This window comes from Rhipicephalus microplus, chromosome X (assembly GCF_043290135.1).
Source record: "Rhipicephalus microplus isolate Deutch F79 chromosome X, USDA_Rmic, whole genome shotgun sequence".
Classification (NCBI taxonomy): Eukaryota; Metazoa; Arthropoda; class Arachnida; order Ixodida; family Ixodidae; genus Rhipicephalus; species Rhipicephalus microplus.
This window is the reverse complement of record NC_134710.1, coordinates 303545331-304122046: the sequence shown is the minus strand read 5'-3', so window position 1 is coordinate 304122046 and position 576716 is coordinate 303545331. Positions and strand designations below refer to the sequence as shown.

General features: G+C 46.7%; 3 protein-coding genes and 1 long non-coding RNA gene across 10 annotated transcripts in view; 2 read left to right on the top strand and 2 right to left on the bottom strand.

Annotated features, from left to right (window-relative positions):
• LOC119161344 (uncharacterized) overlaps positions 1 to 35536 on the bottom strand; it is a 50037-nt gene extending 14501 nt beyond the window's left edge. For 2 of the 3 annotated variants that reach the window (XM_037413766.2, XM_037413767.2), the window contains exons 1-5: positions 35446 to 35536; positions 34915 to 35046; positions 34749 to 34847; positions 33193 to 33379; positions 16417 to 17499 (exon numbers count right to left, since the gene is read on the bottom strand). In XM_037413766.2, the coding sequence (XP_037269663.2) occupies positions 16417 to 17499; positions 33193 to 33379; positions 34749 to 34847; positions 34915 to 35046; positions 35446 to 35463 (1519 nt within the window). In that variant the 5' untranslated portion in view covers positions 35464 to 35536. The other variant, XM_037413770.2, reaches the window with a different exon arrangement.
• Positions 35537 to 40908: 5372 nt separating this feature from the next.
• LOC119161343 (maternal embryonic leucine zipper kinase) lies at positions 40909 to 200272 on the top strand. The gene is made up of 15 exons (XM_037413765.2): positions 40909 to 41236; positions 41297 to 41382; positions 41451 to 41567; positions 45815 to 45958; positions 57229 to 57297; positions 62258 to 62350; positions 83315 to 83413; positions 83896 to 84063; positions 86600 to 86686; positions 92166 to 92270; positions 96185 to 96479; positions 121510 to 121570; positions 139715 to 139973; positions 143986 to 144092; positions 193993 to 200272. Exons 1-15 carry the CDS (start codon positions 41170 to 41172, stop codon positions 194168 to 194170), a joined length of 1935 nt encoding a protein of 644 aa, XP_037269662.2. The 5' UTR covers positions 40909 to 41169; the 3' UTR covers positions 194171 to 200272.
• Positions 200273 to 264710: 64438 nt separating this feature from the next.
• On the bottom strand, positions 264711 to 488074 carry sv (paired box protein shaven). Of its 5 annotated transcripts, XM_075879448.1 has the most exons (12): positions 487684 to 488074; positions 443119 to 443381; positions 394664 to 394696; positions 379204 to 379269; positions 328032 to 328197; positions 322976 to 323173; positions 305431 to 305678; positions 294773 to 294888; positions 293245 to 293491; positions 281316 to 281429; positions 270365 to 270499; positions 264711 to 269213 (listed from the first exon to the last, which is right to left on the bottom strand). In XM_075879448.1, exons 1-12 carry the CDS (start codon positions 487701 to 487703, stop codon positions 269107 to 269109), a joined length of 1713 nt encoding a protein of 570 aa, XP_075735563.1. In that variant the 5' UTR covers positions 487704 to 488074; the 3' UTR covers positions 264711 to 269106. The 5 variants fall into 5 exon arrangements, with proteins under 5 accessions (XP_075735563.1, XP_075735567.1, XP_075735565.1 ...); XM_075879452.1 differs by lacking the exon at positions 281316 to 281429; XM_075879450.1 differs by lacking the exon at positions 394664 to 394696.
• On the top strand, positions 352288 to 537758 carry LOC142776212 (uncharacterized). Its single transcript, XR_012887378.1, has 3 exons — positions 352288 to 352400; positions 524826 to 524967; positions 537551 to 537758. It is a non-coding gene; the product is annotated as an uncharacterized LOC142776212 (long non-coding RNA).
• Positions 537759 to 576716: the final 38958 nt, after the last annotated feature.

Here is a 576716-nt window from a genome sequence, read left to right as displayed (position 1 = left end):
CCAGCACCTGCATGCACACTGCTTGCTTCCGCTTCCACGGCTGTCGGTGGGGCGGTGTTTATTCCTATCAAATGACTCGGGTAAAAAATCAGTTCGTAACAACCGTGCTCTAGCACATTGTAAATTAATGGGCCTCGGCCATGACCACAGAAAAATTTGTATTATCCCGAATTTCGGATTAGCCGTGATCGTATCATCAAGATTCTACTGTGCAAATAATTATACCGAATTTTTTGGATATAATAAAGTGTTTTCGTGGCAGTTGTGGGCTTCTGCTAATGAGGTTTCAGTGTAACAGCACTGATAGTATGGCAAGTTGGTAAGGGTAAGGTTATGAGCAAGTTGGTAAAGGTCTAATTTGTAGTTTTGTCCCGATTCTGCATGACTAAGCCAATACTGAAATTGACTTATGTCAGCACAAACACACAGAATGCTCTTACCATTATTTAATAGGAAGCATCAACCTACAATAAAATGTTTAGTCGCCCATCGTGCCCACATGTAAAGCTAAGCTCCATAAAAACAAAGATCTTGATGACAGAGGAACTATACTGACTAGTCTTCACGTGTTCCAAATGAGAAAAGATTTAGGCATAGGGTAGCCACAAATGGCCAGTGGTACCATATTCATAGAGATCAATGAGCACTGCTATTCTCCACAAACTTTTGGAGTGTACTGATAGTTTTAGTGACTTGCCTGCCAAGGCTTTTTTGGAGGTCATATGCAATTGAGTTACAATTCTGTAAGAGCACCAAGTTTTATAATTTATCATTTTGCAAAGCTGCAAACCTCACCTTATGCATTACAGGACAAACAAAAGCCACAGCACGACCAATAAAAAAGAGAGCACATTAGCGCAAACTTGTGGAATTGCAACTTAATTTCCAGTGAAGTTGTTTCTTTTGAGCAGTTGAAGAAGAGTTTTTTAAAGTTCATTCTGACCATAGAAAAAGTATTCTTACAGTAAGATCAAACAAAGCATGCCCAGTCGACCTCTTAAGGGGCCCTGCTACATTTTTTCAAGTAGCCGTAAAATGGAGTCACTATAGAAGCTTATTGCCTCACGAATTCACTGCCGCCAATGTTTTTCAAATCTGCCCAGTACGAGTGGAGTTACAGATCTGTTACACACTGCAATCGCTTTCTCTATTCTCTCGTCCTGACGAAAGCACTGGAAGCTAAGCAGGGAGAAATGAGATGAGGAAAGAGAGCACGTCACATGCACCTCGTGACCTTGAGCACTTTCTCTCTCTCTTTTTGTCTTTGAATACTTGGCTTTTCAGTGTGATTGCATGCACATACGTGGACAAGTCGGAGCCTCCCGTGACAGCCATAACAAGAACTGAGCGGGCTATGCTCACATGAGCCAATGGCTGATACAATGGCTGTGACCGAGTGATTTTTGAGCTTGTTGCATCATTTGTTGAGAGAAGAGAAAGAAATTTTCAGCTGACTGAGAATTTAGTGTGAATTTCAGGCCGCGTGCTGCACTATCATATTTCGCTTGCGTATTCTCGGGCACCTAAACGACCAATCGGCAGCGTTTTCTGACCGTGCTCAATAAGTGCTTCAGGGCCCTTTTAAATTTATTTTAAAATTTTATATACTCTTGCCTCATGAGTGGAAAGAAGAGATTTACAATTGGTTTCGCCGGATAAATTTTTCCGACGAGGTGGAGTGCTATCCTTACCTGCTATGCTGTTTTTTCCCCCGACTTTGAGGATGAATCAGACAATATAAATTATAGCTACACACCACAAATTTGTTTAGCTAAATATATGCATGTTTTTGCTTGCATTCAGTTATTTTTCGCTTCTTTGGGTAGTGTACATATTTTTATAGGAAACCTCAAAATTAACCCAGAGAATGTTCCTGCTTACTTTGCAGGTTATTTCAAAAAGGGCATATGACAGAGCGGCCAAAATTACACATTACATTCTCAGCATGCTTACTTATAATACTCCCAAAGCATTTACTAATAACAGTTTTCATCGAGATACAATCGCACTAACTTCCAAGAAAACAGCATACAATGAAAAATTCTGACAACAATTAAAACATTTTTTTAAATATTTCTCGAGCTTTACCCCACTAATTCTCTTGCACATCAGCTTTCACAATGAATAAAAAACATGTTACATAATTTGGTCTTACTTGCAGTTACGGCCCGTTGAATAGGGACCTTGTGCAAGGATAGGCTATTGTAGATCAGATTTCCTGCCCACTAAGTGTAAAGAATTCAGGCCTATTCGCGATTCCAACTGAGGGCTCGCAACCTAGCAGCCATACTTGGAAACGGTGCTAAATGGGTCAACCTTAAAAAAACATATGTGACCACGTTACGCATGTTGAGAAGCAGCTGCATAGTTTTTTTATTTTCACCATGTCACACGCTTAAGCCCAAAAAAGGAGAAAGCGATATTCAAAGACCATCAGAGTGTGCCACAATGCATGGAATCACTGGTGGAAAGATGGCAACATAACGAAGGATGCAGACGACCTGTGACGGAGAACGACGCAAATCGGAAACTTGCACATTAAAAACAAGGTGACGAACAGTACAGTAATTTTAATTAAATTGCTCCCGAAGACTTAATTCTCCTCTGTAAGTACACCGATGTTCAGCGTGTGTGCATTCTTATCAATATTCAGGCTTCTCAAAGCGTGGAGTATACTTCCATTTATATAAGCAATCTAACCCTTTAGAAAATTTCTTGTATTACGTATTTGAGTGTATTTTTCGCATATGCTCGTTTTCTGCACAAGTCGTAGTTCTACCCATTCTCAAATTAGGCTGCTGTATTCCTTACCCCGAAAAAGTTTTATTTCGCATGTACATACAGGCACACAAACGGGTGCGTGCATACATGGCCAGGAATCATAGACATTGTGGCAGTCGAGGAAGTGTCCCACCAGGTGTCCTTACTGGGTCAAAAATTGTGCCCGTGCTGCACTTGCTGAAGCAGTGGCAAGGAAATCCCATGAGACATTGTACTCTTCCTCACTTTTGCCCTCCCACACACACCCCTTCCTGAGCATTGTGTCTCCCTTCCCTCGACCATGGCCGGGCTAGACTGCACCTGCGCGCGCTTCTTTCAGCGAGCGCGCAGGTGCAGTCTAGCCCGGCCGTGGCTTGACACGCCTCGGAAGGCACCAGCTTTCACCATCGCTATCACCATCGCTAGTTTGGGGCACAGGCTTGTACGCTGCCCAAGAATCTTTTTTTACGGATCACGTTGTCACATGCTCGTACTGCGATTGCAGGTAATTGATACGTGGGGTTTAACGTCCCAAAACCACTATATGATTATGATGTGATTGCAGGTAATTCAGAGGCATCTGTGAAACTTGTCGGCCTATGAATGAAAAATTTTTTTTCTCACGGTTAAAAAAAAAAAAAGCTTTCAGCTTTCAGTCATTTGTCCAACTGTACTACCGTTACTTATAAAATTATAAGGCAAAATGCCAGTGCAAAATTGCTGTAAAAATATTTTAGTTCTGCTGCACTAGGTTTCAAACTGTAAATGTACGCGATTGAGACATGTTCTCATGAGACCGTCTCTAAAAGTTTTGGCGCTTCAGAATGGACTCACGCCCGTAGCATCGATTGCATTTATTTTCAAGCACTAGATTGATCGTCCTGTGTGTCCGAAATATTTCGTGATACAAATTTGATAAGACTTTTAAACTTGGTTTCCCGAACAAGTTATGCTTCTTGGTCTTTTCGACGGCAACTACGTTTTTGGTTATTAGACCCCCTGAGCACAGGCTAAAGCTTGAACATAAATGCTCGCAAGCTTTCGTGGTAACTATACAGGTTGAAACGAAAAAATCTTTACGCACATATTTTTTTTTCGTGCGTATGCCACTAAAGCATTTCTTTACTTCCACGAAAGTTGTGCCTATATTTTATTCGTACAAGCACCCCGCCTTAAAAGTAAATAAAGGAAGGCGCCAATGTAGGCCTTCGTGATTGCCTGTACTAGCACCTGGTGTACAATATCGGAGCGATGTCCAGTAGATGTGCTATTATAAACAGAAAAAAAACCAATTACACTAAATTTCTTGAGAGTCATGATGCCTTCTTACGGATAGATGATTGGATCTCATATTCTGCATAAGGTTACCCTGAGAAAAATTGCTTCGAGTCAGAGAATCTAGACAATGACTATCACTTTCTTGACTGATCACTTCACCAACTTACGGAAAAAAGGAGAATATCCGGAGGAATAGAAGCCAGCCAATACTAGTCTCATACCCAAACCAGGTAAACCACTAAGCCTAGATACTAACCTCCGTCCGATCTCACTTACGTCATGCCTAGGTAAAGCTATGGAACACGTCATTCTCAACAGACTAGCGCGCTATATCGAGCAACATGACATATTCCCATATAACATGATCGGTTTCCGTCCCGGGCTGTCGACTCAGGACGCCATGCTCCTGATCAAGCACCAGTTCATACAGGTTAGCCCAGTGCATACGAGAGCACTCCTAGGTCTCGACGTCGAAAAAGCTTTTGACCGCATAGAGCATAAAGCCATCCTCGAAGTCCTATTCACGCTGGGTCTGGACGAGAGGCTTTTCCACATAGTCGTCGTTTCTTAGTGGTAGAGAAGCAAACCTCACACTAGGAGAACTAAAATCTAAGTTAGAGTCACTGGGCAACAGAGGCACCCCACAAGGAGCCGTGCTCTCACCCATGTTTAAAATTGCTAAATTTAAACATGCTAAATTTTAAACATGGGTGAGCCAAATCCTTCCTTCGCAACGAAGGATTTGGAGCGGATAGACAGTATACATTTCGCAATATATGCTGACGATATAACCATATGGAGCGCCAACAGAAACATAGCCCAAACAGAGATTAGACTTCAGGAGAGTGTAGACATCGTGGAAAGCACCCTCGGCGAAATGGGGCTTAATTGTTCAGCGGTGAAGTCAGAACTTTTGGTTATAAAAAAATCGAGGTAGGGGTCGAAGACCCAAAGGCTATGTCCCAGGTGAGGAACCCAAGATTATCTTGCGCTGTCAGGATGGATCCGCGATCAAGCAGGTCAAGAAAATTAAAGTTCTAGGCTTCTACATAGAAGCGGGAGGTAGCAACCTCACTGCCATTCCGCATATTTCCAAAAAAAACTGACCAAGTACTCAGGCTTCTAAAGAGAATCACCAACCGACACAGGGGCCTTGGTGAGGACAGCGCTCTAAGGCTACTGCACGCCTTCGCTCTCTGTCACTTCACCTACGTGGCAGGTCTCCTCCAATGGTCCCAGGCCGAGCTGAACAAGCTCAACACCATTATCAGAAAGTTAGTCAAGGCTGCCCTAGGTATACCCAACAGTGCGTCGAACGAGAAACTCGTGAGCTTAGGCGTACACAATACTATGCAAAAAATGGCTGAAGCGCAACAGACGGCGCAGCAGGAAAGACTAATGAGGACACGTGTGGGTAGGATGATACTCAGGGCAATCGGGTCAGTCCCCAATGGATCGAAGAACCCAAAGGAGGTCGAGGTCGAACTGAATGAGAAGCTTAGAGAGGTGATCAGAACCACTCCCCTGCTGAGAAACATGCATCCGGAACACAATGTCAGCAGGTGAAAAGTGAGAGCGAAAGCTTTATTGAAAGAAATCGAACAGGTAGGACAACAGGCGGCCGTCGTGGACGCAGCCTGGGTGAAAGGCCAAGAGGCCTACACAGCTGTGGTGGTCGACAGCCAGGGAGAGGCAAGGGACGCCCTGACTATACTCACAAGTGGACGAAACTCGGGTCAACCTCAATGAGGTGACGAATGACCTTGCACGAGGACTCGCTTGCCGTGCCGGTGAGACTCGATCAGACGCCCACTACCATTCCGGGGGCTATAAAGATAATTCAATCACTTACAACGACATCACAAAATATTATTACTTGGGGTGTAGGCAATTCCCACTGTCACACGCAAAATTGAACAGGGCTCAGGCAGTCACGCTACGTTTACTGTAATCCAGAACTAACCCAACTCCGTATTTTCTCCATAAAATTCTCCCTGACAGTGAAATTCAAGAAAAGTGTGACGCATGCGATGGCATCATTGGGATCAGACACATGCTGGTGGGTTGTCCCACGACTCTCGCCGACCACAAAGAACAATGGCTTTACTGGCAGACGATGGTGCAGAGCGCGTCTTATCAAGACCAACTACGGGCAGTCCAGAAGGTCCACGATGACGTCACAAGGCTCGGCTTGACAGTACCGACATGAACGCGGCCTGCCTCGGTCTGAAAAGACCAGGCTTCAGGACACAAATGAAGTTTTCTGAATTAATTAAAAGAAGCCATCACGTGAAGTTCTAACTGTGCAGGCAACCAAACTATAACATTGCTAAGTTTCGGTATATTTGTACAAGTAATTTTCATTAAATGAGCATTTTTGGTATAATCCTTGTTTAGTTAATAAGTTTTATGTGAAACATATTAGAATTTTTTTTTTTTTTTGAGATCCTGCAGCGAAGACATTTTAAAACTTATGATTGCAGAATAACGGCCGAGGTAACCGTCCATTACTTTTTTTAGTAAGTGTAACAGTAACACGCTACCCTTTTTTGTTTTGCAGGTAACACAGGGTAGTAACGCCTTCCATTTTTGTTTGGGTAACGAGTATAACGTATTTTGCTATTTTTTTGCTAACGCATACTCAACTGGTGTAATGCGAAGCAGCCTGCAAGGAGTAAGTCATGTTTACAAACATGCATGTCATTATTTAGATGCATGGACATGTCATTTAGTTTGTGTTACCCTCACAATATACAATATCAATTTGGTTCTACAAGCTAGCGACATGTTTATCAGCGCACCGTGAGCAGGGCACGTAAGTCATGTTGTACATGCCATCAATTTCATGACTGTCATCTCAATGTCTACAATAATTGTTATACAGCCACATCATCCAATTCCAAATTTCGAACATATAAAGCTAGCCGAACGGCCACATACGCACCATGCGTCTGGCATACTGTCATGCTATACGACATGCACGTCACGATTTTCACATTACTATCAGTCATTTATGTTAGTCATACACAAATGCCTCATCATACCGGTTTCGGTATATATCAAGTTAACGAAACGGCCACAAGAGCACCATGACCACGGCCTGTAAACAATGATGTTCATGAGAAGCAAGACATGATTTTATTATGACCTGTCCTTTATGATCGTCATACAGTCATGTTATGCCACACCAGTTTTGATATAAACCTCATGAACGATATGGTGCGGAGAGCACGAAGTCGTAAGCGGCTAGACAGAACGACAGATACGCCCAAAGTCACCAAAGCTTATTATTGAATGCTTCACATTTAAGGTACTCTTGCACGATATGGTTCTTTCGATTGATATTACTCACGACCTATTCTATTTTCACAGCAGATCCTTAGTCATCTAACTGGTGCCTGAACTGCAGTTCAAACCTCGTGATTTTTATACGAGTGATACGTGAGAAAGTATACGCAATACAAAGCACATGCGTTGAAAAACATTGCCAGCGCCTCGAGCAGTTCTGAAACACCCCGATGCAAATGCGGTCCTTGAAAACAACTAATAAGCACTTTTCGTATTCCACAAGTTCACTTCCTTGCACTGCATATTCGTTCAACAAACGGCGGTACCTGCTGTCCATCAAGTGAAAATGAGGCTCTAGTTGCACATGTATGTGTTTTCCTCGTCAGAGCGTAATCAAACAATGCAACATGCTATTTACTAATTATTAGCTGCCTTCTCCGTTACGGAAGGCAGCTTTTGCCTTAAGCCTGCCTACTCTGGAAACGCTGTAGCTACATTAAATTGGTACCAACAAGACCTTTTTGACTTCTCCATTGCATAACACAAGTGCATTGCAGAAAAGCCAGCTTTATATTTATGAAAAGGGTCTATAAGGTTGACAAAAATGAATTTGGAAGCTACATGGCTTTAGCTACAGAATAACGCATTATATGAATCAGAAGATCGTTTATCGGCCAATCTAAAACCGGGAGTCATTTTTGAAATCTCTAAGCTTTGCAATCAATGTTTAAAGAGGCCAAAGTGTGTCGAAATTGTGGCTGCTCCCATAGGCTACAAGGAAAAATATTCAGATTGTCTGGGACGGAAGGCACTTAGTGGCATGTTATTGAAATTAGGCTTCAAATGTTCTGGTGATTGCCTAGTATGATAAACCGGGAGTCGATTTTAATATCGTTTCTGGTTCGTGAGATATGATTTTTTTTCATGCGCTTTCCACTCAGTTACAATGGGGCGACCGGACGCCGCCGACAGATGGCGCGACATGTGATGTCTAGAATTCCTGGGATGTCTGCTTGAATATCAGCTACTGCCAACACGAAGAAACGAATGTTGGGAAACACACAACCTTATTCATTAGAAACTTAACATGATTCTGCAAACGAAAAGAAAGAAGCAATCCCATTACAACTCAAACTGGAATTTGCCTTATCTAAAGATACACTGGCCCGGGCATCGCTCCATCCTGTAATCAAGTGAACGGCATGTGTATTCAGCTTTTGATGGGACAATAGAGCTCAATGTGATACATGCAGGGATGAGACGGTTGAGACTGAATTGGGAGAAATTCATGGAGCAGCAAAATTTCAATTTTGGAGCAGACAAAGCTTGCTTTGGAGCTGTTAGTGGCATTTAATATGTCGTCCTAGGAACTTGAAAAAAAAAAATTTTTAGCAACAGGAGGGGCACAAGTGTATACTTTAATTGGCTTGTAGTACACATTACAATGAAAAAGACTTTGAAGAAAGTTTTTTAACAGATCGTTGCCGTATGTAAAATGCACTATACTACATTCCATGCAACCTACCTTGCCCTTGTAACAAACCTAAAATAATATTGAAAAAAAAAAAAGCATTTTGAAAACTGGGTCCACTACAAACATTTGAATAGGAAAAACGCTTCACACTCATAAAGAATTACAAAAATGAAACCGCACAAGAATCGTAATTACGTAACAGTGAGCCTTTGCTTAAGAACAGAGACATGATTTAGAATATTACTGCTTTCAATTTTGTACGTCTGCTTCTCTATCTGCTCAGTTGAGCGGTCACATAGAGTGTCCCCCCCCCCCCCCCCCCAAGTTTACTACAAGCTTTCATCAGACATCAAAAGCATGTTGTTTCAAGAGTGCGGTGTGGGAGCCAAGAAACCTCACCGCACTGTAAAGCGGGTGTGTACGGCACTAGTTATAACTGAACTGTACTAGGTGCTGGTGCTACCGCCTCTCGACGCGTGCAACCACACGTTGTTAGTAGTGCCCACATTGGCCTGTTATATTTTCTTAGATATCGAAGGCCATCACCGTTTATGTAGAACTCCCAATAATACATAAACCTGGGATTGCCATCTATACCACTCCATGACTAGCGTAAAGCGCTCCCACAACCCAGCGCAGGTAAGCAATGTGTCCACGCTAACGAGCCACCAAATGCACAGCAACCAAATTTGTTGAAAAAAAAAAAGGAAAAAGAAGAAGTATGTTAGTTAGTCTCACTGAGGAACAGCTGCCAACCGAAACACCGGTCGAACATAAAGCTAAGTCTAAAAGCTCGTGTAGCCCAAGCACACAGTGATGCCTCTAAAAGCCGGCACACAGAGATACCTCTTAAAGCGCTCGTTGCAAGTTTCGATTACAAAAGGGAGCAGTATTGCAAACCGCCGTTTATGAAAACTGTGCTATGTCATCACTGACACGTCATGAGTCACCGAGGTGTCCGTTTAAACTGGTTTGAACCCGTGTTTTGAGCACCACAGGTTCATAAATCGTGCTAGTTTCATAGCGTGGACTATAGACGAGTCCTTAGTACAGCTACCACGTGGGTCTCTCGCTATTTGCAGACACCAATGTGCGGATTTGGCACGCGATGGCTTTATTTATTCCAAATGCAATGAAAACTCCCTTATTTAACTAAGTTAATTGATAAGGGGGTAAACCGCGAGTGGGTTGCATGTGTTTCGTCGCTCACTGAACCCAGTTTGAGAACCCATACGCCACAGCATCCAGGAGACTCTTCGCATTAAAGGCATGACTACGTTTACACAACAAGGTACTCGCTCACGGAAAAACGCGCATAGGTGACCGCACACAGCAGCGTCGAAATGAAAACCGCAGTGACCGGAGGAATGCGCTACGCACAACAAAGAACCTGAGAGTCAACCCCGCTATGCATTGCACTCGCTTACGGTGTGTAATGCGGTGGTTTTTGCTAAGTACAGATGCGCCAGAACACACAGCCTAGCTAGCAAAAGCAGCACGCTCGATGCACAGTAGCACATTTTTGCTGGGTCATGCATATCTACAACAGTCCTGAGGACATCGGCACCACGGGAACCTTCGTCACCAGAAAGGTGCAAAGTAAAAAACACGCTTGGACGAGTTTTATTTTCCCGGTATTCCTAGCGCTCGGGAAATCATGCAGTCAACTCAGCCTTTTTTCCACAGTGAAATTTGGGGTTGGCATGTAAATTCTTGCTTTAGAGGCCGTTTCGGCGCAATTCAGCGCAATTTTCACGATTGTCCTTTTGGAGCAGCTTAGCCCAAAAAAACAAAAACTTATCAAAAATGCGCAATATGCGCAGCTGTCTCACCCCTTTACATGCAGACGGTAGCACAACCGTAGCCGGTAACCGTAGCCTGGTTACCTCAAAAACTGTTGAAGGTCAACTCCAGCGAATTTTTGACCATGTAAGGATAATGGTGCTTTTATGTTCCCGAGACTCCCTAATCACGTGCCCGATAGCTGCAATACTCTACAAATTCAAAAATAATTTTTAATTAGTGAAAAACCCCAACACCGAAACTCAACTGAGTGCGCTTATATGCGCGGCGTAATCTTTTGCGCAAGCCTGCCTGGTTGCACGTAAATGCCGCCAGATGGCGCTACCTGTCCACGCCATTCAAGTTTGTGCCTGCACTGATCGGGTAAAACGCTTACACTGTTATGGTGAATATATGACGAATCGTATGTAGCCCACAACGCAGCCCCACTTGCCACCTATTCCACGCCCACCAACATGAAAAAGGAAATCGCACGCAAAACCAAGGAAGCGCCAGCCAAACCCACACAATTCATAGCAGACAAGCAGACGCTGCCGGGGCATATCTGTTTAGTCACTTCTGCCAGGCAAAAATAAACGTCACACACACAATGATGCCATTAATTCTGGCAAGTGAGGCGGCCATTTGGAGGCAAGCAATAAAACTCATTTGAAAAAAATTTAGAAACTCTCAAGCCTGTAATTTGGCAAGGGTGACACAAGCGTGCAAATGAACGTACCCAGTGAATTTCATTGAGATTCATTAACATCGAAAAATCACCAGAGGTGGTCTTTAGGGCCTTGCCAATAACAGTGCAGCAACGCAGCGCGAAAGTGCTAGCACCTTTCACGAGGTGCCCTTTACACATGAGCAGTTGCATTGTTGAACCTCAGGCTCACTAGTCAGGTTTTTATCTGGTGAAGTCTGCCGAAGAGGCTCGATGTTGGCATGCATAGCGCAACTATTTCCATTTGTTCACCAATTAACTCCTTTATACCGATGAGTATTAGGCGCTTCACGGCCAGCCCCCTTTTGCCTTCAACGAAGCAATGCGATCCAAGGCCACAATCAAGAAACTTCTGCACAGCACCGTACTGCGTTAACCCTGTTAAGCGCAACTATTTTCATCTTTGTTTTTTTTACTTGTGTTACCAGCACATGAAGCATTTTATGAAGTTGCGAATACTTCAGTTTCTTAAAAAGCAAGCAGCACTGAACTAGCTGCTGACTGCTCTGAGGACGCAATTTCAAAATGATTTGTGGACGGGAGTGGCCATGAATGCAGGATTACCAAATGAGCATGCACGCAAAGTCCGGCATTTTCCGGTGTAAAGAAGGCTAATTTTCGTATCCTCGAATGCATAGATCGCAATACAGCTGGGGTTACCTCCAACGCATGTGCAATGGAGCGTCACTATTTTATCCGCCCTAAGCTCACATCGCAGTAACGCGCTGTTAACACGGCGGAGACGAAAGTGCAGATGTAGCAGACATTGTTTGCACTTTTTGTGTGTTCACAGTAAACATAAACAAAAGCACGTCTACAATACGAATTGGTATATTTAAACAAAAGCGTTTTGATGTGGCTGATGTAACTTGACACGGCTGTTAGAATTCCAACGCACGTGCTTGACGCGTAAACAGAGGTGAACGGCCAAGGTCACAGTTTCGCTGACTGTATCTCGAGTTCCACGGCTGCATTCGGCAACCACACAAGAAACACTTCAATGTGTTAATGCAGGAGTTGAAATATAACTGCGTTCCCTCAGTGGAGCTGTGTGGAAGCACCACGAGTATTCATGTCAGGACGCTGCGAGCACCCGCTCCCCACACATGGACAACAGCTACTTTCACCAAAGAAACTGTGCTGCGCCAATTGATCTCAGTGAAAACCATATAGATGGCACTCCAGCAGCCAAATCATAAGGAAACAAACGCAAAAGAGTAAACGAATTCCCCCGGACTGGTCACGAAAATATGGTGGCACTGTTGTTGGGCAGTTAGGTTCGCGTGGTATACTTTTTTAAAAGCCGCCGCGCCAACCACAGTTGCTGCTGTGTTTTCGCTAGTGCGTGCACTGTTTGTCATCGCACAAAGAAAATACGGTGCCCCGATGAGCTGTCAGGGTCATCTGTGAAGGAAGGCACAAAAAAATATGAAGTTTCTCTCTCTCTCTCTCTCTCAAGTTCATAAAGACCACCACAAGAAAACTAGCCGCAGTTGTAAAATACGAGAGCTTGCCTCTAACGCCGCTTCTACAGTTATTTTTTGAAGCGGTTAACCCAGCAAACATGATTACCTTTGACAAGCATTTGTAATTGTAATGTGCCGCATTGCATTTTTTGCAAAAAGCCTTCTGTGGAGGCATAGCGGGCACATTGAAGTCAAAGCATGTCAACATTGTGAATAGCATTGCGATATGCGAAGAATTTTTCGCAGTTGCCAATGTTTATATAATTGCAGAAGTCTTAGAAGTCAAAAGGTTTTCGTTACACTCGTGTGAACTAAGGGTGACACTCGGTCACCAAGCATGTGGTTCTTTCTGCGTGGGCAGACACTTGACGCAAATACACCGGGCAGAGCTGTTCCGACTGCAGTGCTTTTCATGAGATTTTCATGCCTGTGAGAATTCACAGAAAAACAGCACTCGAGAAACTTGCAGAGTCTGTTTACGGTCTGCAAGTCTTTCGAGGACCCGGACTTGAGCATACTAATTGAGGCACGGACCTGACAGGTTCAAAACCACGCTGTCCACAGGATGTAGTTAAAGCATTATCAGAAGTGTACCATGAAATAAAGCATTGTGGAGATCACCCTTGTTGCTTTCATGAATAACTTATGCGGCACAATTATCTGCGGATTTTTACATTGTGCATTAGTATATTGTACCCTAGAGCCTCTCTAAACTTGGTCTGTCGTTATTGCATTAGTTGGCAAATTAAAATGTACAGCTGTGGTGTAGACTTGCAATAGCAATCACATTTCACAAACGAGCCACATTCTCGCTGTTAAAATACACCATGTTCTGATGAGGTAATAAACACTAGAGCTACTCATTAACATGGCTCATATGTTCATTTCAGGGTCCAACTTCCACTCTTGAGGTCGCCGCTTGTAAACATGCAGGAGGCACCCAGAAAGCCCCAATGCGTAGCGCTCAGAGGCAGCTTTTGCGTCTGCTGCACCTGTTGTCACGGTCATGGGAGCTTTGAGCTGGGACGGCTGAGGAGAGCCAACGCGCCTTGACGTCGCTACGAAAAAAAACCTAAATATATCGATGGCGCCCAGCACTGTCTACAAACATGAAGTAGGTCTATATATAATCCGATGTGCCGGCCCATCCCAGATGACAGCAGCAGAAGACGTGTACTGGCTGTGCGCACAGTTCGCAGCTCACACTTCATGGTGTCATCGATTGGCAGATTTGGAGTGGCCGACAAACTCTGCGCTGGAGCACTCCACTCTGGCGGAGGGCAACAGAAGGGAATCTACAAATGGAACACATGCACTCCCTCTGGAGCAAATAACAGGGTCAGAATGGAAGGCAATTTGCGAGTTCGTCTTCTTGCATGAGTGGGCACGCTGGACACAGCGACTTTGGACTACTAAAACGTGAGCTCCGACGCGAGGTGCAACCAACGTGAGCAGCGTTTGTTGGCGCGCCCAAAGTTGGCATCGTATCAAGGCACGGGGCGCTTGTGACTTTTGGTCGAATCCACCGATTTTCACGGAGTAGAAAAAGTTGCTCCGTGGAGTGGATCTAGCGACGAAGCTGCTCCAGATCTGCCAATGAAACACACAGGGAGCACTCTCAATCTGCCAATGGAATAGACTAACTCCGCATGGAGCAGAAGAAAGCATTACCGGAAATGCTCCGAATCTGCCAATGGATGGCACCGTAAGATAGCACTTGCGCTTCGTTCTGCTCCAGTGTCTTTCACGGCAGCAAAGTAGAGCACCGAGCAAAATTATTCTGCATACTACCTTTCGAAGCGCAAGAAGCTCATGGCAAAGAAACAAAACTTTCGCAGTTATTGACTTATACATCACGCCTTGATGTCGCAGTGCTTCAGGGAACCCCACATGTGCAACACTGATTTTGAATCATTTACTACAATGTTTATCACAGCTAATTAGCAGTCGTGAGACATAATTATTCAATACAATACCATGCCATACTGAAAAACCATATGCGATCGCAAATGTCATGATGTGCTGTCTTGTGCAAGGGCCTTATTTGGCTGGCTCTTTTTGCGCCAGAACGTGCCACACTGCATGCGCGCGCTTGCGCATTTCGGTAATCCCGCACTTATGACCACTCCCGAGACCAAATCATTCCGAAATTGGCATTTTCAGAGCAGTCTACAGCTATATCAGTGCTGCTTACCTTTTAAGAAACAAAATAACAGGCCTGCATTTCACACACTTAACGGGAAAGAAGTCCGATCTACAATGGCCTATCTTTGCGCAAGGACCTTACTCGACGGGCCATAACTGCAAGTGAAACCAAATCATGCAACATAATTTTATTAATTGTGAAAGCTGATGTGCAAGAGAATAAGTGGGGAAAGCTTAAGAAATATAAACAAAAAATAACTTTTTTAAATCCTGAGAATTTTTCAATGTATGCTGTTTTCTTTAAGTTAGCATGATTGTATGTCTTTACTGAAAAGTTTTACTGTTATAAGCTTTCGCAGTTTTATAAATAAGCATGCTGAGAATGTAATGCGAATTTTTGCTGCTCTGTTGTATGCCCTTTTTGAAAAGGAGACCTGCAAAGTAGGCAAGAGAACATTTTCTGGGTCGATTTTGAGAACATTTTAAAAAATAGGTGCATCACCCAGAGAAGCGAAAAGTAACTGAACGCAAGTGAAAATATGTATTTATTTAGCTAAACATTGCTTCAATATATTATGTGTAATGTATCGCCAAAGTCAGAAAAAACAGCATAGCATGTAAGCGTGGCACTCCACCTCTTTGTCACTATATTACGCTGCAAAAAAAACTTTCCGGTCGAACCAATAGTTAATCTTCTTTCCACTCATCAGGCAACAATATAAAAAATTTGGAATAAATTCAAGAGATCAACCAACCGGCCATGCTTTGTTTGATCTTACATGGAATCACCCTACACCGTGATTCTGGCGATTTGGCGGTGCAGCACGCATGCCTGCGCTAACACTTGATTGGCGAGTCTCCAGTGACAGCGCAGACACACCAAACAAATCTATGCATCATTTGTTGTGGGGTGAACATCGGTTCGCAACAACCTTATTCCCACTGCGGGCCAGTGGGCCCTGGCTGGGAACAAAGAAAAATTCGTATCACCCCGAAATTCGTAAGAGCTGTGATAGTATCACAGAGGTTTCACTAAACAATTTTGACGGTCAATATCAACTCAGACCAAACGCTCTACACTCTCAATAGGAGAAAAAAAAAATTTTGCCTTTAGCCTGCCTACTCTGGAAACGCTGTAGCTACATTAAATTGGTACCAACAAGACCTTTTTGACTTCTCCATTGCATAACACAAGTTTGAACCGTATACTGTTAAACATAGCAAGTCACTGGTAGGTTGCGGCGATAGTGTAAGTATAAGACCCTTATGAGTCCTAGCTATTACAACTTATCTCAAATTGACATTATGCTGTGGCCTCGAGAATACCATCTACCCAACCTGTGCATGGACGGCCTGTTTGTCCCTTACCCTACCCTTCAGCTAACAAGAAGTGTTGCCCCTCTGGTAGGTAAGTCATTTCCAGCGAGCTTGCAGGGTCATTTGGAAGGTAGGAGACATTTGCACACAAACTACGTCGAACAATGAGACCAACTTACCAACACTGCGTACAATGACCTCCACTGTCCTTCCAGATCTATGCTTCTTAGATTCGGTACATGCTGGCGAAACTTCACATGGTCCACGTTTTACAACACTGAGCACAGAACGCAACAGGGGGGGACTTGCACTTCTGCTGCGTGATCTCGTCTGAGCGCAAGGAGAAGAGATGGGGGAAGAGCCTTCGCGGTGTGGGCTTTGGTCCTCAGTCCTGCCCTGTCTGAGCAGCAGTATCTTTCCTCCGACCGGGTTCACTGGCACAGTGCACTCAAACTTTCGCCGCCGAGCTTCAAAGACGCTACTTGCCGAACGGTCTTGGCTGTCCACACTTCTTGTGCTTCCTGGTGTACCCTCCCGGGAGCTGTGCCTCTCTCGTGGAGGTGGCACTAGTCTATCTTCTCTCGTGTTTTCCGGAGAAAGATGGAGAGGTCTTTGACCATCAGAGGAGAGACCATTTATGAGCCTCTCCTCATCACGTTTCTGCTGGAGTTCTTCTAAAGCTCGGCTTTTTCGCGTTATGTGCCTCCCAGGACTTACGTTGCCACTGTTTTGATGGCGCAAGCCTGAATAATCAAAAATCACTTCTGGAGAATTTTCATTTGGCACTACAGAAGTCTTTTTATGCCCAGCATGAAAATGTGCTTCTGCTCTGCTTACCAGCCACAAATTATCCTTTGTGGTACATTTAGCCAAGCTGTTGCCACCTGCCTGTAAATGAGCACTGGCCATGGCATTAACATTGACAACACTGCAACTACCCTCTGCATCATGTGCAGGGCTGCATTCATCACTGGATTTATGCACAGAGTTCACAGAGTTGGTCGCACCAGCTTCCGAAGTCGCTTCAGGCGGGGGGGACGAGAATGCTGGCAAGTCAGATGTGGACTCACTTAGACAGCTGTCAAGGCAATCTTGTGTAAACCTAAATGATGATGATGCTTGAGTTGAGTTTTGTTCATCGTCTGAACTGTGCCCATCAATACTACCATCACTGTGGGATAATGCAGAACCAGATCGCAGCAGGTCATCATCACTTTCCTCACTTTCAGAGCTGGACTCGAAGTGACTGAACTTGCCGGATGCTAGAAAGAGAGGAAGAGATGTGCAACTAAATGACTATGCTTGTGAGAACAACCACAATAATCAATATACCTTGACATGCAGGAAAGAAAAATTCATCATTGTCATACCTTCCAACCTGCCAACTATACACCGTTTTCCAAATGCACTCAAGCACCACCATCTTGGACTGATAACATTGCAGTTTATTACTCGTATCAAATAAACAAACAGTGCTACGGTGAAATCACACGTATGAAATCGCTTGGCCGGCACATTCAACATTTTATGACTAGGATCATTCCATATTGTCACATAGAAAATCTACAAAACAAATGCTTATCAGTTCAAGATGACCGTGCCCATGAGTTGGAAAAAAAAAAACATTGTGTATAGAATGTGTAAAAGTTCCATAGATGCAACAGTGAGGGTGGAGGTTGGGGGCAAGTACACACTTCATTAACAATGCTTTATCTTTAAGCACTTCACACAGACAACAGCAAAATTCAAACAGTGTAAGCACATTCTAAGCTTGCTATAAGTATACACTGTTATTCTTTCAGAACTGGAAGACTTTAAAATGTATACTAATGAATGAAAACTGAAGCCTCTTTGCATACAAAATTCGTTTCTTGTACGACATGACACAATATTAGTAAAATTAGAGAACAGGCCCCCCAACTGTAATCTTCGTGAACATTTTGGCAGAAGTGGAGGCCATATATCAACGGCATAACTGCCAAATTCAAGGATTCCGAATCAGAGATTTCTGCAACAGGGAGGGGGAGGGCCATGTGGATTTATTCCCCCCTTATAGAGACGATAGTCTTTTTTGGGGACCTTCGACGAGAAAATTTTGGTCTGTCTGTACATTTGTGTGTTTGTCCACCCTTAACGGCATTAAAGTGACAAAACGATACTGCGAACGGCCGACCCCATCCGAAGCGCCCTCCAATATTGCTCAAGGTTCAGCATTCATATTTGTGCGATTGTCAATTAAAAAGCAATTATTGCGCATATCTGAGGCACTATAACAACATGTCAATATTATATATGCGTATTTTTTACTAGAAAAGGCATACATAAGTAATTTTAAGGATCGTAGTCTTTATAACGCTGCGCTGGCCATGCAACCCTTGCACGAAATGACAAGTGTTTCCAACGCTTTGCTAAGACGACACGGTGGTGGCACCTACCCGTCGCCTTGCGTTCTACACCTTATAACCTCTGAGACGGCGCCACGCACCCCGAATTCCAGGATAATTGCCAGATAGTGCTCATGTTTCACGTGTTACGTGACTCGATGCGCTTGTTCACCTCCGCTGCACGCTCAAGGCACTCTAACGCAGCGCCTCCAGAATAGCATTCACTGATTTTCTTGCGCAGAACATCAAATAAACGTTTTGTTCACCCTCCCCAGACGCAAGACTATCGTCTTTCGACGACATTTGCGGTGTAACATGAAGATACGTGGCCAATTTTTTTTTTGCTAGGACATACACACACAAAAAAAAACACCGTGAAAAAAAAACAGAGGGGGGGTGTTCATAAACATAGGCATTGCGTTTTTATAATGACTTGGAGAGACCGAACACGCGAGGGTAGGGTCCCCCATTTATAGCAGAAGGTGCAAGTCCCAAAGGGTGTGTGCAAATATATGTATCTTCCGAAGTTTCTTATCATCAAAGCAACTAGCGAAATCTATTTCTGTCAAAAAAAACTGGTATATGCCTTCCTGGGACACGCGTGAACGGATGAGACTGCACAGCCGGCTGCCCGGAAAGCGCGGGTCGAAGCTTCGCTTGAAGGCAACTGAATGCCAATGTGTAGGCAAAGTACGCAGATCGACAGAAACAATGTTACTAGATTCTTTGGACAGGACCGCCAAAACTCTTCTAGCCTGTTTTTACGTCTTTATTGCCTTTAATCTACCGATGCATTAGCCGCATGCCCTCTGCTAGTGATCGTATTGCGGCGACCGCAGCTTTGTGCACAGTGGTTACAGGAAACCATAGTTCCGCTTTCAATGTTTTCAATCCACGTGCGCTGGCGGTGCACGTGTTTCCAAAACCAAGTCGTTTTTTACTATCTATGATCACATTTGCCACGGTTTTGTCCGCAGTGTTTGTGGAAAGCAGCATTGCTTTGACTGGTCGAGCGTTGGACGCGCGTGCACTTTCAGAGTTCTGTCAGTTACATGGTCTAATACATGATTGTGTCAAGAGCAACCGCGGTTACGTCCACAGCGATTGTGGCAAGCGATAACCAGAATTTAAACAGTGCGTGTGCCGGCCACGCACATCCTTGCGAAGCTTCAAGCACGCTGCTGCTCTTTGCCTTCGTTCAACGGTTTCGGTAGTAAAGTTCATGCGACCCGCCACGATTACTATCTTTTGTGTTGAAATACCTACACTTTGCACTAGAATGTAAAATCCCTAGCCAAAATGCAGACATGCCAAGCTTCGAAGTTGAAAAGTACTCAAGTTAAAAACAATAAACGGACATGCCGCTCTGTATATGGATGTATTGACGAGGTCTATTTTCATGAAACATACACACTGTGGCTATCAAGATTGCCTAATTCATTGTGTCTAAAAAATATTCCATATTGAGAAAAAGGGGAACTGGTTCACATTTACATGTAGTTGTGAAGAGCACATTTGTACGAAAGAAATAAAGATGTTTATTAGAGACTAACAGTCTATTTTGATACAAAGGTTGACTTTGTAATCCTTTATAATGCTCGGAATAAAAAAAATCAATGACCTGATCGGCTCTCTGCATTATATTTCACATAACAGTAAAAGTGCCAGGTTTTTGTCTTTGCTGGACAGGAGAGCTGAATTCCATTTTTATTTATTACAATACAGCCACTGTGCTGGTGCAACTGGTGCAAGCATTCTTCGAACCAAGTGGACGTCACTGCTTTAGGAGTAATGGTCAACGGCATTTTATTACGACCTTGTTACTGCACTCTTGCTACATCTGCTTTGTATCAATCTCTCTGCTAATATGTATATAGCCACCAAACAAATAAATTTAATGTGCTCAATTATACAGACCGCGCCGCAGTACCATTACTCGCCCTATAGACTATCTTTCAATTACGTGAAAGAATAGAGGGAAAAAAAACAATGTGGTAAATGTGGTTTCTGGCAGGACCACAGAAACAGCAAATATATCTTTTCACATTTCTAGTTTTAAGATAGTCAAATACAACTTGATTCCAGAGAAGCCCCGCCCACACGGCTGAAGCATGGCAGCCAATCCCTTATGACCAAATAACTAGTCCCACTCAAGCACTTGGATTTGTTTTCCGAAGGCAGGCTCACCAGCTGTAACTCTCATGATGACAGTGCGTAGTGGGTTCTGTTGGGGCAGGCCTGTGTGCATCTTGCTTTTTGGGGGACATAGAGCAGGCTTCTTAAGTTTTGTCCGACAAGTGTACGATCAGCTTTTCTTGATTTTACACTAGTCGCAACGTTTGTGAAGACCTCTGTAACCTTTTGCCATACATTTATTTAAACACTGTAAAGGCTTTTTTTTTCCCTTCTATCATGCAGGTATAAGAGCCAATAAAAAAAATATTTACATTATTGTCTCAAAGCAAAAGGAGATTAGTTTTTCTATACATATTACATATTATATTTTCCTTTAGTATACAAAATTAGGTGCCTCTACTCGTGTATCTCTGGAAGTACAGCCACTGTTGGCAGAAGCTTAACTTGAAGCAATGTGTTCCCTGGAAAAACGACCTCATCTAGTCTGCCCCTCATGCCTTTGTATTTCTTATATGAAGTACCTAACATAAGCCAAATAAGCTTGGATGTCTGGGCAGCCCAATGCCCAGGAAGACTGGCCATAAGTTGCTGAAGACTGCAGCATACACTCAATCCCAATACTCTGCATCCTTTGGTATTCTGAGCAAAACACAAGATTTTTTGCCTATTACAGATAAACCACTTACATACATACTAACTAACATGTATATATGTATAGTGACAGTCAAAATTTAGCGGACCATGGAAGCGCACATCAAACAGCACCGTGGCGCCTTTCAACGGCTGCCTGCAAAGCTCGAGAGTGCGCACCCTTTTTTACCAGCCAGTCTGCTCGTTCCCTTTTTTAGACAGCACATGTACCGGAACACCAGAAGAAGCGCAAGGTGTCACTCCTACTGTTGCCACAGAAAGACCGTGCGATGATATCGCGACGAAAAGACCAAGTCGTACAGGTAGCGCTTGATGTGCACACCACATTCTACACCTAAGTTCCAGACGCTTCGCGGTGCTGAAAACATCCATGCAGCGTCAGTTTTTTGAAAATCTACCTTTGTGAGAGGGTTACTGAACAGCTTTCATTGGTGGAAGACATGCACGCTGGAATTTCTCACAATGTTCCGAAATAGTGTATTGTCTGGGACTACAGCACAAAATGCAGCGTATGCCGAGCACTGCCAGTACAAATTACACGTTTTTTTTTTCCATCACGATATCATTGCTCTGTGTTTCCGTGGTAACAGCTGAGGTGACACCATGCGCTGCTTCTGGCGCTTCAGTGTGCACACTGCTAAAGCGAACGAGCACGCTGGCAGATGGAAAAGGGGGCGCAGTGCGCATTTTCGAGCTTCGCACGCAGCCATCGGAAGGCACAGCGGTGCTGGTTGACATAGAGTGCCTCCATGCCCGCTCCTCCGCTCAAAGTGAAGACATTTGTGGCGGCCGCCATTATCACTCCCGCTGCATACAGGTTTCACTTTGGCGCTTAGTGGCCCACTAGCTTAACGCGAATGGTTGTAGCCCCGAGGAACTCAAAATCGAGGCAAAACATGTCCAACAAATCTGGCAAGTGTGCTCTACAGCTTCGCGAAGATGCTGCAGGCACTAGAATGGCGGAGGGAACAGTACAAAAGGTGGCAGCACCCCGAGCGGGGGCGCGCGCATCGAGGCACCCTAGGTTGACACGCACTCCCATAGTCTGCAAAATTTTGACCACCACTGTACGTATGTATGTATGCATGCATGTATGCATTGACTAGCAAGCACTTCGGCGCTATGTAGTTGCCTTCCATGATCGTTTCGACAGCAACCATAGTTTTGTAAGCAGTGGATAATCCAAGCAGCATTGCTTTGACTTTGCGCACGTGTGCACACATACCTTCGCAGCTCAGTGGTTGCCATATACGATTGTGTCAATATAACTGAAATTTCGTTTGCAGTGATTGCCGCAATGCGTAGTTTTGTTGGTTCAGTACGTGCTGGCTACATGTGTGCCTTCAGAAAAATGTGATTTTCACCCAATATCACACCAATAGTTAACAATGAGCTGTCTTGTCACTGCAACTCATTGCAATGTCCTGAAAGTGGCAAAGTTCTTAAGGATGAAAGGCAATTCTAACATTGCTTACACACTGTTAGTGCCTAGTAATGGCTGCGTGGTCTGTTCTAGACAGGCTAACTGGTGAAAAATTATGAGCAGTCGCAGAACGCACATCTCAGATGAAGACACGTCTTGCAAACCAAACCCAGCTACAGTGAAAACAATGTCACAAGCCCTTGCAAATATTGCCGAGTCGCCACCGGAATTTTGGGGCAATCTTAAAAAAAAAGTCCTTTTCCTATACTATTTCTCGCAGAAGCTTTGATAAAAGATATACCCCCAAAAAAATAATTAACTGGGAAGCAACTATCTTTCACTTTCCATTGCAAAGAAAGTAGACCAGATCGCACACTGGTCCAATTCCTTCATGGACTATTGTACAGGAGTGAAACAGCAGGAATTGCTGCCCTGGCAGAGGTTTTTTGGGCGATTCGTCAATATTTACAGCAGTATAGATGGCGACATGACAGCCCCCGAGGGAGCACTCATAGAGAAAGTTTATTGGTAATTGACGAACTTGAAAAGTTTTCACGGAGGAAATTTCACTGTAGCAGGATTCAACGTCTTTTTTTTTTCTTAAAGTGGTGCTGAACTATTTTTTCAAGGAATCAACAAATGACTTCAGTATCCAAGTTAACTGCCTCACGAGTCAATAACCACAGATTTCTCGCATCTGTCGAGAAAAAGCAGAGTTACAGAAAATTGTAGCATGCTTCAAGCAGTTTCTTTTTTTTTTTCACAATGAGCATAGAGAAAGCTACACAAGGAGGGATGGCAAGGGGAAAGAAGCTACGTCAACGTGCGCCATGACCTTGCATGATGCGCTCTCCAGAGCACATCATGCAAAGCCCGCGTTCACTCCAACTGCAATTTCAGAAAACAACCAGTGTGGCTACTTATACCTAGTGACACCTCATTTCAACAGGCGTACATAATTCAAACACCACTCCTGATTTTTTGCACCATTTGATGTTTGATAGCATACAGCTGGCAGCCCCATTCACCGAAGTGAGTGAGGACACAGCCTCCACATGGAGAGGGCACTAAAGAAAGTGGCAACTTCCTCTTCTGCTTTGCAAACGCCACGCACCACGCATGACTACAAAATTCAGCAGAATTTTCATGACAGTGTTTGCCCTTCATAAGCCCAAGATGTGGTTCAGGACCCTTCAAGCAGGTTTAGCACTGCATTATGATCATTACATTCATATTTAACTTTTGCCATTATGAACAATCGTAGAGCGACTGTCTGCAGATCCATTTTAGTCACGTAGCCTAAATATAGCGATAAACATGTTTGGTTATGCCTACTACAATTGCTTGCTACCTCCGAAAATATATTTTTTCATTTTTACAAATGTGCTGCAAACCATTGGCTATGAACGAAATTTTCAAATTTTATCTTAGTAGACACCATCAAACAGCCTTTTTTTAAGTTCTCTCATCATTTTAATTAGCTGCAGATTGCCCTATAGATTATTTTAAACTGTATTTGCCCAACACAGCCCTTAACATGCAATTTGACCTCTTGAGAAATATTCTCCATGCAGGCCCCTGTTAAAGTATGCCATTTAGCGTCATGTTTACATTTTTGGATTTCCCCAGTATATTAGGGGTTACATACTCTTGGGTGTCAAGTCTCCCAGCTGGATGACAATGCATCTCCTTTCCTTCAATATCTTTCCTCACCGATATTAGAGGGGCCCTGCAATACTTTTTCAGCATGGTCATCACTGCCAATCAGTGGTCGAGGCTCCCAAGAACATGCGAGCCAAATATTACAGCGCAGCAAGTGGCCTAGAATTTACAATAAATTCTCCAAGTCAACTAAAATCGAATTTCCTTCTCCCAACAAATGATCTTATATACTTCAAAATCATCGAGTTAAAGGCCCAAATATTACGCCATTGGCTGGTTTGAGCATGGCGGGCTCGGGTGTTACTGGGGCTGACGTGGGAGGTCGCAACATGTCTGCGATTGCACTGAAAAGCGGCACAAAGAAAAAAAAGAAAAAGAAAGTGTTCAAGGTCTTGCGGCGAGCACGACCTAATTCTTCCCCCGTGCTATTCCTCCCAGCTTAACTTCCAGTGCTTTCGTCAGGACGAGAGAAGAGAGAAAGCAATTGCATAGTGCGACAAATCTTTGCAACTTCGTTCGTACTCTAACAGATTTTACAAATGTTAGCGGCGGTCAATTTGCAAGGCAATACGACCTTTTCCATTTCATGACTACTTGGCAATGTGCGGCAGGGCCCCTTTTAGTACAGTTGCCGACCGATTTTCCGGACCTGGCAGACTCCGAAAAATAGTCCAAAAAATTGAACAGTTCCAAAAAATGGTCAAGACATGAAAATGAAGTTTATTTGGATTAGAACCATCTAAACTAAACTACAATGATGCCCTGCTTCATGCTGTGCTACGGTAACAATATCAGTGCATTGTCAATTGCTGTCGCCGACCATTGCGGGCAGCACAGCTGGTGGCTCCGTGGCACAAAGCAAATAAAACTTGATGTCGCTCACAAAAGGATGCACGCAACGCCTTGCCTCTCTGGTTGGATTCAAGGACATGATAAGGGGTTCTGAACCTACATTTACATGCAGGTCAAAAACCTCGAAACGAACATCAAAACGCTATCACCGCAACTGCGATCGAGCCCGCGTGTTTCAGGACGAGCATGCTAACTCCCGTGTGCTACTGCGCAACCGCAACAGCAGAGAACATGCAACCCGCACGTCTCAAAACTGCTTGAGACAACTCCAACATGACCACATGAAGAATGACAACCGAAAAAACCTTTTTTTTTTTCCCTTCGTAGAAAAAAATACAATCTCACAAGAAAGTGCCAGCGTATCAATGATGATGATAAGGCTGACTGAAAAAAAAAAAGTTCCCCTAGACAGTTTTGCCAACTAAAGAAGATTGAACACTGTCTGCAAAGCGGAAGATTGTGAATGCTTCCAGTTTTGGAGGCAATGCAACTAGCCCCTAAAAGCCAAAGCCAAACTTGACAAAGCCAATGAAAAATCCAACATGGTGGCTTTCAAAACCAAACGACATCGCTCAAAACGAGCGATGTGGTCTGGAAAATCGAAACTATAGGGCATACATACGTCCACAAATCGGTCTCAAATGAATTACTGCTATAGGGACCTTGACGGCAAATTAATGAAGTCTGAATTATCTAACAAGCCTGAATTTTAGGAGTCCGAAAATCCGTCGGCTACTGTAACATGCCAAGCAGCCTATAATAAGCAGTGACAATTATCCAAGCATCTCGCGCATCTTTTGCTATATCCCCCCCACCCTGCAAATTTAGGTGGTTGTTTAGAAGAGCTGCCTGGGAAAAAATTTACCTTCATAAATTTTCGAAGTAATTACTTGTAAGGCATGTCAGAAGAAATCAAACCACATATTTAGCTTCCCTGCCAATGTGGACTATATGCCTGTGCAACCAATAGTCATCTGGCTGCCCTGCATTCCCTCTTTTAAAAACCGTGCGCTTGCTACTTCACCATGCACAGTGCTGCGACATGTGTCTAACTGCATGCCATTTTTTATTTGAAAATACAGTGAACTCTCAATTGAACGAACGTCGGCTTAATGAATATTTTGGAATAACGAACTTTTGAAAAAGTTCCGACAGTTTCCCTAGGAAGTTCACACAAAAATCTTTCAGTTAAACGAACTTCTGAATAGTGAGTATTCCAGTTGAACAAACTTGATCTGCTGTGTCGGGCTCATTTTTGAGATCCATACGATGTTTCCCACTCTTATACCTGTGCCACACGGGCATAGAAAATGACATTCAGTAGCGAAGGCATTCAGTTCCCGAATGACATTTTTTTCGGTGGCGCTGCTACACGTCCAAAGCTCCGTGTCCAAAGCGAATGACATTTAACTTGATGATGTCGATCGCAGCACCTTCCTCGTGAGCATTGAGTGAGTAGCAATAAAAAAATAAAGAAGCGTTTACATGCTTCATACACATCCGATAATAATTAACAGTATAAATAAGCATATTACACTGCCGTTTGATTTCGTTTGTTCGTTACTTTGTTTCAAGACATTGCAACCAACCGTGTAGCAACTTAAGCCAAAGCTAGTCAGATCTGCAGCGTAAAAAGAAAATGGCGCCTGGCTCATTTATTTTACAGCACCTACCAGCCGAAGAGAAGTTTTTAAGCAGTTCTTTAAGTGATTAGTGTAAATAAAATACGCAAAACGTTTCCTATTAGTCAAATCAAATGTCGTTTAATACAATTAATTCATCAGCTGTGCCGTCGAGAGTACTCATTTCTCAGTCGAATGAGTTCTGGCGATGGCATTAGGTGACGAATGGCATTTGGATGGCATTTGGGTGAATGCCATTTCGTTAATCTGTGTGGCACCGCGCGAATGACCTTCAATCTGAAGGCATTAGGAGGTAAATGCCATTTTCTCTGCCCCTGTGGCACGGGTAATAAACACTAGTGTAGCCAATTCCTGCTACCTTCAAATCGCTCGTACATCGACAGTGGTGCAATATCAACTTGCCCCCCCCCCCCCCCCCCCCCCCCCGAGGCCAAGCAGCCAGCCATGCAGAAGACGAAAACAAGTCGCATGCAGATTGATCAGATTTGGAAATTGCTTCCAGTGTTCGTCCAAAACCGAAATAAATGTGTGACGAAACAGTTGTAATGGCCAAGACAGGTTCAAATCTCGTATCTCCAGCTGAGGCTGTAGGATATATTAAAAAGTTGCAAGACTTCATGTCACAGCAACCATCTGTGCCAGAGGCACAGGATAGGCTCTCTGGACAGCTTTGTCTTTTTCTGAACTATAAGGGCACCAGCACAAATGAAAATTGAATTATTTTCAAAATAAATTGAATTTCACATGTAAATTTTCTTTTCTTTCTTGCTGTGCCCGATGTTCTGCATTCCTGTGAAATCCAGTTTAATGAACTTTCAGTTAAAAGGAGATGATAGCCAAAGCTACATTTATTTTTTGAATTTTCACCCTAGAGCAATGATTTCTTTAGCCTAGTTCAAATATACAATTAGTTCTCTCGCGAGCTTCATACTTTTTGTTCTGCACCATGACAAAAGTGCCCAACAAAGGCCTTGTAGCCACCTTTTTTTGATTGTTGAACTTCAATATATTTTTTTATCAATGATGACTCATACTGCTCCAACTGAACAGTAGAATTCCGAAAACAAACCAAGAACCGCATACATATTATTTACTAGACAATAAAGAATCAAACACCGAAAGTCCATATTACTCAAACCCCAGTAAATATTTACTTGCAAGTTTTCCAACATACACATGCAATATTGAGATTTGGAGTAGATCACTGCACTCCTCACACCTGTGGGCAAAACTTCATCCAGATCTGTGCATGACAAGTTCCAAAAACAACGCGGGTAAACCGTAAAGATTGCCAAAAAGTGTTTCGAAAAAAAAAAAAAAAAAAGTGAACATTTCCTAGTGTCCCTTGAAGTTCACTCTAAAAAGAGTACACTGTACCAGGCATACAACAAGGAAACAGTACGAGCAAGATTATTGTACGCTGCACAGACCACCCCCATACACCTAGATATCTGGGGTTTAACGACCCAAAAACACCATATCATTATGAGAGATGCCGTAGGGGAGGACTCTGGAAATATCAACCAACTGGGGTTCTTTAACAAGCACCCAAATCTGAGCACACAAGCCTACAGCATTTCCGCCTTCATCGGAAATGCAGCCACCGCAGGCGGGATTCATTCCCGCGACCTGCGGGTCAGCAGCAGAGTACCTTAGCCACTAGACCACCGCGGCGGGGTACCATACACCTTGTCTGGCTTAAAGGGGGATGGGTGTACAACTACTGCTCATCGCTCTGTTATTTTCAAAGCAAACTCCACACAATTTTGCAAGTTGCTTTAGTGGGGATTCTTCTAAATGTTCTCTGAACAATTAGAAGAATCTCCATACTGTATTGCAAACTGTATTGTAAAAAAACGCAATACAGCTTTAAAAAATAAAACAATGATTTTACTAATTTTATTTTTTGAAGGAACACTTGTGAAAAAGGTTTTGAATGTAAAATGGTGAAATCTCTTCTGGCTATCATATGTGCCCATGGTATCCTTCTAAAGCAAAATAATAATTGTAGGCATGACCACTACTTGTATACCAATTATGTCGTCTCATCACTAGAACTTTTGGGCTTTTAAAAAAAAGAAAAACTTTCGTAGAAAATACAATTATGGTAGAAACACTATTCTTTTGCTTCAGAAAGGGCACATGTCATTCAGAAAGATGTCATAAAAGTTTCCACCTGATAGCTGCAATCGTTACAGAGAAAATGTTCCTTTTCCGACGGAAATAAGTGTTTGGAGAAAATGCCATTTAAATTTTGAGTTACCTCGGTGCAGTCGCAGGATCGGGTGCATTTCAGACTATTTTTAAAGGGCCAGTCAACAGCTCCGACGTTCTTTTTACACCCCTCAAACAAACTGCGTAATTCGTAGAGTACAACGCAGTGATCACGTTTTCTGAATATTACAGAGCTGCGCGCCACGCAGAGCCTCCATTTCGAAAACGATTCCCGCAATCCTTCCCTACGCCTGACCAATGCTCCATGTGCAGTGACCACAACTAGGTGATCAGCAACGTGACGCAGCACGCAGCTTGTCGATTGGTCTAAACCAGGTCTCAACAAACAGTAGTGAAGTCAATGACAGTTCCTGTTCCCAACCATTGCTACGACTGAGCTATTCAATTATACGAGTTGCGAAATCCCCACAGGCTCCTTGCATCGAAATCTGGATGCTTCACAGCCGCAGTTTTCGGGAGTGAGCAGATTGTCGCGCCACCTGTTAATCAGCGTACCCACTATTAACCGCATTATTTGTGTTTTGTATTGCTGCTCCCAGATGGTCCGACAGTCTGCTCTAAAAAAAATCGAACTTCAGAAAAATCGGGCCAATTTCATGTCCAGGTTATAGGGCGCAGCTTTGCTGCAAATCGGTGTCTGCTGAAAATCGAGCGACTGGGCTGTAGAGAAGCATCGGCACTGGGTAAAGAGTAAACAACCAGGCATCGCAGCAAGTGGAAGTGCGTTGCAAATGATCAAGTTCGCCGATGACGTCAATCACTGACGTCTTGTCACATTGTCTAAGTGGGCGGAGTCGCGACGATGGGCCACGCCTTCCTTCCTCTCTGAAGGAGAAGAGTGGCAAGGCCCCGCGGAAATTTGAAATCAGCTGTATGCGCTGTTGTACCTCCTGTAACTTCTTTAATATAGCACGTATTCGCAAAATTCTTGCGGCAGCATGTTCATGAATTAAAAGTGCACATATTTCTGTTAACAATTTTTGGACCTTGGGGTTTTTTACTGGCCCTTTAAATGCTTTCCACTGTACGCACAAACACACTCCATGGAAGCACTCATCAATAACGCTGAAATATCGTGCTGGGAAAATTTAAAAATCGCATTATCAGTGAATATTTACCCACCATCTCCTCTTGAAGTGCAACTGCCAGAAATAAAACAGCACCTCTTTATGTCAATGTGATCAACCCACTCTTATAGCATCTTTGGCTCGTCATTTTGGGGTGCTCAAGGGTGCTCTCGCAAGCAACATTGTGTTTGGCTGGCTGAAAGTGAGCGTGCGGTTAGCATTGGCTGGTTCTTTTTGATCGTTCTTTCTCGCCAAGCGCTCAAAGCAGTTTCGACGAAACAGAACGAGTACTTCCGGTCAGGTGATCACACGCAGCGCGGTGGTTCGCAGCATTATCATATCAAGTGTTCCCATCGTCTGGCATCTGCACAATTTGTGAGTGGGTCAAATAGAGCCTGTTTAAGCACTGCGCTGATGCCATCACCATTGCCAAACTGCACAGACAGTAGACGCAAAAGCTATGACATCGATAACGACATAAGCAGTGCCTGCGATCGACAATTCACCCAGCTAAGCACTCCCTTATTGACGGCTTGTTTAATTCATGTGTCTGCCATTTCGTTTTAAAGCTCGAGAACATTTGGCTTGGCTTCAACATGGCTTCTACCACGAAACTGATTTTCACTGTAGGCACTGCATGAGCCGGTTTAACTCCGGCAACGAGTTTGGTGTTCAGCTCTAGCGTCTGTACTCTGACTCAAAGTGTGAGCCACACTGAATCCGTTCACCTTCGAGACAGAGGCGACCGATTGAAGATGCCATTAATTTGTATTTTATCTCTCCGTGTAGTTGCAGTACGCTCTGCATTAGATGAACCAAAGTCGCATGTCATAGTCACATTCATGACCAGTCTGGCTAAATGCACACAACTGCACAGAAGGAACAATCAAGTGCAATACACCCTCTTGAACCTTCCTGAAGTGTGGCTCCAAGAGAGTGCAAGCTACCATGCAACCACTTAAATCACCCTTAACTTGCAGGGGAAATGCACTACGTGAACAAGAGTACAACATTTACATAAAACAAAAAAAAGGCAATCCACAAAAAGCCTTCCAAGTATAGTTGAACTCCGCTACAACGAACGCCGCTTCAACGAAATTTCTGCTACAACGAAAAATTCATGATTCCCTGTCAGCAGTCTATAGGAGTCAACGCATAAATATTGTCGCCATAACAAACACTTTTTCTTCAATCGTCCCGCTTCAACGAAATTTTACGATGCAATTCCAGGCTCAGATACTTATTGCTATGCAGTAAACCCCATCTTTAACATTTCGATCCATTTTCAGAGCCTGAAAATGCGTCAACCGAGTCTAAAACACGCATTGGCACCGCCAGAAACCGCCGCTGTTCAAGCACTGGGCGCCGCCACTGCTCGATAGTGATGGCAATGAGACTGCCCAGCTTTTGTTTCGCCACTGGCTTGCTTTTGAACCGCAGACAATCTGAAGCTGAAGCTCAGTCCATGGTTTTCTTCACGCAGCTGCTGGGTGCAACAGCGACACGATGCCTTTTCCGATGCTTATCAATATGCTCATGCTTGGCCAGTATGGTAACTAATCAGAGCAGCTGTTCGTCGCCATCATCAACAATATCAGCTAGTCGCAAGTGATGGATGATAAGAATGGTATAGAATAATGCAAAAGTCGCCGCTCCACGATGCCCTGCTTCCATCTCGGCGTTGCCGGATACTTTTGACGGCAGACAGCTGCTGGTGTTAATGCAACGGTTTGGTTCATTCACGAAAGCGGTTCTAGGCATTGTTTCAGCGTGCTTTTCAGCATGGCCTCAATATGCCTAGTGAGAATCACGTCTCGACGCTGCTGGGAAAGAATAGGAAGCAGCGGACATTTTTTGAATTTTGAGAATAAACGTTCCTTTGTTTTGCTGGCTCTGGTCAGCGATATTTTTTTTTATTTCCGTACATCGAAATTTTCACTTCAAAAAAATGTTTTCCGCACCCCATCAGTTTGGTTGTAGTGGGGTTCGACTGTATAAACATGAGTGTGTCATAAATCAGCGCGCTTACAAGCAGCATAAGGTGAAGCGTGCTAAAATTGCTCTCAAGTTTTTATTACCTCTTAAAATTTAATAATTATGTTGAAGAAGAAATCCCTATAGAATTGGGCATTTCTAGGTTTCGCATGAAATCAGTGCTTTCAGATTCAATTTCACAATTACTGGGTAGTGTAAGAAGTTTAGCTAAACCTTTCGAGAGATAAAAATTTAATTTTTGACTGTCAATGTTTTCAGATGAATCTCGCAATTTAGACAAACCAAATAAACCATTTCTTTAAAAAAGTACCGTGTTAACACTACTGCTATATGTGAAGTACCTTGTGATAACCAAGCTTCAAAACAGCAGTGAAGTTTATAATAAAACAGAATGGCTGTCCGGCACAGAAACCATTCTGCTTTATGTTGTACAAGAACATGAAACCCTTGAAAAACACATCACATATTGACTTGACGCTAAAAAGCCTAATGCACATTTCTTTGGGCAAACCACACGACTATAAACATAGATTTCACACAAAAAGTACATCATTTTTAGTACATTCTGGCACCAAGCAATATTTGCTCATCATATGCACTTATATACTATATTCCTTTGCGACTGGCCACACAAAAGCCGCATCATGAGAAATAGTTGCATCTTGTTTTGTATTTATACACATATTAAGTGATGAAATAAAAACAGTTCAGATTTCTCATAGCAGCATACATTACTAACACTTGTAAATGGGAGAAAGCTGGCATGACATCTTGCAAAACTGAGCTCTTTTTTTTTTTCCTTTGCGAGGTTTCCCCCATCACCTCTCACTTTTATGCCAACACAGTCAACTATAACGGGCAGCCAACAATGATATTGAGAGAAGTGCAGCACAACTGGGCAGCATACCCCTGCGCTTGGATTGGCCAGTGCCACTTGAGGCTGGACTTTCTTGGCCCTGCTTTGGGCACCACCGATCCTGAGGCAACACCAAATTTGAAGCACTGCATGGGGATGCTGCTTCTTTTCCTTCCAGTGGCACAGGCTGTATCACGATAAGGTTGGGTCGTGTGTGCTGCTTCCAGCTGAAGAGTGGCTGCAAAGTGATTGGAAGATGCAAAATAAGAATCGCAGCAAAGTGGGACGTTACATTTCTGCTTGTACATATCAACAATTTCCTTACAATCTGCCGCAGCTCCCTCACACACATGAAGGCACAATCCAGTAAGTGTATTTATGCGGTGCTATTGCAGTCTTATGAAGCAAGGCTGTTTCACGTGGCCAGATGATTCAGGGGACAAAATTATAGGCTAGAATGTGCAAGCACATATGGTTAAAGCTACATACAGAAAGGACGATGGCTGCAGAGCAAACAGGGTTCAAAAGAGGGCCATGTACCCGTGCCCACATTGCAATTTGAGATGGTTGCTCGAAACTCTTGAGATATATCAAAAGCCCTTGCACTTCTGTTTGGCATTGCATAAAATGTTGCCAGACTGAGAGGGTCAGTGTTGCCAGACTGCCGCCAAATTTGGTAGAGAAATTCGCCCCTGTAGTTGTGGCTTCCTCGCGTGAGTTTGGTGTCGTCCGCGGTGCATTTTGCGAGTGCATGAGCGATGCTTGCCGTTTTAATTAACGGAATGAACTGCGCCTTGCAGACGTTGGGGCGCTTTCTCTTGCTGTGTGCGCTGCTGTGCAATTAAGAGATCATGTCTCAGAGTTTAGGAATCAACGACGCGTCGTCCGCCGGGCGTTTCGCGAGTGTGATGAACTTTTTCGCGAGTGTGTGCGCGACGTAATTAACGCAATGAGCCACGCGTTACAGAAGTCGGGGCCCGTTCTCTTGCTATATGCGCAGCTGTGCAATTAAGAGATAGCGGCTCAGTATTAAGGGCGACGCCCCGCCCCTCCTCTTTTTTTCACAGCTGATCGTGCATCGACCGCAGGCCACGACGGGGACGCTACGCTTCCCCTAGCTGTGTCAGCACAAGACATATCGTTCGGCCTCGTGTACATGTGACGAATAAATGTCCGAAGGCTGGCTAATCGGGGTACGTCGGATATGCTACAGCTTATATATGCCTGTAAACAGGACCCCACCGATCAGCCACCGTCACTTGCAGGGCCCCACCCGCAATAAGCACAAACGACCAAAATTCCAAATACTGAATGCTTATGCGGGGTCCCATTTACAGGTACGCGCGAGTCGCGCTTAATTCGCTCCAACTGCGTCGATATAGCAGCCTTCCAGGCATATATAAGCTGTAGCATATCCGACATACCCCGATTAGCCATAAAATGCAGTCTGTTGCAGACTAGTCTATGCTAACAAGGCGAAAGCTGGATAGAGGGTTGAGAAGCAGCAGATAAAAAAAAAGAAAAAAGAAGCGTCATGCACAACTAGAGCACCGATCTGCTCGACTTCAGCTGAACCCTGGGCAATAACTTGGAAACTCGTCGCTTACCTTTCCAGGGGCGGTGGCTCTCTCGTTGGAATGCTTTGGAAGACAGCTGTAGCCGGAATACGAACCAGACCGCTCGTGCGCTTCAGAATTCACAGCGCTCTGAAATAAAGTGTGCGTGTCACGAAAGAAAAGTACAAAACGCTTCACGTGGGACAAAAACACTAACCAAGTTACGCTTTTCTCTGACTTTCATAGACAACAACGCCGCAGTGCGCAGCGCCTCCAATTCGTCGTCGTCATCATCCACTGTCGACTTCGGCAGAGAAGTGTCAGGCTCCAATGACTTGAGTCCCGAGGTCTAACCGAGGAATAGAAAAAAAAAATATTCAAAAACGGGAAAAGCCATTAACGATAACCACCGAGCAATCGCTACAACTCTTACTTCCACATCTAACACAATAATTTTGAATCCTAATACATACATTCACACATACGAAAGTCCGCGACCCTACAAGCTATAGCCACACACGAACGAGCAGTACGTTGTTTTCAAAGAGGCCCGAAAGAACAAAATGGCGATGTCGCACTTTCCGCACGTTGCGCCGAGTCAATCATTAGCATCGCGTCAACAAATACTCGTAGAAGCACTACTAACAGTGGAACCCGGAGTTCCATATATGACGTCATCAACGCCACAAGTAGTGGGAAACTTGCTCGCGACCGAAACCCGGGAGACGAAGCAGAAGAACCCACTTACCTCGGCCACCGCCGCCATTACATTCGCTGTGACCCAGAATGCTGCACGGCTTCAGGAAAACCAATGACGAAACAAGGTCGTCGTGACGTGTGCTCAGACACTTCTTTTTATTCGCGCCTTAATTTCAAACGGAAAATCTCAATGCCTTATAATTCTAATGTGAATTTTTATACATAAGTTGATTTATTAAATGGAACTTTTATTTATCAAGTTCCAAAGGGGAGATAAGACTATGGACAGATGTTTTAGTCATGGCGCCTATGACGCGCAACGCTACCTTCTTGGTTGCGTGGAAACATAAAAAAAAAATAGTTCCTTCCTCCATGCGTGGAAACAAGCATGCATAAAGTTTCATACAATAATTATTGTATGAAACTTTATGCAAGCATGAAGCAACAATTGTGACGTCAATTGTTCACGTTTGTGTGATGCCGCTGTCATCGGTAGCGATGGTCAATTTAGGCGAAAAAGAATAGCAGCAAGTGCCTGTCAGTTGACGAACATGATCATGACTTGATAAGTAATGCGGTCGTCTTGGACACAGTTGCTATCGGTCGCGCAGGCTATGCATGGTCGTACTCTAGAAAATCATTGATCCCGACGAACGCGCAAACGCACCGATTGAAACCCCGATCAACGTTACTAAAATGGTGGTGTGTGTGTAAAGAGAATTGAAACTAACTACCAAAGAACAGAAACCGCGAATCCCAATTTTCTTCTTTGCCACTGCATTGGCCGTAATTGTAACAATACTGATTGTTGGCCTAGTTGGTACTTGCTTACTGACATTCTTTGGCCGCAAATAACACACACACACAAAGTAAAGAAACACTCATCGACAAGCACAAGCGGCACTTCCAACTAAAATAGACCGGGCGCAAATCCAGACTTAAGAAGCAACACACAGACATGCGCAGTCTTCACACAGCCTTACGCTATCCAGCTATCGAACAATCTCTCCTCCGATAAGTACTTTCGCCGTAATCGTGAGTAAAAAAAAAAGTGATTATTACAAGTAATTAATATCACTAACACATGTATCAATTTAATCTGAAGGCCACCTAAAATAACTTCATAATCAACCATTATTTGTGCTTAAACATTTGTTTCATCTGAGCTGAAAAAAAGGACGCCCCCCCCAAAAAGTTCAGCAGTAAAGGAGAGGAACTCTCCCAAATGCCCGCACAAATTAAGTGATTGTGGATTTCAGCAATCTGCAAAAACTTCGTAGATGGTCGCATCAACGTTACTAGCTAGATTCTTCTTTGGGTCGCATCGCACCATGAAATGAATACTAATTTTGAAGAAGGAAGCGCGGGGTGTCGTCCGACCTCTCGTCTTTTATCGTGAAATCTTTGAGCATGCTTTGTGTGCGCATGATATACCCACCAAATTGTACGAATAGGGGGGAATGGGGCACACATTGGTTGAAACAGCACCATGCATGGTCTATAATTTTGGTTGAGTATAATTACCCCCTTCCCTACGCCCAGTTATTTGTATTTCCCATAGCGCGCTCGGTCATAGACGTCACCTCTTTTCTTCTTCTCTTTTTACATCTTTATGCAAGGAAGTCCTCCTTATCCTTATGATACCACAGAACCTTTCCGCATTTTTCTACAGGCGATGAAAGCCGTGCTCAATATTTTTTGCGTCCATTTTTCTCTCCAACGTCTCTCCTCCCGGGCTATATGCGCCAATTTGGTGCAAAAGTCATCATTTGCTGGCTGTTTTGATGATCGGTGCCTTAATTAACTCTCATGAAGAAAAAAATACGTTTAAAGATTGCGCAATCATGAGATGCTGATGAGTTTTTTTTTTTTTTTTTCATCCCAAGACTCAGTTCGAAACCTAGCTCCGTGACTTTAGCTAACAATAACAGCTAGCTGTTTGTAACTTTATTCGCCATTATTGTATGAAACTCTATGCTATTCACCGATATATTTCATTTGAAGAGGCTGGCAGGTGAGCAAGACAATGCACATACTCAAGGAGGTTATACTAAAACTTCGGGCGCACGTTAAAGAACCCCAGGTGGTCGAAATTTCCGGAGCCCTCCACTACGGCGTCTCTCATAATCATATGGTGGTTTTGGGACGTTAAACCCTACAAATCAATCAATCAATACTAAAACTTCCGGAGTGGCGGTCCCACATACCCGCCCATGTATCGAAGGGAAGTCTCGGCGGCCATATTGCTCAGGGCTCAATGAGGCGGCGACTGCCTTGTAGCGCACTAATGTTCTGGGCACTTGCGGCCGTGCGTTTTGTTACAGCTACTAAAGCACCTGTTTGTTATTCTTGGGAGGCGAGGTAACGTGCGAGGGACTTTAATGCTCATTTGCTCTAATTTTCTTTGACACTTAAGCGTTTTAAGCGTATTAAAAAAAAACGCCAGGCCGGCGCGGAATACGCAGCACAGTCACAGCAAAAGCTAGAACAACGGTCTTTCAGAGCCTTTTCTAAACACTCTTTTGCATGCTAAAAGCACACTGCTGGGTACCCACAGCGCCATAAATAGTCATAAATTTTGTGTAGTAGGCCAGCATTCACTATGCTGTCCGATCGTCATTCTTTGGAGAAGTGTATCCACTACACACTTGTAAATTTTATGCAATTTTTTTATGTAGTGGCTGACGACGATGAAGAAATATGTGTGAAGTGGGTATGCGCCGCAGTTAATAGGTGACCAAGAAGAAGTTTTGTAATAGGTTGGAGCATTGGACGTTGAGCAATTCGCATTGTGTGACGCCTGGCTGTTCCTTTGATGTTCTAAAATGGTTTATTGCACATAATAACGCAATTCCTTTCCCGACATAACGCCTACCTAAGGCCATTTTATAAAGATCCAAGCACTGGCGTCACTTTGTGGTAGAATACTGAGCTGGCACGCAGCGGACACAGGTTTTGGTGTTTTTTTTTATTTACTCAGTTCATAGCACTAACGTGGTGGTAGAATACTGGACAGGCATGCAGCGGACCCGGGTTTGAATTCTATTGTGTCATTGGTGATTTTTATTTACCGAGTTTTTTTTTTTTTTCGTTCGATACTGGTTACGGGCGGTGGCGGAGAACTACGTACGGCACCACGCGTGACCCGTGTTCTGATCTGATAACGGCATTCGCTGTACCAAAGGTACTCAGGGTTATCAATTAGCATTGCATGTTTACACAGTTGGCTCACAGCAGAAGTAACCAGTGAGGAGATGGAGTGAAAATTTCACTCGCACGGAACCATAAGCCCTTGGCGAATAACAGCGCAGCGTGTGTGCAAACTCTTTTTATTATTTTATCACTGTGGGGGAGGGGAAGGGTATTCGTCTTTTGACGTACTCGTTGGAGAAGCTCATGGATATCCGGAGAAAACGATGCTTGGAAAACTTCCAATCCTCCATCTTATATAATATGTTCTGCTCCATTATCTGGTCAATGAAATTCCGAGAAGCCTCATTACATTTTAAAGGGTCCCGTTGGTTCTATATAGTGCTGTCTTACCCTTCTTTTTCAGCTGTTAATTGTACCTCGTTAGCGATTAATTTTTTTTCCTGTACCACTCTTTTGTGGGTGAAGTTTGGGTGTGGCGGGATTTTGACAGCTCCATAAATGAGAGGCGCTTTAGGCTAAAGTGTTTATTTTCTTGTCTTTTCAGAAAAGATCTTTTTCTTTTTCTCCTCCATAAAAAGTGGCACATCGCAACATCAGAAATTTTGGCATTGGGAGCGTAGGGCTCATGCAAATATAAGAAACTCGAAATCCCAGAAATGCAGAGCCGGTGCTACCTTTCAAAAACGAAGCGCTCATAGGCACACTCACGTACTGGCTTTTGTAAGTGCAATTGGAATGATGCAAACACGGTAATATTGTTACATGCCCGTCGTCTCGTCATTTACAACGTCTCATCGAAGCATCCTTGCTTAACATGTGTACTGAACATAAGTTGTCATTCTTATTTGGCGCTCAACCTTCTCGCCTCAGAGCGCTCTCGTGTGCCACGCAATATGACGTCTTTGGAATCCCGAAACGTACAAAAATGATTCAAAGTGTCTTTATGCACACGGGCGCGAAAAATAAATCTATGTACTCACGAATGCAGTCGCAGTCGCGAAAATGTGTGAGGAAAAGCGAGCGTGCGAAGCATGCTTACACATCGAAAGTTGTGTCCGCTTCACGCGATTCGCGCTGCCAAATGCTACCCAAGAGCCCACCATCGTGATCTCGAAAAGTAATCACAGACGTATTCAGAACAGTCTTGTTCAATTAGAGGCACCATACGCAACATAACTAGCACAAAAACAACGCGAAAGCCACGTACGCTACAATGCGCTTATTCGCTTTCTGCCCTAAGCATTATGGCGGCGCGTCGGCTTCAGCCACGGGGCCCCTCCGCTACTCCAGAAGCTTTAGTATAACCTCCTTGCCTATTTATGGCATCTTCGGAAGGTGGCACTGGTGGCGTTTTTTGTGCACTCGTGCCCCGCCGTACGCACCACGCGTGCCGTCAGGTGTTCTGTGACACAACACCTACAGTTGGTGGTGTGGTGTCGCTTGTTCTGCGGGGCCGGCCACGACACTACAGTGCCTAGAATATTCTAGACACTGTAACGACACGAGTGCACGCCACGGCGGCACTGCGGAGGTCGATGGTGAAGCGTGATGCAATTAATGCGATCCCATCAGCGCGCGCGAGCAGACGACGCGGTGATGTTTCATCATTTTAGGCGTAATTTACAGCTGGCGCTACCGCATAACAAGGCCGGACGGACAGAAAAAGCGTGCGTACGCTTACATCGTCCAACCGTACTCGGACAAGGCTACTTTTGCTGCCAAGATTCCACTGAACTCCTAAGGCGATGCGAAAATTACCGTAACCCTCGTCGAGTTAATACAAAATCGATGCACCACAACCGCATGGAGAACAGATGCGCACCCACTAGACACGTAACGTCTCGCAAGTGTCCCGCATTGTTTTATTTTTTGTTGTTTGCAGTCTTATTACCAGTACAAACAGGACGCCGGAAATTGTCGTCTGCTAATTGACGTCTCTCGCATAGAGTGGTGCTGTAGCGGATTCGAGTTTTGTGGTTCACACGTTCGACTGGCCCGTAGCGAGGCGTGAAACTTGTGCGGTGTTTGAGGTAACCTTTTTTCCACCGTCACGGGCGCCACTAGGGTCCTAGCGCCACTGCACCTCTGCCGAAGATGCCATTCGTAAAAGCAGTTCTGCCAAAGGAAGTACGTCGCAAGAGCTGTGCGCGTCGTTCCGCGCGTTCCGATTACAATAATAGTATGCTGAATGAGTCAAGAAAAAAATTTGTTCAATTGCAGCAGGTAATTTTATCAAACAAATGACTATATTGTTTTTTGTATGTATCGTTTAATTTTGTTACGTGGTGAGTAGTTTGTTGTTTTTCCGCCAGGTGAACATCACCGAATTCGTTGGCTTCAGACTGGGCTTCGTTTTCACTGGCCAAGGCGTCATTTCCGTTCTGTGGAGGCGATTTTTTTTAAATGGTGGAAAATCTGTTTTTCGGCTACCGTGACAGTTAAATAGTACACCTTCGACCCCACCTGCTCGTGGTAGCCTACTCGAACCCAGTGCATAGACGATAACTTGTTTTCAGCGTTTAGTTGGAAACAGAAGCGTCATCTCACCTCGTGCGTCCCGAAGCTAAGTGGCGCCCGCGCCCGAACTTAAACGTTTTTGACTCGCTGAGCACCAAGCAACATGCCGCATACTCAGACGAACGAGGATTTAGATGAGCAGTACATACTGCTCGAAACAATAGGCTCTGGTAGGTAGTAGCGTTCGTCTCCTATCAATCAGGGTTTACATAAACGTTCCTACTTTGCAGGGGGCTTTGCCAAGGTTAAGCTGGGCCTCCACATTCTTACCGGTGAGAAAGTGGCTGTAAAGATTATGGACAAGCGCACCCTCGGCGTGAGTATCCCTGTTACAGGCAGTGTCTTGACAGTACTTCTAAACGTGTGGTTTTCGCCATGATGCAGGACGACTTACATAGGGTGAAACTGGAGATATCCGCCCTGAAAGATCTTAGCCACCAGAACATCTGCAAGCTGTACCAAGTTATTGAGACGGCCACCAAGATTTACCTCGTGCTTGAGGTGAGGCTTTCCGCGAGAATCGTTTGTAGAAGTGAAACAAACGGGAAGGTTTAGAGAACTGCCCTTCAGACCGAATTGAGTCTCTAAACCTGGCAATTCGATACCAGAACGAAATATGAGCGTTGTTGTTTCGTTTCGTTGTTTTTCTACTGCAGAGAATATTCGAACTTTTCATTAGCAGTGTTTCACTTTACAGCTTGGGGCGACAGTGTTTATCTTGTCAATTGCTTTTGCTTCGGCGACAGCTGTGCAAGATTCATGTGGGCGAGAATGGCATCTGTGTGTGTGTGTGTGTATGTGTACATACTCACAAGACCACTTAACAAAACAAATAGTGGCCCTAGTTGATTGATTGATATGTGGGCTTTAACGTCCCAAAACCACCATATGATTACGAGAGATGCAGTAGGGGAGGGCTCCGGACACTTTGACCACCTGGGGTTCTTTATCGTGCACCCATATCTGAGCACACGGGCCTACAACATTTCCGCCTCCATCGGAAATGCAGCCGGAAGTCGATCCCGTGACCTGCGGGTCAGCAGCCGAGTACCTTAGCCACTAGACCACTGCGGCGGAGCAGTGGCACTAGTTGGTGATGCATATTTTTCTTTTTGGAAGATATCTAGCACTATACTGTTAACACAAACACAAAGGAAGACGTGAGGGGACGCACACTGTACTTGAACTAAGCTTATTGAAAATAGACTCATTGCACTTAATGTGACAGATTCTGGGTGCATGTGCTTTCAGTGCACTTCCGATGTGTGTCCCCGGTAGATTCAGTGTGTTATGTATGTGCATTTCCGATAGTGTTTTCTGCTTTAGGAAAGCTGGCAAGAATGTTCCCCAAAGTGAGCCCTGCTGTTTCCGGCTGCAGAATAAAACACATGAAGCCGCATGTGCGATGTGCCACGGGTGCAGTCTATGAGATTCCTCTTTCATGTGGCAAGGTTTACGTGGCTCATACCTTTCTACTGTGTTAATGAACGTGCCGGGAACATGCAAAATCTTTAGATTATGATTCAGCCATGTCCATGAATCTACCTGCCCATTGTTGCTCCTACAAACATTATAGAACAAGCTGTGAGCAACGTCTTCAGGAGATCAAAATTTTTGCTAACAGTAGGGACAGATTAGCTCGGGAGCTTTCGGAAGCCCTCCCTTTTTTCTATCAAGCAAAGAGGTTCTCTGTGTCACCACTCCTATCTGCTGAATGCTCAATAGACAATTATAACTAGTCTGCGTACTTTAATCTGCTACTCTGGATGTGCATCCACTCAGGATTTTTTGTGTCGAGGGCAGAGTGTCTGAATAAAGTTGGATTACAGTGCCTGTCCCATAGTGCCCTTGTTTGAAGTTGACGGCTCGATGTCTTTCAAATAGAAAAAAATATAGTGTACTCAAGATATATATATTTTTTCATTGTTCCTCTGCTGGACATGTGTGTGCTAGCTGCCATTTTCAAAGAAAAACCAATGCCTAAAGGTGCAGTGTCGCATGTTTAGGAGTTGGTGTTATGTAATGAAGATTTTCGGCAAAACTATTGAGCATTATGAAATAGAAAATTGGCATCCACCAATTTGTAGCACAATGCTACAGAAAAATTAATATGGATTTTTCAGGAAGAGAAGCTTTTTATTTAAAAAATTCATCTTGGTATGAATGGGAACTAACAGACAGTAATGCCAGGAAAAGAATAGGGGTTGTTATTAGGAGTAATTGTATTGTAGATGTGAAGAAAAACAAGTGGATGAAAAGGTAACTTGTCACCGGCAGGATCCGAACCTGCGAGCTTTGAATAACGCCTGCAATGCTCTACCACTGAACTGAGCTACCGTGGCGGTCATCCTTCCGTCCACTTTATAAGGTGTATATGTGCATCTAAACGTGGGAGCTTTAGTCAGCGCCACCTGTTGCCATTACAGAGAGTGTGGAAAGCTCTTTTTGCCTGTTTGGCGTCGCGTAGTAAGTCATCTTGCTACGGGATGGCAAATGGCCAATAGTCCCTTGCACACCACCTCAAGGTACAAGTCTGCCAGAACGAGACCCTCGCTATGAATAAAGGAAGATGTAAATTTAAGGGCTCGTTTCTTTCGTTAGATATAATATTAAGGAAAACTAACAAACAATAATGCCAGGTGAAGTGGGTAGCGTTGCTAAAAGTAATTGTAATGTAAATGTGAAGAAAAGTGGACGGAAAGATAACGCGCCACCGCCAGGAACTGATACTTTCCCTGGCATTATTGTATGTTAGTTCTTGTCAATATTGTGTCTAACATTGAAAACGAGCCCTTAAATTTACACTTTCCTTCATGCTGGTATGGGGGTACGATGAATTTTTCGTCAACTTCTTTCTAAGATCCATTTAAATTTCTGTGTAGCTCTCTGCTATGCTTCATGTGTGAGTGGCAATTTTTTCTTTCATAACCTTTCCTTCACCTTGTGGGATTTTGCAAAAGTGATTTGCCATAAGGATTATGTCATTATACTTCTAAAGCTTGTGCCTTCAATGTATCAGAAGATGTGCCCTTGCAAATTTTTTTTCTTATGTGGCCTACACTGCTTCTTTTTTTCCGTAGCTGAGGTGGAGACAAAATCTTTGCTTGGTACTGTGTCAAGAGACGTGTATTTGTAGCAGTCTTTGAAGGCTTGCTTTGCTGTTCAGTGTGTGTTCATGTTTTAGCACACGCTTAAAAAAGGGGAGGTGGTTTAGAACTTGAACTGGAAATTACTCTAAAGCCCTAAATCAGCTTCATTGCCTTCAGTGCAGCAAGGCATCATAGCCGTGTTAGTAGACTGGAACTTAAAAGTGTTGTTTTTTGTCAGCTGCTAGCCCTGGTGGGTTTTCATTCTCGGAAAGCAAACCTCACTTGCACAGGCACATGGTCGTGTCTGCCTAGAGAACCATCACATGTATAGGTGGATGGTGGTTTACCCAAATTTAGTGATCTGCATTGAGACTACAAACTGCTGACCATGGAACAGATTGATTTTGTTTCATTTAGTAACTGTTTGCGATAGCAATAAAAGGCAAACGCTTTTTACAAGACGTAAAAGTGTATTGATGCAGTTCGTTGGGCAAAAAATGCTGAAACTGCCCGACTTATGAAGTGTATGCAAACGTAATGCTGGCTTCCTGTTGGCAGCAAGAAGTAGCTTAAATATAAAAAAAAGATGGCTAGGTTTTACTAATCACGATGCAGAATTAATGTATTTGTCCTGTGTAGCAGATTAGACAAATTCACACCTCTAGGTGCCTCTGAACTTGCACAATTTGTTTTCAGGCACATACACTGTCACTCAGTGAAGTGTAGTCACATGCCTGCTTGTTCATCGTAACGATGTACAAGCATGTACAGTCGACAATATAAGCTTACGGACCACGCGAGCGCATGGCCAAAAGCCTCTTCCGGCACTTCCGCTACGTCAGCAACGGTCGACTGCACCGCAGCGCCCGAGAAGCATCCCTGTAATCTATGGCCTGTCTATTTTCTGACTGGGTACTAATAATTTTCAGCTTTCACTTTTTATTAAAACGTACTTTTCGGCATCTGTGTCTGCGTGCTTTGAATAATCATAATAATAATAATACTATCTGGGATTTTACCTCCCAAAACCACCATTTGATTATGAGAGACTCTGTAGTAGATCTCCGGAAATTTCTGATGTTCTTTAATGTACACTGACATTGCACTGCACACGAGCCTCAACCATTTCATTTCCACCGAAATGAGACTGCCCCGGCGGGATCGAACCTGCGACTACGGGTAAGCAGCAGAGCACCGTAGCCACTGCTCCTCCGTGGCGGATGTTTACATGCTTCTGTCTTGAGAGCTGAGCATAACTGTTATCATTTACAATTTTTGTCTCAAAGTGGCACCTATAGCCAACGGAACACCATTCGGGGCATGCCGTGATGCTTTGATACTGCTATGAAAATAGAAATGAGACGGTCATATTGGAGATAAGCGCTTGGCGTGAAAACTGCGGACAATGCTATATGCGGCAGTAGAAAATCGGAAGGCCAGTGAATAACAAAAAGACCAGTTTCCGGCCTAGCACTCTGGTCGACAGTAGATGGCACACCGCTAGGTTGCGTGAACAGGCAGTTTGGCATGCGTTCGAATAGTCTGCAAACTTTTGTGGTTGAATGTAAAATTGTTAGTTAACTGAATACATATGTCTTTTAGGTTATAACTCAAAATTATTGAATCATTCACCTGACTCAGTGTTTGTTTTCTCTGAAGTACTGTCCTGGTGGCGAACTCTTCGACTACATTGTCGAAAAGGACCGGCTTTGCGAGGAAGAGGCAAGACACTTCTTCCGACAGATCGTCTCTGCTGTAGCTTATATGCATTCGCAAGGATATGCTCACAGAGACTTGAAGCCGGTGAGTATTTTTTATTTTTTTTTGTCGGGCTGCTCCGAAATCACAGCAGATGAATCGCTACAATTTTATGGAGACTGTTAATCCACAAGATGACATTTTGTTGTGAAAAACCTCACAGAATTGCAGTCATGTAGTTCGTTTCATATTTGAGAAGCAACACTGGGCTGGGGCTAGGTAACTATTGTCAGCCATAGTATCGTAATTTCCTTGTATGTACTAAGCAAAATGGCTGGTAAATGTAACGGAGTAAAACACATGACCTGGTACCTATATTTTTTATTGAATTACTGATATATATCTATTATTTATTCTTCTTGACATCTGATACGTCTGGTTTGACTGCATAGGCCAGCAAACTCACTAATAAGTTGACTCACTCAGAATTAGATTGTGCCATGAGTTTTGAGTCTGAGGGAGCCCGGGTGAGTAATATTTTGGAGAGTTTGTATTCAAGTTACTGCAATTGAAAGAATATTTTAGTGAGTGCGAGTCCGAGTGAGCCTTAAGGGCAAGGTATATTTAACGAGTACGGCTGAGTGAGCTCCACATCTTTTTACCAATCTCTTGTCCTGTCTACTCATCTTGAGATTATTGTCAGCCTTACCAGCCATGATGGTCTAGTGCTTATGGTGCTTGACTGGTGACCCGTAGGTCGCGGGGATCGAATGCCTGTCATAGCAACCACATTTTCGATGGAGGTGAAGATGCTGGAGGCCTATGTACTTGGATTTAAGCGCACATTAAAGAACTCCAGGTGGCCGAAATTTCTGAAGTCCTCCACTCTGGCGTTTCTCATAATCGTACTGTGGTTTTGGTATGTCAAACCCCAACAATTATTGTTGCAACGCAGTAGTGTTCGTATGCGAGTGCAATATTAGTTGAACCGATGCATGAATTATGGAGGGGGGAGATGGGGGGGCTTGACTGGGCTCTCCCCCTCCCCTTCTTTCTCAAAGGAAGGCCTTGTTAAAAACATCTCGTTACCACTGATAACTCGTATTTAGGATAAGAGATCAAAATTGCCAAGTAGAGCACTGATTATGCGAAATATTAGTGTTGAAAAGCATTGAAACCTTAGAATAAACAGCTAATAGTATGCTAACAGATTCGCGAGTTGGCTCACTCAGACTTGGATAAAGCCATAAGTCTGAGTACGAGTGACTCCTGGTGAGTAATGATTTGGTGAACTGGAGTCTGAGTGGTTCTGGTTGAGAAAAATTTTAGTGAGCCTGAGTCGGAGTGAGTCTGTTCAGCAAAACATTGGTGAGTGTTAGTCTGAGTAGTCCTAAATATAAGGTATGTTTCATGAAGCCAGTCTGATTGAGCTCTAAATTTTTACCGACCTATGTTTTCAATATTACTGGCGGCCTGACTGCATTTTTTTATCCATGTTCAATAGGCTTTCAACTCCACTGATGAGGTCATGTAAGGCATGAAGGGAAGATGCTTTATATTCAACGCTCTTGACCCATTTTGTATGGACTTAGTTTCAACGGTCAAAATGGTCCTACAAGCAAGATTTTTGTGAGGTTACAGTTGTGAAGGCCTTCAGTGCACTTTTGTTCAGGACTGAAGAAGTCCAAGGCATTCCATATTAGCCTTGAATATGGTTAGTGAAAAATGTGCAAATGCAGCTAACCTTTTGTTTTGCAGAAAGTTGGCTGCATAGCATACTAAGTAGTCAAAGCAGTTCACTTTCCAGCATCTTTTGTTCAGGACTGAAGAAGTCCAAGGCATTCCATATTAGCCTTGAATATGGTTAGTGAAAAATGTGCAAATGCAGCTAACCTTTTGTTTTGCAGAAAGTTGGCTGCATAGCATACTAAGTAGTCAAAGCAGTTCACTTTCCAGCATTCCATTGGGATCAATTCTGAGAAAATATTTCATGTTTGCTGTTATTCCTAGCTGTAAGTTCTTTTTATGGCTAAATTACTCATCATATGCCTTTTTATTGACTGTTGTTGGCTCATTCTTATTGCTTTCTGTGCCACTATCTTATTAGTATTGCTAAAAATTTGGACCTGTAGCACCAAGACTGTGTGCTTTTCTGAAGTAAAAATTGTTCAATGTGACCACCCAGATGGCAAGTGGGTGAGGAAGAGACAGAAAGTTAGGTGGGCAGATGAGATTATGAAGTTTGTGTATAAAGTGGCAGCAGCAAGCACAGGACCGAATTGACTGGCGGAACATGGGAGAGGCCTTTGTCCTGCAGTGGGCTTAGCCAGACTGATGATGATGAATGTAACCTCGGTCAAGTGAAACTCTAAGCTCGAAACTTATGCACTATAGCATACAGCACAGCAGATTTAGCATAATCGTGATAGGGATCTTTTTTTTTAAGAGACCCTGCAGATGGAATTTGCCCTTTCAGCGGCTGTCTTGCCGTAATGTCCCTGATATATGCTACGTATATATACTCCTAAGTTAATAAATCAGTCTAGCATATAAGTTCTTGATGGTCACATTTGAACAGCACTTTAACACAAAAACCCTGTACTCTAATTGTATCTCCATTGATGCACGCCTTAGCTGATGGTACAGATTACCTTTGTTTGCAGACTACGTAAAATTCCAAGCAAGTGTGCCCCTCCCTTCCACTGAAGAATTCAAATGTGCAGCCTCTTTTCCCCTGATGCTAATTTCACTGTTTCATTCACTATTTTTATTAGGTTAATAAGAGCGAATGCAAACAGGGAATGCAGGCATATTCAATAAAACTTTTTGTTAGAAGCATGAGGGTGCATTTTTTATTCTTAGCAGCTCTTCCACAGATGCATTCAATTTTGATGCATTACTAAACAGGTGCACTCCCCTCCTCCCCCCAATTCTTGTCAAATTACATTTCACCGTAAGGGGGGGGGGGGGGGGTTGCTCAGGATTATACGGCAGTGCATCGAGACACTTTGTATACTTTGCATAATGCTGGCAATTTCCCATTCGTCTTGTCTCGTTCACTGCCAATATACAACACCTGCAGCACCGCAAGTTCATTCTTGACTGCACCAGTGTTATGATACATCTTGTATCTACCGGGGTGCTATTCCATCAACCCAGCAGAAACATCTTTGCAAAATGCCTCATCAGCATGTGGGGGGGGGGGGGGGGGGGGTTGGAGAGGGTGCGGAAAACTGGTGGACTTTGAATATGTCAACCTGGTTGGCAGTGAGATGTAGGAGGATAGCAGGAGTAATACAGTGGTAAAACCTCTTTGTTGGTAACGACTAGACATGCACCAGCAAATCGCACCATCATGGTGTGTGCTTCCTTGGTCTCATTTTTATGCTCTTGCCTTTTTTTTTTAAGGGGAGATGCGGGTTGAAAAAGCACGATTTTTTTCGAACAAAGCCATTTTGTGTTTTGTTGTGTTTTGTGTTCACCTAAGCGTTCTCCTCAATGTAATAAAAAATTAAAGCCGAGAATCAGCTAGAAGTTATAAAAAAATGAAATGAAAGCACTCACGGTGGCTTGTGAAAGTGCGAAATTACCCGATGTTCGCGCACATGGCACTTCGCTCTGCGGCATCGCCGGCTCTTGAAATTTCGGGGGCACGTAGGCCAGACCCTCTTCTCCCAAAGCCCACTTCGGCAGCGGGACATTCTCGCTGAAAATACAATGAAAACAATCATTTCCCCAGTGCATTCTAGCATGGTGAGTGATTGATTTGATTGATATGTGGGGCTTACTGTCTCAAAACCATGATATCATCATATGATTATGAGAGATGCCGTAGTGGAGGGCTCCAGAAATTTCGACCACCTGGGGTTCTTTAACGTGCATCCAAATCTGAGCACACGAGCCTACAGCATTTTTGCCTCCATCGGAAATGCAGCCGCCACAGCCGGGAATCGATCCCACAACCTGCAGGTCAGCAGCCGAGTACCTTAGTCACTAGACCACCGCAGCGTGGCGAGTGAACCTTTCAAGTCACGTGGCATGACTGGAGCGCTGCCATTGGTTGCGAGCATTCCGACATGCATCCAAATGGGAGCGTTCTTTATTTGTTCTCCTCCTTTGCCGAGGCAAGACGACAGACACAACCGACCGAGTTACTTTTTCCCGCCATGGTGCCCATCGATGCCGGCGAAAACCGTGACTTTTGTTCACAAAAGTTTATGACGCGGCACCAGTTCAAGGGAAGACTCACCAAGCGCAAGTGTAGTGCTCCGGCGACGAAAGGTTCGTCTGCTGCTAGGCCTAGCCCCAGCAACGGCGAAGCACCCGATTTGGATTCTTCGAGCTTCATTCATAGCGCCGATGACCTCGTCAGTTCTTCAGAGAGAAAAATGAAGATGTTCGACAACAGAAGCAAGCGTCAAGATGAGCGCAGCAGCACATTTATTTGTGAGATCGACTTGATGCAGAACCTCGTCAGCAGAGTAGTATGCCCCAACTGCGGACTGTGCGAGCTGTCTGTCTGAGAATCGGCAAATAGACGAAAAGGACTGGCATTGTTTTGGAACATTATTGCCGAAATAACGCATGTGCTACAACTGTTGTTTCATCGACGTACACGTCAAGCCATGTGTCTGCGTCATGTAGTGAAAGGGAGGATTCATCCGCCAGCGGTAGCGCACGGGATAGCTTTGTCGTGAACATGTAGTCAGCGGTCGCAGTGTGTGCGATTGGCGTCGGTCATGATCAACTTGTGCGGTTTCGCGTGATCCTTGGCACAACAAAAACAGTGCATCATAAGACTTTCACGGCCATCGCCACAAAAGTGCACGCAGCCGCCAAGAAAGCCGCCGCCGAAAACCTTGCACTGACAAAAAGAGGCCAAAAAAGCCATAATGGTGTGGGTATAGCCGTTTTCTTTGCCACAATAGTCTTCGAGGTGCTGTCAAACTATTTCCTCAGCTGCAGCAGGCACAAAGCACTGGAGGATGGGGAAGAAGAAATCTGGCAAGCTTTTCACACACCTGTGTGTGAAAAAGACGCTACTTGTTCAGCACATGCAATGAAGACCGAGGCTGCAGTATGTATATGGAAAAAGAAGGACTTCCACACCGCACCTCTCTAGTTCACAACATTCCTTTCTGATGGGGACAGCAAAGCATATACTACCTTGTCAGAACTAAATCTGTATGAAGGTGTTCCTGTGCTAAAGGAGGACTGCACTAATCATGTTGTCAAAAGACTTGGAACAGCTCTCCGAAAATTGAAGATGCCAAGAGGGCAGAAGCTGAAGGACGAAACAATTCACAAGCTGCAGGGCTATTTTCAAGTGGCAATAATAAGTAACCGAGGCAGTGTTCGTAACATGTATTGTGCTGTCTGGGCTTCCTACTTCCACTCTTGCTCAGGGGATGGTGCCAGCAGTCACATGTTTTGCCCAGACGGTGACACGTCTTAGTGCATGCACAAGCGAGCACGAGCACTGGGTGTCACAGGTCCTGTTAATTCTGGATGCGATCGCCGGGCTAATTCCAAGGGCCGAAGTATCGGCCCCCCGAACCGCACCACGAAGCGTGGACAATTTAGAAGTGGTCCTTTTTGGCGCGCCAGCGGACGCCGGCTGTGGCCCAAAGAACAAGTCAGAGCCGAGAGTTGATAAACAAAACAAAATTATATTCTCAATAATGGCAGATCAAAACAATACACAAGTATGCACACTCCACAATAGTTGCATACAATATGTCACCAATCAAACAACGTACTACACAGTACAATCAGCCACACTCGAAACAACGGACACAGACAACAATACACACTACAATGCAGTCGCATGCATTGAACAACCAAGACACTTAAAAACTAAAGAGATAGAAAACGTATTCAGTCCAAAGTTCTTGGAACAAAAGTCTGGATGATACTCTTCCGAGAATCACTCACTCAAAGTCCAGCGTTGTTGTCGTTTCGCTGCCCCCCGAAGTTTCTCTTCCAGGAAACCTCGCGTCTTCACCCCCGAAGTTTCTCTTCCAGGAAACCTCGCGTCTTCAACTGGCCGCTCTCCAAGCTCCAAGCTTCTTCGTCGGAAACACGTTGGCTTCACACACGCAGCTGTTGCCACACGTCTTCGCTCGATAGCGGTAGACACGCTCTTGCCTGTAGCTCGAGCCTTCACCCCTCAAGTGGAAATTCTCTTCTTCTCCTCCTTTGTCACGGAAGACAAAAGGCTTCGCCCACAAGGCGGTACACCCTACGCTCTCTGGCGCATACTTTCTTCTTCTCCTGCCTTGTCACTATGGACAAAACCTTCACCGGCAGACGCGGCGGGATACTCTACGCACACCGGCGTTAACTTCCTTCTTCTCCTGATCTCCCATCTCGGCTGCTCGATTAAATACCTTCCACACGAGTTTCCAGAAAGTTCTCATCATTTCGTTGGCGCGATGCGCAGCGAAGGCTGGGGAAAAGGGCGAGACGATACGGGGGCCGTCCGCGACACGAAAGCAGAAGACAGGCGCGGGCTCGGATGCTTGAGAGATTTTACACGGCCTGTGTAGTTCACCGGGAAAAGCATGTCAATGGGCTCTCGTTCCGAGCACGAAATCCAGAGCGCGCTGAGGAAGTCGCGATAGCGCTTGCTGCTGCGGACCCCAACTCGAAAGTTATCATCACGGACTCCCGGAAAGCATGTGCTCATTACTTGGTAGGAGAGATATCCCCCCTAGCCAGCCAAATTCTAAAACGGGCTCTCGCTGATCCAGCCCCGAAACGCATCGTATGGGCTCCTGGCCATCAGGGCTTATGAGGTAATGAGGCCGCTGACGCGGCCGCCCGAGCGCTTACCCACCGGGCTCGTCACCTTGGCTCCTATGACTCGGAGGCCAATACACCGCTGCTGCGGTTCAAAGAAATTCTGACCTATTATCGCGACACTCACCGCCTTTACCCGGCTCCTGCAAAGGGGCTGAGTAAGGCGGAAGAGCGAACTCTTAAGGCGCCTGCAGACAGGTACTCTACTCTGTCCTGCAATCCTAAAACATTTCGATGCGAACACAGATGGGCGGTGCCCACACTGTGGGGAGACGTGTGATATCTTCCACATGATATGGGCATGTCCGAAAAATCCCCACCTACCCCCTTCCCCTACCCCTTCCTGAGAGGCATGGGAGACTGCCCTCCTCAACTGCTCATCACTAGTCTCAACGGGCTCTGGCGAGACGGGCGCGAGTAGGGGCCTCGTCATGCGGTGTCCCGGACTAAGGACGCCGACCATGTAGCGGGGTCATGCTTTGGCCTCGTACCTCTCTCTTTTATAATAAATGTTTTTCATCATCATCATCCGTGACGGATGACTCAACCCGGCATCACCACGCCCCTCTCCATTGAGAAATTTCGAGGGCTTGCTCGGCCGCCGATGTGGGGTGAGGAGGTTTGTCGGCGAACCTACGCTTCCGAGGGGAGAGGGACGCGTGCCCGGGGAGTCTTTGGATGCTTGTTTTCTTTTTTCTATCGTTGACCTCGTGGCGTCACTCTGGCGTTTCGTCACGAGAACTTGGCGGCACGCCCTTTTTTGAGCGCTCGTTTTGTGACACTGGGTGAGCCAGCACCACCCCACACTCACATCCTGACTCCTTCCCAAGGCAAGGCAATGCTGCCAGTCCACAAAAAGCTGACAGAAGAGAAGCTGCTTTAGCGCTGCGTGACAAGACAGACACAGAACACAGCTGAATTGCTCAACAGCAAAATATGGCTCTTGTGCCCAAAGACAAAGTTTGCGACAAGAACCTTGGTTGAAACAGTGATGGAAATCGCTGTCTTTTGGCTCAACTGAGGACACTCTGGGTTTGAGGAGGTGCTTCAGGAACTTGGAGTTTTCTCGTCCAAGGTATTGCTTTCTCTAAGCAAGGTTGCCAACAAGAGCTGCATTTCTAGTATGGCAGAAAACGTCACAGCCAAAGCAAGGGCCAATCGCCACAGTGCCGCAAAAAGAGCCCGCCTGGAGGAGGTAGCTTGTAGGGACTGTGAGGGTTCAACGTATGGTACTGGATCTATCTGAAACTGTGAACTCTTTCCAAAGAGCCTTGACGACATTCTCTGTGAATTTTGTGCAGATTGGTTTAAGAGTATAGTATTAAATGTGTTTTTCAACTTTCAGACTTGTTTTTCTCAGTCGCTTGTTTTTCGGCATTTTTACAGTGTGTGCACTAAACTTTGTGAGCTTTATGTAGTCGAATTGCAATGAAACTTGGCATGCTTATAGTTTAACATGTCCTGAATTCAAATAACTTTCAGAGGTTTCCAAAGCATATTCAGCTAGATAATTTCAAAAGCTCGTTCCCTGAGTATGGTAAAACTGAAACTCAGCATTAGCATTTTTTTCTAGGCCAGCATGCATATGTTACACAATTTTTTTTTGCTTTATTAATTCACCAATTCATTAGGAGGAACATTTACTAATTTAGTACATTTACTGATTTAGTACAACATTTACTGATTTTAGAGCTTTTTTGTGCTTACTATTGTTGCCTAACCTCGCACAAAAATGCATTGTTTTTACCAATGCATGGTATGCAAAAAATTAACCATTTGAGCTATTGAAAAAAAAAGTAGATTTGGAAAAGGGATCTCAAACTCTATAAATGGTGAAAATTCCATTGAGCTGTCACAAATATTTGAAGAAAAAGTTTTCCGAGGAGCATCTCCCCTTGAGTGCTTTCATGTTGTGAAAGTTCTGGCTCTGATAGCAGTGATTCCACTCCTGCCCTATGCCATCATGATAAACTAAGCCATAAATATGCCATCGTGATAAAATCAACATAGATTGCATCGAACTGCACCATTGGCTTGGACTTAACTGTGTCTACGATGTATCACTGGTGATTCAAAGTACACGCTGCTGAATTTCGGTGTGACCAGGGAAGAAGGATTCTTCCACAGATGAAGAAGTGCTCGCATGTGTGTCCCAATTAAGCCGTGCCAGTGGCAGGTCTGTAGCCAGGAATTTTTTTTACAGGGGGGGGGGGGGGGGCATTTGTTAAAAAGTTCATCAAAATAGCAAGTGGGGACACAGACCCCTGGGGCACGCCCCTCTGGCTACAGGCCTGGCAAGTGGGCTCGACGGCAAGGTACACTCACAATAAAGACTCGTGACTTTTAAATCAATTGGTGGCAATCAAGTGTGTTAGCAATCCTTTGGCTGTCATTGACTAATTGAAAAATGCTACTGATAACTCGTTTCAAGCACCATACCGCATGTAATTGGTGCAAGATTCAGTAATCTAAGCCTTACAGTATTGCTACTTTGCTAACAATAAACTTCAAAGATTTAGTATACTCATCTAAGAAAAAGAGGCTGCCTTTTGCTTTTGAGGAAAGCATGAGAAGGGACCTTGTGCCTTTTTAGCATTCAGGCATGGGCATGAGCAAAGGGTGAACTTACCCCCTTCCTCCTAAGACGTAAACCTTCCGGTGCCCCTGCTGCATTGAGGCACTGTTGTTTGTCGCAGTTTGTGTGCCACTTCTGCTGGTTTTAGTGCAACATTTTATTAACACCAAGATATATATCTGTGGTATGAGCCTTGCCCTTTGATAACGGTATAGTAGTACTTAGAGTGTTGTACCCATGCCACACAGGCAGTAGAAATGACATTCAGTAGGTAAGGCATTAAGTGCTTGACTGACATTTTTTTTTTTTTCAGCCAGGATGCTGCACGTCTAAATTTAATGGAATTTCACCTGACGATGTCGGTAACGGTGACTTTTGAATTGCGCAGTTTTGAGGTAATCTTAAAATATAAACATGCACTTTAACAACGCTAACCTGCTTTCACAAATGGTGAACTGTAACAGTAAGCCATAATATTGCCATAGCTTGAGTTCGTTCTAGTCTTTTACAACATTTCAACCTCCAACAGTAACTTCGGCCATTGCATGTGGAATCCGAAGCCTACAATACGACGTGGCACCTGTCATACAGTGAATTTCTGTATGGTGCAACAGGGTAATAACGTGTTATTGGTTAAAAGTAATATATGAAATATATTTGATACAATAGACATTATTTTTAAATCTCTCATGTGCAGTGCATTGAGCAAGCTTTAACATTAAGAGTACACATTTCTCAGCAGAATGAGATCTAGCGAAGGTATTAGGTGATGAATAGTATTAAGGCGAATGCCATTAAATTTTCCTGTGTAGCACCATGCAAATGGCAAGAAATCTTTAGGCATTAGAAAGTTAATGCCATATTTTTGCCTGTGTGGCACTGGTACTATTTTATGATGCACAAATTTATTGATCCAGCGTTCTGTTTATTTGCTTCTGTTGAAAAAAAAAAAAGCTGAAGAGGTTACTCTGCTACACTCAATTGCATGATATCCTTATGTTTGCATAACCAAGCGAAATAATGAGTGCTTAGGAGAGCATTTCTTCCACGAGGTTTCAAATTGACAGAAATATTTGTGAGTCTCCTGATTGGAGTTAGTAATAATTATTCAGTTGTCTTAATGTAAGTGCAACTTGCTTCTCCAACGTACTCCAGAATCTGAAACTATCTATTCTAGCATTATCTAGTGTGGAAATTTGGCTGCTCCAATGTGCCCTAAAATTAATATTTTTTTATTCAGAAATTGCTTCCAAATCGGAAGCCCTCGATGGCATCATCTTAGTATCATCATGATAGGAAATATTCTTATGCTCCTTACAAATATTTTTTACTTAAGGTACAAGTGATACTAATTTTGAAAGTGGTTAACCCAGCCATTCACTAGGCACTTTCTCTTTGGCGGAGACGTCAAGATGTAACCCTGTTTACTACCATGCTACTTGCAGAGAATCCCTCATGTATCCAATCGTAGTTTGAATTTACAAAGAAAATGATTATGAAAAAATGAATAAGAGTTTTTTGCAAGAGAAGTTTCGCAAAGAAAGCTTCACAAAGAAAACTTCATAAAAACTTGCTTTTCTGATTTCTGTGATGCATTTTTTTAGTGTCACATTTTTTGCAGTATTAGGACAAGTAATGGATGTTATAATTTTTGTACTCTGCATAAATTCATGTTTCATGTCGCGATTCAGGGTCAACAGCTGGTCGTTAGACAAAAAATAATTGTAAAGATTTTTTTTACCTAGTGCTTTTGTCATCCAATAACTTTCCTTGCCGAGCACTTGAGATGGTTAGACATTACTGCTGGTTTTGATAGAGCTTCCATACAAGAGAGCATTTTAAGTCCATTTGACTGTAGTACATGGGGTGAATGCTTTTATACTTCAATTAGATGTAATTAGCTTCCTCTATGCATTATCTGGGTTATTGTCTTTTTGTATGGTTGCAACAAACTTGTGAATGTACATCACATGTGTTTGTGTCCTTCTTTTGCATATAGGAGAACCTACTCCTGGATGAAAACCGGAATGTGAAGCTCATAGATTTCGGACTCTGTGCTAAGCCAAAGGTACATGACATTTTTTTCACAGCAGAGTTCAGTGTTCTTCATGGCACTTTTTTTTGCATGCAGGATTCACAGTTTTTTTTGTACTTTCATTGTTCTAATTTCAATCTTATGTTCTAAATAATAGTGTGATGCCCACAATGGTTAGTCATTGAAGAACTTAGCTGCAAGCACTGATATTAGCTCACAAAGTCACTTTGAGGGTACTGCTTTCAAACTCTTTCCTCTTACAATGACAAGCATGTTTGCAAGCACTGTGTGGCATTGGGAAATTATGACTGCTGTGTTACCTGCTTTGAAACACTTCATAATGCTGCACATGTGTTCATGGGCGGGGCATACATGTATGTCATTGATCCTCAAAGGGTTAAGTGCTTTCTTTCTTTTTCATCCCATAAAGTTCTAGCTGTCTTTGAGATGTAATTGCAAATTTGCTGCCTCACGCAGCGCTAAGTTATTTGGCTTATATGTTCACTGAAGCCTTGACTACTTGTTTACAACATTTTCTGGCCATGTTGAAAAAGGGTTGCAGGGCCTCTTTAACTTGTGTGTGCATTTAGTATTGTCACACAATTCTCGGTATCCATGTTCGCACTTCAAATGTAGTGGAAGTCAATTTTTAACTTGGCCAATGCCATATTATGGCTGGGAGTCATCTTCACTGGAAAAACAGAACAAACAATAATGCAATCATGTAGAGGGAAAGGTCTGTGCTCTTGCAGTCAGCTTAGGGTATAAGAAATCATTGAATTCTACTATCTGTCATGAAGTGGATTGGGAATGAAAGCTGATGCTGCAGTCCACTGTGTGGAACAGTCCACATTTATATAATATTCAGTGATGTGATTGCTGTGCCTATTGTGCCAAACTGCGCCAAGAGGTTATTTATTTATTTTATTTATTTATTTATTTACATATACTGCTAATCCAAATTAGGGATTATTCAGGACCTGCTACAACCAGCTGCATTAAGGATTATTGCAACCTGCTAACCAATTAGGGATTATTGCAACCTGCTACAACCAGCTGCATTTGGTGAAAAAATTTGATAATTTGTACCGAGCATGTGCCAAAATGTCATTTTTGCAGCTTTTTGTATAAAAGCAGTGTGACAGGCATTCAACATAACTAGAGTGTAATAAAACAAAGGAGTGCTCAGAACGGCCGCAGCACCAATGTGCAGAAAGTGAAGCCCAAGCAGAGTCAAGCCACTGGAGGAGCTGCGATCGGTGGTAGCCTTTAATGTGTTGTTTAAGAGTTGCACACGACTCTACCAAAATGTTGCAAAGGTAGAATGCCCCCTTTGCACCCCAATGGCCTGGTTTTGAATAGCAGCTGTAAATGGTGGGTTTTTATTCTTAGGGTCACTTGTTATAGCCATATTGGCTTTCCTTTGATCTTTTTAAAGCTAGCTTCAGTTGCCACACATTGCTGTTTTCATGTGTGGATTGTTTTTGCTGTATGTTGCTTTTGTGTGAGTTTTGGTGATGCCCTGATTTCAAAGTGCCTGCATTGCTGCTGATATCTCCACTGAATCAAAAGCCTCCCAGTAATCCATGAAAGCTATATATATATATATATATATATATATATATAGTGGGAGTAATAATTCAATGGGCCAGTTAGTCTTCGTGAAGGTATGGGATATGGCACAACGGGAGCGTTGTCAACAAGGATAAATATATTTATTTCCCAACAGTTTCGGGAGGGGACCTCCCTTCATCAGGGGATGAGTTATACGCCCTAACTCATCCCCTGATGAAGGGAGGTCCCCTCCCGAAACTGTTGGGAAATAAATATATTTATCCTTGTTGACAACGCTCCCGTTGTGCCATATCCCATACCTATATATATATATATATATATATATATATATATATATATATATATATATATACATACATATATAATGAGATTTAACAGACAGTAATGCCAAAGAAAGTATAGGGGAAGTTATTAGACTGAATTGTAGTGTAAATGTGAAGAAAGAAAAGAGGGTAAAAAGATAAGTTGCCGTGGGCAGGAACTGAACCTGCGACCTTCGATTAACGTGTTCGATGCTCTACCAACTGAGCTACCACGGCAGCTGTCCCCCCAGCCATGTGCATATATCTACTTTGAATATCAACTACATCCAACACGAACAAGCGAGTGTTCGGAAGCACACGAGCTTATTCATTAGAAACTTTGTAACATGATTGTGAACGAAAAGAAAGGAGCACTCCTATTACATTCGAAACTACAATTTGCCTAGATAGATACATTGGCCCAAGCATACCTCTGTTTTATAATAAAGTGAACAGCATGCGTATTTAATTTTTGAGGAACAATTGAATTCGATGGGACATATGCAATTGGTAGCATGAGTGGCAGCGTAAAAGTGCGCAGCAACGCAGCACAAAAGTGCTAGCATCTTTCGGGGAGGCCTGATACGCATGAGCAGTCGCCTTCTTGAATTTTGGGCTCGCTTGACAGTTTCTTCAACTTGAAGTAAATCTGATGCGGTTCGCCAAAGAGGCTCGATGTTTGCATGCAGAGCGCCACGATTTCCGCTGTTAGGCGTGCGTGTAAAACCCTTTGTACTGATGAGAATGCGGCAGCCCGCTGCCAGCTACCTTTCACCTTCAACGAAGCAACGCGATCCAATGCCACAATCAAGAAACTTGAGCACAGTGCCAAGTGAAAGTGCCGTGTTGACCTGTTCAGCGCAGCCATCTTTGTTTTTTCAACCAGTGTTGCCAGCACACGGAGTGTTTTCTGGAGTTGTGAATTGTCGAGTAGCTTGACGAAATCCTGCTTGGCATGAAAATTAATATGTAGAAAAGTACAGTAATGTGTAAGTGGTTCAAAAAAGAACAGAGCTTTGCAATAGGTAGCAAGGCAGCTGGAGATGTACAGAGTATGCCTACTTAGGGCTCGTAGTGAAGGCGGAGCTGAACCACGAGGCTGGAAGAATAAGAATAGGACAGAGCACATTCAGCAAGTATTCTGAAATAATTAATGGTAGTTCACCACTACCTTTAAGAAGAAAGCAAATAACAGCCACATCTTGCCGATACTTGCCTACAAAGAAGAAACCTGGAGGTTTACAAAGGGGGTTTCACTTAAAGTGAGTGTGACGCAGTGAGCAATGAAAAGGAAAGTGATAGGTGTAACCATAAGGGACAAGATGAGGGAGTAGAGAGTTGGTGTGCGAACAATCTAATATGAAGGATATCTTAGTCGAAGTTGAGAAGAAATACACATGTAGCGTATAGGCAGGGTAACCGAAGGTAATTAAAGAGGCCCTGCTACACTTTTTCAAGTAGCAATGAAATCGATAAGAGCTTGGTGCCTCCAGAATTGACTGAATCCATTTTGTTACAAGTGTAGTTACAAAAATTTGTTGCACGCTGAAATTGCTTTCTCTCCTCTCTCGTCCCGGTGAATGCTCCAAAAGCTAAGGAGGAAGGGATAACTTCATGTGCGCCTTGTGACTTTGAGCTCGTTTTGTCTCTTTTCTTTTTCTTCGAACACTCGGCTTTTCAGTGTGATTGTGCCGACACATCGCAGCCTCCCGTGGTGGCCCCAGTAACTCCCAAACACACTGTGCTCAAATAGGCCAATGATGTGATACTTGGGCCTGTGGCGCAGTGATTTTCAACTATATAGCATTGTTTGTCGAGAGAAGAGAAAGTCACTTTCAGCTGACTTTGTAATTGTGAATTCCAGGCCATATGCTGCGCTAAAATTTTTGGCTTGCGTATTCTTGGGAGCCTCGACTACTGAAGGAAAGAAACATGATACCGTACTGAAATAAATTTTGCTCAAAATACATTACAAGTATTGTGATACTCGTGAGCTTTTTTTCCTTTGCTCAGATTTAAGGCAATGGGTTCGTATGCGAGTTACCAAAAAATCCAGGATTCTCATTCAGTGATTGGAAATAACATTTATAGAGTGTCGTCTGCACCATTGGTTCTCTTGGGAATTGGTGTTTCTGGACAATAATCTTGGCTTTCCCTAGGAATAACTGCTGGAATTAGACCCCTCTTGTCTACGTTGTGTGAAATTGTGGTGTGTTTGATTTATTCTTAAACAGGAATGGGTATTCTATAGTTTCAAATGGTGGATTTTCTAATTTATTATGAATAACAAAAAAAGGGCTCTTTTTCAATGGAAATTTAAAAAACCTGCCAGTGCTGTGCATAATGTGCAGCACAGTCACAGCAAAAGTTGGAAGAATGGCCTTTGAGAGCCTGTTTTCAACACTCTTTGGGTAACTTCTTCAAGTGCACTTGCAGTATAACCACTACATCATTAATCATCATAATATTTGTGTAGTGGGGAGGCATTCACTGTGCCATATTTTGTCATTCTTTGGAGAAGCATGGGAACTGCTACACACTGGCAAGCAATTTCGTGCAATTTTTTTAATGCTGTGGCTGACGTCGATGAAGAATTATGCCTGAAGCTTTTGTAAATGGTTGGAGCATTGAAAGAACGACTCGTTCTGATATTCACAGTGTGTGACGCCTGGCTGTTCCTTTGTTGTTCTAAAATGCTTCATTATTCATACCAACGCGATTGCTTTCCAGACATCAAGCTTGCTTAAATCCAGTTTTCAACAGGCTTTCAAGCTCTGGTGTGGTTCAGTAGTAGAACACTGGGCTGGCTGGCACGCAGGGGACTCTGGTTCGAATCCCATTGTGTCCTTGGTGTTTTTATTAGTTTTCTTATTTGGCGCGACGGTGGTTACGGACACCGGCGGCGACGGACAACTATGGCGCACGCGACCCTCGTTGTGATCTCATAAGAGCTTTAAATGTAATGTGTGAGCACACCCCAGGTCTGAGCAGACTACATATGGGAAAAGACACTGTAGCATGCATTCATGTGCATTAATACATGTGCATTGGTTGATTTTAGCTGCTCCTGCATTTTGGTGAGCCTACTTAATTTAACACATTTTTCATTGTTACAGGGAGGCATGAACAATGCCCTGGCGACATGCTGTGGCAGCCCCGCGTATGCGGCACCCGAGTTGGTCATGGGCGAACAGTACATTGGATCAATGGTGAGCTGCACCTAATAACTGCATTGTCACAACAGGCAGTTTTCTATCGATTATTATTTTTTTGTCTGTACTTTCTCTAATGCTGTGACTTCTCTTTTTCTGAAGGTGTAGATATAGACATGAAAGCAGTCTCCAAGGGTGCAACAGCAACACTAATTGGCTCAGTTTGATACTATTCCCCATTCATGGGTTGAGCTGTGCCAAAACCATGAAATTTGCCGAAATTGCACTACGCTGGGCCAAAATGCCCAACCAGCCTAAAAATTTTCTCAGTTGCGCATTATTCAGTGAGAAATGAAGGGCACGTTGGCCGTGGGTAGTTTGCGTCATTAACCAATTTAGGGATCCAGGCACGCAGACCATACTCGTGAAATGCAATCAACCAGATAAAGGAATAACGCCGGGCGCCTTATCGGTGCACTGATGGCAGCGGATATCTTGCGGCGGGACGAACTTCAAGACAAAAATGCATTGCCATAGCCAGCAACACTTCCTGGAGAATATGAATTTCCTAGTCAGTAAATGTGGCTGTGGCATGTTAGGAACTAAAGCTTGAAGCGTATGCTGCTGTAATCGTGCACAAACTTGACATGCTACGAATGTCGGCATTGCCGGTGAACACATTAGTTGCCATAGCAATGACACATGCGATATATATATGATGCCGCCGACGGGCACGTGCGTTGCTACTTTATCTAGTCAAACATGCCTTGCAAGTGAGCCGGAAGGTTGTCGGGGAAACCTAAGCCCATTGTGAAAAAAAAAAAAAATCGCAGCACATTCATGGAGTGAATGATGATTAGTGGGGCAAAGCGTCCTACTGTCCGTGTGTACATCCGTCCATGCGTCTGTTCGTGCATCCGTACAGACAGGCGGAAGTGCCAACAGATGAACGGGCATTGATAGATGGACACACAGACAGGCGAACAGACGCTTCGTCTCACTCATCATCATTCACTCCGTTGATATGCTGTGAAAACCACTAACGCCATCTAATTATATTATTTGCCAGGACACATACACGCAATGCAATCTATTGAGTAACTCATAATCTAGAGGTGGCTACATACTACTTATACTACAGAGGAGGGAACGACCCACAGCCTAAGAAGCTTTGCCCCTAAAAAGGGGGGTGGGGAGGTTTAGGGGTTCGAAAATTTCTTGGCTTTGTTCTAACCAATGCAGAACGCTGCTTAAACTACGTTTGCTGCAGTACAGTGGTCTGCGGAAAAGCATCTTAAGATTTGGGAGGGACTGTTAGCACTATTTGCGGAAAGCAGCACAATTGGTTCAGTTACTCATGCATGTGTAAATAAGACAAAACTATGCACCAGTTTTTTTTTTTTTCGCCGCCCCTACTTCTCAGTTTTACGCATCTTCCGAATCTCTAAATCGTTAGCTTGGCAGATACGAGTCCTAAGAGTCTGTCCAAGGATTTGACAGGTGTGGCAAATGCTAATGTAAACTTTATCATTGTTTGTTGAGTGGGGTGGTTCATACTACTACTTTTATTCAAATAGCAGTGTTCATATTTACTCTGCATGTGTTAGCCGATGTTCAATGGTTTGTACATATTTTTTTTTCTAAATGTAATGCTTCATTTTCATACTGATCCAGATTCAGTTTTTCGGGATAAAAATGAATTTTTTTCCCCGTAACCTGCTCCAAATTAGATTTTAGGGCTCCAAAAGTAACATTTTACTGCTTGAAAAACTGCTCCAAATTCTATTTCGACCCTTGCACCCCTGAGTCTCTAAATGGTGTGTGAGCTTGCCATTTTTACTGGCAGTACATTCTACTTGCTGCTTCTGAGTGTTCCACATTGCTCTGGCAATGCGCTTAAAGGAGCACTGACACAAAATTTCGAAGGCTATATAATGAGACATATTTATGTGGAGACACACACAAGAGCTACGAGATATAAAGGGTGAAAATAGTCTACAAGTTGCTTAAAATCAATTTTAATGTGCATGCCACGCAACTGCCCAAGATGTGGAGCCTGTTGCAATGCCGACATCAACACAAATGCAATGTAAACGAACCTACATCACGTTTGTGTTGGCTGGTTGCTGGCATGCGCCTTGCGCTTGTGCTACCTGCGATTTTCTCCTGCGCTGTGCCTGTGAATTCGCATGTGCTGGCTGTAAGTGCGGCACCCTCTCGCGTGCGGTGCCCAAGTCACCATTTTGTGTGGTCATGTAGCCAGGTGTGTTAGCTTTGCCCTTGGAACTGCTCCAGCTTAGCTCGGTGCTCTTTCAAACTGAAACCGAGACAGGACACTCTAAAAACGTCTCTAAAAAATAACCATGGCACGCTTGTGTAAACGTGGTTTCCAGTCGTGGTAGTGGGTCATGAGTTACCTATTGCAATAATAAAAAAAGAAAAAACGGTGCAAAATTTTTGTCTGCTCCTTGCACATTTGGCAAATTTAAATTGTTAAGTCTCAAGTGCTTAGGTTACAAAAGAGATGGGTGCACTGTAGTGCAGACTCAGGATGGGAATATACCCTACTGCTACCTTTGTAAGAGAAAGCGAAAACATACAAATAATAGCTCCAGTGGAGTACAATAAATCCAGGAAGTATTCATTGTACAGATTTTTTACAGCTGTTGTCTTCATGTAAAAGCATTAAATGCCATTTTTTATATTAATCATGTGGTACTTTTTTTCGTACTGCTAAAAGCACTTGAGACCTCGCATTCAGCAGCAAATGTAGGGCGCCAAGACAAGGACATTCAGCTTGGAGCTAGAGCAGAAGGCAAGCTTCTGTTCTGCCCTGATACATAGTGCGAGTAAATTATATCTACAACTGGTTTGGGCAAATGACACAAAAACAGGCGTGGACACTCTAAAAATTATCTCAAGCAGGCGCTGTGTCATTGAAATCAAAGTGGAAACTTGAAAGAAATCACTTGGTCCTTAACACAGGGCAATCTGCACTGTCATACAGTCAAACCCACTGATAACAATACTCAAGTGCCACGAAAATTTCATTGTTATAACCGATAACTGCTATAAATGGGCTTCTGAAAAAAAAAAAAAAGCGAAGTAGTGGACAGCAGGCTGTGGCAAAAAAACTGTAATGTGAGGTGGGATATGCCAAACAACTTCAATGATGAAGATGATGAAGCTGCCGATTTTTCCGACATGTTTAGAAGTTTGTACACTTTAGTAGAGCTGCCGCAAGCCCTATACAGCCAATGTGTGCCAAAGTATGAAGTTCCGGATGCTGAAACTTTAACCAAGAGTCTACTTTTTATTCAAAGGGACGCTGAAGGCAACTACTCAGTCTACGTTGATTGTTCCAATAGCAGTCAAGAAACGTCGTAGTGTTGCTTTTGTGCCAAGGAAATGCTTATTTTGAAATAAAATTAAGGTTTAGTGGTCCGCATCTGGTTAGCGCACTTCAAATTAACCGCTTCAAGCAGAACGTCTTGCGTCACTGTTGCCATGCACAATGTTGCCCGGCTTTACTGTGTGGCTGCTGATACTAGTAGCAATACAATGAAAGCAGTGAGAGCTACAGCTGCAATAGTGGCCATTGAACAATTTTCTGCCATAGGCTCCGAGATGGCAGGCGTGTTTAGTTCAGTAGACCCTTAAGAAAATTAAGTCTGGCAACATGGCTCTTTCATCATATCTTGTTCACTCGTGCGAGCTGGTGGGCTGTGTGTCCCAGCAACGCCGATGAGCGTTCCCTGTAGCGCACACGGACACTGTGTGTGTTCCTGCAGGACGTGTACTGTATTTGGACGGTACGCCAATGAGCGTCCCTTGGAGACTATGTCCTTGCTCTGCCGGTCATAACAGCCCATCCGTCGCCCAAAGAGGTCACGCAAGAGCCGCAGTGGCGCCGCTCCCTGAAGTGGCCACTGTGCTTCCTCTCGGGCGTTCTACTGACTGCCAAGCACAACCCACAGATGCAGCGATAATCGCGTACTGGTATCAGCAGCGTGCATCACCGTGGATGAACAAGACATGGCAGAAAAAACATGTTTTTGGGTTCGTTCGATAGGTGGTGCTGAATTTTGAAAAGGGTCTATTGGGCCCCGCTAGACGGTACGACCTGTCTAGTTTAACCAGGGGAAAATTGATCTTGAACCACTCTGCCATTCGCCATGGTATTGTGCGGTGGTATTTTTTTAACATGTATCAAATAGAAACGAACAAGCAGCATTTTATTACATCTCTTGAAGCGCAGAAAGTTCTTTATTTAGTGCAGCTAGATTGGTTACTAGTGATTAATTGTAGGCTGTAACTCCGACGTCATCGGGATCATTTTGCGAATGTCCTACTGGGGCGCATGCGTTCTCGTGCATTGACTTTTATTTCTTGGCAAGTAGGGCGCTGCTGTTGATAATACTGTCATTTCAGACATTTTCATACGTTGAGCTTTCACTCTCACGTAAATCGTTATTTGACTTTAGTGTCCCTTTAAAGTTCATGTCCGAATGTGCCTTAACAGAAGCCACCGCCGCATTTACGCGATTGCGAGTTTCAAAAGTCAGCTTTGCTGCGCTGTTAACATGCCATATGGTGAAGCATAATGCAACTTTTAGAAGGGGGACCTGGGGGATGTGCGGTTGTGGCCGGAGGGTTCAGCAGCCTGAATTTCTTAACTTTTTTCTGTTTTCACTGATTTTGCATTCTATTACATTAGGCACGAATACCTACCAGCCAGAATTTATTGTTATAAATGCTAATGCGGCATGCGGACATTGCTGTAAGTGGGTTATTCTAGCATAAAAAAACACATAAAAGTTGATGGTGCAGCAGCTTTTTATTGTTATAACCGATGTATTGGCAAAACCGGTATCGTTATAAGTGAGCTAGACTATTTGTACTGAGTAAACAAGGCCGCGTTGGCATGACGAGGTTGACTCATTCGCCCCGCCGTGGTGGTCTAGTCGATAAGGTACTCTGCTGCTGACCTGCAGGTTGCGGGATAGAATCCCGGCTGTGGTGGCTGCATTTTCGATGGATGCGAAAATGCTGTAGACCTGTGTGCTCAGGCCTGCGTGCCCCAGGTGGTCGAAATTTCCGGAGTCCTCCACTACGGCGTCTCTGATCATCTTATGGTGGTTTTGGGACGTTAAACCTCTCATATTAATCAGGTTGAGCCATCCTGCCTCCTGTGGCTTGCACGGGTCATGTGCGTCGAAAGAACGTTTATTGAACGATAGCGCTCTCATATATACATTCTATGCCGAGGGGCGTTGCCCCCAATCTAGCGCACGTGTGCATGACTGTCACATCTCCCTTCTTAAACAAACAAAAGACTAAAGTTCCGGCATGGGGTATCTTTGCGGTGGCCGGCGATTGCGTTCGCTTCTGCGTAGTTGTGGCTCGGCGGGGCCCACGTCAGCTTGATGTTCTTGTGTGGGGGGCACCAGTGGAGTGGGGGCCAGACGGAGATGTTCTCTGGTGCGCTGCAACTGGAGTCCATCTTCGGTCTCAACAATGTAGGCTCTCGGACTGTTGGCAGGCTTGACAACCGTAGCAGGGGACCAGGTCTTTGATGGTACGTTGTACACTGTGACGCGGGAGCCCTCAGGAAGTCCTGGTAGCGGCCTTGTACCCCTGTTGTAGAAGGAACGTTGTCTACTTCTGATGACGTGGAGCCGCCGTTGAACCTCCTCTGGCGGTATGGTCTGCGGTCGCAGGTGGGTTTCCGTGACTGGCAGCAGCGTCCTCGCATTTCGGCCCATGAGTCTCTGCATTGGAGATTTCAAATAGGAATCGCGAGGAGTGTTTCTCCATTCAAGCAATGCAGCACAAAAATCCACTGTGCCGTACCGATACCTCTTCAGCAATTTTTTGGCTTCTTGCACCGCACGTTCAGCCATTCCGTTTGATCGAGGGTGATAGGGGCTGGAGCGAACATGGTGCAAGCTAATCTTACCGACAAATTCACGAAAGTCCTGGCTGCTGAATGGCGGTCCATTGTCCGTGCATAGGCGCTGCGGGAAGCCATGAGTGGCGAATATGTCTGCGAAGGCAGCAATCACCTTGTCGGCTGTCGTCTTCACGGGCCTGATTTCGAAAAAGAAAGAATAAAAGTCAACAACCACCAAGTACTCGGTAGCATTGTGATAGCATATGTCGGCTCCCACAACTTCCCAGGGTAGGCTAGGAATTTCATGGTTCATCAATGGCAAGCGCCGATTTCGTGGCTTGTGCTTTTGGCAGGTCTCACAGCGTCGAGCAACTTCCTCTAGATCGCTGTTTATAGAAGGCCAAAAAAGTACAGCTCGAGCACGTGCTTTCATTTTTTCTGCTCCCCCATGCGCTGCATGAAGGCAGGCAAGAACTTCGCTGCGCATCTTGGCCGGAATGATGAGGCGGTTGCTCCTGAATACAAGGCCATCTTGCGTATGCAGCTCGTCGCGGAAGCTCCAGTAGCATCGTAGCTCGCTGCTGACGTCAGCTTTGCTCTCCGGCCACTGACTGCTTGCGTACTGTCGAAGCTTCACCATCACAGGGTCCTGGTCGGTCTCTTGTAGAACTTGGCTCAGCCGTCTGTCTGAAACCTGCAGGCAAGCAATGGTGTTCAACTGATAATTCAGGCACTGTTCTTTCAATATTGCTTGGCTCGGGGACCGTGATAAAGCGTCAGCAACAAACAGCTGTTTTCCAGGTGTGTATTTGACGACTATCGGGTACCTCTGCAAGCTGAGGCGCATGCGCTGAAGCCTTAGAGGACATTGGCATAACGGCTTCTTAAATATAATTTCTAGTGGCTTGTGATCGGATTCTACCACAACTTCAGGCTGCCCGAAAAGATAGTCGCGGAATCTTTCACAGCCGTGGACAATTGCCAGCATCTCCTTTTCGATCTGGGCGTACCTTTGCTGTGTTTCTGTCAAGGAACGCGACGAATACGCTAGTGGATGCCCGTCCTGTATGATCACTGCGCCAACTCCGTTCTGACTGGCATCTACCGACAGCCTGATTGGTTTCCCCTTCTCGTAGTAGCTTAGTACAGGGGCTGTCGCAAGCGCTTCCTTCAGAGCCTTGAAGCTTGCATCTTGGCGGTCCTCCCAAAGCCACGCGATATTCTTCTTTAGTAATTCTCGAAGTGGTGCCGTTAGGTCCGACATATTCGGAATAAAGCGAGAGACAAAATTTACCATGCCCAGGAACGTCTGCAGCTCTTTCTGGTTGCTTGGCGTCTGGACTTGCAAGATGTCTTCTAGCCGCTGTGGATCCAGGCTCAGGCCGTCGCGCGTCAAAATGTGTCCCAAGTACCGGACGGACTCCTGTAAAAAACGGCATTTCTTTCTGTTCAATTTCAGTTTGTACTCTCGGCAACGTCGTAGGACGTGTTCAAGGTTTGCATCATGCTGCTCTCTTGATCGGCCCCACACTAGAATGTCGTCCATGACAACCGCTACGCCTTCGAGGCCTTCTAGCACGCGGTGCATGGCCCGCTGAAATATTTCCGGCGCCGACGAGATTCCAAAGGGCATGCGCAAAAATCTATAACGGCCGTATGGAGTGCACATAGTGCAAATCTTAGAGCTTTCTTTATCCAGCTTGATTTGCCAGAAACCGGAGGCTGCGTCCAAAGTTGTAAAGTACTGGGCCCCACTTATCGAAGGTGCTATGTCTTCCAATGTTGGCATTGGATAGTGCTCGCGAAGCAGAGCTTTGTTTAGGTCGGAAGGATCAAGACAAATGCGTACCTTCTCTCCTTTTGTAACAACGACCATGTTGCTGGCCCACTCTGTCGGCTCGGTCACTTTCACGATGACTCCAGCAGTCTCCATGCGGTCGAGCTCAGCTTTCACCTTGCTTTGCAATGCTATTGGAATCCGCCGTGCTGGTTTCACTACTCCCTGGGACCCGGGCTTGAGCTTTAGATGGTAGACAATACCCTCCAGTTGACCCAGACCTTCAAACACGTCTTCGTAAGGCTTGGCAGTGCCGTAAAGCTCTATTTGGTCGACAGAGCAGACACGTTGGAGCAAGCCAAGCTCTTCGGCAACTGTACCGCTCAAGGTCACGGCGATTTCGTCATCCACGACGAAAAACTCTGTCAGAATCTTGCTTTCTCTCGTTGCCACTTCAAGACGAACTTGTTTCGTCGCTTTTTTCTGGAAGCCAAAAAATGTGTTTAAAACAACGTTGCAATCAAGTGGCTGCTTGTTTGTTATTTTCTGCAGCTGGCTGCGTGCTATAACCGAGCATGTTGCGCCTGTGTCTAACTTGCAAAAAATAGGCTTTCCTTCTATCTCAACGGTAGCCGTCCAGCGGTCGTCTTTCCCACGGGCATGCGATAGCGTTTCTAACCAGAAATCGCCTTCTTCTGCATCGACAGATGCTACTGCGTGCTCTTTCGAATGAAATCTTTTTTGCATCTTCTTGCAGGCTATCGCAAAGTGATTTCTGCCACCGCATTTCCTGCACGTGCGTCCCTTTGCTGGGCACACACGGTCGGTCTGATGAACCTTTGCGCACTTTGTACAACGCTGACCTTTCGCTTCAGATAGCGCGTTCATCTCGGCTGCGTAATCGCTTTTCGGGCGCGCCTGTATCTCTTCACACTGTTCTTTGCCATGTTCACGAGAGCGACACATTTCTACGGTCTTCGTGAAAGAAGCATTTTCGGAGATTAGCTTTTCTTGCAGCTTTTTATCTCTAATTCCGAGAATAATACGGCTTCTCAGCATACGCTCTTCAAGCTGCCCAAACTCGCAGCTTTTTGCTAGCACTCTGAGGTCTGTCAGCCAGTCATTGAAACTTTCACCGTCCTTTTGGTCGCACTTTCCAAAGCGGAACTCATGGTAGGCTAAGTTTAGAGCTGGTTTGTAAAATGCCTCAAACTTCATTTTCAGTACTTCTACGTCCGACTTCTCTTCGTCAGTTGCAAAATCAAGAGTGCTGTACGTCTTGCGTGCGTCCTCTCCGATAATCATAAGAAAGGTGGCTGCCTGTACCTCTTTCGGTTGCTGGTTCAGGTATGTTGCCGTTGCGAAGAGCTCGAACTCTTGCCGCCATGTCTTCCAGCTTCGCCATACGTCTCCTGTGGTGTCCAGGGCTTTCGGCGGTGGCAATAGCGTGGTGACTGGTCCGCTGGCCTGCTGGCGCTGTTCCCCGTTCTGCATGCTTGTAGCTGGTTGGGACCTCCGAGCCGCCCCTGTTGGCTTGCTACGCGTCCGCTGTTCGTTCGCCGGCTGCGTGTATCGGCTGCGGTCCGACCACTTCTGACACCATGTGGCTTGCACGGGTCATGTGCGTCGAAAGAACGTTTATTGAACGATAGCGCTCTCATATATACATTCTATGCCGAGGGGCGTTGCCCCCAATCTAGCGCACGTGTGCATGACTGTCACATGCACACGTGAAGCTCAGAACAAAGTACTGGGAAGCTGTTAGCGCAGGTCAAGTTGGAACTGCTATAATAATGGTGGATAGAAAACTTTACTCGAGCCCTGCAGAGTGGGTCTCAGAATTCAGTGGGCCGCTCCTACATCGGGACCGAAAGACCAAGCCTCTCAGCAACTTCGTAGGCCTGCTGGACAGCCCATAGTTGGGCGACCAAAAGTGGGCTGTGGAGAGCCACCTTTTACCTGGTTGAGATAGCATTGAAAGAAAAGCATGACTTGGGGCATCGCAAAATCTTGTTTGAGCATATCTATCTCCTGTTGCAACTCGGGTCCGGTGGGTCTCATCGTTGGTAGCTGGCCACCCCATCGGACTCGTCCCTTATAACGAGGAGCAACGCTTGTACTGGAAAAGAGTACAGACGTTTATTTACATTGGAGAGAGATCAACATGACAGTTTAGTTACATAGTGGCATTCTGGTATTGAAAAATCCTCAGAAGCAGCCTGCGAGGGCTGAATATTAACTGTCTAATTTCTCTAGATCCGTGGATCAGGGAAAGGGCACCAAATTGCACTGTCCAATTTCAAGACATTCACCAATTTCGACGCACCCGCCTGTACCCGCCCACATCAACGTCTTTGACCAGGGGCAGAGTCGCCACACTTCCACCACGGGGTCCGCTTGCGCGAACACGGTCGCTGGAGCGATGGGTCTCACGCTCGGGCGATGATTCAAAGGGACCGCTGCAACGCCGCTGTTCCTTTGAGAAAAGTTGTTGTGACCAAAACCCATTGTGGCCGGACTGCATGGCGCCTTACTTTCTGGCTTGGAATGACCATACCCGTGCTGGAATGGCTCTCCGCAGGCTAGCAGCTTCTCAGCGACTCGTTCGCAGTACCTGGAATTCTACACATCTTCTCGGCCCAAGCGCCGAACCTAACACTCCCCAAGCTGGGTGCAGGTGTCAATCATATCCCCGCAGGGGCGTCTGTATAACAGGCGCTTGGTGCGTAGCAACACCACGGACTCGAGCTAATGGGGGGGTTTCGACTCCCTCTCACGCCTAGCCGTGCATGGCTTTGCCATGTCGGGGGAAAAGGGGATCCTGGGGGTTGAGCCGATGCGGGGGAGATTGGACCTTAAGGCTCCCTGTCAGAGACAAGACACCTCTTTGGCCCCAGCTTCACATAGACGGCACCCCTGGGCTGACCCACCCAGGGGAAATCGGCAGTCACCTTTTCCTATCTCTTTCTCTCCCTAGATCTTCGTCTTTATCTTCTACTTTGTATTTGTCCTGTCATCTTCTCTCTTCTATTTACATCCGAATTTTATGGTGCCGTGGGTCAACCTTGCGTAGTTGCTCAACCTTGGGCAGTTATATTTGGTTATAGTGGCAATGTACGGCTGGCATCTGCAGTCCTATACAAGTGCTACAGCGTCCCCTAGTTGGGCTCGATGGTGGGTGGCCGCCATTGCTGCCGAAACAACCAAACTATTATGGGAACACCTTCATTTTCCTGACTACTTGATCCTCTCCCTCAAAAAAGGGTGCGCACTGAAGAACTAGTATGTTTTAACCACCCCAACCTATCCTTCCCAAAATTTCATGTAATTCACTGTGAAACTCCGAACAAACAAACAAGATCAATTTCTCCATTTTTTGTCTCAAGGTCACTGACCGAAGTCTTTGGAACAGGTTACAAGGTAACTAAGATGCCAAGTGGTGACCTCCTGCTAGAACTGAGCAAAAACAATTTGAGAAACTTTGCAATCTAACAGCATTCGGGAGCATCCCAACATTTGCTTCGCCTCACCGCTCGATGAATACTTTACGTGGAGTCGTATCAGAAGCAGACCTCCTCGGGCTGTCCGAACAGGAACTCCTGGAAGGTTGGAAAGAGCACAATGTAACTGAAGTTAAATGAATCATCATCAGACGCGACGGCAAAAAAACACCTACCAAGCACCCTGTTTTAACATTTGCATCTAGTGTACTACCTACAAACATTGAGGCAGGTTACATCAAACTCCCTGTCCGCCCATATATTCCGAACCCTAGATGTTGCTACAAATGTCAGAAATCCGGCCACAGCTCGCAGAGCTGCCGAAGTCAAAACACTTGTACAAAATGTGGACACAAAAGACACACCTCTGATAAGTGTACTAACACACCCCACTGCGTCAACTGTGACGTGATCATGCAGCCTACTCTCATTCCTGCCCAAACTGGAAGAAAGAAAAAATTGGCAGCATATCCACAAAGTGAATGATGGAGAGTGGGGCAAAGCATTCGTTCGTCCATTCGTTCTTGCTTCCGTCCGTTCATGCGTCCATCCGCCCATCCGTGCGTGCGTCTGTTTGTGCATCCGTCCCTGCGTTCATCCATGCATCCGCCCCTGCGTCCGTTCATGCGTCCATCCATGCATCTGTCTGTGTGTCCGTTTGTCCATCTAATCAACACTCCAAGTTCCACCATCTCGCATCTTTTCATCATATATTCCCCATATAGAAGCACCCCCATCCAGCGGACATTCCAAAAACTAAACGAGAGGTAGCACACTGTTGTGACTGGCGCCGTAGCTGACGAGGGAGCGGCGCTCTTTGGATCTTCAAGCAAGTAGCCCACAGGCCGGCTGCCTACGACCGCCAGGCGTTGTCCCTCCTAGCGAGAGGGTGAGACGTCGTGTCGCCACGACGCCATAAGCCGTTCGAGAGAGGACAACAAGTACAGCATCTTCCTTGGAAGAGACCGCGGCAGCCGCCGCAAATCGCCCCGCTAATTAACCGAGCAGTTCGGCGGACCCTTTGAAGTATGCTGTCTTGAGCTTGGGACCCCTCGACCAGCGGCACACACACGACAAGGAGGAGCCCCGCTGGCGCCACCTTGGATTCCAGTGATCTCTGCTCAATATTGAACATTCACGTGGGTCGTGCATGCTCGTCTCCCTCGCCAGTTGTGTGTGATCTGTGATTGGACAGTACCATCTGCACGTGTTCCCTGATCTAGGGATTTGGGGAGCACATACCCTTTATAATGAGCCACCTGGCTCATTCGAATAAGGGCCATGTAGAGGAATGCCAGATTCGAAAGCTCGCCATGTAAGAAAGAGCTCGTCATGTACGAGAGCTCACCTTGTACATAATGTAAATAAACCCTCACCAAGTCTTTCTTCCTCCTGCCTCGACAACTTCATCCCGGACCAGAGCTCGTCATGTACGAGAGCTCACCTTGTACATAATGTAAATAAACCCTCACCAAGTCTTTCTTCCTCCTGCCTCGACAACTTCATCCCGGACCTCCGGTGCCTGCAAACCCTGGTCGCAACAACACGCACACTTTCTTATAGCTTGCGCTTCGGGTCTATTTCCGATCTTTTACCACCTCAAGTTCATGGTATATACTAGTTCACTGTATTCATGGCACTGCAGCCCAACGCTCGCTAAACCTTTCTAAAACCAAGGAGGTTATGCCCAGCGAGTATAACGTAGCAACCTTTTCCTGTCAGATAGTGCTCAATGTACATGCCAATGGCTGCTAATGGGAAATGAGAGACAGGAGAATTCGGCTTTTACTTTCTTACGGCTTGCACTTCGTATCTACTTCCCATCTTTAACCACCTCGAGTTCATAATATATACTCATTCATTGTATTCATGGCACTGCGGCTCAACGCTCGCTAAACCTTTCTAAAACTAAAGAGGTTACACCCAGCGGGTATAACGTAGCAACCCTTTCTTGTCAGATAGTGCTCAATGTACATGCCAATGGCTGCTAATGGGGATCGCAGCATGCGCGTTAACTAAAAGCCGAATGCTCCTGTCTTTCATTTTCCATTAGCAGCCATTGGCATGTACATCGAGCACTATTTTTGATTGTTCAACAACGCACAGAAGAAATCTCTCACCGGCACCACCCTGGAGGTCAAAATCTTGTACTTGTTACTCACTTCAACGGCTACGAGGGACGAACGGGTGCCGCTATAAGGAGCTTCGCCCCTAAAAGAGGTTATCACGCTTAAAGTAAAAGAAAACATCTCATTTGAGGAAGCCCGTAGCAGATGTGCACCATTCTACACAACACCTTCCGCTGATGCGGCGTGCCGGGGGGCAACGTCGCACCAGCCCCCGCCACTCCTTCGGGCAGCGCAAAGTGAGCCGTCGGCTGTGGCACCTGCCCCCTTGGCGGTAGCAGCCCAGTCTGTTGACCCCAAGGTCATCAGGTACCAAGGCCTCGTCGGGTACCAAGGTCCAAAATCCAGACCATCGGCCTGCGCGCGCGGGCATCCAGTGCCTCCCAGGAGGCAATGGATACCACGGTACCCCTGGTTTCGAAAGATCGGCCTGGCTCCTTAGACCGCGCCAGGAAGACAAAAAAATCTGATAACAGGGCTCGATGACGGCTCTGTTATTTAAACTCGGATCTCCCTTTAAACAACAAAACCCCATTTCTCTCGTACACACAGCGCTACTTTACTTTCAGGATGAACGCACAAAGTATACATTGAAACGTCAGGGGCCTTCTTAGGAACCGTGACGATGTGCAATAGCTCCTATACAAACATTCGCCAAAAGTGCTGTGTGTACAAGAAACACACTTAAAATCCAAACGCACCAACTTTCTTCATAGCTACATTATTTTCCCAAAGAATTGTGATGATGCAATGGCATCATCTGGAAGTGTAGCCATTATAGTTAATCAAGTGATTGCATGCATGCACTTACCGCTTTGGTCGTCCCTTGAAACAGTGGCTGTTCAAGCTGTACTCTTTAGTAAACTCGTCACCATTTGCTCTATATACATACCTCCACGTTTTCAAGTGCACAAACATTAATTCCAGTCCTTGATAAATGAACTTCCCGAAGCCTATCTTGTCCTAGGGGACTTTAATGCGCATAGTAGTCTATGAGGTGACTCTCGATGCGACTCGCGAGGTTGCCAAATCGAACAGTTTTTTTTCTCTTCCGGAGCTTGTCTCCTGAATTGGAAAGAGCCTAGATACTATAGTCTTGCTAACAATACCTTCTCCTTCATAGACCTAAGCATTGCATCTCTCTCACTTCTACCCCCACTTCAATGAAAAACCATTAATAATCCTTACGGAAGTGACGATTTCTTGGTCACTTTGAGTACAGCAACATCATATGAATGTCCTTCACAGATACCCAAATGACTCACCGAAAAAGCTAATTGGGAACAGTTTCGAAAATATACTCTCCTAACCTGGGCTGACTTGTCTGCATTAAGCATAGAGGCTGCTGTGGACTACTTCGCAGCTTTTTTAATTGATGTTGCTACGAAATGTATTCCTCAAACAAGTGGAATATCTGGCAAACGACGTGTCCCTTGGTGGAACGACGAGTGTCGAAAAGTGCGTAAAGAAACAAAACAAAGCGTGGAGATTGCTCCGAAAATCACCGACGGCCGAAAATCTCACAAATGTCAAGAATATAAAATCCCAGGGCAGGAGGACGCGAAGACAGGCAAGAAGAGAAAGTTGGCAAAAATTTTTATCTGGCATCACTTCGTACACACATGAGGGTAAGGTCTGGAACAGGGTGAGAAGGGTGGAAGGAAAACAAGCATATGCGCTGCCTCTGGTGGACACAAAAGGGGACAGCTTGGAAGACCAGGCAAACCACCTAGGAGCACACTTCGAGCAAGTTTCCAGCTCATCACACTACTCTCAAAAGTTCCAACTCCACAAGACAAGGGTGGAGGAGCAAAAACTAGATACCAAATGTACAAAATACGAGGCATACAACCAACCTTTCTCTTTAGCTGAACTACAGGCATCTCTAACCTGCTGCAGCGATTCTGCCACTGGATCTGATCGTGTGGTCTATGAAATGTTGAAGAACCTACCTCTTGAAACGCAAAAAACCTTACTTCACCTTTACAATGCCATCTGGTTTTCCGGTGACATCTTTTCGAGCTGGAAAGAGGCCATTGTCATTCCCATTTTGAAAGAAGGCAAGGATCCATCCTCCGTTATGAGTTACAGGCCCATCGCACTGACAAGCTGCCTATGCAAACTTTTTGAAAAGATGATAAATCGCCAAGTCATGCACCTCTTTGAAACTAACAGCCTACTTGATTCATATCAATGCGGGTTTCGAGAAGGCAGATCTACCATTGACCACCTGTTACGTATCGAGGCACAGATCTAATATGCTTTCCTCCATAAGAAATTTTTCCTATCGGTCTTTCTCGATATGGAAAAAGCCTATGACACCACATGGCACTTTGGGATATTGCGAGACCTCTCGCACTTAGGTATCCGAGGTAATATGCTGAACATAATTGAAAGATATCTGTCCAATCGCACTTTCTGTGTCCAAGTGGGGAATGTCTTGTCTCGAACTTTCATATAGGAAACGGGGGTGCTGCAAGGTGGTGTGCTGAGTTGCACACTTTTTATTATAAAAATGAATAGCTTACATACCTGTATTACACGAAGCATGTTTTATTGCATATACATAGACGACGTATAGATAGCCTACAAATAATGCAACCTCGCAATGTGCAAGCGGCAAGTTCAACTTTGTTTGAATAAGGTAAATAAGTGAGCTGACGAGGACGGTTTCACGGTTAACTCACAAAAGAGCTCCTGCGTTTTATTCTCAAGGAAAAGAGGTCTCCATCCAGATTCGGATATTGACCTGCACGGTCAGAGGCTACCAGTGAAGTCTGAGCAAAAATTTTTAGGCATTATTTTAGACAAGAAACTAACATTCATACTTCACATTAAGCATCTAAAAAACAAGGGCCTGAAAGCAATGAATGTCATAAAGGTTTTGTCACGGACATCATGGGGCAGTGATAGAAAATGCCTGATGTATCTCCATAAAAGCCTTATATGCACACGTTTAGATTATGGGGCGATCATATATCAGTCTGCAGCTCCAAGTGCCTTGTAAATGCTTGGCCCTGTCCACCATTTGGACATCCGCCTTTCTATGGGCGCTTCTCGTACCAGCCCCATAGAAAGCCTCTACGTCAAGTCAAATGAGTGGTCGCTTCACCTGCAGAGAACTTGCATGTCCTTTGTATATTTCATCAAGGTGAACGCAGACAAGAAGCACCCCTCATATTCCACTATTATTGAATTGTCGAGCTCCACTTTGTTTCAAAACAGACCTTGGGTGAGGCAGGTCCTCTTCGTTGATGCCGCAAAATATTGGAATCGAGGTGCCTATGCAGTCTCTGTGGTGGACGCCCACGGCTCGCTCGTCAACGCAGCCACGGTAGTTACCAACTTCACCCACGAAGCAGAGGAAATGGCCATTGCGCTAGCCCTTCGAAGCTGCACTGAAGCCTCTGTCATTTACTCGGACTCTAGAACAGCTATAAGAACTTTTTCGGCGGCCCTAGTCTCTTCGAAGGCAGCTGCGGTCGTTAACAGGCTTTTCAACCACGAGACGAAGGAGGAAAACTTTCGGTCTACACACATCGCATGGTTCCCAGCCCACATGGGAAACATTTCCGGCTTTGCTGGCAACCCAAACGAGCGGGCACACACACTGGCGCGAGAGCTCACTTTCCGCGTCAGTGGTTCGCCCCCTCGCTTAAATGCAGCCTGCAGGAACCTCGATTACAAAGACCCACTTGTATCATATCACGAACTCACCTCACATCATAGATTAGAACGTCGAACTTTTCCTCCTCCTCACAGAGATCTGAACAGAGCACAAGCAATCACTTACAGACAATTGCAGACACGTACATACATCACACCAACGACACTAAGCAGGATTAATCCGGACTTTTCCACTGCATGTCCACACTGTGGAAACGAGTATAACAATTTCGACCACATGCTCTGGTTGTGCCCTGCCAACGTGGGTACAGAATTTTCTGACCAGTCCTCCTGGGACTCCGCCCTTCGAAGCACAGAGCTCATCGCCCAGCTCAAGGCTGTCCAGAGGGCCCGGGCCGTCGCCGAGAGACTCTGTCTACCGGTCCCGACCTGGGTGGAGCCGCCGGATTGATGGCGGGGCTTTCGGCACCGCTTTCTTTCCTCTCAGGACCTTAATAAAGTTCATACTCACAACTGGGTGAGGCAGCCCTTTTCAGTTCGCCTGAACGGTCTCGCTGAGGAGACTGGTGTTTCATTTGAACACAGCTCAATGGCTCCTGCGGCATACCTGCCATTGTGGCCAGTGGCAGATTCTAGATTGTGAAGTGTCTTTTCTAGAAGTTACAAAACACGCGTTCATTGCCCACATCCGCACATACTTCCTGGAACTTCAACACAAATACACGTGTCCAGAGTTTTTTTACAGATGCCTCCAAGTCGAACTCTTTCGAGTCCTATGCTGCTGTCGGGCCATCCTTTTCGGAAGCTGGCCCTCTGCATCCAGATATAAGTATATTCACAGCAGAAGCTTGCGCGATACCTACGGCACTAAACACAATAAACAATTACAGTTACAAAAAGTAGTTATTTACACGGACTCTCTCAGTGTGGTGAAAGCTCTGCAAACTCTTAAAATCAAAAGAACCCTGTCCTCATCTCACTTAACTCTATTTTATGCACACTCAAACAACATGTCGTAGTGTGCTGGGTGCCACGGCACCGTGAGATCCAAGGCAACGTGATGGCGGATCAGCTTGCTGCATCTGTCCACGAAAGCACTGCCACTACACCTATATCGATCCCGGCCCTTGACCTTAAACCGTCTCTCAAACGGAAGCTCGGGGATTACTGGCAGAGCAAGTGGTATAGGCGCGCACAAAACAAACGACATGTTATTTAGCCACACCTAGGTAATTGGTAGCCAGTATCGAAATCGCGTCGTAAAGAGGTAACGCTAACAAAACTCAGGATAGGGCACACATACATGACACACTCATACCTTTTGTCCGGTGGGGATCCATCATTGTGCGACAGATGTGGTGAAGCACTAACAGTGCTTCACATTTTAATCCATTGTGAACACTTAGGCACTCTAAAAAAAAAAACAACACTTTTGATTACCCTACCGACAACAGATACAACTTCACCCGGCTATGTTTGTCTGTAGGGAACCACTTTTCATTTATGTATCTGTGTTGGCTTTTTTAAGAGATGTCCGCAATTTTAATGTAATTTACCAAGGCATTGTGTAGAGCGACCTCTCAAGAGAGGTTGCTGCTGAGGTGGCTTCATTAAAAAGCACCTGCCTCGCACCCCTTGGACACAAGGGCACAGATGAGGCACTTGTACTAGTGTCAAATACCTACACCGTGCTTTATTGTCAGAGCCTTTCGCCATCCATTCTTACTATACAGTTCACGTCTCTGTGATGGTTTTATTACTTCTATATTTTACCCGCCTTAGTGCGAGGAATTTCAAGGCCCCTATACAGCCACCCAACACATTAATTATTCGCATCTCGTCTTCTTATGACCTGGCGCTCTTTGGCCAATAAATGGACCTTGCACCAAAAAACACCACACATCATCAAGAACAGGACATACCTACACTACACATTCATTTTTTTTGTCTGGTGGCCATGCACCTTTGTGTGATGGATGTGGAGAATTGCTTCACCCTGCCGCTGCGGCCTAGTGGCTAAGGTACTCGGCTGCTGACCCGCAGGTCGTGGGATCAAATCCCGGCTGCGGCGGCTGCATTTCCGATGGAGGCGGAAACGCTGTAGGCCCGTGTGCTCGGATTTGGGCGCACGTTAAAGAACCCCAGGTGGTCAAAATTTCCGGAGCCCTCCACTACGGCGTCTCTCATAATCATATGGTGGTTTTGGGACGTTAAACCCCACATATGAAATGTGGAGAATCGCTCACCGTACTTCACATTCTGATCCAGTGTAAAGAACTAGACACGCTAAGAAGACAACACTTTCCATTACCCTACCGACAACAGATACCACTTTATCTTGCAATGTTCGTCGGTAGGGAACCACTTTTCACACATGAATGGTTGTTAGCTTTTTTGAGAGAAGTTCGTACTTTTCATATCATATACCCGGGCATTCTGTAGCACGACCTCTCCAGAGAGGTCTCCTGCGCTGTGGTGGCTACACTCAACAAAGCACTTGCCTCACGGTCCTTGGATGCAAGGGTGTGAACTATCGAGGCACTTGTGCTAATGCCATACATGTCCAACATGGTTTTTATTATCACAAACTTTTGGCATCCATTAACACCACACACTTTTCATGGCATGGTCATGATTTTATTATTCATGTTTTTACCTGCTTTAGGGCGAGGAGTTTTAAGGCCCTTATACAGCCGCTAATCACAATCATTGTCCACATCTCTTGTCCCATGAACTGGTGCTCTTTGGCCATCAAATGGCCCTTGCGCCACGAAGCACCAAACATCATCAGGTGTCAGTCATATGGGTATCGGGTTTGATCACATGCAGAAGATGGGAATTTTGGGTATGTCCCCGTCTACAAGTCTGAGCCTGAGCGCCTGGGCACAGTTTAGTCACTGATACAGAAGGGGATTAGCTCTCTATGTCAGATAAAAGGGCTTAGTAGTCTCGCGCTGTATGTGCATAGGGTGTCCTACTACCCCATGTCACTACCTGGGCTCCCGCCTGGCCACTGCCTCGCGTAGCCTCATGAGCCAACTTGTTGAGGTTGGCAGGTACCACCTCCATCCTCCCAGGATGTGCAGGGAACAAGATCAGCGGCCCTTTATGAGGATGGTGCTTACCCTCCACGATGTATTATATTTGGGATGCAGTTTGCAAGCCAGCCCAAAAACTGGCTACGGTTTCCTACCAAGCTGTGGCTCTTTGGCTCAGTAAAGGTTGCTACATATTCGATGCAGAAAAAATGCTGTCGAAAGCAAAAAAGTCCACTCACTGGCTAAAGTTTTGCTATCCAGTTGTTTGACAACTTCACGGATCAGATGGTGATCAAATTGGGAAGCCACAAGCAAAAGCAGGAGTCGATGTCAGTAGTAGTGGAGCCTAAGTAATATTAAATAATTTACCGATGTTTTGTTGTCAAAGGAAGATGAAAATTCACCGAGGATGTAGACATTGTTTTGGTTAGGTTCAAGTGGATTTCTGCTTTTATGCTTTTTGAGCCCGCTTCCACACAAATCAATGTGTTCAAGCTTCGGGTATGACATCATCAAACCTGAAAGCCACGTGGACAAAAAGCACCTGCTTGCAAACCCAAATTTTGCACTATGTCTCAGTAAATTAAATTTTTTTGTTAATTCAATCATTTGTGCTAACCAAGCCAACAATGCAGCGGCACTTCAGAGCTTGTTATGCTATACTCGATTTCTGTGAAAGCATGTTGCTTACATTTGCATTGACTAGAACTGTGATGCACCTTTAAAAAAAACAAAAACAACGGAACATTTCAAGATCCACATTTTGTGTCTCCCCATCTTATGCAATATGCTTTGCCACTCTGCTTCTGTTCTACGCTTGAATATTTTTCAAAACCTTTCCTCTGGACTGCTGTCTTCTCTGCCTGACCAATCTACAAACAATGCCTGTTAAAGGAATTCCTAGTGTGTGTGGGAAGCTGTAGCAGCGTATTTCTCTTCTTTTTTTTATTCTTTGATCCATTACGCAATACTCTGGTATAAATTAGTTTGAACAATTTATTCCCGATTTCTGCTTTTTCTGGTGTGATTATCTGTGATGTTTTTTCTTCATTTGTTTAAGGTTGATATCTGGAGCATGGGGGTGCTGTTGTATGCCCTACTGTGCGGATGTCTTCCATTTGATGACGAGAACGTAGCAGTTCTATACAGAAAAATCCAGGTAAGCAAAAGCTCGCTTGATGCTTCCCTTTTAATTTTCTTAGTGTCTCTGTGTAAACAAAGAAAATGTTTGATTAAAGGCAGCACTAGTTTCTCATTAAATTTGGCTGTTGCATTATTTTGACATTTGTAATGCACTTATAAATTTATGATGTTTACACAAGGCAGTTCCTTGTACTCTCATTTGGTTTTTCCATTGTCGTCCTTTTTTAAATTTTTTTCTGAGAATGTGATATACTAATGTTTACTCTATTATATTCTTGTATAGTGCCATTCATTTGTATACGAAGCTCAATCAAACAAATATATTCACCAGGAAGCTACCTGCGCTTGAAGGTGGAATGCTAGAAATGAGAAACAAAGCAGCTGTCCTTTGACGCAAAGCTATTTGAATACAGTAATATTTTGCAAAGTAGCAGTCTCTTTTCAGTGACATTTCATTGCAGTTTTCTTGCTGTTGCAAAGAGATCTGTGTACTTCCAGCAAGGACAATACGAGTGTCCGCGGTGGCTGTCCGATAGTAGCGTCAAGCTACTGTCTGACATGATGACTGTGATTCCCGAGAAACGAATTGGAATCTCAGAACTGCTCAGCCACCCATGGCTAGTCCAAGGATATGGGAGCCCAATCAGTGCCAAGAGCACATACTTGGTGAGAATCTGGTTTGCTTTCTCCAGTTTTGCTGTATATCTATTTACCAGTGAAGTGTGGCAGCTAGGGTGCTAACTGGTTGCCAAATGTAACCTAAACTAGCAGTTTTGAATATACACTTTAAAGAGGCAAGCTGGTCTTTGAGACCAAAAAATGACAAAAAAAAAGATGCATTTTCTGAAATTGGCATGTTTGGTTCCTGCAAGTATTTTTCTATCTCTGTGTAAATTTTCATCCACGAAAAAGTAGTAATTTTTTTTGTGATGTCATTCTGACTGTCCAGATTCTTGGTGCTAGCACAGTCAGAACCTACAAAAAATGGGGAACCTACTTCGAGGCTTCTTTATAATTTGCCAGCACCTGTATCTGAAGCTTTACTGCCAATTCATAAGCGCCTTTATGAGCATTGCTAAACATGCGCACCGTGATTGGTGTTTTTCGAAGAAACTGGGTGTTATCAGTTTTTTCTATTTTTCTCGGAAAAGTAAATTTAGGACTATTCAATTTTGAGGCCTCAATATTTCTGCAGCTACGGCAGGCACAACAATTAATTGTTTTTGCAGTAGAAACCTGTACGTATATTGAATTCAAGTATGGGAGCAGATTTTAGAGCACAAGCCTTTTTAATCAAATACTCATCAAAATTGTAACACAATTGAAACTGATTTGGAAAATGGATCGAGTCCCGGCTGCGGCGGCTGCATTTCCGATGGAGGCGGAAATGCTGTAGGCTCGTGTGCTCAGATTTGGGTGCACGTTTAAGAACCCTAGGTGGTCGAAATTTCCGGAGCCCTCCACTACGGCGTCTCTCATAATCATATGGTGGTTTTGGGACGTTAAACCCCACATATCAATCAAATCATCAAGGAGTGGTTGTGCTATGAATTATGCAACTAATAGCAGATAAAGCAGGTCACTGCTGTTGTGAACGTAATTTAGCTGCAGACCTATAGAGATGAGCAGAAAGTGTACGCTACGCTTACCTCACACAAAACAGAAAAAAAAATTAATTTCGTGCAGTATTTTGATTTCCTTATAGCACACATTGTTTCCGCTTGTGCATTTTTTTTCCAGGCCTTGGCAGTCTTTATTGGGATGTAAAACATCTACAGCTTTCCTTGAAATCAAAGATCTGCTGTCCCATTTTCTGTATGAAAACAATCTTTACTTTGTCTGGTCTGTGAACTTTATTAGGCTCAGTGAACTCTGAACTGAGGCATTGTTGATTGATGAGATGTAGTGTTATGTAGCTATATTGGTGCTAAAAGTAATAATTGTTGGGAAGGGTTCCAGATTAATTTTGACTGTCCACCATATCAGAACAGTGATGTTCATATAGCCATATTTATAGAAAAAGCATAGTACACAAAAGGAGATACAAAACATTTTACATATTTTCAACAGAACATTGATGTTCAAGATGAAAAGCTTCTGCGTTGCCAGAGAGGTTACAGGACATCCTATATAGCATATGGTTTCAAAGCACTACAAATATTCAAACACTGGATCCATCATACATGACCCAACAGCTACAATTTTAGAGTTATTTGTACCACCCAACCAGCATCTGTTACATACACTGTTGTGAGGTCCATTAAGCATAAGCCTAAAATAAACATCTAGAAAATGGAAGTTACTTAATCCTTCTTTATTGTCCGCCACGGTGGGCTAGCGGTTATGGGGCTTGGCTGCTGACCCAATGCTCACGGTTTGATGCCGATGGCGGCGGCTGCATTTCGATGGAAGTGAAATGGTAGAAGCCCGTGCACTGTGCCAGTACAGGCTAAGGAACAGCAGATGGTCGAAATTCTTAGGAGCCCCTCACTACGGCTCCTCTCATAATCATATTGTGGTTCTGGGACATTGAACCCCAGATATTATTATTCTTTTTTTATTATCTGTTGTGCACATTATGCTCTGACAGTCAAAAGCTGACGAGTAGACAAGAATGCTACAACAGTATTCAGAAGAACTACACAAGCAATAAATAGAAGTTTGGTAAAAAGGGAAGCCTGGAAGTTCTGTGCTCTGCCAATAAGCTCTGAAATTTCTTTAAAGGAAAGGTTTTAAATGAAGGGCAGGGATAGCCATTGATGCATTGCCAGAGCACTTGTTAGAGGATGCAGCCAGATGGTTCGCCAAGACGTTTTCATGTATCTCGCGCTGGCCTGAAACAAAGCTCCAACGACATGCTGTTTGAGTGTGTATACTGTGTATAGATGTACCTAAACCAAGACAAGGAGATTTTTGTCTTTTTGCAGTTTTTAGCCCTTTTACTGAGAAATTGTAGGACAAGAAATAGCATAGGAGCCAACTTTAGAGGCAAGAGGTTCTTTTCATTGGAGGAGCAGCTGCTTTCCTTAGGAGATTTTTTATATATGTCTTGCTCACTCTCCTCCATCATCAATGGGGTGTGGGGAGAGTAAGCGTATGCACAGAGAGTGTTTCAACTGAACCACGACTTATACACCATGTATTATATCCTTTGTTCTTAAATTCCTATTTCATTGCCTTTGTTTTTTGTTTTTGTTTCTAGCTGTCTGTTCTTGATGATGAAGTCGTTACTGAGCTGGCCGTTAGTTGCGGTCGTTCCAAAAGCTCTGTGGTCGTGGAACTCTCGCAGGTTCGTGAAGCCTTGTATCTTTACATTGGGTAGGTGTGCATAGCTTTTTTTTGGGGGGGAATAGGAGATGGCTGGTATTGCGCTTAAGGGAGGTGAGCACTTATTTTTTTTCTTTCTTGATCGATTTTGATGAAAACGGTGAGTTATGTATTTTTGTGTGGTGGTTCAGGTGTTAAATTCTTTTTATAGCCTAATGTGTAGTTTTTGAAGTACATAGTATTTCATGTGTACTGGAAGCAAGTTTTTGCTAAGCTGAGAGTGTTAGAAAGTAAATCAGCATATTGTAATAATCTGGAATTATCACTGTGTGCCGTACAATAAGAATGGTTATTCTAAACCCATTGAACAAAAGTTATGGTATGTCAAGCATTCATGAGTGAAATCTCAGCTTGACATTGACCGACTTGCAAATCTAATCTTCAAGAAGTAAAGAATTTAAAAAATTTAAAAGCAGCATCTTCCTTTTAAAAGAACTGATAGATATAAACACTAAACACTTGTTAAAGGGATCATGAACTACCCTTCAGGCTGTGGGGCGTTGCTATGAGCTGGCACCTCACACCATAGTCTGGTAAAACTACCTAGTGTGCATGGAAATCAACGGAAAAGCACGATGCTGCAACTTCTTACCCCTGTGCCATACCTCCTTATGTAGGTTTCAGTGCATGACGACGAAAAGGGTGAAAGCACTTTAAAGTGTGTGACAAACTGCTCGTTTGTGATGGATTTGAAAAATTATTGTGGCAATAAATTGGTAAGGTAGTGAACCCTGATATTGAGATCATGCGATGATTGCTTATAAAAGTGATTTGAAAGCCTTGCAAGTGCCGATGCCTTGAATTAATGAAGTAAAGAATGTACGATTGAGCATTCTTTAAAAGCAAGTTCTGCAGAAATTTGCAAAGCGAAGAAAAAATGGTAAGACTGAAATTTATCGTTCAACTAATAGTAGCATAAAGCTAAGCAGGAAACCTTACAAGTTTCTCTGCATCAGTAGATTATTTTACTGAGCGGTTTCAATGCCGCCATGTTGGGCTGTTAGCCTTTGTGTTTGCAACTAAATTGACAGTGTTACAGTAGACGCATACACATGAAAATTTTTGAGTTGATCTATATGATGTTTCATGGCCTTATTAATTCATATCGTAAGAGACAAAAAGAACAAAACATTGACTTTAGAGCCCAATATAGTGGTGCCCTTACATTTTAGGTAAAATAGTCTGTACAAGGCAGTTGGCTTCAGCAGAAAAGCTTAGGCTGGAGTGGCCAACATCTTTGGGGTGGTTGCTCCACAAAGCTGTTGGTCAGAGTGCAAAGGCTCAGCTGGTATAGGAGAAAAGAGCAGAATCTACAAAACGGGTACCATGGGGAAGCAACCTCTATTCTATTGACAATAGTGCATAGATAATTCCTTTCTTGCTTGGCGTTTACTGTATCTACTCACGCAATGAACCCACTCCCCACCTTGGTCTTTGAAAAAAAAAAAAAATAATGTGTCTATTTTATTTTGGGGTGAAAGTCAGTGTCATTGACGATCGAAAAAATGTTAAATCAAGCCATTATATTACAAAATAACAACACATTAAACGTCAAAACATAGGTTTTCTATCATGCCAAGCAGTTGCGAGCAGCGCGAACGTGGATGGCGTCAATCAAAATTTAGAAGTCCTGCCTTTTGTAGCAGAGCGTCGTCTGTCGAATGCAGGAGAAACCTCTTTGCTTATGGTGCCACGCAAGCATAGCGGCACGAAGACAAGGCAATAAAATGAAGCGCGTTGCCATTGAGATGGCGTGCACGTGGTGTTGAAACGTGCCACACGCCCGCCATCTTGAAGGCCATGCAAAGCACAGCCGCGCCCACCTGGCGGCGCACATGAAATTAGTGCGCCGCCATTCGATGCTGCATTTTTATTGTGGGGTTTGTCATAGAGAACATAATTGGACACCTGCTGTGCAGGACGCGTTTGGCCTGTGCACCAACTACACGTCTGGTTTTAAACTTAGTTGGTTGAGCATGCACTGGAGCGTGGGAACCGAGCGGCTGGACGACACGTCATAGTCGATCCGTGTGCGTTCGTTAGGGGAGAAAAGAAAAAGAGCTTCGTGCTACCAATAAGATTCGTCATGCATATTGCTGGCCAAAACTAGCAAAACCTTCATGTGAAATTTTTGCTGTAATACCTCCCATGACTTTTTTTCTCTCGCATAATGAACTCTCCCCCCGAATTTCCATAGATTTTTCTGAAAACAAAGGTGGGTTCATTACACGAGTAAATACGGTACTCACTTGTGCACTGTTGATCAAGCTGTACACTCCAGTATTAGTATTTTGAGTGTAGATTCAGAAGATTGTTATTGGACCCTTTCTTTTCACTTGATTCCTTAAAGCTACACTCAAGAACTACACCTTAAGGCCTTATCTGCTTTTTGTCAGCAGCCAACCCTTAAAGTCATGTGATGATTCACTGCTGTTTTGTGACTACATTCATACATAATAGGAACATTAAGTGTGGGGCATCTTCAGCTAACCATTGTGGAGTGTTTTAGTGTTGTTAAAAAAAGGGATCTGTCAGCTAGCATGCCATTGAGCCCACATGGGGTAGCAGCATGTATTTCGACATATTTTTCACTTTATAATTCCACATCCAAGCAAAATGATGTGACGTGTTCTCCCAAATTGCATCAGTATATGTCAGAGCACTGAATTAAAGTTTAGAAAGGAATTGAATTTTATAATAAAGGACAAGTTTCAAAGTGATGTGAATTTACCAACACAGCAAAACTCATGCACTTCTGGAAGATTTCTTCTTATAGTGAGGGTAAAATTTAAATGCTGTGCTTGGTACAGGTGCTAAAAAAGTTTTGAGGGTTGCTTAATGCTGTGAAATGTTCAGATACTATTTTTTTTTCTTCCTAATATTGTAGCAGTCATGCTTTTAAAGGAACCCTGGAACGCTTTTTCAAGTAGCCTTGTAATGGATTTACTTAGGGAGCTTATGGCTTCATGAATTCATCGTCTGGAAAATGTTTAATGTTTAGAATCTGTACTGTACGAGTGGAGTTACAAAGATTTGTTACATGCTCCAATTGGATTCTCTCTTCGCTCGTCTCAATGAAAGCACTAGAAGCTAAGCAAGGAGGGACAGCATGGGGAAAGAAAATATGTCGTGCACGCTTCCTGACCTTGAGCAGTTTTTTTTTCTTCTTCGAATGCGTGTTTTTTCAGTGTGATCCCGTGATAGCGTGGACAAGTTGCGGCCTGTCGCAGCAGCCCCAGTAACAACTGAGCGTGCCATGCTCAAATCAGCCAATGGCTGATACTCGACCTGTGACGCAGGGTTTTTTTGGTTTTGTAGCGTCATTTGTCGAGAGAAGTGATGCTTTAGCTGAAGCTGAAAATTTATTGTAAATTCCAGGCCGCGTGCTGCGCTATAATATTTTGCTCGCCTGTTCTCGGGAGCCTCGACTACCAATTGGCAGTGCTTTCAGACCATGCTCAACAAGCTTTTCAGGATACCTTTAATTAAGTTGGAATTAATATCTGGTACTATAGCACTAAATATTCTTTGGGGGCAAACAAAAATGCTTATTCAGAGGAATTTGCAAAATGTGCTCAAAGCCCTCTGTTTTGGGTGGTCGGTACAAGACTGAAATTCAAAAAAGAAGGTTAAGAAACTTTCTTTTTGGTAATGAACGAAATACAGCATGAAATACAGCATGGCCCGTGCTGTATTTTCACATGAAATACAGCATGGCCCATATACTGTCCTAATCGAACCCCTTTATAAAAGACACTGATATAAGAGACAAATAGGTATAAGAGACATCAGTGTACCTACAGTAAAGTGCGGGTTGATAGGAAAATGCATATGTGGTACCCTGATTATAAGTGACATCTCATATATAAAATACGAGAGTTGCTGCCTAGAGCATGCCTCCTATAAGGTGGTTCAACTGTATCTCCATCTTAATTTCTGTGCATGGCAGCTCTTGAATAATTATAATAAGAAGCACCCCACTGAGAATATTATGGAGACTCAGAGACGCCCTGCAACACTTTTTGGGCATGGTCAGAAAACACTGCTGACCAGTAGTCCAGGCTTCTGAGAACTTGGGTACCAAATATTAAGGTGCAGCACAAGGCCTGGAATTTATGATAAATTCTCAGTCAGCTAAACATCGCTTTCACTTCTGTTGACAAATTACACTACAAGTTCAAAACCACTACGTCCCAGGTCTAGCATGAGCCATTGGCTGATTTGAGCATGGTGCGCTCGATTGTTACGCATGCCCGCATGATCGCACTGAAAAGGCGTGCATTCAAAGAAAAAATGAATCTAGAGAAAAGAGCAGGCCACGAGGCGTGTATGCCGCATTTTTTTTCCTCCCGTGCCATCATCTCTCCCTGCTTAGCTTCCAGTGTTTTCATCGAGATGAGAGAAGAGAGAATACGATTGCAGTATGCGACTAATCTTTTGTCACTCCGCTTGTACTGGATGGATTCTGAAAATATTTGTGGCGATGATTTCGTGAGGCTATAAGCTCCTATAGGGAATCCATTCGATGGCTACTCAAAAGTGTGTTGCAGGGCTCCTTTAATTACTTTTTTTTTGTTTACCTCGTCGCGGTTGTCCTGTGCCTAAGGTTGCTGACCCGCAGGTCGTGGGATCGAATCCTGGCTATGGCGGCTGCATTTTCTATGGAGGCGAAAATTCTGTAGGCCTGTGTGCTTATTTGGGTGCACGTTAGAGAACCCCAGGTGGTCAAAATTTCTAGAGCTCTTCACTGCAGTGTCTCTCATAATCATATGGTGGTTTTGGGACGTTAAACCCCACATGTGAGTCAATAAACATTTTTGTTTAGATTTTTTTTTCCTGTTTAGGTGACTAGTGAGGGGTAGTGTTAGTGAGATGATGCATAATACTGCTAGCGAACCTAAGTGCCTTTCCAATATATGTAAAAAGAACTGGCAGGTCACATGGGCCGCAAGTAGGGCTAAACTAAGCAAAAGATAAATTTATGTCAGAAGTGTTCAGAATTTGTGTAGTAGTCATTGAACGTACAGACCCTTTTCATAATTGCAAAGCTAGCTTTACTTCTATGCAGTTTGCCCAACTAATGGCAGGTAGTCACTTACTGCGAATAGCATGCATGAAAGCCATTTGTTTGTTCTGTGACATGAAAAATGTAGACTCTGCTTTCTTGACATGAACATGCTTATTAGACGAGACCCTTTGCTTGCCACGACGACCTCATTTCTACTTGATGTGCGGCAGGTGTCGTCATTAGTTGGGCAAATATGCCTTACAGGGAAGTGCACTTGAGAATGATGAAAAGGGTCTGTTGTGTGTGGTTTTCATTGTAGGGGTGCAAGCCACATGTGCACCTTGTTAAGCCTGTGGATTCTGCCAGGAGTTGCATGGCCTGCACTGTTGTAGTTCTTTTGTACCCGTTCAAATTATATTTTTTTATTTGTCAGTGGCGGTACGACTACATGACTGCTACTTACCTTCTCCTCGTCTTAAAGAAGAGTCACGGCAAGGTACTGAGGCTTGATTTTCCGGACTACCATCCCAAGGAAAAGGTATGGTAGAAGTTGACTAAATGTTGCTAGCAGGTTCTGTGCTAATCTGTGTTCTGTTAAAAAAAATCTGGCTTTAGACCAAGTTTGCAAATGAAGGATTTGGGGGAAAAAAAAGTGTTCCAAAAGTATTTGTGGCTGCATTTTTGTAGCAGTGCTTTTTGCTATTCTATGCCACTCTGAAAAGGGATGCTAAAGTGAAGCAGTTAGTTTTTATACTGATAAATTCTGCTCTGAAAACTCTGGTATCGGTAATTTCACCACCATAGGTTTGTTTATGCTTCCCTACTAAAAAAAGCTGAGCTTGTTCACATGGCTTTTACTGCTACTACCAAAGATGAGCTGGTTTCGTCCATCATTAAACAAGCATCTGGGGGAGTCACAGTTTGCCTACCATTAGAGTTGCTGTATATGCTACCTTTCGGTAGAGCCGAGGCTCCTATGGTATATGGCTCCTAAAGAAGCCATGTACAGTAACTCTACCTACCACTATAAATTTTGTGCAGTTCACATTGGCTTGAACTAATGGCACTGTAAAAAATTTTTAAAAGTGCTCAAAGCACGTATTCTGGTTGAGGAAGGACTATTAGCGGTGTGAGCGTACTGGCAACAACTCCGTTCAGAAAAAAAAAAAAAAAAACTTTGTTTAAGTTTTATGGAATGAAAAGGAATTTTCATTCTGCAAGTGTGGCAGTGATTACACAAGGCAACATATTTTCTCTAAAGCATTGGATTTGGACAACTGCGTTTTGACATGCCAGTGGATGCCGATAGATGTTAAGAAAACCCCACTGGTGCTTCCCAGACTTTTTTTTCCATGGGCTTTCTGAGTTGCCCATCGGGATCATAATAAAGTTAATTGTCTGTCTCTTGTCCCTGCACTTTGTTTTTTACTGCTAGAGACATTCTTTGCATTCAAAACTGGAAACGATAGGCCACTTCCCGTGGTGTATTGCATTGAAGCCAGTCATTTGAATAATAAAAAAATATAATTTTCTTTGTATTTTGCTACTAAAGCACTTTCAAATAACTTCTTGAGTTGTTTCAAGACATGTTCAATCAAATTGGCAAATATTTAAAAAAAACATTGGTACTTTTGTGAAGTTTCTGGTGGAAAAACTCACTAGGGAAAGGTTTAATAAGTAAGAAAAATCAGTGTCAAAAAGTATTTTGTTTAAATTTCCGGCCTAAATGTCTTATGGCGACGTCACAGATTTCAAAGGACTTGTTGTATTTTGGCCACTCTGGCTTAGGGACATTTCCTGAAACCTCATATATCAAGTCTGGCTCTCTTTGAAGACGATTTACTTCGTTTCTACGATTAGGACCTGCGAAGGCTCCATATTACATCATGATGGCCCTTGCATGACCTTCATAGTGGCATTGCCACTGCAATTTCTTTTTGTGTTTTCTTGCTTACTGAGCATCTCCTCGTAGTAAGCGTCGTGTTTTGGTACCGTGGATGAGTAAATTACCAGTGAAAGGACAATTATTTTTCTTTTTAGCATCTGTTCAAAGGGACACTAAACTAAAACAATAAATCGGTTGAGATTGATAGTGCTCTCTGAGAACTCTAAATGTCATTAAATTTACCACCATAAGTTTATTATTGGCAAGGAAAATGAAGGTGAACGTTTCATTTCTGAATTTCGCACCCAAAACCCCGCTCGTGGCATCCTGGATTTCGAAATGTTTTATTCATATTTTGGCAGGGGCGGATCCAGCCACCCATTTTAAAAGGGGTGGTCGCTTAAAATATTAGCGGAAAGTGGGCGTGGTCATTACTTTTTTGTTTTTACTCGCACGAAAACTCTGTAATGGCATAAAAACTGTTACTGTGTGCTCACAGTGGTCCCACTCATTTGTCCTAACTGGTGTTAGCAGGTGGATGGCAAGCACTGAAGAGAGAGGGAGGGGGTACTGAGAGGCATTGGGGGGGGGGGGAGTAGCTTTCTTCTGCATGTTTTCTGGCTTATCAAGTATCTTCTTGAGGCGAGCGGGGTGATTTTGGTATTGTGAAAAAGTAATTTACTAACACAAGAAAAATAGTTTTTCTCTTTAGTGCCCTTATTACATCAACCATTCAGGGCCATTGATAACGTGGGCAAGTGACAGCCTCACCTCTGACAAAGCGTGATATGGGCATGAAATGTTGTAGAAAAAGGCATCTTTACAGAAAGTGGTTCAGGTCATTGTTGTCAGCTATTTCATGTGCGAGCCATTTCATATGGCTGCTCTGTTGTGTTCTGGCCAGGGTCGTCGCCAGGGGGTGGGACACCAGTCATGTGCCCCCCCCCCCCCCCCCCCCGAAGTTTTTTTCGCCATGGCATAGACAGTGAAAAAATGGCCATTTTGAGGGGGTGCCCCCCTCCCCCCCCCAAAAAAAAATTCTCACTACGCACCAGGTTCTGGCACGCTTGTTTACTGGAAAAAAGGTTGAGGACCTCCCTTATTTCTGTTTTTGTGAGGTCTGACCAGCAGTTTTCCAGTGCCAACAATGAGGTGGAAGAGATGCTAGCATGCACAGGAGGGAAGCATTATATAAAATCTTCTCATCTAGACCTCTTAGTCAGTTGAGTAGCGGGTCTCAGCAGCGGAGAATGACGTTCATGCGAATTAGTGGTTTGCATCATGTAGACTTTATTTATTTGTAGAGTTTGCTGGAAATGAGCCAAACTTGTGGCTGAAAAGTTGGATTGAGTGAATTTCTCTTAATGTGAACGTATTTAGCAATCTCCAAGAAGCTTGAAACAATTGCTGCAAAATAACTTAAAATTGCATTGGAAGGAAGGAATAGAGTGGGGGTACACTGTAGAATGTGCTGCAGTAGGTAATAGCTGAAGTACTGTAGACTCTCATTAAATGGTACCTCAAGGGTATGGCCAAATAAGTTCTGTTTTACAGGAGTTTCGTATATTGAAAGATGAACAGGGTTTCAGTATTCAGGTATGAATCCAATAATATCGAAGGTAGTTGTTCTGTTCAAGAAGTAGTTCTGCGCAAGAGATTTCTGTTCAATGAGAGTCTACTGTATGTTGGTAATCAGTGAAACTGCTAGAAAAAGAATGATTAATCTTAGCTGGAGTGTAGCACAGAGATAATACAGACACTAAAAGGACTATTATACGAAAGACATCATAAATAAGTTTCGTTCAACTGAAAGGATGCTGATAAATGTGGGGCATCGGGCAGCATTTACAAAGAAAAAATGTGTGTTAAAAAAATTAATAGAGGCAGCAAGTTAAATATTTTGGTGCTTCCAAACTGCTTTGCACTGGTTTCATAATTATCGAATATTCATGGTAAAGAAGAAACAGGTGAAGAAGGATTTCAAGCTGATACGTGCCATATGATGGAAAGGGAATGAATGCGAGCATTAAAACTGTTTTGTGGAAATTGAAATCCTCAAGTTTAGCTCATTAGCAAGAGTGGTATGTATTTCATGGTGACACAGGAGAAAGATTTGTGACAAGCATTAAATAAGGTAGTGTAACTTGAGTACAACACCTCTTGGTAGCATGTCTCCAGCATGACATTAAAGCCACTTAAGTTGTCTTTGATAGACGATTCTGAGGTCGGCTAAAAAATTTGGTGTAGCTATCAATGCAGTGTGCCCATCAAATATGATGCGCTCGATCCTGCACCAGGCATACTTACCTTGCCCACTTATTGGTCACAACGTTAGTTAGGGTAGTGGTTTTTCTGGCTTGGTAAATATTGCGGGTAAAGCTTGCTATCAGTTGAAATTTAAAGGTATGTGAGCTTGTCTTTGATGTCTATATTTGATAAACGTTGTGGTGGTATACCTTTACTATACATTCAAGTACATAGTGGGTAATGATTTTGTACAATTGTAAATGGAGTCTAGATGGTTTGCTTGAGCAAAATCAAATAAGGTGTGCACCTTCATGCTGCAGATGTCATGCTCACGCAAGTTAACCCTGGACCAACCTGTAAAGAGCTCATCACTCACGTCACCTATGCGCAACTCCTTGGAGAATGGGTTGGACAATGCCCAGCTGTTGTCTCTGGGCAGTCCCCCGTTGCGAAGTATTGACAACGATCCTTGCACTCGTGATCAAGAAGCATCAGCTGCCGAAGAACAGTCCACCGTTCCAATGGATGTGGATGAAAGTGACAAAGAGAACTTTGCCCACCCTCGTGTTCCAACTCCCAAGAGAAGAACCAACAAGGCTGTGCAGGAGGCAGCAGGTATGTAATATCATCTTCTCACTCTCTTTCAAAGTTTCAGCTGTTTTAAGATCAGAGAGCCCCAAGTTTCACTTCATCGTAGTTAGTGGTCATGATAATGGGACTTATTACAGATACTGCATCATTGCATAGGAATACTTGCAACAAATTGAAGTCTGCTTGCATCAGCGCTCCTCAAACTGGGATGTAGTCTACATAAAACCACCATCCTATTTCTGTTCTAACGTGTCAGCCTCTGTCAAATTGGTATGTCAAAATGAGATGGAATGTGGTACGCTGTTGCATGCTCTAATTTGCAGCCCTTTGCAATTGCATATCAAGATTAGTTCGACAGTTTCGGAGTTTGAGGCATCAGTTTAGCAGCAATATCAAGCAACTCTGCAACACCTTATCACAGAGTCATTGAATGGTCAAGCTTTTGGAGTTCATTGACTCTTGAATCTCTTGCCATTAAAATGTTTTGAATCTGTCAAGTATAACCTGGGTTTCATGGATTTGTCTCAGGATCAGAATGCTACTTCCTTTCTTCTTTCCTCCCGACAAGTGCACTGGTAGCTAGCCTACATAGGGAGTGATGACAAGGAGTTAGAAAGCATGTCGACGTTGTCATGGCCTTCAGCATGACTGCCATGCTAAAGTCTGGCTGAGCTTCGTTAGAACCTGGTTCGCACTGGTTGTGTCTTGTGTCAGTTTGAGCAAAGGATAGCAGCTGAATACAGTTAGAGCATTTTGAAAGTGGTTTCAAATGGCTAAACACCAAGTGATGCCTGTCAAGGTGTCTACTCATAGAGAATGTACAAGAGAGCAAGTGTGCACTGGCATATGTAAGGGTGATTTTAGGAACAATGATGTGCAACGATGAGAACTATGGTAGCTGGCTTACTAGCAGGCGAGTGACTGACTCATGTAGGTGGTGTTTGCTAGTACTGTCTCACCTGGAACATGGTGAAAGCTAAACATCAAGCAGATGGCTGTTCACTGAGGTTGGAAGTATAAAAATAAGATACTTTTCTGGGTGTTATTTTCAGTGCTTTGAAGATAGAGACATGCTATATAATTTTTACTTGTTGAACTCAAAGTGGACAATAGAAGTACTGCTGAGGATGTTTTCGTGATCATAAAATCAGTCGTTGGCCCAGTTCTTTCCTTCGAGTATGTACGCAGTTTGCTGAAAGGAGGGAGAGCAATATTTGGCTGTCTTTGAAATAAAATAGTCAATTTCTTTCTGCGTTTAGTGCTATAATATTTAGCTAGCATGTTTACAGGAGCCTTTATTGCTGATTGGCAGCATTTTCAGCATGTTCAAAAGGTGTTGTACACCCTTTAACAGTCACTGGCTGATTTCTGGGAGACTGATGCCTCAAGGAGATTGACTAATTTTGTAGTTAAAAAAAATGAAATTTGTATTATTTGCAGTTAGAGTGGGACATAAAATTTTTCATTTTATCTAACTGAACTAAGGGTTTACTCGAAATTTTGTGACGGATGAAGTTGCAGGTATGTGTAGCTTTAACTTGTCGCACAGCCCAGTGCACATTCTAAAAGGCATGGCGTGCAAACACGTACGCGAGAATGAAGTCGAGACACTACAAACACTAGCGTTTGTGGGGCCTTGACTTCATCATTGTGTCAGTGTTTTGGCATGCTTATCTTATAGAAGGAATACTCACCAACAAGCTCACCTATGTCATTATAAACCATCAAACATGTTGCCTCGACTGACCGACATGGCAACAGAGGAGCTGTTGATAGTTGCTGGTCAGTTTAGCCGGTATGTCTTCTGTCTTGGCCTTATCAGAGTATGCACACCATTACTATTGAAGGCTACTTGCACAGATACAGCCAAATGCATTTACAGTAGACTCTCAATAAACGGAAATCTGTTAAACGGAACTACTGCTTAAACGGAACTTTTGCCTCGGCTATGCTTGGTTTCGAGCTTGTATTGAGCACTCATGTTCACCTCTCAGTAAACGAAACTCCTGTTAAATGAAACATATTTTCCCGGTCCCTTCAGGTTCCGTTTACTGATAGTCTACTGTACTGTGAACGCATCAAGACTGAAATGTCCCGTATGTCCAAGAACATGTTCTGGTCGATTCTTTCATGTGTATGAGAGTGCTTTAACAGTGAAGACCAACAGAATGAATTGAGCCATACGCAAGCATTGATTTGTTGCTTTCCAAGGAATGTATGTAGCTGTGATGCTGTCCTATTCCATCATCTTCTGGATGTGGTGCACGTAGAGAGTTCAGGGCAATGTTGGAAGACATTGTTGGCATAACGGTTAGCTAGCATGTGCAAGGGCACACTTTACATTGTCATTGCTGTGCACTGTGCATGTGCCTGCATCTTCATGGCAGTTGACCTATGTAGGCTGTAGTGCGTTTTAGAAACTTTCACTGTATTCCTTACTGGGTTTGGGGCGTTGTTTGCTGCAACACTATGGTGCTGTTTCGGTAAACCAAACAGTATTAGAGCATCGAAGTGCCAGAAGATGTCTCTCAGCGAAACATTTTATATCATCTGTGCAATCGCAAGTGGCTTCAAAAACAAAGTTGCAATGTCACCAGTGCATTTACACTCGCTGTGGCCAGGACAGTATACAGAAGCGCAAGTGACAGGGCCTTACTGGATCCGGGACGGGAGTAATTTGTGCTGTCGCTTTCCTAATAAGCACAGTGCTAGCATCCAGTCGCGTAGTTAGAATTCTTTTTTTCTGGGGGGGGGGGGGGGGGTAGGTTCAACTATACTTCATTTGTGTTTGTGCATGTATTTGTGTGTGTGTGTGTGTGTGTGTGTGTACACGTTCAAAATTAAACGATTTGGGAGGATCTGTGACCCCCTCTCCTACCCCTCTTTCACTATATTATTGCTAGAATACTGGAGAAGTGCATGCATGACAGCCGCAGTTTCAGTTTTGTTTCACAGCTCCAGAAGCTGCTACTCGGTTCCAATGCAGCTTGTGGCAAAACAAGCACTGCATATGACTTTTCAGAAAATATTTCACGGCTGATGACAATGTAATCACTGTTAAGGACTGACTACTGATGACATTGTTCAAAGTATTCAAGGAGGTCCAGGAGGTAAAGGTTCAAAACTTAAACGGCATTGATGATGTGCCTGGAGATGAGCTGCGAATCTTGATGACAAGGATGCGAAAGTGGCATTTGGCAGCCTACAGTTGTTGCTTCTTTTGTCCATGGATTTTGCAGTGCAACATGCCATGAACCTTGATGCCATGGCTGCAGTTGCACATGCCATCATATGAAGTTTGTTGGATGTTAGTGTCTCCAGTAACCCATACAAATTCATGTTACTTAGAGACACTATTGGCAAATAAAGGTTTATGCCAGTGTGAAAGGTCGCTGCTTGAGAAGGTTAAAAATGTCAATATTTTGCACAGGGGTGTGTTGGTAATTTAGAAATTAAGGTAAAAGTAGTATACGACTGCCCATTCTTCACCAAAAGGGCAATTGAGGGGGAAGGGCATCAGTACAATTTATCATAAGTACTCAAACTACCTATGACAAAAAAATAACTTTTAATTGCATTACAAGACTTAATAAAATACAGCTTGTGCATTTCAGTTTGATTCATGCAAAAAAGAATTTGGCAATTTTCTTGAGGCCGACATAAATTTCCTTTTCCCTGGGCTTTGTCCACTAAATTGACTCACTCCACTACACTACAGCTCCAGCTGTGGGGCAGTGCTGGTAAAGTGAATGCTATGTTGGAAAGCTGTACTTGGAGTTGAGCAGTTTGAATTGTGTTAACAGTATGCAGATTTGAATAATTCTATTATATTGCAGACTAATCATTTTTTTTTTGTCCAGAACAAGCACTGCAAGGTTTCTGGAATGCTATTTAAACATTACACATAGACTTAATATTTGCTTTTAGTGTCCCTTTAGGACCTGAATGGTATGGTTTGTAATCTCTACAAAATGACCTGTATAGTGATGGATATTAAAAATTCAAAGCGCTTGGTTTCAAAGGCATTTGACAGTATATAAATAGTACTCCTTCTATAGCTGTTTGCTGCCTGTTGACATGCTAGTACTGAGTATGGCAAAGCAGTTCTATTATGCTCAGGCAGTGCGATCACAGACCAGGCTCGCTAGGCTTTGCCTCACTCATAGCGACAGCATTGCCAACACCGTCACCAGGTCTGCTTAACTTTGTTAAAGAGTGTGTGAATGGTGAATTTAAATTCAAGTTAAATATTAATCGAGCAGTGATGACTCAGATTCCATACTCGGTGACAACTTATCATGGCAGTGGAGCGAAAACCACGGAGGCGGGGCTTTCGCACATTCGTGTTGCTCCACAAATAGTACGGTAGCCCGAGCCTGATTTCACTTTTGCTCGCTTGCATCGTTAAAACATAAAAAAAAAAACATGCAGAAAAAGTGTGCATAGGAGACACATTTTGATTGTTCAGAGTACATTTAAACAACTAAACATTGCATTTGTGGCTGAACACTGATGGATTCACGTTACGGACGTCATGTTTACTTGATGGGTGGGCTGAAGAGGTGGTGTGTCTGGGAAAATGATTGAAAAGGGAGGCATTCTTGCAAAATGAATGATAACTGAGGGACCCATGACTTCCCGCAACTGTTGTTATGTAGTCTCATTATAACTAAAGCAGTATTTATTTCAGCAAGGCAAATCAGAATATTATCAGTAAATTTAGGTACCTTACTTTTTCCCTTTTTTTTGCACGATGTTGGGCATATGTTTTGGTTCTGTAGCTTCCATGGTACTGCTAAGCAAAGTTGTCACCAAGTGTGATACGAATGAAATAATATCCATATAGTTCTCATATACCTACTGGTAAGGTAACCATTTACAAAGTAGCCCTAAAATCCCACCACATTTTATTTACTAACTTTAAGGAATGAACATTACAATTGCTTTTAACCGAAAACTTTGAAAAGTTTGTGACCATGACTTACATTTCAAAAGCAATGCAGATGGCTCCGTCTTTTTAATATAATCTTAGCAATAAAGTGTTCATAAAATACTTACAATTTTTCGTTATTACCGTGATATACTGCATGCTTTCATTTTCACTTAAAACAGTGAAGTCGTGTCCTATTAAGAAAATTTGATATTGAGAGCCAATTTTTACAGCTTTTGAGGTTTGCCACAGTAGTGTATTTTAAGCAATGTTTCAAGAGCTACTATAATATTTATGACTGGGTATAAAGGTGAGCCTGCTACCATGAGAACATCTTACACCTACTTTAAACTAAACAGCATGCTTTACTCGAGTACTATAAATTTTTAGGCTGGGACATCAATGGAAGCCAAGTTCTGACTCCTGTAAAGGAAAATAGTAATGCATGCTTATGCATACTCTTGAAGATAACTAGACCAGGCATTATGTTGTACCCATTCAAAGTACCGCTTGGTTACTGCTGTCTCAAACAAGCGCTGTGTGCTACAATTTGTTCAAGGGGTTGCCATTTTATTATTATTGCAGGAGGTCATACATGTGAAGGGGGCAGCGTAAGGGCACCCTCTCAGCATAGTATGCACTTTTTTTTCGTTTTGGATGGGAGAGAGAGTGTGTGTTCGTCACTGATAGAATGTGGGAGAGTATAACATGCTGATAATTTTTGGTATGATTAGTCACAATCAAGTCAGTTTTAGACAACAGTGCTGAGAATATTTTGTGAACTTCTGTGACCATTCAGCACCAAAAATATAGGTACATTCATATCTTTTGAATCCAAAGCATTAAAATGCTACGGAAAGCAGCATTTTGTCAAGGAAAGCTCGTATATCAAAATGTGTTCTGTCAGCATTGTGGGTGTGATAATTTCCTTTGCACTTGTACAGGTTGATGTTGGGGCATCACTGACATGTACGGTTATGTGTGATTGCAATTAAGGGAGAAATGTAGAATTTGGATTACCAAATGTTCTCTATTTGACACCAAGTTTTGCACATCAGCCCCCAGTTTTTACGTCGTTTCCAGAGATGCTTACATTCTTATTCCACTCGCTGGAAGTGGTGTCAAATGGTGTTGCAAAGGGACTAAACTGTTACAGTTCCCACTTGGTTACTTTTTAGCAGTTGGTCCTTCTCGATACTCCCCACAGGTGCAATGGATGCTCCTACCCGATACTCCTCCAGAAAGCAAGTTATATTTTGCGAAAAAAAAAAAAGAAAAAGCGGTTTTTGGTTGCTCTATCCAGCAATTAGAGATTGATACAGACATGTGATTAGATGTACAGTCGCTATGCAGACAACCCCTTCAGAAATAAATTTCGGAAAATTTTGCAACAAAAACAACACAGGATTCGAACTTCCGACCACTGCAAGCATGCGCACACACTAACCACTATACTGTGCCATGTTATGGCATCGTATGAACGAAAACAGTTATAGAGGCACCGATCAGTCGTTGCACATTCTGACACCTTGTTGCAACTCACATAGGGAAGGAAGGGGGTGCCTCCCCCTACCCTTCTATGTATCTAAAAGGTGGCACTGATACTTTCCTATACTTCTTCACAGTTAGGCTTGTCACGCCATTTCTCAATGCTAAGGGTTATGACTCCCCATGCTTTTTCATGATAAGGGTGGCCGAGGAACCTTGATATGCATTCCAAGAACTTTCCTCACATTTACGCCCAGAAAGTTTAGGACTATGGCTGGTCGCTATGAAAAGCATGTCATCACTTCATTTATTCATTTCATTCATTGTGGACCTTGTTTTCTCCCGGACTGATCCAACAAAAAGTGGGAAAAGGAGAAACGCAGTAAAACTTGCCCCCCCCCCCCCCCCCCCCCCCACTGTTGAACACTGCACATGCCTGGGGTAACAACATGTTACATGCCAGCCTTTACCAATTTGTTAGCAAGTGTTTTTAAAGACGATAGTCTTTCTTGGGATACTTTGGCCCAAAAATTTTGGTCTCTTTCTCTCTCTCTCTGTCTGTCTGGCTGTCTTTACATTTGTCTGTTTGTCTGCTGAAACGACGCCCCAAACAGCCAAAATCTAACCCCATCCGCTGCGCCTACCAATATTGCTCAAGGTTCAGCGTTCACAGTTGTGCAATTGTCAATTGAGAAGCAATTATTGTGGTTATCTAAGGCACAATAACAACACGTCAATATTCTGTATCTGTGTCTTTATACTAGAGAAGGCATACATAAGTAATCTTAAGGACCGTAGTGTTTATCATGCTGGTCTGACAATGCAGCAGTTTCCAACACTTTGCTAAAATGACACAGTGGTGGCACTTGCCCGTTGCTTTACGTTCTACACCTTATCGCCTTCGAGACAGGTGCGCACGCCTTCCTTAGTTTTTGAAGATAACTGCCAGATAGCGCTCGTGTCTCACGTGCCTCGATGCGCTCGATCGCCTTCGCGACACGGATCGAGGCACTCCAACGCAACGCCTACAGAATACAATTCACCCATTTTCCTGCGCAGGACATCAAATAAACGTTTTGTTCACTCTCTCCAGGTGCAAGACTATCGTCTTTCAACAACATTTGCAGTGAAACATGCAGATACAGGGCGATTTCTTTTATGATGTTCATAAAAATCTGGTCGTGCAGCAGCATGCCCCGCCGCGGTGGTCTAGTGGTTAAGGTACTCGGCTGCTGACCCGCAGGTTGCGGGTTCGAATCTCGGCTGCATTTCCGATGGAGGCGGAAATGTTGTAGGTCCGTGTGCTCACATTAGGGTGCACGTTAAAAAACCCCAGGTGGTCGAAATTTCCGGAGCCCTCCACTACGGCGTCTCTCGTAATCATATGGTGGTTTTGGGACGTTAAACCCCACATATAAATGGTCGTGCAGCAGGATACCAGCAGGGGTATGACATTGTCTCCAATATTCGATCTTGCTCCATAATCACAGTCGTTGCGCTTACACGAGATCGGTGTGTAATAGGCCTGTGTAACCAGGAGGATGACTACGGTGTCCTCACACCAGCAGATTTGCGGTGATGAAGCACTGCTAACTACTGCATACATGTCAATACGTACCCGTTTAAGAAATCTTTATACAATCGCATGTTGGCGATGAGCGCAATTCACATGCGAAAATAATTAGGGAATAGAAATATTTCAAAATTCTCTCGTGTTTGCCTCTATCACAGCTCTCCCGTGAATTGTTGCTGCATTGGTATATCCATGGATCATGCAAATGCAGATCGACACGCAGGCGTACGTGCTACAGCACCCTTCCCCCCACCCACCGAACGTGCATTCACCGAACTCTTTGATCAGTTTCTTTGTTTACCACGTGTGACAAAGGATTTACCATCAAAAATCAGCATGGCACATGTATTTCTGCAGTTACTCAAAAAAAAATCAAGTCATCTCCACTGAGTGAATGAGGAGGAGTGGGCGAAGCTGTGGGATCGTTTGGTGTTACCGTAAACCAGCCGTTACATTGATGCCCACTAATGCATGTAAATAAATGACAAAGCAGTGTACGGTTATATACAACGTTTATTGGTCATAAACGGTAGGTTGTGTTGAGTTGTGGATTTCGTTTCGCCTTCATTATTACTGCTTTGTCTTATAAGATCTAGCCTGAAGGTGGTAAAGACGAAGTCTGTGCATGTTCTCCTGGTGGTTGTAGGTTGTTTTCAGTCATTTGAAATACATCGCATAGAGATTATCGAGACGTCATATACGTACTGTACAAGCCAGTCGTTGTCCGTGATGTCAACGTTGAAGTCTCCAAAAAGTATGAAGAGGTTGTAATTGTACTTTGTTTCATAATCGTGCATGGCTAGATCGATGTACTTCTCTACGTTGCCTCGCGAGAGATTCAAGGCCAAGTACGTTGTCATGACGATGGTTCGGTCTGATAGGTTTATTGCCTCCGGGGTAGCAGCTTGTTGATGGCATTGCCATTAAACCACCACTTCTCACGCCCTCAACTCTGTGTCTGCTTGGCGTTTTTGCCGTTTTGCCGCCGCTTCCCACGTCGTATGTTCGTTTTCATTCATTGGCAGAAAGAGAATGTTCTATGGTCGTCATCGTCATGGGGCACCTTGCTTGTTATAACACACTTATTCTTAATCGTCGTCAGCACCATTGTCATTGCTGGACAACGGACAAGCATAGACTAAAGTGCTTCGCCCCTGAAAGGGCGCTTTCACAGCACGCAGGAAGTGCCCTTTCCGCCACGATGTGTGCAAACTTTTGCTCATAGTTCGTCCCTTGTGAGAGCTAAGGGTCCTCAGTTCTTCAAGAAAACATTAAGAGAGTATAGATCTATTGCCTTCATAAGTGTTCTATGGAACTGTTCTTGTACCTGTTCTGTACTTTGTTTCTGGCTCCTAATGTGGTAACACGCTGCAAGCTGTTAAACGGTGTGAGAGGCCGTTTCATATCACTTGAGTGGACTTGTGGCGACCGCTGCCCATTTAGATGACGTCTGTCTTCAACGTGTAACCGACTGAGCTTCAAAGGCCCTGCAATACATTTTCAGCACGGTCAGAAAACGCTGCCGATCGGTATTCAAGGCTCCCGAGAACATGCGAGCCAAGTATTATAGCTCAGCCTGCAGCCTGGATTTTTCAGTCACTTCTCGAAGTGAGCTGGAAATCGTTCTCTTTTTCTTTCGACATATGATGCCGCTAACCCGAATAACCGCGCCATAAAACCGAAGCCTACAATTATTGGTTGATTTGAGCATTGTGAGCTGGGTAGTTACCGTGGCTGCCACGGAAAGCTGCCACGCCCGCGCCCACATTGAAAGTAAGCCATGCGTTCGAATGAAAGAAAGTGCTGATAGGGATACTGAAGAATAATTTGAAAAACTGATGAAAACATCGAAATTTTCTTCAAAAGAGCCTTGTGTACTCCATTTGTTGGGTTCAGTCAAGCTACTTATGTAGATTTTAACCCAATGAAACTGTTTAACAGGTATATACTGGAAAATAAAATTGAATTGAATTGAAAATACGCCACTGTTACAATAGAGCTTATTTCACATATTTTCAACCATTGGCTGTATTTTTGGTGATTAGGGTGGTTACACACCATACACCCCCCCCCAAACACATTTATGTATTTATTTATTTGTTTGTTTGTGAAACCCTCAGTGAGCATAAAAATAAATACATGATAATTTAAGCACGTTACAGTGAAGATACATCATCATCATCATCAGCCTGACTACGTCCATTGTAGGACAAAGGCCTCTCCCATGTTCCGCCAGTCAACCCGGTCCTGTGCTTGCTGCTGCCAATTTATACCCATAAACTTCTTAATCTCATCTGCCCACCTAACCTTTTGTCTCCTCCTAACCCAATTGCCTTCTCTAGGAATCCATTTAGTTACCCTTAATGACCAGCGGTTATCCTGTCTACGTGCTACATGCCGGGCCCATGTTCATTTCCTCTTCTTGATTTCAACTATGATATCCTTAACCCCAGTTTGTTTCCTAATCCACTCTGCTCTCTTCTTGTCTCTTAAGGTTACACCTACCATTTTCCTTTCCACTGCTCGCTGCGTCGTCCTCAATTTAAGCTGAACCCTCTTTGTAAGTCTTCATGTTTCTGCTCCATAGCTAAGTACCGGTAGGATACAGCTGTTATATACGTTCCTCTTGAGGGATAGTGGCAACCTACCTGTCATAATTTGAGAGTGCTTGCCAAAAGTGCTCCACCCCGTTCTTATTCTTCTAGTTACTTCAATCTGGTGGTTCGGCTCTGTGGTTATTACCTGCCCTAAGTAGACAGTCTTTTACAACCTCAAGTGGACTATTGCCTATCTCAAAGCGCTGTTCTCTTCTGAGGGTGTTGTACATTACTTTCATTTTCTGCAGATTGATTTTAAGACCTACTTTTCTGCTCTCCTTGTCTAACTCCATAATCATGAGTTGCAATTTGTCCCCTGAGTTACTCAGCAATGCAATGTCATCGGCGAAGCGCAGGTTACTAAGGTACTATCCATTAACTTTTATGCCTAAGTGTTCCCATTCTAGGCCTCTGAAAATCTCCTGTAAGCATGCGGTATATAGCATTGGGGAGATTGTATCCCATGCCTTACACCCTTCTTGATTGGTATTATGTTGCTTTCTTTATGAAGCACTATGGTAGCAGTTTATTCCCTGTAGATTACTTCCAAGATGTTTACATATGCTTTGTCGACGCCCTGATTTCACAGTGTCTGCATGACTGCTGATATTTCTACTGAATCAAACGCCTTCTCGTAATCTATGAAGGCTATGTATAATTGTTGGCTATATTCTGAGCATTTCTCTATTACCTGTTTGATAGTATGAATGTGGTCGATTGTTGAGTAGCCTGTTCGAAATCTTGCTTGTTCCTTTGGTTCATTGAATTCTAATGTTGTCTTAATTACGTTAGCAATTACCTTTGTAAATAGTTTGTATACTACGAAAAGCAAGCTGATCGGCCTGTAATTCTTCAAGTTCTTGTCGTCTCCTTTCTTATGTATTAGGATGATGTTAGCATTCTTCCAAGATTCTGGTACTCTTCCCGTCAGGAGACACCTCATAAACAGGGTCGCTAGTTTTTCTAACACAATCTGTCCTCCATCTTTCAGCAGATCTGATGTTACCTGATCCTCACCAGCAGCTTTGCCTCTTTGCTTGCTCTCCAAGGCTTTTCTGACTTCTTCTATCATTACTGGTGGGGTGTCATCTGGGTTACTGCTAGTTCTTATAGTATTAAGGCCGTGGTTGTGCTGGCTGCTGTACAGATCTCTGTAAAACTCCTCCTGTAATTTTAGTATCCTATCCATATTGGTAGTTACTTTGCCTTCCTTGTCCCTTAGTGCATACAACTGGTTTTTGCCTATCTCAAGTTTTCTCTTTACTGCTTTGACGCTTCCTCCATTCTTCAGGGCGTGTTCAATTCTCTCCATGTTATACCTTCTTACATCGGATATCTTACGCTTATTAATCAACTTTGAAAGCTCTACCAACTCTATTTTGTCTGTTGTACTTGAGGCTTTCATGCTGTGACCTTTTTTTCATGGGGTTCTTTGTCTCCTGGGACAGCTTGCCAGTGTCCTGACTAACTACAGTATCTCCAACTTCCACTGCATACTCCGTAATGATACTCGTCAGATTATCATTCATTGTGTCAACGCTAAGAGCGGTTTCCTCTATAAGAGCTGAGTATCTATTCTGAAGCGAGACTCTGAATTCTTGTACTTTCCCTCTCAGTGCTAGCTCATCGTTTGGCTTCTTGCGTATCAGCTTCTGTTGATCGTTCTTCAAGTCTAGGCGAATTCGGGACCATAGAATTCTATGGTCACTGCATCGTACCTTGCCAAGTACTTCCACGTCCTGCACGATGCCGGGGTGTGCACTCAGTATAAGGTCTATTTCGTTCTTATTTTCGCCATTAGGGATCCTCCATTTCCACTTACGGTTTCCTCGCTTTCGGTAAAAGGTATTCAAAATCCGTAAATTGTTGCGTTCTGCGAATAGTAGCTTCCCACTGGCATTTCTAGTACCTATGCCATAATCTACTACTGCCTGGTCTCTAGCCTGTTTCTTCCCTAATTTTGCATTGAATTCTCCCATCAGTGTAGTATACTGTGTCTTTACTTTACTCATTGCCGATTCCAAGTCTTCTTAGAACCTTTCAACTGGCGCGTCATCATGGCTGGATGGAGGCGCATAAGCCTGTACCACCTTTGTATCTCTTGTTGAGTTTAATTACGATATCTACTGCCCTTTTATTAATGCTATAGTATTCCTCTATGTTGCCAGCTATGTTTCTGTGGATAAGGAACCCCACTCCCAGTTCTCTTCTGTCAGCCAAGCCCCGATAGCAAATGACGTGCCCATTTGGATACATATAATACATATAATACATATAAGGAGATACATACAATAGTAAATATTACACACAAAGAATACACTAAACAGCCAATAATAGTTGTGGCCATTACTTGAATTCACGATTGCAAGTTTATTATGAGTGCATGCTTAAAACGAGTGGTGTCGGTGATGGTTGCTAATGAGGCAGGTGGATTATTTCACTCTATTCAGGTATTAGGAAGGAATGAGTGTGAACATCCTTCTATGGTGCTGTGACGAGGTACGTTCACTTTATGCGCTTGATCATGGCGAGCTGTATGGCACGGTGCTGAGTGGATCCAAAGTGAGCAAATGGATGCGTTGTGGTAACAGATTTTATCAAATAATGAAGTGCACGATTCCTTTCTGCGAAGAAAGAGTAATGGGATATGTAGCATTCACTTTGTTTATGGAACACTAGCAGTCTAATGAAAATTGGCTAGGACGAAACAGTGCGATTGTGTGCCGATTTGATTTTGTTTATTGATGGAACTAGTGGGTGCTGAGCGGGTTAGACGTAGGCGTGACGGCTGGTGTTGTTGGGATGAATGTTTCCGGTGCCTAATCGCAAAGTATCGCCTCCTATCGTTGTCGGCCCGGCTTCTATATAGACGCGGTGGTTTGTGAAGAACTAATTATTTCCCCTTTATAGTTTCTGCCTGAAATGAAGGTAGTACGTGGCGATCGACTTCATTGCATAATCTTTCAATTTGGCTAGAAATCTTGGCGGCAGACATGTATCTCTTTAAGGCCATGACGCGCGCTGACGAAGGGGTGCAACTTCTCGTTCACTCTCCATCCACCCTTTCCCACGCGCAGCGTTCAGCGTGCCCGCTAGTACGAAACGTCAGACAAAGCGCTTGAAGCGGGCGACAAGTTCCATCGTATATTTGATGGATTCTGAAAATTTTCGTTGGCACTATAGGTTTGTGAAGCAATGAGCTCTTTTTTTTTCGTGAAGAAATTAGGTCTTCTAATTAGGCCATTGGACGATTACGTTAAGTGTTTCAGGGCTTCATTAAGTGTTTCAGGGCCTCAGTGACGTCCTAGACATGCCCGCGACGTCCCATAAACGTAACGCGAAGTCGTTGCTCGTTGGCCTCGTGTTCAATCCTATCCAGTGTTCGCCATCTCTGTAAACGCATGCCGGCTGGTAAACAAAACGACAAAGAGAACACAGCCAGTCTTTCTAAGTGTAACGCGCGCCCGGCGTTATCTTCTCCAGCTATAGAAGGTAACTAAAAAAGGAGCGGAGCGTTCCCGCCCGTGTAATTGCTTAATTTTGCCCTCCGCGCCAGCGGAATGACGAATTGCACCTGTCACGGCGTCGCACCAGCAATGAGCAGGCGTCTTCATCAAGCCATCGAATCTCGCTCGCTCGCGCTTCCTGAATGCCCGACGCCGAGGCGGGAACAGTCACGTCATTCGCGGCCGTCTTTCGAGAGGCGTGTTGCAGTTGCACCCTCTTACACGGTTCTCTTTCGGTTTTTTTTCTAGGCGAAACTAGTCGTCATTCGTTATTACTCGGTCAGAAATTAATTGCGTCAGCGTTTCTTGCCCACCTGTAGGCAAGCTTGCTCACTCGAACAATGAACCGCGAGTCTCCTAGCCGGATCGATCGTCCGACCCTTTCGGTCTAAATTTAATTAGCCAAATTTTTATAATTGCTTCTAGAATCAGTTGAAAACGCTTTAAGACTGCGACGGTAGAAGCGATGCTGATGAAGTTTCTTAATTGTTTGATCTTTCCCGTGCTTTGGGCGTTTCGAATGCATACTTAAAACGCCAGAAAATTGCTATACGTTTAGTTCCTTTCCGTGAACAACATGGTCAATGTCAGCACTAGTTAGCATTGTAACTATCCCGTCATTTGTAGTTTGCTGTTTTTTTTTTGTGTTGTTACTGTAATGATCGCACAAGATGTTGTTTCAGGAGGGTTTGAATTTGGCTTAGTTGGTGTTTACTACGGGGCCTGCTTACCGTTTCTGAAGAACGATGACAAAAGAAAAACACGACCCGCTCGTGTACCTCTTTGCGTTTCTCCTCCTCCGTTCCCGTGTTTGGTTGGCGGTATAGGCACGTTATGCACGCAAGGGGCATTGACTTTTAACCTTTTGTCGTATATCTATTTATACGCCGGGTATAATACGACGACTCCGCAAATAGCTTGCGATGAAGTGTGCACTCTTGGTTGCGAATTGGCTCAGCCTATTCTCCCTTGTTTATGTAAAAAAAAAAAAACGATTTCCCACATTCTTCATGAGTAGTTCTCACTTTTCTGGCGCCGCTATATATGTGATCCCGCCAACTATTAAATCCTACGCTTAATACTACTAATAAATCCTACGCTTAAGAATAGGTACGCGTAAGAGCGTACCTTTTCTCAGGCGTAGGACCTATTTGTCAGTGGACTTGGAGCCCTGTATGAGTGAGGCGAACATGTTGTGAGGGGAGCTTGTGCGAGCCATTGCGAACCCGAGAGAGTTGGAATCGAATGGAATATGCGATTTCGTTTGTTAATATTGCTGTTCCAAAGTCGCCAGTGTGAGCCTAAATCGGCTCTTTTAGATTCACACGCGTGTTCTGTTCTGCAGAACGATCAAGCCTGAATGAGGACGCGCGAATTCAGGGTTACGCAACAGCAGTTTCACGTACCGCTTGATTTGTTACCGGGCTTGAAGGTTAAATGCACCGAAATTTTAGACTGCGTGAATAGCCTGTAGTTTCGGACGATGTTCAGACACGGAGAATATTTGCAAAATTATTAATTTGCCGTACCAGCGCACGCGTCACTGTAAAGTTCGGAAAAAAAAAAAACCCCGAAGAGGTCGAGAACCTTACCGTTTGCCCAAAGTGACCTATAGCTTCAAGGCTCTAGAAGCTAAAAGCTATATACAGATGTAGAACATGAACCCAAGGGACTCGGAAGCGGGAAGCATACGTCCGGACTCGCGTCATAGCGACAGTCACCGAGCGCGCGTATAGTCGTATGTTCTCAGGATGCCTTCAAGGGTGTTACCTATATAGACTTATTACCGGTCGTGCGGTCTTGCGAAGATTGTTTCGAAACCGTGTACTATTCTCCCATAATGAATGAATTCCACATCTCCGTCGTCGCACGTAAGCCTTCGCAGATATTATCGCGTTTGACTTTAGTCAAAGTGAACTTTCGCCCCGCCGTGGTAGTCTATAGTGGCTAAGGTACTCGGCTTGCTAACTCGCAGGTCGCGGGATCGAATCCCGGCTGCGGCGGCTGCATTTTCGATGGAGGCGAAAATGCTGTATGCCCGTGTGCTCAGATTCGGGTGCACGTTAAAGAACCCCAGGTGGTCGAAATTTCCGCAGCCCTCCACACGACGTCTCTCGTGATCATATGGTTGTTTTGGGACGTTAAATGTCACATATGAGAGTGAACTTTCGTTGCAACTGGCCTTGTAATGTGCCTGCAACGTTTCTTGAATGTTGCCAGAAAACACGGCCGATCCGTTATCAAGACTTAGTGAACATGTGAGCCAAATATCAGTGGGCTGCACGCCGTGGGATCTAGCGCTATACGTGCATTGACTGATTTCGTGATCACGAAAACGTATATATATATATATATATATATATATATATATATATATATATATATATATATATATATATATATATATATATATATATATGTGTGTGTGTGTGTGTGTGTGTGTGTGTGTGTGCGTGTGTGTGTGTGTGCGCGCGTGTGTGCGTGTGTGTAAATTGGCGTATTTGCACTTCCGGGCCCGATCGACGGGAGGGCTGGCGTCTGCTGAAAAATGTTACATAACGAAGCTTATCGCCGTCTCCCAAATAAGCGGTATGTTTGCCCAGGCTCGCTACCCCTCTTCTACGTGTCCGCCGTGGTGCATCAGTTATGGTTTTCGGCTGCTTACTTGAAGGTCGCGTGTTCGATGCCGGCCGCAGCGGGCCGATTTCGATGGAGGTCCATTAAACGCACGAGGACCGTGTGTGCTGTGCGACATCAGGGCACGTTAAAGAACTCCGGCTGGTCGAAATTTCCGTAGCCCTCCACCACGGGGTGTCGCATGATCATGTCGGGGTTTTGGCTCGTTAAACCCCAGATATTATTATTATTATTATTATTATTATTATTATTATTATTATTATTATTATTATTATTATTATTATTATTATTATTACCTCTCTTCTACGCGCCTCGCGAGAGTTATGAGCGCCGTGGCAGACATCGTTTAGTGTCATCTAATTGAAAAGCGCTTCGAAATTGGCAGTCTGGATATGGCCACTGTTCGGCGAGTCAGGCTGACTCGGGGAAAAGCCTTACTAAGGGCTCACAATATAATCTCGGCCCAGCTCCGCAGTTGCGTGGTGCTTTTACTGCTTCGTCATGTACGTGCACTGTCAAAGTAGGGCACCACAGTATGTACCGCCGCCGACACGTTCAGAAAAAGTCAGAGAGGATGGTCGAGGCGCGCACCACCTGCGTCGTCAGTATATATGGCAGGCGTCATCCCGGTTGAAACCCGACAGGTGGTGCACCCGCCTGCACCGCCGAAATCGGAGGTCCCCGTCCTCACATACGTACGGCGGTACAATCGCTGCTCCTACAGCAGCAGCAGCAGTTGCGGATCCCATGCATCATGCCGACGGTGTAACTAGGCTGCCGGACACTCTATATATTTCGTTGTCTCTGCACTTATAAAAGCGTAGTGATACAGTGCTCGGCGACATTCATTTCTGTTGCTTTCCAGAATTGGGGCGTCGAGGTAGTGCTCTGACGCCTGTAATGTGCCTGCACCTTTTCGTATACGCATTCTGGGCAGCTTTGTTGCGAGCCGTGTTTTGCGTCGAGCAGACATGCGCCGCTATACTCTGCAGCGCGCGCAGCACTCGTCAGTTCACTTTTCGCTTGACTGCCCGCTTGTAGTACCCTTCCCCACTTTCCCTCCTTGTTCTGAATCTTATGCCCAGCTGCCGCTCTTGATTTCCTTTCTCTCTTGTTCTTTTCTAATCCTGATTTCTCCCGACCGCGGTCGTTAGTGTGCAGTCGAGGGACCACAGCCGATGCTAATTGAACAAACTCCGTGCACTCGAGAGAAAGCGGCCCGGCGTTAAAGGGCAAAGCGCGCCTCCGAGCCACGAACGGTCCAGTGCAATAGCGGAAAAGGGGCGAGCATCCAGCAGTGCAGGACGCCGCGAGTGATTTCCCTATCCCGCGGAGAGAAGAAGGGCCGCCTCCGTTGTTTGGCTAAGTGGCTGTCGAGCTAACGAGCCATGGGTCTCCCTTCTTCAAGGAGCCGCGCTGCTCCAGGATGCGCCGCAACAAACACGAGTTGTGGCCGGGGTCCGACGACGCATTGTTTGCTTCGCAAGGTTTCGGCAGAGTCTCGCTGTGGCGCACTAACGCCCCCCCCCCTCCCCCCCCCGCCTTTTCTCCTTCAAGGCTCATGCGGGGACGAACTGCTGCGGGCGAGCATATATTGTGCCCACCATCCATCCATTTGGCTTCGAGAACGGCGTTGTGTTGTAATGCCTCCTTTGCTTGCTTCTCCTCTCGTCGCGCCGTCGCTTTGTAACATGTTTTTTTTTTATTTCGCGTCTGCGTTATACGAGAAACAAGTTGTTTGCGGGGCAGGTTGGTGCCTGTATTCTTATATGCAGCAGTTGTCGCGATTTTTTTGTTTTTCCCTTCGAACCTCGAGCACGCCTATAATAGGGAGTTTTAGAATACCGTTTGCAAGCGCTGCGGGCGTAGCGGGCGCCGTATGTTTTTTTTAGAATAGCGTCTGCCCTGCTGCGAACCGCAACGCACGATCGCAGCGACACCGTAGCCTCGAAACCAGCGCTTGCGGGCCACATGCGGGCCGCGATCGCCGCGCGCAATTTCGGATTTTCTGCGTGCGGTCAGCGAACGCGAACGCCGACTCGCGTTACGACGCATGCGCAGTGGCAGCGACCGCACCACCGCAAGGGATCGCGGTGCGCTATTCTAAAACTCCCTATTTGTTTGCACTTGGTATACCATCCGTGTGTTCGCTACGTCATAGCAAAATTGTACAGCAATGTTTGCTGCATACAATGGCGAATGAGGTTATACAAATAACTAAACTTTTTTTATTTAATGATAGGTTTTTTTTTTCTATCTTCAGCGTAATGTCCGGAGAGCAGCTTCGACTAAATGATCGATGTGTGTCTGCAGGTTGTTCGTTTACTGTCGCTAATTAAGGCCAACTCTCGTGTTCTTCCGACATAGTATATTTTGAAATGGAGGCTTCGTTGCCTGCACAATGAGTTGCAGGTAGCATTACACGATATTCCTGTAAGTTCTGTTTGCGGCAGCTTGGTCATCCGAATGACGCCAAGGGCAACGTTCATTAATGGAGGTAACGCGAGGGTAAATAATACCATGGTAGACAAAACGGAGCAGACGAATATGTACCAGTTTTAGTGTATGGTTCATATAGAGGTTCGGTGTACTTTTTAAAGTCTTGATAAGTTTACAGTTCGTATACGGGAAACGGCGCGCACTTGATGCTGTTGGCGGAACTTTCGCATGTCTCTACGCACTTGGATGCTCTGCCGAAAAGAAAGGGATGAGTAAGACAGAGAAAGCAGGCATACGTATGGTGGCCGTGGCGATTGCATTCTGATTGCCCGATACGGAATGCAATATTGTTTGCGTACCGTACATTGGGTGCACGTTAAATATGGCACTTCAAAGCTTCTCCTACTACAGTTTCGTTTGCTTTTAAATTCTTGTTTACAGCGTGTGCCCCGCCGCGGTGGTTTAGTGGCTAAGGTACTCGGCTGCTGACCCACAGGTCGCGGGATTGAATCCCGGCTGCTGCGGCTGCATTTCCGATGCAGGCGGAAATGTTGTAGGCCCGTGTACTCAGATTTGGGTGCAGGGTGAAGAACTCCAGGTGGTAGAAACTTCCGGAGCCCTCCGCTACGGCGTCTCTCATAATCATATGGTGGTTTTGGGACGTTAAAGCGCACATATCAATCATCATTAGTTTACAGCGTGGTCTCTCAGTCTCAGTTGCTGAAATGTGAATATTGTGGGATGAGTGTGAGAAACCAGACGTCCGCGCTCAAGTACACATTCATATTGTGCATTAAACCGAAATTATTCCGCTTGTTCATATCTTGATGCACGTAAGCGTGAAGCAGGAGGCCTTACGTGTATACGTCAATGGGAACACAATTCTTTACCACGGTGGAGTGCCTCGCAGTTCAGAGGTCATATAGCGTTCACGAGTGGTTGCATTAATAAAAATTTAATGTGTCCAATACGTGACTGTTGCTTGAAGGCACCCCTTTGCTAGTTTTGTCGCACTTGTTTCTGGTGCTTAGCCAAGTTTCGCGTGCTGCGTTTCGTTACACTTGGGCAGGTTGGACATCGTACATATACGCTAACTTTTTTTTTTTTTTTGCGATGTTCTTCACTCGCGCGACGTTAGTTAGTTTCCCCGTAAGCACTCGCGTTAACGTGCCGCAATCTTGCGTTCATACCACGTTCGTTTGTCCTCAAGGCGATACGCAAGCAGCCTTAGTTTTTACATTCTAAAACATCCCGGGTACTCATCGTCATAGCTATACCATTTAAACGAAATAGCCATCCTGCGCGCGCTTTTTTGCGTAACAAAGTAGCTCTTGCCGTGCGGGATATATGAACGACATGCGATATCGGTTCGGCGGCCACTGTAAGGTCGTGCAGCTGTCACCACGACGACAGTTTTGTTTTGCCACTTAGGCAGGCTGCATTAGGCCGAATGCGTACGTGGTTATCGTGTTTAACATGGCTGCCTGACTTGATATGACGCGCGCCCCCTTTTTATGTTCTGCGCTTGCGCCGCGCGCGTATACAGTTTTGTTCTTGCGAGTTGCGCGGCTATGCGATGTTTCGCCGCTCCCCCTTTTGGCTCTCCGGGGCGCTTCCTTTGATGACCGTTAGCTGCGGTATTCCGCGACGCGCGTCCAACTTCTTGGATCAAAAAAAAAAAAAAAAAAACAGCGACACAACAGTCCCAAGGAAATGAAGAAGGAAACTGAGGGAAAAAGGACGAAGGCGAAATAGAAGGGAAAACAAACAAACAAAAGATGTTCGAGCCTCTCTGCAGCGAAGCGAAGTGCTTGTTTGCGCTGGTCGTGGGTTGTTGGCCTGGCGCTGTAGATTGCGCGCGCGCGCCTGAACTCGTTGAGAAATGGTTCCTTGGAGTCACGCGTAATTCGGGCGCTATTAATAACCTGTGTATACGCGCGGCTGCCCGTGTACGGATGCCACCGTCTCGTTTCTTCTTTTTTCTTCAGTTTACTGCCTTTTTAGAGGTTTTTTTTTTGTTTTCTTTATGGCCGCTTTCTATTTTTCTCTCGACGCAGCCGCTGGAACCTCGCGGCGCCGAGATCTTTCTCTCCCGCCGCGAGGTGCTTGTTTTGCTCCCTTCATTGTCTCGAGAGTGATTGAAACGATCACGATTGTTCTTATTTCGTTCGAGATAGGAACGAAAAGAAAGTAGTGGTGGGATTTTTAGGGCCTCCCTTTCTTCGTTGTTCAAACAGGACTTGTATGTCTTCTTTTGTTTGTTTCTCCTCCTACTCTTCAAGAGGTTGAGAAGGGAGAGGGTCGCTTTTTGTTTTTCTCTCCATACTCTCGTTGTCTGTATACGCCACAAGCTTTTATCGCGCGTTCAAGTCTTTGTTAGTCGTGAAGGCTGTTCACCGCGTCTGATAAGTTGTCCTTTGATGCGTGTTGGGCTTCTCGCGGAAGTCATTGGTTCGTAACTCTCACGGTGAATAATTTTTTTTTGAAACGTTTGGCGAAGAAGAAAGAAGGGGATTGGGGGGGGGGGGAAGGGGGGGTTAAACATTTCAGCAGTCGTCATTTATCGCTCAAAGTGGCTCGTTTCGTGGATTCTCATCTTCGATGTCCTTGTGAGACCACCGCAAAGTTAATCACGAGCCCCGTATACAAATGCTTCGGTGTTCCTCTTCGCTTCGCTATAACGCGAGTGATATGGCAGTGCTAGATGCGATATTATATAGTTAATAAATATGCAAACTCGCCGTGCTGGGTGAAGTGATTAGGTTTGCTGCGTTACTATAAAGACGAATAAATGGCGGGTGGCCTGGCGAGGTGTTTATTGTTGCGGACCGAGCGTGCTCAAGGAATGAGGGGACCTGCGCGTTACGCAAGGTATATACCCACTGAGTAATAGCAAAATAAAAAGGCCACAACTTCACTTTCGAAATGCGTTTCCCCACTCCGGTTCGCCACGCCGATTTGATTTTGTGGGGATTTCAACAAAGTATTGCGAAACGCTTGCGGTGCGAAATCTTTTGTTTGTGTGTGTGTGTGAGAGAGAGAGAGAGAGAGAGAGACTGACTGACGTAATACCGGATAAACTGGATACCCCTGGAAGTCATTCGCCATGCAGTAGACATCAAGGACTGGCGATGAGGTTGTGACCGTCAAATGTTTCGGTAGGAGGCTTTCTATACAGTCTCTCTGTCGCGCTTACCGTTGAAATGGGAGAGTACCTTAAAGGGTGCGTACAGGTTTTGGAAACCCTTGGAAACCCTTAAAATAGAAAAGTTCGTTTTCAAGGCCCTTGAAAGTCTTCGAATCGTATTTCCTTGAAAGCGCTTGCATTTATTGGCATCTGGTGTATTATTTTGTGTGTGGGAGCTGTTGTCTGTGTAGGTCAGGCCAACTCCGACGGCACGTGGGCTCAGCAATGACCCCTCTCCCGTGTTTAACCTGTCTGGATCACACTCAGTCCTACCATTAATTCAATTTCCTCGCCTGTCGATCCACTTCCTCTAAACTCTTGCTGGTGACTTTACTCCAACTCCAGTATTGTCTTCCCTCTCTATATAACTCTGTTAGTGAGCAGCGCGCGGAGTGTGAAACAGTACTTATTCAAACTCGAATAGTATCCGCTGTATTAATGCTTAGAGCCAAAGTTTTTTTCTTTTTTATTTTCAAAGAACGAAAGAGTGCTGTGTGCCAGCCAGATGCGAAAATATGAGAAGCGCCGCTGGCGTTCAGTCATTGGCTCTCATGCATCGGTTCTTTTGTTGCACTTTCGTCTACACAAAGACACTGACTGTATACATACGTAGTGGATATTCGCTGATTCGCATGGCGCACTGGCGTGAATCCAATTGAAATTTGATTCACTACATATTAAATCTCAAAAGCAGGAAAATTTAGTGACTCCAGGCAGTCAAATTTATTCAATGATCAATTTCTGAATGCGAGGGGCAAAAATTTTGGAATAGTCACTCACGTTTTCCTGCTTCAGCACTGGAGTACAGTCAAAAACTCGATATAACGAAACAAATTTTACAAAGTTGCCTATCTAACGAAGACATTTCCAGTACCCAGCAAGTACCCACAGGGTTCACTGTTTTCATCAACCCGAATTAGCGAACAAATGTGGCCACCAAACTCGATATAACGCAGTTCTTGAAATAACCGAATTAACAGGGCAGCGATTTCTTTTTTGTTTTGTCACTGGTACATTTTTTTAGAGAGAGAATGAGCGCTATGAACTTGACCAGAATTCGGGGACATTTTCAACTAGTGTCATTTCGCGTCGGTGACACCGGCGGCCAACCGTAGCCCAATGGGAACTAGGCGAAAAAAAAAATCGTATCTGACGAAAAAAGGGAGTTATCAAAAACGACTCTTGGTTATGTATAGCAGAGACTTAAACATTCTGTCGAAATTACAGGGTCTCACTACAAACCGCGTGGCTTCTCAGATTGTTTAATATATTAAAATGGGCTCCATGTGTTTCAAAGAGCCCCATGTGTTTTTAATGGGCCGTGTTCGATTGCCCTGTGAAGTCGCACGTTTTCTGGTGTGATACTGAAATTTCACCAAAGTGTTCCAGTATAGTCCTCCCGGACTTGTTTTTGATTACTAGCTTACTTAAAAAAAAGTATGATTCTTATTTTGCCTATTTTACATTCAGTAGTGGCAGGACGCCGTCGCTGCTGCCGGAAGATGGCGCCACGTATAGATTACTCCAAATCCTGGAAATACTATCGCGTTAAAACAACTAATCCCCTAGTTACGGCTCAAGCTCTACTTTGACTAGGCTGCAGGCCGCACTCATGGACAGAATAACGAATTGGACTGTTGGTAGCGCTGTTTCGTATCGAATGGTGCTAAAGGTGGCTTCTTTCCTCTTTTTTTTTTTGTCTCACTCGACACAAAGCATATATCATCTCCTTGCTACTTTCTCGTTCGGCCTGCTCACACAATCACTCCGTTCGTTTTCCGAGTCATTGCATATCTGTCGACTGTCATAATTTTACGTGACCGTCGTCTACCTAGCCTGCATCGCCAGGATATGGTTAGGGTATGGTGTCCCCCTACGTCACAGGCCGTCCTCTGATCGTGTTCGAAGACTTTTTGGGCACGCAGGGGCAGTGGCGCATTCAGGGAGTGCCCCCCCCCCCCTCCTCCCTGATTTTTTTTTTACCGTGCCATTAAAAAAAGAAAATGACCATTTCAAGGCGTTCCTCCCCTCGGAAATCAAGGTGCCCCCCCCCCCCCCCCAAAAAAAAAAATTCTTGCTGTGCATGGGTAGGTTACGGTGAACACAAGGTCGTGGTATATATCTCAGGGTATCACTACGTTAAATTTTATTTCGAAATGCTGAAACACACCGTCCTCGATTTTACGAAATTCCCCATCCAACGAAATAACTCCAGGGTAGTCATTGCTTCGTTAAACCGAGTTTTAACTGCGTTTGCAAAAAGTGGTAACGTCATTCGTACATCTGTGAAACTGAAGAGTTGCTCAAATACTGAAGAAAAAAGTGAAACAGGACTACTGGAAAAAAAAATTGCCGATCTAATACAAGAGATCACCGAGCGTCTGCGTACATAATGCTGTGAAGTTTTGTGCTCGTGAGGAACATGTGTTTTGCGATCAAGACGGGACATTTCGAACAACATTTTCTTGTATTCGGAATGTGTAAATCTGCCCGTATTGTTTTGGAAACACAGCAAAACATTTTTACTTGTTGTGCTGCTTCGCGTCCTTGTAGGGTTATTTGAGTCCTTCGATAGGGACTCGATAGCCCTTCAGCATCCTCTAGTTTGGGCTATCGAAACCTGCACGAACTCTGTGTACTTAGGTGTTCACAGCTCTCATGTTGCGCCGGCCGCGCTGCCTTTTCCTGTCTTTGCAGCTATGGCCCCCCCGCACAGCAGCGCCAACGCCCCCGGACTGAGCACGCCGGCCAGCAAAATGTAAGTCCCGTGATCACACACGGCTCTTTGCGCCGCTCTTTCCGCACGTGCTGCCGAACTTCTTGAGCCGTGCGTAGCGTTCGATTCGACTGCACAATGCCCGAGTATGTTCAAGATTGATTGATTGATTGATTGATTGATATGTGGGGTTTAACGTCCCAAAACCACCATATGATTATGAGAGACGTCGTAGTGGAGGGCTCCGGAAATTTAGACCACCTGGGGTTCTTTAACGTGCACCCAAATCTGAGCACACGGGCCTGCAACATTTCCGCCCCCATCGGAAATGCAGCCGCCGCAGCCGGGATTCGAACCCGCGCCCTGCGGGTCAGCAGCCGAGTACCTTAGCCACTAGACCACCGCGGTGGGGCGAGTATGTTCAAGAGGCACTACTGAACTCGTTCTTCGTTTACACAAGTGTTTGACGTGTACTCGCTTTTTTTTTTTCTTTTTTCAACGGTGGCGTGTCTAAAAAACTGCCCATATATCGGGAACGTCCAGTAGTCGATTTTTTTTTCTTTTCTTTCTCTTGTTACCCGTTAGCGTACGTAATACTTCCAAGTGCCTCTTTTATTTCTTTTTCTTCAATTACACCAAAAAAAGGTATGCAGAGGCTAAAGGTATAACAATCCCGGACAGAGACCTCTATACCCGTTTCACGAAGATGCGGTCGTTCAACTTCGCGAAATTGACGGCGTATATTTTCCGAAATGGTCTAATAGCCAAAAAACGGTGAGACCCTGAATAAGTGCCTTGAGGCAACAGCGTCTTTTTGCATGTGGCGGGAAATCTCATTTTAAATCTGGGAAAGCGTGCCTGTTATTGGAGTGAACAAATGATCTGTCGCGTATTGCAGGGTCACTCAGTTACGCATGTCGATAGCGACTTTCACCGGCCTATAGCAGTGTAGCAGTGAGACAAATTTTCCTGCATTTGTACTTCGTGGCAGGGTTGCCAACTGTAGGGTTATTACCCCATAGAGTTTCCCAATATACACTAGAGGGAACTCTGGCGCTAGTGTCTATGGGAGCTGCAATGCACGGCGCTTCAGCGAGCATGGGAATGATGGGTAGCACACACATTTGTCTAAACTTCGTACTTCTGGCCTGCTTTTGGATCCGTGTGTGTTCGTGTGGCTTGAAGCTGTTTTCTCACGAAAAAAAAATCAGCAAATGTTCAGTGATTGCGCTTCACTACCCTATTTTTTAAATTACCTTTCTAAATTGGGTCACGAAGTTCAAAAGGGTTAAATCTTTTTTTCAAAACGAAATCGAAACACAACAATAAACGAGGCCACAAATACGATTCGCCGCCCGCAAGTACGAAGACTAGGCAAATGTGTGTACTACCCATCATTCCCATGGTCGCTGAACGATCGCAGCGCCAGAGTGCCCTCTAGTTAATTTTTAGAAACTCTATGTATTACCCTACTTGTTGGGCCGATCTCGGAGGCACCCCTCCGCATGTGTCTGAACGTCGTATTAGTGTACGTTATGTTTACGTTATGATTGTTACACAGCGCTATTCCTAGGCGTAGGGTAAGATGGGAAGTAGTAAACAAAGATGTGTCTGGTAAAGTAGCCTAATTATGACCTTAACGTATGGTATTTTTTTTAAATTCGTTGGCAACCCTGCTTCATGGTTGGACGAGTCGTCACGCTGTGTGTCGACGCGAGTTGTGTTTGTCTCAAATCGCCGCTCCTACTGATATAGTAGAGGTCACTGTATAGCCAATTACCTATCGTTAAAGAAGGAATTACACGTTGCATTCTAATCGAAGCCGACGTCCTAGCGTGGAAAGTTTTACGAATATTACATGTGGTAAAGGTGCCCGATTGAATAAATTAGTGGTACCGGCGATCCAGTGTTCTGTAATGGATCTCATGAAATGTAAATTTGGCGTTAATTTACTCCCATTATATACTAGTCGGTCGTTTTCTGCGAAGTTATAGATGAGAACAATTAAGACTTTGAACGAATGATTGATCAATCAGCGCTCCAATGGCGTGGTTGCGACGCTGTCGATTGTGGCGCAGTATATGACGCGTCATGATCAATGGCTTGTCTTGTGCTGTGCCGAAGCGCGCGTTAATCCGAGCGTGCGCTATACAAGGGAGCTTTCGAAAGCTGTTTGTTTGAAAGTGTTAATTTGAAAATAGGGTGACGTCTGTTATGCGAGACACGGTGTTAGTGTTTTAGTTGTTTCATCGTGCATATTAGTTAAGGTGATGCTGAATACCTCTTCGTCTCTGTGGACTAATAACAAAACGCTATAGGGCCCTAGCTAAACCATCAACAGACTCGTGCTCGCGTGCTGCTCTGCTATATCAGGTGCATGCGCGCGTTGCGTTTTCATCACGGACGCTGAGCAAGGGAATTCGGAGAGATGGACGGACGAGCCGAAAGCTGTGGACTCCACAGGTGCAGCGTCGCAACTAAATTTCGACCTCTGAGAGGCTTGGGAGCCCTTAAACAATTGAAAGGAAACGGCATATATTTCTTTACAATCAAGCTTACAGCGTAGAGCTCAGTATTCGTTTCAGTCAAAGAAAACAACAAAACAAGCTTCAAAACCTCTCGATGGATGATTAGACGCCTGTGAACGATTGCAACACCGCCCCCCCCCCCCCCCCCCACGCGTTCCCAGTAAATATTATGTTGCAGCTGTTTTGCCCGTCACACGAGGGCTCCGAATGACGACATACGACCCGTGCGTGTTTCCCGCTTTCATGTATGAAAGGTACACCTGTCTAAAAACCCATTGCTATGGGTAGACCACCGAAATTGAAGACACTGTAAAAGTAGCATGCATGCATATGCTCGACCAAGTAAGAAATTCGCCTTGCTGAAAATGGTCGCTGAGCCACTCACGCTCTACCACAGCTACCACAAAGCGGTTAACACTAGCACTCCTCTGAAGTATTCGTAAAACGTACCCATCCTCCCCTCCCGTCAGCAATATATAGCTTCGCCGGACATTCGTTTTCGTAACGAGGAACGATGGCCATTTTCTTTGTGGATACCGTTCGCGATATGTTTCTGAGAGCGACCTTACTAGTATATAGCCGTAAACGTTAGAAGCACGGTGTTGTACCTGTTGGCTCATTCGTGTTTGAGTAAGTTACGAACCAATCGTTTGTATAACTCGCAGTTTCGTTAAGCCGCGCATGACTATTTATTCAACATAACGACAAAAATGGTATAGTTAGTATGAATATCGAATTTATACTACATGCCACTACATGCAATGATAGACCACGCGTAGGAAGAAGTATCTTTTACTAACTTATTTATTTATTTATTTATTTAGTTACAGTACCTACAGCGCCCGCGAGGGGCATTAGTGTAGGGGGAGATAACGATTTTGAAATGCAGAAAGGCGACACTCCATTAACACTGAGTTGAACATAAAAGAAATACAGATACATAATAAAGCATCCAATGGTGACACGTAATAAACATTGACGTGTGTGAAGGTACAGCAACAAGAAAATATATATATATATATATATATATATATATATATATATATATATATATATATATATATATATATATATATATATATAATGCATACGCACACACACATATATATATATATACATATATATACACAAACAGATAAAAACAGGCGAAAAAAAGAAAGAAAAAAGATCTGAAGCGTAGATCGCTAGAGAGATGAAACGAAAGTGTAGGCAACTTTAATGTGTGCTCAGGCTACGATAAAATATGATGTTCCAGCGCAGTGGCGAATGTTTCCCTGGACGCGGCTACAATTTCATGAGGTAGTTTGTTCCATTGCTTAATTGATCGCGGAAAAAATGAATATTTAAAAAGGTTAATTCTGGTAGCGAACTCGCGCACTTTAAGGGGGTGATCAGTTACGAGCAGATATATACGTAGGCTCCGATATGTAGTTTTCTTTGTGAATACCCGTTAAACCATGGAATATTTTGTGAAACAGAGATAAACGTAAGAATTTGCGCCTGTCTTCAAGAAGAGGCCATCTTAAAGTACTCCTGATTTCGAAAGATCTTTTAGAAAAGTTGTAATCACCCGTGACGAAACGGGCCGCTCTCCGCTGCACGCGTTCTAGAGCGTCGATGTTCACCTTAGTGAAAGGGTCCCACGTGCTGCACGCGTATTCCAAAAGTGGGCGTAAATTCGACATATACAGGATTTCTTTCAGGCTGGCCGGTGCTTGTTTAAAGTTACGCCTTAAGAAGTTTAATGTGTTGCTGGCCTTTGTTACGATGTAATTTATGTGGGCATTCCAAGTCAAATTGCTGGAAAAAAATGACTCTTAAGTACGTATATTCTGTTACAAGGGACAGCTTTGTTGTATTCATGACATAGCTTATCTGTGAAATCTATAGAGTAGATGGAGAAGGGGGAGGGAGAGTAAAGGGCATCGCTCTCTGGATTTCGGGCCGACTGGTTGTGCCCCCGCGACCTCCGACGGCAGTGCAGCTCTGGCCGACTGGCTCGCCCTACGCCATCTCCTGCCGCCGAAAAGAGCTCTCGCTGAGTGGTGCCCCGTCCTCGGACTCCTGCGACCGTGTCCATCTTTCCTATTTCCTCTTTACTTCCGTCGTTTTCTGTCGTTCGCTGTCCCTGCGCCTCGCTCTCTCCTTCCTCTATCTATTTACCTTTTAATCCTATCCTTTTAATCCCTCCTTACCGCCACCCCTCATGAGCTACTGTTGAGGTGTCGCACTCTGATGCAGACAGTTACGGGGCTCAGTTTTCTCGTCTTTTCTCTTTAAGAATCATATAAGAGAGGAGAAAAGAAATGCAGTAAGGTTAGGTAGACTTCATCCAGTTAGTTATCCTGTATACACCTGCAGTATGCAGGTGTATATTGTATACACATGTATACTAAGCAGTTACTATAATCTATAGTAAATGCCAGACAGCACTTACTAAGCCGGAATTTTCGAGCGCATAATTAACTGCTTGAAGAGAGGAATGACAGTCCGCCGTTGTTAGTAACTGCACCCGTTGCTACAGTTTTGCTTTTTTTTCCTAATAGTTTCCGTGCATTACTCGATCTGTGTGTTCCTACTTCCGTGCATGAAGGCATGAAAGGAAACTTATTAAAAGATGTTGTTGGGCTATCGTACTGCGAAACATTTATGACGAAATGATTCTGTATCTCTTATGTAGCTTAAACCCGCCGTCGACGAATGGTATCTGAGCGGGCTTATCAGCTGTTCAGCATGTTTGTACTAATGTGATTTACTCGTCGTACGAGGTATAGCTTTACTAGACTGGTAAGTGGGTGTGCGTGCAAACGAACAAAAGCGCAGAAACCGCGGCGGTTGACTGTTGAACAGCAGCAACAAAATACATATCCAGCTTTGTTGTTTGAAAACGGCCACGAACAGTTTTTTTTTCCCTCGGACCGTGACCACAAAAAGATCGTGTAGCATTCTCATCTCCAGCGGCTGCTGCACGGAATTCGGCTCTGTGTCGTTTTGGAAGCGTATCGCACCGCTCTGGTGTCACATCCGCTCGGGCTTTTTCGGGCGTGCTAGCCGCAGGCTCGGTGGCTAACCTCCGCTATATAGCCGCCACCGTTATTTTCCTATGGCCTTTCGTCATTTGTGAGGAGCTCAGACGCTTTGCACAGGGCTTGAGCTCTTTTTCTCCCCGTCTCCTTCCTTCTTATCCCGGCCGGCTTTTCGCCGACCGCCCTCCCGTGTGCCGAGCCCGGGAGGAAATTTCTTCCCCTCGGGTGCGTTTAATTTCTCAGGCCGGTGGTCGCGCAGATTGAGGCTGCCGCTTCGTCGGCTCCGGTTTTTTCCGATTGGTCAGCGTCGTCGCCTTTTCTCGTGCAGGGTGCGTTCGGGAGTCTCCGCAGAAAGCTCTCGTGGTGTGTCTCCGAGCCTCGCGGTGGTGTGCAGGTTTAACGCCTCTCTGGTCGCGGTTAGGGCTTTGCCTCAAATTTTGTTTCCCTACCCGCCTGAATAAGTGCGGCCCCGTAGAGAGAGAGTTTTCAGAAACCGTGTCCCTCATTTCTCTTTTGTTCAACTTTCTTTTGTCTTTTTTTTGGGGGGGGGGGGGGGGCTGAGCGTTTTCCTACGTATGCTACTGGCTGGGTCGCAACTTTTCGCCCCTTTCACTGTGGGCTCCGCGTGATTCTGAGCCAAATGCACCCTAATGCCGCTCGTTTAAAGCTGGCTCCAAACTTTCGACTGCTGCGGGGATTTTGTTTTTCGCGCGCTGTAATAAGCTGCGAATAGGTTTCCCCCCGAAAAGACCGCATGAGTGTCGAAAGAGCGCCTGGTTATTTTTCGCGCGTGCGGTTGATGTCTGGCGCGTCGAGTTACCACGCGTGCTGTGTACGTGCGTGCTGCACGGCCTTGCACCGTTCCTTCTGCATTTGTTGGGCCATACGGGTGGAATTCGCAGCGTGGGTTTTCCCTATTGTGGTTGTAACTGCTGAATAGCTTTGTATTCTTTTTTGACGTTTTTTTCCCCCTAGGTTCATGATGTTATCAACCGTATATGCTTACGTCGTGCTGCAAAAAACTGCAGGAAAGTAGCGTATGCCGTTGAACTAAACGGGCAAATATTCTTGAAGGTCGTCTTTGGCTTAGGTCAAACTCAATGGTTCAATAAGGCTCAGATAATCGTTACATATTCCACGCGTTAACTGACTGTAATGATCATAGGCTGGGCCACCCCACTTGTCCGCCAGCGACCCATTCGCACTTCATTGCGTCCCCCAATGTGGCCTCTGAATGAGGAGGGATCGGAAGTGCCCGTGTCCACTCGAATGCTATAAGCGCAAGGAGTTTTCACTATTGGCCGAGCCCCAACTCGCATTCTCCTGGCTTGTCTCGCGTCTCAACTCAAGATGGCGTCCCCCCCCCCCCCCCCTCCGCACACACACGTCTATGTCGCTCATTAAAGCAGCACTTCATCGTATTGCGGAGCCCTCGCTATCTGCCGGGCTTTGTCCCGGCAACCTTGATGTCCTTGGGTAGCATGCGAGGGTTTATTGGTCAGTCGCAACCTCTAGCAGAGATCACGTGACCCGTGACGTACTTCGGCAAAAAAGTGTTCCACACTCGCCGCCCTGGCCGTAAGCGGCGCTGGGTGACGCTCCCACATAAATAGCCTACGAAAAAAGTGAACGAGGGATCATCATCCTCCGCCGTAGCTCAAATGGCAGAACGGCTAATTCGAAGGTTGTGGGTTGAAATTCCACCTACGGAAGGGGTGATTTTTCATCCGCTTTAGCGCCTTTCAATTTAAGTTATTATCATTAATACAGCTAAGAAAACACAAATACTGGCCCCTATGCATTCCTTGGCTTGGCTGTCGATATGGTTGCGCCTTTACTGCAATTGCCAGGCTTATTAACGTTTGCGCTGCCTTATCCCCGTCGCGCGAGTACTGTGCTCAGCAATGCGTTTTTTTTTTTTTTTACCAGCGGAGCTGCTCCATAAGGCTGGGCCTAATGACAGATGAGTGTGCGCGTCACATGTCGTGCTCGGGTATCCCAGATACACCCACAAACGACTTAATTAACTGTCTCGGTCGCGCACAAAGTGGTAGAGGAGTGTTTCGCTGCTAAGGACGTGACGGCTAGTTCCATTCCCGGGATGAACAAAGGAAGAAAGTAAGAAGGGAGCATTGCGAAATGCGATGAAGATATGGGTAGTTGCTCTGGCACACACACACTTATCCCTATTTTGCCGATAGGAGAAGGGTTCGTAACTTTGTTTCTCTCTTTTTTTATGCACGTATAGTTTAGTTATCACTTGCCCTTCGTAACGACTTAATGCCTTTAACGTTCTACTACTGCAGCGCATGCCGGCCAAGAACGCTTGTGTTGACTGTGCTTTGAGAGCTCGGTAAAAAAAAAAGTCAGCTAGTCAAAATATAGCCGGAGCCCTCTGTTACGGCACCCCTGCCCTTGAAGAGCAAGGCAATGAGTTTATGACGCCAACTCCACCCTGACTGTACCTTGGGGGCTCGGTGAAAAAAAAAAAACGCAATCAAAATATAACTGGAGCCTTCCATTACGGCAACAATATACCCTTGAATAGCAAGACAAGGAGTTTATAACGCCAACTCCCCCCCCCCCCCCCACCCTTCTTTTTTTTCTTTAACTCGACTTCACCATCCCAAATGTCTTGCTCTTTTTTTCACCTTTTTTCTGTATATATAACTGTTTGTTTGTACTCTCTTATTCTCTGCATTTTATTCATCTGATATGGAGCGCAGACAGGTGACTTTCACCTTGCCATCGCGAAGAACCGTCTAATGCATTCGGTTCGGCTTCGTACGGCGTTGTCCATTGCTGGCGTCGCGATTTGACGGCCTCTTAGTTCTTTCCCTACTGCTATTCGGGCCGCTCTTGTGCCTCTCTTGAAGCCCGATAATGGTTTCCTTCTTTTTTGGTGCTGCGAACGCAAGCTTCTATCGAGTGCAAAGGAAGACGTCCATATATGGGATTTCGCCGCATGCGCGCGCCTGTGGCGTGTTTGCGTGTGTATATATATATACAATTTTCGACGAACTGTGTATGAGACTCGGCATGTCCGGATATACCGTGCCATCTGCAATGTGCTCGTACTTTCTTTTTTTGTCATTTTCGTGTCTTTTCTGTGTTGCACTAGTAAGAGCGGTCGTTCCTCTTCGGCATGTTTATTGAAGCGCGCACCGACCGCAAGCGTGTCGGGCATATCACACGCCCGCTTGCGACAGCCGTCGTTCGTGGACCGTTCGAAGTGCGCTCGTTTACGTATAGCTTCGGCCTTCGCCGAATCTAGGGGAAATAAAAAAAAAAATACAAGAAGAAAGCCTGATGAAAAGCAATACAAGGTGAAGGAATGCGAAAAAAATATTAAAAGAAAAGTGTTGGCAGTGGGGTGATTTGGTGGATGCGTATGTGTATAGCGAGCCGCATCCGCCAGTACGTGGCGCGGCGCCGCCTGTACGCCGCTCTGGCAAACTTGGCTGCCGTGTCCTCTTCGAACGCGTGCTTCACTATGTGTGTGCTTGTGTTTATATACACATGCACACCGATGTTTCGGCGAAGATGTCACGTCGCCAAACGAAACTCCGAAGCGCCGAGTGGTGATCGCCCGTGTCACGGTGTCTGCGCTTCGCGAAGATGGCCACATGCGTCAGTCCCGTTTTTACTAGTCTATCCCTATATGTTTCGTTTGCCGATTCATCGCGTCGCTTTTTTTATATACTTTTGATAATGCGCGGCCCACGCAGTTTATCGTACGGTGACCGTTATACCGTCTATGCTCTTCTAGTACGTGGTGCGGTATTGGAATATTGCATGGCCGATGAAACGAGCGCCACCCCCGCATTGGCGTTCTGGGTTCTCATCGAGGGCGTGTAGTGTGTGTAGATGTATAGATGCGCGCGCTATAGATGGGTGTAGTGGAGAGGGCAAGGGTAAAGAAGGCGCGGTTCGAACTGTCGTGGTGTCGGCTTTACATGCAAGGTCAGGCTTGGAAGACGTCGTGGCGCTAGTATACACGTGTATGTGTATACAAACGACTTACTTAGAAACGTTGCGCGAGAGCGACTGGAGAAAAAGAAAAACGCAGAGGGATACGCACCTGTTCTCGCGAACTATATTTAGTACACGCAAGTGCGACATGCCTCGCATGAATCGCACTGCTCGGGCGTCGTGCGTTTCTTCTGTTTGCGGCATCCACGAACGTGTGTTACAATACGCGCATGAAATTTTCAGTGCACTTACAGGTGCTGCATATATTGAACCAAGGCTTTAGAAATGAAAAGTGCGTCGGGAGTGAATGGAACTGAACGAAAACCATTCGCACCAGCGTAAAGTTAAACACGGTACTGTTTTTCCTCTTACATAGCCCATTAATTATGACTGATCACCGGTTTTTTATTTTAAATCACCGATTGAAAACCAGAAATGTGATCGTAGAGTTGTAGGGTATCAATTGTTTCCGTACGATACGTCTCAGGAATCGTTTTTGCGCTCAATGCAAAAAATACCCGCTCAAAAAAAAAAAAAAAAAAAAAATCCAACCACTCGCGACGGACCTCTAGCGCACTGCTATCGGGCTCCTATCGAGCTTGTAGTCAGTGAATCAAACATTTCGAGTCAGCACCAAAGCACCATAGCGACTGGACCGCCGTAGCTCACGCATAGGTGGGATAGCCTCCCGGAGCGGATACTCAGTCTTTCCTGAATTTTTTTTTTTAAGTGTCGTGCCATATGGCGTTCCGTTGTGCACTCGCTCTCTCAGGTTGTCCCCCACCCACCTTAACCCTTTCTGAGTTCATCAATATTTTTCACATCATAACCGAAACTATGCCCGAAAAGTTCTCTAATAGCGTACTTACAAATAGTATGAAGCAAGTTTCACCAAAATATGACCATTAGTTTACAAGAAAAAAGTGGGACGTATGACCCATGAAGTGTCTGAAAAAGTGGGACAACACCTGTTCCATTGTCTCACGAGGGCACCAAGCTGTAATCGTTTTGCCGAACTTCTATAACAAAAAGGACCCGATGTGGGTGGTACAGAGGGCCACTTCAAAAACTGGGCAAGAAAAAAAAAACTGTGGGGTATCTTCTTTCCAGATGTGGTACAAAATCTGCGCCTTTGCCTGTTGTGGTCAGCCCTGTGACTCTCTCTGAGGCATACATCAACCGTTCTAGCTTCTTTCTGTCTCTTTGGTTTGTGTATATAAGGACGAACACCTTAGTTACGCCTGAATTTCTGCCCATATATAAATTTGTAATGAATCACGGCAAGCCACATCGACGCGATGTCACTCAATGCATTGAATGCTGTTAGCGCGTTTACAACTGCTGTGTCATATTCGTGAACTCTATTCAAGCCTTAGACATTAGCTTTTTTTCACAGATCTTGTGTATTTGTTTTCTCTTTCGCTTCCTGGCTCTCTAAAGCATCCATTTTGTCATTCTCTTTCTTTGGCCCTCAGTTTCAGAAACAGCATTTTAGTCGAAACTTTTGGTCTAATCGCCACGGCTGTCGTAGTGGTAAAAAAGGATAGAAAAGAACATGATGGCCTTCTTTTTCCGCAACAAAGTGATCTTTTGCTACGCAGCAATGCCCTTCTAACTTGCAAGGCAAAAAGAGCTGTGCATGCGTGTTACGTAGTTAGGTAGGCTAAGTAATGAATTGCTTCATCTTTTGGCAAGTGCACTTCCAACGTGATTTTTGGCTGATAAGTGCTCCCATTTCATGCTAAAATTACTTCTCTCAAGAGTTATAAAAGCAGAAAAATACCATAAATCTAGAACATTAGCTATCTGTGACACAATGTGACACCACTTGTACAAAAAAAAGCTCAACAGCACAATGCGAATTTAAGCTCAACTTATCACCGATACCATGCATTGCAATTGCGCCACATACATATATACATATTGGTTTCTTAGTGTTCCTGATACACTGTAGCGGAAAAGCAGCGAGCCGATGGCAGCTGAGCACGAAGCGGCGGAGAAAGGTTTTACCGAAAAAGAAAAAGTGAGACACTTTCGTCCCATTATCCCTGAAAGTGTTAAACCGCTGTTCTCTCTGCAGATATTCGCACTTTTGTTAGCACAACTGTTCATCATTTCAAAGGCGTTTCTCTGGCCTACTATTTTGTGCTAGTGTTTATAGTGTGTATATGCTGTAAAATGTGCTACATTTGTAACGCAAGCAATCTACGTGATGTCCCTAATGTATGTTTAGTTGTTACCCCCTCTCCGCTGTTTAGATACGCCTCGTTACAGGTACAAATAAAATGTACATGTATAAATAAAATAGAACAGAAAAGGTTAAGTAACGTTTATTTCTGTTTCTACTGGACCTACATAAAGAGGGAAGGCAGCAGTGAACCGTTTCAGTTAAATTTAAAAGAAGCGTGAACAATGAAATTGACTATAAAACCAAGCATGGCATTCTCTCTCTCTTTTTTTTTAAATCTGAGAACGAGCGTAATGATGAAGTACGTCACTGTAGCGTATACGTATACATGGGTCACGCGCGCAGTTCTACATAAATAGAGCTTTTTTAATTTTTTTGTATCCTTCGCGATATTTTGTTCCCGGAGGGGCGCATGTCACCGCACACTGCGTGCGCGTACATGAAAAAAAAAAAAAAAAGAATGTCGTGTCTCATCGTGCAGTCGAGTCGGCTGGTTTCGTTTCGCGTCGACCCCCGGAATGCAAATCGCACGTCCGCGCGATATGTCGGCGGCGCGTGCGATGCTCCTCTCGAGCGTCCATTTGCATGGCCGGCCGGCAGAGCGCGCTTTGGCATGCAAATGCAACGCGTCCACGGACGTCGCCGGAGGCCTGGCTGTCGCCCTTCAGGGCCGCTGACGTCGCGCGAAGCTGCAACGCGAGGAAGTCGCGCTCCGTGGGGGCGCGCTGCTGTAGGTGCGCTCGCCCTCTCAGATTGCTGCCCCCCCCCCCCCCAACTCTTTTTAAACCGCTGTTCTCGCTATAATGCGAGACGCGTATGATGCATGTATACGATCGACCGGAGGCCCCGTCACGTCCGGTTCGCAGTGTATGGTTAGGCGCCCGGGTATAATAAACTTTTTTAAATCTCGAGCGCGATGTTGGACGGCATTGGTTTGCTTTGATGGAGAGTCGGGTTCGCTTTTCATCAGAGAAGGAGGTTTTAGGTCAGGTCAGTTCGCGCTGTTTGTCATTGACCGTGTGCATGCTTGCGTATTGGTCTATGCCTCCGAATGACGACGTGCATCATGCCACATTGATACGCTTGACTTTCTTTTGAGAACTCTGTGTTATGAGGTTTCACATTTAGTGCCACATATTTTCGTGCGATGCTCTGTGCGGGGCGAAACGAAAAAAAAAATTATAGAAGCGTTGCTCCAATTCGACCCCCCCCTCCTTTTTTTATCATTTACTTTGTATACTTCGCTTAAAACTGAACGGAATGTATGTATTACTGAATGGAATGTATTATACGTTTTTGGCATAAACAATCGCGGCTGCACTTTTGAGCTGCCCTGGGAAATCATCCGGGAGTGGTATATGGGGTGTCGGTGAGTGTCGAATGTGTTTTTGATTTCAGTGAAACCGAGCTGTCTTGTATTCACATTTCATGCGCGCTTATTGAGATCATTTAGAAGCTGAGGATTCACGCGTGCCGCGTCTCAACTGATAACGGACGCAGTTAGTTTGAGGCAACATTTTCTCTCTCTTGTATACGCCGAGGCCTTGAGTGTTGTACTGTTTGTTTGTTCATTGATCGCATAAAACATTCCGAAAGTAAATGATTGTTTCTGTAGCTTGAAGGATGCGGCCACCTGTCTGTGGTCTTTATTCCGGCCATGACGAAACGTGGAATCGACAAGAGCAGTTTGCGCTTATTGGTGCGTAACGGCGAAATAATTGCTCGAAGTTGAGACAAGGGCAGAAGGCACCAAAGTTTGTGTCTCTCGCCTACTCTGTCCTTGTTTCGCTTTGACGCTGTTATGCTGTGCAGTTACCTTGGATCATGTGGTCTTTTGAAATTGGTGCCTGCGTAGTTTCATATGCTCATTCTGTAGTTTCATATGCTTTGCTTGGTTTGTGATCGTCGATTGTTATAGCACACATCTATGTATAGATTAAGCGTCGCCCAAAGCGTTGTTTCTTTTCTTTCTTTTTTTTTGTTTTCCCCAAGCGATTTATGTAGCCCGTTTGTGTGGCATTACTACGTGTCTCGAGTAATGGCGCCGCGAAGGCCCCGCAAATTTGCGCCGGTCATTTCTCTCGGGGTTTTTCTAGTATCCATACCCCTGCGTGGCTTACGGGCGTACCTATGCATAATAGGGCCGCGCGCCGAATTGAGCCGGAGAATAAAGGATTTCTCGTTGTAAATGTTTGTGGGAAAGGGTGATTAATGTAAATTGTGTGCCTCATGTCGTAGGAGAATCAAGCGCCGGATGAAAGCGAGTCGCGCGAGTCAACTTTCTGCTTTAAGCGCTCGCTTCCCTTCGGTAGTCGTTTTTTTTTTTTTTTTCCGAACTTCGATGATTTGCCCCGCCGTCGGTGACGCAGCCGAGGTCTGGATGCAAGCGTGCTCCGCAGCGAAGGCGCGCGTCTGTTCGCAATTAATCCGCCCTATCCTCGCGGCGATCTATCTCCATTTGCCAGCGACTGGGTAGAGTGCGCGTATAAGCGCCTCGTTTCTTTGGGAAGGGGGCACGCGGTCAGATAGAGTTCCCGGGCCATACAGGCAGGCATCGGAGGGGCGCAATATGCGCCGGCTTTCATATCGCCTTCGAAGACGAGCGACCTCGGCGGCGACGACTACGCGGAAAGAAGACACCCTCCCCCTCCCGTGTACCCGCAGGATCACTTATTCCTGCCGGCCCGCGGCGGGGGTCAAGAGGTGGCTGGCGATCTCATTTCACGCTCCGCCGGCTCCCTGGAAAGAACTGATCGGCACCGCGCTGGCGGTGGCCGTGCACCCACGAGTCGCCATTGTTGTGGTGGCCACTTCTCTCTCTCACTGCGGCCGCCTTGAAACAACAGGGTCGCGCCGATCGGGCGCGGAGAAGTCGCGGCCGCGGAGGAAAGCCGATCCTGGTAAGAGAGAGAGGTGGACTCCGAGCACGTGCGTGCCATTGCTTCGCGCATACGTCGGCCTTTCCTCTTTGAACGGCCGATTGACCTCGTCAGGCTCGGTACGCTAGTGAAACCTCGCGAAAGGGAGAACTTCCGGACTCTGTACGGCACAAAGCTATTCGAAAAAAAAAAAAACTTTTTCCAACCACCTTGCTGGCTTCCGCAAAATTGAATGCCATTAATGAAACACTGGCGCCGATTGTTGTTTTCACTGGCGGCACTGTTCTGGCAGAGAGTGAGTTGCTCTTCAATCGTGTAGTGCGACGCGGGTTATCCATCACATCGTGACTTGCCCACATCGAAAAAAAAGAACAAGGCGTCTCTAAAGCTGTTTACACGTTCGTCTTTCAAGCCCCGTTTCATCTGATGATGAGCTTGCAATTTTCGGCGAGAAAAACGCAGAACAGCCTTTGCATTTAAAGGGACCGACATCCGATTTCTTTTAAACCCAGTTCTTTCCGACGTGACAGCTTGCACTTTGTAGTGTTCGTAGCTGCCGTAGTTAATCCCAAAAGCACGTAGTCTTTTTATAAGCAGTATTTTTTATCTGAAAGGCTCTCCACTTGGATGAGCCCTTTCATCCAGCGATGCCGGTAGCCTTTCTGTAGCATGCTGTCGTTGTTCTTCTTTCGCAGGAATTCCTGTAACTATGCTTAAAGGGGTACTGTCACAAAAAAATTTGGCTTCGCGTTTTCCCGCTGCAATGCGTTGCTCTAGGGCTGTTAGTCATGACACGACACATTTTTTGCTGCAGCACGCGATATATAATTAATTAAAGGCCCCTTATTGTCGACCAGTTTCGGTTTCGGTTTTAGAGAGCTCCAAAAACTGGGTGCAACTGTCGCCACCTAGCGTGTGCAACTCTTGACTACGTCAGCACGCAGAACTGTGACTCACTTCCTCACGGTCCGCATCAAGAATTCCTTTCGAATAGGAAACGGGACTGGAATGTCGCCAAACACAAAACTTTCTAAACGTGCGCCATGGCCACGCACTCGCAACCAGCCGCCGAGAAATATAGACTTCGGGGACTAACGCGGCAAAAGAAAAATGGCGGCTATGACGTCATCATAACTTGTTTTGTTGACCGCAGCTTGATGATGCGAGGGAAGTAGGGGGTCACCTCGGGGTCACCTCCGAGGGTGTCTGTAGCGCTATGGAGTCGGTCGCTCACGCAAACTTCAAAATTAATATTAAGTACCTTCCAAGCTACATTCGCTGTTATCTTGCAGATGATATACGAATGTTCCCGAGAATTGATCCCGCAGGCTATATCGGCCCCGAAATTTTGTGTCAGTACCCCTTTAACCACGTTTATTCTCAGCTTTACAAATATTTTTTTGAAAATGAGAAGCCGCTTCAATGAGACGATGTGGCTTTATACTGCAGCTTGTCTGCATTTGTACCGCGTTGAGTGCGCATGCACCCAAGGTTGTTGCGCCTGTGTCGTGGATGGCTTGTCCCGTCGTCGTTACTCTCTCGACATACGAGCCAAGCCAACACCACCTAAATATGCGCATATGCGCGGCCCTGTCGACTAGCACTACACGTCGTTTTCGAGACAAATCACAAATAAAAACAGGTCGCTTCGAAATCTTAGCGACCTGAAAACAGTGTGCCCGGTTTCATGATCCCGTGGAAAAGTTGTTCAAGAAGCGCTGACGAGCATGGCATGATTACGTCGTGCGAAGGCAGCACCACTTTAATGCTTACTACTAGCGCAGGTATATATGTACATTTTATGGAGTATTATCTCTCATTATAAAAAGAAAACAATAATTCAATACTAACAGGAAAATTGTACCGCGTAGACTAGCTTACGAAGACATCTCAGGGCACGTCGAATAATTGAAGTTGCTGCCACCAAGTGGTGCCACAGGCTATCTTCGCGATTTTTTAACGAATAAATAAAAATATAACCCCTCTTTTCACAAGCAAAACAGGGTTGGTTTGAGTCATTATGCGAGGCAATCTATCCATCTTCGCATGTCGTTGTCGTGACTTTGCAATAGTTTCACTAAACGATATCACGTGTATTGAGCCGTCGCTGTTTCGTATCCTCTGTTGTCGCCACAACGCCATCGTGTTCGCAATCGCTGAATGAGCGCTCAAGTCGAATGAAGAAGTACCAGTCGAAAGGTGCGGTTTCAGCGGTTGACTCGGTGGTGTAATGGTGGTGCTCCAAGGGTGGACGCTTTATTCCCGGAGCACGCAGTGCCGGTTCTATTGGCGTATGTCTACCATGTAAAATGGTTGACATCCATGGGCGAGAGAGGGTGAACAAACTATGCCTCAAATGAGCAGACGAAAGTTTTGTTCTCACAAGCTGGGTGGCTTCCGCATGCAGTCTGGTATGCCATGGTCCCTTGCTGCCAATTTATATTGGTCTACCAGTTTCCACTGGTGATTATTATTGGGATCGACGCCGTCGTTATTATTATTATTATTATTATTATTATTATTATTATTATTATTGTTGTTGTTGTTGTTGTTGTTGTTATTTTAAGCATCACCGTTATTTTGAGGATATCTGATGTTCGCGAACATCATTCTGCGATACTTGTGCGTATACAGCCTTTGTAAACTTATGCTTAAAGCCACAGAACCAATGCGTGCGTCGTTTCTTCTCACAAAAGCTGTTGTACTCGTTTACCGGGCTACAGTCGGGACTGGTGACAGGGTTTCGTGAGGCTAGTCTCGAATGAAACGAAACGTTTCTCTGTTGTAATCATATGTAGTCATACGTCAGCACAAAAAAAAAAAAGAAAGTGCAACTGACTGAGGCTCACTCGACAAGTATATTTTGCGCATATATAGTGCTCACTCGTACTCATCCTCAACCGGACTCTCTAAAAACTCGCCAAACTATTACTCGCCCGGACTCACTAACTCAGACTCACGGCCTGATATGAGTGTGAGTCTGTCTACCTATACGGTTGTGATCGCCGTTGTGTTGTACTTCAGAGGGCCAAGAATAGTCACGCCATGCCCTGAGAACGCAAAACCTATACGAGTTCGATTCCGAGCTGTGGACGCTGCACTGCAAAAGTGCTCGTGTTCTGTAATTGGACACCCGTCAGATAACCGTACATTGCTGCTTTTGTTGACGTTTTTATGAGTGCGGATGTCGAGGTTTCTAACGGAAGCCCGTATACCGTGTGTATGCGTGCGTGGCACAGTGGTTAGGGCGCTCTGCTGCCGACACGAAAGTCGTGGGTGCGATTCCGCTAGTGGTGGTCGTATTTCGATGAAGGGAATGGTAGAAGCCCGTGTACCGAGATTTGATGTGCAACCCCGGGGGGCTGAAAATTCGGAAGCCCTCCGCTATACTGCGTGCATGCCTGGTTTCGGCGCCTAAAACTTCAGAAGTGAAATTGTTATGATACCTATACACGCGTGTGCATGCATGCGTCGGTGTCGGGGCAATACGTGGATCAGGCTGTTGTAATGTTATTGCGTTGGTCGTGCTGTGTGTGTGTGTGTGTGGCCCCCTGGCTTTAGTGACGTCGTGTTGCTGCCATTGGCTTTTTCAGGCGACCCCCTTCGGCTGACGCGGAGTTCCGACAGAGCCCGCTGCGAACTCCCGAGGGCGCCCGACTGGCGGCATCGGTGGTGCGTACGCCCGACCTAACCAAGATAGCCGAAGCCGCGTCCTTCTCCCACCGGGGCAACTCGGCCAAGCGTGTATTTGGCTCCATCGAGAAGGGCCTGGACAGGATGCGTCTGATGCTGACCCCTCGCCGTAGGCTGGGCTCCGCCGCCGCATCCCACGACGCACCCAGGAAGGTCAAGGTGAGCCCCACTCTCTGAGATAGGCAACCTTGAGGCTTCTCGCGTTATTAGGGACATCTCGTGAAAGGATGAGAGGAAGAATGCCCAACAAGGAATGTTGTAACAATACTGATTGTTGGCCTAGTTGGTACTTGCCCAGTTGGCCACTTGTGCTTGTCGTTGAGTGTTTCTTCACTTTGTGTGTGTGTGCGTTATTTTGCGGCCAAAGCACGTCAGTAAGGAATGTTACTTACTCGTGCGAGGCGCAGTTATGCAAGTCTAGTGCGGCTGAGACACGTTTTTTAGCGATGTCATTAACGTAGAAGTTAAAAAGTAGCGCACCTAATACGCTGCCATGTGGTACGCCGTTTAGTATGGAAAGAAAACATTGGTGCGGCTACGTTGTAATACTCGGTATAAAGCTGACCGATTCGAGCAATTTTTCGAGGAAAGTACAGAGGCTGTGTGTTTTTGTTAGACGGCCCACTTTTACTCTGTTCGTTAAGCTAACGAAAACGACTATTTCTCCCTGCTCTACTTGTGTACGCCTTTCGTTGAAGCTCTTAAGTGTTTTGCCGAATCGCGTGATTCGAGGAGTTATCCGCAATACCTCCCATAAATAGAGGTGTGTACATCGGGGCCATGTGCACCGCTATAGGCTGGACAAATTTAGCGCGGGAAGTCCTTTTGTTCTACACGATTTGTCTATTGTGGGGCGTCATGCAGCCCCATCGCTAAGCACTACTCAAAAATCTCAAGAACAGCGAGACCAGTTCTTTTTGGCGGTGAACTTGCGGATGGAATCGCGAATTTTCTGGCCGACTTAGTCATCTCGAGTTGTGTTAACATACCCCGTTCTCGGCCGCACTTGCAATGGCGATTTTAAATCCGCTGGCCCCGTTCATTCCTCCACGCGAGCTCACAGAAGACTCGACGTGACTTGCGGATTTGAACTGTGTTTCGTCCCACTGCTCAGTAAGAGTGTGCCTACATACTGACCACATAACCTCACGCAAAGCGACGAGATTTGCGTGGTTCGAATACAGCAGTGTGAGCCGCGCTGCCGGCGATTTTGTCGGTCTTGTAGGTACGAAGTGAATTTCTTCGTCTTGCTGACGGATGCACGTCGGCCATTCTGCGCATTCCTTCGGAGCGACACGCGAACGGCGTTGAATGGTTGATCGGGTGCGTTCCTTGACGTAGCTGGCTCACGATGGCGCACGGGCGTCAATTAGTCCTCCAGGCACGTTGTGAACTGTAAAAGGGAAGAAAAAAAAACTTCATATATTAATAAATAAGCCAGAACTGCTGCCCAGCGACGGGGAAACCTCTCGCCTGTCCACAAGCGATGTTCGTCGTCCACCGCCACCACACCAAGAGCCATTGTTCGCGCTCGAGCTCTCCTCACCCATGTGCCTGCTCCCGCTTCGACGTCCCAAATCCGATTATCGTTTCAAAGACGTCGACGACTTTTTTTTTTTTTTCGCCGTGTTCCCCATAGCAGCGCTTTCGTCCTTCTTTAGTCGAGTGGAGGGAAATGTGGGTGGGTTCGACAAAACAGGCGAACAAAAAACAGCGCGCGCCGTGGTATCCCTTCTCCGGGGTAAATAAAGAGCTCGTCTCGCGGCGAGGCAGCTAGTTAAGCGCTAACCCGATTACGCTGTGCGCCGATTGGGCGCCCGGCACGGGTCGCATTGCGCATGTGCCGGTGTAATTGTTCCCTAATTGCGTCAGGGAGCGCCCGCCTTTTTGTAAAAGAGCGCGACTGCGAGCCGCCGGGATTCTCTCATCGTCGGGGCCGCCTCCTTGCGCCGTGTAATGAAAACTAAGTGACGCCTTCGTGCGGTGCGTGTGTGACAATGAACGCTGCTCACCAGCCATCCATCCCTTCCCGTCCTCGTCCGAAGGTTCTTTGTGCTCTGCACGAGCTTTCCCTGCGCTCTCCTTCGTGTCCAAAGCGGCAAGACGCGTGCAGCCGCGGCGGTGAAACGCGGCGTTTTTCACAGAGCAGGCTTTTCCGTCAAGCTTTGTCGCGCTGCGGCGAAGCACGCTTGCCAGGCAGTGGCGTCGTGAGATGTCTCGGCGCACGTCCGCTTGGGGGCTCCGCTCGTAAGAAAGACGTGATCAGTCGAGACTAAATATGACATTATATTGATACGTGCCGAACGGCTGATAATTATATGGTTTCATGCGCGTTTAATAAAGCGAGTGCTTAAGAAGAATCGAGAAGAGGGTTGCATCGCACGCCTCACAGGTACACAATTTCGCCGCGAGAATCGCATGGTGGTGTGCCACAGACATGTTCCTCGTTCGGCAGCACGTCTCACGAGATCGAGCGCTGTTCCGACGAACTGACTCCCCCCTCCCAGCGCCGCCTTCCGCGCAGAAGAACCGTGCAGTTCCGGGGATAACGTCGCTTCCTCCGCTGAACCACCTTGCAGTTCCGGGTATGGCTGCGTCTCCTCAGCCGAGCCACTGTGCCGTTCCGGGGAAGTGGTCTCGCAGAAGAGTCCCAAAACGCTATTTAAGGCCGTGCCGGCCCCATGTTAGAGGGATTTTGCCCCAGCCGACGTTGTCGTGCTGGCCGGCTCTGTACAAACGACAACCTGCTACAGTAAACGTTACTTTTGTTGCTGTTTTCAAAACGGATTGCCTCCCTATTTCGCCTTCGGGCTAAGGCTTCATCGAAGTCCGCTCGACTGCTCGCCGCTCTTCGCCACCGCTACCATCGCGACAGAGAAAATTCCTAACAATGGGCAGGGACATCACATCTACACATAGTTTGCGCGTTCTCCAGTTCGCTACGTAAGGACGGAACAGTTATAACTACGAATACGGCCCGGTGCCAGGGCGAGTTATGGTGCAGCAAAACTAAAAAATGAGTCGGTTTTATTTATGCAGGGAAAAAAAAACCTGCATATCCACGAAGTGAATGATGAATAAAACCTGCATATCAACGAAGTGAATGATGATGAGTGGGCGAAGTAGGGGAAATATTACAAACGTTCATAGGGGAAATTACAAATATTACAAATATTACATAGGGGAAATATTACAAACGTTCCTGTACGTTTCCTCTACGTTTCCTCTGCGTGGTTCAAAGCGGGTAAGCGATCGGGTTTTGGTGGGTAGCAGCAGTAGTCGCACGTAACGATTTCGGCGTTTTGTAGCCGCTTTCCGCGCTGCCTTCGTCTCCGCTTGCCGACGTCGACGTGCCTATGCAGCTTCGCGAGCCCTCGCAGTCTCCGGGTACGCTTGTCTGCTCTGGCGGGCCGCTGCAGCCTCGCGTGCCCGCTGCTCTGGATCCGTTTTTCAGCGTTGCAGGGCTGCAGCGGCTGTGCGAGCTCTCAGCTGTGCGTGCAGTTTTGCCGCCTTGTCTCCATTTTCTTTGCTGTCGAAGAGAGAGAAAGATCGCGCGCCGCAGTGCCGCCAGCGGCGCTCTAAGTGCTATGTCGCGCCAACAAGAGGACAAGGCTTCATTCACCCTTAAAACCTATGACGTGGCATATTTTCTAGGGTGAGCTTGGAGGATCACTTTGCCAGTGCACTGCTTGTCACTTTCGTTCAGGTAAACTGTGGAGCGCGTGTCGTTTATTTCGTTGTTGTTTCATTGTAGTGCTTACCTAAAAAATAAGAAAGAAAAAGCTATTAAACTCATACCCTCAGATTCACCGGCAGCTGCCTAAAGTACATTTACGGGTTCCGATTTTCAGGGCCCGTGGTTGGAAGGCGGCTTATTTCAAGTGATTGCGTCATTCGGCGATTGACGAAACAAACCAAAGCATAATAACACATTGTTTATCAAAAAATGTTTAAGGGCACATTGCTCAGCTGTTGTGTAACTTCCACAATACCTTATTGCAGCAAAAGACAAATCACAGATCAGCTAAAACCGCGAGTAGCCGTGGCATGGTGGTTTTCTCTTGTGGACTTTCGCTCTCTTGATATCCCATGGTACAATTAAATTAAACGCAGCTGTGTCGTTTCAGAGCGCGCGTCAATGTCCCCGAACCTCTTGTTTTTTTATCTTTAGGTGATGCAAAACGTTTCCACCCTGCCGGCGGTGCTCACCCCCGACCAGGTGCTGGACTCCCTGCGCACAGCTCTTCTTCGCAAAGGCATCATCTGCAAGCAAAAAAGGTATGTGTGCATGATGGACTTCTCCCCTTTCGTTTTGTGGCTCCCAGAAGATGCACTTTACGGAACGCACCGGAAGCGGCTTGTGGTTTAAATTTCAACTAAACACTTCTTAGCTACCTGTATCAACGTGCCGTACATATTTGGGGACTGTTAGCTTGAACTTACTTTAAACTTGCACTTCCTAGTGCTCTAGTAACTGCTGGCTGTTAAGCGTGCGCGGACGTTATACCTGCTTTAATATAATTTATATTTACTTTTTGATCACGCGTATTCTATGTGCACGTCGTTAATATGTATGCGCGCTTGTCTGTGAGAACATCATTTTACATGTTTCTCTTCGACGTCATCGAAATGCCCATTTTCGGGCAGCTGCTACCGGCGAACGTTATGTAGAAGCGTACAAGATTGTTACAGGGAAAATATGACTGCCGTTTTTTTTTTATCTGAAAGCGCGCAAGAAATATACGTTTAGTTACTCTTATGCTGTGCAGTAATACTGTTGAATAACTGTAATGACACATCCATATCGGTTTATACAATTCAGCTTTTGTTCTTGCGTTAGTAAAGGTTAAAGGGGCACTAGAGAGTTCAACGATTTTTCGCGTATTACTTGAATACGATTTGAAAATCCCGAAGACACCATTGCTACCATGATACGAGACTTGGTAGGCGAGAAAATGCGCAAAAAAAAAAAAAAACTGCGGGTGAAGACGCCACCTCGAGAATTCCGCACTAAACACCGTGGCTTAAGATATTTTTAAGGCGTCCACTGGGTACTGCGTATAGCTTCTAATCGATAAAAAGGAAGTACACTGTCATCCATAGGTGCCATAGACCTAGCATACGAAGTTTCAGAAAATTTAATCGAGGCAATGTCGCGTAAATACGAAAAATATGTGATGAAATTTTCGATACTAAAGCTTCGGAGATTTGGGCTCAAAATTTAGGAATAAACCTTCAGCCTAAATTTTCTCCGCTAATAATGAACTTATAACAGTGAAACTTATCACATTAGAGTTCTCATAGTGCAGCTCATCAATCTTCACGAAGCCACCGTAGCTCTTTAGTGTCCCTTTAATATAATACGAAATAGTATACTGCGTGTGTATCGACAATCGTGGACACTCTTTTAATCCACACTCTTAAAAAAAGGTTGTAGTACTTGCTAACTATGGGGTAGTAATGGTTTGTCACATATGTCATCACCCTGGTAGTAAGTGCAGTTAGTAACGGTGAGGGTGTTAACAGTTACTACCTTTTCCGTTACTAACAGCTTTAGTAACTGTTACCACCCTAGCCATTACTAAACATAGATAGCTACTTTAGAGGTGTTAAAAAAAATAAAAGTAGTAACCGGTACCACTGTGCTCATTTCGCCACGATAATTCTCCATTGATAATACTAGGTAATGTCTGATTACTACACAGCTTTGGGTAATCTTGCGTGGTATGTAATGAACGCGAATAATACATAGCCATAACAAGTACCCTACACTACTGTACTAAGTAAGCGACTCGCGCAGTATATGTAGCCCCTACTTTGAAGATGCATGTCTGGTACAAGTGAGCACTTGTGTTTCAGGATGAATTAAAAAAAAAATGCGACCTTAGAGAACTATACCATACTACCTGGTTATGTGTGTTTGTGGTCGTAGCACAAGACTTTTAATCAGCCGTATGTATAAATAAATATCATGTCATATCTCTTTATTATGAAGGTGCCACAAGAAAGCCTTCAACAGGGTAACCCAGGTATCTTTAGGCAGAGTTTAAAAATACGCCGACACCCGAAATTGCGACGCGAGCAAATGCATGTTGTTGACCTTTGCCTGTAGTGAGACCACTTTTTGTGTTCTAAAATATTGTTTAATTTGATATGTTTAATTAACTGTTGAAGGAACGAAGATGGATAAAAAATTAAATGAGAAAATTGCAGAGTGGTTTGCAAAACACCCAGTTAGACAGTTTTGAACTTTATGTCTGCTAATAATTAATGTGGTTCTGCTTACTACAAATGCCCGCGAAATGCAAAAGAATACCACGTGACAAACTCGCTTGCGCGCAATGATTCTTGTGCTCCATAACGTTCCGCGTACGAACGACCATAGAATTCGCCCGATTGTGCTGTCTCGGCGGGGCCGCGACCGCAACGATGGTGGTGCCCTCGCGATGAACACGTTTTGCTATCGACCACAAAAGCGATAACTGCTGTGACTGCTTATCGCTGTCAACAACCGGTGCGAGGGTAGCGTATCGTTCGTACGCGGAACGTTAGGGAGCACCAGAATCACGGCTCGCGTAGGCGCGCCAGGGGGTTTGTCACGTGGTATTTTTTTGTATTTCGCGTGCATTTGTAATTGTCAGAAAATCACTAAGAATTAAAAGAGTATCAAGTTTGAAAATGTTCTATCGGACGTTCTGCAAACTGATCTACAACTTCATCACTGAAATTATTTTATCCGTCTTCGTTCTTTCAAAAGTTATTCACACATATTTAATTAAACAATATTTTAGCACACGAAGAATACCCTAACTTCAGGCAACATTCAGCAACATGCATTTGGTCGCGTCGTAATTGCGTGTGTGAGCATATTTTAAAACCCTGGCTAAAGATAGCTGGGGCACACTGTATACAGCGCCAGAAACAAAGTACCGAAGTCATTAGCATAGTCTCAGTGAAATTGAATGCTTCACAGCTCTAATATATTGGCGATTAGAAGGTAATAATAGTTTCTGGGGTTTGATGTGCCAAAATCGTGATATTATCAAGATACGCGGCGTAATGAGGGACTCTGGATTAATTTTGACCATCTGGTCAGTTTTGATCCGCCTGTCATGTCAGTTTGTTCTAATTTACTTTGTTGCACTTGTCAATTACAACGCGCGCAACACTTGCTTATGGTCTATCTATTGACTTGTACTTCTCTGTTTTGATAATAGGAGAAGGAGACATAACTCGTTTATGGGTCATTATCTACGGATAAAAAAAAATACTTTTAATCCGTAGATAACTAATGCGTCATTTTTCCGTTTAAAGGTGACTTGTCGAGACGATTTCCCTCGTAACTTAAAATAATATGTATTACCAACTATTTTAGATTAGATAGTTCATGGCCGGGTAACAAAAATGTAGGAACGTGGTGCAGAAAATCAGTAACGTCTTCAGTCACTATCTGTTTCATTCCGGTTACTGTGTACTAGCATAGGTAGTAAGCCGCGGTGATCTAATGGCTAAGGTACTCGACTGCTGACCCACAGGTCGCGGTATCGAATCCCGGCTACGGCGGCTACATTTTCGATGGCGTCTAAAGTGCTGTAGGCCCGTGTGCTCAGCTTTGGGTGCACGCACGTTAAAGAACCCCAGGTGGTCGAAATTTCCGGAGCCTTCCACTACGGTGTCTCTCATAATCACATTGTGGTTTTGGGATGTTCAACCCCACATATCAATCTACGTAGGTAGCAAACAAGCAGCAAAAAGTTAGTAATCGTTGCAGCTCGTAGCTGTTTACTAATGTATGTAGTAAACAGGTTGCAAAGGTTGGTAATGGTGGAAGAAAGGTAGTAAGCATTGTAGTTACTTCCTGTTTTCTTGCAGTCACTACTTTTTTACTAACTTTTTTAAAAGAGTGTAGTGCGTTGTTGGTGTAAAAAAAAGCGTTAAATACACTTAAACTTAGCTCTGAACTGTGACGGTTACCGTTTAATCACGGCTTGTCACTGTAGGATTATGTTAAATGCATGTGCATGTCATGTCGAAACCCGCGTGTTCCTCGCGCCCGTGGGGGATCGATTCGTTTTGTTTTATTATAGAGCTTAAAGGGACCGACAACTGCGCAGAACATGAAATGAATCCACTGATGGAAAGATTATCCGTCGCATTGGCTCCCACCACCATGTCTTTTTTTTTTCGTTAGAGATGGATTCATATATTAATTCTTTGAAAGTCGCGAAAAATGACTTGTAGGGCCTCTGGTGGCAAAAGCCATGAACGAACCGATGTACCTTGCCACGGGACCGTCGATTTTTGCGCGTGGTCGACGACTTTTTTGTTAGTATGGAAGTATTGCTCGTTCCTTTATGTAATAAGATGTCACTCCATAAAAGTGCACATATAGATCTATGTTAGTAGTATGCACAAAGTGGTGCTGTCTTCGCGATCCCATACTCGTAAGCTCGTCTTGAGCAACTGTTCAGCGTGCTCGTGCAACCGTGCACGCAGTTTCCAGGTCGCTAAGATTTTGGAGTGACATAGTTTCGCTACCTTTACCTCGTCTCAGAAATGACGCGCACCTCTACTCGGCGTGGCCGTACATATACGTAAGGACATTTTCAATGACATGGCTTGGCTCGTGTATATATAGAGTGAGTAACGACGCCGGTACAAGCCACCCATGACCCAGCGAAGGCATCCTTGGGCGTATAGGCGCACACAACACGGTAAAAATACAGGGAAGGTGTATAATGCCTCATCGTCTCATTGCAACATCTTATTTTCAAAAAATAGTTCAAAAGCTCAAGGTGGTTAAGCACAGGAACTCCGGCGAAAGCAGAACGACGAGAGAAGGGCTGGCGGCTGTTTCGACCCTTTCAGATCTAAAAATACTTCTTGTAAATTGACTACATGCTTCTTGGAATAATTACTGCAGCTACAAACACAGCGAAGGGTGAGCTTTCTGTCGCGCTGAAAAAAAAAAAAAAAGGGAGGGGGAGGGGGTTGAAAAAGAAAAACGGTTGTCGGTCCCTTCAACTCTCCAACACTTGATATCGTGCATTTTCCGACTCGCGGTGTGCCTTTCTTGGGAGTATGTAGCGGGAATTTAACCGTTCACTGGGTCTGAGCACCGATGTGGGTCACAATGCATTCTTCTGTCGTCGCAATCCGCGATTAAGCAACACTATGCCCTGGCGTAAAAATGGTGGCTCCCGGGAAGCTCAGACCGACACGTATGCCCACTTACTCCTTGGCTGGTACCAGCTACAGAAGATCGGAGCTGCTTGGCGTGTTAGCTGGAGGGCGCATAGTCCGATCGACAGCCGTGGCACCCACGTTGATTGCGCGGGCGGCAGCGGGTGGGGCCGCCTTCTCCTATGCCAAAGGCAGAGGTCCCGGGGAAGGAATACATGGGATTGGGGGGGGGGGGGGGGGGTGTTCTACGCGGAAGAAGGCCCGAAGCGGAAGCGGAAATAGCACGGCTGTCCGGATATGGACGCATCGGAAACGTAGGGACAGCAACCGGACGGCGGGCCGGACCCCGGCCTAATGGTTCCACATCGACCCGAGCACTGCGGCATCACCTTCTCCCGCAGCCGGCCGCAGTCGAATTTCTTTCGTGATATCGGGAGCTGAATCCATTGCCCTAAGTCTACATGGGTTAGATAGGCGAAGGTTCTGTGTGGTTCCCGACTTGCCGCTATATTTTCTCATTTCGGAGTCGCATGCGGATGAACTGTCATCATGTTGAAGAGAAGCGTACTGCCTTGATATCGCGGCTGGCCGTTTTCGCTTTTGCTCCTTCGATATACTTGCAAAACGGTACCGATAATAATAATGAAAAAAAAAAACGCCCGTCTCATATTTGGCGTTTCTTTATCTATGGAACATCGTTCCGCGCGTGAGTGCGTAAAATTTTATCTTTCAGCAAGGCGAGCGTGAGTGATCAACTTTTCTTCAACCTGGGAGGTGATGTCACGCGTTCGTTCGGCTTCGCGTGATTTGTCTTTGCTAAGGAGAGTGCGGTTGTGTCCAATGGCGAGCACTTTCCGGACAGATGCGTGCTTGCGACGCGTTTTTTTTTTTTTTTGTGCATACTCCGGTGCTTCGTAACACACTCCTCACTGCGTGGTGCGCTTTGCTGGGACAGATATTTTTCAGTGTTTAGCAAGGACCGTTAGTCGCTCACTTCACAGGGGGCCCATCGTCGTTACTACGACTGACGTGTGTTTTCGTGGCAATGTAAGGGGGGAGTTATCCCCGCTTCTCTTTCTCCCCCGCGATTTCGGTTATTTTTATTTTCGGAGTCGTTGTATACGTGTAAACTTCTGTGTAGCTCTCCCTTTGTAACGAGACAACGACCTGTTACACGTTAGGACGTATTCGCGTTGCGGTCTCCCAATTTTTCGTCATTCTATTCATTTTAGTGAAAAAAAAAAAACATTGAGTGAGTGAGTGCGTGCCTTCTCGCCCCACACGGCAGGCAGGTTTTCAACAGCAAAACTGTGTGAGCTAGCCGCAATTCATATGGCCTATACGGGTATATGCGTGTGCCGTGTGGTCTGCGCGAAAACTACCCTTATAAAATGGGCGTGTGCCAGTGCGTGGCTTATCAGATAGCTATCGTAACAGAAATTAAGTAATTTCCGCAACTCACCCCTGGTCCATTAAAAATTGAGAAGGCAAGAGTTATCGCAACGAATGGCTGCGAAGCGACCGTGCATGGCAAGCCCAAAACCGAGGTAATATACTCGGTAACGGGAAAGACAGGGGGCGCCTGCGAGAAGACCCGGTAGTGACGGAAGGCTTACGACGCCTATAAGGTGTGCCCGTATACATCTATTAAAATGTGCGAACGTTTCGCTTCAACGCGAGGTTATGTCTGTGAAGTTTGGACATATACCGTGTCGTATATATGGCTGTCCAACTCGAACCTCTCTGCGCTGAGAATCAACGAATACAAACAACCAAGCCTAACCAAGCTAAAGCCTATAGCAGCGACCTAGATCAATCTAGAAACAACGTGCGTTACTTGGCGAAGTCCTCGAATTAACCTAGAAGCAGCCAGATTAGTTCTTAAAATTGTCCGTTTTCGCTGTTGCAGGCCTTGCGCGCCTTAGTGCACGCTTCGCCTGTGTTGTTGTTGTTATTTGTAGATAAGCGTTAGTGTACTCGAGCTGTCGGCACCGTCGTTGCATCTGCTAAAATATAGTCCTGGCTAAGGCAAGCTTGCCGGCTTCTTATAATCAGTTTATGCCATTAATAATATTTATAAGGTTTTACGTCCCAAAACCGCCATATGATTACGAGACACGCCGTATATAGTGGAAGGCTTCGGAAACTTCGACCATCTGGTGTTTTTTTTTTTTTTAACGTGCCCTCACAGCGCACAGTGCGTGGACTTCTGGCGTTTCGCCTCCATCGAAGTGCGACCGCCGCGGCCGGATCACTTAAACCCGTAGAAAGCCGATCGGAGCGCCGTCTCTAGGCACGGCAAGTCACTGCATATCAGCGATAATCTGCTGCGATTCTTGAGTAGCGCAGCGTTATTTTCAGCCTAGTGGTGGCGCAGTGCTCAAATCTGTCAAGTGAAGGGTAAAAGTCGAGTCGAGGAGCGTTTGTGAATACGGGGGTTAAACCCGCAACCTATACGGGTCGGCACTCAAGCACCTTCACCACTGCTCCACCACGGCGGACTAATTTATGCAATGATGTCGTTGGGGTGCAGTCGCGTTGCCGGGAAGTTATCGAGTGCTGTTAGCGTTGGTTGAAAGATTCCTTATGTCGAAACTATTTCATGTCTGGGGTTCTCTGCTGCCAATGCAAAGGGAATAGAAATCTTAGATCATGCCTCAGAACGAGAAAATACGGGGTACCCGTTGTTGTCGAGTGCAATGCGCTCGACGTATGTGGGTCCTGTTTTTTTGTTGTTGTTTAATTCTGTATGTATGTTCACTTAGCGCTTTTAACATGAGTGAACGACTATCCCACCTTTTAGCTGTACTCGCAGGTAATGTTCCTACGTGATATTTCTTAGGGGATTAAGTCCCGCTATTGTGTAATCTTAATTAATGTGGCTCTTTCCTGAAGCGGTTTCGTGTCAAATAGCGCTTCGTTACATTTTTATTTGTTTGTAAGAAGAATTCTAGAGGAGGTGCAGGAAGCGTCGCTTCGCTTATAGCTCCGTTGCTTTTCAAATGCCATTGATCGCCTACACCTGGGAATCGTTCAGAAAGGACTAGAGGTAACGTTCTTTATGGTGACAGAACAGTATAGAGTAGGTGGAGGGGGGGAGAAAAGGCGAAGATAAGCATGAAACGGGATGCTTACGACCCATTTACAAAGGCTGCGGAAATAGGCGTGTCGTTTGAGGCGTGTTTGCAGTGTGACCAATCGTCTTGTAGGGCGAGTTGGCATGAGTGTACATATCGAAGCTCGTGCAGTGCAAAGAAATGGTCAATGAAAGCGAGGGGAGGACGCCACGTGTGCACGCTAAGCCACACCTGATTTCTAAAGTTGTCTTGCACAACCAGTAAACACTATATACACAGTCTGGCGCATGCGTGCAATCTCTTCATAGGAAGTGCGCCTCGGTGGAAGAGTGGCTATGGTGCTCGGCTGCTAACATAAAGGTCGCGGGTTCGATTCCGGTCGTGGTGGTCACATTTCAGTAGGCCTCCTCTCGTCAGATGTCAGTGCGCGTCAAAGCACGCGAGATTGTCCGAATTTCCGGCGCCCTCCACCACGGCGTCTCTCATAATCATATCGTGGTTTTGGGACGCAAAACCCCAGATGTCAGTTTAAATTAATTAATCTCTGCCTAAGACACTGAAGCGAAGAAACCAACAACTTGCGTGTCGCTGTCAAATAACCAGAGACGTGTCGCTGGCACAAACCGCGACTCATTTTGGATGTCTGTGTGAGTGCATCAGGGTATCAAACCCAGGCCTGTTAAACAAAATATATATATAGAGACCGAAACTAGCGATCCAAGGCTGGTATGCTTTGCACGCGACAGCAGCACCGCGCGCTTTCGCGTCGTGAGGCCTCAGCCGTTCGATTTAAGATCCCCGATGCCGTATTCGTGATAATCACTTTCGGCAACAGTGTGGCATAGAATATGGCGTTTGAAGCGGCTATCGAATTTCCCGCTTTTTCTGGTCTTCGGTGCCCACTGCAAAACAGACGATAGTTATAGCGCGAGAACAGAACGACGACAAAGAGACAAGAAGGACACGAGCGCTCTTTGTTTCTTTGTCGTTATGTTCTCGCGCTATGACTATCGTCATGTCATACCAACTCTTATAGCCTTAACTGCCACACTTCTAAATGCAAAATAGATCTCCAAAACTTATCTCCTCAGAATACGTCCCCTTGAGTCTTTCTACAATGAGAGACTCCATGTGTGTGGTTAGAAAAGACTTATTTCTGCAGTCTGATCCTTGTGGAAGTAGTTATCTTCCCTACGCTGTGGGTGCGAAGGAATTGCGAGGCGTGGTCGCTTTTTGCGTACCGTCTTCTTCCGCGTGTATACGGTAGTAAGGGGAGTGGGCTGTATTTCTGCGTGGCGCTCGGAGTTGTGGGCACTCGTATATCCCGAGAAGGCGGCCTCTCCTTTCCACCCTTTTCTTTCACTCGCCTTCTCCCCTCCCACAGCGACGCTGTGCCGTGTTTTAGCTTTCAGAAATATGCATCCTCCCCTGTCCTCGAACCACGCTACTTCGTGCTACCGTAGGTAACCTATAGCCTTCTCGGCTGCGCTAACGTGCGGCGCGAACTGGCGACTTCGTGTACTTATCTCCCCATTAGCCAAGTGTGGTGAAGGTTACGTTAGCTCATGATTTCTAGGAGGCGTCCCTTATACTTCCCTTGCCTTCGTTATTGCCCGCTGGTTTTCACCTAATGGGGCTAACGAAGACAAATTAGGCCCTAAATTCGCCTTCTTACGTTAAGACATCGCAGTGGTTTCACAACGAAATTCCGCTAACCCTATGCGCAGCGAAAACTCATTCCTCGTGGATCACATCCCCGGCGAGTACACGCGTCCGCAGTGCCATGTTCGCACGTCAACGTATTAAGGACGCACGCAGTTGGCACTCCATTGGCTCGACGGGGAGCAGTGACTCTCCCGACTTTTCTCTGCTCCGACACGTGGCTGCCTGCTTTCGGGCGAGTCTCTAGCATCCGGCCGCGTGTTTCCGCATGCGAAACGCCGGGCCGCTCATACGGGCGCGCGCGACTCCGGGGCAACGCAAAAGAGGGGGAGGGACACTTCCGAAGTCTCCATTGTGACTGCGCGGGCCCACAAAAGGCTGCCGCTGGTGCGGGGGTGACGACTTCATCGCCGCTGACGGTCGTGCGCGGGGGCCTGGCAGGGCCCCGCTGTTGTGTGCCGCGTTCGCCTCTTTGCCGTCGGAAGACAGATTCATCCCGGTCTCTGGACGCACGCTCGTGGGGGTGGCTAGAAGTCCTCGCTACACTTTTTTTCTTTCTATCTTCTCCGCTCGTGGTTGAAGTGACCGGCTTGTTTACTGGCCGTTGCCGAATGTTTGTTTGATTGCGCGCCTTTATGGCTGGCGCCTCTCGGTCGCCCTTTGTGGGCCGCTTCGGCCCGAGTCGCGGGAGTGGCGCGACTGAGAAAGAACGGTTGCGGTCGCCCGTGTACGGCTCGCCGCGCGCCATGGGTCAAGTCCTTTCCGTTTTGCTGGTCGCCCGACGCGTCTTTTTCTCGTCTCCGTTCGTTTCTTTCTTATGACGCGCGTGTCCGGTTGCCAGTTGTTTTGTTTGAACCTCGCTCCTGTTTTCCCCCGGGTGGCGAAGCGTACGTGTTTGTTGATCGTGACGCGCCCCGCCTTATGCCTGCTTGCCCATTCCGTTCTCATTCGAGAAGTCTATCGCTTGTGATAGGGCAGCGTGTCAGATGCCAGTTGGTTTGGCGCTTTGTTGCATCGGCGTGGACAATGAGCCGGCGTGGGACACGGCGAGTGTTTCGTTTTCTTCTTCATTGTCTCTCGCGCCCATCTGATGTTGGGTGCCAGCGGTCCAGTTGTCGCTCACGGTGTTATAGGGTGCTGCTTCACATGCCTTATGAATCGAAAAAAAAAAACAAAAAACGAACGCATGCCTGGCTCTTTTTTTTTCGTCTCATTTTTTTCCTGTCTCGTGTGCTAAGCAAGCCCAGCCATAGCCAGCGCATTCATCAACTAATCAATTACGCGTTATTAGGCTATGATCGGCCGCTTCTAATCGTGCATGACTGTGGGAATCGATATGAGATATACTTTCGGCGGCGCGAACATTAGCACCTCTTTAACCACGATGGATGTTTTTGGATGAGGAGGACCAATGGGCACAGCGGGCATTTCTCTCCACTCGGTCATTGGTGCAGATGGGCTGCGCGTTTTTTTTTTTTCAACACCGTTGCATTATAAAGTGGCTGGTTTATGCGATGCAGGATGCAGAACGCATACGTGCAGTTTTCAGTTATTGATCAAGCAGCTCGTCAAGTTGCTCCAAGTGGCGCTGCTATAAGGCTCCCAAAAGTATGGTGTCGCCAAAGACAAATAGACTTTATTTTGATCGATGCACGCTGTGTTTCACGGCATATTTTTTCTTCTTAAGTAGCATTGTGTCGTGCATTTGTGAGTTTATGTTAAGATATTCGAAGACATTGATCCGCGCCATGCACAACCATTTTTGTAAAAAAAAAAAATCACGGCTGGTATCTTGTTGTAAGAACCGGCATAACACGAAAGTGAGAGGTGTTCGCATAAATAATTAATTGGTTATTGGGTATTGGTATATGCTGGTACAATGTCTATGCGTGTTTGGTAGCTATAGAACCGTTTGAAGTGGATGCACCCACGTTGACGTGCCCCGCCGTGGTGGTCTAGTGGCTGAAGGTACTCGGCTGCTGACCCGCAGGTCTAGGTATCGAATTCCGGCTGTGGCGACTTTATTTCGATGGAGGCGGAAATGTGCTGTAGGCCCGTGTGCTCAGATATGAGTGCACGTTAAAGAACCCCAGGTGGTTGAAATTTTCGGAGCCCTCCACTACGGCGTCTCTCATAATCATATTGTGGTTTCGGGACATATTGTGGTTTCATAATGTGGTTTCGGAAATATCAATCACCCATGTTGACGCTTGGTGCTGTATCTCCATCGCGACGATTAACGCCCATGATCATGATTTAACCGTTGTGGTAGGTGGAGTTGTTAACATGCATCTGGACGCTGCATATCGGGAATGCCGTGAAAAAGATGACGTCAACAAGCACATAATAAACAGTGGTACTCGATGTGCACTTCTTCAAAGCTTCGTAAATTGAGGAGAGACGTGGCACAATGTGTGATTCCGAGTAATACAGTAACCTATACCTACGCTCATTCCTACACTATATACCACTAGCTCTGCGCTTCAGGAACGCTCCCGGAGGCAGAGTTTCGTGCCTTGAGCCGTCGAACGTGCTCAGGCGTTCCAGGTCCTCGTGGCCTCTCTCTCACTCCACGAAGGCCCGACGTTCGCCCGTGAACACCGTTGCCTTCTTACGGCGATTAGTGGAGCAGTTTTACGAGTCGGGACTTGTGCACGTTACAGCAAATAATTAACCGATTACTATTGCTTCTTTTAAGATGTAATTGATTAGAGTGATCATTTACAGCCCCAGAAGAGTAACTTAGTCATTAAAGAAATGAGATCGATTACTTTTACTTTACTTTCCCTAAATATTTTATTGTAACACGATAAGACAAGCTTACTCGGAACTACAAGGTAGTACTGTGGCTTCCATGCATAGAAGCCTTTTGCGTGAAGGCTGGGAAGATTACTGTGACCTCTGTGACGCGGTGTTACACTTGTTAACCTTCAACGGGGCATTACGACGACAAGTCAACACGATTCACTGGGTTTTGGGAAATACGCGTCTCACGTGCCGCCTTAAATCGCACAAATTGTCGTCATATTTTCCGGACGCAATTCGCTCGTCGCTCTTTACGTGAACCACGTGCGACTGACAGCAAACTGGCAGCTCTTGCGCCCCGAGCCGAGATCGGGCTATAAGTGGTAGCACCGTCACCGCTATGTATACATGGGCGGCCGGTGGCTTGGCGAATAAACTGATATGACTGCAGCCTACTCGTAATATATATGTCGTCCATTGCCGAATGTATGCACCAAGCTCGCCGAACGTTACTGTTACTTCACAAATCACCGAGCCACTCAAGCCAATGAAAGTGATGACCCTACACCCCTGGACCCTTGTTTCGCAACGATTTTAAAGTGCTACAGAGAAAATAGGCAGCTGTATCCACGTCCTCATAGCAAGCTCAGTGCTGCGGAGGCAACAGCGCTAAGAAAAATACAGACTAACACTTACATAAACCTGCACACTCTTCACCTGATCTACCCCACGGCGTACAGAGATATATGCCCGTGGTGTGGAGCCACCCCAACACTCTTTCACATCACGTGGGAGTGTGCAGAGCACGACGAAGAACACGACACCACTGGCACGTGGGAGGAATGGGAGGCGCTGCTGTCTATAGCCCAGCCCTATAGTGGATCAGCTGCGACTGATCCACTGCGACTGATCCACTGAGCTGAACGGATGACTCGCGCCAGTGGGGCCCTGGAATAGGGGCACCACCCTGCCGGAAAGACTTCGCTCTCCACCCGTATATTCCACGAGGCACTGGAGTTCTAGCCTGTCTGGATTATGCATATGATAAAGTTTTGTACTACTACTACTACTTGTGAGAGAAACGCAATATGCCATTGAAAGAGATGTTTGCTCTTGGTGACTGCGTTTTCGCACCATGTCACGTTTTTTATATTTTCTTTGTGAGTGTTGAGCGTGTGTCCCACCTACTACGCACTACTGTGGTGAGACTGAATTCATTCTTTGCTTCAAGTATGCTGGTCTTGGTTACAAAAAGAAAATGAAAGAAATCCTGTATTCTTCGGCGATGAGAACCGCGAATATGCATCCCCATTTTTTCTTATTCAGTTCTCCGTGAAATGAAAGTAGGACAGTCGATACGTTTATTGAGGAAAGGTACGTGGCTGACAACGCTTTGGCACGCTTGTTCTTACTCCGATAATGCCATACAAAAGTAACAGTTCAGCACGCAGCGTTGCCCGATTGATTATCTGCATGACAGTGATGTTACAAAGGTTCGGTCATTTGATGGCACAAAAGTTTTTTTTTTTTTACAAGCGAATAATGTCTGCTACTTCCGTCAGTATATAAGAACGCTACTAAAGTGCTGAAGATAGTGTAAAAAAGAAAAGACGTGTTGCGTCAAATTATACGACATCCTTGCGAGGCGCGCTGTGTGGATTAATTTTTAAGTATCTGGATTCTTTAAAAGCGAACCAGAATTTATGCACGGGGGTATGTCTGTATAAATTTCGCCCATTGTCAAAATTGAGCATGGTGGCTCAAGTTTAACACCTTCGTAACATTCCATTTTCTGTTCTTTTTAATGGACCATTCATGTACCGAAGTGTCAGAAATTCCTGGACAGAAATATTTCGCTGTATAGTGGGACCAGGACCGTACAATGAAAGGTTATTTCAAGCAGAATTAAAGCTCGTTCGAAAAGTAACAGCGCCTCATTTAGACACCTAAGAACAATGCAAAACCTCACGTTTACCACTGAGTCGCTAAAACGCTGCATTCACACGATGTTCAGTACGCCTCATGTTTGGGACAATGCCAAGTGTAGTTTGCAATGTGCTTCAACTAAAGATTGGCACCTACACGGACATGGCCCGGGTGAACGGAGGGTACGCCGACGATCAACACACAGCACTCTCGGCAAATGCCCGAACTGATCTTATAACGGCTGTGCATAGTCAAATGTTTCTCTAGGTCATGCTAGGCTAACGTACAAGGACAAACCGCCCGTTGAGGACGAGCATAACATACGCGCACATGCAAGCGTTATGTGCCTAGCAGACGACGCAGGGAGCAATCCGCACTAGCCACGATTCAGCCAGTGGCCACCAGACCACTTTGACACCAGACTCGCTTTGACACGTCACTGCGAAACCTCGCCCGTGATACCGGAACCGATATTGCTTTTTTAAGGTAATGGTGTTTAATATGTAACCAATGCATTCTGAAGCACAGCGACACTTTTTTAAATTCTAGATACCCGTGTTTTTATTGAGAGAAACAACCCAGAAATATTTATATTCGTGTCAGTACTCATTTTAGCTTATAGCTTAGCAAAGCAGTATCGGTGTGCATGCGAGAAGTGGGCTCCATATATATCTTCTTTCAAACCCGGTTATCATGGATACCTGTTATGTTAAGTAACGGTACATCGAATAAAATGGCATGTCTCTCTCTCTCTGTCTCGCACACACGTGCACACACATGACATTTTGGACTAGCCGCCTTCGTGCATTGCGCGCTTCGACCTGGTATAACGCGAAACGTGAGTGAGAAGGGGTGAAGTACACTGTTTTCACCAAGGCGCGTTACACATACAGAAAGACATTTTCTAAAAATTGCTGCGTGTGGAGGCGTTAACAACAAACATGGGGCGCACACTAAGTAACCGTAAACTGAGGCTGAAAAAAGGTAATTTATTTATCATATAATCTCGGGGAAAGCGTAGTGACACGGGCACATTCGTCCGGTTTTATTTCTGCCGGTTCGAGAGAGCGCTTATGCACGTTTCTTGTCGTCCAGTCCGAGTATATGGCCAAGCCCAAACTCCCAACTGCTTGTTTGTTTTGTCTCGTTCTATACCTGTGGGCATTGCGAAACTTGCCCTTTCGTCTTGTTGCCGAGCCGCTGCGCCGAAAAGTATAGTGTCTCCGCGCAATGCTGGCGCCCACCTCTGGTCCCCAACCCTGCAGGCAGCTGCCGCTTTGCGGCCTCCCGCGAGTCTGACGACGGCGGCGGACCGTTCTCCGCGGGAGCGCCAACATCCCGAGGCAACCGGAGCGGGGCTCTTCCTCGGTTGTTCCCGATATTGGCTTCCGCGCGCATCGTGCGGTGGCCCTCGCAAGTGCCCCCGCGGGAGCGAGTCTTGTGTACTATGCTGCCACTGCTGGCCGAGAGATGAAGTGTTGTAAGCGTTATCCGGCTCGGCCAGATGGGCGCGCCGCGGACGCTGTTGTGTGTGTGTGCGAGTCCCGCCGTTCCCAGCCGGAAAGGGGTCGCCGTTAGTGCTGCCTCCCCGCGGGGGCTGTTGCTGCCTCTAATCAGGGCCTCTTGCGGGGGCCGATCTCTTGGACTATAGCACTCAGCCGACCTTGCTCGCCTGACCGCCCCCGTTTGTGTCGAGTATCGCTCCGCGACGAGTGCTTCGCAGCAGTTGATTGGCAGCGTGAGCGACCCCTTTGTGCGCACGATGACGGGCGTTTCCCCCTTCCCGCGCTGTCGTCAAACTCCCTAGCGGGCGAGGGTCGGTGGGAAACGACATGGGAACGGCCACTCGCGTACAGTCAAATTGCCGATCATGGCGCGGTGCTCGTTTGGAAGGAGGCAATTTCCACGGAGCACGAGTTATTCGGGATTATACCTCTCATGCCGTCTGTAATCGCGGCACGGGGCGTTCTGTCTAGCTTGCTTAGCCGCCTTGTTTTGCGCAGGATTGATTGACCTAGTAATTATAATGTAGGGATCCGCGCCAATCTGATCGCCGCAAACCGCCGGTGTTCGTTGCATATTGACGCTTTGTTTTTTTTCCTATTTCTCTCTTCCCCGCTCATTGCAGCACGTTTTCTCTAAGCACGCGTTAAGCACGCTTGTATCAGTGCAAGTGCCTTCAATTGATTTCACATTCGACCTTCGATTCTTACTCGTGTTTCGTCTGACCAGCGGATGTCACCGCAATGTTTTGTCACCCAAACATGGAGCCTTAGTTGTGCTTGACCCCTGCTCGGAATAATTCAAGTGCATATGCACATACACGGGGTCGTTGCGTGACTCCCTATAGCTGCAATTTTCGACACTCACTCACCATCTGCCATGAAGTTACAAGAACTATTGAGCGTTTTGCTGCTATTGTTGGAACTCTCGAATAATGATCGGCGAGTCTCGGTCACATCATTGACTTTGCCGTAGATGTGCTTCGTTTTTTTTTTTTTTTTGTGTGCAATGACCACCGCATGGGGCTGAAAATGGCTGCACTCATACTTGACCGTCATCACTTGTTGAGCTATACCATAGAGTTGGGAGTTTTCAGCTCTGAAGGTGGGTTTTTTTTTTTTTTTTCAGGCTAAGCCGTTCGAGGTATGGAAACAGCACTGCCAGGATTGACTGAACTTGACTCGTGGAATATTTTGTGTTCAAGAACGAAATATTTATTAGTGTAGAACTTTCATGAGGAGCCCAATAGCTTGGCTGCTTGTGAAATTTCTGTCGTGCGGAGAATCGGTAATCTTGTGAAGGAGAATGAGCAATATATTGCGCAGGGTCGTGCAAGAAAAGAAAGCACGTGTTCTATGGTCGTGCACGTCTCCCAGTAGCAGTGATCTTGTGGTATATACGCACACATGCGTTACTGCGCTGTTTCGGGACTACAGCAGAACGCGGCACAAGAACGTGCTTGGCGGGAAACAGGTCGGCGTATATATCTGCAGCCGTTGGGCTTAAAAGCCCCGGGTTGTTTATTCCGGGAAGCTGGCATTTGCCAAGAGTCACTGACTCAGAAGGCGTTTGTTTGTTTGCCAGCCCCGTTACGCTTAATATACAAACGACTATGTGGAGGCGAAACCAGCCTTCTTTCGTGAGCCCCACAACTTGACAATGAACTGAGGGCGCTAAAAGATTACAGGAACTATATTAGTCGAAAAACCGCCCCAGTAGTCACCTTTGTCGTACCCCGGTCACTTGTGGCCACTTAGGTGCTCTTTGAATGAGTACACTTCATCTTGCTAGGAAGCGCAGCCACTATTCCACAGAACACACAACACAAGCGCCTATCCTTACCGACTGGCCCGATACAATTGAGTACACTTCGCCGCGAGTGTCATTTGCGCGCTCTCACACGAGAAAGTTTAATGTCAAAGTACACTTGCCTGCAAGTGTGTTCCCCAGCCTCACTTCGCTGTGATGAAGTGTGTAGCCTCAGTACCAGTGGCTTGCACGAAAAATACGATGTTGCCTAAAGCGGCGCCCATACTATTTTCAAACCATTGTTTTGGTTATAAGGACTACTGCTGTGTATTAAGTCATGATAAAAAAAAAGCCTTGCTGCTCTTACCCTCGGGCAGTTTGAGGCCAAGTCCACCATGGGGATGCGGCAGCACATTATGTGCAATGGTGGCGTCCGTCGCGTTGTTTGCTTGCACATGTGTAGGTGCGCCGGTCTCTAGTCATTTCCGACGGTGTGTGCCACTTGTGCTACTTGCACAAAGACAGCGTAGTCCGACGGTGAGACACGGGTGCAAAAATTAAAGAAAAAAAACATGTTTCCCCTTCAAAACTGCCAATTGCCACTGCCATCGTTTCCAAAGTACATTTCGTTTTCTCGTGTAGCAGCGCGAAACGCCAATATGACACTTTGTGAGCGTAAGTATTCACTCGCTCTAAGTGCGTTTAAGTTGTCACGTGTGAAATAGGTATCAGACTCGAAATACTAAGTTGCGGCTCGCGCGATAAATACAAATCAAGTCCAGCTAACCAACTTTAATTACGAGTTCTTTAAGCACTTGTGGAATAAAGCTGCCTGTCGTTGTAGACGCGGAATTAAGTAACGCTTCGACCGCGTGTGGTGTACATTTGATGTCGAGAGTTGGAGAGGAAAAAAAAAAAAAATCTCTGCAATTGGAAGTAGGCATGGTTAGTATGTAATTCAAAATTATGTGCTTGGGTTCGTATTAAACTGTACGGTCAGATAGTTTTATGTCGTGAATACACTTAACTCATGATCAGTGATGTCCGTCTTATTTCTTCGTTTTTTTTTTTGTTAGAAACACAAAACGTATCTTTTATTCGCGATTGCTTACAGGTGATGACAAAAATTGTAAAATGACGCATTACTCCTATCTATACAAATACGCTTAGGTGTCACCTGGTGGCATATATCAGTGGGTGGTATCCTTGGAATGATTTAGTAATGCAGCGCGTGAAATGATTGATAAGAAGGTTGTCAAATACAATGTAGCAAGACTTCTTTTCTTCGAAACGTTATGGAAAACTTTGTCATTTTTGATGGTAAACACAGGGGCTTTCCGTGGCTACTTAAGAGAGATTTTTAGCTAAAGCTAAATCTCTACGTGATCTGTGCATAAGGTATACACATGTCGCTTCTCGGCGACTCTATCTCATGCAGCCGTAATCGTTACCCGGGAACGCATATGGCGTGGCGCACACTGCGTTTCACATCGTTACGAACGCGTCCTATCTATCAAGTTGTTTTCACACATGTTTTGTACGTTTATTTACCGAAGCGACTGTTAGCGGGGGTGTGTATTGCAGGAGTAATCCCAAACGGAGATACACACTTTTTTGCGTTTGTTTCTGTAATAGTGTGTCAACAGTTTTGTCGATGGTTCCGCGGAATTCGTGTCACGTGTCATACACAGCTTGGCTGCGAAATACTGTCGTCGTCGGCTCGCAAGTATTCTCTTGAACTCTTCTGGGTTGGGCTCTTGTTTTGTGTGAATTGCGATATTTGGTAGTGAGGACGCATTACGCGGCATACATCGGCTGGTTGGATCGCACCCAATGCGCCGACGAGGCTACATGGGCTGTCGTATCTGCCTTCCAAGATGTCTTCGTTTGAACCATGTCGACGTTGGGTTTCCTTGCACCCCATGGGCTTACGCTTACGTGGACTCGGTAAATGAATATGTCCCTCAACCGGTTCGCCTCTCAGGGCGCTGGCAATTTCTCTGCGCTTTCCCCTTCCTTGATTACGTTGTTTTCGAAGGGGAACCTTTAGTAGTACTATTTCCGAGTGAGAATCGCATCAAGAGGAGAAAAAAGCAGAGGCGCGAGCAGTTTTCTTTTTCTTCGTTTTAGCGCGCTCTCTCTCTCCGTGTCGCCTCCTTGGCAAGGGGAGACCCAATAACGTCTCTGGAGTGTAATGCATCACCAGTGGTGGGTTGGGGGGGATGACGGTGGAATGGGAAAGAGACCTGCTCTACAACGAGCACTCGTCCGTCGGCGCGCCACTGTCATTTCTCTCGGCGGCGCGTCGTGCGCACCGACGGCGAATGATCGCAAACTCGCGCTCGCGGGTGGGCGCGCGCGTTTCATTATATTTTGTTCCCGCGTCCTCGGCTTCTTTTGCTGAGTTCCCCCCCCCCCCCCCTCTGCCTTCTTAGACGAAGAAAACCCTGGGGCCGCCCGCTGTTCCCTTTTTTTTTCTTTTTTTCCTCATGCGTCGAGACTCCTCTTCGCGAAGTTCTCTCGCGCGTGCTCCGGGAGGGAAACGAAAATGAGAACCGAGGAGCGTGGCGGCGCCCCAACGCAAACAAGGCTCATCTCTTCCTTTTGGCCGCCGCCTTGTTTTTGTTTTTGCACCGACGATAGCGAGCCTCGAGCAGCGAAGTCACCGGAAACACGGCCTCACGAACACGGTTCCTCCGGCGCACGCGGCAGCAGCGCACATGACATTGCGTTCAGCCAGGTACTTACCAGTCCAGCCTCGTGTGTGTGTGTGTGTGCGTGTGTGGCGGCAGACGCTACTCGGCGATCCGGACCGCACGAATGCCTATTATTCGGGAGCCGAGTCCTACTGCTGTATACTACCTCCACACTTGGGCTTCCTTCTGTTCACCGTTTTTATTGGGCACGTCGTACGTTGGCCAATGGCGGGCCGTTGTCTTAGCGGCAATGCATAGCCTAGCTAGAGTCGGTTGCGACGAACGTTGGGGGGGGGGGGAGGCAAAGTAGGGAGGAGGGGGGGGGGGAGTTGCTCGCTACGATATGTGCCTATTCGTTACGTTGTCCGTCTCGTTGTCAAGCTTTCGGGGAGAAAAAAGGGGAGGGACTCAGCGTGACATCCCCCCCCCCCCCTCACGGCTGCTTCCCCACTGCCTCCTCCACGTATACAGCGTGTGCCAGCTACTTCGGAATCCGCGTGTCGGAACCTTTTGATCCGCGGACTCCCAGCGAGACAATTGTCGGTTTGGTTGTTGTCGCCGAGATTCCTTAGCAAGCTTCCTGTTCGCCTGTCACGTATGCTCTTCTCGGTCCTTCCCTTCATTCGGGTTTTTTTTTTTTGCTTCGTGGTTCTCGTTTTATTCACCTCCCTGCGAGAATGCTTTTTAAATTTGTTCACATATTGGAAAGCGGCGCGCTTAGAGTCTTTTCTCGGAAATCTCTGCCCTCCTTCTGTTCTTCGTAAAATGAAGCACGGTGATGTGGCGTCACGGAATCTCTAGTGACCAGCAGCCCGGATCGAAATATTTGGACATATGTTCTAAGTCACGTTCGCCTTCACGCCTGCTGCTTCTCTTTGGTTCGTTTTGTTTGTTTTTTTTCTCCGCCTTTCGTTTTGCGGCGCAGAGAGTTTGAGCGGGTGCTTTTGTGTCCGTAAATTACGTCTCTTTCTCATTGTTCTATTTATGTCTGGGGCACGCAGCTATACTGGCGCAAAGAAATATCACTTGGTGCTGGAGAAGATGTTGAAATTGTCATACTGAATCTTCGAATGCGCACGAACAGTGGTGTTTATAATATTTTAGCCCTCTATATCGATGAAGTCTCATGAATGGGTCCACTCTGTGGCCGTGGTGCTTTCGTGTTATGCTTCAAGAGGACGCATTTTGAAGGAAACGGCTTGTGCTTGTATTGTTTAGAGTGCATAGCTTGATTGTGGAGGGCATTTACTTTTAACGCAAAAGTTTTCTACTCCAGTGTTCACCAAGATTTCTCGGACGTCGTTTCCGTAACGGATGTGGCGTCAGTAAAACGTGCACGAACAGATGACTGGGAAAAATGAGCTGGAAGAGTTTGGATGATTTGGGTGATATCGGACTTGAGATCATCCAAATTAAGGTGCCCGGTGCTCTGCACACTGCGCCACCGACGCACATGCGGGACGCTTTGCAGGCGCACTTATGTGTCTCACACCTCCTTTTCACAGTGATCTTCGGTTGCAGTGTGGGGTAGTTCTCTCGGCGTGGTCACGTACTGCATCAACACATTGAGTGCCCACAGATAGCGCTTCGGTAGATTTAACGCAACTGAGGCTTTCAATATATGATTGTAGAAAACTCTACGACCGGTGCAATGTGCCGTATGCGATGAGGTGGTTTGGTGACGACGCAGTACGTGATTTTTCTCTTCCCGTTGCGTGATGGCTCATAAACAGAGTAGTGCCGCTTCTATATGCGCCAATGGCTATTTTCTACCGTCTATTGCTTGGGGACGCCAGCAGTTAGCTGAACGCCGTCCCGCGTTCACGGCTCAAGCTTCGCGTTCCTAAAGCGCTGTATGATACATGCATGAGCACAGGCGTAGGTTACCCTCCTACTAGGGAGCACACGCATCGGCGTTTTTCTCGTTAGATGACCCTTTGAGTCGGTGCATATTGAGTACCGGCGTTCATTACGTGCTTATTGATGTCGTATTTACGCGGGATTCAGACTATGCTGTGTGCGGGTGTATGTTAACTATACGTCAGCTACCACAAGGGTTAAGTCAAGATTACTGACGTAATTAGTCGTCGTGATGGAGAGAACAATATGATATTTTCACTACATGTGTAAATCTTGACTAAACACCTTTCAGGAGGCAATGCGACTTAGCATTCTGAAAATCTGTGCCATAACAACGACCGGGTCTGCCTTTCTCGGATTCAGGGGGTCTCAGGGTCCCACAGGAGCATTGCGCTTTAAAGTGCTTTGAAAATGTTATTCTAACTTGCTTTTTTTTAACGGGCCCTACTGTGGCCGAGAATCGAACGCCTGACTTCTTTTGGGCGTGACGCCACCATACAGAGGGCATCCCTGTGGCGTGCGTGGTTGAATAGCTCCGCCGCCCTCTCGCGTCTCGTATTTATTATTATTATTATTATTATTATTATTATTATTGCAATAGTAATTATAAGGACACTCTCGGCTGGATTTTGCCGCCGGCTTCGACCTTGACCTCGACGTCACTCACCGTATATGTATACGTATTTATATATATGAAGCTGCAAGAAAGAAAAAAATCTAAGACTCCGGTGCGTGGAATCGAACTTTGGTCCTCTGAATCTTGAGTGCGAGGCGTTAGCCACTGAGCCACCGAGGAGCTCGTCCTTCAACATTCAAACGGCAAGCTATTTATATTCACCACTTACCGCTGCTGACGGGCATCTCGGAGGGAATTGTCGTGTTTTCAGCATTACCAGCAAGGTGGCGCAACGAGCGTGCGTCGCCACATCGCGCGGTGGCGCGTGCTCTCGCTCCACGCGTACTTTGCCCCTCTTAGAGGAGGTGGGCGACGCTCCCTCGTGCTCCCTTATCTCGTGGTGGCGAGAATCATACGTCTTGATTGGCCTCGGGCTTTACCTGGAACGATTCTTTTGTAGTTATCGGGTGCACAAAGGTGACACAGCGAAGTAGCGCATAACACAGCGAAGTAGCAACTGAGATGCTTATTCGCGTGCATCTGTACCTGTGAGCACGTTTCGTGCGTCATTTGTGCGTGAGAAACGTGGGGCACGTTTCGATTTGCTTTCCATATTGTGCGTTGTTTGTTGCTATCGCGTTGATTGCTTCGCCTTTGCAGCAAAGTTGTGACTTTATTATTATTATTTTTATTAAATATTGTTGTTGCTACTGTTGTTGTACTTAACGAAATCAGCAAACTACTGCTGCAGCTTGTTCCCAGACTATGCGAAGTGCTGATTAACAGCCTCGGAAAAGTGTTACTCTTCCCATAATGCCTGGCTGCCGGCGTCGTCTGTTATATATGGTCACCTAGATAAAAACCACGAGGGCCTATCGCGCTGCTTCTGTAAAGGGTAACGGCTGATTCCGTGTCGAATTGAAGCATCACATGGGCTATAATGGTGAAGAAACTTATTTTTGTTGCGAGAAATGCGTGCAACCATGCTACTTCATTCATGGTAGGTTTGCATCTAAAGACGGGCCGGCGTTGACATGACAAGCATGCGCAAATCTACATTTTTTGTTTAGCACACGTAGGCCTGTGAAGCACTGCGCAAGTGGATTCCCTGCTTTGTGGGAATTAAGCAACACAGCATTCTTATACAGCCGCATTCAGCCGCAACATTTCTGTTATGATTTCGGGCAAACGTGAGAACCATGCCCCGCCGCGGTGGTCTAGTGGCTAAGGTACTCGGCTGCTGACCCGCAGGTCGCGGGTTCGATTCCCGGCTGCGGCGGCTGCATTTCCGATGGAGGCGGAAATGTTGTAGGCCCGTGTGCTCAGATTTGGGTGCACGTTAAAGAACCCCAGGTGGTCGAAATTTCCGGAGCCCTCCACTACGGCGTCTCTCATAATCAAATGGTGGTTTTGGAACGTTAAACCCCACAAATCAATCAATCAATCAAACGTGAGAACCACGCACGCACGGCCTCATTCAGAGTTGTAACTTTTCTCTGTGGCATGCTCCTAATATTTATGCCACAAAATTTCTGCGGTGGTCACACGTTGCACATTCGATCGCTATGGAGCCACACATGGGTTGAAATTACGAATGATTGTTTCAATTCCAGAGCTTCTACAAAGTAGTAAATCGTGATAAAAAAAGTGCGATCAGCCAGCATTATCATTTTTCGCCCTTGAATAAGCATGCTGCGAGGTCTTGTATACCGTGATCTAAACGGCAATTTCATGTTTCATTAAAATTGCGTGTCCAGTTCTTTTTTTTTTAGGTTTTTAGGGGCGAGCCTCCTTAAGCCGTGTGTCGTGCGTCCTCGATGTATGTAGTTGTAGGTATACCCACCTCTCGTGTAGTTCTTGGAATGTCCGCTAGGTGGTGGTACTTTTGTACGATGAACTATCGTACATCAGAACTCTCGGTTAAGAAGAAAGTGAAGGAAACGGAGACTGACATGTGGAAAATGGGCATGATTAAGAAGTCCGCACTAGAGATCTATCGAATTTTTAAGCAGGAAATTGCCAAGGAAAGGATCTATGATAATACTCGGGGTAGTTCTCTACTGTTTGAGGCTAGGACGGGAGTACTGCGAACCAAGACATATCGGGCCAAATACGAAGGGGTAGACACAGTATGCAGTGCGTGTGGAGAGGAAGAAGAAACTGCCGAACACTTGATAATGTTCTGTAAAGGGCTTCACCCTATAGTTCAGGATGATGGCGCACAGTTTTTCAAAGCACTGGGGTTTAGGGACCGGGAAGGGCAAAATAGACTTTAAGCAAGTAGACTTAACTAGAAGGAGGTTATCTGATTGGTGGCTAAAGTCAAGGCACGAGTGAAAATTAAACTCTTCACTGCAAAGTACGAATCCTCAAACTCACTTTTTAAGGAAAAAAATAAATATAGTTTTCGGTTCATTAGGTATTACGGCTTGATGGCGCTAGCCACCGCCCGATCTAAAGGGTACAGCCATATCCATCCATCCATCCATCCATCCATCCGAATAAACGATAAAAATATGCGAGATGGCGGTACTTGGAGTGTTCACTAGATGGACGGACGGATGGTTCGACGGACAGATGGACGGACGGACGTACGGACGGACGATTCACGGTTTACCGATAAAATCCTCCGAAGATTCGCCCCACTTATCTTTCACTCCGTGGATATGCAGTTTATTTTTTTTTCTACAGCTTCGTTTCTAAGCTCTGTGATATTTCACGGCAGCTCTTAGAAGATGAGTTTTCGAAGCTGAGCGCATTTTCGTCTGTAGATAAATTGATTGATTGATTGATTTGATATGTGAGGTTTAACGTCCCAAAACCACTATATGATTATGAGAGGAGCCGTAGTGGAGGGCTCCGGAAATTTAGACCACCTGGGGTTCTTTAACGTGCACCCAAATCTGAGCACACGGGCCTACAACATTTCCGCCTCCATCGGAAATGCAGCCACCGCAGCCGGGATTCGAACCCGCGCCCTGCGGGTCAGCAGCCGAGTACCTTAGCCACTAGACCGCCGCGGCGGGGCTCGTCTGTAGATCAAAACAACATTGAAAGGAAATGACAGCAGCTATGGGCCCATTCTACAGACGTAATATACCGGGTGTTGAAAGTTAAGCTTTATGATTTTTTTTAAATAAGGCGCTCGAAGGCACGTGAGAACCACTCGTGAAAATAAGTTAAGCGACCAGGGGTACAAAAAGTTAGATGATAATTATCGCTGTTAGCAGCCCAATAACTAAAATTTTGTAATTAACTTTTTTATGGCTGCCGTAAGTTGGCATGTTTTTAATGAAAAAAAAATGTAGGCAGTGGTGTTTATATACACAGTTTCAGCTGGAAGATTTTTTTTCTAGCACGCCTGTGCTCCGAGATATCCGGCTCCCAAGTTTAATTGTCTATCGCATGATTACGCATGCAAAAGGATGATGGGAAGCGAAAAGCTCCTCCCTAAAGTGACGCATTTGTTGCGTGTGGTGTTTAGTGTGTGAAGAGGGTAGAAATGGTCACGTGTTTAAATGGCAGTGATGGAAGTGCTGCTCCGATTGCTCCAAACTGATTCAAAAGAGAAATTCCGCTCCATGCTGCTCCAAAGTGCCATATGTGCTAGTAACTGCTCCAAACCTGCTCCAAAATGGTGTTGGCAATCTAAAAAAAAATCTTGAACCATGGGACCACCCAGCGGGCCTTAGCGAAACCAAAAGCAAGCTGCACTATCCTAGTATGCTACACAGTGGTGTAAATCCAAAAAAATCGCAAAGGGTCACACATTTCAGGCCATGGTGGCCATTTTTTTAATATGTGTTGTATCTTTATTTATATAAGAATTAAATCATGCTTTACAAAAAAAGTGAAAAAACGAGCATGGGGTCCGACTTGGAGTAATCGCATTGTTTTATTCGGTTTCTTTTTCCACCTTTTTGCGATTACCATAGCTAACCCAGCTCAGGGTTCTTTAACACAACTACGCAGTAAAAGATAAAAAAGCATTTTAAAAGTTTACTGTGCTATCCCTAACTTTTAGCTCAATTATATCATGTGCTAAAGCTAAATGACAAGTGGGACACTTGCAAGGGGTGTCCTCCCCAGCCTGAACACCAGAAAAGTCCGAACTCTCTTGACCCCCCGCCCTCCTCCTCCGTTCATGATTTACGCCAACTATACTGCTTGTATACTAGCTGCATTGTAGCATACGGCATGTTCAATAATAAATATAAATATTTATTAGATGCTTAATTGATGTTTTAGATTTCAGGAGTCGTTAGAAGCATGAACTTGCTCCGAAAACACCAATAGCAACCCTAAGCTATAGCATTTCTTGCTGCTCCGAAGACACTTAAGACTGCTCCAAAGCACAATTTTTTTCTGCTCCGAAATCTGCTCCAAAAATCAAAATGTCGCTTCCATCGCTGCAATAGGACACCTTTATGTGCCTAAATCGAATACGTAACCATGTAGCGTGCGTACTTCGTCGCATTTGTGTTGTGAAATACCGGCATTATTTCCGTACCAGACTTTGACGTATATTGAACTGGTGGTGGACTTGTACAGAATCGAAATTAACTTCTGTTTAGTCATGAAACTGCAGATTACAAATAAGTGGGTCGTGTATCTGAAATGTTCGTGGTTGGTAAAGGACTGCATTTATTTTTTACGGACCATTGTTGTACTTCCCACCCCCACCCTCGCTTAAAAAAAAAACATGTATTTATTTATCTGTCTCTCTGGGTGAATGGTGCGTTGGCGTTAGACGTCACAAAGCTCGGGGAAAAAAAAAGTTACTTGAAGACATAATGCGCTTTCATTATACTTAACGATAACGAAAGTAAAAAAAAATATCGTTGAACACCGAAAAAGAAAATTACTGAGTAAGGGAATTGGCAACTGCCGTAACTACATAATCGTTTCGACGCGTTTTTTTTTTATTAACCGCCTTACTCGATTAACTTCAACTGGGCGTATACCTGTGCTGACACGGAGCGTGTGTGTACACAAGTATCGTCACCTCCGCGTGGCAGCTACATAGCAACTCCTCCGAGTTGTGCCGTCATTAAACACGTGCTTGTCGTGTTGCGCGCCGAGAAGCTGTACACACACACACACACATGCTATCGGGTTACGTGCGCAGACACATGCCAGTGTGTGCGTGTGGCGTGTATCTATAGCCGACTGACCGGGCGTGTTTCTTCTTCTTTTTTTCTCTGTCCTCCGCTGTCGGTCTCCTCCTTGCTTTCCTCTTTAATTTCAGCCACCGCCTCCCCTCGTGGCGCTCATCTCCGCAGCAAACCGTTGTGATTTATGGATTCTGGCTCCGCGCGCCAGCGTATATGCGGCTAAAGGGTGAAGGGTGTGGGAGATGCGTGTGTACGCACGTTGGCTGCGGGTCGCAATCAATATCAGCCCGTTGTTTCCGCCCCACTCTCCACCCCCCCTTCTTCCTTGGCGCGTGTGCAAGCTTGTGCGAGTCTTTGTTGCAGCTGCCGTGAGGAAACTGTGCTGCGCGTGCAGCCAATCGGCAGCCCGGTCTCCTCCTCCACGGCCCCGGTCCCGACTCGCGCCATTGGTAGATATGCGCGCTCGTCTGACGAGCCCAGAAAGAGTACTTTTTTTGTGTGTGTGCGCGTTGCGCAATAGCGGCTGTGTGGGAAATAACGAAAACAAACTGCATTGCATCTCCCTATGCAAGCCTGTGTATGGTAATGCTGTATGCGCGCTCGTCATATAGATATGGAGACGCAGTTCGGCAGTCGAAGTGCTCGCTGTGCCGGTGTTTCGCTCCTGCGCTTGTTTTCGGTTAGCGAGAAAGAATGGTATTTAGCGTGCGAAGTTCTATGTAGTTTGTTTCCGCAGGAGACGGCAGTGTCGAACAAAAGCGACGCTCTTTATAATGTGCCTTTCGCTTGTGAACGTGCAAATCTTCTGCTTTCTCTCTGCTTTCTCTCTCTACTCGGCTGCTGACCCGCAGGTCGCGGGTTCGATTCCCGGCTGCGGCGGCTGCATTTCCGATGGAGGTGGAAATGTTGTAGGCCCCGGTTGCTCAGATTTGGGCGCACGTTAAAGAACCCCAGGTGGTCTAAATTTCCGGAGCCCTCCACTACGGCGTCTCTCATAATCATATGGTGGTTTTGGGACGTTAAACCCCACAAATCAATCAATCATCTGCTTTCTCTCTCTCTCTCTCTCTGTGTGTGTGTGTGTGTGTTAGATAGATAGATAGATAGATAGATAGATAGATAGATAGATAGATAGATAGATAGATAGATAGATAGATAGATAGATAGATAGGGAGGGAGGGAGGGAGGGAGGGAGGGAGGGAGGATAAGGTGCCTAATATTCCCGGGACTATGGTCCACTTCTACATTTGTTTCGCCTTAATATTTTACGATGCTTCCCCGCATCACGCTAATATATTGCGGCGAAGAACGCCTACGAAAACAGGCCATTCTGCGACGCATATTGGACCTTAACCTCACGCGCACTGAACGTATGGCTATAGATTTGAAGCGAACCGAGTGAGACCTATACACATGACGTGCCTGAACATAGGTTCACGCGCTGTCTCTCTCTGTCTCTATCATACATGCTACAATATTGATTTTATTTCGAGTTTTGCTTGATATGATGGAAGTTCAAGGCTGGAATCGCCTGACGGAGGCCTTCTTGGCCCTTTCCTTTTGCGCGTGCAGTACAAAAACAAGCACTAAAATTGATGTGCAGTACAAAAACAAGCACTAAAATTGATGTCAGAGCTACACACGTAAAACATTATGCCGTTAAATTGTAGAGTAGCGTGTTCAGCACACAACAAAGATGAATTATCTTTTTGAATCTAATATAGTTGATGTTTTAACGTGACAATAATAATATACGGGGTTTTACGCCTTCAAACCACGATATGATTATGAGAGATGCAGTAGTTCAATAGCAGAACGCAATCGCGTTCCGATCTTGAAGGCGAGGCTCAAGCGTCTTCTTAGATATGTATAAATTTTCTCCTAACACTGAACCTCTTTTCGTAATCGTAGCATTACAGTAAAAGCGCTGTTTGAAAGCCGTTAACTATTAAGACAGCCCGTTTTGACTATATTGTAGCAAAACTTCGGAGTTTAAGCTAGACACATCTGATGACCATCCAGACGAAGAAGTGTGGGAGCAATTCCGCACAGGCAAGCGATGACAAGTCGACACGATGATTTCGGGGAGCACTCATTGGGGGTTTATTTATCTAATATAACTTAACTTTACCCAATCATCATCATCATCAGCCTGACTACGTCCACTGCAGGACAAAGGCCTCTCCCATGTTCCGCCAGTTAACCCGGTCCTGTGCTTGCTGCTGCCAATTTATACCCGCAAACTTCTTAATCTCATCTGCCCACCTAATCTTCTGTCTCCCCCTAACCCGCTTCCCTTCTCTGGGAATCCAGTCAGTTACCCTTAATGACCAGCGGTTATCCTGTCTACGCGCTACATGCCCTGCCCATGTCCATTTCTTCTTCTTGATTTCAGCTATGATATCCTTAACCCCCGTTTGTTCCCTAATCCACTCTGCTCTCTTCTTGTTTCTTAAGGTTACACCTACCATTTTTCTTTCCATTGCTCGCTGCGTCGTCCTCAATTTATGCTGAACCCTCTTTGTAAGTCTCCAGGTTTCTGCTCCGTAGCTAAGTACCGGCAAGATACAGCTGTTATATACCTACCTCTTGAGGGATAGTGGCAATCTACCTGTCATAATTTGAGAGTGCTTGCCGAATGTGCTCCACCCCATTCTTATTCTTCTAGTTACTTCAATCTCGTGGTTCGGCTCGGCGGTTATTACCTGCCCTAAGTAGACATAGTCTTTTACAACTTCAAGTGCACTATTACCTATCTCGAAGCGCTGCTCCTTGCCGAGGTTGTTGTACATTACTTTCGTTTTCTGCAGATTCATTTTAAGACCCACCTTTCTGCTCTCCTTGTCTAACTCCGTAATCATGAGTTGCAATTCGTCCCCTGAGTTACTCAGCAATGCAATGTCATCGGCGAAGCGCAGGTTACTAAGGTATTCTCCATTGACTCTTATCCCTAACTGTTCCCATTCTAGGCTTCTGAAAACCTCCTGTAAGCACGCAGTAAATAGCATTGGGGAAATTGTGTCCCCCTGCCTTACACCCTTCTTGATTGGTATTCTGTTGCTTTCTTTATGAAGCACTATGGTAGCAGTTGATCCCCTGTAGATTTCTTCCAGAATGTTTATATATACTTCATCTACGCCCTGATTCCGCAGTGTTTGCATGACGGCTGATATCTCTACTGAATCAAACGCCTTCTCGTAATCTATGAAGGCTATGTATAGTGGTTGGTTATACTCTGAGCATTTCTCTATTACCTGATTGATAGTATGAATGTGGTCAATTGTTGAGTAGCCTGTTCAAAATCCTGCTTGTTCCTTTGGTTGATTGAATTCTAATGTTTTCTTTACTCTGTTAGCAATCACCTTTGTAAATAGCTTGTATACTACAGAGAGCAAGCTGATCGGCCTGTAATTCTTCAAGTCCTTGTCATCTCCTTTCTTATGTATTAAGATGATGTTAGCGTTCTTCCAAGACTCTGGTACTCTTCCCGTCAGGAGACACCTCGTAAACAGGGTGGCTAGTTTTTCTAACACAATCTGTCCTCCATCTTTCAGCAGATCTGATGTTACCTGATCCTCACCAGCAGCTTTGCCTCTTTGCATGCTCTCCAAAGCTTTTCTGACTTTTTCTATCATTACTGGTGGGGTGTAATCTGGGTTACTGCTAGTTCTTATAGTATTAAGGTCGTGGTTGTCTCGGCTACTGTACAGATCTCTGTAAAACTCCTCCGCTATTTTAACTATCCTATCCATATTGGTAGTTATTTTGCCTTCTTTGTCCCTTAGTGCATACATCCGACTTTTGCCTATCCCAAGTTTCCTCTTCAATGCTTTGACACTTCCTCCGTTTTTCAGAGCGTGTTCAATTCTCTCCATGTTATACCTTCTTACATCGCATACCTTACGTCTATTAATCAACTTCGAAAGCTCTGCCAGTTCTATTTTGTCTGTTGTACTTGAAACTTTCATGATTTGACGCTTCTTAATTAGGTTTTTCATTTCCTGGGAAAGCTTGCCAGTGTCCTGTCTTACTACCCTGCCTCCAACTTCCACTGCACACTCCGTAATGATACTCGTCAGATTATCATTCATTGTATCTACGCTAAGGTTGGTTTCCTCACTAAGAGCCGAGTACCTGTTTTGCAGCGACACTCTGAATTCCTGTACTTTCCTTCTCAGTGCTAGCTGATTGAGTGGCTTCTTGCGTATCAGTTTCTGTCGTTCCTTCTTCAAGTCTAGGCGAATTCGAGACCGTACCATTCTATGATCACTGCATCGTACCTTGCCAATCACTTCCACATCCTGCACGATTCCAGGGTGTGCACTCATTATAAAGTCTATTTCGTTCTTATTTTCGCCATTAGGGCTCCTCCATGTCCACTTGCGGTTTTCTCGTTTTCGGTAGAAGGTATTCAAAATCCTTAAATTATTGCGTTCTGCGAATTCTACTAGCAGCTCTCCTCTGGCGTTTCTAGTACCGATGCCATAATCTCCTACTGCCTGGTCTCCAGCCTGCTTCTTCCCTACCTTTGCATTAAAGTCGCCCATCACTAAAGTATACTGTGTTTTTACCTTACTCATTGCCGATTCCACGTCTTCATAGAAGCTTTCAACTGAAGCGTCATCATGGCTGGATGTAGGCGCGTAAGCCTGTACTACCTTCATCTTGTATCTTTTATTCAGTTTAATTACGATACCTACCACCCTTTCATTAATGCTATAATATTCCTCTATTGTCCAGCTATGTTTCTGTGAATTAGGAACCCCACTCCCAGTTCTCTTCTGTCTGCCAAGCCCCTGTAGCAAAGGACGTGCCCATTCTGTAGCACCGTATAGGCCTCATCTGTCCTCCTAACCTCACTGAGCCCTATTATATCCCATTTAACACTCTCTAGCTCCTCGAATAGTACAGCTAGGCTTCCCTCACTAGATAAGGTTCTAGCGTTAAACGTTGCCAAGTTCAGGTTCCAATGGCGGCCTGTCCGGATCCAGAGATTCTTAGCACCCTCTGCTGCGTTGCAGATCTGACCGCCGCCGTGGTCAGTTGCTTCGCAGCTGCTGGGGACTGAGGGCCGTGAGTTATTTGACGTAAGCATGTGGGAGGTAGTGGCCAGATACTGCACCACGGTGGCCAATCCTTCTCTGGTGAGGGAGTGCGTTCTCGGCGGTGTTTGCCGGTGAGGCCGCACCCCAGGCCTCTTAATGCAGTTCCATCAACACGCGGATTTTTTTTTTAATCCGGTTGGAAACTGCGTGGTACCGGGATTTGAACCACGGACCTCTTGCATGCGAGGCGGATGCTCTAACCACTACGCCATCGCCGCATCAGCTCAGTGCTGTAACAAGGTATAAATTCTAGGTGCTCCCATTACTCATAAATCCCTTCCAAATGGTTGCAAAGAGTAAAATATTCAGGTTTCAAGAAAATCCAGAAAACCAAGTGAAGGCAATTTTGAGTCTCAAGTTATATAAAACAAATTTTTTTCAGTTGATGACTAAAAGCTACCAGGGACATGAACAGCACGCTTACTGCTGCAGTATACATCATTCAGCAACAGCTACGCATTAATAAGCTCAGTTTTTGAGCTTTTAGGGGCAAAGCTCCTTATAGCGGCACCCGTTCGTCCCTCGTAGCCATTGTAGTATGTAACAAGCATAAGATTTTGACCTCCAAGGTGGTGCCGGTGAGAGATTTCTTCTGTGCGTTGTTGAACAATAAAAAATATTTCTCAATGTACATGCCAGTGGCTGCTAATGGGGGATGAGAGACAGGAGCATTCGGCTTTTAGTTAACGTGCACACTGTGATCCCCATTAGCAGCCATTGGCAGGTACATTGAGCACTATCTTGAGCACTATCACGAAAGGGTTGCTACATTATACTCGCTGGGTGTAACCTCCTTAGTTTTCGAAAAGTTTAGCGAGCGTTGAGCCGCAGTGCCATGAATACAATGAACTAGCCTATACCATGAACTCAAGGTGGTTAAAGGTGGGCAGTAGATACGAAGCGCAAGCCGTAAGAAAGTGTGCGTGTGCCACCTCTCATTTAGTCCTTGGAATGTCCGCTGAATGGCGGTGCTTCTAATGGGGAATATATGAGGAAAAGATGCGAGATGGTGGTACTTGGAATGTTGAATAGATGGACGAACGGACACACAGAGAGATGCATGGATGGACGCATGAACGAGAGCAGGGGCGTATGCATGGACGAACGCAGCAATGCACTAAGTCACAAATACAAAACATGGAAAATGATGGCACACCCCTCGGTCTGCATGACTGGTCTCCGGCGGTGAGATGCGCTGTTGACCCCCGAGTCCGCTCACCCCAAAAAGGGCCCAAGTCGCTGCTTAAATAGGGTTTTCCAGCATCCACGGGTGCGCGGACCAATCAGGCAAGCCGAGGATAACTAATTCCAACACGAGTTTTCATGGTCGCGTGAAGCCTGCCTCGCAACAAAACTGTAGCAGCTTCTTGGAACGGGCACATTCTCTAAAACAGCCTTGACGCACAAACGAGTGCTCAAATTTCGGTCCCCGATTGTTCCGGAGGACACAAGCGGCGGCTCGCTCCTTTGGGGTTGTGGTGGTAGTGGTTAGAAGAGGAAAAAGGCACCTAATTTCTGCAGCCCGGTCGGGAGCACGGCGCAGTGCCTGGTTTGGGGCGCGGTGCGCACAGTGACCGACCGGATGCAGCTTTTTCTCCTCAGACTCTCATTCTTCCTCGAGGCTCCCTCTTCGAGAAAAGTCGTTAAATAGCGCCTCTAACAAGATCATCTGGCGAAGGAAGAACTGCAGCTGTAGCTGAAAAAAAAAAAAGAAAAGCTTTCCGCGAGACATTGCCTTCGCGACAATATCTTATCAGTCTGCACGAATTGACGGCGAACAGTTAGCGTTTTTTTTTCCTTCTTTATTGGCGAGGAGAATGCTCGTGCTGTTCTTTTCGTTTTGCTTCTCTTTCAGCGACGCCGCGCTCACTTAACTTCTGGGACTGGCGGAAATGTTGTAGGCCCGTGTACTCAGATTTGGGTGCACGTTAAAGAACCCCAGGTGGTCAAAATTTCCGGAGCCCTCCACTACGGCGTCTCTCATAATCAAATGGTGGTTTTGGGACGTTAAACCTCACAAATCAATCAATCAATCAACTTCTGGGACTCAACTTCGCCATCATTTCGGCTGCTGACCCGCAGGTCGCGGGATCGAATCCCGGCTGCGGCGGCTGCATTTCTGATGGAGGCGGAAATGTTGTAGGCCCGTGTGCTTCAGATTTGGGTGCACGTTAAAGAACCCCAGGTGGTCGAAATTCCCGGAGCCCTCCACTACGAGGTCTCTCATAATGATATGGTGGTTTGGGGACGTTAAACCCCACATGTCAATCAACTTCGCCATCATTTCGCGCGTCTCGCATATACCGTTACGACCAGGCTTCTATAGGGGTGCACAGGCTTTTATATTTGCACTTGCTGTGATTGAAATTCCGACTTTGTGCGGCATGGTGCGCGTATATGTATACTTTAGGGTATACGTCAAGTCGTGCTGTTTTGCGGGGCACTTCTTCGAGCTCTATCAATCGAATTTCGTTGGGTGCCCCCTTCCGATGCTGCGGTACACAGTGCAGTGTGGAAATCGCCGGCAACGTGGTATTACGTGGGTGTGCGCGACGATATTGTGGCCAGTGTCTCGTCCACCTTACCCTCCTCGTTCTCTCGTGAGCGTCGAGTGTGGTAGTTTGTGCGTGGTTGCTCCTGTGCCGCATTCTTAGCTTGGTCGTAAAAAAGCGCCGAGAACGGGAACAATCGGGGAATCGAGTTTCGGACCAATCTTACTTTCGTTGCCCGTTTTATTATTGCTTTTTTCTTTTGCTGGCCTCTCTCTCGGGGGGGGGGGGGATCTCTCGGTGAAGTTTTCGTTGACGCCGGCGTGCCAACTGGGTCGTAAACGCGCCGCACACTCTGGCCCGCGCCGCGAGGAACAACTTGGCAACGCTGTGAAGTTCCTCCGCCGCGAAGTCTCCCAAAATCGCAGGTATATATAACTCGGCAGTCTCATTCTGTTCCGAATCATTTTTTCCCCCACCATCGCCTTCCTTTCCATCTCCTTTGCCTTGATAACGTTTTAAATTGAAATTTGTGCTCGATGCCACCCCAAGATGTGTGTTTGTTTCCTTTTGTTTTGTTTTGTTTTTTTTTTTCAGACTAAAATTGGTGGCGTTGTTCAGAAAGTATGTATTACCGCTGAGCTTTTACAACTCGGGTTAGTGCGGCGACGTATCGCAGTTTCGCGTCGTTCCTGTTTTCTCCAGCGGGATTGCGGTGCGTATAGAGAGTGAAAGAGAAATCGGCGTGTCACGCTGTATTCGTTCTGATAGCAAGGAGTGTAATAGATAAACCCGAGCGTTGAAGACTCTTTGTAGTTGTTTCGTTTCCCTCTCATTTTCCCCTTTATTTAATCTGTTTGTATCCTTCCCTACCCCCTGTTATTACTACTGCAACTTCTGCTCCTGTCACCGCCGAGGTCGTTAAATTTGTTTTTATTGAGGCTAATGGCTTTACATTAAAGCACCACCAAAGAGCATCAATGACTTGATTTACACGGATAAACTGTACTCTGAGAACTCTTATTGTCATAAGTTACGCTGTCGCAAGTTCATTATTAGCGGAAAAAAAATCAAGGTTGAAGTTTCATTTCTAAATTTCGCGCCGAAATATCCGCGCGTGACGTAACGAATTTCAAGGTGCGTTTTTTTTCGTATTGCCGTGATATTGGCTCGATAGAATTTTTCGAAGCTTCGTATGTATATGGCACTCACATATGATAATGTACTTCTTGTGTTAGCGAGTGAGAAGCTACGTATATGATCCAGTAGACGCCTTTAAAAATTTATTACGTCACGGTGTTTGGTGTGGAAATCTCACGGTGGCGTCTCCAGCCGCATTCTTTCTCTTCGCGTGTTTTCTCGCTTACCAAACATCGCGTCGCGGTAAGTGTGAGTGTTTTCGGTAGTGTGAACGTGCACTATTACGCGCCATTTTTTTTTTTGCTTTTTAGTGTCCCTTTGAGTTTTATGGAAAAATAAAATTGACCGTCGGCATCAACACCAGTGATGCAAAATTCATTGCCTGGTGGCGTCGCTATATAGCGTCATCGTGACGTCACAGATGGCGCGGAATTTGTAGCGTCATTGCACGAGGACCTTGCTTGCTTAAAGCTGTGGGCTGACCACGGTGACAGTGGAAAGCTGTGTGATCTGCAGAAAGCTTGGAGTGCCTCCTCCGATCGTGCGGGTAGTGCAGAACCATGCAAACAGCTTTCAGAGAAATGCACGTGAGGATCGATAACACCGCTGGAGTGAAAAAATAATATGGCTTTGGCCTTTTGAGTCGTCTTTAGGCGGATGCGTAACCCGGCTGGTTCTTGTGCTATATTTCCGTTCGCTGCCTTTTTCTTCTGCTATTCGTTTTTCATAGTTATATTGTTAAGCTTATTGGGTGACTCCTCATTTTGAGTATATATGTGTATACGCTTCAGTGTGTGCATAAACGTAAATATACCGAGCGTTCGCGCATTTGGCTGCTGTCGATTGATTGATTGATTTGTGGGGTTTAACGTCCCAAAACTACCATATGATTATGAGAGACGCCGTAGTGGAGGGCTCCGGAAATTTTGACCACCTGGGGTTCTTTAACGTGCACCCAAATCTGAGCACATGGGCCTACGACATTTCCGCCTCCATCGGAAATGATTTGGCTGCTGTCGAAATGCGGCTGCCACGATTTCTAGCTTTGTTCTTCACAATGAAATCGCTTCTAGTTTTACTGCTGTACTTAGTACTTACTTCTTACTTACTTAGATTTTACTTTGTACACCTTTTTGCCCCTCCTCTTGCCTCTGTTCGTCTTAACAGACGTTTGCTGTGTTTCTCCTTTCATCCTTTGTGTTCGAGATCTGTGTAGCATTTACCGTTGGTCATTTTTTTTTTCACTTCCTTGAGAAAATCGTGCTCCTGACAGACATCCTGAGCCTACGAAAGCGATATACTTTTCCTACGAAAAAAATAAGACGTTGTTAGGTATGGAACTGGATGCTTAAAGAGAGCAGTGTCATTCTGCGCATTATGCCGCGTTTGTAAAAGAATAATCTGCTCACCTTTCCAAAGATAATCTGCGAGAGCTCACGGACTTTGGGTGGCCAACCGAAGGTATATATTTGCCCTATATACTTGCTGGGTATTTTCGGAATTTTTCGGCTCCGTAGGATGGTAATACGATTTTCTTATGACGTTAGGTTAATGTGTACTTTTCGCTCGTGACAGATCAGCGAGAAATGTAGCCAATTGACTCGACATTTCCGAGAGCGACATTCCGACAAAAGATCTGTTTAAAGTTAAAATAACAACAACGAAACTAAAGATATATTTTTTTTGAGTAAACTTGGAGCAGTCTTAGTTCACATGCCACCAGTATTGGACCTAGACGAAATACGTCTCGCATCTCTGTACTAGTATTGTTGTTTTTTGGCATGAACGGTTTTTCCCCCTCGCCGTCGTCACCCATTTGATCGTTTCGTGGAAGGGCGTTTAACTTTTTCTGTGAAAGGAAATGGATATGGATGAAAGGGCGTCCCCTTAAAAACGCTGAGGTGATCTGTGCTCTAGGAAGTTTTTATTATTATTATTATTATTATTATTATTATTATTATTATTATTATTATTATTATTATTATTATTATTATTATTATTATTATTATTACTTAATCTTGTCAAGCTGAGTTAGTTATCTTCCTATTAAAAGAAAAAAGTTCTGTAAATTCATAGCCCAAATTTTCGCGCTTCTCCAGTTGTCTAGTCGTCTTTTGTACTTATTTCTATCGCCGACCTGTTTACCTTTCCGATGATGTCCCTAAAATTCAAGGCTTCAAGCATGCCCTGCCGCGGTGGTCTAGTGCTTATTGCGTTCGACTATTGAACCGCAAGTCACGGGATCGAATCCCGGCTACAGCGGCTGCACATGTTCGAGGCCCGTATACTTAGATTTAGGTGCATGCTAAAGAATCCCAGGTGGTCGAAATTTTCGGAGCCCTCCAGTACGGCGTCTCTCATAACCATACGGTGATTTTGGGACGTTAAAGCCCAACAATTATCATTATTAATATATTAAGGCTTCGTGCATCCTGGTGCCCTGACATCATACCCCCGAGTGGATATCGCCCCAATGAATTAAAGCATGTTCCGTCGTTTCTTAACCTTCTCCACACATGCGCGTTTCTCTTTACTGAATCTCGATTATACTGTGTGCGTACTAAGGCAACCCCACCTCGCTTCAAACATCCAAGCGCTTCCACTTGAATTATTGGAGAAGACATCCGCTATAGTTGCTATAGGAGCCGGTTGTCTTTCCATCGCTGTTTTATCCAATGCGTGTTTTCCGCGTAGCTGACGTTTCGCTTAGCACTCTTCGTTGCCACATTTCTCACACTTCCAGCCGCATACTTGTTGATCAGTCTCCTTGTTTTGTTTTGCCAACTGACAGCGCTTTTTCCGTACAAATGCCGGAACGCTTTCTCTTTCCATCTGCCGCCGTTCGTGTTTCTTAGCCTCTCTTCGAAACTAGTTTTTAAGCCGATTTTCAGTTTCACTACCGACCTCAGCGCCAAGACACGTCTGCATGACGTACAGTGAGGTAAAATCTGCAGTTTTTATTGTTACGCATTGCTACTTTTACGCGTAGGGTAAAATCTAGGGTGACCGAAAAATTGCATAGCGTTAAGTACGTAACTTTGACTGTGCCGATGAGTCTTTTCCGACAAATGGTTGGGAACACGTGTTTACTATACGGTGAGGCGCTGCCGTACGCAGTGACGGGGATTTCACGCCGTGATGTTGGTGGTCGAAAGGGAAAACGCTCAAATACGGAGTACTATACAGCGCACAGTCAGATTCTATGTTTTCTTCATCGTGGGTTTAGAGACGTAAAACCCTCATGCTATTATATTATTCATCGCGCAACATGGTTAAGAATTTGGCGTGATTGTGGCTTCTAATGCATTACACGTGGAAATTTTCTTCAGGCACGCTTGTATCGGGTGCTTATGTACACGCTACCCTGGTATATCGAAAAATGCTAGCGTAGTGCTTCCTTTGCCGTTCCCATTTTACAGCAAAGGTGTAATTTGCGAGGTTTAGGCGTATACAAGGAGGCAAGAGGGGGAGGGGGATGTCCTTGCCACCGCCGAGGCTCGTTTCACGAGTGCCGTGATACTGGGCGCCGGCGGAGGCACTTCCCACCATTTGGTGTGACCCTTTTTGTCTCGTGACACATTATCGGTGGACTTCGTCCAGTTTGTTCACTATCTGGCAGTGGTGTCGTAGCTGCCTGTGCCCCGCCTCTCCTGATTTTTTTTTTGCTATGGGATACAGAGTGCGAAAATTCTCATTTCGAGGGAGATCTTTCTCCGGAAATAAGTTGTGTGTGTGTCCCCCCCCCCCCTCCACTTGAAAAAAAAAATCTGCCTATACGCCCCTATTTGACAGAACACTCTAGTTTTGTGGGGTGTAGTCGAGTGCATCACTCAACTACTGCCAAGAGATCACAAAACGCTTACACGATATTCATGGATGCTTGACGCTGATTTGTGGCCTGATTTCTGTCTTTTAACACTAAATCGAAGACGATTTCTATGTTCATCTTGATGTTATGCATGCATTGTTCTATTCTTTTTTTTGTTATCTAGTGCACTCATCTTTGTTCGTCATTTCGTTCGGGCATGTAAGTTCCGTATTCATACTCATTCGACATTGCTCTTACATGGGCCGCTTGAGACGACTTGTGCCATATCATGCTCCAATCGATCTCGCGCTTTCTTTTATAAGCAGGGATGGGCTCGATAAGTAATGCTTCGTCCAGGCTAAAAACGAAAACAAGGGCTCCGAAGCGACTGTGAAGTCGGGCAGCAGAGTCCTTCGTTTTCGGCAGTGTCGTGTCTCTTCCGAAAGCGTTGCCCCCTGCATGTTTACCTGCTGCCAGTTTTCGCTTCGGTCCTTCTTCTCTAGAATGGTTTTTCGGGTCGCGCGACACCGACCCGATGCTGCCGCTGCTTTGGCTCTCATTGTATACGGGCTTCACCGGTGGCGCTGCATAAAATGGTAGCGCAGCCTTTGACGTCGACGACGATGCGGGAGGATGGAACAGAAGGCATAGGAACCTCGCTGCCGCAGGTGTTATAAATGAAACGCTTTTTTTTCCCTCGCAAATGGGAGCCGAAGAAGAAGAAATGGTCGGTGGGTAAAGTCCTTTCCTTTCCCGTAACGATGGCTGTGCGTGGCGTCCCGCTTCGGAGGAGCTGTCTCTGAGCGCGACGCTGCATCGATCAGAGTCGCGCCTGACGGATGTGGCGTTACCTGGATCCCGACACCCGGGCTCCGAGGCAAATGATTTCCGCCCCCCCCCCCCCCCTGGCTTTTCAGGAGCGCCGACCGCGCCGCGTCGCGCGTGAGGAAGGAAAAGAAAAAGAGAGACACCGGCGCGTGCGCCCATTGTCTCAGAAATCGCGGCCTCACGTCGAGAAGGCCAAGTTTTGTGCACGCGCGGTGTTTGGTGCGCGTGCTCGGGACGTGTGCGATGGGTTTGCGTGCTGCGTGCATTGCCTTTCCGCGGGGTTTTTGTTTGTGTTCAGGTGTGTACACAGACGCCCGACCGCGATTTTCTCCTTGAGCAGCACACTCTTCGGCTGTCGCTCGCTCTCGCTGGCCCGTGACACGCGCGGTGCTGTCACTCTCAGTGACACGAGTCCATCGGGTATACAGGTAGCCGAAAGGAGCTGAAGCTGAGCGCTTACTTTAGGCTATTCCGGAAGATAGTTGAGACCGGTGTTTGTTTTCCTTTTCGTACTGCTGTTACTTCGGTGGTCTGAATGTATTTCATACACTCTCCGAGGTACTCAAGTGATTTAACGCTCTTCCCCATCTGTCTCGTCTTTAACCAGAAGTCTTACTCTATGATTTACATCCCAACGCGTCAGTTTTGCAAGAAGTGTTTCTATAGGGATTTACTTTGCAATGAAAGCTGGATATCGCTTATTTGAGGGCGCACTGTAGTCCATGTTATTCTGTACACTCTAAGCCGAAAAAGACTAAAGTGGGGTATGCCATTGGTCCTTTAGGGGTCTAAATGCGCTGCCACAGATTTTGAACCAATTTTGGACTAACTGCGGGAGTAACTGCAAGGGCTCAACTGTTACCCCAAGCACTTACTCCATTTGGTTTAAATGTTGGCCCCAGAAATATGCTCCAGCGGGACTAACAGTTGAACCGTCTGGACCAATGGCAAAAAAAAAATGGCGACACTGCGTTTGTGCAGTATATTTTATGTTTATTCCAATTTAATCAGCACTGAAGATCATAGTATGTTATTCATGCAACACACACACACACATACATACGCACTATCATTTCAAAGTAAAACACCGCAAACACTGACTGCCCGCGCTGTACTACAGAGAACAGACTCTCGGGTATATATAGCACAGTATTTTGACCTCCCATCTAGTGCCAGTGGGTAACTTTTACTCGGCTTAAAAAAACAATAAACATTGATACCGTAACGCGAAAATTTACATCGGCCAATTCGTAGCACCGATGCGCACCGATCCTTTAATATGGATCCATCTAATATTCAACATGCTTCCAGCCCGAGACTAGAATTATCAGCTGGTATTCGATTATGTCGGCCGAACCAGGGTTCGCAGTGCTGGCGCACGAGTCCGCAAACACAAACATAGCAGCGGCGCTTGAGCGGGAAAGCCGGCGAAGCAGCCGCAGGCGCCCCGCCGATGCCATACCGTGTCGGCTTGCCGACGGCGTCGCTAGGCTTACGACGAGTACGGCTAAACGACCGCCGGCGATCGCAACATGCGGCTCGCGTGAAATTTTCGTCGTCGTTATTTTATAGTCACAAATGAACAATAGGTAAGTGCCCCATATTCGCTGTGTCTTACGGAGTGATGTAGATATCTGTATACTTACAGCGACGAGACCGTTCGCAGGCTCGGTTCTTTCATCGTGCTGATAAGGCACAACCTGTGTACCGCTGGCCGCACGATTAATCGTATCCGCGATCGCCTACACGTTGGATTTTTGATAACGATTGTCGCATGGATAAAAAGACATAAGTTTGCCTGAGCTACTATTTTCGTGAACTTGTACGCGACGTTTCCTTCGCTTGTGCCGGCAATGCACTCACACCGGCAGTCCGCTTGATACCGATGACGTACGAAGCCTACTTTTCCTATATACCGCTTTGAACTTGTGGTCACTGTGTGGGTACACGACCGCTGATGAACAGCTTACCTTTATTAGCATTGTCAGTGTTCACCGTAGTTCGAACTTATTCAGCATATTAAAGCGAGTTCTCGGCATTGCCCGTGTTTGCGGAGACTTTCACTTGGCTTCGGCTCGCCCGTGCCGGCATGGTGGAAACGCGAGGGCACTTTCTGTGTGCACTGACAGCGTGTTGTACTACTTTCCTCTAATAACATCTTCTATTCGTTTCATAGTGCTTCACTTTCACAGTGGCGTATATCCTATTTAACTTGTTTTCATGATCGCCGACCACGCCGAGCATTGCAGTGCTGCATCGACAGGAGGCGATCGCGGCGCAGTTGCCCTCCCCGTTGGTCCCTTCATTGCCGGGCGTTTGCGCAAGACACGCATTGTCACACATTTAGTCCCTGTTGGATGAACCGTTCGTCCATTGGTTTAACGACTGCAGTTAGTCCAACTTTGCCGAATTTCGGCTTAGAGTGTATTGTATGAGTAGGTATGTTGTAATGTATAACATGCAATACCCATTTTAGGTTCGTTCTCTATATCTCATTTTCCCCCCTTGTGCTGTATTGCAATGCCTTGAATGAAGCGCGGGAATTCGAAGCTTTTCTTGGCAGCTAATGAATCATCTGCTGGGTTTCATTACGATTGCAATTTGCGATTCCTTGTGGTTTATGTCGACGCCAAGGTAAATTGGCGCATGTCGCCGATGCCCAAGACCTGTAGCTGTTGCTATCATGTGTGTTGCTATGAACCAATATCTGGGCCATAAATTTTGCAAGGGACTTACACGGACGCAACCAGCGTTCTAAATAATCACCATGCAGATAACCTCTTAACCCCGGTATAGTAATGGAAATCATTTTTCTTGTTTCACCGCCTTCGTTATACATGTTTTTTTTTAGATAAGACGGAATAGATAGTAATATTCCCACGCGTTACTCACACAGTCTCAGTGAATCTGCAGACTACATGATCTCCTTCGGTGTCATAAATGATATGAATCTAAAAAAAAAAACCAAAGGCTGCCCACGAGTCAGCAGCATCTAAAAAGTGCTTTCGCATGCATTATTCGAATGTGCCCGCGCTTCGTGCCCAGTCTGTAGGCTGCATGCGTGCACTGTCTAGTGATGTCATCGCGCAGCGGTGAGGAAGTGCAGAGCATGCGAAGGGCTCTCCTTAGGGGCCATAATCGTCACTGTGCCCTTGTACCAGTGATGAACGAGCGCCCGTGGAGACCCCATATATCCGTGGGCAGGGGAGTCACGTGATGCGCGACTGATGCGACTGGTGCGCTCGAGGGATAGAAGGGAGAGTATAGCGGCAGTGCGTAGCCCGTGTTTAGCGGAGCGTGTCCAAAATGCAAATGACCTGTGTGGGGTCGGACACCCGGTCTCTTTCTGCGGTAACAACGTTCCGTTTTGCGTCCCCACACATTGCACGAGGACGACCATCCGACGGTCGGGGCCACTTCGTCCACCTTTATTTTCTGGTGTGTTGAGAATCATCACACCGACGTTTGACTGCAGAGTCCTTAACGCTCGCGTCTCTCCTTCTTTTCACTCTTGTTTCGGAAAGTGCTGATGTGCCCGGTGAATAAAATGGCGGGGTAGTGAAGAGAGCAGGCCGACCTGCATTTGTGTCCTTCGGTATGCGGTAACTCTGCTTGCAACTTGCCCTCCGAAAGTCGTGGTGCGAGACATTCTCGTAGAGCTGAGGCAGGCACCCCATGTTTGGATTGTACATGAATTCGATTGGTGCAGAGGAGAACGCGGTGGTGCCTTTTAGGGGCGAAGCTCCTCTTAGTCTAACCTTGTCCTGCGTCAGGCGTAATCGGCAGTATCAGACAGACAGACAGACAGACAGACAGACAGACAGACAGACAGACAGACAGACAGACAGACAGACAGACAGACAGACAGACAGGCGGATGGACGGACGGACGGACGGACGGACCGATGGACACAGACAGGCAGAGAGACGGACAGACACACCGATGAACACAGACAGGCAGGGAGACGGACGGACATACCGATGGACACAGACAGGCAGGGAGACGGACGGACACGCCGATGGACACAGGCAGGCAGGGAGACGGATGGACACACCGATGGACACAGACAAGCAGGGAGACGGACGTACATACCGATGGACACAGACAGGCAGGGAGACGGACGGACATACCGATGGACACAGACAGGCAGGGAGACGGACGGACACACCGATGGACACAGACAGGCAGGGAGACGGACGGACATACCGATGGACACAGACAGGCAGGGAGACGGACGGACACACCGATGGACACAGACAGGCAGGGAGACGGACGGACACACCGATGGACACAGACAGGCAGGGAGGCAGACGAACGGACGGACACTTCGCCCGACTCATCATCATTCACTCCGTGGATATGCTATGATTTTTTGTTATTTTAGTTTAGTTTTGCCGCAGTTTTCGGCCTTACCGCACAACAAGCCGACCGGAATGCTTGAGCGTGGACATCGATGGCTGCTGCGAGTGAGTAAGCCTTGCCGAGTTCCTCGATCCACCACGTCCCCAGGAGCTAATTTCGCGCTGCTGAGCAGCGAAGGAATGACGGGCGCACGAGCTCCCGATTCTGGTCCGATTGTTCCGGCCCACATTGCTGCTGGGGAGGCCCTAACGGGAGGGCAAACATCGGATAGGCAAGAAACCGCGGAGCCGTGCGAAGGGCAATCTGCAGCGCGAACCGAGCTGGCCCGCTTTAGAGCGCGTATATATGCCAGCCCAGCAGCAGAGATACCTCGGCTGCAAACAAACCTCTCGCGGCAACGGCTGATAACGCGGAGCCCTTGTTTCCCTCTTGGAGCAAATCTTCGCGTGGCTGGCTGCCTCCTGCGATGCAAGGATCTTCAGGGGGTTCGGGAACTCGGCGCCGGCGTATTTCTTCGAGCGTGTCGCCTTGATAATGGCACGCGCGTGGCTTCTGCGTGCGACTCCATCTGCCGCACCGCTGGATGGAGTCGATTCGCTAATGCGCCTTCCCAGCCCCCCCCCCCCCCCTCTCTTCATCCCTGGGCGCATTGAATTTGAGAGGAATTTGATGAAGGCGTGTTTTCTTTTCTTTTTCAACCGAGTCTGTTTTGCTGGCCACGCGTTCTCTCCATTACGCGGGCCTTTTGTTAAATGCGATCTGCGTTTTTCTTTATTCTTTATAGCTGTTCGTAGAAGTGCGCGCACCTGTCTCGCCCGATTTCGCTCGAGCAGCTGAGGCTTGCCGCCTGTCGCTGTGATTAGGCGCTGGCCAGCGGGTAAATGGGATTGGCGCCCGCACGCACCTGCTTGCGGTTTGGGCCCCTCTACTTTGCTTCGCGTTTAAGGCGGCGCAGAATCAGTGCCTCTTCGTGTATACAACATTTGCGTTCGTTTTTGTTTGTGTCTTGTTTCGACCGTTGAACAGACATCAGATTCGGTTGCACACATGCAGAGTCTGTGCTGCTGGCTTCCGGTTACGCCTTTGCTAACATTTAGCGATAACAAAACATCGCTGGCCGTCAACCTGCTTCTGAACGAACGATTTGTACGAAGGTGGCACAGTTGCTCGAGGAGAAATGAAGGTACCTGTCCGTAATTAAAACTATGTGTAATGTTAAGCTGTTAAACATTACATGTTGAACTATGTGTAATGAAGCGCCGTGCGGCCTTAAGTCGTAATGTCACGTGCCAAGGTCACCTGCCAAATTTCGCGTTGTTGGCAGCTGAAATAAGTGTGTTAGGCTTCCAAAGTAACGTTTTTTTTTCTCGTCTTTTTTTTCCCTATATCGACGCAGTCTACCTGATGAGCTATGATGTTATATAGAGCTGTGGCTTTACATCGTGCTCAACGGAAGTACACGTCTATTGACATCATATACAGCGGCTGCATTCATTCGCTTCTAACGTGATTACCGCTTTCTCTTGCGAAGGTAATTCAGTTTGCATCTCATGACTTCAATTTATTTTAACCGCGCTTTAATTTCCCCTCTATCTCGCCATAACCGATTGCTCGCCTGAACGTCGCGTTGTATACTTCCGCGTGTCTCTTTCACGTTTGTGACGCTCACTCTATCACTCATGTTTATAAGAATTCAAAAGTATAGTTTCACCAGATGTTTGGCCGATGTGCGAACAGCACGCACTGAAAGAATTAAATGACCCTAACGGTTTCCTTGTGTGTGTGTGTGTGTGTGTGTGTGTGTGTGTGTGTGTGTGTGTGTGTTCCTGTGTATAACTATGCTGATGTAATTTAATGAGCTTATGTGAATGCATCGCGAATGCTTTTTTCTTAAGTCAAAGCGCGCAGTAGGAATGTTGGTACGAGAATGGAAATGTCTGGGGTTTAACGCCCCAAAATCAAGATATGCATATGAGGGATGCCGTTGTGGAGGGCTCCGGAAATTCGGACCATCACGCGCTAGTTAACGGACTCTAGCATTGCGCAGTACACAAATCTCTACCATTGCGCCTCCATCGAAATGCGACCGCCGGGATCGAACTTCCGACCTTCTGATCAGCAGCCGAACATCCTATAACCGCTACACCACCGCGGCGGTCTTGAATAGTAGTTCGAGCGGCAGAATTGCATGGTGAGGTATCTGGTTAGTTGCGACTTATCTAGTTCTGACACGTATGCGTGTCGAAATAGGATGTTTACGGGATTGTGAATACGTACGGCACAGAGATACCAGTGCTTTTCCGCATTCACCTTGATGTCGGATCCTGACGGCGTAAACTGTTATCATTGCTGGCGATTTCCCTTCACGACACTCGACAGCTGGCTTTTGGGATCCCTCTTGCGAATTGAAACCGTCACCGTGTCACTGCAAATTTTACCCCTTCATCGAAGGAAGGAAGAAAGGAAGAGCAGCAATGTAGGCGCATGCCCGGTTAGCTACCATAAGCCGCGCGAACGGAAAGGGGAATACAAAGATGAGAGAGAGGACACTGGGAAATATAAGGGAAAATTCATCCCCACCATCGTGATTTGAATTTGTAAAATTCACACATGCTGTTTTCCTTTTTTCCCAAGATTGAGCGGGCTGGCTCAGGTTAACTTTCATTAATTCGTGCGTGCGGTGCACCTCTGGGAAGGCTGCAAAACGTGTAAAGCTGGCTCATCCGACTGGAGTGCTGCCACCGTGGTTCGTGTCGGTTTACATGTGAATGGTTCAGAGATTTGCGACGGCAGTCGTGCGACTGAAAAATTGAGTAGTGCGTGACTGAGCCGAAAGAGTCGCTTCGCGGCCAAACCAGTCATTTGCGATCTGTAGCTTTGCTACTGAATTGCTAACTTGGTCGCGTGAATAATGCTAGTTGCAGCTGTGAACGACCTTTGAGCCACAACCTCGCTCGCATCATGGTCGCCGGACGGGGTGGGATACCGCTTCAGAGTCGTTTGTTAACTGTTCCCAGCATGGTAGTCACCCTTAGTAGCCACTTTTTCTAGATTTTTTTTTCTTGTGAAGCACGCGAGCCTCGCGCTGCTGGGTTTAAATGGCGCATTTTCTAAAGCTTTCGACAATCTGACTGAGACGACGGTATATACTTCGTTCGTGCTTCAATGTGACACGTTACGTTTGCTTTATTCCGGCTGCCGTCTTCCTCAAGGTGACCTACTCGATGGTTCTGAGACATTTTTTTTTATATAAATTAAAGTATTTGCTAACCTTATTATGTTTATGATAGCATGTTGTTTAAGTAGCTAGCACTAGGGAGACTAGAAATGAATAGCTGTACTCGGTCAGTACAGAGGCGCTCGGCGCTGGAGTTGGAGGTCACATATGGTGACCACCGTGCGTGAAGGGTCTTCGACACACCCTCGAGAATGAGATCGATGCGTGCTACATGCCGTTATTTTGTTCCTGTGAGGAAAGGAGGACTGCTTTACGGCCTTTCGCTGAAGGTGACCAGCATGCAGCTGCCCTATACGGCACCTTTAAAATGGTACTTAATAAAAATGGCACATTTAGTTCAAAGATATGAGGTAGTTATCGCAGGTGACCACCTCATATGTTTTGAAATAAATCTGCCATTTCAGTTCAGTTTTTTAGTTTTAGTTCAAAAGATGCCAAATGGCCTAAAGGTAATATTTTTTTCAATAAATTTTTGTTTCCCATCAGAAGTGCCTGAAACAGTGAAATGTCCTGGGACAACTATAATCCTTTCCTCTCCGGCAGCCCAGCGCCCGTGAGCTTTTACTACACGATTGTTCGTGAGACCAAATCTGATCGAATGGCAATGGAAGTACATTCACTCGCAAACGGAAATGCTTGGTGATCGTGTCTTCGCTTTGCTGGGTGAGGTGGGCGGAAGTGCTTCCCGCAGCAAAAGAAAGCAGCGTCGACATATTTGCGTGTCTGGAAACGGTTATAAACTGTCTGGCAAATGCTTTTGACTACCTTGCTCACAGTGTCAGTTGCATGGCAGTTTTAATGAAAAAAAATTAGCTTTATTTGCGTTCATACTCTAATTGCTACCACTAGTCATCTTCAAATCTGTCTTTGCGGTAGAAACAGTCATTCAAAAAACCCTGAAATATCGCACCTATACCCGATCGAGAAATCTCAAACGCAATTTGCTGACACTTTTGCGGGTCTCAATGCTTTATACCTATATTCATATTTATCTCTTCCAATGTACTGTTACGAGAAGTAACGGCCAAATTTTGAGTGCTGACGCTGGCACTTCGTTTTTTTTTCTTGTCTTTACAGGTACACTCTCCGTGGAAAAGTTCGAGATGACTGGGGCAAGGTACAGCTGACCTTCGAGCTGGAGGTGGTTCAAGTGCAACAGCCAGAGTTGCTGGGCATTCGGCGCAAGCGGCTAACAGGCGACGCCTGGCATTACAAGCGAGTCTGCGAGGAAGTGCTGAAGATTAGGGCTGCTTGAGCTGAAACCAGACCCACGTTGTTGCCTGCCACCGCCTACGACATGTCCCCCCCCCCCCCCTGTGACATTCATCTGCTTAAACTTTTTTCTTAGTTTGCTCGCGTTGCGCTTACAGCGTTCTGTGTTTGAACTTTCTTGTGGGTGCAGAGTTTGTGCTCACTTTGCTTGGGCGTTCAAGTGCAGCAGCCAGAGTTGCTGGGCGTTCGGCGCAAGCGGCTAACAGGCGACGCCTGGCATTACAAGCGAGTCTGCGAGGAAGTGCTGAAGATTAGGGCTGCTTGAGCTGAAACCAGTGCTACGTTGTTGCCTGTCACCGCTACGACATGTCGTCCCCCCCCCCCCCGTGTGACATTCATCTGCTTAAACTTTTTTCTTAGTTTGCTCGCGTTGCGCTTACAGCGTTCTGTGTTTGAACTTTGCTGTGGGTGCAGAGTTTGTGCTCACTTTGCTTGGGCGTTCAAGAGCAGCAGCCAGAGTTGCTGGGCGTTCGGCGCAAGCGGCTAACAGGCGACGCCTGGCATTACAAGCGAGTCTGCGACGAAGTGCTGAAGATTAGGGTTGCTTGAGCTGAAACCAGTGCTACGTTGTTGCCTGCCACCGCTACGACATGTCCCCTCCCCCCCCCCCCTGTGACATTCATCTGCTTAAACTTTTTTCTTAGTTTGCTCGCGTTGCGCTTACAGCGTTCTGTGTTTGAACTTTCCTGTGGGTGCAGAGTTTGTGCTCACTTTGCTTGGGCGTTCAAGTGCAGCAGCCAGAGTTGCTGGGCGTTGGGCGCAAGCGGCTAATAGGCGACGCCTGGCATTACAAGCGAGTCTGCGAGGAAGTGCTGAAGATTAGGGCTGCTTGAGCTGAAACCAGTGCTACGTTGTTGCCTGCCACCGCCTACGACATGTTCCCCCGTATGACATTCATCTGCTTGGATTTTTTTCTTGGTTTGCTCGCGTTGCGCTTGCAGCGTTCTCTGAACTTTCCTGTGGGTGCAGAGTTTGTGCTCGCTTTGCTTGGGCGTTCAAGTGCAGCAGCCAGAGTTGCAGGGTGTTCGGCGCAAGCGGCTAATAGGCGACGCCTGACATTACAAGCGAGTCTGCGAGGAAGTGCTGAAGATTAGGGCTGCTTGAGCTGAAACCAGTGCTACGTTGTTGCCTGCCACCGCCTACGACATGTCCCCCCTTCCCCCCCGTGACATTCATCTGCTTAAACTTTTTTCTTAGTTTGCTCGCGTTGCGCTTACAGCGTTCTGTGTTTGAACTTTCCTGTGGGTGCAGAGTTTGTGCTCACTTTGCTTGGGCGTTCAAGTGCAGCAGCCAGAGTTGCTGGGCGTTCGGCGCAAGCGGCTAACAGGCGACGCCTGGCATTACAAGCGAGTCTGCGAGGAAGTGCTGAAGATTAGGGCTGCTTGAGCTGAAACCAGTGCTACGTTGTTGCCTGCCACTGCCTACGACATGTTCCCCCGTATGACATTCATCTGCTTGGATTTTTTTCTTGGTTTGCTGGCGTTGCGCTTACAGCGTTCTGTGTTTGCACTTTCCTGTGGGTGCAGAGTTTGTGCTCACTTTGCTTGGGCGTTCAAGTGCAGCAGCCAGAGTTGCTGGGCGTTCGGCGCAAGCGGCTAACAGGCGACGCCTGGCATTACAAGCGAGTCTGCGAGGAAGTGCTGAAGATTAGGGCTGCTTGAGCTGAAACCAGTGCTACGTTGTTGCCTGCCACCGCTACGACATGTTCCCCCTTCCCCCGCGTGACATTCATCTGCTTAAACTTTTTTCTTAGTTTGCTCGCGTTGCGCTTACAGCGTTCTGTGTTTGAACTTTCCTGTGGGGGCAGAGTTTGTGCTCACTTTGCTTGGGCGTTCAAGTGCAGCAGCCAGAGTTGCTGGGCGTTCGGCGCAAGCGGCTAATAGGCGACGCCTGACATTACAAGCGAGTCTGTAAGGAAGTGCTGAAGATTAGGGCTGCTTGAGCTGAAACCAGACCCACGTTGTTGCCTGCCACCGCCTACGACATGTCCCCCCTTCCCCCCCGTCACATTCATCTGCTTAAACTTTTTTCTTAGTTTGCTCGCGTTGCGCTTACAGCGTTCTGTGTTTGAACTTTCCTGTGGGTGCAGAGTTTGTGCTCACTTTGCTTGGGCGTTCAAGTGCAGCAGCCAGAGTTGCTGGGCGTTCGGCGCAAGCGGCTAACAGGCGACGCCTGACATTACAAGCGAGTCTGTAAGGAAGTGCTGAAGATTAGGGCTGCTTGAGCTGAAACCAGACCCACGTTGTTGCCTGCCACCGCCTACGACATGTCCCCCCTTCCCCCCCGTGACATTCATCTGCTTAAACTTTTTTCTCAGTTTGCTCGCGTTGCGCTTACAGCGTTCTGTTTGAACTTTCCTGTGGGTGCAGAGTTTGTGCTCACTTTGCTTGGGCGTTCAAGTGCAGCAGCCAGAGTTGCTGGGCGTTCGGCGCAAGCGGCTAATAGGCGACGCCTGACATTACAAGCGAGTCTGCGAGGAAGTGCTGAAGATTAGGGCTGCTTGAGCTGAAACCAGACCCACGTTGTTGCCTGCCACCGCCTACGACATGTCCCCCCTTCCCCCCCGTGACATTCATCTGCTTAAACTTTTTTCTTAGTTTGCTCGCGTTGCGCTTACAGCGTTCTGTGTTTGAACTTTCCTGTGGGTGCAGAGTTTGTGCTCACTTTGCTTGGGCGTTCAAGTGCAGCAGCCAGAGTTGCTGGGCGTTCGGCGCAAGCGGCTAACAGGCGACGCCTGACATTACAAGCGAGTCTGCGAGGAAGTGCTGAAGATTAGGGCTGCTTGAGCTGAAACCAGACCCACGTTGTTGCCTGCCACCGCCTACGACATGTCCCCCCTTCCCCCCCGTGACATTCATCTGCTTAAACTTTTTTCTTGGTTTGCTGGCGTTGCGCTTACAGCGTTCTGTGTTTGCACTTTCCTGTGGGTGCAGAGTTTGTGCTCACTTTGCTTGGGCGTTCAAGTGCAGCAGCCAGAGTTGCTGGGCGTTCGGCGCAAGCGGCTAATAGGCGACGCCTGACATTACAAGCGAGTCTGCGAGGAAGTGCTGAAGATTAGGGCTGCTTGAGCTGAAACCAGACCCACGTTGTTGCCTGCCACCGCCTACGACATGTCCCCCCTTCCCCCCCGTGACATTCATCTGCTTAAACTTTTTTCTTAGTTTGCTCGCGTTGCGCTTACAGCGTTCTGTGTTTGAACTTTCCTGTGGGTGCAGAGTTTGTGCTCACTTTGCTTGGGCGTTCAAGTGCAGCAGCCAGAGTTGCTGGGCGTTCGGCGCAAGCGGCTAACAGGCGACGCCTGGCATTACAAGCGAGTCTGCGAGGAAGTGCTGAAGATTAGGGCTGCTTGAGCTGAAACCAGTGCTACGTTGTTGCCTGCCACCGCTACGACATGTTCCCCCTTCCCCCGCGTGACATTCATCTGCTTAAACTTTTTTCTTAGTTTGCTCGCGTTGCGCTTACAGCGTTCTGTGTTTGAACTTTCCTGTGGGGGCAGAGTTTGTGCTCACTTTGCTTGGGCGTTCAAGTGCAGCAGCCAGAGTTGCTGGGCGTTCGGCGCAAGCGGCTAATAGGCGACGCCTGACATTACAAGCGAGTCTGTAAGGAAGTGCTGAAGATTAGGGCTGCTTGAGCTGAAACCAGACCCACGTTGTTGCCTGCCACCGCCTACGACATGTCCCCCCTTCCCCCCCGTGACATTCATCTGCTTAAACTTTTTTCTCAGTTTGCTCGCGTTGCGCTTACAGCGTTCTGTTTGAACTTTCCTGTGGGTGCAGAGTTTGTGCTCACTTTGCTTGGGCGTTCAAGTGCAGCAGCCAGAGTTGCTGGGCGTTCGGCGCAAGCGGCTAACAGGCGACGCCTGGCATTACAAGCGAGTCTGCGAGGAAGTGCTGAAGATTAGGGCTGCTTGAGCTGAAACCAGTGCTACGTTGTTGCCTGCCACCGCTACGACATGTTCCCCCTTCCCCCGCGTGACATTCATCTGCTTAAACTTTTTTCTTAGTTTGCTCGCGTTGCGCTTACAGCGTTCTGTGTTTGAACTTTCCTGTGGGTGCAGAGTTTGTGCTCACTTTGCTTGGGCGTTCAAGTGCAGCAGCCAGAGTTGCTGGGCGTTCGGCGCAAGCGGCTAATAGGCGACGCCTGACATTACAAGCGAGTCTGGAAGGAAGTGCGGAAGATTAGGGCTGCTTGAGCTGAAACCAGACCCACGTTGTTGCCCCTGCCACCGCCTACGACATGTCCCCCCTTCCCCCCCCCCCGTGACATTCATCTGCTTAAACTTTTTTCTTAGTTTGCTCGCGTTGCGCTTACAGCGTTCTGTGTTTGAACTTTCCTGTGGGTGCAGAGTTTGTGCTCACTTTGCTTGGGCGTTCAAGTGCAGCAGCCAGAGTTGCTGGGCGTTCGGCGCAAGCGGCTAACAGGCGACGCCTGGCATTACAAGCGAGTCTGCGAGGAAGTGCTGAAGATTAGGGCTGCTTGAGCTGAAACCAGTGCTACTTTGTTGCCTGCCACCGCTACGACATGTTCCCCCTTCCCCCCCGTGACATTCATCTGCTTAAACTTTTTTCTTAGTTTGCTCGCGTTGCGCTTACAGGGTTCTGTGTTTGCACTTTCCTGTGGGTGCAGAGTTTGTGCTCGCTTTGCTTTATCGTTTTTGTGTGTTCTTGTGAATAAAGCTTCTTGTGAACAAATATGCCCATCTACCAGTATACCTCAGCGCTGTTTCGTTTTGACCTAAGTCGTTAAAATTGAGGGTTCAACAACTGGCGTGGTTGACCGCCTCGGAGTTGTCGTGCAGGTACAACGTAAAGTCACTGCCATTACTGTCCTTATTCCATAAAGGGACCAACGCTGTACTTTATGCAAATGAGAGACAAACTAAAAGTATCAGATGTGATCTTTTAGCAGCCCAATGAGAAGTCATTATTCGTGCTTCCTTGGTCGCGTTTGAATATTTTTAGTTTGCGTTTTGGTTACCTGTGGCTGTGTGATTAATCATTTTTTTTTATATTCGCATCGAAAGGTGCAGTTCGCCAGTTGTGGTGCATGCGTGATTACGTGCGTCGGCGCTCCATTCAAGCTGAAACCCCAGTTTCGCCTCCATATCGGGAGGAGGTGAGTACTGTACGTTACGAATGGTTTCAAAGATATGCAGTTTAGCGAATGGAGTTGAATAGAAGATTGCAAAGCTTAGAATTCAGTGATGCATTTTGCACTGATCGCTACGATTGTACGCGAAGTGTTATGCTCAGATGTAAAACTCGTATCTCTATATTTCTTTTTTTTTTACTGTAGCACTTTTTTAAAGCTTTTACACCGTATCGAATGTTTGCCATTTTATATCTGTTACCACGACGCAAGATATTATTAGTCTCTGCTTTCCTATTTATTTATGTATTGCGCGAAAAAGGGAAGAGCGGTGTTGACTACTATTATTTGTATGTATTTTTAGAGGGCTTTGTATTTCTAACCCTGCTCGAAAGCAGCGCACGCGCTTGTTTTTTTTTCTTTTTAGTTGGAACATTTAGCGCGCGTGTATTTTGATCTAGTTATTATTCGCCCGCCATGTTTCATGTTTTTCAGCGTGAATTGCTGCTGTCAGCCTGCAGTGCTCAGTGGCGGCCATTTCACGTGCTTTCCTATTACGTTTCGGGTCAGTCAGTGTGTGTGTTTGTACATCTGCATGTGAACGCGTGTGTATGCGCGCGTTTGCCTAGTGAAAAGTACGTTTGTGGTAATATGAAACTGTTCTGCAGCCTTGCCTTGTGATTGTGCCTTGTTACATGGTGACGTGGACGGGGAGAGATAATTGCTCACGACGGCAAATCGTGTCACTTTTTTGTGACATGGTATTGCGAAAAGACGTGATGTGCCTTTAAAGTTGGTTTTTGAGGTGATTCCCTCCTGGCCTGCTTTGAGCCACGAAAAGCCAATACGCATTTTTTTTTGTGAACTTTCGGCCTCGTTCGTGTTTCTTATTGCCACTGAGCGAGTATTAATCCTAGTCTTAAAATATTACTCCATCCAGTTCTCCGAACTTTATTCCACTTTTTGAATTATTTGAATAAACGTTTTGTGTGATCTCTTTGTTGTTCGTGTCTTTATGAGGTGCTAACATGGTCACCGAGCTGTAAATACGGCAGTAAACTTGGATTTTTGTGGCGTCTTGTAGCTTCAGGAGAGAAGGGGTTTGTGGTTGTGTTAATTTTCGAAGAAGTAGTAATGGTGTCGAATCCTATTGGCACGTATACATTATTGTGCCCCCCCCCCCCTTTTTTTTGAACATGTTATTTGTAGCGCCAAGCTTGGAACATGGAAGACAGGGAAGGAAGAAAGACAGATGAGTGCCAACTACCAAATTTTTATTGACAGCAAAGGCTGCAAGTAAAAAACTTCAGAACATGCGCTGATGCGTGAATAGTGGGTCAAACGTGTCAACGGGAAAGCTGCGCATTGAACAAGGATATCGTGGATCTATATAGCACAATTGATGTGTCACTGACACAGGTGGATCCCTTCCCTCCTATCTGAAGCGCTTCTAATAGCTCTGTCGCCCTTTGATCCCTGCTATTGCCTAAATTTTTAACTTGCGCGAATGCTGGCATATGCATGCATGAACATCACTTAGATGCGTCGGAAGATGCGCACCGTCTCTAATTCCTGCGCTATTGGCTGCGGCAGCTGCATTTTTCGATGGAAGCGTAAATGCTGTCGGCCCGTGTGCTCGGATTTCGGCGCACGTTAAAGGGGCCCTGTAACACTTTTTGAGCATGGTCAGCAAGCGCTGCCGATCGGTGTTAGAGGCTCCCGACAACACGCGAGCCAAAAAAAAAAAAAAGTCAGCTAGAAATTGCTTTCTCTTCTCTAGACAAACCACGTTATATGCCCAAAAATCGCACGTCAAAGACGTATCTATCAGCCATTGACTGATTTGAACATGGCGTGCTCGCTGGTTGCAGAGTTCGCCGCGGGAGGCCGCTACTTGTTACGCGTGCAAGCGCGATCACACTGAAAAATCTGTGCATTCGAAGAAAAAAGTGCTCAAAGTCGTGAAGTGCGCGTGGCGTTTTTTTTTGTGTGTGTGTGAGAGAGAGAGAGAGACATCCATATCTGCTAAAGTTCCAGTGCTGTCGTTGGGACGAGAGAAGGGAGAATGCAATTGCAGCATGCGACAAACCTGTAACTCCACTCGCACTGGACGGATTCTTAAAATTTTTGCGGCGTTGAATTCGTGAGGCAATAAGCTCTTGCACTGAATTCATTCCATGGTTACTTGAAAAAGTGTTTCAGGGCCCCTTTAAAGAACACCAGGTGGTAGAAATTACCGAAACCTTCCTCTACGGCGTGTGTCATAATCATATGGTGGTTTCGGGACGTTAGACCCTACAAAATAATAATACGCTGTGCCAGTTATTTGCCGGGAATGATGGAGGTCCGTGAACTCCATATTGACGCCCCATTGCTGGACGCGGCACCGCAAGATAAGCAACGAGGCACCGCAAGATAAGCAATCGGGAGTGGACCAATAGGAGGCGCCGGCACTTCCCTCCTCCACCGGGGACCGCTTTTTCGCCTTACGAGACACCGCAGCGGTGGTCGAATAACCAGATAAGAGCGTCCGCCTCTAATATGTGGGAACGCGCGCTGATTTAACTCTGTGCTAGAGGAAATGCACAAATATGTGAAAGCAGTACGCTTGCTTCGGGAGGCATATTCATGCTGGAATGTTGCTGGAATAAGCACAATGTTGTACTTGCTACTCATTATGCAGACATGTGCTTTTTTTTTCTCAGTAGCTGCTCGAGCAAGAAATAAATACCTACTTGGTTCAATCGCGCAACATTGCTATTGTAGCATAAGCGGACCACAAATTAAACACGTGCACATAAAACAGTCGAACACGGTGCCCAAACACACGACTGTCGCCGAAGACCAGCACCCCATTGATTGGAAGATTGCGCTTATCTCACACGTAATAGGAATGTTACGCTGGCTTCGTACATTTGTCAGTAGACATAGTACACTATTTGGCTGCCGTCAACGCACTTCATTCGGCGACCATCGGCTCAAACCGCTCGCAACGAGGCGCCACTGTGTACAGCGGTGGCCATGCACGTCTGTGAAGAGCACAAGAGCAGCCGATGTTTGCTCGCTGGGGCGACACCTTAAGACAATGCCGGGCTCTGAAGTGGTGCATCAGGAGCATGTGCAGCCTGGTTGTTAGACCGACCACGTCAGAGCCAGATACTGCCGCAAGGTTTCGCCTCGCAAAGCAAAACCCTTAAATCCCGCCCCTGACACACGGGCACCCTGAAGTCCTTTAGACAAGGGGACATCTTTCGGAAAGGCGTTCAGGCACAGTGACACACGACAAAGGAGTAACTCCTTTCCGGCAAAGATCCTTTTCGCAAAAGCAGATCCCGCATCTACTTTTCTGGCAGGAAGGTAGTACTCTCGCATACAGTGTGTATAATTTATCAATAGAAGAAAACGTGTCGCAACACTGCGGTGTTCTGTCAGTATTTTTTTGCGCTGAGAAAATGTTTTTTTAATTTCAGCAGCAGTGCGATTTGTTGAAAAGTGAAGGCCTATAGTCTGTCCATACTCTCAAACGCCTGCATTACGTCACTAGCGCGATCATGTTAGGGTTGGCAGCGGCAGTTGCTGTGTCGGGCTCACCCGAAAACACTGCTTAAAGTGGCCGTCGCCTAATAACGGCAATGTGTCTTCGAACCAGCGTTCGTTGCGCACATTGGCCCAACTTTCGCGGTTGATGGCTCGGGGGGACAGTGCGGAAGCAGTCAAAATGAAGCTGTTTATGACGAGTCTTTGTTTGAGGCTCATCGCTCTTGCCTTCGCAGCGTTTAGCTCATCTTCGATGGACCCGAGGGTGACAAGAGTCAGGCCCACCTCAACTGTTGCTTTATCTCTGTCTCTGCGCTGAGACATCGCAGGACCACGATGAAACGCGGCACGCCGTCACTGACCCAGCTGGACGCAGCCATGTAAAAAGCACGACAAAAAACAAAAACAGCAAAACACCGACTGTTCATAGTCGCCAGACGAACTTAAGTTGCTGCTAAAAACGCAAACAAGCGAAAGAAAATTACAGGTATGCTCATTATAAGCCACCAGACAATAAAAAAAAAGGGTTTTATGTTCCGGCGTCGCTGAATGTGATGTACATGCGCAGATTCTTTTTAATATTTCCCATCTTGCTGCTTCCAACAACAGCGCCATTTTTTCTGCAGCGTTCTTCTGAGGCACCGCCTAAAGCAGTAGTCCGGTGCCGTGTGTCATCAGCGCCACTCCTTTCTGCAAATGGTCCCCTTAGGCGACAAAAGGGGTTTACTTCAAAGTACTTTACTTTTGCCCATGTGTCACGGGTATAACTAAAGTAGCGCCAACCGCGTCCCTTCACCTCTGCCTCCTCTCTCAACAGCGCCCCTACAGCGTCCAGCAGGAAACTATACGGACACACTGCAGGCAAACACTGTCCGGACAATACTGCTGACTGGGCGAGTAGGTGCATGATGAAATGATATTGCTTTAGCGCAGCTCTGTTTAAGCGTGAAGGAGAGATACTATGCAGTCAAGAAGGGGAAGGACAGACGACAGTGTGAGCGCTAACTTCCAACTTTTCTTTATTGCGTACCCTTACAAAACATTATATAGCTCATTCCACGTGACACCGCACACATGACAAAACCGTACACGTGTTGCACAGCACACAATTAATTGATTTGATTGATATGTGAGGTTTAACGTCCCAAAACCACCACATGATTATGAGAGACGCCGTAGTGGAGGGCTCCCGAAATTTCGACCACCTGGGGTTCTTTAACGTGCACCCAAATCTGAGCACATGGGCCCACAACCAATGTGATTTCGTACGTACATCAAATTTCACGCCATTTGAAAAAGATAGCCCTGAGAGGAAATGTCCGCTCTGAAATGTCACTGGCGTGACTTTTCACAGCTGAACCAAGGTCAATTTGAATAGATCGTGAAGGCTCGGGCGAAAAGCGGTTCAGAAGCTATTGACAGCGACATCAGCATGGGGAGTTACAGGAGCTGCGATTGAAGCGCGACTATGTGTGGAGGGAACAAACACTAATAGTAAAAAACAAAAACAAATTTCATTCAAAGTCGAAGCTATCAATAGGTTTTACAGATGAGATTTCTTTTTCCCAACCATATTATGTAGGTGTATGAACAAAGAATTTATGACGGTTTTTATTATTAGGAAAAATCTTTTTTTTTCTAGCGCCCTCTGCCCACGCCATATTACTACTCAGTGCAGCCCTTGCGCTACATGGGTATACATGGCAAGGCCCGCTCGGGAAATTCTTAATCTGCGAAGACACACCTGTGCACGTGTTTTAGTGTTCTGCGCTTGCTTGCGCTCTCTGTTGTGCGTAAAATTGTTGGGTGCGTTTTATCGTTGGTGAACGTCTTCAGTGCAGTGTCCAACGGGCAGCGGAACGATGCGAATTACATTTCGAGTGCTTTCGTCGGTAGCTGCGGAAACGATGTGCTGTGCAAGGATGCAGTAGCAACAAATGTGTGTCTGGTGACCCATGTCTTCTAGATAAGAAACAAGGACAATGATTCAGAATGCACTGCTCGCTGGTCTTTTATACATCAGTATTCCTGCAGCCCGGTTTCCTTTTTGAAGGTGCCGTGCCTACTATTCACGTTACCGGTGAGCAGATTGCCAAGTTGTCTATCACGGTACAATTCGCACGTCTTCATTCGCACAGAAGGGCGCTGATTGACACTGAGCGAGAACTACCCAGCATTACGTGTATAGGCAGCGTATGTCAAGGGGGTAACTTCGTATTGTTAGGAAGCAACGTGCTCAGCAAAGTTCGAGCAGTGATTCTAAATGCGAGAAATTGAAACTTTAGCGACGATGCATGTCGGCTGGTAAAGTTCCACCTTAAACACCAGCGCTCGTTTCTCGCCTGGCGGAAAGATTCGCGGGTATACGTTTCCTCCACTTCTCTTCAGGTGCCGGTAAGGTCGCGCTCACCCAGTATCTTATACTCTGCGCCCGAAACATCTTGCGTTTGTGATTGCGCCCCTACGGAAGGCTGGTAGTTTCTGTTGTGTTGGGATACCGTACCACGAACGTGAATTAGCGCCAAGGAGTCTATGCCAGCAGTGAAATTCCTGCGACTCGCATCAGAATGCCCGAAACAGACAACCGACAGGCGTGGATGGTGCATAGTACAGCGTAAGTAAACTCGTGTTGGGGGGGGGGGGGGGTGTAGTGGTTCGGTGAAGAAAGAAAAACGACGCTTATTTCTGCAGCCCTTACGGGAGCACGGCGCAGTGGCTTGTAGGTGGGGGGGGGGGGGAAGGAGGGATAAAAATAATAGAAGGAAATAGATGAAGAGATAAAGAAGGCAAGCGACGGAAAATAGAAGGAGATAGGGAAGTGAGGATCTGGTCGAAGCAGTCCAAGGACGGGGCACCACAATGCGAGAGCTGCACGGCGTCAGGAGACCGCGGAGGGCGAACCAGTGGGCGGGAGCTACGCTGGCGTCGGAGATCGCGAGGGCACAACCGTCCAGCTTGAAATCCCCCGAGCACTCTGGCAGTTCTTATCGAAGTTCACGCATTCTGAGAAATTGATTATGGAGCACTATGCTTTGAACAAGACCGGATTTTATTCCTTCATCACTAGTGAACCGATCACTCGAGATGTTGAGTGACACGAGGCTGCTCCTGTTCGCACCGGCGTAAATGCTTGCACCGGCGAAACAAGCAGAACATGAATGCGCGTACTAGAACAGTGTATACGTGGCATACCTATGCCGCGCGGTGAAATATTCTGTACAATTCTGAATCTGTTGACCTAAGAAAAATGACGGCTTCACGTTCGCAAACAACGGAAGACACCTTGCCGCAACGATATCATTTCTGAAACAAAGCAATGAAAGCTCTGAAAACAAACAAAAAAAAAACACGAGAACATTACGCATTTTTTCACGTATTTAAGTTTTCTAGCGCATATACGCAGCGAACAAGCTATTTATGTGAGTAGGCATTGTATGGTCCCAGCTGCATTTTTGATTGAGACAAAGTGAACATTTGTCAACCATGATTACCTCGCCCTCGCAGATTACACAATAAAACCTCCATGATTGAAGTACTTCATTGCTATCAAAAGTCCCAGTGCCTCTGTAATGTCATCCAAGGTCACGAGAAAGTCTGCCCGAAAAATAACGCGTGCGAAATCATGCTGCCAACATGCACCATAACTTACGAAAAAAAATACACATTGCGCATCGCAAGCATGCTTGTCTGCTGCGTCAGGGCTGCTTGACATATATAGAGCTTAACATAATTATTTCCATAGGTAAGCAGTCACAAACATCAACAGTAAGAAATTCGCTCAGCAAAGTAAGCAGAACGTAAATGTAATGATGAATGTACAAAATCATGCTGCGTACTCTCATTCCGCGTTGTTAGCGGAGCCGTCCTTTACTTGTGAAACGCATCTATCCTGTTCATCTCTTCTTCCTCCCCTACAAGGCCCTGCGCCGTGTCGCCTTATGGCAGAGAGAAATTAGGTGCCTTCTTCCTTTCTTCAAGAACCACCACCACTTCGCCCCGACGAGGACTACGCCGTCGACGCCTAACAGAGATTAACGATGTCTTCTCGAACCGGGTGGATCGACGCAATTATGCGTTTGCAAAGACTATAGTCCATTCATTGGTGCGACATGAGGTCGTCACTGTAACTGTCGTTTACTGTATTATACTGCGATTACATTTACTTATTCTCTTCACAAGCATACGCACGGCGAGGAGAGGGGGGGGGGGGGGGTATCTCATGACTTGATATACATGTCCATCATCTGCTTAAACTACTGTTGACAGTCACGTCACATAGAAAAGTTAATGATGCCTGTACCCTCCTCTCCCCCCCCCCCCCCCCAAAATTGGCTACGCCCTTGTTAGGCCCAATCAGAAGACGCTTGATAAGAGCGTTTTCCTCTAGCGAAATATTTATTCCTTCTGTCTCACTTTCTGCAGATTTTGACTCCTGTAGTTATACGCTCATGCACGTGTCTGTCTGCCCGATTTTTCAGTAACCTCTGACTGCTGAAGTACAAGTGGGGCAAAATACATTTTGTCAGAAGAAGGAGAGCTTCTCTTCTGCTCCCCGCCTTTTCCGAAGGGTATTCTGTGCCACAGTCAAGCGTAGCAATGTAAGCACCAACTAGCCCAAACAGAAGTACTTTTAGAATATCTTTCTCATACAGTGGGCTGCGGTTCTCTTTATGCCGGAAAGTATTCCTCTTCTAGTCTTCCCGATGCGAACTCGGTGTCGAGGAACATTGTGGCAGCGACATGTCAAGCGCGTTACCAAGGTTTCTACACCAGAAAAAAAAATTTCGCCCCGTGAAATGACTTCTCTTCGGTGCCGTCAGTCCGTCATGGGGCCACATCAAAAGCATGTGCAATATTTGGCCTTTGCAGCTGGGCCGTCAAGGGCGGGCGGCATTTCAACAACATTATCAGGTGGCTGTGTCACTAATTTCCCTTTATGGGTGGCTACAAGGAGCAACGCGTGGTGTCATTTTTTAGAGAGAATGAACTCTGTCTAATGTAGTCTGATATGAAAGTTGCTTTTGTGGCTCTAGCTATATAGACTTGCCTTTAACGAAAGAGCACAAGAAGCGATCATCAAAAACTTTAGGCCAATAAAAGTGATCTTATCTAATGGTAAGAAAGTTGTGCACTCTTTCTGTTAATACATTGGGTGTGAAACTTTAGCTAAACAGATCAGAAAGAGCAAAAAAAAAAAACATCTCTTACTACTTTCTTCAGTGATAGAAGACCCATAAACTAGACGCCTCGTTCCGTATACTATAGCGTGAGGCATGTCAGCATCTGGTTAGCAGTTTTTTTGCTCAAATCCTTGAAAGTTCTTGATCTTCATGATCATTTCTTGACAAAAAACTTGGGTGAAGTATTTACGTATTTCCGCGGAGGTTGTGAAACAGGCTACATCTTTTCCGTAATGTAAATGACCTTTTTTTACTCGGTCCTGCATCCTGATATGCGACGAGCGGTTAAGCAGTGCATCGATAAAAGTGGCGAAATTTAGCTTTGCAGGTGACTAAAATGGAGAAGTCAGCTTCAAACTGTTGCTCTTTTAGAAGCCTATCTGAACCACACTTTTTCTTTCTTTTTTTCTTGAACATGGCATGTTTTTGCGAAAAAAAGGGCATTTCCATTAGTTCACGAGTAGCGCCCATTTTATGCGACATCTTTTTATCGTACTTCGCTCTACGAAGCATTTTTACTTCATCTCATCCGAATGCTTTTAAAGTTTTTAGCCATGTTAATATTTTTTTAGTTGTTATTGACAATAGATGCCTTTTTTCTCGCCCTGTGATGTTTGAGCAGATTTTAAATGTTTTTAGAGCGCTGCTGGTATCACGTTCACTAATGAGTTTGCAAAGGACAGCTCGTTGCAGTTTCTGAACCTTAACCTAACACTTACGAGGGGTCGCGTTTGCTGTGCTGACCTCCCACGATGCAAGAAATATTTGTGACATTACTACTCGGCGCCCTCGAAGTCTGTGAAGCATCGATCCACTCTGTTTGCTTGTAGTTGGCCTTGCACTGATCATGTGAGCACGTTATATGCAGGCTAAGTTTTGCGACGATCTTCGAAAACTTTCCAAAGCTGGCTTCCCTCAGTCTCTCTCAAGTTCTGTGGTTGAATCCCTGCTGCACAAGTTGAAAGCCAGTGCTGTGTAAATGCGGACGCAAAGGAAAGGGAGTGGGTTAAGCTGGAGGTAGCCATGTATGTGACCTCAAGAAGGTGGCTGGCTACCCGTTACGACAGTCCTGTCGGTTTTTTTTTTGCAGCTACCAACAATTATGTTGGCTCAATTGTGCCCGCGTACCACGCGCGATGAGCCAAGAGACTCCCAGAAGCAGCGCACAAAACCTTTCCAGCGCTGTGCACAATGAAATACCCACAAGATGCGGCAAGTACTACATTAGACAAATGCGACGTTACATTAATGACACACTGAGGAGGCATGCTAATAGCATAGGTAAGATAGGTTATGCACATCTTTCCGCGCATCGCAACGCCTGCAAATGTGAACCGTGTTTCGCGCAAGTGCTGATTCTTTGCGAAAGCGGTAAACTGCTATTGGAAGCTTTCTTTATATAAAAAAAGAAAGGACCTGGTTGTGTCAGTGATGCTTGTAAAATTTTGTGTTCGATATGCGCATTCTCGTTAATATGTTGTCTTGACCATGTCACTGCACGCCATGTGTTCACGCATGCGCGGAAAGTCTTCTTTTTTTTCTGGACGCTTCTCAGACTGTCATTAAACAGCATGTAGTTCGACGCTTCTCTGTCCTCCCCTCCTTTTTGGGAATGTATTGGTTGATATGTGGGGTTTGACGTCCCAAAACCACTATATGTTTATGAGAGACGCCGTAGTGGAGGGCTCCGGAAATTTAGACCACCTGGGGTTCTTTAACGTGCTCCCAAATCTGAGCACACGGGCCTACAATTTTTGGGAATGTAAGCACCACCTTGTAAAATGTAAAAACCTCTCTCACTCGTTTACTCCCGAAATTAACCATGGTGCGCATGGATAGGGACCACGCATCTATGTGTTTTCTGTACTTTGGCCTTGATGCCTTAAAGGAAGACTGAACAAATTTTTTTGTGGTCATAGTTTACATCCAAAATGAAAGGTTGGGTGCTGAAATCGATAAACACGACCTTCATTTCAGGTAGAAACTATAGAAAAAACATAATGAAAGGTGTTTTTCACAAAGTACTGTGCCTATAGCGGCTGCGTGGCGAACTTGCGGAGGTGACGATTGGTGACGTTTCATGCACCGGAGACGGGCATGCCAACAATGCTAGCCGTCGCCCACGTCTCTTAAGCCACTCGGCTCTCACTGTGGTTCCCAGACCAATAATACGAACGACACAAGCAACGAGCAAAGCTCCTAGTTGTGATAAAGCCTCTAAATGGTGAGGCACACCTTAGTCTTATGTGGATGGGTTGAGTGAGGTATAAAGAGCAAAAGTATAACGCGGGGAAAGGAAGCTCAGGACATGAACACGTGCACCCTGCATGTGCTGCGGTAAGTCTGACGTCACGGCTCCCATTTGCGTGCAGCCGCCACGCACTGGCAATTAACCAAAAATACAGTGAACTGTTAAAAAAAATCAAAATAAGCTATTCATGGAACACTTGCATCTTCTGAGTGGGATCGCGATGTTTTTGGTAGTTTTTTTTTCAATTTTTCTTCAAAAACGTTTAAGCGACTTGTTGCATGGACCCTTGAGCGAAACAGGGCAGGTGAATGAAGTGGTACAAAAACCCATGTGGGCCACGTCAGTAATGACGTAACGCGAGGACGTCACCACGTGACGTCACCGTGCACAAAAATGTTTGACTTGATTTGTTGTCACATGATAGCATCGTCACATGGTCAAAGGTGGAGCGATATCGGAGTTAGTGCACCATCATGTGAGGCGCAGAAAGCTTCACGGGGAAGGAACAATAGAATGGACTGCGAAAGTAAAGGTAATTGTGTGTCTCATAGCACGGCATGTTGTGTCTTGCATGAAGCCTGGTACCCGGTTGTATAGTGAAGCAGGGGTGCTATCCAGAGTACAGTTACGAAGCTCACTTTTCTCTTCCTTTCTCTTTTAGAACCACTTAGTAGCTATCCAGGATTGGCCGAGTTTCGCCAGAGTTTCGCGAAACTCGGGATCTCACCGAGCTCTTGCCACACCCCCTTTTGAATGAGCCAACACGACGGAAAGGTCAAATCCACCCCTCAGCGCGCTGCGTTCATTGATTACGATGGAACCATGCTGTCATCGCGTGAAAGGCGTTCGACAAAGTTGGGCGGTGTTTTCAAACCAGAGGCTGTTTCTTTCATATGCTTGCCGTTCCACTGAGTGCAGAAGTGCAGCCATGCAATGAAAGTGGGAGGAAACTTTTCGTGATGATATTTTTTTAGAGGCACGGGTTGTTTATATCTATTTTGAAGCTTTTAATTCCGGCACTAAGTTTGTTTTAGAATAATCAGCATGGTGGCCCGTGAGATTAGTTCCGGCCGAGCGTCTTACAACACCGTGACCCCAGCTAAACCTGAGGTCGGGTGTTCATCATCATGGTCAGTCTGTACATTTCTCTGACTTCTCTGTTGTCATCGTCTGGTAGCACCCGAGCACGTGCGGCCGGCTAAATTTGGCTGGACGGTATACTTGGCTACTTAGGCCAGGACATGCTATGGCCAAGTTAGCTACGCCAAGTCATGGTAAGGCCGAGGTAATTACGCCACATCATAATAAGACCATGCTAGTGAAGCCATGTAAAGCTTGAACCGGGCTAACTATATAAAGCATGCTAGTTTATGAACTAACTAAATCATGCTAATTAACGCAACGTTAATCATGAGCGCACTAAGTAAAACCATACTAATTTGCCCTTACTAATATGATGACAAATAGTAGCACGCTAATCAGAATTACGTTACATAGCTACATACTGATCATGACCTTGCTAATTGCGCCTGAGATAATTGCTTTTTAATTTAAACCTTATCGATGAAGACAAAACAGCTCAGTGTAATGGTCGGTAAGCTTTATTCAATTACTACAATCAAAATTAAGACAGAGCTGATGTGGTCTTCACTTCGAAGCCAACCAAGCGGATGAGCAGATGACCGACTTAAAGAGCTGGAAAAAGCTAGGTTATCACAAGCTGCTCTAGGGTTCCAGCCTTGCACGAGTAGGACAAGCTCACCAAATTATTTGATATGCAAAGGAACTGCCACTTAGCGCACACCACATCAAACACTTGGCAGTCACACCGTTATACCCTGAAAGTCATGAGTTGGACTGGGGCTTTCCCAGAATAAATGAGTTTGTATCCGAGTTCACGCGTCAATCAGTTTGACTGACAGATGACGGCGGCGAAGATCGGGTATGCCCTCAACCTTTGGTCTTGCAGATGAGCAGTACTCACGTCGATCGGCACGATTAACCTATAAGCTTTATTGTGCAGACCATGCACACGCGCACGCAGAAGTAAAAGTGATTTCATCATGTTGAAACAAGCGCCAATTAAAACACTTAGAAAGGACACAGGACGAACGTTTTCTTTTGAGTGTTTGTACTAAGTGGCGCTTGTTTCATCATGAACTTATACCAACCTGCTCAACTGGCAGTCATCCTAAATGTGATGTCATTACGTGGCTACAATGTCTCGCATTCAATTCCACCACGCTTACGACGTATCTAATCACAGTCACATTGCTGCCATGAAGCGAGCGCCGTTGGTAACCACCTGTCCTTATATTTATCTGCAAAATTTGATAGAAGCGAAACAAGCAGCATGGGAGTGTTGCGTATGCACCCTTGCTGCCTTCGAGAGCGGAAATTTCCGTGCGGCAGGTTGAACAACAGAGCCTGTTCGAAAGAAGACTAATACCCACGACCATGCCTGTGGGAGGCACGTGTTGAGTTGGAAAAACGATAGCGCGACAATCACGCTGACAGCGCTGCACTGTTAAAATGTTTACTGAGTGGCGGCACTGACTTGTTCACACGCAGAGTTTCTTTGATAACCACCGCAAATGTCCCACATGCATTCCCAACACCACGCAAGTTTTAGGGGCGAAGCTCCTTATGGTGTAACGCGTTCGTCCCGCTATCGTCTGTAACCACCGGTCGCACATACACGAGTGAGCTGTCCATAGAATGTCCGCTGGATGAAGGTACTTGTACATGATGAATGCTTGATGAAAAAATGTGAGACGGCGGTACTTGGAGTGTTCACTAGATAGACGGACGAACGGATGGGCATACAGATGGACTGAAGGACTGACGGACAGACAGAGGGGCGGACGCATGGACGGACGGATGCATGGACTAACGCACCGATGGTCACACTGATGGACGGACACACGAATGGATGCACGGTTGGACGCATGGACAGACGGAAGCAAGACCGTATGGACGGACGGAAACACGGACGGACTGACGAACGCTTCGCCCCACCAATCATCATTTAATCAGTGGATATGATGGGATTTTTTTAGTTTCCATTTTTATTTATTTATTTATTTATTTATTTTTATTTAATTAGTACCCACAGCGCCCATACAGGCATTATAGTGGGGGGGGGGTACAGAAAAGAACATGAAAATTGCAGGTTCACATAAGTTCACATAATTGCATTCACATAAGTAAAAAAGAGAAAAGAAGTAGATTTCCAAAACACAAAAACATACACAGTTGCACCGAGCACAGATGCGTCAGAAAAGTCATATGTATTAGAGAAAAAACCACAAAAAATTGATGAAAATCTCATGATAATTAAAACAAAGTGCAGCATTCGTCTAGCACAAGGGCAAATTAACACCAAAACAAAACAACATAGCTTACAACCAAGATACCGTACAGATCATGGCGACTGCCAGGCGCACACACGTAGTCTACAGGGCTTAGCGGTCCAAAGATTCAATCATTTTTATTGCAGAAAAGAACGCATCCGTTGAAGAAATTTCTACAATTGTGGGAGGAAGTCGATTCCACTGACTGATAGTTCTCGGAAAAAAAGAGTTGCTGAAGGACGATGTATTACATTTATATTCTCTTATCTTGTGTTCATGATCTTTGCGGGCTGAAATGTAGTGAGGCCGGCTTATGTATACGTCACAGGGAATTCGAGTATGAGAATAAAATATGCTGTGCAATAGCTTCAGTCGAAACGATGCCCTTCGGTGCTGCAGAGACTTCCATTTTAACTTCAGCTTAGCTTCCGTCGCACTGAATTGTCTGTCGTACATAGGTGCATTAAACACATATCTCGCCGCCATAGACTGAACTTTTTCTAATCTTTCTTTATTTGATGATGTTGCAGGGTCCCACACACAACATGCGTACTCCAGTACTGATCTCACGTATGTTTTGTATAGTACCTCTCGGGTTTGCTGTGGAAAAGCACGTGTGTTTCTTTTTAAGAATCCTAAGCTCCGACAAGCTTTATTTACAGTGTAATCCACATGCCGATTCCATGATAGAGAGGGGCAAAAGAAAACACCTAGGTATTTGTATTCGCGCACCATTTTTACCGGAGAGCTGTTTATTGTGTATTCAAATTCACCTGGGTTTCTTTTTCTGGAAAACCTCATGCATACAGTTTTCTTAAGGTTCAGTTTCATTTCCCATCGCTGGCACCACGCGTATATTGCACATAGGTCGTTTTGGATTACGGAACAGTCAGTTTCAGAGGTAATCTGACGATATAAAATGCAGTCGTCTGCAAATAGCCTAATATGGGATTGTACGTTTTCGTTAATGTCATTTATATATAATAAGAAAAGTAATGGTCCCAGAACTGATCCCTGAGGTACCCCTGACGTAACACTAGTTATTTCAGACTGTTCGCCGTTTACAACTACATATTGTCGCCTCTCATGTAGATATTCAGCAATCCATGCAATAACTTGGTGATTAATATTAAAGCTGGTTAGTTTTTTCAGCAATAAGAAGTGTGATACAGTGTCGAACGCTTTTTGAAAGTCGAGGAAAATACAGTCGACCGAAAATTTGTCGTCCAGTGCTGCTGCTAAAACATGGGTGAACTCTACCAGTTGTGTGACGCATGATAGCCCCTGCCTAAATCCATGCTGGTTAGAGTTGAGTAGGGAATTACTATCTATGTGCTTTACAATCGCAGTATATAAAATATGTTCAAGAATTTTACTGCACACAGAAGTGAGTGAGATAGGGCGGTAATTATTCACAGCATTGCGCGGGCCAGATTTATGTATAGGAGCAACAGACGCCATTTTCCAATCAGTTGGGAGAGAACTCTGTTTTAACGATTTTTCAAAAATAACTTTCAAGTACATAGACACTGCATGGGAAGAAGACTTCAACATAAAATTAGGCAAGCAATCAGGACCCACTGCTTTCGCACAATCTAGATCTCTAAGTAGTAATTCAATGCCACGAGCGTCAAGTACTACATCAGGCATGGATGTGGATTCGTGTACCAACAATTTCAAGTCTTTTTGGGGGTCAGTAGCGGCTGAGAACACTGAGGTAAAATATAAATTGAACAACTTAGCCTTTTCTGTCGTATCGCTCACGGTAATATCACCGCTGGTCAAAGCGGGAATTGAAATGTTGTCTTTCTTGTTTCGTTTGATATACCTCCAAAGTTCTTTCGGGTTTTGCGTTATTTTACGTTCAGTTGTTTTAAAGTAGGCTACTTTCATTTCGACTGTAGCATTATTTACTTCACGCATTGCCAGCTTCAGTTTGCAAGAGTTCTCTTCCGAGGGATTTCTTTTAAATGAACGGTAAATTCTCTGCCTACGCTTGACCAAAACGTAGAGTTCTCTACAAAACCATGGTTTACTTTTATTACGCCTTCTGGTTAGCACCCATGTCGGAACAAATCGGTTTCTCAGCTCTAGAATCTTGTCTTTAAACAAATTCCACAGCTCTTCTACTGAATAATCATCGGCAAGTGTTTCGAAAACAATGAAATATGCCTCCAATGCAGTGTTGATTCCTTGGACATTAGCCTTCGCGTAATTGTACATGCACCGACTCCTTTCACTGTAAGCACTCGTATGTTTCATATTTATCTCACTTAGCACAACCTCGTGGTCACTTATCCCTGGTAATACTTCAGTGTTTTCTACCATTTCTGGCATATTTGTGAAAAATAGATCAAGGATATGACCTCCTCGAGTTGGTTTCAACACTGTCTGTTTTAAAGACAAGAGGTTCATGAAATCAGCCATTTCAGATTTAAAACTAAGAGAACTTCCAGAAGCTATTGGTTGCTCATTCCAGTCGAGATCAGGCAGGTTAAAATCCCCACCTACAACGACGTAATCAGAGGCGATTTTTGTAGCTGTAGCAGTGAATTCACTAAATTCCTTAGTTGAACCAGTTGGCGGTCGATAAAAAGAGCAGACTGATAGTGATTTGCCATTCGAGAGCTTAAGTTGACACCAAACAGCTTCACTCGTATCGTCTGTAGTGCTTATGCCTATAGACGGAATGCGCTGATCTACCAAGATAAATACACCACCTCCATGATAGTTCCTGTCTTTCCTGTAACAAGTAAAGTTATCTGGAAATACCTCGGTGTTTGCCACGTCTTCATTCAGCCATGATTCAGTACCGATAACTACACTTGGTTTGGTCATGCGCACTAAGTCATCGAATATGTCAACTTTATTTTTAATGCTCCTACAGTTTACTAACAAAAAAGAAAGCGAAGAGCATAAGAACTTAGTCGGTCACTTGCACTGCACAACCCTGCCTGAGGTATCATCGTAAGTGTACCTGATGCCGTCCATGTGAAGGGTATCGTGTTTTAGCTGTACTCGTGCGTCCCCGCTTCTATTTTCTCTAGCAAACTGCCACAAAATTCGCCTTTTCTTTCGCACTGGTTCAGAAAAGTCTTCCGACATACCGATACCTGTATCTTTCAAATTCTTGGCCTTTCCTAAAATCAGGTGCTTTTCTTTCAATGACCCGAACCTTGCGATCACGGGCCGCGTTTTTCCCTCTCGAAATTTCCCGAGCCGATGAGCTTTTTCTATCGTTTCGGGGTTAACTTGTAATTTTGTCGAGCATACTTCTTTCACAAGCGATTCAGATTGTGACCAAGATTCGCGGACACTTGTATCAGGTATGCCGTAGAATACCAAGTTATGCTGTCTACTACGATTTTCAAGATCATCAATCTTATTTTGAAGCAACTGTATCACCCCGTGCTGGGTATTACAGTGCGCAGTACACTCAGTGATAGCGGCTTCTAATTTTGACAGCACTGACATTTTTCCTTCCATTGACGACACTCGTTCACTCAAGTCATTTATAGCAGCCTTATGTTCCGCTTGGTTCGCTTCAATGGTATTAAGCTTTCGAACAATCGCGTTTTGCCCATCCAAAATTTTCTGTAGCGTCGCATCAACGACAGGGCCAGGATTCGTTTCGATATCCCCGCAGAGAATTAATAACAAAAAATAAAAGCAAAAACGACGCAGCAGCAAAATCCGACGCTTTGAGTGGTTTCCAGCATCGGAATGCACACGCACACAGTTATACAACATATGGGGTGGAACCGGCTGGATAACAAGAGCAAATTGTCTACAAAGGGAACATTCACTAACCTGCACAAGAAGCAGAACATGCGTGAACGGCACTGCCATTGCACTGCCGGTTCCACGCCCCAAAGATGCACTGCAGTCGATCGTCTTTTGTAGGGCGGTGATAGCGGTGAACCAAGGTTCGTAGACTGTTGCTGGACACATGTCGGATTCAGCTGCAGTGGGCGTCAACGGTTCCCCATTGAGCGCTTCGCAGATTTTCTCGCTGTTGCCTGTGAATCCTTCGGCGACGTCGACGATAATGCCGTAGTTGACAGCGTGGTCCGTTGAAAGCACCCCGGAACTATATGCAACCTGCACAAGAAGCAGAACATGCGTGAACGGCACTGCCATTGCACTGCCGGTTCCACGCCCCAAAGATGCACTGCAGTCGATCGTCTTTTGTAGGGCGGTGATAGCGGTGAACCAAGGTTCGTAGACTGTTGCTGGACACATGTCGGATTCAGCTGCAGTGGGCGTCAACGGTTCCCCATTGAGCGCTTCGCAGATTTTCTCGCTGTTGCCTGTGAATCCTTCGGCGACGTCGACGATAATGCCGTAGTTGACAGCGTGGTCCGTTGAAAGCACCCCGGAACTATATGCAACCTGCACAAGAAGCAGAACATGCGTGAACGGCACTGCCATTGCACTGCCGGTTCCACGCCCTGCTATCACGTGCTCTATCACGTGCTCCACGCTGTCTTTATGCCATGGCTACCGCGGAGCGAGCTCGGAGCAAACTCGCCTGCCCGAGAAGCTCGGGTCATCTGCGTAGCACCCCAGTACCAAGTGTGCAGTAGGCTTTCTCCTTTAAGTGTTGCAGAGTCTGAGATACTGTCGTGTTTTGATGCGTCTCCTCCCCTCAGAATCCGCCTGTTTCTACGAAGCCACTGCGCATGCACCCTTACCCCAGCGGAAAAGTAGTGAAACGCCTCTTGGTCATGGAGGCTTTCGTTCTGGCAATACCGGTTGATCAGGGCCCTACCGAAATCACAGAACGAAGCACAGGAAAATGAAAAAGGCAGAATGGTATGCGAAAAGTGTAGTGAAGCTCTGTAGTAATGATAAGAAACGAAGCGACCACGTTGACAACTATCTGCACAAAGGGCACAGCCGTGGCAGACGCGGCAACCATGCCATATCAGTATCCATTCGAACAGCTGTAAGTGCAACAGAACCTGCGCACGTTGTCACAGTTTTGCAAGTGGCTTTCCTTGCTGACTGTTTGTTTTAGACGTCCTCCCTTAGCGGGCTAAGAACAAACCTTGAAGAAGACCACAGCGTCGCATGGAAGTTCATTCGCGAAGGTATGAGGGGAAATGAACGATGGGACAACCTGACTAGAAAACTAACTTTTTCGAGTCGTGTGCACATCGATCTGAAAAGAATACTTTACACGTGCGCTTTTAATTTTAGAGTGAAAGCTCTACTATGTCGTGTCTCCCCAGGCAATTCATCGTGTCGCATTGACCCTGAGTTGTCGGAGCGCAAGTTTGGCAGGCGTGATGTCATTCCACGTGTTCCGCTGCGGAGTGCCGTCGCAGGTTGCCTGTATAGCCTAGCCTCTGTGGTACCACTTGAATAGGCAAAGCTGAATCAAAACAAACGCTCGCGTGCTACTATTCGGGCTTTTCCGCTATCCCCAATGGCTGTTGCGACGTCACCTGTCTGTTTCAAAAGCAACAGACGCTACATGTCGAATGGGCGAAGGACCTGTTTGCGTGCTAGCAGGTGCGCGTGCTTCGTGATCTTTCTATTCGCACGGAGAGGTGGAGGGACGAGCCGACGAACGGAGCATAGTGAAGCAAAGAGCAAAACGAGCAAGGGTCGTGTTTGAATTATAAAACGCGCACAATTACGCGAGCGTTTGGTGTAGCCTCGTGCACAATGGCAACGCCACAACAAAATTTCGACCTCTAGGTGGCTTCGCCATCGGATTTGCCATGAAGCCTGACTTCAATCAAACACTGTCTACATGTTTTTTGGAAAACCAAGCTGTATACCTCCGAGAGCAAAAGATGCGCAAAACAGACGGTGGCGCCACCCCACTTTAAATTTACACGGTGACAGTCCGGAAAACGGAGATGCTTACGAATGAACACCTACACACCGTATACACTCTCCCAGTAAATAACGCCCACACGTCCGTCCTAATACGTTGACGGCTGCGCTTGATGCTGTGACACACCAACCCTCAAGTATACCACTTAACATTGCCGTCAAAAACAGAGTAAACAAACTTAAATTACGTTTTAGAACGTCCTAAACAGAAAAATTATTGATGATTTTCTGAATGGGATAAATTGAAATCTAACGCGATCGCATTTCACGTACATATTCTCGAAGAAAAAATACATGCAGCTTTAGACGCATAGCATACTACAACGAAATAATACAAACTATGGTACACAAAGGCTACAGTATATTATCCCTCAACTGTTGAATGCACATCCTGCAATTACCACCATAGTGAAAGATATCTAGTCAGTAATTGCGTTTAAAAAGAAAATACACCTACATCTTAGAGTAATCCTTCAAAAATAATTTTCCTCTCCCTATGAAATCATGCAGGTTTTTCGTCGAAAATCGACGTGTATGAATATCTCTCGCATTTCAATTTAGTAAGTTGTAATTGCATGGCTGTTATTTAAGATGTCTGGGTGTTTCTGCACATTCCTTGTTTTTGTGTCGAAAAAAAAATATTGCACTACACACCGTTATTATAAATTTGGTCTTACAGACATGTGTCCAAGAATCAACGTTTTTCTAACGTGTTTTATGAATTGTTATGAAAAGTATGAAACAGTTGACACTTCTTTGTTTATTAGTGTTACAACGTACGTACATTACTGCTTCTTATGAACTGGGACAGGTGACAGCACCTTGTGGGACATGCCTACTCTGTCCCTTACATGTCAGTGTGTACTCTGCAACTCTTTTATGATTGATTGATTGATTGATTGATTGAAATAAGCATGAAGTATAAGCTTAAATGGTCTTGAGAGGCACGACTTGGCTGGTAAGACCCGATTGATTGATTGAATAAAGTATAAAGTATAAGCTTAAATGGTCTTGAGAGGCACGACTTGGCCGGTAGGACCCGATTGATTGAAATAATTAAGCATGAAGTATAAGCTTAAATGGTCTTGAGAGGCACGACTTGGCCCGTAAGACCCGATTGATTGATTGAATAAAGTATAAGCTTAAATGGTCTTGAGAGGCACGACTTGGCCGGTAGGACCCGATTGATTGAATGAATTAAGCATGAAGTATAAGCTTAAACGGTCTTGAGAGGCACGACTTGGCCCGTAAGACCCAATTGATTGATTGAATAAAGTATAAAGTATAAGCTTAAATGGTCTTGAGAGGCACGACTTGGCCGGTAGGACTCGAGAAGCTTCAGACAGCATTGCATCAGGCAGAACGAGCTGCTCGAGCGAGCGGAACTTAGAAATAAGAGCTACACTATTCCAATAAAACGTCCTATTTCTTACCCTCCTCAAGTTTTTGTTTTCTCATTCATTTACCCGCGTGAAATGAAAAGATGACATTAAAAAGAAGAATGTATAGGGGAACCTGTCGACGTTTTATGGTGTGATTGTACGTCCCCATTTTACCTTTTGTATGAAGTGCTCCAGTGAATTGATCAATCAAGTACAAGCGAATTAAAACTTAATAGCGTGTTATCGAGTAGCGACCCGTTTTAGAGCCGCAATAAAATAGCGTCGAGGCCACTGCGCATGCGCGAGACCCTAACAAGGTTTGGGTTTGGCGTTGGGGACGCTATTTAAATTTATTTTATCTGGAGCCCCAAAGCCTGCCCCAAAAGCTCTGCGCCAGACAAACGTGACGGAACTCACTCAAGTGACAGCTCTCCGCCAATACTAGAGTGTCTTAGAATAGGGGGCGTGTCCAAAGCACCGCAGACCCTATTCGAAAACTCTTCGCTCCTGCTTGTGAGCACACGCAATGTGCCTTGGGGTCCCATACTTATAGGGCCCCTTTTCGATAACTCCCTATTGTTCTTGGTATTTAAATGCATTAGATGGTATTACAGAACAAAATCCGTTGAAAAGGACCAGTGATATACGTTTATGTGAAGACTTACCACCTCAATTTGAAGACAGGGCTCATGGATACATTATCGTCGTAGAGATAGCACTATATATAGACGAGCACGGACTCAAGTGTCCATGTTCGCCTATAGCGTGTGGTGTGCCATATTCTTGTATCCGTGTACGCTTAGCGCTTTTTATTGAAAGATAATGTACTCAGTAAGGCTATAGCCAGCATTTTGTTTATTACTCTGAGTTCAGTGGGGGGAGAGGGTGGGTCCATTTTTTGTGTTGTTTGTTTGTGTTCATGCACATTAGCACTTACAAACTAAACATTTCGGTGGCTTTAACCCCCCTCACCCCCTCTTGGCTGTACAAACGCAACTTTTTTTTTTCATGCTAGCATTTGTCGTCGTCTGAAGAACTTCGACAGCGAGCTATGCCCGCTGCGTTATACAGGCGTGAAGAAAAGGGTTTCAGATTACTTCTAGCAGCTGCATCGCCGACTAAACAATCCAGTTGAAGAAATTGCTAGTGCTACTTCGCATGACAACGTCGTTTTATCTGCTTATCCGCTAATTATGCCCACACTTCTAGCAGACGTTCCTGATGTGTTTGATAACCACTTGAAACCTGTGCAGTTGCAAGTTAAAATGTAAATGGTGTTGCTTCGATGGAAGTTGGTTCAACTTTTTGGTATTATAGAAACCAACCAGCCAAGATCAGTTAACTGGTTAACGCATCGGTAGGGCGCAACTTCTTCTTTTGAGAAATAACGTTGATACGCCTTGTTGTAACTAGATGATACACAAGAATATTGAAAATTGGTTCTGCGGAATCCCGCAAGGTGGCGGAAGGCTTAAGAAAAGAAAATTGACAACCAGCCGTTCGATGCACGAAACCGCAAGGAAATCGATGCGGATTTGTCAGCAAAAAAGCAGTTACTTCCCGAAAAACTTCGTCCTTGTCCTGGACTAATCGGGAATGTACCAACACTGGCATCATGCGCTCATAACACTGCATGTCATTAAATGTTTAAAGATGCTGTTTAGACCACTGGAGAGACAAAATTATAAGTTTGAATTCGAGCACCTGTAATGAAATACCATACTGGTGGTGCAAACAGGCATTTCAGTACTACAGCCCATGCAACGTTGCTATTCCTTTAATTTTCGCGCTTATTTCAGTAGCCCTAGTCAGTGACCGATCCCATAGAGGCCCATATTTTATCACTGTGAAGTCAGCCGGTCGTGAGTGGTGGATGACAAGGCTTTGCAGTTTCTTTAAATGTTTTGTTTTATTATGATGATGGTGATGACACTTATCGGTATCTCTTTGAAGCGGGCTGGTGACTAGTAGACACATGACCTGTTATAATTGCACATTATGAATAGAAAATCTCTTCTAGCTCGCCTTTAAGTGTGTGGAGTGTGTGAACACGCCTGAAAACTACCATCATCATGAATGGGTATGTGCCACAGAATTCCTTGAAATGCCATTACTCAACGCTATGGCGTGGCTTGTAATAACACTGAGGACAAGAGAGAGACAGAGAGAAAGTGAGGAACAGAGAATGAAAGAAAAATAACACAATAAAGATTCTTAGCGGAGAAGAATTCTTCACGGGGCGCAATTCAAACCGCGTTCTCTCGACCCAAAGGCGAGTGTCCTAACCCCTCGGCTATCCACGCACGTTATAGAAGAGCTTATCATATATATACTCTTATGCTGTAGTGTAACAAGGGGGTCGGAAAGGGAAGTGAGTGAGGGGAGAGATGTGATGGGGAGAATGAAGGGTGATAGTACAAGGTAACTCGTGAAGAATGGGAAAGAGAAACAAAAACCGAGGAAGAGGCCGCACATCTCGAAGGTTGCCGATGCATTGCAGGAGTTCACATGAGTTGCAAAGAGATTCAGGCTGTAGAATCAATCCTTACTTCTGAATTCCTTGTTTCCAAATTATTTCTTTTGTTCAAATTATCAGCTTCATTTTCTATATCAATAGTTTCGCTTTGTTATTTTATAATATTTAATTTTTATCCTTTATCACTCTCATCATTTTAACAGACGTAAGCTAACCAAATTAAACTATTTTTTAGAGGTATGTTCGGTTCTTGGCCAATTCCATAGCGTGGGTGTGTGCCACAGATACTAGGCTCTATACTCTACTCTACGGTACTCTACTCTACTCTACTCTATAGGCGTTTAGGTCGGCGGAGAATACGAGTGGTGATGGGCCCGTGCTTCGCTGTGCCAAGCTTTGCGCGACTTAGCCTGAACTGCCCGCATTTTTTTTTTCTTACACGTGCACTGCAGACTAGTATTATTTCTACCTGTTTTAGAATCTTGCTTTCGTCATGCAAGCGTGTGTTTGTATCATGTATTGTTATTTAAGTTTGCAATGGCTCCGCTTCCGTCAATCTCTTTCCTGCTTTTTCTTGCTCTATAAGATGGAGTGAGTCCCGTTATTAGGGAGGCAATCACCGGGCTAATTTAGAGTGCTGATGCATCGGCCTCCCGAAATGCCCCACGAAAGCGCGGACAATGTAGTGTTTGTATTTTTGGTGTGACAACAAACAACGGCTGTGATCCACAGAGCGAAGCAGAGCCGAGAGTTGATAACGAAACCAAAACTATATTCTCAGATAAGGCTGAACAATTGATGCGCAGACGTGTACACTCGGAAGCTATCAAATGCAATATGACACCACTCACAAGATACCCCAATAAATTTAAAACAACGTGAACAAGCGACCACACACGCTACACTGCAATCTCATGCATTAACAATCCAATGTCCGTCAAACGTATTCGGTCCAAAGTTCTTGGAACAAAGCTTGAATGCTTCTCTTTCAGAAAACACTCATTCAAAATCCAATGCCAGTTGTCAAGCCGCTGCGTCCGGTTTTTTTTTAAAGAAAAACTCTTGTGCCGTCAACTGACCGCATTTCAACAACAAAACTGCTGCGGAAGCACATCAGCCATTCACGCGCTGCTACTGCAGGTCGCGCCTTCTTCCAGTGGCGGAAAACCACATTTGAACTCTTCCTTTGTCACTGAGGACAAGGCTTCACCCGCTGGTGGAAAACACACTTCATCTCCCGATCGCCACCCTCCGCTGCTCGCTTATATACGTTAGCCCTGGGTTCTCGAAGTTTCGTCGGGGCACCACACAGCCAAAGCTGGGGAAGGGGCGGGACCTTTCTCGCAAGACCCGTGACGCAACTAGGGGGTGACTCACCCCTTCCTTCTTGATATTTCCAGATATCGCTGGGTGATAGACGCGAGGAGGTTGGTTGGCGTGGCGGCGGTGTTTTCGAAGGGGAGAAGAGTCGCGCGCGCGGCTTCTTTTGATGCTTGTTTGTTCTTTACGCCGGCTTCTGCCGCGTTTGTTTGGTGCCTGGTTTTACGTAGCCGCAAGAAATCGGGGCGCGCGCTTTCTTGGGCGTTCATTTGCGACAGCTGGTGAACGTCGCTTGTTCATTTTAGTCGCTTACCAACTAATACTTTCATAGGCTTTGAGTCCTAGCGTGCCTGAAATGTGGAAGACGTCTTAATGGGTTCTTGCTGGCTTAGTATTCTTACATTCCATTATATTTTGTTAAACTTTCGCCAGAGAGAGAGATAGGTTTATTTACAGAAAGGCAGAGAGGTCGGCCTGAGCAATAGCTTGTTCCAGCCTGCTACACTACTCTGGGAGAGGGGAAAGAGGAGAAAAAAAGATGAATGAATGACGATAGTGAGATAGGGAGGTGAGTGTGTAGTATTTTTTCTAGCTGAGACAAATTTTATAGCCGCGCATATCATCCAGTTGCTTCCAAAAAGGTTATAACCGCTCTTATTACCACAATTGCACTGTTGGTGTCTGGCCAAGGTCCCAACACGATCTCTTCAGTTAATAACCTACTGCGATATCGTTCAGTAGAATAAATAAGTGTTTGTCGTTCACGTGCGTATGCTGGGCAGACACAAAATATGTGCTCAAGTGTTTCCGGCACATCACAGTGTTCACAATTAGGACCGGTGTCACTGCGACCGTTGCTTTGTGCGTAACGTCTGGTGTACACCACACCAAGACGAATGCGGTGGATAATACTTGTGAGCTGCCGTTTCAATTTAGGGGGCATGCGGAACCTCATTTCCGGGTCCCATTTGTGAAGTCGCCGGTGTCGCCGTTCCGGTTTGGTCCAGTGCTGAAGTGTGAAGCTGCGCATCACGTAGGGAAGCAGGGTGTTCGTGTCAGCTCGTGAAAACGCAATGCGTACTTCAGGGGCACTGCCTAATACATTTTTAGCTTCAGCGTCTGCCTCTTCGTTTCCCATCCCGCCGCAAGGCGCGGGGATCCACTAGAAAGTGATAAGATGCCCATTTCTTGAAGGAACCTGAATAAGTTCTGCGATTTCTATTGCCAAGCTGTAACACGGACCTTGCTTCATGATGCAATTAATGGTTTGCAAAAAAGTTTGGCATCACAGAAAATCGTCCAGGCTCGGGGTCGCTCTCTGGAAATAAATCTTATTGCCTCCCGGACAGCGACAAGCTCTGCGGCAGTTGATGTGGTTTTATGGTCCACTTTAAATTGTCGAGTGATATCCTTGTCTGGGATGACAAAGGCTGCGGCGGAAGTGTTTAGTGTGGTGAACCCATCGGTGTACACGTGCAGAGAATCGTCGTACGTTGTATAAATGTGATGTAGGGTCAGTTGTCTGAGGCCAACAGAAGAAACGAGTAACTTATTCGTAATTCAAGGTATCGTAAAACAAACAGGTGGTTTAGTCAGGACCCATGGAGGCACTGCAGGGACATTTGGCGGGGAAAACCTTGATAGTATAATATTCTCATGCCGCGATATTCCTCTTGCGAAACTGCACTCTGGGTGAGTGGCGGGTAGTACTAATAGTGGGCGCTGTCTGTGTCACCTCAGCAATCGAAGGTGAACTCTAAGTGGCTCGCAGAGCATGTATACACTGATGGGACGAGCCCGAACCTCTGCGATTGTCCCATTCGTTGAAGTACAGCGTGGTAGACCCAAGCATTTTCGTAAGCATTGAGCTTGAACACTCCCTAGCATCTTCACACAACTAGGTCTCATATTGGAGAGCACCGGCATATTGTATCGAATGTATCCCACAAATAGAGCATTGCACAATTGAAGTAGCGATGATTCTCATGGGCCCCATCATGCTCCTGCCACGTGGCGAAGAACGAGAGCAAAGCTCTTCAATTTAAATTTAAGTACTGCGTCGCAGTACTTAAACTTTCACCAGTGTATTTTTTGTGCTGAAGCAGACGTATGCCTTGTCCTGCATGGTGTGCATATTTGCACCAATATGTGTTTAGTTTCAGAAAGCCAGTTCGCTGCCTCAAATAGCAAATTACTGCCTGCCTCTCGCGTTATGAGATGCAGGTCATGCCTTGTGCCTTGTTTGTGTTGCACGACGTTTTATGTTGTTTTGATAACAGTGGCACTCGTCTTAATGTGTCTCACTTTCATTTTGATGGCTCGTAGTCGTCTGTTTACGCCTTTATTACCCAGTACCTGGTGGCCACTTTTCTTGAAATTGAAGCCACGACACCCAGCGCATCTCGCGGCACCTTGTGTAGTAAACATGGCCGGGAGATCGAACGGCCATGACATAGCACAGTCTGACTGCCCGAATGGCACTGCCAGCGTTGTCACGGCGAGTTGTCTTGCTCAGGGCGAACAATAAATGTACCTAATGTTTGCCTTGAAATTTCGATATTGTATCAAAACAAAAAAATTCCCACAAAATTTGCTTCATGCAAATAAATTTCGCACACCGCTGGAGGACACGTTCACGGCGTGAAAGTTGTTGACGTTCGTGCAGGAGAAGCGACGTTTCAAGTATAAAAATCACGCCTGCTGAGTTACAACGGATCTCACTATTCTTTTTAATACGCTTTGACTTTGCATGTCACAGCAGTGTATATGCATACATGACCTACCTTTATATTCGAGTAGCTTGCTCTTTCATTGCACCGTGTCGACGCTCTTGAGAGTCCCGAATATCCGGTGCAGTTTTGCCCACTCAGGTGGATTAGACGTTTTTTGAGCTGATGCGGGGAGACAATTAAGTGTGCTTGGGATATTTACGATAATGTAATCTTACTGACGCGTAGGTTTAACATTTGCCCGGTATTGGTAGAGGAGATGGGAGTGCGGGTGTGGGTGTGGGAATGAATGAATACCTTTATTGTCCCTGGTTAAAGTGAAGGGGGGACAGAGGGTAGTAGGGAAGAAATACTTAAAGTAGTCTTCCTCTACCCACTCCAGGATGGCCGGTGGGGGGGGGGGGGTGATGATAACTGTGAAAATGTAATGTGCAGTGATAGAGTGCGCTATACATGAATCAAACGTTTCGTTGGTGTAATTAAGATTTGAAAGTTTGTGCAAGCTTCGTTCAAGCATTATACTGCTCGTGTGAAACAAAACTCAGCCTGTGAAGGTATTAATAATAAAGGCAAACTAAGACCTCGGGGACCGTGAAAGTCAGCTTTCACCAGCAATCTTGTGCTACAGCCAGCACTGTACTTTCTTGTGGCATGCTGTTATCATACAGCTAATACAGCGTTATCGATAGTCAGTTCAATATAGCGTACCGTCTGTCGTGAATAATAAATAAATAAATAAATAAATAAATAAATAAATAAATAAATAAATAAATAAATAAATAAATAAATAAATAAATAAATAAATAAATAAATAAATAAAAGTGCTCTGCGTTCTCTTCTTTAACAGTAGATTTTTTCCACAGCTGTTTCTCCTCGGTAATGAACCATTGCGTATTCGATGCAGTGGCCAACTTGGAGTCAACTTGTTTGTTTTTTTTTTTTTTGCTATACGATGTATGACCAAATTCTAGAGTGTCAAAATTTAGCTGCACATACGGAGCGTCATAAAATATTGAACAATGTGCAAACGCTGTGATCTGCGTTTATGAAAATGAAGGTCAGTCATCCATGTCGCAATCGTAGCACTCTGGATGCCGCTACAAAAAAAGAAACATGATTCATCAGTAACTCTTCATTAATTGCTAAGCTATTCTTCCGACTGAAAGTTCATATGTTGATTTTGAATACATGGCACCCCATCGGAGACATTTCAGTGAATGTACTTACATAGTTATGTTGTGCTCTCTGCACATTTTCTAACAGCATTTTTTTTATCTCTCTCTTCAGACGCCGCAAAGTAAATATAATTGAGCTGCACTATATAGAGCCTCGTGTTTGAATATGCGTCGTGCTGTATTTGTACAATGAATTCCCAGCGTTACACCGAGTCGTACGGCTTTCATGTTGCCGACATCCCCGTCTCAGACAGTGCTCGTTTCCCAGGCCGTCCGCGCCAAAGTTCAGTTTCTCTTCCGCCTCGTCAGATGGCGCGACAGCACTCACCGGCAACTGAGGAGAAGCGCGGGACAAGCTTTGTTTTGAAGGAAGGCTCAGAAACACGGACGAAAAGAAATGCGCGGCTAAAGTTCACTAGTATCTCTGCGTTAGAATTGTGGACGTGCAATTAAGGAAGATGTAGAAAAAGTTGTTGAGCGACTCGAATGAACTTTAAGAGCGAAAGTTTGACAGACATGCGCAGAACAAGTCAACTAAACTCAACTTGTTTCGTGTATGGCTTTTTAAAAATATTTTCACTGTAAAAATGAACGTGAGCTTCAGCAAGTAACAAGCTATTCTTACTTGCTTGATTATTAAGGAATTTTCTCGAGGCGGCACTTTTTCTTGTGCCTGTCATTGAACAGGGTACCCGTTTTTTTTTTCGTTTTTTTTTTCACAAGTGAAGAACTGGGGTTGAAATCATTTTTTTTATCGTTCACTTTTATTTAGTTTGTAGATACTGTAATTCGACGTGGGGAATTACAGAAAAGTGGAAATTACAATTGTGAGTACAGAACGAGGGAAGGGGATCTTGAGGGAACGCTTCCTTGTTTGACAACACCTTAAGGAAAACTTGCTAGTAAACATGCGAAGGGAGATACCGGGGACGTTAATTGTACTGTTGTGAGTGTATTGTAGTAATTTTAAAGTAAAGTGTTCGAAAAGAGAATTCGCCTCCGTCAGGGACAGAACCCACGACCTTCAGATTCGAGGTTTGTGCAATGCGTGGCCATTCAAAAAAATTCAGGAAAAGTTACAATCTATATACACTTCCCGAAACAACTTGTTGCGTTAGTGTATCAAGGTTTTCTTTTTATTATTAACAGTGGAGCTGTTTAAGCGCTTCGTTCAGCCGGCTCACGTGACCACTAAACTATCATCATCATGATAGGCCTCCACCAACCAAGTTATATGACATGTATCTGGTGTCGTGCAGAAACTAGCACCGCTACGTTTAATGCGCGCAACAAATTAACTCGCCCTGAGTGCGCTGCATGCGTCCTCGCTTCTTCATCATCAGAATTGATTGATTGATTGGTTGATTGATTGATTGATTGATTTTTGGGGTTTAACGTTCCAAAACTACGATATGATTATGAGAGACGACGTATTGGGGGGCTCCGGAAATTTTGACCACCTGGGGTTCTTTAACGTGCAAGCAAATCTGAGCACACGGGCCTACAACATTTCCACCTCCATCAGAAATGCAGCCGCCGCAGTCATCATCATAATTGACCGTGAATACGAATAGTTTAGTACAGATGGTTATACTACATTTTCCTGTATTGCCTGGTAATATGGAGGATAATAAAACCTCTGGGCCGCACACCTACTGAGGTTGGCCCGAAAGATGTGCAATATAGGCGTTTCTTCAATGTGATGATTTGATTCGAGCTTTAAGAGCGGAGTTTTTGAAGCTCGAGGTGAAGCATCGGGTGTACACCAAAGACCCTCCGCGCCGTTGCTTATCACTGTTGACAGCCGCGCACACCGACGAAGACAGTCCGCGCAGCCTCCGCGCCGACTTTTCCAGCCGCGCGAGCCGAATACGATAGACGAAAGGCCCGCGCTTCGACCGGAGATGCCACAGTCAGCTTTATACGTTAGGCGGTGCTAGCTGTGGAGTTTGGAAATTCTTGCATGGTCTGTGACAAGCTGTGGTTCGACACTATACTTTGTCTTCACCAAGGATAGCAGCATCAGCCAAGACAACGCCTCCTCTATTTCATCTGTGCCAGCCAGATGTGCCCGATCCAGCCAACGCCTCTTTTATTTCCATGCTAGTGCAAACGCGCGCTTCTCAACGGGAGCCGTCGGTTCGCCTTAGTTCAGGGAATGGTCGTGATGCGGCGCGCTATATGAGGGGCCGCGCCGCTCGCGTCACACGTGCGTCCGAGCGCTTTCCCTGGAAGACGCGATAGACGTGTTTCCCACACCAATATCATACATCTGTCAGATTCGCTCCTTCATGCTACTTCTTTCTGGCTCGAGACAATGCCACCGCCGCGTCACAGAGCAGCGCATGCAGAGACAGTGCAGTGACGCTAAGGTACATATAGACTGGTAGCTAAGGCTCCATAGAAGCCCATACGTTTCGAAAGTGGCGGCTGAGCACTTGCTCATGGGGCTTAGCGCCATCTGTGTGTGGAGGGAACACTTCCGATGCGACAAAAAGTAAAGCAGATGTGACGCAATAACTGGGGAACAAGTGACGTCATTTTGTGTGCACTAGTGCAAAATTTGATCTCAAAATACTTTTCGTGAGCCCCTGATCGTTAAGGACTCGCGCTAAAGTAATCGCCAATGAGTATCCACGAGTGCACTTCAAGTCAACGCCAGCCAATCTAATACAGACTCATGACTAAATAGTGATGTTTAAGTGGAGCACCGTTCACTTTGCCTCAGTTTTGCAAGGAAACTAATTCTTCTAACTTTTATTCGCCGTGCGTGTACAAGAACCACTCCACAAAATGTCATGAAATATACGCTCAACTTGTTTTCCAGTAGGGCGCTCATAGAACTATTTATTCACTTTTCTGTTGCAAAGATACCATCTCAGGTTCGATCACTATATAGTAAAAGGCACTGCATGAGGGGCACGGTGCAAGAATGCTTTAGGTGAGTGAACGCCGGGACAATCCGCTGACCGATAATGTTCTGCTTCACTAGGAACCTGGAAGATGGCGCTACAAAATTTGCCCCGGCTTCCCCTCTCTCTTCCCGGTGTAGAAAAGCCCGGTGATGTAGGAAAGTAGCGATGCTCATTTATCGTCGCCGCAACACCCTCGCCACATCGTCAACCTCCTTCCTTATCACCCTCTGTTTCGCGGCGCCGTTCAATGCGTGTCGCGTGGTTGATATCGCATGACTACCCGGTTTTCCCATATTTGGAAACCGTCGCTCACGTGCCGGATGTGCTTTGCGGAATTTGCCAGCAGTCCGCCATGGTCCTCAGTCCTGCAAGACACCTATCGGCATGCTGTAAGCGAGAACATAATCGGTCCCTCTCCGCCAAGTGCTCGCTTCGCGTCGTTCGCTCACCTAAAGTATTCTTGCACCGTGATTAAGGGCTACTCTCCCCCATGACCGCAAAGCACACCCGAAGGCTAGGGAATGGGAGAGAGCGAGAAAGGGCTAGAGGTGAGGGTGGTGAACAGCTAGATTGGGTGCATCTGGCTGGCATTGATGAAATAGAGGAGACATTGATCCAGCTGTTCACCACGCTCTCTTCCAGCCTGTTCCTGCTCTCCATCGCCTAGCCTTAGCGTGTGCTTTGCGGTCATGGGGGAGAGAGAGCACCTCATGCAGTGCCTCATGATGGAAATCATGTGAAGTAATTTTTTTGTTCAGTTGTGTACAGATACGGGGGGTGGCGTCTAGTATCCCTCGTGTTCACAACACATACTGCGGTCACACTGGCTCTGTAGATACGTTGTTTTGTGGTAGCATGTCGGCGTTCGTGGTACTATGCGGGTAACCAATGGGGAAGCGTCATTGCAACGCTCCTACATGCCCTGCTCTGTGACACAGTGGCGGCGTTGGTTCGAGCCACAAAGAAGGAGCTCAAAGGAACAAATCTGACAGACGTGTGATATTGGAGTGGGAAACCTGCCTATCGCATTTACCGGTGAAAGCGCTCGGAAGGACGTATGACGTAAGCAGCGCTACCGATCATGTAGCGCCACATCACGGCCACTCTAAGGCGGACCGCTCGAGGGCTGCCGTTGAGAAGCACGCGTTTGCACTGACATTGAAAGAAATAAAGGAGGCGTTCGCCAAGAAGGCCATATCAAGCCCCCTTAGATCAACCAGCTTCGCCGTTTCTTAAGTTTTATACGGCCAGTGTAAACTTCTCCCCTTTTTTTGTTATTGATAACAGTAGTAATAAAAGTAAGTAGAGTGGGAGGGATAGGCTGTAAACATAAATCCGGAAGTCATCGAGAAATAGACATCATAATAAAATCGATAATAAAATAGAATAATAGAGTCGATAAAAAGCACAAAAGGCCAGTGAAAATGTGGTAGTTGACTTGCACGATAGCCCAAATCCAGCTCCCTACGATAAGACGCTGAAGCTGGCTGCTTGACGAAAACGTACGGTAGCAAACGTTGACTTCGAAACTTCGTGAAGCATGTGGCTGCTCCGGTAAAAGTCTGTAAAGCACTTAGCACATTGCGATAAAATGCCAAAATATTCACCGAATGAAGAATTGCATAAATCTTGCTGTTTTCATAAGATATAACGTAGATTGGAAGAAGATTTATTTATTTATTTGTTTGTTTGTTTGTTTGTTTTTCTGTTTGTGTCTTTGTTTCAATGTACCGCCAATCTCGATAGAATTGAAAAATTAAATTGTACAGAATCGCTTAAAATAGGACACACACATGCAGGTTGAATTTTTCCGTTTTGTACTAATGTTAGCACGCAACGTCTCCTCTATTCTGTTCTAACTGTTTTGCTGTGGAGAGGCTGAGGTCCATATTGCCTCGGCTACTCCATATCAATAAGCTCTGCAGCAAAAAATAAATACAAGAAGAATACTGAACGGTACTGAATAACGAACAAACAAAAAACTTATTAGCGCACTGAAACCAGTCGAAATATCACGCCAATGCACGCTTTGCTTGCAGTATATAATTTATGCAGTCATAATATGTTCACACGCACACCTTTCTTTTTTACTGTCAGAATATGCACTAACACATCATTTCATATAGGTCAACCCCTGGCTGTCTCAAGCGCTTATCCAGCCCAGCCTCCACTAAGAAGTCTCTCAGGAAGATGTTCGCCTTTTTCTGAACATGCATCTCAGGCCATGGTCCGAGTAATTTCTTTAATATGAGGGCCCGTCGATCCAAACTTGCTAGTTTGTTTCATAGTTTTTCTCTTTCATTCGCGTATTTTACACACTCCAAAAGAATATGGCGACCATTTTCTTTATCATGACCACAATGGCATTCAAGGGAGTTAGATCGATATATTTTGGGCAAGGAGCTGTTTGTGTATGCTAATTCTAGTCGAAATCTGTGAATTTATGTCTCTAAGTGTCATGGGAGATCTGTCGCTATTGAAAATTTTCTGTGCGGATCAACTTCATAAAGTATTGATTCCTTTGACATAGGGCTATCAAACCACTTCTTCGTCGAACAATGGTTAGCTCCTTGCGTTATAAAATGTCGAATATTCGCCCCAGATATAGGTATTTGCGCAATGCCGTCCTTCGTTCAATGCTTTCTTGGTGAGGTTGTCAGCCTTTTCATTTCCCTTTATTCCAATGTGACTGGGTATTCATTGAAATACGATGTTGTGACGTCAAACGCCGGTCTCTTCTATTGCATTAGAAGGTACGCGAGTCACATTCGTACTACGTCATCTGTTTCCCGCTGATAATTCAATGGCACGTGCATTAAAGCATTTCTAAACGTTTTTTTAGATTGATTAGGCCAGGGCTTGCGACAGAAAACACTTACCTGCTCTGTAGAGTTGGGGGATGGGTACCGGAGTACTCTTCTTCCTTGAGGTAGTGTGGTCCCGAGGCCTGCTCTGCAAAGAGGTGGTCACGTTCTTCTTCTCATTGAAATAGTCCAATAAGCGCGCCTAAGTCAGAGTGCCTCCTTGAGCCCTATGAGCGGTGGGGGATCAACATGCTCTTGTCGGAAACCAGGTCAAGGCCCATCCTGGGATTATTATGGCCTTTCTAGGATCGAGTCAAACGCACGGCAGCACCACAGATAGTGTACGGCCGTATCTCGGGCCGGGCATTCAGGGCACTTAGGGCTTGGGCATGAGCGCGGTTTTATGGGGTGTATCCTTGTTGGTGACAGAAGCTGACCGAACTGTGCTCGACGAAGAAGAACCGCTTTACCCCTTGTGAATGTGCTGTGTGAGCGATTGATGATATAGTTTCTCAAGATCATGCGGCCAAATGCTTGAGAATGTAGCGAAATCGGCAGTGGGCGTGATGCCTTGTCTCGGCCGTATTCATAAGAGATGATGTCAGGTGGGAAGAGCCGATAGGAGTCCAGGAAGCGGGAACTGCACTAGGCCCATGCAAATGTGTGGAAAGAACTGCTGCGTGAGCAGCCTGGTATGTATTTTCGTTTCCAGTCGTTCTTAAAGTACAATCTATTTGACAATTGTGGTGTAGCCCCTTTCTCGCAGGCAACGGACTCGAATGGTATTAGGGACGGCATTGTCTGCTACCCTGAGCAGCAGGCAGTGTACGCTGGCTCTCTTATCTAGCCTTTCTACTATACGAGTAATGATCAGATACGTAGCCGGAAGTTCAAGAAGACCGACAGTGCGTTCTTTGGAAAATCACGGTATACTGTAGCAGTGTCTGACTCAGAATTATGGCAAGCTATGTAGCCCATCTGGAGATTGAGAGGCGTTTGAGTACAGTTTAATGACTCCTTCTTGAGCTAGCTTGCATGGCTTCTTGGTATGGCATCTTGAGGCAGATTTCCATCTCAGTGTATTCGTCTAAGTAATATCTTTCAGTAGCGGAATATCCCCTACAATGTCGATCAGTTTTGATAGTTGGAAGCATCTCTAGAATGTTGACATCGTTGCCGAAAGTTTGCAGGATTCAGCGGTAAACTTCGCAGCGAATAGACGGACATGCTGGGTGTGCAATCAGTGGATAGCAATACATGGCTCTCAAAGGACTGTGGGCTACAGAACCGACTCGCATCAACTTCCGGTTCGAGACGCGGTGGTGCCGTACGAGCATTCTTGCCAGTGCCGTCACTGCGTGTGCCACCTATAGCAGTCACGGTCCCCCTTTTTGGCAAATTGCTAGATGATATATAGGAGCACTTTGCAGCTTAGCTCAACAACAAATCCACTCACTGCTATATAACTATAAAGCTGCGACGCTGTAGGGCCATCGGATACAGGCCGTCCTGTACTGAACAGTAACCAGGCACATCATCGCGTTGTGAATGATCTGCACAAGCGGGAGGCGTTGGGTCACGTAAGAGTTATGCGTAAATAATTTTCGATGTGATTTGATGAGAGGGGGGTTATCTGATGAAGCCCAACTTCTTTAATACCTCATCCACGTGAAGAAACTCGGTGCGTTAGGTGTAAGGCCTGATGGCAACTTAGATCTGTGGAGTGAAACGAGATTTCGGCTCCTTCATCCTCTTTAATTATGCTGAGTAGTCAGATTTTTTACTTCCGGCAAATTACCGGGACCTGTATCCGATGGGAGATAAGCAGTGTTGTACGGAACGAAGTTACAAAGAATGACGCTCCAGGAACTAGTTCATTTGGTAGGAACGGAGGAACGCCACCATGTTCCATTCAGGATTGGGGGAACTGCAACGGGAACTCGTTACGTTTACGAGGGAATGGTGAGGGCAACGGTGTCCCTTCTGTAAATTCTCTACGGCATTGAACAGGCGCACGCACGCAGCACATCACGCAGAACAGAGCAGATGAGAAACAATGGGAGGTGTGAAAATGTGCCACTCGCCTCTCACGTGACTTCCCTCGTGTTTCCCTTCAAGGCACCTGACTGGGGGCGCGGGGTAGCGCGCCACAGCGAGAATCATAAGCGTGCGCAGGGTTCTCCTTCAGGGGGTGGGGGGGGTGAAGGTTTATCGAAGCGCCTCTCCATCATACCATGTCAATGTATGGGCTGGCTTTGGGCCCCACTCTCACCTCCCCTGTTCCCCCGGCCCCCTGCGCAGCCCATGGTGAGACTTAGACTTTGGGCCCCACTCTTGCCCCCCCCCCCCCCCCTTCCCCGGCCCCCTGCGCAGCCCATGGTGAGACGTTAACAGCAGCAGAGCTGTCACGCTCAAGGTTTGACGTGTGCCTAGAAAGTTATCATTATGAATCGGTATGCACTCTTTTCGTTTTCCTATTTTGCTTTGCTCCTAGACGGCGAGCGTTGATTTGCCTGGCGTGGTATGTATTAACTTTGATGGTCGAGACATTGAGTAAAGAGAAATAGGCATAAGAAAGAGAGAGATGAAAAAAAAAACAGGAAAATTCTTGGCAAAAAAAAAAGTTTCTCAAGATCTCAGGCGAGCGTCATAACTACTCGGCTGTCCAGTTTATTGTTTTTTTTTCTTTCATGGTATTTTTTCAACAGAAGCATGTCACTTGGAAGCAATTAAACACAGATAGAGGACTCACACGTTTCTTCTGGTCATATAGCTACACAATGACGAACACATCGCACTGAAGAACTCATATTGAATTCTCAAGCGAACACACAAATTAACGCCCTTTTCTAATTATACACTAAAATGGCGGTAGCTACAAACGCTTCATCAATGTCATATAACATTCTCGCTGACTTTCCATTTTCTCGTATACATCTCTTAGCTGAGTGACTTTTCCAGTGAAGTGGGGTGTTGAGAACACAATTGGCTTTGCGTTTCGCTGCAACAAGCGCACACGCTAGAAAGGCGTAGCACAGCCTTGTATAGTATAGTATAGCATTCGTGTGGGAAGGAGAAGTGAGAGTAATGAGGATGAAAGAACACGTACAAAAAAAAAAAAAACAGAGAGAGAAAGACACAATTGAAAAGGAAAAGAGAAATAGAAAGACGGGGAAGAACGACAAAATTAGTAACCATCCTAATCAAGTTGCCTGTTGTTGAAATTATCGGTTTTGCATTTCTCTGGAACATGCAGAAACACAAGCATAGCGTAGCATAGCATTGTATTGCACAGTATAGCAAATAGGCGGGAAAAAGGGTGTGAGACTGAGGAGGAGGGGAGAAGCAGCGTAGAGAGAAGAGAGAATGAGAGAGTAAGAAATAGAACAACAGTGATAGAGAAAAGATGCAAGGTGAAAGAATGACTGCAGAAAGAGAGAGATAAGGAAAGAGGCAGAGAAAATAGAAATAACAAAAGAAAACAAAGAGAGAAAAGGATAGAATGACAAAGAAATCAGAACGCAGAAGTATGTTGGCTGACTGTGGTCGGAGGACCCCACGAGAGGTAAAAATTAGGCAAGTTCGTTCGTCATACTTGACGGATTCAGCGAATAAGAGAAATAAAAAAAAAAACTACTGGCTGAGCCAGCCGTTCGCTTGCAACTTGAAAGCACCACAATCTTCAAGGACAGGGCTTACTTGTAACTCACTTTTATTGGCAAATATATCAAATATAGAGTCTTGCATAAGCATACGAAAACACCAGAGCATGACGCCAAGATCAGACAGCACTATTGCATTAAAAATAAGTTGAAAGTAAGCACTCTGTCCTTTTGTGCTGACCAGCTCGGCCGTTTCCTTTCCGTTATGTGTGGGGCCAGCATAAGTGCGAACAGGAATATTTACAAAGTTGAAAATATATATCCTGCACCTTCTTTCCACTCGTACTGCCGAAATTGAATGAGCAATAATTATGCAGACCTATAGATAGTACTGTCGATACTATCGATAGTTGAGTCGATTTATTGATATGTGGGGGTTTAACGTCCAAAAATCACCAGATGATTATAAGAGACGCCGTAGTAAAGGGTACCGGAAATTTCGACCACCGGGTTTTTTTTTTAACGTGCAGCTAAATTCAAGTACACGGGCCTCAAGCTATTCCGTCTCCATCGAAACCGTGACCGCCCCGACCTGCGAGTTAGAAGCTGAGTGCCTTACGTTGAATTCGAATGACACAGTCGGTGCAGCCGATGGATTCTGCGAGTGAGCACTCGACTCTGGCGCAGAGCAACACCCCCAAATCCGTGATTCGAGCAAAATCCACGTTGCGGAGGAAGCATAGGGAGCAAGGTGGAAGCACAAGCCCTTGAGTTTCTTAGAATATCTTTGAGTGTCGCAGAATACATTCCGCTAATTCCACTCTATGGGAACACACTTGCTCCAAAAAGTGGAGAAAAACTTGCTCCGACTCTGCCATTCAAATTCAACATTATCTGCTAGCCCATCATGGCGCGTTTCACTATAGCAGAAAGGAAGACATTACATTTGACGGAACTGCCCAACTTATTGCTTTTATTGCGTTTCGCGATTTGAAAATATAAATATTGTCATGCGGCGTATTACCCGAACTAGGAAAAAGAGGAAGAAGCGAACAGAGTGAAAGATCTCTAAGCAAAAAAACACTGGTTTAATAAGACTACTCTATTCTTCACCAATTCTTCACAGTGGGTGTGAGCCCCGAGAGAAAGTGAGCAAGAACAAGAACTTGAGCCAACGTGGGGATGAACTTCACAATTGACGATATGCTTTCTTTCGCTGTTCAAGATAACGACTATACTGGCTGATCTGAACGAGCCGAAAATTTATTGCACTCATCCCGTAATATGTACGGTGTTCTTCGTTTGGGTATAGATACTGAATAATAAAAGTCTAACTTAATTCCATAATAAAATCTTGGCCGATGCCCTTCAGTGCGTATGAGTTATATTTGATAATTTATCAACATCATCAGCAGAATGGTTCATTACGGCTGGCCAGTCATCTACGCCTTCAGTGGCCTTGCCTGAAAAGAACCGAGGCTGTCTGATGTGCGGCCAAGCAGGGCTGAGCACGGGTTCCTGAACATCTCTGTTGTTGGGCACGGTAGGCAAAGAGAAGGAGCTTACATTAAACCATGTCTTCGACAGCCCCTCTAAGCAGGAGACAATTTACAACAACTGTGTCCGCCAACTCATTGATGGGTGTTTGGAAGGCTACAACGCCACAGTGCTTGCTTATGGCCAGATTGTATATGGCAACACATATACAATGGACACAGTATGGCCTGCACGTTAATTTTCAAAAGCAGTGAATTATACCGCGAAGCGTTCAACACCACTTTGATGGCATCGCTGCCCGCCAGCAAGAGGCAAGAGACCAAGGCAAACCACCCTCAGACTCCAAGATCAGTGTAAAGTTTATAGAGCGTTATAATTAAGAGATCGTCGACTTCTTAAGCCCTGCCACAAAAAAAGAAAGCGGCGAAAATCTACAAGGACTCTAAGGAAGAGATATACACTGTTGGTATTACTGCGAAGGCTGTACAGAATGCAGAACAGATCATGAAGTGCCTTGAAGTGGGGGCTCTCTCACGGACGACTGCCAGCACCCAAATGAACTTACAGTCGTTTAGGTCACATGACATCTTTACACTGCACATCAAGCAGCAAATGGTGGCCCATATAATCTTGGAAGATGGCAATGAATAAGATCAGGAGAAGGACAACTCTATTTTCAAGGTAAACGGGGAAGGTTCATCAATGCGCGAATTCAAAACGCTCACAGTGAAGTTTCAACTTGTCTATCTGGCTGGCTAAGAATGGCTTAACCACACCGGTGCTACTGAAAACTGGGCTAAGCAAGGAATCACCATAAACGGTGCCTTTCTTGCTTTTGGGAATGTCAAATGCACCTTACGTGACGTGTCGAAGAAGGTGCTGTACGTCCCATACAGAGACTTGAAGTTGGCGAGGCTACAAGATTCTCTAGGAGGAAACAACCGTACCCTGATGATCGCCTGCGTCTCTCCCTGCAATCGAGATTTCATGGAGATGCTGAGCACCTTGAAATACTTGAATAAGACCAAGAACATCAAGAACTGGATCATGAGGAATCATACCAAGTCAAACCAGACGATCGCATCCCTCCGCATGGAGATCCAGGAGCTGGTGCTGTGCAAGGAGTGCACCAGCATGGGTCCCAGCTCGGCAGTGGCAGTGAGTAGAATATGCATCACGCAGCGTTGAGGAGACGAAAAAAAAAATAACGCTACTAGATGAATTTTTCAGACTGCTGCGATATTTCAGGACATTTCTTACTGAATGTTTTGTGCTCTTCTATTCGAAGTCTATCCAATGTGGTACTTTACGCGTCAATCTTGAAATGCACAGGGAGAATCTCAGGCTTCAAGTATTCAATAAAATAGATCCATGCATGTACCAATATAAGTTCCTTTCAGAGGAAACCGAATCGAAATAAACAACACTGAGGCGTTTAACGAGAGCTAATTAGTGATGCAAACCTAGTAGTAAATTGACTGTATATATTTTAAATAAACTTATTGATAGCACTACACTCAATAAGCAATCAATATTATCGGCAGTGCAATGAATAGTACCATTAGGAGTACTCCTGCCACGAGTGTAATCAATAGTGCTCTGAATATATATGCCCTTGTTGGGCGGTGATACAGCCCAACAAGGGTATTCTGTGGTATTCAGTTCACTTCTTTTATTATTAATCTTCAAGTAAAACAAATATCACTGACATCAAGAGGGTGGGACATGTTTTTTTTTAGAAGTACTGTATTCTTTTATTCCATGACATATACGTATTATTCGCTAGGGGTGGGCACCATATCTCTCAATGAATATGCGGATGCACTGGCACGTGCATCCCATGATGGTCATATAATTTCTATAGTTTTGCAGACGTTGGCGTTTGTAACTGCGGCGCGATTTGAAAAATTTACATGTCAGACAACGGCGTCGATAAGTCTACGTTGTCAGCTTCTGAGTTTCATCACCTCAATTATTGTTTGAAAAACCGATGGTGCTTGTTCAGGAGGGCCGATATATCCGTTACCTGAATACGACGCCAAGTCTTGTTCTTGCTCACCTTTTTTTTGTGTGGCTCATAACAACTGCGCGGGATCGGCCAAGTATTGAGTGGTCTTATAAAATCTTGTGGCCTTTTAGAGTAATAGAAGACATATTTAATAAAAAATAACAAATTTTAGAATGAATTTTTTATGCTCACTGAAGTTTATCTATAAAGCTTTTGTTATCAGTAATAGATAATAAAATAAATCGTCTCTAATTTTTCAAAAAAAAAAGATAACTAAGGTAAATAGTATAGACGTGTCGACAAGGAAAGATGATAATAAAGATTGTTTTTTTTTTGTTTAGATAATTTCGCACAACCACGCAAACCTTAGCACTGTCAAACCAAGAAATGGAGGCGTCAGAAGACAGAGTCGCGAGCACCGATAAATTCGTTCCAAAAGCACGTAAACGACTTTCTAACTTGGGTCCAAGCTGTAGTAAATAACCTTCAGGTCAAAAGTAAATGATCTATAGTTTCTATTTCGCCACACAAACCCAAAAAGCCAACATTGAATAAAGCGCCTGGCCGAACATGTGCTGGTAGAAATTTAGTTTCGGCACCTGACAGCGCAGCCTCATACTCAACCCTTCCATAGTTCACGTGTGTATCAAGAGGATCGGCGCCCTGCAGGGATATAAATAGGGGCTGATAATTTGCGTAGTTTGTCAGTGCGGTGCCTGCAAAGTTTTTTTTACGCCTGCGCATTAGCACAGCCGTCACAAAGGTGGATGGTGGAAAACGTGGTAAAATTTTCCCGCTTATTGATTACTTCGCTAAAGAATTGGCCATTTCGTCTATGAGTAGCCCTTTATGCCCTGGCGCCTATCGAACTTTTCTCAAATGTAGGGGTATGAATGCATGAAACGCCTTTATATATGTGCGAGTCAGCATCAACATGAAGCGCAGCGCAAATATACAGAAAATTTTTAGTTATAAGTAATAACTAGAGACAGGATTTTCGGCAAAAGCCTATTTTGTTCCTTGCGTTCATATCACGCCACTTTAATATATGAGCATGAACTAGAGGTTAAAAATAGCTTTTATAGTGGTTTTATAGTGCATAGTAATGCATATTTTTGACGTTTGTGCCCAACTTCTTACAAGTGTCTATAAATGAATATCTTCAAAATCGGTGCCTATATGAACACAACTTAAGCTGTAATTTTGCTTTCGGGTACAGTTTGAGAACGTCATTTATGTTAGCGGGCTTTAAAATTGACCTCTTAGAACTCTATGCGGTGTAACCTGGTTCTCTAGTTATAAAAAAATTGGCCCCGTATTTGCATGTTTCGCTGCAAATTTCATCGAAAGACGATAGTCTTGCGTGTGGAGAGAGTGAACAAAACGTTTATTTGATGTTCTGCGCGACAAAATTGGTGAATTGTATTCTGGAAGCGCTGCGTTAGAGAGAGTCGATCCGTGCAGCGAAGGCGAACGAGCGCATCGAAGCTCGTTAGACACGAGTGCATGCTATTTGGCTGTTATCTTCTAAAAAAAAGGAAGGCGTGCGCGCCAACGGAGAAAGATGTGTGCCTGTCTCGGAGGCGATAGGGTATCGAACGCAAATCGACGGGCAGGTGCCACCACCGTGTCCTCTTAACAAAGCGTTGGAAACACTTGCCTTTTTAAGCATCGTGTCGCACAATTAGCGCAGCGCAATAAACACCACTGTCCTTAGAATTACTTATGCGTGTCTTCTCTAGTATAAAAACACACATACAAAATATCGACGTGTTGTTATGGTGCGTCATATATGCACAAAACTGCTTTTTAATTGACAATTGCACAAGTATGAATGCTGAAACTTGAGCAATATTGGTGGGCGCTGCGGATGAAGTTGGCCATTTGGGGTATCGTTTAGTGCCGTTTTGGGTATCAACCATATCGTAACGGCGAACAAACAGGCAAATGTGCTGACAAACAGAAATACAGACGAAAATTTTGGCGTCGAAGGTCCCTAAGAAAGACTATCGTCTTTAAAAACTTGCATAAACAACTACCAGCAGCCGTGAAAGGGGTCGCGCCGTCCTCCTTACGGCATCGCACCGGCATCATAGGAAAATATACTATAGAGAGAGTGGCTACTGGGGCCTCTTCGTGGCCCAGCAAAAAAGGGTCTGACGAACCGCTATATAGCGCACCCATTCTCGCTTCTACTCTTTTGTTAAGATACGTAATAGCCGCCTCAGGAGGACAATCACATATACCAAAGTTTGGCATCAATTTCTGGCAAATTTTCTAGGCCAGTATTGCCAAGGAATCGCAGTGCTTGATTAAAGATCTGGGTGTGGTAATGGACAGGGAACAGGAGGTGCCTCTGCGTAGCCGCAGGAAGATTAAGAACAAACAGTAAACCGTCGAGTGCCGTCAGGTAAATGTAGAAAAGTAGAGCATGGGTAAAAAAAATCAGATGTGTGCACGTGGCTTTTGTTTTATTTGTATTTTACTTATTCAAGGGTGCTTCACCAGATGGAATGGAATGAAAAAAACTTTATTTGGAATGAAAAAGCTTTATTTTGCTTCACCAGATCACGTGGAAAATTTTAGTTAGGCACTGGAAGTTGTTGCACATTCAAGGAAGAGCTTTGCACTACGAGCATTTTTCACGAATTCATTACCAGCTGCGAAAGCTTGATTCAAGGTTGGGAATTCGAAGCATTTGCCACGTTCCCCTTGTAGACTTCACAAGCAATATTCCTTTCCTGTTCTTTTCAGTATTGAAGCAACTACAGGAGCCGGAAGATCGGACGATACAAACGCATCAATACGTCGTAAGGTTACATGTGTCCAAGCCAGGTCGCTCACGCAAGCTTTATTGTGTCGTTTCGGCGTTGTCGGTGTACTGCCTGTTTTTGCGGGATAGATCCACACGTTTGGAGAAGCTGGCATGAATCACCTATGCTTATCACGATATATAGATAGCATTACACCTCTGGAACTGTTGTAAGGTATACGATGCACAAAAAATACGCGAAGTGCTCTCAGGGCTGGAGCCGGCATGACGCTAGAGCGGTGAGAAGACGAACGCAAATGAAATGGAGGCCACTTATTTTCTCGCATCTCGCTCCATTTCAAGTAAAAATATAATTATATTAAAAACTCAATTGATTGAATAATTAATATGTAGGGTATAACGCCCCCAAACCACCATCTTATTATGAGAGACGCCATAGAGGAGGGCTCCGGAAATTTCGACCACCTGGGGTTCGTTAACGTGCACCCAAATCAGAGCACATGGGCCTACAATATTTTAGGTAGCCGCCACAGTCGGGATTTGATCCCGCGACCTGCGTGTCAGCAGCTGAGTACCTTAGTCACTAGATGACCGCTATGGGGCAATATAAAAAAAAACGCGCACGCGCACACATTCTGCTTGCATGTTTCAATATTTCTACCAACTTACATTGAACTATTCAAGCAACATATTCCACAAATTTCACATGTCACCCCGAATAAATCCTGCAGTGTCACGTACTACTGAGACGTATACGCAGGACCATTCTTGTACGTTACCTCAGGCCCGTAGCTACGAATGTGTTTTCGGGAAGGGGAAGGGGGAAGGTCGACTTTGCTGAAGGCATTCAAAAACGCAAATTCTTTATTAATTTCCTCGTTAAAACAGATGTCTGCATCAATATTTCGTGTGGCGGGGGGGGGGGGGGCTCTCGTCTTAGTCTGTCTCCATGGCTACGGGCCACCGTTACCTCCTCCCTGGTACATGGCGCACATCCTAGAGATGAAGGGCAGGCGTCGTTCTGTCTGAGAGTTCACCTCTTTCCGGGGCACGTAATGTTGCAAACCTTGGCAGAAATGATAGTGAGCGCCCAGTGAATGGCTCACACTTCCCAGATTGAAGTGCTCAAACGTGGCGAGGGTCCCTTTAAAGTGTTCGCAGCCAGAGAACGAATTGATTTTGCGTGATTATATCCGCCCAATAAGAGCCTACAAGATCGATCTAGCGTCCCAAGCGGTCTGGCTGTTTGCTCCTGTGCGGCCCTTCTAAGCCATGCTGAAAAGAAATAAAAACCCAGGAGCTTGTTTATTCAACGGTGGACACTTATGCTTACCAATAAACGAGACGGTGCTATGCTACCCGTACGCGAAAAAGGACAATTTCGCACGGCTAGGTTAAAACATTGGCGCCTTTCTGCCATCATAAATTATATCTGTGTTTTCCTTGCCTCTTTTTGACACCTAAAATGCAATTTTTGTGCCTAAATATCCGGCCCCCAATTATAACAGACGATGTAATTTCGGTCTTTGACTTTGCTAAGGCGAGTACCACTGCCAGAAACTTAGCCACAAAAACAGGTATGAAATCAAGTTCGAAGGAAATAGGACCAATCTACGTTCGGGCTAAATGTACCAACACCTGACTGGTCGTCACACTGTGATGCATGTGCTGTTGTTATCGGGCCCCTTGGCCCCGCTTAAACGCTTGACTGAATTCATGTTACTATGTATGCCGTATGCCGGAAAATTGAGGAACTCCAATTGATCTTTCAGAATACCGCGCTATACGGCATCATATGATTTAGCGATATCCAAAGTAACCAAAGCCGCATGTTTTTTTTTTCTGCCGTACTAACTGTATACGACTTTCTCAATCAACAAGCGTTCCATATTGAACACCCAGCCCTGAACTCGAAATGATAGGGTCTTATAATTGACCTCTGATCAATAAATTTAGTGATCCAAGTATGGATAATTCTCTTGATAGGTATCACCAGATTCGACATCAAGGCGATTGGACTTATGTTATCCAATATGTACCCTCCATCTTGTTTCTTCAGCAGCAGCATAATTTTAGCACGTTTCCATTCTAGCGGTATTCATGAGTTCTTGAACGAATAATTCACAATATCTAAAAGAACATTAGGCAATTATTTAAGTAAATTTTTGAACATAGTATTCATAATTTTATCTGGTCCAGTGGCTGTCGTCGGTAGACATAGTACAGTACGAGTCAATTCAGATAAAAAATATTCTCTTAATTCGGGCGGAGATACCTGCATGTTGCGAGTAGCCGAGATATTTGTACTAAGGCGACGTTATAAGCATTTGGTTATCTCTTCCAGTGAGGCGATCATTTCTTGTGGTGTCAAAATATATGTTTCTATTGCTAAATGTTTTAGCAATACATTTCTTGGCCACAAATATCCGAACAAAGGAGGTTTATTGTTTTATTTGGACAAATAATCGAAATGTAGAGTGTCATAATCTTTTGTGCGATTAGCAGTGCGCTTAAATATGCCGGAAAAATTGATAGTCTTTCCAATTTGCTAGATTCATCCAAGCGGCTTTTTATCTTCTGTAATTGCGCGTACTTTAATCATTCCACAAACGAGACGAGGGCCGTTTACTCGATGAAATAGTGAACTCGGATTTTTTTCAGACATCCCTATATATAGTATGGAGCCAATCTTGAATACAATTTGACCACTGTCATTCTGAAGTTTTGAAATGGCAGAATGCAGACAAGTCAAATTTTTTTATGGTTAGCATACACTCGTGGTTCCTGCTGTCAAGTGGCTACAGGACATGCAATGTCAACTACCGGCAGGTGGTCGCTGTTAGTTGCAGGCTCATCTACAGACCATGACAAAATATTATTCGCATTGGTACAAAACGTCAAATCTAACACTGAGTGAGTCTGACCTCGAACAATTATTACGTGCCGTTTATTTACGCACGAGAAATTTTCGTCAATGTCTACCAAACAAAACTGTCTTTGTCTTCCAAGACAAGTGATGAGGATTAAAGTCCCATGTGAGCACCGTTTCCTTTTGACTGGCTTCAATAAGCTGTTAAAGTGACTCGTATTTTGTGCGCCCGTGGGGAAACAGCAATTTATGATTGAAAAAGGATGGTGCCCTGGATGGTACAAATCTGATGCTGTGAGTTAATAATGAAAGTCCGACATCCCGAAAGAAATTTTCGCCCTAAGACATAATTTATTTGATATGAGTATCATTAAAACGCCACCACGTGTTTGACGATCTAATCGAAAAGAACGAAAAACTGTAAGTAGTGTAAGAAAGGACACAGAGTCAGCACCAGACCCTGGACCAGCTGTTGTATTCGGTAGTTCCTCTTCCGCTACCCCGCTTTACCTGCCCCTTCACTAGCTCTCCGCACGCTAGAACAACGACGCCGCTTAAAGTCATCACATTCACTCATGACAGCGCGCGCGAGTATGCCGACAGTTTTTCTGGTGGGCGAAATTGGCTGCTTCGGAGTGGCCGGACTGGCCCACGCAGAAACTTCACCTGGTAATTTATCAAATGCGGTTATAGTGGTCGACACTGGTAACATTACTGCGACCGTTCCCTGTGTGGCTGAGGAGGTTTCGTTGGTACTTTTGTCAATGAGAAGCCCGGGGAACAATATTGGTGGTGTCATGGTGGTCTAGGACCTCGGCCACGCGGCGTCTTTTCAGAGAACGCAGTTTTATATTTCTCCGGGTGACGTAGTGAGCAGTCTCGCTATAGTTGAAGTTCCCTGCAGGGATGCGGCTTGGTGTGATATTTTTACGGCAATGTTTCTAGCCGGTGGCCATGACTGTTTTGGCAAGGTCGCCGTTTTTTTCCAAAACGCTGGCCTTTCCTAGTGGGTGCCTGCATGAATGGCTCAAGGAGGAGGAGGAAAATAGGAAAAGAACGACAGGGAAGTTAACCAGCCTTTAGGCAGCCGGTTTGCTACAATGCGCATGGGAGGGGGATGAGGGAGATGAAAGATCGAGAGCAGAGAGGGAAGAGAGAAACACAGCACATTCAGCAGCACACGCGCGAATGAATGGCCCAAGTTCCCTCGCTGATCGGTGACAAGGCTTTTGCTTCTGCATCGTTTCAATTTTGGCTATCCTTGAGGTTACTGAAGCAGCTCTGTATAGAGACGCGAGATCTTCATTCGAAGCCGCTGCAGTTAGAGTTTTCTGCTGTGTGGGAAGGTCTTTGAACGAATGGATGTCAGACTCCGCAAAAAGCTTAGTGTGGCCTTAAGAGTAATCTCTTATTAAGTTGAAAACACTGCGCCGACCGGCCTGTAGATCTGTTTCCGCTTTGTCAAGGAAGAACTCGGCAGAATCCGCGTCCACGCATATGTCCTTAGATGGTAAATCACCGAGTAAACGTGGACCGGCGCCTTCATTTGCTCACGAGGGGACAAATATGGGAGCATGTTTTCCAATATGTGTGGATGGTAATCACTCTCTGCAACTGACAGGAATGCTCTCGTGTCCGCTGCCGAAGCTGAGTCATGGCAAATCTTGAGCCTGGTGTTTGTACAGGGACCAGCTGCACTGTTTGCTGGTGAGATGCCGTTCGTATATAGTTGCATCCTTGAGGTGGGGTCCCTCCTCAGCACTGCCCTCGGTAAAGGTCGCGTTGGGCTCGCTGGTGTCACAGAAAATCTGCACGAAAGCGGCAATAAGGGCTACACTTCATGGGGCCCAGGAATGCTGCCTCACGCCTTCACACATCTGCCTCGCCGTGGCACCTTGCCGAAGATGGTAGATGGCCATCCGAAATTTCTGCTGATCCAATGAGGCCTCGCAAAATCCGACTGCGTTGATGGTCGCTACCCAATCCTCAGCGTGGTCGTAAAAGCGACGGAACTCCGAGATTTCACCAGTCGCTTGTGAAATTGGGATCACAGGCAAAAATTGATAAATTGCCAACGTGAAACAGCCTAGCTGGTCTGAGAGCTACCAGAGGCTATCGCGGAGCTCTCTGCGTTGCTCAGGTTGTCTGGCCTCCAGGTCGTTTGAGGTGGCTACATTCAGTATGACGTCGGCGGTGCTCAATGCCGGCAGCATGGTAGGAAATGTCGCAGATCTCAACGCTTTCAAGTCATAGACAGAGATGCGGAGTCACGCGATCGTACGCCGCCGGTGCGCGGCGCTGTCTGAAGATCCGCTTGACGTGGTGGTTGTGTTTACGGTAGCTGATGGTTCGTCATGGGGAGCTTGAACGAAACCACTTGATGGTGTAGATGAAGTACTCGGCGAGAGGTTTTCGCCACGAGGGGTTTTGCCGGTAAGGGTGAGCAGCGACACCGGCCAAATGGAAGGTTATCACTGTTCTGGCGGCGCCGGGGTACGCCAAGGAAGTCTGAACGGCGTCCCTTAGATGCTCACCAGCAGAAAAAGTCTTAGGTATGAGATCCGTGTCGCGGAAAGCGTACGCGATGTGTCCATACGACAAGACCTCTTGCGCCTTCTCACATGAAGGTGGTAGGAAGGTTCTTGTCAGGTTATACCCTGGAACCATTGAAGAGGCCTTGACACCGTCATGGAGTTCATTATGAAGCAAGCGTGAACGGCATTTCTCGATGGAGAGACCCGCGCTGCCGACGACTCGCGAGGAGAGGTACATGTGACTTAGCTGTGAGGTTCAGTTGTAAAATGGCGCCATTGTAAGGAAGCAGACAGAGACAGCACCCTGTCTCTCTGTTTTCTTTCAATAGCGCAGCCGACAAGAGAGGAGAAATGAACTTTATTTGGACCATGCTCTTTGTACTTTTGGTCTGTCTGTCTGTCTGTCTGTCTGTCTGTCTGTCTGTCTGTCTGTCGGTCTGTATTTGTGTGCTTGTCTGCCGATACGATAACTCAAACGGCCAAAATTCAACCCCTTCCGTAGCGCACACCAATATTGCTCAAGTTTCAGCGTTCATACTTGTGTGATTATCAATTAAAAAGCAATTATTGCGCAAATCTGAGACACAATAACAACACGTCAATATTCTGTATGTGTGTCTATACTATAGAAGGCATACAAAAGTAATTCTAAAGACCGTAGCGTTTATCTCGCTGCGCTGACCGAATGAAACGCTACGTACAATAAGGCAAGCGCTTCCAACGAGTTTGCTAAGACGACACGTTGGTGGCACCTGCCCGTCACTGTGCGTTGTACACCTTATCGCCTCCGAGACAGGTGCGCAAGCCTTCCTTCATTTTCGAAGATAACTGCCAGATAGCACTCGTGTCCCAAGTACCTCGATGCACTCGTTCACCTTCATTGCACGGATCGAGGCACTCTAACACAGCGCCTCCAGAATACTAGTCACTAATTTTCTCGCACAGAACATCAATGAAACGTTTTGTTCACTCTCTCCAGACGCAAGACTATCGTCATTCGACGACATTTGCAGTGAAACATGTAGATACGGGGCCAATTTTCTTGGAATTTTTCTTGCAAGCGACAATTATTTTAGGTTTTGACTTTAAATCCGCAGAGATAGGCGATCTTGTATGTTTATGAGCGTGGACCTGAATTTACATACCTGTAGCATCACTTGTGCTAGGCTGAGGCGTATAGTAGTCTAACAACCCCTGTGGAAGAGGATGCTTATCCTTATGGACACATTTAGATAGCTTGTTCAGCACTACGCCATGTAGTCGATTGGCGTCACTGGTGGTATCTGATTATTTAGGAACTGTAGAAGCCTGAGCCTGCACTCATTGCGTCATCTGAGTTGGAATGGTTTGCGTTAGACAGTCAGTTAGGTTGGATTTATCATTGCCTTTGGCATTGCCTTTCATGCAGCATATTCAATCGCCTGGAGTGTGATAGGTTGGAGTATAGACTGAAAATGCGACGCGCTGTCGTAACAATAATAATATATTCGTATAATATTAAAGGCCCTGTCGTAACAATAGCTTCCCTGCGCGAACACCAGCGGCAGTCTCTAATCTGTAGGATTTGCATTTTCTGAGCGCGAGCAGAGCATTAAGAATGGTCGACGCATGGACTCCATTGGCTGCAGGGATTGGCTGCAGGGAATGGCTGCAGGGAATGTCTGCAGGGACTCCATTCACAAAGGCAGCACTTTTCTGATGTCGTGGAGCATTTGCTTAAGAAGTGGTTTTCGCCACAGGTGCCGCCGGGAAAATTTGATTTGCAGTCTCTCACACTGTGGCTGAATTCCTAGCAACTTTTACATTGGACTGGACGGGAAGCGAAGGGTTCGACACGAAATATCAGAGGCCATAGCTTTATTTCTGATGAACAAGTCCACAAATTTAGCAATAACAGATTTTGTTGGTATCCTCTTGTTATTAACCAGGCAATTGCCACGGTAAACGGAAATGACGCCTTCTCCGGAAAGCCTATCTGTAGGGTCTCTGAGAAACAAAAAAGGGGACCCGGGACCCAATCGTCTGGCTAGATCAAGGTCAAAGGAACAATTGAGCGAGCCAGCGCCTGCGGCTCGTGCTCGTGCCCGCCACCCCTTTTTCCTCCTTTATTTGCAACACACTCCTGCGGTCGCCACACTTGCGGCAATGTTAGGGTGCACAGCGGCGGAAGTTTAGGCGCACATTGGCGAGCAAGATGCGAACAATAGAAAAGGTGGGATTGTTACACGGCGACGAAGGAGGGCTTAGGGGAGGTGGTGACGCTTGGGGAGGCGATGCTTGTTTTGCGGGGGAAGTCGTTCAATCTCGCTATGATGTTCAGAATACTTGGTCACGTTGTTAGCTATTTTCAGGTCATACTGGCGACTTTGGCACTTCTTGCGTCGCTTGTAGAATGAGGAGTCTGATATTGGCCTTCTTTCATAGACTCGCGAGGTTTTCTGTAAATTTGCGCACATCTTTGGAGTGATGTTTGTCCTCTGCTCCTGGTGTTGCATCTGAAGCTTCTGTAGGTGCTGAGCGATCGTTAGCTGCTCGTGCACTTGAGTGGTCACGAAGTCCTTGGCATGTGCCTGGCTCGGAGGTGCCTCCGATCTGCTTGAAGACTCCGAGGTCAACAATTATTCTTCTTCCTCGTTATTTGAAAACGACGACGATGCAGAAACATCCTGGTTTTTTTATGCAGTTACCCCGCGAAACAGGGGTGTCTCGGCCGCTTTGTAAGGCGTCGGAGACTCGTGCACGTGCACTAGTGTCGGCAGCGGCGTCTTGGAGTCGGTCTGGACGGCGTGAACAATTACGTCCGGCGAGCTGATGTCTTCGCAATATTCTGAGCAATGACAGTATACTTGGAGCTATCACTGCCAAGGTGCATCCAATTGGAGCTCGCAGGAGCCTCCGATCTGCATGAAGACTCCGAAGTCGATGACGATTCATCTTCCTCGCTCGACGTGGATGACGACGATGCCGAAGCATCCTGGTTGCGTTGGCCAGTGACCTCGCCAAGGACGAGAATCTCCGCTGAGTTCGAAAGCAGTAGAGATTCGTCCACGTCCTCTGTGGCCGGAAGGGGATTGTTGGTGTCCGTCCCAGCGTCGCGAACGATGGCGCACATCAACCTGGCACTTTTGGTTGCACGAGTCTGGCGCATGCAGATGTTTCTGATGACCTCGCGGCAAGAGTCTCCAGACGACTGGTCGATCATGGTGGATCCCGCTTGGCGAAAGCCCTCCTTTGTGCCGGATCCCTGCATGATGCGCATGGCGCAGTGCTGTAGCTGTGTCGTGTAGCGATTGTACAGCAGGGGCAGGTCTCTGGCGTCAGGCGCCACCTTCATGTGATGTTCGGTGCCGTCGTGAATGGTCATGGAGTGCATGTCCTCAATTGAGTACGGCTCGCAACGGCGCTGCTGCTCGCTGTTCTGCAGGCGCATGGGGCCGCGCGACGGGCAGTACGAGCGTTTGCAGTCCTAAAACGGTCCTAAAGCGGTACCGCAAGGTACCGCTTTAGGACTGTTTCCTTGGTATGGTTCTGGGCCTAAAGAAAACGGATGCGCTTCTGCTGCTGACGGTTCTACATGAGCATCTGTGCTATCTGCGAGTTGGGCCATTTCTGAGCCTCCTGGTACCGCCTGCTCTCCTCCTTCATCTGGGTGACCAAAACCCACTTGTTATTCTTCATGTCCGCCCCTTCTTGCTTGAACTTGTGGAAATGTCACTCGTACTCACCCTGGTTCTTCGTGAGCATGCCATACTCACATTTAGCTGAATGCTTCTTCTTCAGCTCGCCTTGAATATGGTTCAGCTTGAACTCAAAGTCTGCCTCAATCTTTCGCACTTTCTTGTCCGTGTCCCTCAATGCACCAGCAGAGATCATGTTTGAGAAAATGCGATCACTCTCCATATCTGTCTCACGTATCATCTGGCGCAGCTGCATCAGCTTGCTTTCGTTCTCCAAGCGCATAGTTTCTAGCATTCGCTGAATCTGCTCCAGTTAGAGTATCAGCTTCTGGTTGAAAGAGATCTCCGTAGTGAGTGTGGCCAGATTCTTGCCAAACGTTTCGTCTTCCTCCAGTTCCTCTACTTTGGAATCTGAGTATTCATTTCCACTGCTCTCAGCGGTGTCTTCTTCAGCATCCATTTCTTTTGCCGTCCTCGTCCTCTTTGTTCCCTTTGGTTGACAAGTGCTTCCTCTTGCACTTGAGGTTCTCATTGTCGCATATCTTCTACGATGGTCCACTCAACGGTGCACCTGATTTCGTAGATTCCACTCACTGACACTGCCGAGTTGGGACTCATGTGCTGGTGCGTGCGTGGTACCTCTGGAGCTGCTTTCGAAGCTGGGAAGACACACCTCCTCATTCTTCATGAGCTTGGTCCTGATCTCTGAATGAAGTTCTTGACGCCGTCGCCGGTGTCAAAGTCACCACGGCCAACCCAGGCCCCAGTTGCTTGTTCAGTCAGGAGCTCTGCGTTTTTGACAGTGAGACACTCTACGGTTTCTTGAAGGGCCTTCATACGGGTGTGGAAGTAGTTGTTCTCGGTCTGAAGTATGCTCACTTAGTCTGTGCTGTCTTTTACGACCAAGCGCTTGCCCTGCTTTTACTGCACCAGCTCCTAGATCTCCATTTTGATGGTTGCAATCGCCTGGTTTGACTTCTCTTGATGACCCGTGATCCGGTTCTGGATGTTCTTTGTCATATTCGAGTATTTCAGGGTATTCAGCGTCATCTTCAAGTCTCCGTAGCAGGGATAGACGCAGGCAATCATCAGGGTACAGCTTTTCCCCCCAAAGAACCCTGTAGTAGCCTCGTCACCGTCTCAGTATGGGACATGCAGCACCTTCTTTGACACATCACCTTAGGTGGAGATGACACTTCCAAGAGCAAGAAAACCACAGTTTATGGAGATTACTTCCTTAGCCCTGCCCCTAGGGGTACCGGTGGGGTTTAGCCATTCTGAGTCAGCCAGATCGACAAGATGAAACTTCCCTGTGAACGTTTCGCATTCGCTCATCGATGAAGGTTCCCCGTTGATCTTGAAAAGGGAAGTTGCTCTCCACTTGGTCCTCTGAATTACCATCTTCCAGGTTTAGCTGGGCCATCATTTGCTGCTTGATAGGCAGTGTAAAGATGGCATGTGACCTGGACGACTGTACATTCATCTGGGTGCTGGCAGTCGTCCGCGAGAGAGCACCCGACTCGAGGCACTTCGTGATCTGCTCTGCATTCTGTACAGCATGGGCAGTAATACCTACAGTGTAGATCTCTCATCAGATTCGTCGTAAATTTTCACAAATTTTCTTTCTGGTTCAAGCGTGTCTGTGTCAGGGCTTAAGAGGTCGAAGATCGCTTCATTATAAAGCTCCATAAACTTTGCATTGATGTCTGGGGGCGGTTTGCCCTCGTCTCGTGCCTCCTGCTAGCGGGAAGCAATGCCACCGAAGAGGTGTTGCACCGCTCGCGGTATAATTCTCTACTCGTGAGGATTAACGTCTCCATCGTGTATGTTTTTCCAAATACAATCTGGCCATAAGCAAGCACTGTGGTGGTGTAGCCTTCGAAACAATCATCAATGTGCTGGCGGATACAGTTGTTGTAAATTGTCTCCTGCTCGGAGGGCCAGTCCCAGACATGGTCGATTGTAAGCTCCTTCTCTTTGCCTACTGTGTCCCACAACACAGACGTTCAGGAACCCGTGCTCAGCCCTGCTTGGCCGCACATCAAACAGCATCGGTTCTTCTCAGGGAAGGCCACTGAGGTCGTAGATGACTGGCCAGCCGTAATGAACCATTCAGCTGATGATCTTGATGAATTATCAAATATAACTCATACGCACTGAAGGGCATCGGCCAAAATTTATTATGGAATTAAGTTAGACTTTTATTATTCAATATCTATACCCAAAAGAAGAACACCGTACATATTACGTCATGAGTGCAATAAATTTTTGGCTCGTTCAGATCAGCCAGTATAGTCGTTATCTTGAACAGCGAAAGAAAGCATATCCTCAATTGTGAAGTTCATCCCCACGTTGGCTCAAGTTCTTGTTCTTGCTCACCTTCTCTCGGGGCTCACACCCCCTGTGAAGAATTGGTGGAGAATAGAGTAGTCTTATTAAACCAGTGTTTTTTTGCTTAGATATCTTTCACTCTGTTCGCTTCTTCCTCTTTTTCCTAGTTCGGCTAATACGCTGCATGACAATATTTATATTTTCAAATCGCGAAACGCAATATAAGCAATAAGTTGGGCAGTTCCGCCAAATATAACGGCTTCCTTTCTGCTATAGCTAAACGCGCCACGGTGGGCTAGCAGATAATGTTGAATTTCAATGGCAGAGTCGGAGCAAGTTTTTCTGCACTTTTTGAAGCAAGTGTGTTCCAATAGAGTGGAATTAGCGGAATGTATTCTGGGAAACTCAAAGATATTCTAAGAAACTCAAGGACTTGTGCTTCTACCTTGCTCCTTATGCTTCCTCCGCAACGTGAATTGTGCTCGAATCACGGATTTTGGGGTGTTGCTCTGTGCCAGAGTCGAGTTCGCACTCACAGAGTCCATCGGCTGCTCCGACTTTGTTATTAGAATTCAACGTAAGGCACTCAGCTTCTAACTCGCAGGTCACGGCGGCCACTTTTTCGATGGAGGCGGAAAGGCTTGAGACCCGCGTACTTAGAATTAGGTGCACGTTAAACAACCCCTGGTGGTCACAATTTTTTGTACTTTTCACTGCGGCGTCTCTTATAGTCATATGGTGCTTTTAGGACGCTAAACCCCACATATAAATCAATCAACTCAACAATTGATAGTATCAACAGTACTATCTATAGTTCTGCATCATTATTGCTCATTCACTTTAGGCAGTACGAGTGGAAAGAAGGTACAGGGTATATATTTTCAACTTAGTAAATACCCCTGTTCGCACTTGCGCTGACCTCGCACATACCGGAAAGGAAATGGCTGAGCCGGTCAAAAAGTACAGAGTGCCTTTTTTAACTGATTTTTAATGCGATGGTGCTGTCTGATCTTGGCGTTGCGCTTTGGTGTTTTCGTATGCTTATGCAATACTCTATATTTGATATAATTTACCAATAAATGTTAATTGCAAGTAAGCGCTCTCCTGGCAACTTACTGTCGTTACAAGTTGCAAGTGAATGGCTGGGTCAGTGAGCGGTTTTTTTTTTTCCCTTATGCGCTGGACTCGTCAAGTACGACGAATGAACTCACCTAATATTCAACTCACGTGGGGTCCTCTGACCGCACGTGAGTCGCCTGGCACCGCTTAGCTGGAGAGAGACAATGGCAGAGCGGTGAACATGGCCGAAAATGAGGTGCATGTGTGCAAGTTTAGTCGGTGTCGCTGCGTGTGCCTCCAATGTGACTACATAATTTGCCAAATAATACTGTGAGCACGACAAGGCGTGAGCACGGTCCTTGAGAGACCACCCGGGAACTGTTTGCGTCTTTGCTGTGTACATAGGCCAGCGACAAAAAAAAAAAGACACTCCTAAAGGCAGCCCACAGACCAAAATCAGTGTCGTGTCTCTCTAGCGTAAACGAGCATTAAGAAATGCTTCGCATTTAAAACCGGTTCCTCCCATTTTGATATAAAGCTAAAACTTTGCCTGTTTCCAATAGAAAGTTACTTCATTACTCTATAACTAAAAAAAAAAACTTCTGGACAAATACCATCTTTCTTCTTCGGTAGCGTCCAACCCAGACTCAGTGAACTTCAGGTGGCATTACATCATTTAAGTTTATAACGGAAAACTCTGGTATACATTTTATGAAAGATCCACTGTTCTTTATGACCCAATTATACCTTGAAAGTAAATGAATGAGTGAAAAAAAATGAATGAATGAAAGCCGCTTTATTAGGGTCCTGCGAGAGGCGACGACGTACGTAGGAATCGGCAAATCAAGCCTGCTCACCGGTTACCTCACGGGCTCACTGGACAGCCGTAAATTGATCTTCGGCAGCGGGACTCCGCAGAAGCATCTCCCACTCCTCCCAGGTGAGTCTTCATTTCAGGTCTGGGCATTCCACGTAGAGTGTCCAAGTGAGGCGACCTCGCCGCACGCTGGGCACTGCTCGTTCTGGAAGACGTCCGAATATAATTTGTGGGAGAAAGCAGGGCTACGGTGAGCCATGGCTTGAAGTAGGGTGAAGAGAAAGCGCCTGAAGTCTATTTAGTCTAGAGTACGAAAGATGGCTGGACCCGACGGGCCAAACGAAATAATTTCTTAATCTCATTGTACGTGCTAGACCCGCCTCTGTGGTGGAGGGAGGGGAAGGAACCATAAGCAGCATGACGAACCACGCGGCGAAGACACCAAAAAGAGAAAGAGAATGTGGTTCGGGGGAGGGGGGCGACCGCACTAGTTTGCTCCTTTGCGTTCCTTTCGTCAGTTCTGTCAGGTAGCTGAAAATTCATGTATTCGCATTGTCAATTAAGCCATTTTACTGTTAATCGGATCAAGCGACGTCATGCATGGAAGAGCGATGCGAAGTAGATAAGTCGCTGCATATCGTGGGACATTTCCACCTCATACGATACAGTTGTTTACTAGTTTCAGAACACCAGAAAACTCAGTATTTCACATGTTTATGGCTCTAATGTATCATCTCTGAACCAATCGGGGTTGCATAGAAGGTAGAATCAACAGTAGTGGGGAAAATAGAGAGAAACAAGAGAAGGCAGAGGATTGAACCAGACGCGCGTCCACTTTGCTACTCTGCAATTGGGGGGAGGGGGTAGATGTGTGATGAAGAGTAAGCTAGGTGCCAAAAAAAAAAAAGGTAATGCAAAGTTTCACATCAGTCCTTCTTCACCAAAAATCAACGCAAGAAACTGCGGACTACGCTTGCGCCAAACGTAATCTATAACGGAAGTACGGGGAACGTGTCTGCGCCGATCGCGCACAACGTGAAGCGCTCGCTCTGCTCACCAGAGCCTCTCCCTTTCCATCGCGCGGAGCGGCGCCTTCCGCGCCAAGGCGGCCGTTTAGCTGCCGGGTACAAAAATAAGGCGCGCTTTCTTCAGATCGTGCCAATAACGGTGCACTCTAAATTCGGCAACTCTTGTCATATTTACAAAACCCCGGAACTCGCTGCTGTTCCTGCCGCGGAGGATTCGTGGCCGCGGCAAGAGCGCGCCGCTGCTTGGCAGTCGATTAATCCCGAGCGCGCGCCGGCGTGTCGTCAACTGCGTCGTGCACACAAGGGGAATCTCCGCCGTGAAGACTCGCCCGCGTGCTTACCGTAGCGCGGGGACCAGAGCGGACAGCATTGCCAGCGATGCCAGCTGCGGTGCTTTTGGGCCGCACGATCCCCTTCGTTGATAGCCGGCTTGGCGGAACGTTCGTCTTGGGCCCTGGACTAAGTAAAGAAGTACGCCGCCACTCCCCCACCCACCCATCCTGAACGCGCTCTTCCGTCTGTGTCTCTATCTATCTCTTTTGCAACTTGGCTTTTTTCCTTCGCGCTTGCGCTTTTTGTCGCGCGAACGGCGGTGCGCTGTAGATGAGTATTTCAGACTAATGCTTGAATCTCTTACGAGTTTCAGCAAAAGACCCCGAGAAGCGGCGTTTATTTGACGTCAATTTCTTTTGAAGTATAGCGTCAGGCCACGCACCGGCTGCGTCCGAGACCACCGTGCTCTGGCAGGACCTCTTATAAGAGATGCATTTGTACAAGAATCTCGCCAGAGAGTTCTCTTGAAGTATAGTGGGGCGGCGCTGATGCATTCCTGCTGTACACCTATCGGCTAGTTTACGACATGGAGGATGTAGCAAAATCGCCGATGAAATTTAAAACATTTAATTGAGTGAGCCGTGATGAAAGTCGACACAAGCATGATCATCGCATCGCTTGGCATGAGGTGTGCACTGTTGTGAATCCATCCGTAGACGCGGTAAATAATTTAGTAAATTATTCTTTTTTGTAATTGTTTAAAATTATTTTTCATGACTGCCCAATAACAAAGATTTTTTCCGCCGTCCTAGTCAAGGTAAACTGGAACTCTAGAAAAGGTTCGTGTTTATTTGTGGTGGCAGACACATTCTTGGAAAGAATGTAACGTATGTATCACTTTCGCATTCTGAAGGATTCATTCAGCCACTATACTTCATTGATTTTGCCGAGTGCTTTCATGTCCCTTTATCTATACTAATGGCGGTGGGGGTCATGGAAGTGGTGTTGCAGCAGGCAATAGCCTGGCATACATAGCTTACGCCTGTTCCGCCTGAGCATCTTACGAGCTGTAAGGGGCGTCACCAGGTGTTCAACAGTCCTGGGACATGCAGGAAGGCAATTGAAAATCGCTGTACGGTCCCCATGATTGTCATGTGCCATCCAGTAGAAATGACGCCTTTAAATACCCGGTGCCTGAGAACATCCCTTTTCAGTATGCAGATCATCGCTCCTCTTTTCTTTACTGGAGTAATCTGAACTAGACGTTGAATGTCATCGATATCACCGCAAATAAGTCTTTGAAAGATCTTTTTGAAATTCAACCCACAGACTATGTTGTTGGCAACGTATCAAGTTGCAATTGAGTATTGCAAGTATTGCAAGTATTCCGACTAAGAAGTGGTTCTCTAGATGCTGGCTAGACCTTATCGTTTCACTAAATCTTGAGCTTTATTATAAGCTGCTTCAAAGATGCTAAATATCGCATTCTCTTTTAGTCACTGAGTTTATTTCACCTGAATCTTGGGTCACTTTGCGTAGCTGTAATTAGTGCAGCCGACCATCTTGTGGCTGCTTCTGTCGTCCACGTGGTGGTCCTTAAATTAGACATTTTCGCAAGCGTCTCGATTCTCTAATGGTGCACCGTTTGACGATTGAACCAATACATTTTTTTATGTTGACTCATCTAGTTTCTTAAAATTTGAAAGCACCACAAAGGACACGGAAGGGCAGCATGATTACCTACAGACCTATTCAACGGAGAGATAAGGATCGCCCCCATCTGGGTGGTTGCTCGGGAGTACAAAAGCTCGCATAACAGTTTAGGCAGTGCCTTTTCGGGGGCGGGGGCGTCACACATATTAACAACAGCCCAAAGAGTATCATGGTGGCGCCCTTGAATGCCTTCATTGACGAAATGCTACACCTGTCTGTTACGCTTGAGACCCGTTCCTGTCTATTCTATGTGCATCCTTTTATGCGCTTCTATTGTGGGTCAACTAAGAAACCATCTAGCCCATCATGATGTTGATTTAGGGGGGAAGCTCCTTAGAGCGTCGGTATGTACATCTTCCGATGTATGTAGTATATGTAGTATGTAGCCATCACCTGTGTCACACACCCGCGTACCAATGGCACGCACCCGCCCTCGAGTATGAGCCACTGTTTTAGGGGCGAAGCTCCTACGGCGTGGGTCTGTACATCCTCCGATGTATGTAGTATGTAGCCACCTCTAGTTTTGTTCTTAGTGTTCACTAGATGGTGGTACTTATAGTTGATGAAAAGATATTGTAAAACGAGATGGTGGTATTTCCGTGCTTTTGTCCATCCGTCCGTGCGTCCGTGCTTCTGTCCATCCGTCTGCGAGTCCATCCGTGTGTCCGTCCATATGCCTGTCCGTTCGTGCTTCTGTCCATCCGTCTGCGCGTCCGTCCGTCTGTTCTTCCACCCGTGAGTTCATTCGTGCTTCCGTACGCCCATCAGTCCGCCTGTGCTTCCATCCGTCCGTCCGGACGCTTCGATCCACTCATCCTCATTAACTCCGTGGATATGCTGTGATTTTTTAGGTATACAAGTTAATGTAGCACACAATGGACACGTTATGCTTGTATTCTCACCAAAGGCACCAGTTTTTGCTCTATATGCTAACGAAAATTGCTTCGACCTGATCCAATATGAATGCCCTTAATGGTACACTTCTTGAGCTGCTGTCTGTGATGAACAGTGGGTCTTTATATGCAGAAAATAAAACTACCCGGGTACGTCTACATCGGTATTGTCCAAGTACTCGGTGTTTCTTTTTTACTGAATTGTAACACGTAACACCTTTGTTACTCCTTCTTCGATAACTTAAGTAGCGTCGGTAGGGGTCAAACGCTGCCTGAGAGCGAGAGAGCGGGGGATAAATGAAGGATAAAGGCAGCAAGGTTAACCAAGCTTGTCTGGGTTAACTCATAAAGTTTCTTTAAATTAACTAGAGGGGACTCTGGTGCTGCGATCATTCAGCGTCCATCGAAAAATGGGTATCCCATGAATTAGCCTAGTCTTCGTACTTGCGGGTGGTGAATCGCACTTGTGGCTTCGTTTATTGCTATATTTCGGTTGTTTTAAATGGGAAGCATTTCTTAGTGAACTTCGGCAACTTTGAGCGTATCTATCATTCTATCTATCAAGCCGCTTACGTTTGGGTGCTCTCGTGGTCACCTCCTAAACTTGGCGTGAACCAAAATTAGCATGGGAGGGTAAGATGTTTTGGCGAACATGACGCCCTGGGCAAGACATGAATAATGTCTCAATCCCGTCGCGTACGTCGTCAAACACTTCCCGCCAGACAGCGGCACATACCCACGGGCGGGTATGTGCCACTGGTATGCGGGTATGTGCCACAAGTGATTCACACTTAGTATCTACCCAGGAACGACGAGAACACACATGGGCAATTTCAACACGGACATTAAGAAATACCCGGCGTCAGTATACCGCAGACCCAAAGAAGGCATAGAATAAATGTCAGGGTCCCAGCTGGAATCGAACCCAAGCATTCTCCGTGGCAATGAAGCATTTTACCACAGAGCTACGCCATGTCTCGGGACTACTTTTGAACTAGACGCTAATCTTCGTGAAACGTCAATAGAGGTTGCAGTGCTGACTACGTAGTTTTATAAACATGACATATGTACTCCTTATGATACAGCCGTCACGCCGCGGGTTAACGTGAATTGTGGTTAGGTGTCATGCGCTGAAGTTGATTTATGTAGCAGTGTCTAGGACCAGCATCTTCGCGAGAATCAGTGCTTCATATCAGCTTCTGTTGTTGGCAATACGCATGTTCCAGTTGGCATAGTTGTGCAAGTGCAAACAGCTCGTTACATCAACATTTGCAACTCTTCAACTTCTGCCTGTGCGTGGAACATTTGTACGTATACATTTAGCATTTAGCTTCATTTCATGACGTGTCGCTCAAAAAGAAAAACAATTGCAAAATAGTCACCATCCGTTCGCATGTTTCGCATTACGTCCGTTCGCGTGGGATCTGCCAAATTTTTTTTTCGAAAAAAAAAAAGGAACTAACGCTTTTGAACTACGTGGTCCGATTTGAAATGGTGATGGTCAAAGGTGATGTTTGTGAAGCGTAACTGCCGAACTTTTACCGATCGTTGTCTCGTGACAAAGCAGCTTCAAGACAAGCGAAGCCAAAAGGAACGTAAACTACGAAAACTAGGCAAATTCGTGCTCTATACATAATTCCCATGCTCGTTTAAGCGACATGCGTTGCATCTTCCATAGACACTAGCGCCAGAGTGTATATATAGGAAACTCTATGGGTTAACTACCCTACATCAGGTAGGGTGGAGAAAGAGGGAATAATCGATAACATAAAGAAAAAATAACAAAATAACAGATGAAATTAACAGTTTGTGAGAATGCGCACAACACCAATTCGCGCCTGTAGTTCACAGACGCTCCTAAAGTCCGGTTGTCTTCTAGTAGTCAAATAGTGATTTTGTGCTCCGTCTGAGGGCGCTAGTAATGGGCCTCGTGCTGGCACGAGGACTTAGAGGCACACACAATGAAAGTTTTATTAGAATTCACAATATGTCATGAGGCTGGATGAGTCGTCCATTAGGGACATTGTTTAACGTACTGTCTGCAACAAACGTTTGCGGGATCCGCAGCGCCTGGCGGAGCGACGAAAAACTGCATTGCTGCGTCACCTACCGTGACACGGTGGAAGTTGAGGATATCGGCCTCAGTGATTAGTGGCAACGCGTTTAGACAATGCACCGTTGCCGGCTCTTCTCGTGGAGGCCATGGCCGATATCTTAAACAGCCGCCTGTCGTGGTAGGTGACGCAGCCCCTTGTTCTTCACAGTCATTTGTTACTATACATTCACTCTCCTTCAATACTAACGAGCAGGAAGTCAGATAATTATATCTCAGGGTTCTAGCCATACGTTTTCTTTCAGCAAAACTTCCCTCTCGTCTCCCGTATTAAAAGATAGTCGGCTGGTGATTGCCAAGTGATTCAGGCGATTGGGAAAATGAAGCATACGTCAGAGAACTGTAAGTTCAAGTAATTTATTCAACTGCTTTTAGAAAGTTGCTTTGCCACGTTTTGCACTGTGATTACTTGTCGAAGGATAGGTGAGCCTGAACATGTATGGGCTCGTGAAAATTTTGAATAGAGTGGGAGGGAAGTTTTTGTTTATGGGCTATGTTTGGCATGTAAGATTATGTTTTCAGTTTGTACCATGTGATTTTCAACAACGATATTTAGGGGACAAAAATCTAATCATCACAAATAAAAACAAATACTATAATATATAAAGCGTGCTTCACTGTTATGCAACTATGCTAGTGTGTGCAGCATCAAATAGCATAAAAAAATAAAATGAGGTTTCACTGCATCATATCGTTACACCGTAAACGTTGAGTAAGCCACATTTTTATGAGTTCATTCATTCTATATCTCACTTAGGACAAGCTATGATAAAAGTCGCAAAGCAATTGAGAAATGCATTTTATTGTGAGCGCCAACGAGCGCACCCATGCGTCAGCATAGATGCCGTGTCATAGAGCCGCGCTGCATTTTTTACTACGTAGTACAAAGTGGCCACAAATTTTATTACCTTGTGGTAAGGCTTGGAACATTAATACTAAATCATTATACGTGCTCGTGAGGTGTCCAGATGGGAGCTATATTTTTAAACTTTTTTTTTTGGTACCAGGTGTAAAACACCGACGAAACTATCCACTCGAATGCTAAGGAGGTGTTTCCAATGATCTCTACTCACTTTGTTCAGTTCAATTTGTAAATCAATTCTAATTTGATGATTGCATCTGTTGCCGCCCGTTTGCCACTGATAACATCATTTTGGCTATATGTGTGGCTGCTTGCAATTGCTTAGTGCAATATTTAAAGCTGATGCGAAGAGTATGTGCTTATTCCGCTTGTCTCTCAGCGCATTTCACGCCAGAAGGACGACAGATGATACTCATACAGTGTGTGCATACTCATCGAGTTTTATTTCATGCAGTCATCACATTTTGCACACTTGTCACTCAGCCCCGCACACGTACATTTTGTCCAGGCAACCAGTTCATGTACACAACCAAAGAAAAAGATACAGAGCCGCGCGTAGCCTCTGGCCGACGAAGCATCATTCAGCATCGAGTTCGTTCAGCAAATTCTAAACGAGAGGAAAATAAACAAAAGAAGAAAACTTCATTCTCTGGTACAGTACAATCGAAGGCATCGCACAGTGCTCCAATACACAATAGTCGGTCAATACGACGTTTCCCTATAGGCAAGGAATGATGGCAGATGCTTGTAGAGAGCCGAGAAATAGAACGAAATCGTTTAACCTCCTTTACCCTTCACATGTCAAAAAAGCTTCAAGGTTTTCAGATTTACCTACTCAAATTGGTGTGCCACATGGCATGCTTAAGTGGTTGTCGCAAATAATTATGTCTGATGATCCATCGTGGTAAGGCAAAAAAAAAAAGGGGGGGGGGGCTTCCATGTTCAAAGCAGTGTGACGTGTTTTTTTTTTTTTTTGAACCTGTCGCCATACTGCTGGTTCAAGAGCACGTGTTGTGAAAAACAAATCATCTGACCTTTTTTATATACATATATTAGCTCTGTATGACACAGATAGAACCTATACGCACGTTATGCGCATGTGACCGTAGTTGAGGAACATTCGTGGCCTTTTAAGAGAGAGAGAGGGGGGTGGACGCTATACGCAGGAGTTCGGCGCCTCGCAAGCGAACTCCAGCAAAACACCGGTATACATTCTTCATCTCCTGAACACGCAATAAGATCATTAAGTAGCTTACCACTGCGCTGTATTAGCGCACTTTTACAGCTCGCATTGACGGCACAAAAAATTAAATAGTTTTGTGCACGCCTCGAGGAACTTCATTAATGTATCTGCCGCCGTAATGTTATGCCTTGGGGTGCGTCAGCGGAAAGTCGTTCGTCTATTGGAGAATCACGAACGGCTCCGTGGATACTCACACGCACTCACTCTTCATTAACATTTGTTTGCCGCTAACGCCGGATATAAGCGCTTCTCATCAGCACTATCTCATTCCACAATGTTTACAAGTGGTGACGAACAATTTTTGCCCTCAAAAGACATCACAAGAAGTCGCCTCAATGCCTTCATTTGACAGCACCTTCCGAAACTATCGTGCCACTTCAAAATAAGAATCAATATACTTAAAGAAATATGCCTCATTCCTGTGATTCGCTTTTTATCACTACTAAAAGGTAGACGAAAAAAAAAAGAAAACGCCTAGGGCGTGATGCATATATACAAGGGTGTCGTTCTTCATCACAGGGTGCAACTCTAAGAAACAATAAGGATTAACAAAAACGACATAAAAAGGGAGTACAAATACAAATACGCCAACACACAACACGAACAGGCAGGCAAAATAATAAAAAGAAAAAAATAGAACACAACGTAAAAGCAACATAAAAACGCTAGCGTATTGTATGTTGTTCTCCCGCAAAATATCTTACAACACACAATATTCCATTTTAGGTGCGGCACGGAAAGAGAGGGGGGAATATGAAGTGAACATCTGCCATGAGAAAGACGAAGGGATTTCGCATGTACAATGGGATGAACTGGTGCTGCCCGAACGAGGAGCCCAGCGTCAGCAATGTCGCACGCGGCACCATTCGTTGCGCCTTAACACGTATGTATAAGCGCACGCAAAAGAAAACGGGTCGCACACACAATAAAAGAAAACGATACTCTCACACCAAGCAGGCACAACCACGGCGGGAAGTAATAATGTACATCGTCTCTTTCGCATAGGTGAACGATTCTTTCTCGTCGCCCGCACCTCTGCACTCGGCCCATCCATTTTTTTTTTGCCAACATCTCTGTCATAGGGTTTGTATAAATTAGTAAACACATGATACACATTCGAGAAGCATGCCACTTAAAAGGGGGGGGGGGTGAACCATATGGACTATACAATGAAGTGACCTACATTGTCTACAGCGAAAAAGCCGAGGCGCAAGTCAGACGCCTGCGGTTCGGCTTCCTGGAGCGGCCGCTTGCTTCGCATCTAGCGAGGAGGTGAGCTTGGCCGGTACAGTGGTGTCTCCGAAGTGGGCACCGAGAAAGGCGCTGTTAGGAATAGTTTCGGGCCTTCAAGCGAAAACTCCGTGTTCTCTAGTTTCCCTATCTTTTTTTTACTCCTAATATAAAGCCAGACACGATATGAGATTCAATATCACGCCATGCGTGTGTTTGCGAATGTAACGTACACGGCTACGATTTTCTAAATAAACAAATAATTTGTCGTTTCTGACGTCTGATGTGTCCTTCGTCCCTGAAGCTTCTTTTTTGAATGAGTAAGCGCTCTATGGCCTCAACAGAAAAGCACTAAAGTTTTGGGGGAGCCCAATTCGATGTATTCGCGCAGTCGCTTAATGCAGACACAGGCACGCCTGAAACAACGCGAGAACACCGAGAGGATGCGAATCAATGCCGCTGAACTGTGCGAAGCTCTCATCCCGGCATAACAACATGCAGATAAGCAACAACATGCGCTTCGCCGTTGGGTCGCTCTTCCTCCTTTGCGAACACTTGATAACGTTTACAGTGAATACACTCTTAGTTTTTTGCGTGTGTGTGTGTGTGTCTCCTTCCTTTCGTGTGGTGGCTGTGAAACTGCGAACCTTTTTTTTTCTTTCGCAGACAGGTAAACGTGTGCTTAGACAAACGTAAAACTTTGAGCAAACCGTGGCGTGAGACCATGTAGAATCAGCAGCATCATCGTCATCGCCATCGTGTGGAACTACGCCTTGTAAGTGGAGAGGCGACGTTAATATCCATTCTGCGTTGTGTTTCGTTTTTTTTTTTTGATAAATACACGCAGTGCTGCACTGTAAATAATACGCACAAAGACAGTTCTCTGGAGGGAGAAACAAAGAAAAATAATACGAGGGAGGGATGGGGAACAAGGGTAAAAGGTTGTCGATGTTAACTAACAAGCGGGGTTGATGTAAGGATGAATAGAAATATCCTGGCGACCAGATTAAGTCACACTTCTTGTGCCACCGCAACGATTCTTTTGTTTGTTTTTGTGCGATGCCTCTAAGACGTGGTGGCGTAAATGAACCACCTCCCTTTACACAAGTATACGAGTGCTTGTCAATGGAAGCGAGCGTCGAAAGCATTGCCGCGCGACTCCTTGCGCCTTGGCGAGTAAAGGGACTTTAAGTATTATTCGTGAGCAGGTGTGCCAGCAGGATTTACTTCGCAACTAACGCATGCTACACACGTGCTTTAGTCCTATTTCTTTTCTATTTTAGGTTTTCATCTCGAGGGTGTATATTGAAATCTGTTTGTTTAGTTCAAGACTATGTAACACTGTTTGCCGTTACACTATCTGAAAGAAGAAATACTTCTGAATTCTCCCGGAAAACTGCTGCGTTCACCCTTTTTGAAAACCGATTCTTTGTGCACACCTGCCTCACTTTACTTCTTCTACGCAGTGATAGCATTCTGTTGTCAACCTTTCATATAGCATGTTGAAACTAGCTTGGAAGTACTTATACTTTAGCATATACTCGCAAAAGCTCTTGTGCCAGAATACCATGTGGGAAGAAATTTTTCAGCCATTCCCGATTTTGTGCATCATATCAGTGAGCTTGAAGTAGGCAATGCAAGAGAAGGCGCACGAATACAAAGCTTTGTGTATTCGTCCCACTGATGAGCTGACATACAAGCGGGAAAAAGATCACCGGCGCTTACAGCGTCTGAAAGAGCGTAATCGCTACTCGCTTAACAACCAGGCGGGGAGCCGCGCGGAAGCTCTCGCTGCATCGCAACCAACTTCATGGCAGCCCTACAGCACACTCTGGCCGGCTATTCGCCTCGTCTCGCGCAGCCGCCCCGCGCATTCAATGTGGCGCGCCGCTGTCGTGCTATACGCACACGACGTGGTGCGCCGGAGACTCCCGTTAAACGTCGTCGTTCTTGCGCATCACGTACACTTCGCACAAGTCCAAAAGAGTCCACAAGGCGGACACAAGATCTTTGGTTTTCGCGAGGAACCGATCACCACCGACGCGCGGTTCTCCCGTCGACGCGCCACACTCGTCCGCTGGCGGCTGCCTGTTTTCCTCGTCTACTGTCCCGGTCAGGCACCATCATCTCGGCACGGGGAACGACGCAAGTGAAATGTTGCCGGCCAAGTCCGCAGCCTGCTTCAAGATGGTCGCCGCCGTCACCGCTGCCTCTGCCGCCTCGGCCGTCGTGGTATCTTCGGATCCGTTGTTGCGCTCCGCAGTGAGTCAAGGGCGGCAGAGCATGGGGGGCGTGCTGTCCCGTGGACGCGGTCGGCGAGCCTTAAGCGTCCCGCAGGTGTCAGCAGCGCTCGCCCTTGTAGGCGTTGGGACTGAGCGGACCCGCACTGCTGAGGCCCGTGCCGGCCGACCCGGTCCTGGCGCTATGGGCGTAGTAGTAGGACGGGTCTGCGAGTGGGCAGAAAAGGGAGGAGAAACGGTGGGTGAGATCTACGGCACAATTGTAGTGTGGCATACTTTTCTTCTTCTTCTGGCACGACACACTTGGGACATAAGGTAGTAGTGGGTAGTCTACTGAGGAGAGGAAAAGTTTTTGGAACCGCGTTTCAGAGTGCTATAGTAGATTACTTTTTAGAAATTGCTGCTGGGCTAGTAGTAGGCCATCTCGGAAATTAGGCGCAGCTTGGCACTCCTTCATTAACACACACGTTCATACGCAAAAATAAACACGATGACCCTTGTGAGTGCTCTTTGTGAGCTGTGGCCATGAGAACGTGTGTGTGCGAATGTGTACAGTAATGCGAAAGTGCCAAGTGGCGCCTAATTTTCAAGATGACTTTTACCACGTGCCTTTCAAATCCAGAAGCACGAAAGTTGCATCGAAAATATATAGCGCAAGTATCCTTCACTGCATGGCACAGCTCTGTGAAGAGACCGTGTATCTTGTCTATTTCTCCAGGAGTCGAATCATTGCCGGGATTAAGCGAAAATTTTGTTTCGATACCATTTCGTCACCGCTCCGTTCACTTTATGGCAGCCATCGGTCGGTCGCTAACGGCCGATAATAATTGAAGCGGGTCGAACGTTGATGTTCGTTAAGCAATATATTCATAATGTTTCCTCTTTCGATGGCACACTTCTACTCTTACGTTTTTTTTCTTCTCGTGTGTCCCACATAGGAGTATTGACCAGCCTTAACATTGACCTTCCATTGTGCATGTTTTTTTTATAGTTTCGAAAATGCATGCCTTACAAAAATTTAAGTTAGGGCAGAAGACGCACGCGACCATACAGTTTTAAATATTTTCGACTGGATCACTGCATCAATTTACGGAGAAAGTAACTCCTATTTCCGATTGACGTGTACATGTACAAATTGACACACTGAATATGTGTCAATACTATCCGAAGAACAAGCGAGCAGGCATGGCCTCACATGCTTGCACAAACGTCAGTCCCGAACTTCAACACAGGATGTTGACGCTATTGATGAATAAATTACACGTTTGGATAATTCGCGAATCAACTAATATACGGAGATTGGTGTAACAAGTAAAGGCAAGCGGACCCAGGCAGGGCGCACTCGGGGGCCCACTCACTGATGATTCCGCTGGAGCCGTAGCCGTAGGCGCCATACGCTGCTGCCGAAGAGTACTGCGTGTAGGGCGACGCGTAGGCGTAGTCGGCGCCGGGAATGCCCGCCACCGCGGAGCTGGCAACTGCGCTGCCCGTCACTGCAAGAGGAAAGAAGCGAGCGAGCCGTTGAGGCGACGAAGGAAGCACTTGGACCTTTTACAAGCCTCTATTTATAACCAACACAGGAACTATAGACAAGCGTAATAAAATGTGACAGCAACAGGGGCAATAGCACGTTGAACATGGAACCTCGAGGAACAAGTTTATCTTGCCAAGAGCACATGGAACTAAAGTAAGTACTTGCCAAAAAGTTAGGTGGAGATGCGCAAGGCGGAGCAAGTTACTTAGAAAGGAAAATGGGCATAGTGTCATAAAGCTCGAATGGCTTTCTCTGAAAAAAAAAAAAAAGAGCCTTGCAGCTGAAGAAAACTTCAGCCTCGACGAAGGCATCGACCCGAGGGAAATCATGCAACCAGTTCTGCAGCTGTCTGGGCGAGGTCGAAATGTTCGACGATGGTTTGGCGAAATTTTATATTTCTGGATACTTTCTAGTGAATGCCGTTTTTTTTTCTCTTCAAAATATGAATAAAATCGGAGTCTACAGGGCCACATTCAGCTCACTTCAGTTACCGCACTTTCGTGAAACGCAGCTTAGAGAAACTGCTAAAGAGCTGGTGAATACCTAACTTCCTTTAATGCCCCCCCCCCCCCCCCTATTTTTTTTTATATTCCCATGGCAAGAAAAACTTGTTCCTCTACGGTTCTTGTTCAACGAGATAAAGTTGTCAAAGCTTTCAGAGCACAGACTTTAAAAGCTGTATCAACATTTTCTTAGTTGTAAAAATAGAAAAAGTTTATTACTAATGGAGCAGGATTGATGTTACTTTCTCTAAAAAGGAACAAATGTGAAACAATCAATGAAAAATAATTTTAATACTCTACTATTTACAGTTTACTAATTCTAAGTTTTTTAATAGATGTGAAAACTAAATATCCAGGTTTCGTCTTTAAATCTTGCTCCGAAGGCTCCGCACATGCCTGTGAAAGTCATGCTAAAGTGCTTCTCTACTAGTTTAGCTACATTGATTCAACAAAGTTTTCTGAAACATGATACGTTACGTCTATAACCTTTGTGAAGGACAATGTAATTCGTTTTTGCCGGTAAAGAACTATGTACGCAATAGACAGTCTACACCCGCGTCTCCCAAAGCGTACGTATAATAATTGAATAAAAAAAAAATGCTCGGTTGGTGCAGCAACACGAAAATGGTAGTGGGCCGGGAAGGTGGGAATGATTTTACCTCAAATACATTTTTTTTTTTCAAAACCATTCGTACAAAACAGAAAAAAGCATATCATCTTTACTGAGATACAAGCTTGGGTGAGTAAGTGACTCATTATTTTTCAAATATTTCCTTGCAAACTCCTTCTTTTAGCATTTGTAATCCATGCACTGCAAGAAAATACCCCGAGTGTATAAAGGCAGTATTATAGCGCTAGAACGAAAATTACGAAAAAAGATACGCGCTTTGACCACATTTTGCACAAACAGCTTCAGCAACATTGCAAGGCCCTTTGCTCGGGCCCTTCACTTTCAAGCTATTGACATAGATTTCTCGCTTACAATGCCAAAGTAAAGGTCATTATCGTTAAAAAAGAAAATAAAAGACTCCCGTACAACCAAGTAGTGTAAGAACTACGTTTGGTCAAAGTTTCACCATACACCCCCATTAAGGCATATGTTTAAAATCACGGAATTTCGCTCACGAGACTCCAGAATATACTTTAAAATGCAAGCAACAAGTTCCAAACTGCGCTGCGCGCAACAAGAACGGGCGCACGCTTGGAGGATACACGCTACGGGAGGGGGAAGAACTGAGTGTAGGAAAGAGGGTCGAAAGACGTGTTCTTGCGCTTCCTTCTCCGGCGAGCGATAAGCAGGTGCTTAAAACGAGCGAAACGTCGACGCGACTTCTCGTGGCGGCGGCCCATTTGGGCGAGTGGCGCGCGGCTCCGCTCTTCGTCGCTCGCCCAGAGGGCGGCCGTCGACGGCGCGATATGTAAATCAGCCGCTCGGTTAGCTCGAGTTCTCTCGCTTTTCGCGGCGCGTGTCGTTTTAGGCCCCGGCCACCTCGTTATCTGCGGCTGCGATCACTCCTCCGAGCAGCTGTCTTTCTTTTTTTTTTCTCCCAAACCCACTTGCGCAAACACGGCCCCGCCAGGCTTGCCTCGTGCTAACCTTTCACCGCGGTGTCACCCTGCGGGAAGGGCAGGTCGATATTTGCGTGACCTGGCGGCACGTTGGGTGTGTGTAGCATGTGTGCGTATGCGGTGCTCGCTTGGAAGCGAGTGTTAAAAAAATGAAGGAAAAAAAAAGACAGAGCCACGTCGCAGAAGAAAGTGCACTCGGGCGTTGTTATAGAGTGACACATCACCACATCGTTTCGCGATAAGGAAGTGAGAAAAGCAAAATACACAAAGGGAAACAAAGGAAAACCAAACCGGCATGATCGCTACTTCATACTAGATATTTAGTGGCTGCTTTCAGACGTATAAACACCTAGAAGAATTGATTGATTTGTGGGGTTTAACGTCCCAGAACCACCATATGATTTTGAGAGACGCCGTAGTGGAGGGCTCCGGAAATTTCGACCACCTGGGGTTCTTTAACGTGCACCCAAATCTGAGCACACGGGCCTCGACATTTCCGCTTCCATCGGAAATGCAGCCGCCGCAGCCGGGATTTGAACCCGCGACCTGCGGGTCAGCAGCCGAGTACCTTAGCCACTAGACCACCGCGGCGGGGCCGCCTAGAAGAAACACCACTGTACGTATAAACACCTAGAATTTACATATATTTTTTTAATCGCGCAGCTACTGCCGTCGCGTAGCGCTAAGAAAACTCCCACCTGTCGGCTAGTTTTTGTACGAGTTTGATGCTCGGAAGAGAAAAAAAAATAAAGATAACGTAGCGTGTTGTTAATGAGGAGGAGAAAAAAGACATCGTTGCTAACTTCTAGGTTAAGATGTCTTGCTCTGCGGATGAGGTTGTTTGCACAGGACACGCCACGTTCTATACGGCTGAGCAGCTATGCGCGAGCTGCTCGCATTGTTCCTTCAATGGCACGTTAATAACAGTGTCACATGTACAGTTTGCTTAACATGCTGATGACTGCGGGACTGGCAAAGTTTTTGCTTCTATTGGCTGCAATCGATCGCACAAACTACGCCTCCTCAGCCCTCAGAAAAAAAAAAAAGTTATGGTGGCCTACTCTTCACCTATACAATAGCAGAGCATAGCATGCTCATGAGACGAGCATGTCTCGCTCACTGCTGCCGCTATGTGGTTGTAAATCGCGCCGTCTAAGGGCCTCCGGAAACTGATAACTATAGATTACAGTCATCGATAGATAGCTGCTTAATTACCACCCTTCACAATTCGGAGGACCAACTTTAAAACCCGTTTTTACAGCCCAGTTGATATGCTAATGAACATAATTACCGCTCTAACGGTGAATACAAAGCCACAAAAAGTGAAACCACGGACAATGGGAGAGGAGCACGCGTGTCGTTTTCGGGCATCTCAATTGATTCTGCGCTCCCGCCTGTCTTGTGCCAAACGTGTGCTCCCCCAGAAACAATACGCATTTAAAGTTGCGAGCATGGCTTTGCGAAGCAGCACTTGCTTGTGACCATTCGTCTGCGCGTCTTGTCGCGACGGTATAGATATCGCATAAAGCGAGCATACGAACGGCACCGGCCATGCAGAAGGCTCACTTATACAGCTGCCGCGAACATCGCGCTTTTCGCGGGACCCGTCCTTCGTACGCAGGGCTCATGCGGGCTGTGCGTTCCTCTCAGAGGTTGCAGCCGACTCGGCATGGTAAACATGGCCCCGTGCTTTACATGGCGGCCGCGGGAACGCCCCGGCGGCGCCGACGGCTGCAAACAGGCGTGGGAGCGCGCCCAGGGGTGATGCGTATCGGGACAGTCCGCGAATTCGCCACGTCGACCCCGGATCTACATAATTATGCGCCGTTCGTCTCGATAAGGTGCCCTTCTTTGTTTGCTGCCACTCAGCGCCGACCCGAAGACCAGGTACTCATATGTTTCCGCCGATGATCGAGCGAGAGAAAGAAACGAAAATCGAGTGACACACCATGACGTGTCGACATCGGGCCGCCGGGGATGATCTATCCTCCGTATCGTGGCCCTTATGGGAAGGTCAAGGCACATTGGCAAACGGATGCTTTTGGTGGTACACTGGAAGGTGTCGAGCATACTGGATGCTCCTGGCAACATGGTGGAAATAAAGCTATAGGAAGTAGACTGCTGTTGCCCCCCGCCCTCAGTTGCAGTGGTGGGCACTCAGGACGCCAGAGACCAACGTATGGTTGCTCAGGAACAAAGCTATGTTAGATTTCTCTATAGTACCATGCTCGACACAGTCTGTGTACTTTTCCTGTTCTGTCTTGTCGGGAAACCACACTGAACGAGATATCGTGTTTGTTCGTTAACAATATTGCTGTCTTGTATTGGGACAACGTCATACTCATGACTTTCTAATGTCGTATACAAGACTCTTCTATTTCATTCGTTGGCGTCTCTTGTAATCATATGGTGGTTTTATGACGTTAAACCAATGAAATTGAATCTTTACGTTCAAACTTCTGTTTCATTCTTTCACGCCAGCTTGCCCCCTTCCCAGAAGAGAATAGCCAACTGAAGTTCTCCTGGTTAACTTCATACCCTTTACAGTTTCTTTCTTTCTTTTTTCTGTCTAAGCGGCCTGCTTGGTTGACCCATTTAAGACACAGGAATTTCACAAATCGCTTGAAGAAAATTATAACTTGAGCACGCACTTACAATTCAAAATAGGACGTTATTATCGGTAGTACAACAGTCTGAAAACGAAAAGAATCAAACGTAAATAAAATTTCAATATCTTCGGTGCTCAACCTGCCTACATATCTTTTTTTGGTTCGTCCTCAACACTGCTTGGTGCGGAAGCGTAAAACCACTAACCTACCTATAGTGTCACTTCTGCTTTAACGAAACAATGATATATGCTCTCTGTGGGTCATGTTCCCAAAGCCAGCTCTTTACAAGAGCATAGCTGGGACTCCTTAGGTCCTGGAAAAGCTGATTGCGAGCACATGAAACATTAGCTGTGGCGCCTTTTTAGATGTGCGGGGCTAGACAGACCCCGTACGACACACTAATTGACGTCAGATGTCACGCTTGCTTGCAATTATGTTCGATGACCAGCACTCAGTTGCAATTCGCACGCGTGCGGGACTAGCGAGACCGGAGGTCCACAAGTCACACGGCCACATCCCTCGTTTCAAGACCAGAGCGTGCATCCGCACAAAGGCGATCCTGCGGCGTGGCTTGCGCCCTCGGCCACTAAACGTGACAAACACTTGCCTGGCGCGGCCGAGAACTGCGAGAAGCTGGAGCCGTAGCCCGGGATGGCCCCCTGGACGGGCTGCAGCACCGTTAGCGACGAGAGCGGGCACGGTGCCTCGGCCTTGGCCGGTGAAGGGCTGCCCTGGATCTCGCTACCGGTCGCCGCGGCCGCTGGGGGAGGGAGAGGGGCAGCGTGCGGGACGCCGGCGCAGGCTTAGGGACAGGCAAAGCTTTCGGGGATGACACTATGCATGCAAGGAAAGGACGGGCCGTGCCACGCACCTCTCGCTGTCTTGCCTTTTCGACTGGTGGGCTCGAGCTTCAAGTCGCTTCTTCGGCCACCACGCACTGGCGCACGTACGGAAATAGCGAAGCCAACTTGAAATTCGAGCCGTCACACCTGTTAGCTCGTCGCCTATGCGCATCTTTGTGCAAGCACTCGTCTACGCTCTTTGACAGCTGGCGCCGAGTGCTTGCATTTAGAAATGCCTATTCTTTTACTTTCTCAGTGATTAGTCTACGCGCAACGTGTGGTGCAAGATTTAACGTTAAGTCAATTTCACTGCTTTTTTCACCTTGCTTTATTTTACTACATAATCAACCAGCGTCGTCCATCACACCTTACATCACGTTTTCAGTTGCACGAGATCAGTGCTCTTGGTTGTGTGCGAGTGAGATGAACCACACTGACAGTGACGCAGCAAGGTGAATTCTCTAATGCAGTGACAACTTGTTCGCGCTCTGTTGTGGCAACTGATAAAGTTTCCTGCTATTATGTACTTATAGGTTTGAGGCTTTTGTTGCATCTTGTGGCTGCTAGCATCAAGCTTTACATGTATTACGTGAACGTACTTGAATGCAAGCTGGAGAAGGCTGCTTGCTTTCTCAACGAACAAGAATTCATTGGAAAATAAGAAAAACAAGATTGCTTCAACTTTATCTTGAGATGCATGCACCCTGCCGTGAGCCTCACAGAACACAGCAGTCATTAAAAAAAGGTCTAAGCCTTAGGCCGTAATAAATGACTTCGACATGTACTGACATGATTCAAACAAAATCATTCAGTGTTTTCATAATTTTCCGCATGTATCTATTGAACGCAATATAGCAAAAAGAAGTCCCTCGTTTGCGAATTCATCAGTTACGTTAATTATTACTGCGAATAGTGTGTTTCAAGCATTTACACAAGTATTACTTGATCAAACCAACTGAGGGTTTAGGCCTTTAAAAGGAAACTCATAATTGCTTTTAGCGTTGATGTGAGCAGCCCTTTTGCACATGCTTAACCTCTTCATTTCATTAATGACATTAACGTGCTATCGAGATTTGCATGGCACGACCCGTACTTCATTCGCATAGAGGAAATGACACTGATTTCCAAAGAGCACTACATGTTGCTGGACTGCATGCATATAACCCTAATGGGGAACTTTAATTTAAAAACACCAGTACAAGCAGGGATCCTTCAGGGTGTCATGCATAACCCTGACTGAAAAGCACAACTTCAACTGAAACAAAGTCAAATAAATATATTGCTCTCACAAAGCCTTGTACATTGTACTGCGCCGGTTACCATGCAGTGAATGCGTTAACAAATATCTTCATTCGAATTAGATGACCAGCGACTGCTATGTATTCTCCTGTCCAGAGCTCCCATTTAGAAACGCTTAGCGATATATAATAATCCAGTTGAATGTATGTGAAATTCCGCAAGGTGAGTTTCCAAGCACATCTCGAGTATCACAAGCAAACAAGGTATAGTAAAACATTATAAGATCTGGAAATTTTGGTGGTGGACCGAATTCGTCTCTCTAGATAGAGATGCTGGGAAACCTACAATGCGTTGAACTTCGCATAATGTCTTATAGTCGCCACTATCGTGAGTAATTCACAGAAATCCTTCCTCTATAACGTAGAAACTGTACAAGGACCCAAAGTTTCTGACTTTCTGATAATACGATCCAGCGATCTTTAACGGCTTTCCTCGTTAATAGAGAGAGCCATTCAGAAGGCACATTTATCACGTGGATTTATTAGCAATTAACAAAAAAAAACAATTTCGGGTGTCAGAGGAGACAGTTTGCGCCAGGTAAGCAAATAATTTGAGAAGCCTAAAACGTCTGAATACGAGCTGACATTTACCGGGCTATTTCTGTCCGAAGGGCTTCGCGTTTCCCATTGAGTTAGAAGCGAGCATTAGTCGGTTTTGCAAGAAGTGGAAATGGTTAGTTAGAAAGGGGACGTTTGCGATGCAGTGCCATGTGTTAGGCGCGCTGCCAAGCCCAAGCATGCATGCAGGGGTAGCCGCCGGTCAAACTCGCAAAAGTGCTGGCACAGAATTGCCAGGCTTGTGAGACAGCCGGCTGTGGCCTCGACGCGCATGCAGCGTTATTCATTTCACCTCCATCGCGCACAATTCGCCAGCTGTTATTTGAGACGCAAGCATACGCACGTATTCACATATTTAGAGTCGTTCCTGAAATCGGGTGCGCATACGCGATGCAGACGGAATCTAACAGGTTTCATTTCTTGTAATCCTGGGTGAAATGAAAATTCGAAAAACGAAAAAAAAGTGCCTTGTAAGCAATACAATGAACGCCCTCCAAGCGATAATTACATTGGTACCATTTAAACGTTTTATCGCATTTGCGGCTTTTCATTCGATTGATGTGCTCAACTTGCATTATTAACGCGCCAGTGGATGCTTACAGGCAGCTGGAACTATTCTGTAGAGTTTTGCAGCTATTCCATCAAAAAAAAAAAATATTTCGAAAGCATCGTACAGTGTGCGCTGCGTCTGGAAGCTGTACATTATGAGGGTAAAAAAAAAATTGCAGAAACGACCCATGTACTCCAACGACAAATTACAGTCTCAGAGTAGACAGCTCTATACAACTAAGTCAGCACTTATTGTACAGTTTCAAAGCCACTTTATGGAGACAGTGTCATGATTATGAAAACGCGCCGCGTGAAAGAAAAAAGAACAAAAAAAAACTACCAAATAAACCAAGAGAATTCCCTCCCAGCCCGGAATCCCCCACAAACCGTCCACTTGGACATTTCGTTACCTTAGTAAAATGTATCTCCAAGCCCAATGACCTACAATACCTCAAAGTGCTAAGCATAAGGCAGAAGAACAAAATGAACCTCATTTTCTGATAGCTGCAAAACCTAGTGTTCAGCGCTTTGTTTGCTCGTTTGTTTGTTTATTCATACCAGTAGGTCTTATTACTGCACTATAGTACTGCTAAAGTGAGTCCTTAAGGCTCACCTTCCCACCGCTGCCTCGTGTCTTACACATCAGCGCTCCCACGTCCCCATTGAGCCAAACACTCAGCCAGTGTGACGCGTATCTGTCGCAGAAATCTCGACATCGTTCCAGCCAGTCGCGGACTCAGGTTTAAACTTCGGAAGGGCAAACCACAGTGGCGCCGCGTTTTTCTTTTCTTTTTTTTTTTCGTAGTTGTGGCCACCCGAACGAGGTCTTCCGAGAATCAACAGTTTGCGCGCTCCCGGTAACAAGAACGAAAGAGAACGCGGAGCGACATCTGAAACGCTTCAAACAAAGATGGCGCGAAAGAGAAGGCGCGCTTTCTTATCACGCCCTCCCACTTCTCGTCGTGCCTGCGAAGCGCGCTTCTTGACTGACGGGCCGACCGACGCGCGGCGGAACCCGTGCATCTCGCGTTTCGGCCGCCTTGTTGGCGGCCGCCGTCACTGTGCTTTCGTCTTCTCCGCATCACTATCGCGCTGTGCGGGAAAACAAAGGGGCTCGCCGCGGATGGCGATGCAGAGGAGGCAGCGGCGAACAAGAAGACGCCTGTCCTCTTGAACGCGATCGCGCGCAAGTCCTTTTCGCCTCTACTTATGGGACGACTCCCCCCCCCCCCCTCTTCTTTTCGTGTGCGTTCCCCTATGGGAAGAAGACAATGTCGAAGGCGGTTCTCCGCGACGTCCCCGCCTCCGCTCAGCTCGTCTCACGTTGCCTCGGCGATATCGATTGGCAGCCACAATCGCAAGGCCCCCAAAAAGGCTTCTCCGCATGCCGCCACCGTGTTGTCGTTACTCGACCGTCGAGTCATAATATAGGCTTCAGCAAGGTAGCTATGGAAGGCGTGCGCAGATGCCCCTTCAACGATCAGAGGGAAAACAAAGAAGAAAACATTCACGGACATCTAAAAAAACGTGACTAAGAGAAGAGCTGATGTCGTATTCTTCGTTTCGCGCTTATACATCAGCGATTCCAACAAATGCTTCAAAGCACTGTCACCGCTATCGTCAGAGACATTCTGAATTAATGTCATCACAGAAACCTCGAGCCATAGCAGGCGCTGATCCTGATCGCCCACGTTGAAGGATTGAATAGAAAGATATCGGGCTTCGCTTGAGTCTTTCCAAAAACGGGCTCACCAGCCTTTCACAAAGAAAGTTCAAGCTTATCGCCTAAAGTGATGATATGAGTCCCTTGAGTCTGAAGTGACACACACTTCCAAAACTATACTTAAAATTTTGCACGTACGCGCAACACTTCATGCCCTGCTTCGGATTACCGTGGCGAAATGGCATCGCCTAAGAAAATGATGCAACGTGCTTTAAGCGTAAAAATGGCATGATAGTAACGCGTGGAGCTCTAATTTGTTTTTGTTTTTACAGCCATACCTCAAACATCACAAACGTCCATGCATTGAAGTAACGTGGGTAGCATAATATTACCGAAATAAAAACAGTCTGATTTTGACACAGGAGCCGTCACATTCAGAAACGTACAGTATTTTTTTTTTCATTGACTCATCGTATACAACATTGCCTCGTTTGCTTCTCGTCTCACTAAAGTTATCCGACTATTTTGTTAGAACATAAACCACATTTACCAGCACGGTGCAAACGTAGAAACAAAGTGGTTACGTATTTAACAGGTGTGAAGAGGACGTTGAAGAAGTGTCAAGCAGTGATGAAAAATTGCCTTCTAACGAGAGTGTGAAATCGTGTTAAAAAGTGGTGGTGCGTTATTAACGTTGTTTTGTTAGTCTCCACATGTATGAGACATTTCAACTGTAAGTTAGTAGACTACATAACTGTCTCACGGGATTTACTAACACGTACTTCGCTCATCTCCGTCTGTTTCACTTGTGCGAGGGTTACTGCGCGAGGCAATAAACTACAAGAATAACATTCAAATGAACACTCGAGGCTCACGGAAATCCCAAGACATTTTTCTTCACCAACACAGCTGCATATATTGCTCGCGCTGCGTCCCTCAGCCCCAGTTAGTAATTCACCATGCGTTGTGCAGTAAAGAGTGTATATTGGTTGATGCACTCTCGAAGAGCTACGAGTTGAGAAATGACTTGATAGAAGGATACAGCAAGAAAAAAAATTTTTCGCCAGTGCTTTGATAGTGTAGACGCAATCGATGTCGAGGTTAATGTATTCGTCTTGTTTACTTTTCTTCTCTCTCACAGCATAGCTGAGAAATAAATAGCTTCAGTGGAGTTTGGTATATACCTGGATGGTAGGAGTGTGGATTTGGACTAGTTTCAATGAGCGACGCTCCGCTGTTGACAAGGGACTTGACTTCTTGCATGCTGATGGGCGTCAGAGGGGTGAGCGAATTGCTGCCTGTTTGGAACAAGATGCCAGCACACACACAAGCACACGCTATTAGCAAGGGCACAGCCGCTTTAAGGAAGCAACACAACTAGGCTCGAACGCGCTGTCATTATCCAAAGCAAGAAAAAAAAGGAAAACGTCAATTCATGAATGTCAAACATAAATAAGTACAGCATAAAGATACCAGCTTCTGTCGCGCATGTGGAGCCCTAGTGCATTATTTCTAACGAATAACGTCTTTGGTTCATGAACGTGACAAAATAATAAGAATAGAGTCGTGAGCCACGCTTTTCTAGCAAATTAAACTTATAGTGATCGAAAATACACCTTAGGTACAAAACTATTGGTATAGTTTGCTATTATGAGAAAAATAACTTAGTTATTCATGCTCATCTTCCTTGCATTCATAACAGATATGTGTAACAATACATAGGTCATTATTTTTGTTCTGAGAATAACAGCAATGAATTGGTGCTGCAAAACTCGAATAATCAATTCTTAACTTCTTCAACTTATGTGCATCTGTTTTTTTCTTTGTCAGAAAATCTGTTAAAACAAGCGAGCGCTCAGAATAACCTGTTGTTTTTCACTTCTACAACGCCTCTAGATGAAACTGTGGAATAGTAATTATTCATGCAACACTGAAAGATGCCTTCAAAAAATCTGATCACTACCGCTAACTATGCATAAAATGAAGCATCCTCTCATCACAACATGAAATCTATATAATGCTTCCATCATTTTAAACTTGTTCTAAAGCAAGATCTATTTAACTTGAGTCTTTTCTTTCCTTTAGTGATAACCTGCCATGGTTTACCTGAGGAGATAAGGCGTCGCATATTTAAGCTTGAAGACGCGGGTTTGATTACCGGCCTACATTTCAATGTGAACAATATACAAGGTCATATCCTTAATTTTTTTAGGCGCACGTAAAGAAACTCTCGAATGGTCTAAAATAATTCGGAGCCCCCTACGACATTGTGTCTTATAACCGCATCATGGTTCTGGCACTTAGAACCATAGAACTCAGTTATTTTGTTGGGCGATGCACTTCCGGCATACTTTGAGGTCACTAACATCATGCGCATGAAAGTCATGACCTCATTTTTGACCAGAAAAGTTGCAGCGAACGCAGATTTTTTTCAATAAAAAATACCAATGATGATTATCTCTTCGGGACAAGATAAACATGAACGAATGCAGTCTTTTCTTACATTACTGGTGAAATCGAAGCACGTATTTCTTTAGTAAGCATGATGCTCTTGTGCATACATGAACTTTATTATTCATTTTCTTCCCAAACACAAAACTATAGCGTTCCCAAGCGTGTACTGGTCGTCTTTTTTTTTTTGCATTCGTTCCAGAGTTCGCTTACGCATGCGTGACAGAAAGGCTGGTTTTGAAAAAAAAATAAATAAAGGCTAAAATAATGCACTGATTATAGGAGATTAAGACGCACAAATTCAGTAATAAATAAAAGTAAAGGAGAGATGCAAAAAAACCCTGAGAAGTGTGAGGAGCAGTGAAGAGAGTCAGAAAGCAGTGCGCAATGTTATGCAGCCAGCGTGTGCAGTGTGGTGCGCAGCAAATGAGAAAAAAAAACGCTCGGTTGCAACCAGACATAGCAGCAACAGTCTGCCCCGCGTGAGTCGACAGAGTTTGTTAAAAGCCATGGAGAGTGTTTCGTTTTCGAAGCCAAACAATCTCTTCGAGCGAGTGTTACTATACGAAAGAAAAAAAAAAGTGCTGGTGCCTTCAAGCAGACTGTCGCCAGAATAGCTGTGCTTCACGTCGATTTGGTGGAGTTGGCACAAATGCTGCCGCAGGTGAGCCTTAGTAACCAGCATCAGAAAGATAGAAAGAAGGGTGGACGTGCACCTGGTAACGTTCTGATCTTAAGCACTCGCCATTAGCTTCGCCTCAAAACGAAGAGCATCTTAACGCTTCTTACTTTTCGTAGCTTTTTTGTCGTCGTATGAGAAACAGTGTTTCCGAGCTTTTTATTTATGGTGGACCAAACGAATGATGTGCACTCGAGCTGACGCGAGAGCACATCTTCGCTAGTCCGAAAATATACGCTACTGCGCCCACGTCGGTATGTTCGACGTGTTCGTAATAATATTAGTGTATTGACTTAAGTTGCGAAAGTGAAGTAAATGTGAAAACAAAAAAAAATGTTACACCGACTGGCGTTCACGGAATCGATTCGAAGCTGTTTTTGTATGCCAGGCCGAACATAAAAAAATTCATGAAGGCTGTAGCTGTACTTGTCCTATAAACAACGGAAATACCAGCACCTTGAAGCTGAAAGCCGGTTTTGCTTACTTATTTTTCTTCAAACGGAGAGCACGACAGAAACATCGCATGATCGGCATGGTCCAGTGTTGTGGCACCGCCGCTCCATGGCTATCAAACATGATACCCAAGGCCACACACGACAATGCCCTTAACGCACGGGCCAGTGACTGCGGGTTCGTGCTTTTAGGGCGCCATCTGTGGACGTTATTTGCACTGCAACGATTACGTGACGTCCGCATTGGAGCCAGTCGCGAGCCAAGAAGGCTGCCGCCCGGGCAACAGCTGCGCGTCGTGTGAAGTCAAGAGTGAAGCCAGCAGGGCGTCGCACGGGGCTGCTGACCGAGTCTCAGGTGAGAGCGGGGAGGGAGAGGGCGTTGCGCTGCGTGACACATTATACGCTGCTCAAGCGTTGCCTCATCTCGCCATCTCGAATTACTGTGGAGACATCGATCTGCCAAACAGGGACCGTCGCTGAGCAACTTTAATGTGCTATTTCACGGAGGCGCGAGTGTACTGTAAAAATAGGTGGTAAATGTGGCAACGACGAGCTTTCATCATGTTCGGCCTTCGCCTCATGGCATCATGAGTGAGCGTAGCTTTTGGCCACGCTTTCCTTCGCATTATTTCTTGTGTGGAATTAGTGCATACAGGTTTTGATGATGCGTCAGTTAGCTCGGAGAAGCTTGCGCGTTTCAAGATTAGTGGAACCATGCTATTGTAGAATTTTCTTTTTTGGGGGGCGGGGGGGGGGGGGGTCGCAACAACACTCATGCCAGGTAACCGAGCCCCACCGTAATCGGTGACGTAGAAAATGAAATGTCATAACGTGAAACAAAAACAACTGATGTGATATGGACTTCAGACATCTTTAGTTCAGTGAAAGCTAGACAGCGCCTCCTGGCGCTGTCTAGCTTTCACTTAACTACCCAGTTTCGTCGACATCGGCGTATAAGGGCTGCAAAAAAAAAAGTGCCCCAAGAATAAAAAGACACGAAGAAATGCTTCGTGGTTCATCACTAATTGCCATAAAACGCGTGCGCACATGGAAACTTGCAGACGACGGACACTTTTACTTCTTGCTATAAAATGCAACATCACGGCTAATGTTTATCGCGCCTACCCATCTTTGATCATTTCTCTCACTACGCTATGCGTTATGGCGCTGCTGTCACAGCAGGAAGTGTGTCATAGCGTTTTGGCGCTGCTGTCACAGCAGCGCCTTGCCTGTATATAGGCGAATCGCGCTATTTCTGCCAAAACAGAACAGCTAATTTCGTGTTCTTTTTCGTTTTCTGTACATTTTTTGCACTTTCTGCACCCCGTATTAACATAGTTTTGCGAGATACACCCTGAATATTGTAGTGGAAACATGCATTACTATTCAAGTTCATGAGAGTGCATACACCCAGCATTTTTAGCGATCGTGTACAAATGAAAGTGGCCCATCCGAATGTTCCAAGGTTGATAATTTTCAAGGATCACTGTTGCTCTAAAAACGACCCTTTATTCCGTACCATGTACGTCTAGGGCTAAGTTTCTTTTTGTATGCGCTGCAAAATATGTTCAGATTCATTCATGCTGAACACACGCTGAACTCACTTTGCAATATGCAACCATGCGCTTCTCTCACAGTGCCAACATATTTGTCTGCGAAAGCAACGTCAATGAATGATAAAGTCCGCATTATAATGCATTGTTCGTGTATAACACGAGGCTATGAACCTATGTTTTCTCACAGACGACGCGGAAAATCATGTTGAGTGCGACGTCGACGGGCTGTAATCTTCCGCCCAATACACTCGAATAATCAAACAAAAAATTGCGCTTCTGGTCGTTCGCAGGAGCATGAAATTTTCGCCCTAATCGGGCAAACACAACGCAGCTATTACAACATCCCTCTTACGCCTCAAACTCCAAACACAATCACGCAGTCTTCGTTCTCTTTGGAAACACGCCTCAAAGCGCAGATGATCTGCGATTAGCCGGAGCACCACGCCTAATGCGACGGTGCCTCAGAAAAGCCCGTGAGAGGCGAGCGGACGCTGAGCCGGTGACGTGAGCGTGCTTATCTTCAGCGCAGCCCGATCGTCACGGGAAGCTTCCGATGGCGGCAAGATGTTCGCGCGCGTCTCATCTTTTGCCTGTAAGCTTCGCCGGCAGCGCAACAAGCAGCCCCACGACTCGGGACAAATGAGCCATTCTTGCTTAAAGGCTCTCACCCGAGCTCTCTCTCCCTCTCGACACCCTCGAACGTCATTCATAATCGGGCAAGAAACAAGCCATTTCTCGCCTCCCCGCTGCCTTTTCCCTGCACTGGCCTGTAACGAACTTCATCAGCCTTCGTCGCCTTCGTTTCTTGAGCTCTTCTTTCTTTTGTTTCGAAACAAACGCGCCGAGAGGAAGAATTGAACTGTGGCTATGAAGGAGCACGAGCTCGATATCAAGTGTTCCTTGCTGCTATGGCTTTCTTTTTTTTCCCTTCCAGATATTGAGTCGTTTCCGAAGTTTCCTTCAAGCAAAGTAGGGAGCAAAGGAGATACGCTATTATAGAAAGGATGGTGAGCTTCCCCCCTCCTTTTTCTTTTTTTTTTCTGTTGAAGCTCTCGTGTTCTTATAAGCAACCATCTCTCTGTGTTTTCTTTCGATACTCGGGAGGTACGAACACGCGCCGTTACAATATACACGAATTTCTTCATAACATGTGCTACCAAGCAGTAATAACAAGAAAACGCGACCCCCCCCCCCCCCTCCATATGAAGAAAAACGTAAAAACGTTTCGAGACAAGAAAACAAACAGAAATAGGACCGCCAGCTTGGTGCACAGTAGTCGTTCTTATCTCGAAATTTCAGCAGGTTTTCGGGAATTAAAGAGGCTCAAGTCATTTGTTAGCGGCTCCTCTGCGCGCAAGTGCGCTCAGTTCGCCGAGTTTGGCCCGCTGATAAACGGGTTGGTTCCTGATGACCTCTCCATTAGCTGGCGCTCTCTAAAGACCCTACCACCGCTTGAGAACCCTTTCGGCGTGTAGCACTGGCTGCTTGCACCCCTCCTCCCTTTCCAGCGCTCTGCCAAGCTCCTACCCCAATTCCTTTTTTTTTTGTTGCTATTTTTTGACCCTGTTCTGAAGCCTTTATTCAGCCATACCTCTCTTGTTCACCTTTGCGTAATTCTTTTCTTCATTTAATTTTGCTAGAAAGCCCAGATAGAAATTTCAGCGCGTCGTTGAGGTGAAAGTGGAGAAAAAAATTACAGCTTCAATTTTTTTATTTTTGAAACGTCAATCATCTCAGGGGATTCCGCTGCGTGCATGTGCTTATCGCCTTTTACTTTCATCTCCTCTTATTGCTCGAACTGAGCACACTTGTTATCGCCGAGGTAATCGACGTTTCAAGCTTCTGGAACCCGGTAATGTATCCTTACTGGATCATAAGCAATATGCAGGAGCAATGCATGAAACAGGCAGATCAGAAAATCGAAATTTCTATGTGGTTAAATAATTGCGCAGAATCAGACTTGAAAATAAACAGTGGCATTTATTAAGCTATTTTTTAAATCAATTTGCATTCGCCATCACCAACGCCTGTATATTTCGCAACAGGGTTACCATCAGACAGCATGCTTTGCCTCCGGTCGACTAAAATGAAATAGCAAAAAGCGGGTCCCGCAATTTGACGACTCCCTAATATTCTCGACGACTTCATAAGCTTTAGGCAAGAAGCGCGGTTCGATTCTCTCAGGTTTGTTTTAATCAGTTTGTTTCCTTCATCTTGTTAGCACGAGTAAACAATAAGAAGAAATGTGATCATATCTGAAATCAGCTGTTGTAAACCCCATATGGTTTGAAAGTTTAATGCCGTGACACGTTTAACTGTCGATCTTTTGTGTCCACACCTCTCAGCTTAAGTACGATGCAGAGACTGCGCTTTAATATTTATTTTCGGTGGGACAGAAGGAAAAGGAATTTGCCATCACGCATGTTGTCAGCATTTACATACATGCTAAACCTATGAATATACCCATAGAAAAATTTAGGACACGAATATTTGCCAGTGGACGTTCGAGGAACTCGATCCGCCGTTATGAACCAATGCAGAAAAATTAGCCACTTATCACTTTCAACAGCCTAGGCACGTGCATTCCACTGGGAGGGAAGAATCTGACTGTATCTAAATTGATTCTCTATCGTATGAATATCACTAGCCTTCGGCCAACTAAACCATTTATGGCATCACATCAGCACAGCGCTGTACAAGTATACGGAGAATCAAAAAGGAAGAAACAGAGAGGGCCATCTGTTGCCCTAAGGGTGATCCAATTATCCGCACACCAGCGCCCCTTGCAGGATAATGACAACAATAACAAGAAAAAAAATATGTTAAAAAAACGCGAAGTATTGTACGAAGCCTCGTCTGCTAACACTACTGCCGATGCACGCACGCGCTCTGGCGTGTACGGTTGGCTGCACCACGAGATCGCGTCAAAAAGAATGGTCGCAATCGCCGCACGTGCCACGCTTCCGAGATCACCGACGCGGTCGTGCACTTGCGGCAGGGAGCACAACCGTCGCCACAATAGAAAAGAACAACACGCAGGCAAAAAAAGATGTACTAAAGAAACTGCAGCACGACGCTGATGACAGTTTTACACGCGGAAGGCGCATGCGCGACGTCCCAGCGACATGGAGAGCTAAAAGTCTCCGTATGCTGCCTCTACGGGCGCAAAAGCAAGCATATAAAAACGTTTTATCTTACCGATGCCCGACAGACTTGTCTTTTTTGTTCGCTTCGCTTTCTGCCAATCATGAAAGAGCGATTAGTTCTGGGAGGGACCGGACAAACGCTGTACGAAACTCTTCCCACGAAAAAAAATTCTGCTCCCGTATTTTCGGTCGTAGCGCGGCGTTTTACGCTGCTCTAATCGACCCTCGGCGGTGTCGCCCCCTAGCTGCCGTTATCGCTGAACGCACCGCTTCTACGCGAAATATACAGGAAAAAAAAAAGAGGGGGGGGGGGGAGGCATGGCACCGAGAGATGCCACCGGTGATAGCGGCGCTGGATGGCGTCAGCAATGGAAGTTGTACAACGCGCGCGGTTTCGGACAACGAGCACGTTGACGCAGCCATTCTGTGGTCGGCACGGAGGTCCGTCTGAAACGAGTATCGTGATGCGCATGTTCAATGCGAACGGCGGTCGCGCCCGAGCGCGAGTTGTATCGCAACCGGTGCGATATGCGGCGCCTATAGTACGTGAAACGTTTGCATACAAGTGTGAGTCCTAAATTCGGTGCATTTGCGGATACTTCGACCCTCTCTGAGCTTAGAAGAGTGAGCTCAGCTAGTTAGTTACTCTGGGGCTTTCTTGAATCGCGCTTGTACGCTGATGTGAAACTGACCAAACAAATCGCTGTACATGTGATACTGGTGTGCCTCGAGGTGGGCCAAGCGCACAATCAACCTTGACACCACTGTCGTTACTTTCTCTACTCGAGGCCTGTCATCGGGAAATCCGTCAATCTAGACACGGTTTACGCGTACTATTATCGTTTTTCTACCAAGCACTTCGTCGCCGTTTCGGTTAGAGAACAACGCGGCCAAAACTCCTCGACATGCCTCTACTAAGTGCGAGCACGTGATTGTGAACTCCTGAGAAAGACATCAAAATATGGCACGGCACACTGGCGATGCTAACCTTTCGGGAACGCTCGTTCTGACAGAGCCATCGTGACCCTCAAGGAGCGAGGCGAGAACCGTGGACTCGGGGTTCGGTGGCCGCCGCTCGTGTCTCCACGCACGGCTGCAGTGTAGGCCGCAGCCGCCGACTATTTCGGTGGCAATCGCGGCTCAAACTTCGCGGAATCGGAGTCGGCGGTCCTAAAAATGCACCCTTCCTGCACGCACAAAACGCTCAAATATTTACGTCTGGCGCGTGTTTTCTTACCAGGAACTGACGGGTAAACAGATTCCCGGCCCGTGGTTCTCAATGACGCGAACAAAGCGTTATAAGCCTTGCTGCTTTCACTCGCGTCCCCTTCCTTTTGTCGCCCCCTCTCCGTCACCTCGCGAACGCACTGGTGTGCCAGGGGTGCGTACATAGGAGAGTGGTCTTCGTGGCCTTTCCCAGTTTTGCACCCTCGTGGGTTCAGTCCATGTACGCAAGCATGCAGAGCGACCAGCGCAAGCACACAACGTGGCTCGCTTATTTCTCAGCGCTTGGGCGTTGCGGACACGGTCGGAGAACGCTCGGCGCTGGGACAGCACAACGCGCCATCTCTCCACTGTTATTTCTTTTTTTCCCCAGGCCCTGCCTCTTCCTTTTCGGTGAGATATGCGCGCCGAGCCCGTGCGCAGGAAATGCAAACGATCGCGTTCGCAGAACGCGTGCCCCGAAAGGCATTGAACGCTGGGAGCAGTTTGAACGCAGCTTGCCCGATCGCTTCAGGGAAGCTCCTGGCTGCACCGACTCGTATCCACGGAGAGACAAGAAGGCGCCTTGCTTCCGCGTTTATGTCTGATTGTATGAACCTTGGCGGAATAATTGGCTGCAGAGCGAATAACACGTGAGCACGCGATGCCGAAAAGTGTATCTTGCGCTCGTAAGCTGCACCGAAGCAGTGTCACTTGCAACCCAGGCAGTCTGTGAAACTCTTTTGGCTCGTTACAGCAGTATCTTAATTTCATTCAGTTTAATCACTTCGAATTTCATTGTTACACCTCCTATCTTGTTCAGGCGTCGAGAAATGCAGTGCTGTTTGAAATAAGTCATGTATAGGCAGTTGTCATGTTCATATGTCACATATTCATATTGCGCAGCACATTGCTGCCGAAAAGTATCCGGCTGACCAACGTGCACGCGAGAAGTGGCTCATTTAAAGATCAATATCCGTAAGTATATATTGACATTTACGTATATAAACTCGATCATTGACTCGCGCACAGCCGTAATGAAGTGGAAATAAACGATTTAAGCACTGATGTAGCCATGGAAGAAATTCGATAGGAGAATCTAAAGCCAAACAAAAAGAAGTCCCCGCGTTCATAAGAATCATTGGGAGGAATATCTTGCACTATAATAACAGCTTATGTATGCTAATAAGCCACGTGTAGATTTGATATGACGAACATTTTGCGGTGGTGCGCGCAGTAACTTGTGGCATCAACGCTGAATTCGGAAGTAGTTTCTCGAGCTTAACGTTCACACCACGCACGTTTGCTGGATTTCAAGGAATGAAAATCAAAACGCACATCGTCGAGAGCCGTCAACACGCAAGCTAGTGAGGATAGTCGCACCTTAAAGGACGCCCCCCCCCCTCCCCCTCTTATTCGAAAGCAATTCATTTTGGCCATTTATAACGAAATGAACGCATTGATTGAACACATGTCTGCTGTCATTGTTAGATTTTGCAATACCGCTGACTTTCTCGTGCATAAACTTGTGTATTGTGCTAACGCTGCGATTTCTGTTCATGGCGGTGTTCCTTCATCATTGTCGTTTTTACACACACGGTGGCGCTGATTTGGGTCATTACCGATAAAAGTACTGCGAGTTTTATGTCGCATCTGTGAACCTAAACACCACCCCTTGATTTTTAAAAGCGACTCCTCCGAAAAAAGACTAATTGAACACCCAAACAGAAGATTATTATTATTATTATTATTATTATTATTATTATTATTATTATTATTATTATTATTATTATTATTATTATTATTATTATTATTATTATTATTATTATTATTATTATTATTATTTTATTGAAATAAAACTCGCGAGGAAATAACTTGCCACGAAAAGCTAAATTACTTGCATCGTCTCTGCGCCACTTTGCCCAAAGCCTCCTGTTTGTCATCGCCAGATGAGGGACACCCATCATCCCTAACCCGGGCGTCTCTGTTCTGAAGACAAATTGATTTAAACTGAGCTAACCCAGAGTTCCTTGCTTTTGCAAAAGCCCATTTACTGTTCTTATACACACGAGCTTCTTTTACGCTAAGCAGAAACGCGTAACTTTTCCGCGCAGTGCATCGCAGCGAAAGAGAGACATGTAGACATACGCACCCACACGACCTCCCTCATCCTATGTGCAGTTAGTACATCAAAAAAATAACAAAAAAAACAAATGAAGGGTTTCGAAAGGGACGTCAAGAAAAGGCGAGTTAGTAGGAAGTTGTGCCTCCAGCCGTCGTCATAAGTGCAGAGTCCCGCCACCTCCGGCAGCAGAGCGTTGGTGCGCTGTGCAAGTATTACGCGCGCAAAAAAGCAGCCGGTGAACAGAAGCGATTTCCAGCGCTCCGTCCACACGAAAGACGAAGAGAGGAAGGAGGCGAGTGATACGTGACGCTTGTGCATCATAAGTGCAACTCAGATGGCTTTTCGTTTCGAAAGATTGATTCGTTGCGCATGGAATGCCTGCTCTACATAGCTACGCGGTCTGCAACACTTTCGAGCAACACACCTGCTTCGGCAACTTGCTGCATGCGTTAACTATGAACATGGGGTGGTCTTCTGAGTTGCACTTCTGAAATGGTGCAAATAAAACCAGAGGAAGGCAGATTGAAGCGAGGAGGAGCACGCTGCTTCTCGCCTTTGCCTGCCTTAGCTATTCGCGCTAACTGTAATCAACCTGCGCAGAACGTTAGCCCTCAGACTGCACCATTAATCACGTCCCAAGACATCCTTGAATGCGCATAGAGACGGCGTAGCGAAGTAAAAGTCGCCCTCATTGAACATGGACAAGAAGTGTGTAACTCTGCACGCGCAGTAATGGTATACCTTTATTCGTGACATTTCCTCGCAACTACCTATTCCTTTAATTATTCTTTTTTTTTGCACTGTACGAACAACCTAGTAAATCTCTGCTTGCTATATCTTTCTGTTATTACTCTTCACGGAAGCTCGTAAAATAATTTTTAGTCCCTTTTAAGGCACTCAGTGTAGACGTTTTGCTTTCAGGGTGATTGACGTGCATAATCGTGCAGTCTTTGGCTTGCCAGCTGAATGTTAATCATGATACCTTGAAACTGGGAATCACTGGTAAGCTTGCTGACTTACCACCGATTGATGGTTGTTAAAAAATGCATTCAGATTTTTCTTCTGGAGCGAGAGATTCAAAGCAAGCGTGGAAACTTTTTACTGGACATCTCTATTCAGGCGTGAGTGCGTGCTGTGAATGAAGGACCGAATGCATTTGGTTTCACGCATATAGTTGGCATCTGATGTTAATAGATTTGACCAGACTCGTACGGTGGGTTTTTGGAGCCAAATATGTAAATTTCTTTCACTTACGCCGTCCTCAAACCAATCAGTGATTCCCTTTCACTGACCAAGCGAGCTGACCACTACGGCACGCCCAACGGAATACGACGGGACTACTCATTGCCATTGAAAGAAACGGCGCAGACAAACAGAACAAGACAAACTGGCCAGCGCCAAGTACAATGTTGTCCCGTTCGTTACAGCTGTTTCTTGCAATGAATGCCAACAAGCTCAAATTCAAACGCTGTCGAAGTAGCCACGACGGCTTCGCACTCACCGAGAGGCGGCGAGTAGACGGCGGTGGACTGCGAGTTGATGGTGGTCATGGCGACGTCGTATTCGGCCGGCTGCTTCTCCGCTGACGACACCACGGGGCTGAAGGCCTGCTCGAAGGCGCCGCCTTGCGATGGGGGCGCCGGTTGAGACGTCTGCGACGTCAGGTGATGGTACGGCGACCCGTTGCTCGTTGGCAGGTCCGCCATGCTGGCCTTCAGTTCGTCCTGCTTTGTCCACTTGGCCCACATCTGCGTGTCGACGCACAAGTTGCGCGCCCGTGAACAGATTTTCATTGTAAGGAACCGCTCCATTTAAAACAAAAGGAATGCTACCACATTTTAGCTACCACGTGATTTAACAGTGGCACGGTAAAATAATAATAACAACACTTGCTATTCAGCCTTAATGTTACATTCATTAACCGGCATGTCGGCAGACGCACGCGGGAAGTAAATCAAGCACGGACTGAAGAAGTGTTTACAGCAGGAACGCATGGATTTACGTGAGATTGTAGAACTATGCACGTTGTCCCATGTATGAACGACGCCGCGAGGCCTCTGCACGTGATTGCAGTCGGTTGGGCTTTCCGGTTCTTTGCGAACAGTGTGGTCAGACACTTTATGCGACTTGCAGTCACGCCCAATAGCATCGCGCAAATTTCGTTCGTTTCCGCGTAATCATTCATGGCATTCGATCTCGTACCTGTTCGGTAAACCAAGTGCGGTAACAAAAAGCACCACGAAAGGGTACTTGCGCAGTGTATACTTCATTTCTGTCGCCGTGCACCTTGCGTTTCTTGCGTATACGTCCATGGGTGATATGATGACGTACGTGTCCTGCCTACTGAGCTAATAGTCAATTTCGACACTATATCCACTTTTTGTAACATGATGCACTATACGACCAGTGATGGTGGTAAATATGAAGTGACCGCTTGAGGCCTAATTCAATTGAAAATGAATTGCAAGCGTACACATACACAAACACGCATATATACGCGACATTTCATTTTGCAGAACCATCGGGCAACGCTTCTTCTGAAAGTAATTGCTATGCGAAAGTTCTGCAAAGTGCGTATTCTACTTGAACCCTTATAATATGCTGAGTTGATGGAAGCAGCATTGAGCCTTAGTTTTTAGTCACCACTATTGGCGTACAAAAAGTCGAAATGATTCAGGTGAACCCACTCTGTTGATTCTGACGTAAATATTCATGAATCTGAGGTGATATATCGTTTTTTCATGTGTGTTCCTTGCGACTCTTTCTCGCTTACGAACACGTGGACAATATGCACTCTTTGTTGAATTGCCTTCACGTTCCTTCTCTACCGCAGCCCATTTAGAGCAGCAAAACACATGCAACTGAAGTAGTTTGAACTAAGGAGCACGGTGCTTCAAAAACGCATCACCATTCCTTTATACTTCATCAGTTATATGCGTGCAGAATACTTTGTATGCGTCTAGCTCAATGCGCTAGCAGGCAACGAGCTGCCACGGTCCATGTGGCAAAATGGGAGACACTATACTCACGTTGGGACTCAGGTTGGAGTAGATCTGCTCGCCGTTGTACTGCGCCCTGGAACGTTTAACTTCATCTTCGTGGATTCCGTGGTCACCGTTCATGTCTCGCGCCGAGTCGCCGTGCACTGCAATACAAGCAGAGCCGCTTGTATTATCACTGCTGTACAAGGTTCAACAAACGTACCAGTCTAATGGAACTTTCCATTCTGAATTCTCTTGGCTAAGTTATTAACTGTCAGCGCATATAGCTATGTACTTATCAAATTTCAGTCGAGTGGTGCTATAGGGGTCGACCTCGAAATCATAGCCTTGAAGTGGCTGTGAAGTTTGAACTCGAATACATGGCAGGTATGCCTCAACACACGATTGAAAGGTGAAGCAAAAGAGTCTTTGTTGTATGAAATGCATGATAACCAAATAATCACTTGTTCTTCATGCATTAAGTTCTATAGTCAACAAGCAAAATTTAAAATCAAATTCTTAATTACTTAGGTGTCCACTAGGAAGATGTGGTTCCGCTTATAACATATAACACCTAATTCAAAAGCGGAAGTAAATGGGATGATATCACTGTCCGTCACTTTGTTCTACCTTTTGGATACGGCTTTACCGTTTATGTCACTTAAGTCGTCTTAATCAGCTTCTATAGAGCTCACACACACACAAAATTATCTGAGGCATTGCAGCCACAACACTACCCGTGTTCTTTTTTCTTTCCCTCTCGCTTTTCGAATATACACCCAACAGGGAAGAGGTTTTGACAAAAAGCAGCTGTCAGCCGAGAGCCGGCACCTCAATCTCGCAATGGCGATAATGTTCGAACAAAACTTTTCTTATTCGGTCTTCCAACGCATTCGGGGAACACGTGTCTTCTTGAAGGGCGCAATAGAAAATCAGATTGTGGAAAGCGGGGCTATGTGAGAGGTACAGATTGAGAACAGAAAAGCCAAGGGAGCGACTACAGCAAAAAAAAAAAAAAAAAAAAAACGGGAAGAGTGCGTGGGAGAAGCGAACAGCTAGAGAGATACGGTGCCGCTAATGCATCCAACTAAATGGTGCGCGATATCGGCGCCCTTGCACATACACGGAAAGCGTGGCGCCACAAAATGATGCCTGCTGGGCCACTGGTACATACTTTAGTACGTCGCTTGCTCCACGCACGAACAAGGGGAGGTCGGCGGGAAACAAAAGAATAGGGCCCCAACACGTGCATCTGCGCATGCGCATGCCTAATCAGCCCTTGAACAGGCGCCCCGTTTACGCAGGCAAACTGCACGCGGCCGAGCGCGAGTCGGGAAGTTGCGCCCCCTGGGAACTGGCGCCGGAACTATTGGCGGCCTCTGATAAGCACCGCGACCCGCTCTGGCCTTCATTCTTTCTCCTCCAAGCGCAAGGGGCCTCCGCCCACCTCTTCCATCTTTCTTTGTCTTCTTTTACTATACCAAGCATTTGTCTCCCTTCTACGTGCTAACCGGAGGCTTTTATTTCGTCTCGTTTCCTTTCTCCCCGTTTCGTTCTTTGACCAGTTTCTCCTTCGTTGAAGACCTAGACTTCTCTAGGTCTTGCCCACCATGTACCCTCTAGTCTTGCTATCGTTCCTCTTCTCCATCCAGCAGTTCTTTAAGCACACCCGTGTTCTTATTTGGTCTCTGCCACCCGCGGAGTTTGATTGCAGATCGTATACGACGACGACGCTGCTTTAAATCACTATAGATGACGTTCCCGGAGCACGTCTTCCGAAAATTCAGTGACTGTGCACGTGAAAGCCTGGTTTTTTCTCGGATTCATTGCGCCTGAATGTTCGAACAAACCCGGCAGCAACTTTTACAACGAAAGGAAAAAAAAAACAGTTACGTATATAAGAAACTTCTTTTATGAAGCCTTTGTGAAGCTTACTTTTCTGTCTTCACCGCTAGCCACTCTCGCCCATTTCGCCCCAGCCCTCGAAGTCGCGCACGCTTCTTCTTTTTTTTTTTTGTAATTTCACATCATTGGAAGGATCCCTTCTTTGCGGTCCTGTTTCTCAAATCCACCTCTCAGGTATATATTTTTTTTACTACCCCCATTGTTATCATTACAATCATTTATTCGGCCCGCGCCGTCGTACCCTGGGGAACGTCATTTCATTCCTGCGGCGCCGATCGAGGTGCCGTAGTGCGGGCGCCCGAGTCGCTGAAGCGCGGCGCAGTAAAAGACCGCGCCGCAGCATTCATATCGCGCACAGCGCGCCAAAACCTAGATGAAGAGCGATCGACGTGCCAACGGCAGCCGCGGATACCAGCGCTATTTCTTTGCGACTTCTCGTTCCATCCCCTATTCTGCGCGAATGCCAGAGCGCTTTGATTCGAAATGGAATTGGAGAGGAAAGTTTTTTTTGCGGCGTGTGAGGAACCCTGCGTTTCCTGTTATTTCGAAAAAGCTGCCCCTCCCCTCCCAGGCGTACTATACCTAGTTTTGTATCCTCCTAAAACAGTGCGCCGGCATGAGAAATCGACGTGCACCGCAGTCAAGCAAATACGAGTGTCATATGGGTTTTACAATCGCGCCATACGTACAAGCCATATAGTTTGGTCGCTTCGTCATTTCTTTGTGCGCGAAGCAACATGCTCGCCGAATAACATTTGAACACCTGGCATAGTCTTCTTTCGCATTTTCTCTCTTCGTTTCTTGCGCGGAGATTATAGATATATATGTGGAGTTTAACGTCCTAAAACCACCATATGATTATGAGAGACGCCGTACTGAAGGGCTCCGGAAATTTTGACTGGTTCTTCAAAGTGCACACAAATCTGAGCACATGGGCCTACAACATCTTTGCATCCATCCTTTCGCGAAGATGACAGTGGGATGATAATCGGTGGGCTAGCTCACTTTTCTTGCAGAGCGCCTGAAGCTAAGTCAAAGCTTGACAAACACGCTCCAGCGATTCATTTCATGACTGTCAGAGCCCCTAGCATCAGTACATCTCATTTATTGAAAAACGCATCGTCACAATGCTCTCGCGATTTCACTGAATCTATCGTTCTTTCGGCAATTTCGCTCAAGTCCAGCGTCGCCCGCCAAAAGTCACTATCGACGCTTGCGTCACGAGCCGTCGAAACTGGAAGAAGAAGAGAGCGCAAGACTTTCGCTACAGTTTCCTCGGAGGCACTTTCCTATCGCTAGCAGGGGCTACAGCTTGCCCGACCTGCGAGCGCATGCCTGGTGAGTCTGAAAGCGCCTCGCCGACGAGTCCTTGAAGAAGACGAGCGCGATCCCGCTTCGGTACAGCCTGATGTCTCGCAAATAGCAGCTGCGCGCACGGCGCACAAAGCGGCCGCGTTGTCGCATGCACGCTAACTCTGGCCGCCGCCTCTGGGCAAGGCGGAGAGGGAGCTGTTTTAGTCGCGCGCGGTTTGTGAAAGAGCGTGCTCCCACTGATGCACAGTTCGGGAGAAGGAGCGCCACTGAGCTTGTGTGTACGCGCCGCAGATTCGCGTGGCAAGGGGTGGAAGAGGGGGGCACGTTAATTCCGAGCCGAGACCTCGGATGAACACCTTCGAGGAAGGGGCTCCCACCAGGAGCGGCGCCCTGAAGGGACGACGAAGAAGGATCGGAGAGGCATCTTTGGCGCACACTTCGTAGGGCACTTCTTGCTGTTTAGCTCTCGCATGTCCTCTGCTTGAAGTCACCGTGTACAGACAAAAGAAAGATTGCACTCGCTCCTTCAGTGATTGCTTCTGAGGGAACTGAGAGAGGCAACAATGCCCCTCCCTCTACACCTTCTTTTGAGACAATGTACTACACTGGCGACGGGCGTTGCGAGCTCCGCAATATTCCTTCTTCAACGCGGGCTGGAACACAACGCAGAAGATACGCATGCTCTCAGTTTGCGACGACAGACTTGGTGCACACAGCACGTGCAAACGCAACCTTGTGCATATGCATACCACCATCATTCTTTCATATCGGCAAGCTGTGAAGGAGGCGGATTGCTAACTGTTAGGAGCGCCTGCCTCGTCGTGCGCCATGACGCAGGCATTCCTCCCATCGCGTAGACCACGTGCCGAGGGCGAGCTGGGTTCGGCCAAATGTTGGCGCGATAGCTCGCGGTGTTGTGACTACTCCGGAACAGGTCACTTGATTCAAGAGCGGGGCAGAAGGCGACGGGGGCAACGCCTCACCGGTTTTCTCCCACGGCCAGGCTGATGCGCAAGGAGGGGACGCGGTGCGGCCCGCCAAAAGCGTGACGGCAGCCGTACAGAGCAGCGCGCGCAGGTTTGATCGCACGCGCAACGTGAACCTTGGGGCATAACGGCAGGGCGAGCGCGTAAGCCTTATCACCCCGCTATGACGCGACCCGCCGCTTCGAATTGGGCCAATTTCGCGCCTGTCTGAGCACGCCGGACGAGTGGCCATCGTTCTTCGCAGCATGTCCCTTCTCCCGGGGATTCTACGGCCACGCATTGTTACTCTCCGATGATTAGCGGAGCCCCACGTTGGTGAACGGGCACCTCTTGGTAAAATTCAGGCTAATGTGAACGCTATAGCTACAGGGCCAATAGTAGTTGTTATATGGCAGCCATGCAGCAGCCTTTAGTGCGCCAAGTGATCCTGCACTCATTTATTATTTCTGAAAAGGGTACCAACATCTTCGGAGGGACTGGTTCATTCAACTGAACGGCTTGTGACATGCGCACGGCAAGTCATGGCTGTCTGAAAGCACAAACTCTCGACCGCGTGTGATACCGCAGTAAGTGTATGTAATACTTTGCTTCTTAAGTGTATTCTGACTCACTGTACCAAACACTCCTCTAGTTTGCTCCTTCCTTACTGTTTCTTCCATTTCTTTCTTATGTTCCTGAAAACAATACGGTCAACGCATGTACGAATAAACGAAAAAGGTAAACACGCCAAGGTATTCCGATGTGGATGTTGTGTACCTTTACAGCAAAACCACTGTGCTATGTGGCTCTTCGTGCGTAATCACAATCAACAGAGGAGGACAACCGCCCCGCACACTGGGCAGCAATATGCGACGACAGGCGTCGTCGAAGGGCAGTGCAGGTATCACCAACGCGTTCGCTTCCTACGGGTCGCGCTCTCCCGTAATCTCCTGCGCCCCGGGTGTGTGTATGTACGCGTTCATGCGCACAAAGAGAGGAGGGAGAGCGACGGCCATTGAGTTGCGCGCTGTTCGCGGAGGCTTAGAGGTGGGTAGGGGCTTCGCCTTTATCGCGCTCCGCCCGCCGTTCAACGCGGATGCCAGTGGCTTCCGCCAGCCAGCTCGAGTGGCGGCCGCGGTCGAATTAGGAGCTCGCGCGATTAATCTCTGCATTCCCCTCAGCTGTTCCCCAGGCACCCTTCGATTTGTCACGTGACAACGGGCTCCTCGTTTTGCTCGACAAGGGCTTTCCGCCAGCCGAAGAATGGGGGGAGATTACGCGTAGGACGCTTTTCGCACGCCCGCGTCGTGACCGTAGAGAGGCAACGGGAGCGGGATTAACTTGCCTCCAGGGATCTGTGATTCAATCTTTGGCCCAAGCGATCAGCAGCCGTCTTGGCGCCTTGGGTCTTCTGCAGGGCTTACCTCGAGGTCGGTTAAGGACCACATCTCTTTAGGTGAAGAAACCGCCGAAGATGTGCGCTGTCGACACGCGCGAATTAGGTGAAGGCAAACAATAATTGGTTGGGAAAATATTTCCGGTATCTTACTGGTACTTTATTGTAGATTTTCCTAGCGGTATAAACAAATAAGGTGTGTAATATAAGCAGAGCATGTACAAAAAGAAATGACAATATGAACTGGAAGAGCGTACTTGCAGTTCCTGGAGGAAATTACTGTAGAAAAAAAAAGGGGGGGGGGGAGGTAGGGAACAACCGAAAAAAAAAACTCCGCAGTCTTTTATTCTTGACACATTTTGCCCTTGTCAAAATGCATTAATTCATTTGGAACATTGTCGTTGTCCGCGATTGTTTGCAATGTAGTGAATGTGCTTCGACCTTTCTGCCCGTAAATACTTCTCACCTTTTTGTCTAGAACAGCGTATCACTGCAGAACTTCGCAGCATACTGCAGCATCAGTATAAATTAAGCAGTTATATATAAATTCATTTTTAACAAAATTTGCTGTTAGCGAAGCTCGAAAGCTAATTTCAGGATAAGCCGGATGCTGCAGCAACAGCGCATGAATAGTAGCACTTTCGGGGTATTTTCATCGAGCAAACAACCCTTTAGCCAGAACCAGTTGCGCCTTTCGCAGACATTTTTCGAGCTGGTGTTAGCGTCGGGAACGCCCGAAAGCCGTTAATTATCCAAACTCCACGAGGAGCGCATTCTTCCGTGGGCACGTAGTAAAAGCTGCCGCAGAGCCTTCCGTGTTGCGACTCAACGGCAGTGCTGTGGGAAGCCGTGACTGCAAAACGTGACGCTCGTAAAGCGGGGCCCAGATATGGCGGGCGAGAAGAAATAGAGAGTAACTTCCAGACCGTGCGGTTGAAAGATTAACCGCCTGTCCACGGACATGAAGAAGAAAGAGAGCAGAGGAGGCTGTATTAGAGCAAACGTAGTCAGCACCACTAACATTTGCCTGCAGAAATCATATCAGCGGCCGCTTTCGGCAAGACGAGAGTGAGGAGCGTAGACGGCGCTCTCTTTCGCGCAGAAAGACAGCGGCGAAAGAGCGACAGCCTCCGCCGCCACAGATACGGGGACGTGACAAGCGGACAGCACGTGTTTGGAGCTCGTCACCGGAGGAGAGAGGCGCGCACATGTCGCCCTTCGTCGTCTCGCGGCCCCGATGCCGCCGCAGAGTCCTGGTCGCCGTCTCAGATGGCGCCCGCTCAAAGGCGAAGCCGCCGGGCCAGCGCCACGCCACAAGGCGAACCATTGTACGCGCAGTGGCGGCCCCGCGGGAGATGCGGCCGCGCGATAGGCGTCGTCGCCCTTCGCTCGGTCGGCCGGAAAGCGCCAAAGCGGCCCCCTTCTTCGAAAACCCGTAGCCCGGCAAGGGTTACCTCCCCCCCTCCCAAGTGACTCTCTAGTCACCACGCGTCGGCGAGGGACCTGCTCCGCCCGTATGTTGTCTTTGCTGCTATTGACCGCCAGTTTTCCTTGTCTTCGAAGACTCTCTTCGCACCGGCTATGTGGCGACCTTGTGTCTTCCACTTTGTGCGACCTTTCGCCGCCGATGCCACCGCCGTGCCACAGGAAAGTTCAGGTTTCGCGCGATAACGGGGGCGCGCTTCGCACACCGGCAGACGGGTTGCAGGCGCCTCGGTGGCGGCCAACCGTCTCTTACTGCTCGGAAGCTGGCTCTGCCATACGGATAGCAATAACTGTCCTTGAAACCCACGGCTTCTATGCGGGGTGTTCGTACTTTGCGGAGGAAGAGAACAAGTTGCGGTACCGGAACATTTCAAGACCGCAGTGGAGTAATGCTAATCTCAAAGAAATGCTGTTCGAAAAGAAACAGAAAGATTACGAAAAACAATACTACCATATTCGAGTAATTCATCTTCCGAAGCCACAGCAACACCGAACGGGGATTGCTCTGCGCACTTCCAATGAGCGTGTGCTTTACAATTAAGCCATGCACGAGCAGGGGTTAATAATTCCGAGCACGTCAGCGTCTGAAATCAATATAGCTGGTTATCTCGATTTTTTTTCTCTTTTTTACGGTCCGGGAAAATGATGAATTGGGAACCCGTGCCCTGCACTGTTCTGTAGCCAAGCAATGTTGGACGGGGGCGAGTAAACATCCCATCGAGAATGCTGTGCGCGTCCGTCCGCATCGCCTTCGGTGTATCCCCTGCGGCTCGAAATTAGAGGGATTGACAGGCCTTGCGGTTAGGACCTCGAAACAACAAGGTTCGACACGTGTAGCTCTCGCAACACCGTCGCGTGCGCAGGTCGCCTCCATCGTGTACGCTGCGAACGTTTCGGGAGTCGTAATTGTGGGCTCCGCGCGATCACGCCGGACATGTTCCCTTGATTGCCACGAATTACCAAATCCGGGCACATAACCGAGCAACGGACACTTTGCGCGCGCCACTCGATCCCGCCGCTCTTCTGTAAGTGGTACAGAAGCGGAGGCAGCTTGGGGAGGGGGAGGGGGGGCAGTAAATGTCAGGCGACCAGCCACATCAGTAAGAAAGCAAAACCATGAAAGCCAGAAGACAGCAAAACAGAACGAGGGGACAGCGCCGGGTCGGGGGCAGGGCTCCTTGATATTCTGCTTCTGACGTATACGAATGAGCTGGCTATGAATGTGGCGGCGTGGTCCGACGCGTTACTTTATTATTGGTGCGAGCGCTGAGGCGGCGGCGGTGGAGAGCGGGGGAGGAGGGGGCGCCCGTGTTTGGACAGCGCCTGCCCGGTGGCCGAGGAGAGCGGCCACGTTGTATATTAATAGGCGTCTTGAGCGAGCGAGGATAAATGGTGCTGTGGCTCAGTGCGCCAGCCTATGTCGCAGCAGTGCAGAGACGCGGGACGACGCCTGCGCGCGCGGAGAAAAATGAGCGCCGCTGTTGGCCCAGGCAGATTTCTCCTTCCGGACCGGACGGCCCGATCGTCGAGGACCGCACTCTGCTCACTCCTGCCCCCCCCCACCCCCTCCTTTTCGGGTACTTTTCGGCTTCTTTTCCTCTTTCGTTTCAGATACACGCCCACACTTGCACCTCTTGCTTTGTGTGTTATTGCGACGCCAATCCTTCTTTCCACTCTTTGTGACCACGCTGCCTGCTATATGTCCGGGAAGCATTTAACCGTTAACGACCGCAATACCACGAAGCGAATGTACAGCACCACTCCAAGGCGCCCTCTTCCTATACATGCTCCCGAACCAGGTCGAGAAATCACCTCTCTAATGAAGAAGGAAGCCTCTGCAACAGTAGATGTGCATCCTTTAAGAGCCAAAGCAAAACGGTCTCTTACCTCACGCTAGAAAACGATTTCAGTGGAATAAGGACTACGTGTTTCAGTGATTAAAGTGAAAAACACGCGTTCCACACCGGGACGTCTCTCGTCTATGACTACATACTCCGAAACTTTCAGACGAAAGTAGGTCTCTTTTGCCTGCAGAGATTCCGACATGGAGAAGAAGGTCGGCCTGTTTTGGTATTTTCCGTTTACGTGCGTCAAGCAGCGTGGATGACGACGTTTTCGGTCATGTGTCTGTTGGCAGCCTTGTGTTTCTCCCACCCCGGAGGTGACCGCCGAGAATGTCGTCGAATAGCGCGGGGGCGGCACCACAACAGCGCGAACATGTTTCCCCGCAGTCGCGCTCTCGCTTGCCGAAAAAGAAGCCGCCCACGGCGGCACTTTTGAAGGCAGCTCCCCTGTCTAGCACGGACGGAAGCGGAAGTGAGAAAGGCGGAGTTGTGGTCCATGAGACGCGATGCCTGCGGCCAGGCGCGTACGCAAGCCACGTGCTGTGCCACCCGAACCGCTCTCGTGAAAGCGGTTCCTTTCAGGTGAACTGCGGTCCGGGTCGGCACATGCTCCCACTCGTCAGCATGCTTGTGCGGGATGGGTGCGTGGTCAGGTGCAGCCGCGTTATTTATGTTTCGTCAATGCAAGTGAGCATTTTCCATGTCAGATGCTGCAATCCTTTGTATCGCGGAACATGGCACTGTATAAGATAATTTCATTGGAAATATTCCTTATTTCGCCCTCACATATAATATCATCGTCCCGTCTTCTTAGGCAGCAAACCTGCTGAAATTACGAGGACTGAAAAGTATGTTTGATGATATATTGCCGTGACTTTGCGAGTCATGCGGTGTGAGCTCATGTCCGTTGCATATGTAAACAAGGACGAAAGTCGATAGTCGCCGTAGGGACTCCATGCATGTGTCATCACTGTGGTATGTATGTGATATGAAGAAGACAATGTGGGCTGGTCGGCAGCCGTAATCGTGCACTGATTGAAACTGCATATCGAAAGATGAAAACTGCTGGCTATATGGTACGTCCGTATTGCCCGCTAATAGTTCGAAGGACAAAGGCGGGGTTTTTTTACGAAGGAAATTCAATTACGCGCTTATACCTGTCGTCAACACGCTTTTTGTTCCCATAAACAAAAATGGTGCTTGATCACCTGAATTATATATCGCTAATGAACGATGCTTAAGGCGCGCACTCAAGAGCAAGTGAATTTGGCGTTCTTGACGAATACTTCTAATTCTTTTTTTTTCTTCGATACTATATAAGCAACCCTCGTTAGAGAAGCTAAAATCACATGCTAAGTAAACAAGTTTCACAAACAGTCGTCGATAATGCCTATAGTGTTGCTTCTGCTACCAAGAGAGGCCGCCAACTTCAGAAGCTTATCAAGTACAGAAAAATCTTCGTTGTTTGAATTACCAAAGCCTCTCATGCGAACTAAAGGTTCGCCTGGTAACACACTGTGGTAATCCTGATAACAAATGAGATGATATTGAAGACTTAGAAGAGTCAGTGGCAGTCAATTACTGATAACGAGACGCTTTGTGGGGACCCTTACTATAATCAGTCTTTATTAGTTGAACTGTCGTAGGGGACTACTGCAGGTAGATATTCTAGGCGGATAGCGTCAAATATTCATACTCTGAGTCTCTCAAACTTGACCTTAAACGTCTGAGTGACTGCAGAAGCCAGGGCCGCATGGGCACCACGGCGTGGACTGGAAGTGCTCTGTAAGCGCTCACCTTGTGAGACCTGGTCGTCGCGCTTGCGCTTGGCCGCCTCTGCGCTGGGAATGCCCAGGATGCCGTTGATGGAGTATGAGGGCCTCTGCAGGGCAGCCGCGGCTGCCGCCGCAGAGACGCTCGACTCATGCGCCGATGCTGGCGCGTGCGTGATCACCGACGTGGGCGACGACTGGGGCTGCGGACTGCCGCCGTTGGACGACACGTGGTGGTGCTTGGCCTTCTCGGCTGCCTTGTTGCGCACGATCCTGCAAAATGGTGGTGCCGCAGAGCGAAAGAAAGAATGAGACGCCATCGCATAAATTTACTTGACTTGTATGCACAACTGATTGTCAGGTGCGTCCAGCCGAATGCATATACTGTACACCAGCCCGTACACCTTCCTCCCAGATATATCAGGGCACCATACATCTTCGGCCTGCAGGACTATACCGCCTATACCTGCTTTATGGTATATTGAATGTGTCGAATGACAGCGCAGCTCTGGCCGACTGGCTCGCCCTACGCCATCTCCTGACGCTGACAAGAGCTCTCGCTGAGGGGTGCCCCGTCCTTGTACTTCTGCGACCATGTCCATCTTTCCCATCTTCTCCTTTTATTTCGTATGTGGCTGTCCCTGCGTTTCTCTCTGTCCCTGCGCCTTTCCCTATCTCTATACTATTACTTCCTCCCTATCCTTTTCAATCCCTCCTTACCCCCATCCCCTGCGCAGAACTGTGGAGGTGCCCTCCATTGAGAGAGAGGCAGTAACGGAACTGCGCTTATTTCTTCCTTTTCCCCTTTCAAAAGTCACTTATACATGGTTCTTGGTCGTATAGGTACAAATGTGCGAAGAAAGCGAGCGTTCACATTTACGTCTTGTACCAACTGCCGTTGATGCCAAACAGTACGCACGAAACTCTTCTGCATGTGTTGTGACGTCGCGCCCCTGGTTTCGAAACATTGTGGTACATCTGAATGCGCTCTGTGATTCACGCAATCGCTTACATTAAAATTCATAGTGCGGCTGTCGTTTGGCATTGTAAGCTAGTGGCTACACACCCTATTTTTTTAGGCAAGCAATACAGTCAACATGTTGACCAATACAGCTATACTCATGCTCGAGCCCGGCCATAACAAACAGTATTTGATGCTGTGAACATTGTACTTACAGCTACAAATGTCTAACGCAAGAAAAACAGTAGAATAACAAATTTTATCCATTACCCCCTGGGTATTTTCGCCGTGCATAAGTTCTTGTCATGCTATTTAAAACAGATACTTTATTGTACGGAGTGTGTTTCTATTTTCAATACAGGTATGGTTATTCCCTTTCACGCATCGTAAGTAAGCAGGTACACATAAACATACATATACGGCGATACATGCAGTTTAGGAAGATTGTGCATGTACACAGGATTGCATGGCTTGTTGCATAACGTTGGGCGCCTTGCGGGGAACACAAAGTAAATGTGACCCCCAAATTCAGCGAGGCCTTTAGTTACTTCTTCGTTTTAACATTTTAAAGCGAGTTATCGATTAATTCGTTTCTAGTGTACGCTTTGACATCAAATCTGTCTTCTCTGCGGTGCTGCACGCAGTAACATGGGCACGTGCCACAGTTGCCCCGGCGTTCGCTGAAAATGCTCTTTCAAAACCCAGCGCATACATTAGATTTCTAGTTGCGACAACGAGTGGACAAACCGAAGTGCAGAACCCATTTGCACGCCCCTTACATGAAAACCCACGCCCTCATAACAGTGTGCCAGACAGCGGTGGAAAGCGGGGGGGGGGGGGGGGGGGGAGCCGTCCTCCGGCATCAGAATGACCCTCGCGGTCATTCGTTCTTTTCTTTCTGTATTTCTGCCGTTGGCTCGTCATCGGCCCTGGCCGCAGCTGACGCATGTGATACGACGGCTAATGACCACCACCAGTCCTGACCGCAGAGCGCTTGTCTTTGCAATGCGTGAGGCGTATTTGTCGAGCCCGGCCCGTGCATGTGGCGCTGCAGCACACGCGCGGCGCTGGTCGTGACTTACTGCGCTTTGTTGACTCGCTCGTGCCCCCTCCAAGCGCTGCTTCTTGGGCCACGAGTGTGCGATCGAAGAAGCCGCGGGAAAAGCATCTTAAGGGCACATCTTTCTACCCTCCTCCTACCCCACACCACCACATTTTTTGTCATCCCTTCGTGTTCCCTTCTGCGAGCAGTTCTCTCTTTCACTCCCTAAAACAGATAGCTGACGGGAGCCCGACGAAACGAGGCAACAGCCATTTGAGACTAGCCGACGCGCTCGGCTGCGCGCGGCGTGTCTATTTGCGCTGCTTTGTGGACACAAGCTCGCGCCCCCGCCTTGACTTCGGTTAAAGTCTCTGTCCAGTAGGCGGCAAAAGTGTGCGACGACGTTAGGCTCCACGCACAAGGCTGCTCGCTCAGAAGGAGCTCCACACGAGCAGCACTTCAGTCGGCGTACTCGCTCGCGTCGAGCTCAATGGCGGCCCAAAATAAATTTAAGGATTTGCTTAAAAGAACTTGGTTGGTACACGGACTGAACACTCGCCGTAATGCATACACTTGTGCGCGTGCTTCTGTGATGCATGAATGCTACTGCTTCGGCACACTAGCAGCAAACTGAACTGTTCGGACGACAAATGGACGTTCGCCAGAGCGACAGCACAGGCTCCCCAGCATGCATGTATAGTTTAGCGCGTTGAAACGATTTTATTGACTATCTAATATTGATTGATTGATATGTGGGGTTTAACGTCCCAAAGCCACCATATGATTATGAGAGACGCTGTAGTGGAGGGCTCCGGAAATTTCGACCACCTGGGGTTCTTTAACGTGCACCCAAATCTGAGCACACGGGCCTACAACATTTCCGCCTCCATCGGAAATGCAGCCGCCGCAGCCGGGATTCGAACCCGCGACGTGCGGGTCAGCAGCCGAATACCTTAGCCACTAGACCACCGCGGCGGGGTGACTATCAAATATAACATAGCAAGAAGCAAATGTTTATCTGTATTTTTCCCTGTAAAACATTCCTATTCAACTGGTGATTTGCAGAGAGGTACTGAATTTTATTTTTCAGTTTCGACGCCAAACCTCGTGCTACTTATTCTGATTTTCATTTTCGTTTATGTCCAATCGTCCAGTAAGGAGAAAAAAAGCCAAGGGGATGATATAGAGAAAAAAAATCACGATCATCTCTCCACCCTGCTCTGCTCGTAGAGGACCGTTATTCAATCACGACTGAAAGTCCCGAGCTGGCGACGCACACTGGCTTCATTAATTCATTAATTACCAGCTGCAGCATGAACGCGAGGCGCGGCGACCAGTGATTCAGCCGCGCCACCACCCTGACTCAGCAGCCGGAGTCTCGTCGTCCAACATGTGCGCCGGGCATGCACGGCTTCTCACGTGTTTCAGCAAAGTGGGCGATCTCTCACACACACGCCGCTCCCTTCAACGCGTGAAGCTGGCCGTGAGCAGGCGCCACGTTGCGGTGCCTACAGAGGGCGACGATGCGCCTAACGAGCGGTGACCGACGACACCCGACAGTATCATTGTATCCCGAAGAAGGTTGTACGAGCCTCTGTGACGCGTAGACGGCAAATGTCGGATGGCAAAACGACATGGCCGCACTATACGTGACACTAGTCGCGTGGAAAAAAAAAAAAAGCGCGGGTCAATAATAATTCTACATCGGGCTGTCTGCGCACTGCGACGTTCTCTACGCTTTCAATATCGCCATCGGCGGCTCCTTGAAATCGTACGTGCATGCGTGCGTGTTTATGTGGTGTGTGTGCTGGCTCGAGTTTGGGTGCATTGCAGCAGATCTTATTTACCGCTACGACTGTTAACAGATCATCTTTTTTTCAACTGTTTCCGTCCAAACAGTTTAGCTACGTAACTTCCGTATAGTTGCCTAAGTATCACGTGGAAGCTGTGCCTTTTCTTTGCTCTCAATAAACGTTTGAACGGCTACCGGAAATCTTGTTTACAAGTCATGGAGTGCCTGTACGGATTCCAGAATGAGGAAGAAGCCGCGAGATTGGAGAGATCTGCAAACGCGGAGCGGGTGCAGTGTGCCTGCAGCCGCGTGGCCTGCAGAGTGTCCGTGGCGTCGAGTGACCGAGCATTGGGGCACGGGAGTTGCTGCTCCTATCGCAGCGCGAATGGACTACGCCGTTGCCGGGACACATAGGCGAGCCAGGGCGCGCCGGTAGAGCCGGTGGTGCTCGAGGGGGAGGACTGTTGCCCCTGGGGAGAAACGGCGGTAGAGGTGGAGGGGGGGGGGGGGGTACGTACCAGGCACGCTTTCATTTTCTAAAGAGGCGTGACGCATGAAAACGATCCACGCTCTGCCTTTTCACGCGCTTTCTTTCTTGCCGATTCTGCGGGCGTGTAGGTAGACACGCATATACAAGAAACGAAGCCGGCGCGGCGGCCGATAGCCCCTGCGCACGCACGGCAGGCACTCCATGGGCTCAGATCGGGGCGCGCCGTAAATTAGACACCGCGTGGGCCTCTCTGCACGGTGATCCTCAGCGGCATCACTTTGGCGAAATTGAGTGAGAAAGACAATCGGCTGCAGTCTCCGCGGAAGGGTAATGCGAAGCGATCGCCCTGCTGACGCCCGCTGGGCCCCGGCACGTGCAAATCCGCTTGACGTATGCGAGGCCGAACGCGCACTGATTGCACTGCGCTTACTCGTTCTCTGTGCATGACAGCAAAACAGAAAGGCAGCTCGGCTGACACGAAAGTGGCGCGATAACGCCTCCTCTTGTTAGTGTCTTGCTTCTGCCCTGAAAGATGAGCACGCATGCATTATGCTTTTTTTTCCGGGTGACGTAAACGATAAATCAGTATAACTGTTGTGGCCATCGCCAAGTTTTGTATACGCACTAACGATGTTCGTACTGCAGCTTTGCAGTGTACGAGCTCGTCTTATCGGCTTATCTTATCGGCGCTTGCGTTTCGGGGGTGGGGGTGGGAATGCTGTTCAATTAATGACTCACCTTTGTAATCTGTAGTTGCCGGTCAAAATTTTATAGTGTATTCAATCTGCATATATCACCACTTATGGAGCGAAAAAAACAAAACAAAACATACCGGTCACGTCATATCCTACAAACATATTCGGGAGAAATATTTGTGAGTTTTTTTTTAATCACATAAATTGCTTTTCTGTTTTTCTTCGTTGGAATGTCAAGCGCAGGTTGCAAATTGATGCGGGTTCACTCTCATGGGCTCTTACATCAAAGTGCTGCATTACTTCCTTTATCTGGTTCGTCATGCTTGATAATTATGGTTAAAGGACAGGCGCCTTTCTACATTAACCGATTTACATTTAAGTCGCACTAATGCCCTCCAATGAGCACATGGTCATGAGGGCTTGGTTTACCAAGTTATAGCGTGAGAACAAAACGACGACACAGAGGAAAGAAGGACAAGTTATGTCACGCGGCGCACTAGCTATTTCGTAACGATTTGTATACAGTTTTACCACCGAGAACGGCTTCGCATGAAACCGATGGCTATGTAGTTACGCGGACGGTTCAACAAGCAGCGATCATTCCGCAGCAACTTCGGCGACCGTATGGGAGTCAGTAGTACGTAACTTCCGCAGACAAACTCTGAGAGGACGGCGGGGATTGGCGCGGGAACGGTTCCGGCGCTAACCGGAACCGGAAATCGTCGCAGGGACCCGAGAGAGAAACGCAGTAAAATCCACCAGCAGCGCGCGGGCACGATTGAACGCGCATTGATCTCGCCTTTTGTAACCGACCCCCTCCCGAGACGTTCGGCGGGAAACGAGGAGGGCGTGGCAGAAACAATTTCCCCACGACCGTTGCCGACTGTCCCACATATGCCGCGGGCGGGCTCCGCTGATCGGCGCGAACGACGCTCGCTGCTGTCGGCCGACTGGCACGCAACCGGGGGCGAGAACAATGCGCCGCGGAGGAGAGGAACGGTCCGCGGCACGATATCTCCGTGGGATGCACCCGCCCGACGTTCGGCCGGGCGCTGTTTTTCACCGAGCCCGGTGAGAAAGGGAAACAAATTTTCGCCGCCCGCCCGACAAAAGTCACGTCAGTGGAAGGAGTCAAATTGAACAGGCGTTACAAACATTAACCGCGTCATCTGAATTTAATTTCCTATCACTAGGCGGGAGTTGGTCCGTGATCTGAATGTGTCCAGGCGAGCATGCTCAGCGTGAGATAAGTGATGAACCGTGAAGCGCATTTTCGTGAACTTTCTTCGCACCGCTGTGGGCCGATGTCGGCGAAACTGGGCTGATGAATGATAGTTAAGTAGCGCGTCTGCGTAACGCTGTCTTTCGAGGAAGAGAGTTATTTTAGTTATTTGTTTTGCTTCTGCTTACGTTTATTGTAGCATTAAAAACGATAATTTGCCTTCTATATCGTGTAACGTGCAAGCAGAATGAAAACTCGTATTTGCTTAAGTTTTCCGCCTTTTTTTTGCTCTTTTTAGCGCTTCGCGGACAAGGGCCTCTTTTGGAATAAATTGATATGTGGGGTTTAACGTCCCAAAACCACCATATGATAATTTGAGACGCGCTCTTTTCGAATAAGCCATGGAAAGTTACTGCAAGCATGGCTACAAAATGTCGATATCTGTACAAACGCCATCAGCACATCAAGCAGAGCATCGGGTGGTACCGCCACACCGAAGCAATTCCTAGAGCACCATGCGAATAAAAGTTCTCGATCGTGTGCTAACGGGACGCGTGCATCGAAAGCATCAAACCGTGTATAGGAAGCTGGATGCGACGTGCCCCGCTGCAGGGGGCGTCTCGGTTAGATTTAAAGAAGGGACAGGGAAGAAAAAAATATAATAGATAAAGTAACAAAAGAAAAAAATACGGCGCATGAGTGCAGGCAAAAGCGCATAGGCCGAAGTAACTGCCGCGAAGATGTCGTGAAAAAAAAAAAACGATGAACGTAAAGAGCCAGAAGGAGGAAATAGGGGTAAGAAGATGAGGAGGAGCCACGGAGCTTTATCACACTTCTCTGCCTGGCGACATGGAGAATTCGCTTCCTTCCCGGCGTTCCATCACGGCCCCCTCCGTGCAGCCAGAGAGGCAACGCTGCTCTACAGACACCCCCGCGAAACCACCCCCGCTCCCCCTCTTCTACTCCACAGACGCTGCTGAAGCGGCCAAGAAAACGATGCGGCCCGAAAAAAGAGCTGCACCAACGCTCAGCCAGCCCGTTTTCTTGCGGACTGGAAGTGCGCCGACATCGGTGCCGGTTTGCAGCCCCTCCATTCCTGGCCGTGATCTTGCCACTTAACGAGTGACGGATGCTGCCTCTGGATTTCTATACCAAACTCCACATTGAAAAGAGAAGTAGTGATTAAACGACGTTCCTTTCATGGTATGCTCGGTAAAGTTTGTTTCTTTCGGACTCGCGATTGTTTTAGATGTCCAGCGAACTCAGGTGAGGTTATTGATATTTTGATATAGGTGACAGAATACAGATAAACGCTTAGAGATAAAGGGCTGAATACAGGACAACAGTTTGGTCAGACACGTCTTGGAGTAGATTGTTTTCAGCCTTTTATCAGTTTATATATTTTTATTCCTCTTTGTGTGAGTGAGTGTGAGTGATTTTAAATGAAAAGAAGAGAAAATTGAGCCCCGTAACTGTCTCTCAGGGGAAGGACACCTCAACAGTAGCTCACGAGAAGTGGGGGTAAAGGAGGGATTAAAAGGATAGGATCAAAAGGTAATGAGATAGAGAGGAAGGAAAGAGCGAGGCGCGGGGACAGCGAACAACAGAAAACGACGGAAGTAAGGAGGAGATAGAAAAGATAGACATCATCGCAGGAGTCCGAGGACGGGGCGCCATTCGGCGAGAGCTCTTTTCGGCGTCAGGAGATGGCGTAGGGCGAGCCCAGTCGGCCAGAGCTGTGCTGTCGTCGGAAATCGCGGGGGCACAACCAGTCGGCCCAAAATACAGAGTGCGAGTCCTGCCTTTTTTTTTTTCTTCGTCAGAGCAGATAGAGAAGTGTTATTCTACTGTTCATTGGTGTGGTGGCAGTTCATGGTAGGGTCCTAAGTTCATGATGGGGGCCTAAAAATATACATTAGCTCTTGCGACTCACTGATCCTGCAGTCCATGAGGGTCGATTGGTCCTCCCGCTCTTCACTTGTGCGCAGCGGTAAATTCGCATTGCGTAACCTATAGCAATACATACCCACGTTGTTCTGGCCAGCGTTGGGAAATCAAGTGGGCGTGTTGTCATTTCCTCTACGATTGCAACACACCTTCATTGGTAATGACAACTGGCTATGCCTGGGGCATTTAATTTATTTGTCGCAAGCGGTAATGGTCTATAATGACGTGGCCGCCAACCTGCGGGCATAAATAGCTTGGTCAAAAAAAAAAAAAAACTTTATTCCCTTTCGTAGGCTTCACACACGTAAAGTTTCAAATAGTAATCATCTATGAAAAATTGGAGTCATTGAAAGGACTGTTGATGCATCGCGCCGTGATCCCGTGCTTGCTGCTGGATACTGCGATCTATGTATAACATCACGCTGGCGCGAGGAGTTCGGCTTGCCACAACACGCACACACTGCCTCTCCGCGTGGCTCACCCTGTCGTGCCCCTTCGTTCCCGCGTGTACGAGTCGAAAGAAAAAAAAAGGAGACAGGCCAAACGGGAAGGAAGCCAAGGAACGACGCCGCAGAGCAGCCTGATTGGTCGCCCAGCCTAGCGTATCGATCGATGTCGCCTTTTCGAAACAGATATTCAGCCGCTGAAGGACGCAGCATTAGAGAGATTTTCGGCGTTCCGGAGTTTGAGCTCGAACCGACACATTGTTTTATATTTTTGCCATTTTTAGGATGATTCGACTTTTCTGCTGCTTTTTTTTTTCTCGTGTAGTTGCACGACGCTTGCGAGGGCAACGGGTCCATGTTGGGAAGCTCTTCGTCAAGCTTTGCTTGGTTCTGTATGTACGGTAAAACCCGTCGACAAACAAGTTGCGCGAAATCACACGCGGGTACTTCAAAACTACGTCCATAGCTGAGCCTGCGGAAGGAAGACAAGGGAAAAACACGCTGTCATTTTTCAGCGCGTTTAGGAAGAGGCCAGAGTGCGTGTACGTAATACTATAGGGTGATAGAATTAACTCTAACGGCCATTTCGTTCGCTCATTTAAAGGAGCATCACAGTTAGTCTCTTTATTATGTCCTTTATACCGATCTGTGTAGCATAAATGTCCTTCGTTTTTCTTTCCCATTTAGCCCGTCCATCTTGAGGTGTGATTTGCGATTTTCATTGGCTACGCGTATAACTTCGTCCGGCTTCATTAAAAAGTTATGGCAGTATATTGCGGAGATGGACTAAGGGACGCATGACGGACTGTTATGTGTTCTTATTTTAAATAATATTTTTGTATAGTGTAAATACTGGTGTTTACTCCATGAATTGTCCTATGACCGTTGTTGTCATATACAAGAAACTTAATTATTTTGATATGCTTTGGATCGGCAAAAGTTGGGTCCACAAAAGCGCCTACACTTCTATTAATTTACGTTCTCTTCACTCTTAATTATTTTTTCTGCTTAACCTTGAAGTATTCGCTAAGCCGCTGCAAATAATACACTAAAAATATCAATTGCGGTGTAATGTGTACATTCTTTTTTTTTTTCGCCTTTACTAAAGTGACCCGCAGAGATCTCTTCTGTAGGTCCCCTCTACGCCCATCGAGAAGAAAATAGGGTCGTGAGATTACAAAATTTCGTTGGTGGTTATGGCCTGGACAGCACACCTGCATTCATCTCGCACGTCTTTCGAGTCAACGTCCTTGTTGTGGGCGCAATTGTGCCGAGAACGGCTCATCCTTTTGGCAGCCAGCTCGCGAGAGCATGCTTGTTACTAAGTTGCGAAAGTTATGCTGTACCCGACGGGCGCAACACTTTATTCAGACTCCATTACTGGTGATATGCGAACGCGCAGATTTAGCGCCCCACTTGCGCAAAGGTGCTTCTGAAGCGCGCATCTCGCCATCGTGGTTTAGTTTCTTAACATTTTCTGTATTCCCCTTACGGACTTGATCTGAGTGCGCACTTGCAAGACGGTTAAAAGCGTGGAAAGGCGAGCTATAGTTAGAGTTTGAGTTTATTCAACCGCATGACGAATACATGAAAACACACGTGATTTGGTACAAAAGAAAAAAAATACTGCATGTCGCATCTTGGCTGGCCCCCTCACCAGGAAAAAAAAATCTAAATTATAGGATTGGCCCGCCACGGTGGTCTAGTGGCTAAGGTACTCGGCTGCTGACCAGCACGTCGCGGGATCGAATCCTGGCTGTGGCGGCTGCATTTCCGATGGAGACGCAAATGTTGTAAGCCCGTGTACTCAGATTTGGGTACACGTTAAAGAACCCCCAGGTGGTCAAAATTTCCGGAGCCCTCCACTACGGCGTCCCTCATAATCGAATGGTGGTTTTGGGACGTTAAACCCCACAAATAAATCAATCATAATTAAATTATGGGATTACAAAAATACAGAAAATTGGTATCGGTTAATTGCATAATATTGGCAGCGCAATGTTGTGTCCTCTTTCTGTGTCCCTTTTGCTTGCGCTGCCAACATTTTACAATGAGTACACAGTTGATTAGTTTGGCATAAATTCAAATAAATCATGTATCTTCATGAAAAGAAAAGTTACTGTAATTGCCGTTCCTTGAAAACAGCTTAATTGTGCCACGGATGTTATGCAGATGTAGAAATTAGACTACACGGATTCCGCCACCGGCAAGGAATGAAGCTGCGCGAGCGTATGTATATCCAACGCGTTTATTTATTCGTTTCCAGGTGTTTGGGAGGGAGCCGCGCGGGCAGGGCATTTTCGCGAGCCACTTTATGGCGAAAACGCCGAAAGGTCGAGAGCGGAAGGAGTGGTTGTAAGCGGGCTTGTTTGGCACCCCTGCCCGGCTGCAGTAGAGTGCTTTAGCACTCAGGTTTGCGCTGCCACGCTCCTTATCTGGCTTTGGGAAGCGGGATAACACGGTAGGCGGGTGTTGGGGCTTCTCTTTTGGCCGCCCTTAATTCAATATCGGGCCAGGGAGCCCCCGACGCCCAATCCGTAAATTATTTATCATCCTGCCGGCCCGAGTGAGTGTTGCGATCCCGGATTGACGCCCTCGGAGCGGCTGACCCGCCGCTTTGGGACCTGCAGCCCGAGAGTGGTGTGCGTGCCTGTCTATGCTTTCTTGTGGACTCGGCTTTCTGCGCCCGTGTATACGTTGCGCAGACCTCCTGCGCGCCGCGTGCAAGAGGCGATTTGGCCTCCCGATAACTGTCTTCTTCGCGGGGCCCACGCTAAAGGCCACCACCGCACTTGGCCACGGCCGGGGAAAAGAGATCGAAGGCGCGCGCCCGTGGCCGTGCTGCTACAAGGGTAACAACAAAGGCGCAGAACAGCGGGGGCCTCTTTTCGGCGAGGCTGGCCGGCGATAACGCGACCCACTGAACAGGTTGTGTACAGCGGGACGCCACTCAGCGGCCGCTCCGGGGAAAAGGTGGCTGGGGGGGGAACCACACTCAGTGCTCGGGGAAGAAGACGTGCATATCTGGCGAGTGCCAGGTTCCATGAGGCGCCCAGCGAGGCGCGCGAATTTGGGGCGCGGGTCCTCCCCTTGCCAGCCGCGGAAGCGAGCACTCAGTGGGTTTGTGATTCCATTACGGACGAATTATGGAAGGGTTTCCTCAGGCGGGGACGCGGCTGCTGCGCGTTGGCGCGAACCTATATCCTGTTTCTCGCGAGTGCCTGAGAGCATTAGGCGCGCGTTTGTTTCGCGCGTCGTATGGCCGGCGTCAAAATCGAAGAGCACGAGGCCTACAGCTCCGCGCGGTCTTCTGAAGTTGAGTGGTCACTGCGGCGTTGTCACTTAAAGCATGAATAAAAATAAGTTGCGAGTGGGCGGCACGTATTAACAAACATGCTTTCAGCCAATGCTGCGTCAGCTGAGTATTACTCTATATATGGTTTGAAGCAAGAGGTCTGTTTTTTAAGCGAAACCATTTTATTATCTTTTTCCCATACACGCATGCATTTCATAAGGCTGAAATCGTCTTTCAGGGACCAGTAATCCACAACACAGGTCTTATAATTATCAAACATGTAACAAATATGCCAACTCCGCAAACGACTGAATTGTTTGTTGCATGAAAATTTGCCCGATTATAGGTAAGATTGATTGATATGTCGGGTTTAATGTCCCAAAAGCACCATACGATTATGAGAGACGCCGTAGGAGGGCTCCGGAAATTTTGACCACCTGGGGTTCCTTAACGTGCACCCAAATCTGAGCACATGGGCCTACAACATTTCCACCCCCATCGTAAATGCAGCCGCCGCAGCCGGGACTCAATCCCGCGACCTGCGGGTCACCAGCCCAGTACCTTAGCCACTAGACCACCGCGGCGGGGCTATCGGTAAGTACACAAAAAGAGCGTGGCACAGCCGTAAACAGTGCAACTCCGGGAACGTCATGAACAGGCTAGGGCTGGAAATCAGAGAGCTGCTCCACCAGCTCTTCGTCGAAGGACATGGCATCACGTTTCAGTTGAGTTTTTAGTCACTGCGGCATATTGGGCAACGAACGTGCCGACGCAACTGCTCGATCTGCACACGAAGACAGTGTGGAAGAATGGATCCCATTCTCAAGGAACAATGCTGCCATCAAAATACGACATATTGATAATGAAGACGTAAAATCCCTGTGGAATACAGCGAGTTACACGCGACTTCATATATAGGCTGGACCCGTCTCGTCAACTTCAGTCCCCGCGTGGACTCTTTCAACTTGAGACATCGGTGCTTTGCCGACTGTGGCTTGGTGTCACTTTCACTAGATTCCTTGCCTTCCGAATAGGCATGGGAGACAGTGCTGCTTCCGATCATTGCGTCCACGATGAAACGATAGAGCACGTTAATTCTTTGTCACTGCCATCGCTACAGCGCGCTCAGACTGCCCCTAGCTGCTGCATTAGCCCGCCTTGACGACCGACCCTTGTCAGAATTCGGTCAGTGCTCGAATGCCGACACAATCTGTCCTCGCACTTAACATCAGTCGAGGCCTTATTCAACTTTCTGCGTGGTAGCAGCCTATTGAGTAAAGCATGGCACCCCCGCTTTTGTTTTGTTTTGTTTTTTCACGTGTGTATACTTTCCCCTTAGCTTTCCTTCTCATTTTTCTTCCCAATCCCCCTCCCCCTAGTGCAGGGTAGCGAACCCATTGCTACGATTCTGGTTAACCTCCCTGCCTTTCTCTCAATTTATTCTCTCTCTCTTTCTCTTTCCTTCCCCAAAACCCAAATCAGTATACGTGGGTAATATATTACACCACAACACATAACTGGACCATTCTCGATTGAACGCGGCACACGTGACGCCAGAACTAAGCATTTCATGCGATACTCAGTAGCAATGGAAAACATTGAATGGTCACCTTATCGGCTAGTCGGCTGAACATATCGTAGGGAAAACAGCGCAAAAGACCGGGACAGACAAGGCACACATACTACGCAACATGTCGTATTTTGTCTGCCTTTTCTGTCCATGGTATTTTGCATTGTTCCCCATACGACTGTAAAACGTCTCATGCGTGCAGGCATTGATGAAAGAATATTGCGAGGAAGGTACCTAAATTGCTTTTAACATGCTCGCACTGGGTCGTTCAGCTACGGGTAACGAGCATGAAATTCGTGAAGTCCTTTCAATATTCGGAAAAGCTTAATAAAGAACTATGTGAGGTATGTTCTCTTCTTTAGTAGGTATATGTGTTGCAAGAGCATGGTTTCCACACTCTTACTTGCGGACATTGCGGACGAAAATTACGAGACTGCAAACCACACAAAGCCGTTATAATATTGTGATCTGACATTTTAGAAGAAACTGTGTATCTTTCTAAATGAATTTTAGAGAAAAGGACGTAGCGATTGAGAGAAACCATGACATTGTTCTTTATTGCACCAATTATTTTTTTTTCGTTCGCATCGAAATCGGGAACGGCGGTGGCGCCCGGTTGCGGTGCTTGGCTGCTTGCCCGAAAGACGTGGGTTCGACACGGGCCACGCAGTCGCATTTCGATAGAGATGAAATTTAGCGTGCAGCGTCAATGAACGTTAAGGAACCACAGGTGGTAGGAAATATACGGCACCCTGCAGTACGACGTGCCTTATAAATGTATCGTTATTTTGGCGCGTAAAATCCCAGCAATTAATAACTATGATATTATACAAAGTGGACCTAAACTTGGGTCAAAGGTGAAATCAGTGCTCGAGCGATGCCTTAATGACCACTTTTGCATCACTATATATATATATATATATATATATATATATATATGGCCGCTGTGGTAGCTCAGTGGTTAGAGCATTGAACGCGTTATTCGAAGGTCGTAGGTTCGATTCCTACTCACGGCTGGTTATTTTTTCATCCGCTTTTCTTTCTTCTTTCTTCTTATTTACATTCCATTGGTTCTAATAACTTCCCCTGTACATTCCTTGGTATTGCTGTCTGTTAGATCTCATTAATATTGTGTTAACACACGGAAAAACGAGCCCTTAAGTATACACTTCTTTCCCTTATATTATATATATATATATATATATATATATATATATATATATATATATATATATATATATATATATATATATATATATATATATATACAAATTCTTAAGCGAAGATGCGAACCATTGCTTTTAGCTCTTCAAATGATGCCTCTCCTCGCCACCACACGAGGCGCGGAAGTATAAGCGGGCATACGTCACCTCGTACAGCGATTACCGGAAAATACATCCGGACCGAACGACCACTTTCCGACCAGAGCTCTGCGGCGTCCATCGCCGGAGAGATCTGTCATCACAGCTCGTCGAGTCCAAACACTTGACGCTCAATACGCCTGAACCGCGGGAGCGCCCTCGACGATGACATGTTTATCGGTGGCCAATCGCTGCCCCGCGGCTAATAAATAATATGGGACCCCCCCGACCAGCGAAACATGTTCTCCCTAATGGCGGACTCGCCGCAGGAGTGCAGCGCGGCCCCAACGCACCCACCCCGGGCCTTCTCCCTCCTCTTCCGATGTGCGCGCCCTGTGTCTGCACTTCGCGGCACACCCTCTCTCTCTGCAAAGAGAAAAAGTGGCAATCCCTGTCCCCGATATTGCGATTAGCGCTGGATAAGGGGCCGCAGCATGGCGGTGAGGGAGGGCTGCTTTGCGTTGCGCGGGGCTCCTCGACACAAATGGAGGAGCGGGCCGGGATCAGCACCGAGGAGAGCCCTTGGACAGCAGAGATGCGGCTGTTCCTGCTCCTTAAAAGCGACGGCCTGTCGTAATTGGGCGTCGGTGTTACTCGGCGTGCGTGCGCTCATACAGAGACGCGTTGCGGTGCGCCCCGAACGCGCGGAGAGCCTGATTGAATGTGTGATGAACGCCCTGGTTACGCGAGCGCTCGGGTGGGTGGTGCGAGTGATGGCTATCTGTTTAATAAGCTTCCGCGTTCGCGCGAGGCCCGTCCAAGAGCGCAATAGAGACGTTCTTTTCAGGGCTGCGCAGATGGGCCGGCGATGAATTTCGACGATGAGTGGCCGATAGTATAAGCGCTGTTCCCGAAAGTTTTCAGTCAGAAAAAAAAAACAGAATATTGTTCGTTTATTTTTTTCCTTATCGTTATCCAATTTTAAGCCTGGTGAAGAGCAAGCATGACAGAATGTATCAAAACATATATGTATATTCATTTAAAAACTATAAAATAGGGCGTCATGCGTGGTCGGTTTGGTTAACCAGTTAAAGAAAGCCTGTGCTAAGACGTGGCCTTTCTTTGCGAGACTGATGGTTTCACTCCATTTTTTTAGCTGCGCGCACGCAAAACAGGAAGCTAACGCCAGTGATGAACGGCATGATTTTTTGCTCGCCTTCAAACCAGTTACGAAGCAGCCGACAGCCGTTACATTCTCGCACTTACTTTATATCGCGGCAAGTGCTTGAACGCCTTATCCGGATCAGCTCACTATACGAACGACCAAATTTTCCACCAGCGGCTGAGATCGAAGATGGCAGGTAAATGACTGGTCCGGCCGTCATCGCTTAGCCGATATTAATTACCACCTTGTTGCGTCAAGGTGTTTCTCGTATATGCGATCTCGCTCAGAGTGTACGGCGATTTATGTGCGCACGATTAAAAGGACGAAGTGCCTTGCCGGAACTCGCGTCTTCGGGCTTTCCGTGTCCCAGAAAGGACTCCAGAAAGCACGAGTTTGTTCAGAGGAGCACGCTTCCTGTTTCTCGGTGGGAGAGAAAACACAACGCGAGTGCCTTGGAGAGCGCTACACATCGCGTCGGCCGCCTTGCCGATCGATGGCGGCGCTAGCCTGGGTCCTCGCCAGTCGTTGGGTCGCCCCGTGACCCTCCAGCAGGCCTGTTCTCTTGCGAGACATAAAGAGGTGCCCGCCAAGGCGTGAAGAGGGCGCTGCGAAAGTGGCGGAACGGCGCACGCGCCGGGAAATGCGTTTTATATGTCGTCTGAGCGGGAAGACTCCTCCGGGAAGTCCCCTTCAGCGTACGAAACCCATTTGATGCCCTCGCTCTCTCTCTCTTGCGAGAGCCTCCGTTTGCGCCTGCCGCTGTGTACTTGTTTTGTTGTTTTATACTGTAACCTCTTGTTCCCTCGATGTGTACGTCTCCCCCCCGCTGCCCTCATAGGTATACCTTCCTACGAAAGCGCTTTTCCTCTGCTCCATTGTTTTCCCGTGTCGGCATCGTCCCTCGCACACCGTTAGAGAGCATGTTTTATAAAAGCCGCTGCGGTGTGCTTTCGACGTCGGGTCGATTCGAGCAGCGGGGCACCGAGAGAGCTGCCCGAAAAGCCAGCGGGATCAACAGGAGTGCCGATAGCCGCGCACCGTCGCTGGATGTATATGGCGCGCGTGCCCCGCGTTCGCGATAGAGGCGCGGCCGATTTTCGCCACCACGAATGGCCTCTGGCGGCGGGGCTCTATCTTTTCTGTCGTTCTGTATACCTCGCCCGCTCGTAGGGATTTACGGTGGCCATTCAGCGGCCCGTCTCGGAAAGCATTGTTTTTACGAGCTTCTAAAAGCCGCGGTCGGCTCTCTCCCATCGCGTTTTAGACGTGTTTCCTTCCCCACTGCACTTTTTTTTCCCGCGGAAAACCGAGTTTCCCCGTTGTGCGTGAAATTGAAAGAGCGCCCAATAAACGGCGTACCACTCCCAATACCAGGGACTTCCGTCCATAGGCTGTATTAAATACCCCCCCCCCCCCTAACACACACACCTTCACTTCTGGGTGGCAAACTTCGCGGGCAAGAAAAAAAGCAAACAGGAAGGTTAGTAGCGAAAGTGGTAACTGTGGCACGCTGAACCCTCATGTATTTTTTGTTTGTTTATAGAGACAGAGATGTTGGACAAGGGCAATGCGGATCGACGGCGTACACTACCACGTACATGCTACACAGATAAGTTCGTGCAGGCAAAGCAATACGGCACTTGCCTGTTGATGGAGCTAACGCTGGGTATGTTGTCTTGGTCGCAGACGCCGTCGGCCAGCAGCCGGTCGCGGATCTCCCAGGCGAACATGGTGGGGTTCTGCTTCTTGTAGTTCGCGATGGCGTCCACCACCTTGGGCGTGGCCACCTTCGGCTTGCTGCCGCCGATCACGCCCGGCCGGATCGAGCCTGTCTCGTAGTACCTGCAGGGAGCGACACAGTACTTTGCGATCACGAACATTCGCTATCGATCTCCATAGCATACGGGTAGCTCGAGGCTGTGTGCCACTGTGAAATTGACGATGTGCAAGCATGTGCATTGGCTTCGATGGCTTCCATGACGCAGTGCGGAACGCCATCTCTAAGCTACCTGCAATCGAGCAGCGTGGCATATTCATTGGTTCTTTAACAGCTATCTAGGAACTCGAGAGGCTTCTCAGGGTGATGAAAATCTGCGAGGCGATGCACACCATGAATCGTGATACAGCCTTTGCGTCATGGTACACTGAATTCCAAGGTCATACTGCAAACCCTCACAATATTGCTGCTGACCAGCAGAAACACTACCACAATAATGCAGACCTTCCATCTATTCCCCTCACACCTGAGCTCCTATAACTCACTCCGTACCCGTAAAAATGTTCTCCGACAGGACACACACGCTCTTATCCCACCTTGTGCCTGCTCACTCCCGCTTTCACCTTACTAAGGCGTAGGAAGTCGTGCTTAGGAGCCTTCGGGAAGAGGTGGCCCTTACACCGGCTGTTACATCAACGTGGGACTGGTCGCATTAGGCAGTGTGCGCTATGTGTCTCTTCTGCTCTATTCCAACGAAGCAAACAGACACATATACCATCTTATACAGGGACATGCCAGGGGTTACAGTTGGAACACTCCCGATCACCTCCTGCAAGACTGCCTTCGCTATATACTGTGACACAACCTGTTGTGACCACATGACAACCGATTCCGCAAGGCACTGCTTCACTTCATACAGAACACCAACCTACATTTAATACGCGTATGCATGCAACATATTATGCCTTAAGGGCAAGTCTATATCGCAATAAAAACAAACAAACAATCATGTGCATTAGTTAGTACGAGGCAACCATTAGTGGCGTGTTGTGTGGAGTTCAATTAATGTAACTGATGCAGAGTGCGGAGCCAGTTCCCGACCCGTCAACTCACGGCGCCGATAGGTTCCGCGAAGGCGAACGTGGAAGACCACGCGGGGAAAGAAAGGAGACTCCTTCGTTCACACGGTTCACGAACGGAGCCGGCATGGTCGCCTCCGTCTGGGACGACAAGGGAAGTGTGTCTGGCATGAATCACGTCAAGGTCAGTCATCTGAGTACGTGTGCCATTGAGAATGCCGCAGGAACGCGACCACTGGGCTGACCATGGTTGCGGTACGGAGACGAACTTGTCCTCCCCCGCTATACGTCATTACCGAGTGTTGTTAGGATGGCGGGGCGCCTTGCTGTCGCATGCACACCTGGTAAGCGCGCAGAGCCCAACGGTCTATTCACCGCCCTTAAGGAGGCTTCTACGAAGCAACATTTAATGAGAGAGTTGACGGAGTTCGAGCGTGAGAACGGCTACCGACGGAGGTCAGCCGGCGGAGGCCAGCACGGCCTGACATGGGAGAGAGTTCGACACGCTGAGAACCTATCCCCTCTCGTGTTATATTTCATAACATCGTTTTTACCAATGCAGTGCCTCTTATAAAAGTGTTTTTGCTGTTGGTTTGTTGGTTGTGGTGACGACAGCCCACACGTGTAACTGACTTGTGTGCAGACCCTTTGTTCAACCGAGGGTTGAAAAGAGGGTGTTGGAATGGGCTTGGACCCGAGCAGACGTCTGAGGCTGCAATAAAGCGCCTCTTCACCGGACTACGGCTCTTCCTTCGCGCTGCCACCGAGCACTCGAGTCATCGAGGGGCACCCATTCCGAACCTCAAACACCTTAGCTCCTTAGTGTAGAAGCTAGTCGAGGAGTGAGGAAATTAACTGCTTTAAAGAAAGAAAGAAAGGAAGTAAGGAAGAAAGAGAGAAAGAAAGAAAAGAAAGAAAGATGTGCCGCTGTTTAATAATTTAGGTAGTTGTTTTACATCATATCTATGCATTGCTGGTTCTTTCCAAATACAGAAGATTGGTAGAGACGAGTATTATTAACGAAAAAAAAAAATATGAGATGGTTCTATAAGTATGGAATATATTTAGTGGAGCTTTCATACAATGGTATTGTATTCACGAGCGCACAGCTAGTCTGCCAAATACAAATACCACCAGCATTCATCTCTGGAGCTGTACAAACGAATATGGTATATACAGCTTGTGAAAGTGCCTCCACTTAGTGCAATTTTCACTTAAATCGAGCCAGCGGACGTATACTTGTTGTGAGGGCGAGTTGCATCGACCGTTTGCGCAGCAAGTGCGCACGCGCGGGCTCTCATACGTGTGCCACAGTTCATTGCAAGACATTGCGGACCCCGAGCTGGCACCCGACTGCTATCCTGCACGCTTCCACCCTCGGCCACACAGCGTCAAATGGGCGCAGTCCGGCGACTCCAAATTAGCTATCGATCCGTGATTGCCACACTGTCCTCTCGACCTCTGCAATTACGCGCCGGGCTTTTCCTTCCGCGTCTCGCGTAATTAATACGGGACTCCCCCGCATATATTGCTAACGCGAACCACAGGTCGCTCTTACCGAGCAGTGAGCGTCCAGTTTCGCGTGGCCAGCGGTCGACCGCCTGTATAAGCCAGTCGGCCCACCGAGCCATCTTTCACGCGCCACTCCCTGGCGCGGGGTTGAAGACACACGTGCGCACACGGATCTCACTGCAATTATAACCGAGGGAAGACTGCGGCTCTCTTGCACTCCCATGCATGGGAAGTTTGTTTGAATGAGCCTTTCGCTTTGGGCCCACTGCTTCGCGTTCAGCTGCTTTGGTTACCTACCATGGCTTCACGCATGAGCGACTGTAACCTCACGCACGTAAAGATATCGAGCGCTTACTATGAGAGTTTGCTAAAGAAAGGGAGAGAATGAGAAAAAGTGCACTGCAGAAAACAATGGTGCAAACGACGCACCCCCGCAATCAAATAACTCACGCCTAAAGAAGCTAACCTCGACATCTTTCAGGGACCGGGAATAGGAGACCAAGTGTCGCGGATCGCTGAAATCAGTATATAAAAATACGATTTTCAATGCAAAGGAAACTAAGAGCGAAATCTGTTGCCTTCACCATATAAAATAAAGCAACCACTGTTTCCTAATTTCGTTCTAAACGTGCAGTAATTATGTGACTGCTCTCTGCTTAACTCGTGCCATTTTCTACGACCAACGATTAATCACCTCCCGGCCACCAGCCAAACGAGTGTCGGTGGTGCCCAACATGCTTCGCGTATAGTTCACTCGCACAAAGCAACGCCACGGCGTATAGTTTGTATGTGCGCGCAGTCTTAACCGGCGCTCATATAGGCGCGAAGCGCTGGCTCATTCGCGTTTTGCAGCGAGCCTTCCTTCCCGCACGTATATATGCCACGCTGCCATCTGGTGGCCGCACACAAAGGAGGGCGACCGAGCACAATTAAGTCGGCCCCAGTCTTTCAGGAGATCATTACGCTACAACGGGACCTTTTGTTGTCCCCGGAAAAGCGGTATCCATCAGGCTGCACTGCTCGGGCGAGGTCCATTTTAAAGTCAGATTAAGACAGACGGTTGTCGGGTGGCGCTGTTGATGTCATTATTACGCACGCCAGTGAACCGCGCTGATGTCATCTCGCGAGTCGATCAGTGTCCCGCCGCCGGAACACGGCTGCAGAGGAGCGCACTGACTTTTTGTTGGGCGCCGCTCCTGCGAAGGGCACGGAGAGCGCGTGCGTAGGGAAGAAGGGGAGCACCGCGTAGCAAACGCCGATCTTTATGTGCGCCAAAACAGGGGCGGCACTGGGGATGCATTCGAGCGTCTATATAAGCGCGCTGAAGGGAGGGAACGAGAGGGAGACAGGTCCCGTTTGGCGAGCGAGCGAGTGCACGTTTTTATTCGGGCCCGGCGAAAGGAGGAAATGACCCAAAAGTTATGGAATTTGCCGAGCGCGTTGGAGGGGACGCAGTAAATTTTCTCGGACGGAGTCTGTCAGATAGGGCGGGCCGGGAGCGGCTCCCTTCTGGTCAGCTTGTTCGCGCGCGCCGGCGCGGAAGAAATGCGCTACCAGTTGTTGCGCGAAGTCGACGCTGGGGTGCATATGCGAGGCGCATTTTGACTTTCACCCCGCGGGTTTAACGGGGCACAGTCGACCCGACAGCCTTGACAGCCGCGCTGGAGAGGGTCACAGTTAACGAGCACATCTGTTGGGCGCAGTGAGACGTGCGCGCCGACTGTCAGGGCACCTGTCGAGTCTGGCTGGTATTTAAATAGAAATTAAGAGGCCGACCCAACGGCGAGCCGGCTGGACTAGCGGAGGGAGGAAAACAGGGGATGAATTGCGTTTTCGTTGTTTTTTTTTCTTTCCTTATTTTTGAAGATGTTTGTTTCAAAAGAAGGGGGAGGATTTTACTGAAGCTGATTCATTTGGTGAAGGCAATGAGTTGCTCCCACAGTACAAATGTTCTACTGTAAATGACGTGTCCCGTTATTCATTCTCCCTCGCGTACATTCTCCACATTCTCATGGTAAGTTCGCACGTATATCAAAACTATGTCCTGTTTTATTTCTTTTTATTTTTCAATTTTAAGCTCAAAGACATGGTATATTAGGTTTTTCTGCTCGTTTTAGTTGCTAGGTTTTCTTAAAGTTAGTAAACAACAGACTATCCATATATATTAGGCTGGTTGGTCAAAACACGCGCTTTAGAATACACTTATTAATGATCCCGGTAAGACTTCGCATGCGATCGGCGTCCCGTATGATTATCAGAATATGCAGAGTTCGAAGCCCATATTCCACTTGACTATGATTAAGCAAAAGGCGAGGGCAGGCGACGTGGCACACTGTGTGTGGGCCACATTGCGCTTCCCGCCAATATAGCTTGTCCCGCCGAGCCTTCTCACCTTCCGAGTATCTTGGAGACGCATCCGTGGGAGACCCTCAGCTGGCGGCTGATGTCGCAGGGCCGGACACCCTGGTGCGCCAGCTCCACAATGCGCTGCCGCACCACATCCGGTAATGGACGGCCGTTCACGAATACGCCGCCCAGCTGATTCACGCCACCATGACCTGCGCCGAATGGAGATAAAGCACGCGCGTTATGTACGCCATCCCTTCATCAATTAGGACTAATCGCGCGCAATCAGTTGATTGATTGATATGTGGGGTTTAACGTCAACGATCATGAGAGACGCCGTAGTGGAGGGCTCCGGTAATTTCGATCGCCTGGGGTTCTTTATTGTGCACCCGAATCTGAGCACACTGGGCCTACAGCATTTCCACCTCCATCGGAAATGCAGCCGCCGCAGCCGGGAATTGATCCCGCGACCTGCAGGTCAGCAGCCGAGTACCTTAGCCACTAGACCACCGCGGCGGGGAACGCCCACAATCAGTCGTTGAACATGAGTAGAGATGCATACTGTTGGGCACAGAACTACGTTACCGTGATGATTTCCCATCCATCATTGCTCTATATATGTGATAAGGATTACGCATTTTAGAGCAAAAACGCCAAGACACCAGAATAGTTGAATTCTTCTAAAAATTCAATATAAGATTTATATGGTCATTTTTTGTCGGCATTGGATATATATATATATATATATATATATATATATATATATATATATATATATATATATATATATATATATATATATATATATATATATATATATATATATATATATGTGTGTGTGTGTGTGTGTGTGTGTGTGTGTGTGTGTGTAGTAGTGATTTTCATTGTCAGGCTATCGCCAAGCGGTCACCAACGCCAGAAATCAAACGAGTAGTTTAACGATGCCGCACAGCACACTCTGCAGCACCCGTTTTGTCATTGGCTGTCAACATGGTATCGCAATATGAGGCAGCCTCAACTCCCGCTCGAGTCCCTGCTAACCAAAAAACGTCTAGTTAGCGTGCGTGCCAGGCGGCCCGTGGTTCTTCCAGCATCGTGTTGGCTTCTCGAAGACCGCTCGTACAGCCATGCTAAAATAAAGAGAGCACCGAAGCAAGGGGAACAAAGCGAACACGCGCTAGAGCACGCATCGCCGCCTTGAAGCGCGCCTAGAAGACACGTTGCTGACAGTGAGACAAGGTGCTCACCCAGGGCGGGCACGCACCACAGCTAACAAAGAGCGAGAGCAGATGATGAACGAGCTGCAAAAGGGCGGGCAAAGCGTCAAGAATAAAGCGCACGAGCGCGGCGGATGCAACCTGGTGGTGGCACGAGCGCTCTTTTCACGCACCGGGCTCGGCTCACTCGGCTAGGTGAGCTCGCTGTGTTTTCCGCGGCTGAACGTTGTGCGTCATATAGTCACTCACCAAAGGGCAGGCTGCCCTCGTGGAGGTGTTTTAAAAAGTCCCTGTCATCGCGTGCGCCGTGGCAGCAGCGCTCGAGTGACATGCTCAGAGAAACGACTTGCCAAGGGCAACCTTGATTTACGACGCCCACAAGAGGGGGAACCCTTTGATTCGCGCTGCTTCGTCGACATTTTGGCTTCCCAATGGCGCGCGGTGTTCTGGTTCGACTTTTTATTTTGTTGTGCACTTTCTCGAGATGACCCACAGCGTCGAATAGAGATTGCATCACCGGGAGATACGCCGTTTGTGCTGCTGTTAGGGAGATAATGACATCCGTCGCCGAGACCGCCCACATCTGGATGTTATTCTGTCACCGCACGAAGACGAGGTCGCTTGTGCACCCGACGACGTGAAACGGGCGCTCTGTGTTTCATTTGAACTGCGTAGACGTGCGCCGCTGACTCGCGCACTGATTTTATCCCCTTTAAGCTTTATATGCATTTCACCGCGGTCTTGCCCGGCGTATCAACGACCACCGAACCGGAAGCACCCCCTTCTCCCTTAACGTTCACCCGACGAGGACCTCCCCTGTCCTCGACGCGATATTGCCGAGGGCCGAAAGGCCGTGTAGCACCCTGTGCTTACGCGAAGCCGACAGCCCCGATCAAGCACCGAGGGTCAGTGTCCCGCCGACACGTTGCGGTTTTCTGGTCGGCCTCGAATAGAGCGGGCGGGCGTTTATATTTACCGGCGGCTGCTCCCCTCCCTCCGCACGAAGGCGTCGGCGGCGGCGCGCTTGTTCAACTAATGAGGCTATTCTCAGCGGCGGCGGTCGCTTGTTAATAAGCGGCCTTGCCGGCGCCGCTGGCAGCTGTTCAGGTGGAACGAACCGCTCAGAGACGGAGCGCCGCGGCGCTGACAGGATTCCTCCGCAGGCGCGCACCAGCGGGGGCGAGAAGGCGGGGGAGCGTGCTCTTGGGGTGGGCTCTCTTTTCTCGTGCCGCCGCGGAGAAGATGCTCGCCCCGGGGGCTCGGGACTCGTGTCTGCGGTGAAGTAATAGCACGTGACGTTCCGCGTTCCACGGCAGCGTCGAGCGAGCTTTGAAGGAAGCCGAAACGAAGCACACGGCGCTACTGCATCGCTCTCGATGGCACGTCGTCGCTGAGAATGGAACGCGCTGTTTGTGGACGTCTGACCGATACATGTATCAGACAATAGAATGTGTTAAATGTATCTGAAGGCTAGGAAATGGCGTCCATTTGACCATACAGTGCCAGCTTATGTTGTTTCTACTCTGTTCAAGAGTATAGCTGTATTTGCATTTCACCCGCCTCCGTGGACTCTCATATCGATACAAAGATCGCGTGCTGGATTCAAACGCAGTTTTCACGATATGATCTTTTTTTTTTTCGTATGACATTAGAAACACAAATGCAAACTTTTCGTCTAATTTTGTGAAGCATGCAGAGCTATTGCGTACATTAAGAAGACAATATAAAACTAGGCATGACATTGCAGATATTTAATGTGTGAGAACCAATAACCTGGCTGCTAAGGACTTGCTGGATGGCGTGAAACTTTCCAGACTCGCGAAATCTTCCCGTCACACCGTTGGGGAGCTCAGAAAGGGTTACCCTGTCCTTCTCTATCCACCCTCTCTCCTTGTGACTGCTGCAGGCGAGGGTGTTGGCGCTGCTACAGAAATACTGGTCAATACTTGTGGTATATATGGGCTTGCGCAATGCAACGAGCAGTTACATCTTTGTAGACATCGTGCATGAACGAACACTGGATGCGCAAGCGGTTTTGAGAAAACACATGGTCAAGCTCCCATTTCCGCAGGGCAAGTAGCAACGTATAGCGGCACGATGTATCCTAGGGAAGCTGTGGACAGATGCTTGCAATTTTGTTTCTGCGTGCGATAGAATGGAGCGACTCATTTAGTCTGTTCGTTTTTTTTTTTTTTCGGGCTATTTGAACATGTTTTTTTTAAGGAGACACCATAAAAAAGGTCTAATTTGTATCTTAGCGGCCACAGTTCAATATCACACCTATGGTCGCTAACAGTCTGAAATTTTGACACAGCTGCAGAAGTTAGAACGGCAGGGAAATGCTAGAAATTATTTTTTTTTCGTAATTACTGTTATTACTACAACGAAAATGCATTTATTACTCCGTATAATATGTGGCCGCAGGATTTTCGTATCATCCGATAGTCAAACAGCTAATTCACTATCGACTGCTTTGATATGTTAATATCCCGCTGCGGTACAGGCTTCTCAGTGATACTCTCACCAAATGCACACACCACATAGAAATACCGTATTTACTCGCTTAATTTGCGCCTACACATAATTTGTGAACCCCTAATATTTTGTCAGCTTTATGAAAAAGAAAGTATTTACTCGCAAATTTTGCCCTCCTAGACCCGGCTGAGCTAGCTCGCCAGTGCGCGCACGGAGAGACTGTGGACCTTCGGATTCTTTGAACGGGCCCGCCAATCAGGCGAGCGCAGTCACACGGGCTGCGAGTGCGAAGTCACTTCTTCGGAAACTTTCTTTAACACCATATTTTGCTCGTACAAACTTGTTCAAATTTTCCTTCTTTCCTCGTACCATTGAAGAGTGGAACGGTTTGCCTGCAAGCAGTTTACACTCTCCCGATCTTATTTACGCTGAAATTTGAAGTTGTTTTTCTAACTATTCCAACTATTTCCTCTTTTCCCTCCCCACTCTTTCCTTTTGTTGCTTTTGTATAAATATGTCACGCTTTCCACTTTATTTGTTGATGTTGTTTTGAAATGTGTATGACAACTGTATTATCTTGCCCCTCCTGCTTTCGCCTCTGCCAGCAGTATTTGTAAATAAATAAAATAAAACTTCCCCTGGACTAAGGTCCCTAGAAGGCCGTGCACGAACACTCAAACCTGTTGACGAGCCGCCAGAACTGCTCTAGCATTTGTTTACCTCTATCTCTCCATCATTAACACCGTGTGAATACACGTTCGCGTCACGGCACGGACAACTTTCGGCACGGGAAGCATGTGAGGGCTTCTCTGGCCTGTCGTGCCAACTGTCCCCCTCGTTTTCTGCGTCCGCGCTGCAACGCTTGTTTGCTCGATTTCGGAAGTTCAGGTTTGGCCATCTGTCCTTCGCGTCTGCTCTCTTGCGATGGGCTACAGTAATTATATGTAAGTCAAAATTCAAGCTCGCTGTTGTGAAGTTTCCCGAAGAAAACGGAAATCGTGCCACCGCAAGCACTTCAGAGTGAAGTTTTCCAACGTGTGAGAGATCGTTGCGATCGGTCTGAAAGAGAGTGCACGCTTGCTAAAACAAGTTTGCTGCTGTTGAAGAAGGACTTTTCAATTATGTGCGAATGCTTAGGTCCTCCAGTAACGCCGTCTTGGGGGGACCTAGTTTCTCCCACAGCATTGTCGAGAAGAGCTTCAAGAAAATGGGCATACGAATGCGCTGAACAGAACCGAGGGCGATACCCTTTGGTAGGGCGGTGGCAGCGGTCGCGACGATGATTCTCGATCAATCGGACCTCTGGATCAGCAATTCCGACTGGACGTACCACGCGTGACCAGGTCTGACTGGTTAAAGTACGTGCTGATGCTGTTAAATAAACAAGTACACTTTGTTGGTGCTCCAATTCATTTTATATTCTTTAATGTATATTCTTCGTGCGTTAGGATTAATGCACGTCATTTCGTATGCGTTCGCGAAATCCCCGCTTAATCTGCGCACCCCCTTCTCGCAGCCCCAGAAACGCCAAAAAAAAAAAAAAGTTCGCAAATCATGCGAGTAAATACGGCATTGGCCCTCCTTATATGTATATGCTATGCCCATGCCCGACCTCGACATTGCCAGCAGCCGCCTCAGTACATTCCACTTCCTAAGCGTCCTACGCGACGCGCGCATTTTCTCGCGTCATCGGCGTCTCCAAAGGTGGCCGCGCTCCCCCTTCTCCCAAGGCGGCGCACAGGAAGCCGGACCACCCGGTGGTATTGCGTCGACGCGCTGCCATTTTCATGAGCGCCAACGGGCTCGATTTGCAGCGGTGATAAGGGCCCACCCAAGAATTCCTGCCGACTGTGCCGTAAGCTAACCGCCGCAAAGGAGGAAGTAAAAAAAAAAAAAAAGAAATGAGCACCGAATGTGCGCACGCGAGCCTTCTTCATCCGCGGCCAAGGGTCCTTTTTTCGAGTCCGCCGCCGCGGCGGTCGGGTTTAAATTTGTAAAAAGAAGGGATGCATGCAAGCTGGCGAACAGGGTGGCTGCGGGAAAATAAATTGGGATTCTCAGTCGGGAATGAAAAAGCGCAGGGGGGAGGGGAGCGCAGTTCGCGGCTTGATAGTGGCGCGCGATTGCGGACCTCTCCCTCCTCACTTAACGTGCGCGGCTCTATTTACGTGTTTCTGCTCTCCGCGAAGCCGACGGTCGCGTAGGGCCGCTGTCTCTAAGCGATGTCGCGGCCGGTTTATGCGAGGCCTGCGTGACGACTATATTGAGAGCGGCAATTAGGAGGCACTCGAAATAGCGCCCCCCACCCCCCCTTCTTTTCAACTCAGCCGGTGACGCGATCACTGCGAGAGAAACACGCTTCAATGACGGTGGCTCGAACGGCTCAAGTTCGCGATCACGTGCGCTTGTGCCGGAGATTTAAGAGCGGCCCGCTTCGCTTGTCCTGAATGAGGGCTTTTTTTTTAATTCTTGTTTCTTTGAATACCCGCTGACACCGTCGACGGCACGTGTCGTATCAATAAATCAATGATCTAATGGGTGATGTTGCCCCGTTGACCTTCGCGAACAATCGAAGGAAGTGACGTAAAAATGTTCTGGTTTTTTTGAAAATTTCCCGTTGACGCCGGGAGAAAAAAAACGTTCGAGGTATTGATGGACTCTTAGACAGGGAACTCTTTAGTGAATTGCATTCTTTTTCTCTACATGTGGCTCCAAAGTACCGTTAGCCTATATTATCCATTCACTGGCTGTTACTGAACTAGTCATTAGAACTCAACCTTCAGTAAATTAAACAGCAACAACTCATTCTTGTCAGAGGTCTATTTGAGAGCTTTTCATGGAAACTGTTTTGGAACGTAAAACCCCGGATATTAATTATAGATATTTGTACCGTTTTCCACCGAAAAGTAGGGAAGACACGGCGAGCCAATAAGCAAGCTACGTAGTGTGTTCGATAATCTGTTACGTGGACGACACTGTACATTTTTAGTCGGTAAACCTGGTGAAGTAAAAGCGTCCCAGGGTATACGGTGACGTGCGTTCTTATTTTCATCCACGGTAAGCACATCGAAACAAGGTAAGCAATACCCGGATTAAAAACTCCCGTTAAAATGTTTATCCGAAGGCAGCGACGCGCACCGTTAGATTCTCCATCTGCCACGAAACGGAAAACCGGGAGCACCCTCGTCTTTCTTTGTGTGCTCGTACGTGTTATTCCTACATGTATGTTTTTCTGCACCAGGAAACTGTACTCCCCGCTAATGAACAGTCGCGTCGTGTATACGAGAATCCAAAAGTGTGACTCCGCCGCAACGCGGGGAAGCGTATTCCCTCTCTCTACGCGGACCCATGGACGCTGCCTCGCGCGAACAGTCTCGAGTGCGCGCTCGGATTTACCTCAGCCAGCCTTTCTGCGGCGCGCTCAGAAATAAGCACCGTTCTCCCGCGCGCGCATTTCGGCGCCGCCTAATCCAGCGCGTGGGGGAGCGGCCGCGAAACGTGGGCTCGTATACACGTGCTCGAACGATATTTCAGGAGCTGTACGCGCCACCGTTGTTATTAATTTACGGGCCGTAATAACCGCGCCCGCACAAGTTTTCCTCCCCTTGGCGCGGACGTCGCTGCGGACGCCATGATAGCGGCCCACACGCGAAGGGAATTGCCGCAAACAAGGAGCTCGAGCCGATGGCGCCCCTGCTATCCCCGCGTAAATGCACGGCCGGAGTCAAAGGAGAGGATGCGGAGCTCTCTCTCTCTCTTTTGTTTTTCAGGGGTGGGGAGAGAGATGCCGGGCTCTCCGTGCAGCACACTCGCAAATCTTCGGCAGTGGGTAAATGCACCGGCCAATGTTTGCGCAGTGTGTCGCAGCAAAGGGAAGGCTGCACCTCGCACTTCGTAAAATGGTTCGTGCCGCTGCTGTTGCTATCACGCACCTATAGGTACTGCGTAAAGGGGTTTTCCGTGGTTTGCTCAACAGGCACGCGCTCTTGCTGTTCGCGTGGGATCGGCTGCGCCAAAGGAGCAGGCTTTGGAAGTATGTGTTAGGCCCTTGGGACACCCATTTTGCTGCCGGAAGTTCGTTCGTACATACATACATACATACATACATACATACATACATACATACATACATACATACATACATACATACATACATACATACATACATACATACATACATACATACATACATACATACATACATACATACATACATACATACATACATACATACATACATACATACATACATACATACATAGTTTACAGCCGTTGCACGGCTTCTCCGATCACACGTAGGTTCGTGCGATGGAATTGAAAACAGTCGACAGTCGTAAACGCGCACATCTGCTGCCTATAATATTCACGAATGTATCGATTTCCAGGGCTTTCAATTTCGGGCCGCATGCTATTCGGTTTTCACATTTTACGCCATCATACGACGACAGATGTCATCAGTTAATAACCGAGCTTGAAACGCTTGGTTCTTGGTTCAGTGCTACATACGCTGTAGTGATTGTGGGGCCTGCTATATCAAGCCGAGATCCGTATCTGTGTATAGGAACGTTCCGCCGCCAGGTCGGCGAGTATACCTCATCCTGAGCAAAGAAGGTCTCTTGCAAGTGAATGCATGATCCATGCGAAAAAAAAAAACAAAAGAAGAAAGAAAGACGCTTCCTTTTGTCAGGTGTCAAATCAATTAGCCCAACTATTCCCTACTCCAAAGAAATGAGCCTGCGTTCGGCAGTAGCTATTACAGGAGTCACTCAGGACCGTCGGTGACATCACGTCGATATCACAATATTGTAATGCGCAAGTACACGCACATTCAACTAATCTTCAGCTTCGGTGTGCCACTCGTGTTTGTTGTCTACTACATCATATTTGCAGATGACATTGCCCTGTCAAGCAATAATGGAGACAGATTGTGATTGGATACCTTCACCAGCTATATATGCTTAAGAGTACGTTTGGGGATTATAATGCAAGACTAAGAGAAGGTGGATTTGTTTACGGCCGGCTTCTATAAGAGAAGCTATAATAAAGCATTTTCACCTAAGTTAATCTGTCACGGCGGACCAAGTCTATAGGAAGGAAACTTTATTATAAATGGAAGTGGTTTAGCATTCATATTTCATACGTGGCCGACGTCCCCCACTTATGATGATTAGTAAATTTTAGGAGTGCAAGGTGCAGTTGTGAACAAAGAGTGCCATGTATTTTGATGCAGTGTTAACGGTGACCAGTTATCACGGTGATAAGATGTCACGGTTTTAGACGTCCCCTAAGAAATGGTTGGCCGCTTTCCGGAGACGTTGAAGAGAGATATGCACAATGAGTGTGCTGTCCGGAAGCAGCCTATGACGCCGAAATTGTGGAAGGTATATGTAAATGAGCTTGATAAGGAGCTAAGAAACCATAGCGAGTGGCAGAACAAGAAATGATGTCCGTAACGTTAAGATGTATAGAAAGAACGACCCCCGGTGTGGATTGGAGGACGAGTTGAATGTAGCCGATGCCCTGGTAACATTAAGAGTAGGAAATGCAGGTGGACAAGGGGTGGTAAGGCACCAGACCAGGATGGCTACAGATGAAAGTAAAATGTAACTTGGCAAGGTGATATGATAATTAGCACGTTTGTATAGAAAATTAGTATGGAGCGAGGGCATTGGAAGAAATGGGTAATAGTTATCGCTACGAGAGGTCTGCAGGACTTTGTCGTATACATTGGACACGCATCACAAGAGCGGTTACAATGACAGTGAGGATAATATAGCGCCCCCGTCTCATTTTCTGCACAACAGTCATGCTTTACAAGCTACAGAGAGGGAGAGAAAACATAAAAAGGCGATAAGTTAAACGGCTTAATAGCTCGGTCTGCTACATCTGTAAATGTGGGGAGGGAAGAAGGAAACCGAAGAGGAAGGCGCAGACAGAATATCACACATCAGGATAATTCGTATGCTTGTGGGGGGACGCAAAAGTATAGTGACGGCGCAAATATTTGGAGGAAAACGAAATAATTCCAAAATTTAGTTGCTGTGCGCACACTAACGATGAGGCGAGCCACTGAAAAAGCCGCACTATAGGAAGGCTTCGTGAGTATCCTCTACGTATGACATGTGTGCATGTTCAAAGTGAGCATGCAGCGTCCTTTCTCAGTGGCGTGGAAGAACCATCGTAAAACCATTTGCGCAGACATACGCGAAACAAGTGTCCTTCCTCATAGTCGATCATCTTTATACCTCCTTAGAAATCGTCAGATTTCGAGTAGCATTCAAATGGAATAGCAGTAATGACCACTAAGCAACGTTTATGATCAATTAAGACGTAAATAGCGAGCATACACTTCAAGGAACGATAAAAGAAGTTGCTACCATGTTTCGTTTTATTGACTTTACTGAAGGCAGTGGGTATATAAATATGTGGATATTCACCTCTGAGGACCGTGCTTCTTCTCTTGCCATTTGGGCGTATTTACACTCGGAATATATTCAAAGCATTCTGACGTCTTGTGCAGTGACTCATTTTGTAATATTTACAGTATGGGGAAAGTAGACGATCGGATTGTGTTGATAAACATGGGCCTAATGTTGGTTGCTTATCGATGCATTAGCGTACCTCGGCGATCCAAGTGCAAACTGAATATGAAATATACCACTCACTGAGTGCAGTAAATGTGCTGAGTGAAATGTGCCTCACGCAATAGCCCCAGCGCTATGAGGGGCTAGATTGTGATTATGCGCGAGATGCAGGATTTGATTAGCACGCAATCATTCGTGACACACTTCCGGCTAAAAAAAAACAATTACTTGTAGAAGAAAACGTCATATTTACGTACATTATGAACAATGCAATAAAAAATAAACATGGAAGAGTTGCACATGCGCCTTCCTTTGTCGCCTTTCAAACAACTTTCTTTCTTTAAATATCTTTTTGCTCTCCAATCACACCAGCACACAAAATAACCATTAAAAAGATGTTTTAGTTTCGCTATCACAAGCTACATAAGTATAAATTGAAAAGCATAACTCAAACTTGGTATAGGGCTTCCTTGAGAAGTCAGTGTACGGCCACGGCTGAACCCATGGGGAGAAATCACAAAGCCTTTAGTTCGTAAGTGGTATCTGTGATTGGCCAGCGTGCCTATCTACAGTTAATGGACAGTCCAGCACCGGGAACGGTAATTGTTTTGTTTCTTGTTGTCAAATTGTGGTGTTTTCGAATACGCGACTGTCTGTGTACGGTGTGCAATTTCCGAATTACTCGCCGACATCATCGCTTCTCTCACTTCAGTTTGAGTCAAGGTAAACAAACTCTACATCACATTTCCAAAGTGAAAATAACAGCTGCGGGCGGTGGTGAACAGTGGTGTATTCAATGAGAAAGAGCGACTAAGAAAGCAAACGAACGTTTGAACAAAAAGAAGGAGGGTGTGTTTGGCCGAGAGGAAGGGTGGATAAGCGGAATGTGTGCCGAGTTGTGGGGGTGCGACGCTTTATTCGCTTACACTTGAGCGCCGCCGCTGCGTCGTCCCCGGTGGCATAGCCCGCATCACTCCTTGGCGCCCGGTTGCTCGCATGGGAGTGAGCGTCTCTTTTTGGGGGCGGATGCTATTTTTCCGGGCCACTTTTGTCGTCTTTTCTCGCGCTCGCGCAAGAAGAGCAGCCATGGCGGTGGGCGCTTGCTTGTGGGATCTCAAGATAGAATCCCTTCACATGTTCCTCGCGTTGGGAGATTCTCTGGTCCCCTGCGCCTCGCGCCGCTGACGCTGTCTTCTCTCTCTTTCACCTTCTCTGGGATTTCTTTTGTTTTATTGTTCTCGCTCTTGACATTATTCATTTATTTCTGTTGTGTACGAAAAACCTGGCACTCACTGTTTACCGATTGCTTTTCTTCCACGAGATCCGCCTCGAGCGTCATGTTTTCGAGACTAGCAAACAAGGCGAGTCTTTGGGGAAACTTCGTAACGCAGTGTGTTCCTATTGCAGCGCGCCGGTCACAATGCGAAGGGGCGAAGCCAGCACCACATGTGCGCACTGCGGAGCCATGAGCGAGCCCTCTCGGCTTCATTCGACAAAAGTGTCCGAAATGGTGAACGACTACTACTGCAGAGTGTGCCAGCCTTCTCCGTCCCGGCTGCCCCTCGCGCACGGCTATTTAAAAAGCACGGCGACATGTATAGAAAACACGTTTCAAAAGTAGTGGCACGTAAACGCAACAACCTGCCGGGGTAGCGAGAAATGGCGCCGAAAAAGTGACTGTCCTAGCGATGCCTTCATCGCGCAGAGCTATATGTCACCAGAAAGAGTGAGGGTGGCATAGAGGCAGAAGTTCTGAAAAAAAAAAAAAACCCTATAGCGGCACGCCGTGGCGTGGACAAGCCCGGGCGGCTGTCACGCCCAGATAAGCGTCGAGCTCGCGTCGCAGCGACGACTCAGCAACAGCGTGCTTCGAGCTCGTACCACGTGAGAGAGCAGCTATATAGCAGCATGCCCACATAGACCCCAGGAATCTCATCCCGGCGTGCCAAGAATCTACACTGCCGTGCAGCAAGAACTGTCGGCGTCGCGAGGGGGGCGAAGGAGGCCAGCCGCGTCGCGCTAATCAGTCATTGTAATGATGCGCCGCCAGCACGCCCGCGCAAGCCACGTTTGCTTTGTCCGGCGAGCGGCTGCCGTCGCCGGGCGCGTTTTATTTAGGCTGCCGGTTTGGGCGGCGCTGCCTCGCCTGCCACCGAATACGACACGCCTCATAGGGTGGCCACCGCTTTGTCGGCAAGCCGAGCCTGATTATACCCATATGCACGCGGCACCACTTGATGAATCACGCGGCTCACTCCGTATATGTCTGATGCTGTGGGCGATGTTGTCCTTTGCGTTTCGTGTACGCAATAGGTGCTGGAACCTCGTGTACCTAGCTTTGCTACACAATGGCACACGTCTCCTCTCGCCGCCGGCAATTTGTCACTTTAAACAGCGCGAAGGCGTTAAGGATCGCGACACGCTAGTTTATGCCCCCTCGGCGCACCTTTGTTGCTTCGCTTAAGACACACCTGTGATTCATTGCCTCCAAGCGAAGCTCACGTTTCGTTGGTTGCTTTCTCTCGCCTGAGTACATGCGGGTGACCCAATCCAACTGCACCAAGGTTGCCAGTTATGCAAATACACGATTCATGTAACTGTCAGCTGCTGATATCGGATTGGCAAAAATGTTTTTATAGCACTTATGAGAATGGCTTAACGTTGTTCAACGTGTAGTCCTTTAAGCATTCGTAAGTGTCACATTCTTTTTTTAAGTTTTCTTCTTTCGCTGTCATGCGGGCAAAACACGAGTTTCTTTGCGGTCTACTGAGATAAATGACGACACAAATGTTCCGTGTTCTACACAGGTGGTACATAAAGTCGGACCTTATGCCCTTTAAGAAAGGAAGGCTATTAACATAAAAGAAAAAAATAGTTACGCGAAAAGAGGACGAGGAAAAGGGGACACTCTGCAGCAGCGCTCGACAGTAAGAGGTGTGCAAGGAGAGGCGACGATATATGGCGACATGGAGAGCGACTCGGGCCGGAACAGTGGCGCGAAGGAGGCAGCCCGTATTAATAGCGGCGAAACGCATCGCGTCACACGCATAACGCGGGCGCCTCTTTCTCCCGGGCCGGCGCTCAGCAAAGACACACTCCGTCCACAGCGCGAGTGGAGGCGAGCGGACGACGCGCCACGAGCCCGGGCTCACAACGATTTCCCCTTGGGTCCTCTGGCTCGAGCATTCGGGACAGGAATTAATTTTCGGGACGCTCCTCTGTCCGCGCACCGCTGCCTGTTGGCTGCGCCGTGCTCAAAGGCGTGACCGTTCTCAAAAGACCTCTTTCAGGAGGACACTCGGTCTCTGTCTATCCGCAAAGGAAGCCTCTCTGAACGCGGGGCAAGCACAGAGGTGCGCTCGCTCCTAGGCCGGGGGAGTACTGTACGCGAATCAAGGTAGTACGTGTACATCACGCCTTTCTCAGCCAGCGCACTTCGGAAGGAGTGCACTATATGACTCAACACTCGCCTCTGTGGCCTATACTGGTATACCGATCGCATGCAGTGCTAAAGTTTAAATGCGAAGCTCCCGTCGTTTCATTTCTCTCTATCTTTCTAGTGGTATGAGTGTGCTGAGACTGAATGTTTAGCAAATGCGCGTATGTTTCAGTGATATTAATTAGGAACGTTCCGCTGATGGAGCGCGATAAGTTTCAGGCTCGTCATCCATATATAGCTATAAGTTGTATATACATGTATATACATGTATATACAACGTGCCAGAGCTATAGACGTCCTGCTGCAAGTTTATCTCAACGCCTTCGATGAACCGGCATTATAACCTCAACCACACCTGAAGCGTTAAAGGAGCCCCGAACACGACGGTCACTGTGTTTCGAGGTCTTTTGCGAAATAATACTGCGTAACGTTAATACGCTCGCACCACATGTACTTTGCTCGTCCGGGATGATGATCCGCCTTTCGGAGCGAATATCTTTCGGTGTCATTAAGTGAAGATAAAAAAAAAAGAGACCGCAAGGTGATTATTTATCACGTATATTTTGCTCTTTCTAAATTTTCAAAAGGCAGCAGAGTCAGTGGAACCACATCTCTTACAGACACCCACAAACGCACACTAATTACTCTCTCTCTCTATATATATATATATATATATAAATTCACATATGAACCCCAAAAAAGTGGATGGAGGGAAGGCCGCTGTGGTAGCTCAGTGGTTAGAGCATCGAACGCGTTATTCGAAGGTCGTAGGTTCGATTCCTGCCCACGGCTGGTTATTTTTTCATCCACTTTTCTTTCTTCTTATTTACATTCCATTGGTTCTAATAACTTCCCCTGTACATTCCTTGGCATTACTGTCTGTTATATTTCATTAATATTGTGTTAAAACACGGAAAAACGAGCCCTTAGGTATACACTTCTTTCCCTTATATATATATATATATATATATATATATATATATATACAAATGAAGTTGCCGTAAAAGTAGATTATCCCTTTTTTTCGCATCACAGTACACCGCTCCGCGGCATCTGCCTCGCGGTGTCTTATGCAGATCCACTCCGCTGCCCTGTTCACAACAACATCGCTGACAGCGAGAGCCACATACTGTACAACGCGCTCAAGTACATGGTGTGTATCGCGCTTTGTGTCCGCACCCACCGCGAATGTACACCTCGGGGCGGACCGCAGCCGGGACACGCGAGCCAGGGTTACATGCTGCGAAACAATGGCCGCTGGGTGGTGCCTGCACGTGAGACGTCGGCCGCGGGGGATGGGCCCTTTTGTGTCGGTGCCGTCGTTTTGGGCGGCCAGCGCCGACGCTCTTCGCCCTCCCGCACCGCGGCACGTACGACGGCATTCATGCTTCATTACAGACGGAGCACGTCGCTGTGGGGAGCCGATCGTTGTCGGCGCCACAGAACGTCCATCTTGGTACGGTCATGTCGTGCTTCCTGCTTCTCTGCTGCAGCCTGTTAAGCTTTACTCGGCTGCAGTGAAGTCGTGATACAAGTTTGAAAAACGTCGCGTTCGGTCGACACTTTAAATACTATAGTTCACGCGCATGGGCTGGATAAAGAGATGCGTGTATTCCCAGAAAGAACTCTAGGTAATATCAGGAATGAAGGTTCTGACCTGGAAGTACTCCATTTTCTAAAGTATATACTGTCAGGTTCAGCGCATGCCCATAAACAATGAAATACCCATAAATATATGGTTCGTTAACTGAAATGCGCTCAATGGCTATCTTAACTGATTACCGAAGCTACATATATAGTTGCCCCGCCGCGGTGGTCTAGTAGCTAAGGTACTCGGCTGCTGACCCGCAGGTCGCGGGATCGATTCCCGGCTGCGGCGGCTGCATTTCCAATGGAGGCGGAAATGTTGTAGGCCCGTGTGCTCAGGTTTGGGTGCATGTTAAAGAACCCCAGGCGATCGAAATTTCCGGAGCCTTCCACTACGGCGTCTCTCATAATCATATGGTGGTTTTGAGACGTTAAACCCCACAAGTCATCATCATCTACATATATAGTTCACAAATCGCAGCCGGTGAACTTGCACTTGGCATCGAATCTGAGGTTGTCCTGTATCTTGAGACATGCGCGTCAAATTTGAGGCAAGTATCAGCTGCAGTTTTGCTTATTTCTTTTTTTTTATGAAAACGCCGCTTTCGTGTGTTGAACTGGCATTACGTGCTATTTGAACTTTTAAGGAAGTCGCCGCATCGGAAAGACCTAATATTGAATAAATGTTCTTCTTTCCTTGACACCCCCCCCCTTCTTTTCTTTTAAGTTTTCACACCAACACCCGATATATAACGTTTGCAATAAAACGATAAAAAAACTTCAAGTAAGAATAGCACGCGCGAAGGTTTTTGTTGCTGTAATATTTGTAATTTACCTATGAATATTACTCTGTATTCTTTTAAATTTTCCAAGTGAACCATACATTCTCCCTGACAAGCTCAAAGAAATACAGAGGTAAGATATGTCATACAGAAAGTCGATAAACTGTCGGTGAGAAGTGAAAGTTTACATTGGAGTGAAACTGGCATATGGAGAAGGTTGTGGGGTCGGTACCCACACCCGGCAAGCTGATTCTTTAAAAATTCAATTTCTTTTACGTTTATCTCATCGCTTCAACGCTTCGAATGAATCCTACAAATAACTTCCCCTACATGTTCTTTCCAGGGCTTCATACGGCTGTGTCAAACAAAGGCAGCCGGGTTCCTCGGTCCACTCTCCTTTTAACGCGACAGCGTTAAAGGGCTCGTTTCGCAGATATTGCAGCGTCGTTGGTTGTGAGCGAAAAAATCATCCTTGCGTGACCGAGAAATCGAGAAAGATGCAAATAAAAAAAAATCCTGTGTGCTAGTGGGGAGCGAACCTGGATCGCTTGAAGTGAGTGGGTACCAAACCCGGATCGTTTGCATGGCAAGCGGGTGTTCTATCGCACAGCCATGCCTCTGCTCGTGAATACAGTGAAAACAACTTCCTTTGCTCGGAAATGCAGTGAAAGTTACTTTCATATGCTTTACAAACACACGCGTCCTGTATGCATGATTCACAATACAACACGAAATATTGCCGTAATAATTCATCGTACAAGCGTACATTGCGATGGGGTGTCAGAGCATGGGATTATCACAATGAATTCTTAGTTTAAAGCCTGCAGTCACCCACTAAAAAAGGCACACACGCTACAGCACCATCAAGGCCTCGTAGGGTGCATAGCAAGTTTGAAAAGATTTCATGCAATAAGTCTTTGAAGTACGCACTCGAAACAGAATTGCTATGACATTAAACTCTTAATGGTGAAGCTTAAGGATCCCCCAATTTTTTATGCAGATGATGACGCACACATGCATGGTATTTTTTGAAGAAAAAAAAAACAAAAAAACGAGAATTTACATTTTTCCAAGTTAAGCGCGGTCGTTAGATATAACGAGTGTTTCACTCATTCAAAATGCTTTCCGAGTCACTATCTGCATGCAGGTGGTGTAACTGTCACCCCCGTGCCATTTCCTCGTTATCGTGAACAATGTAGCCTCATATGCCACCACCATTGTTTTTGTTATGTCTCGTACTACTTTATTATAAACAAATGATGTTTCTTCTATAGATTACAAAGCCAGAACATCAACCACGTTTCCTCCATAGTGAATTTTAAATGTGTTACAACGGGTGTGGAAACTGCTTGCATATGTATATAGTTTTTAGATGCCATCATTTGTGACGTATAAACAAACGATGTACCCGCTGAATGTGGATATTGTTTCCCACTTGCGTTTGAACAAAACCAGCAAGAGAGAAAAAGTGCCCAATTAAGGATTTGTACATACGAAAAAAATCCATAGGCTATTGTAATTAATTTTTATGCGGTCACTGATATACTGTTAATGGTGCCTCGTTGCTGTTGGACAATATCTCGTTTGGCTAAACATCTATTGCGCCACTTCTGGCTGTAGTCACTTGCAGTTACAGGGCAAGCCTTGTCACTGGCTGTATATAGCTGTGGGAACTTGTCATGATATGTGATCGCGCATATCAACTTGAACATTTGCGCAATAAAATCTGATTGATTGATTGATATGGGAGGTTTAATGTTCCAAAACCACCATATGATTATGACAGACGCCGTAGTGGACATCTCCGAAAATTTTGACCAGCTGGGGTTCTTTAACGTGCACCCAAATCTGAGCACACAGGCATACAGCATGTTCACCTCCATCGAAAAGGCAGCCGCCGCAGCCAGGATTTGGTCCCGAGACTTGCGGGTCAGCAGCCGATTACCTTAGCCACTATTACCACTATTACCTTAGCACCACGGCGGGGCCGAAAGACAGCTGGTTTGTTCACAAGAATGAAATGCAGTGAATAAACATAACCATAAGAAGCAAAGAAAAAGTAGCACTCATGTTCTTGTAGCGAGGAAATATTATTATTGAGCGGAAACTATAAGTTGTCTTGGCATCGCGTGGAAGTATTTTATTTTGTTGCTGTTTATTGTGTACGTCGATGAAAATGTGTGTGTGTGTGTGTGTGTGTGTGTGTGTGTGTGTGTGTGTGTGTGTGTGTGTGTGTGTGTGTGTGTGTGTGTGTGTGTGTGTGTGTGTGTGTGTGTGTGTGTGTGTGTGTGTGTGTGTGTGTGTGTGTGTGTGTGTGTGTGTGTGTGTGTGTGTGTGTGTGTGTGTGTGTGTGTTTGCGTGGACGCTCGACGCCATTACAAAACCATGAGCTTGTTGCATCGCGAGTCGACGGATCATGGAATCTATGCGTTTGTATCAAAAAGCGCAAACAGGGCAAGTCCACAGTGCACTTAACGCAGTTCTTATTGTACATCAGTAATACATTCTTCACTTGCTGAACTGTTCCTTCTTTCGACACACTCTTCGTCATGCTCCTAAACGCACCCCTGTCTTCGAATCACCGGGCCTTGGTCACTTGACATGGTCACTTATAAGATTAAAGAATGTCTCCATTTTTCTAAGTTTTCGCATAACTTGGAAAGTCGTTTGAGCAGATCGTGAACAAGGTATACCTTCGACTATTTTTGTTTTATGATGGCATGATTCTCGCGTCTCTCAGATATATACTTTTGCATTTCAGTGATCACTTTGAATGTAGCGTAGAAAGACCTTATACCCCGACGTAGTTGAAAACGCCTGTTTATAATTGGGGCTGGTTGACACTGGATGTAAACCAGCCCCAGATGTTTAAATGCCTTCCTAGTCAGATATGCATTATCATCTCGTCCAAACAGCCACCTAGCTTGTTCTTCAGTAGAATTAATTGCTGTTGCAATATATGGAGCAGTTTTGCTTTAGTAATTGTGGCGTTCTTTTTTCTACTTCCTTTATTATTTTTATTATGCCCTTTCTGATGACATATCATAACTGTCCCATTATTAGTTGACAGTCACTTTTCTTGCCCCCAATTTCTGCCTCGTTAACGCCTACGAACTTAACAACGGTCACATGCAAGTGGGAAGGAGTGGGGTTTTTGTCAGCTCTTACATTTGAGTGCAGCATGTCATGGAGGTCTGAAATCCAACTAACTTTTATAGCTTTTCCTAAACTGCAGTATATATATATATATATATATATATATATATATATATATATATATATATATATATATATATATATATATATATATATATATATATATATATATATATATATATATATATATATAACCCCTCGCATAAACCTCTCGCCCTACATGCATTCATATAACACACTCGAGTATATACTCTGAATCGTACTGGGGTGTTCGAAACGATCTTTCACCTTTGCGAACGTAGCCCATATTGGTCACAATATGGCAACCCACATCATCCTTACATTGTTGAGCTGTCGGGTCACATTAACACAAGCTGTTTGTGTAAGCAGATGCACAACAGAAGGCTAAAATCAGATTGGGCGATTGAAAGGTATTCACCATCGGCTCGTATATACGGTAGAAGAAAGTCACGCAATAAGTGTCTAATTGTATGCTCTCACGTATACATACATACTCTTTCACTGCGTTCGTCGCCTGCCATGTGGTATAGGATGTTATGACATGCCACTTATTTGTGGCCCTTCTTTTCATCACTCGCTGTCTGTGCTGTTCGCGCGGGAGGCGTGATTCGGGGGCACGTGATGCAGTTACGCTTTGCGAAGCGTGAAGCCGTGCGTGGCGCTTGTGCAGCCGTGCTTGGGCGGTGCGGAACAGTTGGGCTTGCGTGTCTGTATACTACAACATGACGATGCAGCAACATTGTGTCGAATATATATATATATATATATATATATATATATATATATATATATATATATATATATATATATATATATATATATATATATACGGACAGATATACGTACTATATATATATAGTACGTATATCTGTCTCCACTGACGTCACGGTGCGTAGACTGATTCAAATCGACAGGTACTACATGACGACAAATGGTGGCGCTGTGTTGTACAGCAACAAAGCGAAAAGAAGGACTTGGACACCGGTAAAAACGACTGTTTTATGTTCTAGATGGGCACAGTTTGAAAAAGGGGTCGTCAGTTTGCGTTTCCACTCTTGGTCGAAATGTAACAGGCAGGTATCAACATGCGTGCAAGTGTGTCACTTTATTGAAGAGGTCCTTGCTATACGTACATAGAAAAGTGTAACCACAATGACTCGGAAGTATATATTTAAGTCAGGGTTAAAAAAGAAAAACTGGAACCATAGCCTAGTGCGGAGGAAGTTATAGCAGTGTATGTAAGACGTGTCATAACTGCGAGACACAACACTGATCAGGTTGCGTAAAGGTAAGAGCAACAAACTTTGGCATTTTTCGGTGCTTCAGTGTAACAACGCGTGAGAAAAGGAGCACACACAATAATCGGTCAATGTTGCATCTTTGTGGTGAACCACCTGCTTGCTCACACATATGAACAAACGTGTCAGGCGTTAGCGTATTTCAAAGTCAATTCTCTGTGGGTGTTCACATAATGCCCAGTAGTGGACAAGTTTTTGTTAACAGACGTATTCACTGAAATGAATGGAAGATTAAGCATACCAAAAATTTCAGTTTTAGACAAGTGGTCATAGGAGATTACAACACAAAGGACTGCCCTCATACTTCGTAGATGCTATACGTAGCAAGGAGGGCAGTGTAATTACTGGCAGCGTTATTAAGGTAAGGTATTTGGCTCCTAAAATTGCACAACTATAAACACACTGTTTCTGTCGCTTCATATAGAGGTACACTTCAAGTGAAGCAAGAGATAAACGCAGTACTTAGTCATTCCAGGTACGGTCATGCGTTGTCAAATGCAATCAATCAATCAGTCACCATTACAAATATTTAGTGAAAGAGAGAGGCACGAGTGGCTTACGTGCCCAAACTTCAATTGTGTTTGGGTATTGGCGGGATCCAAGCGGCTTGCGTATGCGAATGAAACGCAAGCCTCTTGCTTCCCCTAAACTATATGTGATGTGACCCCCCTCCCCTATTCTTCCCTTTGTAGACGTCTAAATTTTACAAGAAGTTTGAATAATTATTAAAAGCCTTATGTGAACATTTTTTCTCGCCACATTATAGCTGTATATAAACATTCGAAATCTACTGAGAAAAATGAATTCCTAGCGTATACCCAATACAGTGTTTGTAGTTAAGCATCCGTACTCATTTATCGGTGAACTATCTATCTAATCTGTCAATCTAATGAAGAGAATGGAAGATTAAGCACAGGGAGAACTGGAATTTTCCCCTTATCGAGTGAAACATTGTGGGTGCCGCTAAATTGTGGGAAGCTGTCGGCGTAATGTACAGAAGAGTATAACACTTACATTAACTCAAACGTGATAACTAATACTAATATTAGACAGCACACACACCCAGTGTCACAACAGGCAGTCGCTGCCCCAAGTACTACGAGTTCCTGGTATCGTAAGGAAGCAATTTATACGTACATATAGGCTAATGCAATGGGCGTTAATGTATACATTGATCGTGAATCACCAACTGGCCCAGTCGTTCACTTTGGTTAATGAGGTGTTTCAGATAAAGCTCACATGCATTTCCATGAACGAGAAGTGGATTACGCAGCGTCAACAGCAGTTATGCTTCCCTGCCTAGGCAGCACATTGGCGCCACTGCTTGCACACATCAGAGAAAACTGATTCAACAAATATTTGCACGCATATGTAATACCGGTGGGTGGCTTATACACCGACCACCTTAACGACTGGCTCTTTGTGAAAGGCCATGCTGCGATTGCAAGCTGGATGCTAATTTCTCCCATGAATGCGCATACATATATGTCTTTCGGTGAGCCATTATTGCTTCGAAAGTTATCCTCTGACGCTGCCTCTGTTACAAGTAGTTATAAGCCTCTGTTCCTATAGTGAGAGCAAAAACATTTTAAGCATAGAATCACCGCATTTTTCCGTGCAAGCTACATCGAATGAATTGACATTGCGGAAAAACAAACGTTTTTCTTACCCTGCGTGCTTACATCCTCAGTTTTGACGAAGGAGTGATTTGCCGAGCATATTCCTTATGTCAAATTAAGGCTGGCACCGACATGCATGCTGATATGCTAGAGCTGGTTCACGTATTAGAATATTAAACATTATGAATTGGTAAACACTGAACATAAAACCGGCACAAATTTTTCAGTAACTTCTTTTTCGAGTGGAGCCAACATATTTTAGACAGGGAAGTCAATCCTCGAATGCACAGCAGATTATGGCTGGTACAGCGGGTATACTAGCGAACTTAAAAACCCCAGTAATTGTCCACGTCTGAATGGATGCATTGTTTGGACACGATGTTCGCACTTCGTTCGGCACGATGTTCGGCTTCACTACACCGGTCATTGTTATACTGCTCAAGTTCGGGAACTCGACCTTCAACTTTAGCGTCGCCGGCTGGCGTTCCACAGCTTCCCACGCAAGACTGCCTGTCCTGCTCATGCAGTCCAAGCGGCATGCAAGCTTGGTGATGCTACTTCAAGGAGGCATGATGAACGACTGATTCCCCCCTCATTGGAAAAATCTTAACAGTGTAGGGATAGTAAACCTGCCCTGCGGATATACTCGCATACGCCAGGCACATCCTGTGGCGAGCATGCTTCGAAACATGCACGGGGCGCTGACATGCGTACCGAGCTTGGCGAGCCTGAGCCTGACGTCGAGCAAGTAGTTGTAGTAGGCGAGCGGCAGGAAATCCATGGGCAGCTGCGGCCTCAGCGGGAGGGCGACTGCGTGGCTGGCGGCCGAAGACTGCTCTGAGCCGGCGGGGACCCGGGCTTCGTCGCCGCGCTTAACCAGGTTAGGAAACCGGAGTCTTGCGGTGCTTTCAGGGGGAGATTTTTATGCGGAACCAGGCGTCTTCGTTTGAGCGCGCCACCGCGAGACGTGACTGTGACCGGCTCCCATCGCGGCGGAGTGCACTCCTTGCTTCCCTCTGGCCCTGTCCCGTAATCGAGTTAAGGGTCCCGAAAAGTGCAGCTAACAAGCCAGAACGGACCGCCGGCGACACGTAGCAGCGCCGCGCGGTCTTTCTTGCTTCGTCCTCCTCCGTCGTCGCAGCCTCCGTGGGATGACGAGTATTGATCTGGTTACGTCTGGAGAACTTGACTCTGGTTTTTTTTTTTCACTCTGTTCTTTTGGACCGGTCAACGTGCGACGGACCTCTCCCCTCCTTCAATGTGCACCAACTTTCGTTCATTTATTCTTTTTGTTTTTCTCACCGCCTGGAATGCACTGGTGGGCGAGCCGAACTCGGCCGTTCGGTGGGCGCCGTCAATTTTTAATGACGCTTCGCTTTCGGCACAGTCATTGGCCATTCGGGACGTGGCTCTCGCCGATTACCGCCGACGCCCCCTTTGAAGGCACCGCGTGCCGGCATGCGGTGAACGCGCAGGTGGCAACGCGACCTCGGACGCGAGCTGTCAACGCGCGTGCACGGCTGGGCGAGCCGCGGGGCACGTGCCTAGGCGCGAAGGAGAAACAAGACGACGCCAGATTTGTCACGAGCCACGGCGGCGACGCGCACAGTCACGTCGCAGCCGCGCCATGATTAGCATGCAACGCTATGCACTTACATGAATAGTATTCCATCATGGTGGCGTTGTACCGGTAGGCCGTGGTTAGGTCCATGTCGAGCGGCCGTCACGGGTCCGCGCTGGCGCCTCGGGCGCGTCACTGAGCGGCGTCCCTGGCCGCTCGGGGCCGGGCTATTATTGCCCGCAACAAGCACGCGGCTCGTCTCGCCGGGACCCGCTCATAATTGCCACAACTGGGTAATCGGATTGGTCCAATAGCCGCCGCTCTCGCGGACCCGGCGGGCGCGATCTTGCCAAAAATCAATCACGGAGTCATCCGGAGCGCTCAACGAGCTCCGCAAAGCGCGCATTGGCCCGACGCCGTGACGTCGCTCGCATCGTCACGCGCCTTGCACCCAATGGGCGGCGACGGGAAACACCCCCTCCGGCTCCCGGAGGGAGAGGAGTGCAGGGATGCTGCGACGGGGTCCGCGTCCGGGGCCTCTCTCGGGCCTCTCGGCCGCCAAGCTTGCTCTGTCGCCGCTTCTACTGCTGCCGCCACCACTGACGCACCCACGCTATTCATGAGACCCACCGAACAAAAAGAAAGAAACATAGGCTCGTTCCTTGACTCGGAATAGGTGAGTGAAGGGAAAGTGGCTGTCATCGATCAGTTCAGTTCTTGGCAGACCACTTCTTTCCCATTGTGAAACAACTAAATGCCCGTGATGCGGGACATGCAGTTGATTCAAATGTACCTGTGGTCCTGAAAAGAAAGTTGTGACCGCATGAGGGCACTTGAGCCTTCACTCGAACCGACTGGCTTTCATTTCACAGACATATTCAGCTCTGTTTTCTTCTCTGCGTGAAGGAACCTGCAGCAATTACACGGTCAAGTCATGAACCATAAAAACTATTTCATAGTAATTGATACACGATGCCGACATAGCGAAATATTCGCTAACCGAAATACCGAGAGTGATATATAAGCTTTGCTATGGCACAAACTGTCGAACAGAATAAATTTGTAGAAGTTCATATATCGCATATTCCTTTTTAGTAAAAATGTATCGATGAAACAACTAAACGCCAAATAAATTTGCTGATATGTAAATATTTGTATTTTGTCAATTAATACATACCTAGCCAATTGATTCTCGGTGTCGCATTCAAAATTTGCCAGTAAATGTTCTCATGCTGGTTCATAAAGAAGGTTTATCATTCTATATCACAAGAAACTGAGTAATACTGGAACTTTCGACATCCGCTTTTTGAAGCAGAACGAGCCCCTATTGTTTCAAGCGATCGCTTCACCTAAGACAACTCGTTTGCGCAGTGAAGCCAGCTTGCCAGTTAACGTTAACATATTTCGCAGCTCCCTGTCTCCTCTCTTTTCTCGCGTGAATGCTTCAAGACATTCCACTGATAATGAAATTCTCTCCGCCTTCCCAATTTTTTTCTGATAATTACCATTAGCCGACACTGACGTGTATGTTTTCACGTATGCCTGTTAAAGGCATGTTACTGGGAATCACAATAATGTATAGATATTGTGTGCAAATCCAGTGCAGTGTGATTCTCTCCAAAACGAGTGAGATTTATTGAAGTTTCGTTTTGTCATCGTCAGTTGTTCTAGGTCATGCACTCAAGTGAGCAATGCACGTGCTCAACGTTTTTCTCTACGCGTCGAGTAACATTTTCACTTTCTTAACTAACCATACCCGGTGTTTCGTTTAAATCTACACGTGTTTAAAGAAATCCCATTTCAACAATGCGGCAGACAAAACGCTTGCTTTCTTGTTTTCGTCAATTCGCAGAGATATTATTTTGTCGGAACTGAAGCCGTCCGACATGCAGCGCTTTCCGCGCTGCTCATGCTGCGATTGCTTTTCTCTCCTTGTGGAAGGTCTCTTACAAAGCGAAGAGCCGCGAAAAAAAGAAAAGAAAAAAACTTCTACTCGATCCTTGGCTAGAAGATAGAAAAATAAAACAAAAAAAGAGAGGTGGACCAAAGCGTTTTTTTTTTTTTCGTCCAGCAAACTATTCGCTCTCTCTGAAGCCTCGCTGATCTGGGGTTTCCGACACCACTGACCGCACACTGAAATCGACTTTCTCGTCTCGTTCGCTACTTCTTATTGTATATTTCTCGGGTCGCACTTTTTTTCTCCTCCTTTTTTGTTTCTACGTGTGCGCTTAAAGCTTTATAGCGACACTCTGGCATGTCCTTTTGTGTCTTTGCTGCTTAAGAATTCTTCGGCACACGGAAAGGGAGAGAATAGCTTGGTGCGGAGGAGGGGAGGTGAAATCGAAGCAGGGTGCAGGAAGATCGTCACGGTCATTATGAATGGTCAGCTGGCGTACTCGGCAATCCTGGCAGATCTATTTCACGCTTCGCAGCGGCTCGGTGTCCCTCCGCCGGCGCTCCTGCTGCCCCTGCCTGCTGCGGCGACCAGCGCTGGTCACCGCAGCAATCGCACTTTTATACTGCCTTGGTGTCGCTCGCTTTTGTTCCCCCCAGAACCGCTGACTTCATATTTCTCATCTTTAGGGCCGCCGCTCTTCGCTCAGCGAGGTGCGTTAACGTCACAGTACGGTTTTCTTTGGGTCGCTGTTCTTCGCGTTTTTTTTTTTGTATGTGTTCGCGCAGTGGTGTGGCTCCGGTCACCTTTTTCGCTTGACCCGGTGATGCCCGCTCCTTGCTCATACATACGTGAAAGAGCGCGCTGGTCGTTTTGTGGCGATTTCTGGTAAAGCGTGCATGGCGCAGCTTTTCGTCTAGCAAATCTTCCCGTTCCTCCTTTTCATATCCCCTGCTCTGTTCCTTTGAGCTTCGCTTCCATCTCTGGTTTCTTCTTGTTATTCTTCGTAAGATTTTGTTTGCTCTCAATTGTTTTGCAAAACAGGCTTCTCGATCTATTCTTTTTTTTTTCTTGGGGAGGGGAGGGGGAATAGGAATAAAAAGAAAGGTACGCGCATGCCGATTTGTTGCAGCGGTATAAGGTATGCTCTATGGGAAAGTCTTCACAGCCTGAGTAAAATATTTCTCGATGGAAATTAACTGGCACGTGCGAAATATGAAAACAGCTACTGTTAGAACAGATAACATGATTTTGGAACTGCGGATTGTGCTAGTCACATTTAACTCATCATCAGCATAAGGTTGCCATTCCGTTTTGCCGCACCAAATTCTTTTCAGCAGCCTTCTTACCGAAAACAGCCGCCGATTGGAACCACCTTCCCTCTTCCGTTGTATCAATAACAGACCCTTTGTTATTCAAGGCTGCAATTTCTCAGCAATGCTTGTAACGCAGTTTCCATTATCTATCTTTGTCTTGTATGTGCTTGAATTCTTATACATTTTTAGTTGACTTATGTTGCCTTCCTGAGTTGCGCATCTGATACTTGTTTCTTTATTTTGTCTTTTTTTCTTGTGTGTTATATATGTTGTACCCACCCCCTCTGTAATGCCCTACGGGCCCTGAGGGTATTCTAATAAATAAATAAATAACGATAAAGCAGGTGTAGACAACAAAGTGTGTGTTCTAATGTTGGTTTTTTTTCTCCTGATGGTTAAAAACACACGCTCATTATTGCCTATAAGGGTGTCAGTAAACGTCCATTTGACCGTAAGATGAACACAAAGCTTCAGTTGGCGCCATGTGTACAAGGAATGTCGTTGTCGTGTCCACTGGACAACGGCGTGGACAGGGCACAGAATAAAGAAGAAAGGCGGGAAAGAAAAAAGAAGGGGCGTGGTATGGGACATCACGCGGAGACGGTGGCGGTGCGACCGTCGTCTTGTAGCCCATTGTGCGACAAACAGCGCCAGACAGTCTGTTCGAGGACGTCGCCTGCTGAGCGCGCTCTTCCGAGAACTGCATGTGCCCGCTGCGACCCGGTCACGGCTTCCTGGGGCTCGCGCGAACAGGGAGCGGTGCTGTCGCGAGGCCCGCTGCTGGCCCTCCTTTATCGCAGCAGTGCCGCCAACGGGCCACAACGGGAGCAGGCCTAGTTTAAGAAAAGTACACAAAAAAATTCGAAAGGAGGCATAGTGCCCCGAGTGTCGGCCACCGCCATTCTCACTCGCTCATCTCGAGGCTGAGTTGCGATCCAATGGACCTCAACATTGACTTTCTCTTTGAAACCTTCAATTACGACTTGCTTGCAACCAACCCTCCCTTCTTTTGCTTACCCTAAGCCCCCTCCTGTATCTGTCTGAAGCTTATCTCGGGTGTAGTTGAACTTACCCCCGCCTGCTCCAATCCACCCCCCCTCTCTTTTTCTCGCACCCCACCGAACTTCGGGCCTGTCTACGTGCTTTCGTTCATTTATTTTTTTTTCATGACTCCTCATTCGTGGCTGCCAGCTTCTAGTATTCTTCACCTCTTACTTCATTGTGAGAGCATCGTTTCCACGGGCCAACGCGTCGCACAATGCCGCGGCTCGAGTGTGTATCACAACACTTACACCTTTTTTCCCCTCAAGTGCAGGCGATCCCCTGTTCGCTCCCCCTTCTTATTTCGATACCCCGCGTGGCTCCGCTCCCCTGCCGCTTTGGCCGATCCGAACCGCCGCTGCCGCCTCCTCAACGAAACGGCCTGTTTTGTACACAGGTAAGTATCCGGACGCTGCAGGAGCAGTTGCTCACTTGTGTGAACCGCGAGCGGACCAGTGTATCGAGTCAATAGGCTTGGCTTCCTCTTTCTGCGCAGCGCCAACTTCCCTTTTGGGGGAAGTCCGTACATGTGGCACCCTCCACCACCGCTTCTGTGCGCGCATTGTGGATCGCTTTTCCCTGTCCTCCACTCTTCCCTCCACCTTATGAGCTTAGTCTCACCGCGAACTGCGCCGTGAAAAACCTCGTTCCGGCGTCTCGCAGACGACGGCAGGCTGAAAGGCCCGCAGTCCTGGGATCGGTCGCTGCGACGCACGAGCGCTTCCCCTCACTATATATTCGTTCTTTCTTTATCGCGCTTCTTGCTAGCTTTGCGGTTGCTGCTGGGTGATTTCTTGAGCGGCGCCTGCAATCTCCCGAGGGAGCTGCCTTTGGCGGCGTGGAACCGAACTGTATACTACCGCAGCAATGACGACGTTTTCTACAACACTCTTCCGAGCCGGCGACTGCGGCTAGCGCGCGAACAAGCCATATGTGGCGGCGGCGTGCGGTAAAACGGCCTGAGGGGGGGAATCGGTGCGTGCCTTGAGTGCGCGTATATCGAAAAGCGATCGTATGCGCTTCATCGGAGGCTGTTTTGAATACAGGGAATATGGCTGAGTTCTCGCTGTCTATATGTTGAACATCGCGGTGTCAAAGTACGAATAGAGAAATCGGCGTAGAAAAAAAATTGCCCGTATTCAAGAAAGGCGTCTTCTCTCTTTAGTTCATCTTTCTTTTTCAATCTAAAAAAAAATGCGTTCAAACTGAAATCTTTTACTCGTGTTTAGGATAGCTTTATCTGCTGGAGATAAAAGCTAGATAAAAGCTACTCGTTTTATTGCGAATAGCCTTTGCTACTCGCCCCGCCGGGGTGGTCTAGTGGCTAAGGTACTCGGCTGATGACCCGTAGGTCACGGGATCGAGTCCCGGCTGCGGCGGCTGCATTTCCGATGGAGGTGGAAATGTTGTAGGCCCGTGTGCTCAGATTTAAGTGAAGGTTAAAGAACCCCAGGTGGCCGAAATTTCCGGAGCCCTCCACTACGGCGTCTCTCATAGTCATATGGTGGTTTTGGGACCTTAAACCCCACATATCAATCAAATCATCAAGGCTTTGCTACTCGCCTGTTTTCTGCTGAACGTGCTTTGAAGCCAAATACAGTGCGCACTACCGCGAACTTATTGGCTGGGCGTTTCTTGCGCTGAATATAATAGGCCGTGTCGCGTCTCGCACGCAGATAGTGGCATCATTAAGATTAGGCTATGTTCCACTAAAGGAAGAAAGGTGCGAGCAGCCGTGACATTTGTATCGATTCCTCACATCAAGCTTATGCAAACAAATAGCTATATGTGAACAATATGAATTATGCAGCTCTGCCATATCGAGTCGTTCATAATTTACGACACCTTAGCGTTAGAATACGCAACTGTGTCCGCCTTTATCGCCGCAGGGTGTCCGTCCCTTTTCCTGATTCCTTCTCTCCCGATTTTGCCAATGTACAAGATATATACCATGTACGCAATCGTCAAGACGGGAAAATAGGTTGGAATACTGGTGCCCTTTTAATTATTTTTTGCTTAGCTTTTTAGCTTGTTCATTGGTGCGATTTGGTTTTCAAGTGGCCACCCTCAAAAAACTTGATCCGCGCGATCACCGGAATTGCCAGGTCTTTGTAGTGTTCATTATAGGCGACATGTTTTGCACGAGCATACTCGCCGGAGCGGCGTCAATAACTATCGCAATACGAGTCCTTCGGTAGAACCAACAACTGTAGCACATGCGCGCCACTGTTTTTGTCACTTGGCTTTGAAATCAATGCGTTATTATACGCAGAACAAACAAAAAATTCGCAAAAACACTGAACACGTTAAGAGTGGCCGCAAAACAGCCGCGATTTGTTGCGTAATATGGGGGGTGTATACCCCATTGCAGGGAGCGTGGTACGCAATCGGCAAAGCAGGAAGCAACGGCGACGAGAAATTTGTCGGCTGTGTATACGGTGTCCCGTGCCACATCTGACGAAATCGCGCGAGAGGACGGCCGCGAATCTGGAATTAGCGCAGCCAACACCGAACACGTTTCCATTGTTCTCAAACTGTTCAGGAAGTAACCGAGAAGAAAAGAAGGCAAGACGAGAGAGACGCGCATGTGTGTGTGTGTTCGTGCTGTACAGAAGCGAGACAATGACAGTTCGGACAATGGCGCGGCGAGCGAGATTTCACATTTTCCTGCCAATGAGACGTTTTATTATTTCGATGGCGCAGTCTCATTTGGCACTCGACCGACGAGGAGTTTGGTGTGTGATCGCAGAGAAGGGGTTTGCAGAAAAAGGACATTGGGGCTTGGACAACGGTTGGTGGAAGGGGGCGGGGGGAGTGTATTAGAAGGTGAGGAGTGCATTGGAAGTCCGTAATGACGACTCACGCGGAAGAAGGAGCGCGCAGCAAGGCGAGTCCACAGCAACGGCCTGGCGGACGATTTGTTCACCACTCGACCGAACTGCTGACAAGTTAATGACCAGTAGCGACCGTTGGAAACGGGGGTGGTTCTCGACATTTCGCTATGCAGGTCGCGTGTGTACCAAAACTGAGGAGGAATGGACGTGGAGGATGGCTATATACGGGTATAGTCTTCGCCATTCGCCTTGTTTGTATGTACGCTTATCGAGAGCCCATAAAGGAAACAAACATCTGGAACCGAAATCTCGGGCACCGATTTGTAGTCGGCCAATGAACAGCCACCGATTGTCGTGGCCGTTTCGATGCATTTCATGTTTCTTGGACAGTTTGCGAATCCTTCATGCCACCCGCCCGTGTATAGAATGCGAAAGAGAGGGAGAACTGAAACAAGGATGAATGCGAGGATGCTTCATTGAAGGAAAAAAAAAATGGTTGAACACTGTCGTACTTTGGAAGTGATGATGGGCAAACAATGCACACAATCGGTAAAGTCCAAAACTATACGTTCTATTCCAATTATTAAACCTCCTTGCTTCGCGGTAAGTGTAGTCGTCACGCCGTTATAGCGCGTTTGGCATCAGTCTAGTGAAGTGTTCCAACCTCCTGAATCGCCAAACGAGCGTCACACATTGGGCGTGGCAATTGATGGCAGTCCTGCTCGTGCAATAGAGGAGCCGGGCGTCCCACCATTGTGGTGTATTGAATTTCGCGGAAAGGCACAGATAACACTTGGCTGTTGATCTATCGCAGGACATGCACTGACTCCGTTCCTGTAACTGCGGCGTTTTTCAATGCCTGGACTGGTATGACGAGGACGCATGTGATACTCACAACTGTTCATAACGTCCCGTGTACACACCTGAATTGGTTATAGGTAAGACCACCACCACCACCACTAATGATAATAATAATAATAATAATAATAATAATAATAATAATAATAATAATAATAATAATAATAATAATAATAATAATAATAATAATAATGTCACCGAAATTAATACTACATTGAATATACTGTACTATAGTTTTGTGGTTGCGATACTGCAATTTTATCAATTGAAAAGTCAACTAACAGACCGAACGAAGAGTGCTCAGTAATTTTAAGGAATAGTCACTAATGACGTTACCGAAAGCAATTAGAAAGAGGAAAGCTCCACAGCTTTATGCACATTCTAGACATCCAATGTCCTATACTCTGCAGATTTTGCAGGTGAGCGGTTCATCGCGACGTACATCCTTTGCTCACAAAGTAAACAAAGAAAGCGATGACCAGTTGGTTCTTATCAATGCTGCATTGCGAGCAGAAACAGCGCGAGCTTTTTCTGTTTAATTCATTTGCATATATCATTCCAGCGCTTGACCATTTCTACAATATGTCGTTGCGAAAAGAATGGCATGTGAACAAAAAGAAGTGGCGCAAGTCAAAGGTTGATTATACTATGAACCTATCGCGCTTAACCTATAATGCAACGGCATCCAAATTGACTGCTCGTGTTTTTCGCACGGCCAAAACTAAAAAAATAAACACCCATATGGTATTTTAAAAAGTTGACTTTTGCAGTATATATCGACGAGTCAAGTTTCAAGTTTGGATATTATGCTGTACTAACTAGATAATGCATTAAAACACAAACAATTCGCCTGTTGGATTGGAAAACTGCAGGAACACTTCAACAAGAAAGGATAATATACCAAGTGTGGCACGCATACTGTATCTGCTAAGTGCCCATTGTGTGAATTCTCGTCAGCAGCTTCTGTATAGCTCCATTTTGAATCCGAAACTCTGATGAAGCAGTACCTATGGGCGGCTTGAAGGACCTTAAATAGACTTTCAGGCGCTCTATTACAGCCCTCTATGTTTTTCTTCGGCCGCTTCACCCAGAGTTCTTTTTCTTCTTTGATATGATAAAAAATTGTATAGGGTTACTATGCATCATCGAAAATCCGCTGATTTGGCAAGTCAAGTCCATTAATGGCGGCGCACTCAACTTTCAGAGCATTTTTTTTACATTGCCTCATTTTTCAATTTGTTCTGTACTAGAATTTTTCAATGCCTGGACTGCTTTCAGCATCGCGGTGGGAGTATTAAAATTAAAAAAAAAACATTAATCAGTGATGCGAAGGCCAATAATAGAAAAAACAGCTTCAACTGATCGCGCGTAGGTCGTTTGGATCGCTCGCTGTATAGCGTCATTGTGTACCCCGCCGCAATGGCTCTTTCTCGCCCTTTCATTGTCAATGCAGAACGCTCCTTGCGCCATTAAAGTGGCCGTTTCCGCGTCATTCAAGTCGATTAATTCAACAGACGCTATCGGGTGCTCAGACGGCCTGGAATAAAATAAATAGAAAAAAAAAGAAATAGACGGGCAGTTCGCGCAACTCCAAAATACATGCGAAACATTATCGATCAATGCGAACTCCCATCTCTGATCGGAAGTATCGCTCACCGAATGTTGTCCTGCATAGCTCGTTAATTTCAGTGCTGTCTGCCTGGCCGGCTTGTGGATACGTCGGACCCTTGAGCGTAAAAGAAGTGTGGCCTGTTCGGTGCAGCGAACGAACGAAAATAGCGTTTAGTGTCGGCGATGCGTACGTGTGCTCCCTTTGCGAGACGTGATAACCATTCAGTGTTCAACGGCAAAGCGGAGATTAAACTATAGTGATATCTGATCATTCTTGCGAGTAGTTCAGAACATTGAAGAGGAAACGCAAAAACGTTTTGCTCTCTACAGTTGCGATGGCATAGCAAGATACATATGACTCTGTGTACATACGCATGCATGTGCACACTGACCGACAGTTCCCGGCATATTCACCGCGCTGATGATACATAGCTGCACCATGATCATAAACGGGCGTTTTACGCTGAATCAACTGATACTTGACGATAGTTCCAACTTCTAGCATTAAGTGGTGCTATATAGTGTTTACGCAAAGACGGCGATAAGTAACGAGAACTGGCAAGATTTGATTTATTTTTTGCTAAAAAATACAAAACATGTATTCCTATATGTGGGTTGGTAAACTCCATGTGGTACACATACCGAAGCTCTACGCCCGATGTTATATCTATTAGTCTAGTGGACATACTGTGGCGCCACCTACGTGATGACGTCACTCATAGGATGCCGGGTTGTGTTGTCTGCCAGAACACTGCATTTCCTGCTCTTTTGCTGTGGGGACCGTGCCTGCTTCCCTTTGTTTTGAAGCTCAGTGCTTAAAAAAGCGGTAAGACCTGATAATACGGACAAGAAAACTACGAATCGGTGCCCCCAATGGCACTCTCGTGTCTAATTTGCATCGTAAAGTAGCGACTAACAACCGGTGCAGCCTTGGGGGACGATGCAAATGGTGTCGCAAAAGCAAAGCTGCCGTATTCCACAAATATTATCCTATCTGTGACGTCAGAACGATCGCAGCGCTGGCCTCTGAATGGGAAGACCATCGCAAATATTGTTTAGCTATAGGAGAAAACGTGGCAAAGCGAAGATGAACTATAATTTTGTTAAAACCTTCGCGTTTGAATTAGAAGTGGCGCTAATAATCACGCACAAAGGTGTTTCCACAGCGTACTCACATGTGCACATCCTGGATTTAAGTGCATCCCTTCGAAACCCTCTGTGTTTCGCGCAGAGCTTCGAGAGATCTACGAGCATAGCACCGGCAGTGCTTTATAGAACCACCTCCAGTGTATACGCTTCGAACCCCTCATTGCCCCAAACTCGTTCTGTCGTTTGTGGCAATAAAACCGCTTCAAAAAGTCAAGAGGTATATATATATATATATATATATATATATATATTTCAAAGCCGCGTGTCTTCGAGCGGTTCCATAAATCACTTCTCCACCACGACTTTCGGTGTTGCCGACAATGCTGACACCCCCTTCGGGCATGAGGAGGGAGGCAGTCCTCGCCGAACCGCACACTGCGAGTTCATTCGGACGCTATTCAGACGACGAGAGCGCACCGACAGCGGGTGCCTCTTGGTGGCGTGGTTTGCTGCCATTGTGCCATGGCAGGGCAGCGCCGATCTGAGGATTATTATTGTCACACCGATCGCGTGAACACGGCCCAGTCGACTTCCCCGCTCGGCCGCCTTCAAAGTGGGCCATGGTCGCGAAACGATTCCACGTTTCTCCCGATTTGCAGCTAAACGCCCCGCGGTGTGCTGTCTTTTTTTCGTTTTGATTTGTTGATATTATTTGGCGAGGTTAGAGAGATTTGGTGGCTCGAACGCCGTGGTGTATCCAGTCAGTACATACGTCACAATACGTGCAATTACTTCCGAAGTAGGACAGCTACGGTAGTACTGCAGTGTCCCATTGCGCACCCAGAAGCCTGAACAGAACGTTTTCTTTCGCTTACGCTTTACGTGCCGGCTTACTACCGTGCCCATAAAGAAACAGTAAAGAGCGTGATGTGTAAGCAAACCATTTTACGCATGACAGGTAGGATAAGTAGGAAAAGAAGTAGGAAAATGCGGTGGCGGAGAATAAAATGCAGATAATTTGGTCTAATTGGAGCACCGCGACCTGCTACTAAAATCAGACGATGATAACTTGAGATTTCAAATGTGGCAACTATTAGTGCACATGGTTAGTATAATTAAACAGCAACATTCTACCAAATTGTTACCCAGCAAAAATTGCATACATTTGGGTAGCAGGTGGCGACAGAGCGTATGAGGGGGCTTGAGAGAGTGGGGAATCGGGAGAGGATAGCACGAAGGGGAAAGAAGCCAGAGGTGAAGTTTCGCCCGGTGACGGCTCCATTGGCCGGCGACAAGCTCCCGTTCTCTCGCAGAAAAAGAAAGAAAAAAAATAGACATGCTCACTGAAAGAGAGCCAGGCGTTCGGGGGAGCGTAAGAATTGGAGTCCGTGGCTGCCGTTTTTCAAGCTTTTGTTCGGCACGTATAGTAGCGGACCCGGTATCGGAATAACGCGCCCCACATGCGCGAGAACCCAGTTCAGCTTGGGCGAGCGTGAAATGCATGCTCCCCAAAAAATGAGCATCGTCGCCGTTCGATGTCCAAAGTGCGATAGCAGCGGCGCCCCGTGTTGTATACGCACACTACTGAGGACCCTTGAGCGGGCTCTTCACACCCGCTGGACATCTGAGAGTATCGGCTTCACTTGGCTCCTTTTCCCTGTTAATCTTTCTAACATGGAGGACCGTGGGCCTGGCGGTCCAAAAGGGCTTCGTCGCCTTCCATTTCCTTCTATATAAAGCGCGTGGGAGAGCCGACCGCCAATGCTGAACCAGCCATATGGCTTCAATGCTACCTCGAACAACCTCCATAGGCGTTTTCTTGGCACACACCTCGCGTGCTTAATTGTATTGAGTTGGAAAGAGCTCTATATGCACAATAGACAAACATGTGCTCATACCCCTTTGAATTGTCAGTGTTGATAGGGGCTGAAGCTGTGCACGGACCGCATTTCAAAGCCCGGCCAAGGCCTACTGAATGCACCGAAGGCCCACCCGAGCTCGACACTATATAGAGGGCTGCGAGAAGGCCGGGTGCTGGCCCAATAATATGATGGTTTGCTGCGGAGACAAGATACTGCTTTCTGAAGGTGTCATCTTATTCTACCCATAAAAATCAAACAGAAGCAAGCGATGCGTGAAAGTCCCCATATACACGAATTAACTTGTCGTGTTAAAATAACAAGCTGTCCAATGGTTCGAGCTTCAATGAAGCGCAGTGTTCTTGCATCACATGACCCGCCAAACGGAAGTTATTTTCGCTGCTCGCCCAGGCATCTAGAGCTGCTAACGCCTTTTACGCAAGCATAGCAAGCTTGACGTATTTAGACTGTTTGTTCGTCCATAAGTCATCATCGCCGTCGTCATCATCATCAGCCTGACTATGCCCACTGCAGGACAAAGGCCTCTCCCATGTTCCGCCAGTCAACTCGGTCCTGTGCTTGGTGCTGCCAATTTATATCCGCAAGCTTCCCAATCCCATCTGCCCACCTCACTTTCTGTCTCCCCTTCACCCGCTTGCCTTTTCTTGGAATCAAGTCTGTGATCCTTAATGACCAGCGGTTATTTCGCGTTCGTGCTACTCGCCCTGCCTATGAACATTTGTTCTTCATTTCGACTATGATGTCCTTAACAGACTTCGTTCCCTGATACACTCTGTTCTCTTCTCGTCCCTTAGGGTTACACCTATTATTTTCCTTTCCAATGCTCGCTGCGTCGTCCTGAGCTCAAGTCGAAACGTCTTTGTAATCCTCCAGGTTTCTGCTCCATGGGTAAGTACAGGTAAGGTGACGCTGTTTTATACTTTGCTCTTGAGGGATAGTGGCAATCTATCATTCATCATTTGAGAATGCTTGCCAAACGTGCTCCACCCCATTCTTATACCTTTAGTTACTTCAATCTCGTGGTTCGGCTCCGCCGTTACTACCTGTCCTAAGTAGACGTACTCTTCCACAACTTCAAGTGCACTGCTACCTATCTGGAAGCGCTGTTCGCTTCCGAGGTTGTTGTACGTTACTTCCATTTTATGCAGGTTAATGTTAAGGCCTACTTTTCTGCTATCCCTGTCTTATTCGGTAACGATGAATTGCAAATTCATGATTACTGTAGAGTAGCTCAGATGCAGGTCATTATATCCGGAGTTTTACATTGAAAACTCACGATATGATTATGAGAGACGCCGTAGTAGAGACCTTCGCAAAATTGCGATCATCGCACGTTACACGGATCTCTGTGGCATTTCGCCTCCACGGATATGTGATCACCGAGGCCATGATCAAACCTGCGACCTTCTGGTCTGTAGCTGACCACCGTAACTACTGATTCACCCAGGTGGAATCAGATGCAGGGCAGGATGATTATTTCATGAATAGATAGCACAAAGCTCAACTTGCGTGCTGATCTCTACGCCCGAAAGCCTGAGCCCGACCCACGGGCAGGGCCGAGCTCGGAATTCCGGGCTACCCGTAGTCCGTGCACACATCTAATAGGGGTACTGCATATGGAATTAACCGCTGAAGAACACACTATAATCTTAAATTGAGAGAAAAAAAGTGTATTTATTTATTATTTATTTATGAATACTGCAACCCTAACATAGGGTTTTGGCAGGGTGGATATACATTTGATAAGTTTACAAATCGGCAAACAAATAAATATAAAACAGGTAAGGCATTTACACACTTTCATAACGAAAAAAAATAATAACAGTGGTTTGTAATAAACCGGCAGAACAACATATGGAGAAATGAGCGCTAAATTCAAGATGATCACAAGTGGAGAATGGTTACAGTATGATATCCGTAAAAATGAAAAAGAAATATATTCAGTTCGTACAACAAGTTATCTCACATATGTGCAAAGCCTGTTGTCTGAAAGAATGTATCTGAAAAAAAAAAAAACCGCGCACATTGCATGCACTGTGTCATAGGCCCACCGTGACTTGCCCCACCGTGACACAAGTGGCTCAGATATGAACATTTTCAGCTCAGCGTAAATGCTCGCCAGTATAAAATAATACAGGACTCTCCTTTACGTATTAGTATGCGAGAAAACAGTTGAGGGTCCTAAATGAAGCATGGTTCACTAGCATGGTCACTTCCGCCATGATTCAATACGCCGGTTAGATGTTATTGGCTTCGTCCGAGCCGCTTTTCAGTATAAAGTGCTGATAGACGGCATCACTTCCAACGCGCTTTCACAACACGCATCGAATGAAATCCCGAAGTGTACGACCGTGGTACACGCGCGACAAAATGCGTTGTACATAAAAGGGCCAACAAGCTAATGGGCGGTCGTAAATAGCGGCGGCACACGTGCGCGTCACCCCCCCCCCCTCCCCTCCCTCGAGGTGACGCGACAGGTAACACCTTGTCAAACAGCCTCCGAGCTGCCTGCCGCTGCTTTTCCGAGCCTGACAGGGTGGCTGCGCCACGAGCATTCCGCAAACACGCGGAGCGTGCCGCTCTCCTCCCCTTGTTTGCGCAAATGCTCAGCGCACGGGCGAGCAGGCCGGCGGCTGTTTTTGTGGCGCCGGCGGTGACGATGTTCCTCTCCACAGACAATTGCCCCGGGGTCAGCTTCAGATGCGGGTATAGATGCAGCAATCTATTATCTGTCGTGCGTACCGTGAGCGGACCGTAAAGGGGTGGCGTGGAGTGGCGGGGATGAAAGGGGACGACTGCCCTTTGCGTCTCGATGCCATTGATAGCTGCTGTCACCGTAATTGTTCCCGAGTGTGACGTCCTTATCCTTACCCCCGGTCCAGGTAACCCTCTTTCATTCAGGACGTTTGTATTGTTCGAGTCATCGGCGCTTCAGAGGACGACGAATGTTGTGAGGTAATGATCGGAGTGATTATAGTGATACCATGCATGAAGCAGGGCTCCACTCAAGGATGATTTACTGTAAGCGTTTCTGCGAATGCTGACTTCAACCAAAATAAAGCAACAATGTTAAAGTTGCTATGACACGTGTAGCCTAAACATTCTTCTTGATTGCAAGGTTCACTCGCAAACGTAGAAATCACCCTGCTTGAACTTTTTTGCCCATGTTTACAGAGGCCTTACACAAGAACACTGGCGGTGGTAGTTTGTGCGCAGCAGAAATGCTATAAAACCAATTGAGCATTATTAAATGCACCTTACAACCCTCACTCATATATTGGCGGGTATTTACGCGTACTCATACTAGGCTTCATGTTGGTCTCAGAGGATAGCTCTAGACTCCTTTTAAGTACGCGCTTCCCCAAATACACTCTTGTAACCAGTCCGTATATGGATAGCAGGGTCGAATGAAATCCCTTGAAATTCGTTTGACGCAATGTTACTGCACTGAAGCCGTGCACTGAATGGAAGAATTAGATGCCTTTAAAATAAACTAGAAAAGCTCAAAAAGAAAGACTTCCTCATCAGATCAGGGCACACGACTATAAGGAGTGCTTACAATCAAGTACGAAAAAGCTCTCTGTAATTGTGCTAGATGTATGGCCTTCTTTTCCAAGACACTCATTTCGGGAAACGTTGTTCCTGTAGCATGCGCTCCACACTTTTCAGTCGGGTGGAACGAGATATAGGGACACGACCACGTGGACAGGTAATCCCGCACAGCTGATTTATCTCCTTCCGTGTAGGCCACTCTTTGTTTCCTTTATCGTTAACAGGTTCGAAGTGCCGCTAGCTCGTGCGCCGTGCCATGGTTGACCGTGAGCCTCGTGTGCCGGCCTCGTAATTCGTGTTTTCGGGGGCCTGCTCTGGGCGCAATCACTTTTCCCTCGCGATGAGCGAGCAGTCCTCAAAAGGGAAAGTCCCCAAAGGAACATCGATCACGGCCTGCTCGCCGTGTGACGCGGCGCCGACAGGCGCCACCGACGGCGAACAAGAGACTGCCGCGGGGGGATATCCACGGCATGAGCGGTTCGCGCCCTGGGGAGGACGAAACACTATAGGCCACAATTAAGCCAAAATGCTCTCGACGCGGCGCAGGTCCCGGCGTGTGTATATGTGCGCTCACCGCAGAGGCTGCCTCATGATCCGTGCGAGAGAGACGCGCCCTGGCGGAGAACTGCGGCCCAGACGGGCGCGCACTCCCGGGGTTCTCTCGTGCAGGCGGCGACAACCTTAATGGCCATCTGTGCCTCATTTCGGGGAGGGCTAGCCTTTGTTGGCTTTTTGCTTCTGCGGCGGGGCCGGACGAGCAGCATCTCCATCCCTTATATGGAGTGCCTGGTATAGTGCATGTGCCGGCGCGGTCCCAAAAGCTAGCCGGGATACGGGGATGGCGACCTCCTCACACCCCCCCTCCTTCGCGCGAGTACGTATTGACGAGCGTTCTCGGTGAACGAGCTGCCGTTCTTCTGCGCACGCACGCACACGCGGTGGAAGCATAAACTCCGCCCCATTGTTGGCCGACGCGCTCGCCTCCCTCCCTTGTCGATTGTCGTTCGGTGCGGCGTTGCTTGTCGTGCGGGCACGGCGACAGCCCGGTTTCATTCGTTTTCCCTCCGCCCCTTGGTCTCGTGGACGACACCTCGGCCATAATGCAATCACAATGCCATTGGCACTCTGTGAGCAGAACAATGGGCAGTGGCGTCTGCGGCTCAATCGCGGCACTCGTGGCCCGAAAAGACCAAGTGAGAGGTGGAGTGGCAAAGCGACGGGGGAGTCTACTATATAGTCCGCCGTCGCCTCCAAGGGAGAGCGTCATGGAGCCCGAAGGAAGTGCGGACTCAAAACAGTTCGCAGCCGGAAACGGGATGTCGATTGTTGCTCTCGACAAATTCTCGATGCTCGGAGAAAATTGGTCAATTTATGGACCTGAACGGTTCGGACGTGTCCATCGTCACACGGAGGCGAACGCCTCGTCAGTGACGCCGTTCAGGTGAAAAACTGTCACTGTCTCATTTCAGCCATGTCCTTCACATTACCTCCACTGTCGTTTTTTTTTTTTCACATATTACTGTTGTTGTTGATTGCTGGCTCCTTGCCGCGACCCTCCCTGTTTACTCTGGCGTCCACTTATTTCTCTCTTTGGTCACCCAAAGCGTCCATCACATTCTTCTTCAATGCATTGTTTGCTTTTCGCCGTAGTTACATGGCCTCACGTGTACGCTTCCAAACCCTGGTTCGAGAAATGCCGGGCGTCTTATTGTCACTACATCTCTTCTTTTCCCTCCTTTTTCTGGCGGGAACCGATGGTGGGCCATACATTGCGAGTGGTGAGAGTATATATATAGGGCTTAGGGTCATCGGTTACGGATAAAGAGAGAGAGAGAAAGGGGGGCGGAAGACGCCCGCAGCAGGGTTTCGTACCGGGCGTGTGTTCCATCCATTGTTGTGCGTGAGGCCTTTGTCTCGTTACCTCGGCCTCGGTTCGGGAGCTTTCTTAATTCCCTGGGCTCCACTCCCATCAATGCTGATGTCTCTGTTGCTTGATCGGCCGGCGCCCGTCTTCTGGGAGCAGTTCTCCTCCCTTTCGTGTGTGACCCGCCACCAGCGTTTGTTTTCGCCTTCTGCTGCTGCTGCTCCTGCTGCACTGTTGCTCCCCTTGGCTCCGTGCGCCAGCACTTTCCGAAGAAGCCCCCCCCCCCCCCCCCGTGTATGTGTGGGTGTGTGCTCCTTTTCCTTCTCGCTGGGGAGCCCATAGTCCCACTTCCCGAAATGGGAAGCGCGACAACTTTTTGTGGCCGCTTGATGGTGTTCCTCACGCACTACGCCCAGTAAATGGCACCGGGTGTCCCTCGTCCCTCCACTTGCTTTTTTTTTCCTTTACTGTATAGATATGCGGACTTTGACAGAAGCGTGCTGAGGACATTTTTCTCTTGCGTTGTTATCATTCGTGTCCTTCATCTTTCTTTCTTCTTAATACGCGCAGTGATTGAAAAGCATATCTCGGTTAGAAAGCCGTAAGAAATTGTTTTGAACCGTACGAGAACAAGAAAACATTACCTCAAGCAAATAATGAATATAAAAGATAAATCGATAGAGAGCGAAATTCACGAGATGAGTTGTGCGTTCGCCCGGTAAAACATCTATTGCGACTGTTTTACAGTGCATTTTATATCCACGTCTAACGTTCACAGTTGAAATGCAGTAATATCGCTTTCACTGATTTTTTTTTTTTCAGTACTCACCCAATTTGTTCGATCTATGGTCAGTTTCACGAGTTCACAAAGACGAAGTATAGGATGAAGTCAGAGGTGAAGTGCACGCCAACGCGGCCAGGACGAATGTATACCGTACAGATCGCACGCCTATAGCTGCAATGCGCGCGGTTGTTGTTTGATGCCTCCTATGCTTTTTTTGTATATCCCAGCCGTTTTCACTACACGACTTTTCTTTTTTTTTTTCAGGGCGAGAGCTTCGAAAAAACAGAAACGGGTTGGAGTGAGCCGCTTCGTGATGCGATGAAATTTCGAATTGTTGCTCTTCTTTCATGACAGCGTGCCCGGGGACCAGTTGCAGCTTTCCAGCCGCGTATTACAACGCCCAAACAGCGAAGGCATTCAGTAAGAAAGCCAATTAAGTGCCCAACTTCGCGAGCGTATATAGAACGCGTGCGAGTGACTCGGTATTCTTCATCTCTAGTGATCTTTCGTATAATATCAGGTGGCGCCCTCTTTTGTCCTCGATTTCACGGAATAGCCACGAAATACCGCTCCGTTCTTTTTAAGAGTGCCGCCATAGATACATCAACGTGGGGGATCCCCGGGCTGCGCAGAATGAAAGCTCTGGAATCGCGAAGATGTGGGGAAGCCACGGCGTCGGACAAGACACCACGTTTTCGCGTGTTTTCTCGACGCTGTGCGCAAGCTTAAAAGACGTTTGGTGCGACGTGCACGGGTGTGTGTGGTGGGAGAGCGGTGGCGGGCTTCGCAAAGGTTCGGAAACGTGGCGGCCCGCTAGATCGGAGTCGGCCTGCGATGGAACCGCGCGCGCACACGTGCGAAACTGGCGGGCCTGTCACGACGCTCTTTGATCGGGCGAGAACGGAAGCCGCCGGGTATCGCGACGCCTCGTGGTACTACAACGCAGAGCCCGCCGCGGGAGCAAAATGCGGCTCCTTAGTCGCGGGACAGTTCTGCCGCCTCTCGGTACGCCGACGGGCCGCAGACAAGCGAGCCCTGCGTGTTGTGTGTGCGTGCGTGTGTAAATATAGTTGTCCTGGGATGCCTCGTACCGCGGTGATGTATGATTGCGAGAGCGCGGTTTTCATCTTGCCGCCACTCGGAAGCGTCACTTCCGCGCGCGGGACCGTGGCGGAAACGGGTCACGTTTGCCCTTACATAAGCACGCCCCAGCTAACGGAGAAGATTGCACAGGGGGCGCGCGCGGATGCGAACAGCTTCCACGGGCTGTGGGAGGCGCTGCTCTCGCACGCCTGGCTTCGCACTTGCGCTTGCATTCTGTCTGCCGCTATAGTATAATTTAGAACATTCTCAATGCACCATCGTTGTCATGTTTCACCGCAATGATCAAACAGGGGGGCGTGAACTTTGTCCTAGACAATATTTCAGTCAGATTTCTTTTTTAAACCCGATCCAGCTTTCCCCTATCTTGCTTCTTAAGAAACAAACTCTAAACGGGAAGACGTGGGACCACGCAATTGAGGCTGCTAGCGAGTATTCCAGATTCCAGAAGCTCCTAAGCTGTATTATATATAGTGAAAGAAAAATATATACACGTGGGCACATGACCGATATGATGTCACTTCCCAGACTATGATATAGTATGTTTTACTGTATTGCATTTTGTACGTTTATTACTTTGCTTACAATATATTTTGTCTGCCAAGCGAGAAGGAATAGCCGGTACCACCACAATGGCACCCACCTCTCGTTTTTCATCTCAAAGAAAAAAAAAAAACTTGATCCGAAGTGGTGCATTTATCGGCGCAACGTTTTCATCTCCCCTTCACGTCTGATTATGCCCAGCAATGCCAAGCATGCCAAATAAAATGTAAATTTGTCTTTGGGGTGTCAACGTGCTATTTTTCTTTTTTTTTTTTTGACGGCTGCAGCGAGCTGCACAGAAAATTGTTTGATTTTGAATGATACTGTACACGGTCCGTCCCACAAGGGAGGCTTGCAATCCCTTCTGATATACAGCGCGGTGTTTAATTGACCTTTATGGTCACTCACTTCTCTGTGTAACTTTCAAGTGACTTCTTAGCGCTTTATATCCTAATACAGTGATACCGAACATAAAACTCGCTATACAATGCAGGTTACAGAGTGGGATTAAAATACACACACACACACACACACACACACACACACACACACACACACACACACACACACACACACACACACACATATATATATATATATATATATATATATATATATATATATATATATATATATATATATATATATATATATATATATATATATATATATATATATATATATACAACATTAAGGACAACGACTAACATTTACGCTGTAAAGGCTGTGCAACGTACAGGTTTGCTGTACGGGTAAAGAAAGGTACGCGGTATGCATACCTTTACCAGTGAAAAAAATGAGGCATTGCGGTGGATATCTTGATAATTTGGAGTACGAAATGTTTACTCAAATTATCTAAATAGTGGTAGCGGGATGAAAGAAACGAAAAGAAATGGTACTCTCTCAGGTATGCAGCACCATAACAAGCAACCCTGCGCGCCATTTCGCTTGACAGAGTTTAACCGTAACCTTAGTCGCTGAACCAATGCTTGATCGCAATGTTATCCTAAAGAAAAGCAGCCAGAGAACTCGATGCACGAGTACGTTCATCGAATCAGATCGTCTGCCGACCTCACATTACTTTGAGTAAACTTGAAGAGCCACATAAGAGAAGGGTGCCATCAAGGCCGGCTTACCACTTTCCCTCAACCAGAACTTGCCGCATCACACGTGCTATGCACGCACAGTAGCGAGCATTCTCTGAAATCGCGCGCTAAGCCAACCGTGCATGCACCGAGAGTGGTCTATAGTAACACAGCCTCTATATAGTGAAAAACGGGGTCCTATGTTGTGTTCGTGCGATGTGCGCTCGCTCTTGTTCCATATTTCTCCAGGTATACGGAGCTCTATAGAAATAGAGGGCAAGCGTGCGTCGCCGATGCCCGCGCTTCTCAAGATAGTCTTCCACGATTGCTCCGAGATGGCAAGCGGTGATGTCGCCCCGCAACACATCTCTCCCGGTCTCATCCCGGCAACGACTCGAGACATCATCGCCAGGGACCGCTCGACTTGTGCCGTACGCCCCTGGCGACAACGAGAGAGGACGTTAAAATGTCATTAAACAAGTGCTGCCCGACTACGTCGCGCTGATAATTCATCTTGACGATTCTTGGGTGGCGGGTGCCCCGCGGACAGAGCGGGAAGGCGCCGTGACACGAGGCTGCACGCTGACGATTTCGCTGAGAGGCGGGACAGTGCGGTCTGAATCAAGGGCGGCAGAGAGCGCACCCAAGGCGACGCCGATTGCGCGTCTTATACTTGCTCGTGTGGCACGCTGAAGGGAAAATGGGCACGAACGAAGAAAAGAGAGACCCTCTGTCCGCAGCTTTATACCCTCAGCGCGTAGCTCCCTCTAAAATTTTACGCTCATTTTCAACGCTTAATGAAAACTCCGTGAATATACCGCCGTGATAATATTATATAATACGGACAGAAACTACAGAGAATTCGTTTTCTATCATTTATGCGAAAGCAAATAATCATAGCAAAGAACATTCTCTTATAATTTGTGAACGGTACTGTTGAGGTCAATTACTGAAAATGGCAAAACGAAAATCAGGGAATATAAAGGGAAATACAGGAGTTTTGTTTTGATCAATCGGTCGAATACAGTGTGTTCAGCTGACCTGTTAAGCGCGAGAGGCTGAAAAAGAGCTTCGGGCGGAATGTAGGTTTATAAAGATGCGGAGGAACCTTATTCGGGGGAATTCAATTGCAGACGTAATCGCTTATCAGTGGCCGTTTTCAAAGAATAAGCAGACACTTCAAACAAATCGCCGGTTTCCCGAGTCTACAAATAAGAACCACTATTACCTACATAGCTGCTTCGTGAATGTGTGTCGAATAAACTTTAGAAATACGGTTCCGCACGTGTGTCGTATCAGTTGAAGGACCGGTCACAATGCGAGACAAACACTCGATGGAAGGTGAACGCTTCATACATATGAATTCCCCGCTTATCAAGCTTCTGCTCCTGTTTACATTATGTTGCTCCGCAGTGTACGATTTATTAACTATAACACGGACGTCGAAAAAGAGTACTTATACTTTAATTCAATGCCCTGTCACTGATACGAGTATATCCATCATCACTTCACGAGAATATGTATTCATCTTGCCTTTTCTTATCATATAACGCACCACAATTCTTTTAGGTCATCGTGACTAATTGCTTTTCCTCACTCTCGTGGTTGTCATGACGAGTTTTTGCCGTTGTTCGGTAGCACTTATCCATGCTCTGTGGAGTTTTGCGAAACATTGTGGAGCAGTCCCATTATATTTTGGTTGAAAGTGTCATGTGAAAACGCGATATCGTTGACCGGTGTAAAGAGGTATCAGTGGCTACAACTCGATCACGCCGATATGTACTGGTTGCCTAGCAACCCGCCTCTTCAATATATATATATATATATATATATATATATATATATATATATATATATATATATATATATATATATATATATATATATATATATATATATATATATATATATATATATATATATATATATATATATATATATATATATATATATATATAAATTTCTCTCGTCTATATTTCCCCCTTTTAACTGTAGAGTATTCAACCGTCAACGTTCTTCATTAAATTGGCATAGTATGGTTATTCTAGACACCCTATAGGGTAAACAAGCAGTCCTGATTGGGTAGGGTGGGGTAAAATGAGACACGGGGCAAAACGCGACATTTTGGCTTTGCCTGTTTCTGTAGCTAATAAAAAATACTTTTCTTTGTTTCTTTTTTTCAGCGATAAGTGCTGGTCCTTGTCTACCTTTTCACTTTGTAAAAGTCGATGATTTCTCAGAGCGTTCACGCGGGAAAAATTACGCGGATGGTGTCAGTGTGTTCGTGACCTGTCAAAAAGGCGCGAAATTCTGCTCGGCCAAATATTCGGATCCCTGCATGAAGCTACTCCTGCGTCAGCAACGTGAACATTTATTTTGTTACTTCAGACTACGTATGAGCTACATACCACCAAAAATTTAGTTTGTTTGGTGCCTGAGGACAAAGCGGAATTTCTTTAAAATTATGGCATGTGAGAGGGGCAAAGCGCGACAAAAAGGCATCCAATTGTCTTATAAAGAGTGTTTAATATTTGAACCATTGACTTACACTCATTACAGATTATATTTTTCTGTTCAGGAGGGTTTGTACATACAAGACAATATGATAAACAGCTTCCTGGGGTGAAAACGGCATGAAAAAGCACTGATTGTCGTTCAAGACATGACTCCCTCCATTCGCACATGAAAGACTGTCAGTGTTAGATCTGCAAAGAGTTCCAGAGCAACACAACACCGCGTTCTGTCTAGATGTCTTGGAGCGGATTTGACCACCCCTCACGCAACCTAATGATTTTCGAAAATTATTGAAACAAGCCTTATATCTGTATATCTATTCGTGAGTGAAATAAGCACGATAAAAAAATAGGTAGTGGAGTGATGCACACTTCTTCAGGCTAAGTCTATACTGCCATCGAGCGATCATAGAGCAGCTGTTTCATGTGACTGACGTTCTTAGTTTTTTCGTGGTCTATATTGCGGACAGGTTTCGGCGGCCACCATATTGGGCCGTTTTGTTATCTTCTACAATTAAACGAACAGTGTAGACGATCACGCGTGAATATGGTTGGGTGGGTGCATTTGACGCTTCATGACCTCGTTCATTCACCTCGCCATGTACAGTCAGTTTTTATGAAAGGGAACACGGGAGCGCGTGGCCTGCGCGCTCCGACGGCTGCTGGCAGCGCGTTGAAGCGGTAGTGAGAACAACCGCAGTCTCTTTTCGCGCCATCTCGCGGCGAGTAAAACAATCATTCGTCGCTGATATGGAACCAGCGGCAAGAGTGCAACTCTCGCGTAATCGCCTTGAAGGGGAAGGGGTTTGCAATATTGAGTAATCACCTTGAAGGGGGAGGGGGTTGCACTCTTGCCGCTGGTTCTATATCAGCGACGAATTGTTTTGCTCGCCGCGAGATGACGCGAGAAGAGACTGTGGTTGCTCTCGCTCCCGCTTGAGTGCGCTGCCAGCAGCCGCGGAGCGCGCAGGCCACGTGCTCCCGTGTTCCCTTTCATAAAAATTAACAGTGTAAATCAATAAAGAAACATTCACATTACCGTCCAAGATGGCGGCACTGCGTATGTCTTTAGGGAAATCGCCTCATAGGTCCTGCAGCCGGTGAGGTGTCAAGCGCAGTGATCGAGGCCGTAGGAGGAAACACGCGCTCTCTCGACCAGCTGAGTTAGTCGATGTAGATGGGGATGGTCTTTCAGCTCTCCCTTGCGCGCGATGGCGCAGGGCAAGTGGTGTGTATACGTATGTACGAGAGCGCATTCTGTTTCGCGCGGGCGGAAATGAGTTCGCAGATAAGAAAACGCCTGTCGCAACAGATCACTGCGGGGTTTCTGTCTTTCCTCATCTCACATAGAGCTGCTCTAGCGCCTGTCATTGCCGAGTCGACCCTTATGGATTGTGTAAGTATGTAATAAACTTCCTTAGCTGGGCGTACAGTTAACGCCCTTCACTGGAGGGAGGGATCAAATGTGTTTGTGATAAAGTTGAAATGGATCTATGTTTTGCTTGTAATGTTGTTATGGTTAAATCGGACTTCGCTGAGTATGCATTAGCTAAGCTAGAGAAAACAACAGATAAATAGGGCAGAGAATGTTTGCCAGGTTAACTGTGCGGTTGGCTGCACGGCCGTTGGAATACGGGAAGGACATAAAGAAAGGTGAAAAGATACAAGATTTTAAAAAGTCAGAGTGCAAACTGAACTACACCTATCCAAGACATGCATGAAGGCGGGTTGTGTGTGTGTGTGTGTGTGTGCGTGTGCGTGTGTGTGTGTGAGTGTGTGTGCATGTGCGTGCGTGTGTGTGTGTGTGTGTGTGTGTGTGTGTGTGTGTGTGTGTGTGTGTGTGTGTGTGTGTGTGTGTGTGTGTGTGTGTGTGTGTGTGTGTGTGTGTGTGTGTGTGTGTGTGTGTGTGCGCATCCCTATAGCCGTGTACCAAAGCTTGAATCGCAAATTCGTAAATATATTTCATACGCACTTTTCAAAGACGCTCGTATTACAACTCATGAAACTTGGAGCGGCATTATAGTGATCTACATATATCCTGTAGCTATATGGATACCAGAACTCTTCTTCGGCTCCCGGTTCACGACTTTCATTATACTTATCTCCGTACGAGGCAGTTAAAAGCGAACTGTTTACGGGCACAATTCAGACCGCCGGAGGCGCTTCTGTGCGTTCCACTATCGTGAGAATTAATGATCGTGATAGGGAGACGGGAAATCACGCTGGACTTCCCGATATACTTCCGCAAAAGTTTACAGCTGCACCGAGGAAGGTGCATTCCGCGGCTCAGCTATAGTTCAGGAATTGATTTAGAACCATGCGTGTCGATCAGATTTACAATCGAAGCCAGCCATGCGCGGAGGCTGGCAGCACACAAACACCACTCGTGCTTATAAACTTTTCAGCGAACCGCCATCGGCTCTTCCATATCCAGCACGCCGCCGTTATTTTACACGCCGTAAAAAAAAAGTCGCGATATTGTTCCTCGCTTCCAAGGGCTGTAAATCAGCGTTAACGTTCACCGTGGGAACTGTCGTTCGCACGCTTGGCTCGGTCACTCGATACGCGCCTGTGTGCAGGCATACACACCGCTAAACTTTCCGTGTTCACCTTTTATGAGCGTTCCGCAACTATGACCTAGCACTCGGCCCGTGCAGTGCACGGGTTCTTGTGATTCGCGTTCATCGCACGTCTGTACACGCTCGTCATTAAAAAAAAAAGTATACAGTGGCTCCCTCTCGTGGCTGAAAAGCCACACATTGACGGTAGCCTTCAATACTTGGATTATAACAATAGATGGTCATTGTTTCACTAACGCAACTTACAATACCTACAAATTACGCGACGGTAGCGTAATGTGCAACTACGTGTGTATATGCACCGTTCTTCGCATTCGTAGCGGTCTTTTGTATTCAAACTTTCAGCAATACTTCACGTATTCGAAATCGCTGGCTTTAGGCTTGCTCCACGTAAGGCAGGGTGACCTGATCTTCAGATGGGCCGTGAAACATTCTTCTATGTAGTTTTCTTTTCTTTTTTTAACACTCAGACACAACCATTGCCCCAGACACAATGACGGCACAAGAGCGCAAGCCGTTTGGAACAGTACGTACAAAGAAAGTATATGTGCATTAAAAGATCTTCTTAACGACGCACGGGCAGACTATATACGAGTCTGACTCGTTTCTGCAGCCTTGCCACTTTCATACTGAAAACTCGTCGGCAGCATGAACGTCAAGAGAACGAACAGGCAAAGATGAAGAGTTCCACAGAAGTATACACCTTCCAACCACAAGACGGTGAAGGAAAGCATTTTTTTCGCTTTAAATCTGCATAAAAGTGGAGAGAGAGAGAAGCGGTATAAACATATGCATTAGAGTGTAGGAGAGAGAGAGTAAGAAGACAGCCCTTCCACGCCTGTTCGCAGGTTAGTACAGCCAAAGCCCAACACTCCGTTCACGCATGCGCCGTGTTTGTTCGGATAATGAAACCCAGTGTTTCACTGGTCTCTCACCAGTGTCATCGCCCTGCATGGAATCGGCGTGAACGTTGATGGAGTTTCTGGGGTGGTCCATATAACCTGCGAACAAGCCTCCATTAGTACACCCGCCCGCGTTTCAAAACAAAGTAGCTAGAAATATTATGTGTAACGACATACACCTATAAGCACGCGATAAAAACACAGGTATAATGTATAGTTAAGGCGACTAGCGAAAACACAAAATAACAGAAACATACCACTATGCAATAGCACGGGTAATATACAACGATCAATGCCGGTGAGAACCAAAACAAGACCTATGCATTGAAGTAATAAAGCTCCCATTCTGTGCTCACGTTGCGTACAAAATAGCCACCTGCCTTAGCGTGATGAAGTACTTGGCCTTCTGTTGCATTTGAAGAGTCAGTGATATTAGAGAAATAGTGACTTGACGTTTCGGCAAACATGTTTCGAGAAGCAACGGTCAGTTCACGAACTTTCGAAAGCTGTTTGCGGGATTTTATAAAACAATCGGTATTTATAGAGTTCAGGGAACGCTCGAAAGTACAGAAAAGTATTTTGTAATGTGTTTAAAATTGCTTGATAATGATTATTATTGAATAATTACCTCCCTTGTATACATGAAACGCTCTATTGTTAGAGCATTATGCTAACTATTGGCGCTGAGCTGCTTTACAGCTATTTTTACTATGGAAAATACTGTTAGAAATGCTGTCAATCCAGCAGTAGTCGTAGCAGTAACAGTAGTAGAAAACTTTATTATATGCATAAAGCAAATTGGAAAAAATTCCAGCGCCCCATGGGGAATATATATGAAGAGCGTAGTCTGTCCGGCAGGGTGCATGGTGCCCTTATTCTAAGCTCAAGGAACAATATTATTCCTTCGATATAAAGGGCTGGTACTGTAGGCGACATGTGTGTTAATGAAACATTTTTCTTTATTTGTTATAACCAATTATTATTACAACCAATAGCAGTATCAACAACGTTGATCCACTTCTGTTATTTGCACGGTCATCTCCTTTTCTTTAGAGATGTTAATAAGAAGCTGACTTGGTTGCGTGAAGTAAACGAAGCTTCAGACTCGCTTCCCGGATGCGAAGGAGCTCCATGCTGATTGAATCTGAAGAGCCCTATAGTGTGCAGGAGCACGTGTTGCTCGTCAGAATTCATTGCTGGCGAAAAAAGCAAGAACGTTGCTTCATGCAGGGTTCCTTTGGCGCTGCGACAGCCCAGCATTCCCAAAACTGCGTGACAGTCATGCTGCTAAACCATTCTCAATGCACACTGCCAGTGAAGTCGATCGTTGCGGCAAGCTTGACGTCAAACGAGTGACGAAGGCCGCTACGCAGCACATAAGCGATGTTTCGCGTTGGCTGTTCATATACAGTATACCGAATTTCTTGATCGTCTTCAGTACAAGACAGCCCTGTACAATGTGATACACATTGCAATACAAAAAAGGCACGAAAATTATATTCTATATCCTTTTTGCTGTCGAGCTTATTCGTTATGTAAGCCATAACTATACTTGGTATAGAGAAAAAAAAAGGAGGAAAGCTTTTAACTTTTAGCAATAACTGCACTTAAATGTGACGTGAGAACATTCCTATTTGTTTTCACCATTTGCTAAAACTAATGATATTGTAGTGAGAACTACCTCTCAAAACATTCTCAACGTGTTGTTCTGAATGGTGCCAATTCGGGAGGCAGAAATATTTGAGGCACGTGTACTTAGGTTAGGGTGCGCGTTAAATATCCTCAGGTGGTCGGAGTTTCCGGAGCCATGCACTCCGGCGTCTCTCATAATCGTACCATGATTTTGAGACGTTAACTCAGAGATGATGTCGTTATTATTATTATTATTATTATTATTATTATTATTATTATTACACCTAAATTTATCTGGAAGCGTGGGGGAGAGGGGGATTTGCGTTTAGCCACTTTTTTTCTATGTACATGCGAGGGTTTGTATCTACACATGTGTCTGTGCGTCTATAAATATCATGCGAAGATGAAGCATTCCAGGGAGGAGGGTTTCCATTCAGAAGCATAATTTCATTCACTTAAGCTTTCCACCCCCATTTTCAATGACAACCTCAGGTTTTCTACGTCGCGACACCGCTACAGGAGGCTAAAAGAATAATATAGTAGTGGAGATGAAATAGTGGCAATGAAAGGGTGCATATATCTTTCACAAAAAGCTGCAAGTACAGTGGGCATTAGAAGTAAGTAACCACACCAAGCTTTAAGTATAGACGCGTGGATGACACACCACCACTAACTATACGGGATGTTGGGCTGTCGGTAATTGGAGCGAATCGTCAAGCGCAAACCACCGTATTGCTTTGACAACAACCCGCTACCGAAAGGGCATCGCTGCGTGTTACACGGTGTGCGGAAGCGCTGGAGAAGGACAGCTATATATGATCTCCTCACTGCTGTTAGTCCTTCTAAAGGCTGTAGGAGATGATGCGGCGATGGAAGAGGAGGACTGTCTTCGAAAGCGGGACTCAGGCTGCTGAATACGGCGCACATGACGAAAAATGCGCTGAAGTGAATAGCTACCTATATTGTAGGTGATGTATATATTGCTTGTCAACGCTACATTCTTAATAATCCCTCATGCCAGGGTCCTCCAAGAATATTCGCAAAAGTTTATTCGTTGCATCGCTATCCGCTGCCCTTAAGCGCCCTTTCCTTTTGCCTCTTAATGAGTGCCTTCGTTTCTTTGTTCTTTTTTTAGTAAATTTTATTCGCTCACATTTCTTCTTCGCTTGGCTGTGGTATGGGTCGGACGTCGATCGTATACCATGAAGCTACTATAGAAGGTTGTCATCTGTCTTGTTTATTGCGTTCCTCTTGAGTAACAACACAATAATGCGATGCAGACCCCCTTCCCCCTGCCCTCCGACCTCAGGCAAACCGATGCGGCGCTTAAATCTTGCACCAGTGCAGCATCACTCAGATTATCTTCGAAGTGAATCGGACACCATGAGCTGCACCTCACGGGCTACCTGTCGAGAGAACACGTGTTAGATTTTTTTTCCCCTCCTCGCACGCGAGAATCGCAACGGCGTTCTTGCAGGAGCGCGGCTCGCCGGATGGTTGTTAACCCCGTTCCCCGAATGCGCATGGCTAAAATTGCGGCGACAGACTCGCAGGAGGCGCTCCTTTGTTCACGCGGGTGATGCGAGGCGAAAAGCAAACGCTCTTGCTGCTGTTTTATTACTTTTTTTCCCTCGCGTTTCGCATGTTGTCTAGAGGGCGAGCCTTGATGGACGAGCTGCGTGCGTGCGGTAATTAAACGGCGATCCTTCACTCTTTCACAAGACCGGCGCAAATCTCGCAGCCGCAGTGGTATAGACGCTGCGACACATTTCGACAGCCGCGACACCCGTGGCGGTCGACTCCGACACGACACCTGCGCTCTCCCAAGAGCGCTTAAAGAAGGGATGTGGGGTTCTACGCAATTGCATGATCGGATTCGACAGGATCACTTTCTATTGCACGCTTCGAAAGCACGTACAGCCGCGGCCATGTCTGTGTAGAGCACTCGAACAGCCGGTTTTTGCAATGCGGGGCGAAACGGTGAGGCAGTTTCGGGCTCTGAAGTGGTGTGGTCTAGTTGTCAGGCTGACCAACTGCCCCAAGGTTCTGCCCCGCAGAGCAAAAACAGGGCTGTTCACGTACTCTACACAGACGTGGTCACGGCTGTACATGTGCACTTGACGTGCACAGCGTCTTCTACTGCGTCTGACATACATTTAGCATTTAACAAAGTGTTCCGGATTACGCTACAACATATAGATATGTTATTTAACTAGACGGCCCGGAGCATACTTTCAGAACTCTCTTCACTCATGCGAACCGTTGCGTCACGCCTCAGTTATGCCATAACTTACTCCTGCCCTGATAAACAGTTTTGTAGCACACAAATGAGTACGTCAGTGCGACTGTTGACCCGATTAATTCGTTCTTATATATCGTTCTTTGACTATCAGAAAGTTTTGAAATAATGCGTAATTGTACGATTACACCCGTTAGGTAATTGTAGACAGCTGGTTTCTCACATTAAACAACGGACATGATTTTGTTGAAAAACAACAAAGTATTGCGTACCAGTGAATGTGTATAGAAAATTCACTCTAAGTTTCAAGAACGAATATGACAACGGACCGATCAAAGGATGCCATGCTTTCATAGCCTGCCGGAGAAGTGGAATTTCGGGAAAAGTTTCGCGCCTGAATATATCGCGCTTCAACTGAATTGAAGGAGGATTTTTTTTTATAATAAATCATCGTATGAATAAGTGATGGCTGCACTACCACTGCGACACCCAGAAATTCTAGAAAGCGTCCAGTAAAGTTGTAACAGCGAATCAACAAGCTTTTATATGGAGTCTCATATCTCTCAATCGTCCCTGCGTCCGTGTTAAAAGCCCGGACCCGGATGCAAGACCTAAGGTCCGCGTCTCGGGCAACTGTCATCCATTCACTGAAGCCTTGATAGTGAAGGGTTTGACAAGTGCGAGAGGCCGGAGACGGCGGTGACGTTTAGGATGCGCTGCCGAGAGAGGAGAGGCTGAGGTGAGAAGGCGGCTGCCACCAGCGACCGAGCAGGCGACAAATTGAGCCGCCAGCGCTGCCAGCGGAACATGCGTGATGAATCTGAACAGCCGTCGGCCGTCCCGAAATTGAGCCCGATAAAGAACCGCCCCGCGCGCTCTCCAGCAGCCTTCGAGAGGGGCGGCAGCACCTTTTGGCGTCTCCCGTGGTCGCTCACGCCGCGTATATTTAGGCAGTGGCTGCGCCCGGTTGCCCCGCTGCGACGTCCATCTTTCCATGCCCGAGCACCGGCCGCGCTTCGGCTGCTGCTGCTGCTGCGGCGGCGGCCGCTTGATTTATGACCATCGCGCGACGCTGTTTTTGATTTCCGCGCGCGCGCTGGCCGCTGCTTGTGCAAGCCGCGAGGCCGTCTCAAGCGCACTTCTGTTCTTGCGCACGTCGCGGACGAGGGTTTGAAGGCACCGCGCGCTTCGCACCCAGCGTGGTCTCTCTTGCCGCTATCCTCGGTTCCTCTCTTTTTCTGTCCCCGTGCGGCCGGGAATGCTCGACTCCGCGTAAAGGCGGAGGAGGCCTCGGCTGGGCGGGCCACCGCAGGTTACTGCACTGCGCGCCTCTCTGTTGTGCTCGTGGAGGGTCACCCGATACTTCCAGTACGTGCGCCCAAATATTAGCAATCACGCCATCATTCTGCAGAACGTCACGGGAAACAGACTCTATTCTACGGTCAACGTGTAGCAAATAAAGGTGCCTTAAGAAAGCATTAAGTAAGTTTTATTTTGCCCTTTTAGCTACACCCATCACTCGCAAGATGACTTCCATCCCAACAATCCTCAATTTAGACGTCGGGGAAGTCCTCCTCGTTGGAAGTTCATTCGAGGGTTTTGCATTGCACACTCACGTGAACTCACGTGAATGTCGTTGTCGCTGATGTCTCAGAAGGAGGAATAAAAGGAAGGTATTAAGTGACTCGAAAGAGGTATCCCTGTCGTCAAGAGAAAGAGCGCAAATAAAGAGTGCAGGAAAAAATGCTGAGACAGAAACGTCATCCTGATGCCCATGGCATATCACAATAAGAGCCCTAAGAGCCAGGATATATATAAGATTGATAAGCAAGGATACATAGCCTTGTTAAGATATGTATCCTTCCTTATCGTACAATATTCAAGAGAATCACGTCCGAATTTTCTTGCTGCAGCGCAAGAAAATAAAATTGTTATCGGGCTGCTACCGATGACTCTGCATTGTATAAAGCACAAATCTCACCATGTATGATCGTATCCAATGCACCCCAAGAAAGACATCAATGGCCTCTTCTAAGTATTCAGTCATTGCCACCGGTGATTTTCTTTATCTGATTAGCTTCAAAACGCTCACAGTCCTTCAAAACGTCAACTGCACCAACGGGGATCACTGTAATCCAGAGGCAAATGTGCGCCCGTCACGTGGCTATGCTTGCACACATACGGAGAGGCGTCTCTCTTTTCGTACATGAAGGGAACGTCACGGAGCCGCTGCCCGTACGAATTCTTCTTGAGCTTCATTTTGATCAGGCCAGTGCACAGTATTATCAATTCCTATTGTCACTAATGATATTAAGGAGCTGCTAGCACCATAGTTTGCCTGTAATGCTCACTGAAATAGGCGGAACATTACTGGCGCAAAACAAAAACACAGCTGTTTGTTACGGGCCTTCATATTACGGATGTCTACCACTACGACTAGTCACTAACGACTTGAACACTGGCGATTCACTTTCGACGAGTCTTGAAGCAATCCAGAACCCTTTGGTTGGTTTGGCCTTTTCACATATGTCGGAAGCAACCACTGCCCCTAGCGACGAACAAAATGTTCTTCGTAGATGACGTTCTGTTTGTCGAAGCACTCGTGCCACGTCTGCCGCCAGGTGAACCTCCCGCATCGCTGTGGCGCCGGTCAAGGAGGATATGCCTCGCGAGGAATTGCACAGGGTAAAACGCTTCGTCTTTTCGGCCGAGGTAGCGACTCCGAATGCCTTTTCTCTCTCGAGCAGTGCCGGACCGACGCGGTGTGCTCGCTGGTCGGCGGTCGACTGCCGCGCAGCCAGCCAAGCGCCAGCCAGGGGCCATCATGGGCGGCGTTCGGAGTCAGGCTCTGGAAGACTACCTTCGCGTGGCCTCGTCGGCTCACCGCACCGCTGGCTGTCTCCAGCACCTTGGGTCACGCACCGTCACGTTGGCAGCGGGGCGCCGCCGATCGCGCGGGGCCCGACACGCACCTTGGACGCCAATCGAAGTCCCGCCAGCCTGCTCTCTTCACGCGCCGCCGGCTGGCCGTCGCTGCCACGGGTGCGCGACTGCGGAACGACGAGGCCCCGGGATTTCCGATAGACGGACCAGGTTCTGCGCGTTCCGCAAGATGAACCCTGGCACCGCGGCAGCGCACACGTCCACGCGAGAACGCGCGGCCCGCTCGTTGCGATACGCGGGAGGCCCGGGATCCCAGCGGCGCGAAGCGCCTGTGTCTTTGCTGCCTATTCCCCGGGGCAAAGGCATGCCTGCATTGCTGGAGTTATGTGGCTCGAGAAAAGTTTACCGGGGGCAAGTATTAAGTGTTGTATTTCAGTTAGCCTGTCCGCAAATCCATGAACCGTGTTGAGTAGATGGTGCACGGCTTTCTGTTCTGTTTTTGTAAAGTATTGTTTTGTATTATGTGGACACCAAGATTAGTAACTACAGAGCAGGTTAGAATTTCGAAACACAGCAAGGAAGGTCAATGGTTCACCGAAGCCGATATTACGATTACTCAAAGCTTGGTAGTTGACTGCAACATGTCTTCCTTAACTGAGAGAGGGCCAGTGCGCGACTTGGCATCCTTAAGACTATGCACGGTTCGATTGATTTCCATGAACTACTCACTTCGTTGAAGTTTCGGATACCGCCATCGAATATACAAAGATGTCTCGACGTGTTTCACCCAAAATTGTTTTGAACTTGTTGTATTACACGACTGCATCAAATGCATGATTCCAGTTCACCTGATATGGGTACTTTTCATTGAGTATTTGAGTATATAGTTGGCGCGTGAAGTGAGTGACGCGAATAAGCTTAATAGGTGTTTTGATGTTGTTACATTGCTTTACCAATACCCCGGCTTTGTATATTTTAACTAAAAAAAAGCTCTGTCGGGGAAATAGTGTCCTTTGCGTATATATTGTCTTGATGCCGTTCGAAGCCGTGGTCTGCCTCGTCGTAATAGAGCACTCTTACTCAGCCTGAAGTTAAGGGTTGTCTCTGTATTGGAGTGCAATCGCTTTTACTGACAAGAACGGGGGGGGGGGGGAGCAGTGTGTCGAGTACGTCATGTGGCTCCTGCGAGAAAGTTGGACGCATTATCTGCGATTGTTCAATTACGCCACGCGCATCACTAATTAATCAATATATATATTGATTGAAGAAAAGTGTTGATGAGTGCCCGTTTTCGGCAGGGCGTGCTGCTCAACAACTAAAACTAAGCCCCTCGAGCCATGTCAACCTTTCTGCACACAATTAATTTAGCGTCCCATCTATAAACACTTTTTTTTCTGTGTACCTGCTTTATTTTCTCTTGCGTCCGTCATTTGTTTGTTTTCTATATGTCTCCTCTTTTTATTCCTATTTTCATTTGTTCTGTCTCTTCCCGAAAGAGCAAGCAGGTGTTGTGGCCTTCTAAGCAGTTATTGTCGGCCTTCTCCCGCACTGTTTCCTTGGTGCCCTTGTACGTGTATGTATGCAAATTCAATAATGATGATTCCATGCACTAGTGATCTGTTGTCAAGTCGCTTCAATTGTTGCCAGGCACTAAAATAAATAAAATTACAAGTAACATTAAAAATAATCTGAAGATAATTCTGATTCAGGAACTATTTTTGCTTTCTTGCGCTGCGTCCGCACACATCTTGCTATGGACCCGATAAAGCAATATGCTTGAATTCGTATTGTTGAGCTCACGCGCAGTAGTGCATGGTTGCACATATATACATGCTCTGAAGTACCGTTGAATGGTTGTAGAGGGTTGGTAACGTAAACCTATTGCATGTATACGCTATACTGTTGGCCTATAGCGTCTGGAGATATAGTGAGTTAAGTTGAGTACGTAGCTCAGAGAACACTAGTGAGCGTTTCCTTGTCGGGAGACAGGGACGACGAAAACGAAAGGCAGGGCGTTCCGGGTCAGGAATGGACAGAAACCATGCGACCTGCATCGTGAATCTATATGATTCTGCAGCTGTGGAAAAACCCTGGCGTCAAGACTAGTGTTTCCTTTTCAAGTGTCATACAACCATTCTGCGCTTAAGGAGAAGTTCAGACGCGAGATCTTTATTTTTTTTTCTTGCGTTTTTGGCATCAAGAGGGACGGCACTGCCACTACGAGATATTGCATTGGGGAATGGGATCCTGCGTCTATGAATATTTAGTAATCACGCGTGTGTGAGCGCATGAGTGAGGCAACACCAGCGTTTCAGCTCGCTGTAAGCTACACCCGCGGGTCCTTGCCAAGTGAGCCGTCTCGGTCGCGACGGGCCTCGGAGTCAGAGCCCGACTGCGGTGCGCCTGACAGGTAGAGCCCCGCCTGGCCATTCTCTTGCAAATGAGCCTTTCCCGAGCCGACAATGAATGAGGCTACTACACCGTTTCTCCCCATGACTTCAGTGTGGACGGAAGGGCCAGGGGAGTGCCGGGAAGGTGAGGGGTTGTACTGAGAACCGCGATTCTGCATCGGCGTTTTCATGGTGCGACTGGCGGGCCGTATATCACTTGACTGAGGTTTCACTTCTTGAAAGACATTCCCATAGGTGTATAATACGAAGGGGGAAAATGCTGGCACGTGTCACGCTTCTTGCTGTCACTGCATTCTTGCTTACCATTTGTTGGTGGCCTATACGGTCATTGTGCGTATAGCCCACGTTTTTTTTTTACCTCTGCCTTTAATATTGGATTGTCGTAGTGGTCGATTGCGAAACCCTTGATGCTGTTCGCTCTCGTTGTTGACGCATGTCGGATACAGCCCACCTGGCGTTGACCACTGTTGCTATGTTCTGCCGTCTATCGAGTTTCCCTGTCTGTTTCGCCATTCAAAGCTATCTGTGTACGCTCACTTGTGCCGCTTCTTCGCAGTACTCTGTAGAGCATTCTTGTTCTTTTTTTTGTACGCCCAACCATGTGTAATATGCGTGTTTTTTACGATAATGTCCTGACTAGCGATGCAAACAACAGTGCAACCCTTTCATGCACCGCACGAAGGGCTTAAGAAAAAGATAAGTCAATCGAGCACGTACTTTTTATTGACGTAGAATAATTAAGCCTTTGTAAATCGGAAAAGGCCAGGAAAAGAAACGGGTAGTGGCGCACCAGCTGCGATGGCTGCCCGGGGGGGTCATTCGAGCAGTAAAGTCAACAGAGCTCAGTCGTCTGAGGTTTTGCTTGACTGACCGCGCTCCTTGTTGGTTAAAGAAAAGGTGCACCTTATGTCTTGCACGGGTTACTATAGTGAACATTGGTGACAAAAACAATGGCCCCTCGTAACTTCAGTAGGGTGCGCTTTTGGGCTGGTTGGTTCATGAGTGCGTGTAGAAAAGCAGCGCTAAAGAGATAAGACGAAGATAGGGCACGAACAATGGCGCTTAAACCCCGTAACTTCATTTACCGGGTTGCTATAGCGTCCGCAGCGTAATCTGGCACGAACCAGCGGTACAGAACGTACATGTGAGCTTACTCAGGTAGCATTAACCTTTGATGTGGGGCATCGACTTGTTTGCTTCCAGAACGTTCGAATGGTCTTCAGCAGTAAACGCTCGTTTAGGCAGGTGAGGAACCAAAGATATTGTGTTCAAAAGCAACGTTCACTTGTCAGGTTGAGACCATCACCCCCGACGTGCATTTCAGCGTCTCTCTTTTTCTCGTCCTATCCTGCGACAGGAACCTCTGTTCGCCTGTGAATCGGCCATCGTGCTCTCGGAGCCACGGTTTGAGTCCCGAAGGTATCACGTGCCGCGCAATCTACGAACGCAGTTCCATGGTGCTCTCTCCACGGCGCCTCGCAGCGGACCCCGACTCGGCGGGGTGAAGGGCGCTCTTGCGACGAGTAGCATATAAATCAGAAGACACGATGTCGCCCGGCGCGGGTAATGTCGGCCGATTATCATGGAAATGCGCTCAATCAACGGACCGACCCGCGGCTGGTGGCTTGCGCTCCCTCTTCTCCATCGTCGTACAAGCGAATCGGGCGGGCGCGCGCTCCCCCGAGGCGCAGCCGCCACCGTGCATCACAGGCGGACGCCTCCTCGGCTCGGCCGCAGTCTGCCGGCATTATTCTCAAAAATAAGCCCCCCCCCCTCCCCTTCGGTACCACGTATACGCGCTAATAAAAAACACGTGTGTGTGTGTGTGTGTGTGTGCGTGTGTGTGTGTGTGTGTGTGTGTGTGTGTGTGTGTGTGTGTGTGTGTGTGTGTGTGTGTGTGTGTGTGTGTGTGCAGGCGCGGGGGTATATAACTATAGTATTTCCGTTTTTTAACTTCTCACGCTAATTGCGCCTTGAGAACGTTTAATTAATAATAATTTGCTGGGCTTAAGCAACATGACAGTATGATTACCAGACATGCCATAGTAAAGGGCCCCGCAAACTTACACTGTCTGGTGTTCTTTGACGTCCTGACAGCGGGCACCGTATACAGGGACCTTTAGCGTTTCACCTCCATCGACGTATGATCGGCGAGGCCCGTTGACAAAGTTTGCAACCACACAAATAAATATGTCGACTTAGCGTCCATTAAGTATAGCGACAGTCGAAATTGACCCGCTTGAGTCACAAATAGCCTGCAGAGCATGTCTGGTATAATTACGCACGCTGCACTATACGTTGTCGTGCCACTATTTCGCGTATATATATGCATATATCGTGTCAGCGAAAAAGCGCCGCATCTGGGCTACTGACGTCACTTTACCTTGCATATCTGTGAAGCTCAAATGAGAGCTTGCTTATTGGGACTTCAATCTTCTTTCGAGGTGACACGAAGCGCAAGAGATTGTATTTGAGAGCACGCAGAAAGAGGGATGATGGTCACTATAGCATGCTTGAGCTATTTGGTGGGTGCTGAAATAATTTACGAGACCACATATTCTGATCCGATGAGAAATACACACGTATGCAGAATACTGTCACGTCAGTAATCATGACACTCATCGCTAATAGCTAAGCAGTTATACTTCCAAGCTCGAGGGCACGGGTTCGACTCCCGGCTACGGCGGCCGCACTTTGACGGGGTGAAGTTCAAGAAGACACGTGTATTTACATTTCGGCGCAGGTTAACTAATGCGAAGACTCTCCCTATACTGTGTCACAATAATATCATGGTTATGGCGCAGGAAAACTCAGAAATCGTGATTACTTTTTTCAATGTGTTTGTCGTGACAATTTAAAAAAACCTTTGGCTTTTTTGTGGTCTTTCTGATTATTCATTCCTGTTACCATACCGCGAAAGAATTAAAAAAAAATTCTTGGACTTTCATGCAAGTGCCACTAATAACGAGCGTAGCGACATCTTTTCTTCTAATGGAAACTTTGAACGCTTATTAATCCATCACTCATTACGTGTAATTGATTGCGCGCATAGCATCATCACCACTAAATGTGCTCCACTACTACGAATCATTTCTCCTGAAGACTATTTTCGAGTGTACTGACCTACTTACACCTCCGTCGTCTTCATTTAATTACGCTCTTTACAGCTTGTGAACAAATGCACCTGGTCATGCACTTATCTATTTGTTTTCACATTCTGACTACGATTTGTAACCTCCAAAGCATGACAGTATGTTACTTTGTGTGGTACTACATGAATGAGAACTGTTTGACAAAATATGGATGAGTTATTCATGTTGCGCCTAACAACAACAAAAAAAGAGTCCTTAAAAGTGCCCTTGTTTTCTTGGTGGGTACTATCACTTCTGCCTGTGAACTTGGCCGCTGCATTCAACCAATAACTGAGGGCATTTTAAAAACGACAGACGTGTTCTGAAACACAGTACCATGCCAAAGTTATATACCTGTGCCATGATTCACAAAATACCACCAGGGCCCTACATAAAAAACTTAGGACATACGCTAAAGCTTCACCTTTAAGAGTTGAACGCGGTAGTGATATTGTGGTTATAGTGCGTAAATTGAAACAATTAGTGCACGAAACCTTTTTCGAACTTGCTATGCACCCACTATGTGGCCTTAAGCGAACAGACATAGTAGCGTGTGTGCCTTTTGTAGTGGGTTACTGGCTTTAAACCATGAAGTCGTTATGATATTCACATGTTTTGGCGCTCGATGGCCATGGGCGCTTGTACCACGCATTATTATGGCAATGTTTCATGTTGCATTGTGAAGCATGCATACAGGACGCGTGTGTTTGTGAAGCGTGTGTTACTTTCACTGCACTTCCAAACAGGGGACGTTATTCTCTGCGTATACAAGCAGAGGCGTGGCGCCGACACCAACGCCGGAATTTCTGCAAAATTTCAGCTCTTTAACGCAATCACGTTAACATGCATTCCTCAATACTCTATACATGCTTTGAAAAACACATTGTTGTAAATATTACCATTACACGTTGCGAAGTGCTGTATCGAAGATAAAGGAAGTGAAGCTTACACTATTTAATGAGTTCGTACTTTTTTATCCGTTCATTCTAATCTTTGCCAAACATAGACTTTTGCAGAGCTCAATGGTTCTAATATCACATGAACTATATTTACACATCATTTTTGCTATACAAACGCCGGTTTTTGGACATTACATATGTTTTTTTAATAAAAAATGTTATGAAAGCCAGGCGCCCAGCACCTGCATGTCGTAGAGGTAGAAATACTTTGCCGCTGTAAAGTTCTATTGAAATGACTAATTACCAATTCTTGTCAATTAGTTCTTTAATTGGTTCCTCAAAGTTTAGTGCAGTTGTTTGCATAGAGAAGTTGTAGGGAGCCACGTTTCATGGCATATCTACTTTTCACAAATAAAGAAACAGATATTTGAGATATACATAATCGTTAGGTACATCTCAAATAACTTTTTTTTTTTTTTTTGCGAATTGTGACATTGAAACGGAGCACGCCAGGCACGCAGAGAATTAGACCACTCTGTTACGTCAGATCCGAACTTCCGAGGGGCGAACTTTGAATGGAGGCTGTATCTCGTCACATAAAGCAGCAATTAGGCCACCTCCCTTGCGAGACAGTGTTGCATACAATATTTACTTGAGGGAACGTCATGAGTTCGCAACGTCACGGGTCCAAAATGGGAACCATGATGCTGCGATCATTCAGCCACCACGTGATTGACGAGCCGTTCGCAGATTAGCCTATAGTCTTTGTGCTTGCGGTTACGATCGCACTAGTGACTTTGCTTATTGTTGTGGTTTGGCTTTTCTCTCGAATAAAACAGTGGGCTGCTCTGAACCTCTATTGCTGACTTTCACTTGGCCAGGCTGAATTGGCATAGGTGGCGAAGTTGGATGGCCAAAATGTTCTTGAACTTCCCTTTGCGACAAAGTAGCTGCAGGTCGTACGGAGCCAGACCCCAAGCAGGGAGCCGTAAGAACGGATGTTAGGCAAATCCATGCACTACCCACCATTCCCGTGCAGGTCGAAGCGTAACGAGCAGCAGCGCCACAAACACTCATGAATGATGCATACAGTTCATCGGTTGGGCTAAACATGTTGCTTACGCGTGAATATCAGCAAAAAAAAATATGCGTTTTAGGTGCCCATTTGGAGGTTAATTCTACCAAAGCATCTGCCATCCGTCTTTATGATTCAGTGACACGATCAACCACATATGCGAAGCTGGTGGAAAAAAAAAAAAAACTTTGAAAGTTTTTTTTTTTTGTTTTCTCCATGTATTAAGACACCTGTATGTGTGCGAACGAGGTGTACAACGGGAAAACCTGCCGCGATGGTTTTCATTTTCAAAGACACATGTCGTGGTAACGAAACATGTTTGCGAGTGTCTACCACAAGATTCGATGTTGCAGGAAAGAGCAAGCAGGGACTTTCTTCAACCTCTCTTAAAGTGTTAAAGAACAGTGCTAACACCAACGTATTAATTATTGGAACGGTTCCTTAATTGATCAGCATCTCGTTATCAGTAAACTTCCAAGCTAGGACCACTGTACAAGCCTGCATGTCTGTACGCTCTACTCGAATTCCTTGTAGCGGAACTTGTCATTCGAGTGGTCGGTTGATTACTGAATGTAAAACGTACGGCAGCATTAACACGACGAAGAGGTACAATATGATAGGAATAACGGCGCATAGCGTTCGTCCTGTCATGTTTCTTCTGTCCGTCGCATGGCATTGTCAACGTATGGCGACGCCACACAGTGTTTGTCATATCACCTTTACACTCGCTATATGTGTGTTAACACCATGGTTACCGAGCTAAATATTTCTTAAATGCATTTTCCATTTATACAGCGTGACCTTAGGTTATGAATAACGCAACAAAAATGTTGAACCGACAGGAATAATTACGTCCGGAAGAAAAGGAGAGGCGTATACGTCAAAAATACAAAATAACGCCAAAAATGTTACTTCGGTGACTTAGCTCTGACGAAAGCGCACACCTTTGGTGAGTATATCGTGTAAACCAGTGCAAACCTCGGCAGCAGTGAAATACTAAGCACTATATCCGTGGTAAATGAAAATAACGGAGCTGCGTGCTTAAATGGGATTCACAGTTTATTCATGATCATAAAATTATGTATTTCGTGTGAACGGATGAAGTTTTCTTTTGCACATTTGTGCTATAGTACAGTATTTTGATGTAGCGCGATCATGTTGCAACAATGGCTACACAACCGAAAGGAGCCCATGCAGTAAATGAAGAGGCGTACAAAACTTACTCTGGTTAGACGAGGTGGCCCGGCTGTTTGCATCTAGAAGGCGGGAAAGAAAAAAAAAAGGAAACAGCTTGGTTTAAGCTGCAGAAACGTAACGCGAAATAAAGAATAACAGAGAACCAAACAAAAAGGGGAAATGTAAGTGTTGTTTGAGCCTCATTCATGTATGTATACGTATGCAATTTGTTATCGGTACCTGCAGATATCGTTGAAAGGTTACGTAGGTGCTTGAACAGCTTCGGTGAAATGTATACATTATCAACAGCGCCATGCGCAGAACTTCGCTGTAGGAGATGACGTTCGGAGCAATGTTTCAGCGTATAATAAAAATATGGCATCAGCATGACGTTTAAGGTTCTTCAACGGGTTTCGATTTCGTAAGTGCGTAGCAACAACGTCCGCCAGTGCGTAAGTGCATAAGCATGTGCATGGGGGGAGGGGGGGATGCTCCTTTTATAGGGGCGATAAGTCTGCCCCATACATTGACCTAATAGGGATGGTGGGCTCTGCTACGAACTTTCGGCCCTTCGCCGCCCCTGAAATGGCACCCTGCACACGCCTACGTGCACGTGCGATCATTTTGTATGCTTTTGCACTCTATATAGCTCGCACTTGGCACGCTTTTCGTGGGTGATCGGCAAATGTTGCAAGGGAATGCTCGCGACAGAACCAAGTGACTTCACATTCAGCTAACAGCCCCTAGCAGAAAACGGATCTTCTCTATGTCAAATTGTATACTACGTAAGGAGCAGAGTAATTGTTTCTTTTCCGTGGGAAAACCAAGGTGGTAAGCTCCGTTAGGAAAGCGTCCAGACTTGCTGCAAATGTTGAAGATTAACTCAATAGCGTGGCTGTGTATGTCAAATGGAGGGAAGTTGCTCATAAGAGACAGGCTAATTCGCTTTCTTCACTGATGCCATGATCGCCATTGTGCGGCTACGGCAGAGGTCAAGCAAGAACCACCAGTGTGCGCTCTCAAGAGTTGGCAGAGGCCAATTCTTATCAATGTTTTCACAAACCGTGGTCTGTCGTTTCCACTGGGAGCCATTTGAAAATGAAATTTAATAGAGGCGCACTTGATGTGTCATTGCCTTTCTATAGAGGGTAACTTCTTCGTACGCAATGGGTTGCACTCGATGTCAAACGTAAACACCGCTACGTCTAATAAGCTTTTTTTTTTTTTCACCTATTCATTTGTTTGGGCACAACATATTTCATACGACACAACACCGCTAGGTGCTGTTTAGCAATATTATGCGGTTACGTTAGAGGTCTGAGTAGAAAAAAACTATATTATTACATAACATTAAAAAAACGTATCTCGCAGCAGAACACCGTAAACATCGTCACGTGTGTTTAGGCCTCAACTCGTGCAGTGCCACTTTCCTCGAATAACTAAAAAGGCAATAAATTCTGCTGTGTTACTTGTAAAAATCGGGATATCATTTCGAAGAACTCTATGGGATTCCAGGGGAGCTATTCTCGCGGTGTCCAATTCGTGGACATGACCGATTCGGCCTCTCCAAATTGGCTGGAGCGCGCCGCCTGTTTCCGGTCTGTTTTCCACAGCGTCATTTTGACGCCACGTGGCTTTCACAACTCTCGACACAAAAAGAGAAAGACAGAATGCGTTTCTCCACAACGAATGCTGCCCCCAGAAATCTGCTTTTATACCCACATCTCTGAGGCCATGCATAGACTCTGATCGTGCAAGCCCTTGAATTGGGTTTAATGCGGCCGCCTGCCTGACACCCCTGAAAGGTCTGTACGCATTCCTTGCAACGCTCTTCAAACATCTCAACACGTTCATACGCACATGCCGACTTTTCAAGTTTGTTCGGGAGTCTTGTTGCTCTACATTTCAACCCTTTAGTTTCTTCTTACGCTGGGAATGTACTGGAGGGTTCGTTGAGTCGACATGGTAAAGCGCGCTATGACGTCACGACTCACCATTTTTTTTTTTTGCTTAACTGAACGCGCTTCGGTGAATGAGACATGTACACGAATTGGACACCGGGTGAATAGCTTCCCAGAATAATTCACTTATAAATCTAAGTGCGCCAGACTTTTTACATTTCATCCAGACAATGAAATGATCGATGCAAGTGATAAAGTTAGGCTGAGTGATTAGGAAGACTCTCGAAGATCATATCACAATTTTTTTAATGACGAACCCAACGATGCTAAAATTGTTGACATCGTGCGCCAACAAAGACTTCCTTATTTCGCGCCACACTGGCTCAGTTTGCACTCCTGCTGCCATCTGTCGCGGTTTGCGTGAACTACTGCTCCGAGCGTGCTTTGCGTTTTTGTTGCTTCGTCGGCCTTCCCCTTTGGCGGCAATTTCAATGTCACTTTCGTTCGCTACGCCGATTTCTTTCGCTTTGCTGGCTATTGCACCCTAGCGAAGGTTATTTAACCACGACACCACCGTCAGTCATGCCGATATGCGCGTTCACATTTTACTTCTCTTCTTTTTCTTTCTTAGTTTAGCTAATTTCGTAGGCCGCGATGCCAAAGATGTTTCCACCGTCAAGAGATTCCCGGTACCCTTAATTTCACTGCTGGGATGCGTCGTGCTAAAGCACTATGACGCTCATCACGCGTGGAATCACCCTGACAGCTCTCGGCTCCCACAAACAGGATACGCGAGGGTCATTATTAAGACGACGCTCCACTAATCACCAGTGTGGCGCGCAGAGAGGCCTCCGGGCGACGGCAAAATGAATAAACGCATAAAGTAGCGACATGCCCAAGGCAGCGCTAGTCCATCGCGTAACCACGCTTACCACGGGAAGCGCTTCAAACAAAATGAAAAGTGGCGGAAAAAGAAAGGGGGGGGGGTGACATAAGCGAGTGCGCCAGTGGCCATTCGAGCTGAACAAAAGGAGCGCGGGCTCATTCGCCCGCCGCCAACGACACACTGTCTCCGTTCGGGTGAGAGCAAGGTCGGTCAAGTTCAAGGCCTGGCCGCCGCTTTCAAGGGAAGAAACTATAGCCGTCCCTCCGCCGCACAGGAGACAATCCCACGGTGGCGAAACAATGGGCCCTATACCAGCTGTGCCGACACTGTGGGGCTTTCGCTTTCAGCCGTTGGGGGGCGCCACATGACTTGACCCCTCCTCTCCTCCAAAGCTGCGGGCCGGCGGACTACACCGCAGAACAAGGGGTCAAGTGAGAAAGGAATTAATGGTCGCGCGCAGCCGAGAACGGGCAATTTAAAGAAAGGGAAAGAAGACAAATACGAAGTGTCCAAGAAGGCGGCGCAGCTACAAAAGGGCCTTGCGGGTGGGGATCTTCTTAGGAACGCTAATTATTCCTATCTGAGACAATTCTCCAGTCCATCAAGCTCCCGGGTCAGAGGTCCGGTACCCTTCGCTTTGTTCTTGTTTGCTCCTTTTTCCCTCTCCGTCGCACTCTCACCACCTCACCTTCACTTTCACCGCGTATAGTTTCAAGAGGGCTTTCGGAGAGAAACCGGCATTGTGATTCAAATGCTCACCGTGCCGCACAGTCAGATCGCCGCCCGTCGCCTGATAAGGAAAACCCCTGCGTGGAGCGAATTATAAACTTGTCCTCTGCTAGCATAAACATTCAGCTGCTGCTGCGTTCACATACACACACAAACGCGAAAGGCAAACCAGCACTAGACGCTGTTTGATTTCGTATTCTTGTCTCGTTCAGTGAAGGGTATACCATGGCTGCCGTTTGCCGTTGTAGCAAGTTGCGGTATCTTGCAGCACCGTGTTTTGTCTGTGATGTCACAGAGCACGTGTGGGACTTCGCCAGCCAGCGCCTAGGTTTGATATACGTATGTATATCCAAGGTAGGCGCAGTAATATATCATAAACCGTATCAAGGTGCCTGTGCTCACTGTCGGAGGATTCTATTCAGCGAAAGCCAGGCTGATAACATATTGTTTTCATGAAGGTGCCCCTAAAATAAACACCTGTGTCAATCGAATTTCGTATAAAACTAGGTGCCCTAACGTAGAGCCTGTATTGCCTGGTGTACATGTGCACACCTACTGATGCAGTGAAATCTCAAGCAGGCCTTATATTTGAACCCTTACATCTATCTTGCTCGTAAATCGGGGGCTATATAATCACTTCAATACAGTTAACTGGGGAACACTGACACAGCAGTTTGTAAGAAAAGTGAGTTTGACCTAGTGTAAAGAATTATGATGTCAAGTGCCATCTTTAGGTGGCGGTTTTCTCAATCAGTGGCGCCTTTCTCCGCGAATTCTTGCTTTCAAGGGAAGCATTTGATTTACAGCGTCAGGGTTGTTGGGAAAGACTATCGGTACTCATGCATTATCTTTTTTTTTTTTTTTCGTTTCCCCTCCCTCTTGAATGCTGCCACAGCGATCTCGTGCTGAGCTGTGAAACAGGCATAATGCAGTGTGCCGCCGCTACGGAGGCTGAGAGAGATGTTGAAATGAGGTACTAGCTGTTTGGTACGACAAAGAGATGGACAGGAACAAAGCCATAGAACTGAAGGCGACCACCAATGTAGCGTTTCAATGACGCGTGGAAGGCCGAATGGCCATATTTAGTAGCTAATCTGCCAATTCTGACCACTACGTCAGTGAACAGCGCTGTGGAGCCTAGCGTGTCGCACACGTTGGAACGCAGCGACTGCAATTAACTGCAGCTGCATATTAACAGATTGATTGATTGATTGATATGTGGGGTTTAACGTCCCAACACCACCATATGATTATGAGAGACGCAATTAACAGAGTTGGCTAGTGATTTCGAAGTACTAAATATTATACTGTGTTTATTAAGATTGTTTAGCATCATCAGTGTCAGTGCCTTTCGCGGCAACCTTTAGGGTTAATTTCTGTAAGAACGCCCGAGAGAGGCTCGACACCGCCATTTCGATTTCGGCGCTCTCGCGCGCCTCATCCGCCGAGCTTTCAGCTACCGAGCGGCCATGAGGCGCCATCTCTGAACGGAGTGGCGCACTAGCGCACCACCACGCCGGCGCGGTCCATTTGTTTCTCGACGAGGTTCGCGCAGAAACGAGGTAGTGGGGGTGGAAGAGCGGCCGATGAGTTCGCGCGCACACAGAGCGGCGTCCACATGCGAGATGGAATGACCGGCACGCGAAAAGAACAGTACGCGCGCAGGTAAACAGCTAAGACAAGCGTCTTAGTGCAATAAGCAAAAGTTTGGAGGCGGCACAAAAGAAAGAGCCGAAGGAGGAGGGAGTCTGCGAGGACGAAGGAAGAGGGTGCACGGGGGGGAGTGCGCGCGTCGACGAGTTCGAGTACTACTGTGCGTGCACTGGCTTTCCTTTTATTGTGATCCCTGGTCGCGGCTGTTGAATAGCGGCGGCGATTCTTTTGGTCGAGCGGGCTAGACAGAAAAGGCGGACAGCAGAATGGAATAAAAGAAAGACGAGGCGATCGCAGCGGCCCGCCAGGGTGCAAGAATGAAATGCGCGGGACAGGACATCGTGTGGCGGGAATGTCGCGCAATGACCACAATAGACCGAAAACTGTCACGCAGTGGCCTGCAAGAAAAATACGGCTGGCTTGCCGCCTAAACACTATGATCAAATTGAAAATGACCCTGTTGAGAACTCGGTCCGCCTTGCGTTGGGTTGCCGTCGCTGCAGTACGGCAAGCTGCGGCGCCGAGTAGACTCTCCGTCACCGTGCTAGTGTAGCTGTGCCACTCTTTGAGGGTCACGTGAGCTGACAGATTTGTAAGTATCAGTGATATCCACCACGAACCTGCCGCCCGGACCGCTACGCACACTGCGCGCAGTGACCTCCAATATTTTGAAAACGATATTCAGCCTCGACGATTCATTGTCGAGTGGTGACCCAATAAAGTTCCTACCTGTTCGGTAGTTCAGCTGAAGCTACGCGTCTGGGTTGTGCTTAGATTTTCAACCGTGCTCTTATTTCTAACTTTATCACCACTTGCAGCAGCAACTATAAAATGCATATATGCCAGCTAATGTTAGCCAACGTGCTGCTTATTTAATTTGCAATCATTCGTTTTCCGAACAACCAAGTCATAATTTTGTTTGTGGCCGAAGAGGAAAGATTGCCAAACGCCGTATAGGTTGGAGTATAGGTATGAGTCTATTTTCAACCAGGTTAATGTTGTTCCTTCTTGGAGCTTGGTTAACGTTAGCTGGAGACCTTGTATTCTTTTACGCCTGAGCTTAGCACGCATTAAGACATCGTTGGTTTACCGCTCTGCAAGTATTTCATCCAACTCTTTATGAAGCTGTAGTAGAAAGATCTTATTATATTTACAAAGAACAAATGCACCTTCCCGGTAGAAATATAGCGTTTCAAGGTAATTTAAGAGGCTGTCGTTTTCATTTTCGTTTTTTTGTCAACTTGTGTATACTATCATAGTAATGCCGACACAGAAAAAAAAAGGCAACGTTGTAGATTTGATCGACTTGGGGCTTGTGGAGAAATAAGATCTTCCTTTCCGCCAGGCGCACGGTGGATAACCTCATTTCACCAATATATTTGCACCCGAACATTGGCGGTGAAGACTTCGACACGTTAATCACACACTTCCAACCCTGCTGGCATTTTCGTTTAACAGCAACACTGTCCTTGGTCGAGGCTTTTGTGTCCAGGGACCATCGTAGATCGAAGTGGGATTGAGCCGTAGAAAGCGGGTACATCCCACTATAGATGTGCCCCAGTCCTCCCACCTCGTTCGCCCGCTTTATGCCACTTCCCTTTCACTTCATTTCCACTTCATTCGCACTTCATTTGACGCGCTTCTTTCAACCCCACTGCACGCCACCAGTCTCACTGCCTCATTCGTGTCCGCCAAGTGGAGCTGTCTGAATATTTCTTTTTCGGTTTGTTTCTCACTCATTAGCGTTCATGCCTACTAGGCGCGGACATGCTAGTGGATTTCCCCTTTTTTTATTCACCGCCATGGGGCTCGGGCTGCTAGCGAACCTTTGTCGTTGATGCGGGTAATAGACAACATATCAAAGATGAAATGAAATGAAGGGAAAAACACCAAGACTAGCAAGCGTAACTTTAAGACCCGTTCGTCTATATAGAACGTGCAATGAGGGAAGGGAAGGATAAAACTGAGATTAGCTCGAATGGCTAACTTTGTTCACTCGGATCATGTCTGACGATTGGTGGGAGCGACACGAGGGGTTGGAGGAGTGGGACACGGACTCGCTTCACACTCTAATTTATCCACACATTCACGCTCAAATTCAACATTAGGTACACGAAGTTTATTTATTTTTTTTTTTGAAATATACGAAGCACTTTTCCCATGGGACCCCCTCAGTTCATCCCAATCAATCTTCATTCCGCTACGAAAAAGTCGCTGACCCCGGCGATCCGCATTATGTTTGATTGAAGCTTTGCGCTGTACATTGTGCGAGCGTAAAAGGAAGCAGGTCCAGCTTTGTCGAAGCTCCGTGGTACTTCCTATGTATTACCATCTACGACAGAATATCTGCACGGGTAAATTGGTCGTGACATTTTTGTACACCTTAGTTGTATTATTTCCTGTATGCATTTCTACGGCCCTCCATGCTTCGAGCTCAGTTGGCCATCGGCGTCCTGAGCGTTGCCCTCGGTACGAGCCGGAAGGGTTCTCCCATGGCGGGGTGCAGCGCCCATGGGATACGCAACGCGTGCATTGGTCACAACGTCATGCTTCGTTTTGTTCTGCACATCCCGCACTACTCGAGGTGGCCGCCAGTGAAGGAAGAGTTATTTTATTATTTTTTAATGCCTCCAAAGTCAAGGGCAACAACCCCTGACGGGCATCGTGCTCTTCGCAACGCGCGCAACATTCGCGCGTCTTCGCTTGTGCAGTTTTATTTCTTGAAATTCGGTGCTCCGGAACACTTTTTTTTTCCCTTGGAGTCGCGTGTATTTTCAACAGTCCGCGTCTTACAACCCATTTCTTTCTCACCTTCTTCCACGCTTTCAACGCCCGCCGAAGCATCATCGTTGGAACCATTGTGTGCGGGAAGAAATATCCTCGATTCCGGAACTGCATGGCGCCCCCCCTCCATGGGGTTTCCATGTTCGTACATCTGTGCGTGCGTGTGGTTGCAGCTACTGAAGAAAGTAAAGGCGCGGCTGCAGGGCTGGAGGGTGTGCTGAGGTGTAAGGGAGTTGTGGGTTGCCTCCTTTGATCGACGAAACTCGGGTGCTACCTTGAACGGGTCTTATTAGAATGATTGGGCGCCTACGGCCAAAGGCCGTGGGTTGCTGCTACACCGGGGTGTTCGGCTGCTGCCCGCGCCGCCTCGGCCCCATCCATCTCCATTATAATTGATGATACGACAGACGCGCACGCTGCCCATTGCCGCTTGGTTTACCTGCGCGCCACCGGTCAGCACCATGTACGTGAACATACGGTGCTGAAACATGTGCGAGGGCCACCTCCCGCGCAAATCCTACAATAACCACGATGCTACAAATGACTAGACATAAAGGGGGGGGGGGGGGGGAGTTGCAGCACGTCATGCGAACCTGAATAGGTACGCTTGCTGCTTATCTCTTCAAAGATTGCTTTAATGGTGTTGGCTTTAACTGTTTTCTGTGGAATCCAAAGAGCACAATGATGCTGACGCTTATGAGAAACGTGAAAAGCGGCTGATCGCAGTGGCAGCCACGGCTGTGTGCTTTTGCGAATGTCCATGGATAGCAAGCAAGCACGCACGCGCGCGCCGAGAGAGAGAGAGGAGGGAGGGGTTGAGAGAGTTATGGGTGAGTCATCTATAGTATATACCATATACCAGCAAAGCATTTTCCGAAAGTCTACAGGGCACTACAGTTAACCGCTTTCTTGGTATAAGTACTACAGTGAACATAAGAAAAACGAGAATTTAAAAAAATCGTATAAAAGTGATGTTGCCGAGAGTTGAGACAGCGATGAACTACTAACAACAGCACCATCATACGGGGCGCTATGCTAAACGTATCATGAGGCTGTGGTTTTCAAGTGGCTGACGCGTATAGACCTCCTCTGCTCGCAGCCAGTGCCTGTTACTTCAGAGAATAGTTAATCATGCGCAAGATCACTTATGAAAAACACGCAAGCACCCATAGATCAACCGGTCAGTTTAGATGTGCCCTGTGTAAAAGGCACCGCGTCCAACTGCTCGAACATAACAACAACAAAGGAATAATAAAAGAAGAGCATCGTCAGACGCCTCATTTGATTGGACCATCTTCTTTCGCTACATATTCATGGCTTCAGCAACGTCGACAATACCTCCAGCTCTATGACGAATATGTTCATCGCGCAATGAGGGCAGCATGGTGGCATCAGTGCCGTTAGCTGCTGTACATTGAGATTAGAATCACAGATTTCCTCTCAGCGAGTCAAGAGCATGCAGCAATAACAAGTGAACAAGTGTTGACTGACTACATCGCTTTTAAACCACCAGAACAAAACAAAACGAATGAAAAAGGTCCTATACAAGCGTACGCACGCACACCGTGTTGTGTAATACCGGACACGCGGACGACCACCGAAAGTTTCAGTCGCAACCGGTTCTGCGGGCCAGCGGCTAACAATTTCGGCTCTTGTGCAGCGACGGTGGCGGCCCACTTACTCGTTGTGTGCGGTCGCCTCGGGAAACAATAATTCGAGTCACTCAAAGTGACGTAATCGTCGAACTAGGCGAAATGAGTAGCTGCAGGCAGTATACGACCAATATCAGCAAAATACATATCCGGAGCAATCGTCGTTGGAACATTTAGGGCGCACTCGTGAATATACAACAGTATATATCACTGAAAGCCCCGTTTGACGGTGTGTTTACTACATGCGTCACCAGAGAGTCGCTCAGCCATCATAAGAAAAACAACAAAAAAGCGAATGGTTATTTATGCTTTACAAGTGAAGAAAATATAATAGCAGTGTCGTGCCCTCACCCGCTAGCTGTCATTTAGCTGTGGTTCTCACTCACCAAGTGTATTTCAGCGTTTAACCAATAAGGATGAGGTAGTATAACAGGTGCTATCTGTATGTAGTGCTTATAGTCTACCTTTCGTTCCGAAAGACCTCACTCAAGAGGTTTCATTCGACTCTGTTTCTGGGTGCAGTTTCCTACTTCGCAGCAGTCGTAACGGGCTTTATACGTCATACAATCTGCCTGCTTATTTATTTATTTATTTATTGACGTACTCTCAATTCCACTTGCGGCGTTACAGAGAGGAGTGGTGTTGTTACAAATGGCGGTCTTGAATGATGCGTGATTGGGGTCGTTGGTGATGGAGGCAGGAAGGGGTTTACATTTAGAGAAAGTCTCGGGCACGCAGCAGCGGAAGTAGATGTTGGTATGGCAGATGAACTTTGAAGTTGTGGTCGATTCCGAGATATGAACAATGTGCGTTTTATTTCAGGATTCATGAAAAAAAAAAAAACATTTGTGGAAGAGGCATAGGCGAGCCTGCCTCCTTCTGTTAGGAAGGGTAGGGTGGTCGAGCGAAGCTTTTATTCATGAGATACTAGCAGTACGAGAGTAATTAGCGACAATGCGACGAGCTGAGCGATTCTGAATGACTTCTAATGCGTTAACAAGTGTACAAGAATGAGCATCCCAGATTGATGAGGCGTGTTCGAGTTTAGATCTGAGTAGTGTTTTAGAAAGAAAGGTGCTTGAGCTGACAAAAGAGGTCACTGTGGATGCAGGGAATGCCGAGCTGCTTTGTTCGTATTTCCCAGGTGAACATCATCATCGAACTGTGTCTCGAGCAGCGGGCTCGAGCATTGCGAGTCGTTGCATACCGCACGACACGTTTATTTTTTTCTTTTTTTTTTCCAGAACCACACGCACCAACATGTGCGCTCATATATGTGGAATCAACAGCGGGTTCGCTTGCCGCCCATCCAACTGCCTCTAGGCTCATACGGAGTCGGCGGGGACGCGCCCACCTGAGTGAGCCCCAGCGCGCAGCTTTCCCCTCCAAGTCCCGCCGTTGTCTTTGCCGGTCTCCGTGGTACTCGAGAGGCGACTCCTCGCAGCGAAAGCGGAGGGACCAGTCGGCGCGCGCGCGCGCCTGTTCTGAAAGTACTGAAAGTTGACGGCGTCGGCCCAGGGTTTCCCACGGTCGCGCCGGCCGCGACGCAGCAACAACGGCGCGGCTGTCAGGAGCGCCGCCGTGCGTGTGCCGAGAGAGCAACAGGTGGATGCGGCTTCCGGGCACGCTCCCGAGGTCGATTTAGGCGGCACTCCTCCCGTAGCGCTTGCCGCGAGTCTGCCTCCGTCGTTGTCAGGTGTGCGAAGACGGGTAGCAGGGGAAAAAAAAAAATGGAAATTGGTTCTGGCTACTAGAGGTTGTACACGCGATACCAACGGTTGCCATTATTCGTCGAATTTTGCTCGTTACATTCGTCGATTCCCTGTAGTAGTTGCGGTGTGTGGCAGGCAGAGTTACCGGGGCGTCGACTGCAAGATGGAGCGCCAGAAACACAAAACCTGATACGCGAAGTGCGGAAGAGTCGGAATAATTCGCGTTCCGTCACTTCCCGCGGTCCGTCACCAATTAGGGACGGATTGCGGTGAGAGCTTTTCGTCGTGGAAACAATTTGGGGCTTTCGTGCTCAACACACAACCACACAGCGCCCTAGAAGCGACGCCTACACATCGCTGGAACCGTGCACGAGAAAAGAAACGCAAGGCGGCGAGCGAATCGTATACACATGGCGGCACCTCGCTTTCCCGAATGGACCACGCTGTTGTCGATGGCGGCGCTGAAGAAAGTATCGGCTATATAGGCGCGAATGGTGGCGGCGCGTGAGCAGTCGATCGTTGTTGCCGGTGGTCAAAAGAGTGGGCCGACGCGGCGCAGAGGAGCGGGTCAGGGGGCGGACTGAATGGCCGGAAGAGCGTCAAGGGCACGCGAGGCGGCTGCTGCGAGTGTGCGTGTGTACACGACGCGGCTCTTCTCGTCGTCGCCGTGAGGCAGCAGCGGCTCCCGTCGCGCCTGCAACGGCTCTTGTTGCTGCGCCTCGGCTAGCTTTGGCTTTAAATCACTGGCTGCGGATCTCGCAGTTCCGGCGCAAAAGACTCAACGGAAACCGGCAACCATGATGCTCACACTGTGCACTGTATTTTGACATCGTCCTGCTGGAGCAGTGTCCCATACATAGTGTTTTACATATCCTTGGTGGGTTGCATTGGTCAATTTTATACAGCTCATGCATACTATATGCTTTTGCATATAGTATGTGCCTTTTCGCTTTGAACGCGGCCTATGCCTGGGCTCTTACTGGGTCCTGCAGCACTTTATACACAAATATAAAAAAATGTAGCCGCCAACAACGGACAATTGAGGTACAGATGAGCTTATGAGTGCAAATGTTCTACTTTTGTAGAGGACATTCACTGAATTAGCTGGTTTTCTGCACTTTTGACATATGCGGTCGCAACGTTACATCCACCAAAGGGTTACTGCGCGGGGAAGCGCGTTTGTTGAGTATCCCTTAGCATATAAATTACCAGCAGTGCATGCGAAGAGTTGAATCCACTGCACGTAAGCTGAAAATCTCACGTTCTGCATTCTGGCGTGTTGTCAAATACGGGCAGTCTGCGTTACATTTTAATGTAACCGGCCTGTGCCAGATAACTGAAAACGCAGTATCCAGTGACCTTTACGACGTTTGAGAACAGCCAGCCGTTGCCTCCTTTGTATTACAGTAGATTCGAGGTCCTTATTAACAAAAACTTATGATGCAAAAAAAAAATTCAACAGAATTATATTTCAGGAAATCCCGATGTGGTGTATACTGTTGGTGAAGCCGTATAACAAACGGGAAAACCTATTCAGAAATAGAAGTTCACGGAATTCGGCTTCGGGTTTTTCCTCAAGGAAGATAATGAAAAAGAAAGATCCATTTGCCTGTCTGCTTTTCTTATAAGATTGCGTGAAATGTAAGCAGAGCTCGGGGACTCTTCCCCAAAGAAGTTTCAACACCGACTTTAACCAAGTGTGCTGTAAAATATAGGAACACAAATTTCTACATTGCGCAAGTCGTAGTAAATAACGCCCACAGCAGCGTTAAATGCGAAGCGTATGAGAGGCTGCAGCGAAGGCCAGTATGAACCCCTCGATTCGTTCTTTTCCAGTGTGGTAAGAGGGCTTGCTGCTACGACACGGAAGCGTCCTCGTCGGTACGCCGTTGGCTTTCCCTCACGGCAATCATGCGCCTCGCGTATATACGCGTAGTCGTTTTTACGCCAGTCAGTCAGTCAGTCTGCCAAAAGGGAACTCCGACGACGACACGCGTGAACGTTCACGATTCCACGGATGGCTGGCCCCGCAAAGAACGCAGTCGCGCCTCGGCACCTTTTGCTCAGCTCTTCGGCGGGCGAGAACAAGACACGCTTCAGACGGGCGCCAAAGCGCTCTCATTCTGACGACTACCCGCGTTCAACAGGGCATTTCTCACTGTTTGAAAACCGCGGGCTCATTCAAATGCCGATTTACGCTTGGGGAGCCGCGCCGCGCCTCCGAGTCGTACCGGACAACCTCTACGCAAAGGACACGTGCTGACGCACAGCCTGCCAACCAATGGAATCTCATTGGCTGTACCTGGCATGGTGGATTCGCATGCAATGACAGTAATTAATATATTTCTTTAAACCTTGCCAGGACTGCCAGAAAAGTGCTAGCTGAAAGCGTACGTCGTGCGATTTCACTTTCCCGTAGCTATAGAACATGTAGCTGACGTATAAATCTTCCGATTAAAAAAAGAATGAACAGAAAGAAGCATAGAAAAGTACACGCCTTCTGCCATACGTCCGGAATCGGGTATATACTATTGCTCGTGGTCCTATAGTGCAGCCGATTGTTTTGTAGTTAGTGCGGGCGCGTAATAATTAACGGATACCGCAAAGGTTCACAGCTTTCATCGCGAGGAGCAGTTTATCAGGCGCGGCAGCGAAACTTGAAATGCGGGTTCCCGAGCGCGTCATGACTTTAGAGCGACCGCCGCGAAAGTTTGTTTCTTTTTAACCAGGCCTTTGAAAAATCATTACGCCGTTTGATCGGCTATCTGCACGCACTCCGCTCTCATGGATCTTTTACCCCTCTCGCCCGCGGCCGATGATTATCAGTGCCTGATGACTAACGAACTCCTCCCGCGGGGCCGCAGAAGTCGAAGAAATTATGATGTTGTGGTCTTCATCTCACCTCTCCGACACAAGCGCGCTTTGTTTCTCCCGCTTTGTTCATTAAAAGTCGGCCCCGCCGAAGGAAAAAGGGGACGCTTTTACTCATCTCGAAACGAGCTGCCCAGCAACCGAGAGCGGCGGCGCAGTCCGTGGCTTGGCCGGCCGGTGGTGTCCAGTCTCCAGCGGGGCGCCTTCCAGCCGCCCGGCTCATCAGCGCCCCTATTACAGCCACGTTCGTAATTGAATCAACGACCGAGTCGGGTCGATTTATGCGGAGTTCATCGCCATCCTAAGACCCTCCCATTAATCACGCTTCGCGCAAAACGTGCTCGTTACACGTCGTACGCCGTTCTGCGCGGGGCTTCGATAACTCTGTTCGGGTCCGATGTCTTGTTCTTCTTCTTGCGCGTCTGTACATATGCACGCGGGGCGACCACGCCCTGGGCGATGCTATGACGCGCGCTTTTGCCAGCCGCAAGCGGTCGCTTTAGGAAAGAAATTCTTCTCCTTCGGGGTGATGGATCGCGCGCCCAGTCACGAGGCGACGGGTCCGCGTCAACGGTTGCGCGCTCCGGACGAGCCGCTATTTAAAAAAAAAGAAGAAAAACAAAAAGGAGAGTGTCCGCCTCGTTTGCTTCCAGCGGCAGGGATCGAACATTCTTCACTCCCGCGTGAATACTGCGTTCCCATCGACGTTTCGGCATCACGTGGCGCAATGGATGAAGTGAAGAGCCCCAACATATACGTGACGCCCAGAGGCACCTCCACTGTCGTGTTCTCTCTGTTCCGTTCTGATGTCGCGGTGAGATTGACTGATTTTGCTATATACACAAAATGGTTGTTTCGCCATTCTCGTTTCATGCATACTCTCGCCAACCGGGACATCTCTTTATTTTTATTTCTAATTTCCTGGGTCGCGTTACATCGTGTGCTATTCAAAAGCGCTCTACCTTGCTATGCGAGTTTGTTGAACTCGCAAAGCATCGCGCCATGCTTGCTAAATCAACGGTGTAGAAACTATCCGCGAATACGGCGTTTTCATCGATAAATTTCACCAATCGCCGTCGTAGAAGCAATTATTAAAGGAGTGCGTAAGCTTGAACCAGAAATATAGTTAACCATGATCAAAGTCGTGTTTAGCGGACAGTGGATATTAGGAAACGCGAGAAAAATAGACAAAAAGTGTAGCATTTATATAGCATGTGCACACCGAATCTGATGGAGTCCGTTTAGGCGCTCGCATTGTACTTGGGACGGGCGAAAAGAGAGGGCGAGCGACACTGTGCATATACAGCGGCAAGATCGGTGGCAGCTCGTGCACTAGCGGGTTCGATAGCCGCCCTCCAATCAGCCCCAGGCTTGCGGGATGTGTCTGGCCATCGGGAGGAACAGCTGTCTAGCGCACGATAACGTCTCGCTCCTGCTGCTCGGCGCAGCCCAACGGATTCCCCGGCCGCAGCCGCCACAGTGCATGCAGACATCTGCTGCCGTGCCTTTCAGCTGGGCATGAACGTACTCGTGGACCTGCCGGGGTCACAAACTCGAATGTTGAAACCGGTACCATGGCGCTCCTTGTAGCGCTCCAGAGAGAGAGAGAGAGAGAGAGAGAGAGAGAGAGTGTGTTTGTGTGTTTGTGTGTGTGTGTGTGTGTGTGTGTGTGTGTGTGTGTGTGTGTGTGTGTGTGGTGCGCGCGCATTTGTCGCTTGGATGATGCGAGATGGGCCCACTTTGTCGTATAATAGCGCTGAATGCGGGAGGACCATATATATAGAATAACAGGAGGGAGGAATGCGTCAAAGAAATGTAAATAACGAGCTTTTACCCGGAGAGCTGCCTGTGTTGCACTTGTAAACCAAACTATACCTTTGCGTGACTCCTTGGCTATACGTGTCAGGGCTAATGCTGCTTCTTGAAAGCACTTACGAGCTAAATAGAGGAGATATCAGCAATGTTCCCTTGCATTGCCTACCTCAAGTTCTTTCTGCTTTTATTTATAGTTCTGTCTCGGTCATTGTGTGCCTCGATATTCGCCTATTTGTATCACCGCAGCAGCCTTGGGATCACTTCACCCGTTCCTTTTTCTCCCCCAAGTATCTACTGATTATGAAAATTTCATTATACACCTCTGCAGCACACCGACATACTTCGCGACAAACATAATGCCAACCCCAGTGTCGCTCATTGATTTATTGTTGTGCTACAGGTGCAGCGGCCGATGCACGAGTTAGTAGTTTAAACGCGTCACTGCTGATCTCAAAACCGAAAGACCAGGTCAAGGCAGTCTAGAGAGCCCGTGACAGAGCCGAGAGGCCTGGCCTTCCGGCTCCAACATAGCATTAGCCGACCGCAAGCCAGGGGCCTGCCTGCCTGCCTGCCTGCCTGCCTGCCTGCCTGCCTGCCTGCCTGCCTGCCTGCCTGCCTGCCTGCTTGCCTGCCTGCCTGCCTGCCTGCCTGCCTGCCTGCCTGCCTGCCTGCCTGTCTGCCTGCCTGCCTGTCTGTCTGTCTGTCCGCGCAACAATGCTACATCCAGCGTCCTGATCGCATCGCTTCAGGAGCAGCTGGCTGAAGCGGAACTCTCCTACATACCACTGCCCCTCTGACATCTCTCAGAAGTATCGTTTTTTTTAACGTGTACTTCTCCGTGGCGCATCTCAGTGTCAGTACGATACATTCTTCATCCAGACAGGCATACATGTATACACTGCTCTAACTCAAATATCACACATCGACGTGTGCTCGAAAAAATCACTGTAATCGCCCGTATACTGTTTCCCACTTCTCGGTAGAACGTGAGGGTAAGTAAGGTACCTATACCCGCGCCGTATACATCTAGAGACCATAGTTGCAACGCGTGTGATACCCGAGATTTATAAGCAGGCCAGACCTGACTTATTTTTCTACTGTTGTCACTGCTGTTCTTCGCCTTGTCTTTTTTTTTCTTCGCTAGAAGAGCTTGCTCGAACGTTTCCCCGGGTCATCAGCTGCTCCGATCGTCGGCGGCGTCTCTTCTTTTGGGGCTTTTCCGACAGCTCGCGGCAGTATACGCGGGCGGGCCGGTGTCCGCGTGGAAAATGCGACGGTGTGGAAAATCGGAGGGAAGACGCGGCCCCGCGGAGCTGGCATTGTTTCCCTGTTTTGTTCGCATGCCTCCGGGAGAGGGGGGGCCCAAAAAGTATACCTGTCGCGGATGCCGCAATAGATGCGGCGGGATTAACTCTTCGGCTGTCCGTATTTTAGCGCGGCGTCACGGGCTGCACCCCCGCTATCTCTCGAGGCTATCTGCAAATACCACGCTCCGGGCGAAACAAGAATGGCGTAGCCTGTGTTTTCGTACCGCACTTGGATACTTCTCCATCCCCCTCCTGAACTCCACTCTGAAGTACTTATTTTCTTACCTTTTCTCAGCGACCTCCACTGTTTCTCCAAATTGTCCGGTGGTTAGAAAAACGTTTTCTTTTGTCTCTACTTCTATGTCTCTTTTTTTGCAGTAGCATTCAACTAATGATTGTCAACATTCGCTATTTCCGCTTGCGCGTTCCGGTAATCAATCCGATCACGGCGTCAAGAAGATGCGTGTTTGTTTTATGGTATCAGTCTCTCATTTCATCGCGCTGTTTATCTTCATAGAAACCTCACGGCCTCATTTTCATTTCTATTGATTGATTGACATGTGGGGTTTAACGTCCCTGAACCACGATATGATTTCGAGAAACGCCGCAGTGGAGGACTTCAGGTATTAGGACCTCCTGGGGCTCTTTATTCCATTCCATGCAAATCGCATTTTCGCTAAAGCGACTGATCAAAGCACATCCGAGCTGTGCGACATCACACCCACATCGAGCAGAATTTTCTGCTATCTAAAAAACAAAAGTGAGTCTGTTAAGGGGCAATACTTGAGCGGACACCATGTTGCGCCAGTTCGGGTCCGAAAACAGCCGTTGCTTTTATTTTCTTTTTGCCAGAGCGGCCCAAGGTGGCTGGATTGGCTGCGACCGGCACTGTCGTCAGCAGCCGGGAATGTTCTAATGGTTGTCAACGACCTGCTTCACTAGCTCGAGCGCGCGTATTGACAGGCCTGCCAGGCCCGACTCTGTACCACACGACGAAAGCTTCGACGGCGCTCGAGTCCACGGCGGTGGCGCCGCTTCGACAGTTCTTCGCATATAGCTCGGAGACAGACGCCCTTCGTCGTGTCTGCAACTTCGTCGTTTCTTCTCCACTCATATTTTGCCTCTTCTTTCTTTTTTCTATCGCAACTACCCTTTCATTTTTTCCCCCCATTCCCAAGGCGGCCGGTCTTCTCAGCTTGCATATGTATGGAAGGCAAGGCGCGACGCGGCCAGCGCGCCGAAGACGCAGCGGCGGCGGCGGGCGCTTCTGCTTCTTTTTTTCCCGCCCGTTTCTGCAATTTGTCGTTCTCGTCGCAGGTGGAGCTGGCTGTTGTTGCTTCCGGCGCGCACGCGTCAAGTGTGTACTATACGCGGAGGAGACGCCGCGCCCGACGCTCGCGTCAGCGATGATGCCTCGTTTGCGCAGTGGACCGTGGCCCTGCGCGTTTTGCGCCGCTGATATGGCCGGTGCTGCGGCTGCCGTCGGCCAGGGATGAAAGAGCTCTCCGGGGCTGGGCCCGGCCAGGGGCAGCCCGGCTTTCCTCGTGACCGGAAGCGGCGGCCCGAGCGTGCTGCTTCGCGATCATGCTCTCCCGGCCCGATGGAAGAAGCATGCGTCTCGAAGAAAACAGAACACGAAGCGTGTACCGAGCCCGTTGACTGTTCTCAATCTTTCGCTCACCCTGGCCCGGTGCGCCGCCTTCATTAGGTTCGTGCCGTTTCGGCCGGAGCTGATGTAATGCGTATATACGGCTGCAAACACGAGAGTCATTTGTTGGGCCGGCCGGAGAGGCATGCCTGGAGCGGGGTGAGACCTTGCCCGCCGCAGCCGACTTGTAGCTGCGCGTGTTTCGGCAACTGGTGGGAAGCGCATTACTCAGGTAGTGGTCTTGAAGCAGGAATACAAGTCAGTGAGCTCTCTCGGCTTTATTTGCGCCGAATTTAATGGGTGAGCGAGAGAACGTCCCGTTACAAATGAACCGTTCGGCTAGATTAGGAGATAAAATTTGTTGTTGCGACATGCGGTGCACGAATTCGCAATGTCTCGTTGCCTGGGAAGAAGCTGGAAGCAATGCGCGTCTTTCTACATCCTCCTAAAGATATATTACTCTTAGTTTCCTTCAACAATGTGATAGCTGTTCTGCAGCGTGGCTCCGAATACCTCCACCTCTTACACGTATACCGCCACCACTAGTTACCGACGCTCTTGAACAGCTCAATTAAGGTTCACCAGTACAGCCTAGTACGAAAGAATGGAAACGGTACAGTTGCTTAAGGGTACCATCGTGAGCTAACACTGAAGAGATCTGCGTTCTCTTTTTCTCTACAGTGGGAGAAAGGGAAATAAATTGGTGGAAGGTGGAGGGATGGTACGAAGAAGGTTAACCGGGTTGAACAGCCCTTTGCGAAAGCTATACATACAGGGTAGGGTGGCTAATACAGGGCACCCCAAAGATCTATAGCTGCAGAATTTAAAAATATGCCGACAGACCCAATGACGAAGTGACCAAGTGCATATTGATGAATGTTGCCTGGATTGAGTCAGACTACGTTTGTGTTCCGATTAGTTGCTTAATTCAGCAACTTTAATCAATGAACTTTTGAAGCAACGAAACTGGACGAAAAAATCTCATTGAGAAAGTTGTAGATCAGTTTGCAAAGCGTCTGAATAGACAATTCGGATATTTATATCTGTAATGATTGGTGTTTTTCTGCTTACTACATATGCCCGCGAAATACAAACTAATACACCACGTGACACGCCTGTTCGCGCGCCTGCGCACGTGGTGACTGCAGTGCTCCCTAACGTCCCGCGGGCGAACGATATGCTTCCCTCGCTTCGGTTTACGACAGCCATAAGCTGGCGCATCAGTTATCCCTTTTGTTGCCGCTATAGTAAAACGTGTTCATCGCACAGTCACCACCGTCATTGCAGCCTTGTCGAGGAAGCACAACCGGGCAAAAAGCTATATGGTTCTTTGCATGCGGATTGTTGAGGAGCACTAGAATAATCAAGCGCACGGCTGTGTGAGTGGACACGTTATACGGTATTTTTTATATTGTGGGCATCGGTAGTGAGTAGAAAAACGCTTCTAATTAACAGATATCAACTGAGATATTGTTTAAGCGGACATTTCGCCAACCAACCTATGACTTTCCCATCGAAATGCTTGCCGGCTTAAGTTGTTTCAAAAGTTAGTCAGCTAAAGTGGCCTATTCAACCTATTAATCAGAACACACACACACAACAAAAATAGTATGACTCGCTGATAGTAAGCAGCATGCACTTGGTGGCGCCGTCGTTGTTGACATATTTCTAAAATCTGGCTAAAGATAGCTGGGGCACCCTTTATGGCGAGAATTTCCCCGAAGAGACGTTGCTTGGTTATTGTCTGGAATGAGCGTATAAATAACATTTGCACGAAAGCCTATCAAAAGCTATCTATTGAGGTAGAACTGCAGGATGCATCACGCGACGTAAAACATATTGCATACACCACCTTCACTATAGGACTGTACTAGAATATTCGTCCCTTGTTTTGAGTCCCCATCAAGTTACTCTTAAGAAGCTGGAAAGAATACAGAGACTAGCGGTGCGCTTTATTTCTTCACCGTACCGAAGGAAGGAATCAGTCACACTGATGTTACGGAGATGCAACCTAGATCCTCTTGAACTACGTAGAAATAAATATAGGCTGGAAGTATTCTTCCAAATAATGCACAATCAACTCAAGATATATAAGCTCAAATATGTACACGCTCCAGGCAAAAAACAAAAAAAAAAATCCCCGAACTAACCACGATTGCGTCATAAAATCATATCGAACAAATACTGACACATTTCGATCATCTTTTTTTTTTCATATGTCATAGAAATGTGGAACAAACTGCCGAACGAAATTTATATTTAAAGATGTCACTGACTTCGAAAATGCCGTAGAAGCGCATTTACGTGATTGCTGAATTTTTTTTTTCAGTGCCAAGTGATGTAAGCGGCTTCATGTTCATAGCAAATATTTTGAAAAATGACTGTGAATTTTGAATTGTTCTTGAATTGTTATTTTGAATGTTGAGTTGTTAATTAAGAGAATACCAGTTTTCATTGTGAGTTGTCAAAATATTAAGAAATTTATGAACATTGTACATTCTTTATGTATGTCCTCTCTGTTACGATTTACCAAATAAATAAATAAATAAATAAATAAATAAATAAATAAATAAATAAATAAATAAATAAATAAATAAATAAAAGATCATGCAAGCATGGTTTCGCACGCCTCTCAGCGGTATAGTGAAGTTGCAGTGGGCTTGTAATGATTCCACGACGCCCCCACCCAGATATTGCGTCTTTTTTCTTCTTTTTTTTTTTGTTCCCACGGAAGTCACTGTTCGTGTGATATTGGAGCGGCACATCGCGGAGTCAGACCTCCTCCCCCATTTTCCCCGAGGGCAGTCTCTCTTATTGCTTATTTTCCGAGCCGGAGGATGCGTGATAACCACAACTTTCGGGAGCGCCCGTTTGCGACCGGCTGTTGTCCGACGGGCGGGAGAACTCCAACCGGCCAGCCATCGAGGCACGAGCGCTTTCTGGGGCCCCCCTACCTGTGTTTCCAGGTTCTCGTCCTGCGGGGCATACACCGCTCGGTCATATATAGGTTCGTATGGTGCGCGAAGACGGCGGTTGCCCGGCTCCCTCGTTTGTTTGTGTACCTTTCCTGCTTGTTTTCTCGTCTTCCTAGCATGGTTCTTTACGCCTGGAGGGAGGGCGTTTCGCGCGGTGGCAAAAAACTTAAGAGAAACCGGCGCGTGAGCATGGGCGCGTGCGCGCTCGGTAGCCATCTGGTGCTGGCGGAAGTGGCGCATCGCCGTGCCAGCTCGTCTGGCCAGTCGTCCCATTCGATCTTCGAAGCGCTCCCATAACGACGTTCGGGAACGTTAGACGAGAAAGAAAAAAAGAGAAAGAAGACAAGAGGAAACATGACCCCCCAACCCGCCCCTCTTTCGAGGAAGATAGCGCTGTTATACTAACTCCTCCGCGGACAATATGGCCTATTCTCGATGATTATGCACCACTCGGCCCGAACACATGAGGCTTGAGCTTCGGACGATCTTGCCAAGGCGTATTCCATCATGTATACCGGTGCATCAGCTTGGAAAGCGCGTGGTGCTGTGAGCGCACCACATTATCAGTGGACGTTGTACGTACCAAAACTTGTTGCACATCGAAACATAGTATACAGAGTCTATAGCCTACGTAAGGAGACGCTCTGGAGTTTCGTAACGAGCATACTCCGTTCATGCCGCGTGTTGTATAATGCTTGGCCGTTGACTGTTTTCTTACAATGCGGGTAGGCGTCTTGGACGCCATCACTAGCACTTTTATGCGAGGTAAGGTTCACGTACATATACGGCGGCAATGAATATAACTGAGTGCCGTGCGACCGCAATGAGGCGAGTATATATAGCGGGGCGCGCTCCGCGGTAACCGACGAGAACAAAGCTCAAGAGAGACTGGGTAAAGGGCTTCTGTACCGAGAAATTTCGCGTGTAATCGTTTCGGTACCAGCGGCGGCTGAAATTGCGTCCATGCGGCGGTGGTATATAGCGTATGCGCGCGCGCGCTCAGCACAAGCCATGGACGAGAGGAGGAGTTTGAGACCTAATCAGAGTGACGGGGCTGCAGCGACGACGGAGGGAAATCGGGACCGCCGTAATAAAATCATTAATGAGCAAGAGAGCGCTCATTTGCCTTACGGCGACTATACAACGTGGGGTAGAAAAATGGTTCTTTTCTCCATAGCTCTCTCTCTCGTATAAGTAGCTCGCCTGAACGTATATGCAGTACACGAATACGGGGGCGGCATATAGCGAGATCAAGAAAGAAGGGTGGTCTCGTACTTTACTCCACGCTCGCCTTACTATTATGAGTCGCCCGATTTTTTTGTTTTTTTCTTCTCCTACCCTTTCTTTACTGCTCGCTCACTTGTGGTGCTGCTATACTGTCCTCCCAGCAGGCCCTTTTCTCGTAAGTGGCAGGCTGCCGCCGCTATTACGCAGCCTTTGTCTCGGAAGGAGCTGCAATTTCGTGCACGCCGGGGAGAATGGCGGTGCAACTATAGCGACTGACGACGGCACGGTGGCCGCTAGCAGTGCTGGCGGGGGAGTCTGTTTTGAGAGTCGGAAGAAAATGAACGCGCACGTGTATACGCGCGTCCGCAGTGTGACGGAGGAGTTGCGAAAATATATTGTGCAGGATAGCTGTCGCTTCTTGTCACGACGCGCAACACCCGCACTGTTTTATTCGCTACTCTCTCTCTTCTCTCTCGCTTTCCCTGTTTTTTGTGAAAGTATTTAGCACTCCTTGTTCCGATATGCCGTTTGGAAAGCCAGCTTGCTCTCCTACATGTTCGTTTATCATCAAAAAGTATACACTTCGGGGTGCTTTTCTGCAGTAGTTGAAAAAAATAATAATTACATTCGGAGGTTTTAGGAGCCAGACTTTGATCACCTCGTGCTCTTAAACTTGTGCCTAGATCTAAGTATACGCGGGCGTTTCTGACTTTCAGCTCCTTCTGAAATTATGCAACCACCGTGTCCAGAAATTCAACGCTCACTCTCGAGGTTATAGTATTAAACGCCTTAGCCCCTACCCTACGACGACGAGGAATTTTCGAGGAACAGACAAATTCGTTATAACGTAAGTAGCAGCACTGTTATACCAGATTTATGGCTCTGAAGAAAATAACATAAACAAAAAAAAACTGAGAGTATATAGCTGCGTTAATCGAGCAGTCATGGAGGGTGCAGTTCTGCGAATTTAGAAATCGATCGGAAAAAAGGGCACGGGAAACGGAAATGAGTGAAAGCTGCTCTATTCGCGTGTTGTGCGAGCGAGACAGGTCTGTGTGGTGGAAGTCCAAGGAGAAAAAAAAAAGCACTCTCGAGTCTTGGCGAACTGCTAGAATTACACGAATAACGACAGTGCTTATTAAGTAAAAAGGGGAGCGCTAACGACAGAAGGAGCAGCGCTCGAAAAGAAATGAAAATAATAGTACAGATAATAAAGATAAAGAAGGCGATTGGAAAGGACGCGGAAAAGGCAGCACACGCACATAAACAAAAAGAAACCAAGGAGGCGCCATGACGCCGAGCTGTGTCCGCTGGCTACAGCACAGCGTCGGCCGGCCGCCGCGCTGCCAGAAAATGAGACAGACAATGGGACGGCGCCTCGAAGACGGGAAGAAGAAGGAAAGAAAAAAAATCTATGACGCTAGGATAAAACAAAGTGGAGTGTTCCGCTGCTTATCGAGGGAGAAGGGAGGAATGGTGGATACGGAGAGTCCAGAAAAAATAAAGAATCATAATGATAATAAAGAAGCTGAAATGGGAGGAGGGGAGGTGTATAGAGGACCTGCGACGTGAGAACGGTAACGAAAAAGAACAAAAGGATTTCCCTGCCAGCAACAGACTCACTACCAACAGAAAAAAAAGGCACCCACCCACGTATATACCCTTTCTCATTTCGGCCCGGCGCTTAATTCCCTATTTCGTTGGCACCTTGCGTTTACCGTAGTGCAGAAACCTGTCTGCAGCCCCCCTCCCCACACTGTGTGGGGGCGTTTACCCCCCTGCTTTGGAGCCGTCCGCTTGAATGTGTGGTTCGTTTGAGAAACCCGGTCCGAGCGCGGCAATTCTTTTTATTTGCGTCTTTTTTTCTTTCTTTCTTTTTTTCTCGCGTTTATCATCTGCCTTCACAGAGAGCCTTACTCCAGAATTTCCTTCTTCTACGGCATTACGCCACACTTTTTTTTTCTCTCGTTCCCCCCTCTTTTCACCCCAACTCGGCGTATTTTCAACGAGCACCACACACCGGGAGCACTTTAATTTGCGAAACGTCCCGGCGGTAGCTATCAACGCAACGGCGCAGACCGGAAGTCAGTGACATCACAAAAGGATGGAGAGATGGCGGGGGAGGGACCCTGTGCGAAAGTCCGCATAGGATGAAATTAAAGTGGCAGACGAGAGGCGATCGTGGCGTTTCTTGGCAGAATATATGAGGGTGTTGAAACAAAGACCTCCCCTCCCCCCCCCCCCCCCTGCATATATATACATACGGTGCATGCGTTCTAGTCAGGTGGCTAATTTGCGTTTCTCTGTTCGTTAGTTTGCGCGCGTGCTTGCAGACCCTCTTAGCCGTTCGGTCTTCGTACTTCTCATGTACCCACTGTCTACGCCTGCTGTCTGCGTAAAGAAGCTGCATTGGGGGACTATGTGCGGATCTATTGTATATAACAGAAAGTGTTGGCACGACCGTGTAGGGGTGTACACGACAGCGCATCGTATTCTTTCTTCAATGACGCGTGATGAAGATTGAGAGTTTGCATCCGCGCGATTTGTGTAACAAACACCCGTTCTCGGGCAAAAACGGCTTCTGCCCGGGCTGCACCGTAGTCGAGAGTCAGCGGTTTTTATTCGTCCAGTCAGAAGTCGGTAACCAGATCGAAGAGATTAACATCCGCATCGACTCGTAGAAGCATCATGGTCACGACCTGTGACTTTTTTCGGTTCTAGGTTTGCATCTTGTAAACCATGATGACGGTGAGCTTTCCCCCATAATGTCGTTAATTAAACCCTCATCGCCTTAGTTAGCCCCACCTGGACATTTTGAAAATGCCCCTTGCCTTGACCATATCCTTTAATGTTGCTAGTTTCCCCTGCGAATATGCATGCGAATTCTGTAAAGATAGCTAGCTGTCCACGGACGCTGACTCGAAGCCTGGACACAGCGTTTTGCTATACGGAATTCCCCGGCCCGCTAAAATGTGTGCACACTGCAGGAACTCAGTTCGTCGTCCTTGTCAGACCGTATACACTGCGAAGTTTGCATCACAACGCCGAGGTGATTTTTCCAAATTACGCCGTATACACACAGCGTATATATATGAAGCAAGAAAACAGCCGACGTTTGGTAATTTGAAGCGAATGGTAATGGTCAACCAGGTAACATTAACGTCGTAATTAGAGCGCACACTGGTGAACAAGCCCTGCACTGACGGGCAATTTGCGCGTAATCGCTACTACGAGCTTTCGCTGCGACGCCACTGGCTGCAAACTTTATGCGAGCGTTTTGAAACGCAGTAAGAACACCGTTGCGCAGACTCGGGGGGGGGGGGGGGGGGGGGAGAGGGTTGTTTTAGGGGTGCTCCATTTGCAACCGGGTCTTATCACACATAGACACACGAACTTATACCGTCGCTCAGTATATATATATATATATATATATATATATATATATATATATATATATATATATATATATATATATATATATATATATATATATATATATATATATATATATATATATATATATATATATATATATATATATATATATATATATTGTAGTGTCTTGACTTCGAATTCCCGAAGGTTGGGCGGCCAGCTGGTTGTTAGATTTCTGTAGCTGTAGATTTTCACTCCAAACAGCTTTGTATACGATGCTGTGCCCCCTCCCTTCCTCTTCTATCATTGCAGAAAGGGTGCTACAAGATTAGTCATGCAAGCACCTGCGAGTTGCATCCCTTAAGATTTAAGATTTTCCGTGATATTGCAGTCAGCTAAACAATGAATGAATTGTAGTCATTATTTTTCAAATCTCCCACAAAGGGACAACAGCGCTAAATGCAGGTGGTGTGAGGGAAAATGCAGCGTTTTTGGTGATGAAAAGCAGGTGTGAGTACATGAAAAGAAGGTGCAGATCTTGCAGCATCGACAAGCTGCAACCGTGCTCCCCAGACTGCGTCGAAAAACGAGACACCAACGAAGCGACTAGCTCCCCTATATTCCTCCTCAACACTGCTACGCATACTGAAGAAGAATACAGGGAAGAGCGCAGCGGACATTATTGAGTAGGTCATACAGATAATCAACTTCTTTTTATTTGTGTGTTGTAAATGCAGCGGTAGTTGCATTGGCCTTCTTTTCTGCTGATATTGCCAACTGTGTCAGGTATTTGTCGCAAGCCGTATATACGAGATTAAAGCCACTGAGAACTGAACGTATTGGTGCCATTCAAAAGGGTGCGCTATAAAGTCGAAAACGCGCAAACGAACACACAAAGCTACTCGTCGACACAAAGCGTCGAACGATACAACCCGTCCTTGCGATGATAGGCGGCGTTCTCACACAGCCTTGCGCTGTACATATACAGTTGGGAACACAGACGTTCGGTATATACCGTTGCAGTGAAAAATTAAACAAAAGTGCCCAAGCGAAAGCCTTGAATACAGTGGTGCTAAATAAGTAAGAATAAGGAAGGATACAGTGTGCTTCTAGAGATCCGAGTATATCGCCGCCTAGAACCCCCCCCCCCCCCCTCGCTCGGCAATGCAATGGGACCGCGCGCGTCTATATACCGTTGTCGGTTGCCGCGCTGATTGCTCGCTCGCTGACCGGTCCTCGAATTTTACCGGTATTTCTCGTTCGCGCCTCGCTCCGTTCGAAAGCTATCTTGCCCCGACTTCCACGGGGGCCTGACAGTCTGGCTTCCTGTTTAACCTGAACTACAATGGTGGCTTGGACACGGCGCGGTGCACCGAATTAACGACGATTGCATACTTCGACTAACGCGTACGACGATTTTTTTGGGGAATTGTGTTTGTGCGTGTGTGTGCGTGTGCGTGTGTGTGTGTGTGTGTGTGTGTGTGTGTGTGTGTGTGTGTGTGTGTACCGTCTTACGAGTGAGGTAAATTGTTTGCCCCCCCCCCCCCTCGCGGAAGAGTTGGTACGCCACTGCAGACAGACAGATGGACGGACGGAGAGATGGACGCGCGGATGGACGGAAGCATGAACGGACGCGCGAACAGACTGATGGACAGACAGACAGACAGACAGACAGACAGACAGACAGACAGACAGACAGACAGACAGACAGACAGACGGACGGACGGGCGGGCGGGCGGGCGGGCGGGCGGGCGGGTGGAGGGCGGACGGACAGACAAACTGAGGAATGGACGGATGGATTTATGGTTGGACGCTTGTGCGCACTCATCTTCATTTGCCCCATGGATATGCTGTGATTTTTTTTTTTTTTTGCTAACCGTTGAGCGCGCCGCAAACGGAACAAGGCAGATGGGCATGTACGTGCACCTTCGCGCGCTATTATGAATAGGCGGCCAATGAAGACGACGATGGCCACTAAAGTTTTACTAAAAGATAAAGTGTAAACATGATGTACTTTCTGGTAGAGGCTTGTATTGTTTAGGTTACGACAAATATTTTTTTGAATTTGAAGTAATACTTTCCTTTCAAACCTGGATTAGCACAGAGGTTTTTCCGGGTAGCTTGGCCCAAAGTGACATAGTTTTTCGCTTTCGTCGATAGCACTCATTTGTAACGTAGAATTAGCAGAGTGCCTTTGTTGGCACCAGGGTCTCCTCTGGCGCGAGACCCAAGGGACGGCTGTATAAGCTCTCCCATAGTAGAGTACGCAGTACTCTAAATCGTTACCCACTTTTTTCAAACACGACCGGGACAGTTTATGGCTCTCCTATAGTAGAGTGCGTGTAGTGCTCTAAAGAGTTCTCGACTTATTCAAAACATGGCCGGCTTCTTGACCAGGACAGCCTGTGGCTGTCCACAATAAACTCAACTTAACCTCCCTGTCCTTCCTTCCTCCTCCGCGGTTTGAAAGCTGCGCCGGAGAGGCGGGCCGCGTGGCGGTCGCGACAACTAGAGGCGCTGCAGTCCTTCCCCGCGGCCGTCGCATGCTGCAGTGATCGGCCAAGGTCTATTCAAAAATGTCGCGAAAGTTCGGGCGAAAAGCACTTCAGAAGCTATTGCGAGTCACATCATCATGGGGGGGGATATGGGGCTGGCATTAAAGCGGGACTATGTGTAGGGGGGAACGACGACTACTATCGAAAAAACAAGTTCAATGTCAAAGCAATTACTACGTTTTTCTTTCCATCAACAACCTCTCAGGTGGTCAAAATTGCTGCAGCCCTCAACAGGGGTGCAATGCAGGGGTGCAAGCAGGGGTGAAAGCCGAGTTTGCTCCAGGCTCGCTTGTGGTGGCCGTGACATGAAGACAGTGCGTGATAGCAGCGTTGATCGAAATGGCTACAAGAACGCGCGTGGCGTGGGCCGGAAACGCTTGTGAGATAATTGCGGCGGTTATCAAAGAAACGCCGTGAGTGAGCACGTCAGCGGCACCACTCATATTATATACATATATATATATATATATATATATATATATATATATATATATATATATATATATATATATATATATATATATATATATATATATGGCGCTGATTGTCACTCCGACTTCTAAATTCACATAGAAACCCAATAAAGTGGATGGAGGGAAACCCGCTGTGGTAGCTCAGTGGTTAGAGCATCGAACGCGTTATTCGAAGGTCGGAGGTTCGATTCCTGCTCACGGCTGGTTATTTTTTCATCCACTCTTCTTTCTTCTTATTTACATTCCATTGGTTCTAATTATATATATATATATATATATATATATATATATATATATATATATATATATATATATATATATATATGTGTGTGTGTGTGTGTGGTGTTCGTTTTTTTTTTCAGGAAATCTTGTCTGTTGTTGTGGGCTGGTGGTTCTGTGAATTATTGAAAGCATGCTTTCTTTTTTTCTTTTCACCGAGACCTATAAGCTTCGCAACAAAACGAGGCCGATGAATGACCCAGTGGCCGCTTTCGCAGCGGAGGCATGCGCGGGCGCGATTGACACGTTGCTCGCAAGTTTATCGTCTTGATATCTGGGCCCTGGACGGACCGCCTTACGCGACCATTATGTGTCGGTTGTCTGAGGCATACTGGCGTGCCCGTGTACAGTATTTGATAGGACAGCGCTCGATGTGCCACGGACTTCAGGTGACTCGGCGCGAACGAAAATAAACAAGCGAAAATCAGCTGCCGCTTTCTCTGTTTAGTCCCGTGTGTCGGCCCGGGCTTCCACTCCACAAATCGATATCTCGTCAATCCATTGTCAGGTGCGCACGCCCTGACACACACGGAGTGCGTGTACAATGCCCAAAGTGGTCGTTGCGCGGGTGCAGCTCAAAATTTAGGCCTGTTTAATGGCAGGGTCGTGTCGACGCGTACGTATACGTTGTAGCTGGGGCGCGCACGCTATGTCAACGTTCGCGTTTTGGTTGAATCGCTGAAACTGCGGCGACATGGAAACGGCTATACTTGAAGTCGGGCTGAAAAATCAACGGTTGCAATCGTCAGGTTTCCCCACCATGTGATCGGAACCATGGCATGTGAAGCTGGGGTTTGAACAGCACCTCGTTCTCCGTGCATCGCTGCTCAAAAAGCGCACATAAACAGCGGGGCCGATCAGAAACTCAGTTTTCTCTATTTTTTCTTTTTTTCCCATGAACGCATAGCTTCGCTTTGTTAATGGAGGTCAAGATTCAAGCTGTCTGACCGGTTACGTTTTGGTTACTTTCCCTTTTTTATATCTTTTTTCAACAGCTCATTTTTTCTCGTCATTGCCGTGTTACTCATATTGCCACAATAATGAATAAATAGGTGGCCTCGTCACAGAAATATGCAGTTGATTTGTCTGCTGTGCGAGCATTTTGCGTCATGATGATAACTGCCGATCCACAGCGTCATGACTCAAAAGTATACAGGCAAGACGCTGTTGCGAGAATTTTTTCCGATGGCTTTTATAATGAAGGAAACTATAGTGTGAGTTGTGTTGGTCTGGAGCAACTTGAAACGTGGTCATCAGGTTGGTACGTCAACGGGACGTTTAGTATATCTCCAGATCATGAAGCCTTTCGCTATCACAGAGAGCTCTGCTGGACACTTGCCTACACTGCTACCTCGTTATGAGTAACAACGCCTTCGCTTTAATGTATTTTTCCCCGTCCGCTGTGGTGGGACGCTGAGCGCTCGTGGCAAACACTCCCGAGGCTATGGACTGCAGTGACGCGAGCAAATTACACACGTCGTGGGCTTGGCCCCCATTGGCAGATTTATTTTTAGTTCTCGCGTTCGTTTTGATTTTCGTTATAATGAATAAAAGCACAGGAAACATGCAAGTAACAAACTTATTAGCATTTGTCGAGCCAAGTCGTCGTTCCAATAAAATACAAAAAAAAGAAAGAGGAACTGAGTTTGGACTTACAGGTAAACCACATTCACGGCGTTTAACGTTTGAACGAGCTGTACGTCATTCAATGGTCGCTTTACTCGATAAATGAACGCGCATTGTTGATACACTGTTTGGATGGCACCGTTTCTGAGAATCAACTCTGAAGCGCGCTTCTAACAGCAATTGAAAGATGTGCCCACTTCCTTTTCATCAAGTTAATACATCCTTCGCACCCTCACTCTTTTTGTTCAGGGCAGCAGCTCTCTCAGCTGCAGCGTAGCCACTGTCAATGCAGAAGTGAGTAGAAAGTGTAGCTGCCCTGCCTCCTCGTTGGTTGTTGCCACGTCCCAAGGATGGAGACAAGCCCTTTTTTACCAAACAACTTCACTTTATGCACATGATATGAAAGATTACTCATGCAATAATTTAGATTGGGACTTGCGCTACGTAACTCTGCACAGCGGGAAGAGCATAGCACCTCTCCTGTGACAATAAATGCGTGCAGTCTTGTATATGTTGTACATAAATTCAGGCTGTTTGCTGAAACAGTGTTCGTCTCCACCATTGGGAAGTGGAGACAGTTGACCACAATGGGGCAAGGTAGCTATAAATACCTCCCTTCTGTTTTGACAGTGGATTCGCCAGCTGAGAGAGCTCTGCTTTGAAGGAAAAGGAACAGTGAGAATAATGTTATATTCACTCGTTATATTACAGCTACTGCAGTGATGAACGAGCGCAATGCGAAATTCGAGTTACAATGGATATTAGGGCAAACAGCGTGAGAGACAAGGACAATAAAGGCACGCATACTACCACATGTGGTGCTGTGCCTTTGCTGTCCTTTTCTTTCACGTTGTTTCCCCTATACGATATATGTTCAACCAAACTATATAATGGACCTTTCTGCACACGCTTACGAATGTTAGGGGGTCAAAGTTAACAGTGACCCTTTTGTCTCTTCATGTACCGCGTCTTTCCCAAAAATGTGACGGCCTCGGAACGTGCAATTTCATATTCAGTACAAGTTTAAGTGATAATTTACTTGTGCTTTACTTGTCGTCACTGCATACCTGCTTGGAGAATGTGCTCGACTAAAGCGCATTTTAGTCATGTTACCTTCAATCTTCTGATGTTGTAGAGTAGAGTGTTTAAAAAAAAAGCATGGCAGTTTTGCTCACGTGCATTGGGTACCTATATATAACGGAGTCTCGGCAAACAAAGTCATCATGTGCAGGCGAAACGGCTGAAGCTTCAGATGTCCCGAGACACCAAACCGCTTGAACGTGGTGTCATAACTACACGTCACTGCTGCTTCTCATATTATTAGGGGAAAAGGTCAGTGTGTGGACATTAAGTCGTTATGCACTTTCTGTCTAACATACAATAAGCCTGAGCTGTTGATGTCATACTTTTTGTATCGGTTGCCTAGCAACCTTGATAAAGATTTCCGAATAGTAGGATGTTCATGAAGAACCAAAGAGGCGAGTAGGTTTAGCAATTGCAAGTCAAGATTGCCAAGGCAACACCGTTTCGTAGAAAACATCTAAACGAACGAACCAACCAAACATATTGTCATCGTACTTATTCACATCACCCTCTCATTATCTCCTTCTCTTCCCTATGTGCGCACGCCCGCAGAGAAACGACGCTTTGGGTCACTCTGTGTCATCAATCAGTGTCTATGTCTAGTTGCACTCAGAAGATTGTGACTCACGTCTCGCTCACTGCGCCTTTTCAAAGAAACGTTACACCATTGCTTTTAGAGGTGTCACATTCGCACTACAGAGTGCGCGTCTTTCAGAGAAAGCTGTCTTTTTTTGTTGTCCGCAGCCTTCTGCCTGACATTATACAACCGCGCGTATAGCATCAGGAAGTGTTTCTACAATCACCAGACTTTCACTCACTGTCACGGAGAGCGTCGAGTGGCTTCCTTTGAACCAGCTCTGTCACTTCTTGGGAATGTATACACATTCGCACATATTCCTTCGACATCAGGCCTTCTTGCGTGCTTTTTGCAATCGATCTGCGTTTCCAAGCATATAGGCTAACATCGCCTCTGTCTCGTTGCGGAGCCGCGGAACACCCAAGTGACTTTCCAATGCAGGGCTGGCAAATAGTCGCCATCACCGTGCCCTTACGTGGCACCCTGTTCAATCACGCAAATGCGCTCTCGAGATCTCATGCTCCGCGATTCCGGCTCAAGAATAGAATAGAAAAAGAAAAGAGAAAACAGCAACGATGTAGGACCACTTCTTCCTCGAAACTCGTTGTCCGTTTTCCAAGCGGACCCCGCCCCGCCGTCCCTCCATTGAAGAAGACACGCTGACCTGCGCGGTCGAGAGAAAGTGCACACGCACGCACGCTGGATGTGCGCGCACGAAACGAGAGGGAAGGCTCCCGCTGATATCATCTGCATTCAAAAGGCGGCCAGTGGCACAGAGGCCACATCCGGTGTCCGGAGCGGCAGCTGAGTGCTCGGCGGCGACGACTCGCAGCCGTTGACCGCGGGCCCGGTGGAACCGCCCGAAGAGAACACATGGCGCGCCGCCGCCTGCACCTGTCGCGCCGCACGGTGCCCGCCGCGATGGCTCTTCGGAGGTGCGCGCTGTAGCCTCTCTCTCTGCGTGCCACCTTTTCCTCTGCAAGAGGCCTTCCGTATATCGCCGGCGCGTTGCTAGAGGCCCCAGCCGACTCGCCACACGATAAGGTCGTATCGCCCGGAGTGTCTAACGTATTGAGCATTAAAGACACGAGATTCTGAACAATTCATGTGGTTTGCATATGAGGCCATGATACTTCGCTGATTAATTCCGAGCGGAGACAGAAGGTTGAAGAGATATAAAAGTTTTCGAACAGTGTGCGTAACAGGAGACATCGTTTCGACAGGTGGTTCAAGAAGACAAGACCTCCAGCGACATGCGCTGTTTTTCATCCCTCGTTAACTGATTAGCATACAACAACAGCTCTCAGAGTTCTGGAGCTGAAAATAAAGAGACAATGAGGAAGAAGCAGGGAACACCACAGTTTGTGTTTGTGTGCGCGTGTGTGTGTGTGTGTGCGTGCGTGCGTGCGTGTGCGTGTGTGTGTGTGTGCGTGTGCGTGTGTGTGTGTGTGTGTGTGTGTGTGTGTGTGTGTGTGTGTGTGTGTGTGTGTGTGTGTGTGTGTGTGTGTGTGTGTGTGTGTGTGTGTGTGTGCGCGCGCGCTTTAGCCGAAGACCCAGCTGTGAAGAGTCACCGACAGCTTCACCTACCGTACCACGGTCAGATTTCGTCGCTACAGAGCAGGGGCGTAGCCAGGGGGTAGCACAGCAGGCACCCCCCCCCCCCCGAATTTTTTTCGCGAAGACATAGAGAGCGAGAAATGGCCGTTTTAATACGCTACCCATCTCCAAGAAATCAAAGTGGTGCCCCCCCCCCCCCCCTCGGAAAACATTTCTGGTTTTCTGGTTACGTTCCTGCTTTGGAGGGCCCATTCAGTTTGTTGGAAAAACAACCTGAGTTGGCTGTTTTGTTACGACTTCAGTGCAGTATTTTTTCATTGCTCGTAGAAAAGAAACTATAACATACGACAAATCGGAGCTACCCTTTGTGACAAATCTTAATCGAATGGACGTGGTCTACGCCCAATAACAGCGAGAGTCGCTCACTTGATTGTGCGATTCCTGCAATGCACACATATGACATCGAGATGTGCGGACTGCGAATTGTTGGCGCCGCCCTCGGCGAACGTCATTTCGCCTTTCGCGACACCTCGGTCTTCGCACGCTCCTGAAAAAGCGCAAGGAAATGAAATTACAAAATCGCCCCGGCGCCAGTCCAGTTTACTGCCGCGCGTTCATCTCCTTTACGCCGCTTTCATGGTAGATTATCACGCTGCTTCCGTCGGAAGAGGTGCTTTTTAGGATCTCAGGTGGCCCCAGGTAGCCTCCAGCTCAGCGCCTCCCCCTCCTGCCGCTCAGTTTGCGGAGTTTTCTCGGCGCTTCCTGTTGGCATAGCGACGGCGTAGTATACGCAGGAAGCGCCGGCGAAGGGAGGAGAAGCGCGAAGGAAAAAAACAGGAAAAGCAGAGAAAGAGGCGCGGGACGAGGAATGAACTCGTTTTCGGCGTCAACCCACGCGGCTCTACAATTAGTAATCAAGGCAGAGAGGCGGCGGCCGGCCTCCTCGCCGGCCTTTGTTGTGCTCAGCTGTTTTCTGCGTGGGAATAGCTGCGGCGCAGAATGTCCGCTGGTCTGTGCCAGGCAGGCGATGCTCACATCCGCTCCTGGTCAGCGCCCCGAAATGACGTGCGTGCGTTTGTGAGTGGCGGCTTTCCGGGCGCCCACTGAGGCCACTACACACGGCGCACTGATACATGCGTTCATTAGGCACGGTTGCGACGTATCACCAACGGTATGCACATTAGTAAGTGTCATTCTACACACTGATGCGTACGACTTCATTCAACTTTTGATGCAGACAGGTCTGAGCGTGTACAATTCCGTCCTTGAACCTTCACTTCAACTCTATGCTGACATGTAGTAGCCTGTATGAGAAAAGCTCTACAGTAGCGATGGAAAACCTAGTACGATACCTTTATGATCAGTGTATTTTTTTTAATCTCCGAGATTACGTTGACGGGATGCCACTCCAATCTTTTGAGAAATTGAATGTGTGATGATTATTCCCCCGGACGGTGATGACGCCGCGCTACGAAGACGACATTTTAAACACAATTTCAAGTATTCGAATAAACTTGGCCGATTCAATTATTATTTTTGAGTAAAAGAGAAAAGAAGACGTCAATAAATAAGCGTAAGTGCGAATACATATTGAGGTGTAATTTCGGAAAATATGTACTTTATGTGACATGTGAACATAGCCTGTATAATCGAATGTTCCCGTGCTTTTCATTGGCGAGTCGCGAACGATGACGCCGTGTGAGCAAAGCTATGCATTAAAACGATCGCAATATTCCACGAAACGCCGTTGCCCGCCGACTCGGGCCAACGTCACCTCCGGCCCGTCTGGACGACAGTTTAAGGCAGTGTCTGTAGAAGTCACCGATATCTCATAAAGCACCACACGAGTTATGCTGCTCACCGTATGATATATTACAGCAATGTGTACGCTGACTTTCGAGTACCGACGATAGTTGTAGCGCGACAACAAAACGACGACACAGAGACAAGAAGGACACAAAGGACACGAGCGCTCGTGTCCTTCGTGTCCTTCTTGTGTCGTCGTTTTGTTCTCGCGCTATACCTGTCGTCATGCCATACCAACTAGCCCAAGCTGCCACACTTGTAAGTTACATTTCGAGTACCATCATTGACTGGTCTTATATAGAATTCGCGACAGCATCTGTATACGGAATAACGGATAACAGGAGCGTCCTTGCATGAAAAAAAAAAGTGAAATGAGCTTTAGTGTGTACTTTGCAGCTCGTGCGCACGGAGTGTGTTCGTGCACGTTCGTTGCGCTTTTGCAAGTGTTACCTGTCTTTCGCAGCGCCATATAACGCAAGCCGTCCGCAGGGTGCGAATCATTCGGCCAAGGCTGAGGTCGCTCCAGCTGCACTGTTGTTTTCCCGTCGCAGGAGAGACGCGTTGAACGGCGTGCGCACAAAGCCTCGCGTCACGTACACGCGCCCACAGAGCTGCCGGCGTGCTTTCCACGAGGAGCCACCGCACGGAGCGCCGCGCACAAAGCGCGCACAATAAGCGGAAGCTCTCTACAGGTGCCTCGATTGGCGACAGCTTCTCTTCCGGAGTGTGTGGCAGCGCGCTGATGGAAACGAACGAGCCCTCGTAGGGGAAACAAACTAGAAATAACCGCGCGTGCCCGCAACTCTTCTTTCTGCCGCCTCCTTCTTTTTCACCTGGGCGCTTTATTTTATATTCCTTTGTCGAGTTGTTGCCATTCGCATCTACCCGGTTTTTCGGGGCTTGTCTTTTCGCGTTAACTTTTGCGTCGCCGGGGGATGCATGCGAGGGGTTTCTGCCGGAGCTCGCACGTCAGCCGATCCCACGGTGTCTCGTCGTCGACGACGGGAGAGGCCCGCGCGGGCGGGAACCAGCAGCGTCGCTGTCCGCTCCCGGGGACGTAAATTTGTCACCGGGCGGCCATCCGTCAAAGCTGGGCTGCGCGGCGTTGGCGGCGGCGGACGGAAACGGCCCCCGGCGTACGTAACTTACGCGCCGCGACTCCCCCGAGAAGGGTTAACAGCCGCCGAGTCTTACGCTCTTTGAGGGTATAATGAGGACGCCCCGGCCCTGCTGACAGCGACGCACGCTGCCAGGTTCCTGTAGCTGCTTCTTTCGTTTGTTTGCTCGCGGGGGCCTGTTTGTTTTATTTGCGGCGCGACCGACCGAATACCTGCGCGCAGTTTTCCCGTAATGCTATTCAGCGCGCGCACCCGCCAACGCATACCGCGCAAGGTGAGACGAGATGCCCGCTGGACCTGTGGCGAGCTGCAAGTCGAGGTTGATCTCGCGCATGGGCGCGCTAAGAGTTCATGAATCAGTCAGCTGTCTTCCAGAAGCAAGCCGCGAAGCAGGCAACGCCTTTGCACATATATGCTTCAGATGGTGTGGCAGTGATGTAGGGCACTGTTCGAGGTTTAAAAGTGTGGCAGCTTGGGCTAGTTGGTATGACATTATGACGATAGTTATAGCGCGAGAACAGAACCGTGACACACAGACCGAGTCCTTCGTGTCCTTCTTGTCTCTGTGTCGTCGTTCTGTTCTCGCGTTATATCTATCGTCGAGGTTTAAGTTGCATTTTGGCCGTCAATAATCCATCGTGTTGGCTTAAACGTGTCACCAGAGTCCTTCAATTTTGAAGGACTCTGGTGTCACTCAAGTTTCAATTTGCATCTCCGACTGAGGCAACCGCATTTGGACGGAGATGGGAGGCGAAACACATTTTGTCTGCCGGTCTTGAAAGCATCTAAGACCTCACATTGTCCCCAACAAGCCCGAATGCTCTTTCTCGGCACATCTAATTACCTCAATATTCGGATGTCACTTATTAACGAGCATCGAATGACTCAGCATTTTAAGAGCTGGGCTCTTTAGGCCCCTTCATGAAAATTTACTCGGAAAATAAACGAGGGGACGAGCCTATTAATTGCAGCGTGGCGACTACACGAAAATAAGAGCGCAACAAAGCAAATTTGTTGGTTGAGCTATCAATTTCCAGTGCGATACTAATGTGAAATTTTTTCCTCATTTTTTTACCTAACGTTCAATTCTTCCATCACGAGGCAGCGATTAAAAAAGTATGCAAATTGCGCGATACCGTTCATCTCGCATCAACAGCCGAAATGTGTACGTGCAAGGAGGCTGAAGCTTTGTTATCGCACACGCAGTCCACCTGTAATCGTGGCTAGAATTGGTGAAACTCGTCACGTAGAAGCGCATGAGGTCCCTTCAAGTTTCAGGCCTGAGCCCGGAAGAGCCGAAAAGCTGAGTGCGCGCATGCCAGCACTCAAAAGCTTCTACGCCTCTTCCCTTTGACTGCGCTGGTGGGATGAACAATTGTGAACAACCTTGTCTGCTCTTGAATGGCTTTTGGCGCGTATGCAACATTTCTTTTCTCATTTCGTGGGGCCCACCTCCTCCGCTGTCTCCTTCAAGTCGTTCGTTCAGCGACTTCGCGTTGCGTCGTTTTCGGGTGTTTTTTAAGCAGGGCACCACCGTTTTTGCAGTGAACGCGTCAGGGAAAAAAAAAAAAACTTTGAGCGCCTACGCGTGTACGTGTACGCTCTAGGACGGCGTATGGGCTCATTCACGTAATGGCCTTTAATGGAGTAGGCCTGCACCCCTCCCTGTTTCCGTCGTACTCGGTGCGAGCAGCTACCTGGCTCCCATTTTGATTCACTTTAATACCGTCCCCTCAGAAGGCTGGACGGAAGGGGGGGTGGGGTGGGGGGGTGGGGGGGTGGAGGACATCTCCCAGCGCTTGTTGAAGAACGGAAGCGGAGAACGCTGGGAGTGTTGTGTAGTATATGTATACAGGTACACACACGCACAGGCAGCGGCCTACGAACGCCCCGAAAAGAACAATCGGCGGGGAAAATTCGTCTCTGCCGAGCCTCCGCTGCTGTTTCTTCTTAGTTTTTTTCTCTCTCTCTCTTACCCGTTCCCCGTGATTCGCTTCCTGCGCCGCGGGCTCTGTTCTTGGTCGTTCTGTCTTCCTCGACGCCCATTACGAAGCCCTGCCGTTCTCGCCGCTCAAGTGGGCATCGCTGCTGTTGCTGCACCAGCTGTGCGCTGCCTCCTTTTCCGTACACCCTCGCCAATTTCGGGGCGCTCGAGATAAGGCTGTCGTCGCTTGGCCCCTGGCTCTGCCAGGTTGAAGGACCTGGGCGGCCCCCATGTGGACCACGCGCTCCGTGTTTGTTCCCCGCCCATCTCGCGGTTCGCACGGCGACGGCTATGCTGATGGACCGATTCCTGCGCGCGGCCGTTGGTGTAGCCACGAATCTTCGGCGTGCCCGTAACCACGTGGTGGAAATAAAGGCCCGTCAAGACCGACGACTTCGGACGCTTTCCGAAGCGGACATGTTTGATGTGCTGTTTGCCGACCGCAGCGCCGACACGTACTACGTTCGCCTATACGAAGGAGATACGGGATTTGGGTCGCATCCGACATTGGTGCTGAAGGAACGGACTCATCTGCGGACGCTCCGAGCGTATTGGCACTGTCCTCGGGAGTTGTTGAAGAGCGCCAGCTATAGAATGTTTTGCAGGGTCCGTGCCTGTCAGTGTTGCGATGACAACCAGTCTGCTCGGTTTTGAGCACAGCCACCGGAAACAACTTGTGTGGCGTCTATTGCTCATGAGCGACAGAAAATCATGGCTTCTGCCATAACAAAGACAAATAAATAGACGCAACTATTGTGCGCGTCCGGTTATTTCAATGAATATTAAAAATGCCGTGCACATTCCCACTATAACACAGTAGCAACTGCACTGAGTGTATGTATGGTAAAACAGAAAATCAAATGTAGTCATTGGAAACAAAAGAATTCCTGCGGCCACTTATTCTCGGACGGGAAAGCACAGACGATATTGCACACACCTGCCATGTGTGAAACTCAATAAATTTAACTTGTGAATGAACCGTTACACAAAATAAAATATTTCTTAAATTTATGACCGTCGGCATAAGCAATCAGGTAGGCAAACTAAAGACGGTGTCGCTAATATGCACCAATAAAGGTCGAGGGTTGGGCTTGTGGAGCCAACAGTCAGAGTCTCGTGGTCTGGTATGAATGAAAGCCTATACTGTTCGCAGGTTCGCATAAACGCTGGAAAACGTACACATATCAAACCTAAAAAAATGTATAAAGTTTCTTTACGGTACTTTTGTTTTGCTACAGAAGCTTTTATTTCATTTCTTTTTTTTATTTATTACAAGAACAACAAATACGTTGTTTACAAATATGTGTTTACAAAACTTGCTATTGTTTGAAGTAGAAGACTGACTATTGCTTTGTGAGAGCTGCTATTGGAGTAAACTAAAAGGTAAATGAAGGGCACAACCCCGTGTTCATGTCGAAACGACGTTCTGATTGTCAGAAACGTTGTTCGTATTGGTTATTTATCATAGGGTTTCTTTGACGAGTACGCGGATACTTCTGATTTTCACAAGCGTCAGAATGCTGGTGCCATGACAGGGATAGAACCGGCGACTTCGAACTCAGCACCGCAACGGCATAACCACTGAGACCGTGGTAGTTAAAGCGAATGGCGAAAGATTTCTCTTTCTCCCTCCCCCCACCTATTCTATACCTCGACCGCCATGAACAAAATACCACGCGGACGGCATAGTAAAAGCTGAAGGGCATGCAAAAAAGATCAGTAATGGGGGCCAACTCGGCTTCGCCACAGTCCGTCGTTAAGTGGAGTCGAGGAAGATAGGAGGGAGTAGTCGACCGCGTTAAAGGAGTGGCAAGGTCGTATACTAGCACACCCCACGGCAACTGACAAATCGACGTAAGGTGGTCATTACTCTATGATGCCTCCGAAGTTCCCTGTATCAGTACGCACGTGCACACAACTAAGATCCTTCACCACCAGGTTAAACTGGCCGCTTAGTTTTCCGACTGCGCGCCTTCGATTCCACGGGATGCCGTACCCAATACCAACATCGTATGCTGGCGGCGTTCTCCGCGACCGAGAAGTCCCTGACGAATCGCATTTCCGCATTGTATCCACGACGCACCCAAGCAGTGCGCGTCGCTCAAGATCACGATCGCGACGCCCGCATCGTTGTTTCGCGGACGTTTGTGTGTATACACCCAAAATGTTCTCGCCCCTTAAGCACACGTGTGGCTCCGCCCCCCGGCAGCCGCCATCTCCTTTGTAGCAGCCGACTGATCATCCGCGTGTATATATACCGTACACGGGTGCTTTCGAAGAGACGTCAGGTGGCGTGACAGTGCACGCGCAGCACGCGGTGAAAGAGCCGGGTGCCAGCGTTTGGCGCACCCTAGTATTTGGCGAGCTCCTCTCTGGAGGAGACCCGCAGCCCCTGCACGGCGACACGCCGGTGCCTTCCTCCGTTGCTTTTCGTCCCCGGAAGGGTAGACCCGGGTTTCTTTCTGAAAAAACGACGGTGGGGAAGGCATATTAAAACACCGTGTCTTCTAGGCCCCCTCTCGTCCCGCACGGCCGGCAGCCGACGCAACACGTGGGCAAGACGAGCTGCCGGGCGGCGCACGGCCATTCCCCTATCAAAATAAACTTTCTCACGCACTGTCAGGAGTGTGACGCGCTGCCCGATTGCAGGCCTCAAGGAGTAAAAGGTTCGCGCGGGGAATCAAGCGAGCGCCCCTTACTTTCAATCGGCCTTTATCCCCGGGCTTCCGCCGCCCCGCTCAGGGCCAGCCGGAACACCTGTTGTTATAGCGGCGGCGAGGAGGCAGCACGCCACACTCTAATAGAGGCCCTGGCTGCTGCCGCTGCACGGTGGACGCCACCCGATGTCGCTGACCCTCAGGCGTCTTGGGCTTTGGGGGCGCTACGGGCCGGGTATAGCCCTCCCTTCGGCGAAACGAAATCGCCGCTACGATTTTTGCGCCTGTCATCCCGGTGGGACCCGGCATTTAACGGCCGCGGTGGAGAAACGACGTCCTGCTTCCACGTGGTATACTGCTGCGTTCTCTCTTTGATCGGCGAAAGGTGAGTCGGCTCGCCGTGCGTATGCGGTCTCGGGACAGTTGTACGCTCGCAGATTGACCTCCCCTCTCCTTCGTTTCATCCTCACCACGAAGAAGAAGAGTGGTGGGAGGACCGGGGTATGGTATAGTGGTGGGTCCACTCTTTGAGAGACAGCTAGCGGGCTGTCTCTCCTCTGGCGGACCGAGTTTCGCACTCGTTTCAACTGAGGTGTGTACCGAGTGCTATATATCTTAAGGCGGCGGAAGCCAAAGCGCAGCGGAAGCCGTTTGATATTAAACTTGAATCACGCCTGGGCCAAGCATGCAAAACCACTTCTCGCTCCGCCATGTGTACAAGACTTTAGGAAAAAGAAAATAATAGATGTTTTTTTGTCTTGTGGATCGTTTACTGCCACATATGTATCTCTCTTTTGCACGTTAACCCTTAGTCGGATAGTCTCGCCTAACGAATCTCTGAGAAGAGTATAATGATCGCCAAGAGAAAGTTTACGCGCGTTTTCAAATATAGTTATATATATAGCAAGTTAGGACACACGAAATAGAGCAACATGTGTTGTCTTGCTTGTATGGTTTTCTTTGAGTGAATACGTTTTTTTTTTCGTGGGGGGGGGGGGGGTTATACCAAGACCACGTAATGACACAGACTCGCGCATGTTTGTTTTCACAGCATCCCTTCTTTGATGTTTAAGTTCCTTATACGCTTTTCTTATGGTGAATGTAGTACAGCACACCATGGCATTATACAAGAGAAGCCCATCAATAGTACAGTATGACCGAAATTGCGTGCAATTACGGAGAAAAAAATATTTTTAGTTTGAAAGCAGATCACAGCGGTGAGGACAGCATATACCGTATGTAAAAAGGAAAATTCGAGAACTAGAACCATTCATCTTGCGTCGTGTTTTATTCTTTTTGGTTTCCTTCCCTCAGTGACTTCTTTCTACGATGTCCAAACCTACTAAGTCATATTCACATCTTGAATGCTGGCTGTTGATTGATCACCTCTGCTAGCCCAGAACATTTTTTGTGGCGCGTGCTCTTACGAACAGATTTGCCGCAACAAATGCGCTGGGAACACTGCAGCTCAGACCGCTTATTTATGGGCGGTTCTGTTCATTTTCACAACTCGTCTTTACGCCCATCCTCATCGGCCCGCACAACACCGCACCCGGGAACGGCCACTCGGCTTATTGAAGGATACTAAATGAGGATGAGCATAGTAAAATACAGCCTCCTACAGTTATTCAAACTAGTTATGTTCGCACTGCATAATTCGTATTCGCTGATGCATGTGGGAAGATGCCTGCATCCACGGGCATGGACGTATGGGACAACTGCGCCCTTCTTGCTCGGACCCATTCTTCTGCAGTTTTACAGTTTGTTCGTCAAGTTTTTCAGACCTTCCAGCGTGGAAAACAGCACATGCGTGTTGTCTCTGAAAAAAAAAAAGTTAACTGCATCCACCCCTTTACTTTGTTCTTCGCTGTCGAAGGCTACAACCTTTCTCAGTTTCCTTTAACAGCAGGGACGCTGTGAGTTCAAGTACGACGTCGTTCGCGCAAACGCGCGCAGCGCTGTACTCTCAACGAGCTGATGTCTCGAAGACAGAGGCCATAAAAGTGCGACCTCACACACACACACACACACACACACACACACACACACACACACACACACACACACACACACACACACACACACACACACACACACACACACACACACACACACACACACACACACACACACACACACACACACACGCACGCACGCACGCACGCACGCACGCACGCACGCACGCACGCACGCACGCACGCACGCACGCACGCACGCACGCACACACACACACACACACACACACACACACACACACACACACACACACACACACACACACACACAGGCACTGAGTAGAAGAGGGAGAAAAAAGAACGACGTGGCCAAGGCAAGGATCAGGGGAATATCGGCCTCTGCTTCTTTGAGCCAGCATAGTTCTCAAATCTTACCTGTTCTTTCTCCTGGAGCGCCCTGTCTATATTGCCCTCTACTTCTTTTTTGTCCTTCGCATAAGAGTCGGCGTACGTTTCTTTGTGCTAACACAGCGGCACCAATCGATGTGGACGACTTTCCGGAAGTATCAACGAAAAGCATTCAAGTGGCACGGTATTCAGGTCAGGGAGATCCATGGACAACCACGTTCCCCCCCCCCCCTCGCCGGAGGCAGCGGACAATACCCGAACCCGATGAACCGATCGCCCTTAGCGTCAAGCCACATATACCTGGTTTCGTATATGTTAACCTCGAGGGCCGTGGAAAGTCGCGCAGTGGCTCTTGACACGAGCACTCCGGTCGTCTGAGCATTGAAGGAACAGCTTTGTGTTTTTTTTGTTATATACGATCGAAGTTGTCGTGCGAACGCGATATGTACCGTACTGTTGAAAAGAAGGGGCGACCGAACTTGGTTCGTGGACTACTATAGCGTCGCGTACTAAGCGACACGACTGAAGCTTTATATTGCCCACTTGAACGAGGGAAAGACTCGCTTTCAGACTGCAATATATGTTCATGCATCAGCACAGCTCCATCATGACTACTGTAGGCGAAGCAACATGCATTGAACTGTTCACACAGAGAGAGAAACAGAGAGATAGGCGAAGGTAAAGGCAGGAAGGTTAGCCAATCACGTTGTATGAAAACAAAATTGCCTTGGACTCCTTTTTGTTCTTTTTTTCATTCTGGAGGAAACGTATGCAAAGTACAAGAGGAGAGATATATGGACCCGCTGTCGTATTGTGTTGCGGTGTTTCCTGTTAACTACACAGACTACGGAAGGAAGTGCTCGTTGAGACCACGTCCCGAAGACCACCTTTGCGTATACGCAAAACGAACCGGGTCTTGTCTTCCACGAGAGGCGCAACTATAAGCTAACAACAATAACATAAAAAAAGGATACAGCGTGACGACGTCAAGAGGATTCGCTTAGAGACGAAATGATGTTGAGTTTTGCTGAAAAAAAAACAGGAAGAAAGAAAAAAGAGAGGCAGATACACACACACGGCGTTACGGTTAGCGAGCGTGAAAACGGTCGGTTCTAGCCCACTGCGCAATGTGGCATGCTTGGCAGCGGCGGCGGCCGCGTGTACTACAAAGATGCGCTGCTGTCCAACCGTGCGTGAATCCCCACGGCCGGAGCTCCGTTTGGTTGACGGAGGCCGCCGACGTCGCCTTGCCAGGGTGCCTCCTTCACCGCCGCGTATCTATACACGCCGCGTTGCAGTGTGTGTATATATACACGAGGCCGCATATACTGGGCTGCACAGTTGTGCCAAACGGGTTCGCGGGGGCTCATTTTCTTCGTTTCGGACACGCCTCCAGTGGCCGCGGAGGCCGCATTTCGATGTATAGGAGTCACACACACACACACAGAGAGAGAGAGAAAGGAAGAGAAGAAAAACCAATAAAATTATACAGCACGTACGAGAAGTAGTATATGAGGCAAGACCCCTAGGTAAGGTTTATCATACAACGCTGAACTCTTCATTATAACACGCATTGACTGAACAACATACTTCCCTGCCTGACTGTTACACTATATAGATATATATGTAGGAGCAACTTGAATTACGTCCGGTGTGGATGACTTGAGGCAGCGTGAAGGAACGAGAACGGGAACAATAAGAAAAAAATGTCAAAGCGTTGGTAGTTTTGTCTTGTACACATTCTCGTCTGGTTAGTGGTTTAATTTGATCAACCCGTTATTTTTCTCCTCGCGTGCAAGTTTTCGATTGTAGTAATGAGTCAAGGGCCCATGTAAAGTTTGCCTAATTTTCTCTATGAAAGTACTGAACGACGTGATGCGTGAGTTTTCTTTCTTCAGAATTCACTTAGATTAAAATGTCTTGAATAAGTTGGTGGTTGGAGAGAGAGAGAGAGAGAGAGAGAGAGAGAGAGAGAGAGAGAGAGAGATCAAATACAAAAGAGGCATGGGAGGTCCAGTATAGACTGTCCCGTTCGCTATATACCCTACGCTTGGAGAAGGAAAGAAAGGGGTAATAAGTGAGAGAGAATTCGAAGGTACCAATGAAGCATACTCCGTTACAGTCACTGACGGAACATGGCTTTTTATATAACAAGCAAACCATCCTATTGGTATATCATGGTATAACATGGTATATCAGAGCTCATGCCAGCATGACAACCTCTTCAAAAAAGTTCACAGCTCTTTTTTTTGGCCCCCCCTCCCCCCCCCCCCCCCCCTAGAATACCTACATAATCGAAAAGTAAAAAATTGACAGACGAAGGGGTATGCCAATTACGTTCACGCCTTTCGTGGTTTATTCGGAATATATCGCAATATTTGGGCGTCCACTTGATGGGCTCCGAAATTCATTCCAGGTTTTGGGTCGTTTTCCTATAACATTTACCCGTTTTTCATAGATGAGAATGTAAGGTGAACAATGCAAAGCGGGCTGAGCATGCATATGTCTTCGACTGTATAGCTGCAGGCGACCATGCATCCAAGGCCGGATTAGTAGACACTTGATCATCCCTATGCTAATGCTTGGGCACAAGTGTTGCAGTCATGATTGTATATAAAAAGAGGACTTGCGAATTCGAACACGAACACGGAATACATGGCTTCTTTTTTTTTTTAAGCAAGCTGTACGTGAAAGCATTGGTAAGCTCGTTGGTGTAAGCGAGCCCTCCGATTGCATCACGTAAATTGCTCATTTGCATTTTGTTGTACTCTTTGCCATTAGTATTTAAAAAAAAATTCGTTTACACGTATACTATACAGTGGAGCATTCGTAAGAGATTTGATCCGATATTAACACCGCTTACGATAAAAAAGGCAACAACGCTGCTGTATTTTTCTTCTTCTTTTGATGTTCTTTCCATGTGTACGAAAGCTCAGTCTTTCAATCTTGAGCGAAGTACGGCCAGGGAAAAAACACGCACCCAGGGTGACGCTAAAGAGGAGCACTCAATCAAACGGGGCTAGTAGATTAGGCCTTCCAAGCCCTGCCTGCAATTTCGCCTTGCCGTATCATCGCTTGTTGGCTTTAAGAATAAAAGAACCCCCCCCCCCCCCCCCGTAGTTATTGTGAGAACCGCTTCGCCATGGACGCCACTAGTCATTTTTTTTTTCGATAAGTTTGCTTAATAATACCGCTAGCGCGCAGGACAAATGCACGATTAACGTATGCAGACTACAGTCGATAGAGATTACTTTTGTTTTTCGTTGCCATTTTACTTCATTCCTCCACTGCGTCCCTCGTAATCATATGGTTTTGGGACGTTAAACCCCAACAATTAGTGTTACATGCCTCCTCTGGCGCCATTGTCGCTAGGAACAACCTCTTACTTGACCCCCACGAATAAGAAATATATAGAATCAGAATAACAGAAGCCTCCGACCCCTCCGCCCCTGTCCCCATTTCTGTCATTCTAAAACAGTTAAGAAAGAACACAACTGCAGTTTATGTTGCAGTGTATTTATTAATGCCTCGCAATACGTTCCGGTTGTTAAGTAGCCTCGGCCAGGTACTGTCGTAATATGGCTCACTAAGCTTCAGGCCACCATAAAGGCTGCTTATAAAACTAACGGCAGTGTAACCTATATATACCACTCTATAGCTTAGCTCAGTGCATGTGTCTCATAAGTGTCTCTTTAAGGGTAGTCCATCAGTGGCGAACTCTCGTAAGTTGGCCAGCAACCACTCACACCAATAGGCAACAGCTTGGTGGCGACCAATCCAGAAATTAAATCAAACGCGATATAATCACGCAGCTTTCACCCCGATGTCCACAAGCTTGAAGGTGAGCGTGTGGTATCATATACACGGCGTACACCCATGGGACACTCACTCTTTTTCTTGGGCTCGTGGTCCTGGACCTGGGAGGCTTGCACGTGCTGCGGCTGCTGTTGCTGTTGCAAGTCCATGATGGCGCCCAGCTGCGTAGAGCCATAGACGTCTTCGTGCGGCGGCAGCGGCTGCAAAGGCCCCGCCGCGTACGACACCACTTGTGCCGTCGGATCGGCTGGGTAGAGCATGTCCGCGTCGCGGAACTCCAGGCCGCCCTCCTGCAGCAGCTTCAGTTTCACGTCGTTGTAGTTGCTCGGAGAGGACCTGCGTGGTGAAGCAAAAGCACGCCGTGTTAGTGTCCACATCATTGTCCCAATGGAGTCCTCTGCCGAAAGTAGGCCTGTCGCCCATGCTACACTTCTTTGTGCTAGTCAAAGGAGGCCTGCCACCCATGCTACACCCATGCCGGTCTTTCTCCCATCTTCGCACTAAATCATACAGGCGTGTCTGTATATGGCTTACCCCACTACTGAGTGCAGTCACTCTTGTCTTACTCATCCCTGTATCGCTCATTATACGCGACATTCTTAACGATAAGGTGGAGCACCTCCTCTTTCGGCTATTGTGGTGTTGTGTGAGAGGAAACAGTGACCTTGCTGCCTCGGCACTGCATTTTTTGTGGTGTCACGTCCAAAGAGTAATATGGCGGTGCCCAGGAAAGCGTTGCTAAAAAGGTACATTGTGAAGAGGTCCGAATAGCATGATTCCTGTCAATCACTAATAAACCATCCAATTTACGCACCACGGGGCCTGTGAAAGGCCACATCACTCTCAAAATGTGACCACCTATTTGCATGCCCCCATCCTTGGCCTCGTTAGTCTTATGTCTATATTTTTTCCAACTGTCTTAGTAGTTATGCTCCAAGCTTTAGCACCATGGTTTAGTACTTGTATTATAAATCGATCATGCAGAAGCAATGTAATGGTCTCGCACCCGATCGAAACCTTTCACGATCTTTCACGTATATACAACCCAATTTCGGGTGCTTTCAGGGGATGCATGTGAACAACGCACGAAAGGGGGAGGGGGGTCATGTCCTGAGTGAATTCTGCGCTCTCATTTTGCTTGCCACTCGCTTCGACGATCTGCTTCAAAGCCCATATTGTCGATGGTGGCACAAGAAGGCACGCATACACATACTATTTTACCAAACAGCTTCAAACAAACGCATGACGCTCAGTAAAGTGCACTTAAGGACCGTATGCGTATCTGGTATGGAAGAATGAGGGAACGTACAGCGATTGTTTTGCTTGGACCAAAAATCACAGTTATTAATCGTTGACTGAATATGAAGTATTTGATTTAGTGTGTGTGAGGTGTATGTGTGTGCCCTTCCATCTGTATTTGTGCTGGTCAATTTAGCTTAATCATGAACCAACTCGTCCAAGCAGCAGTTCTGGCGAAATTGGTTTTAGATTGTATTGCGTCAAGTGACTCTGGTTGGTAGCACCATACTGAAAATTCCATAAAGAAACTGCACTTACTGCAGGTCGATGATACTTTCATTGCGCTTATGTTATACCAGTGAAAGCGTATACAGGTATGTGTATAATAAACCGAATTTGCTTCTACGCATATTCGGTCCGGCGCGGCCCCAAGGGCTCGTATTCTTCGTCCATTCACAAAGTGACGGCGGATAATGCATTTCAGCCGGAAGCATTATCACAGTAGTACCCCCCTCCCCATTTTTTTAACGCCATGAACTAGGCCTTCCAAAATCAAGTCTACTTCAAATCGAGAATGTCTACAGCCTCGCAGGCTCTGCACAGCATGTGAAGATGAAATCTGTCGTGACCAGGGAAAAGAAATGCGAAAACGTAAATCGGTGAGAGAGGACTTCCTTTCAAGAAGAGAGAGGAGAGGCCCTTTTCTTCTCGAAATCGCAAAGATCTCTCTGAATTGTGCGATGGCGGCGTTCCGGTGCCTTTTCGCGGCTGATTCGTTCACCAGAGGCGCTCAAATAGGTGAAAATTGCGTTTTCCGTAGTACCGTCGCGTTGGCACTGGCGCATCACATGCGGAAACACCTGGCGAACGCCCGACTGAAGAAAAGCACCCAAAGCAACTTTCGGCGGGGGAGTGGGGGCACACCATGGCGGCGGCGAAAATGTTCGCCAGAATCCGTGCAAGGGTCACGCATTGCACTCCAATTCGGTATGTGCTCTGCGCTACTCTTCGATCCTTTCTTTCCATTGAATGGGCGAAGAAGCGGGAGAAATCTCGAGCACCGTGGACCTTTCCTCCTTCCCGCCAATATCTGTCTACTTTCTTCAGGCCGCATGCGCTCATCGTAACAGATCTCCGGCATCGTGACAGTGGGAAGCGCCGCGCCACTTCAAAAGACTCAAAAATGGCGTTCGTGATCTGCTTAGTCGCTGCAGCCAACGTGGCGGGCGCGCATTCCACGGTTCGCCAGAAGCCGGTTCGCCAGTCTCCGGTTCGAAATGCCTGCTCCCGAGCGAAATTGAAACTTTTACTCCGGCGGGCTACAGCAACGGCGTCTGAAAACACGCCGCCGCCACGCCTATAGCTTTTTTTCATTTTTCTTTCTTTCATCTCCTCCTCTTTCGCAGAGTTACCCACAATCGGTGTGTACTTGTAGTCGAGCTGTTTCCTAAAGCATCGGCCAAACAGCTACGTCGAAGAGGCGCGGGGATCCGCGGGCTGGCCAGACTGCGCGCAGGCTTCCGGAGGTGAAGGGAAATCACGGGAGGGAGGAGAGCCAGTCTTATGCTTCTTGCTGCTCCTTTCTTAATTTCTTTCTCCCTTTTTCTCATCCGTCGCGGCTACCAGCTATAGGGTGAAGGTGGCTCGTGCGGGCGCCGATAATGACGGCTGGACGTGGTACCTTTAGGTCGCTGTCAATGCGGCACGCCTTGCGGCGAAGTCCCTTGTTGGGGAGGCGCGCGCGGTTTTGAGTGGTTCACGGCGGCGGTGAAAAGTTGAATCAATCTAGTAGTGGAAATGGGACCCTCGATATCCCCTCCCCCCCCCCCCCCCCCCGTAAGATCCTGTTCGATTCATGCCAGCTCCCATTCAAATTCTATAAAGAGGCGCGCTTCGCACTCCCAGTAATACGCCTCTCGGAATGTGCTGACAGTTCCGGAAGCGTACAGTCCACTTAGCACCGATCGAAGGAGGCTGAAAAAAGGCGGGTCGGCCACTCGCCGCGACGGCGCCGACAGGGATTTCGCAATGCTTGAAAAAACGCGAAGAGTTTGAAAAAGAAGTTTAAACGCAGACATTTTGCGTGACCCACACAGACTCTTTTTTTTTTGTTTTTTAACGGTCACCGCCAATGAAGCAGTAGGTTAGCTCTATAGCTGAAAGGAGGAGGACGAGGAACAGAAATAAATAAGGCTACGTTGATTCCGCCTTGTGACGGCATGCATATAGTAAACTGAGCGGATGATTTTATTTACCGGCGAAAAGTTTTCGTCGCCGTTGAACCTATGCATAAAATCATTGTACTAACTATAAGTTTCAATGTTTTTCGTTATGTTAACCTTCTTTAATTCTCGCTGCACCATAATTCAGCGTTGCAGAGAAGCCCACTATTTATTAAGAGCGACGCGCAAAGATTTGAAGCAAGGGTGTGAGACCAAATATCCATATATATGAAAAGACAGCTGTATACTGTGTAAACATATACAGTAATTACAAATTGGAATGCAAAATTGCTTTTTTTGTATATATATATGGTATATCAGCTGCTATGAGCCAATTGCTGGTGATGTCGCTTCAAATCTGTCCGCTTAAAGTAACGTTGGCCCTTACGTAAACCTTCGAGTTCGATTTACGCTGATATGCCATCAACTGTAGACGCTGGAAACAAAAGGACGTGGAGTACTTAAGCTTTCAATTTTCGCGCTTCGATCTGTGAAAACTTCGCTCGAGAGTATCGCAGAGCGGATTTCGTGACATCCGTACAGCGAAGCTTTTTTTTTTTTTACCTGGCTCATTTAGTAGTCCGGTCTCGCATGTTAAACGAATGGGACAGGGGCGTGTGCCGCAGCGCCACCCAAGCTTGCTCAGTGTGAACTGGAGACGTCGTTGTGCAACTTCTCTGAATTCTGTCGCGGCCATGGAGTACATCAAAACTCCACAAGCACCCGTACCCGATTAACTCCACACACACACACACACACACACACACACACACACACACACACACACACACACACACACACACACACACACACACACACACACACACACACACACACACACACACACACACACACACAGAGAGAGAGAGAGAGATAGAGAGAGAGAGAGAGAGAGAGAGAGAGAGAGAGAGAGAGAGAGAGAGAGAGAGAGGGGTTATCCGTGTCTCGGAAGCATACGCGCTGCAGACCTCCGTAGGGTATACGACAAACCGCGCGTGTTACTCAGGCGACGCGACGACATCGCCATCAGCGCGATGCGCCTCGCGCGAGCCTCCATGGAGGGCGCGACTGCTGCGTGCATTTGTTGGTCGCGCCATGAGCGCTGCAGAGACGGTGGTAACGTCAGACGTGATGTGCATTATCCTTCGCGACGTTCTCTTCTTTTATTTCTTTTTTTTTTTTGCGGGTCAGGTTGCCGCAATTCCGCGAGGTGCGGCTTGTCTAGGCCGTTTATTCCTCGTTGTACTTTATTTGTTATTTACTGTGCTCGCCTTATTCCTCCACTAGCTTTTTTTTTTTCCCGCCTTCTTTCGTTCTCCGTGTTCCCCATTTTGCGTTCTTTTTTTTTTTTTTCGCATGCTGTTCTTTCTGCCCGTTTTTCTCCCGTACGGATCGAGGTGGAAAAATGGCATGCACGGCGCACTTCCTCGTTTGCTGGTGGAGTCCCCTCGCACGAGGCAACATGATTACCATGAGGCCACGTGGCACCGAGTGGCCCCGACAAATCTCTGCGGGTTGTGCGCGCTCGTCGGCTAACACGGGGTGTGGATGGCCCTGATTGCAACCCCCCCCCCCCCCCACTCTCCAAAAGGGAACAAAAAAGAAAAAAAAGAAAAAAAGGACATGAGCCAGTGCGGTAACGGTGTCGTATTTGCTGTGCATCTCCAGGGTAAAAAAAAAAAGAACGAACGAAGCAAGGAAGTAAAGGAAAAAAGGTCAGCTGATGTAGTCCTTGATTAGTTAACGCTGCGGAACAGTGCTAACTCTGTCGCTGGAATTCGGGCTTTTTGTAAGTAACCCAGTGCTTGCACATGTTTCTTGGGCAGCAACCGACATATCAGTCGGCTCCGAAGCATTCGCGATGCGCATTGATAGTTGATGCGGACCATGTTCGGTCCGGTACCGCAGATATTTACTGTAGGCGTTGAAAAGTGAAGCAGTGTATTTGTATAGTATATAGGAAACAACCCCCTCTCGGCAAAATGTTGAATGACGCTATATTCGATATGAGAGCGATCTGGTGCTGTTTTTTGAAGGTGGTGAAGAACATCAGCCTTGTTTGAAAGCGATGATCCGGCTTTTTTTTTTTTTAACTATAAGTGGCGCCCATCTATAGAAGTAGTTCTCAGTTTGCTAGTTAACTTAGCAACGAAGCCAGAGTAGCGAAATCTAGTGAAAACTTTTTGAAAGCACGGCGAAGTACTGTGTGCGGCACACGTTTCCTTCAATCCTCGACTTCTCAAAGTGGAACTTCGCCATGTGTGTGTGTGTTTTCTGGCGCCCGCTGTCAACGTTTGTATTTATCACCACGACAAACTAGTGCCGCCAAAGGCGGCGCTCTCCCTTTTCTCTTCGTTCGACGTCACTTTTCGATCAAGCGTGCCGCGTCTCGTTCGCGGCCAGCTGTCCTCGGCCTCGCATCGGACCGGGCGCCGCGAAGAGCGCGATCCGTATGTCACACACGCCAACTGGCCTTGACCACCTTGTGCAACGGAGACTGCGCCTCATCACCCCGCGCCAACCAGCGCGGCCTTCGCGGCCCGAAATGAATGCGCCGATAAAACGCGGCCCGTAAGCACCACCCGGCCGCCCACCAGGCCGCCGACGTTGCTACCGGACGCAGCGAAGAACGGCGAGGCGTTGCCGCGCGAAAAGCAGCCGGCGACGAGGGCTGTCACCGGGGCGCGCTTTGTCGGCGCGGAGTGGCCGCTCGTTACACAACGCCGATGGAGCCCGCCCCGCGTGCTTACAGCGCCGTCGTCCCGCTGCGCCGGGGGCCGCTAAAGGTGGAAGCGAAAACTTTTCAACGCGCTCGTCGTACCCGGCGCGAAAGCACGGAAGAGTGGGAACATAGCCTCCTAGATTTTTCTGCCTGCCGGATTATCGGCGGTCACTTGGAAAGCGGCCGTCGTCGGAACTATGGTGGTGGCGTCACCTAAGTAGGGGTGTCTTCAAATAAATTTTTACGTTTTGGGGGCTTATATGCAACAAAAATAACGTAAAGAAGTTTTAAAAAGGCGTGAAAGTAATTATAGTTAACCCTACGTAAATTACGCTGTCATTCAGCAAGCGACGCCTTCGATACAATCTTTAGCCTCTGAAATTAGTGGCAAACACCACAATTGCCGATCTCAAAGGCCAAGTACAAAGACCCTCACCCCTACGTAGGTAGCGCCGCCATAGATGACGGGCGTTTCGCGCTGATCCGGCAGGCAAGGGAAATCTAGGAGGCTATGGTGGGAAGCTTTAACGCAGTGGGCATGATGAACCTGGCGTGTATGCCAGCAGCGTGCTTGCCCCACCGTCAACGCGATTATTGAAGTGCACACTGCAGATCCATTCCCCTCACTCGATTCTCGAACTTCATCTGAAAAAAAAAAAAAAAAAAAAACGCTGAGGCACGCGTACTCCAGGATGAAAGTGTAACTTAACTGTATTTCTTCTGCATATTCTCCCCACCCAGATGTGTTATAATCGAATAACGGCTTGAAACAACATATGATGACACAGATACTCTACTAATATTATATCCCTCGTCCAACGATAGCATTCTGTACTGTGCTTGTATGTTTGGCGCACTGAAACAGTTCTCTTGAACCAAACTCATTACTTCAATACGTTTATCTGTCGTATACTTTAGAGCACCACCATACGTGCTGGAAGAATATACAGGGGCTATTGCGTCGAACAAATGACAGTGTCCTCACTCACATTTACTCCTACTTGTCGCCGGTATGGCGAAATCGGACAAAACTACAAATGGAATGAAAAAAGAAAAAAAAAACCGCCTCGCCGGCTTTTCCAACCCACTGCCAAGACCACGCGGCAGCCCCTCCGAGTGACGAGTAGCACAGAGGATGCTTGCGCAAAGAAGGGAGAGCGCATCAACGAATTCATCGCGCGCTGCTCGAAACAAAGGGGCACGCCACGCCGGTGGCACAAAGGGTGGTCGGTGCCTGACATGACTTTGAAACTAAAGGGACGGCCGCGTCGCCGGACGAAGAAGGGGGGTCGATGGGGAGGAAGCCCGCCTCCCCTTGACCCTCGTCGTTGCCGCAGCTTTTCCTGTCCTTTGATCTGGACGAACAAAGCACGATCGCGGATGCAGGGGGGAGGGGGGGGGGGTAGACGAGGGAGGGAGGCTAGAAATACGCGCGTGAGCTTTTGCTTGTCGGCCCGGGCCGGCGACGACGTCCAGCCTTGGCGGTCACCGGGGAGTTCATTGTGCGGCGGCGATTTTCCAATTGGAGTGGCCCCGCCACCGTGATTCAGCTGCGGTGCTGCCAAGCGCGAGCCGGCGCCGATGCATCTCGCCCTCCTCTTCCCTCCGCGGCGGTGTGTTTGTTTTTCCCGAGCTTCGCGCGCTGCTCGGCAGACGGCGCGAAAAAGGTTGCTGTCGGTTTAATTGGGGGTCAACCAGCGGACAGGAGGACGTCGAGGTAGCGAACTCATCCCCCGCCTTCACCGTTTGGACGGTAGTCATTCATTTTATTTCTCTGCGTAAGTAACGACGGTGCCACTCCCTGTCCGCTCGCTCTATCTCTCTTTTCATTGCTTCCGCGCGCCCGTGCGTTATGATTTGTGCTTCGTCGCAGCGGAAGGCAGCAGAATGGTACAAAAAACAACCGCAAAAAACTGACGACTTGGCGTGCATACAAAGCACACCGCTGTGCACATATTTCTCGGCTACACAAACATGCACATGCGTGAGCTTGTCCGTATGCACGTATGCAGTGCGAATCACGAAATCGTGGATTACCTCAGACGTGAGGGTCAATAGCTGCGCTAATGGCCATCTTGCCATGTTTGAATAGCGGGTTATGCATTACTCGGCTTCATTTACGTCATAAACAGCTGACACTCACGTAAAGGTGTTGAAAGTTAGTTTTTTTTTCTTTTGTATTTACAACAAGATAGCATATATTTAACATCCATGTATACTCTTGGCACACCATTGCACCCATGTTAATGTTGTGCGTGTGGTTAGTGATCTTTCTCTCTCCCTTTCAGTCTCTTCTGACCACTTTATCCTTTTGCCCCAGTGCAGGCTAGCAGATCGGAAGTGCGCCTGGTTAACTTCTCGGCGGCACTTCCTTCTTTCTCCGTCTTATAACGTCACCGTGGTGTCCCCGTTATTCCTAGGGGATGAGGACACAGGTGGAGATTTCGGATAATCTACTGAACGTGGATTTAAAAAAAATGTATCTCTCTCTCTGAAAGGTGTTTGCGGAGAGGAGGGCAAAAGCTTTGTATCTTATGATCACTGTAAATGAGGCCTCGCGCTGTTCAGTGATGCTTACAGGCATATATATATATATATATATATATATATATATATATATATATATATATATATATATATATATATATATATATATATAGGAGAATAAAAGGAGTTTGACTCACAAGTGAAAAGATTTTTTACTTGACGTTTCGACCGTGGGCCCGGCCTTCGTCAGGCAAGCGCGCTTCTATTACTATTAAGGCAAGCGCGCTTCAACGGGAAATCTAAGCGAGAATTTATAGCGTTACAGCCTCTCTGTGCATCCCAACATTCTTGCTCGTTTCACCTTTGCTAAGCCTGCTTAGAAGAGACAGTTGTTTCCAAGTAAAAACGCCTCTGTATATGTTGGCAGAACGCTAAAATAATTGCAAGAAACCCTCCCATAAATCCGCATTTTCTTTGCTTCTTCTGCTGCCAAGAGTCTCCGTGCGTGAACACGACTAACAGTTTTTTTTTTACCTCGAAGTAATAATTTTCTTCCCTTATCAAGAAGAACATATTGAACGCACGCAGATAAAATCAGCTTGCTTCAAACTTGATGCATTGTCTGAAACATAGCTTTCCAAATTAATATGTGCCCCTTCAGTTGGCTAGTTGGTCACGTCACGTCAATGTGATGATGTAACTGCAAAGTAATTTTTTCAAGTATGCTTTAGAAAAGAAGTGGTACTTTAGGACTGGCGCGTAAGTATATATAGAAACAATCGGTTTGCCAAATTTGTTGATATATTATGTCGACAAGGTATTATCGTTCAAGGAATGACAAAATGACTTGCTGATGCAGCCACTTTTTTTTGTCGTGGCTAGCATAGTCATGGCTGCGAATTCATCAAGAGGGCCATACCGTCGAACTATGGTTGCGCACTTCACTTGGCTTTAAACATGTACAGGAGTAGTTGATTTGATTCGTATGTGTGGTTTAACTTCCCATAACCACCATAGGATTACAAGAGACGCCGTAGTGGAGGGCTCCGGAGATTTCGACCACCTGGGGTTATGTACGCGAGTAGTCAAACATTTCAATGCCAGACGGTAAATGATCAAATATTACGTTTGATGTTTTATGCAGCTAGCGCTCCAGCATGTATTCCTAACCTGGTTCATATACCCTGCAGCCGAGGAAAACGACATGCACTGTCTGTCTCTGTCTGGGTTGCATGGGAGCGACAGACGTTATAGGAATACGAGTTTTTGGTTTCGCGACAACTGTATACATATAGCTCCGACACCTGCATTTGTATACTGATCACGTAAGACAGAAACAAAAGTGAGCAACAAAATAAAAAAAAAATTGCTCGCAGCTTCCCTCGGGGGAACACTGAGGAGGATGCGGACCATATAATTGGTTAACGGGGTGTTAAAGTGCGACTTACTTGGGTCGATGGCTAAATTGGTTAACGTGGTTGTGAAATGGGGTGTTAAATTGCGACTTACTTGGGTCGATGGCTAAATTGGTTAACGTGGTTGTAGGAGGGGGTGTTAAATGAGTGAACACGTACACACGTATGCGAAAGGGCGGCGCTGGTCGAAGGGACGTCGATCATTGTGTTTGTGGATTCGTTGGAATTCATTTCACCGCGACCTTGGACGTCGACGCGCCGTACAAACCAACCGACGAGCGGCAACTGAGCGAGCGAGCGCCGACCTTGAGTATAGATACAGCACGACGGCGCATGCACTGTCAGCTGTTGAATGTTCTCGAAGCGCGACGCCACATGCGCGTCCACTGGAGAATCAGGAGAATTGTAGATGTCGAACGCGGTGTGTAGAGGAGGAAGGGTGCACAGATGGTGGAGGAGTGAAGCGCGCGCGGTGTGTAGAGGAGGAAGGGATGCACAGATGGTGGAAGAGTGGGCGACGGCGCGACGGCGCATGCACGCGCGTCAGCTGTCGAATGTTCGAGAAGCGGTGCGGACGGCGCGGACGGCGCGGACGGCGCACTACAAGGCGCGAGTATAAGATGCTCCGCATCTAAAAAATCATTTGACGAGAGTAAGTGAAATATCGAAACTTGCAAGGGCTGAAGACAAGAAACCTTAAATTATTTATTTTCTTAATTGATATAGTACCATGTATGGCAGCAATGGCTTACCAGAGGGGGATATACAGCTGAGCAGAGTTAAATAGCATACAGCAATAAAAAAACATCAACGAATACAATCGATTACCATGAGCAGCACGTATTACCATGACATGTCTTCTATGGCGGATACAAAACTTCGAGATGGGTCTGCGCGAAAATAATACAAGACAGGGAATTCCGGGCTTCAGTGCAATAGCGGCACCTCCATGATTTCCCACCTCTAGGTTCTCAATCAAGGCAACTATGAGTTTTGCAGTTGGTATGCGCACAGCCTCTGATCGCACACACCACGTTTACTGATGTACTTGCGATAATTCCATCGAGACTGCATCAGCATAGTCCACGCTGTCCCTATAAAGTGATAATCTAACTTTAACACCGTTCTTCCACAGGTATTACGAGAAGCAATGATCGTACCAGACTGTCGCAATTAATTGAATGATGGAAGGCATTACGAATCGATGCGCGTGCCGATGAAATGAAGATGCGTGCGCTGCGCACGCGAACGTATAGGTGCCGCAGAGGGGACCGTTTATCGTAAAGTACGAAATATGGGCAGAGAGCATCACGGGCCAGCGTCTCGCACGCAAGGCGCCTCCATATTGTAGCGCTGCCCGACTACATAGTGTTCTTACTCTCGGCGAGAAAGTAACCTCTTCTTCGTGTTCCTCATTTTATTGTGATTCTATCTTGTTCGCGGCTTGCGTCGCTAAGTGATTACAGGCAATCGCCGACTTATTGACAATTACTGGGCCCGCAAGTGAGGCGCCCTGCTGAGTGGAGTGGCGGAAGGGGCAGGGCGCGTTTATCCCCGTGCCCCACAGCAGCCGAAGTAACTGCCCCCCCCCCCCCCCCCCCTTCCTCGCCTTTCTCTTTTGGCGCAGTGAGCCACAAAATCGACGCCCATGGCCCCAACAGGCTGCTCGCTTCCTGACTGCTTCAGCGATCGAGTATACAGCGACGCTGTCGGTGGCCGCGGGCTCCGCAGTGCACTACCCCTTTTCTTCCTCGAGGCACGGCGACGTCGCCGTGTCGGCAGCGCCAATTAATTCACCAACAAACACCAAGCCCCGCACACGAGCCCGAGGCGGTGACTCCGTTGTATACGCGTATACTATTTCTCGGAAGAGCGCGGAGTACGTGACGTGGGTCGTGCAGCTGAAGGCAACGATATCGAGGAGAGGGCGACGACGCCGTGGGTGTTGCTGCGGTCGTCAAGTAGAGATGCCCAGCGAGGGGCGAGGCGCGAATATAAAAGGGTCGCCCCCTTCGAAGTGCCGGCTGGCGACGGAGCGCCGCTGGTTGTGCCGTACACAAGCGCTGGGTGTATAAATGTGTGCACTCGCTGCCCTGGCGGAGGTGTTTAAAAGTGCGCGACTTTAACTCTTCTAGGCGACGCGTGCGCGCGCCTGCGATGCACGGCGACATACGCGAGAGGAAGGAGATGGGGGTGGGGTGTCTCGTCACCTCGCGGCTCGACGAGCCAGCTCCGCAAGCGCGGCATTCCTTCAGCGACGGAGAGCTGGCTCTCCGGCTTGGAGACCCCAAGATGGATTCTCTTCCGTCCTCACTCGGCGCGATAATTTGAAAGCCAAATCAGACGCGAGCTCGGGTGCCTTGCCGCTATAGGTGTTTCGCATGTTCCTCTTCTTTCATTGCCGTTTTTATTTTTCTTTCCTTTGCGTCCCCTTCTTTACGTTCGCATTTTCGTCGTGTTCCCCCACCCGTCTTCACACCCGTGCGTCGAGAACGCGCGAGACGTGTCATCGCCAGCGCCGCTGCCAGCCGCCGTCTTTCGGTTTTGTTGGTCTTTTTGTTTATTTTTTTTTTCGCTCACATTGACGTCCTCACCTCGAGACGGAATTTTAAGCCGCCACATCACGAAACGCGAGTCGCTCAGTTTGTGCGCTTACTTTTTGGCGCCGTTTCTTGCCGATTCCATATATCCCTCTCCTCCTTCTTTCTACGGTCGTTTAGTTATTTGTGTTTCGTTTATTCGTTTTGCCTGTGCGTTGCATGGCATTGCCTGTTGCAGTACTACCGGCATCAGTTGTCAGTTTCCTCAACATTTATTTTTGCATATATAGGCTTTTTTTTTTCTTTCCTCCCCATCTCACAACTCATAGGTGAAAGAGTGACGCACGTCCGCGTCAAAATATGCAAGGCAGTGTGAAATAAAGAAATAGATGAGACAATCTACGCAGTCAGACATTTGTGTCGTGACGCAAAAAAAAAGAAAAGAAAAACGCACATACGTTGTACGACAAAGGTGTGTGTTGCACCGAGGTTGCACGGAGGTAATCAGCTCTACTTATTTTCACGCTGATGAAAAGCGCAAGGAAACGAAAGGTAACCACGCTTCAACTTGTGACAGACAAAACAAAATAAGGATACGTCCAAGCACTTAGCAGGCACTGCACATTAATCCACTCCGATTACGTCAATAGAACTTGTCGAACATTGCCGCTCGAGCAACAAACTCTAAGGAAACAAAAAAAGAAAAAAAAGAGGCTACTTTGTTTTCGGTCTTTTATCCTCGCTATTTCCCCACCTCTGCCCTTCAGCTTGAACGATGGACGAAATAAGCGGGGCTTTCGCCGTTGCACTTCGAATCGAGGGTTATGTTTGCTTACGTCACGCCGCAGTCCGCATTTCTCTACTTTTGCGAGACATTTCCACCGTTCGCGTCCTCGTCTAATCCGCTCACGAGCCGAACGACACAAATAATGAGGGAGGAAAAGACGACAAAACAAAGAAATGGACAACGGGCGCCAGGAAATAATGAAACGTAACCGCCGGCGGCGGTTAGCGTTGGCGTATCTGGCAACGTTCCCTCCAATCAGCGTTTCCTGAGTCGCCGAGGTCCGATCCGGGCAGCATAATATAGTGAGGAAGCCAAATCGAGAGAGCTATTGTGCACCCGCATGTTGGTGCGCGCTTGCGAGCGCTTTTCGAGTGAGCTTGGAGAGGGGTACAGAGTAGGGGGCCTTCCTCATCGATTGCGCGTCCCGCGGGATAAAAGTGGGAAACGGGCGGGAGAGTTTCGGCTTCCCTGCGCGGCTGCGCAGCCGGGCGGCGCCAAGTTATGCCGGGCCGCGCTCGCAACACCGCATTCCCGGCGCGACCTGTCCGATGTCGGGGCCCGCTTCGTGGCGTTTTCATTCGAGCGGCAGGAAGGAGCTCCCGGGGGACCTCTTTGGAGCCGCGTCCCCATTGGGCCCGAGCCTTCTTCCCTCACCGGCTCCTCATTCGTATGCTGCCCTTCGAGCGGCGCGCGCTTCGGTCTCCCTAATGTCAGGCCCTGCGTCCCGGGTAAAAAAAGGGAGGCGGCCTCCCTCTTTACCCAACGAGTTCTATATTGCCTACATACGCGTCTCGTTGCATGGATTTGACTGTTGGTGCGTATACGGCGCCTCTGCATTGAGGGCAGCCGAAAAAAAAGTGATATCACTTAATCCCACATGTACGTAGTACAATGAAGGAGTCTTTGTGTTTTGAAAATGTGGTTATGCTGCGTTAATTCATGATTCGAAAGCGTATCGTGGTGTAATTTGTACCCACTTGCATGCACCTCGTGCCCATGTAGTAGCTCAGTAAATGCTACTTGGAATGGCCGTAGGGGAGTAAGAATCCTTTTAAGTAGCTGTTGGCACTCGATGCCGACTCTGGAGAAGATTTTTGCGCTGCAATGTTTCCCTTTCTAACGAGAAGTAAGAATCGTCCTGCCTCGCCCTTCAGCTGATTTCTGTCGCTGTAGAGGCGGTATGATTTGAGACCATCTAACTTCCTCTTAGGGCAACAGTTTTTTCTAACGCCCAGTTTTTCTGCAACACTGCTGTGCATGGGAGCGTGTTGATGAAGTGCCATTTACAGGCGTATTTAGAGCTACTGACTTAGGCTGAGGGACGATAGAAAGAAACAATGACTTGGTTTAGATTGACAAGCCACACTCTGAGAACTCTAATGCAATATGTTTCTGAATCTCGAGTTCATTATTAGCGGAGAAAAACAAGGTCGACGTTTCATTTTTAAATTTCACATTGAAGTCTCCACGCGTGACGTCAAAAATTTCAACATATTCTTTTTTTCGTTGTTTGCGACATTGGTTCGATTAAACTTTCTCAAACTTGATATGCTAGGTCTATGGCAACCACAGATATGACAATGTACTTCATTTCTATCGATTAGACGCTACATATAACCCAGTAGGCGCCTTCAAAATCTATGACGTCATGGTGTGAGGTGAGGAAATCACAAGTGGCGTCTCCACTCGCATTTTCTTTTCACGTGTATCTTCGATTACCATGCGTCGTGGCACAAAAAGAGTGATATTTTCGAGATTGTGAAATTGCAGTTTACTAATACGAGAAAAATTGTTTTGCTCTTTAACGGTCTCTTTTAGCAGAGTCTTTGTGATGCCTAACTTGATCTCCAATCCACCCCATCTCTTTTCCCTATGCAGGGTATACCGGTTATGCTGAACTGGTTAACATCTCTGCCTCTCCCTTTTTCTTGTATTCCTTCCTTGCTTCCAGCAATAGCTTACTGCGAAATCAAGCATGTTAATTAACACAGAGGTACAAATATTAAACCGCAACAAACAACAACCAGCGTTATGCCATCATGCCGCCATTTTTGCTCTTAACTCGAAGAAACTATTACGCTTTCAAAAATTTGCAGTAGGTGAGCTGTAGGCGCTCTTTATTGCTCACTAAGAAATGACGAGGTTCTCAGTCCCGAGTAGCTACTTATTATTGGCAAAAATATACAAGCAAGCAAAAAACCACTACACGTTCACTGCTCCATACCTGATCGATGTGCACAACCATAGGAATTCCACATGTTAGCGGAAATAATTTGTTCGTATTCACCAAAGGAAATGTACTGACTAGCCAGTTAGCCTGCTACTGCACTAGTTTACTAAATCATTTTAACCACTGAACCCAATGTAGAATTCATCGACATTAATTATTAGTGGGGCCACACTTGGGCGTTCCAATGATTTGTGTCACCTGAGATTTTTCAACCTGTACTGATACTGCCCAGCAAACGGGCATCTATAATACTTAACCTCACTCAACATTTGACCGCTACGGCCTGGATCAAACCCACGTTTTTCGGGGGAACAGTAGAGAACGTTTGAGCCACGACGACGGCACTGTTAACGCCGATGAGCTATGAAATTTGCTCGCCTAACTACAAGGGTGAGTTAATCTCCGGCGTATGTGCAATAACAAACTATAAAGTTTCAGAGAACGCAACAAAAATGTGGCAAGGTTTAAGGTCGCCCCACGTGTTATGCATGGTATAGGCGTCACACGCAGACATTCAAGGAAAAAAAAAAAGCATACATCCATGCACCAGACAGACCAACCCTTTGATCACTGTTTTTGCTTCGCCGATTCGAACAACCTGCGGTCTCGTGGCGCCAGCATTTTCCTTCCGTGCTGGCACGCACTCGTCACTCATGCTCGTCCCCGAATCTGAGCGCTGCAACACACGCCGTGTCCTTCCCACAGCGGCCTTTTTCATACAGAGAGCTGGCGGCATGCTCGTGCACATATCTCTACAACACGCGGTCGCGTCACCCTTGTCGCGCGCAGCTGCCAAACACGCGACGTCAGCCTGCTGGGAGACAGCGAGTGGAAGTCCGCGAGTGTCCCCGTTTTCCGGTTCTCTGCCAGGTATACCTGCAGCAGCCGCGAGAAGACCGGCCCTAGAGCGGAGCGCACCGCCGCTGAGGCCGCGCTGGTGGCAGCAGCAGCAACGGACTGAACTGCACACGCGAGGCTATTACGGAACACAGAGAGAGCCCCTCCTACCGCGTAGAAAAAAGGACACAAATAAGCGACCCGTGCGGATCAGCGCCACCTGCTTTTGCGGACGCGCAGCGGACGAATTTTGTGCGCGTATATATATGAACATCGCCCGGATTACGCGGACTCGAATGTTTCGCGTCCTTCTGCGATTGTACGGTTGCCGTTGTGTAGAGGTACGAAGATGACTGGGTACGAAGGCTCTTCGCGTTGGGCAACTTGTCAACGCTATTGTGTGCTGCGAAACTATAGTATTGCTTGTTTGCGCTGTTTGCGGTGTGACGCGGCCGATATAATGGCAGTATACGCTCGGAATCTCGGACGTATGTTCGTGTACTAAAGCTGCTGAAGAGCTCTTGTACTGCCTCCTTATTTTTCACACCTCTTACATCATAGCCCGCTAGTAAGACGGGCTCCAATATTCACAGACAGATGTCACGCGGTGTATGACTTGCTTATTTGGCTTCTGTTTCAGTGAATCCGAATAGATCGACACACACACACACACACACACACACACACACACACACACACACACACACACACACACACACACACACACACACACACACACACACACACACACACACACACACACACACACACACACACACACACACACACACACACACACACACACACACACACACACACACACACACACACACACACACACACACACACACACACACACACACACACACACACACACACACACACACACACACACACACACACACACATGGAGGCGGAAATGTTGTAGGCCCGCGTACTCAGATTTGGGTGCACGTTAAAGAACCCCAGGTGGTCGAAATTTCCGGAGCCCTCCACTACGGCATCTCTCATAATCATATGGTGGTTTTGGGACGTTAAACCCCACATATCAATCAATCACACACACACACACACACACACACACACACACACACACACACACACACACACACACACACACACACACACACGTGCGCGCGCGCGCGCGATGAATCGATTGGTTGATCGATTTCTGCCGTTTCATAGATGTCTTAATAACACTTATTAGCTATTCAACATAAGGTACCACGAATAAAAGCAATTGGCATATAGCATAGAATCAATTAGAAATCATTTTTTTTTCAGTCTCTCCCGTTGCACTTGGAGGGACGTCTTCTATTCCAGATATAGGATGTTGTGATCTCTCTTGCATACCCTAGATTCACGGGACAAAAAGGAGCGAAAGTATACAGCTGATATTGAGCTCAACTCAATATGTACCGCCAACCTAAAGCCATTAAAATTTGTACCACCCACGCCTTCGCTATACGGCCTACGGCTCACAAGTTGCGGTATTAGTCGGTATTCGTGCTGTGGACTGCAGGAGGAGGATGAGAGGCTAAGGAAAGGAAAGGACTGCAACTTATGCAACCCTATTGTTGGGAGCATGACTTCGCGCGTTTGGACTGCATAGTTATAAGGCGGTGGCTGCCAGTATAACATGAAATACATTTTAGGATGCTTGTGGAGTATGGTGGTTTCCGAATTCAAATGTGCATATACCTAGTGCGTATACACTGTGGTATACATGTACAGAAGATCGTTTACATTTCTACCGGGCACTCTGCCACGTTTAGGGTATGTTCGAGTATGTATATATGTGAATATGTGATTAAATGTGGGGTTTAACGTCCCAAAACCACCATATGAATATGTGAGACGCCGTAGTGGAGGGCTCCGGAATTTTCGACCACCCGGGGTTCTTTATATATGTGAATATATGATGGTGCTTACAGACTTGGTCTTCACCATACGTGTGCCTCGGTCGGGGTGCACGCTAACAGCGTCGCACAGAAATGTATATATAGTTGCCGATTTTTCACGTAATAGCGACGTGGGAGGTCGGCAACGCGTTGCTAGGTTCGAGGAGGTGACCCAACGGCGCGGTCCACTTATACGGGCAAGACGAACACTTATAGTCGGGACGCTCGACCAATCGCTTCCGCCCTTAATTAAAACAGCAGTGCCATTTCTCAACCATTTACTTTAGCGGCAAAGCCGTCTACATAAACGAAGGCGAGGCTCATTGTTCGGAAGTTAACGTTATACACTCTTGTTTCGGCCTCCGCAAAGCAAATTCGGCCACGCGGAAACTGATTTCCGGTGTTCGAGCGATTCCTGGCCGAGAGAACGGCGCTTATATGTAGGTTACCGCGACGTGACAGTTTATATGAGCGGGCGTCGTATATAGTATAGTACATGCCGTGTTAATAGCACCCTCGGTGGACGCCAAGGCTGACCAAGCGGCCTGCGCGTGTTAGGCTTTACCCGTGTTCACTTTGGCGAGCATATATACACGCCGTGTATATGGGCCGCGTATATACCCGACCCGCGTTGTGTACAGCTGCGCGATCAGCAGCGGCCCAGACGGTGCAGCGCGAGACGCGGCCGCTGCGGGTCACTTCGCCGCGGCGCGCTGGGCTCGTCAAGGAAAACTCGGGTGCGCCAGGCCCACCATTTCGGAGTCATCCTGATATTAAGACGGCAACGGGCTCAAATTGCTAACAATCTTACGCGCGCCTCACTTCTACACAAAGCGGGGGCTGCTGCTGAATAACCTATCCTTTCGCACTTCGAAGAAAAAAAAAATGGAGCATGGTACCACACGTCACCTCGCACCTCGCCGTCTTTTTTGGGCATGAAGAATAAAAGGAAATGTAAAAACACTGCGGGAAATGTATATACAACGAAGTCGTTTCGCGCATTTCTTGTTACCATTTCTTTTTTTTTTAATCTTGTTTATTCGAAACCCCTCGGACTGAAAAGTACATGCACGGCACCTCGGGACGGGCACGCCCCCAAGTATATTCCTCACACTCGCAAATGTGGCCCCGCATCGGGACGGGAAAAAGGTGGCGGCTAACGAACGATGCCCGGCAAAGAGATGCTCGGCTCAGTTCGTTGCTCCCTAGTGCTTTGCGTAAATAAAAACCACGCCTTCGTGGCAAGCTGACGCTTTGGCGCAGTGTTTGTGGGGAGCCCTCTGCATACAGGCCTCGCCATTGGAATGTATGTGAGTGTCAGCTTTGTCGATTCAAACAACGAAACGAGAGCAAAAGGAAATGGTATCGACGCGCTTGCACCTTTAGTGTATATGACTGACTTGGTCATTTGTTTCCAAAGCAGCTGCGTGTGTACTGGACCACTGGTGTTTGTCAAAATATTTGAATAGCAACACTAAGGGAGTAAACTGGATTTTCTGCGTGTACATCCACCCTTTCGGTTTGACGCTGTCGCTAATCAGGCTCCTACCTGACGCTTATCGTTGTATCAGCCGATAAACAAACTATTAGCGCTAAGAATACAAGATGTTCTGAAGCAATGATGCGAATGCCACGAGATATTCCGGAGGAGCACAAAAGATCTGGTATCAAAAGTGGAATAGCGTATAGTCAGATATCATCGCTCACAAGCAACACGCAGCCCTGCCGCGGTGGTCTAGTGGTTAAGGTACTCGGCTGCTGACCCTCAGGTCGCGGGTTCGAATCCTGGCTGCGGCGGCTGCACTTCCGATGGAGGCGGAAATGTTGTAGTCCCGTGTGCTTAGATTTGGGTGCACCTTAAAAAAACCCCAGGTGGTAGAAATTTCCGGAGCCCTCCACTACGGCGTCTCTCATAATCATATGTGCTTTTGGGATGTTAAACACCACATATCAATCATTCAATCAATCAATCAAGAAGTAACACGCAGTTATCCTTGAATTTTAGTTCGTCTGTAGACTTTTTGCGTTCGCATCTACCGCAACCGCGAGAGGCGATAGATGGGGCAGTGCTGCTTGGAACGGCGTCCATTTTGGAATCGCTCTTCTGTAAAGGGTCGATCGAAGCAAAAATAATTCACGACGTCGTGAATCGCGGCGATTTCAAGCTCCAGACTGTCGTATTCAACCCGAGTCGACATTTCCCACGGCGACGACGGCAATGCAGGTGACAAGGCATGACTGAATGTGTCCGCCTAGCAGAGGAAATGTTTGCAGAGCAGCTGAGCCTGACGTTGCTCTTTTCTGCGGAGAAGTGGTCAGCTGTGGCGCGATCTGGAGGTGACCGCGAGGTAGCGCTACTGGTAGTTGCTCTCGGCGCTAAATATGGCGGGACTTCCGGCCGTTTAGAATCGTGCTAGACACCAGTTATATAAATGAATAAAAGTGATAGCTATTCATTCCTCAGTTGCATTTCAGGTCGCGAATCACTGCTACGGGGCCTAAGCTGCTCGTTGACGCAAAAATCTTGACACGAGTAAATTTGATGTCAGTGCTCCTTTGACCTACTTGCATATTGTCTATTCATTATCTCTTTACTGATATCTTGTGGTCGTGTTGGCGTGTAACACACACGTGAAATGAAAAGGCACCCTCATTGCGCCTTTTCCGCGCTTCGAACGAGACGACTGCAACCCACAACGGTTCCCCGTCATGCTGACCGACAAGCAGTCGTTAAATCATGCTCTTTTCTTTCGCCGCTCTTTTAAAGGTGGTCTGCATCGTGGTGATTCCACGACATCCTTCGAAGCGGTGCGACGAAGATCAGACGTGACGAGCGAGTGTGTTTCCAGACTTCGGCGCCAGTTGGCGCCACGATAAGAACACTCGGATCGTAGTCGTCATCGCTACTAGCGCATCGTCACTCTGGATGGTGTGTGTGTGGAATGTATCACACCGAACACGTAGCACTAGTGTCGATGCGGCTGGGCATTTCAATAAACTCTCCCCATTTTCAATTTTCAATAAACTCTCGTACACTATTTGCCGTCAAAATAAAACAACTTCCACGCGACGGATTCGATTCAAATTTGGGCAACACGACCTGCGCACACTGAGCAATCATAGGAAGGGCTCATCTAGATTTTGAAATTTTATGCCAGTGCTTCTTTTACCAAACTCTACGTCCTATCGCAAACTCGGCGTAGCCAAGTTACCCTCTCTGCCTTAACCTCTTTATGTGTAGGTTAAACATATTCTACTTAGGAGGAAGGGAATGAGAAGTAAAATAAAGATAGAGAGATACACAGAAAAATTTAAGAGCAGCTATAGGAGTGTCGTTGCAGCCGGGGCAAATGACGTGCCACAATTTTTCAATGATTTCAATGACACCAGAACTCACTGGCATCATCCGGAATTACCATGCCCATCATGGTTCCCGATCCACACGTGAGAGGTGCCGGCATGTGCTGATTATACGCTTTCGCGAACTCGCGCTGCAGCACCTGGCCCACGATCGACGTCGCGTGAATGTATACGCATACGAGTACATAGACCCTGTTCACGTGAGTTCGACACTTGCAGCGTGTGTCAGCGTTTAGGTACAGCTGCATTTACAGGCCAAGTTGTTCCGCTTAACGTCCATAGCGGCCAGAAACGGCGCAACATCGGAAGGATGACGAGCGGCTCACGTGCGACACTTGCATTGTGTGACAAAGACACAGATAAACTCCTGTACATTCGCATGCTTCTAAAGTCGACGGGCACTCATGCATGGTTGAATTAAAAGAGCGCCGCTCGTCCAGCTCGCTGGAACAGTGGCTATTGTGCTCAGCTGCTGACCCAAAGGTCACGAGTTCGATCCCGATGGATAGATTGATATGGGGGGTTTAACGTCCCCGCCACGGTGGTCTAGTGGCTAAGGTACTCGGCTGCTGACCCGCAGGTCGTGGGCTCGAATTCCGGCTGTGGTGGCTGCATTTCCGATGGAGGCGGAAATGTTGTAGGCCCGTGTACTCAGACTTGGGTGCACGTTAAAGAACCCCAGGTGGTCAAAATTTCCGGAGCCCTCCACTACGGTGTCTCTCATAATCAAATGGTGGTTTTGGGACGTTAAACCCCACATATCAATCAATGGGGGGTTTAACGTCCCAAAACGATCATATGATTATGAGAGACGCCGAAGTGGAGGGCTCCGGCAATTTCGACCACCTGCGGGGTTATTTAACGTGAGCCTAAATCTATGCACACGGGCCTCAAATATTTACACCTCCATCTAAAATGCAGCCGCAGCGGCTGGGATTCGATCCCGCGAACTCCTTGTCAGAGCAGCATAGCCAGGGCACCGTGGCGGGCTATGGTGCTCTGACATTTATATGAGGCCGCATAGCATGCAATATCGCAGCGGACAGAAATGGAACTTTCGGCGCATCACGTATAGGAGCTGCTTTGGCCAAGATGCACGGACTCGTTCGCTTTGAGAGCGCGCTGTCGCCAGTAAATGGGTTGAGAGCGCGAGGCAGCGACGCAGTTTGTTCATCTTTTTCCACGAAGACCTGCTTCTCTCAGTGGAGCGTTTTGATGGGGCAATAACTTGGCGATAAACTTGAAGCTACGTATGATAGAAGAGAGTCGTATACCTAAATGTTGCTTTGCGAAAATGGAGCAGTATCTTAATGATCTTGGGGTGAGTGGCAGCGGACGATGGAGGAGTTAGCAGTATAGAATACGCGAAGCAAGTAATTGAACAGCAGGCGCGTCGTGTGCGATGTGTAGTATGCGTGTATATCCACGAGTGCGGTCAAATCTCTCTACAAAAAAAAAAGAAAAAAAGGAGCACTACAGAAATTATTTTCTCGCGCAGTGCGAAGCGTGCCTTGTGTATACTGCACCTGAGCTTGGCGCTCTTCTTTGCGCGTTCCCGCGGGTTTTTTTTTTTTTTTTGACTCGACAGGGACTTTGCCTTCGGCCGTCATTTCTCATAATAAGTGAGCCCGCGCTTTCTTCTTTGTTCAACAATGACACACCGTTGCGTGGTTGTTCGCTCCGTGTTCTTTGTCGCGCGCTGGAGAAGAAAACGAGCGAACGAAAGAAGAGGGGCCGACCCGGGCACAAACAAACGAGAACCACTGCGTGCGTGCACAGGCGCGTGCGCGGTAATTTGAAGGCATTGTCTGCGCGGAAATGAAGGCAACGGGCTGTGTATGTGGGTGGGGTGGGGGTTCCTTACACAAGTCGTTGCCGCCGCGTGCACGTGCATTCACGTCAACGCCGCCTCTCGTGCAAGCGCGCGTTCTTCATGAGATGTCGTATGAATATTCAAGAGTGAGGTGCAGCGCGCGCGACTTCCAAGGAAGACACGGCGGGGTTGTAAGAGCGTGTGTCCGCGGCGCAGACAGCGTGCGGGTGGGAGGAATGGATTTAGATTGCCAAAAAGTGAATGCGTGCTAGACGTATTTATTTATATATACACGGTTGTCTGTGCGCTATATTGTGCTGACGGAAATTGAAATTGGTATGTACGGCAGGTCTTGCGGTAAAAAGGCAGTATGGGGGCGTATTCAGCGTCAATTTATTTCTTCCCTTATTGGTTCCGGTTCCAAGAATGTCAGTGCTTCAGATTTGCGCGGACAAGAGCGACACTTTGAGATCACTCATCGCGAGAACCCCGGCGAGTGTGAGAAATAAGCAACGGACAAAGGATGGATGTAAGTTCCAGCTGTCCATTGGTAAGGACCTCCGGTCAGCGGACAAGTTTGCTTGTGAGAGTGGCAGAAGGGGCGGCTCCGTGACCATGTATTACCTTTTCGTGGCGCACATACTTGCTTGAAGGCACCCCAACTGTAGCATCGCTTGCGCGTCGCCTTGAAAAGGAGTCGCGCTAGTGGTTCCGAGAACAAAAGTGATGCCGGGGGTCACTCTTTCAAGCCCCAAAAGCTCAGAATATATATCATCTTATAGTTTACAAGTGTACTTGTTTTCCTGTAAAGAAAAACAGGACGAAGGCGAACAATACGCAACACAGCTTACGCGTGGCTCATGTGGGCCGTGGCAACCATTGAGCCTGCGATCTGTACGAACGACGTCCGATGTGGTGCAATACCGGTGGCCAACCCGATCTATGAACGGTAGCCGGGCTATAGCCGGCATGGCTCGCTTGTGTCCATCTTTCTGGCCGTACTGATTATGTATCCTGTTTCGGGGTTTGGGAGGGGGGGTGTTAACGCCCTTCTGACCACGGTCGTGCATACAACGTGCGTGCACGAGCACGAAGAAGCGCGCTGACGCTTCAACTAGCGGCCGGAAAGAGGGAAGGCATTCTCTCGCGGGTGGCACGGGAGCTCATTAACGGCCCCGCGCGCTGATACAAGGGGGCGATATGGGCCGCCGATCAGACCACAACACCGCGCGTGGCACGGGCTGATATACTCCTCCGGCCGCCGCCAGCGGTGTTGTAGTAGCCAGTCCTCCGCGACGATCGACGAGGATTCAGAGGAGTGGCCGCAATAAACCAGTTTTCTTTCTTTCTTGCCTACTGTTTCCCTATTCTTCTATTCCTCTTTCTTCTTCTTTTGCTCCCCCCCATCGGGTGAGAGCTGCCTGGTCGGAAATGAAATCCCCGAGACGCCAATAATTGCACCGTCTATTTTGCGACTCTCTGCCGGACCACCCTGAAGACGTGTTATTGTTGCTCGGGTGCTCCAGCCAAGCCGTGTAGCGGTCGAAGCCGTTCCTTCCCCTGAGATACTTCCCCCCCCCCCCCCCCCCCGAGTCGCTTTTTCAGATTTTCTTTTTTGCTTGCCCTGCGCGCGGATCTCCGTCTGCTAAGATGATGAATCAGTACGGCCAGCGTGCGGCTGTTTCACAGAGGACTTGCTGCGATGCCCAATATAGAGCTACACACTTGTGCGTATTACAGTACTGGTGCCTCGTTCTAGCGGAATAGAAATTTCGAAGAATGGAAGAAAGTTCTGATTCAGTTCGCGTTATGCTGCAAGTATACGCTATAGTGATCGAAACGGTGACTGTACATGCGGCCAGGCGTCATGTGTTCGTTTAGTTCAGCGTCGGACGCTTGATCTGGTCACCAACCACGCAATCATTTTTGCCTAACACGGGCTTTCCTTCTTTCTTTTCCCCTTTTTTTTTGCGCTGGCCAATTACGCTCGAGGCCACAGGCTGCCTGGTGAGCGGCGCGAACCCAGTGGCAGTGTATACGAAGTAGGTTGAATTAAGAGGGCGGTGGTCTCGCAGAGCTGTTTGGAACAGTTGCCGCTCCAAAAAAAACGAGTTGAGATTACCTGGAGTAATAACGCCACTACTGGAGCAAAGAAGAAAACATGTGCTCTGCGCAACCACGTATTCTTCTAGACAAACTTCAGAAAAAAAATATTTCTTCGAGCTTTGCGTAGGTATATGTCATCACACTTACAAATAGACAAACAAGTACGTTTCAAATACACCATTGCCTTATGCGTATGCCTTAATCCGCTTCGCCATTGAGTTATCAGCAGCATGTATGTAAAATCTACTTTCAGTTGCCTCGCAAATGCATGACAAAGTACGCAGTCCAATCGTGCTCCCAGCAAGCTGTCGCCGTTAACTCCATGGATACTGCTCGCGTGGCTTTGACCCTTCTAACGCATGGTAAACACACCGACGCTGTTATGCCACTCTCAGCTGCTGCGCGCAATGATTATTCCGCAGATTTATATGAAATGCCTCAGCTCTAGGCTGGTGCTTTAACGCTGGCTGGCCTGTATTTATCGTTTTGTTTCTTTTTTTACGAAGGACGCTTATGTGTTTCACCATCTTGAATCTTCCTGTGTGAACGTGGGACAAGTGTATAAAATTATCATCATCATTATTACACACACACACACACACACACACACACACACACACACACACACACACACACACACACACACACACACACACACACACACACACACACACACACACACACACACACACACACACACACACACAACACGCTATGCATATGGTAAAGCGAAACTATGCTGCTCAACGCATGATACTTCTCAAGTAACGCTACTTGAGAAACATTTCTTCCTTTTACTGCAACTGACATTAAATGAGGCAAGCCGTAGCCTTCCAGCACTAACTGTATCGAACAGCCAAATAGAAAAGAAAGACAAATAGCATTAAGGTAGTGTTACCACTTGTGGTCTCCCGCCGTATAGCTATATCCCAGTTGGAAGCACCGCTATACTACCCTATACACGCAAACGGGTGGCGTGGGACATTCACCTTTACAGTTCGGGCAATTACGTTGTCCTTCACCCACAAACAGCTGACCTCTGACGACCCTTCTCTCCGAGGCCCGAACGGGACTACGTGCGATAGTCCACCCCAAACTGAACGGAGAAGTGCCTGCAGCTGCCATTAATGCACGCAATGGGCGCTCTATTCCGGTGCGCACAGGTTGCCACCGTGGCTGCAGCAGGGATCGCGTGTCTCTCTTCTCGTTCTCCCCCTCCGTGCGCATTCGATGAGGGCCGACGGTTGTCTTAACGCCCGCCCTGTGCTGGGGGGAAGCCGTAAACCGGCCACCGATAGAGCGTTTTCGCGCGGGCCGGGTCAGCTCAACGATGCACGCCTGTGTGCGTTCGTGAAGCAACCATGAAGGGCCGACGCTGGGCTTGTACAAAACAGATTAAATAAAAAAGAGAACGCAGCCGGAGAAGGGAGAAGCACCTGCGATGTGGAGGGATGAAGTGGGGGGCCCTTCCTCAACGGCTCCCGACGCCGCTGCTGTCATCATCTGGCAGAGACCGGCTGTTGCGCTGTACAGGAGGACCGTTGCCGCGCGCGTACAGCGTGCGTTTGTTCGCGCAAGACGTACGACCCTCAGACGGGGCACTTGTGGCGCTGTTTCTGGCTCCTCTTTTCGCGCCGCCCGCTTCCGTCTGACGCCTTTCGCTGCGTCACGTGACTGGAACACGAATCGGCGCGCCATAAATGATGGCGCATCGTTATCGGGCAGCCGGCCCTGCCGATACGGCCCGTTAATCTTGTTAGACGCCGCTATGCGCGCGTACGATCGGCCCCAGCTCCTCGGGGAAGATAACTTGCGCGGAGGAACTGAACGGCGCGCATATATAGGGCTGCCGCGAATGCGGTTTGCGTGCCGCGCGCTTGTTTTCTGGGCAATTATTGCGGATTAAATCATCGACTTGCTACTGTTACGAACGTGCGCGTGTAAATTAATGGGCTTTTCGAGGGGAGACGAGACGCGATCTACTATAGTCGGCACCGCGCTTCGCGCCCGACTGCTGTATTCGTGCGTGCGTGTGTGTGTGTGAGTGTATGCTCGCGATGGCGGGCATCGCCAGTACAGCCGATGGCTTCGCGGTTGCGGCTGCAGCACCGCATGTACGGTCACGCGCGTCCATCCACTCCTGTGCGAGGAGCGGAAAGCGTCGGGGCACGTAGACAAAACGTGCTATCATCAGGAATGGTGAAGTGCGCCAGCAAAGTATAGCTGTTTGGTCGGGGTAAAAGATTCAAACCGAAGTATTGGTCTGGACGTATGCTGAGCACCTCTCTTCAGCGGCTGATCTGGGACGTTAAACCCGGAGATAGCATACTGCCCACGAAGATGCACGGAAAAGGTGTCTTGGGGAAAATGATGCTTTGATCACCGTAGAAACTAATCGAAGATTAGGGCTAGACAACTACTGCTGCATGCTTTTTTTGTTTAGTTTCCTTCTTACTAGTCTTATATATCCTTTTCTTGTTGGACCATGCCGTCCTGCGAATGCCTTCGGTCTATCAACTGCCAAGCAATACCTGATTGGATCATGTGGCGGGGAATCGAATGGAAGAGCCCTCTTGATGTGCCGATTCAAAAACGACATGGCAATGACTAAATGGTCAAGAGCACAGAGCTCATGGAAATCGGTATTTGGAACATAAAGCGCATTATCTACGGAAGACACCGTTCTGGGCTGTTCGTTGCTTCACTCGGCGATTTGCCTTTTATTAGGTGGAGTTCCGTCTGTCGTATGGTAGAAAAGCAGTAGTTTTGCGAGATTATCATGTATTAAGTAGGTACGAAAATATATTAGGACGTATATATCAATACATACCCATAGATATATATATATCTTCGTAGGTGTTGGGCGTCGTCTTGGAGATGTGTGGTTTAGAGCGGAGCGGGAGAAAAAGTAAAAATGGGTGGATGTCTGCTCAGCCATGATAAAACAAGGTCATCAGCCGAGGAAAGAAAAAAAAGAATATCAATGTATGGAGCAGTGAAACAAGCGCAGTGATAGGCCTGTGAATAGTAATGAACTTTCTGCAGTTGGGACTAAACGATAATATGTGCACATTGCAAAGTGCATCCAGCTAAAGGGCCTGCACTGAGAATTCGTGCGAAGCAACTAAATCGGTAATTTCACATTTGTTGACAGCAATATTCGAGTATGTCATGCTTTAGTACAATGCACATGACGTGTCAACAGTCAAACATCCGTTACGACCTGATGTGGAAGCGGTTGTTAGCTCTGAGCAATTATAGACGTGCTCCACTTCTGAATTGTTTCGAGTGTTCCTGTTAATCTTTTATAAGGCACTAATTTTACAGAAACCTTACTTGGGAGATCTTTTAAAGGCTTAGAAGATATAAATATTACTTATAGATACGCTTTACAAAATATCGCCTTAAAGGAGCCCTGCAACATAATTCGAAGTAACTATCTAATGACTTTACAAACGATTTAGTTGCCTTGCTAATAGACTGCCGCAAACAAGTTTTACAATACATCGAATACGAGCTTAGCTACGGGGTTTTGTCGCACGCTTCAAGCGCTTTCTCTCTTCTGTCGTACGCGCGAGCACGCTGAAATCTACTCATGGGGAATAGGGGGAGGGGGGGGTGGCCAGTGAACAAAAAGCTACGTCGATTCGTCAGCGTGCATCATACCCTTCGGCACTTTATTTTTTTTCCCTTGGAGGACCTGGCCCAAGAACGACGTCTCGTCTCCAGGGCCAAGGAGGCCGCGAAGGCCAGAGGCTTCCTGGAATGAGGAGACCTCCCACCTAACGTGAACGCGGAACCTACACCGCTACACCGTTTCGACAATAAACGTTTATTCCTCCTCCTCCTTTAAATGCGCGACTTACTTTTAGCGTGATCACTAGCGCGGGTGTGTGGCGCCATCCTGCGGCGGCCACGCAACCTATGCAGCTCACCATGCAAAAATCAGTCGATGTATGTGCACTTTGGGTTTATGGCATCATTTGTACAGATAAGGGAGAGTGATTTCTAGCTTACTTTGAGAATCAATTCAAAGATAAAGGACATCTGTGTAGCTTTATTGTTAGGCACACATGTTCTCAGGAGTCACGATTACCGATGAGCCGCATTTGTGACCATGCTGAAAATGTGTTGCAGGGCCTCTTTAAGCCATGCATGGTGCCTGGAAAGCATGAACAGTTAGGATATCGTGCTCTCACGCGAGTAATCGAAAAGGTACCCAAGTTGATTTCTGATACATCGATACTGCATGGGAGATTATGAAAGGTTATTTCTGTTATATGAAATTAAACAGCGCAATGCAGGCGTGCACACCATTCTCTGCTGGACCATGCATTAATGACCGAGAGATTGCGCAAGAGACCCTGTGATAGTTTTACGTGTTCTTTGCGATGTGCGAACATTACGAATATAGCCGGAAATGACAATGCTATAGTGGGACACGTATCAAAGAAATCGGGAATGGAGTGCTGAAATTTACAGTTTCTCATTTGTATCGTGTTACCAGACCTTCAATCAAATGAAGAGTGCACACAGTTGAAATGATTTATCCTGTGCATTTATGGTTGGTGTATCGCTTAAACACACCTTATGCGACTATAAGCATAGCAATATAGAAGGCAGCGAGATTTCGCTCTGCAAGAGCTTCTCGCCATGCCGGTTCGGGCATTGGAAACAAACAAGCGTGGCGCTTAGATCACTCGATACCAGTCATGCAAGCAAACTATGGAACACCATAGGGGTGCGATAAAGGGTGAGATTGTAAAGACAAAGGACGCGCGCCCCCTTTTCACGACAACTTCGCTTCGAGAGAGAGGTCTCATGCACGCATGACGTCACAAGTTCTCCTCGGGACGTCATTGACCATGGCACGTGAGTTCAGTTCTTTGCCCAATGCGGAGTGCGCAATGCTGCCGAAACAGAAAGAGAGAGATTCGTACATTGACTATATACATACATACATATATATATATATATATATATATATATATATATATATATATATATATATATATATATATATATATATATATATATATATATATAACAATGATGAAGATTAACTTTCTGGATGCTTATTCTCGGGGCCCAGTTGTGCCTTTATAACGTTCATGCATACCTATTTTTTTTAATCTACCGGTTTCAGCACTTTTGGTTGAACATATGACGTGCTAAAGGCAGTCTTTAACTGTGGCTATAACTTAGATGTTTCTTTGATATGAGACAAATTTCATACATACCTACACTTTGATTATGTTGTCCTATAAATGTTTTAGGAACGACGCTCCTAAAAGCGTGGTTCTGTCTATCCCTAGTATGTATGCACGTGACCACCTATAGTTCACCTTTGCAAACTGCCCACTAATTCGTCCTCGCAAACATCCCACTACGCCCCATCCCCGATCCATCACTTCACCCACCATATAGCCGTTATAATAAAGTGGGAACGGAAGCGACGTATAATAAAATTTACGAATAATAAAATTCCCTATATAAATAGCATTGTTTGTAACGTCTTTGATGCGTTTGTCACGTCTTTGATGACGTAGTGGGCGATATTCGCAGATCATTCACGGTTTAGTGATGAAAGCCTCCAGTGCTTCGCCCCACTCATCATCATTCACACCGTGGATATGCCGTGTTTTTTTTACTTTATCTGTATTAGAATATTGAATAACAGAGTTGACGTTGTCACATTTCTCGAATAAACAGCTCAATACTGCTAATAAATAAAGGTCTAGCTCACTTTGACTGAAAGAAGCACCACTAAATGTCTAAAAGCGCCGCGCGCCTATATATGTATTGTGTCACACGTGCTACTGCTACATAGTGCGCGTCGACGCTGTCGATTTTTGCTCGGCTCAGGGTTGTGTTGCATGCCCTGGAGGAACGTGCAGCCACGAGAATTCGCATGGCGGCGGCTTGTGCTTATACGAGGATAGACGCTTTCCAATGCAGCACTGTTGACGCTCGGGTAATTGCCTCATCGGCGACTAACGTCGCTCTGCATGACGCATGCTCGTGGGAGCACGTCATCACTTCAGGTGTTGCATGCCTTGTACACCGGAAAAGCGTCATTGCAGCGACGGCAGCAGTCTGGGTGACACGTTACACGCCGGGTATTGTGATTAGTGTTGGCGTTTTGGCGCTATTGAAATGCTGTGAATGAATGCCGTTTCTTCCAATGCAAATATCGCGCAGAGAGAGAGAGAGAGAGAGGGTGAGAGAAAAGGTCGTTTGTGGATACATTTTGCGTGGACGCTGTTGGCAACTCACTCGAAGTACAGTATGCCAGCTTTACATGTATGGGTTCCTTCTATCGATCGTATTTACGCACACAGTAAATGCAGAGGTTGTCGTCACATTTGAGCTTAGATTCTACATCGTTTATAAATTACCGCTTGCGCTTTCTTTTGATTTCTGACAGCAACACTTTTTTACCCGAACGTGTCTCCTGGCGATTTGTCACATGGAAGAAGACGTATCTCGAAATCTTCTTTTCTGTAACGTTTTACGATACGCGAACAGCAACAATACAAGACGCTTTCTCAAAACGAGTCTTTCGTTTTCCTTTCTGGTCGTGTATATTCCATAGTTGAGGTAAAAATACTTTGAATATGTATAACTAAACCAACTATGTAGCCCATTAATCCATGTTGAGGCGCTGAATCTGCCAGAAATCTGGAAAGAACGTTATTCGAGAATCATCGAATGCTGTTGTGGATCAGCGAACGAGAAAGGCAGCGCGCTTGAAGTCAATGTGGTTACATACTCTATTGCCGTGTAGCCTTATATATTTAGCGACTGCAACGTCGTGCCACGTACAGAACTCAAAGTCGCGAGATAGATACCAGCAGTGGCTGTCGCCATTTGATGAAAGCGATATGCGAAAACGTTTGTTTATAAGGCTATACACAGGCGTTTTCGCAAGATTTCATCAGACACACCCCAATTAACTTCAGGTGGCCAAATTGAGGTCTCAATTACCGGATGATTTATGATCAAATTGCAGTTTTCCCACATAGACTTTTAGTTGTTCAACTGTTGCGTACTCATAAAAGCAAGTGAGCACAAGTGGCTACGACCGTGCCGACATAAATACACAAGTTGCATCCAATTTAGATGATTGACAATTTTCTCACTGCTATATGGTGACGCTTTGAGCGTTGCTTGAATTTCCGGTCATATAAAGTTTCAACCAACAAGGTGCTGGATTTGTGATTCGTAGTTTTGGTACTCAATAATTATTCACCACTGATTCAACGTAACGATATATATATATATATATATATACCTTCCCGTCTGCGGCATTGACTGCACGCAGTGAACAAGGAATGCTAGATAGGACGCTTGACGGGTCGCCAATGTCGTATCACAGCTTGCTTACCATACGTAATGGTCAAGCGGCGTCCCGCAACTCTTCAGGGCAACTGCAGAATCGATTGACCACCTTTGATACGCCGCACAGGGTGTGTTGTGAAATGTGTGCACGTATGGTTTACTTTGTTTTTTTTTTCTGTCCCTTTTTTACTCTCTTATTCACCCCCCGCCCCCTCGTGTAGTTTTTAGCAAACTGGGCGTTGTCTAGTTAACCTCCCTACCTTTCCTATATTCCTTCTCGCACTCCCTCTCAAGCAGTGTCCTAAATGCTTGTTGGGTCTCATTAGGTGTCCAAGTTGTTTTTCATCTATAGGATTGGCGACTTGACAGGTGCGCCAAGTAAACGAGGACCAACTGAGATCTTTTAACCTGCCCCGAAATCACACTGCATGGGCTCCTCTTTCATGAAATATCCGCACTCGGAATTCTGCCGCGGTGCTTCGTGGAATCGAGTATGTGGCCTGACGTAGAGCAGCCGAGCGCCATAGTCGGTAAGGCACCGCGGTATAGAGACACCCCCAGTCGCAGGGTGGTGAGGAAGACCGCGATCGCCCGCTACATGTTGGAAACCGAAGCTGCTTAGCCTGTGCCGGCATGCCACCTGTTCGAGGAAACTGACGCGCCGACGCCGTGTGTGTATGCATGCACGGGGCGCCGAGACGCGGACAGGCTCGAGTGTGCGTGTAGCGACGAGGAAGCTGCCGCCTGGGTGTCCTCGTTTCGACACCCAATCATGCGCGTCGCCGACTGACGCCTCGTTTGCATATCTCACCCTGTTATCTTGGGCCGCCGTCTCCGGAGGGACCCAAGGGGCTCCGCGAAAAGGCTGACGCGTGCCGAGGGCCACGAGGTCGCCGGTCTCTCGCGGCCACGTCCTTCGATGTGGCACGCAGGGGCGGGCAGCGCACGCGCAGTCCCCACCTCAGCAAGGGTTTGCGAGGTTTAACATGTTCGAAGGGCACGAAAGGCGGGATCAGCTCTTAGCGAGGCGTTTTTTCTCTTTCGTATACGCACGTGTCAGCTACGAAATGTGAGCGCTTAAATTAAACCATCTCTGCAATGAGTCCTAAGATATATATGTTCTCTACTGGACATGGATCTCCTGTTTATGCTTAATTGTGCTAATGTATATATAGGCTGTGAATGTGAGTTGCTAATGTATATATAGGCTGTGAATGTGAGTTGAGAAAAACATGGTTAAGAACAACGCAGTTTTGGCTGTGGTGTTCCGGGATCGAGGATGCACGAGGGACGACAAAAAGATATCGCTGCTCGGTAAGCGAAACGAACGTATATCCACGGTCTTTAAAGGGACCCTGCAACACTTTTTGAGCATGGTGAGAAAACGCTGCCAATTGGTTGTAGAGGCTCCCCAGAACACGTGAGCCAACTATTATAGCTCAGCACGTGGCCAGTAATTCACAGTAAATAAGCAAAGTCAGCCAAAAATTGCTTTCTCTTCTCTCGACAAAAAGACGGAGGAAGCTCAAAAGTCACCCGTAGAAGGCCATATATCAGCCATTGGCTCATTTGAATATGGCGCGCTCAGTCATTACAGGGATCGCCGCAAGAGGCCGTGACTTGTCCACCAGTCCGCGCGCGATCACGATGAAAAAGCCGCGTATTCGAAGAAAAAAGAAAGAAAAAAGTGCTCAAGGTCACGAGGCGACCGTGACGTATTTTCTTTGCCCATGCCATCTTTCCCTGTTTAGTTTCCAGCGCTTTCATTGGGAGGAAAGAGGAGGGAATGCGATCGTAGCGTGCGAAATATCTTTGTAACTCCACTTGTACTGGGCGGATTCTCAATTGTTCTTGCAACGTTGAATTTCTTAGGCTATAAGCTCTTTTACTTAATTAATTCCATGGTTACCTCGAAAAGTGTTTCAGGGCCCCTTTAAAAAGGCACTTAGGAGAAGTAATGAATCGCTTTAGATTGATAAATTGTACTCTCGGAAGTCTAATGTCGTTAATTTACTATCATACATAGGTTTGTTTATAGAGAAAATGAAATTGGAAGTTTAGTTTTCAAATTTCTTGCCTAAGTAATCATGCGTTTTTTTTATTGCGCGTTTTCTCGGTTACTCAGCGTTTTCTCGCAGCAAGCATGGCGTGTTTGGTATTGTGAAAGAGTAGTTCACTAGTATGAGGAGAATTTTTTCGCTCATTAGTGTTCTTTTGAAGAAAAAAAAATGGCCTTGTGTCTGCATGTTAATCTGCAAATGTCATCGAAAGACGATAGTCCTGCGTCTGGAGAGATTGAACAAAATGTTTATTTGATGTTCTGCGCAAAAAAATCGGTGAATGGTATTCTGGAGGTGCTGCGTTAGAGTGCCTTGAGCGTGCGGCGGAGGCGAACGAGCGCACCAAGTCACGTCGCATGTGCACGTGAGACATAAGCGCTATCTGGCAGTTATCTTATAAAACGAAACACGCGGCTCTGAGACGGGCGTGCGCACCCGTCTCAGAGGTGATTAATGTGTAGAACGCAAGGCGACGGGTAGATGCCACCACCGTGTCGTCTTAGCAAAGCGTCGGAAACGCTTCCCTTTTCGTGCAAGCGCTGCTTGGTCAGTGCCGCGTGATAAACGCTACGGTACTTAGAATAACTTGTGTATGCATTTTCTAGTAAAAGATGCACATACAGAATATATACGTGTTGCTATGGTGCCTCAGATATGCGCGATAATTGCTTTTTAATTGACAATTGCACCAGTATGAACGCTGAACTTGAGCAAAATTGGTGGGTGCTGCGGATGGGGTAGGCCGTTTGTGATTCTTGTTGGTGCCCTTTAAAATTCCCGGTACCGTTAAGGGTGGACAAACAGACAAACGGACAGACAGACAGACAGACAGACAGACAGACAGACAGACAGACAGACAGACAGACAGACAGACAGACAGACAGACAGACAGACAGACAGACAGACAGACAGACAGACAGACAGACAGACAGACAGACAGACAGACAGACAGACCAAACTTATTGCGTCGAAGGTCAAGAAGGGCTATCGTCTTTAAAAGTACATCAAACATTTTCCTGCGTGCACTCAATAGAGAGTACGTGCATGCAATTGACCGCATTGAGTATGAACTGAGGTGGGAATTCGCTGTGGTCGGAACGGAAACGTATTGCTTATGATGTCATCTGACGAATGTGATACGCCATGCACATGAATGCACAAACGCATGATTTTTGCATCATTTATGAGGAGAAAGCGTATACGTGATGCGCGAATGCAGCAACTATAGCTTATTTAGCGTATCCTGAAAACCCATGGTGGGGTATTATATTGGGAAACATGCGCGGTCACGGAAGCCGGCAGATGGGTACTTTAAATAACGAACGAAATATTTAACGCGATAATAGTATATATAGCTTCGGGCGAGCTGTTTTTATCATAGTCATGTATTGGAATGTTAAATATTTACCGAACAAATCAGAGCTAATGGCAGCGGGTAATTCCTTCCGCACTCACAATATGCCAACATTCAGCACGCTTACTGTGCCGCCGTTCTCGCATTCGACTGGCACAAAGCAGTAAGTCAATGTGCTTTCAGGTAGTATACATACAGTTGGAATGTAATTGGTTATATCTATAGATAGCCACCACTTCTTGTGAACGCTATAGTGGTAGCCGTTAAAGTTGCGCATATTATTTCTACTTTGTGTTTAATATAAAAATATACGCTAACCTTCACAACTCTTGTTGACATGACTGCTCTCTGCAAAAACTATAGAATGACGCTCACAATCATAATGAATGTCATGTGAATGCACATATTCGTGGAGGCACAGTGTTTTATCCCAGCTTTTCGAGGACATGTATGGATGACCGTCCGCGCAGGCCAGTGTGAGGCCAGGATTTCTTTTAAAGGGGAGGTGGGGGAGGTTAAGCACTCTTTGTGCATATATATGTTCGTGCGTGCGTTTTTTTATGTCTGCACGTGTATATACGGACGGAAAATTGCAAAAAAATTATTTGCGGTTGATTGAACCTCCCCCCCCCCTCCCCGTTGGACCTTTTAATCAGAAGCGTTTGGTCTCAGAATCAGAAGTTCATCAGAGGTTTTTGATATACCTGCTACATTTTCGGTCAGATTAATGTATTTAAGGGCAAATGGATGCTCAAATAAAGAGAAGCCTTCGAAGAGATGCTTGGGATAGTTGGCACGAATTCATTTTCCAGGAACAAAAGCACTAAACCAGAACGACGACCGAGAAAAACCCAACAGAGGCGGTGAAACAAGTGACACAGACGCTGATGTTCAGCGCCTGTGTCTTGTTTTTTCTTGGTCCTCGTCTTATTTGGCGATGTTGTTCTTGCGTATAGAGAGAGGGTCAGTTGGGCGATCCATCTATGTGTAACGCTGGTTAGACACCCATATGTAACCCAATGGACCGTTGTGAAAGGCGTGGTGGCGCTGTCGATGGCACACCTACACCATAAAATTGACGCTAAAGCACGAAACGCCCACATAGATTACTCTGATAGTAAAGTACCAATTGTGAACAGGTGAATGCGATGGTCAGTAAGAAGCATTAAAACACATAAAACTAACCTGGTAAAGGAAATGCGTGCCTGATGACATGGCTCAGTATCATCGTGCGTTAGACATTTCCTTTATAATTTCTGCGGCACTTCTATATAAAACTACAAGGTTCGCCTTTGTTTCGTTTTCTTGTGTTAGTTATTGTGCGCTCATGTGCCATATCTGCAGGGCAATGTTGCAACCATGCCATACCAACTAGCCCGCCATCGAAGCACTTCGGATGTAAAACATCCAATTGAATATTGTCGTACATAATACACGCATTGCTTCTCGGCGAAGGCTTCTCAGCCGCGCGTGAGACATTTTCTGCGACAAACAATGGCCCCAATCAGTCGTCAGTTTCCCTGTATACGATGGCGTCGAAGTTTACTGAAAACAAGGCGACAAGTGTCGCTGGCTCCGTTTCCCATGCACGCTACCGAGTTCCGTCCTCCTGTACAGCAGGAATAGAATGGGCCCCTTGGGTGGGCCCCCGCGTCTCCGTGTTTGATAAATGACACGTCCGATCTGGCGGCAGTTTATGGATCTGCGCTCCAAACAAACTTCCCATAGATGCACATCTTGTTTTCCTCTCTGCTTGTCGGAAGACCATGTCGAATGACGAGAAAAAGGAAAGTGATGCGGATGTATACTATTTGTGAGCAAATGTATTCTTGGCCATGATAACCATTATTCGTTTCTTGCAGTGTATATTGCAATTTATACTGTATTAGATCATTATTGCCACAAGTATATATTCGTGACAAACGTGTTGTCGACTGCGGTTGTATTGTCGGAAGACCATGTCGAATGACGAGAAAAAGGAAAGTGATGCGGATGTATACTATTTGTGAGCAAATGTATTCTTGGCCATGATAACCATTATTCGTTTCTTGCAGTGTATATTGCAATTTATACTGTATTAGATCATTATTGCCACAAGTATATATTCGTGACAAACGTGTTGTCGACTGCGGTTGTATTGTTTAAGTACCATCGTACTTTATCCAAGTGGTTCTCTATTTTTCATGTACCCTTACTAAGTAACATGTATATATATATATATATATATATATATATATATATATATATATATATATATATATATATATATATATATATATATATATATATATATATAGTATGTGCCAGTGACAGTGTATGTAGTGTACTTTCCTTCGCAAGTCATTGGAGCGACTGCGTTCAACGCAGTATACCAACATAGTGCACACTGCTGGTATTCACATTCATCTTATGGTTCCCATAGTCGGAATCGAAACAATGAAAGTTTTGTTTGGACCTGACCATTAGTTTACTTACCACCCATTGGAACACAATACACCATTTATATAGGAACTGAACCCGTGCTTCGATTATTTTATAGGATATAAATCACAACCATGTCGATCATTTGGTTTACAGGCCCATTGCACAAGAAAGTTTACTCACAATGTGATTCATGGGAATGAAATTTTGCTAACAGCCTGTCACTAACATCGATTTGTACCGAAATGCCGCTCTTCCGTTCACATGCACACAAAAAAGTGTGTGTGAGTGGGGGGAGGGCAGAGGTGTGGAACACAAAAAGAGAGAGGTAAATCCTCTTTTGGATACGCAAGTAATACGCGACACGCGAAGCAAGAAGCCTCCTGCAGGATTATCTTGCAAGGGAATACGTTCTTCCTCGACGCTTGGGATAGTTGGCGCTTTCAAGAGGTGCGAAGATTCGCAAATAAATCGATCAATGTTCTCCTCTCTTTAACTGTGCGTATACCCGCGCGAGATCGATGAATTGATTTGATAACGCCGACTTTACGGCTTGGATGCTTTACAGCGCGACTGCATGCTCAGTGGACGTCACACGACATGCCCTATTTGCCCTGGCGCTGTTCAACATTGTAAACACCGGCAATGTGCGAAAAAAATAAGATAATAAAAAAGTAAACGAATGGGACGAGAATGTAGTCCTCGACTGGAAGCAACTTCATCGGTTGATTTAGACAGTATTAAAGCACTGTGCCTTCACACTGCTACCCATTTCACTCACGCGTGGACTGTGTACGCCATGTTCTTGCTTTTTTTTACAATAATCCTTGCTTGCTTGTATGCACAAAGTTCTCATTCTCGCCTTTCAACGGGGTCTTGATAGATAATAAGCAAAGCGAGGGAGACTCAACAATACCGAGAGTGAATCAATGTTTTGTTGGTCGTTTTCGGCTCGCACCCTCCGCACTGGTTCGTGCGTGGAGAGACGATTCCTGGGCGATGCCGCCGCGCGAGAGGAGACTGCCGGGGAGGGCGGGGAAACTCACGACGCGCGATTACACACTCTATCCGAGCACGGACAAGCGCCTTTTGGCCGACTATCATCTGACATGTAATGGTCACGCTTTCGGCTACCAGTTTAGCCCCGCGGTGCGCCGACAGGCATCCTCCGAAAAGGCGTGGCTTATCACATTACATCGCGCGCCCCGCGCACGACCAGGCCGAAGAGCATCGGCCGCATCCGACGCGAGCAAGGATGGCCTTCGTGATCGCGTACCGAGAGGGTTAGATAGTTTGCTGATTCTAACGCCCGATAAGAACCGCTGCTGCTCGTATTATGATTCGCCGCCTTGTTGTATCTTCGGCACCTTTGGGAATTCGCATGCTCCGGCAGCATCGCTCGGCGCCCATTATCGGAAGCCTTTCATTTGTCCGCACTTGTTAAAGAGGCGACGAGGGGGGTAGCGTGTACCCGCCTGCACGTTCCTTTGTTGTGCGATTGCTCTCGTTTGCGTGTTTCGCGCGCGCGGAACAACCGCCGTGTAACAGGGGGTGCTCCGATTCTCTGCGTCCCTTCTTTTTTTTTTAGGGCTCCGGTTTGTAATGCGATAATTGGTCGCTCGGGTCTCGCGTCCCGAGAGGTGCTAAGCGTGTTGCGGAAGGTGCCGGCTGATCGGTAGCGCGTGTTAGGCATGCCGGTTAGGCGGAGGCATTGTGCCACCTCTGCCGCACTGGTGCAGGTCATTACGTGTCCATACATTCGACGTTTGTGCATTCGCGAGCGTACTTGACGCTGTCTCGATAACTATAACGCCGGGAAATCTCTACCACGGGTGTCTGTCTGAGCGAGCGTTATTGCACCCGCTAGGGAAAGAAGAGAAAATGAAAAACAAAAACAAAAACAAAAAAAAAAAACAAAACGGAGACGCATAGTTGACGATATCGTGCGTATTTGGTTCTTCCGTCATCCGAGTTGACGTCGAAATTGGTGCATCTTTTCACCTGCCGTGGATGCAGGGCTCGTTGTACAGCGCGATTGATCGCTCCACCGCTCCCTCTAATTTCGGGAGAAATGAGATGGGCCAAATGAGGCGTTTTGGCGCGCAAGCAGCAGTTCATTAACCAAGGGGTGATGAATTGTCGTGTATATATAGTCAAGCTTAACGTCCCTAAACATTCATTTCCGAAACGTTTCCAGTAAAGTGAATTTCAGACAAACCCATGGAAAGCATGTACACTTTAGCAAATGACATGCGCTCAAGTTGAAAATGAAATGCGTGCTATCAGTATCAGCCTTTAATGTGTAAACCGGGAAGCCACGGCAAAGTCTTCCAGGCCAGTGAAAAAGGCGTAGGAAATGTGTTTTTATTATTATTTTAAATAATAATGACATTTATTTTTTTGAAAAGAGGAGAGGTGATGGATCTTGAGGAAGGGTAACGAATCGGGACACCATGGTGTACGGTTCACACAACAACAGCGATACCCTCACTGTGTGCTCGGAGTAGCTTGACTTCTGCCTTGAACGTGTTTTGACGATGTTTGGAGTAATCTGTATACGATCGAAACTCATCGCAATGGTTGACGGCATGCTCTTTGCAGGTGTACGAAAGAGTAATATATGATAAGCAATATGATGGTTTGTGTTCGTCAGTGCTGTTTCTGACTGGCCAGGCCACCTTTGCTAACGATATGCTTAACATGACGCGGTTTGCATTTCGTAGTGTATATCTTAATTTTACATGTATCCATTCGGGACCTGATTCCTATAATGTGAAAAATCCATATCTCTGTTTGAGAACTCGCGAACACGTGTCAAACGCGTTGGCTAATCGCAAGCAAACCGCAGTTGTAGAAAATCTATAAAGTCTCATAAGGTTTATACCTCTGTAAAAAAATAATAATCAGTAAAATAGAAGAAAGAACATGGTGCAGCTACGAAATGAAAAGGAAAGAATGTTCGGCCAAAAACACGGATACACCAATTTATATGTCTGTCTGTAAAGCGACAATTGAAAAGGGGGAGAGTGGTTGGTCATGTCGATTACCTGATTTGATACATGAACTATGGGACTAGAAGCAACTCAGCCACTTAACACCCTGCGACACAACCTCCCATTCTAGAAGCTGCTATAGCCTTCGATGCCTAACGCTTCGCAACGGTGATTATCTCCAGGTTGTTCATGATAGCCAGATTCAGTTAGGTATAAGCTATTTCTCTGTGGAACAACTTCCTGGGCAGCGGTGATAATAATAAAAAAAGAAAGCAATCGGCCTTTTCTGTGGCGTCTTAGTCGGCTCTACGAGGTTGGGCATTGTCGCTACGCATATCAGGCTACACTAAGTTTTACAGGGGCGTCAGCTTTAAGCAACCAGGGAAACGAGCTTAAACAAAGTTTCCCATGGTGACGTATGCAGCAAGGGGACCTATAAAAGGCACTCGTAGCAGCGGAGCCCGTTTACATAGTACGGTAATCGGGGCTATAGCCAGGCTAGTTTCGCGCGCAGTTGTATGCGAAGTGTAATTTGCCACCAGAGCGTAAATTCAGGCTTGCCTGCTTAGCAGACTGAGGTCATGTCTGCGGGCGAGGCAAACCTTCTCTGTTTACGTATTCCGCGCTCGTATACCTCGAGGAGATGTCACGTCGTAAAGAGGAAGCTCACGGCGTGAAGCACATAAAGAGGAAGGCTCGGCCATGCAGACGTCGGCCACCTCGGATTTGTATGTCCTTCTCCCGTATATATAGGCACTCACGGCGCGCCTCACATCCGACCGGCGCGCCGGGACAAGCTCCGTGTATGCCCTTCTTCAGCGTCAGAATGTGACGCGCCGTTGCAGTTTTGCGCAAAAACGGAAGAGGGACCCGTTGCATCTGTTGTTGCTCTTCATGCGTGCTACGTCCTCTATAATGCTGCTACAGCGTGCGCAGTGGACGCCATACCCACCGCGGGTTACGCCAAACTCTGATCGTAAGCGCAGTGCATACGTCGGCGAGATGGGTCATTATACGTCGCACCGCTTCACAGCGCCGTGTGTGTATGCGTTCTATAGCGTCCCATCAGCTGCAGCCTTGATCCTCTCGTTTGATGATGATGATGATGATCCTTGATACTCTGGCGCACACCCACAAAGGGGGATCGGCCAAGAACCGGGCGGCAGGATCTTAACTAAATTACTAATGGTTTTTCAAACAAAACGTAATTTTGGGCTAAAAAAATATAGAAAGTAAAGCCGAAAATCGAAAAAGGAGTATATCTGAGCAGGGAGCGATGCAGGCTATCAGATGCGATTTGAGACAGAGGTAATGGTGGGTCTTGTTTATAGATTCGCAAGGCACGTGCACCTTGTGGATTTTGTTTTCAGAGAAATGCTTTCCGGTGTAAATGGTCGGCTATAGGTTTTTATATACAGGGAATTGTCCTGTCGAAGAAAAGCCATTTCGAGTTAACAGTGCGATCTTTTTTTTTTCACGTATACTCAGTCAGAAACAGGTCACAGTCACGTTGATTGTGCAGAATGTTTGACAACTGAAGAGAAAGGCAAGCCGTGAAGGGACAACACTTCACATCACACTCACGTGTTTCGTTTGTCATTCATTTACAGGGTTCTGTCATCTTGCCTATAACAACAAACGTGTGCGCAGCGGTAATGAATCGAGTGTGAGTTTGTGAGATTTTTTTTTATGGATATGTAACACTATATTACCAGTGATCTATCGGATGTCACCGCGTTGAAGACCTGCAGGCTGGCGGGTCGTACAGCTAACAGAAACTATAGTTTAACAAGTCAAATAATACAAGCAACTTTCATATGCCTCAATACGCAAGCAGTTAAACAGCGATTGGAAGATTTCCACTTCGAATGATGCGCAGCTTAGCATAGTTTACTGGCCTTCAGTCATGAAACTATATAGAAAAATTGCAATCAAGTGCATTCCTCTCAGACCCAAATTTAGGCGTGTGCAGGGTTTTCATTCACGGGGGGGGGGGGGGGTCTTCACATTCACAACGGCTCCTTTTTTTGTTATGTCAATTTGTAAATTGTCTAGATGCCCCCTTCCCCCCCCCCCCCCCGCCTCTGCATGCGCTCATCTATACATATATAGTGGGGTCATATACATATATAGTGGGGTCAGGGTCATATACATATATAGTGGGGCCATATATAGTAGGGTTATATACAAGTATAGTGGGGTGCGTCCGCCACACTAGGTGGAAGCCAGCCTATAGCTTTCCCCAGCAACCTTCCACTATATCTTTGCATCTTTCCTTGCATCTTTCACTCTCTGTCTCCCCCACTGTATCAAACGACTGGGGGAAAACTTTCAAATAACAGCTGCAACAGTCATACATCCGAGAGCGCTAATAACTACTGTTCTAACAAGCACTGACCACGAACTCTAAGCACCGAAAACATCTATTTCTAAACATAATGTGCAGCTTTATTCGTACCTTCGATATCTGTCATCTACCAAAGCCATACTTCACCAATGTCAACGATCAGATTACACTACCATCCTCAGGCTCACTAACGTTCCCAGATTAGAAATAACCTCGCACTGATTTTCCCAATTACGGCTTTACAGACACAGTATCGCTGTAAATAGGCACATTCCGTCACAGTAATGTTCTCAGTGTGGCTGCTATTTCAGGGAGGGTGAGATAAAATGAGTAAAAATGTAGTAACTGCGTGTTACTACACTTTTACTATTTCCTCAGCAACCGCGCTCATTGGTCGCGGCGTGACAATTCATCGCAGCAGTCACTGCTCCCGCTCGACCGAGGTAAGGTAGCGGAAACTCACCTCATCATGAGCCTCTCCATGAGGTTCACCAGCCGACACACAGTCCAGGCAGGCTACGAGGCACCGCAGCTGCTGACGCAGAAAAGAAAAACGATCACGGTTCACAAGAGGGTCGTAGCAATCACAGAAGTGCCAAGCACGGTCGTGAATCCCTTCGGTGCACCGGTGTCAATCCCACGTGCGATGGCTCAGGCCCCTCGTGGGGGTCCCGCGCGAGGTACGGGCCGGAGCGCTGCCATCCCGAAAGGGTCGCCGGGGCCTTCTGTGACACCTGGCTGCTCCTGGTGGTGCGCTCCAAGGCAAGGGTTTCGAGGGAGGAGGAACCCTGGGAGGGTCCCCGCCACGCTTCGCCGCGCCCAGGGGTGGGGGCTCTCTGCTGCCGAGTGGCGAAGCCCGCTCTCGGTGCCCCCGCAAGGACCGCAGCTGAGTCCGGCCGGCCGCCGCTCTTTCCTGCCGTCTTCTTCGGGTGCCTTCAAGTTTTCCCCCCGCTTGGCCGAAGCCAGAGGAAGGGGGGCGGAGGGGGGGACGGCGGCCTGCCCGAAGCTAGCGCTCCTCGGATTCGCCGGCGAAGCAGCCAACGTCACCTCCGGTGCCGTTCCTGAATGGTCCGTCCCATAGCGGGATGGGGGCGCCGCACGGCTCCCCTGCGAGCGAAGGGCGGTCCCACGGAGGCTCCCTCTCTCACAACACCGCCCGAGGTAAGCGCGAGCGGCGGACCGCCCGCGCGACGCCCGGCCGCGCGGACCGGACAGTGCGCTGGCCGCTGCTGCGCTCGAGAGGGACGCGGACAACCGACGCTTGCTGCCGCAATAGCCGGCTTGAAACGGATGAGGCGACGAAGAATATGCTGCCCCAGACAAGCGCCACTAACTACTGAGGTCCTTTACGCTTCGTTCGTGAGATCTTATTGCTTCCGGATATGGAGCAACTTCGGTGCGACTGTGCGCTACTTGACACTTGTGGGGGCGAAACGGAAGGCCATGTTGCGTAGGGTTCGCGTTATTTAGGGTGTATATTAAGCGTTTTTTGTCATGTCACAGCTTTCCGTGAGTGCCAACGTATATAGTGGGCAATCCATGTTGAAGTTTTTACGTGTTCTAAACCTGCTCATATCGTCGCGACCCATTGGATTGTTCCCATTTCTGTGCTTATTATGTTCAGCTATGTTCAGCATTTGGATTTAAGCTTGTATTTGACCCTTGCTCACAAACGCTTCTCTCTAAATCACAGTGTAAATGAACTATTATATAATTGTCTTCCGTTATATAAGTGTGAAGTCTTTTATATATTGGCGCTCCGTTTTGATTTTGTTGCTCTGCGGGAACGTGAATGTGATAACATATACCATATGCATTTGAGAATTCGTTTCATACGCCTAATATTTATTTTTACCTATAGTTTCTAGAGTTGGGAAAATCGTCAGATTTTGCTGCTTCGTTTTCCCATGTCGTATTTTTTTATTTGTTAAATGCAATCATATTCGTCTACTTTCTGCTGATCGTTGCGGCCGGTGTTCCTTTTGCATTTGTAATCCCGAATAACCATCTATTTGTGGCAACTCTTCTTCTCTCATTTGGAAAGTGCTGATAACCTGATTCTGAAGAGCCTATAGCTGTATATGGGATCACGTTGCCGTTATGACTCCAATATATGGCGTGATTCTGATCTCGTCAACGCGTCACATTCATATATGTCCCTGGGCGCTGTGGGATCTCCTTCACGCTATCTCACTATGTGGCCCAAAGGCAGCCCTAATCTTCGGTGTACTTATGTGCACAAGATGAGAGCAGCCTAATATTTTAAAGAAAGACACCCACGTGTACAGTAATGTGTTTAAGCAGGAGCTGCGGTATGAAACGGAACGTATTGGAAAAGGTTGTGTTTCCGAGGCGTGCATCCAGTGGGGGCAGAGGGTACTCATTTGGTGGGCCACGGTGTGCCTTCATTAACTTCCCTCTGCAACGTCAATCAGTCCGATCACTTTTAGTTGTTACGGTGAGCCGGAATAGGTAAGACAAACATGACAAATAAACAGTAAAAAAGACATGATAATAATAAAGAGTAATTTGGTGTGACATTTTTTAAACTTTTTTTTGGCAAGTACGTATTATATGACCTCTATAGTTCGCGTCGTAAAATGATGCGTTGTCGAGAAAGTCACTGGAAGTCGCTCAGCTCATGTGAACTAAAAAAAGTATCCAAATATATATATTATATTATGGGTGGGTTTCAGGGCCGCCATATCAGGCTGTTAACCTTTGGGTTCTGCACCTTTAGCAAGTATACGAATGGTGTTATTATATGCATGCACATGCAGAATGGTTGGGTTGGTGCATATGATGTTTCACGGCCTTATTAATTTCCATCAAAATATACAAAAACAAGAAAACATTGGCTCAACAGCCCAAGATGATGGCAGCCGTATATGCCTCAGCTAAAATCACTTAAACGCGTAAATACATTTAACCAATTTTTAGCCCCTACGTGTATTTAGAAGAGTCCTGAAACTGTGAATTTTTCGCAGCTCTGTGATGCGAAAGACACACAATTTCATGTGATGAACAAAACATCGAAGTTTTGTTTTTGCGATGCTCACTGGATCCCGCCGTATGTACCTTATACACTTCATATTTTGTAATATATGTGAATGCATCCGTCATGGTGGTCTAGTATATAGTACGGTGCCCGACATGCTGACACAAAGGTTGTGGGATCGAATCTCGGCTGCATTTTCGAAGGAGTCAAAAGTGCTTCCCGCCCATGCGCATATATGTAGAGATGCACGTTAAAGAATCTCAGGAGGCCGAAATTTTTTGAGCCATCCATGCACGGTGCCCCTCAACTATGTTGTGGTTTTGAGACGTTGAACCTTAATATATATGATAATATGCAAATGTTGAAATGTGAATGTGAAGTGAGCTTTCAGTTAGGAGCTATAGTATACCTGTACCAAACGGTGATTTAGAATTTTTTCATGAATATTTCACAAGAAATCACTCAATAAAAAGAAGAGCCGGGCATGCCGAAAGCATTCAAAAGAAGTGCTTAGGTGTGCTCGGATTTTGAAAACCATGGTACATATAAACTTATGAGTTTTAGAGCTTTAAGTAAAACAAAAAAGCTCAATTTGGTGGACGTACTATTGAATTCCAGATTACGATGCCATCGTATTAAAAGTAGAAAAACACGCTGCTGCTATGCGTCGTTCACCAGGAAAATAAAGAGAAGCGCAATACTCAGTGCCGTGTAAACAGATTTCGCATGTACCTAGAAACAAAACACTTCACGGAACTTTGTTTTCGAATACTGTTGTCTTCATATTGTCGCGTCCAGCTGGCCCATGAAGCGGCCGCCAGGTACTCCCTGTCGGTCCCTACGTGGGAGACGCCCGCTACGCGCTAAGCGCGTCCTGCAGGACTGGAATAAAGTGTTTTTTTTTTCATTGGAATTCCTAATGTTACTTTTTGTTTATTAATGAACATGTACCCTATTTGTGATTACAAAAGTACTTAGGAAGATTGTCCAGTTGTGCCCAAACATTATGTCTTAGAAAATGTCTAAACAGACTTCGCACGCAAATTTTGAATAGCTGCAACATTGCACTGTTACTTTAGCTCGTTAGAGAACGCCATAACCCAACACAACTCGCACACTATATAACAAGGTATACATAAAAAACAAAAAAAGCCCCTGAGCAGTCTCTTCACGTGCAACCAGAGTTTGTCGATAGGAAGGCTTATTAGATGCGAAGCAGCTTAGGGTCGAGCTCAGCGCGGTGTGCGGCGTGGCCACCCTTACTGTGCATCCACGTGCGCTCCACTTCTGTTTCCTCTACGACGCTCCATCCTCTCTCGCCTCGCAACGCCGATGCAGGGAGCGTGTGCTAGCCAGTTTCTTGATTGAATAAACCGATTTCTCGCGCTGCACATACGCTCGTTGGCCACCTCGTATATATAGCCACAGGATCTTAAAGACAACCTGAAACACTTTTTCAGGTAACCATGAAACGGATTCACTAGAAGAGCTTATTGCCTCACGAATTCAACCTCGCAAAAATGATAAGAATCCAGCCAGTACGAGCAGAGTTACAACGACTTGTTACACGCTGCAATCGCATTCTCTCTTCTCTCGTCCCGACGGAAGCGCTGGAAGCTAAGCAGCGAAAGATGGCAGGAACAAAGAGGTCACGCGCACCTCGTGACCTTGAGCACTTTTTTTGTCATGCGTCACGCGTGACAGAGAGACGAAAAGACGAGAAAGAAAAAAAGGCAGTATTTCCCGAACAGTATACTAGACGGTGCTGTCTTATAAAAGTACATACAAACTGCAATTGAGTGAGGATATTCTAGATGGTGCTGTACCACAACTCTCCGATTGGATGCTGAGCGGGCTGTGCCTGGGTATACGCGGAGAACGAGCGCCTCTCTCAGTCTCTTGGAGAGTCGCTGTACGGGGGCGATTGATTGTGGGGCATGGACGAAGCAAAGCGGCGGGTGCGTTGAAGACGCTTGCACTTTCGGCTTCCTTGGCTCGCGTCTCGTCGGTGTTACCCACGCGCCGTCTGCATTCTCGAACGCGATCGGACGCATGGGCGCATACACAGACGAACGGATGAATGGACGCTTCGCCCCACTCATCATCATTCACTCCGTGAATATGCTGATTTGTTTTTCTTCAAATTCACAGCTTATTCAGGATGATCGCACGCGCACGCGTGGACAAGTCACGGCCTCCCGCGGCGATTTTCGTAGCGGCCGAGTCAAAGTCAATGGCTGATAAAAGGCCTTCTATGAGTGGTTGTTGAGTTTCCTTCGTCTTTCTTCGAGAGAAGAGAAAGAAATTTTCAGCTGATTTTCATAATTTCTTGTGAATTCTAGGCCACGTGCTGCGCTATAATATTTGGCTTGCGTGTTCTCGGGAGCAACTACCGATCGGCAGCGTTTTTGAACATGCTCGAAAAGTGTTGTAGGGACCCTTTAACCTCCAATGTGGTGGCGGTGGGAGATTTATCATGTGTCTTGTTGAACAGTAAAAATTCGCAGCGCGCGTTCACTAAAGGTGCACAGCAGGTCTCTGTGGCCAATCAGCGTCCATTGTCTCTAATTGCCCATTAACAGCGATCGGCATGTTCTAGTTAGAAAGAACGGTCCATCACTGCGTCCTTTGTGCCTCCCAGCGTCAACGTCGAGTGCCAGCGTCAACTTCGCCGCTATAGTGTAAGCGTTAGCACCCGCTGCTTCGCATCTATAGACATGCTTCTCTTTAACGGGAGATGGTGTAAGTTTTTTTATAAAGTAAATATAAAATGAGAAAAAAAACGTGCTCGGCGATTTAATGTATACGAACAGTAATATTTAAAACTAACAATATGCATGAAATTGAGCCCAGGGAAAGTAAAATAATATGCCAACGTGAAAGTAAGGTAATAATATGGATGAAGTTATTTTGGGGTATTTCCTCTGACAAAAAACAATACGTTGGCGAAACAGTATGGTGAATAAGTGTTGAAATAAAGAGATATTGTGTGGACACAGTAAAGAAACTTCTGAAGACATTCACTGAATATTGTGTCTCATATATAACGAAGTACTACTGAAGTGTTTGAACTTGATGTTCAGTAAAAGAAGCTTTCACAGAAGATGAGGTGAGAAGGACGGGAAGGTTAGCCAATTCTTGAACTGGCTGGCTACCCTCTGCTGAAAAAGGATGTAAGGGGAATAAAAGATGATAGAAAAGAGATGTTACAAAGAGAGGGAGAAGACAACAAAAGAGGAAAAGCAAAATTAAAGAGACTATGGCACTAAAGCCTGTGTCGAAGGCCACTATGTATATATATATATATATATATATATATATATATATATATATATATATATATATATATATATATATATATATATATATATATATATATATATATATATATATATATATATATATATATATTGTTTCCTTGCTGAACTTTTATTTAGTTTAACACGTTCTAGTGACATATTATTTATTAATAGGTTTAGCTGTACACTTCGTCAATCTCTTTTACTTGATGCTTTCTGTCTGCGTTCATCAGGACAAGCACTGGGAGAGAAAGGAAAACATCATGAAGCTGAGGAATAAATGCTTATAATGAGGCAAAAGGAAAGTAGACTCGAATTCATAAAAGAGAACCAAGCTGCAATATAAATAATATACGTTAAAGAAAGCATTTACTTCCTTCAAGGTAATCGATCAATACAGTGTAGAACTATATTTGTTTCACAAGAGCCATACTAAATCTTTAAGGTCTCTTCAGGATTGTGGAGCGTCGTTCTGCGGATCTGGTAAAAGAATGCGCACACTCACCCGGTCCTCCGTGTCGGGAGCTGCTGAGTGCCTCGTTGACGGAAGCGTTCCACTCCGGTCACACAGAATAATGAAATTGTGTTACGATTGCAAATTGTGTTACTTCCATCAAAGCACACAAACGGTCTGAAATGTTCAGGGAAAACAAGTGATAACATCAAATTCGACGCTTATAAGTTACATTTTGAAGTACCTGTACCCCGAAGGGTTTTCTTGTTGCCTCGGTTGTTCGACATCAACTTAGGTCTTCCTGCCTAGCAGCGGATCAGCGTTCCGGACATCCACTTTTTTGTCGACGCAGATGATATCGCACATTATGATCCTCTCAGAAACACCTGCCGGCGCAAGTAACTTCAACATTTACAAGAAGCTCTATAGATGTCCTCCATAAAATAGTGCACGGGTTTTATATAGAGCTTTAGTATTATAATTGCATAAACAGTTGCTCCAGAAACTGAAAAGCGGCCGTTACATAGACTGTAGTATAGGAACATATCAGTCCATATGCAGCACCTAATGGCATCGGAAGGTTTGTATAACTTTGAGAGACACACATTCACACTAAAAATGATGGCATCAAAGAGTGGCGGACACGTATACTGAGTTATACCTACAGCCTTGTTCACCCAGCCCTGACCACAAGAGGGCTACTACAGCACCATCAGTATCTCTCGACAGCCCAGGAGGCAGTGAAAGACTGGTGCTCAAGTATACGGGCTTGTGTGAACGCCTCTGACTTGCTGCGCAGTTACACACGCTGAAGGGAATTCGCTACCTTTCTCTTTTTTTCCCTTCACTTCAATCCTCTCTCTTTCTCATCTTTGTTCTCCTTCCATTATCCCCAAGTGTATACATATAGGGTCGCCAACCGGAAGTCTTTCTTGTCAGCCTCCCTTTTTGTTTGCTTCCCTACCACAGCACCGTGCTCACCTCAGTACTATAGAAACGCTCATTACTCGGTGAGAGCCACATCTATTTACTGTGATTTCACTAAAGTATCCTGCCTCTCACCCAAAATGACCTTCCTTAGTAACGCTTCCCTTTTTCCGATGCAGTATAGCCAGTCATATGATGTTTCAACCTTGTTAACTTCGTTTTGTTTCCCTCATGACTCCTCTCCCACTCTCGTTTTCTCTCTTACGTGGTCTAACACGTCCCTGACGAGAAATTAGCGAATTTTCGCTTTCACATATAATAGTTGTGCTTATATATGTGCTCAGCTGAGACTATTCCTATACTGCCGTTGCATTGCATTAGATGGTGTGTACTAGCTTCGAATCACAGTACGATCATGCAGCAGCTGGTTTTTCAATTGGGGAAAGGGGTACCCTGACTAGGCATTCAGTTGTTTGGGTACTCACCTCAAAAATGCGGCCGCTACTTTCCCAGCCCCACTTCCCAACGAAGCCACGCTAAGCTCCCTCGTGGGTTGCTCAAACACATCTTTCCTGACCTATCCTCTAAAGCTTCTCTTCGGAGGTTCCGTGCGGGGGTGGCCTTGATACCTGTGATAATCGTATACAGTCACAAGATGTACAAATTACTGTCCTTGAATCTGTCGTAAGAATCCACGTCATTTGCACATATGCGGTATATATGGGCACTAATCCCATGCGATGGCCATGCCCTTAGACTGATGGCACTCGGTGTAAGGGTCTCAAGGATGACCCCCCTCTTTTTTTTTCTTAATTTTAACGTATATCTGCCTCACAGCGAATCACCGAATGAAATGGTTGGAAATATTGAAGAAGAAAGAAAGTGACTACGCGGTACAATATACCAGCACACCTGTTAAACATGAGCCCCTGTATGCACGACTTTATTAATGGCAAAACCTTGCCACGCTTTAGATACGACGGAGCGGACATGCATGAGATAGGCTGTGTGCAGTTATACGTGTATATCTCGTACACACATGGCCAGTCTCGCTCTCGTCCAATCGCTGCTGGCGAAGCCGAGACTCTAACGCGCGACCTCGGAGGTTAGCAAGCCAGTACACACATCACTGTTGTGCACGGGCGCAATTCCATGTACCTATACAGAAGCGCACGCCAGTTCCATGGATGGCGCTGTATATCGGGGGCGGTGTGTATACAGCGCCTCTTATCGCGCGCCCCGGAGACGAGTCCCACGGGGGCGGCCTAGCGTAACCACACGTGCGTGATCGTGGCCCCAATGGCGTAGTGCCCAGCGCCGTGGAAGTCCATCGATCCGGAGCACCTTTGCGCGCACCTATTGCGAGCGCGACCACGGATTTGTCACGGACGCTTGGGCAAGCACCCCTGCTGAGCGCGCCTCTCTATTTCACCCCTCGCCAACTGTCTCCCCGCTTTCTGTTTTCTTTTGCCACGACGCGGGGCTCCGGCCTCACGCTCTGCGGCCAGGGCCCGAGTCGCGATGGCTGTCGGCAGCAAGTGTGGACTGTGTGGCCCAGAGTTAGACATGCATGGTTTCGCGCGAAAATATATGCAACGACCTTCGATTTTCACTGTTACCGAGTCCAAACGGATTTCAGTACTATAGCAATTGTGATCGCAGCTAAGTGTGAGCTAATTGATTTTTTTTTAATATTTCCTTAAGCTACCCAGCACAGCCTGAATAGCTAAACTAGTGTCCTAAATTGAGGGATACTGCGAAACTTGATCTACGAGCGGACCAGTCTCAGAACAATGGGGAAGGAGGAGAGTATAGAAAGCACCATAAATAAACTTTGAAAAGGCAAGGTACTTAATCATATGGATGGAGCCTCATGGGCTCTTGTGAGAATTTCCGTTAGTATATCAACAAATCTTGCAAATTAATTGTTGTACAGTGGATCTTAATAAACGCTGAATACGAAACAACAAATATCGTTAATTGTTTGGGCGTATGATCTGAACAACAGGGGGCCGTCACTTGGGCCAGACATGGTGTTGGATATGAGTGAGAATATTTGCGAAAATGGATTTATCGGTCAGCTTTCGAGGTTAATTTTCATTTAGTAAATTACCGCATGAAATGAGGTTGGAGCAGCTCACACGCCCAATAACCTCATGTTGTCTAAGTAATGAGACGTAAACAAGTAAAAAAACGGTAAATAAGGGAAAGCAGGGAGGTTAATTAACCAGCCCCGGATAACCGGTTTGCGACTGGTCGTAAGGTAGGCTGTGTATGAGAGTTGGATATCCCTATGCACTCTTGATTGATTGATATCTGGGGTTTAACGTCCCAAAACCACTATATGATTATGAGAGACGCCGTAGTGAAGGGCTTCGGAAATTTAGACCACCTGGGGTTCTTTAACGTGCACCCAAATCTGAGCACACGGGCCTACGACATTTCCGCCTCCATTGGAAATGCAGCCGCCGCCGCCGGGATTCAAGCCCACGACCTGCGGGTCAGCAGCCGAGTACCTTAGCCACTAGACCAACGCGGCGGGGCTCCCTATGCACTCTTCAAAACGGGTAGATATAGCCGATTCCCCATAGATGCGTGCACAGATACCACGAACCTGGTATGTGTAATGTGGCATGTAATACCACGTGGAGTATAAACAAGATAAATGAAATAAAAGGGAAGGACGACCCGTATGCACTCATGTTACGTCTCCCGTCGTAGCCCAAATGTTACTCTTTAGGACGAGTAACCGATGGCAAAAAGTATTTTTCGTCGACTTGTGGTTCATTTCAATTACAACATAATTACTACTCTAAAGTAAAGAAAGCACTTAATACTTCCCATTCTTTTACTGACCTACCTGTCAGCTATAGATTCATTTGGTGGACTCAACTTGCTGAAAGTATAATATAAATAGACAAATAAAAATCAAGTTGTCTACAATTAAGCGCAATTAACTCACTCCTCTTGATTAGCACAATCACTAACACAAATACACTGATGTCAATAACATCTCTCTATTGCCTAATTTATTTTCGCATACTCAGATTCATAGAGCAAGCCTATAGCTCACTCCTATAGGAGGGTTCGCGTATATATGTACTGAAACGTTATATATTTTCAATGTGCATTTCTTACTGCAAATGAAAACAAAATAAACAGCGAGAATAGGGTCACCATCAGTGACAAAATATTTGAAAGTCACACATTGCAAAGCGTAAAAGGAATGCCACTGTGTTTTACAATGAATATGTTTACCAATTCATGCGTTTCACAAGACCGAATTCATGCTACAACAATGACCGCTAGTGGTGCAGCGCCATTCCCGGTTGTGAACGAAACCATGGTCACTATCAAATGATGCTCATGGCAACTATAACCACAGTGAACTCGGAGTGCTGCCTAACTATATTGTATAGGAACTTGTATCAAGAGCGAAGCTCTTAAAGCCCAAGGCGAAACGTCGCGTGTCCCCGAAAATTCTTTCGCGCCGTTACTTCACGACACCGACAGAGACAGTCTGCGCAGTCGTGTGAACCCGCCGCGCGAGCAACAAAAGGCGTGCGCTTCTACCGGGGTTGCCACCGCCAGTTTTGCGGGTTAGTTCGGGCTATTGAGTTTCGACACTCCGGCAGGGTCTGTGACCGGCTGTGATTCGACTCCACTCTGCATAGCCAAAGAAAGACATAGCATTAGCCAAGAGGGCCCCATTATGCCCCTAAGCCCAGCTTCGCATTTTTATAAGCTTTACACGGCTAGTGTAAAATTCACCTTCAATTTTTTTTTTGTTTAAATGCGGAGCATATATCTGTCTTGCGGGTATGCCATGCGTCCGCTGTGCGCTCACACATCGCATGCGCGACGATCCTCCTTCCCTCTATCCAACAGCTGCACGTTACTATCTACCACTTGCTTGCGGTCTATTTCCCATTGAGCATGCGCGTCCCTTCTCCTATCTCTCCTCTCCTACGCTACCCTTCTTCTGCCTCGCAACGCCGACGCAGAAAGCTTCTGCTAACCCATAGAGTTTCTCAATGTTAACTAGAGGGCACTCTGGCGCTGCGATCGTTCAGCGACCATGGGAATGATGGGTATACTACACACATTTACCTAGTCTTCGTACTTGCGGGCGGCGAATCGTACTTGCGGCTTCGTTTATTGATGTGTTTCGATTTTTGTTTTGAAAGAAAGATTCAACCCTTTTGAACTTCGAGACCCAATTGGGAAAGGTAATTCGGAAAAAAATAGGGTTGTGAAGCGCAATTGCTGAACATTTGCTGATTTTCGTTTCGTGAGAAAACAGCTTCAAGCCACACCAACACACACGGAGCCAAGAGCAGGCCAGAAGTACGAAGTTTGGACAAATGTGTGTACTACCCATCATTCCCATGCTCGCTGAAGCGCTGTGCATTGCAGCTCCCGTAGACACTGGCGCCAGAGTTCCCTCTAGTGTATATTGGGAAACTCTATGTGCTAACCTACGCTCGCTCCCCCTGTCCTCTAGGGGTTCGTCACCGACGCGTCTCGGAATGCCGACGCAGGCAGCGTCTGCCAGCTAGTTTCGTGATTAAAAAAACTGAATGCTCGCGCTGCACAACCGTTCACAGGCCACCCCGTATATACAGGATGTTTACAGAAATGTGTCCAATATTCTTTAAAAAAAATACAGAAACGAGGTATCTGCGTGCTATATACTTGCAACTTTGCCTTGCCTGTGGCAGATGGCATCTTCAGATGCGTACAAACATTATTACGGCAGAAATATAGAAATAGACTCAATTAACTGTTTAACCAGTGGTAATAGCTGGTCGATTCAAATGGGCGAATTCAAGCCCTTCCTACGAATAGTCCATAGCCACTTTGAACTTTTGGAAAAGCGGCCACAGGTAGTCACTGCGGAGCGATACAATCTGGCCAATTTAGCTGGTGAAACCGAAACTGATGCACCAAACAGTGCATCTACCATTCACTTCGACAACACCCTCAATGACGACAATGTTTTTCTCGCATTGGTGGGGAAGAATAAGCGAGCGTCGATAAGCGGCCTCGAAGTGAAGAGTCTAAATTGGCGGTTGATAACGGCGAGGGAAACGGTGTTGTCACTGAGGGCGTTGTCGAAGTGAATGGTAGATGCACCGTTTCGTGCGCCGGTTTCGGTTTCTCCAGCTAAATTAGGCTCATTGCATCGCTCCGCGGTGATTGCCAGTGGCCGCTTTTCGGAAATTTCAAAGTGGCTATGGAATATTCGTAGAAAGGGCCTGAATTCGCACATTTGACTCGACCAACTATCACCACTGATTAAAACGTTAATTTTGTTCATTTCTATATTTACTGCCATAAATAATGTTTGTACGCATCTGAAGATGTCTTCTGCCACAGGCAAGGCAAAGTTGCAAATATATATATAGCACGCAGATACCTCCTTTCTGTGATTTTTAAATAATATTGGACACATTTTTGGAAACACCCTGCATCTTGAACTCCAAGGTAGTGCCGGTGCGTGATTTCTCCTGTGCGCTGTTCAACATTGAAAATTCGCACCATGCGTGTTGACTAAAACATTACACCATCTCCTCGAAGGGGACCATGGGTTGATGCGGAGCACCGCGAGAGTTTCCAACAGAACGTTCACGAAATGCGTGGCAACGAACCAAGCTAACAACGTTATAACAGGCAAGCTTCACTGGTAACACCGCTAACCGGTAAACACCGCCATTACAAACGCCGTTGTTTTAAGCGTCATTTTCATCGTCAGGGTTTTTAGATTTGAAGAAAACTTCCCTTTATTTCATATATTAGGGATGACACTGCTTTTAACTGGTAACATGCGCTTCAGAAAATAAATATCACACTATACCAATATACAATTGTCTGAATTGAAATATCTTCATTGGAGCTACATCGAACTATGCAGTGATGCATAGCTATGCTGCTCGGCTGTTTGACCCTAAAAATACGGGTCCCTAAAGATGCGGACCGATGCAGGCGGAATGCTTGAGGCCCGTCTGTATACTTAGATTCAGGTGCACGTTAAAGAGCCCGGGAGATCTAAGTTTCCGGAGCCTTTACAACAGCGTGCCTCCTAACCATGCCGTTATTTTGGCAATACCCATGCACAGATATCATTACAGCGAATACAGCTGTGCATCCATCCAAATGTACTTGGAATCGCTTGAGCAGTGGTGCACTAGCGTGCATCTATTTCGTAATCCGTGGGACTTTGTTTTCCTGACGGGACTCGGGAAAGACGACTATGCTTGGCACGAAAAAAAAAAAAAGACACACCTTGATTTCGAGGCAGCCATGATTTATAAGAGGCATGCTAACAATTCAAGCAAGAATGAACAAGTTGAAAAATTAAAGATAATAAATAAATAATCCGAAGTCATAACACATCCTCTTTGTAAGTATAAATGGCTTACACTGATATGCAGCTGCTGCGACCTTTATAGAGTTATTTTTTGTTTTGTTTCTTCAAATCTTGATCTAAGTTAGCTGGGATACTCTGTATAAGCGTATGAGCAAACCATATCGGAATGTTTTGGAAGAAAAGGTAAGCTTTTCCGGAATAGGTTTTAGCTCCGTATAATCATTTTTTTTTTTGCAATATTCCTTATGTCATAAACAGTGCTCTTTCCTGTCCTTTCTGTTTATTCCTGCACTTGTTGCGCTGTTACTAGAACACAATCATCATAATTATTCTTCCCGATACCTCTGCCTTCATAGGGTTGTGCAGGCATGACTTCAAAAACATGTGTTGGTTGTATTTAAGGCTGGGTTGTGTGTAAGTAAGCAATCCTTGATTTTAATTAAAGTATCCTAAAAATTATGGCACGATGTGTGTGTCAATTTATGTCCACTTGTGACCGTATTCCTGCTTGGCGTAATTATGCTGCCATACCAGCAAACCCGCATCGCAGTCTCGCTATAGTAATGTCCATTTGATCGTGCGGTCACTTCGTTATACATCTCCACGTGGCTTTGTCTTCTACAGTGTTCCTATCAGACCCACAGCCAAAAATGAGGGGGCTAGGAGTCCGGGCCCCTCCCGAAATAGCTGGATAGTAAAATCATGACTCACGCAAAGGATTGTGGGCTACGGCGCTCGTCTGTATCGACTTCCGGTTCGAGATGTCATACCGCCCGACGGCCATTCTTGCTAGTGCCGTCACTTTGTTTGTTCTACCCAGCACTGACAGAGGCCTTTTCTAACAAATTGCTACATCATACATGAGGGCTTTAGAGCTTAGTTAAATAACAAATGCAGTCACGACGAAATAGTTGTAATGGTAGGAGCGGTATTTTTTTTTAAATTCAAGCAGTATGCACCTCCGGACACATGCGTATTCTTATGCACCAAAGGGTGTTTTCGCGCATATTTTCTCGCATACGAAGGTTTCTCTGCGCATCGTAGCATCATGAAACACCCGTTCATTTCTTTTCATGTAGCTCAATCGTAGAATTATTTATTTATTTATTTCTGTGTTGCAAACGTACCACCTCAGGTTCAATATAGGGAATGGCAACGGTAATCTGTTTTTTATTCTAAAAATCAAATGCACTTGCAGTTTTGTGGTTTTTATTTTCGCCTCTCATTCGGATCTCATTGCGTCGTTCTCTCTCACACTCGGACATTGTGTTTCAATGCATGCTCAACATACATTCGTGATAGATAGCCCTTAAGGATATCTGTCGGAGTACAACACACCCTATCGGTACTACGAGCTTGCAAGTCTCACATGATAGAAATACATGACACGCAACTCGTTGCTTCGAAAGAGACTTGGATCGTTTTATGTCATTTGGTATCTTTAACTTGGCTGTCTTTTTGTGTCATGGGCTTTCTAACCGCTCAGCTGTTTCCATAAATTTGACAGACACTAGAAGATACAGAATGTGCTGTGCGAATATACTATATCGGTGTGCTGTGGGGACAGAGTATACGCGTACTTATGCTGTCAACGAACGTATGCTGATATTTGGCAGCATGAACTTACATGTGTGAGGGATTTCGAAGTGGCCTGCATTTGTGGTCGAAAATACTAAGTCGAGATGATTTTGCGAAAAATTACTGCATGTTTCAAAGCATAAACGCCCTCGAAACTCTTTTCTCATCATTCCTAGCATTCGCCCTTTCCACTTCTTTCTTGACTTTCTGAAATGCGCGGAGTATCGTGCATCATTCGCAAAAGAATTCAAAGACACAACCATTAAACAAGCCCCCCCCCCCCTCAAAAAAAAAAAGGAGAAACGCGTCACAAAATGTTGCACTTGTTTCCTTCCCCACTACCCTGAGCAGCAGAGCAGCAAGGCTCCTTGAAGCGGCGAAGGGATAGGCCTCCCACCTGAAGTAGATGACAAGCCGTTTTGCTATCCACCTATTCAGATGAAAGGGTTGTTTTAACAAGGAAAAATGAAAATAGTTGTTTTTTCAAGGCCTTCAGCAAGCACACCCCCCCCCCCCCCAAAAAAAAAAATTCCTGGCTGCAGCTCTGGTTTCTATTATAAAAAATATTTTTTTCTTGATGTGAAGTGATCACAACGTTATACAAAAGCCGAAATTAGCACACTCTTCTATTTCAACCTCAAACCCACCAATTTGTGCGCATATATGGATTGTTTTGATTGCAGTATAAAAAAGTCTGACGTAATATTAATTGTTTCAGCTTTGCTTTGAACGTATACGGTATCGTCCATGGTGTAGCAACTCCCCACCTATCCTCTACCACATATAATGATATTGTAAAAAAAGGCCGGATAACCTGAATTCCTTGCAGGATAATAATATAGAGTGGAATACTGTTTGGGGCATTGGGAGGCACTTCTCGCTAGTTCGCACCAACAGCTACAACTAGCGACCACGTCCGACTGGTGACAAAAGCCAGTGGAGCGTTGGACATGAGGCCCAATCTCGTATACACCCTTTTCTGTTCCATCAATAAAAGTAATTCATATTCTTCTTCATTGCATTGATGCTCAATACTTTTTTGCTGTTCTCCGTTTCTTATAGCCAAGTGAAATAAAGAAGAAACATTTTTTGTGTAGGTGGCATTGATAAAAAGGGAAGCAGCTATGCTTGGTTAAGTATTAGGAGCATAGCGCTTTTTTTCTTCTATTCTATTTTTCGCTGAAGAGAAATGTATTAACTGCCTCCTTCACACTTTGCAGTATCTGGTGTCAAAGATTCGTGCAAGAAGGAAAAAAAAAGAAAGAGTGAAAAAATTGTCAATTCACACAGACAGAGAATTGAAGGAAATGCCTAAAGAGCTGCAGCCGCGGTCATTAAACCATCTGAACGCGTTGTCGCTGTTTATTTACGTAACGTATTACTAATAATTGATATGCGGTGTGCTCGGGCATCTCATTGTCTTTCACTTGTGGGAATTCCCATATCGCAAGCTGTGCGTTTTCCGGTCTTGTTGACTCGCAACCAAACTTTGCTCAGAATGGATTTGATGAGAAGGCAACTCACCTCAATGAACAAAAAGTAATTGCTTCTGCCATTACGTGGACTCGAGCGGGAATAACCGTGGATTTAGCGAGAAATTGTGAACCCGTGACGAAAACGTTAAATCAATGCTAGAATAATAAGAAGTGACAAGGACGTAAAAAAAAAGGCATGCTTGGATAGAAGTGTTGTAAACAAAGAAGTGTCGAAACTGAAAGATTTTGGAATCGACATTTTCCCACTGTGCTCAAGTGCCCTCATATCCGGCATTCTACTACGTATATTTGACACAGAGTGAAGCCAGGTACCACTTGTGAAAAATTTGTGTGCTTAAATATGAAAAAAAAAGTTTTGATTATGGTGAAATGAAAGTGCATACGAAATCGCCTTTCTTGATTGATAGTTTCATTTACTGGGCTAACAGTCGCATACAGGCGCTTAGTGCATGCAGGCGAAACCAAGCCCTCTTTTCACCGGGTGCTCATCACTCGTCTATATAGATGAACTCAGCTCGCCGCTCAGTTTCCGCACAACTCCTATTACACGCCGTCTTTTTTGTTTTCTCTATTTCACATTTTTGGACTACGTCTTGAATGAATCGCGCCTCTTTCGCGTGCACCGTCGACTGGGCAGTCAGGCAATAACTACACGAGAGGGCGCACTTCTCATGGAAGCGTGCACTGTATACTAAAGTCCGCGCGAGCTGTCAATGAAAGCGTAGCGCATTTCAGAGTTGACCTTCGAGTCAAGGTTCACGGGACGCCTATAAGCTCGCCACTCCGCGCCGCCGTCATTCGTGCAGCTACCGATGTACGCAAACACGCTGGGCACACCATGGCCTCTGCCCTGCCGCTTCGGCTCCCCCTGGTTGAACGAGCGTGTGTTACTCCACACACAGGAGTGCGCACCGTGAGCTTCAACGTCGTCACGGCTGCGTAGCCAGACTTCTTCCTACTCGGGCCACTCAATGAACCCGCAGTGATGGCCGAAGAACGATTCTCAATGGATCTACGACGCGCGGGACAACACCGGCTGCGGACTTACTCTAACGTCAGAGCGCTGTTTGCGAACGATGTTGAACGCACCAGGGACAAGTACAGACAGAGAAAACAAAGAATAGGAAAGACGGGAAGGGTACTTGTGCAAACTATACGGGCTACATTTAGAACGTCGGGCACTAAAAAGGACCACGCACAGCCTTTCGGCTGGGAGACAAAGTGAGCAATCATAATCGGATGTGTTCCTCTCTACCCCACCTCATCCAAAAAAAAAAAAAATGGCTGAATGATGTACGAGATCGGCTGTGACATTTGTAGAGGAGCGTAGCCTTAAGCCTTAATACTGCCGTTGATTTGGCGCGCTTATTTAAGCACCTAGGCAGCAACTTGCGCGCTCCGTATGCCTTGCACTTTACACACCTGTAATAATTGAATAACGAATGAACAGAGAGAAGTTCGGCTGTTTTATCGCGGTCATCTTCTTCGAGTGTGTCATGTTGTCTCATTGTTTAAAGAACAAAGGAAACATTTTCTAAGGAGAAAGTGAGAACAAAAAAAAAATCGTGTCTTCACCATATCGCATGTTATCTCCTTGAGCTATGAGTGATTGTGGTATTGTCTGAATGACACACGTAGTGTGTCTACTTGATGTCTGTAATACTTGTAGTATCTGTGTCATGCGTCGCTTGATTCTCAATGATTGCGAAAATGCGGCAAGTGAGGCGCAGAACGCTGTCATGGGTGAAGATGTATACTAATTGTCAATCGAAAAGATACACACTACATGTACAGGCTTCGGCACAGACCTATACTGTTATGGCGATGCCTTCAAACGAGACACCTTGCCCAATTTCCGGTTAGACGTGTTGCAGCCGCGAAAGACGGAAGGGCGGTGCAGCAATGCCCGCGCCAAACTGCCAAGAGGAACACGCACGCACACAACTTCAGTGAGTGAGAGTGCCATGCGAGATTGCGTCTTGCTTTTGTGCGACCGGCTGCGTTCCCATGTGGCCTGGGTTGCGGCTACTACCATACGCAAGCGCGACGCATTCTGCACTGATTTGTACTCGCATGTGAGGCGGAAGATGCCTAGAGAGAGTGTGTGTGTGAGAGAGAATGGCATAGCAAGGGGGAGTGATTGCGTATGCTTGCGTCTGGGCGTGTGGTGGCCGCGCCTGGCTCATGAACGTAAAGTGCATATTTGTAATAACACCTCACTGCGACGAAGACTTCCTGTAGACGCAGCATTTCTCGCTCTGGTTTTTTTATTTTTTTTCTCTCGGCGTTTCCCTCGGCAGCAGCTTTCGCTGACCCTATACCGCGGCACTGGGTCGTTTTTGACGAAACGACTGGTTTCCGAACCGTTCATTATATACCGCTGCGTGGACACCGGTTTCGCCGACGCATCGGCGAGGTGGCTGATCTGTTCCCGCCGTGCGCGTCGTATTGCCAAGAGAAGTCGTCCACGCATCTTATGTGTGCATCATCGGAGATGGGGAGGAGCGCGCGCGTGCGAATTCGTTGTCGTCTCGTCCGTGGCACGTCGGGTGCGGCGCATATCGAGCACGTCGTCCTCGCGCTTGACGAGCAGCTGGCACGTTCGCCGTCACCACCGCCAGGTCGCCCTCGGTCGGCAGTCGTGACTGCGTGCCTCGCGTGCGTACGGTGACGGCAGTGCCGCGGCTCGTCTGATGAGTGTATTTACGGGCGCGGTTGATGCGACACCGTGCATGGAAGAAGAGACCGTGCGAGAGACTCGCTGATTCAGATCTTCGTCGGCAAGACGGAAATTCCCGAAAGTGAATTATACTGAGGGACGGGGTGTGTTGAACTTCATATATGTACATATGCGCTATGACTCACGTTGTTTCTGTTTACTTAATTTTTTTCCGTCCTGCTAGCACTGCTTTCGTACTGTGTACGTATGCTCGGGGGGCCGAAAGTGTTTTTTTTTTCGAACAAGCCATACACGCTTGTTCAGGCAACTTGTGACGTCACGATGATGCTTTTTTGTGTTGGTAGTGTTGACGCCGCCGAAGCAGATGGCGTAAACACGACGACTTCATTTTGTGCACATAAGAATATATATATGTATATAACAATGGAATAAAGAATTTCGTTGGTTTGGCACTGTATATTTGTACTAACGTTTCGTCTGGTGGACCAGACTTTGCTCGATACATCTTAACTAGCAATTTTGGCGACTTCTTTTATGTCCCTTATGCAGTGTTGCATATATACACTACGTATACAGCAGCTCCTCTGAAAGTCCGCGTGATGCGCAGCATAACCCCTCACAACTCACGAATGGCTGAGCCCCGGGTGATCCCTGCAGTGTGGTTAGGGCGCCCAGCTTCCTGCTTCACATTGCCTCTGGACCGTGTATGCGAGTGGTTCATTTGTATGACGTTGGTAATCTTCGCCGGTTTTGGGATACGCAAGCTTGTCCACATACCAAATGTTGTCCAGCGATAGAATGATTTATTGTGAGGGAATGCGAACAAGAAGAAAAAAGAACATTCCAATAATAACGTATATTTGGTCAGCATGCTGAGACACAGATAATTCCAAAGAAAAAAAGTGAATCCAATAAAATGCTTCTGGGTTCGCTTTCTGTCGTTTAAATAACAAGAAAGCAACCAGTTTAGTAGAATGATACAAAATAAATACGCACGCAAAGATATACTAAGTGTTCAAACATACACTTTCACATTCAGTGTATAGAAAGCTATAAGCGCTTTCGCAGGTTATCGCTACAATGAAGTCTTTGCAAGTGGCCATGAGTTCGACAAGTATTGGTATGTAACGTTTTTTCCCCCCTTCATGACCCGGCTTAACCTGGAGATGTTTGAGTGGGTGTTACAACGACTAAGTGTTAACGACAGGGGCACGTAATTTATGGACGGACACCGCAAGCCTACGTCAGAAGGTTGCGTCTATTTCGCGCGAAGAAATAACGAGGCAAGGGTCAAGATTGATTTGATTTGATATGTGGGGCTTAACGTCCCAAAACCACCATATATGATTATGAGAGACGCTGTAGTGGAAGGGTCCGGAAATTTCGACCACCTGGGGTTCTTTAACGTGCACCCAAATCTGGGCACACGGGTCTACATTTCCGCCTCCATCGGAAATACAGCCGCTGCAGCCGGGATTCGATCCCGCGACCTACGGGTCAGTAGCCGAGTACCTTAGCTCACCGCAACGGGGCGCAAAGGTCAAGGGGAGCGCTGACTTTTGACTGTTTATTCCAACATTACTGCTGTGCAATTCATGTACATGCAAAGACATGTGCGGCTTTTGGGTTCATGTTTCAATTGAACATGCATCTACTAGCCCAACAATATGTACTTTTACGTCAGAAGGATTAACTGAGGTTCGGTAAAAGATGCCACCAAGGGAAAACTAGAGAAATCATGAACTGGTACAGTGTTCAGCGAATGAGCTATAACAAGACATTTGGGAAACATTTACCAAACAAATCTAGTATAGACTAGGGAGCCGGATGCGTATACGGCTTCGAATATCTTCAGTTGGGCGTACATTCAACCTCTCTTATACCAGTGCAGGCTTCTTACACAAAATAATTTTGAATGTGTATTACTGCTTCACAGTTGGCTGGGTTTTCTACACATGCTCCTTTGCAGGAATATTCTATAGCTTACCAGCAGGAATAGAAAAGTGTATATTCTTGTAGTTCTTTGGGGCCGATGTTGCTTCATAGAGAAAGCGAAAGCAAAGGGAGGCTCAAGAGCTTTAACAGCCAGAACAGTATGCAGACAAGAGCACCCATGAATTATACCGCCAGCTATACACAAAAGTATACTCAAGCCGTGTTGTTGACAACGCCACCAAAGGAAACAGCGCACTGAAAATGGAATGAAAGGACAAGGTGGTGAAAAGAAAAGTAATAAGTGTGGGTGCACATGCGGTTTTTCGACGCGTTGCCCACTGCGGCGCTGAAAAAAAGAGTAGTCATCACCAGCGAAGCTTGGTTCCGCCCGAAAAGCGAGCCGTCCATCTGCGGTATAAGGGAGAACGGCATGCCTCGGCTGTTCACTCCCAGGCTGCCTTGCGCGCACTGTCACCGCGTGTGCAGGCGCTGGGGAGAAAGCGAGAAATAAAGATGCACACGCACGCAAAGTAAGAAATCGCGAGATAACGGTGGAACACAAAGCGATGAGGCATCGTGGTAAGTCAAAAAAGAAAGCCAGAAAAAAGTGAGAGGCCAACATGTTCCGCGTGTATGACGTGGCCAGTCCGGGAAAGCGACGCAGCGACTATACACGCACAATATATAAAGCAGCCAGCATCGTGGTACCGGAAAGACAGGTGGGACATTCGTCTTGCACCTCTCGCTGCTCCGCCCAGAGGCTCACTGACCCCCCCCCCCCCCCCCCCGTCTACCACACTGCTCTGTTCCCGCTTCATTTCAACCGCACAGAGAGCTTTTGCGGCTTTGCACATAAATCTCGCCTTAATTGTTTCCCGGCCATTTTTAGTGAAATTTTGTTTTTCAACGCCCAGCTCACCTCCCTAACTACCTGAACACATGAAACGCCAGCGTATAAGTTCCTAAAAGCTCCAAAGCAAGGTTAAGTGCGGTAATAAAGCGGGAAACGTACGGTGGGCAAGAAAATGAAAAAAAAAACGAAAAAAAAAACAAAAAGGCATAGAAAACATATAGGCGCATGGACTAATTGCAGCTTTAAAACAAGGAATTTCAGAGCATAAACGGGTACTCGACGACTTGGGATTTCGCAGCGACTTTGATTCGTTGAGGTTGAGACTGAAGGTTTAAGAGAAAAACAGTTATATGACAGCCTCTAACCTAATTATATCGAGCTAAATATCATGCGGTGTGTGTGTTAAATAGATGTACCATAATGTAAACAGCAAACTCTGACCGGCAATTTTCGACAGAACCACTGTTCGTTCTCACCAATACAAGTAGGAAATATAAAAATAAATTGGTTATCTGCTCACAATTCTGTATTGGGGCTTTTAACAAAGGATACTTCGTAACATGCGGTGTAGTGAAAAAAAATTACTGCAAAGCTTTTTTTTTTTTGTATGAAGACGTTAACATTGATAGCTAGCGTGATGAATGAGGTTGCCGAAGTGAGTACTAACAGTTCGAAAACAACATACTGAAGAGCACTCAATATTCGACGCAATTCACTTCTGGCACTACTTCGTTTTAAATTTATTTGGATTTCAGTTTTAACTGAAGCATTAGCACACTTTTTTCAATCACTATCAGCCTATTTTATGTCCACTGCCGGAAGAAACCTCTTACCCTTTCTTGTGCGAACTCCTTTCATTTGATCATCACGAACTCAGTTTTGTTCCTCCATCTAAGACACTACCTTCATTGGCAGCGTTTCTCATGCTTTGGTAGTTATTCGGTCACTCTAACTGGCCACCTGTTGTCTGTTCTACGCATTAGGTGGTCAGCCAAGGTCCGTTTAATTTCTCTTATTGTCAACTAAAACGTCAGCTACCCCGTTTCACTCACTATTCATTCGGGGGTCTCCAGATCTCTTAATTCTACGTCTACCATTATTCGTCCGTTTGCATACTGTGTTGTCCTCAGCCTTTTTCGAGCTTGTTTGTTATCCCAATAAAGTTCATTGTCCGTCCCTCCGTCCGTCCGTCCGTCCGTCCGTCCGTCTGTCTGTCTGTCTGTCTGTCTGTCTGTCTGTCTGTCTGTCTGTCTGTCTGTCTGTCTGTCTGTCTGTCTGTCTGTCTGTCTGTCTGTCTGTCTGTCTTTGTTATCCTCCAAACTTTAGCTCAATATGTGAGAACTGTAGCATGTAATGGCTGTATTCTTTATGCTTTAAAGACGGCGGCAGATTGCCTGTCCATTCGGGAACGCCTGCCGTATGCGCTCTCTCCTACTGGCGAGTTATCCAGCAATGAGGCTCTATTTAGGCAAGCAGATAAACTGCACCGATGTCGAGGCTCAATACCACGAATTCGGAAAACCGACAAAAAATTACCGCTTCATTAAAGAGGAACATGACGACAAACAGCTTCGTTTACTTCATAGTTGATAAATGTAAGCTTCGTTATATTTTCTTTTGTATGGACAAATAAGTTATTTTTAGATAAGAATCTATCTATTCAACCCCCTTTTCTATTTCAGAAATAACACTTTCAATAAAAAAATCTTCTCGTTGAACAAAATGACATATTGTTCTATTTTCTCTATTTTAAGTATTTTGTCAACCCGTTCCTGGTGAATACCCTGGAGTGGGTGTGAGCCAAAAAGTTAGCATCCACATCTGCATCTACTTCAAAAAAAAAAAACTATAACACTGAGTGCATAAAACTGCTTTAGCAGCTTCATGCCTAAATGAAGTCTGTGAGATCTTAAAAATTATTGCGAGGGGACAGCTCAAAATATAGGAAAATCCCGAGGAAGCTTCCAAGCTGACTTGTTGCATTATTCTCTTCATAAATAGGTATGGCTGCCCATTCATACATTGCACAATTTGTACACGCTTTTAACCACCTCCTCTTTTATCGCTTGGCTTTCCCAAAACACTTGTACGATCCTCGTCGTTTCATTCATGCTCGTCCCGATTCTACTCAGCTGGCTGGGTTACAATTGGCGGGAAAGCCTCCACCGCCGCAAAACGAGGCGTCATCGCACTCGGCAACAATGGGCCCGACCTTATAATAACGGGTCATTGTGCCGGCACTTTCACCTGCTCGGTCGAGAACAAGAGCTGCCGGCTGTTCTCGGATGTCGCCAGATGCATGGCAGCCAAAACGAGGAAACGTTAGCGATAACGAAGGAGCCGCGATGCACTTAAGCGGAGAAGGAGCGCGCGAATACTCGATTCAGCCGGAACATCGAGAAATGTCGCCCGTGCGCGGGTCACTAACACGGCCGCAAGATGTTAACCCCGTGCCGTTGAACAGATCGGGTCAAACTGTGCACGTGCCACTAGCTCGCAGCCCAGGAGCACCTGCGCACACGGGGACGACCGATGAAGCCTCTCGCAGCCGCCTCGGAGCCAGTGCGAAGGCACGGCCGGGGCTTCTGGTCGCGGCAGATGGCATCTCTCGGCCCGCTGTCGACCGTTGCGAGGGGAGCAGGCAGGGGAGGGGGGGGGGGGGTTGTACCTGTAATCTGCATCCTGCATGCAGCGTGATGCGCGGCACACGTGACTTGCGAGTGCAAAGCAAAAAAACCGTTGCCTCTCCGCCGCGCGTGTTGAGAGAAGCAACAGCCGCGTACTCACACACGAAGTTGGATAAGGCGAAATGCGCGGCATTTTCCTGCTGCGTTTTTGTGCGCCGCGTGCTCATCCCAGCGAAGTCTCGCGAGCCGATCTCGAAAAGCCTTGCGTGCAACGGAGGGCCCGATAGGAAACAAAAGAAATGAATGCATTTCCTCTCGTATAATACCGCAGCAGCCATCGTTGGCGAGCGTCGAAGCAGCGGGCTGCTGGTCGGCAGCACGTACCAAGAGTGAATTGAGTAGGTTATTGAGGAGTCACGAAGTGTTTCGCGAACAAAGTGTTCGGAACGCACTTTGTTGCGGTGTAATGGTAAGTTCACGATACAAAGCGTCTCATTAATCAGCGAAGGTTGGTAGGTTCACTATAAAACAGTGTTTCTGATACTGAAAAAAAAAGCAGCAACAGCGGCAACAAATAAGGCCCATTGGCTCATCCGTATCGTTATTTCACTGACGATACCATAAGAGAGTATTAGCGCGAAACACATTCTGAGCCGGAAGGTTTCTCTTGCGTGTGTTTATTTATTTGCTACGACCACTAAGCCAATGCTAAATAAGCGGTATTATATATGCGGTATAACCGAACACAGTGCGAGGAAAGTGACCAGATGAAAACCTGCACATAGGTTTCTCTATTTATTCACAAGAGAACTTATTTGTTATAATTAGGACATCAGCGTTCTCATCCCGGCTCATTGCATTGCATTGTGTCAGTGTAATGAATACATTTGTGGCCCAGTTATCATAAAGTATGTTCACTCATGGCTGTAATCAATGAGTAACACAGCAGCTAGGCTTCATAAGTCACAAAATACTACAAATTCTTTTTCTAAATGCTCGGGGAAGTATCTAATAAGGTTTGTTATTTTGTTAGAAGTTGATGGCGTAACCACGTGATTTCTCGAGAAAGCCCGAATTGTCATTTTCAGTCCAAATCCTCAATTCTCTCCCAAAACTGATTTGGAGGGCATTGCTCGCGTCTTTTGTTGAACATATTCGCGTAAACTTCTTTTTTCTTTGTAGCTTTCGATGAGTCGACACAGAACTTCTCCTTCCACTGGTCGATCGACCCTCGGCACCTTTCCTGTCACATCCAAACAAATGAAGATAACCCCTCACATAGTGGCAGCATCCGCTGATGAAAACAAAATGTTTCACCATGTGGAGCATGACTGCTTGCTCTCCTATTTACAGAGTTTCGGAATTTTGTTTGCATTATGTCAAGAAGTTACGATGAGTATAATGAGCGGCTGTTGGGATTTTGCGTAAAGTTGCAAAAATTATGGCGAATGTTAGGTCAACGGGACATTGTGGCAGGAATGCCCATCATTTTCACTCTTACTTCTTATGGCACTATAAGTCCCGTTGTAGAAGCAGCCGTCTCACATCTGCTTAAGAGGGCAAATAATTTACCTGTACTTATACATCTCAACGAAACAATTTCTCTTTATGGACTCGCAAGTGCTACATTTTCAAATGTATTCAATTTCATCACGAAGATGTCACTGCGAGGAATCTATAAAAAGCGTTTTGAGTTGCGATTTATTGGTTTCCTCACTATATGTGTGCTCGAAACTTTTTCCCCTTGTTTTAGATAGTAATTTCTTGAATATTCCCCTTATGGCGTGTATACCTTCACGAGCGTAGGATGACGCGTTTTTGTATATCAAAACAATATGTATTTTTTCATTAGTAAAACTACCTCTGAGTCGTAGTTCTTGACACCTGCCTGCGTACAAATGGACGTTTAGATCAAGAGGTGGCAGATCTACTGCTGTGCTCTTGTCTCGGGTTAGCTTTTTGAAAGGTGATTGCTGAACTTCACTTACGTAGTTTCTACGCAACCACTGCAGCTATAAAGGTGATGTAAAATAATATCATTCTTTCTTAAGGGAGCATGGATTGACCTAGAAAAAGAACGTATGATAAAAAGGACACTGCATGTCTTGCAACTGAATTTGTTCAAGAAAGCTCCACGCCAAGAAAGCTTATGCGCAGGCGCATTAACAACAGACGCTGTCACGAAAATGTTCTTGCAAATCGCCGGCACACCTGCTAAAAATTTAAGAATCATGATAGGGGGAGGTACATTTAATGAGTTTAACCCTTTCAGACACTTTGTACACCGTTTATCACTTGTTTTTGCTAGTTGTATCGACTATGCGGTATGAAAGTGCAACATACAATGATGTTTAGATGAAATGAACGTCCCGCCTAATAAACTTCTCTTAATTCAACTTCAGTTTTCTGCGTTCTGTTGTACATAATCACTGTTCCGAAGGCATACCATGGCTGACAAGTAGTTCTTCGACATGGCGCTTCCCTGGAGCCACGTCGAAATCTATATTTTTATTCGCAATATCAACAAACCAAAAACCAATTTGCACTATATTTCTATTCCGAGATTTGATTTCATATATGCAAGAACGAAACATGAGTGTCTTCAGAATAACTAGATATTTAATTATATTACCTGCAATAAATTAATTCTATTATTTCTACTAAGTCTAATAGTCAATATTATTATAACATTATTTATTATTATTATAAAAAATATTAATTATTATATTATTAGCTCTGTTTCTATGAACTGCTCTAAAACGCGAAAATTAATCTATTATAAAGTATTGTGCTCGCAATAGAATATTGAGGGTCTTAAAATCATGCTGTGACAATTTGACGCATTTACAGACATTTCTTCATTTGCGACGTTTGAAAGGGTTAAACAATTAACTGCTGTGGATGAATTTGGTTTCTTTCATGTGCACCGAAGGCGCACTCATTCGTGCGTCTGTTGCTATCTTAACTTGCTACGCCCGCAATATCTCTGTTCCACGCCGGCCCTTTGCTACCTGAATCAGTGTGCTATTGACTGATGGCGCACTGATTCATGTGAGGTTTAACGTCCCCAAACCACCATATGATTATGAGAGACGCTGTAGTGGAGGGCTCCGGAAATTTCGACCACCAGGGTTTTTTTAACGTGCACCCAAATCTGAGCACAGGGGCCTACAACATTTCCGCCTCAATCGGAAAGGCAGCCGCCGCAGCCGGGATTCGTACCCACGACCTGCGGGTTAGCAGCCGAGTACCTTATAGCCACTAGACCACCGCGGCGGTGGTCTAGTGGCTAAGTCGCCGAATTTCGCCAAGAAATGCTTCGCGATAAATAATACCATTTATGATTTGGTCAACATGAATTAATCCGGCATTATTCGCTTTCTTCTGAAGATAACACACACAAGGCACAGGTGTCGCGCTTAAAAAAAAGCAGCACACTTAATAGCAATAATTCTTGAGGCTTTAAGTCCCATAACTATAATATGATTGAAAGGGATGCCGTAGTGGGAGGCTCCGGAAATTTGGAAGTCTGCTCGTCTTTAGCGTGTCCCCTTAAATCTCAGTTTATGGGCCTCTAGCATGTTGCCTCCATCAAAATGCGGCTGCGGCGGCCGGGATTCGATCCCAAAACCTTCGGGTCAGCAATAAAGCAACTCACTGCACCACTGAGGTGGATACGCAAGCTTAATCTTTCTTACCCACAGCATACAACAAATCCGACGGTCTGCCGGCATCTACACCTATAGCGTAAGTAATCGCACCAGCAACTGCACCTCAGATTCTGTGGTTTTGGCCCACTCGACGACAATGCAGCCCCCTCGGCCACATTTGCCCCTGTTAGTATGCTGCAGTGCCGGGAATATACATGTCGTGAACGGCCGTATGTACCAAACTCCCAGTTGAAGGTGGCGCTAGCCTAAGGAATGACCGGCGCCCGTCTTTGGACGCGTCATCCGCGAAAAGGCCTCGATCTGCGTATAGTCCCGACGTTGCTACCACGTCTTGTGTTGCCGTTCTGCGAAGAAGGCCATGCACTGCCGGCCATCCATGTCTGTGCAGGCGCTGTCCCCGCCGTATTCGTGCGTGGCGCTCGTGTATAGACTGTTCCCCTGAACGTCTCTGAATGGCAAGGACATACAGGTTTAGCTATGGCGGGAGAAAACATGGAACAGGTAAGCGAGGGGGGAGAGAGTGTAAGTGAAATATTGTGTCACGTAATCGAGAAAAAAAAATATGGGTAAGAACACACACACACACACACAATTTTGATCATAAAATTGCGTGACCGACTTCGAGTTGTTTGTACACTTTAACACTTCAATATTGTATATTTGGGTATATTTTCTGTTGTTTGTCAACAACGCAAGAAAACTCGACAATTCTACAAAAAAAAAAAAAAACGTCAGGCCTGTGCTGAACGCAGCGCCATCAAAGCGAACGCTGTAAAAGCGTCTTTTATAGACCATTGTTTCAACACTATTCAGTTCAGTTTCAGTTTCAGTTTATTCATTCATTCAAAATACAAAATTTGTAGAATGTAGTATGCAGACGAGGGTCCCAAAGTCAAGCGAAGCAGTGGGACCCTCGGTTAACAATAACAATAAAATAACAATTATAACAGCACGTAAAATACGCAACATAAGTGAAAAGTAAACAGTGAACGTACATAAAATAACATCAAGTAAACAAAAAAGGCAGTCAGAATGCGACACAAGAACAATAGTAATAAGTTATGCAAGTAAAACATAATCACGCCATAAAGCAATAACCTAAATTTGCAAAGGCTTACTAATTTCATGCCCGGATACATAACAATCGTTAAGTAACCTAGTTATGCAAGATGAAGTTTTTAAGTTCACGTTTGAATGCATGAAAAGATGATGATGATTTTAGTGTATAGGGCAGGTTATTCCACAATTTAATGACCGCGAAGGCGGACGTCATTTTGCCATAATTGGTGTTACATTTAGGTAAAAGGAAGTTGTGACTGTGGGCGAATCTAGTGCTATTGGTGTTAGTGAGTAAACTAGCATCGATAAAATCAAACACAAGCTGTTTGTTAAGTTGTTTATATAACAATATGATTAAGTGAAAATTAAATAAGCCAGGCACAGTAAGAATACAGTTAGCCTGAAGGAGCGGGGTAGCATTAGAATAAAATGAACTGTTCGTAATGATGCGAATGGCCTGATTCTGAATGTGCTGTACAGACGAAATATGAGTGTTATATGTATTTCCCCATGATGTGATGCCATAGGTGATGTGACTATGTATGAAGGCAAAGTATAAAGACAATAAGGCTTCAAGTGAAAAAAAAGGACGAGATTTGATGAGTGATCTTATACCAAATGCTCTTTTTTGTTTGACGTAAAGAATATGATTGGTAAACTTTAAATGAAGGTCTAATTTTACGCCCAGAAAACACACACAGTTAGACGCAGGAATGAAATGATTGTCAATGTACACTTGTGGAATGAAAGGTAGCATTTTTTGTGATGTTTTAAAAACCATGAACTGAGTTTTGAGCGGGTTTAAAATTAAGTTGTTTAAACTACTAGTTGTAAACTTGCGTGGTATGCCGTACGCCATAACTGATAACAATTTTTTAGAAGTATGGATACACCACTACGCTGCCCTTTGTTATTCTGTGGATAAACAATGTACCCGCTACACATTTATAAGACAGTGGTTCCACTTTGTTGATACCGGGGTAGATGATGATGATGATAATGATGATGAAGAAAAAAAGAAGTATAACTGTTACAATTTTAATAGATTGGGCGTAATCAACGACCCCCACGTTACTCAATTCACATTGTGCGAACATTGGTGGTGATTTCACTGCCCTAAAATGCTCTAGAATGCTTTAAAACGTGTTAGCGCGATTCCCTTCCCCATATGCAATCTGCATAGCGTCTGTGGGTGTGTTTGAGTAGGAGTTTCAAGCACCAACATGGCTCTGTGGTAAACTACTGGGAATGCCACGCATGGTGACCGGGTTCGGAACTCATTGCTTCCTTATGAAACGGAAAAACTTTATGTCCTGAGCACGTCGTGTAGGACATCTTTCATTTATTTCGTTTTTTTTTTCATTTCGCGTGATAGATATTACGAGCACTTGTGGTGGCCGCGGTGGCGGAAAGCGATATGACGGTGCCAAAAACGGCTGCTGTTTCGCTGTAAAAATAAAGAAGAGAGCCACTTGAAATAGGCACTGCATAATGTCGCCACAGCTTTGTATATATCATGACTGACACCGCTGCGGAAAAATGTAACAGAAGAAAACAGACAGAGATGAAATACACTGGTCTTACAGTGAATGATTTAATCGAAAGTGCAATGCGAGAAAGATTAAGAGAAAAACGAAACGAAATAGACCACCACACAAATACACCGATCCCCACTCTACAAATCAAGGTTTATATGGAGTATTACGATATGAGAGATTTCCACGCACTTTTACGCAACATAAGAGAACAAATAACTGTTTTGTTCTACAGCGCGTCTTTTCGGAACATCCGTCATGTAAGGTGAGGGCTGTGTGCCACTCTATAGTTTCGCTGTGTGCCACTCGCGAAACTATAGAAGCGTTCTCATGGTCGCGATCGGACAGAAGAAACGTGATGTATAGAAATCTACAAACATGTTCGTTTGTTGGGATCATTAATATTACATAAAGTGCCCCCGAGAGCCAAGTGCAGTGGAGCTTAAGTATCGCGGTTCGAAAGTCGAGCGATGCATGATCCGCGGCGCACGAACAGGCACAGACAAAACGCTCGTGCTTGTGTTTTTCCGCACCCCATCTGTGACGTAGGCGCACGCGTTACGCCGGCGCTCTTCCCAAATGGCGTTTCGTTACACAGCGAGCAGCCAAGCAAGTCAAACGAGAGGCCATCGCGAGATCAACGCCGACGCGCGAGCAGGGCGACAATGCGGGAGCACGAGATCCCTCCGCATGGCGCGCGGGCGTTGCGGATCACGGGAGCACACGCAAAGAGGGACGCGAGGACCAATTAAGAGAGGGACCGCGGCGCGGGAACCGAATTCGCATGGCAGTAACGGTTCCCACGGGGCGAGAGGCAAAACCGCACCTGGTCTCTTCTCCTTCCTCCCCGACAGCCACGGCGCCGGTGCCCGAGCAGCGGCTGCATGCGTGGGGCTCGCGGCGACCGCAGGCGTCTATAATCACGGGGGCCGCGGTGTCACTCATCTCGACGACCACGACGCCTGTGCATGTCTCGCACGAGCCACGCCCCGGGACACCTAGGAAGACGCCGCATCTCCGAGGCTGGCCGTCTACCGCTGCTGCATGCAGGGCTTTGCACTCGCCACCACTGAGTGGCCGGCCAAATTATTCCAAGAGTCCGAGCAACCGCGAACGTTTCATTTTTTATCTTACCGCGTCACATCCTGTAGTTTTTCCGTTGTTGCATGTGCTCGAGGTGCCTGCCGTTGGTATATTCGCAAATCGAGGAGGATGGGGTGTATTCTTGTTTTTGCTCTTCCTTGTTTTATGCTGTTCCTCTCCATTGAACAGAGTTAGTGACCGGCGCTAGGAAAAAGATTCGAATATTTCCGATAGGCATGATGAAAGATTGTCTGCATGACAGACATAGAATAGCCACTCGATGTAAAATTAAAAGTTACGGTGAATGATTGATTTCAGCCCCTGCTCCACCACTTGGCATATTTTGACACGCGAAGGAATACTAACAATTTTCTGCGATAAAGGGGCTCTGCAACACCTTACCAAGTAATCATTAAATGGTTTCATTGAAATAGCTTATTGCGTGACAAATCAACTGCCGCGAACGTTTTTACAATTCATCAGGTACACACATAACTACAGGTATTTGTCGCATGCTTCAAGCACCTCTCTTCTTTCGTACTGCTTTCGTAGTGCGCTGAAAACTACACAAGGATGGGGCTGACAAGAGGGCAAGAAGATGCGTCCAATCTTCAGTGCGCATCATGGCATTCAGCTCTTGTTTTTCTTTTTTTTTCTTTGAACGCGCAACTTACTTTCAGTGTGATCGCGAGTGCACGAACCTCGTACGTGGCGGCATCTCGTGGAGGCCGCCAAACCTATGAAGCTCACGACGCTCAAATCAGCCAGTGGCCGTGAACACGGCGTTTTCGGAGCGCAATTTTGTGTTGATGGTGTCATTTGTAAAGAGAAGAGGCAGCGATTTCCAACTGACTTTCAGAATTAATTGTAAATTCCCGGGCCCGTGCTACGCTGTCATGCTTGGCTCACGGGTTCTCAGATATCTCGACTACCGGTCGGCAGCATCTTGCGACCATGACAAGAAAGCGTTGCAGGGCCCCTTTAAATAACATTTTCTACTCTTGCTGCACGCGCGTGAAATAGTGCGTTTTTGCATGATAAGTACGGATTACGAAATTAAAGTGAATGTGGATGTATTTACACGCGAAAATACCTGCGCGTAAAAGGAGATAAGAAAGGGCAATGCAAAAATCACATAGGGCCAGCCTCGCAATTCGCACCCCCCCCCCACCCCCCACCCCAACTATGGTGTTGCATATTCGGCGGCAGAACAGCCATCGGTATAATTGAGAAGGGAATGACCAGTACGGAGGCCAGGAAACAAATCCCACCCTGTTTTTTGGAAAATGCGATTTTTGCGCATTCTTTACCAATCCTGTGGACTTAAAAAAAGGAAAGCGAGTGCCGCGGTGAGCGTGGCAATCTTGAGATGGGTGCGCTCAGCAGACGTACCACCCGTTAACACAAACTGTTGCTCTTCTTCTACGGAATCAAATTCAAGTCGTGCGGCCAAGTTTACCCACTCAGCTGTCGCTAAACACTTTCTATCTCACACTCCCAACAGCTCTAGCCTATTATCTCAAACCAGCTCTTTCTTTTCTTTTTTTTCTAGGAAAGTGTGTGAGTTTTTCATCTTTGCCCACCACACGGTCTTCAAGGAGCTCCGGTGAGGCAACATGAAGCTGCTGGAAGAGAGAGCGCAAAATTGATTGTGCATAATTTTGCATGTCTCGCAAGTTCACGGAATGAATACCGCGGTGAAAAAGATAACAAGGAGGTGAAGGATCACGAACGAAACGCCCACTGTTCGCCTGGAGAAGTCTGCAGGTGCGTGGTGGTTTCCTCGTCGGGCCGGTCAGCCGCACATTTAGAGGGTCCGCGAGTGAAGCGTAAGAAGCAATCCACGAAAAGAAAGAAAAGTTTGAACCAGAAAAAAAAAATACAATCGCGCTAAAAAAAATGGGAAGGAGGAATGAGATGTTTGCGCTCCTCTTGAGCACTGAGCGATCTTGAGGCTAATGACTCGGGAGTGCAATCGGTTCGCGCGCTCACTCATGTTGGGCGCTGCTTTCTCGGCGCCCTTCAACGAGGAAGTAGCAAAGAGGAGAAATGTTTGTTTACAGCCCGCCCCGCGCGACCAAACGAGGACGAACGGCTGCGTGCGTAAATAAGCTGCCATGATCAAAGGGCAGAACGGCCTGGTACGCCTCACAGGTGGCGCTATACGCTCGCGGTGCCGTCCACCGATGCGAAGACAAGCGCGCTGCATGGATGCAAATGTGAGCCATCGAGCGTGCGCACGTGTATGTGTAGTACGCATGTAACGCGCGCTCACCACGAGAGAGACTCGGTGCAAAGTAAATAGGAGGTCGTCACCTATACACTAAAGTGTCACTGGGCAAACTCTCGGGGTTTGTTGTCCGGACGCCCCTTCAATGGCGATGCCCTAGAAGGCTGCCTCATGTGTAAAGGCCCAAGCCATTTACTTTCAGGCGGGCATTTCAAACACCATCTGTCAGCTGGGTGAGATTCCGGGACGGAATTCTGGTGCCATAAAGTCTTTTCACGTGGTCTTAAGTAGAACGTTTCAATAATAAGAATAACCTGCCGTTTAAAGACGGGTTTCGAGTCTCCAAATAATTTTCTTGCTTCCGTTTTATTATCGCTGTTGCCATCTTTAGTGAAACTTTTGACCTTCTTGCTGTTGAGATGACTGTTGCCTTCATAATTAGAGGACCAACGGTCAGGAATCAATCAATTATCCAATAAAATAAATAAATAAATAAATAAATAAATAAATAAATAAATAAATAAATAAATAAATAAATAAATAAATAAATAAATAAAAATGTACCTAATATTGGTGCCACATAGTCGTTTAAGTTGCTAGTTTTTCGGTTCATCTGACAAGGTACAGTTTGCAAAACAGTTCTATCGTTAAAATAAAAGCCAGAGAGGTCGATCGGACACGCACTGCTGGTTTACTGTTGTGCACAAAGGTAAAGCGGTTGAAGGATAAAGATGAGAGAACAGGGAAAGCAGCTGTTCCTACGAGGATGCAACATCGTCTCCCCAATCAGTCACTGTATGGTTGCCCACAATCCCAGCTGGTGATAAAAGCACGTGCGCGAAGTGGCAGGTGGGACGCGGATGTGCTAATGAACTGTACCTGTATTGCGGCTATATCATCTTTATGTTGTGAAGAAGAAAATGAGCAAAGCAACAATTTAGTCGTATATTAGCAAAATCTATACTCATTTCACTAAGCTAAGCATGATGCAAACGAATTCATACTATTTATCAGTTCGTACCACGCATGGAGTGCTTACCCCGTGAACTCGGATGGGGATGCCGTCTGCACATGTCAGGGATTGTAAAATCCCAGTTACCTTAGTCCAAATGGCCTTCATTGAGAAGATGTGCCAATACTGCAGCTAGAAGGAACGTAGCAAGTTTTTTGTTAAAAAAAGAAACAAAAAACCTACGTATATACAAGATTTATATTTAAATCTACCCATTGAGATAATGACAATTAAGCCGAATGCTTCTATTGCTGCATAAGCTGCCGATAACGTGCGACGCGCCATGGCTTGCATGGCACCTGCAACCACTTAATGGAGTACTGAAATGTTTTTTCGGAGGCGGGTTTACTCTGCCATACAAATATGCTGTATGCAGAGACGGCTCTGAGCAAGTGTGACGCTCAACAAATGCCGATAAGATATTTTATTTTGATATGAAAGTCAATTCTGTTGCAGCGCACCTACCAACATCGACACTAACCTGACGTCAGGCTACAGTACTCATCCGGGTGACTTCACGCAGCAGTCTGGCTCCTTGCGGTGGCGTCAAGCACCAAAACGCCCACATACAAAAAAATGGCAGCTTGCGCGTCGCCTTCTCGATCGTCTGGTCGCGCCGAGTGTTCGCGCGGACACTGTCATTCAGCGTATACCTGTGGAGTGAGCTTGAAAGTCTGGAATTGTGTGCGTGCACGCGAATACAATATGCACGCTTATCAAAGGGCAAATGAATCGTTTGGTTTTGAATTTGTCGTCATACCGCCAACATTTTGCCCGGTGAAGCCTTGCGCCTGTGAAACCGGGGACAATAGGTGCCCGTTCCACTGATTCCCGTCCGATCCGACACTGAGACAAGCATAGGTTGACTTCGTGTGCCGCCGCCGAAGTGGACACTGGACGCTAACCAAGCCAACGAACGAAGCGGAGTTTACTCTGTTCGCTGCACATCACTATAGACGCATACATGCGCAATATTCAGTTGCTGAGAGACTTCGGATTGTCGATGAAGAACTTGCGTATTAAATGTGATGTCATACCAACGTTGTGCCCCGCTGCCGCGACAGTTGCCACTCGTGCGGCGCGCAGCAGATGAAGCATGTGATCGAAGAAGCGACGCGTGGACAAGGATACGTCGTGAAAACGTGCGCGTGCCCATACTATACCGCCTGGTGGCGCTACTCATAATATGTCGTGACGTCAGGATACAGTAGGAACCAAAACCAGCTTTTAAAAGCACGCTGTAATTAATTTTTCAGGGCGCACTCGCGCTCCCCAGTACATTTCCGCTCTCGGCTGCTGACCCGCAGTTCGTGGAATCGAATCCCGGCTGCGGCGGCTGCATGTTCGATGGAGGTAAAAATACTGTGTGCCCGTCTGCTCAGATATGAGTGCATGTTAAAAAAAAAAACCAGGTGGTCGAAATTTCTGCAGCCCTCCACTATGGCGTCTTTCATAATCACATGGCAGTTTCGGGACGTTAAACACCACATATAAATCAATCATCCTACTCATTTTGGCTCGCATGATCCCGGTCCAGGAGGAGTGTACTGGGTGGTTGAATGCGTTCCGCAATGCTTTAATCATAGCATGGTTACTCAAACCACAGGTGGTCATAGACGTCGCAGTCGAAGCCAAAGTGCCACTGGAGATACCGAAGAAAGTGGGTGTTCGTGCACCACGAGGAACGCACTCCCGCAATCATTACGTTGACGCTGTTGTGCCCGCAATGCCACTTGTTCGGCGCGGCGTTGTTGCAATAGTTTGACATCGCAAGCTAATTCGGCGGTGTGGTTTGCAGGATCCGCCCTCCAGCGGCGCTTTCATTCCTGTTCGCGGTTTAGCGCAGCTTGGATGGCTGTCGGATCAACGCAGTTGCTGCCGGTATACTTGGTCTTCCAGGCCTGCTTTTGTGCCCCGGCTGCCTCATCGGCCTGGAAAATGTGAGCTTTCCTATGTTTCCACTGTAGGCGCTGTTCTAGAGTTGTCCGTGGCTTACTCATCTCTCATATATGTTGATGTCCTAGTCCTCGGTGCCATGGCTGTGACTGGATGGACGACGTCACTCACAACGTAGCCAATTGAGCGCGTGCTTGGGTACAACGCTGAGAACAACATAACTGATAGGATGGCCAATGCAGATCGCTCATGGCACCGACGCCATTTGTCCCAGCCATATGCAGCTTTCGTTGTAAAAATTTAGCAGGGATAGACGGCAATGAGCTGGCTCATTAGCTGGCCCACGATGTATTGCACCGGGCACCGTTCACCCAGACCACCTCATTCTTATCAGCATGAAGTATTTCATGGGGGAAACAGAGGATATATTTGCACTGGGCGCACAAACGTCTAGCCTCATGAAGAGGTACTGACACGAATTTTTTCACTTACCATTTTTGTTTGCGTCAAATAATAGGCCAAGTCTCTGAGAGCGTATGGGAAATGTACTGGTAAGCGTGAGTGTGCCCTCAAAAAGTAATTACAGCATGCTTTTAAACGCTAGTTTTGGTTCTTATTGAACTCTTACGCAGGTGCGTAGCAAAGGGGTGGCACACTAAGCCGTGTCCCCCCCTCCCTAAAATTGTTCTCGCCATGGCATAGAGAGCGAAAATTGGCCATTCCTGGGGTGACCTCCCCGATATCAAGAAAAAATGTCGGGCTACGCGCCGACCCTGACGTTACGACATGGTATATGAGCAGCGCCGCCAGGCGGTAGTATGGGCACGCGCAAGTTTTTGTGATGTATCCTCGTCTGCGCGCGGCTTTTTAGGGGCGAAGCTCCTTAGGGCGTGGGCTGTGCGTCCCCTGTATGTAGCCACCTCTAGTTTAGTTCTTGCAGTGTTCACTAGATGGCGGTACCGTCCCCTGTATGTAGCCACCTCTAGTTTAGTTCTTACAGTGTTCACTAGATGGCGGTACCGTCTCCTGTATGTAGCCACCTCTCGTTTAGTTCTTGTAGTGTTTACTAGATGGTGGTACTTGTAGCTGATGATGAAAAGATGCAAGATGTTATAAACTAGGAAGCGGTACTTGTAGTTGATGAAAGACGCGAGATCTTATAAAATAGGAATGATGTCACATATGGCACGTGTCATTGGTTGAAGGCAATCGTTCGATTTAGTGCGGCGACGTACGCTAGGGGGAGCTATGTAATAAAATCGAGTGGGCAAAATGTACAGAGGATTCATGGTTTACCAGGTTTACCTCCGGAGCTTCGCCCACTCATCATCATTCACTTCGTGGATATGGCGGCACTTTTTGAACGATTTCTTTGTCCTCTGATAAGCATATATCTTGTATTCGCGTTCATGTACCCTATTCCTGACTCCGCTTACTCGCTTGATAGGCAGGCTGTATTACAGTGACCGCAGAACGCGAGCAGACGATCGACAAGGCGACGTTCAAGCTGCCATTTTTTTTTTTGTGTGTGTGTTCTGGTTCTTGACGTCATCACAACTAGCCAGACTGCTGCATGAAGACACCCGGATTACTACTGTAGCCTGACGTCAAGTTAGTGTCGATGTCGGTATATAGGTGCGGCGCCAAAAAGTTGACTTTAATATTAAAATGAAATATCTTATCGGCATTTCCTGAGCGTCACAGTTGCGCAAAGTCGTCTCTGTATACAGGATATTTGTATGGCAGATTAAAATCGCCTTCGAAAAAAGGTGTCATCACCCCTTTAATTCTTCAATTCCTTATGTCCAACATTCTTCAAGCGAAGATGCACAAAAGAAGTTAAAAAAAAAAGATTTTCCCCGGTTGTTCAACCAGATCCGTAGGGTATAGGCGTGAGAACTATAGCGTTATAGCTGTTGATCAGTTGATCCTTTATCCCATCTTCAATTCTATGAGCACGCACGTATTGTGGAAAGTATACAAATGGGTTTTCCTTGTGCTGAGGCGCATAACATGAGCATTACGGAACAATCACCCTCAAAGGACGATGAAGACGAGTAACGCGGGGCTACTTGCTTCATTGACCCAGCATGTATATGCTGAGTAATCGCCGCATGTCAGCTCGGAGGGGAAACAAGCATCCGTCAAATCATCAGCTTTCAGCCCATTGTACCCAGCTCTCCGAAGCTAGGTCGATTTAACGAAATGGCACTCTAACCACTTCCCATGTTTGCTAATAAATCTGCATTTGTAAAAAAAAAAAATAAAAGAAGTGGTGAAATTGAATAAATAAAAAAAATTGGAGGAAGTGATTCTCTATTCTCCCACGGGCTACACAATTTCATGAGAAAAGTCACCGTGTGCCGTTGCGCTGCACTTCCGTCGCGAGCGCGTAATATTGTACCTGGAAGGCGCACGCGCAAGCCCACGGTGTAGACAGTCGATCTGCACGGATGCCTGCGCGGGCCCCGGACCGTGCAGTCCGTGCATTCATGCACGGGCGACCCGGCTCGAGCCGTCGTCTCACCGAGCGCAGTGACTTTCTCGCCTAATTTCGGGCGCGATTGGGCCGATCACGCGAGCCACTTCCTTCGCGCACCTGGGTGGGGATGGCTGGAAGGGCCCAAAACGGGGAAACATTTATTTCGTTCGCTTATTTATCCTCCAACGGCGTCCAGGCCAGGGGACGAGAGATGCTGTCGCTCTGATAGATGCCCCCTCGGCGGCCACCGGAAGATGGCTCCCCCCTCCTGACGACCCCCCTAACTCGTCTCTCCTCCTCCTTTCTGCGGTTGCACCCGACCGTTGGCTTGACGAGCTGATATGCTGTGACGTAGCGGTTGCGACTCTGTACCGCAGCATGCGGTGTGTATGCGACAGGGACTTCGTGGAAGGTGCGCCCGGGTAACGTCCTCCATGGCGCAGAGGACAGAGTGTGCTACGGCACACGTTGTAAATTGGTACCACATTGTCAATGTACTCATCTTGTCACTTTAACTCACCTTGAGGCTACGTACGCACCCGCTCCCCCATTTTTTTATTGGGTCAAAATTTTACCACCACTGACTCAAATATTAGGATATGCATAATTGCAGCGCGTACAAAATTTCAAACAAAAAGAATAAAACGCACCAATGAAAAAAAATGAACGTCCGTTTGTACACGTGTTTGTCCCACAGCTAGAAAAATCTGACTCGATGCTTCTGCACTTACTCATGTAGAAATGGTGGACACGCTCAATTTTTACTCATCGTCATGTTCTAACGCAGTCCTCCACACATTCATCCTTGACAACAGGGGCAAAGCTTTGCGAAGGAAAACAATGAGACTGTCCCTTTGTTGTCTTCGTTTATCGATAACATGTGAGCTTCGTATATAACGCAGTTTTACGCCATGTTAAAACGACATACCTAGAATGTGTTTTGTGCCTTTCTATTTCTCAACGATAAGGTAAAATCAGTTCTGGTCTGCTAATTTTTTATGAGCTCTCCGTATGCGCAAATGATATGGTATTTTTGGCTGATCTTTGATGACAGCCGCATATAATAGGATTAGGTTATAGCCACAGCGTTTGCCAATGACATCACGCATACCCACAAAATAAGTATCTTGAATGCGTACCTTGTTCGTTCGTGAGAGCAAGCTGCAATGCTTGAGTATAAAGGCCCATGTGGGCGTTTGCGGGGACTAGAAGTGTGCAAATATTCATCTCTGATTGGGGTCTAGTTTCTTACAGTGAACAGTTAACGAAAAACAGTAATTTCGGACTTGCGCAGTTTTCTCGTGTTAATTGGACCCTCACCCTGCCCCTCTTCCTTCAGCCACGCACAATTTTGTCATTATGTTTTTAACGCATAACATTAACGTGATAGCTTTCAAGAGCTCTTTTCGCAGAAATTCTGGTATTGTCAGCGGTGTCGTCGTTGGTTGTGAGCAAAAAGTCAAGATAGATGCAAATAAATAAGTAATAAAAAATTGTGCGAGTGAGAATTGAACCCATGACTTCTGCGTAGCACGCAGTTGTGATGTGGAGCCACGCAAGTGCTTGTAATTCAACAAACAAACAAACAAACAAACAAACAAACAAACAAACAAACAAACAAACAAACAAACAAACAAACAAACAAACAAACAAACAAACAAACAAATAAACTATAAGGTTAGCATGTAGTGCGAGGGGTCTCTTTAACTCATGCATTATTGCGTCGAGGAATTGGAGAATGACATCATGTTTCAAATTACGCAAATTGCGCAACATTTGGCTGGTGTAAAGCTTATTAACCATTACAATGCGTGCAGGTGAACCTGCCACCTTACGGAGGCGTAGAGGGTAGCTGCAGTAAATTTGCGAAAGGAAGAATTATGGTGCAGTGAGCATTTCACAACTGTACCTTGCAGTAGGCACTCTAGAATAGTTTGAAACGAGCAATGGTGTATGCGCGTAAATGTTCCTTTCCTTGAGGCATGGTCAAAGGCGACACGCAACCATGGTACCTATACACTATCGCCTCTTACTCTTGAATGCGAAGTTCAAGCGTCCTCCAAATTTTTCGAGCATCAAATAGCAGCAATGGTTCAGCTTCCATAATATACCTGTCAAGGTTCATCGTTCGTTGTAAGGATTTTACATACCATTTGTACTGCCAGCGAGATACAAGAAATTTCATAACAAGAACAGTTCTACATTTTTAAAGCAAAAAAAAGGAAGAAAATAAAATGCATAGCTAGAATATTTTCGTTTCAAAACCATTTCAAAGTGAATTTTTCAACTTTTAATGGTCACAAATGAAGCACGAAAGTAAGTTAGATTAGGAGCGTATTGAGATATGTAGTACTCCTTCAACGCAACTGTCCGTCCGCGCATACGCAAAGAGATTTAGAGCTTCTGTTGTGATTAGGTTTCTTCGATATCAAAACTGAAGTGTTCAAGAGGAGCAGTTTGATTAATGCTTTCATTAAGAATGCCACACCTCCGTTCAGCTCAGCTTTCAGGGTGAGCGCAAAGGGTATGGCGGATGAGGGAAAGAAAAAGCGCTCTGGAATAATTCACTTTCCAATACGATCCAATAAATTGTAACGATAGCATTCCCTATCGAAATCACAGTAATGATAGCGATAACAATAAATCCCTGAAATTAGTTCTGTCTAAGAGAAAAAAGGAAACATCCAAATTAGGTTTTGAGCGTCAAATATTCATACAATCTCCTCCATACTTATAAGACAGAAAACCGTGAATTAAAATGGTAGGAATTGCGGGACTCTGCTGCAAATATAGGTAGCCCATTCCGATAAAGTGTGTTTGTGACATGGTCAGAAGTGTTCATATATGACCTATGAGTTTACAACTTATCCAAGATTACGACCTCGTTAAGCTTAGAACGTATCCTATTTTCTAATGGTGTATTTGGCAAGCCGCTCTTTTCTTCTGGCTTGGAGTCGCCAGACGCCGAGGCGGCTCGCAATCAGAGTGCGAGAGGAAGCGCACCAACCGATATGTCGGCGATGTCAAAGCATCCCCGGGTAAACATTACTGCACCGCATCTACGGATGGCGGCAATCATTTAAGTGAACATCTCTCACACATACCTGGACGCTGCGACAGACTTTTGAGCTCAGCACATAAATATGGCGATCGTCATCATCCGAGCTGCTATCTTCAAGACAAATTGCGTGGATGTCTACGAGCTGCAGCAACAACAGCATTGACGTTTCCGCCACCTTCGCTAACCGCCACCTCCTTATCGAAATGGTGCACTTGTGGCTTCGTGGATGTGAACTTGCCACACGCACACCCACAAACACGACTGACAACGCACGTGAACGAAGTATGATGCGCCCCGCGATGTGTCCTTCCGAAGTGCGCGCCAGCGCTGTTGGCGCTGTTCACCTGGTTCATCTATATAGGTTCACCTGCCAACAGCAACATGATTCGTCAGCTTGTGTCACGTGATCCATACTCCCAGTCAGATCGCACCGCACTCTCACTTCGAAGTCAGAGTGCGCGAGAGCACTCTGCGTCAGAGGCTGACACTCTGAAAAAACCAACCAAAGGTAGTCCGAGTGCTCAAACTCGACCAATCGAATGCTCAGCCACTTTTCAGAGTGCTCCATAGCACTCGTAAACGCCCAACCGAATACGCCATAAGATTAGTGTTGTGCCGACGTCTGTTGTGCTTCTGGTGGATTGCATGATTTATAGAAAAAAAAATCCCACTTAAGATATAATAAAAGATCTCACTTACAGAGCCCTAATATCAATTTTATTGAAGCATCTCTGTCTTAAACCTCATTTCTCCCTTCAAATCATGTGATGATGAAAAAAAATTCACAAAGTTTTTGTCTTAAATAAAAAAAATCTGTACAGCAAGTGAAACATTAACTTTAAAAAGCTGACAAAACACCATGAAAATCACTTTGGTGAATGAGACTAGACAAAACCGCCTTGACATTTGCTTGTATATTTATATAAGAAACTTGAAAAACCCTTCTCTGATCAGTGAGTAACTCCTTGTTGTTTTATCAAGCAATTACGCCTTCACTATGAAATGCTTCTTTTTTTTTCCTTTTTTTTTCAGCATCGGCGATCTCTTACGAACGGTGTCCCCATTCAGTATCATACGATTTCAACGAATGATATTTTATTTTGGCATATCGCAAAAAAAAGCGCTGCGTATTAGCGATGGAAATAATCTCAGAAATATTCGTCGCCCAACAGCGGGCAGCCGCTGTCAATGTTTGTTGTCCACTAAATAAGAGAGGAAGACCGTTAGTTCCTCAGGATAGTTGGCTGCTCATATTGGTCAGCAGAGCGACACTGAAAGGATAAGGACAGCGCTTTTAAGCACAGGATGCTAAGAGGACAAACGCTTTAGCACCGTGTGGCTAATTCCTGCATATCGCCCATAAAAGTTTTTCGCAGTTTTTTCAGACCCCCAGTAGCAGATATCGACTAATTACTCGTCAAGTTCATTACTTGTTAAGGGATGCTTTCACCATATGGGTCATTGTTTATGTATTTTCATATCGCACACGTATTCTCCCACTGAGCAACAGAGTAATATCAACATCCTAATTAGTTCTGCCAGTAACGTCCCTTGAGTGTCCGTTATAGGAATATAAACGCGGCATACTCCAGCGTGGCGCAAGTTTCGGTCACCTTCGAGCCGGAGCAAGTGGTTCAGGACAGTACGCCGGCGTTGCCGCATCAACCCCCAACCCCCTCACTGCCGTCGCCCGTTTTGGCCCCCGGAGCATGCGACAGGTAGCATTGTGTTTGGGGAGAAAAAGGAAAGGGGAGGTGTTCTTGTCCAGCCATGCCGACTTCCGGCGTTACGCACCTTGCGTGGGCGGTTTCACTTCCGGCCCTCATCGCGGACCCTGCCCCCTCCGCTCCACCGGTGAACATTCGCGCTCTGTCGAATACGCTGTGTTTCTTTCGTTTGTCCCAGCTTTACTCCCCCCCACCCCACCCCGTATTCTTCGGCGTTGCCTGCCGTCACCCTCGCTCTCTCTCTTTTTTGCGTTTACATTTAACGGTGTTTCTTTGCTTGTTTGCCTGGAGATGCGTGGTCGTTGTCATTTTTCGACTGTTAGCATTTATTACACGCCCTCTCGACTCTTGCATTATTCTTTTAATCAACTGCGGCCCGTTTGACTTTTTTTCTGCTATGCTGTGCCTGACCGTTGGGTTAACCGCGGTCACACTCATGCGTTACGGCAAAGCTGCTCTGTTAGTTTTTTTCGGCGTCACACGCTCAAGACAAGCGCACGAACCGAAACAGCTGTGTCAATGACACATCGCAACCGCGAAAATTATAGTTAATACAGTAGTTCTTATAGTTGCAGGAAATGGTCAGTTTTCGACAAGCCATTCAGAAGCCGACGGGAAAGAGAAAAAAAAAACATGGTCGCCTCAAGGGCGAGGCAGTGAGTGCTACAGCAACATATTGTAATGCCACGTGGAGAAAGGCAATCAGATCGAAACTTAGAGCGTGCAGCTCGAGCAGAAAGCATGCAAAAATGAGCCTAGACAGGACGAGCGCGGACTAACAACTGTCACTGCTCGACGTTTAAAAGCACGCTTCTCCAACAGAAAGAAAGGCGCCTGAAACGAACGCACAAGTATACGCAGAACGAGCGTGAGCACGATTCTTACTTTATCGTATGTGAGCAGCGTGCTCATTTCGTAAACGCGACCGCGGCAGTGAGCGAAGTGACCTTCACGCTCTCTCGAATCACGAGTCTGATGAGCGCGCGCGCGCGCTGCGGAGACCATGTTCCGTGGACGCACGCGCTCGTCGAAGCGCGAGAGCTGACGAGCTCACGAGCTTTAGAGCGCGCCCAACGAGAGCTCTTCGCGCCATCTCGATACTGATGACAAAAATGCGCGGAAGTTGTGGAGCTCTGAGGACCGCCAAATGGCAAATGGTGTAACTTATATAAATAGCTGACCGTTAGCAAGCTTGAAAACGTACGTTTCGTGATTTAGTGCTTTCGCAACACGCTCTGTGGAGCGAGAGGTCGTAGGTTCAAGACCGAGCGACAAAGCTTTTGAAGACGATAGTCTTTCTTGGGGACCTTCGATGCCAAAATTTTGGTTTGTCTGTCTGTCGGTACATTTGCCTATTTGACCGCCGTAATGATACGCCAAACGGCCCTAAACGGTACCCCAAACGGCCAACCCCATTCGTAGCACCCACCAATATTTCTCAAGTTTCAGCGGTCATACTTGTGCGATTGTCAATTAAAAAGCAATTGTGCATATCTGAGGCACTATAACAACACCTCAATGTTTTGTATGTGTGCCTTTGTACTAGAGGAAGTACACACAAGTAATTCCAAGGAAAGTAGCGTTTATCACGCTGCGCTGATAGTGCAACACGATGTTCAAAAATAAAAGTTTTTCCAACACTTTGCTAGGACGACACGGTGGTGGCACCTGCCCGCCGCTTTGCGTTCTACACCTTATCGCCTCCGAGACAGGCGCGCATCTTCCTCCGCGGGCACGCACGTGTTCCTTCGTTTTCGAAGATAACTGCCAGATAGCGCTCGTGTCTAAGCTTCCAGAATACAATTCATCGATTTTCTCGCGCAGAACATCAAATAAACGTTTTGTTCACTCTCTCACACGCAAGACTATCGTCTTTCGACATTTGCAGTGAAACATGCATATACGGGGCCAATTTTTTCTTCTCGTTTTTTTTTCCTTGACAATCCGTTTGTATGCATATTGCAAAGTCATATCCGTGGCGCGAATACATCAGCGGAGCCATGGTGGGCCCCAGCATAAAACACTTCTATCATAAAAATATTGCAGCAGATCCCGCGCATTGTGAGAATCGGTTACATGCGAAGAGTCACCGATTAGTAGTCCAACTTTTGTGAATTTGTGAACTCGAAGCACTTTAGAGGCAGGGTCGTCGTAAGATGTCGTTTCCTGTCATCGTCGCTTGGCGTAACGCAGGCGAAATCTGGAATAGCATATAGAGCGTGCGCTCGCGCCAGAGAGGTCTTATTTTCTTGTTATTTGAGTGTCTTGATGATAATATTAAGTGCGTATAGCACAGTCATCTGTGGCATAGTTAGCGCGTTCTCACGCCAACGAAAAGTAGTCCTCCTCCTTTGGTGCAACCCAAACAAAACCACGTATAAAAATCGTGAAAGAAGATGAAGCGAGTGAGGAATAAAAAATAAAAAGAAAAGGGGGACATAGAAAGAAAAACAGAAATAAATAGAAATGAAGAGGAAAAAAAGAGCAAAGAAAAAAAACAAAGGAAGAGAGCATGAAGAAAAGAGAAAACCGAAGAGACGAAGAATGCTTTCCAGCTCCCCACTTCAATCAGGCTTGGCACCAATAAGGCCTTCGAAGCATGCCTTGATTTTTTTTTTCCGAGCCGCTGCTTTGGTGACATCAAAGGAAGGCTGAAAACGTGACTTGTCTATGTAACCTATATTTTCAGAAATATATAAGATTTCAGAAATGCAATTTCAGAAATATTTCACTTACACGGATGCCGATGCTTCGGTGAGCGGACGTAGTGCGGCATTCATTTCATGACGATGCCAAGATTCCAGAAACAAAAACTGCGTCATACATACTGGGCTGCGTTAAAGTGAATGAGGCTGACAGGTGCATTTTCTTCGCCCTCTGGGCAACCTATATGTGTGCATATGCATCCCTCAAGTGACCGCCTCAGGTGAGTTCATATTAACACGACGCCACTGCAGCACATTCATTGTCGTTCTCATAAAATGCTCATATAAAGCTGAGGGATAAACATCGGATAGCGGAAACGCGAACTCAAAGAACGCGCTTAAGATTGAGCTATATGCCTGATTTGATATGCACGTGGAAGCGACACTTGACCTGCTTTGCAGTGGACTGAAGCTCCACATAATGCAGTGACGGGCTCTTCCCAGGCACTTATAAAGGGTATGCATTCGTGCAGCCTATCGTAATGTCGAGTGCCCGTGGCGTATTGTGAATTGAAAAGGAACGCCGTTCCGTCCCTGTCAGCCCCACATAAAGATCTCCCGCATACAGGTTCAGTGCTGGAGAAAGGTCTATAACTATTCAGATGCTCATTCTGTAGTTCGCGGGCGGTCCACCACCTCACAATGCCCCTGGTTTCACGTTGCCTTCGGCGCTCTTTTCGGGCGCGCTCCCCAACGTTTGTGTGTATGAGCACAATAGCAATGAGAACCGCCAGACATAGGAACATTGATGGTTCGGCGTCGAGTTTCATCGCTGGCGGTCTTCGAATACACCCGGAGGTCCTTCCCGGGCATTTTCGGGCGGCGTATCAACAACCCGGATACAACGCCGTCTCTCGGAAGCCATTGGCGTGAGACCAGCCGGCTTCAGATATCAGCTATACACTCGAGAGTCGTCGAAGACGCCACTTGAGAACGCAAATGTTCAGCCTGATTTGCGTATATAAGCGGTATTCGAGCACATCGTATGGCATCTAGGACAGGAATGATGAAATGTCAAGTTAGAAAAACAAATATAGAAGATGCCACAGCCATGCGCCCCACATCCAGCCCTTCCGACAAGTGACATTGTAGTTGGCCCAATCGCATACTATATTACTATATCGGAAACCATGATCTCCGCTCTCATGCTGGAGGGGAACAAGTGGCGCCAGAGTATATACTAGAATAGAAATAAAAAGTAACAAGGCGAAATCTTTGTTCCGGTCTTCATCATTTCGTATCACATGTGAAGTTGCAACATTTGTTCAGCTCAAACCGAGAGTCCACCTCTAACAAACGAGGCAGGTGTTTCTTTTGTCTTAGTTCAGTGTTATAACTTTATGGCACCTCACAGAGTAAGCGCGAAAGTATTTATATTCGATAGAGTTATAGTCTTTCTGAGTGTGTTTTACTTGAATCAAAGGGCGGAAACACCAAAAAAAAAAGAAATTCTTACATTCATCCGCGGAATATGTCGCACAAAAATGTCACATTAACGAGAATGCGCGCTGTGTAGAGGACTGTCAAGGCCAGTATATCAAAACATGTCGGAAAAACTTCTCAATCTTATAAAAAATACAGCAGATCAAGTGACGTATTGTTCTTGCAAAACAGGTTCAATCAGAGATGAAATCATTGATTGTTTCATCGCTATCAGACACCTTCACAAAAAGCGCTGTTTGACACGCAAACGAGAAATGATTGTACATGATAAACTGTGTCAACCTAAGCTTTAATTGTTACGCCTATACATCGGCGCTATTTCTTTTCAATTCAATGTGTATGAGGTTCTCAGCTTCGATAAACAAATTGGTAGTCTGCACTCGATCTTTTTTTATTCTTTATTCCCTCTCTGTGTGAATGTTTTCTGTGATATCGCGATACTCAGTACGCTAAACGCAATACGATCCAACTGGCCCCTCATAGTATATTATGCATGTGGTAAAGTTATGAGGTGTAACAGTGAGCCACCCGTGCCATCCACCTGTGCTTTGTGCTAAAAACAGCCTTTCATAACGAACAGCGCAAGAGCGTCGTTTTTCCTTGTAGGAATTGTGGAGAAAGTCATAACTGAGACCAGAGGTCGATATACTTAAGTGTGTGAATTCGTTAGGTGCACTGCTTCAGAGTAAACTCATAAGTCAGCTTATACGTATAGCCTCCACTGAATATCTGTACTTGATATTGGGGCTGCATGGATGCTTTACACGAATGCTGCGATCACGTGACCTTGACTACTCTGACTGACACCAGCCGCGAAGCACTTGGTACTGTTGCTGAGATAATACATTAGTATGCTAGGATAATATGTCGGCATGCATGAGTAACATCTAGGCAACAGAACCAAAAAGTACGCGGCCCTATAGCATGAATCAAACTGTTTCAGGACACCCTGCGGAGCATTCGCATAAGGCTTGCTGACTACTGTAGGTTTCAGCACTAGCATCAATAGAATCAGTGATTTAGTACACCTGATCACTGTAGCAAATAACGCGTAGTTAGTTGCATCATCTTTTTTTAAATTACACAGTAGAGTGTGTGTGTGTGATGTGCGAAACAAGCTGGCCTTGCATGGTAAACATGGTGCGACGAAGCCTGAAGGCCTTTTGAAGCTGCTTTAAAGTCGTGCGAATTGCTTCCCACGTATTTCAGGGACCAATGAGCTCCAAGCGATGCAAGCTGGGCAGCAGGCTTTGCAGCTTTCAAGGAAGTCAACGAGGTAGCACGAATCAGCTTCAACTCCAGGACAAACTTGGTAATAATTAGAAGCGACCCTGGCGGAACTCCTGCCGATGTAACGGAAACATTTGCCTGGTCACCCTCACGTCATGTCTATACAATAAAGTAGATGATTACCGCTTTTTTGTGCTTAAGGGGCTTTGTGCTTAAGGGTCTTTCAAATCTTCAGCGCGGTGCAAAAGTGCCGCCTCAAATGCGTCATGTGCTGTTGTGCGCGTATGTATTGCATTGCATGTGTGTTCCATTTCTTGTTATGTATAACTTCGAGTTGCTGCTCACAATAATACCGAGAAATTATCTCGAGACCTGTACGGTACATCTTTTTCTCAAATAATTGTTTGTACTTCCACCCTGTAACGGCCCACTTCTGGGCTAACAGTAGAAATAAATGAATGAATGAATGAATGAATGAAAACACTTTTCCTAGTAACTACTGGATGGTTTCATTGAGGAAGTTTATTGGCTCACGAATCGACCACCCCGAATATTGTTAGAATCCGTCGAGTGCGAACGGAACTAGAAAGATTTGTCGCACGCTGTAATTGCTTTCTCTCGTCTCTATCGCACCGGCGAGTGCTATGGAAGCTAACAAGGGAGTAATCATATGGAAGTATAGTTACGTCACACGCACTTCGAACACGCGGCTTCACGATCACACGCGTGGGCACGTGGCGGCCTCGCACGGCGACCTTCGTAACTATGCTGCTCACGGTGCCCAAATGAGCCAATGGCCGTGAATTTCAGTGTATTGATATGGCCATTTTGGTATACATGGTATCATTTGTAGAAAGAAGAAAGAATTATACGTAGCGGACTTCGCAAACTGATTGCGAATGCCAGGCCAAATGCCGCGTTATGATGTTCGGCCCACGTGTACTCGGGAGCCGTAACTACCGATTGGCAGTGTTTGCTAACCATGCTGAGACATTGTTGCATGGTTCCTTTAAGGCGTGAATTTCAATCTACATCCGAAACGCATGAAAAAACCAAGGCCTGTGCTCAAAACAATGCCAAGCTGTTTGTAAAAAAGTATACTTCTGCCAACCCCTATGTACACGGTCGCCGTCATGGAAGCCACATATGTTAGTTATATCCCGAGTTGCTTCGTGCCATCATGGCATCTGATGACGACATGCCGTAGTAGTGGCCACCAAATATTTTGCTGAAACAGGGTTCCTTTAACGTGCGTGCAGGAGTTTTTCCTGCCTGATTCCATCGGAGGGCGGCCGCCGCGATTAGGACTGAAACCGCGGTTTCGAGATGAGCAGTACGTAGTACGCTACATCAGGTGGTGGAGAACCACCACAGAAAGATATATAATGAAGATCTGAAAGTCTTGTCGTGCCCATGCACTGCAACACATTGGTACCAAATGTGTTGTCCAGTACGGGTATGCTGACGTGATTGGATTTCATAAAAAAATATTTAAAAAGATCTAAGTGTAAGAAATTGAGTATTTTGTGGACGTCTATAGACGCGTCGAGACGGCGTGTCTGACACCGGGGATTATTCTACACGCATACTGCTGCAGCCCAGCCTTCTGAACGATGCGCGCTTGCGCCCGACGAAGAGAACGAAGTTCCCCCGTTGCTCCCTCTCGGTGCTGTACCGGTAAGCTGTACGACCGCTGTTGTAAATATACCTTGGCTACGATATATTAGTCTACGATGAAAGTGACGCGTCACTCATGTAACAATATGATTATATGCAGTCTTTTTCGTATGTAGACGGTTTCGCCATCGCGACAGTAGCTGCAAGAAACTCCCGGTCACTTCACTTTATTTATCATTGCAGAACAACGAAGTGAAAACCACACACACACACACACACACACACACACATATATATATATATATATATATATATATATATATATATATATATATATATATATATATATATATATATATATATATATATATATATATATATATATATATATATTGTTACGACCGCCATCGGCAGGCGCCATGCTGTCGCTGAGAAGCGTAGCCGGGCCGCGTTCCCACGCCTGGAACCCAGGTTTTCTTGGAACCAACGTCGAGAGCTGACGGGGGAGCGGCGCTCTTTTAACCCTCAAACAAGTAGCCGACTCGCCGAATGCTTATGCCCGCCAGGTATTGTCCCGGCTAGCCGGCGGATGAGACGTGGTGTCGCCACGAAGCTGTAAGCCGTGCCAGAGGGGACAACAAAGACAGCGTATTCCTTTGAAGAAACGGTGACCGCCGCCACAAAGTGCCCTGCTAATTGAGCAGACAGATTGGCGGACCGTTTGATGTCTGCTGTCCGAAGCTTGGGACCCCTCGACCAGCGACATACACGACGAGCAAGAGCCTCTCTGGCGCCACCTTTAAGTGCAGTGATCTTGACTCAAAATTGGCTGTTCACGTGCGCCGTGCATGCTCGTACCCCTCACCTGTTGTGTGTGTGTGTGATTGGTGTTCCACTGAAGAAGGAGGAGCCCGACAGGGCTTATAACGGCGCCGCAGAGTGCAGGACGTCGCTCTGAACCAAGTAAAGGTTCAACCACCACGTTCGTAGTTTGTGAAGGCTCTGGACCAAGTAAAGGTTCAACCACCACGTTCGTAGTTTGTGAAGGCTCGGAACCAAGTAAAGGTTTAACCACCACGCTCGTGGTTTGTGAACTCTTAACCTCATGCTGTAAATATTTGTAGATAGTGCCATAAACCTTGTTTGTTTTTCGTATCCCCATCTTGTAAGCGCTCGTTTCCTCAACCCGAAGCTAAACCACGCTACCACAGCACCCCGGGATCACGACAACTGGTGGCAGCGGTGGGATCACGACAACTGGTGGCAGCGGTGGGATACGACTCAGCACCCGAGTCACGACAACTGGTGGCAGATCCCACCGCTGATCACCAGTTGTTGTGATCCCGGGGTGCTGTGGTAGCGTGGTGTAGCTTCGGGTTGAGGAAACGACCGCTTACAAGATGGGGATACGAAAAACAAACAAGGTTTATGGCACTATTTACAAATATTTACATCATGAAAGGTTAGGAGTTCGCAAACCATGAGCGTGGTGGTTAAACCTTTACTTGGTTCAGAGCCTTCACAAACTACGAACGTGGTGGTTGAACCTTTACTTGGTTCAGAGCGACGTCCTGCACTCTGCGGCGCCGTTATAAGCCCTCAAACAAGTAGCCGACTCGCCGAATGCTTATGCCCGCCAGGTATTGTCCCGGCTAGCCGGCGGATGAGACGTGGTGTCGCCACGAAGCTGTAAGCCGTGCCAGAGGGGACAACAAAGACAGCGTATTCCTTTGAAGAAACGGCGACCGCCGCCACAAAGTGCCCTGCTAATTGAGCAGACAGATTGGCGGACCGTTTGATGTCTGCTGTCCGAAGCTTGGGACCCCTCGACCAGCGACATACACGACGAGCAAGAGCCTCTCTGGCGCCACCTTTAAGTGCAGTGATCTTGACTCAAAATTGGCTGTTCACGTGCGCCGTGCATGCTCGTACCCCTCACCTGTTGTGTGTGTGTGTGATTGGTGTTCCACTGAAGAAGGAGGAGCCCGACAGGGCTTATAACGGCGCCGCAGAGTGCAGGACGTCGCTCTGAACCAAGTAAAGGTTCAACCACCACGTTCGTAGTTTGTGAAGGCTCTGGACCAAGTAAAGGTTCAACCACCACGTTCGTAGTTTGTGAAGGCTCGGAACCAAGTAAAGGTTTAACCACCACGCTCGTGGTTTGTGAACTCTTAACCTCATGCTGTAAATATTTGTAGATAGTGCCATAAACCTTGTTTGTTTTTCGTATCCCCATCTTGTAAGCGCTCGTTTCCTCAACCCGAAGCTACACCACGCTACCACAGCACCCCGGGATCACGACAACTGGTGATCAGCGGTGGGATACGACTCAGCACCCGAGTCACGACAATATATATGGCTCTTGTTTCCGTGTTTTGACACAATATTAATGAAATCTAACATACAATAACGCCAATGAAAGTATACGGGAGGTTAATACACAGAAATGGAAGGTAAATGTGAAGAAGAAAAAAGTGGGTGAAAAGATAACTTGCCGTGGGCAGGAACCGAACATGCGACCTTCGAGTAATATATATATACACGCATGTAGTGTGTGCGCGCGTGCTATTCTGAAAGAGTGCGCGCTATATACTGGTCGAGACCTTTTTTAACCGCCAATGTTATAGTGCGCTATAGACCCTTTTACTGTTTACAAACACCGACTCTTGATTACATCCGGTTTTTTACACCGATGTGCCTTAATAGCATCGTAGGGTAAGAAGAGCTTTGGAATATAGCCTGCTCATTTTCTACGCTTTCCTTCTCTTATTTGGCTAAATATGTTCAAATAATGTTCTTTTGAGTTACATAAAAATGATTAGAGATTCATTTGAACTTTACGCACGTTTCTTTTATTTGAAAAACTAAAGAGAGACTTTCCTTACCCCTGAAAAAAAAAACTTGCGAACGTGCTTTCAGTTTCGAAGTGAGGAGCTGGCAAATGAGGTGACCAGAAATTTTTTGGGGGTACAACGCTTGCAATCTTGAAACCGTTTATACGTCGGGCCATAGAGCCGGAACTCTCCAGAGTATGTGCTTGTTAACATTGAAACCATCTATAACACATTACGAGGCTTGCAGGTACCACTCGATAATAATACCAAGTGTGTATTCGAACGTTAGTGGACCGTATTTATAGATGCTTATTATGTAAAATGGCGGAAGTAATGTAGAACGATAAGGTAAAGGTTTTGATTTTTTTTGTTGATATGTGCTATTTTCTGACAAGATGGTCAATCAATGAGAAGCGCGAAGTTAGAGCTAACTATCTTCCCATACCTCCAGCTGTGTGAGCAGTCCTCCGGTTAGGTGACCCTCTCGTTAAGGCCCCCCACTTTGTGAAAGAGGATTTATACCTTGTGTACACTTAGGCCAAAATATTAAAGACTTGTTTAGCGATTGTTTCACAACCTGCGCTTACAAGTCGCGTTATTTTACTTCCAAGGCGGGCTTGCTTCGTTGCGATGCATATATGCGATAAGTCGTGCCAGTGTAGGTTGCACAATATACTGCGCCCGCCCGCTTCACATCGAGTCACGAGGGTAAAACGGTTTCGGGGGGTCGCTCGTGTACAAGTTCGTAGCGGAAGAACAAGAATCGCCCAGAGCGGCGCTTCCACTGTCTTACGTATTTTTTTCTTTTTTGTCGTGGTTTCTCCTTCCTCCGAAGCGGAAGGCGAGATTGGTTAAATGGCTTAAACGCACGATTCCGAGCCCTATAGTTAGCGCTGCGTAATCCAACTCAACGCTAGACGGAAACGAAGAGGGATGGAGAGGGGGTACATGTCTTGTTCCGGCGAGAAACGGGTCGACACCACCGGTGTGCCAAGTAGCCGCGCGAACGAAATTCTAATTGGACTCCAGCGTGAGGTTCCGAGCAGCGTCGACACCGCTTCAGGGGGACAGCACGGGTTTTTATCTCTTCTTCGTATTATTTATATATTTATTTCTCTTTCTGCCGCTGGCATCTTGCATAAGGGCATTTGGACAGACGCACATTGCGCAGCGCTTAGAGCGTGCGGGGCAATGAAATTGGAGGTTTTCAGAAACGCCTTGTCCTAGATTCGGCCATGGACGCGCGGCGCGCTGTGCGAGGGCGGAAGCGAAAATTTGTGGCCTTATTTGGCAACCGAGCCACTATCCTATCTGTCTTTGCCCGCGCAGGCTGCCGCATGGCTTGGCGCTCATTATTTTTCCCATTATCTTGGACTTACTTGTTTGTATACACTATGTCCGCGATATTGCTCTCGTAGAGATGCGAGTACACAGAATGCAAAAAAAAAAAATGCTTACGTAATCAATAACATTTGGCTAAAACTGGTGTAAGTAAGGGCGAGCATGAAACAAGAAAAGTTTGCACGGTAATGTTCTTGGGGTTTAAGGACCCCAAACTCCGATGTTGTTATGAGTGACACCGTATTGTGGATGGTTTGGAAAACTTGGACCGCCAGGTGCACGTAAATCTTAGCCCACGGGCCTATAGAATTCTGCTTCCACCGAAATGTGGCCACCGTGGCAGAGATTTCATGCCGCGACCAACTTTCCACCAACGTGACCACCAAGACAACCACTTCGATTAACAATTATCACGTTGACAGGGGCAAGTATGCTGGAAATGAACTCAGAAATATGCAAAATATTAGGTTATTGGACAAATAGAGCGAAGTGACACGTCATAGCGCCGCAGGCGGCATACTTGTTTGCAATAATTGAAAGCTCTACACTACTGTAATTTCTTCATAATCGACGATGTTTCCAAATAACGAAAAGTAAATGTTTTGATGGCGTGCGAGAAAAGAAAATCAATGGAAAAACCATTAAAGACGTGTACCCGCCACTTGAGATTTCAGCTTACTCCCTGTGAATTTCTTGCCGCATCTCATAATCTATATATATATATATATATATATATATATATATATATATATATATATATATATATATATATATATATATATATATATATATATATATATATATATATATATATATGATCACATTGCGGTGCAGGATGGGTACTCGCACCGCAGTCTTAATAATGCGGGAATGATGCAGGATTTTACCAAAAATAAGGGGTACGGTTTTGAAAGTCTGATATTTATAGAGCTGCTTTGGAAATAATAAGCGTTAGGGGGGTATGCGCGACCCTATTTGCGAATGTGTAGAAGAGGGGGGGGGGAAGCTGGCGTTGGGGGTTCTGTGCTATAGACCCCGGGTTTTGCACGAACTGGCTAACGGAGCGTTTAGCACAGTGGTATACTCACACTTCATTTACCATGCTGTAAACAAGCACCCTCAAGTGAGACACCATGCTGTTTCTCCAGTGAATACATGTCGCAACGTATTTACCGGACCCTTCACAGCCTGTGCGAATACTAATTGGCCTGCATTGCTGACGCCACAGTCCTACGGATTGGTGACAGCCGGCGTAAACGACAACACCAAGGAAGGCCACATCTGACACAGCTTGGCCTTCGTTTCTGAAGTCGCAGTGACGTGCTTAGTCCCATAGGCAACAGCGAGCACTGAATCAACGACTGTCCAGTTGCCTGACGAAGACAAAGCAATTGTTATAGTTCTTCAGTCACTCCTAGACAAACTTTGCATGTTGGTCGGCAAGATCAAATCGCCGTACGATCAGCACGTGCAACATGTGCTGGATGCTCTGTGTCCAGCACTTGCAAGTCTTCAGTATTGCACCATTACTCGTCTACCTACAGTGCAACGTGATGCACCCGAGATCCGGCGTTCCGTACCATGGAACGCAGCAGTGTTTTTTTGTGTGTGCTCCTTTCGTTCCATATGCCTATCTTTTAACCCCACCTTCCCCAAGCGTAGGATGGCAGACGGGACACGCGTCTGGTTGACCTTCCTGCCTTTCCTTCTTTTTACTCTTCTTTACTTCCTTAGTGCACAAGCAGCAAGAAAAGAGAGTCAGCCACGCACAGCGCGCTTTTCTCTCTAGGCTTGTTATCCACATGGCATAGATCCGTTATACGCAGAACCAGCTCGCTCAAATTTTCGGTTGGCCAAAATGTAGCTCGATCTCAGCCGTTAAGGAAGACAGGGATCAGCAGGCTACCTGCAGTGCTCGCCGAGGAATGTCGCCGTCCGTGCTTATTAATCGCACCGGCTTCGAGCCGATATCTACGACTGAGCCGTGTCGGCGCGCGCGTATATAACGAGGCAGAGCCCTCCACCCCCAATCAAAGGCGCGTCCCTCCCCAGCACATTGCAGCTCCACACCGGGACACCGTTGCGACTGTGGCGGTGCATTGTATTGAAATGAAGCGGGTCATCGGTCGCCGGGCTCGTCTTCCTTCAGCCCGCTTCCCAGGAGGGTGCGGCGCCGGGCGCGTCCCGCTCACCGTGTCGCGCATCCGCCGATTCCTCCTCCCCCCCCAAACCTCCCTCGCCACCCGCCGCAGTATCCGGCCGCTGCCGAAACGGCAGCGCTGGTCCGGGCGGCCGTCCCGCTATTGTTCGGCCCCAGTGGCAGAGCCCCTCACAGGAGACGGGGGTCTGCGTGCGATGCGGCAGCACACACCGGCGAAACGCCCTACGCCAATGGGACACGCGGGCAACGTTTGGACAGGCGCCCTCATCTATATATGCGATAGGGTCAGGTTTATAGCAGCGTGTCATGTCGACTCTCGTCTCATACGCCGTTCGGAAGTCCCGCCGAATTTACCATGGTGATTATGACATATTCATTGGTGCAAGAACACCGATGCAGGAGCCACGCGTTTGCAATTTTTAATATAAATAAGTATCGCGATTGCATGAGGTTCTCGCTGATGCAGTCTGCGAACTTTTGAGTGAAGAGTGTATCGCTCATAAATTTTAGAAACAGTGACGTAGCCAAAAAAAAAAAAAGAGAAAACAAACACGTGGTGTAGGTGACTGTGTATGAATGCGTTCCTCAAAGATGGGATCAGTCAAATACGTATTCATACGTCACATTTTCCAATAACTGATGCTCTATCGATCATCAGCGTGTCGAAAATAAGCCGTATCTGAAATGGCAGTCTAATCTTTTACCGAGGTACCTTGAATCCCTGAATTAAAATGTTGAGTATGTTGAAACGAAAACAACAGCAAAAAGAAGAGGTTGATCTCACGCCTTTGTGAGAATCGATGTCATTCGAAACAGCGCAAGAAGCCGCGTATAGCCTGATTTGTTGCTTTGAGCCATTGTGTCTAAGTAAGGCAGGGACAATAAAACTGAACTTTCGATGCTGGCACTCCTTATGCGTAGACCTGGCACGCACACATTAAATAATGCGTGGTTATATTGAAGAAGGCATGCATCTGTCAACGGAATCGAACAAGCAACCTCGCAACTCACACCGCGCGACGCTAACCACTACGCCGCGAAGCGTGCGTTGTCTGGAATGCTAACGGCAAGTCATTTCTATACACCACATCGTTTGACATTCCTAAGACCTTCGAAAGTTAAGCGCGTTCTCGTTATCAGTGGCGAGATGGTGCGCCGGGCTGGCGTTGGGCGCGCTCTAAAGATTGTCGCCTCCACGAAGCGCCGCTTTCACGGAACGTGGTCTCTCCTGCACGCGCGCTTATCAGACTCGTAATCCCGGAGAGGACGAAGATCCCATCGCACGCTGCCACGGCCGCGTTTCAGAAAGGAGCACGCTGCTGATACACGACTCGAAGATAACTCTGATTGATTGATTTGTGGGGTTTTAACGTCCCAAAACCACCATATGATTATGAGAGACGCCGTAGTGGAGGGCTCCGGAAATTTTGACCACCTGGTGTTCTTTAACGTGCACCCAAATCTGAGCACACGGGCCTCGACATTTCCGCCTCCATCGGAAATGCAGCCGCCGCAGCCGGGATTTGAACCCGCGACCTGTGGGTCAGCAGCCGAGTACCTTAGCCACTAGACCACCGTGGCGGGGCGGAATAACTCTGACCGTTGTTCACGCTTTTTCTGTGCATACTTGTGCGCTCGTTTGGTGCGTTATTCAGTCCGTTTGAAGAGCGCGCTTCAAGTGTCAAGCTGTGATAGTTAGTCCACGCTCACCATGTGTGCGGCTGCGGTGGCTGCCTTTTCGATGGAGGCGAAACTTCAGTAAGCCCGTGTGCTCAGATTTGGGTGCACGTTAAAGAGCCCCAGGTGATTGATTAATTAAAACTTTATTTTGGTCCTGAGAAGACGCAGGGGAGACCCCGTGCCACCCGGCTAATCCCACGTAGGGACCATCAAGCCGAGCTTGGAGGCCCGTTCATAGGCACTCTGGACGGCTATGGTTTGTTCGTTGCTGCGTAAGAACGCAGCCCACCAGGTGGTTGAAATTTCCGGAGCCCTTCACTACGGCGTCTCTCAGAATCATGTGGCGGTTTTGGGACGTTAAAGCCCACATATCAAATCGTCATCATCGTCCTGTGTATGCTAATTTTGTGCGTGCTTTGTGCATGAGGTGTGCGCTGCAAGTTTCCAGCTGTTTGCCGTTTCTACGCGTCTTAACAATTTGTTGCTGTTGCTGAAAGACTGTACAATAAACGCTCAATTACCTCTGTAAATACCCGTTTCACTTTATTGTTATACCGATGACTATATAGGGGGATCAGCCAAGGTTTTATTGGTTTTATTTATTTATTTATAAGCACACTCAACGCCTGATAACATTACAGAGGAGAGCAGTATATATGAGAAAAACAATCACATAGGAGTTAAAAAAAAGAAGATACTAACCATCAGTACCCTATTGCGCAGTGGCATCTTCGCCGCCTCCGTTGTGGGGTGGTTATGGTGCCCGGCTGCTCACCCAAATGTTGCTGGTTCAATCCTAGCCCCATTTCGATGGAGCCGAAATTCCAGACGCCGGTTTGTTTAGGCTTAGATGCACCTTAAAAAATACCAGATGGCCAAAATTTCTGGAGCCCTCCAATACTTCGTAGTCATATCGTAGTTTTGGCAAGTAAAACCGCACAAAGCATTACTGTTACTATGATATATGTTAGTGCATAACTGCAGAAGGCCAGTGATATGTCTGAGAATGAAGACACGGTGTGGAACTTTTTGATGATACAGTGCAAGAAACAAGTGTGCAAAAACTGACATGATCATGAATAGAAGTGATTGATCCGGGAAGGTTGGTTCATGTCCTTAGGGTTACACAGGAAATGAAAGAGTTCCGGTAGCTAGGTATTTGGTACGGCACGGCACAATAATGCACGTGATTGATGCGCGATGATGTGTATGATGGGGGGGGGGGGTGTGCAATAGCTGGGCACGTAGCAGCGGTGTATGATAATAAATATCAGAGTTTGAATCAAGTTTTCATTTTATAGTGATGATTTTATAGCTATGATATTTGGGATTGATTAATCCAAAAGCATTATTCTGAACAAGGTCAAGCGACGTGATGAGCATATCAGAAGTACGTGTCCCAGGCGCGTAGCCAGAAATTTGTGTCGGGGGGGGGGGGGGGTGCCACTTCAATTTCGGCAGGGGCGCCCTTTTAAAATGACCATTTTCGCTTCCTATGCTATGAAGCAAAAAAAAAAATGGGAGGTCACGTGCCCTGTGTGCCACCCCCGGACAACGCCCAGGATGGGTCCCATGCAAACGACATGTATCAAGTTTTATTACGATTCGTGGTTAACAAAGGTAAATATATTTGGCAGGTGTCCACCCAGCTGTGAAAAAAATATTTAGAGAAGTAGCTTGCGTGAGGAAGGAGCAGAGGAAAACTACGATGCAGGTATAGGCGAGCAGGCGGTTAGCGTTGTGAGCTATCTTGCAAGTATGAATATTTAGTGTAGATGCAGTTTTGACACTCATATAGACAATTTCGAGATTACAAGCGTTGTGTCCCAGAAAAACTTCCTGTCACCTCATTTACTAGCTCCCAAAGTCGAAACTGAAAGGACGTTTTCCCGTGTTTTTAAGGGTAAGGAAAGTTTCTTGTTAGATCTTCAGATAAAAAGAACGCGCGTAATGTTCAAGGGAATCTCAAATTTTTTGTGTTGCTAAAAAAACATTTATTTTAATATATTTTGCCAAATAAGAAAAGGAAAGTGTAGAAAATCAGTGAGCTGTTTTCTAACGCTCTTCTTGCCCACCGAATCTAATAAGGCACATCGGTGAACAAAACCAGATGTCATTAAGGGCCTATAGAGATTGAAAGTAACTACCAGATGACGTTATTGAGGAAATAGCAGTGGGATGTGAATGATATTGGAGTTATAAGCATAATTTTACGCTTGTTAGGATCCAGATTCATGAACGATGTGTCACACCCACTGCATATAATAAATACCAATATTATCCGGGGTTTTACGGGCCCAAACAGCGATATGATTGTGACGCACGCCGTATAGTGGAGGGCTTCGGAAGTTTCGACCATCTGGTGTTCTTCGACTTGCACTGAGGTCACACAGTACACGGGCGCTTAACGTTTTGCCTACATCGAAATGCGACCGCCGGGAACGGAATCGAACCCGCGACCTTTGGGTCAGCAGCTGGGCATCGTAACCACTGCCTCACTATGGCGGACTCCATTGCTTTTAACGTTGATATCAGATTGCAGATCATTAGTTAATTTCACAGAAAATGACGCAGTCATTAGCAAATAAGATAATGTTAGAGAAAATACAGTCGGACAGGGACATGAGAGGACCTAAAACCGACCCAAGTGGAACTCCAGCGTGAACAGGTCTTGTATAGATCATTTGTGGTCATTGCACTTAACAATCTCAAGTGGTTAGATAAGCAGTATTCAGGTCAGTTAGAAAGATCGTGGTCTGCATTGATTTTGCTTAGCTTCAAGAGACGTAGTTTGGGACATATTTTATCAATCTTTGAGTAATCAATGAATGCGCAAACATTAAGGAGACAGTGACAAAACAATCTTTCTCATGCAGGGTTGCTCAAAGAAGTTTCAAATGGTATAGTGTCGGAGTAAGCAGAATGATTGTGGGACATGAATGAAATCAAGCTTCAAAATCAAATCATCAGACGCTGACTCGTTTATATATGTGACGTCAGTTTCATCATATACCACTACTTGCTTTCAAAACTCACATATTTCGTATTGCTCTTTGGTGGACGAGTGCTTGTGTTGATTCTTGTTCCTCTCTTTCTGGTGGTTACTGGGAGTTGCTAATTTTCGGCGTACACACTCTCACTTTAGAAGATTCGTAGCACTCACGAATTGTCGCGCTCTTGGGATTCGTGTCAAAGTGCCCGCCTTAGTGTAAGCACATGGTGAAAAAATTGCTAGAAATAACTCGTGATCTGATTTTTTTTAATTAAAAAAAGACAAGCGTGCGCTCGGTTTCTATACATCTTCAAACTTCCACCTAACCTGGTGAGGTTCACAAGCTGCAATGTTCGTGAACACCACGAGTTTTTTGTATAGCGAATGGTCTATTAAATATAGAAATCGTTGTAAAGTTTACTAACCGGAACTTAGCTTCAAAAACGAGAAAGAAAGATAGAGAGGAGCTAGACGAATGTAGTTTAGCCATTCCTGCGAGTTTAAAACTTCGCTGCAACTTATGACTGATTCACCTGCCTCTATGATGAGTGATATTGCGAGTAAACGGTCATACCTATTTAGGTGAGGGTTCGTATTGCACGCGTCTTTGTCTAAATATAGGGAAAAGGAAACACTGATTGCTATATTTCGCGGTCAGCTTCGCTGTTGCAGGTGCTTCGGCGTTGGTAATCATACTTTTTCTTTTCTGCAAAACAGAAAAGAAACGCCGTTTGTTACGCGGAGGCCCCACCGACGGGGCGATGGACGTAAAGGCGGCAGTGAAGCCGTTTCCACCGTCTTCTCCCTGTGGCACGCCAAGTCGTCGGGGAGGGCAACAGACGCAACTACGCCAGTTGCCAGGAGTGGAGGGGGTAAAACGCGGACAAACGCAAAACAAACAGTGCCACCCGGCTTTCTCCTAGGACGGAGGCCTCGGCGTCACCTTTATGAATGAACGCCGCGCGTACGCTACTACGACGACGGCTGCGACGACGTGGCTCTGCAGGAGGGGAACCCACGCACGCGCACTTGCTGCTCAGCGGGGCAGCCTGCCTGCCTGTGCGAACCGCGCGTCCCATGAATGAAAACGGCAATAACCCTTGGGCCTCTGGTGCCGCTTTGGCTGTGCTGCTTCTTGCGCCGGCGGTGCTGCCTTTCAAGCGTCGCCATTCCATCAGCGGGAGGAGCGGCGAAGACGCCCGGCACCACCTCCTCGCTTCCACCTTTCTCGGCGGCAACTTCCTCTTTTTTTTTCGTTCGCCGCCGGCGCAATCCATCGAAGTAGTAGTAGACGTCGCCTACCTCCCTCTCCCGCACCCCCCTCCAGCCGGTTCGTTTTCTTTTCTTTGTTTGGGCTGCCCTCCTCTGCAAACGTAACGATCGACGGAAAGTGGCGGCGTGAACGAGAAGCCCCCGAGGAGAGCAATCACACAGCCGAGCAATAATGAAGGCTACGACGACTTGCCACGACTGTGTGCGCCAGCGACCTGTCTGGAGTGTTGCAGTGACAGAAAGAAGAAGGGAGAGCTGAGGCGAATATCAAAGGAAGGAAATAAAAACGGCGCAGGTGCTCTTGGGAAGCGCGCACAGGCAGCTAGCGTACAAGGAGGGGGTGGTCTACGCAAGCGAGGGTGAATGCGTATACTCTAGAGGCAGCGAGGAGTACAAGTGAAGGGGAGCCAAATATTCCTTCGCCACCGACTGCGAAGCATATAAAAGAGTCTCGCCGAGGTTCGTACCCCGTCATTTGGAATCGTGCCACATACGGCGGCCGGCATCGGCCCCTCAGAGCATTTGTACGAACGTCGATGCTCGCTGGTAGACCGGCTTTTTGTTCGGGCTGCGTGGAAGCGCACTTTGCTGCATGTGTGTATACGCGAGTTTTCCGACTATGTCGGAGTACGCGTATGCTCGCACACTCTCCGCAGCGCACACGCATTCAGGTTTTGCACTCGTGTGTCAGGCAGCCCATGCCGGACTCACGGTTTCTTGTTCTTCTTCTTTTCTTTTCTGTATTCTCCTGCATTTTCCCCCCGCCAATGCTTGCTGGCTAGTAACTTTTTCGTTACTCATGAAAAAGCCTTCACGCGACTTTTTTACCTAAGGGTCACCATAAGACGATTGAGCCCTTAAGGCGACGTATGAGAATTTGTACGGCTTCTAACAGTATTCAGTCGTACTCCACGTTGACCCAACACGTAATATTTATTACAGACGCCCAAGCAGCCCCTCTTCAGACGCGATGCTCATCGCATCGGACCCCCGCCATCAATGACAAGCACGCTTTCGTGTGAGATAACGCCGCTGTGATATTGTGACAAATATCACGAAAACAAGAGAACTATTCGCTTTTCGAACCTTTACAATATCGCATACCACGTTTGAAGACACGTATCGTTCTTCCCTATTGCTATAGCTCGTTGAAACTGTGCAGATATCTCTCGCTGTGCAAAACAAAGCATTGGGCATTGAGCCATATCATTGCCACTACAGAAGTACAGTGCTATGGGCGCATATTCGCGAGCATTCTACGTGTGTGCGTGCGACACATGCTTTATTGGTCCCCATCGTTGTTCGGCTTTCAAGACAAACACGGACACAAGTCTGCGACCTTCGGCCGAAGTGCTGGCCACTCATAGGCGCTAGAAGTATCGTCCACTATTCCGATACCCTGCATGACTAAAGCAAATGTTGTAGAGGATGCTCTATCTATGTACCCTTTAATCCCATCCTTTAATCCCTCCTTACCCCCACCCCTCGTGAGCTATACTGTTGAGGTGTCGCACTCTGATGCAGACAGTTACAGGGCTCACTTTGCTCTTCTTTTCTCTTTAAGAATCACATGAGAGGATGCTTATCTTTAAAGAAGAAAGCGAGAAAGTTTCGGCACAACAGGCAGTGATAATTTAGGAGATGAGAAACGTAAAAGTAAAGACTAAAAGGTCGCAGCGCGTGTATTTGACGATAGAAGGCGAAAGGAGGCCGAGCACCGCTGGCGATGACGTTCCGTGGCAAAAGAGGAGAGAAGCACAGCGCGGCCGCCGGGGACAGGTTCTGTTCCGTAGGTAGGGCCAGCGGTGGCCTCTCATTTCCTGGCCGCGACGCAGTGCGCGCGAAGGGAAACGAGAGACGACGAGGCCACTTTTGTCTTCCTGTAACGATGCTCGCTCGGCGTGCAAGCACCCAACGCGCGCTTTCGTTATTAATATTTCCGCTTCCTGTAATATATCCTTCCAGAGGCGGACATTCGGCAGCTGACCGCTGATCCGTGGACCCACTGAGCACTGTTCATTCCTCTTCTTGCATTTGTTTTTGTGTTGCGCATGCGCGCTCCGATGTCAGGGCGCTTCTCATGCATGCGGCACGTACCCTCTTGCACTTCGACCCTGTTTTTTTTTCTGTTGGTGGAGGGCAGTATGCGCTACTTTAAAGTTTTCTTTCAGTATTTTACGTCTTCACTTCAGACCACCCTGGGAAGCCATTTAGTGGTCAATACAACGTACTGGAGTACCGTCCATTAATTTCCGTCGTACAGCGAAAGAATATCTTCCCCTGGTAAAGCTTTTTTTCTGAAATAATTTCTACGTTGTTAAATAATGAATACAGACAAAGCAGATCAAATCTATGCGAGTAACGAGAGCTAAGAAACATCAGTAAGAGTGGACAAGCCCTGTCCTTTGTTCTAGTGCATTTTACTGTGCACTTCCATTGTGGACAAGTTCCAAGTCGCCTCGATTGTCGTCCTTGAGGTACACGATCAACAAAATTCACATACAGAAACAAGCGACGGCCCTACACATTGTTATTTGGCATATTCCTTCTTAGTATCGCTTGCGTCCAAGTTTCCTTGCACCAATTTTCTGTATTATTTGCTCCCCTGTAGATTTATATTTCCCGCCTTTGTTTTTTTTTTCTTAAAACTGCTACACCTGGACAATTCGCAAAAAGGAAGAAGACTGTATAAGAAACCACGTTTGAGCAGTCGTAACTTTTCGCGGTGTAGCTTGAAAGAACGCCTCTATAATTGCCGATCGTGGATCGATGCCCTCCGGTAGAGCACAATGCAAAACCAATGGGCAGGAAGGCAGCACATCAATCGCGTGCAGGCAAACACTTCGCAAGACGGTCGGGTTTGCTACTCTATCACCGTGGCGCGGCAGTCAAACCTTCCGGAAGTCGCCGCAACTTGTGCACGTGACACTTGGGACTTGTGTTTCGGTGACGATGCTCCTTGACGCGCCGCGTCGTCTTTGACAAGTGCCACAGCAGGGTCGCCCTCCGGTCTCGCTCACGGTTGGTCGACGCGACATGAGCAGTGACCCTGAAAAAATGTCAACCGCGGCGGCTACCGTTTGTGTGCGTTCCGGTTGCTTTGCCACCTGGCCGGCTTCCTATGCCACCGGCGCGCCTCTGTTGTCCTCGTCGCGCTTCAGTTTCTCGTCGATGGGCGCCGCCGATTGGGCGCCAGACCGAAACGCATGCGTGCCGCCTCCAGCGGCGAGTCTGGCTTTGATGCGAAATTCTCGCTGCTCTGCGCCGTCGCAAGACCATCTCACTTGTGCTAAATCTTTCTGATTACTTCAACGTGTATCTCTTCTTCGGGACTATCCGCCGCTTCCCAGGTGGTTGAGCAAAAAAAGCAGGGCCTATAGCTGGCCACCGCAGGGTTCTGCTCGATGCTGGCACGTATAAATGCGGAGCCCGGGAAATCTGGCGCCACAGTGACGACAGGCGGCTTGTTTTAGGGAATGCATGCTGCTTCTGCGGGGAGCGTGTTGGCCTTTCTCTCTTTGCTGTAAAGGTGGGGAGAGAAAAAGAAAAGATTAGGAGTGCGAAAGTCCACATGGAACACACTGGAGAAGGGCTTCTATGGTCTGAAACTCCACTGTGTCAAGCCATATAAGTGCCAGACGTTTCATTATAGCTTGGCTGAAAGAAGAAATTGCTAAAACTGTCCCTTCAAAACTGTTCCTTCTGTATATCTCCTACTTATAGATGCCACTCGGGCTCTATTATGCGGAAACACTATCCGCAGCCGGAATAAAATACTACATATATCAACAAACTGTTATCATATTTATTATTTATTATTTATTTATTTATTATTTATGGCACCCACAGCGCCTAATGTCATTACAGCGGGGGGATACAATATTACAATACAGAAATACACATTCCAACACATCGAGATTCTAATAAACGCAATTCACTGTCAACTTACGAAGTATTACATAGGATATAAACAATATAGAGACGGTTTATAGTACAGTTTAGTTCTTACACAACAGTACGAGTGCACTGCTGGTGAACCAGCAGTGAACTTGAAAAGAACCTTACGTTAAGTAATTTCCGCTACTTCAGGAGGCAACCGATTCCACTGCCTTATCATCCTGGGGAAAAATGACATTTTAAATGCGTCAGTTCGGCAGCTTTTTTTTCTTTATTTTATTGGTATGATCTACTCGCCGTGAAATGTAATTCGGTTTACACGAGGGCACAAGACCTATTCGGTTATGAAATAAGTTGCATATAGAAGTTCCCAACAAAGTTTTTTTGCTTTAGAAACACTAAAATTCCTTGTGTAATCAGAGCAGACGAACCAAACAGTCATGTTCTAAATTATTTCTCAATAGAACACGTAAATTACTTTCCGTGGACTCCACGCAGCACGATCGTAATCTAAGGTAGATCGAGCGTTAGACATGCGTAGTTGAGTATCTGCTTTAACTGATAACATATATGTATTACTGCACAGGAGACCTAGCACACTGTCACAAAACGAGCGCTAAAAAAGGCGTGCCGCCAAATTCTCGCGACGAAACGCCGGAGTGACGCCGCGAGGTCAACAATAAAAAAAAAGAAAACAAACATCCAAAGACTCCCCGGGCGCGCGACTCTCTCCCTCGGAAGCGTAGGTTCGCCGACGAAACCTCCTCTCGTCGGCGGCCGAGCAGGCCCTAGAAGATTCTCGATGGAAAGGGGCGTGGTGATGCCGGGTTGCGTCATCCGTCACGGACGGCCTTCGAACCGTCTCGCCCTCTCCTCAGCCTTCGCTGCGTATCGCGCCGACGAAATGATGAGAACTTTCTGGAATCTCGCGCGGAAGGTATTTAATCGAGCAGCCGAGATGGAAGATCAGGAGAAGACGGAAGTTAGCGCCAGAGCGCGTAGGGATTCCGCCGTGTAGTCGGCGAAGGTTTTGTCCGTAGTGACAAAGCAGGAGAAGAAAAGTATTTCCACCTGAGGGGTGAAGGCTCGAGCTACAGGCAAGAGCGTGTGTCTACCGCTATCGAGCGAAGACGCGTGGCAACAGCTGCGTGTGTGAAGCCGACGTGTTTCCGGCGAAGAAGTTTGGAGCTTGGAGAGCGGCCAATTGAAGACGCGAGGTTTCCTGGAAGAGAAACTTCGGGGGCAGCGGAACGACAACAACGCTGGACTTTGAGTGAGTGATTCTCGGAAGAGTATCATCCAGACTTTTGTTCCAAGAACTTTGGACTGAATAGGTTTTCTATCTCTTTAGTCTTTAAGTGTCTTGGTTGTTAAATGCATGCGACTGCATTGTAGTGCGTATTGTTGTCTGTGTCCGTTGTTTCGAGTGTGGCTGATTGTACTGTGTAGTACGTTGTTTGATTGGTGACACATTGTATGCAACTATTGTGGAGTGTGCATACTTATGTATTGTTTTTGATCTGCCATTACTGAGAATATAATTTTGTTTTGTTTATCAACTCTCGGCTCTGACTTGTTCTTTGGGCTAGAACCAGCGTCCACTGGCGCGCCAAAAAGGACCACTTCTAAATTGTCCACGCATTCGTGGTGCGGTTCGGGGGGCCGATACTTCGGCCCTTGGAATTAGCCCGGCGATCACCTCCCGAATTAACGGGACCCGTGATACACACACACGGCTTTATTTGTGATGTGATTTACGGGATAGTTCGAGAAAAGGTCCTGTGTGAAATATACACCAATATACTTGTGCTCGTAAACTGATAGCAGCCTGGTTGAATTTACAATATAAAATCAGTATTGGGGTGCTTTTTTTCCCAGTGAAGCACATATACACTGCTCCTTTTGTTGTTTTTTTTGCAACAATAAACTTACGTCCCATTTCACACCATTCTAAGACCCTGTCGAGACCCACTTTGAAGAGTAGTGCAATCGTGGGGATGATGCATAATTCTGTACAAAACACAGTCATCGGCAAATAGTTGGATATGTGATGAATTAATGGAACAAATGTCATTTATATAGATGTGGAAGAATAGCGGTCGCAAGAAGGACCTTTGGGGCACGCATGAGGACACATGAATTTCCCGGAATGTCTTACCATTGATAAAGATTTTTCGCTTTCTCAAAGTTAAATACTCGTTTATCCAGTTCACAGCCGTATTGTTAAAATTATGCATGTTTATGTTTTGCACTTAATAAAGCATGGGGTACAACGTCAAAGGCTTTTTTTTAGAATCTAGGAACAAGCAGTCAACAGAGAAACCCTTAAAAGCACAGGATAAGTCGTATGTCAATTCAAGTAATTTTGTTTTACAGAAGAAACGACTACGAATGCCGTGCTGCTGAGGATTAAGTAAGGAATGCGTCTTCATATGAGTCATAATATTGATAAATCGAATATATCAGATATTTTACATTGAACACTTCTAAGTGATATCAGACTAGGAACACTACTTCTCGGTCCACTCGTGTGAACAGGCACTACGTTAGCAAATCTCTAGTGATGGGGTAATGAAGATTCTTCTAAAGACTTAGTGAGAATGACAGATACACTGGTATTTAGATAGTTGGCGCTGACCCAAATAAAACAATGCAGGTGACAAACGAGCAGGCTGGCTTCAGAGGTAACCATGGATTCGATAATAGTCTCTATTTCATTCTGGAAAATTGCAATACCACTAATTTGTTCCGCCACCACTTCAGTGAGCCGTACGAAAGTGTCAGTCATGCTAATCCGATGGGTGTACACTTAACTGAAATATAAGATAATGCTTTCGGCTTTTACAACATCGTTATAAGTGGTGGTGCCGTTGCTATCAAGGGCTGGAATCGATAAGATAGCTTTGCTGTTCGTGTTGAAAAAATTTACACACTTTCTTGTGGCGTTTCTTTATGCGCAGGTGAAATGTACGAAATAATTTATTCCCGTGTATGTTAATATTGCGGACAAAATAAAACATTTGCTGTTGTGCTGAAGCTTGTTTTCTTCCTGCTACTTTAAGAGACTTCGGCTTGGCATGCCTTATATCTTGCAGCATGGCTGTGCATAAGTCAAGTTCATGTACGTACGTTCTAGCTACCTCTTCGATTTCTTTTTTTTTTCCATCACATCAATGCAGAACTTTACTTCCTAATGTTAGGCACTATAGCAGGGGCGTAGCCAGAAATTTTTTCGAGGGGGCGGTGACATCAATCCAATGGGGGGGGGGGGGGAGGACACGGGCATCAGCTTTCCTATGTGACGTGACTACCGGTGGTAGTTTGAGCCGATTGTATTCATGCATACGAAAGTTGTGAGACCCCCCCCCCCCCCCTCGCCATGCGTATATGCTTGTGAAGAGAGTAAGTAAAAGTGAAGTAATCGCAGTAAAATGCAGTAAACGACAGGTACAGTAGCCGTTTGGGGCAACGACCTCTCGTCGCACCATTGAATGGACTAGTCTTCGAAAACGCATCATTGCGATGACCCACCCTATTGGAGAAGACATCGTTAATCTCTGTTAAGCGTAGATGGCGTAGTTCTCGACGGGGACGGCTCCGCTCAAGGACGGCTCCGCTTGCAACGAGGAATTAGAGGTATACATACGCAGCATATTTTTGTGCATTCACAGTTACATTTCGGTTTTGCTTTCTTTGCTGAGCGAATCATTTCTTAGTGCCCCGCCGCGGTGGTCTAGGGGCTAAGGTACTCGGCTGCTGACCTGCAGGTCGCGGGATCAAATCCCGGCTGTGGCGGCTGCATTTCCGATGGAGGTGGAAATGCTGCAGGTCCGTGTGCTCAGATTTGGGTGCACGTTAACCCCAGGTGGTCGAAATATCCGGAGCCCTCCATTACGGCATCTCTCATAATCATATGGCGGTTTTGGGGCGTTAAACCCCACATATGAATCACCACTAATTTCTTACTGTCGATATTTGTGACTGCTTGCCTATGGGAATAATTTCTTATGTTAAGCACTATATGGCAAGCGGCCCTGACGCAGTGATAGCTTTTTGTCAGCATTTTTTTTACTTTACTGCGCGCATCCAAGCATGCTTGCTGTACACAATAAGCAATTTTTTTTTGTAAATTATGCTGTACGTTGGCGAAACGATTTCGCACGCGTTATTTTTCAGGCACACTTACTCGCAACAATGGTTGAAATTACAGTTGCACTGTGACTTTTGATACCAATAAAGTACTTCAATTGTAGAGGTTTTATTGTGTAATCTGCGAGGGCAAGGTAACCATGGTTGACAAATGTTCATTTTGTCTCAATCGAAAATGCAGCTGGGACCATGCAATGCCTATATACTCACATATAAATAGTTTGTTCGCTGCGTATATGCGCTAGAAAACTTAAATACGCGCAAGAACGCGTAATGTTCTCGTGTTTTTTTTTTTCGTAGCTTTCGTATGGCTTTGCTCCTGAAATGATAGAATTGCGTCAGTGTGTCTTCCTTCGTTTGCGAACGTTAGGCCGTCATTTTTCTTACGTCACTATATTAGGAATTGTCCAGAATATTTCACCGGGCAGCATAGATATGCCATCTATACACGTTCTAACAATAGTACGTGCATTCATGTTTGCAGCAATTACGCTGGTGCGACCAGGAGCGGCCTCGTATCAAACAAAATCTTGAGTGATCGGTTCACTAGTGATGAAGGAATGAACTCCGGTCTCATTCAAAGCAAAGTGCATCATAATCAATTTCTCAGAACGCGGGAACTCGACGAGAACTGCCAGAACATGCAGCGCACTGTACCATCCACGCCTGTCGGTTGTCTGTTTCGGGCATTCTGATGCGAGTCGCTGGAATTTCACTGCTGGCATCAATTCCTTCGCGCTCATTCACGTTTTTGGTAAGGCATCACAACGCAACAAAATCTACCAGCCTTCCGTAAAGCCTGCAATAAAAAAATACCGAGGTGTTTCGCGCACAGAGTAAAGGCCTAACCCCATAAGCGGGAAAATGCACGCGACAGGGACAAGTGACGCGACGTAGGTTGCCTTCGCGCGAATAGTCACTCGCTTGCGCAGGCAAACCTCTTTCACGCGACGGCTTCGGCGAGCGAACTCCAGTGTTGCTGTCATGAGGTTGTCTACTCGTATCAAAAATGCTGTGTGGTTGTGTAATCTAAAATAAAATGTGCTGATGCATAATGGAACGGAGGGTGTTTGTTATTGCCTTGCAGCAATTTTTTTTGTATGCACGTGCATAAGCATTACGTTATTTCTTCGTTGTACACTTGTGACTCGGGCGGAGAGGACGTCGTGGTTTGGCGACGCATGGAGAGAATCGGCAGTACGTCAGTCATGTACATCCTGTTCCGGCGCTTTGAGCGCAGCTTTTCCAGGCGATGAGCGACGATTTGCAAATCTGAAAAACCGAGCGATCGCGCGATAACGAGCGCGCGACACGTCGCGCGAACGCCCTGTTTCGTCGCTCATAGCATCGTTCATCGCTGTCGCTTGCGTTTTCGCGCTTGTGGGGTATACTAGGCAAGAGCGACCTCACCGGCACCTGATTGGAAGCGGGGAGAAATGTATACCCGCGGATCTTTTCGCCAGTGGAGAAACCAGCGCATGTGTTTAAGGCGGAACGTAAGTATATAGAGTCACCATAACCTAACCAGCTACATGTATCGTCGCTAATGTTCTCGTTTCTCGTATTCAGTGTCACTACCAAACTTCGCTGAGCGCGTGCTTCCTAGCAATGCGAAGTCACCCCCTTGAAATACGCTGCCTACACTTATTATGGGGTAGTTCTTGTCCTGTGTCAATCAGCGTCCTTCTATGAGACTGTATAACCGCGCCGAAATGCCGTAAGGTAACGCTTATTGATTATTTCTCGAAATGCGACGCTGCTCCCAGGGCACACTCGACAACTGGCGAAAAGGGTACATCAGCCAAAGAAACTGTTACTCTGCACTGCCTGAATACGACTGGTGTGCTGAAAGAACTCCTGAAAAACGACTGGAGCATGATGCATGAACCGCGATTCCTGAAAACGACATTGGTGTTTACGTGTTTAACGGACCAAGAATCCGCAGGAGTTGTAGTACGATGAGACTGGATGACGATTGCTAATGACCCCATGGAAATCAGACGTTAACTAGAGCGTTCCCTCAGTTAGTAAGCGCAAACTGAAATTCCAACCTCTCTGGAAAGAAATCTTTTCCCGGCTGGTGTATTCCAAATATCAGGAGCTCTCTACAAGAGATGTGTGCTTTTTGGAAGCGAAAGCTCAGGCGGTGCCTTGGTTTTTTCTCTCTTCACGCGTTGGACACAAGACTGCTACTCTTTACGCGTGTCAATCTTCGTGTCAATTTAAAAAGATAATGAACACTATTCCGATACGTCATGTGTGTGTTTGCTGCGTGAAACGTTGCTTGCCCAGAGTTTATTTCATTTCTTGTAAAGCATTATGGTTACTATGTATATTGTTCTTATTCTTAATTTTACATAACATGTCCATCTTCGCTCGGTGCATTATATATATATATATATATATATATATATATATATATATATATATATATATATATATATATATATATATATATATATATATATATATATATATATATATATATATATATATATATATAGCAGTTTTATGTTCCTTATTACTGCGCTGTTTGCCACATCATTGAACAATAAAACTTGTGCTCGCTGCAGCGGCCCACACTGCATTTCTTATTACGCTGCTTTAGGTTTATGACCACCATCTCTTTATTTATCAGCTTAAAGGGGCCCTGAAACACTTTTTTGAGTAACCTCGGAATTGAATAACCGGAAAAGCGTATTACCTCACAAATTGAACGCCGCAAAAATTTTAAGAATTCGTCCAGTATGAGCGGGGTTACAAAGATTAGTCACACGCTGCAATCACATTCTCTCTTCTCTCGTCCCGACGAAAGCACTGGAAGGTGAGCAGGGAGGGATGGGAGGGGCAAACAAAAAATGTCACTCACACTTCGTGAACTTGAGTATTTTTTTTTTCTCTTTGAATGCGTGGCTTTTTCAGTGCCACTGCGCGTACACGCGTGGACAAGTGACGGCCTCTCGCAGTGACCTCTGTAACAACCGAGTGCGTCATGTTCAAATAAGCCAATGGCTAATAGATGGGCTTAATGGGCTTATGTTCCGTGATTTGTCGAGAAAAGAGAAAGCTATTTTTAGCTGATCTTGATAATTTATTGTGAATTTTAGGCCGCGTGCTGCACTATAATATTTGGCTCGCGTGTAGTAGGGAACCTCTTCCACCGATCGGCAGCGTTTTCTGACCATGCTCAAAATGTGTTGCAGGGCCCCTTTAGTTACACTATGAGTATGTTAGAAGGCTTTTCTAAGGTTGAGATTGGCCTGCACGTTTGTCTGTGTCGCACCTTCACCATTTAACAACACTTAGTGTCTATAGCCGTTGGGGCACAATAAACATATGTATCAATGCATTGTACACTCGCGTACAAGTGATTCTCGGTGGATAAGTTGAATATTCCGTCGCGAGCGTGCGCGCGTGTAAGTGTGGGCTGTGTGTGGTGTGTGTGTGTGTGTGTGTGTGTGTGTGTGTGTGTGTGTGTGTGTGTGTGTGTGTGTGTGTGTGCATGCTTTCGTGTGTATGTGTTTATATGTTAGCAGAACGTGCGAAGGTTCAGTATAAATGTTATGCCCAGGCTTGAGGATATCTTAGCACACGTATGAAGAGTCACACTGTGTGATATGTTTGAACGTGGCCTACCATAGCTTGGAGGTTTGTCTGGCTTTTACCATTAAAACGAATCTCTTCCTAGTGAAAATGATCGTAGTGATCGATTCCGGCGAGATCTGTTCCATCGGGTACAAGTATGACCACCGCAGCAGCATTAATCCCATCACCGAGCCAAGTTGGAAACGTTCGCGACCGAGATTTCTGCCCAAAATCTTACAGAGTGCCAAAGCCTTGACAAACACCACGACGCATGTTTCCGTCTGCAGACATTATTCACTGTAAAAGCGCCCAGGAGTGACATTGTGATAGTAGCACCGATTAGTTTCTGCATCATGTCAGAGCGACTCGACGAAAAAAGAAAGGTCGGTAAGTGGCGGGCTGGGGGGGGGGGGGGGAGGGAGGGTACGAGAAATTTAGAGGAGGTTTGAACCCTTCCCCCCACTGGCTACGCCACTGCACTATATGGTGAGTTATGACACAGAAGCAGGTGCGCTCAAACAAATCTGGGACGTTTCTCTGCTCCATGAAAAAAAATTACCACATCCAAGAAACTAAATCTTGCTCGTCAAGACAACATTCACATGGTGAAGCTGAGCTGCAAGTTCTGATCACCTTTACAATTTGTTTGGCAATTTGAAGGAGCCCATTCAACATATGTGCAAAGGTTAATGCAAATGAGCGCAGCCTTGTGATCTTTGCCACATCTTTTTGTAGACCACTATGATGTAAACACATCAGCCTCGCGTGCAAGCGGTCCATTGTTCGAACCCCGGTCCCACGCGATTCCCCACCAGATTTCAAAAAAAAAAAATATGCGCGTGATGATTGAATAACCTTAAGAGGCCTGGGGTGCGGCCTCACCGGTGACCAGCACCGGTAACGCACTTCCTCACAAGAGAAGGATTGGCCACACTGGTGCAGTATCTGGCCACTACCTCCGACATTGATACGCCAATTAACACTAAACTGTCAGTACCCAGCGGCTGCGAAGCTACTGACCACGGCGGTGGTCAGATCTGTGACGCAGCAGAGGGTGCTCGGTGGTCGTCCTTGAAACCTGAACTTGGCAACGTTTAACGATAGAACCTTATCTAGTGAGGCAAGTCTAGCTGTGCTTTCGAGCAACTAAATGGTGTTAAATGGGATGCACCAAGGCTTACTTCGTGAGGTTGGGAGGACAGATGAGGCCTATGCGGTGCTACAGAATGGGCATGTCCTTTGCTATAGTGGCTTCGCTGACAGTAGAGTACTGAAGGTGGGGTTCCTTACCCACAGATACCTAGCTGGTAATATAGAGGAACACTATAGTATTAATGAAGAAGTGGTAGGCATCGTAATTAATGTCAATAAGAGATACAAGATGAAGGTGGTGCAGACCTAAGCGCCTACATCCAGCCTTGATGACGTTTTAGTTGAAAGCTTCAATGAAGACGTAGAATCGGCAATGTGTAAGATAAAAACACAGTACGCTGTACTAATGGGCGACTTCAATGTCAAGGTAGGGAATAAGCAGGCTGGAGACCAGGAAGTAGGGGTTTATGGTACCGGTACTCGAAATGCCAGAGGGGAGTGATTAGCAGAATTCCCAGAACGCAATTATTTACGGATCTTGAATACCTTCTACAGAAAATGAGTCAACCGTAAGTGAACATGCAAGAGCCCTAATGGCGAAAGTAGGAATGAAATAGACTTTATACTGAGTACACACCCAGGCATTGTGCAGGATGTGGAAGTGCTTGGCAAGGTACGATGCAGTGACCATAAAATGGTACGGTCCAGAATTCATCTAGACTTGAAGAAGAAACGACAGAAACTGATACGCAAGAAGCCAATCAATGAGCTAGTACTGAGAGAGAAACTACAGGAATTCAGAGTCTATAGCTCCCGAACAGATACTCGGCTTTTATCGAGGATCCCAGCCTTAGCGTTGACGCAATGAATGATAATCTGACGAGTATCATTACGGAGTGTGTCGTGGAAGGTGGAAGTACAACAGTAAGACTGGGCACAAACAAGCTGTCTCAGGAGACAAAGAACCCCATAAAAAGGTCATAGCATGAAAGCCTCAAGTACAACAGACAAAATAGAGTTGGTAGAGCTTTCTAAGTTGAATAATAAGTATAAAGTATCCGATGTAAGAAGGTATAACATGGAGAGAATTGAACACCCTCTGAAGAACGGAGGAAGCGTCAAAGCAGTGAAGAGAAAACTTGGGATAGGCAAAAACCAGATGTATGTACTGAGGGACAAGGAAGGTAAAGTCACTAACGAACGGGATAGTTAAAATAGTGGAGCAGTTTTACAGAGATCTGTAAAATAGCCGGGACAGCCTGGACCATAATGTAAGAATTAGCACTAACCCACATGACATCCCACGAGTAATGACAGAGGAAGTCAGAAAAACCTTGATGCAAATACTAAGAGGCAAAGCTGCTAGTGAGGATCAGGTGACATCACATGTGCTGAAATTTGGAGGACAGATTCTGTTAGAAAAACTAGCGACCCTGTTTATGAGGTGTCTCCTGACGGGAAGAGTACCAGAATCTTGAAAGAATGCTAACACCATCTTAATCCATAAGGAAGGATGCGACAAGCACTTGAAGAATTACAGGCCGATCAGCTTGCTCTCCGTCGTATACAAGCTACTTACAAAGGTAATTGCTAACAGAATTAAGAGAACATTAAAATTCAATCAACCAAAGGAACAAGCAGGATTTCGAACAGGCTACTCAACAATCGACCACATTCATACTATCAATCAGGTAATAGAGAAATGCTCAGACTACAACCAACCACTGTATATAGACTTAATTTATTGAGAGAAAGCGTTCGATTCAGTAGAAGTATCACTAGTCATGCAGACACTCCGTAATTAAGGTGTAGATGAAGCATATATAAACATCTATATAAAAGAAATATACGGAGGATCAATTGCCACCATATAGAGCTCCATAAAGAAAGCGACAGATAACCAATAAAGAAGGGTGTAAGACAAGGGGATACGATCTCCCCGATGCTATTTACCGCTTGCTTACGGGAAGTTTTCAGAGGCGTAAAATGGGAGGACTTAGAGGCAAGAGTGAGTAGAGAAAACCTTAGTAACTTGCGCTTCGCCGATGACATTTCATTGCTGAGTAACTCAGGGACGAATTGTAATTCATGATTACTGAATTAGACAACAACAGCAGAAAGGTAGATCTTAAAATTAAACTGCAGAAAACTGAAGGTAATGTACAGCAATCACGGAATAGAACAGCGCTTCGAGATAGTAGCAATGCACTTGAATTTGTAAAAGAGTACGTCTGCTTAGGACAGGCAGTAATCGCTGAGCCCAACCACGAGATTGAAGTAACTTGAAGAATTAGAATAGGGTGGAGCACATTCGGCGAGCTTTCTCAAATCATTACTGGTAGAGTGCCACTATCCCTCAAGAGGCAGTTATATAACAGCTACATCTTGCCAGTACTTACCGACGGAGCGGAAACCTGGAGGCTGAAAAAGAGAGTTCAGCTGAAATTGAGGACTACGCAGCGAGCGATGGAAAGTAAAATTGTAGGTGTATCCAAGAGGACGACGCAGCGAGCAACGTAAAGAAAAATTGTAGGTGTAAACTTAAGAGACAAGAAGAGAGCAAAGTAGGTCAGGGAACAAACCGGTGTTAAGGATATCATAGATGAAATCAAGAAGAAGAAATCGACATTGGCCGGGCACGTATAGCGCATGGGCGGGATAATGGCTGGTCATTAAGGGTAACTGACTGGATTCCCTGAGAATGCAAGCGGGTGCAGAGGAGACAGGAAATTAGGTGGGCAGATGAGATTAGGAAATTTGCGGGTGTAGAGTGGCCGCAGCAAGCACATGACTGAGTTGATTTGCAGAACATGGGAGGGGCCTTTGCCCTGCAGTGGTCGTATACAGCAGGCTGAAGTAGAAGAAGATGGTGTTGATTTTTAGAGCCTCTTTCATATCTACTGTTTTTTTATTAAGTTCAGGATTTTTTCTTTTAAACAGAGTAAGCACGCACACGCTGCCTAACCATACGTTTCACGTTTCGTGAACACCATAGTTTACTTTTGCTGTGCCTAGCAGTAAAAAGCCATAATGGCACATGCTTCTTGCGCAGTTCCACCATTTTTCCTTTTAAATGTTTTCCACAACTCTTCAACATTCATAGGTTCCGCCTGTGTTTCAAATGTGTCATCGAAAGAGTTGAGAGCGAGAGATACATCACTGACGTGTGCTTCCTCATAGCTGAAATTTTGACGGGTGTCACCGTTTGCAATGTTCACGTATTGCCACATAGTTAGAATGCACAGGAATTTGGTTACTCAGAGCCCAAGTGCGCAATAAAAGTTTGAATTGCGTGGCGTCAGACCGGGGACGCACGTACGCCTTAATTTACGCAAAAGAAAAGAAAAAAAAAATGTTGCCTGTGCATTCCCAGCCCGCAATCAATGCTTTTACGCGAAATAAATGAAGACAATATTTTAAAGCAATAACTGAAGATTGCAAACTGATTTACTGTCTATGACGTGCTGCTACATCGGCAAGAAGCTGGCTATGGCTGATTGTTTGACTTGGTACCTGACAAAAAGGAGCACTAAACCAAGTGCGCGTTGCCGCATTCAAACGACATCTGGGAAGTTTTGCACTCTTTCCCAAGCCTACGCTGCGAGCAGATGAGTCAGGTCGGGGATTTGCGAGCTCGGGCAGAACCCATTATAAGCGCGCGACAACAGTATAGTTCGGGAGTCGGCGAGTGAAGAAGTGATGAGAATGTGGTTTGGTCGGCCACGGAAGTGCTGTGTTATGTAGTTCCATCAAATGGTCCTGAAAGCGAATGGTCTTGGGTGTGAGCAGTGAAGAAAACTCTTCAAAACTGTCACCGAGAGAAGGCATATATCATCACCGGTCATCGAAACCATGGATCAGATGAAATTTGGAGAGACTTGCCAAGCTGCTGAATGTGAAAGGACTTTGTGTTCTATAGAATGTTCTGAAGTGCCTATATTTAAGCGCAATTGACCGTTCCTCCCACTGTTGTTAAGCCCATCTTAGTTGTGTTGGGAATGAACCTGTTAAGTGTACATATATGAGAGGTTAGTACTGTCTTCATTGAGCGTATATATTAGGCTATATGAGTTACCAACTCTTGGCTCTAATTTACTGTTTAAACCACAACCTGTCTTTACTGGCGTGCTCAAAGGACATGCTGCTGCTACAAATAGTCTGTGCATTCGTGGTGTGTTTCGGCGTGCCGATACGTCAGGCCTTGAAATAAGCCCGGCAATTGCCTTCCGTTAACGCTGTTGTGACAGTGCCAAGTGTTCCAAAAAGAGAGCACACCATTGTGGAAACCGAGTTGTTATGTACGGTACACGAACCTACCAGCAATCTTGATTACACTGTTTTGTCCAAAGGGTGGTTAATTGATAACGTAATTTTGTCATTGGTTTAATATTTCGGAAGCCCTTAACTGCGGCGTGCGTCATAATCATCTGGTGGTTCTAATACGTAAAACCCTAGAAGTAACTGCCATGTTAAGAAAACGACAATGACTGCTTGAAGGACATATGTATAATGTAATTTGTGTTATCGATGTCATGATATACTACATTACATATGAGACATGCCAATGATGCCATGAATTATCATTCATATTTATCAGGAACGCAAGTTCTGCTGGCCATGAATAGGTCGGCGAACTCAATCATCAGTCGACTTACCTGGACTGACTCAGACTCAGGTTGAGCCGTGAGTTTGAGCCTGAGTGAGTCCTGGTGAGTAATATTTTGCTTACTTTGAGCCCGACTGAGTATACGATTGAAGCAAATATTAGTGAGTGTGAGTCAGAATGAAACCGGCTCAGGAAAAAAATTGGTGAGTGTGTCTGAGTGAGTGAAAAGCGCAACATATATTTCTTGAGTGAGCCTGACTGAGTTCCACTTATGTTTGCCGACCTATGGTCCTACCTACTCACCTTCAGCATTACTGTGAGCCTTATCTGGATTCATGTTCTTACTCACATCTACTCACAGGTATCCTAAAGCAGTATCATTCATACACCATTTGAATATTTATTGATCAGAGCCGTGAATTACGTAAGGAGTGCCATGAACCTCCCCCCCCCCCCCCCACCCATGCCAACTGTATCGGGGTAGTTCGTGATAAATATATCTTATGTTGTCATCTTTCTTAAGAAAAATGTTCTCACTGACTTGCTACCACTCGTAACTTATATTAGAATGTACTATATCAAAAGGCGCCAAGGATAGCACCGTTTGCGTGAGATATTGGTGTGAAAGAGCATTGACACGATGCATGATCGAAAAAGCTCACCCTTGACTTGCGAACTCCTGAGTCGACTCACTCGGACTCACTCAGACTCATATCGATCCGCGAGAGTCAGTTTGAGTGATCACGGCTATAAGCAATATTTAGTTGAGTTTGAATTCTACTGAGTCCGTTTGAAGGAACTTCTAGTGAGCGTGAGTCTAAGGGAGTTCAACTCCGGAAAATCTTCGTGAGACTGCGTCCGAGTGAGCCCCAAGCGCAAAGTACACATAATGAGTGAGTTTAAGTGAGCTCCACAATTGTCACCAACCTATAGGCCTGCTACACGTATATCCTGGCATAGGGCAAGGTACTGAAGCGAACACGACGGGATCATGCTAGAATCGTGCCATTTATGTCACGAAATGTGTGACACGGATATCATGATGTTTATGTCATGACCTGTCACTGATTTTTCTCATGCACTTACGTTATTTCATTGACATTCTGGTATGTATAACAAAACGACCAGTAGAAAATATATACGTTATAAGTAGCATTTCACTGTTCACAATTTTGCACCCTTAAAGGGATTTCAAACAAGCAGCCCACTCGCTTGATGAGGGGTGGTGTAATACCCCTGTCACACGGCCACCACCGAACTATGTTAAACTCCGTCAACGTAAAGCTCCGCTTGGTAGTTCGACGTAGATAGTTCGACGGAAAACACAATATTAAGTACGTCTGAAGGCATTAAAGCATTAAAAATTATTTCAAATGGAAGCACATTCACTAATTGTAGCAATGCTGGCAGTGACGCTGGCCACCTTGTGCCTAGCGCTATGTTTGTTTACAAATGCACTGTGCTCGGCGACTATAGTTGGTTTCGGAGCCTGTGTACCAAAGTTCTTGTGTTTCCTTCCCTCGTGAGCGCATCCCAAGTTACCCTTGAATTAGGTCTGGTCCCATTACCCATTCCTGCAGTCGTCGAAGCAGGTGACAATGATGCAGTGCTGTCAGTCATTCCTCTCCCGGGCCCACGCAAACACGGCGACGACAAACACCGCACGCATGGACGATGCCCCCCCCCCCCCCCCACCGCGCTAAAGAAGCACACGTTATGAATGAGTATTGCAACAAAAGAACCTTTAATAGTGCCAAATTGTATTTATTGTTGTCACTGCGGCCATTTAGTGCTCCAAATTTTTCCTGACCTGTCGATACTGGGAACGAGAGTATACTCGTTCCGCTGCAAAGGGAGATCGTCGAACGTCATTTGCGAAATGCTCCGTTTACCTTCGTTTGCGTAAGGGTTGCCCTGTAACATGAGCCGCATCTCCCTTGTCGTAAGGACGAAGGAGCTAAGCGGTGTTTGCGGGTGCCCGTCTGACAGAGGTATAAGGTTGTTTTGGTTCCTCAAGTACCCTTTTGGTAGGCGTAAAGGTTAGTGTTTCACCAAAAACACCTTTTAGGAGCTAAATGTGTCAAGAACTATATATTGAAACACCTGGAGCCCATATGACGGAGTGCCAGCAAATAATTGTAGCTTGCTAATTTTATCAGCCAATTAATATCAGGCAGCTTTATATCAACAGCTCTGTCAGTTTTACGTTTTTTTTAAAGTACTCAGAATAGCGCTCGGTAGAACAGCTCCAGAGCCAACTAAACTTTTGTCTCTCTTTCCCTCCTCCACCTCTCTCTCTCATTTTCTCTCCAATTTCAAGAGTACACTGTGAATACTTAATCTTTTATTATACAAAACATTATCACCACGAGCACTGAACGGGGCTCAAGATACCGTGGCTATATATAGACGATGGCAGGTGCTTGGTTGTAAAGCTTGGGCGTTCTGTCCATTTGGTATTTTCCAATGCTATTGTCACAACCGTAGTTTGAGCTATATCTGGGCGCGTATTTGCGCCGTCTTTACTGATATGCTTAGATGGGTCCTCTGTGGTAGCGTTTATTTTTCATTATTATTTTCTGGGATAAGGGCGTTTACACGACTGGCAACAACCTATATGAAACGGATGTTTCGCTTCGCGAGAATGCCTCTTCAACGGGTGTTGGGGTGTAAGTTACAGACATGCTAAACCGCTAATAAAAATGGAAACTGGCTTGCTGTGTATAACATTAACAACCCATAGAGCTTTGTTCAAAGGGAAATTCGAACATGAAGTGTTGTACACACCCACTGATGTACACATTTGGAAGTTGCTTACACTACAATGCTTTAAAATTTTAATGACGTTAAAGACGACTAAACAAGGTTCTGCGGGTGTCCGTTTCTTTGAAGAATAGCAGAAATTAGACATGCGTGATCTCAGCTGTGCAAAACTGAGATTTAGTTTTCACCTGTATTTTGAAAGATAAAACAATAAAACACAATTAATTGTGCGCCTTTTGTGGCTACGTTTGTTCCTAGGATGTCTCCAGATGTAGAACATCAGCTACACAGCCAACTCAGTGCAACCAGCTTTTTTCTGCTTGACGCAGAGTATTGTCTTGACACTTGCTATAGTACTTACTGGCTTATAGATATTTATTTATTCGCGATAAATTTCAGACTGCTTAGGTCATCGACTTACCAGTGCTATAACGTAAGAAAATCTTTTGATAGTATGATCGAGCATTGGACAGAATTAAGAGCACTATGAGTATTGACAAGCGAGCACTATTGCGTGCGTACTTTCGCTTCTTCAATCATCTGCCAAACACGGCAATGCATGAACTCCTCTCGACTCACTGCTCCTCCAAGTGAACATGTAGAAATCGAAAGTAAACTTAGCTTTGAAAACAAACTAATCGTGTGCCACTCTTTAGGAGGCGCTATGACGTTTACGATTCCCTAAAGCTTGTATGGACGTTCCCTTCGAAAAAACCTGTCACGAAAGCCGCATTTGAAAGCACACAATAACGAAGAGGAAAGCGAGAACAACGGGGGGATAGAGCGGTGGCATAGAAGATACGGGCCCAAGGCATCAATCAAAGACGCATGGACACACGCAACGGAGGAACAGTCGCATAGCCTTGACCTCGTCCGGCCAGCGCTCCGACAGTGCTCCCTCTGTTTTCAGGCAGTCTTTGAGGCCGCCGGCCCTACGTCGCAGCAGGTGCGCTGTGCCTTTGGCCTTAGGAGCGGGGAAGGCGAGAGTGGGGTGAGAGGGCAGGGAAGAAGAGGGTTGTGCTCGGCAGGGGTGCATCCAGGTGGCACCAGCCAGTGCGCGTGGGGCGGCGTCGCTTCTGTTGACATGGCTGGAGAAGTAGTACATTCGTCGCCATCGGCAGCACCGAGCGCGTCGTCCCTTTGTGCACCCGCGTTCACTGCGCGCCTGAGCTCGCCCCCGGAGCGCGGCGGGAAAGCTGCGCGCACACGATGGCACACGGATGTGTGCGTGTACATTGAGCACTCACTTCGGGCCCACTTCACTTGTTATTAACAATTGAGCCTTTTTGTTCTTGAATACTTGCTTGTGGACAAACGAGAGAGAGAATAAATTGAAAGAAAAGCAGGGAGGTCCACCAGAATCGCTGCATCTGGTTTACTACCCCACACTAAGGGGAGGGGGAATGGGGATGAAAATTAGAAAAAAAGTGAAGAGAAAAAAAACAAAAAAATAGTGGAGGTGCTATAGCCTATTCAATAGGCCATTACCACGTAAAAATTCAATAAGGCCTTGACTAATTTTCCGTGCGAAGACAGATCGTGTCGCCATTCGAGCACTGGCTGTTCTGACAAGGGTCAGTCGTAGAGACGGGCTAACGCCGCAGCTAGTGGCAGCCGGTGCGCCCTGTATAGCGTGGGCAGTGACACAAAACGTGCTCTATCGTTTCATCGCTGCCGCAATTATAGCAAGTAGCACTGTTTTCCATGCCGATTTGTAAGGCAAATAGTTTGGTGAAAGAGATACCAAGCCACAATCGGCAAAGCACCGTTCTCATGTCGAGAGCGTCTGGACGCAGGCCGAAGTCGACAAGGCGGGTCTAACTTATGCAGTCGCGTGTGCCGTAAACTTGCTGTATTCCACAGAGATTTAACGTCTTCATTAGCAATCTGCCTTATTTTCATAGTAACATCACTCCTTGAGAAAGGGATAGATCATTCTACACCATCTTCGTATGCCGATGGAGCAGCTGCGTCGGCACGTTCGTTGCCCCACATGTCGTAGTGACTTGGAAGCCAATTAAACGTGATTTCGCGTAATTTGACGAAGGGGTGGTGGAGCAGCTCGCTAATTTACTGCCCCAGTTGTTCATGAAGTCCCCGATGGAAGGTGAATACTAAATACTGTTGTGCTGCCTTGGAGTCCGTGAACACGCTTCATTTCTTGGCTTGTTGATGTTGAACTACTTTAAGTGCGCTACGTAGAGCAGCAAGTTCCACAGCAGTCGATGTCATCCCGTGGGATAGCCGAATCTTCGTGCTGGTCACTCTTGCAGAAAAAAACCGACGTACCTGCCGACACATCTACTCTAGTTGAAGCGTCAGTATATAGATTGTTATGGTCACTGTACTTATCATATAACAAGATAAGAGAAAGCTGATTTAGCGTTGGATACGAGAGATGTGCTTTTGACCGTATGCCTGGAACCATGCGTTGGACTTGTGACTGAGTCACACACCATGGTGGAATTGAAATTCTGGCTGGAGCTGTATATCCCGTTGGTATGAGTGTACGTGTATGCGTGTAGACTGCCTGAAAAAATTAGCTCTGTCAATGAGGCTAAATGCTGGGCAGAGGCGTGAGAAAAATGCTTCACGTGTGCTCTGACCACTTCCGTTCCGATATGCGTCTTGACCGGGTAGGATTTTTCAATCGCAATTGTTTCTGCTGTTGATGGATATCGCGGTAGCTGGAGACAAACAAGAGTCATAGCCTCGATGCTCTCGAGAGTACGAAAGCTGGTTTTGCAAGTGTTGGTCAGCGCAGACAAGCTGCATCGCAAATAGCTGAGAAAAAGCGCCTTGTACAATTGCATTATTGCATGTACTGAGGTCCCAGAGGTTTTTCTTCCAAGACACTTGAATAAATTAGCAGTGTTTGTGAGCCTCTTCCTCAAGTAGGCCACATGTGAGCCCCAGCAGAGGTGTCTATTAATGAATACGCCAAGAAATTTGTGCGTACTGACATATGGTATGACTTGGCCGTCGATTGATATAGCGTGTGGTCTCATTGGCTTTAGGCTAAAAGCAATCAATGCGATTCTGATACCAGGGTCGTAGCTTTCTGAATCCTTGCGCGTATTTGAGGTCTTGTCGCACCAGATGCCCAGGCGCAGATGTCGTCGGCATACATAGATAGCTTTACCACACTCGGTAGTCATTGCACAAAACCAATGAGAACGAGGTTGAAGAGGGTTGGACTCAAGACGCCACCTTGTGGAAGTCCATGGTGCGTTAGATGTTGGGAGGTTGCACCATCTGCAGGGTTCACAAATAATAATGGTTTATAATAATAACAATGGTTTATTTTCCACCAATGCATGGTTGATGGAGGGGGTGAGAATAAAAGGGACTATGTGCTTGACTAAGTTCTCACAAATAAAGCCCGCCCTGGCAAATAACTTCGTGTGCAACAATACACTTGACCACCCAGGCCCACTGACACCATGACTCCGAGGATGGCGTCATGGAGAACGTTATAGTATGCTCCTTTCACATGATGGAACATGGCAACATATATATGTTTACATGTCTTTTAATGTTGGACATACGTGACAAGAACGATAATATTGTATGTGTTGATGGAACATTGGTTACAGCGAAAACCAGCCTTGGTGTTCGGGTATAATTCGTAGTATTCGAAATACCACTCAAGTCTGGCAAGTATCTATCACTCGCTCCATTATCTTTCAAACGCAACTTGAACACGCAATTGGTCGGTAAGAGGTAATTTCTAAGGAAGACTTGCCAGGCTTAAGAAGCGGTACCAAGCGGCTAATCCTCCAATCTTGCGGAACCACGCCAGTTTGCCAGGATTCATTGAAATTCTGAAGGAGTGCCTCTCGTGCCCATTCACCAAGGTGGCATAGTATCCGGTAATATATGTCATCTGGGCCAGGTAACGACGGCCTATTACATAGGACGAGCGCCGCATCAAGCTGTCATGTGAATGGTATAGATTCATGCGCGAGTCCCGTGAGTAATATAATTCAATGCAAGCATGCTTGTGCACGTTGTCTGGCCCACATTTGTAGCACATAAATATTCTGCCACCTCAATTTATTGTCGACGATGAAAGAGTGCGAGGACCTTGTGCACGTTGGCTGGCCCACAACCATATAGAGCGCAGAAATCTTCTGGTACCCCAATTTCTTGTCTTCGATGAAAGCGTGCGAGGACTTTGAACGGAAAGTGCTGTTCCAGAACAGAACGTATGCCTCGCAAGGTTCTCCATACTTCAGACAGTGGTTTATGAGGATCTAGTGATGCACAAAATTTTATCCATCGTTGAGTCTCTTGTTTATCGATGCGCCGTCATATCTTCTTTTGGAAGCGCCAAGCTGTTCGTAGATCGTCTATGTATGTCGGTAGCTTCTTTCGGTACGACGGTGGATCGCACCAAGTCTCTCTAGCTCGAGGTGGGATTCAGAGTACTTTGGAGAGCATTTTAGTGTGCGAATAGCCGTCTTTGCCGTTTCCTTAACAGCTAGCTGAAGATCATGGTAGACGCTTTCCCCACAAGCGTCCTCAAGTTGGGTTTTGAACATAGTCCAATATATTCTTCGTATCCTAGTAGATGAGTACGTGTTCAAAATATGTTTGATCTTCAGGTAAGTGGGGATGTGGTCGCTTCCGTGTGTTTCAATGTCCAAAACCACTTTACCCGTGTAGCGAATCGACTGACACGAAAGACAAATCAAGGCAGCTGCTATATGTGGTGCCTCGCAAACACGTAGGACATTGCGTCCATCAGGACGACGCGACCATGGCTGCAAACCAATAAAGCTAGACATCGTCCGTTGATTTGACCCTTGAGCTTCCCCAAATGGGATGATGTGCATTGAAGTTCCCGGTGATAACCCATGGACACGGATGTGCTTTTAAGATGCCGTCCAGTCTTTGGCGTCAAATCGACTTGATTGGGACAGATACACATCCAGGAGTGCAAAAGTGACCTTTCCATTTTTAACAGTCAATTACTCATAATTATTGTCATCCTGAGGTTGCACTAGCTGGGCGGCGTGAGTAGGCTCCCGGCGAATAAATACAACAACCTTGCATCTCTCGATGTCACTTGATGAGAAAAAATCACTTGTTGCCTTATAGTTGACAAATTAGCAGGATAAAATGAACAAGGAATAAATGTTAACCAGGCGCAT

Bases quoted from the DNA above. Each gene is read 5' to 3' on its own strand.
- LOC119161343 (XM_037413765.2), top strand. From the start codon at position 41,170: ATGCCGCATACTCAGACGAACGAGGATTTAGATGAGCAGTACATACTG. The intron at 96,480-121,509 runs GTATGTAATATC...CTGTCTTTGCAG, and splicing joins GGCTGTGCAGGAGGCAGCAG to CTATGGCCCCCCCGCACAGC. The intron at 121,571-139,714 runs GTAAGTCCCGTG...TGGCTTTTTCAG, and splicing joins AGCACGCCGGCCAGCAAAAT to GCGACCCCCTTCGGCTGACG.
- sv (XM_075879448.1), bottom strand. From the start codon at position 487,703: ATGGAGAGGCTCATGATGAG. The intron at 379,270-394,663 runs GTAAGTTTTGTA...GCTTGTTCGCAG, and splicing joins GGCCACCTCGTCTAACCAGA to GTTATATGGACCACCCCAGA. The intron at 323,174-328,031 runs GTGAGAAGGCTC...CGCTCCCTGCAG, and splicing joins GTCTCCAAGATACTCGGAAG to GTACTACGAGACAGGCTCGA.